This window comes from Labeo rohita, chromosome 7 (assembly GCF_022985175.1).
Source record: "Labeo rohita strain BAU-BD-2019 chromosome 7, IGBB_LRoh.1.0, whole genome shotgun sequence".
Lineage (NCBI taxonomy): Eukaryota > Metazoa > Chordata > Actinopteri > Cypriniformes > Cyprinidae > Labeo > Labeo rohita.
In genome coordinates this window covers 33,976,248-34,552,963 of record NC_066875.1, presented here as the reverse complement: position 1 = coordinate 34,552,963, position 576,716 = coordinate 33,976,248, and the positions used below count along the sequence as shown (strand labels likewise).

At 37.4% G+C, this 576,716-nt stretch overlaps 11 protein-coding genes, 1 long non-coding RNA gene and 1 other non-coding gene across 48 annotated transcripts; 10 read left to right on the top strand and 3 right to left on the bottom strand.

The window, feature by feature from the left end:
- The first annotated feature begins 11,596 nt into the window (after positions 1 to 11,596).
- On the top strand, positions 11,597 to 43,493 carry tp53i11a (tumor protein p53 inducible protein 11a). 3 transcript variants are annotated; one of them, XM_051115939.1, is made up of 8 exons: positions 11,597 to 11,694; positions 13,624 to 13,732; positions 28,034 to 28,202; positions 34,460 to 34,518; positions 34,730 to 34,778; positions 35,517 to 35,607; positions 39,320 to 39,421; positions 41,278 to 43,493. In XM_051115939.1, the coding sequence occupies exons 3-8, from the start codon at positions 28,077 to 28,079 to the stop codon at positions 41,409 to 41,411; spliced, it is 561 nt and encodes a 186-aa protein (XP_050971896.1). In that variant the 5' UTR covers positions 11,597 to 11,694; positions 13,624 to 13,732; positions 28,034 to 28,076; the 3' UTR covers positions 41,412 to 43,493. The 3 variants fall into 3 exon arrangements, with proteins under 3 accessions (XP_050971896.1, XP_050971895.1, XP_050971894.1); XM_051115938.1 differs by lacking the exon at positions 11,597 to 11,694 and adding an exon at positions 11,699 to 11,738; XM_051115937.1 differs by lacking the exon at positions 11,597 to 11,694 and adding an exon at positions 11,737 to 11,843.
- A 2,209-nt stretch (positions 43,494 to 45,702) lies between these two features.
- On the top strand, positions 45,703 to 66,538 carry cd82a (CD82 molecule a). The gene is made up of 9 exons (XM_051115401.1): positions 45,703 to 45,849; positions 52,227 to 52,298; positions 54,987 to 55,059; positions 61,173 to 61,297; positions 61,607 to 61,681; positions 62,459 to 62,557; positions 62,920 to 63,093; positions 63,645 to 63,728; positions 65,310 to 66,538. The coding sequence occupies exons 2-9, from the start codon at positions 52,236 to 52,238 to the stop codon at positions 65,385 to 65,387; spliced, it is 771 nt and encodes a 256-aa protein (XP_050971358.1). The 5' UTR covers positions 45,703 to 45,849; positions 52,227 to 52,235; the 3' UTR covers positions 65,388 to 66,538.
- Positions 66,539 to 84,814: 18,276 nt separating this feature from the next.
- Positions 84,815 to 119,521, top strand: tspan18a (tetraspanin 18a). Of its 3 annotated transcripts, none has more exons than XM_051115156.1 (9): positions 84,815 to 85,191; positions 99,693 to 99,778; positions 114,563 to 114,658; positions 116,706 to 116,900; positions 117,259 to 117,333; positions 117,419 to 117,517; positions 117,595 to 117,756; positions 118,543 to 118,626; positions 118,841 to 119,518. In XM_051115156.1, the coding sequence occupies exons 2-9, from the start codon at positions 99,776 to 99,778 to the stop codon at positions 118,886 to 118,888; spliced, it is 762 nt and encodes a 253-aa protein (XP_050971113.1). In that variant the 5' UTR covers positions 84,815 to 85,191; positions 99,693 to 99,775; the 3' UTR covers positions 118,889 to 119,518. The 3 variants fall into 3 exon arrangements, with proteins under 3 accessions (XP_050971113.1, XP_050971114.1, XP_050971115.1); XM_051115157.1 differs by having other exon boundaries at positions 84,822 to 85,191; positions 99,693 to 99,769; XM_051115158.1 differs by lacking the exons at positions 84,815 to 85,191; positions 99,693 to 99,778 and adding an exon at positions 114,158 to 114,368 and having other exon boundaries at positions 118,841 to 119,521.
- A 323-nt stretch (positions 119,522 to 119,844) lies between these two features.
- Positions 119,845 to 124,065, bottom strand: si:ch211-107p11.3 (GT1 domain-containing protein). 3 transcript variants are annotated; one of them, XM_051115159.1, is made up of 6 exons: positions 123,530 to 124,065; positions 123,309 to 123,379; positions 121,267 to 121,443; positions 121,125 to 121,186; positions 120,834 to 120,974; positions 119,845 to 120,050 (listed from the first exon to the last, which is right to left on the bottom strand). In XM_051115159.1, the coding sequence occupies exons 1-6, from the start codon at positions 123,688 to 123,690 to the stop codon at positions 120,024 to 120,026; spliced, it is 639 nt and encodes a 212-aa protein (XP_050971116.1). In that variant the 5' UTR covers positions 123,691 to 124,065; the 3' UTR covers positions 119,845 to 120,023. The 3 variants fall into 3 exon arrangements, with proteins under 3 accessions (XP_050971116.1, XP_050971118.1, XP_050971117.1); XM_051115161.1 differs by lacking the exon at positions 119,845 to 120,050 and adding an exon at positions 120,072 to 120,111; XM_051115160.1 differs by lacking the exon at positions 119,845 to 120,050 and having other exon boundaries at positions 120,135 to 120,974; positions 123,530 to 124,064.
- Positions 124,066 to 124,208: 143 nt separating this feature from the next.
- Positions 124,209 to 154,514, top strand: ext2 (exostosin glycosyltransferase 2). 2 transcript variants are annotated; one of them, XM_051115271.1, is made up of 15 exons: positions 124,209 to 124,411; positions 125,603 to 125,943; positions 126,031 to 126,254; positions 126,470 to 126,559; positions 129,208 to 129,324; positions 129,408 to 129,603; positions 131,005 to 131,144; positions 132,917 to 133,010; positions 138,328 to 138,459; positions 143,301 to 143,490; positions 146,904 to 147,070; positions 148,643 to 148,786; positions 148,969 to 149,097; positions 152,584 to 152,666; positions 153,316 to 154,512. In XM_051115271.1, the coding sequence occupies exons 2-15, from the start codon at positions 125,629 to 125,631 to the stop codon at positions 153,452 to 153,454; spliced, it is 2,160 nt and encodes a 719-aa protein (XP_050971228.1). In that variant the 5' UTR covers positions 124,209 to 124,411; positions 125,603 to 125,628; the 3' UTR covers positions 153,455 to 154,512. The 2 variants fall into 2 exon arrangements, with proteins under 2 accessions (XP_050971228.1, XP_050971229.1); XM_051115272.1 differs by lacking the exon at positions 124,209 to 124,411 and having other exon boundaries at positions 125,606 to 125,943; positions 153,316 to 154,514.
- Positions 154,515 to 155,197: 683 nt separating this feature from the next.
- Positions 155,198 to 182,951, bottom strand: alx4a (ALX homeobox 4a). Its single transcript, XM_051115273.1, has 4 exons — positions 182,325 to 182,951; positions 167,672 to 167,982; positions 163,568 to 163,696; positions 155,198 to 160,565 (listed from the first exon to the last, which is right to left on the bottom strand). Exons 1-4 carry the CDS (start codon positions 182,668 to 182,670, stop codon positions 160,248 to 160,250), a joined length of 1,104 nt encoding a protein of 367 aa, XP_050971230.1. The 5' UTR covers positions 182,671 to 182,951; the 3' UTR covers positions 155,198 to 160,247.
- Positions 182,952 to 234,659: 51,708 nt separating this feature from the next.
- On the top strand, positions 234,660 to 247,220 carry caprin1a (cell cycle associated protein 1a). 2 transcript variants are annotated; one of them, XM_051116103.1, is made up of 19 exons: positions 234,660 to 234,804; positions 235,474 to 235,605; positions 236,401 to 236,463; positions 236,575 to 236,661; positions 236,887 to 237,125; positions 237,215 to 237,297; positions 238,617 to 238,763; positions 238,851 to 238,900; positions 239,658 to 239,741; positions 239,830 to 240,009; positions 240,088 to 240,178; positions 241,773 to 241,825; positions 241,909 to 242,019; positions 242,106 to 242,234; positions 243,863 to 244,016; positions 244,127 to 244,327; positions 245,118 to 245,224; positions 245,322 to 245,382; positions 247,087 to 247,220. In XM_051116103.1, exons 2-19 carry the CDS (start codon positions 235,474 to 235,476, stop codon positions 247,149 to 247,151), a joined length of 2,037 nt encoding a protein of 678 aa, XP_050972060.1. In that variant the 5' UTR covers positions 234,660 to 234,804; the 3' UTR covers positions 247,152 to 247,220. The 2 variants fall into 2 exon arrangements, with proteins under 2 accessions (XP_050972060.1, XP_050972061.1); XM_051116104.1 differs by lacking the exon at positions 242,106 to 242,234.
- A 3,450-nt stretch (positions 247,221 to 250,670) lies between these two features.
- Positions 250,671 to 258,201, bottom strand: nucb2a (nucleobindin 2a). 2 transcript variants are annotated; one of them, XM_051116105.1, is made up of 13 exons: positions 258,031 to 258,201; positions 257,377 to 257,517; positions 257,081 to 257,188; positions 256,862 to 256,994; positions 255,843 to 255,946; positions 254,030 to 254,215; positions 253,855 to 253,945; positions 253,714 to 253,772; positions 253,523 to 253,615; positions 253,334 to 253,423; positions 253,006 to 253,176; positions 252,834 to 252,894; positions 250,671 to 251,264 (listed from the first exon to the last, which is right to left on the bottom strand). In XM_051116105.1, the coding sequence occupies exons 2-13, from the start codon at positions 257,515 to 257,517 to the stop codon at positions 251,014 to 251,016; spliced, it is 1,488 nt and encodes a 495-aa protein (XP_050972062.1). In that variant the 5' UTR covers positions 258,031 to 258,201; the 3' UTR covers positions 250,671 to 251,013. The 2 variants fall into 2 exon arrangements, with proteins under 2 accessions (XP_050972062.1, XP_050972063.1); XM_051116106.1 differs by lacking the exon at positions 258,031 to 258,201 and adding an exon at positions 257,612 to 257,745.
- A 1,113-nt stretch (positions 258,202 to 259,314) lies between these two features.
- Positions 259,315 to 261,279, top strand: rps13 (ribosomal protein S13). Its single transcript, XM_051116107.1, has 6 exons — positions 259,315 to 259,409; positions 259,996 to 260,044; positions 260,134 to 260,212; positions 260,574 to 260,743; positions 260,869 to 260,969; positions 261,208 to 261,279. The coding sequence occupies exons 1-6, from the start codon at positions 259,387 to 259,389 to the stop codon at positions 261,239 to 261,241; spliced, it is 456 nt and encodes a 151-aa protein (XP_050972064.1). The 5' UTR covers positions 259,315 to 259,386; the 3' UTR covers positions 261,242 to 261,279.
- LOC127169055 (small nucleolar RNA SNORA19) lies at positions 261,012 to 261,140 on the top strand. Its single transcript, XR_007828195.1, has one exon. It is a non-coding gene; the product is annotated as a small nucleolar RNA SNORA19 (small nucleolar RNA).
- Positions 261,280 to 266,643: 5,364 nt separating the features above from the next.
- On the top strand, positions 266,644 to 383,985 carry plekha7b (pleckstrin homology domain containing, family A member 7b). 13 transcript variants are annotated; one of them, XM_051116093.1, is made up of 30 exons: positions 266,644 to 266,911; positions 267,019 to 267,095; positions 267,272 to 267,329; positions 322,454 to 322,537; positions 334,140 to 334,251; positions 336,740 to 336,844; positions 337,196 to 337,268; positions 337,613 to 337,713; positions 346,956 to 347,071; positions 352,406 to 352,846; positions 354,256 to 354,790; positions 357,214 to 357,297; positions 357,555 to 357,680; positions 360,114 to 360,230; positions 361,980 to 362,048; positions 362,892 to 362,972; positions 363,955 to 364,104; positions 364,234 to 364,335; positions 366,760 to 366,925; positions 367,044 to 367,207; positions 367,292 to 367,483; positions 367,583 to 367,685; positions 369,138 to 369,229; positions 371,273 to 371,491; positions 373,493 to 373,675; positions 375,469 to 375,602; positions 376,249 to 376,391; positions 379,701 to 379,858; positions 382,749 to 382,792; positions 383,104 to 383,985. In XM_051116093.1, exons 1-28 carry the CDS (start codon positions 266,829 to 266,831, stop codon positions 379,841 to 379,843), a joined length of 4,053 nt encoding a protein of 1,350 aa, XP_050972050.1. In that variant the 5' UTR covers positions 266,644 to 266,828; the 3' UTR covers positions 379,844 to 379,858; positions 382,749 to 382,792; positions 383,104 to 383,985. The 13 variants fall into 13 exon arrangements, with proteins under 13 accessions (XP_050972050.1, XP_050972049.1, XP_050972053.1 ...); XM_051116092.1 differs by having other exon boundaries at positions 346,896 to 347,071; positions 366,760 to 366,871; XM_051116096.1 differs by having other exon boundaries at positions 266,645 to 266,911; positions 346,896 to 347,071; positions 360,114 to 360,167; positions 366,760 to 366,871.
- Positions 383,986 to 391,481: 7,496 nt separating this feature from the next.
- On the top strand, positions 391,482 to 392,039 carry LOC127167879 (uncharacterized). Its single transcript, XR_007828041.1, has 3 exons — positions 391,482 to 391,512; positions 391,582 to 391,686; positions 391,801 to 392,039. It is a non-coding gene; the product is annotated as an uncharacterized LOC127167879 (long non-coding RNA).
- Positions 392,040 to 393,942: 1,903 nt separating this feature from the next.
- sox6 (SRY-box transcription factor 6) lies at positions 393,943 to 557,769 on the top strand. Of its 15 annotated transcripts, none has more exons than XM_051115000.1 (18): positions 393,943 to 394,003; positions 398,726 to 398,842; positions 416,962 to 417,032; positions 429,319 to 429,369; positions 450,223 to 450,469; positions 454,371 to 454,581; positions 474,920 to 475,009; positions 486,710 to 486,882; positions 488,958 to 489,026; positions 509,680 to 509,803; positions 515,926 to 516,005; positions 526,378 to 526,527; positions 529,307 to 529,484; positions 530,092 to 530,279; positions 543,160 to 543,265; positions 549,492 to 549,725; positions 551,476 to 551,692; positions 552,651 to 557,769. In XM_051115000.1, exons 4-18 carry the CDS (start codon positions 429,326 to 429,328, stop codon positions 552,958 to 552,960), a joined length of 2,421 nt encoding a protein of 806 aa, XP_050970957.1. In that variant the 5' UTR covers positions 393,943 to 394,003; positions 398,726 to 398,842; positions 416,962 to 417,032; positions 429,319 to 429,325; the 3' UTR covers positions 552,961 to 557,769. The 15 variants fall into 15 exon arrangements, with proteins under 15 accessions (XP_050970957.1, XP_050970956.1, XP_050970961.1 ...); XM_051114999.1 differs by lacking the exon at positions 393,943 to 394,003 and adding an exon at positions 395,853 to 396,072; XM_051115004.1 differs by lacking the exon at positions 393,943 to 394,003 and adding an exon at positions 395,853 to 396,217 and having other exon boundaries at positions 450,226 to 450,469.
- The last annotated feature ends 18,947 nt before the right edge of the window (positions 557,770 to 576,716 follow it).

Genomic DNA, 576,716 nt, shown 5'->3' with positions numbered 1-576,716 from the left:
CCGCATATCGGGTGTCTTCTCTGCAATTTTCACAGCCACCTGATTAACAAAACAACGATTTAACAATTATCACGTGCACAGAGATCATTTCAGTCATGAATAATGAACATGTATGGAAATTGTGTATATGTAAGGGTAAGCAAAAAATTAAAACCTTAAGGCCATCCTCGCAGCGAGTCCCTGCATGCACATAGCCATAGCCGCCTTCACCCAGCTTTTGGCCAAATTCATAGCGCCAGAAAATGTGGCCTGTTGAAACATAAACAAATGTAGTTAGCATGAAATACATTTTTATGCATTTGATAATTTATAATTACAATATTTTCTAATTCTCATATATTTATTATTCTTACTGTTGTCCTGCTCCTCCTCTTCATCATCATCGGTGGAATTAACTAGACTGTGGACGTCCTGCTCCAGCTGTTCCTCAGAAGCAGGGAGGACTTCAAAGCTTGGAGCTTCTTCAAGATCATGAATCTCTACACTTTGCTGTAGAGAAGAAGTCCGATCTAAAGATGGGAATAGCAATAATATGAATCAAATCAGACAAATAATATGAATGAAACATTGCATACTCAAATTAAAGTGATACTTTTGAAATGTGATAATGTGAGAACTCTGTGTGTATTATATTTTGGATTATGGCAGTAAACTTACCCTTGTCCAGCTCTTCTGCTTTCTCATCTTCAGAGGAACTAACTGGACTGCTAAGTAGGACGTCCTGAAGTTGGAAGACGTCCTGCTCCAGCTGTTCCTCAGCAGCGGGGAGGACTTCAAAGCTTAGAGATTCTCCAAGATCATGAATCTCTACACTTTGTTGTGGAGAAGTATGATCTACAGAAGGGAATACCAATAATATGAATCAAATCAGACAAATAATATGAATGAAATATTGCATACCCTAATGAGAGTGGTACTTTTGAAAAACTGGGATTGTGTATTGTTTTGGATTGTGGCAGTAAATTTACCCTTGTCCAGCTCTTCCGCTTTGTCATCTTCAAGGGAACTAACTAAAGTGCTAAGCGGGATGTCCTGAAATTGGAGGACGTCCTGCTGCAGCTGCTCCTCAGCAGTGATGAGGACTTCAGAGACTGGAGCTTCTTGATCTTCATGGATCTCTACAATGTTCTGTGAAGATGTTTGATCTAAAGAGGCGAATACCAGTAATATGAATAGAATATATTGCATACTTAAGTTTTTAATTTAATGGCACTTTTAAAAAACATCTCCAGACAATCTGTCAATTTGTTTCTGAATTTAAAATTTGTACTGACAGGTTTGGTAATGACACCTAATAAATCTGTCCACTGAGAAAGTGAGAATTGGATTATGTCAGTAAATTTACCCTTGTCCAGCTCTTCCACATTGTCCTCTTCCACGGAACTAACTGAAGTGCTGACGTCCTGAAGTTGGACGACGTCCTGCTCCAGCTGTTCCTCAGCAACAATGAGGACCTCAGAGACTGGAGCTTCTTGATCTTCATGGATCTCTACAATGTGCTGTAGAGATGTCTGATCTAAAGAGGGGAAAACCAATAATTTGAATAAAACATTGCATACTCAAACTACAAGTTTTTCATTTTAGGGCACTTTTAAACAACATCTCCAGACAATCTAAGTCAATTTGTTTCTGTATTTAAAATCTGTGTACTTTGTCATGACACCTAATAAATCCGTTCACTGGGAAAATGAGAATTAGATTATGTCAGTAAATTTACCTTTGTCCAGCTCTTGCACTTTGTCCTCTTCAGTCAAACTAACTGGAGTGCTGACATCCTGTGGTTGGGAGATGTCCTGCTCCAGCAGTTCCTCTACAGCAGGGAGGACTTCAGAGACTGGAGGTTCTTGATGATTATGGATCTCTACAATAGGGACGTGTTGTAGAGACGTCTGACCTACGGAGGGCATATTAATAACATAAGTTTAAAAAAAATGATGAGTAAAATGGTTGGAAAATTATTTTTTTAGACAATGTAAAGCTACCTTATAAATAAGCGTTTTCAATGATCACTGAGATACTATTACACTTTATAATACATGTTATATTAATATAGTTCTGTGTCATTACACATTAATATTTAATATTTATATAGTTTTGTTTTTGTATTCATTTTTTATTTTAGTTTTATATTTTAGTTTACATTTAATTAAATATCAGTTGGCGTTTATTTAATATAAAATAACTTTTTATGGTTTTAGATAACTGTAGTATAAGCTAAAATCATGATATTGATCTCATTTGTGATCTTTAAACTGTCACTCTGACTTGTTTGTTTGACTGTTTGATGTGATAATGACAGCAGTATCTGGGCCTGTGATTGTTTACAAGATAAGTTGTAAGTACACAAGAACAACAAAAGTTTCCCTAATTAAAGAATCTCCCTTTTTATCAAAACTTCTATTATCGTGTATGCTTTTTACCATCATTAAGTCTCTGATACGATTCCGCCGCATTCTGGTACACTTTCTCAGCCTTAGCCAGGTTGTATTTTCCAGCTTTTCGGCGAAAAAAGTCAAGAAGGCGACATATCCCTGCCTCCTTTTTCTCATCAGCACCACCAGGCGTTTCATCCGGAGGACGAGGGTGGTTATTTGCCGTGATGGGCGTGTATTTGAGCAGCACACAGGGTTGGTGTTCGTGTGCATGCTCCACTTTCAACTCTTTCTTTCTTGAAAACAGTCCCATTGCAACAGTTTTTTTCACTCTGGAAACAGTATTTCACTCTGAAAACAGACTACTCCGAAAACTTCAACCAACAAAATGAGCTACTGATTTCCAAGCCTTAGCACAGACGAAACGTTCTAAATGTTCTGTGATGTCAAGAGGGCCTACACAGATGGAATGTTAGGAATGCACGTGACCTGTTCTTTTTGAATAATAACATTCAGGCACGTGCACAGGTAGAACCCGAGTTGTGCTTGAGCATCTGCCCTTTTTGGCCTCTGACTAGGCAAGTGCCTTTTTTTGCAAGTATATATAAGCATATTTCTTTTTAAATATAACCCGTGGCATACATTCTCAATTAACCATGTACAACTAAATTTAAGTTATATTGTGTGCATGAGCCACTGCCATTCCTCCTCTTGGACATTAGCACACGCAAATCTAATTTCTTACGTACCTGATTCAGTGATGACAGCAAGGTAACCATCGTGTTTTCTCTAAAATTCAGCACAGTCACTGTCACTGCTGTGAAATTAAACCACAACATCTCAATGCAGCCACCTGGCCTAGCTTATACAATGTAGCTCTCTATGTTAGTCTGGCCTTAGCGTAAAACAACATTGTGCAAGGTCACTGCCACCAAAATTATTAAAAATAATTCTTTTTTTTTTTTTTTGGTGTTTATAACATAATATATTTTAAGTTTTTGCTCTGTTTTGCCAAAATAGTTCAAAACAAAGCAGAACAGTTGTGTTACGCAGCAACAGTGTTTCCTTCTTGAAGGATTCAGCATTTTTGAAGGAATCCAGTAATTTAATGATTTAATAACCCATTCATAAAGGCGCTGACTTGCTTCATTCATGAATGAATCGGCCAGTTTGAACGAATCGGTTGAATGAATCATTTTATGATTCACTTGTGAAGACTTGGCGTCACCTACTGGTGGTTTCAGTTTAGTATGATTTATTTTCCCCCAGCATTTCTATATGTAAAATGTTATATTTAGAATTAAAAGATAGTAATTACAATATTTTCAACAGTATATAACTGTTGCCATATTATAAGTTCAAATCTGTGTAGCATATTTATCACATTTCTTCATTTCTCCATAATGACAGGTGCTGATGTAAAAAGTCACAACACATCCCTCCTGGTAAAATACCTCTTGAACATGTAGAATTAATGCAGTTATACCAGATGACTTGTGAGTATAAAGTGGCTGGGAGAATCCAAAAAAAAAAAATAGTAATAAATAGCAGGTGTCATGGAAACAGATTCATTGATATATATATTTAATATATATGTCACACCTGAGAAGCAAGTGATCACTTTAAGTTCAGATGTAATGCAGCCTAATTTAAGTTCTGTCATTTTATCAGACCCATTGAGACTTGTTTTGCTGACTTTTTGCATGTAGTTATTCAGATCATAGTTGATGCTCACATAGGATTTAATGGATTTTAATGGGCTACATTCCTTCTTCAGGAAAGGTTTTTTCCTGAAAGGTAATTTTTTTTTTTTTTTAATTATTTTCATATATACTTCTCTTGGTATTTAATTGGCCTGTGGCATTCGCTTATGTAAAATCTAATCACTTAAGTACAATAAACAATCTTGCCCCTCTTCTCTGAAATATAATTAGGTTTTGGCGATTTAAAGGATGGCAAGAAGAACTGAAAGATGTGATAGAATGTTTTTAGAAACACAATCATTTAGAAAAGGCTTATAAAGCCTTGGCCTTTGGTGACTGGCCAGGCATAAAACAAAAAGCTAAGAGAAGCTTTTGAAAAAGCACATTTGCAATTAATTTGAGAGTGTTCGGTATTTAAAATCTAAATGTAATATCTGCATAGTGTACTCAAGGCAGCATTTAATGAAGGTTTTTATGGTCAGCTGGTATTTGTTTATCTACGTATGTTCTCTTCTGAAAGTGGGTTTGAGGCATTTCCATGTACCCACTACTCATCAAAGCAAAACGGAGCAAAAATTGTTACTTCAGAAGAATTTTATGTGAATCTTTTTGGATAAGTGGTAATGGTATTTCTGATATATTTGAAAATCGTGTTACATTTTTCATAGTTTTTTTCAGGCATTGTAAAATCACGTAAAACTAGGAATTGACCATCATATGCAGTCTCCAGCAAATAATAACATTGTACCAACGAGACTTCAAACTAAAATCCTCAATAACTTTGTTCCATAATATAAGGTTACGAATTCAAAGCTGAGGGTCAGAAGTCAGAGCCTCTACGGGTCCTAAGAATGCATTGTGTGGACTTTTCACTGCTAATAAAAGCATTTCCGTTGTTGGGTTATAGAGTACCCTGCAAAGGAGAGCAATCACCTAGAATGTTTATCAACATTTGATGCTAATAAAAATCTAATGTTCCTGAAATTCTGTTCTGTGTTTTCAGTTTGTGTGTGTGTGTGGTTCTTGGCCAGTATTCAGTGGAAAAAAATAACATCATATAACTGCACTGGCCTGTTATTATAAACCAAGATCAGTTTTAATGAAATCAGAATATTACAAAAACATAGCATAAATTATGTGATTAAAGGCTTGAGAGAGAAGATGAGTGTCATCCAGAGTCAAAATCAATGGAATGCTTCATATGTTCTTTTGAGTATTTTAACAAATCATCATAAATGTGTTATTTGCGTTTTTATATATTCTCAAATTTACACCAAGTCATGACATGGCTTAGATAAATGACACGAAAACAATATTAACAGTTTTAATAATAACATTATTCTTAATTTAATCAGCATATGGTGCTTAACATGTAAGGTTTGAATTATGCGTAAAAACAGCATTATTTAACTAGTCTGTTTAGTGGTGAAGAAATTTTTGCAATTAGTCAAACAAAAAAATTGAGAGCTTTAGGTTTGGGGTACCACAGAAATTCTACATCTTACATAGAAACTGCAATTGTTCATTATCTTACATAGAAACTGCAATTGTTCAAGTTCTCAAGTTTTGAGAACTTGAAATGAACCAAACATCTTTTCTGAGAATGATTTATGTTTGTAGCTTGTAAATTTAGTACTACAGTAAATAAATGATTTCATATAGGTTATAACGTTCATTATCTAGAAGCCGTTTACATACAGTACTGTGCAAAAGTTTTAGGCCACTAATATTTTCACCAGCTAAAAAATGGTTTAAAGTAAGTTATTTCTATCTTTTGCTGTAGTGTGTCAGTAAAAAATATCGGTTTACATTTCCAAACATTCTGTTTGCCATTAATTGTAATAATCTAGTGAGATTTTTGTTTGAACAAGGAATCTGACAACAGCCAGTGCTCCACACAGAGATCTGATCTCATCATCATCATCCAGTCTTCCTGGAATGACATGAAGACACAGAACAAACTGAAACAGAGTAAATCCAGAAGAACTGTGGCAACGTCTCCAAGATGCTTCAAGAGACTTACCTGCAAAGCTACCTGAAAAATTTTGTGCAAGTGCACCTAGGGCAAAAGTTGCAAATGTTGATTTCATTTAGTTGATAGAAGGTAATTGATAAAGAAAATATATTTATGACAGCATCCTCATTTTACAGCATTTTTACACAAGTGCCTACAACTTTTAACAGTGCTGCAGCTTTGCAGGTAGGTTTCTTGAAGCATCCTGGAGACTGTGTCACAGTTCTTCTGGATTTAGTCTGTCTGAGTTTTTTCTGTTTTTTCATGTCATTCCAGACAGACTGGATGATGATGAGATCAGATCAATGTGCAGAGCACTCGCTGTTGTCAGACTCCTTGTGCAAACATCTCACTGTGCCATTACGATTAATGGCAAAATGAATGTTTGGAAATGTAATCTGATATTTCCCACTGACACACTACAGCAAAAGACCGATTTTAACTGACTTTAAACCATTTTTTAGCTGATGAAAATACTAGTGGCCTAAGACTTTTGCACAGTACTGTATGTCCATTTGTTTTATGACTTAATTGGAGATTTCATTGTAAATCTCTTTGTCTATTTTATCATATTTATTGCTATACTGTCAAGTCAATATAAGTCAACAGTTATGGCTAACATAAGATGAAAAATTCACACCCAGGGCAGTTCTTGTCTTCATAAATAAAAAATATCAATGCTGTCCACTTGGTGGAGCTATTTTGCTAGTGAACATTTAGATCAGGGGTTTTCAAACCTGTCCTGGAGGTACCCCTGCCCTGCACATTTTGTAGGTCTCCCTTATCAGACACGTCAAATTCAGGTCTTGCAGTCTCTATCAATTAGCTAAAGAGCTGAATCAGATGAGGGAAACATACAAAATGCACATGGCAGTGGGCCCTTTAGGACAGGTTTGAATCATAAACAGGTTTGATTTAGATTACAATCATATTATATATACATCACTCATTTTGCTTTGAAATCATGTTCAAGATGTATATTCTCAGTGTCATTATTGTTAAGACCGACCAGGCAGAATTTTTTTTTCTCACAGAATTTTTTTCAGAAAGAAAATGAGTGAGATAAATCTATGTTATGTCTTGTGTCTTGCTGATAATGACACTTGAGACAAAAGATACTCATTGTCAAGGTGTTAACATGTTTATATGCATCTTTGTGATGGTATGTTTGCGTTTGTGCAACAACAGAGCTAACATCTGTTTTTTCAAGAGTTGGAAATTAGATTCCCTTCTTTGTGTCTAAGCTCAAAGTCTCAACACACTGGAAAGAGGTAATTTTATATCTCAGCAGGGGGTAGACTTCCCTCTGGACTGTAACATGAAGTGGACCATTTTCTCTCACTCTCTGAGCAAGATTTTGCCCTTCCTTGTGTTGATCACAGCAAGCCTTCAGACTAAACCTCATAAGGCTTTCACAGTTTTTACAGGTTTTTTCTTTATATATCATATACACTTCCCTCAGATTTGAGGCACATCTCTTACATTTGTCATGTAATGTCTGTCTGCATGAGCGTTGCTGTGATGGTTTAAAATGTTGCTATGGAAAAAAAGAGAGCACCATGCATTAGTGGAACAGACTGGGTTAAATAAGTCTTATTTATTCAAATACCTGGAAGAGGACATTGATAATGGCTTTTGTGAGGTACATTAGCTACAATGAGCAAAGCTAAGAGACGACTGGTTTGATCATGTGTTTAATATGTGTTTGCCATTATAAAAATACCATTATTTTGATGCCAAAATCAACAGAGCAAAATGAGGTGGTGATCTATTTATGGGCTGTTCTGAGAACTTCATTAGAGAGACGGACAATACGACTAGCAGGAAATGTAGTGTTTTGATGAGGTTTATAATGACAGCAAATGAAAAAATCACATTAAATTCTGCATTTATGGGTTTGTCGTCATTAAGTTGCGGCTTCAGATGATGGTAGCTCCAGATTCTCTGCCATCCCATCTCCTCACAACTGCACAGCAAGAGTTTCTGTTGCCATAGTGATGCCTTTGGTTTCTTATGACCACTGCACTTAAATACATTAAACTGAACCCTTTAAACTGTACACAAGTACAGGAAAGTTACATAAGCAGAGCCAATAAATATGCACCTTTGATCAATACTTTCAATGCTGCTTGATCTATAAATTCTAAAAATTTGAAAATGTTAGTGAAACAAGGTAATACTGTAGCTCTTATGAAACGAGTGGATTTAAACTCTCTGTTTTGCTTGGGTTGCAATAACTCTGATTCACAGTGTCATGTTGCAGTTATAGTTTTTCACAGATGTTTCCCTTAAGAGCAGCAAGAGAGTTTTCAAATGCTGTAAAAATAAATTTTAACTCAATATTGTTTTTTTTCTCTTCAGATAAGGGCTTATATTAAAGATCAATTTAATATAAGGTAAATATTTTTCATCTAAGAGAATTCTTATCATATTGTAGGTTTTATCTAGATATTCCAGCACTGAAAATCTAAAAACAAATACATCAACCAAATACTGTCTTAATTAATATTACTTTTTTAAAGAAAATACCGTTGATAGAAAAAATGATACAAAATGATTAAGTGTCATTATGTACATTTGTATGAGTCATGACTCCTTTTAAAAAGTATTTGTTCATTGTTCCTTCCGGCCATTTCTTCTTTGCTCTCTTTACATCTTATCTATTAATGCTTTGCACTTTAACTAACTGCTAACAAACTGTGGTTTTCTTTCCTCTTCTGTGGCAGGATGTTTCTTTTCTTCTGTTCTTAGGTCATCATCACGATCCATTAGAAGTGTCATGGGAAGCATAGAATAACAGGGGAGTGGCTGAGTATTTTCTTCTTTGGGATTGCATGGTTAGAACTGAACTGAGGTCATATGCCATGCAAACAGTCGTTTTATTTTTCGTAGTATTTTATGTTTTCTATAACAGATTAATCATCAACCACTTCAGGCGTATCATATCACTCATGAGCTGTCATTAAAAAAAATCCTATTTCCTGAGTGCATGTTGGCCAGGCACATTCTAATGCACAGAGACTGATTGCATAGTAGTTACACACTGCATTTGATTGGGGTCAGAGGTAATCAGGAGCGTGTCCAAAGCATTTTTGTTTGAGTTCATGTGAAGAGCCTTTCAGAGCTCCTTCAGAGGTGCATTATTGCAGAAGATGTTATCCAAGCTGTGGACTGCGTGACAAAACATTCTTACCAATATTAAAAAGCTGTTGTGGTCTTGTGTACAAGAACTGTTTTACTGTGGAGAGCAGATAAGATTTCAACACAGTTTGAGGAACAGATGAAGGGATTCTGCAATATTATAAGGAAGCTGCTGGATATAAAAATATATTACATGCATGACAGGAATTGACTGAGGATGCAAGTAATCCATATATGAGAATATGATCATCTCTAGTTTAGCACCATGGGAGAGGTTTTCTGGCATGTCTTAATATTGACCATTCCATAAAATCAAAGCCAGTTTTTCAGTGTTTTTCGTATATGCGTACAAAATTAATGAATATATAAATGAGTTTAAAAGACTCTAAGTCTCAGCTTTGTCCTGTTTTTCGCTTGTAATGTAACCAATATACCCTGTAATCAGCTATATCAGGTCATCCAGCCTGTCTGAGTGTACACATTTTTCCATTCTTTTTTTCTCATTTGTGGAATGAGAGCTTTTTGGAATTAAAGAAATAGTTCATCCAGAAATGAATATATTTACCCTTAGGCAAGGCAAGATGTAGAAGAGTTGTTCACTGGAACAGAGTTAGAGAAATCTAGCATTGCCTCACTCACTCATCAGTGGATCCTCTGCAGTGTGCCGTCAGAATGACAAAGAGTAGATAAAAACATCACAAGCATCACACGACTCCAGTCCATCAATTAACATTTTGCGAAAAGCTGTGTGTTTGTAAGAAACAAATCTATCATTAAGATGTTTTTAACTTCAGATGAGTCCTCTATCCATAATATTGCTTTCTCCAGTAAGTCATGTCATCTGAATCAGGAGAGAAATATGCACAGGTCAAGCACTGTTTAGTCAAAATAGACTAAAACAGTTCTAAACAAGTATGTCGGTCTGATGTGAGAGGACAACAGAGGTGTCCTCTGTTACTAATTACTGTGATGTTTTTATCAGCTGTTTGGACTTTCATTCTGACGGCACCCATTCTTTGCAGAGGATCCGTTGGTGAGCACGTGATGCAGTTTCTCCTGATCTGTTTCTGATGAGGGATTAAACTGAGGGTGAGTAAATTTTCAGCAAACCTTTATTTGTGGGTGAACTGTTCCTTTAAATTGTGCCTTCTATATGTTCCAGACCTGCAGTAAGCTACATCTTCACTCAAAAACAATTTTTAAATTGCACTATATACAAAAAGTGCAAGCACAAACAACCAAACTATTTGAAGCATGCCCAACCTAGTTTGCATCTATGCCTGTGGTGAAAATGAAAATGTCTTTAACCTAAGGGGTTGCTTTTCTTTTCATTCCTTAATAAACGCATTTATAAATATAAATAAATGTCTGTCTTGAGGTAGAATGCTTTACAGGATTCGGCAATGAGAACATTTCAAGTGCTGATCAATCTACAGATTCATTTAGCTCACAACAGTCTGCATTGATAAATGGCTTCTGCTGAGGCGCTCAGGCAAAAATCTTAGATTTGTTTTCGTGAGAGAGATTAAAGCACCTTTGCTGTATTACATGAATTGATTGAGTGATTCAGGCAATAAAATAAATGTTTACAATAAATTACAGATACCCAACAGCTGCTTCTGATTTATGCTGAACACAGCATGTCCACTAGTTCACACTAAATTGGCTGCCTTATAGTCCTCATTTCTTGTCTTTAATAATGAAGAACATTCTGTCAGGTCAGATGGGCTATATCTCATTAACTCAGACGTTTTGAGTCCAGTGTCCAATTACACAAGTTGAAATTCCAATATCATCATATTTTTGTAATGGCTCTTGGGTAAAACAGAGAACATGAGCTAACATGAATCATGGACACTGGCAGGCCACAATGTACCAGAAACTCTTGTTTTAAAAACTAGCAGGGATAGTTTACACAAAATTGAAATTATGTAATTGTTTACTCACCCTAATAACATTCTCTGTGTTCTGTTTGGAATATGATGATAAAAGTTAAATTTTTGGATAAACTATCCTAAGCTATGAAAAATGTTATGATTTTTTATTTATTTTTCTTACCCAACAAGGACATACTATACAGCATTTTAACATTTGTTATTTTTAATAGAATAAATATTGCTCTAAATGCTGTGTGTTTTCTGAATTTAAACTACAGCAAATATACCTGCTATAAGTTGTAATATCTCTGCCCTACTTTTAGCTAATGATCTGTCTTACTTTCCTTGAAAAGTGTGCGATGCAGTGCATAAACGTCTCTGTCTATGAATATCCAACAGAAACAACATTAATTTTTGTTACATTCATATGTATGAAGATGGTGTCATCAGTCTCAGAGGCATAGTCTGACTGCTTCATTGGCAAAAGCAGTCAATTTGGCACCTTCGACATGCATGCTGTCTGAGACACAGGGCTTTAATTTTACAACGAAGACAACGGGAATGTTTAGTCAGCTACATTTCTTACGGTAGGTTCCCTCCGCAGCCCGCGAATTCTCTTCTGTTCCTTACGGTAAGTGCGTGTGGCTTGTGTTTGGTTTGTGCGATTGACACAACTGTAGCATGCGAGCGGCGCACTACATCAAGGTAGCAAACAACAGCTTGTCTGCGAGAAAAGGTAAAAATTGCTAACGAATTATATTTCTTATGAAATGCTAGCTGCAGTTGTAATTATTCTACATTTAAAGTCAAGCAGTATCGCTGCTGGTTTTGTTCAAAGGAAGAAAAAGTGTTTACTAGGACAATTTTCTTTTTGAAGGCAGGGAGTGTACACAGTCACGTTTGGTCCGATTAAAAAACCTGGAATGAACTTCTGCGGTAATAAAATACTTTTAAACCGTTTTTCTGCCTTAGCTTTACACTAAAGTGGTTGGCATTAAGAAAAGTTAGCGAATAAATCAACTGTCTTCCAGACTCGATGTGTCATCTGTCCTAATGCTGTACATGTATACTGGCTTTGCACAGTTTGTCGGTCTCTGGACGAGCATTTTACAGTTTTAATAAAATAAATAGAGACTACATGAGTAAGTAAAAGCAACGGGAATGGTTTGAGACTATTTTGCAAGACAAGCTTAAAGTATACATAAACAAATGTCTGTTGAGGGCAATTTGTAACGTTTTAAGTATGTCTACCTGAATTTTATGTGATTTGAAGTGATTTTAAAATGTTCTGTTAACTATATTATGGCATTTTTGGTGTCTTTTTATTGCAGTATTTATACAATTCTAGCCAGTCAAAACTTCATAGTGCAGTGCTTTGCATTTTTCTGTTTGGGTATTTTAATATGAAGTGTTTTAAGATATTCTCCACTTCATTATGGACGTAATTAGTTCATGATTTGTATTATTGACATGCTATTGTCTTTTTTTTTTCCTTTTATCACTGTCAAAAGCCAAATCGATGTAGTTTTTTTTATTATTAAGTGGATGTAAATTGAAATTCAGTCTGTTACACTTTCTTATATGGCATTTATACCGTTTTATCAGGTTTTTTTTTGTATCTAAAGCACTCAGAGCATCAGTTAGGGAAAGTGTTTCAGAGGGTAAGCATAACAAATAGCCACAAGATTTCATTTTGCTTGCTTTGGAAATGGTTTGAAATAATGTGTAGTTATGTTTAATTGGACTTCATTTGATAAAAATTCCATCTATGCTGCGCAAATACAATTTAACCTAATGATACTCTCATCTAGACTTGTCTTGGTTTATAACTAAGTTTGTTAGTGACCCAAGTCACTTTTCATTAAAAAATGTTTAAAACATCCACATTGCATGTTTTTAAGTGATACCTATAATGACACATTTAATCAAGATTTACTCAGAGGCCAATGGGCCAGCCACAAGCCGAGCAAATAACAACGTGTTTAATTAGTAGTTGTTTAACTAACAGAACTGTAAATAGGATTTTGAATTTAAAATCGAAAACACTGCTGTTCTAATTTGCAAAGGTTATTTTTTAAAAAAAAATGAATTAATTAATGTATAATGCATTTTGATGAATGTATAATACATTTCTGATGGTTTTCAGCACACAGGGTAGATACAATAAACAAAAAACAATTTTTACTATATATATATATATATATATATAGAGAGAGAGAGAGAGAGAGAGAGAGAGAGATGACATAAAGCATTGATTGGTAAAGCCCTACCCAAGAACCTGAAGGCTTTCAGTGTTGCACTAACGACTTAAACGGACAAAGCAGAAATAGCTATTTTCTTTTCAATACCTTTAACAGATTTACAGTGGCTTCTAAATGAAATGGGCGCCTAATGTGATGTTTCTTACCATATAGAAGTACATTACAGGAAACACTCCTAATTGGGTCAGTCCCCTGTGCACTGTCTGACTTCTTTAACCTGCTTCACATTAATTAATCATTTTCTCTGTTCCTCAGATCTCTGTAGATGCATGGTGGAATGTGTGTCTGAGATTTTACCAGACGACGCTGGACCATATGTTCAGAGAGGGGGATTTTGAATTGTGTCCATCTCATTTGACTAGAAGTAAGTAGTTTACATCTGGGGTTGTTTTATGTTTTGGTATAATACTTATAAAACAACAGCATGTTTATAAGCAGTAATATTATTATTATTTTACTTTTACCATTAATATTTTTCTAAAGAAGATCTAAAGTCTAAGATGCAACACATGCCAGATTTGAAGGTGGTACTTCAAGCTTGAATTGTTCTGATGGAAAATATATTTTTTATGGAATGACCATACAGGTCAGGGGCCGGATTAACTGCCCTAACTGTTTTATTGCATTAATTTCATTATAATTAATTGCAATTCATTAACGCGTTAAATTGCCTGCAGCCATGATTTTTCATGGTCACAGGAGTCAATACAATCAGGACACTTAATAGGGTTGAATGAAATTCTTCCTAAAGCCTCTTTAGACATTGTGCCCTTTTGCTGTAGAAAAGCATTTATGTGAGGCCTTGGACTGAATCACTGAGGAAGATGCATGCTGTGCTTCATGAAGTGAAACATTAACAGCTCTGATTGAGGTAATGGCTCTGTGCTTAGTCAAATGACCGGATCATCAGTAACCCAAGGCCAGAAGGAAACTTGGTTCACATTCAATGGTAAATTTGTAGGTATAAGGTTAAGAGTGTGAGAGCTGTGGATTGATGTTGCAATAGATTGGGCGTATTTTCGGTTTCACCTGTAGTACTTCATGTTGAGCCTGGTGGTGGTAAAGGAAATGCTGGTTTTCTGGGCTATTAAACATCCAAAGTTGCAAATAGCAAGTGTTTTTTTTGTCTTCCTGTTTCTGCTAGAATCAGATTGAAGTTTAAAGCCAACGATTTTAGTCTTATTATCTTTACCACAAAACACCCCACCCATCCCAGCCATGGCATTTAGCTGCATCTGGCAGACTGACACTCCTATCTTTCCACATAAAAGCCCTCATCTGTCTAAATCTATAAATGTGCCTCACAGTTAAGTTCAATCCTTGCATTGACATTGTCATCATCATGTGACACTACATGACCTTTCTTATAAGAACATTCGGCAAGAAAATAAGTATAAACAAAAAGGAAAAAGCATCCAAACTTGTCAAGATTATAAACATCTTGTGTACTGAATGAGGTTTAAACATATGCATTACGTCATCTGTTTAAATTTAGTTTGTTATGGCCAATATTGTAAAGTAATAGAGGTACAGATGGCGGGTTGATTGAGGTTAATTATAAATGATGGTTTTATGCGATGCTTAGTTTCTAATGTTTCCATTTATGTAGCCAATGTTTACTCTGCTTTTTGAAGGATTTTCACAGAAGAATTTTGGAGGTTTTTAGTTAACTTCCTGTTTTGCAAATCAGTTTGACTTTGATGTGGCAGATGCCGTGTTTTCATTCAGAGAGCACAGTGAAGAACTTCTCACAATATCAGCCGATCGCCTGCCACATATTAGGCGATTATTTGATTTACTAAATTTCCCTTTGGATCAATAAAGTATTTATCTTTCTATAAATAGCCAATTGACCCTCCACACATATTATCCCGTGTCTAAGATATGATGATTCCTATGGCATGGGAGGCTCCATTCCACTTAACCATGTGAAATGACTTGCAAAGGGTCTATTGTAAAGCAAAGTGCATAGTGGTTGTTGCCTTTAAATATAAGCCAAATTGATTTTTCCTCACACATGGCCATGGAAAGAACATCCTCATCCCTTTAACTGTCTGGCACAGATGACTGCACAAAGCCAAAAAGGTTTTTCATCCTCCAGCCTAATTAGCTTTGGGGGTCTTTGTCAGGAACCTCTTTGTCAATAGCCGTACTAATTTCTTTTAATAACCATAGACTGTCTAAATGTTGCAGAGTTGACTAAATGCTCACCATTCTTATAGTGCACTGAAATGTCAGTCAGTTAGGAATGACTGCAGATGATGTTCTGTATTTTACTGAACTTCATAACAATAAACACATTTGTCGGGAGTCAGGCTGAACACTTTACCCAGAATCAATTTAAGATTATAAATGCATTATGATTATTTGCTCGTTGGCTGTGTGCAAAATCTTGGATATTTAGATATGGGCATTTACCACCTTTTGGCACTGAAGATTTTAGCCCAGACGTGTTGAATGCAGCAAGTTGATTTTCTTTCAAGTCACCACTGAATAATTGTTAAACAGGCTATAATTTGATACTGATTTGATGCCGTCAAAGTTTGATCGAGAGGCAGGCTTGTGATTTACTGGTTGAATAGTTTCTTTTGTTAGCTTGGTGTTCATGTTCATAGATGGCATATTACAGCTAAAGTTATCCAGCTAGCGTAAGCAAACAGCTTGGTTTATTATTGCTCTGAGCCATCGGGGAGGAAGAGTGTGGGAGACAAATTTTCTGTGAGCGAGTCAAATTATTGCTGTGATAACTGAAAATTCTGGTTTGCTCAGTTCAGCGTTTTTACAAATATCATGAGATGTTATTCAGTGTTATTAGATTTTAGTGGGCCATTAATCCCATATCATAGCTATTGTGTTGTTTTATGAATGTTTTTAGCTTGCCCTATAATAATATTAACTGCTTTCTTGACTTGTAGGAAACTTTGTTGATTTTAATGGAGAAGATATATTTTGGTCATGCTACTTTGTGCTGCTCGCTTAGGGTGTAGATACATTCAGATTATACTGAATGTATCTGAGTGCATTTGAAGTTTGCTCAAATCGGTATAAATATTACATTACAACTTTAGGATGTTATTTTAGTGTCTTTGATATGCTGTTTTTGGTAATATTTTGTGTTGATGTGTTATATCATTTTAAATGTGAAGTTTTAGTAATTCTGCACTCTAAAAAATGCTGGGTTAAAAACAACCATTTCTGGGTTATTTGGCAACCCAGCACTGGGTAAATATTGGACAGAACACATGCTGGGATCTGTATTATATATATATATATATATACAATATAGTTTATTCAATGTCAAGTCAGTCTTTTGCAATCATAAATCTTCAAAAACATTCAGTAAAGGTTTTAGGATGTGACAAGAGCAGCAAGAGCAGCCAATGGGAATCTGTGGGAAGAAAACTGCTATCAGTAGGCTGTTCCAGCTCATTAAATGACTTATATTCATGTTTGAAAAAGTAACATCAAAACAGTTTTACCTCGTGCCATCTTGTCTGTCAGATATTTAAGTTTCAAGCCGTTGAACACGTAGCGCAACCACAGCTGCAACATATGACAGCACAATCGCGTAATGTTTCAGGTAAAACTTCATGGTGGCACCAGCACATTGTTTGCTTTAATTGTAGATCCTTTTTAAACCAAAATTTAAACCAAAAAAAAAGGAAAGGAAAAAGGTGAGACTACAGATGTTTCATTCAGGAAATTTCTGCTTAGTCATTTTTTCCTCTTAGGACGGAACACAAAATGACCACTGACAAAGGTATCTAGTTTTAACCGGTTTGGCACAGACTACCCAACATTGCACTGACCTAGCGCTGGGTTAATGTGAGAGGGGGTTCATTATTTGTATTGACAGTGGAAAATGGCCCAGCAGCTAAGTTACAGAAAAACTACCCAGCACTTGGGTAAAAATATTAAAAATAACCCAATAAAATGACCCAACAGATTAAACCCAGCATTTGGGTTAAAAAAAAAGAAAAAAAAAAAAAGCGTTTTTTAGAGTGCAGGAAAAGCTACCCAACATCTGGGTAAAAATGTTAAAAATAACTCATTAAAATAACCCAACAGGTTAAACACAGCATTTGGATTAAAAAACTCAACACATGGGTAAAAATATTAAAAATAACCAAATAAAATTATCCCACAGGTTGAACCCAGCATTTGTGTTAAAATAATAACCCAGCATTTTTCAGAGTGCAGGAAAAACGACCCAACACCTGGGTACAAATATTAAAAAATAATCCAATAAAATGGCCCAACAGGCTGAACCCAGCATTTGGGTAAAAAAAAAAAAAATAACCCAGCATTTTTTAGGGTGCAGGAAAAACTACCCAACACCTGGGTAAAAATATTAATAAAAAAGAACCCATCATTTTTTAGAGTGTATTGTGTTTTTATGTCTATATAGTTTTTAGTTAATTTAGTGGATTATTTTAGATTTTTTGTTTTAGTTTTATAATTTTTAGTTTTTAATTTTATTTAATGTTTATTATATTTCAGTTAATGAAAAACATTTTTATGGTTTTAGTTTTAGTTAATAATAATAGCCTTGATCAATACTTAACTCACTGTAAAATGTAGCGAGCAATTCTGTTACAGAAATACTTGTGTATTTGTTAGAGCTTTCTACATAAAAAAATATTAAACTGCATGAAAATATTAAATTCTGCATTTGTACTTGTTAGAACTAACCTTTAAAGTAGAACCTTTACTACATTATGTTTCCAGTGTAGTAGTATGAAATATAACCTTATGAATTTTGTACAACAGCATGTCTTCCTGTCGTCCTTTTATTTGTATGGTGGAAAAATGAAAGTGTTTATTGTTTAGAGGCTGTCTGTTCCTGCTGATGAATCACCTCTTAGGTTGGAATATGAACATTATTCCAGCTCTGTTTTTCTTCACTGTGACTGTACTGCTTGTTCACATTATTTCCACTGAGGTGACTGAGAGCAGCTCCTGGACTTACGCACAGCAGGCACAGCTTTTCTTCACATGCCAGCTGCCAGAAAGCACAATTCACAGAAATTACGATGTGATCTGAAATTACAGAAAGGTAGCACTAGATGTTTTGATACAAATTAGGTGATAAATAAAAACAGTAGTGCCAGCTCAATTTTGGGCAGTGATTGTGGGAACTGTTTGTGCTCCAAAAATACAGAACAGTGAAAAAGCCATCAGCTCAAAACAGCTCATTTCAGTGTCTGCTAATTTACTGAGTTTAAACTTTATTCTGGAGGTGTTTCTTGTAGACATCATGCAGCTTTCAGTGGCAGTTCTGAAGATCCAGCGGAAAGCGTCATGCGGAGCTCTTCAAATCAATATGACAGGCCTGACAGCTTAAAGCATCAGACTTAGAAAGACCCACAGATTCTTTCAAAAGGTGTTGGTTCTGCTTGCAGCTAATGACTCTTAGCTGAAGGCACGCCATTATAATAATGGGGAAAAACCCCCTTCCCTGACAACTGAAATGGAACCTACATAATATAACACAGTGAACACATAGTTTAGATATTCAACACATCGTCACCTCCATCTCATTGCTTTCTGTGAGCATTAGATGCCTTGTTTTAAAGAACCTTTGCACTCCAAATTTGAGCTTGGGGTGAAATGTTTAATCTGTCAGATCCCAATTCATGTAATATGCATGACTGCAAATCCCACCCAGATCTGCACTGACCTTTCTTATCTGCTGAGTATGAGAGTGTGTTGTCATGGCGAAAGCTTGTGACTGATGTGTAGACGTGAGATCAGGATGTTCATCTCTGCTGAAATGTCTGTGTTGTGAAGGGTTCTCCACATTCAAACCCTGCTATTTTTGCAAACCTCTTCTACCTCGCATTGATGCAATGTTTTCTTAAGCAGCAGGAAGCAGTTAATGACTAGATTACTGCCAAACTGTTTGTTTAGGGTCAAGAGGGTTCTGTCACAAGAAGGTTACCGAGCAACAGGCCAAAATGCTACATGTTTTGTCATCGCTGGGTGCGTGCATGTAAAATCTATTTGAATTAATTGAGTTATTGAGAAATGATTTATTGTAGACGGGTTGAGGTTAATTATAGCCATATCTACAGTGTAAATACACCAGTGAAATGCTTCTGGTGCCTTACTTCATATGTATAATGTTAAAGGGATAGTTCACCCAAAATGAAAATAAGAGTTTCCAAAAATATCTAGTAATTAATTAGTAAAGTAAGTAAAGTAATTAATGACAGAAATTTCATTTTTTGGATGAAATGTTCCTTTAAATAATGTAGAGCTGCAATGATTCCTCAATTCTATTCGAGTATTCGATTAAAAAAAAAAATCCTCGATTACATTTTGCCCGTGTCCAGTAATCGGCAAAATACCGGAAGTGGTGCATTCCACATGCTAAACGCTACAATTCAACTAAATAAATATATGCGATGCAGGTTTAATATATGCGCTTTAATTATTTACATGCATATAGGTCATGTGCACACATCTTGGAGCAGCTCTGTTCACAGTAAATGCTGCTACACAAATTGTTATCATTTACATGTGTGGAGCGTCTCAAAATCCATCTCTGCATATTGTTGTGAGCTTTTATTATAATGTCTGGGAATGCAACATGCCCTATTTCATCAGATTTGTAAGGTAAATAATTTATAAACCAAATACAGGAGAATACATAATGCAATTTCAAAATAAAAGTTAAACCCTCACTCGTTTTGATGTCCACATATTCAAGAAATTACAGTGGCTGTAGCTTTTCTATCATAAAGAAATGGCCAAATAGTGAAGATTAAGTGGACATTTGAATTAAATGTTGTTGAGTCAATATTAAACAAGGATTAGATAGCCCAGTAATGTGTAAAAACAATCGTCAGGCTGTCGGCGCCCTCTGCAGGCATTAGATATACTGCGTAATGTACATTTGTTCTATTGTTTATACTAGGGTCTTAATGAAGACCCTAGACCCTTCTTTAGGGTCTTAATGAAAAGTCTATAATATACTTTGGTTAAAAATTCTCAATGGTACTGTAAAACAACACCCTTTTTACCTTGCCAAAATCAGCTCTGCAAAAATCATCCCATTCTGGTCGGGGCTGCTTTAAATGCAATTGAGCTCTGCTCGCCCCGCCCCTCTCTACTCTCTGTGGAGTGACGAGGCTGTTTACTTTAGCCGCATTCAGCCACGTTTAGCCGTTGAACTTACTAACTAGCACATTATTAGGAAAAGTGATCGCAAAGATTCATAAAAAAACCCCTTATACTCACTTCTGCTGTAAGTGAAGCTGGATCACGAATGATTTGCGCGAACATAGACACATTTATGTAGATCGGGAGATGCATTCCCTTCACAAACAAACGTAATTCACTGCATCATTAGCAGCTCAGATGTCGGGAGTAAATGATGACCACTACTTTCATTATTACATCCAGCAACACAACACCTTAATCGCTCAATTCTTGTCTAACTTACATCCCTGCTCCGGCATCAAAACAATGGAGAATCAGTTGGACTGTTAAAACTGATCTAAGGTAAGATGCTCATGTCAATCAACTATTGTGGGAGTGGCATCTGTGGGTGTGACGCCACAACGACAGGCATCTGAGAATGGTTCGATTTGAAAAAGGGAATATTATTGTTACAGATCAATTAAAAACCACTGCATGGATTTTTATCATTATAGGGTAGATTTGTACTTACACTGCCAGCACACATTACATGTTCAAACAACATGTAAAAGTGAACTTAGCATCCGATGACCCTTTTAACAGTTTTGTTCAATAAAACCAAATTATTATTTGCTTTTGACACTTTATTTGAACTAATTATTATTGCTATTTATGTATAAGGCTATTTTAAAGGCTATTGTTTCCTTGGGTCTATTTTTTTACTTAAAAAAAAAGTGTATTATAATTATCCCAGTACTCGATTAATCGTTAGAATAATCAACAGATTACTCAATTACCAAAATTATCATCAGTTACAGTCCTAAAATTATGTAATCTTTCTGAGTTTTAGTACTTTATATAATAATGTACTTATGTCTAAAAGTCACATTTGTTTACTCTTGCTTTACGTTTAAATCTCATGAGAGCCCTGTCCCAAAAATTCACCTTTTTTGTGTCATTCAGAAGAAAGTAAAGGATGGAATACGCTACATGATTTTGCTCAGATTTGTCCCCTGATTTGCAGTCTGTCGAAGTCTGGAGAGTGAGTCTGCAGGATTTGGGCAGGTGAAGATGACAGATTTCACAGAAAATTGTGTAGTGCATGATGGGTCCAGATTTTTTCAGACGAATCTGTCCAGACAGACAAATATATTTGATATTTTGAGCTGCAAAACAAATTGCATGTTTCTTTGTAAGTTTGTGTATTTGGAACATCCTAAAAGTCTGATTCTCAGTCATTTAGTATATGATGTAGTTTTCTATGTGACCATTTACAAAGTTGACTGTGTATAAGGCGTATTGTTTTAAAATCTGTTCAGATTTTTAAAAATGTAGACAAAACTGTTGACACAATTAGATTTTTTCTAGAAGTGTCTTTTAACAGAGGTTTTGATTTATGTGAATTTTATGTTATTTATTTTATATTTACTCTTAAAGGAGCAGTAGACTGAACCCTTTTCTGACTTCATCTCTGTGATAATCCTAGAAAGTGAAGCGTAATTTAATAAATAAAAAAAAGAATGAACATAAATTTATATTTGGCCAGACTATGCAGAGTGAAGTGTTGGTGTGCTGATGTGTGTGTGTGTGTGTGTTGGCAGGTTATAGTGCAGATGGGATCTCAAGTATTCCGGAGAGTCTAGTAATGGGAGCAGGAAAAGCCTTCTTGATAATGGTAGTAAGTTAAGATGCTGCGGATTGTATTGGTCATGGGGGGAAGTGTAGGATAAGGGCTGAGATGGAGAGTTATTCAGTGATGCCCTGCAGCGTAATGTCTGGTAAATTTACTACAGTAGATTTACTTGCAAAGGCCAGTTCACACGGTCTCAAAAAACTTCCAGCAGGTATTGTTGGATCAGTATACGGGTTGCCATTTTTTGGTGTTTTGCACAGAATGTTCTATCGGTGGTTTTCGGGTCATGGAATGTTTGAACAGTCTGGTGTGATTTTCCATCAAACCCTGATATAATCAGACTTAATCATGAACCGTTGCCATGACAATGGGGTAAACGCCTCTGCCAACTCTTTAGAAACGAACATTTGTGGATGTAACTGCCTTTGTGAAACTATACAAATGTGTGTATATGTAGTATGTACTGTATATTTAATATGTAATTGACTGTTTTCATTTTGTAGCATCATCTTCAGCATCAAAATGCAAGAAATGCTAACACTGAATTCAGTGTACATCAGTAATCATTTAATAACTTTCACATCCACTTTATGGACTTCTCTTACGTAAGTTACTACATTTTTATGAGTGGGATGGTTAAGAGCTTAAAATTCTTTATTTAACTTTTTTATACAGACCACTGTTATAAAATGTGTGACTGACAAGATTTTTAAAATGTCTTTTGTGTCTGGAAGCCTGTGTCCGCCACTGCATAAAAAATTAATGCAGTTGCGACTTATTTCACAGTTCTGATTTTTCTTTTCAGAATTGCGTGATACAAACTCACAATTCGGACTTTTTTCCTCATATTGCTCATGTTCTGAGAAATGAAGTCAGAATTGCATGATATAAACTCGTAATTCTGAGAAATAAAGTCACAATTCTGAGAAATAAAGTCAGACTTTATAACATGCAATTGCGAGTTATTAAGTCAGAATTTTGAAATATAAATTTGCAATTCTGAGAACTTATTTTTTCTTTTTTTCCTTTAAAATTGAACTTTATAACTTATTGCAATTGCAAGTTTATGTCTTACAATTCTGAGAAAAAAGTCAGAATTGTGAGATACAAACTTGCATTGTTGAGAAAAGAAGAATGGTAAGATAAAAACTTGAAATACTGTCTTTTTTCTCACAATTCTGGGTTTATTATTTTATAAACTGTGAACAAATTTAGAATTGTGACTTTATGTTTCACAATTTTGACTTTATAACTTGCAACTGCAAGTTTATATCTTGCAGTTCTGACTTTAGAACTCACAATTGCGAGTTTATCACAATTCGGAGAAAAAAGTCAGAATTGTGAGATAAAAAGTCGCAATAACATTTTAACATTTTTAATGCAGTGGTGGAAATGGGCTTCCATACTTATGCTCAACAAAACTGCATTTATTTATTAAAAATACAGTAAAAAATCATATTATTAAAATAACTTTTTTATTTTAGTATACTTAAAATTTGGTGCTCAAGAAATGTCCTATTATTTGTCATTATACTTTTTCTAATATTAACAATATTGAAAAGCTGTGCATTTTTTTTTTTGGTCAACAGCATATATATAGCATATAGCAACAGCATATGTGACCCTGGACCACAAAACCAGTCTTAAGTCGCTGGGGTGTATTTGTAGCAATAGTCAAAAATACATTGTATAGGTCAAAATTATTGATTTTTCTTTTATGGCAAAAATCATTAGGAAATTAAGTAAAGATCATTTTCCATGAAGATATTTTGTGAAATTCCTACTGTAAATATATAAAAACTTTATTTCTGATTAGTAATATACATTGTTAAGAACTCTATGTGGACAACTTTAAAGGCAATTTTCTCAATATTTTGATTTTTTTGCACCCTCAGATTCCAGGTTTTCAATGAAACCATACATCATACATATATATATATATATATATATATATATATATATAGTGTGTGTTTTTATGCAAAGAGCGTAAAAAAGAAAATGGATGGGAAATATACTTCTGAATAAACAAGTTGTGCTTGCTGTGGTTTTGCTCTGATACCTTTGTTCACAATTAAAGAAGCTCAAAGGTGCTCGCCTTCCTCTTTAGGGAGAGGTTGTTATTCCTGCACCAAATTACCAGGTCAGCCAGCTTCATCCTCCAGGCTGATTCATCATCATTTCTGTTATTCTGGTGCTGTCAGCAAAACAGATAATTAAATAGTTTGTTGTGGGTACATTTTAGTGTTTGTTGCTCCCTCGTTCAGATCTCTTGTAAGCTATTATCTTACAAATCTAACTCTTTTCCCAAATGATTTGTGCAAGCAAACAAATCAAAATACCTGTCATCTTTAAAAATAAATTGAAGAATTGGCGACCTGATGTAAAATAATTTTTCCAATCGTCAGTTTAAATGTGTTGGCAAACACTGGCACGATTAAGCAACACATCGTAAGCACACGGCTAATCTAGAATTAAGATGTTTGGCCTCTGTGTGCTTTATAAAACCGTCTTTGAACGTAAATACAATGACATAGAGGAGATGCTCAACATTTGAATAGAGGGGACATCATTAATAACAGCCAACCTCAAATAGCTGATTAATGATTAGAGAGGCATGATCCCTGAATATATTTATGATCATATGAAAGGCACAAAGTTCATACCATTTGTGTTACTAGGCAACTGAAGCAACTTAATGTTTACTGTGAAGATAATGATATGAGATTGAAGAACAATTGGATGAGCTGTCATGGATGGCAGACTGTGAATAAAAGGGATGGAGCAGACAGTTTATGTTTTGCATTTATAATAGTGTTGTAGTGTATAGCCTGAACGTTTTTTAAATTTCTCATCTTAGGGTTCTCCGGCTAAAGGGTCCAAATGGCAAAATAATGGCTGTGAAATTAACAGGTGGTGTAATTTCCAGTTTTCATGAATCTGGGACTGTGACATACACTTATTCACAGTAGGATACTAATAAAAAGGATGAATGTGTCAAAATAACTGATCAGTGTAATTTCATTTTTTATGTAATAAGATGCATTGTGACAGTTAGAGCAATGCATGTGAATCTGCATAGTGAAAATATTTGTGATTTGTGAAAATATTTGGTGGATTTGATTTGATTTAAAATGGCAAATATTTAGTTGATTATTGTAGTTTTTTGGAGGTTAACTTTTAATATTACTGTTATTGCATCAACACAGCTTTGCTATTATGGTATAGGGCTACACTGAAAAAGTACTTGTATGATTTAGTCACCTTTTCAGTCTTCCCAGCATGCACAGATTTAAGTGTATCTCACTGAATTGGTATTTTTATGCGAGTTGTTTGACTTTTTGCCACTTTGTTTTATCATTTTGTATTAGCATACTGTCCTGGAACATTACGGAGTTGTGATTTTGTGAAAGACCATAACAGACTTTCTTTTACTAGAGCCATTAAAGTGAAAGTATGAATCCCATAGGGTTAAAGTCAAAAGCCTATTTAACATTCATAATGTCAGTAGGATTATATCTCTTTAGAGACCATGTTAATAGCATTTAGAAATGCATTAATAGTCTATTTAGATTTCAACATTTTGCAGCTTTATTGTTTTTAAAAAAAGCTATTTAGTGCTGGCAGCTGTTGGTTAAATGCCTCAGTAAAGGAAATTTGTGCTCCATTTGGCAAGTGGCTGCAGTTTTTCTCTCTCCCTTTTTTTTTTATTAGCTGCCTTGCTCAGTTGTCTAATGTGAATGAGTTGAGTAATGGGATAGAACAAGAGTTTTAACCCTGGAGTTCTCTTTCGGCAACATCAGTTAATCTTTTAGCAGTAAGCAGTGTCTAGTGTCTCACAATAAGTTGAGCAGCATCAATCTGTGCTTTCTGTCCTCATTAGATTGAGAAGTGAAGAGCTGAGATCAACATGGGGCAGCTGCTGTCATGAATCAAGCTCTATTCATTAACACCAAACCTAATCAATTAGATTAGACAGGCTTTGGGTTGTTCAATAAGCAGTCTGCACAAGATATCAGAGAAACATGCCCTCTTCCCCGCTGTGCTGCAGAAATCTGCAGTCTTTGAACCTTTTTAAAAGTGTATTCCGTATATATACAGGATAACATTTCCTATTACTGATGAGACATTATGTTATTCCCACCTAAAAATGAAATTCTTTTCACACTGTTCAAAGCTTATTGACAGTAAAGATTCATGCATCACAGAGTTATCGCTGCCTACATTTTTTTCTGAAAATAACCCAATATTTATGGCATTTTTTTATATTATTTTTTTTATTTGTTTGGTTATATCATATCTGTCATTTAATTGATGCCTACTTTAAAACAACGTAGAAATGTAAAGTAATAAAGTAATTTGTGTTTTCTATGCTGATCTTGGAGCAAATTCTTTGGAGTTTGTTTAAACATGCTGTTTTTGAACTTTTTATTTGTCAAATAATCCTAAATAATGTGTCAAGGTTTCCACAAAAATATGATTTTTTTGTATATTGTTTTTAACATTGATAATATATATATATATATATATATATATATATGAAATTTTGACTGAAATTTTCACTGAATTTTTTTTTTAAAAAAGGTAATTTTTAAAATTTTTATGAATTTACATCTCTGTTAACAATTCTGAATTTTTTCCCTCAGAATTGCATGATACAAACTTGCAATTACGTTTTTTTTCTCAGAATTGTGCGACAAAGTCTTGCAGTTACAAGTTATAAAGTCAGAATTGTGTGAAATTATGTCAGAATTACTTACTTTTACAGAATTACTTTTTTTTTTTCTCAGAATTACAATTTATAATTGTGAGTTATAAATTTGAAATTGATAGAACTTATCAGTCTTGTTTCCCCCTCACAATTCTGAGAAAGAAAATCATAATTGCAAGTTTATATCATGCTATTCTGACTTTAAAACTTGTAATTGCAAGTTAATGTCTCACAATTTGAGAAAAAAAATCATAATTCCAAGTTTGTATCATGGAATTCTGATTTTAGAACTCGTAATTGCAAGTTTATGTCTCACAATCCTGGGAAAAAAAACATAATTGCAAGTTTGTATCACACAGTTCTGAGAAAAAAAGAATTGCAAGATGTAAACTCGCAACTGCGAAAGAAAAATTGTGTCAGAATTGTGAGATAAACGACCTTTTAACCTTTTTTATTTTTTATTCAGGGGTGGAAATGGGCTTCCATAGTTTTAATATATTTGTAATGTTATTTATTCCTGTGATGGCAGAATTGAATTTTCAGCAGTTTATATCTCACAATTCTAAAAAAAAATTCTGAATTGCGAGATACAAACTCGAATTTGCAAGGAAAAATGTCAGAATTGCAAGTTTGTATCACACTATTCTGAGAAAAAAATTAATTTTGAGATAAAAAGTTGCAATAACCTTTTTTTTAGTTTTTTATTCAGTGGTGGAAATGTGGTGAATATAACAAAATGCAAGAGACAGATATTATGTAAAATTTTATGAATGAAGGGCATCATAAGAAAAATCTGTGAAGTTTTACACATGCACTCATTTCCTGTGTCTGGTTATAACCTTGGTTTTTTGCAATCTTTAAAAAATGTTTTTAGTATATCCCAAAACAGCTAACACAGTTTCCTCTGAATCTTTGTGCGTGCGGCTGTGTGGAAGGATGTGAACTTGTTTCAATAGGTCACGATGCAATGTTTATATATATTTCAACTGCTGTATCTTCTGTTTAGCCTGTAAAAAAGCCTTACTGATAGCTATGATTATTCTCAGTCAAAATGACATGCTGTTGTTATATTTCACAAACCCTGCAATACTGGTTGTGATTCTTTGTTTCTCCATAACTGGAATACTAGGAACAAGCAATTCTGAGAAAGTGCTCCTGCTGATGTATTATTGTTTCCCCAGTCTCTTTGACAGCTCGTTGAAGTGCCTGCTTTCCTCCGCTGCCATGGCTTCCACACCTCCACCTCTCATGAAGAAGCACAGTCAGACTGATCTTGTGAGTCGTCTCAAATCCCGCAAGGTCCTGGGTGTCGGCGGGGAGGATGATGACGGAGAGGTGCACAGGTCCAAGGTAACATCCCACCTGCCTGCATCAGTCTTCATATTTGACCTCAGTCGTGAAAGTAAACGTTTTTTTATTGATATTTTTCTTATATCATATTTTGAGATCCCTGTGCAGTGTTTCTCAGACTGACATTTTCTTGTATAAAATATATCAAATATTATTTTCTGAGCATCTCATTTAGAAGCTGTTGTTTATCACTCATATATTTCTGATAAAAGCAATACGATGGAACACATTGAATACGGAGCTATTTTCCTTCATGTGAGGTGGGGATACATCACATAAACCACACATTTATTGTGCATTAGGAACACACCTGCTATGGGAGAGGTGGCTGACTAGATGAGTTGTGGCACAGTGTGGCACGCAGCTCAGCTCTAGGACACTAATTGGCCCCTCACACTCATCCTGAAGCCAGCGTGCAGTCACGTTACACCACCACGAATAACCCGCAATGAGAGCTTATTGGCACGACTACCCGCTTCACGCTCAGTGTGCTATTAAAACTCATGGGGCTTTGAGGTAGTCCACATGAAACATGGGCGGCACTCAGACATGGTCACCCTCTCTGCCCCGCACTGTACATCAAACTCTGGGTAGGGTCACAGAAAAAGATCAAAGACAACATCCATTAAGGGCAGTCGCCCATCATCCTCTGTTTCAACAGAGATGGATCAGCCAGCACCATAATGGCTGGAGATATATGCATGAATCCAGCTCCACGTGGGCTTTTAAAGGAATAATTCACCCTGACATGTAAAATGTAGATGAGTTTGTTTCTTCATCAGAACTGATTTGGAGAAAATTAACATTAAATCACTTGCTCACTAGTGGATCCTCTGCAGCGAATGGGTGCTGTCAGAAAGAAAGTTCAAACAACTGATGAAAACATCACAAAAATCAACAAGTAATCCAATTATTGTCTTGTGACTTGAAAAGCTGTGTGTTTATAAGAATCTCTGCAGTAGTAATGCACCTGTATGCATGTTTCATACTGATTACATAATCTGAGAATAATTGGTTGAACTGGTTCATTTAAAAGTAGACAGTTCACTCTCTGTAGATATATTTTTGTCTGTATGTCTGTAAGGCAAGTGTACACAGAGTTTTGGAGTTTTGCGCTCAAGTTTTACAGAGACCGAGACAGCAGAAAGCGCATCCTGTTTGCTTTAAATGTTTTACAAAAGCGCAACGATTTGTTGTTATTAATCTTTACAGATTTGAAAGATGTATTACTCTTATCTTTATGACCAAAATGACAGTATTTTAAGGGTAAGTGACCGCACTGGTGCCTCAATCGATCATGCAGTAAACGTGCTACTGTTCAGCTTCCACACTCTGCACAGACACTTCAAATACGCAGATTTTTCTAGGTTAACATTGGATTGAGTGGCCATGTAAAGTTGCTGCTACATACATCTTTAAAAAGCCATATTTGAGGTTGATGAATGATAGGCAAGCGTTTATACGTCCTGTCCGATGTATTACCACATAAACCAGCCATTAATGAGCTGTCCGTTGCGGACTGCGTGACTTAGGCACTTCCTGTGGATTTTTACTCTTTTTTTTTCTGCGACTAAATGACTAATAAAAGTTTGGTCGACCAAGCCTCTTCTTGTTGACTAACAGTTAGCGGACTATTAGGGGGCAGCCCTAGTGCTTAGCTAACGTTTTAACCTCATTTGTGTGTACATTATTGAAGTTTTTTTAATTGATCAGCGCCACACTGGTGAGATTAGTTTGCACCACGCTGTTAGTTCGGTGGCATTAGCAAACACGTCCCCCCTGCGTGGTCTGTGACACTGCACTGTTTTGTCTCACTTTTGGTGTGTTTGGCTTCCCATATGTACGGCTGAACACTGGTTCTGTCACTTTCAGTCGTGCTGCTTCTAAAGAATGTTATTACTGTAGGTATGCTATGCCAAGATGTATACACCACACCCTCTTCTGAAGACGGGGCGGGAATATGCAGCTCATTTGCATTTAAAGTGATACACACCAAAACAGCTCCTTTTGGACACACCCCCGAATTTTAATTTTCCAGGTGTTATCATAAATTATATGTGGGGTGTTTTGAGCTGAAACTTCACAGACACATTCTGGGGACACCAAAGACCATCTTGTAAAATAAGGCGTATTAGGTGCCTGTTAAACCGTTACTTCTGGCCAAAATACCACTGCATAATCCACAATAATGCTTCCTCCAGTGAAAAATGATTGTCTTCTCACAACAAAATCCACCAACATATTTATTTACAACTGTTTTGGACTGTTTTAACTTCTAAATGGCACATGATCTGTGCATATTTCTCTCCTGACTTTGACAAAATGAAAAATGAAAACAATATTATGGATAGAGGACTCATTTAAAATTAAACCCTGAATGATGAATTTGTTTATTACAAACACACAGCTTTTCACTTCATAAGGTGTTAATTGATTGGCTGGAGCCGTGAGGATTACTTGTGGATTATTATGAAGTTTTTATCAGCTGTTTGGACTCATTGTGAAGGCACAGCAGAGAATCCATTGGTGACCAAGTAATGCAGTGCTATAATGATGCAATGATTTCTCCAAATCTGTACTGATAAAGAAAAAAACTCTCTACATCTTGAATGGCCTGAGGCCAAACACATTTTCAGCAAATTTTAAATTTGTGGGTGAACTACTCCTTTAATTAATTGTCTTTTGGGTGCAAAATTTTTCTGTGCAAAAATTCATATGTGGTAGAAAACGATGTTTGCTGTTTCATTACTTTTTGAACACATACTTTTACAAATTGATTTTTCTATACACCACTTAGCTTGATAATGTGGGGCATGATGTATTTGAAGTGCTCTGCTTAATTTCCCCATTAGCTTGTCACTAAAACAAGCCATCAGCCCAGTTGCTGCGATACTGTGGTCAGGCGAACATACTGTGTAGCTTCTGCCATTACAGGTCTTATGAGAAAACGGAGTACTCCCTGTTCCCAGCAGTTGTCGAGATGTGTTAACCCCCCCCAGAAACAAGCAGAGCGAGGTGTCGATTGAGTGATGGTCTCCATAGCACATGACATGCTCTTGTTTCTCAGTGCGACATGCTTTCTGAACACTTTATCTCTACCATCACTTTTCTCCTGAGAATAATCAATGGCCCACCGTTTTAGCTACTGCTGTTTACTGGGTAAATACAGCAGCATTTGTTCATCAGGTCTCAACAGATTGCTTTGGCAATATCAGTTGAATGAATGTTCAAAGTCTTGATAATAAGCTAATCCTGTAGAATGAAATATTTGCAAAACAGAAAAGGCTGATGTCAGCTTGTCTATGACATCAGCTTTACTGTAAGCCATTACTATTTATGTGCTCCTGAGAGGCTAAAACAGTCGCTGTGTCACACGCCCCCATACGAACACACTCTGTGTACTAGGGCACACAGAAACACTACTTTTTTATTCTTAAAGGGGCCTACCACAACAAGGAAAGTGCATTAGGATTAAGAAAGTGTAACAATTACATGAAGTCTGCATGCTAGCACAGATCACGACTGTGTTCTGCAGGCCAGCAATCACATTATCTTCCGCTCACCTTCCATCACTTTCTTGCTTCCCCTTTTAAGTGACCTTTAGCCAGGATTTCAGCGCCACAGCTTCCCATCAGAAACGGATCGGGTTTTCATCAACACTAAATTACCCATGCTGTGGAGGCTTTTAGTGAAGCATGGTGGAGTAGGGAGATGGATAGAGCCCTCTCTTTTAGGGTGGGAGAAGAAAGAAAAAGCCTGCATGTTTAATGGCCATTAGGGCGTGTTGATTTTTTTTTTTTTTTTTTTTTAAAGCCCTGGAAGCCAGAGCTTTTTTTATTAGATGGAAATGGAAAAGAGCTAGGTAACATAATTGTGATAAATTTCTTATAGAGCACATCATAGTAAAGATGATGCCTATTTCAAAAGTAGGTAAATGTGCATTGCTACTGTATAGTGTTCTACTGATTTCCTGCTGCACATTTGTTCGTTCTTTAAGCCTGCAACCGATGGTTACTAGTGGTAGATCTGACAAGCTTTCTTGTTAGTGTTTTTATGCAGAGAAAGAAAAGAATGCGTTGAGTGAATTATCTGTGGGATTATTTAAGAACATCCAGAACAACTATGAATTAATATCTAAAATTATAATTACCAAGAAGGTGTCATTTTCAGTAAGCTTTTAGGTTTTGTTATTTAATGAGCTAATATTAGACAAGAGCAAGTTTGTGGCAGATGGCTATAGTTGACAGGGTAGGATTGGTCAGTTTTTTTTCAGGATTGGTCAGTTTGTAAGGCCAGGCTTAGCGAAAGGTTCGTTGACCTTTTTATCTTAACCACCTGTTTATGTTTGCACACAAAAATGTACACTACCATTCAAAAGTTGGGGTCAGTAATTTTTTTTAAAGAAAGGATGCAAGTAATTGATTGAAAGTTAATATAATAAAAAGTTAAAATACTAAAGCCATTTATAATGTTAAAGTAGATTTCTATTTCAAATAAATGTTTTTCTTTTAAACATTAAGCTCTTTAAACTTTAAACATTTAAGCAGCAAAACTGTTTTCAAAATTGATAATAACAGTTTCTTGAGCACTAAATCAGACAATTTCAGCTGTCATCAAAGAAATAAATTGCATTTTAAAATATAATAAAATAGGAAACATTTATTTGAAATTATATTTTAAAATATTACTGATTTTGCTGTATTTTTGATCAAATAAAAGCAGCCTTGGTGAACATAACAGACCTACCCATTTTGAAACATAGTCTAGATAAAAAAAAAAAAAAAAGTTAAACATTTTGTAGTATTTATAATGTTTTCATAATTATGTTGCACATTGGTTACTCATATGTTTGTTTAAAGAGAACATTCTCTTGCAATATTACGTCACTTATGTAGGGCCCTATGAAAAGGGTTTAATTTTTTTCAGTTTAAATTTTCAGGATTCTGTTTTTTTTTTTTTTTTGTACGTTTTAATTTTTCTAAACTTAGTTTTATTGGTTAAAGTAAATTTTATTAATCAAAAAGCATGTCTAATTAACTGAAATCATGAAACTTACATAATGTTACAGCAATTTATTAGAGGTTTAACTAAAATTACATTTTTGAGGCCTAATGAAGTGTTTTTCCAAATTTATTTATATTTTTATCAAATTTTTCATTTTCATTTTAATTCATTTTTGATTTCAATTTATTTGAATATTTTTTTTAATAAATAAAAGCATCTCTAAATAATTGATATTCCTAAATATTCCTTAAAACTAATGTTTTAATAATAATTTTATTAGTAGTAGTAGTAATAGTGCTATCATTACATCAAGTAATATTTTTCTTTCACAGTTTCTTCAAGTTAAATCAAACTTTTAGTTTGATGGGTTGTTGTAAAGACATTTTAAGTTCTTCTGTTTATATGATATGACAATATTTTTTCTCAAAAGAAATTGTAAAATTCTCATGAAGTAACTCTCAGAGCAGTTCTAGAGATAATGTTCATACGTTCATGTACTCATATATTGAGGCGGCAGAGGCTGAAAACACCCTGAGCGCCACCACGCTTCAGTATGTGTGTAGTAAATGAAACCGCGCATATGCACTATTCATTCACACAAAGACACACAGAATATGCAGGATTCATATTTAAATAGTATTTTGTGGCTTAATATTGACAGACACTAGTCCATATTACATTTTGATTTAAGTGTATTGACCTACTTTGATTTATTTATCCAAAAGTGGGCAAATTCCGTGACGTTCCGCATTATACAGAATGATTCCGTCCACGTTTTCAGCATCACGGAAATCATAGGGCCCGACCTATGGAGTCACCAGAGAAAGAAAGCATATTGTACCACATTCCACATCCTTATCTGTCTCTCTCTGATTCTGTCTGTGGGAGCTCTGCTCCACTGTGGCCCACAGCGTGAATTACGAACACAAAGCCGTCGTTTTGAAACCATCCAGCCTGCTGTCAAAATAGACCTATTAAATCAAAACAAAACTCAAATTTTCCTATCCATTCCTTCAGATGCTACACCAAAGTTTCCAAATTCACAAAATAAAACTGTGTCCCTCTGCATGCTCCATTCAGTCTTGGCAGGCTTGGGCTATCAACAAATCTGATAATCCCACTTTTGTGAGTCAGTCCTGTTTTCCTAAATTTGACATTTTCCTACCATGGGCCTGTGTTTTTTTGTGCCATTAATGTGTCTCATGTGTCGTATAGTGTTACATGCTAATATAGAGAATTCTCTCATTTTGCAGATCAGTCAGATGTTGGGTAATGAGATGAAGTTTGCTGTACGTGAGCCCATTGGTCTCCGGTAAGACTTCAGAAGTGATCATTCTCTTCTCATCAGACTACTGACTTGGCTTGTCTCTGTCTTTGCATGTGACATCAGACACCCTACTAATTTAATTGCTCTAATGTTCTGTGCAGTTTTGTTTTTTTGCCAGTCTGATTGTGGCTCATTTGTGTCTTATCAGAGGCCAGTTGGTTTGATGTGTAGTGTCTTTCACTCTCTCTCATTGCAGGCTTTGGCTCCTCATCTCTGCAGTGCTGTTCACATCCACTTCCTTGATGGTGAGCAATTTAAAATGTTAAACACTTCATGCTCCAAAATAAAATAATGCTCTTTGTGTTTTGTGCATTTACACTACAGTTTAAAAGGTCATTTTTTTTAAAGAAATTAATACTTATATTCAACAAGGATGCATTGAATTGATAAGAAGAGACCGTAAAACCAATTGTGATGTTACAATAAATAAATAAATGCTGTTCTTTTTAACTGTATATTCATCAAAGAATCCTAAAAAAATCAGTGGTTTCCACAAAAATATGAAGCAGCTCTGTTTTCAACACTGATAATAATAGGACATTTTACTTGAGCACCAAATCAGCATATTAAAATAATTTCTGAAGGATTATGTTATTAGATTAGGTTATATGATTGTGTTACACTGAAGACCAGAGTAATGATACTGAAAATTCAGCTTTGCTATCACAAGTAATAAATTACAGTTTATTTAATTTATCCAGTTTATACATTTAAAATGCGATGTAAAATAAAAAACATTTATTTTTACATTTTAATAATTTTTCACATTATTACAGATTTTGTATTTTTGATCAAATAAATGCAGCCTTTTTTAAAAAAACACTGGGTGGATTTTTATCATGGCTGGATGTGTACACACACTACCAACACACATTTATGTTAAAACAACATGTTAAAACAACATGACCCCTTAGATTTAATGCCTCTCCCTTGAGTTCCTGTAACATTACATTCATTATGTGTCCACCTTCTCTGTGTTGTAGGCCCTGGCTTTTCCCAGCCAGCTCTATGAGATAATATTTGAGATCACCACCTCCAGGATCTCCATCAGACTCTACGGAGGAGCCCTTCTATGTATGTTCTGCTTTAAGGGATAAGGTTTGGCAGAAGAAAGTTCTGTAAGAAATGACAATGACAACAAAGTGGCCTGTTTTGACATACACATTCACTACGTTGCCACAAATATGAGGGAACCCTTTACATATGGTGAATTTGACTATTTCACTCATGTAAATAGCCGACAAGTTTATAATGTATGGAAGCCGGTTTCCACCACTGAATAAAAAATAAAAAGTTATTGCGACTTTTTATCTCACAATTTACTTTTTTTTTTTTTTTTTAGAATTGTGAGATCTAAACTCACAATTGCAAATTATAAAGTGAGAATTGTGAGATATAACTCAAAATTCTGACTTCTTTTCTCAGAATTGCGTGATATAAACTCACAATTGCAAAACATAAAGTCGGAATTGCAAGATAGAGAAACTTGCAGTTCTGACTTTTTTTCTCTGAATTGTGAGATATAAATTCACAATTGGAAGATATAAACTCGCAATTCTGACTTTTTTCTTGGGACTGTAAGATATAAACTTGAAATTGCAAGTTATAAAGTCCAGTTTTGAAGGGGGGACTGATATGTTCTCAGAATTGCGAGTTTTTTTTCTTGCAATTTTTCTTGCAAAATCTTGGAATTCAAACTTTTTTTTTCTCAGAATTGCGTGATACAAAATCGCAATTCTGTCTTTTTTTTCCTCTGAATTGTGAGATAAAAACTTGCAATTCTGAGAAATTACTTCAGAGTTGTGAGATATAATCTCACAATTCTGACTTTTTTTCCATAATTGTAAGATGTAAACTTGAAATTGTGAGTTATAAAGTCCTGTTTTGAGGGGGAAAAAAGACTGATATGTTCTCAGAATTCCTAGTTTTTTTTTTCTCGCAATTGCGAATTTATGTCTCGGAATTCTGACTTTTTTTCCCTCAGAATTGCGTGATACAAAATTGCAATTCTGTCTTTTTTTTTTTCCTCTGAATTTTGAGATAACTTGCAATTCTGAGAAATTATGTCACAGTTTTGAGATATAAACTCCCAATTCTGACTTTTTTTGGAATTGTAAGATATAAATTCACAATTGCAAATTATAAAGAAAAAAAGACTGATATGTTTTCAGAATTGTGAGTTTATTATTTAGAATTCTGGGGAAAAAAGTCAGATTTGCACGTTTGTCACAATTGTGACTATAACTCACAATTGTGGCAATTCTGAGAAAAAAGTCTGAATTGTGAGTTTGTCATGCAATTTTAAGAAAACAAGTCATGTTTCATAAACAGGGCTTGGACTAAGCCAGGATTAGGCCATTGTACAATTAGGACATTTAAGTAACTTTTATATACATGCCTTAGAAACAAACATTACTGGTGTGTATCTCGAGACAAAACAAAGGCACTGACATGATTTAAGATCAGTCAGTGCAAGTTTCTTTCGGTTGAAACAGCTTAGACTTACATTTTAGTCTGGGACTAGGCTTAAAGGAGAAGTCCACTTCCAGAACAACAATTCACAAATACTTTACTCACCCCCTTGTCATCTAAGATGTTCATGTCTTTCTGTCTTCAGTTGTGAAGAAATCATGTGTTTTAAAGAAAGCATTTCCGTTTTTTTCTCCATATAATGGACTTCATTGGTCCCCTGATTTTAAACCAAATTCCAGCTGTAGTTTAAATGCAGAATCAAAGGGCTCTAAACGATCCCAGCCGAGGAAGAAGGGTCTTATCTAGCAAAAGATCAGTCATTTTTTGGGGGGGGAAATAAAAATTTGTATTTTTTTTAAGCACAAAAACTTGTGTAGCACAGGCTCTGGGATGTGCGTTCACGTACTATTGAATCACGTCGGAAGGTCACGTGGACGTAGGTGGAACTACAAACTTAGGTGGAACTTACAAAGCGAACGCGCAAAGACTAAGAAAGTGCAAGTAAGTCAAACGCTGTTTACAAACATAAAGGTACAACGATGTCGGATGATTCTGAAGTTGTAGGAGAAAATAACATGGAGTTTTTCAACATACTCTACCTTTTTGATTCGGAATACACAGACGATGAACTTGTGGTGATTCAAAGACGTGATTCGTAGTAGTGATGGGAAGTTCGGATTACAAAAACAATGGCCGATCGTTTCGCTAGATAAGACCCTTCTTCCTCGGCTGGGATCATTTAGAGCCCTTTGAAGCTGCAAATAAACGGCATTTTGGAAGTTCAAAATCGGGACACCAATGAAGTCCATTATATGCAGAAAAATCCTGAAATGCTTTCCTCAAAAACCATAATTTCTTCACGACTGAAGACAGAAAGACATGAACATCTTGGATGACAAGGGGGTGAGTAAATTATTTGTAAATTGTTGTTCTGGAAGTGGACTTCTCCTTTAAGCCTTGTCTGTGAAACCAGGGGAAAAAGTATTATTAAGAAAAAGAGATATCATTCAAATAAAATGCACGTGTATGTATTTTACCAATTGGGACACTTTAAAATGTAAAATGGGCCACTGTCATTTTATCACTTCTCATTTTGGAAAGGAATGTTTAAATGCGCATTTCTCCACATACCGTTGCCATGTAGCAGATACGTTCACATCTATACGCTTTCGCTTTTTCCACTCCATCTCAATTTATGCATAGCAAATGCATAATGTAAACACATTTGTGCAAGTCTGCCTCCCACTCACAGGAAATATTCATGACTAGATGAGCTTTTCACTACCAGATTAGTGTATGATTTCAAGTGGTATGAATATTTTACGCCTCGGTTTTAAAAATGGATGAGTCCGTACAATTCCATTTAGCCACATATAGGGCAGGGCTTTCAGAGTGCTGGGCAGTGCTATTGTACTGGGACTAGTAATGACCCCCTGCTGCTCCCAGGACGCTTCACTATAACAGCACATGCCAGGCTCACCCCGTGCTTGAGCTTACAGTCAGCCGTAGGAGGTCTTGTGTTATAAAAGATTGCAGGGGTGGCTTATGGGTGTGTGGAAATAAAATCCCTTCCCTCCCCATGCCCTTATTTCATTATAAACAGCAGCCTATTTGTCTTTTCTCCATAATAGCGTAACGCAGCCTCTAATTCAGCATAAAGAAGTTTTCCCTCCCCAATTTGTCTAGATTCCAGCCTTAACCAGTGGGGGATATAGAATATTATGCTAATGTGATTACATACATCATCTGTCCGAGTACTCATGAGTGTGATACTGCAGCGGAGCCCTGGAAGCTTTGCTGTAGCTACACATGATATCGGTATGCAAATTTCAGAAGGGCTGTATTTTGCAGTCTAGACCCCTCGCTGAGCTCCAGTGGTCTTTATACAGTATGACACCTGCTTTAGCTCACAAACAGTTCATATCCCTGTGGCGATGCAAGGTGTGAGTGTTCTTCTGTCAGATCAATGGCCAGTTCGATGGTGGGAATTACTCAAGCAAGGCTGGAAAAATAGTGCTGGCAGATGGCACTTGGCAGGGTTGAAGAAACAGCTACTCTCCGTGTTATCCGTATCCGCAGTGTGGGAGGAGATCAGAAGGACTCTCTGCCATTTTCCCAATCAAAATCAGAACCCACGGCAGCATCGGCCCTCTGATCTTGGGCCAGATTTTAAGCCTTTTAATTCAGAGCCTAAGTGCTTGGGTGTTTTGAGGAGATTCTGCATTATCTTTAATAAATAGGCCTCTTTTAATGTCTCTAAATGACTTAGGATGATCTCAGAATTGACTCTTGAGTGGTTTGCTCTTCCCAACAGGTATCTCATTAATTCTGTGGAATGGCTTGTACACAGCGGAAAAGGTCATCATTCAATGGACGCTACTTACGGAAGCGTGTTACTTCGGGGTACAGTTTCTAGGTGAGAGAGGATTTTTTTTTTTCCTGAGAAAAGTGAGCAGACACTGCTGAGGGATGTGAGAATGGAAACTGACATTCAATCTTTATTCTACCCGTAATTAAGGGACATTTAAACTTGAGGAAAATTTATTAAAGCCACTTTAGAATATTAGGAGTAGTAAGGGTTTTTTAAATATTTTTTTTTATTTTAAACCTATTTAGTTTTTTATATTTTTTTATATTTGTCAGTTTTTTCCCTTATTTTTCAATGTGTTTTTTATGTTATTGTTTTACAATGCAGAGCATTAGAATTGTAACCTATTCTTTAGATTCTTCCAAGAATATGACTAAAACTTTAAGAAATCTGTCCGGAAACTCTCTTGCACTGACCCTGGATCATTGGGTCATCCTTATTGTTGAGTCCTGGTTAGCAGAGAATGCCTGGAGTACTCATTGTTCTTGAGGATGTACTGCCCTCTTATGGCAACAAGCTCTCTGTAAAATTTAATCCAAGCACAAGCAAATAATTGAATATAAAATAAACCCAGTAAAACCCTAAAATAAATGTTGAGGAAGGTGATTACACTTACTTTATTTAGGACTGTCGCATAATAAAAGCCTAGTTCTAAAGTTTCTGAAATATATGGTACATGAATCTACTGGTGATTTATACTTAGATTCATGTTTATTTATATTTTATTTTTTATTACTTATTTACTAGTTCTTTTTTATTTTACTATATTTTTTTACACACACACACACACACACACACATATATATATATGTATATATATATATATATATATATATAGTACACTACCATTCAAAAGTTTTTGAGATTTTTAATATTTGTTTAAAAGAATTTTCTACTGCTCACCAAGCCGGCATTTATTTGATCCAAAATACAGCAAACGCATTCTATTTTTACTATTTAAAATAACTGCTTTCTATTTGCTAAATTTTCAGCACCATGCTGATTTGCTGTTCAAGAAACATTTTATTATTATTATTATTATTATTATCAATATTTAAAACAGTTGAGTACATTTTTTCAGGATTCTTTGATGAATAAAAAAGATCAGCATTTATCTGAAATAAAAAGCTTTTGTACACTATACACTATACCATTCAAAAGCACACACACACACACACATATATATGATTGATCAAAAGTGATGATAAAGACATTTATAATGTTAAAAGATTTCTATTTCAGAAAATATTTTCAGAAATATTTCTTCTGAATTTTCTATTCATCAAATAAACCTGCAAAAAATTATACTGTTTATGTATTATGCTGTTTTCAACAACAACAACAACAACAATAATAATAATAATAAATGTTTTTTTTAACAGAAAATCTGAATTTTATAATAATTTCTGAAGTATAATGTGACTGGGCTAATGATGCTAAAAAATTAGATTTGAAATCACAGGAATAAATTACATTTTAAAATATTCAAATAGAAAACAGTTATTTTAAATATTAAAAATATTTCTAAATTTTCCGTTTTTGCTGTACTTTGAATCAAATAAATGCAGGCTTGGTGAGAAGAGACTTTTTAAAAAAACATTAAAACGTTACTGTTCAAAAACTTTTGACTGGTATTGAGTATATGTATTTATGTATGTATTTATTTATTTATTTCTGTATTTAATTAAAAAAAAAATCCAATCTGGCCTGTCCCTTATGGCATTGTTTGTTGCTACGGCAGCATGTTGTTGTCACTCATTGTACATATTTGCGAGATAAATAAGTTTGTGAATTGAGTGTTTAAACTATGCCTTATGGTAAATGTCTGTATGTACTAAAAAATACTAGCTGGACTTTACAAATTATCTCTAATCTCTATACTCTATTTTTTTTTTTTTTCCTAGTGACATCCATCACCCTTTTGGAGATGGGCACGTTGTCCAACAGTGCGATCATTCTTCTTCTTAGTGAAACTTTCTTCCTCTTCGTCACCTTGAGTTACTATCATCACCTCGGCCGGCGCTCCAAAAAGATCTGAGAGAGGCCAGCTATTTGTTAATTGGGTAGATTGGCACCACAGAGTACTCTGAATACAGTAGCACCACTGCCTGGGCCAAATGAATTTACACTTGACTGAAAATCAACCTCTGTTTGTGGGTAATTTGTATTTTATGTAAGTACAATATCTGGGCATTTACTCTCATTAGATACAGAGGGCCACAGATCATGACTATTGTTTATGTTACATTAAGTTCACAAGAGTGGGTGTAATTATCTAAAAGCTCACTTTTTATGTAAAAGCTTTTCCTGAGAATTTATTGTATGGAGGGTAGATTTATGGCACATATGTCAGAGAATTCCAAATGTGTCAAATTATTTTGGGAAGATGCCCACAATTCAGGTCATATTAAGTAAAAGTTTAGTGAACTTCCTGTATGTGTTGTGATATTCTACGGTAAGAGTGTCATTTTTTTAACGGTACTGGTTTAATTTGTCAGGCACAATAGACCTAGCATACAACAAATAATGCAAGACAAAAGGTAAAAGAATGAATTGCTTACATTCCAATTTAACAAATACAAATTTGAGTCTAATATAGCAGAAATAGAGTTGTTATGTTTATTTATAGTTAGTAACATTTCTAGTAGATTTATTTAATTCACTTTATTACCTCTGTAATTCAGGTAAATTGCAAGTTAAAATTCCAAAGTGATAAACATTGCAAAGTGAAGACTTTAGAAATACATTCGTTTTGAATTCAGCTTCCCTGTAGTACATTTTGTGATATGGTAGGAATAATGGATGTAGTATTAAATGGTATTTAAAGTGTGCATTTCAGAAAGTACCTTATTAACTTTGTAGTTGTAAATGTAGTATTGTCAGACCGTCGAATTGCTTCAAACAAAGAAATTCTATCCCTACGAATTCAGATGCAACAGGGTTTTTTTAAACTGCTTTACATACCTAATGGACATTTACACAACAGTTACTAAAGTAAATAGTGTAATTATGAACTCCCCATTATGACAGATTAAAAGAACAATTCAGCTGAAAAATCTTTTAAGGGTTCAGGTGATTTTTCCATGTTCTGATCTCCATGTCTTTATGGCATTCAAGACGCATGTTAATAATGCTTTTACTCTTACAAATTTATCTATTCTTTTAACAACTACCATTATGCACAAAAATCATAAATTTTAGAACTGTATGTAGTAAGATATAATTTATGCCTTTAGTGATCATTGCATGAAGTCAACAATGCAGATCGACAGTAGCGCTAAAATGTAGCACTTTTATAAATATAAAATGTCAGATTATATCAGTAAAAGATATAGTCAGTGAATAGTACTTCACGAAGTGTTTATTAAAAAATTGTTAGCATGTTGAACTTTTATTAACCTCTTATTGTCACTATGATGTAGCCGTGATTGAGAATGTTGCGTTTCTTTGATCATATTCCCAACATCTAGGCCAACATCAGTGATTATTTTATAATTAGAACTAGCGGGTGTTATTCCAAATAGTGTATGCTTCCATCACTGAACTGTCATTTGAGGTGTGGACAGTAACACAGCCCTTCCATAGATCTCAGATACTGCTTCCAGTGAAACCTAAATGGCTTTATTCCAAAGGGAAATCAGAATATGTGCTTTGGAAACCACAAGTGAGATGGTATTTCAGACAGAGGAGGTGTGATTAACCCAGTTCATTATTAACTATATTAACTGCAGTACTTCAGAACACAAATGCTGTTTGTTTATTTATACTGTGCATCTCTCTTGAGCTGTCTAGTAATGGTTGACTAGCAAAACAATAGACTATGATTTAATTGTGAAGTCAAAGCACAGTTTAGGGTTATGTACACTAGACTCGATATATTTTAGGTCACTTTTTGCTTTGTAAATGTTTGAATGATTCTTAAACATTGTACTTTTGCAACGTTTTTTGAATTTGTTTTTGCTTTTGAGAAAAATGACTGCAATGTCAGTTTTTAGAATGTTAAAATTTTTGGTTCTTTTATGTGTTTTGAACAAAAAAACACTTATGTATGACAGGTATGTATCTACTTTTTGTAGAGAAACAGTGAATGTGCTTAATAAAACTATAAAGTTTTTTTGAATGGAAAATTATTCTTGAATCATAGTCTGATTTCTACCCACAGGAGCACCGATTCTGATCTGTACCTAAATGTGTTGAGATGGTGAGATCTAATATGCATTATTACAAACATACTCCTAAAGTATATAGGCCTCTATATATATTTGCAAACACTGAACTTTTACGGAAAGAGTGATATTATATATAACTCTATAGAAAAAAAATCATTTGACTCTCAAAGTAAATGGTGCATTCTCTTTCAATATTAAGTGTTATGATGACTTGAAGTGAGGAGCGGGTTTGTTAGGTAAGTACTGATACAACTGTCCTGAATGTGCTGCTTGTTTGGTTTAAACTGTGGACTTCCCCTTTTAGGGACTTGCAGTTTTGTTTTAAGCATGTTGTTACAGCTACATGCAACAAATTTGTACCGACATCATTTCAGCAGATTACATTTCTCAGAGTGAATCGTGCTTTTACTTTCTTACTGACAAAAAAAGGTTTGTTCATTGGGCAGGTGCAGCCCATACAGAATTGTAATTGCAGTATGTCATATTGCCATATGAGCATATTGCCAAAATTATATATTAGCCAATATATAACTTTCTCATACCTGTATGTGCATCCTCAGGGTAGATGAAAATGTTTAAGATATTTATAACATGTATCCACCTTTTTCTTGCCATATGCGTCCAGCTTTTTTTTTGCTGTACAAAACAGTTGATGTGTCTTACCATATTATTTTAAATGTATTATCTTAATTATGAGCACACTGGTTTGTAGTGCAATCAGTTTTACCTTTTACTACAAGTTGTTATTTTTCTCATTATTTCCCTGTAGCGGCTAATGAACCGGAAGTCTCACCCATAGGCTTACTTCCACATTAAAGAAAAACATGGATAATATCCCCATAATAAAATATATATATGTGACCCTGGACCATAAATCCAGTCATAAGTAGCATGGGAATATTTGTAGCAATACCCAAAAATACACTGTATGGTTCAAAATGATCAATTTTTCTTTTATGCCAAAAATCATTGGGATATTAGAGATCATGTTCCATTAAGATTTTTATCCGACAATACATTAAAACTTAATTTTTGATTCGTAATATGCATTGCTAAGAACTTCATTTAGACAAATTTAAAGGTGATTTTCTCCTCAGATTCCAGATTTTTAAATAGTTGTATCTTGGCCAAATATTGGATAAATCTCAGTTTTGTAAAATTTACCCTTATGACTGGTTTTGTGGTCCAGGGTCACATATGTATATGTTAATAATATGTAGCCTATATTAAGATTTTATGTTGCAGTATGTCAACAATATATGTTTTCTATATGCAACTATATTAAAACAACATGTATACAAAAATGTGTATGTTTATATATGTTTTTGTAATAATTTTAAAATGTGCCTTTTATTGAGTGGTTTCAGAATGGATGTACATGTGCATGGCATGTCTAAAAATGTATTACACATATGTAAACACATATTTGTATTTTATGTTAGTATTTGAATATTTGCCAGAATTTCTAAAAGGTTTCATAAATGTTTTACTTAATGTGACGATATTTTTCATATATGGAAATTGAATAGCCTAAACATATATTTGCATACCGAAGTTCAACTGTCCCGAATGAGCTGCTTGTTTCTGACAAGTAGCTACTTGTGGTTTTAGGGGATTTCAGTTTTCTTCCACCTACGTGCTATCTTGAATGCATCTTGTACTTTCAGTTTTGGTCTTTGATGACAGCTGCGAGTGATGAGCAGATTTGTAATGTAGATATTAATGGTCCAGCTCAACTGTTTTTAAAGTGCATGCTACTAGCTCAGGTAACAGGGTTTACCCTCTGTTGAAGCTTTCACTTTTATTTTCCTCCCACATGCTGTAAGTTATGCTTTTACATGCAACACGTTTGTATTCACATTTCAGCACATGGAACTCTTTAAATGAATGCTTAGCTTTCTCATAGACGACTTCGAGTGTAAAGCCTGTTAGATAGTGTCGTGGAAATATTCTTGATTGAAACTGAAAGAAAGGTATTGAGTCGTCTTGTCATTGTATGATTTATTCTTTGCAAAGAGTCAGCAAACATGCACATACAATCTGCAGTTGCTACTAAAAAGGGGAACTACCTATGCTAAGAAGATGTCTGACGTGTGAGATTAAAGTGTCAACAATAACTAGAAAAAAACCAGATGCTGAGGATGTAATATCAACAACAGCCACTTGGTGGAGATTATAAGAAGAGCAGCCTTTATCTTACAACTCCGGAGTCCAGGCTGCTCACTCGCGCTACACTCATTAACGCTGGACGAGACGCGCAGCTGACATCTATTGTACTTTTCTCATTTTCCCATCCCGACACTAAACGTGAGTATTTTTTGAAAACACAACCTTTTATGTAACGAATGTTGTATGTCTCATTTTGAATATTTCCTTTGGCTATACCTACAAAACAGCAGACGACGCGAAACTGAATGAAATGAAAAGTTTAAATAGAAAGATAGTCATGAGTTGGTCAGTTAGATCGTGTCTCTGCATTTCTTCGCAAATGTTTTATATCACAGGCAGTTTTATTCTTTTGGTGTGTCATGTGTAACAGATTTACAGTCAGTATAGTTTGGGTATTACTGCAGTAATTATGAACAGAGTTTACAATTGTCGCTTGTGCAACTGTCCTATAACTTTATTTCAGTTTTGTAGTTTGGACAATTTCCTGTTCATAATTTACTTCTATAAAACATTATCAAAACGTGTCAAGAGTTGTTTATTCTCCCACTCACTGTCATGATTTTGCTTTCAGTTTATGAAAATTTGACCCTTGAGCTGTTTTTATCAGGATAAGGAGAGTTTACAATATTTCTCATAGTCCTCAAAATAATTTACTTGTTAGTTTTGTTTAGTGTTATAAAAAAGCCTGTTTTCCACGCCTTCACAAAGTCTGTGTTTTTCCACTTTTAAAGTTTTTTTAGGGAGCTCTCTTTGTGAGGATGGTTTAATTCTTTACTGGTTATGAACTGTAATATGAGCTCTGTTGAATGTAGGTCAGGTCGGTTTACAACTGTAAGTGATTTGGCAAGTGAATTGAAATAGACCTTTTCTGTTTGGAGTCAAAAAGGAATTTAATTGGCACTAAAACTGTGTAGTTTGAGTCTGTCTTTGCCAAATCAGACTGTATGATTATGACCCCCAAATTTCGAATTGTGTCATCATTTACTCACCCTTAAGTGATTTCAAACCTGTATGAGATTCTTATGTTGACAATTAAAAAAAAAAGAGAGATTTTGAAGAATGTGGGTAACCAAACCATTGTTGATCTCCACTGACATCCCAGTGGATGTCTGTGGTGACCACAGACTTTTTGGTTTACCAGTATTCTTTCAAATATCCTCTTTTGTGTACCAGAAAGATGTTCATACAGGTTTGAAACAACTCGACACATTTACTTATGATGACAGAATTTAGATTTTGGGTAAACTATCCCTTTACATTGGATCAGTCAGTAACCTAAGTCACAAATAATAATGCATCAATAATGCATTAACAGCCTTCTAACAGTAATATGTTATACTGATTCATTTATGATTTCATTTACAGTCAAATGTATGTGCACAAGCAAAGTGCATGAATTCATTACATTTTAAAATACCTTTACAATTTTAACCATTTTATTGTATTAGCAGAGGCAAACTCTATCTGTATCTCCTAAACAGCACTAAGAATAAATTAAGACGAATAGAAACCAGATATTAAGTCAGTTTTTTTAAGTCATTTAACCAAATGGTCTGGTTTATGCTGTCTACATTATTTTTATAGCTCCATACACTTACTGTATGTCAACAATTATCTCTTCTGAGTTTGATTTATTTCACCGTTAGTATTAGGATATGCATCTGAGATAAAGTTGACAAGATGAAACATAACAAATCTGAGTATCGCTAGAGCAACTTCTAAACAATAACACTTTCTTTTTACTTTACAGTTCCAGTTTGCCTGCATTCCATTGATAGGTGGATGATTATTGTCTTTATAAACCATAGTCATCATTCAACCGTAGTCATCCTTCATTGTACAACTAGTCAACTTTAGTAACCTCTCCGTGCCATTTTAGTAGCTACTTGCGCAGCCCACTTTAACACGACTGGTGGCATCAAGCTGGTCTTTGTGTTCAGGTGGAGAGATTAACCGTCCTAATGAATGTACGCCTTGTTTCTGCCTGAAGTAACTGTGGATAGACAAGGCCATTGGCCCCAGTGGGCTTCCCCTTATTGGGGGTTTCACTTTTCTTTTTTCCACATGCTGTGAGGAGTGTGAGACTGTTTAGTCTCTCAAGAGGGGACACTCTGCACCCCTTCATGCCAGCCCGCTTGATGGTTGCCGTAGCAACCTGTTTGGCATGCACAAGTTCAAATGAAGTTGTCTTGGAAGTGACAAAGGCCTTGAATCATCAGCTTTAGGCTTTATTTTATAGCTTAACCAAATGCAATGAAGCTTAGTCACATTATACAAAGCATCCTTTTTTAATTGGCAAAGATGTTTGTGCTTTTAGTAATAGATTGCATAACACTCATGCACTTGTATGTTTACTTTGGACGTTAAACTTGCCGCCCCTCTAGGGATGTCATTGGTTTGGTGGTAACTTTAAGGCTACAGTGGGCTCCTGAGTGTGTGGAGTTTCTGCTTTTGTTCGATTTGAAAAGCGTGGCTGAAAGCTGCCATTGTGGTGGTGGGAAATCAAAGCTGGTTCTATCTCTGTGAGGCTTGGGGGAGGGTGGTTGGAGAGTGGGGTGTGAACTAGAGCCCCAGTGTACACTGGGTAGATGAGCTGAATGCTGATGAACTTCAGAATGAGGGCTGAGCCTACCTCTCCTCAAAGGATAATTGTAATTGCTTTAAGATACTCTCAAAGTGGCCGTACTCATTTCGCAAGCTTTGCTTAGATTTTCAGGTGATTTAAGGTTATTTTGCTGCTAAAGCAATTTCAGCAAAGAAAGAGATAAGATAAACTTCTACTGATAAGCAGGTCCTGTTAATATACATTGCCATGTCTCTCCCTGTGGTGGTGTGCTGGCCTGATTCAAATTTTAGTGCATTGTGACACACTTTTTATCTGAGGTTGGATAAGTTACATGCGTGTAGACATAATAGCTGTGACCTTCATATGTGGTACATCAGCTCAATGCTGACCCTGATCGGAAGCACAACAGTACTTTTATCAAGGTTGAATTTGTTTACAACCGCTTTCTGTTTATGTCTCACGTAGGACGTGGTACAGACATTAGGAAATTCACTCAAGGTAAAAATAAGGCCTTGTTTCACTCTACAGAATGAGGAAGTGCAGGTAATTTGATTCCACAGACTTCTGTTGCACGGGACATATCAGCGTCTGAAAAAAACATAATCTCTCCCATGGTAGAAAAATATGAGAGATTTTTAATTGAGCTGGTTGTACTGCTCAGCAGTACTGTGCTTCTCTCTCTAAAACTAAATTGAAAAAAGCTAGTTAAAAATGTTTTAAATTGTATTCCTTTCTCATGAGAATAGTTCTTCATGAACTGATTAAAAACTAGAAGTTCATGTAAGTTTCCTTGTGAAATTTGAATAAAATGCTTTTCTTTCTGTTACGTAACTTCAAAAAGACCAGAAAAGAAACTCTGTGGACAGACATTGGCTTATGGGATATTTTGGCTTTTTTTATCCACTTTTATCCCTCTATTTCTGTAGACTTACTTTGGGGCTAATCTTTTACAAGTGTTAGGCATGTTATTTTAAAAAAAAGTAATTAGTTATAGTTACTAGTTACTTCTCACGAATACTAACTGAGTTAGCAACCGAGTTACATCATCGTAAAAGTAACTTATTACCAGGGAAAGTGACTATTGTGCTCTTTTTTTAAAAAAATGTTCAAATATGTCAAATAACTTGAATGCCCCCAATATTATGTATGTTAAGTGAATAAAACATTAATCTAATCTACACTATTTTAATGTTGCTGTGGGAAAATGCGAGAGACACCTTCCAAGGGCTAAATATCACGTTATTGGGGTTGCTTCATGAAAAACATCCTGCGTACATCCCGCGTATTTTGATTGTACAGATAAGAGTAAGGTATCGTTTAAAACTGCGAAGGGTCTATAATATTGTATAATAACAACAAAAAATGTACTTTTGTACAATAAAGCAAAAACAGGGTGCGGTCTCTGCTGCAAACTACCTGAATCTCAGCGAATACCCACCTTACAGACATGAGATATATGCATAGAAAGCTTGAAATGTCTAATTTTAAATAAAGTAAGTCACGCTGAAAACAAATATTCTCTGATAAATTAATTTGTATGACGCCAATGCGAACTCCAGTTTTCCTGTCTAAACTCATTATCTCTAATGTAATCATGCTCATGAGCCGCTCCACTTTTCAGATGTTAAACATCCACGTGAGACGCGTGGACATGTAGGCAAACGCCCACATCACCTCCGTAAACAAACGTGAACATTCATCAAGTTCAGTTCGGGTACATTTCGCTTCTGGAAGATGACGCACTGAGAGGAATAAGCCAGAATTTAACTCAGAAGAAGAATGCAATGCGATGTGCAGATTTGCAGGTCCTATAGTCCTATGTTTGATTAATTGTTACTGACAAAAGTAATGCCATTAGTAATGCCATTTATTTATAACGCCGTTATTCCCATCACTGGTCTCTCATGTTCACTAAGGTTGCATTTCTTTGTTCAAAAATACAGTAAAATCCAAAAGATCCAAACAAACATGCTACATGTAGAATGAGCAGTTTTTATTTTTTTTTAAGATTTATTTTTGGCCTTTATTACGATAAGACAGATCATAGCTGAGAGAAGCGAAGTGGGAGAGAGAGAAGGGCGCAGGATTGGGAAAGGTCCTCGAACTGGGATTTGAACTCGGGATGCCCGTAGCGCGGTGGCGCTGTATGTCAGCGCGCTGTCAGCAAGGCTATCAGCGCCGATGCACAAGCAGATTTTGATGTGAATTAATTGTATAATTTAAAAATCTAAAGAAAAAACAGAATGGTCTGACCTTGGCTTTGTGATATTATGCTACAGAAAACATATCTGAACAAAACAAAAACAGCGGACAGGCTAAATGAGGATGCAAATTCATTCAATGACAGCAGGTGGCGCTTATGAAACAGCAGTGATACAGTTTTTCTTTGGTTCCTTTGTAAACAAAGAAGCTCTTCATTTCTAAATACTACATTAATATGCATTATATAGAGGCAAGATGAAAAGAAAATACCATCTAAACATATAAACCCTTCAACCTCAGTTCAGTTTTCTTCCTATATTTCAAGCATCATGAACAGCGAGTTTTGCTCTGCCTGCTACAGTATTTTCTCTTCTTTGCATTCATCTTTAGTGTCTCTGGCTTCTGTTAACGTTTTGTTAACAGTTAGTTTATTTGCCCAGTTAAATAATTAGTTGTGTGTTAATAATAGATCTAAAGGTTTTCCAACCATTAGTCAGAAGTGTATGCATTTAACAGTAATCTCCAGTAACCTTTTGTTTTTTTTAAAAAATCATACCGTTTGCATAATTTAAACCGGTTTACCATTCAAACCAGCACTGGTTTATAGATACTGAAATGTAATTTATTCCTGTGATGTTAGCAGCCATTACTAATAGAATAATCAATCTAATAGAAAACGTGTTATTATTATCAATGTTGATACAGTTGTGCTGCTTTTTAGGATTCTTTGATGAATAGAAAGTTTGAAGAACAGCATTTACTTAAAATAGAAGTCTTTTGTAATATTATAAAAGTCTTTACTCTTTCCTTTTTTAACAGTTTAATGCATCCTTGCTGAATAAAAGTATTAGTTCCTTCCAGAGTTTTTGGATATCAACAACAAAAAATGTGCATCATAAAGATACAGTTTATGTATCTTTGAACAGTATATGTACCCATAAAATGCAGTGCTGCTCTTCCGGTTATATAATGATACCCTCCAGTCAAATGTGATGTTCAGTAATTAAATTTTGCTGTAAAACAATTAGCAAGGGTTGAAGAGGCTCTTTAAATGTAGTATCTCTTGTATAGTATCTCTGAGTGGGATGAAAGTCCATCCATTCATCTCCACTGTAAGAAAGCTTTGAATGACCTCTTGTGTTTGTCTATAAATGGCTCCAGCAATAGTGTTTTCTCTATCTGTAGCCTGATCTGTTTTGTGGTGTTGCTCTATATCTGCTTATCATCATTCACAATTCTTTCGCCCTCTCTGAGGTCATTGGTGTGCCGAAGTGTGCCATGCAGCACACCAACAGGCCCACAAATAGCATGAGAAGCCTGTATAATACTAACCTATTAATGATGTGGGAATGTGGGTCATCGTCAAAAAACTGTGGCAACAGCCATCACGCAGTCCAGAGGAGAATATTGACCTATTCTGTGGAATTTAGATCTGTGTACTCCATAGATTTATCTGACGAGGACGGCATGCTCTGTCTGAAAGCGAGGCGGTATTGAATATTTAAACTGTAGCGAACAGATATATTAATATGTGTGCATGATGAAAATGGCACACCTTTGTTTACAAATTCAGTTTTTTTTTTTCTATTTAGCTCCCATCACTAATCCTACAAAAAAAGTTACTGTAATCCTTACAGCGTCTGTTCATTTCACAGAATCAAACATTTGCAATTTCTCTTAATCTGTGTCATGTATCATATAAACTGATCCTTAATTATTTCTGTTTCGCTGTTTTGGGTTTGTGCAGGTCAACAAAATGGGGAAAGGGTGCATCGCTGCGACCAAGTACTTCCTGTTTCTCTTCAACTTAATCTTCTTTGTAAGTTTCACTTTTTTAATGCAAGTTCAGTTATTTGAATCATTTGAGCTAGTACACAAACAGAATGTAAGCATTAAGTGTAACACTTTATACTACGGTTCAATTTGTTAACATTATTTCATGCATTAATAATCACGACCTAACAAATAACTACTGTTTTACAGCATGTAGTAATTTATGTTAATGTTAATTTTTAAATACACTGTTGTTCATTTATGTTAGTTTTGAACACATTAAGGTTAATGTTGTAATGTTGTAATGATATACCTGCATTTGAACTTTATAATGTTACTGCAGTTGGTATGAGCAAACTGTTTTTGGCAGGTTTTCTCATGAACCTTTTTCCAAGCCTGTTTCTTTTTATAAATTATGCTTTTTAGCTCACTCATGTCCTACTTTTCTTTTACACTGATATTTACCGAACCAGGGCTCACATTCGTATAAATAAGTCAATACTGTTTAAGGTCTTCCAGTTGATGAAAAACAACACGTGTTTATTAGTTGTAGGTGCGTTATAGCGGTCTTGCATCTCTCAGTCACAAGAATGCACGCTAGTTATCTTCCAGATGAAGTGTTTGCCATTTGTTACCCAGACAGTTTACTCTTCTCCATCTCAGAGAGAAACAGCCTGCTCTCCCTTGTCATCCTTGGGTTTGTTCCATGTAGGAAAAAACATAAAATCTCTGATCCAAGTTTATTCTCTGCAGGCCTGGGTGCTTAGGCTCAAAGAGCGCAGGAAGAGCCCAAAGATTAATTTCAACCATTTGTAACCCGACCTTGTACACTTAAATACATGTTTAAATGAGCCCAGGAAAATGTTTAGGCAAGTCAAATATATGACAACAACATTATGAGAGGAAGGTCTTATATTGGTGAAATTGGTGTGTTCAGTTAAATTATTAGAATAGCGTTTTTTTTATTATTTAGAAGAATTTAGAAATAAGGAATGACACAAACACATTATTATAATAGCCCACAATATTTGCAGTACACAAAGTTTACATTAGACTGTTACACAGAACTGAAACACATTAGAGAAAGAGAGAGTAGCAAGTAACAAAGAGCTGTGTGCTGAAATACATTGGTTTGATTTAAATAAAAGAATCCATCAAGAAGTGTTGCTGGGTTTGCCTTCAACACTGTTTTTTCCACATTATTTCTAAAGTTGCATTTTGACAAATTAACGCCCCAGTATACTTAAAGGAGACCTATTATGCTCCTTTTTACAATATGTAATATAAGTCTCAGGTTTCCCCAGCTCAAAATACGCCACAGATCATTTATTATCTAATTTTGAAAATACCTATTTTGAGTGGAAGCAGAAACACGCTGTTTTCGTGCATGTCTCTTTAAATGCAAATTAGCTGCTGCTCCACGCCCCCTTTTTCAGAATAGAGCTGTGCGTTTACAGCTCATACCTCAGATACTCTGCCAAAAAACGTCTGTTTTGTTTTGATTATCACATCTATCGCACTGAAATCATGCGCTTTAAAGCAATATTAGTTTAAACTTCTAATGCGTTTTTTCTAAACGCACGCACACAGAAAGCAGCTGTCGCACGGCATGTGAGTACTAAACTAAGTTCTCTTTCAGTTTTGTATTGCGCTTAAACTGTCAAGTTTGGTAAAAACAAGTTACAAAAACAGTCGGTTATGTCTGTGACGGTAAACAGCTGGGAAAGAAATCGCATGTTTATATTAGATCTGTGTGGAAGCAGTAATATTTAGTAAATAAATAAATACTTTCTTGCCTGCTCTGAGGCAGTGACTCTAAATCATTTCCTGTGCTCATCTGTGCAGCCAGCGAAAGAACAGTTAGCATGCTTTCCTCAAACTTTCGCCATGGCGTTAAAACTGGTACACCATTGTAGATTGCGAAAACACAGTTTAAAGAATTCCTCTGTGTTTGGAAACGTGCAGATTAAGGGGCGGTAATATTATAATAATATCCCCTTTCTACGTCACGGGAGGAGCAAAATCTTAGCGGCTTGTTTTCCAAAGGCTTACCAAAACAAAGTTGCTAAATTGTCCTTTTTCACATTTTTTTAAGTTGGTAGATGCACTGGAGACCTAATTAAAGCACTTAAACACTGAAAAAGTCTGATTTTCATTGTATGTCCCCTTTAAAGTGAAATCGAGGAGCAAACTTCACTGTGATCATATCAGAGCCTCCAGCATGCACCCCTAAATCATGCACCCCAGCACGTGCCCTGGTGTTAGACATAAGCAGTGGTAACGGAACGCTTGTCCGAGTGGGATAAGGCTGTGGTGTTCTTGAACTCATTGAACATCCGCTGCGCTCCCCCTCCCCTCCTGCCACTGCCACGCAGAAGCACGGCTCAATCAGTCCCAGATGTGAGCTGAGAGCAAAGCAGAACGAGTCTGGAACCCCACAGTTAGAGATCAGGGAACAGTTCATAGCTTCCTACGGGCCAGGATTAGTGTGTTTGTTGCATGCTCGCACACACAAGCACACAACCTTCCTGTCTTTCAGGGAACACATTAATACTAGAGTTTCCATCTTTAGCTCTGTCCAAGAGATTTGGAGTGAACAAGTTGCAGCTTGTAAACTGAAATGTGGGGCCCCTCGTTCCCCTCCTGTCCTGCAGCACATGATTGATTCTCTCCTTCTTTTTTCTTTCCTCTCTCTTCCTCTGCCCCCTGTCTATTCCTTTTTGTCTCTCTACAGATCTTCGGAGCTACAATTATGGGATTTGGACTGTGGATCCTCCTAGACAATCAGAGCCTCATTGCGGTGTTGCGTAAGTGTCTGCATAAAATGTGTGCAACCGTGAAACATCACGCAGGCGAACAAGCAGGAAAATTATGTTCCTAATAACCTAAATATACTTTCCTGGCCATTTTCTCTGAGATGGTTTGAAATGCGTTCACATGAATCTAAAAGGCTATGTAATGCCCCATGGGAGAGTTCCTTTGCTGTTAGTTGGTTGTAGTAAAATCCAGAGGAAGTGATGAGAAGTGCTGGTCGTCGGTCTTGTCTTTTTATGTTCTCATTAGTGAAGTTTTATCCCGTTCTACCTTTGAATAAAACCTCCTGGGCTTATGCGCCAGTGACTCAGACCCACTTTTACAGGGGCCATCTGTCTCTCGTTTTATTTTGTTTGACGATCACTGTTAGTCTTGTCTTAAAGTGCATGATTCAGGCTTTTTGGACAGATTGTCCATGATGGGCTCTGTCTTTTTCATCACCCCTCCCCCCTACACACGTCTGATCTGTTTTCCATCCCAGAGGCCATTGCCAAGCAGGCCGGAGCTACATGTTCACAGCTGGCTCCGGATCAGCTATTGAGTCCACGGCTCTGTGCGCGAGCCAGGCAGGGCCTGTGTGTGACATAGCACGTCTGAGGCAGTCTGCAGGTGCTCCCTCGCTGCCACACAGGGCTCTTTTAGCGACTGTCTCATTAGCATGCATCACGTCAATGCTCAGATCAAGCCTCTCGTTGCATTAGTCATTGGAAAGAACAAATTAACACTAGTGAGCAAGTATATACAAGGAGGGAAAAGAATGACTCTCTGTCTGCCTCTGTCACTTAATTCCATGTGGTCTTAATCTATACTACAGTTCGAAAGTTTGGAAACGGGAAGATTTTTTAGAGTTGCAAAACGATTAGTCGCGATTAATCGATTCAATATAAAAGTTTATGTTTACATACTATATGTGTGTGTTTACTGTGTATGTTTATTATGTATATATAAATACACTCACATACATGTATATAATAAGGAAAAATGTTAGATTTATAAGAAAAATATTTATATTTATATATAATATATATTATATCCAAGTGTGTACATACAAATACATACAAATATATATTTTTAAATATATACATATATGTGTGTGTATTTATATACACTATGGCTGTCAGTCGATTAAAACTTTTAATCTAAATAATTACATAATATGTCGAGTGCAAAATAAATTTGACTGTGAAAATACCCACAGAAGATTATTTAAAGCTATTTTTAGCTTGTTAAATGAGAAAGTATCAAGTACACATTACAAATTGTAGCTTTAGAAAGAAATATTTTGATTCAACATTACATTTATTACATTCAGGCCTATGGCACATAAAAGAAGGTAATATGAGAAACATCTCAGTATTTTTTGTTCATATTATGAAAGTCATGGTAACCAAAACAGCTTTGTTGCCAACAGTCTTCAAAATACTTTCACGTTCTACAAAAGAAAGGTTTGATACGACATTCACTCATTTGATTTGATTCATTCAAACAGCTGATTCATTCATGCACAAAGTAAATGGCTCTCTTTATGAATGGGCCTTGGAATCATTGATTCACACGATTCATTCAAAACACGGAATCATTCAGAAACTAAACACCGCTGTGTTGCTCGGACACGTGCAACAATTCTGTTATGGCTTCAAAGGTAATATGTTCTCTGCAAAATTGATTAAAAACACATAATATTGTGTTTAAAATATAAAACAATATAAACTTCTTATTTACTGAACTGTTGTATAAAATCACATTTAAGTTTGGGACAAAATCAGCACTAGTGTCATATTGCTTTTGCTGCCCGTGTGATATTGTGTGATATGTGATATATATAAATATGAGACAAAACACATACAGGGGCATTTTTTTTCACCAATATCTTGAATTTTAGGACATTACTTCATTTATGGAGTTGTTGCCCTGCATTGTATTTGTCAAAAGAGAAATCATTCATCAGAAATCATTCTAATATGCTGATTTGCTGCTCAAGAAACATTTCTTATTATTATCAGCATTGAAAACAGTTGTGCTGCATTATATTTTTGTAGAAAATGTAATACATTTTATTTCTCAGAATTACTTGAATCTGTTTTTTAAAGGGCTAGTTCACCCAAAATGAAAATTCTGTCATTAATTACTCACTCTTATGTCATTCCAGACCCACCAGACTTCATCTTCACAAATTAGGATATTTTTGATGAAATCCGAGAACTTTCTGACCCTGCATAGACCGCAACACAACTAACACATTCAAGGCTCAGAAAGGTAGTAAGACATCATTAAAAAAGTCCATGTGACATCAGTGCTACAACCGTAATTTTATGAAGCTACGGGAATACTTTCTGTGTGCAAAGAAAGCAAAAATGAAAGCAAAAATAACAACTTTGTGGTACTCTCCTGAATGTGTAGCGAAGACTGACACAGAAGATAAGAAATTGTTGAATAAAGTCAGTATTGTACTTTTTTTGCACACAAAAAGTATTCTCATAGCTTCATAATATTACGTTGAACCACTGGTGTCACATGGACTATTTTATCAATGTCCTTACTATTAATTATTAATTATTAATTAATGACAGAATTTTCATTTTTTCAGGTGAACTATTCCTTTAATGCATCTTTTCTGAATAAAAGTAATTATTTCTTTAAAAAGCTAAAATCAGTAAATATGACATGGCTGAATTGATTTTAGTCTGTAACATAAGGTTGTGTGAACATGAACACTGCTCAAAGCGCACTGACAGTTCTCAGATTTACGGAAACATTACAGTAGTTGACTTGGAAAGGGTCAGAGCATTTTAAAGGTTGTCTTGCAAAATGTAGTGTGCCTGACCCAAGACTTGAACCCAGTCTGAGTGGCTACGCTGTAAAAAAAGTTTTCGGTTTGATTGATTGTTCAGAGCAGAAAACTGATTTTAAAAAGTGCAGGCTCACACCATAGCACGATACCCACAGCAGTGAATCTGTCAACCTCTCGTATTCCTCCTTTGCACGTCATAATTCATCTGACAGACACATTCCTGCAGTCCACAGCAGCTACTCGCTGTTTGTTGGAACTCCCAGCCATGCATGCAAACAGTGAGCCCATCGTAAAAAAAAAAAAAAAAAAAAAAAAAAAAAAAAGTTTTCTGAACATCATTGTTTTCCTAATCCAAATGCCAGTGGCCTTCACTGGCTCAACTGATCCCTAGAGGATTTTCCTGTTTCCGTTAGACACCATTAGGCACTTCAACAGCATGGGGTGGTTTGAGATTTACAGTACTGAAGCTACAAAAGGCCCACACATCCAAATCTGAAACGCAGACACATGTTTTATGCTTTTATTTGCAGTGTCACTGCCCATTCTTGGGGTTTGTGCACTGGATGGAATAATTGAAAATGAATCGTTGCGTTCATTGCAACTGGTTTCCTCAGCCAAATGCTTTGAACTTGGTTTCTGCTGAAAATAGTGGTTGAACTTAAAAGGGCATTTGCTTTGTTAAGGAAAAAGTCTTGCCCTTCATTCTGCTATTGTTTGTGGGATTGTTATGGTGACAGAGAATTTTGATAATATTTACCACATGGCATTATGAGCCTCATGTCAGTATTTCCAATTTAAAACTCTGATTTTATTTTTTTAATTGCATTAACAGCTGTTTACCAAGTGTTAAGTTAAACATTTCGGAACAACCAACCGCTGTGCTTCTTGTGAGAATTTCTTCGCGATGAACAGAATGGCCCGAAATGATTCCAAACAAGATAACTCACTCCATATTGTTCCCTAGGATGCTGGATTTGTTTGCTTACCAAACGCAATCCACTGGTTCTCAGTTTCCAGCTTCTGGGTTTCCCAGTATCCAGTTCTCTCTTAATCATTAATTACTAAATAGCCTGAATTATGTAAGATGTAGACAGTGCCTTCTCAAGCATGTGAAAGGATTAACTCATTCTGTTATTTGTGCTTTGACGCATGCTGTAATCATCAGGGTTGAGATGGTCATCTCATCTGAGTGCTTGGTTTCGTAATGATGATTACATCGGGTCACATGATGGGCCATTGTATCCTCTGCAACCACAGTCACACAGACGCTGGTATTGTTTGCAAGGCTGTCTGTGGTAATGTTGTTTTTGCTGGGGAGCCATTGAGGTATTTTGAGGTAGGGTGAAATGACAGAGGCTTTTCAGTCAATACGCATGAAAGCCTGACTGAAGCAGGACCAGGACACAGTTGGAGAATGTGCTGCTGCTTTGAGGTGAAGCCACAGAATGTCTGACCCAACTGTTCAACGGTGTACAGTGAGCATCGCCTGGTACTATAGGCCGTCATGTCTCAGTCAGGATTGCAAGGGAGTCCTGCCAACCCCATCTCAACATTACACAATTGATATTCATGAGGACAACCCGAGACTGTATTTACTGGCTTGGAGTATTTGAGACCAAAATTAGTGTTTGGCATGCAAATTGTGCAGTAGTGCATTTTATTTGGTAGAGTTGAAGCTAAATTGTGCTAGATTGTGCTAAATGTAAATCTCAAAATACAAAAGGTATTGGTAACACTTTAAAATAAGGTTACATGATTTATTAATCTAGGTTAATATTAATTTATAAATATGTTATTGTTTCTTGTAAACATATGTTAATTTAACTTGAAAGATTATAAATATACTCTACTGTTTAAAGGTATTATTTACAAGTCTCTTATGGTCACCAAAACTGCGTTCGTTTAAAGAAATATAGAACAAAAAGTAGTATTTTGAAAGAATTTTACAATTTAATATAATTGTTTTTTTATTTTAATGTTTTAAAATGTCATTTATTCCTATGATGGCAAAGCTGAATTTTCAGCAATCAGTCCTTCATTCTTCAGTGTCACATGATCTTTTAGAAATCATTAAAATATGCTGATTTATGCTTCAGTAACATTTCCTGTTATTGATGTTGAAAATGTTTTTTTGCTTAGTGTTTTTGTGGAACCATGATATTTTTTTTTTTAGGATTTTTAGATGAATTGGAAGTTCTAAAGAACAGCATTTTTTCAGATAGATTGTTATAAAACAATGTGAAAACCTTTGCTGTCACTTTTGATGGTTTTACTTCTGTAAAAAAGATAAAAATATTAATTTCTTGAAGAAAAAAGTCATTCTGACCACAGCAATTTATGGAAGCCAGTTTCCACCACCGAATAAAAAATAAAAAAGGTTATTATGAAACTGTATCTTACAATTCTGACTTTTTTTCTCAGAATTACACTGCCCTCCAAAAGTTTAGAAACGCCCTAGAAAAGTGGGGTTTTGGACAATACTGGCATGAATCCTTTTAAATTTGTGATAATTTTGCACTGATAAGGGACAACACAAAGTACGAAAACATATTTTATTACATAAACAGTTTATACATAGAAAAAACTTACATTTTCAGTTCATCAAAATATCCACCATTAGCAGCTATGACAGCTCTGCATAATCTGGGCCTAAATTCATTGTATTCTAAACTTCATTGGCAATCAATTGTTGAAGCTATTAAGGTGTGCTGACCCATAAATCTTTTAAAAACCTGGGCCAAGTTTAAACCAGTAATCAGGCATCACAGCTGGCAAAGGGGCATGTCTGACTTTGACATGTATATATTGCCATTAGTATGTAATCAAAATGAAAATTATTATTGCTGGTCTTCAATGATAATGTCAAGTTACTTTAATGTATTTGCACCAAAAAAGATAAGGATTTATGCTGATATCGTCCAAAACCACAGTTTGCCAGGGGTGTTTCCAAACTTTTGGAGGGCAGTGTACATGATACAATTCTATATATCTATTATATCTCGCAATTCTGACTTTTTTTTTAGAATTGCAGTTGCCCGAAAAAAAGCAAAAGAGTTGTGAGATAAAAACTTGCAATTACCTTTTTTATTATTATTTTTATTTAGTGGCAGAAATGGGCTTCCAGAAATTAGCATTGACCAATATTAATGAATAATGCCGAAGTATTTTCATTGCTTTTTCATGTTAACTATTGAACTGACCAATTTTAATGTACAGAAAGTGCCACCAAAGTGTGGAAAATAACTGAATCACTGCTCATTAACACAGTTACGATTATTTTGTAATCAAGATTGTGTTTGTATTTCTCACTAACAGAGGAGTCATCCATGGTCCTGAAGGTGGTCTCTTATATTCTGATTGGTGTGGGCTCATTCTCCATGCTTCTGGGATTTTTGGGCTGTCTGGGGGCCATCTATGAGATCCGCTGTTTGCTTGGATTGGTAAGACACAAAAATGTATCAGTGTACTATTTTTAACATCTTTCCTAATTAAATTTGTTTTTGTAAATCACATGTCATTTTGTCTCGTGCAAACTCAAAGTACAAAAGGAACTTCTGCTCTCATGTGTAAATTTGCTGTGCTGAGCGGTTTCGTTTCACATAACCTGGGTAGACTGGACTGAACCAGCTGTTACGTTTCTGTTGCACATATGTGCAGACTGTGCAGCACATATGTGAGACTGACATATGTGGTGGGCGTCCACATGAGTCTGTGATATCTGAAGCCACTGTCTTTTTCTCTCTCTACAGTACTTCGCCTGTCTATTGCTCATCCTCCTTGCTCAAGTGGCTGCTGCTATTCTCATCTATTTCCAGCGGGATGTGGTGAGTGGCTGCCGTAAAGGGATAGTTCACAGAAGATATAAAGTCCTACAGGTTTTGAACAAAATGAGGGTGATTAAATAATCACAGAATGTTTATTTATGGGTCAACCATCTCTTAAAGCCTGGCATCAGAACATTTCTGAGGGCAAGACACTGGCATGCATGTTAAAATGCTTTGGAAAAGTTGAGGTCAGATCTCCATGTGTTCCATTTGCCAGCTAGATTTCATCGTGAAGGTTTTGTTTAGATTTCTGGAACAGCTTGAAAAGAGGTCAAGAGAATCAGTGGTTGAAAATGAAAATGCACTGCCCCCTATCGCATATACCAAAAAGTACACACATTTGAGGCTGCTGTTGTTTAACAAACCTTCACCGTGGTGACCTATGAGAAAAATAATCACATGATAGTTAGACAGAATGAGGATGAATGGGCACAAACACTTCTGCACGCTTGTCTCAGTGGACGCTATAGGAAGCATCTGAGCAGGATATACAGTACAGTAAATCACAGAGTATTTAGAGCAGGGAGATGATAGATGCTGTCATCTCGGACATAAATGCGAACCGGTTTGGAGACAAGATGAGCATACAGTTGAAGATTTGCTTCCAAAACAAATGCTTCTCTCATGGGAAAAGATTTGTGTGAGACAAGTGTGTTTGAACTCTGTTCCATTTTAGCAGCTTAGTAACAACTGTTTCCTCACTCAGCAAAGTGAATCTCAGGTCAAATACCTGGGGCTAGAAAAGTAAACCACTGACGCGCTTAACTCTCATTGCAGTTGAGGAAGGAGGCGAGCGAAATTGTGTCCCAAGTTGTGGTGAACTACCCTGGACAGAACAAAACCGCAGAGCAGGCCTGGGACTACCTCCAGAGAACAGTGAGTTGAGAATGGGCATAACTCACACATTGTCTTTAATTCAGGCTAGAGACGTGTATTCTATGTACTGTATGTATTTGAATGTATTGGCATGAAAACCACAAGGTTTCTGTGGGAGGTACAAGCTCTGGAATGTAGAAATGCTTGTTGGGTTGATAGTTTAGCTTTTTAGACGTTGAGACTGTTGACTGTTCATTTGCTTACATTTAAAACATGCCATTGACATCTCAAATTACATAAATCAATTTTTTGCACTGGAAAAGTGTATTAGCAAGAATACTTCACACATTTTAATGAGGAATTAGTGGGTTGGTGTGATTATAAATGATTAAGATGTGGGTTGAATATATTCTCTGTCTCAGATGCAGTGTTGTGGCTGGAATGGACATGAGGACTGGGTTGCCAACCATTTCATAAAGAATAATTCGCTGGGATTGTACCCATGCTCCTGCCACAATGCCTCCCTCCCACCAGATAATGTGGCTGATAGTGGCTTCTGTCAGGCCGCATCTAATGATTGGCCCATCTATGAGACGGTATGGGTTATATTGGTTATGTTAAACATTTTAATGTGTTAAATAAGTCTCAATTTCACCCTAGTTCTTTGTGTAATTCTTAAAGTGTTATTAAAGCGATATGAAAATGTGGTTCCAAACTTGTATGACTTTCCTCCTTCTGTGGAAGTTATGATTTTCAAGAAGAATGTTAGTAAACAAGCAGTTTTGATTGCTGTTGACTTCCAGTGTATTGCCAAAAAATATATGCAAATCAGTGAGAATCGAAATGGTTTACTGGAATTCTTCAAAATATCTTCTCTTTTGTTCCACTGAAGTCATACAGGTTTAGAATTACATGATGGTGAGTAAACACATGAATTTAAAAGATGAATTTTTATTTTTGGGTGGACTATCCTTTGACATGATAGATAAATACATCATTTTACCAAACACCGTGGGCAAATTTATTACACCTGCCTGAGAAAGATGATGGCTGAAAAATTACATTTCATCATTTTTCTGAATTTTGAGTTGCATAAATCTACACAATGTTGCGATGTTATGACACAGTATTTTTCTGTCTTTATCAGGGCTGCCTGGAGAATGTGGGGAGCTGGCTCTTCACAAATTACGGAATTATTTTGGGAATCTGCCTTGGTGTGGCTGTCATTGAGGTATGTTGTATCTCCTCCGCCCAGCATAAACAATACACCTCTTCATTACTAAGAAATGTTGGGATGTTTATTATTAATCAAGTTGTGCTGTGGACTCTAAGAAAGAAAACAAACAAAACAAATCTGTCACTGAGTCGGAACCTTTTTAATACTAATATATGGGCCACACTACAGAATTGATACAGAAACTGCTAGGACTGCTGTCCCACAACCAAAAAAACATATTTAAAAAGCATTTAAGTATTCAAATCTTAGTTGTTTACTAAGATCATTTTATTATCTATTTAAACCCACAATAATATTTCAAATACCAGTAAGCTTAATATATATAAAATCATCATTTAATGGGTACTTGCAATTGGGAGGTGGCTGTCCCAAACCCTAACCTCTAAATTACAACTTATGAAAATGATACTGAAATAATTTTTGCATTTATTCCATTGTTGTTTTTAAAAATATCTTTTTTATATATTCTTTGTAAATTCTGAAACTTTATGTAAAAAAATGTGTCCCACATTTTCATGTCACTACCAAAACAGTCTCTGTTTTAGTCCATTGGCTGAGACCCTACATTTATGATCAGGAAATATTTATGTGTCGTTCTCTCTCATAGCTACTTGCTGAGTAGATAGGCCCCATCATTTTGAGGTAAATGTGAACAAAAGTATGAAAAATCTGTGTGTAACTTAAAAGAGTGTCATTTTTCTATAATTAAACATTTTTGGGAGTTATTTAATTAACATTGATTACAGCTGTTCAGAACTGTACTAGCTAAATTTTGAGCTAGGCTCAAAAGTATCTAAAATAGCCACAACCAAAACATTTGGTGGTGTTTCAGTGACATCTTTGTTTTTTTTTTTTTTTTGGGTGTTATCTTATAAAATTGTCACTGTTAAAATTCTGTAATGTGATGTGGTTGCTACCAAAACATTACTGTCACTACCAAAATATGCTGTCACGACCAAAACATGGGTTTTGTCAGAAATAAAGTATACTAAATTATCAACTAAAATGTTATGATAGTGTTTGATTCAATCTTTATTTAAACTAATGAATCAAACTTTTTGCCTTTTACATAGAAACACTGAATACAACAAATCTCATAAATCACACTTGAAGTATTGTAAAAATTGTAATTGTTATTGATTTACCTCTGAAACTATAAAATAGAAAAAAAATATATTTACAAGGAAGATGTAAGCAAAATCTTAATAGGTCAATATAACCCTTCTTCTTAAATTATACATTAGTGTGTTTCAGTAGTGACACATTTGGGGAAAGGACAAATATTCCAAAACTCTCTGAAAATACAAAATCAGAATTAACTGCACAATTACTAGAAATGTGTACACTGGATATTACACAATTTGCATACATACAAAATTTGTGGAAAAATACGTTTTTGAACCAATTCTCTAGAATGGCCTATATACACTTTAGGTACTCACGTGTACCATTTAGGGGTACATAAGAAACAAATATGTACCTTTTAGCTTTTGTGTCTTAGGGTGCCGACCAAATGACAACACTGTACCTTTTAAAAAAACAGTTTTCTGAAGAACCATTGTTTGTTTCCCACAGCTCCTTGGCATGATACTTTCTATGGGCCTTTGCAAGAGTGTACACCAAGAGGACTACACCAAAGTGCCAAAGTACTGAGGAGGAAACATGGACACTTGCACACAAATGTATTCAGTCCTTCCTTATTTACTTGGAACAACAGATCTCCCTTTTTTTCTACAGTATATACAAAAGATAAACTTTAGGGTTATCCTTAGTCATGAGATTTCACTCTATGTCCATAACACTATCCCCTGTGATATTTAATCAGATCTTTTTTTAGTCCAGTTTGAATAGCCCATTGTATGACAGTCTGAAGTGTAGAACATGAAAGCTGCCCACATAAATTAATGAAAAGCGTATGACGAGACCTGGAGCCCATGAATAGTCTATTTATATAACAACACTCTTTAACACCCAGCCTGGTCTGTTTGCTTTGATATTTCTTCATTGTAGCAGCCCAAACTATGAGTTAACAGCCTATTAAACTTCGGTTTATGCTTTATAGACAACAGAAAACCACAAAGGCCTGCTTTTGGTAAAACAAGGGACTTTTCTTTAGATATTTAGCGTGTGTTTATTTTGTGGTATACGTAGAGGCAGTTCCCACTCTGCCCTAGTGGCACGTCCTGAATAAGAAAATTGTCTGTGTTATAGTCCATCATTCGTGTTTGTACATCAGTGTTGTTTCAGGTTGCTTTTGTTTATTTTTATTAGTGTGTATATATTTTAGATTTCATTTGCATGTTGGTTTGTTGTTTGACAAGTCTAGGGAGTCCAACGTTTTCTTTTTTTGTACAGATGATAAATTGTGTCTTTTCTACATGCTCAACTTGAGTATATTTGTAAGGAAGTACAATATAAAGCTATTCCTTGATGATGTGAACCAAAATGATGATTACCCCCCCCCAAAGTTGACTGCAGACTTGATTTTTTTTTTGATTGCATTGATCCTAATTTAACTGATTTTCTCTTGCACCACTATGACTTTAATTGTATACTTGCTATGACAAGTATAAATGGGAAAAATCTAACAGTGTTTTCTGTCATCTGTAATAGTTCTTTTGCATATGTACAACTTTGAGTTCTTAATAAAAGGTACACTTATTTTAATGTTGCAAAAAAATCCTATTTTTTTTAATACAGGGAATACAGTCCTCTACCAAGTAATTATGAAACGATAGAAGTATTGTAACTACATGTACCTTTCTGAAGCTGAATGTGTTATAATAAATAACTCAACAAACCTATTTGCTCTCAGTGTTTTTATCCATCATGTACTTCTGCCAGATCCTCACTAGGTGGCAGTAGCACATCTGTTCTAGTTAATGTGAACTTGAAAGTGGTGGTCAACACTTAAGCTTTAATTCAGAATGATTTGCATTGTAGGTAATTAGTAAATTATTAAAAACAAAAATATGTCTTAACATATATCTTCTGCTTCTGCAAATCTGTTTCTGGTCTTCCTCAAGGGGTCATCATGGTGGTCTGTTTCTCTTCTGTGTTTCTATGAGGTGTTAAATGACACGGCCCACCCTTGGTTCTCCCTCAACAATAGAGGGTTCATTGCCACCTGCTTGCCCCTTTCACATCCGGCCTGCCCGCCGAGCTCCATCCTGTTTTCAGAAGTCCATGACTTTCCAGATTCTTGCCCAGCTGCCACACACATGGATACTCATGGTCAGCTTGTCTTTTTTAGATGCATTAATCCACTATGAATGCAGTATATTATGAATTTTCCCACTGAAAGTCTTCAGTACAGTGTGTATTTTTTTTCTTTTTAGACCTGAGCATTTATATCTCCATTAATCTATGGTAATTCAACTCATAAAGGACGTCAGTTTCCTTTCCCATCCTTCCGGTAATGCTCTGCTCCAGGTCTCCAGAGCTACACTTGTAATTATAATGTTGACGGGCTGACATTGGAGCTGAGCTGTCTTTTGTCAGAAGGCAGTCTGGAATATCGCTCTGATCATATACTGCCAGCCTGCCAAACAACAACAGCTGCTGCTGCTCTTTGCTGTAAAAGCTTTCATAGACAGCAGAATTATTTAATCGTGCGACTTTATACAGTTGTTGAATGCTGACTTTTCATGAAGTGGTTTTGAAACTGCATTTTATAAGCAATATTTACAAGTCTCACATTCTTCATATGAGATCAGTTTTGCAATGTTTTCTAATGTTTATAAACGCATAAAGAGAAAAATACTGTATTATACACTGATGGTCACTGTGAGAAAGAACAGCTGACAGGAAGCCACGGAGACGTGTATGACTGCACGAGACAGAGTTGTCATTCACACACACACACACACACACACACACACACACACACACTTGTGACCGAGTCATACTCCGCTCACCCTCATTGAATTTAATCTAATTTCACTTCACATAGATGGCTAATGAAGGGGAGGAGGAAGTCCACTAATAATATGAGAGGCAAGGGAAGTTCAAAAAGTCAAATCAGCTCTGAATTTACCGAAACACTGTACTTCATTTTTAAAAATTGTATTCTGACACATATTAGGATTTGCATATCAGTATTTACATGAATAGGAAATCATGTCCAGTGCCCCCTTAAAAAAAACAGTCCTATCCACCTTATTTGTCCCATAAGAGTAGGCCATTTGTACAATTTATGGGTCTGGCTTCCAGTATCATCTGCTTCCAGCTGTTTTTAGCTGTACAAAACGTCTCGTTTTGCTGTTTGATATTGCAAACTGGTGTGTTCAATAGTATTTTAATGTATTATCTTAATTGTGAACACACTGGTTTGTTGTGCAAACAGTTTTACTGTTTACTGCACTTTGATTTTCTTCTAGTAATTTCCTTCCGGATAATGAACCGGAAGTCTCGTACATTTATTTTGGCTTACTTCCGCGTTTAAAAATAAGGTGGATATTTATTTAAAGGGGTCATCGGATGCCCATTTTCCACAAGTTGATATGATTCTTTAAGGTCTTAATGAAAAGTCTCTATTATGCTTTGATTAAAAATTCTCAATGGTTTTGTAAAACAACACCCTTTTTACCTTGTCAAAATGAGCTCTACAAAAATCATCTTATTCTAAGGGGTTGTTCCTTTAAATGCAAATGAGCTCTGCTCACCCAGCCTCTCTCTTCTCTCTGTGGAATGACGAGCTTGTTTACTTTAGCCGCATTTAGCCGCTAAACTTCCAAACGTAATTTCCAAGTAATTTAAATTGTCTGAAATGCATAATTAGTATATACGTTATTCATGCTATTAGTGTAAAATTATTAACATAAGATTATAATGACTTAATATAACATAGTGCTTCAGAAGCTCGGATCACAGAGAACGATATTGCCATCATTATCAATATCTTTCAATACTGTTCAACACTGCATATCACAGTGCTACATTTTATTGGTGCCATAACTTTTGAAAACATGTCCCAAGACCTTGCACTTTTTCCCACATTTTTTAAAGCTTTTAGAATGTTGCTTTTTTTTTTTCCGTGAACAGATCTTGTTTTAAAGTGATATTTTAAAGTATTAGAACACTGACTTGTATTTCTCCTTCACTCTGAATTTTTTGTCATTTGTGTCATTTTTTATTTAATTTCAGAGTGTGATAACAATGGGATAACAATAGGTTTTAGCTGGTGTTGTGACAGTAGTAGTTACTATGGTGATTTTTTTTTGGTAAAGCCATTTCATAGTGACTCATCCTGTACATCTGCACTTGGGCAGTGGACCGTTACAGAGTTGTCAAGTCTGGTCATTATAAACGACTTTAGGCTTGTTTTTTCTAGAAGTTGCACATAGTTTTGAACAGCATTTATTTGGGGTCGCAATTTTTTTTTAGAGGGGGGTTTATATTTAGAATACAGTTGATTATTTGGGCTTGTTAGTGGTTGGCACCCACAGGACAAAATGTATGACTGCTTTATGATGTTTCTTTCTCTGTCAATGCCATAGCAATGTTCTGTTTGTAGAGAGGCAAGTAAGCACTTTCCCCTTTTACACCAAAATGGTGCTGTTATTTGTGCAGACTACGTTGCTGAACAAACAAACAAACTTTCTTTTTACCGGTCTGTTTTGATATCTTAAGTAATTTGATCCAGCATCTTTATGAATCAAGCTGCTTTTGAAGGAACAGTAAGAAGTGTCTTATATAATAAAATTCATAGCCACTGATGCACACATATACATAATTTATAAATATATTATTTTGATAGCCTGTGACAATAATTGAGTCTTAAGAGTTTATGTCTTATGAGTTTTGAGGACAGTAAAATCACCATTGTAATACCGTTCTGAGATGGCCTTTTGGTTCTTAAAGGAGAAGTTCATTTCCAGAATGACAATTTCCTGATAAATTACTCACCCCCATGTAATCCAAGATGTTCATGTCTTTGTTTCTTTAGTTGAAAAGAAATTAGGGTTTTTGAGGAAAACATTACAGGATTTTTCTCCAAATAGTGGACTTTAATAGGAACCACCAGGTTTAAGGCCCAAATTGCAGCTTCAGTACAGCTTCAAAGGGCTCTACATGATCCCAGGCAAAGAATAAGGGTCTAATCTAGCGAAATGATCAGGCATTTTCTAAGAAAAATGCATATTTATATACTTTTAAACCACAAATGCTTGTCTTAGGTTTATTGTAAGAAAATTAACAATCGTTTCGCTAGATAAGATGCCTTTTCCTCGGCTGGGTTAATGTAACGTCCCTTTGAAGCTGCATTGAAACTACAGTTTGGCCCTTCAACCTGTTGGTCACCACTGAATCCATTATATGGAGAAAAATCCTGAAATGTTTTCCTCAAGTGACTTAAGAAAGAAATCCATGAACATCTTGGATGACATGGGGCAAAATGGAGTAAATTTATCATGAAATTTTCATTCTGGAAGTGAACAAATCCTTTAAATAATGTGTCTGGGTAATAGGAGGACTTTTGGAATGGGACTAGAAATGGTTTAAGGAATAAACACGATAAATGTTTTTGGCAGAGCATAATAGAAAACTGGAACAAAATCCATTTTAAAGCGATACCCTATGCAGACTGCATGATGTGCTTGTTCTGCACCATCCAAAAACAAGAGGCGCTTATTATGGGCTTGCTTTTACTGACTGGATTGCTTATTTTGGACATGTCTTTTATTTTTCAGACGGGTTGCTTATTTCTCTTAAAAAATGTGAGATGTGAGGGTGAAGAACGAGTGAAAAGGTCTGACCTGTGAACAGTGATGTTAAAGGTCTGACTGGAGAAGATCTGAAGGGCTGTTCATGGTGGCTCTAGATGGACATGTAATAAAGCTGAGCTGGCCCATGGCCAGTGTATGGTTCCCCTCCTCCAGGCCAGATGGACCCTTTTCTCCTGTTAACCTCTTCAGGACTCTCGCCTTTAGCCGGTCCTGTCACACAAGAGCAAAGAAACACTGCTGAGGCATCTAGACAAAGGCAATCTTTGTATACTGTAGTAAGTGTAGAGGGGGCTAAGCAGACTACTGTATATCAGTTTTTTTGTTAATCCAAAATATTCAAATACATAAGGATTACACTTCATATGAAATACAGTATCTTATGGTATTGTGAAAGGTGTTGTGAAGTGTCTGAAGGTAAAAAATCTGATAAAGCTGATTAATAGAACAGTATACTACACCACTGAAGTGTAGTAAATATGCAACACATGTGCTTGTTCTTTTGTTTATGTACTTAATAAACACCAGTCATCTTGCACATGACCCCCTCTGTCTGGGTTATGCTGCATAATGCTGTTCCCATGGTATGTTTTTACTAACAGACACCACAGAGAAAATGTGTGGAGGTTTGAGGAAACTAAATGGTCTGTGGAGAGGGAACGTTATGTGCCATGGGTTCAAGCTGCTTTTTCCCCCTCATCAGAACACAGCGAATCTTCATACTTGTTTTTCATACTCTTCCAAATGTGTTTGGACATTTTTGAGAATTTTGCATTTACCCACCAGCTACTTTAATAGTCCAGCTTCCTTCAAAGAATATACTGAAGTACCTATGAAACAGGTCCAACCATTTTCAACCGCTACCTTTCATATATGAAAAAAACACAACGTCCTGTCTGGAATTGATTTTGTTCTAGTAAAACAGCAGAATATATTTGCCCGGCAATGAGATCAGCACTAGCCACTCCTTTGCACTCAGGATGAGGTCACCTATAGGTCGTGACCCTTTTCCCGCTCTTGGCAGCAGCTGGAGACTTACAGACTATGGACTGCTGGCTTGTGCATATTACTGGGGTCACTCTGTGTGAGCACAACAACTTCTGTACACCTCTGTGGGTTTTTCTTACCAGCTTTCAGAAGACACTGAGAACTAAATACTTTCGGAAGACTATAAGTATGCTGTCATTTTATTTTTAGCTATTAATATAACCAGAACATGATGTGACAATGAAAAAGCCATTTTTATGCACCCACACTAATCATAATACTGACAGGGCGGTACATCATTATTTGATTATGTTTGTTTTTCAGTTAACTTTTGCTGTGATATCTCTCCAGTTTGGCATGTACTTGTGATTTATTTAGACCTTTCAAGATGATTGCCGAATTATTCATGATTATCACTGTCAGTAAGCTGTTTCACCTGAACTGTTTTTTATATAATGGTGTGTTTTCTTTTTTTCAAATATGACAACTTTTATGACAAGCTCAAAGACATACCAGGATTTATTAAGAAGATTCCAGGGAATTCTGTTTCCTAGTTAAGAGCCAGATGTTTGGATTTCTGATCTCTTAGAGGAATTTCCTGGATCTTAACAAGCTGAAGTCTTCCAGGAACCATCAGTTTGAACATTTATGGAACACACTAATTTAGAGATAAATTTATTAGGCTACATAGTTTACATATTCAAAGATCTGAACAAATTTGTATCTGTATAAAACAGTTTAATATTTATAGGAATCAAATATAGTTCAACATTCTAAGCGCTGTATACATTTTTTTAAATGAATTGTAAAAAGCCTAATGATTCTAAGAAATATCACAACAATCTCAGTGACTAATCCCAATATGCTTAATGTATGATAGACTGCACTTATATTTTTTCTTTTTAAAACTTTTTATTACCAAGACATAAGCTATTCAGCTTTTTCCTGAATAAGCGCCTCCATAATGGATTCTAACTTCTGTTTGTGCTCTTTATATCCCAGTCTCCTTAGAAATCCTTAGAAGTCTCCATAAATGTTAAAACAAAAAAAAAAAAAAAACCCTGAATTAATTAAACTGAAACTTTTTCAGTATAACTAAATATAAATGTGCATAGGGTTAAAATGTGCTGTTGTTCTTCTTGCTGTAGTAACATTAACGTTAGTTGTTTTGCATACCAACAAATCTGTCTGTGTCTGGTGCTGTATGCTTTGCATAAATGATAATAAAAGAAAACGAGCATGGCTTGCAGGCTTAAGTTAAAATACTGTATGTGAAATAATAAAAAAACGTGTGCTCTTATTATTTTGTGGGCAAAATCCCGATATTATTGGCTCGGAATATGCGTTAAATTGACTAAAAACAGAGACCGGTCGTCGGACGAGACTTCCACGTTCAGGAAAACGGTGGATATCAAAAGCAAATAGTAAATTAATTATATTAAATTTACAGGTTAATCATATATAGCAAGTAATTTAGAGTGTTAAGGATTCCTCTTTCTGGATGTAAATGCATTTTTCTAATAATTATTGAATGCCTTAAAACACCAAAAAAATTGATGAAGTCTTTGGACGTCATCATCTGTCATCAACTTCCTAAAAGCAGTAGGAAGACAGAGACCAAAAAGCCTTGGGACCAAAAAAGTAGATGAAAGTGAACATCGGCAAAGCAAGAGCTAAAAGCTTCAAAAACCAGAAGCCGAGCTTGCTTTGCTTGACAGGTAAAATACCATGCTTACACCAAAGCAGCGGGATTGTAAAGCGAGGGGGGGCGTGTCTTGGCTAAATTTGGTCAAAGTTTTAGATTGACATCGCTTACAGCACTTCAGTTTTGTTTGATGCGATGATAACAGGCTATTACTGTAGCACAAATTCATCTTGTGATAGAGATGTTTTAAAATAAATCCATGTCTGCTGGCTGTTGCACGCCTTCACACTGCAATAGTGAATCTATGTTGACCTGTGGATGGATTTTGCTCTGGTGTGCTGTATCTGGCCAGAGAGGGCATGAAGTGCATTAGGCTTGAGAGACAGGAAGGAAAGTGTAGGGAAGACTGAACCAAAGCTGTTTAAACAGCTGTACTGAATCAGCAAGTCCAACACCATAGCCCGCACACCTAGCTGGGATATGCAGTTTAAAAGAACCTTCGGCCCTCTATCTGAACTTGTGTTTTTGTTCAGACTGTACACATTAAATTAAAATACTAAAGCCAAATTTAGCATTAATAAAGTGTCTTTCAAATATTTTCTAATGTCTTTTGTCCAAGTATATACTCTTCCTCTTTATAGCTTATTTTGCAGTCTAAATGAATAGACTGTATTATCTACATCATTTACACAGTCTTTTTTTATTAACAAAGTCATTCATTACAGCGCAGCTATAACTGTTCCTGTGATAATCCGAACTGGGTGGCAGCTGCACAGTGCCGCTCAATTAGTTCAGGCAAAAGATTGCACACCCGGTAAATAATATCCCGAACACTTGTGCACTGAGGTGCAGGAGTGGGAGGTTTATTGCCCTGTGGAGGAGAGTTACTTTGGGGATGCAGAATATATTCTTATAGGAAATACTGAATAAATTGAGGTGTTGGTTTAGTGTTAAAGCAAACCCTTACACAAAGAAAATATATATCTTCCAATATTGGGAATCAATATATTAAATGTATTAATGTATTTTGAAAATATACAGAATAAAATATTGTATATAATATAATATATTGTATAGAATAAGACATAAGAAATTGATGCTTTCATATATTAAAAAAGTCCAGTTGTCGAAAAATGATCATATTTGTTTTCAGAAGACACTTTTTAAAGGAAAAGTCCACTTCCAGAACAAAGATTTACAGATAATGTACTCACCCCCTTGTCATCCAAGATGTTCATGTCTTTCTTTCTTCAGTCATAAAGAAATTGTTTTTTTCAAACATTTCAGCATTTTTCTCCATATAATGGACTGATATGGTGCCCCGAGTTTGAACTTCCAAAATGCAGTTTAAATGCAGCTTCAAAAGATCCCGAATGCAGTTGTAAATGATCCCAGCCAAGAAAGAAGGGTCTTATCTAGCAAAGCAATCAGTTATTTTCATAAAAATAATACAATTTATATGCTTTTTAATGTCAAATGCTCATCTTGTCTTACTCTGCCTGAACTCTGTTTTTTTCTGGTTCGTGACAGTTAGGGTATGTCGAAAAACTCCCATCTCATGTTCTCCCTCAATTTCAAAATCATCCTTGATTTTTCCTTGGCTGGGATCATTTACAACCGCATTTAGGATCGTTTGAAGCCGCATTTAAACTGCATTTTGGAAGTTCAAACTTGGGGGACCATATCAGTCCATTATATGAAGAAAAATCCTGAAATGTTTTCCTCAAATTTCTTTATGACTGAAGAAAGAAAGACATGAACATCTTGGATGACAAGGGGGTGAGTACATTATCTATAAACTTTTGTTCTGGAAATGGACTTCTCCTTTAAGTTTATATATATTTTTTTCATTTTTAGTAGACACATCACACATATTTTCATATATGGAACGAGTAATGCAAACAATAAAATTAAAAGTTTATCAATATTTCTTCAGCTTTATATAAACCCATGCATAAACTTTTTTATTTGTATTAATATATACAGCCATACTTGGTCCATGCATATATTGCAGGAAATTGAAAAATATAAGCTAGTTTCCCATACATGGGGAATGTATTATTTAATATTGCATTATATTTATTCCCAAATGAAATGATATTTTATGGGCTCAGGCAGAGGATGTTATTGTATTATATGGAATTTTTATGAGATGTGTAGAGCTATGAATATCCCCATGACAGCTGTCTTTTTCTATGTATTTTGATCAAATCAATAGCGACACATATGCAACACTGTATGACTGCTGTTTGTTGATTTAAATGGACTGCTTCCAAATGACTCACATTTTATCACTAAAGATTTAAAGGCTATTACTACAACCCATCTGGCATGACATCACTCCAAATCACTCCTCAAAAATGCATGAAAGGCGACTCCGTGTTGGCCTTTCTCTCATCTACTCTCTGTCAAGAATCTGATGTTCAGCTTGATGGGGCTGAAACTCCTATGACAGTTGGGAGAAAAACACAGTCCCAGTAGACTCCAGCTGTCACTCTATCTTTATGTAAAGTGGAGATGAGTGTGTCAAGACAAGTCTTCACCTAAAATTTACTTGGACAGTGGCAGGCAGGCTCTGCACTGAAAGAAAAACACACACGTCAGCTGAGGTAGTTTTGCTTTAAACATTTTCTTCCAGATTTTGGGCACTTTTATGTTCTAGGAATTTAAATTAGATTTCAACATAGTTGTTATATGAAGGGAACATTAAAATTAGATTTATTTTTGCTACTTTTTATAAAATTACTTTTATGTATACATTTTTAATTTTTTTACCCATTCTACACTCTACATTCTACAGAACTACAAATCTCAGCCAATGGACTACAACTTACAATCTTTCAGTACACTCTAAAAAAAAGCTGTGTTCGTTTTCACTCAAATGCTGTGTTCATATTGTCAGGTCAATTTATTGGGTTATTTTTAAATATTTTTTACCCAGGTGCTGGGTAGTTTTTCTGTAACTAAGTTGCTGGGTCATTTTTTGTAATGCTGGGTTGAGCCTGTCTCTGACGGAACAGCCCAGCTGCTGAGATACAGTCAGAACATGGGCTTTTTAAGGCCTCATTGCAATACTTCAGCAAAATAAAGGTTTGTATACATTTTATTTAATTTATAAAGTCTTTACTATGCAGTAAATTGTATTATTTTATGCAATGCAACATAAGGACGAAATGTCAGTCAGCTGCGTCAGCAGCGGTTGTTTCGCAGGATGGAAACGCCTTTTGCCTTGCATAAAATAAATGGATTTTATTTGTTATTTTTAAATATGTTCTCTAATGTTAGTACTGTTTGTTTATGGGCAGTTTTTGGAGTCACTCATGGCATCTTTCAGCTATGAGTGAAACGTAAGGCTGCGGTCTGAAGTTCCCAGTTAACCTGGAGAACAGCAGCCCTTCACCAGCTCAGAATTCGATGACACACCGGCATGAGAATTAGCACTATTTCTGTAAAAAGTGGTTGAATACACTAAAATTAAAATTCTACTTTTAAATGTTACATTTTTTATGTCTAAAATGCTTGTTAAATGAGTTTAAATGTATGTAATATTGTAAAATATGCTGTATTCACCCAAATACATTCAATTTGTCTTGTATTTTGTCCATGTTTTCTTGCTTAATAATAAATGTTCATCTTTTGATTATTGCTGTTGCCTCTAGTAATTCTGTGTGTGTTTTTATAAGTTCCAGTCCATTTTAAACCAGCAATATAATAATTTAATAATAATTAATTTAATAATAATTAACAATAGTTGACTTAAATAAAATAACCCAGCATGTTTGGTAAAAACATTTAACCCAAACAGCTGGGTCAAAATAACCCAACATGTGTTCTGTCCATTATTTACCCAGCGCTGGGTTGCCAAATAATCCAATTGGGGTTGTTTTTAACCCAGCATTTTTTAGAGTGTAGTGACATGAAAAATGCAGGACACATTTGAACAGCAGGATCTTCTATATATGTGTGTGTTTTAGTAATTTTGTTGTTTTAATAAACCATAACAAGACAAAGTAGTAGGCCATTTTATTCCAAATATACTCAAAATGTCATTTGTTTATAATTCAAAGATGTGCAGAGCATAGGCAACAAGAACTGTCCTTTCCATATTTATCTTGACAGATGATAGCTGACCATCCTTCCCTCAGAACGCATTTGGACATCACACATGGGAATTTAGGGATGTGTTTTCCGCTGGGCCACGTAACACTGCTTTTACCTCCCTATTTCATCTGGCTTACATAACTGAATGTCAGAGCCCACATCTCAAGAGTTGGCTCAATCCTTGCGGTCGGACAGAGGGAGAGAAAAAAGAAAAAGAGGAAGAAATCTTAAAAAAACAAAAACGAGGCAAGGTTAAAGTTTACAATGAGGAGTGTAGCTTGCCAGAACCTAATGGCTTGATATATGCCCTGCAGCGCACTGACGCCAGGCGGTACCTGTCTCCTCCAAACACGGCACATGCTGTGTCTTTATAAATAGTGAAAACAGACTACCTCGACACATGATGATGAATTCATTGCTTGAAACTAAACTACTGTATCTGTATCAGCTTCAACATACCAACACACATCACCTGTCTCCCCCTCAAGGGGAAGAAGGGAGCTCTGTACCTGGTTGTATCCACTGCATGTGGATGTCAATTAATAATGTCAGTTAACATTTCCATTCCCGCTCCCCACCCTCAGAGCTTGACCTTTCCTGAAGCCCTTTACTTTGCTGGCTTTTTAATAGCTCCTGCCAGGAATGATATCAGAGCTGGAGGGTTAGAGCCGCAACTGCAATACAAAGGAGTAACAAAAGACAGGAAGACGAGAGGAGCTGATAACCGGCTCTGCAAAGAGGTAAATGTGACGATACACACGCCCACACACACACTGCTCTGTCTTTTGATGGAAATATTCTGAAACATTTAGAATCCTTTTGCAATTCTAACCAGCAAACATGTTTCCTATAAACCTCAAGCAATTGTTTCATGAACTTTCCAGATTTTATATTTGACATTATTGCTCTTCGTAGAGAAAAGCAGCTTAAATTTAGATGTTGCTCATCTGTATTAAGGTCTATCAGGGATTACTTCAACTGTGAAAGATAATTTCTGACTCACTGAACCTGATGAATCAGACATACCTCATTTTCACAAAATGCTTTCAACTTTTGCACTGAATAAAAATGACTTTTTAAACTAAAAACACCAGAAGAATTATGATGAGGTGTTGCATATAAAAACATGGCAGAATTTATCATTTATCATTAACTATTTGGATATTAATTTTAGGTAATGTATTCTGACTACTTTTAGATTACTTTAAACATGTTTAAAAAATAAATAAAAAATTATTTATTTAAAAGTTTACTTTTTTCAAGTAAATTTTATTTATAAAAAATATTTATCAAATGTTCCATTGATATAAAAGCGAAAAGAGCGGAAAAAAAAAAATTAATATCAACATCATGAAAGGCATTAAACATTACATTAGTGAGTTGACAGAGAGTGAATAGTGAATAGTGAGTTGATAAAAACCTAGTAATTAAATCATTCATAAAAAATGTAAAATAAACGCTATTTAAACACTTGAACGCTAAAAATATAAACATTTTACCTGCATGTCAGAGAAACCATTAACCAACATTAGAGATCAGCAATCCTCTGCAATATTTCAAACAAATATTATATTTTAAGGGGTTTGGATGACAAAAATGTTTGGGAATCCATGCATTACATAAACACATATTAATAAACATGAAAACAATAACATTATACACCCAGGTTGGAAATATTTTGGTCCAGACTGTCAGAATCAATAAATTAAGAATAATTTACTGTCATTGCATAAATAATATTTAGTCATGTAATCCATAAAAAAGTAACTGTAATCTAATTACAAGCATTTTAAAATGTAATATACTCTAATTACAAGTACTTCATTTTTGGAATCTGATTACGTAATCCAGATTACATGTAATTGTTACTACTCAGTATTTGTGGTGGAACAAACAATATTTAATATGAGATTGAAACAAATTAGAATTTTATTGAAGACAAATATATAAAACAATTTACCAAAATCTTACCTGTTTCTTTTATGACTGACAAATGTGCATCACATTAAATGTATTAGTTTGGTTATATTAAAACGGTGTAATACAAATGAATGAACCTAAATGTTGTTTTGAGTGTGTAGTGTACATATACTGTAATTATTTTCATATTTTACAAAAGAAAAAAACTAAAAGCTGCAGTCCCTAACTTTTGGCACTCTGGCGTTTCCTCTGTTTATGTCTATGATAAATCATGCAAGTACTGGGCTACTCTGCAGCGGTTCCTACCAGAACCAGTCTGAAAGCCAAAAACATGGTTTGAAAAATGATTTCATGATGTACTCACTTATTATATAAATTTCGAACACATAAAAAGTTACAGACTTTTAAGTATAAAAGTGATAATGTAAAAGCCTAAAGCACTAAAGTTCTTAATATATCTTTATTTTAATTATTTCAAATCAGGATTTGCAATTACATATTCACAGGGTGGACACCACAAAGACACAATAAACATAAATTGCATTAGCTAAATTATCTTGTTGATATGTGTTTGCAGAAGCATCACCATGCCTTGTCTTGATGACATCAGGAGCTGTAAATAACTTGACTTCTCTCACTGCGATCTGTCATTCTCCCTACAGGTGACAAGGAGAATTGTACATTATTTAATAGTGACCTCTGGCTGTAGTCACAGCAGCTCTGGAATTCATGTTTTTTTTTTCCACTGAGTAAATAGTTTAAAATCAAGCTTTTGACAGCGTGCAGATGAGGTTCTCCCCACGTATGCATTGTGTGATGGATTTATTAGTCATCGCTTTTAGAAATAATGAGCTATTGTATGATAAAATACAAGTTTTATTTCGTCATACCACTTTATTGTTGTTTAGAAATGCCAAGATTTAGTCATCTGCAGACCTATAGGGAGATCCAAGAGACTGAAGCTACACTGAAAACTAAAGAAGCGTTATTATGTAAAATAAATATTTAGGATCCTGCATTATTTGAAGGTCAATAATCAGATTAGGAAATTCGTGACACTGATCATGTGAACTCCTCAGGTCAGATGTTTTTGTGATGCTGTTGGATAATTCTCAAATCATGCTGGGGAACATAAACATGGTCTTTCCTGTCAAGGAGCTCAGCGCATAGCACTATTAACACCAAGGTCATGGGTTTAATTCCCAGGGAAATCAAGAACTGGTAAAATGTTAATGTGTACGTTGAATGCAATGTTTGTGTCTGCCAAAAGCATAAATGTAAATGAGCATCATGTTCTGAACAAACTTGTAGAGGTCATGCCAGTTTGAGAGCCAAAAACATCAACTTTTCATTAGCGTCTTTAGACTTTTTGAACCCTGCTGTATGTGTTTTGCAGCTGAAATTTTGTTGACTGGTCTGATCTTTGGCCCACCTGTGGTGAGGACGTCCTGTATCACAACAAGCGAAGAGCTGACCTCTAGCTGAGATTTAACCAGACTCCCTGCAGTTTATTGTGCCTGACCGAATGACAGCCGGATCTTACAGACTCCTCCACAATCTAGGTGGTTACCATTCAAGGAGAATGCTCTAGTATTGTTGAAACAAATAATTCTTATTCTCTTAACAACTAGCAACAGACGAGTCACTGCATGGAAGCAGACCACACGTTCATTTTCACCCAGCAACGGAAGCATAAGTCATGGTTTGTCAAGTGACTCACTGGTGCCCTGAAGGGACAGAACACTCACACAAGTCCACAATTGCTGACATATATTGTGTTTAATTTCTGAATGGTGTTTGTTTAGAAAAACTGAATGGTGAGTTGTTATCATGAGATGTGGGCAGGCCATCTTGGCCTTGGTAGATTGAATCTTATTATGTTGGCGTACCAGTCAATCCATTCTATATGAACATAATGATCAAAGATGGGTCACATCACTGGGATCTTCCTGTTATGAATGACCTCCTCCTTCCTTTCGTGCGACTGTCGCAACAGGACGTGAGCGGTCATTGACAGAATAGGAGGAAACGCAGAATGAGTGCATTTGAGAGTGTGGGAGAATCGAAGGAAGACATTTGGAAAACTCTTTAAATGCTTCTTTTGGGATTTAGGGATTTGAGAGGCACTATTTGACCCATATTTCCCGTACTATCATTTTAGGCCAAATTCCCATAACCTGAAAACTACAGATAGGAGACTGATAAAACCGCAGTCATACAATATTTAGGCACTATGATGCGTATTATAAATGTCAGAATATAACATCAGTTGGTTTCCTATTGCACATTATTATTTATGCAACCACCAAAGTCAGGATGCTTTTATTTTTTAAATTTACATATAGCTTACATTCAGATGTTTATGATTTATTTTTACAGAATTTGCTTTTATAATGAACAGCATGATGCTTTTTCGATTGTCTGCAGAGGTCATTGGAGACAACGGGCCTCCTGGAAATAATGAAACTGCAAATTGGCATGCAGAACATACAGCAAGTTGGACTTCAAAAAGCTAGCTGTCTGCTAACAGAGCTATGGCTTATTAGACAACATTACTCATTAAAAATCATTCCCAGTTTCCGGGAAAATCAGAAACTGAGTCACCTTTAGATCATAATGCAGCTCAAAATGCAATTTTCATACTAAACGGTTATACTCTACCATACAAGCAAGAAATCTCCATGTTATAGTGATTAATAATAGAAAAAATAAAATTATTATTTTTTAAAATTATTATTATGGTATCACCACTGCAATCACATTCATTTAGAGAACATTTAGAGTAATACCTCATGCAATGCTGTAGTGAACAGTTTTGGTATTTTTAAGCTTCCAGTCTTTAAAGGGAGTAAGATGTAAGTAAGCTTTCACTTTTGCTTATCTTCACACGAGAAGGAAGTAAATGAGAAGATAGCTTACAGACTTACTAGTTCCATTAATGTTTCTCAGCTTTCCTATAAGCTAAAACAGGTTTGATTCCCAGGGAATGCAACTGATAAACTATAGCTTGAATACTAAAGTCTTCTAAAAATATAAATGTGACCCTGGACCACAAAACCAGTCATAAAGGTAATTTTTTTTTTTTTAATTGAGATGTATACATCATCCGAAAGCTGAATAAATAAGGCTTCCACTAATGTATGGTTAAGACAATATTTGGCCAAGATACAACAATTTGAAAATCTGGAATCTGAGGGTGCACAAAAAATCTAAATATTGAGAAAATTGCCTTTAAAGTTGTCCAAATGAAGTTCTTAGCAATGCATATTACTAATCAAAAATTACGTTTTTATATATTTACAGTAGGAAATTTACAAAATATCTTCACGGAACATGATCTTTACTTAATATCCTAAATAGTTTTGACATTAAAGAAAAGTCAATAATTTTGACCCATACAATGTTTTTTTTGGCTATTGCTACAAATACACCTGTGCTACTTAAGCCTGGTTTTGTGGTCCAGGGTCACAAATGTAAAGACATGGCCAGACTTCTGACACAATTAAATGAAACCTTGAATTACAGGCCCTAGATTGCATAATAGACTACAAGATAGTCCTTGGTTTATCTGTTAGTAGAGATTTCTACCAACTAAAAATATGAAAACAGTTGGTGCCAGTCACTTTTTAGATGTATTTTTACTAAATGAATATAAAAATGTTACTATGAAGAATATCCGAATGTGACCTTTTGACTATAATTTTAGGAATCATCAAATCTTCAACATCCCCCCTAAAAATGTTTGCACTCATGCCCTTGAGCTTGTTACTGAGCATACAATCCTTCTAAAAATGTGCCTACCGTCACTGACTGAATGTAAGGCTGAAATTGTCTGTGACAGGAAAGAATAAAGTGAAGAGTGCAACAGAGCAATGTACCTGTAGTCTTTGTCTATAAATATAAGCCTCAGGGCTCAAGCGGAGCGTGTAATGATCTAGGTTGGGTCACCTTGCCTTGAAGCATTATTTATGCAGTTCTCTCAGGACCTCACAGAGCCCAGATCAGTCAGTTACAGTTCCTACAGGCAGCACTGAGCGCACACTTGAATGTCACAGTCAATACAGAGTGTGACTGGTCAAGAGTGATGCCACAGACTCACGTTCATGATAATTTTCAGAAGAACACATATTTATCTCTACAGCTCAGAGCTAAAAAAAATTAGAAGGTTGCTGGTTCAAGTTCAGAAAGGTGAGAGCCATGAACCATCATTACGTTAACCGCTGATTTCTCCATCTTTGTAAGCGTCTTTGTCTTTTCTAGTTCTAATAGCTCTAGGGGTGTAATTTTTGACTGAATTACAACTTGATTTGACAGGATTGATATTTTTACTATAGAGGGTTTTCATGCATCATCAGTCAGCCATATTGGTGGCACAGAACGTAAACAATGCCCCTGAACCGAATGGAACTCACAAATTTAGCTGATTATTGCTGCTGAAAATGCTCTATAATTGTCATGTTTTGGGTTGTACTAATTGGTCAGACCAGGAAAAAACATTTGGAGTACTATAGATTATAAAAGTTATAACAAATCAAGGAGAAGAGTGCAAAAGAATGTCTGAGGAAAGAAGGCGTTTGTGGTTGGCCAAACTGAACCAGGATTTCCAGGCCAAGAATCTTGACAACATTCGTGTTTGTTCCTATCATTTCCTGTCAGGTAGATGAAATATTAGGCTAATATCTTAATTAATACTGCTCGTACGTATCTTTACCACCTATTAACTCAAAATATTGTACCCTTTCCTGCTTACTAAGTCCTTATCTATATGATTTAGCAGCTTCCACACGCTTTTTCCATGGTTTACACAGCATAAATTAGCAGAACAACATATTCAGTGGTACATTAAACATACAATCCATGCTGTTGGTTACATCTGAGTATCTCAAGTGGCGGTACATCCGGGTAACTGACCAAACCGTGATGTAAGTGCAAACCCACTATACGGTGCAGTGCATCATAGCAACACCAAGGCCAAGGGTTCAGTTTCCAAAGAATGTGTAAAATCATAAAGCATATTTTGAAAGCAATGCAAACTGGTTTGGATAAAAATGCATGAATGAAAATAGTTAAAACATAGTAGTTTAAATTATAAATGAATGAATTATATGTTTATAATTAATAAGCAATTCAATTCTGTAATTACAATGCATTGATGCATATTTTAGGATGTAAAACGTGACTTGCTGGCTGCGAGAATGTTCCAAAATTATTTTCAAAAACTTAGTTAATGAACTGATGCTGAAGAAATAGAATGTGTGCTGTCTTCTGTTTTATATTTGGGCTCTACATGAGGAGCTGAGAAACTAGTAATGGAAAGAAAAGTACAATTACACAGGCTGATATAGCAGCCTTTATTAAGGAGAGACAATTTGGTCTCTCATCTTTTGTGGACTTTTATTATTTGCTGTACCGAATCTCGCTTCTCTATTTGATGCTCATGTAATATGTGACTCATATGTCTACCTGTGTAGTTAATAAAAAACAAATCAGTGGCTCAGTGAATCTTTCATCTGAGAAAAAGACTATACCCATATACTGAGTTTTTCCATAAAGCGTATATAAATAAGCCTTGGACAAAGCCTCCAAGACACCTGCTGGTCAGAGGGGTTTCGGTCTTACTGGAAACTGAATGACTTGATTTAGGTTTCAGATAAACTATAGCTGCTGCTGCAGCACGGATTAAATCACTGTCAGGGATTTTCAGCTGTGTCCGGTTATATAAAACATGATATATAAAAGGATGTGGCGGGTATATATGTATACCAGCCGTGTGATTTAGTCTGATTTACAGGACAATTCGTCACCATTATGTGGAATATGAAGAATTAATGACAGGAGGCGTGAAGATCTAGTAGCCGCCCCTGGCCAATGTGTGGCTGAGCAGAATCACACAGCGAGCAGCACAGCGAAGTGTTGAGTGGAGTCAGTGCCGCTGAATGATTCATTGCTGTCGAAAGGAATGAATAAACGGGGCGAAAGATTCACACAACAGTTGAAATCCTAAGGACGTTTTCATCTTCTTGGATAGCGGAGTTTTCGTTAAGTTCGCCTCTACTTAAACGTGAGGATAGCACAAAACACGGTAGGTGTTTAAACCACCACCAACATCACTGTAAGCTGAAAGCAGCTGATAACTGTGGAGACGCGTGTGTATTTCTGAGGATCTGAAAGTTTCTTTGCAGTGATGACATATCTCAGGATACATTTTATAAACAACAGGTTTTATAATTTTTAAGTTGTGTCTTTACCTTGCGGGGAGATTTGCAAAAAACTGACTGCTATAAAAGAAAAAACTGCTTGAAGAATCCAATTACTGACTTTTGTTTAAGTACAAATTGATGACAATAATATAATTATATGAGCATTTCACATTGCCTTGTGTGTATGGACGACCATATCTTGGAGATGAATTACAGTAGGATTGTTTGCAGGTTTGATCATCAGGTAAACATTACTGCTATCCGTTTGCATAGAACAAGGTGGGAGATGCCACGTGATATTTGGGTGTAACCTAAGTCATTTGCAATGTGTTTTGAAGATGGAAGACTATTTTGTTTGCTGGAAGGAAGTCTATGTTTGTGGCTGAAATGACAAGCAATCATAGCAGGAGCCAAGGGTTTTTACTTATGCTTTGGTTAACTTGTGTAATCTCATTTGGCAGCTGCCAAACCTCACACATGCTCCTTGGGATTATGCTGTGTGTTTGAATTCAAGCCAGCCATATTTCTCATTTTTCCCTTCGTCATACTATTCCCACTGCCAGCTGTACTGTTTTCAGGTAAATTGATCATAAGCAAAATCATCAGCAGGGAATTTTAAGTTTACAGCATGTTTGTTTGCTGTAACTTTAGAGCAACAAAAGCGTTTGCGCTTACGTCACGGTTTGGTCAGTTACCCCGATGCACGGCCATATTGGAGATACTCGGATGTAAACAACAGCATGGATTGCATGGTTAATGTACTACTGAATACGTTGTTCTTGTAATTTATGCTGCGCTAAATGCGCTGAATCAGATAGAAAAGGACTTAGTAAGCAGGAAAGGGTGCAATGTTTTAACAAACTAAAGCTAATAGGTGGTAAAAATACAAGCAAGCAGTATTAATTAAGGTATTAACCTAAAATTTTACCTACCTGACCGGAATTATAAGAACAAACATGAATGTTGCCCTGGAAATCCTGGTTCAGTTCGGCCAGCCACAAACGCTGTTTGTTCCTCAGTTTTTTGCACTCTTCTCTTTGATTTGTCATAACTTTTGGCAGTCTATAGTACTTTAAATGTTTTTTTTCCGGTCCGACCGATTAGTACAAAACATGACAATAATTCACCATTTTCAGCAGCAATAAGCAGCAAAATATGCGAGTTTAGTTCAGTTTAGTTGAATTCTTTATGTCCAGTGCTGCCAATATGGCCGATTGATGATGCGTTGTGAAAACAATGCGTTGTGTTTTAATCTGTGCAGCACAGCTAGAGTTAGACTATTATGAAATATTCCAACCCGTTCTCATAGGAAAACATCGATATTTCATGAAGTGACAATTTCGTATAAATATTTGTTTGATTTTTAGGAAAAAAGGAAGCATGAAGGCCAACCCCCTCAGCCCACCCCTAAACATAACGGTCACTGGGGCATAAACAGATCATACAATAATGTATGAATAAGACTGTACGAATTCAGATGAATTAGCAACCAATTAGCCAAAACGTAAAATAGCTACGAATTGCCATGGGATTGTGTTGAATATTCAGGTTTTAACTGTTGTAATGATCATATTCCATCAGGACAGTTTTAAATAGCATTTAGACTGAAAGCTACTATATCCCCTGTTCTCTGAGCTAAAGTAGTAGGCCTTTTTTAATGCATCATCCAATCATCATTAAAAAAAATTATTTGCATGTTAAATATTGATCACACCCATTATGAAAAATAATATATTTCTCAGAATTCTATTTAAATGATAATCAATCATCCGTGCATTACCTGATGTCCCACTTTTGCTCAACTCACCCTACACAATTTCAGACGCATGTTCTTCAGTACTCCTAATACCCCTGCAATGTGTTGTCAGTCACGACACTTCTGTCACAAAATCCCTGCTTCCAGAAATCGACTAGCCATTTAAACTTAAGATAGATGTCAGGAAAAATCCCTTTTAAATCAGCCAGAGCCGTCATCCTCTGATATGTATTGCTATTCATCCTCTGGCTTTAGTTAAGACAGGCAAAGCCACTTAAAAGAAGCAGTCGCGCTGGGGAGGAGCTGATTGGCAGGTGAGGGGCTGATTTGGAGGCAGCGGGATTAGAGAAGTGTCTGAAAGAGAGCAGGAGAGAAGCTCGGTCAGGACCTGATTCCCCTTCAGCGATTAAACCGATTAAATGCATTTACTGGGTGGAGAAAAACAGTGGTGTGAAAGGGCTGACGTGCCAACACAAAGCCTTTTCTCACTGTGTATTTGCTGTTTACAGCATAAAACCGATTTCACGTATCTCCATCAGAAACAATGGCTCTTTAAAACGGGCTCAGACAGTTTAAGTCAATTATACAACCTGTCAGTTTCGAAAGCTGTTGGATCTAGTCGGGCTTTGTGGCTGGCAGGGGAGCGAGGAAGAGCAGAACAGCTCCACAGGTGTAGCACATGAATGACTTGAGCATATCACTACACCTGTGGTGCCAGTTACTGTACAGAATTTAATGCCTACTGTCTACTTTATGTTCATTTATGTTCTGTTTATGCTAGTTTTCACTGACATTGTAAAATTATGGCTAAATGTCTGATGAAAAACATAGCTTTATTGAACTATACTCATAGGGTTTGTTAGTTTTAATATATGATGATAAATTAAATATTGGGTAATTTAACTGAAAAATGAAGTCTGCAAAATTGTATGTCGTTTTAATGTCCTAAATGAAGAATTGAACTTTCCCACATTGTTTCCACATGGTCTATCTCTCTCTCAACAACTCATTGAGTCCTTTTATGTGTTGGATTATGCATTATGCTTTTTTCTTTTTTTCTTTTCTATTTTTTTGCTTACGCCACTTAATGGGACAATCTGTCATTTATTTAGTCTCATGTTGTTTTAAACCTGAGTGACTTGAAAGAAGGGTGACTGAGAGCCTCAATCACCATTCATTTTCTTTGTATCTGCATCATTTCATTGCATTATTCATTAGTATGAAAGTTACGTTATTGTATTTCACAAAGGAAGGTTTTTCAAGTCATGCAGATCTGGAACAAAACAAGGGTGAATAAATGACAGTTTTATTTAAATGACAATTTTAATTTTGGAGGGAATAGTTCACAAGCACCATGTTAGGTTTGGACAAAATTCAGAATTTAAGAGTTGGCTTCTTTTTATTTCAGTTGAATTGACCACACAATTGGAATTAAAGGAAGTGGAATTTAATTAATTACAATTCTGAAATTCAGCAGGTGATGCTTTTCTGCAAATGAATTTTTCTTTCACCCTGGTCCATAATTGTATTACATATAAATAAGTATATATGTAAATTAAAGGATTAGTTCACTCCAGAATTAACATTTACTCATAATGTCATCCAAGATGTTCATGTCTTTCTTTCCTAAGTTGAAAAGAAATTGAGGTTTTTGAGGAAAACATTCCAAGATTTTTCTCCATATAGTGGACTTCAATGGGAATCAGCGGGTTGAAGGTCCAAACTGCAGTTTCAATACAGCTTCTAAAGGGCTCTACATGATCCCAGCTAAAGATTAAGGATCTCATCTACTGAAACGATCCATCATTTTCTAAAATAAAAAAAATAAAAATGTATATACTTTTTATAAATGCTCATCTTGCACAAGCCTTGCACCCATGACTTCATGCATTACGTAATGGTGGTGTAGTGATATGCTCAAGTCATTCATGTGCTACACCTTTGGAGCTGTTCTGCTCTTCTTCGCTCTCCTGCCAGCCACAAAGCCCGACTAATGCAATTCGGACCTTCATCCCGGTAATTCCCTTTGAAGTCCAATATATAAAGAAAAATCTTAATTTCTGTTCAACTGAAGAAAAAAAGACATGACAATTTTGGATGACATGGGGATAAGTAAATGATCAGTAAATTTTATTTCAGGAGTGAACTAATCCTTTAAGAACAAATTTCTGTAGCAAATTTCTGATGACCATTTAAGCAAATTTATCTGTCTCTCTGTTTTAAACTTTCAAACACAACTTGGTCAAGCCATCATTGAAAGTTTGTCTTGACAAAACCTAATTTTTTAGTTTAAACCTGTACTTATGGTAGTACAGGTTCATTGCACCGCTCCTTAGATTCAGATTCAAATAGGAATTCTTCATTGTGTTTGCTACTTCAATTCAAATTCGGGAATTTAATTGGAATTTTAGAAAGTATTCTCAATTGCACAACTCCGCACCATGCAACATGTCAGAGCATGTGCGCTACCCACCAGACCACGTCTCCAACAATAAAGAGTTTCTTTGTCCAGGACTCCACCTGTGAGCATTTGTGATGTTTCTTCCCCTGCCATGATCAATGGCGACCCAGGAGATCCCAGATTTCAGCTTGTAAAAGCTGGGGCCGTGCATTGAGGCCTCGCCTGGGCCCATCTGAAAAGCTTTTGAAGCGTCTGTATGTGGTTGAGAATGTGGCTAAAGCTCACAGGTGTCTGTGTTCGTTTCTACTTTCTGATGCGAGTCAGGGCTATGCACCATGCAGCACGTTGGCTAATTAGGAAGGAAAAGAGAGAAGACAAATTTTCATTTCACAATGAGGCAGTTCTGTCATTCCACGCCGCATATATGTGTAGATCGGTGTCTTTGTGGGGAGTCACGGTGAAATGTCCAGGGACACGCAGAAGTCCCATCTGTTCCTGTTTTTCAGCTGCAGTCAAAGCCTTGCTGCTTTCTCTAAAGGCTTAGCTGGGGGAAACTGATCAGGGGAGTGTTTGACTGCATTCAGGTGTTACTTTGGTTCCAGTGTGTTTTGTATACATTAAACATTTATGTTATTACAGAAATTATAGAATAGAAAACAGCATATATAATCTATCTATCTTTCTATCTAAACCGTATGTATCTATATGTATTATACTTAAATTTGCCAGAATGAATGTAGCTAGGCTAAAATTCTTGTTTTATTAAAAGAAAAAAGGAGCATTTACTCCACATTCTGAAGTCACTGTTATGGTGACGTCTGCAGCATATTGAACAATGGCCAGGTGGTGCCAGAAAGCCTTCTGTCAAAACTGCTTTGATACAGCAGGATATTTAGTGTGTACTATCAGTAAGCTATGAATAATATCCCTCCCTAATTGTTTTCTCTGACAGATCTTTTTCAGTATGCACAAAATTAATTTCCAAGTGAAATGAGTTCTGTACATCAATGAAAATCTCCCGAAGTTTACATGTAATTAACTTGGAATCACCATAGACCTAACACTTGCGAGCCTACAAGTAAGCAAACTAAAGATGAAAAGATTGTCATTTTTTTTTTTTTTTTTTTTGGATGCTAGTCGATATCATGGGATGCAGGTGTTTCAGACTGGATGTGTGTGGAAATTTATACTGGTATATGTAAGATGAACAGGAGGGTGTACTGTTGTGCTAATAGCTATGAATGTTGCTCTTTCTTGCATTCAGTCACAGCAGAACCGGATGGAGTTTAATAAATGGACATCTTTAGTATTCCTGCCAGTGCTTAGACTGGGCCGTATCTGGTGTCTCTGGTTACCTTGACAACTATAATAGAGACTTGTGTTTGCTTTCAGATTATTTGGTTGTATAAATGTTTAGACTGGTGTTTACATTGTATTGAAAGACAAGTTAACTTTTAAACCCCTAGGGACACTAAGACCAGACTTTTTCCATTAACATGAAGGTTAATGCACTGGGAAGAAAGTTGGAAATTACACTACAAATTTGAATTCATTTTGGTATCACAAGAATCATCAAAACAGAAATCCATTTTATGAGTCGTGACTCGCAGTGTTTTTTGGCAGAAATCACTGTTATCAAAAATGATGTTAGAGTACCAATATGTAAAATCTCTTCAGCTTAAGTATTAGGAGGCAGCTTGTTGGCAAAGAACTTTACTACTTCTACTTTTCCTATAGCAGCCAACATATTCTCACTCCCAACTCGTCACATATTGATGCCTTGGTGCACAGCGTACCCCTTTAGTATCACTTTTCGATGTGCAGTACTATATTGCTTTCAGTTGTTTGCCTTTTTAATGGTTTGCATGCATTTGTAAAAATAGAAATCATTTCATAAAAATCTATAGATATTTTGGAGCACCTAACTCCATCCCTACCCTAAACCTACCCACTTCTAAACAATAATAAATACATAACAGGCAAATAAAAGTACAGTCACAGATATGTATTGCAAAAATGGCCATTAAAAAGCAGTATAAAAGTATTACAAGTTGTGTTGCATTCCAAGTCTTCTAAAGACATATGTTATCTTTATGTGAAGAACAGAGTAAATCATAAGGTTTTAATGACTGAAAATGATTCCTTAAAGCGCTCATTCAAAAAGATACTCCCGAACATTAGCATGACACAGTCAGTCACAAGACACACAAGAGCCAACGACATTTCACAACCAAAGCTGGCGTAATGCTGCTTCTGTCAGTTTTTTGAATAAACTATAACTGTAGTTGTATCTGCCTGTTATATCCTGTGTTTTCATATTAACAGATGGTTAGGTTAGGGGTAGAAGTTGGGTTATGTGCTCATACATGTGTAAATAGTGTAATGTAAATAAAATTGTTGTGACTGTTGACATAACTTAATCATGACGATAAAAGAGATTTCTTATTTAAAGCAATGGAGTACTCTGCAAGTCAAAAAGTGATCCTAAAGGGTCCTGACCAAGCATCAATATGTGTTGAGACAACACACTCCCTAACAGCAAACAAGAGTCAAAACTTTATTTTGGCTTCACAATTTGGTTAAAAAAAAGACCTTTTTGGTGCATACATTTGGCTTCATCAGTTGGTTTCACAAACTGACATCATCAGTCTCTCTACAAACCTCTGCACTAGCTTGGTAATTTACCCAGCCTCCATAATTGTCCATTTTTATGTAACATGGAAATTTGAAAAATGGCAGACTCACATTATCTCAAAAGAACATTTCATCTGCACAATTTCTTTTTTGCTCTCTGTCTGCACTTTTTATTTTTACAGCATTGTTCTCAATATACATAGCTGTCTTGATTAGCTCTCCAATGAAACAAAATCATCTTTATCATCATTCTAATCTGGCACCCCTTGTGGACCAAATTGATGTTATAATTAAGAAATAGCAGGTCCAAACTCCATATGCTTGAAATAAAAGCAGAAAGAAGAGGATTATTGGTGAGAAACTGCTCTCCACAATTTAGACATGCTGCTTTACTGCTGTTCACCATGTCCTACTGTGCTGCAATAGAAACTGAGCTTCGTGTTGGCAAAGAGAAACTCTTTGTAATGATCATTAGGCCCAGATGGCTTGATTGTTTTGAGGGATGTATTCACCTTAGAAATTCAACTTGGCCCGAACACACACTATGCAGACCAAACTTAGACATGAAATAGTGGAGGTGCAATTTCAGTCATAGTTGTACATTGTGATGATGACTATTGATTTTTATGGTGCTGCGGCCTTCAATTACGCACCTAATCTGATGTTTTGAATTTGCATTCATGAAGTGGCATGAACTCGCTCCCAGAGACTATTTATTGGATAGATGCTGTTTGCTGTGAGGCTGTGCGAACTGAAGTCAGAGTTGCTGACTTTGACCACCACAGTAATAAATCACACTGACTCCCTCAGGAAGTTTGAACATCTCAGACAATGAAACATCGGGAAGAAATCTGGCCATGCAGTAAATAAGTCGAGAATCTGTGCCTACAGTTTTTCCCTTTAGGTATTGCCTCTTTGTCTTTCCAGGTGTCTCATGGTTGCTGGTTCAGTCTTTCATACTAGAATCACTCGAGCTGTAAGTAGAAAATGAAAAGTCTCTGAATGACAAGATTTTTATTCTTTTTCTCCTTCAGTGCCGTTCTGCAACCTCTGACCATTTATGTTATCCTCTCGTGATATACAGTTGAGGTCAAAAGTTTACATCCACTTTCAGAATCATTAAAAATGTAACTTATTTTACCACAATAAGAGGGAACATACAAAATGCATGTTATTGTTTATTTAGTACTGAACTGAATAAGATCACATTTTTACATATAGTCCACAAGAGAAAATAATTGTTGAATTTATAAAAATGGCCCCGTTCAAATGTTTACGTACCCTGGATTCTTAACAGTGAGCTCTTAACTGAATGATCCACAGCTGTGTTTGTTTGTTAAGTGATAGTTGTTCATGAGTCCCTTGTTTGTCTTGAACAGTTAAACTGCCTGCTGTTTTTCAGAAAAATTCTTCAATTTCAACAAATTCTTTGGTTTATCTGCATTTTTGTGTATTTAAACCCCTTTCCAGCAATGACTGTATGATTTTGAGATCCATCTTTTCACATTGAGGACAACTGAGGGATTCATATGCAATTATTACAGAAGGCTCTCTGATGCTCCAGAAGAAAACACGATGCATTAAGAGCCAGGGGATGAAAACTTTTTGAATTTGAAGATCAGGCTAAATGTAACTTATTTTGTCTTCTGGGAAATGTGTAACTATTTGTGTAGCCTCTGAAGGGCAGTGCTAAATGAAAAAATATTATATATAGGCAAAATAAGACAAATGTACACACCTCCATTCTGTTCAAAAGTTTTCACCCCCTGGCTCTTAATGCAGGGTTTTTCCTTCTGGAGCATCAGTGAGTGTTTGAACCTTCTGTAATAATTGCATATAAGTCCCTCAGTTGTCCTCAGTGTGAAAAGATGGATCTTAAAATTACACAGTCATTGTTGGAAAGGGTTCAAATACACAAAAATGCTGGAAAACCAAGGAATTTGTGGAACCTGAAGGACTTTTCTGAAGAACAGCAGGTAGTTGAACTGTTCAGGACAAACAAGGAACTCATGAACAACTATCACTAAACAAAACAAACACAGCAATCAGGTGATTATAGATCTTTCTATAGGTGCTGTATATATACAGCATATACACATTTTTTTGATTCATTCGATTGTTATTCGAGTTGATTCATTGTTCATTTGATAATCTGAATGAGGATATTCAACAAGTATTATGTTCTTACTGTCTATTTTACACATTTTACAATGTTTAGATCCATTCTGCTGAATGATTTTCTTCTGAAGTCAGAATGCAGAAAATGTGAAAAATGTCAGGGCCAAGGAGGTCTATAATACCTGGACATTATCGATTGATATTTTAATAGAACAGTAACTGTAATGGGATTATAACTAGAAATGGGATATTAATGTAGGAAGTCTCTTATACAACAAAGAAATGTTATTCAGAGAAATGAATGTGTGAGTTTTATTCTTGTCAGTTAAAGGGATAGTTCACCCAAAAATGAAAATTACCCCATGATTTACTCATCCTCAAGCCATCCTAGGTGTATATGACTTTGTTCTTTTAGACGAATACAATCGGAGTAAAAATGTCCTGGGCTTTCCAAACTTTATAATGGCAGTGAATGGGTGTTGAAATTTTGATCCATAATAAAAAGTACTCCACGCGGCTCAGGGGGGTTAAGAGAGGCCTTCTAAGGCGAATGGATGTTTTATAAACTTTATAAACCGAAATCTCTAACTTCCGCTAACGGCCATACGCATGTTCGCTAGAAAGTGTCATTCCAGCAGAAGACGTAAGATGTAGGCGTAGCATAAACTCCGGTGAGAATATGCTAGTATAATCTGCGTTTTTCTGTAACTCTGATTGTATTCGTCTTAAAGAAGAAAGTCATATACACCTAGAAAGAGTTTGTACTTTTGTTTTTCTTTGTCATCCTTATTATAATTTAGTGACATAAGCTGCCAGGTGTGATTTAATTTATAATGCAACATTTATATTGTAAAACTTTATTTATTTATTTAATTATTTTCACATAATACATAGTAGGCCTATAGCCTGCATTTAAACATTTGTGTTGTGTTGTATAGCCTTCAGTTTGCACTTTGTTTGCAGCATAACAACAGGCAGTATGTGCATTTTATTAAATTACAGAATGAATTTTGCCTTTTTATCAGGTTAATTAAAGGAACAATTTACAAAGCACTGCTAATTAAAGCAAACTAAATCACAGCCTTTTGCTTTTACTGGCCATATTGTGACTCCGATTTAATGAATAATTAGATTAAGTTTAGATTAATTTGATTAAATGTGCAGCTCTAGTTGGTATATTTCAATGAGGAAGTGTAACTGCACTGTGAATGGGCCAGCCAGAAGATGTTGGGGCTTTTTCTCCCTTGAAATCTTTGTATATTTACATAAATTGATTTCAACAGCTGGCTCACAAGTCGACCGCCCCATAAGGGAAAAATCATGGTGCTTTGTGTGTCTAGTCCATCCCTGGATGTTTCTAAATGTCTTTTATGCTAGCGCACCACCCACACTGAACCACTGCATTACCCAGTGACTTCATGCTGAAGGAATCGTTGAGCAAGCCATTTGTTTTGAAACGTCCAAGAGACTGATAAACTTAATCGTCATGCTAGCTTCATGTGTGTTATTTGATCAAACATACTGTTGAGTGGATAGTGGAGATCAGTGGATCATTGATTGTAAATGTGCTACATTTATTGAATGCAAAAAGCATTGTAGGGGATGAAGAGAAGAATTGTGAGTCCTTAAATATACCAGAAGATATAAAAGTGTATCAGCCATGCACTCTGGGTTTGTTTTGAAGAAGAACATCAAAAGGTATGCCTACACCAAAAATGATAACGTGGAAAGAGAGAACTAGTGCTTTCAAACAGCAAAGCTGGACAAATGTTCCGTGGCCTGATTCTGTGTCCTGCCAGGAATGTTTCTAAAAGAGTGAGCTTCAGTTGTGTATGGGACCCCAGGTACTGTAGAGTAGCCCAATAGCTTTGTGCTCAGTAAGTGGATGGATATGGGTCATGATTGATTCCCTTTGCCCCTGCCGTATTGGAACGGACCCCAGAGACTGTGAGAGAAGCCAGGCTGCTCAGTGTTTTTGCCATGTACTTTGAAGGTGTACTGCACATAATTGTGTCCTTAGGGTATAGAGTTTGGCCTTCAGTGCTCCCCTTTCATGCCCAAGGTTTTCTCTGATACCTGTCATCTTAAACAGCAGGAATGGAGCTTTTTTAAAGCCTGATCTGCATTTTACCATGTATTGCTTAGAGGGACTTGTACGGGAAGGGAATCCTTACAAATAGTATGGCACGATTGTGGTATTCAACTTTTTTTTTTCTTTTTGACCTGACTGAGGGGGACAGCTTGTTCCCAGAAAAACCTTTGGGAAGCCTTACTAAAATGTTGGATATTCAGGCTTGCTTTAAAGTGCAGTCTTGCAGAAAAGTGTTCAGATGGCAGAATGTCTTGTTAGATGGATTCATCAAATGACATTGAAAGGCATGGAAGTTGAGTGCAAAGCACATGATTTAATTTCCAGTGCACATAGTATCAGTCTTCTGATGGGTAGGATGCTATAAACTACTTAAATCATTTTCAGTAAATTTAATAAAATTTAAATACAAATATTAGATGAAAAACTAAATAAAGCTGTAGAGATATATATATATATAAAAAAAATGACAAGAGCACATAAAATGAATAAAACTTAAACTAAAATTAAAAATAAAACTGAATATCTAAAAAAAAATAATAATAATACCAAATATTATAAAAGTATATAAATAGTATTAAAATAATGCTGGTCCTGAGGGAATTAGTAAATTATGGGTTGCTTTCCTTCTGTCCAGTTCGTTTTTACTTTCTAGAAGTTTGATGCAACCCATTAACAGTTGGCTCTATTTGTCACATTGTTCTAGGCCATAGCCTGAATCTGTCATATGGTGTGACAGGTCATATATTCCATAAGCAATATAAAAAGCACCTATTTTTAAAAGGAATATCACACACAATATCATATTAGTACTCATACAGTGGAAAATGTATTTGCTGTTTTCTGGCTTATAACATGACAAAATACATCAACAGAATTCTCATCTCTTTTACATAAGTTATTTATTTTTTTCTCCAAACAAACTATAAGGCATTCATTTCATAAATCTTAATAATTTAACTTAATAATTTGTATTTAATCATTTATAAGTGATATATAATTGTTTATGAAGGCTGGAAGTGAAAAACTCCTTATATTCAGGTGTGCATAAATATTAAGCAGGTTTTCTTTTACAGATAAAATGAGCCAAAAAAGAGATTTAACTCAGACTGAAAAGTCAAAAAATATTAAATGCCCATGAGAAATGTTCAAAACTAACGCAGTTCAAAAATTGCAAAGTTAAGGCATGACCACTGGACAACAAAATGCCCATTGGGTCAGCACAGTGAGAACAAAACAGGTTGAGAAGAAAAGACACATGTCAACTGCAAAAGAATTAAGAATTAAAGGGGTCATCGGATGCCCATTTTCCTCAAGTTTAGGATCTTAAAGGAGAAGTTCACTTCCAGAGCAAAAATGTACAGATAATTTACTCACTCCCTTGTCATCCAAGATGTTCATATCTTTCTTTCTTCAGTCGTAAAGAAATTATGTTTTTTAAGGAAAACATTTCAGGATTTCTCTCCATATAGTGGACTTCTATGGTGCCCCCGAGTTTGAACTTCCAAAATGCAGTTTAAATGCAGCTTCAAAGGGCTCTAAATGATCCCAGCTGAGGAAGAAGCGTCTTATCTAGTGAAACGATTGGTTATTTTCTAAAAAAAAAAAAAAAAATACAATTTATATACAATTTATATTTATATATTGTAACCTCAAATGCCCGTCTTGTCTAGCTCTGCATGAACTTTGTGTATTCCGGTTGATGACAGTTAGGGTAGGTCGAAAAAGTTTTTAATTTTAACCATTTCACCCAAAAACAGCTCTGTTCAGAGCAAACCGTTTCGGTGCCCCTTTAAATGCTAATGAGCTCTGCTCACCCCGCCCCTCTCTTTCGTGTGGTGACCAGCCGTGCTCTGAGAGACTGTAAACTTTAGCCGCATTTTGCAGAACTCCCAAACCTTTTCACTTCTAGCCTTTATGGACAATTATATATCAGTAAATTATTAAATACAAAATTAATAGTAGATTGATGTGGATTGAAATTGGCAAATTGTGCTTGGAAAAAAATATGATCAGAATTTCAACCTGCATAATAATTATGCACGCACTGTATATATGTATAATGTATAGTATATTATATAAGGTAGTTGAATATCTGCTCAAATTTGACCTATAACAGAAAAGCAAACGTTCTTCAGCTGGGCTTTTCTGCCTAATTGAACTGAATCAAAACTGTCAGATTCACTTTTATTATATTATACTTGGAATTACCATTTTAGCCCTTATGACAGCTGGAAACAAGTCTTGGTAATGAGTGCTGGTTTGTTTATCACAACTGTGATGAGTTAGTCATCACACTGTGTTCCAGCCATGGTAAAGTTAATGCACCTCTCTGTCTCAATCATCATTTCTCACAGTTTGTGAAGCATGGCAGGCTGTGGAGCCTGCAGAATTGAATGGCTCCTGAAGGATGAAACTCTGCTGCGCAACAGCTGGGAAGTTACTACAGGCAAAGATCAATATGGCTGGGGAGCAAAATTAATGTTTAGGAAAATGCGTGGTTTGAAATGTTGTTTTAAATATCAAACCTCCTTTTTTTTTTTTACACAATATATGTCTGGTTCGGACTATTTTAGAAACATTTTTTTTGTGGAATTTGTTTTTAATTTTTATATTTATTATTTTACTTTTTTTTTTTCCAAAGCAGGAACTTAAATCTGACAGTCTGATCAACTTTGCCTTTGCCTCCCCATTCTGATTCTCCTGAGCGTTTCATTGTAACGCACTTTGATGTGATCTGGTTGGCTCTATGCACCTCAGACAGTTTCCTGCGACATTTTATTGGTACTCCATTTTCCTCTCTGTTTGTTTCCATGGAAACAGATGAACGTTTCAGTCCCTTAGCGGCGTGCCCTATACGAACTCCCCACCATGGCTAATCTGCTCTTGATGCTCTGCGCTCAGAGGGTACAGGTTGACAAAGAGTTTTCTACACAGTGCATTAAGTACTTGGGACACAATATTGTTTCATTTGTGTGGCCTCCTAGTTGATAATCAGTGCCTTAATGATATTCTGTTTCTCTGAAGAATTGTGCATGTGAAGCATCCTTGAGCTTGAAGGTTAAACCGAATAAACTGCTTGTGAGGGCCTTTGGAGAAATTCTTTTTGTGAGTGGAGTCATTGTTCATACTGGTCTCAAGGTCACTGGTCAAATTCTAAGCATTAGGCCTTTGTCTTAGTTGGATGCTCTTGTTGTTGCAGAAGGGACTCAAGCAGACATCTAGCTGTTCCCACTTGGAGCACTCAAAGCATGCATGAATACTAATTGCGAGATGTTTGCAAGCTTTAAAGAGAGCTGAGAGTATGAGGTCTCATTTATAAGTAACATTTGAACGAGTGTGCCATATGAAATAATGACTTCATTTTATGCACATCTATCCACAGTCTCAGAGAAGAAGTGTGAAGCAGATTTCTGAAAAGCATCACGCTTGCCATCAACTGGAAGGGAGAGACATTTACAGGTACATATGGTATGGTGATTTTTGATCATTTTTAATCATGCCATCAAAATCTGATGCCTCACTAAGGTCAGCATGCAAATTAACATTCACTTCTTAATTTTAACCTCACATTTAAACCTGGGAATGCAGCCTGTTTGTGTATCTCAACCACTAATGCTACACCCATCCATCTATGGAATCATGTTTTCATAAAACCCTCAATCTCCATTGGTTGTTATTTTCATCTTGGTTTCACAATGTTCCCTGATATAATTTAGTACACTTTTCTTCTCCTTTAACAATTTCTTGGAAGAATCAATAGTTTGTCTCTGATGCTTGTCAAGACATATTGACAGTATAATGGTAAATGCTCTTCCTAATCATTTAAGGTTGGCATGAAAGAGAAAATTGTGATCATCTTTTCTTCCCTATTGTGAATATATCTAAGTGAAACGGCTTTTTGAATAAGAAAAAAATGTAGGGCGGGACCTAATGTTGTCTATTGGGAATTGATTCGATCGTTGTTGTTTTCTAAGTGCTGTCATTTTATGTGAGTTACAGGTTGCTGGAGGAAAAGGGTTAAATTATGACATTTTAAAGGAAACCTATTATGCCTCTTTTTACAATATGTAATATAAGTCTCAGGTGTCCCCAGAATGTGTCTGTGAAGTTTCAGCTACCCCACAGATCATTTACTATATCATTTTGAAAATGTCTATTTTGAGTGGAAGAAGAAACGCGCTGTTTTCATGCATGTCCCTTTAAATGCAAATGAGCTGCTACTCCCCACCCCCTTTTCCAGAACAGGGCTGCCTTTACAGCTCATGCCTCAGATTCTCTCAAAAAACATCTGTTTGGTTTTGATTATCACCTGAAATAATAAGTTTTAAAGCCATATCAGCGCAAACATTCAAAACACGCACACAGAAGCGCTCTCTTTCACTCTTTCATGTCTTATTGCGCTTAAACTGCCAAATACACACAAGTTTATGTTAAAAACACAGGAGTTACAAAAACAGTCGGTTATGTCTGTGAAGGTAAACAGCTGGGAAAGAAATTGTATGTTTATATTAGATCTGTGTGACAGCAGCGTAATATACAGTAAATAAATAAATTTACTGCTCTACTGTTTCCTCTGAGGCTGGGACTCTAAATAGTGTTCTGTGATCGTCTGTACAGCCAACGACAGAACAGTTAGCATGCTTTGCTCAAATTTTGTTAAAACTGGTACACTGTTGTCGCCCGCGAAAAAAAAAGTGGCGACACCATGGACGGAAACATGCAGATTAAGAGGCGGTAATATTATAATAAGATCGCCTTTCTGCGTCTCAGGGGGAGCGAAATCTGAGCGCCCGTTTTTTTTTCATGAGCTTGCAAGAAAAGGCTTAACAAAACAAAGTTACTGGGTTGTCCTTTTCAACATTTTCTGAGTTGGTAGATGTGCTGGGGACCCGATTATTGCACTTAAATATGTAAAAATGTCAGATTTTCATGATATGTCACCTTTAAAAATAAGAATTGTATATTTCGATTTCATGGTGACTTTAACCCTAAAAAGCCTACACTCTAAAAAAAAAACGCTGGATTAAAACAACCCAATTTGAGTTACTTTGGTAAATCCAATGCTGGGTCAAATATGGACAAACCCAGCGCTGGGTTATTTTAAACCAGCCAGTTGGGTTAAATATTTGACCCAACATGCTGGGTTGTTTTAATTAACTCAAATATTGATTGAAAATTACTATTGCTGGCTTACAATGAACCGTAAATAGGTTGGAAATTAAAAAGCACATTATAGAGGCAACAGTAATAATCAAAACATGAACATTTATTAATAAGTGAAAACACCCAACATGGGCAAAAATATAAGACAAATTGAATAATGCAGCATAGTTTTCAACATTGCATACATTTAAAATTGTTTAACAAACATTTTAGAAATGAAAATACAACATTTAAAAATAATATTTTAATTCAAGTGTATTAAACGGTTCTCTGTTATCCCTTTTACCTGAAATAGTGCCGATTATCGCGCCGGTGTGTCGCTGAAATCTGAGCCACGATGGGCTGCTCTTCCCCGTGGAATCTGCGAACTTCAGACCGCCACCGCCTCGCGTTTCACTCGCGTAGCTAAAAGGTGCCGTGACTGACTAACCTGTCCATAAACAAACAGTTCAGATTTTTGAGAACAAATTTTAGCATCCGAATTAATTAGAATCAGTATTACAATGAATAAAATCAGTTAGACAAGGCATTTCTGTCATGCTGACGCATTTAGCTGACTGACATGACATCTCATCCCTGTATGTCTCATTGCACAAAATAAAATAATTTACAGCACAGTAAAGACTTTATAGACTAATAAAACGTATACAGTATAACGTATATGTTATAAATTAAACCTCAATTTCACTGTCCACCGAATCGGCGGCGCTGAGGGCTCGCTCTCTCCTGAAGAGAATGAAAAGCCAGGGCCTGGGTTGTTTTGTCAGAGGGAGGGGAGGGATGTATAGTTTCAGTGGTCAGTGGGATTGACCCAGCCACTAAGCCAACAGCTGGGTTACATGAAAACTACCCAACTCTGGAAAAATAACCCAACAGGCAAAATCCAGCAGTTGGGTTAAAAAAAACACAACCCAGTGTTTTTTGAGTGTACAGTATTATGTGCAATAAGCAAATTTCTAAGGCCTAATAATCAAAACATTGCTGTTGCACAATGTTCCATATGCATTTTACTTGATAGTTCATACTTTTTTAGTATGTAAAAAGCCATTTTATGTAAGTAGTCTGCTGTAGTGTTGTAAAATCTCCTTGATTTACATTAAGCAATCAGAACTTCATCTTGATGTTTGGCAAAGCACGACATCTGCACCAAATTGTGTTTTTTGTATTTATTTAATGAGCTATAAAAGCCTGGTTAAACTGTTAAACTCTTCCATTAATTTTTTTTCTTCTGACCATTTTGTCATGTTTCGGGTTTTACAGGGTTAAGATGTTTTAGGAACATAATATTTTACATGGAAATTTTCCTTGTTATATTCATTATTTGCAACGAAGTGGCTGTTGCCTTCAGCTTCCAATCTTGAAAAGAAAATTACAGCTAAGAGAGAACAGACTCTAGACTTTCCATTTGAAAGTGTTGTAAGTGTCTAGTTCTGAGCAATCTGAAAAGACATTTTCAATGGAGACTGCCATGGTTTCCACTATCAGACATTCCCACACTGAACAAATGTCCTGCTCTTATGCCGAGTACATTGTGGCTTTTTACTAAATTCAGCTGCTCTGAGAATGTACAAGAAGAACAAGGGTAAATTCAATCTCTGGATCTGTACGCCATAAAAATGGGCTTTTTCCATTGTTAACACTTGTTTTGTCTAGTGCTTTCCTCTTCCTTCCTTTGGAAGTGCAAAAATGTGAAGGAGCCTGAACACCAGTATACTAAACTTTCTCAAAAAAAAGGCTCAGTCTGAAGTGTTTTAACACTGTTCTGCATTGCTTCATTCATGTTATTGTTAGTATTTAGAGCAGATGGTGCAAGAGTAAAGTATTTGTGCGAGAAGGTTTCCTGCTGGCTGTTTTTTTTTGTTGTTGTTGTTGTTTTATCAATACTTCTCCCTCCAGCTTTGCTCTTTTTTTTCCTTCTGACTCCCTGAGTCTGTCAAACCTTATCTCAACAGGGTGTTAACAGACATTCAATATAGCTAATGGTAAAGTTTTTCCCACATATTCATAGTTTTCATTGTTGAAAGCATGTATTTTTGAGGTTACATGTCCAAAAGGGTGTCTGGAAATCATTTGCAAATATAGCATTTGCAAATATAAACCTGAAATTCCCTTGTTTTTAAGGGGAACCAGACACCCACCCTATCTCTATGTTTGTGTCATTCTCAGCATGTCGCAGAAGGTACTAGATGTCTTTTGGCAGATATCTTACTCTCAGATTGTGACTCGTATCCTCTGGAGACATAGAAGAACAGCACAGTTCAGTGTCTATCAGTGAGCAGATAGCACTCAGTTGCCCTCCAACACTAACAGCCTCCTTTCCTTTTAGAATAATTAGAGCTGGGAACATTATGGTAACACCCAGAGGATGTTAATGTTCCTGTACTGTCCTTTTTTGTGTGGTTTTCAAACATGCTTTTCTCTCTGTTGTCATAGTGAGGATTTTTGGACAAACTAGAAAGATTGAGAGAGAACACACCATCTTGTTTATAATGCACTTCAATGTAAAAAGAAATATTACTTGTTTTTGGGAAATATAATTATCTTATTTTTGTACTTATGTCTACTATTGAAAATTTCGCTCTTTTCCGAAATTAATTTTTATTACTTTATTGGCAGTTTTTTTGGGCACTAAACTACTTTAGTCAGTGGATTTTAATTTCAGTGGGTAATCACCATTAAGAAATGTGAATATCTGTTTGTGTACTAATATTTGTTTATTATTATTTATTAATTCACTGATATTAACTTCTCTAATGTAAGCAAGTGTGTTTTATAATATTGTTACATTTCGTAATTCTAACATGTTTTATAAGTACTATTAATTGGGTGATTCTCTGGCATTTATTGATTCTCTCCAGATGAAATAATTGTTGTTTAGGTGTTAGATGTGATATGCTTTGTCCTGAAATGTCCGCTATATGTTTGTCCCTCACAGCAAAGGACATTCCAACACACAGATCTCTTATGTATTTTAGGGTCAGCGTTTTCACTTTCCTAAAAAAAATCATTTTTGTCTGTCTGACCTTACATCTGAGTCAAAACACATCATTTGAAGGTCATAGCATTTTGTGAGGATCAGAGTAACAGCTCCTGAATACCAATGGGAACATGGTGGATGAAATGTCTCACATGAAACTGTGAAGGATTAGTCAGTAAATCAAGGGCTTTCCGAAGTTTTAGTTTTATTCATTTTTTTAAAGTTTCATAGTTCAAGTCGGGATTAAGTGAATATTCACTTAATCTGTTTTCTTAATGCATTATATTGCAAAAGATTAATTAAACTCAATAATATCAACTCAATATGTTTTTCTTATGATAATTTTCAGACAATGTTATAACTAGATCTAGGGGCCGGTTGCACCAGCTGGACATAGGCTACATCCGATTGTAAGACTAGGCTGGATGCTTTAAGGTCGTGCATACAATTTATACCCATTGTGCCATCTCGGCGTCTTACGCCTAGTCAAAGGTAGGTGTAAAGTGAAAAGTCATGATTTGCTCGGACATGATTAGTTTTTAATTAATTATTGCAGATGCCAACTGTAATGTTTATGGTCTTTTTGAGCAGGATAATGTGGCCTATAAACAAGTGATATTATGGGGGAGGGGTCAAGCAACACATGCAAGCAAAGCGCAAACTTTGCCCAAGAGTTATTAAAGTGAAAGTAAAAAAAAAAAATTGATGGCTAACACTGCATTAACGGCCCAGATTCTCTCAGAGACAACAAGAGACGAATCTACTTTACCATGGTGATAACGGGATATAATTGTCTTAAATTGTTCCCTTAATATTTCCATTCAACATCTTGCTTGGACAGTATAAATGCTTGGAAATACTTAGAGGGATCATTGGATGCCCATTTTCTCCACTAGTTGATATGATTCTTCAGGGTTTTAATGAAAAGTTTATAATTTACTTTGGTTAAAAATTCTCAATGGTTGTGTAAAGAACACCCATTTTCCTTGCCAAAATCAGCTCTGAAAAATCATCTCATTCTGGTGAAAAGTTTTAAATGCAAAAAATGAGTTCTGTAAAGCAACACCCTTTTTACTCTGTGGAGAAATCAGCTCTGTTTAAATTAGCTGTGTTTAGCCACTAAACTTGCTAACTAGCACATTATTAGGAAAGGCGATCGCAAAGATTCATTAAAAAAAAAACCTTTATACTTACTTCTGCTGTAAGTGAAGCTGGATCATGAATGATTTGCGCAAACATAGACGGATATATGTAGATCGGGAGGTGCATTCCCTTCACAAACAAGCATAATCTACTGCATCTTCAGTGGCTCAGATGTCAGGAGTAAATGACGACCACTACGTTCATTATTACATCCAGCAACACAACACCTCAATCGCTCAATCCGAGATATTCTTGTCTAACTTACATCCCTGCTCTGGCATCGAAACAAAGAGGGCGGACTGTTACAGCTGATCTGAGGTAAAACGCTCATGTCAATCAACTATCGTGGGAGCGGCCTCTGTGGGTGTGACACCACAACAACAGGCATCTGAGAATGGCTCGATTTGAAAAAGGGAATATTATTTTTACAGATTAATTAAAAACCACTGCATGGATTTTTATCATTATAGGGTAGATTTATACATACACTGCCAACACACATTGATGTTCAAACAACATGTAAAAGTGAACTTAGCATCCGATGACCCCTTTAAGGTCTTTAATTCCACTCATCATTTGTAGCGTGCCTGCCATCCAATAATCGCAGTAAGTTTTGCGCTTGCTTTTAATCAGAAATAAAATATCAGCTTTCAAATTCTGTCAATTCTGTCACAAAATACAATTTATAAATGTGTTTTTTTCAGCCACAGAAAGACGTCAGTAGACTAAAATGCACAATTGTCACATAAAGTCACATTTACCTCAGGAAAGACATTCATTGTACATGAACTCCATAGTCAGCTAGAAAAAAAACTCTAGAAAGAAGCATTGTATTACATTCATTATATTTTACTTAACTTGTCGCCTTTATTTTCAGTGTTAGTCTGAAGAAATATCTCATCATGGAAATGTGCAGGAAGACCTCAATTACAAAAACACAGACTTGTTAGGAAATATTTAGTTAATGAAATTATTTCGTGGTGGTTTCACTTGTTCTGATGTTCTGAGCAATTCAGTTTTTATATTAGTAGTTGTAGCCATTGCAGCGTTAGGTGTCATCTCAGCTATCACTGCTGGAGAATGTGTTGGCGTGGACGCTCATCTTAGCGTAGTTGAGCCTGATCGTAGTTTTAGCTGGTGCAACAGTTGTAAATATTTATCGTAAAGTTGGACTTTGCAAAGCCCAGTGCAGGGCTTACACCCAGCTTTTTTCACGTCTAGCTGGTGCAACCACCCCCTGGTGAAATTCAGTCTGCTTAAATCATACTTTTTTTTTTTTTTTTGGACAACTGACTTACATTCAGAGCTGCCTCCATCCAGTCACCGACCGATGGGGAGAACCAAGTTTCTATTCTATATCTTTTTCGTTTTCCAATAATCCCTTTCACTCAAATGTATGTCACAATATGGAAGAAACAGCTGTCATTACTTCTGTTACATTGCAACTTCAAAGTACCATAACAGATGATTAACAGTCCAAATACTGGTGATTAATAGTAAAGAATCACTGTTTCTACTTAGAATGAACCTTGAGAAGTGACAAGCTTTATCTTCAAAGAAAAGGTGTTGAGAATATTGGTGTAGCAACTAATCAACAGATCAATCCTAGCCTAAATGCATTGATTGCCTCTAGCACATGGCGTACGCTTCTCTCTAGGGTAGATTGAGGTGCTGACATAATTAGATACACAGGCATCTCTCTTCAGAAACATCATCCTCAGATACAGCATGCTTTAGAATGCAGAGACCGTGGATGATTGAAAGCTTCGGACTGCAGAGGAAAGCCATAAATAATAGCAGTGTTTACTGGTGCATGCTCTGAAAATAACTATGTTACAGTAATGCATTAGCGTGTTTTTATGTTGTAGAATTCAATAAATGCTATCACATAAAAAGTAAACCCTCTTTTTTCCCCCAAATTATTTCCTTTAAGTGATGCCCTTTAGCTTAATATACTCTGTAATGAAACAGAGTAGCATTCATTGACTGACTGGTTGTGCACCAGAGCACGGTTCATTAATACAGAGGTTATGATGTATGTGCTGATGGCACATGAGATGGTAACTCAGACACAGTTGTTTCCCAAGGGCTTCAGTAACTGTCTAAAGAGAAGAGGCAAGTCCTATAAATTCGCTTTATGTGTCTGCTTAGCATTCAGCTCACCTCGCACAGCAACCATTGACTCCTGCTCTTTAATATGGATCGTTCCTCCACCCTCCTCCATAGCGATTTTTTTCTCTTTCCTATCAATTGAGACCCATACGACGGAAATAATATATTTTTGTATGTATTTAATATCATGCTGTGACATTCATTTGAAGCTTTTTAGTGCAGTGACTTATCATCAAAGGTAAAAGCAATAGCCGTTTGACCTCAGTTTAGGGACTGAGAATAGAGGGAAGAAAAAAGAAAAAGCTCCCCAGGGGTAAAATACAATCTTTCCTAGGTCAGTCTCAGTTCAGGAATGTATGCCAAAAATATCAACTTGGTTTCGTCAGAAGGACTAGATACAGAGAGGTCTGTACAACTACAACCATAGATCCAATGTATTACAAAGAGTGTGATTTTTAATGTGGCTTTTTAATGGTCATTATGTAGCAAAGTGTTCACAATTGTGTTCTTTCAGTTTGTCATTTCCACCTCGTTTTCATTATTATGAACAAAGGAAACAGTGTTAAAGGGAATTGTCTAAAGAAGTTTGGAACCTTTGAAATCAGCCTTTAACTTTGACTCATCTCGCTCTTTGTATTATTATGTGCAAAATAGAGACTTTTCAGTGCTAAAGTGATTTAAGTTGAATACATTCCACTGAAATCAGCTCCATGCTGGCACAGTTATGAGAAAAGTTAAAAGCATGCTGTCTGGTTTGTCACTTAGGAGAATGCAAATCAGTAAAGTGATTGTCTTTTACAATGCAGTATAGACGGCTTATTTTTCACTTGGTTTATGTCATAGAAAACGTTAAAGGGATAGTTCACCCCAAAAATGAAAGTTTTGCCATTTATTACTCACTCTCATGTCATTCCAAACCTGTAAGACCTTTGTTTGTCTTCGGAACACAAATTAAGATATTTTTGATGAAATCCAAGAGCTTTCTGACTCTGCATAGACAGCAACGCAACTGATACATTCAAGGCCTAGAAAAGTAGTAAGGACATTGTATATGTCCATATGACATTAGTGGTTCATAAGGTTTAATTTTTTCACAATTTTTAATCGTTCGAATAACGTCCTAGATGGTTTGGCTGATTTTCACCAAAACTGGCTCAGCATCATCTTCAGAGCATGCTGGCAAAAAGTTATGGAATTCGAATTTGATTAGTCAAATAATTTTAAAATAACGTGCAAACGAATTGTACAAAAAGCATGCAAAAATGGATGTGAGGCTATATCTCCGCAACAGTTTGGCGTATTGAGACCAAACTTGCATTGTGTTATAACAAGCATGACCTGAGTGTGCAGTGTTTCGGCACAGTGCCACCTACTGGTCAGGAGTTATGAAAAATGACTATTTTTGCTTAAAACTTCTCAATGGTGACCAAAAAACACAAAACTGGTCTCTTTAGATTCTGTGGACCATGCCGAGTCGAACCATACCGATTCGAACCATACCCAATTTTCCATGTCAGCCATGTTGAATTTTGACATAAAATGTTATGTTTTACGAACGTATTGGCGTATTGTTACGGAACTCTGTATGTGTCTTTGACACAATGCCCTGACAGCACTCAAAAAGTTTAGGGGCAGCGCCACTTTTTGGCCAAAAGTAATAAAGAAATTTCAAAAAATGCTAATAACATTTGATTAAATTGGCCTATTAAAATGACAGTGATCTCAATATATTCCTTGGGTCAACTTCCTGTCCGCCATTTTGATTAATACTTTTTCGAACCTATTGGTCAGAAGTAATACACTATATATATTTCCTATACATTAATAATGAAATTTCAAAAAATGCTAATAACTTTTGTTTGCACTAGCCTGTTGTAATGAAACTCAAAATAGAGTTTCATGGTCTCAAAATTTTCCTTGGGTCATGCCGACAACATAGATACCAATTATGCCATAGTTGGCCAAACTTCCTGTCCGTCATTTTGATTTATGTTGAAAAACATACTTTGTACTCCTCCACAACTGTTTATCTGATTTTCACCAACATCGACCCAGATCATCTTCAGACTGTGCTGACACAAAGTGTCGATAGACAAAACAGTTTTTGTATAGCAATGCAACAAATTTAAACCATAATTCAAACTTGTGTGTGTCATTCTCATCTCTCACTAAACACACCACATCGATTTAATAACAGCACCACCAAGATAACCCATTAAATCCCATTACTAGTGGTAGTTTTTATATATATATTTTTTTACCCGTTTTGACTAAAATTGTCTTAAAATGGCTTCAATCACTCATTGCTTCAGTTGCTATGATGCTTGCTTGCCTAGTGCTTGGCCTCGTAATTGCTGCTTGGGCCTTGAACATGTCAGTTGCATTGCTGTCTATGCAGGTATTGACAAAAAACATTGAGACACTTTTCAAAATATCTTCTTGTTTATTCTTGCTGAAGCTGCCAGTAAACATACTTTACCATTGCATCTTAATTCAGGCAACAGTTTGTTTGTATGGTGTTCCTGTTTTTATTTCACTGGGCTTCAGATTGATTTGCTGCCAAACTGGGCGTTGCAGTTTGTGACAGGGAATCGGAGAGAAATGTCAGAGGCAGTCCTTTAGTCTGACACCCCTCTTCCATTTTTAATAGGTAAATGTGACAGACAACTAACAAAAGACAGCAAGACTTCAGCAAAGGCAGTTGTTAGGTGTGACTTCTTTACAAAAATAGAGTTAAGTGCAGTTTTAACTTAACTGCAGTTTTTCCAGTTAGAAAACACTGTAATCGTTCAATCAGAAACATGTTGCCCAATGTTATCATTTGTTAAGCAATTTGTACTTCACAACCAGAAGAAACCGACCAGATGGAAAGATCTTACACCAATGCTGGATCTCATGGGTCAGCTGAGACAAACATGCACAGATGGTTTGAAGAGCAATGTCCTCACGTCGTACTCAAATAGCTTATAACAAGTGTTTACACGTGATGTGAGGAGTGGATGAAGAAGATCCTCCATACTGTCTCTCTCTGAGCTGTACCACCCAGTTGGAGGCTGTCTCGTGATGGATGAGAGCGTCGTGAATTCAGTGCTTTGCCAGAGCTGTGTGAAAACACTTCATGTGTATGCTACGATTCCTCCAGGCTGCTGTGACAGGTTGATTTATTCTGTAAGAGGCAGAGTCACTGTGTGATTGGTTGTGTTCTCTAGCTGGATGCAGAAATCATAGCTCAATCCTGCACGCTATCTCCTCGGTCATTGACTCTCATCTAGTGCTCTAACAGTGCAGTGGTTTTTCCCTCTACAGTTCAAGAGGTCCCTTCTGCATTAAAAACACAGATTTTTGTGTGCTTTTTGAGTTCAGTGAGCAAACAACCCAAGACTATGATGTCTGATTTGTAGATATTTGAGTTTTAACTGAACAGAAGCCTTGTTGATCGTGGTTCCAACATGTCACCTATCTTCTGGTTTTATTCCCAAAGATTCTTGTGTAATTTTTTAAAGAAAACCACTTACTACAACAACATTTGGCTGTGATTATGTATTTTTAATTACTAATAACATATCCAAATTCATTTTAAAACAGATTTAACCAGAAAATTACATTCAATTTCATTTATGTTATATGTTTTGAAAGCTGTGCAAACATGGCTGTGTATGGAAGCCCGTTTCCGCCACTGAATAAAAAATTTAAAAAAAGGTTATTGTGACATTTATCTCACAATTCAGAATTTTTTTCTCGGAATTGAGATATAAACATGCAATTGCTAGTTATAAAGTAAGAATTGTGAGACATAAACTCACAATTCTGCCTTTTTTCTCATAATTGCGTGATATAAACTCACAATTTGAGTTGTGGTATTTTTCTCCTGACTTTTTTCCCAGAATTGAGATATATACATGCAATTTGTGAGTTATAAAGTCAGAATTGCAAGATCTAAACTCACAGTTCTGACTTTTTTTCTTAGAACTGTGTGATATAAATGCGCAATTTGTAAGTCATAAAGTCAGAATTGTGAGATATAAACTCACAATTCTGATTTTTTTTCTCAAAATTGTGATAAAAACTCACAATTTTCGAGTTATAGTCAGAATTACGATATAAACTCAGAATTTGTGAGTTGTGACTTTTTAACCTTTATTTTTTTCTCACAATTGAGATATAAACATGAAATTGCGATTTGTAAAGTCAGAATTGTGAGTTTATGTCTTATAAAGTCAGAATTGTGAGATATAAACCCACAATTTGTGAGTTGTGAGTTTTCAACCCTTTTTTTCATAATTTGCAATTGCAAATTATAAGGTCAGAATTGCAAGACATAAACTCACAATTTGCGAGTTATAAAGTCAGAATTGTGAGATCTAAACTTGGAATCCGGACTTTTTCTCGCAATTGTGAGTTTATATCTCACAATTCAGACTTTTTCTCGCAGTTGTGAGTTTATATTTTGCAACTGTGACTTCTTTCTCGTAATTCTCAGAACTGTGAGATATAAACTCACAATTGTGAGTTATAAAGTCCAGTTTTGAGGGGGAAAAAGACTGATATATTCTCAGAATTGCGAAAACTTGCATTTGTGTGTTATAAAGTATGAGAAAAGTCAGAGTTTTTATCTCAGAATTGCCAGTTTATGTCTCGCAGTTCTGATTTTATAACTCGCAAATGTGCGTTGATATCATGCAATTCTGTGAAAAAAAAGACAGAATTAAAAGTTGGTATCATAATTCTGAGAAAAAAAGTCAGAATTGCGAGATGTGAACTCGCAGTTGGGAGAAAAAAGTCAGAACTGTGAGATAAAAAGTCACAATGACATTTTTTTATTCAGTGGCATAAATGGGCTTCCATAGCTGTGCTCAAAAAGTAAAATACCTGGGCTTTTTCATGAATCTTTATATATATATATATATATATCTGTATAAACACTTGATAAAAATCATTGGTTTCCAAATCAGACACAGTGGTTTGTGCGGTGTTCATTGTAGTGTGCTGCACTGGTGTGCAAAGATGTGTTTAAATAGCATAATCCCACAGAATGTTACTGAAAGAACTTGTGCCAATGGTGACCAGATTACTGTTGCAAATTAGTGTTGTCCAGAATTTTACATGCAGCCTGGAGCCCTTCAGACAATGTTTAAGCAAAGCAGCACTGTTGACAAAAGTAAATTAATTAAATACAAAGATACAGACCAAAATTCTACATGGTCCATTAATTTATGCAACGCAGCTTCTTTTGTCCATTATTGGAGTGTCTGGATTGTTGTGATGAGGTTTAAAGGCCTCAATAAAAAAGGCAGCTGTGGCTCTGTGATAATGGCCTTGAGACTTGTGGGCTGAGCCTTCAAACCTTCTGAGGCTGGTGGTCTTAATCTAAGAAGACTGATATGGCCAACCCCCCACCTTTCCACACACATACAAATAAAATTGCTCACCCACCTGCAAGCTAACCGAGTTTAGCAGGGCTCCTGAGGTCCCTTCCATTCCGCCACTTATAACACCTGACTGACTCACAGTGTTGCACAGGAAATTACTTTGGAAAAACCAGGCTGGGGGGATTATTGAATTATGCCAGAACCGTTCCATGAGAAGAGAGGTGGAATTATTTGCTGCCACGGCATCTACCGTCAGCTCCCGTGAAATCGCCCAGCTGTTCAAAGCTATTTTTACAAGGACCACAGCTGCAGAAGGCTAGCCAAGACACTGGCTGGTCATAGCAGACCAGAAAATATGAAAGTCCGTCTGCTATTATACGCACTAGTGCTTCACCTGATCCCAAGGGTCGGCTTTTGAGGCAGTAGCAAAGTCAAAGCTACCTGTGGGAGGTGAGCTCAGGACCCAATGCACTAATGAAGAACTGTACCATCATTAACCTAAATTCCCCTAATGGCCTGTAATTATATAGAGTGCATCGTCAGCGAGGGACACTTTAGTTTTTCACTGAGGGGAGCACTTACCATCAACCTTATTACTCTAAAAAGACATGCAGGAAAAAGCTTCACACAAATATTCTTTATCATCACAAAGCCGAAAAGCGGGATTCTGAGTATAAATGCGGGGCGGGCTAAAAATGATCATTAATTTCAGGCAACCAGAATCAAATTCGACCACTCATTATGTTGTATTAGCACCCTGCAATAGTGTTTTTGTACACAGCGCACCCTGTATTGTCTTGTAGCAGAGCAAAGGGAAATTTGCATCATTAAAAAAGCACAGGTGATGGAACATTTGAAAACACCTGGAGCATATAAGCAGAAAAGAGCTAGAGTGCTTAGATGAATTTCAGAGAAAGACTGGGGCACACAGCTTGCGGTCTGGAGTGCTGAAAGGACATGTTTATTTAGCCGGCTGAGTATCGCTCCTGGTGTGAAGATGAGCAAATGTGCTCCAGCCGTCCTGATGGTGTTTTTTAGCCAAGCTGCCCGTTTTCAGTACTCCTCCTCCCTATTTCCTTTCGCAAACAACTCATCGTGTACGTCGAGTCAGCACGTAACATGCATGAGCAGTCGGTGTGAAATGTTTTATAGAGAAAACGCTGTGAATTTTGTTTTATGTCCATCTTTGTGTTACATTTCCAGGCATATGATTACAGGAGCCGCCAGTCATTCTTTGAACTACATAATGCGGCATTATTCATCTGGAGCGCCTGAACACAATATGTCTGTCAATGTGTGTTTTGTCAATGCCAGTGTATTATTTAAGTGACAAATTCACAGAATGATCTCACTGAATGAGCTTAAAAACACAAAAGCCCACCAGTCACTGGCAACGCTGACTCACGGACTTATCTTTAAACGGAGCATGTGACTTTCCCTTCTCCTGCGCAGTAACGGCTCTCTTTGTTTTTTACCATGCTTCCTCAGGGGCAAGGAGAAGCTTCAGCAAGAGGCACAAGCATGGAGGGGGACTGTCTAAGTTGCATCAAGTACCTCATGTTCATCTTCAACTTCTTCATTTTTGTGAGTGCTCTCTTTCTCATACTTTTTCTTAAATGGCAGGAGAGAATTATACACTTTTAAAAAGAAAGCTTCCTAAAGGGGGTTTTGCAGTGATGCCTATGGGGAACCGTTTTGGGCTTTCCAGAGAAGCTTTCATTCAACAGTTCCTCAAAAAACCGTTTTTTTTTCTTAAAGAGCAGGTTATATGGCATTTTTAAAGTGTTCTAATATTGTTTTGGAGTCCCCTACAACAGGTTTAAATGCATCTAAGGTCAGAAAACACTGTAATTTTCTCAATTTAATATTCACAATGATTGCAAAACGGTTCGTTCAAAGCATTCTGTCTGTAAAACAGTTGGTCAGTTGGCCAAATTTGTTGTGATTGGTCTTTCCGTATACAATGCAAGCGAACCGTGCATGTGCACATGCGCTGGCATGCAAGTACAAAAACTAAGTATACTTTGGACTATTCTGATGATGAAATTCGCGTCATGTGCACTGTATGCTGACCCAAAGTATACTTTGGGCTTTAGTTTGAAGGACATTTTAATCATTTAAAGGATTAGTTCACCCAAAAATGAAAATTACCCCATTTTTTACTTACCCTCCAGGCATCCTATGACTCCGTTCTTTCAGACAAATGCAATCAATTAAAATAAAAATAATCCTGGCACATCCAAGCTCTATTATGGCAATAGGTGGGTGTTTCTCTTCATCAGTCCAAAACCAGTCCAATAAAGTGCCTTCATCCATAAAAAAAAGTGCCTCACATGGCTCCTGGGGGTGAATAAAGGCCTCCTGCTTAAATATCCATACCTAAAACGTAACAATCACTTTAATCTAGCTTGCGCTCACTGTTGTACACAGAAGCCTCTCCGGGTGGTCAGCACTGCGTATTCGGCTCTCAGACGTAATGAACGTGAATGCGCCGTGGAGAAACCAAAGCAAAAATATGGTCACGAATTAGAAGTACAAACCAAGGATTTAAAAAAAAAAATGTTGGATGATTTTGATATAAACCAAGAGGAGACTGGTTTTCCGTTGCTAAAATCAGGAAACGTTGCTTCTGTAAACAAACGTTGGTTTGCAAGAGACTCAACGGCGCTTGCGCAACGCCAACATCCTACGTCATCTGCCTGGAGCTGCTTCTGTGTACGACTGTTAGCGCAAGCTTGATTAAAGTGATTATTACAAATAAATCATGGATATTTTTCTTTTAAAAATGCATCGATTCACTACAGGAGGCTTTTATTCTCCCCTGAAGCTGTGTAAGGCACTTTTTATTATGGATGGATGCACTTTATTGGACTTGTTTGGACTGATGATAGAGCTTGGAAATGCCAGGATAATTTTTGATATAACTCCGATTGCATTTGTCTGAAGGAAGTAAGTCTTATACACCTAGAAAGCCTGGAGAGTGAGTAAAAAATGGGCTAATTTTCATTTTTGGGTGAACTATCCCTTTAAAGAATGTCTTCAACTATAAAGAATGAGAAGGTTCCATGAATACTACAGTTTCTTTATGGAACAAAATAGATGCAGATAAAGAACGTTTATTTTTTTTTAGAGTCTAAGCCATTGTTTTACATACCGTAGGCTGATAAGATCTAGACTGTGACATCATGTTAGCTGTGTTTGTTTCCGACTGACTAGGAGTGATGACTTGCTTTGGTTGAAATTCGTTTTTCTTTATTATATTGAAAACCTGATGATATGCAGGTGCAGACTCTTGCTTTCCTAACAAAATGAGTAGTTCAAAAGATTCTGAATGATCCAAGTCGCCACTTTGAACAAACATTAACGATATGGTATGAAAAAAACGCACTGATCTTGCACCAACGTGCCTTCGTTTTTGCTTATGAACCAGTCTGCACTTCCTATTGTTCCTCAAAGATGTTTTTAGCAGCCTTGTGAAGTTCCCTCTACCACATAGTGCTGTGAGTAAATGTGCTATTCCACTGAAAAACTGAGCATCAGTCACTGTTTGATAAGCTCAGTATCATAAAATCATTTTTTGTGTGTTTATATTGTGCTGGGATCTATACTAAGCCATTTTCTTCTCCTTTAGCTTGGAGGTGCATTCCTTCTAGGGGTGGGAATATGGGTGCTGGTGGATCCTACAGGTTTCCGGGAGATTGTGGCAGCCAACCCTCTGCTGTTTACCGGAGTCTATGCAATTTTGATCATGGGCGGGATGCTGTTCCTACTGGGATTTCTGGGTTGCTGCGGAGCCATACGAGAAAATAAATGTCTTCTGCTGTTTGTACGGGATTTTCTTTCTTACTAGATATATAAATTATTGATATCAGTCTGTACTGGACATATACTGTTAATGCTAATGTTCCCCATTTGTACATTTTAGATTACCTTTGCTATCATCTAATCTTTCAGCAAATATCAAAATAAATCTCTATTTTTTATACTGTACATTATAATGTTGTAATGCCCATTTTTTTTTTTTTTTTTATTTAGACAAAATAATATACATTTTAATATCAGCCATAACATTAAAATAACAATTGACTTCTCAATATCGGCCATAAGAATTCCTATTCCTATTTGGACATCTAAACATACTTCACATCTGATTTAGATGCAAATGTCCTGTTTTTCTTCCGCAGTTCTTTATGCTCATACTCATCATATTCCTGGCAGAGCTGGCGGTGGCCATTCTGGCATTCGTTTTCCGTGAGCATGTGAGTGTTATTATAGCTGGGTATCATCAAGCCACCTGTAATATACCTCTGTTCTCACTACTACTGTCTATCTGTGGATCAACAGCTCACCAGAGATTACTTTACCAAGGAGCTGAAAACACATTACCAAGGAACCAATAGCACTGATGTCTTCACCTCCACATGGAATGCCATTATGACCACAGTACGATAACATCATGTACAAAATCTAGCATAATAATGGCATTAAAGACATTTAACTGGGTATTGATGTCTTCATAGTTCGACTGCTGTGGGGTGAACAGTGCTGAAGACTTCGATGATCAGAGCCTCTACAGACAGCTGAACCCCAGCAGACTAGTACCAGAGGTCTGTTGCCAGAGGAACGATCTGATGATGAACAAGGAGGAGTGTCTCAAGGCAATGATGCCAATCCGTAACAAGGTCAGCAATGAGTTTAGTACAAATTAGTAAATGAGTGGAAACAAATATGGGATAGTTAAAGGGACAGTTCACCCAAAAATGAAATTCTGTCATTAATTACTCCCCTTCATGATGTTCCAAACCTGTTAGACCTTTGTTCATCTTCAGAACACAAATTAAAATATTTTTGATGAAATCCAAGAAATCCGAGAGCTTTCTTTGTACGTTGTAGTACTCTCATGAACACGTGTCGAAGACTGACACAAAAGACAAGAAACTGTTGAATAAAGTTGTTATTTTTGTTTTCTTTTTGCACAAAAAGTTTCTTGTAGCTTCATAAAATTCAGGGTGAACCACTGCAGGGTGCACTATTTTAACAATGTTCTTACCACATTTCCTGGCCTTGAATGTGTCAGTTATGTTGCTGTCTATGCAAAAATCCAAAATATCTTAATGTGTGTTACGAAGATGAATGAAGGTCTTACATGTTTGGAACGACATGATGGTGAGTAATTAATGACAGAATTTTCATTTTTGGGTGAACTATCCCTTAAATGCAACATGAAATTGAGCAAGAAAAAGGATGAAAACCAAAATAAAAGGAAGTAAAAAGTTTTTTGGAAGAAGGACACTGACTACATAACAGCTCTCAAAATAAATTACTTGAGTTTCTGAGTCATATAAACTCTTCTACCAAATAAATACATTGATTTTAACCAATTTAGAATGACATTGCTATGAGTAGCTTGTAATAAATGAGAAATTCAATATCCATTGAAACAACATTTTGTTCTCATATTAAAACAGGGCTGCTATTCAGCAGTGGTGGACTATTTTGAGACGTACATCTATATGGCAGGAGCCCTTGCTATTGTGGTGCTGACTATTGAAGTAAGGCTATAATTTTTCTTTTTAATAAGAAAGTATGATGATTTTTATACTTGAAATGATGAGAAATTGTTTTTCAAGAAGTATGGTTTGTGATCGCCATCTAGTGGAGAGAGTAAAAATATCCCGTAGAATGGGCTTCTAAGAATTCTTTTTAAATGAGCACAGAATAAAACTCTTTGCTAATCTCTATTTGTTTTTCTTTCTCTCCCATCAGCTTTTTGCCATGGTGTTTGCTATGTGTTTGTTTAGGGGGATCCAGTAATCATTAACATGCTATACATTAAGGACATTTTGAGGAGGAAGAACTTGTCATGGCATGTAAGAAATTTTTAAATAAGAAAAGAAGAAAACACTTATATATTTGCCATCTCTATGTTGTTATGTTGGAATATCTGAGAATTGCCAAAAATGTATAGTACCTCACAGCTGGGACTCTGAGGTACTTGTGAAAAACAAAAGTAAAAGTCATTCGTAAATTAAGGGTGGCATCTATTGCAGTCCTTTAAGGATAATGGAGGACACCTTGCACTGATATTTGGTTGAATATTTATAAATGACAAAAATACTGATTTGTACTAAGATGTTTTACCTCTTATCTACAGTCGATTGTTCACCACTGCTCCAGAGCCATGCTTAAAAAACTACACTGTGTGAATGGGAGTGTGTGTGTCTGTGAAACAGAGAAGATCGGTTTGAGTGTGTGCTTGTATTTCTGTATAAAATCCGAGGGGCCAGCAGCTTCTATAAAGTAATGTTTTGTGAGTTGCATTCGTGAATATTTTATGTGATTTTAGCAAAAGTGTGCTGTATTCGTGTTGTATCTATTGTACACATGACATTGAATGATATTAAAAAAGGAAAAAAAGAACATCTGCAGTGCTTATTATCATAGTGCTTCCATCACGGGTTGAATCTGGCTATTTCAATAATGAATTTAAGCATCCTAGATAAAAGGTTCAAAAGCATTACTTTGTAGCACACGCTAAATACTACATAAACCAGTTACAAGCCTCATGGGACTTTAAGAGACACACACACACAAGCAGGTAAGAAGCCTAAAATGCCCAGTTGTTTTTTTAAAATTATGCACTCTGCACTCAAGTTTAACAGTCATGTTTTAGCTTGTTGGACAAGCTTGTCATTACGTTTGCTATTTTTCAAGTGCTAATCATCCATTAACCACTTGTCAGGAACATCATGTTTACTGATTCTCATTTCCTTGACTACCTGTAATTATTTTCTGAGTGCTAACTGCCTGTTTCATTTTGTTTGTTTGCTTTGCAAGCATTGCTTGCACTGTTGTAAAATGTTTAAATTGTACATAATATATATTTGGTTATGGACTATGTTAACCTACTTGTTAGTTGCTTTTAATGGTAGATTGAAGGTGGACTTTATCACTCACACTGGACATTTAAAGGATACTGAAAAAAACACAGTATGTTTATATTAAAAAAAGATTTATTTTCAACATGAAGGATCAGCCTGTAGTAAGAAGAAAACACAGACACAAATTAACCTAATAACCCTAGTAAAAAAAAAAAAAAAGATTTGAACTATACATAGTAATTTATATATATATATATATATATATATATATTATACTATGTATAATTCAAATCTATTTCCATATTTACTGATATATCGCTTGAGACATCCTGATATAAAAATTATAATTCAACTTTATTTGGAGTACTACCTACTTGTGCACAATGCATATTTCTTAATATTAACCCTGTTTTAATGTCACTATTGATGAGTATTGTATGATCTTTGAATAATATTGGACTTTAAAAGCAAAATATTTAAAGTGTACTTAATGTATACTTGCAATAGTTAGACTTTAGCACAAGCAAATGAAGAGTTCAGATGCAAAATCAGCTAAAACCCATCTCGGTCAAAAATGAGATAATGATACTGAGTGAATGCTCTCGACACATATTATACGTCCATCAAATATCTATCTATCTATCTATCATCACTTAAGTGTCAAACAGTTGTATTTTTGACTATTCATTTTAATATTTTAGAAATTGACAGAGAAAACTAATATATCTCTTTTATTGTATCAAAGTTTCCTCAACTAAACTACAGAATTATAAATTAAAATGTCTGGAAACAGATTTAAATGGATCTAAAATGTACACTTTTGTACACTACCATTATTCATTCATTACGACAATTCATTACCAAAATATCACACTTACACCCAGTTTCCTGTCCAGTAACTCAATTTCCTTCTCCACTTTGCGCATTTTTAATGCTCTGTATGCCATTTCTTGCTTTCTGTTAGAGATCTCTATTTGGAGATACTTCTTGTATAGTGTCTTTACATCTTCCACAGGTTCCTTCAAAAAGAAAGCATTAAAGTCTACTACTAATAATTTGTACATATTATTTATAAACATTTACTGTGTATTAAATATTATGTTGTTTATTTAACATTACGATCATTGATATCCCAGTAAAAATGAGAATAAACATAAACGTAAACTTACAGAGTCCAGCTCTTCGTCTGATAATACAGGTGGTTGAAGTAGGGCCAATCCATGTTTAGTCACTGAAATGGTGTGATATGAATTATATATATTTACTGTAGTATCGATTTATTGAGACAAATCAAGAATGTGGTGCACATACCTCTGACATAACTGCTGCAGCCAGCTGTATCTCCTGGATCAGAGGAGCAACCACCAACTATGCTTGCTATGATAGGACCCTCCACATTGTCCTCAGGGGGCAGCTCCTCTTCATCTATGTGCTCCTCTTTTGTTGGGATTAGTCCCATCTTCTTCAGCGTAGCCCTTCTCTTGTTAGCTAAATAATATTAAACCTTTAATTTATTAAATTCAAGTCACTTAAAAACAAATTTTGAGTTTTTAATATAGACCAGGGGTTTTCAGACTGAGCCCGGGGGGCCACAAGGGGGTGCTAAGGGTCTAAGAATGCTAAAATGTCACAGAAAAAAAAACGTGAACCATACAAGAAAAAGGATTACACTTTGATTCTGCTTTATAATGACACCAATAGCCTAATAGTTTGTATTTTAGATGTATCATAATTACTGTAAATAAAATAAAAGCCTCCTATCTCAACTTGCAAACCATTTGGGCTTTTAAAGTCTTTACTGGCTCTAAAGCTTTGTGAGACAAATATTTATTGTGAAAAGCGCTATATATACACTACCAGTCAGAAGATTTTAACAGTAAGCTTTTATATATATATATATATATATATATATATTTTAGAGAATTCTTTTCTGCTCACCAAAAATGAATTTGATTAAAAATATAGCAAAAGCAGTAATATTGTAAAACATTTTTACTATTTAAAATAACAGTTTCTATTTGAATATAATTTAAAATTTAATTTATTCCTGTGATTTCAAAGCTGAATTTATAGCATCATTACTCCAGTCACATGATCCTTCAGTAATCATTCTAAAATTCTGATTTGCTGCTCAAAAAACATTTATTATTATTATTGTTGTTGTTGTTTAAAACAGCTTAAGTAGATTTTTTTCAGGTTTCTTTGATGCATAAAAAGTTCAGAAGTATAGTATTTATCTCAAATAGAAATCTTTTGGAACATTACAAATGTCTTTATCATCACTTTTGATCAATTTAAAGCATCCTTGCTTAAAGTACTCATTTCTACAATTTCTTTCCCCCCAAAATAATTTATAAATAAAAATAAAAATAAAAAATACTGATTCCCAGCTTTTGAATGGTATGGTGTATAATGTTACAAAAGCTTTTTATTTCAGAAAAATGTTTATCTTTGGATCTTTCTATTCATCAAAAAATCCAGAAAAAATGTACTCAACTGTTTTAAATATTACAATTAATAATAATAATAATAAATATTTCTTGAACAGCAAATCAGCATTTTAGAATGATTTCTGAAGGATCATGTAACACTGAAGACTGGAGAAATGATGTTGAATTTTTTTTTTTATTTAATCAGAGAAATAAATTACATTTTAAAATATATTCAAATAGAAAGCAGTTATTTTAAATAGTAAAAAAAAAAAATCACAATATTACTGGGGTTTTGTGATATTTTGGATCAAATAAATGCAGGTTTTGTGAGCAGAAGAGACTTTGAAAAAACATTTTGTTTATAGTTCTACATTTGTGACCCTGGATCACAAAACCAGTCGTAAGGGTCATTTTTTCAAAACTGAGTTTTATACATCATATGAAATCTAAATATATAAGCTTTTCATTGATGTATAGTTTGTTAGGATAGGACCATATTTGGCCGAGATACAACTATTTAAAAACCAGGTATCTGACGGTGCAAAAAATTCAAAATATTGAGAAAATCACCTTTAAATTTCTTCAAATAATGTTCTTAACAATGCACATTACTAATCAAAAATTAGGTTTTCATGCATTTACAGTAGGAATTTTACAAAATATCTTAATGGAACATGATCTTTACTTAATTTCCTAATGATTTTTGCCATAAAAGAAAAATCAATAATTTTGACCCACACAATGTATTTTTGGCTATTGCTACAAGTAAACCCCAGCGACTTAAGACTGGTTTTGTGGTCCGGGGTCACATTTATACCTCTGGATTATACAGCTGGCATTACTCTACAAATGATTAAAAAAAGAAATAATGTCCTTATATTGAGAAGTCCCTAACAAAGAGAAATTAAACCCATGACCTACCACTTTGAACGATGTTCTTGTATTTCGTCTTCACTTGTTGCCACGTTCTTCTAGGTCCCATAGGGTTGGATCTGTAATTGTAAGCGTACCAAAACCAGAATTAAGAAGGTAGCCTAAACATAATACACAAACACTAGGTGGTCAGCACAGGTGTAATATATACTACATAAAACTGCTTAATTAGTGCTCTCCCAGACTAATTAAATGTAAAGTATACTTACGCATTTAATTTGGCGGTTATTTTTCGCCACGCATCCTGACGGACTTTTGCAGCAGCTATAGTATTACCTTTGGTTTTTATTAAATGTTTAACTTCCTCATATCCTTCCATAATAAGCTGCAATTCAGCAGCGCTGAAATATGCAGCACGCTGTTTAGCCATGATGTAAAGTTAACGTAGTTAGGTTAGAAGTTAGGCTTGTCAAACTTTTCAATCCTTACGTGAATGCTCAGCTGTGTTTATTAGAAAGATACGTGTATCCGAGATATGTATTTGAAGAGCCGAACTCCATTTTAGGTCGAGCTAGGTCAATCCGGGATATGTGAACTAATCCGGGCTTTGTTAAACCACGGTCGAAGAACAGGACCCAGAAGACTGTTTCCTCCCTAAAAACACCATGCATAAAGAAAAGATTACTCTAATATTCAAAACTAATGCATAATAATAACGTTTAAAGTTATTTACGCCATAAGAAAAAATGGTGGCTGAATCGGTGAACTGATAGTTGTTGTTTATGGCTGTGTCCAACATAACTAGTGAGCTAGCTAGCTAGACACATACGGAAGGTGGTATTAACACCCAAAAATGCCGTCTAGGTAGGCGGCTTACTAGGTTTCGAGACGCAGCCTGTGCCTCCTATTCATTCTCCCTCTACAGCAGATGGCGCTACGAGACCCGGATTAAAAGAAAAACGTATGGAATTGCGCATGAAGGAGATGAATTTCTTTTCAGCTGTCCCTTTAGCATAAGGAATGTGTTGTGGCATAATAACAAAAGTCAATCAGAATATTTCACTGTCAGGCTTTGCGACATACTGGACCAACAAATGAGATTATGGTTGAGGCGTGTTGAGATTTGAGGGAGTAAACTGGACACCGTAAAGGTTAGTTCATGATTTTGTAGTTGCTAGCATACCTGCTATCGTTAGCGAGTGTGTTTTGGATTTATTTACAACTCAAGACAGCATATATTTTGAGTAAAATGCTTAAATATGGCACTTTTATTAATAAATATCAGTCGTAAAGAAATGAGAGGGATTGGTTTTATTAAGGTAACTGGAGTTTGAGTGATTTGTCATGTGATTAGATGTATCAGTCGTGTAGTAAATAATTGGAATTACATAAATCAATCATATAGTAAATTATTTGTAATTAAATGGACAGATAATGTAATTAATTACTACTGAATCAGTCATATAGTTGTTAGAATTAGAACAGTCAATCATATAGTAAATAAAGTTTGATGACACAATCATATCCCATTCCAGTGAACTTATTATATGATTGATTAAATGCCAGATAAATATCGTATTATATAGCAAGTTAATTGGAATTAATTAATACATTGGAATGAGATATTTTAATCATATCCAAAATAAAGTGAAAAATCATAATAAATTAAATGGCATTATACGAATCAATTATATAATAAATTAGAATTAGAACAATCAGTCATATAATAAGTTAAGTATGGATCTATGTATAAATTAATTCGAATTAGATAAATCAAATATTTAAAAAATTAGAACAGTCAGTCATATAATAAATTAATTGTAATTTAATGAATCAAAAATATAGTAAATAAATTGGAAATGGTAATATGTGAACCTGGACGACAAAACCAGTCATATGGGTCAATATTTTTAAAATTAAAAAAGCTGAATAAATACGCTTTCCATTGATGTATGGTTTTTTAGGATAGGACAATATTTGGCCGAGATATAACTATTTGAAAATCTGGAATATGAGGGTGCAAATGAAGTTCTTAGCCATGCATATTACTAAGCAAAAATTAGGCTTTGATATATTTATGGTAAACAATGTACAAAATATCTTCTTGGAACATGATCTTTAGTTAATATCCTAATGATTTTTGGCGTAAAATAAACGTTGATAATTCTGACCCATACAGTGTATTTTTGGCTATTGCTACAAATATACCTGTACTAAATATGACTGGTTTTGTAGTCCAGGGATATTAAATATTTTTTTATTAATAAATGTCCATCAGAAACATTTGATAATATTCTCTTACATGTGTATATGTTTATCATTGTTGTTTGTGTCTTCTGCAGTGGTTTTGGCTCTGAAAAGCCTCATCATGTGTGCATCAGTGAAGTATGGTTCCCGGGGTCCTGCACTCATACCCCGTATGAAGACTAAACACCGGATATACTACATCACCCTCTTTTCTGTAGTCTTACTGGGGTTGATCGCAACAGGGATGTTCCAGTTCTGGCCTCACTCCATTGAATCCTCTGCAGAGTGGAGTCTGGACCGTCGTAGTGTGCATGATGCTCCTTTGGTCAGGATACCTGTAAGCAGCCCTATTCCTGAGAGGGGTGACCTGAGCTGTCGAATGCACACTTGCTTTGATGTGTATCGCTGTGGATATAATCCCAAGAATAAAATCAAGGTGATGCAAAGATAGAATTGTTTTATTGGTTTGGATGTCATGACATGGCTATTTTGATCTATAAATGGGGTGTCTATTTGTACACAGGTGTACATCTATCCTCTTCAGCGATTTGTGGACGAGGTCGGGGTGCCCATCAGCAGCACTGGTCTGTCTCGAGAGTACAATGACCTTCTGAGCGCCATCTCGGACAGTGATTTTTACACTGATGATGTAACCAGAGCGTGTCTGTTCTTACCCTCCATTGATGTGTTGAATCAGAACTCTCTGCGGATTCGTGAAACCGCTCAAGCACTAGCGATGCTGCCTAGGTAGATATATATCTTTCAGGATTTGCTAATTACCTTTGCCTGCTTTGGCTTTACTGGGTTCTCAATGTTTGTTTTTTATTATAGTGGCAGCTCTCTGCTTCTTATTTTATCTCTTTCATTTTGTCTCTCATTTTAGCTTTAGAAACATATGCACTTTATTTCTGAAGTCATAATGGTCTGTTTAAAGTGTTCTATGTTTATTGATATGATTTTAGGTGGGACAAAGGAATGAACCACCTGCTGTTCAATATGCTTCCTGGGGGACCCCCTGATTACAATACAGCTCTGGATGTGCCGAGGGACAGGTGAGAGTTAGTAGAAATTAACAGGCAAACAAAATTGCTAAACATGTCAGGAAATCTGAATATTCAGATCATATTAAAATTATGGATTAGTTCTAAAGGATTAGTTCACTCCCAGAATAAAAATTTCCTTATAATTGACTCACCCCATGTCATGCAAGATGTTTATGTCTTTCTTTCTTCAGTCAAAAAGAAATTAAATTTTTGTAAGGAGAACATTCCAGGATTTTTCTCCATATAGTGGACTTCAGTGGTGCCCAACGAGTTGAAGGTCCAAATTGCACTTTTAATGCGGCTTCAAAGGCCTCTACATGAAGCCAAGCTGAGGAATAAGGGTCTTATCTAGCAAAACTATCATTTTCTAGGTCATTTTCTGAAAAAAGAAAAAAAAATTACGTTTTAACCACAGATGTCTGTCAGTAGCTTGACCTTGCGCATTACGTAATCATGCATGTCTGACATAGGCGGAAGTACCAACCCAGTGTTTACAAAGCGAACGTGCAAAGAAAGTCGAACGCCCTTTACAAAACAAGGTAAAACAACGATGTCGGATGATTTTGAAGTTTTTTTCCCTACCCTGCATATTTTACCTGAAGTACACAGACTAAGAACTTATCGCCCATGACTTTTCCAACATGATTACCCAATGTACGAAGACACGCATGTGCATCGTAGAGCCAGAGCAATATGAGCATTTGTGGTTAAAAAGCATATAAATTTAATTTATTTAATTATTTAGAAAATGTCAGATCGTTTTACTAGATAAGACCCTTATTCCTCGGCTGAAGAGCCCTTTTAAAGCTGCAGTGAAATGAAACTGGAATTTGGACCATCAACCCATTAAGCATCATTAAAGTCCACTCTATGGAGAAAAGTCCTGGAATGTGTTCTTCAAAAACCTTAATTTCTTTTCAGCTGAAGAATAAAGAGACATGAACATCTTGGTTGACATCTTGGAAATTTTTATTCTTAAAGTAAACTAATCCTTTAAACAAATCAAACATGACACTAAAGACCTATACATGTTTTTTTTTCCTATTTAAAATAAATACTGTTCTTTCGAATTTGATATTCATGAAATAATAATAAAAAAATCATGGTTTCCACAAAATTTTAACTAGCGCAAGTGTTTTTAACATTGATAATAGCAAGAAATGTTTCTTGAACACCAATTCAGCATATCAGAATGATTTCTTAATGTGATCATGCGACACTGACTGAAGTGATGGATCCTGAAAATTCAGCTTTGCTGTCACATGAATAAATTACATTTTAAAATAATAGTTTAGTATGTAAATAATATTTCACAATAGGACAGGTTTACTATGTTATAAAAGAACCTTCTTTTAAAAACATTAAGAAAATCTTACTAATCTCTGAATTTTTTAATGGTAATGTTGATTTTGTCAGAATCTCTGTCCCCTTTATACTTCACCCTTTATTTGCATATTGTAAAGACAGTATTCACATCCTCAAATTTTGGATAATTGATTGTCATGCTGGTATGGTGTAACCTAGAAAAGATTTGTTCTTTCACATTTTATGTATTTCAGTATTCATTATTGAGTATTCATAATTTTGTCCTTGAATAAGGCAAAAATTGTCACTGCATAGTGCATACAATTGTTAGTTTCTAAGAGAGGTTGGATGTAATGTTCGCCAGTTGAGGGCAGTGTGTCTCTGTGTTTGACCTTTTGTAGCAGCGACATCACCTGAGAAACAATAAATGTTCTCCTATCCTTTCTTATATTTTTTGGTCTCAGGATAGTTGTATTTACATACGTTTGCCACATGGCACTATTTTACCTCAGTAGGTTAGTGTGGTTGAACTGACACTTCATGGTTGTCCACAATGACATTAAACCACACCGACGACAGACTGATGCCAGACTCTTGAAGAAATCCATGCTGGATGTAAGGATATTTTTGGCGTTTCAACACTCTTGTATTGAGATGAACTGGAATGCTTGCAATATATAGTTAAACTAGACATCCATCCCAACAACTTATACAAATGTACAAGTGTCATAGAACTGTCCCAATTACATTTGTATCTATATATAGGCATCGTCATCCTGGTGTGTTCCTTAAATGCAGAGATCAAAGATGCAGTGAGAGCGATCATGAAAGAGAATAGCACATTACCGCCTAGAGCAGGCAGACAAACATAATCTCTTGGTATTTACTGCAACATGGGCCATGTTTCTCAGCCTATTACTTGGCTGATCTTTTGCTTTGGGTGGAAAAGGTGAGTTTTATGTACTAGAAAGCCCTGAAATGATGAACACTTATCTAGAGCTGTAGGGAATTTCCTGGGCTCATCCAGCTGTGCTCCATTTGGCGTACAGCCTCATCAGAACCAGCTGCCCATATGTGCATATGTGTGGGGTGAGATAAAAAGACAGTGTATGCTCGTGGCCATATTTGCAACTCTCCCTATACTCACTCCATTCCCTCAAACCAAGCACCGTTTGAAGTTTTATTGACTCGTTGTAGAACGAGGACGCGAAGGCAACTCTGTTAAATGCTTCGGAGTGGCATGTTCGCACATTTGTCATGTAAAACCAGATTAAGGACGTGTTTTATCTTCAGCGCCTTTTGCAGACGTTCGCGGCGACAGAGTTGTCATCTTTATTGCGTTTGTTTCACAGAGCCCTGCTGGCTGGTGGAGGCTTCTCCACTTGGACATACAGGCAGGGTTATGATGTCAGCATCCCCGTGTATAGCCCTTTATCTGCTGAAGTGGACCTTCCTGAGAGGCAGCCAGGGTGAGATCATGCTCATCAACGTCGATTACCTGGTTTTTATTCAATGACGGAAAATGGCATCACATGATATGTGTTTATTTCAGGCCCCGACGCTACTTCATTCTGTCATCTCAGACGGCCATCCATCGGGAATACCGTGTGGAACTGGAGAGGCTGAAGGAGGAGAATGGGGAGGCCCTGCTCCTCCTAGATAAATGCAGTAATCTCTCACAGGGCTTGGCTTCGGTCAGAAAACGCTGCTATAAAGGACAGGTCTACGACTACCCACAAATCTTACAGGTTGGTTTCTCTGCACGTCCGTCCGTTTATATTAAACAACACTGAATTCACATGGAATTTCACATAGTAAACATACTAGAACATATATGCTTTTAAATCTCACCGATGTTAGAATCACTTAGCTCCTAAATTTATAAAAAAAAATGTATAACATATTTTAAATCTCATCAATATTAGAATCACTTAGCATTTAATTTATGTAAAAAAGAAATTAGAATGTATTTTAAATGTCGCCAATATTAGAATCACTTAGCTCCTAAATTTATATATGTGTATATATAAACATTTTACATATTTTAAACCTTGCCAATATTACAATCTCTTAGATCCTAAAATGCTGAAAAATATTTATACAAATACATATTTTAAATCTCGCAAATATTAGAATCACTTCTCTCGCCATTATTAGTCACTTAGTTCCTAAATTTATATATAGAAAAATTTTAGAACATATTTTAAATGTTGCCAATATTATAATCACTTAGCTCCTAAATGTATAAAAACAGTATTTTTAGAACATATTTTAAATTTCACCAATGTTAGAATCGCTTGGCTCCTAAATTTATAAAAAAAAATGTATGCAATATATATACAATAATTTTAAATATCTAATATATATATATATATATATATATATATATTTTTTTTTTTTTTTTTTTTATGTATATTTTTAGGGCTTTTTTATGTATGTTTTTAAATTAATTACATGATATGTAATTATATAATATATTCATATGTCATTATGAATATTAATATAAATACAAAATTATATTCATAATTATTTTTCTAGGCTGCATCATACAGTCAATACCCTGCATCATGTTTGCCACCAAGCAGCTGCATGTGATGTAAAATAACGCACAGATTTTTTCTATAGACAAAACATTATTTAAATTTCTTCATCCTGCAGTCTATACAAATTAGTTTTTTCATAAATGATAAATCCTTATCATGTAAATAAAGCTAATACTGTTGCAAGCTTAGCTCAAATATTCCTAGAAACTGTAAATGTTCAACCCATCCAGAAGCGTTCTTTACCAGCGCGACACATTTCTCCATCGTGTAAGCGAAAGAAACAAATACTGTTCCTGTCCACCACGCTCATCTCCCGTCCAGCCCTGTCTAGACAGGAAGTATGCTTATCATCTGGGCTGGGTGCTGCAGCACATCTGGGAGACGTTCCACAGCGAGAAGGAGCGGAGGCCAAATCCCTGTGAGAGCCATCACCCACTTTTCAACACAAAGCCCCTCTAGACTCTGATCCTAGCACCTTTCACTGCAACCCCTTCATTTACACCGCACACCTAGATCACACTGCTGTCTATGTTACAGCATAACTGAAGAGCTCTGGGAGCGTATCGTTATTACAGATGACAAATGTGTCCCGTGTGTGTTCTGCAGGAGTCATCATTCTGTGTGGTTCTGCGAGGGGCCCGCCTCGGCCAAGCCACGCTTAGTGACGTGCTGCAGGCTGGATGTGTCCCTGTCATCATGGCTGATTCTTACATTCTGCCTTTTTCTGAAGTGCTGGACTGGAAAAGGTACATGTCAAGAATCTGTTGTCGTTATTAATCCTGTTTATGAATAACATTAATATGGTACCTGACCTACTGATCTCTTTATGAATGGCTAATTAAAAAACAAATCTTATTGAACACTTTATTATAACTTCTGAAAGTCATGAGCTAACACTCAATAATAAGCAAATCAGTAGTTCATGAGCATTTAGATATAAAAATTCCTTCATTGATCAAAATTTTATATATACACACTACCAGTCAAAAGTCTTTGAACAGTAAGCAGTGTTTAGGCAGTGTTTGAATTTTTAATATTTTATTTAAAACAACTGCTTTCTATTTGAATATATTTAAAAATGTAATCATGAGCATCATTACGCCAGTTTCCAGTGTTACATGATCCTTCAGAAATCATTCTAATATGCTGATTTGCTGTTCAAGAAACATTTTTTATTATTATAATTATCAATATTTAAAACAGCTGAGTATTTTTTTTTCAGGATTCTTTGATGAATAGAAAGATCCAAAGTATAGGATTTATGTGAATAAAAAGTTTTTGTAACACACTATTCATTACATACACGCATCATTCAAAAGCTTGGAGTCAGTATGCATTTTGTTTTTTATTTTTGGAAAAGAAATGCTATGAATTATTACATTAATACATGCTGAACATTAATATTTAGCAAGTGTGCTTTAAATTGATCAAAAGTGAGATATAGACATTTATAATGTTACAAAAGATTTCTATTTCAGGTAAATGCTGTTCTTCTAAACTTTCTATTTATCAAAGAAACCTGAAATTCATACTCTGCTGTTTTCAACATAATAATAATAATAATAATAATAATAATAATAATAATAATAATAAATGTTTTTTGAGCAGCAAATCAGCATATTAGAATAATTTCTGAAGGGTCATGTGACTGGAGTCATGATGCGAAAAATTAAGCTTTGAAATCGCAGGAATAAATTACATTTTAAAATATATTCAAATAGAAAGCAGTTCTTTTAGATAGTAAAAATATTTCAATTTTTTACGTTTTTTGCTGTACTTTGGATCAAAAAAATTCCTGCTTGGTGAGCCGAAGAGACTTCCTTTTTAAAAAAAAAAAAAAAAAAAAAAAAAACATTAAAAATCTTACTGGTCAAAACTTCTGTCTGGTAGTGTATGTTTAGCGCTTTTCACAATAAACACTTGTCCCACAAAGCTTTAGAGCCAATAAGACCTTAAAAGCCCGAATGGGTTGCAAGCTGTAGGTTGAGACAGGAGGCTTTTATTTTATTTACAGTAATTATGATGCATCTAAAATACAAACTATTAGGCTATTGCTGTTGTTATTAAAGTGCATATTGCAAGTTAAAGTTTTTTCCAAATAAATATATACCCTTGTATGAAAAAAACATATGATATATGTATGTATGTATAAAAATTATAAAATATAATATAATTTAATTTCAAAGTATAATTTCACATATTTGAAAGAAGTTTCTTATGCTCACCAAAGCTGCCAATTTATTTAAAATATACGGTAAAGACAGTAATGTTGTGAAATGTTACACTTTATGAACACTTTTTCACTTATGAAATTAACTTTCTTCTGTTTTAAAATATAAAATAGAAGCTAGAGCTGTTACTCCATTCTTCAGTTACACATAATCCTTCAGAAATCATTCTAATATGCCGATTTGGTGCTCTAGAAACATTTCTTACTGTTATCAGTGTTGCAGTATTAACTTTGTCACTTTGAAATCAAGTACATGAAATAGTCATTTGTGTGTTTTTGTATTTCCAGGGCGTCTGTTGTCATTCCAGAAGAGAAGTTGCCAGAGATGTACACTATTTTGAAGAGCATCCCTCACAGACAGGTGGAAGAGATGCAGAGACAGGTAAGAATGTGATTACACTTGGTGGTTGATAGGTCATTTTCAGTTCTTGGGTCAGTCCAAAAACCAAAAACAGAATTACAAATACACTTAGAGCAGTCTGACAACCCTGAGCCCTTTGTGACTGTTAGAAAATGGTACTAAATGTTGCCAAAACTGATGCAAACTGAATCCAGTTGCAACCGAGTCACGTTCAGATTAAATGCGAGCAATCCTCTCAGGTTTAATATAGGGTGAAGGCGAGGTTAAAGAAGTCACAACCTCTCTTCTTCTCCACTAACATTCTTTCTTCCCTTCAATGGAGTGCTAGCTCCGCTATGAAAATAACCGTTAGACAGGTGGGTTAAAGCCAAAAACAATATTCCTGCAAGTGTGTACTTTTGATTTTCTAAAGATGAAATTTCTGCCGCCATAGTAAATCATGATGAAAGCTAATTTTAAGTATTAGTGATGTATCTTTATCCAAACAAATTGTTAACCGCACACTTTCACTTAAATTTTTTTTCCCTTCAGCTTTTTCAGCTGTACACTTATGTTAAAGCTGCTTAACCACATGGAATGCGTGTAAAGAGATCTTTTGGTTTCACTCTGTAATAATTATGGTCAATATATTGCCATGTAGAAAACTATACGTTAGCCATAATTAATAATAATTGCATTCTGCTTCCATTGCCATTGGCTTCTTGAACAGTCTCAAGTTCTTTAGCTCAATGTTGAATATTTTGTGTGAGGAGAATGTTGTAGTTTAGTTCCACAGGTTTCTGGGTGGCGTTAAGACTTAGTGTGCAGAAACACATCTTGCCCTGGAATTATGACATGGCATGAAGCCAGTGAGATATCAGCCCACACTCGAACACATCTTGATTCACTCCTTTCTTACTAGCCTATACCACCTCCAGACAGCAGAGCGATTGTATGGCTGCCATTGTACAAAAGAACTGGTTCTTGATGTATACCTTACTTGGATTTAAGTAAAAAAAAAAAAAAATCCTAATACTTTGTTCTTGAACTTGCCAGAAGACAATCCTCTTGAACTTTCAGCGTAGGGCTGCATAAAATGCAGATGCCGCAAATAATATGAGACAGAAGTATTACAGACATTTGTGAGGAATAGGTGTAGTGGTTTCTGTCTGCATTTTGACCAATAGAGGGAGCAGCCAACTACTGTACTTCATGGTGTGTTCGCCAAGTCTGTCAGCCTAAGACTGTTTCTGACATTTCAACAAATTGTCTCATGTCCTTTTGCTGAATATAATGGGTTGTGCCCTCTGCACGGATGGAAGAGTGCTAGCAATGCACGGATCAACCGCATGGATGGCGCTGATGAGTTTGCGTGCATGATTTGCTCATGACAGTACTTTTGCCTAGTGGTAATTTAGTATTGTCAGCACATAGATTGATGTTTTTTGTTATATTGGCAGGGCAAATATACTGAAAAAATGTATGGCAGGAGAAGTATAGTCAAATTGCTGTATCAAATGACTCTTATGAGCCGGTTCTTTTTAGTGAACAAAACCATGCACGGCAACCAGTGTAGCTCAACTTATTTTTCATAACAACTCTTATGAATCTGTTATTTTTGTGAGTCATAACAATGATGCACAAGCTGTGTTGTCCAACTAGTTTCCAGAACGAATCAATTTTGTGAGCTCGCTCTTTTTGGTGTATGTCAACCATGCAGTTCAATCAGTTCCAAGTCCAACCTATTCCTAAACGAATGACTCAAATGAGGTGATTTTATTATTAAAAATATATTATTGAAGTTATCGTTGTCTTGCAATGAATAAATACAGGTCAAACATTTACATACACCTCAACTAAAATGTTAATTATTTTACCAAAATAAGAGGGATCATACTAAATGCATGTTATTTTTATTTAGTACTCACCTGAATAAGATATTTCACATAAGACGTTCATAGTCCACAAGAGAAAATAATAGTTGAATTTATAAAAAATGACCCAAAATTTACAAAAATTTATATACACTTGATTCTTAATACTGTGTTGTTAACTGAATGAGGTACATACACAGCTATGTTTTTTGTTTAGTGATAGTTGTTCATGATTCCTTTGTATGTCCTGAACAGTTAAACTGCCTGCTGTTCCTCAGAAAAATCATTCAGGTCCCACAAATTCTATGGTTTTCCAGCATTTTTGTGTATTTGAAGCCTTTCCAACAATAATTGTATGATTTTGAGATCCATCTTTTCACACTGAGGACAATTGAGGGACTCTAACACAACTATTTAAAAAAAGGTTCAAACATTCACTGATGCTCTAGAAGGAAACACAATGCATTAAGAGGCAGGGGGTGAAAACTTTTTGAATTTGCAGATCAGGGTAAATTCAGCTTATTTTTTTATCTTCTGGGAAACATGTAAGTATCTTCTGTCGCTTCTGAAGGGCAGTACTAAAAGAAAAAAGACATGATTTTTAGGCAAAATAAGAAAAATGTTCACCTCATCATTCTGTTTAAAAGTTTAAACACCTAGCTCTTAATACATCGTTTTGAAAAACCAAAGAATTTGTGGGGCCTGAAGGATTTTTCTGAAGAAATGTCTTATTCAGGTCAGTAACTTGCATTTTGTATGATCCCTCTTATTTTGGTAAAATAATTAACATTTTGCACATCCTGCTAGGTGTGTGTAAACTTTTGATCTCAACTGTATTTTTTCCTCAGAAGTACTAAAGGAGTCATTTGTGGAACTAGAATCATTTTGGAACCATAATCATTAAATTCTTTATGATTCCCATTTGTAGTTATTATAACAACAGTTATGTGTTATATAGAACAGTTTCTTATAAGATAAAGGAATGGTTCTTGTATGTTCAAGAGTGTAGCATAAGAACAACCATAAATGCGTCAGAAGAGCAGCCAGCGTCCTCCGTCTCTTGCCTCCTAATAAAAATTCTTGCAAGCGTTCAAACGGGGCGGGTTCAGTGCTTGGTGGGTGCGGTTTTCTCTCTGCGTTCTCCTGGTCGGAAAGGAAACTTTCATCACGAGCTGATTTATGGCCGGCTGCGCTCCCCTTGGGATCAGAAAGTCTTTTTGAATCCTCTTCCCCTCTCCATAAAAAGAAAAGCTGTTTTTGTGTAGTTGTATTTCTTTAAGGTTTAAGGGCCAGGCCCTTGGGGGCTGGTGGAAGGGGGGCCTCTGCGCTCTTCTAATGTGCTGAACTGAGTTCTGGGTTGGGTATATGACAACAAACACAGCAGCCAATGAAAAGATGTGCAGCGAAAGACCCTCACAAGCAAAAAAAAATAAAAAAATACCTTGCTGCGCTGTTCATTTCACTTGAGATTAACTGGAATGGTCAGAGGATTCCCTGATTTTAAATATGTTGCACAAACCTCTATTTCAACAAATGACATAATAAATCAATATTTAATTGTTGTTTTTAAAAGAGAGGCCATTAGCGCTCTCTGATGTTGTTCAATAATTGCCCCAGGAAAAAGTAGGAACGCCATTATTCTTGTTTTTTATATTCACCCTGGTCTCATTTGACTCTTTGTAGTTGGACCTAATCTGACACTGTTTGCGGTCAGGCCAGGTAATGAGGCTGCCTCTAGCATGCACTTGGTCGACCCTGTTAAAGAGAGCAGGGTCAAACAGGACCAGGAAGGGTGGAGCTGGGTCACTGCGGCATGGCGCCTCCTAGCAGGAGATAGCACTGTTTTATGGGTAATTAACTCTTATGTGCTTCTCGCCCCTCACTGCTGGAGCTTTGGGTTTGTTAATGGATCGACAGTGGAGGGAAAAGAGTGTGTGTTCTTGTATTGACAGATTATGTGATTATGAGAGTTAACTTCTTATTTGATAATGAAACTTTTTTTTTTTTTTTTTTTTTTTTTTTTTTTTTTTTTTAAACCTTCATGGTTTAATTGTTAAACTTTAAAGTCAAGTTGAATTTAGATAGGGCCCAATGATTTCTTCAATGCGGAAAACGCAGATGGAATCATGGAATCCAGTCATAAAAATTGAATTTACTGTTTAACGTGGAATGTCATGGAATTAGCGGAATTTCTGGATGAATAAATCGAAAGTAGCTCAGTACTCTTAAATCAAACTGCGATATGGGCTAGTGTCTGTGAATATTATGCCGCAAAAATGCTATTTAATTAATCCTGCATGTTCGTTTAGTACGCACGTACTGATGCTGGCAGTGTTTTCCACCTCAATATGTGGGTACATGAACATAATCTGTAGAATGGCTCTGAGAGTTACTTCATGAGCTTTTTACCGTTTCTTTTTAAAAAAAAAAAAACTATTGTCATCTAAAAAAGAAACAGAACCGTAAAGTTCTTTACAGCAGCCCGTCAAAATAAAAGAATAAAATTGCTGAATTGTGTAAGTTTTTTGGTTAATATTTTTTTATTTAACCATTAAAACAGAAAATAAAAAAAATAAAACGAAAGAAAAAAATGAAATCTTGAAAAATTACAGCTGAAAAAGCAGAATTTGGGGGGAAAATTTTTTTTTTTTAAGCATTTTGAAAAAAATAAAGGGCCCTATTTAGGTCAGCTATAAAAATTTGGTAGTAACTAGAAAGGTATAGGCTATTTTTTTTTCTCTAATGGTATTATGGATTTATTTTTCTAATTTTAGTTCATATATGCTGTCCAGTTCTAAAGTTTGGGGTCCAAACCAAGGCTGCATGTATTTGATTAAAATACTGTAAAAGCATTACTAAATAATTATTGTTTATTCTGTGATGGCAAAGCTGAATTTTCAGCCATTACTCCAGTCTTCAGTGTCACATGACCCTTCAGAATTCATTTTAACATGTTGATTTGGTGCCCAAGAAACATGTCATATTATCATATTATCAATGTTGAAAACTGGATTTTTAAAAAAAAATAGAACGTTTAAAAGAACAACATTTCTTTTGTATTCTATATTAATCAGCATTATAAAAGCATTCAAGAAACATGGCAAAAGTATAAATACATTACAGTCCCTGTGCTAGTGCGAAGTAAAATGACCTGACCTCTGCCCTTAAACTTTAGCTGCAGTCTCAGTGCCACTTGAGTGGAAAAGTTAAAAGACTGATAGTCTAAAGGGCTCATAACCGTCTGGAATGGTCCCTGCAGTCATGTCACCAGTCTTTAATGGGCTGTTTTGCCTTTGAAAGTGTGTCGGGGTCATAAAGGCACGAGCAGGATGGTGGGAGTTAAGGGATGTGAGAGGCCTTATCTTATGCCTTTGGTTTGTATCTTTCACATGGGTTTTGTGTGCTTATATATTTCTGTTTATCAGTATGTGCTTTGCTGCTGTTTTCACAAATATTTGAAAGTCATGCCATTTATTGTTCCCTAGGCCCGCTGGTTCTGGGAAGCCTACTTCAGCTCCATGAAGGCTATTGGCTTGACCACTCTCCAGATCATTAACGATCGCATCTACCCCTATGCAGCTCGTACCTACGAAGAGTGGAACAATCCTTTTGTAGTTGTAAGTATCATTTTTGGACCTTTTTTTATACATGAACACAATGAATTTCACCATTTAAATTTAGTTCTCCTCACATATTACTTATGACTGTTTCTTAGAGAAGCTAAATTTTCTCAAATTGACTATAGGTGTCTGTTCACACCAAGTCGACTACAACTAATTCACAAGGGTTATTTATTTTTAGCACTTCAAAATAATTAATACTATGTCTAATGCTGATTTTTAATCTTTCATTGGTGACTTTTTTGGAATACAGTGTATGGACATCTGAAAAGGGCGTTAAAACATTAAGTAGTGGGCTTGTACTTTTCAACTCCATGTTATTTTACATGGTGTCACTCATCAGTGACCGCAGACAGCTTTGTAAAGACATTGCACTTATGAGCTTCAGAATACTCCAGCATCACATGAAGGACACTTTTGAGCACAGCCCCCAGCTCGTGCTTTGCAGCATCCCAAAGAATGACTAATCCAACATTGTTTTTCCTTCACCTCATCTCTCTTTTTGTACACAGTCAAAGCTTGCTCCAGAAGTTCATGAGAGGTTTTGTTCCTTCTTTTTGTTGTTGTTCTTCTTTATCTTCACCAGTTCTCAGCATCACGCTACCATTCAGATCAAATGAAGGAATCCAGACTCTCAAGAGGCTAATAGTCCTGTCTCAGTTTGACTGCTAACATTACGGGAAATATTAAATACTTTCTGAATGTTCAGTAAAAACATGCTGAGCAGAATCGGAGCAGTACATAAATCGAGTGCATTTCTTGTTCTGCTTCCCTACATCCACCGGGACATAATTGAAAGCACATTTCCCCAGCTCTGCCTTAGGAGACGTCGTCAGGACAGGCAGCTTTTTGTGCTTGACTTCTGAGGGAACTCGCATTCATCCTCTGCTTACCAAACGCATGCTTTATGTTCCATCATACATTTATTATCTGTGAAGAATTCTTAACATCACTCGTTTTTGGGATGCCAGATCAGGTTTTTAAATGCCGAAATAACTGGAAAGGTTAATAGAGTTAAAGAAAATAAGCTACTGCTTGTAAACATGTATGCGCTTTATGTGTCCCGGTGATGAATACATTTCTCATCGTATTTCTCTCTGGCGTTGGAAGGAAGGCAGGCACTGTTCATTTGTTTGAAGGATGAAACTAAAGCAACGTGACCAGTGTCTGTTCCCGACAGTTCGAATCTGCAGGAAGCCGCTGCCACTTAGAATGCAGCTCTTATTTTAAGCCCGGTCTCTGTGATGTTAGCAATCGCTGCCCATCAGCTTCAATAAGAATCTGGAGGTAAATGTTCTGCGCACTGAGCCTTTGCAATTGAACAGGCGTCCATGCTTTCATCTGGGTTCCATTTTCGACTAATCCCAAAGCTGTACTAGTATGATCCCAGCTGCAAGACTCGCCAAGCCCCCTCGGCCCACATGAAACGGCCTGCAATCCCTCACCATCACTCGAGCCGCCTGTAACCTCTTCTTTTCACGTGTGACAAAAGAACTCTGGTGCCCAATAACAAGCTCCTCTTGAGTAATTGTACCTAACCCGCACACTTTCGTATTGGAGATCATAATAACGGCCTTGTCTTTAGGTGGTGAAATTTGTCCGTATGATGCATTTGAAAGTATAGATGAAGAGATTTAAATGGGACTTCTTGGCACCGCATTTCAGAGCTCGGAGAGTCTGGCTGGCTTTGGTTTGAGCAAATGTGCATTCACAGAAACAAGCCAAAAGTTGAGAACCCGGTCATTTACGGCTTGTTCCAAATAGCAGGTGAACACTCACTAACCGCAGGCAAATATTCTGGCGTTGACTGTCGGAATAAAAAATTAGTCTTGTTTTCCTGCTTATTTACTTTAACAAATCACAAAGGCTCAACATGCACCGAACCGCACTGGAGCCTGCCCAATTAGATCAGAGCATTCAGACCGCGCTTATACGCACCACACCCCAGTGTTCTTCTTTATTCATCTTACCACTTATATGTCACAGTGGTACTTTAATTATTTCCCCCTTTGCTTTTGGTGTCCGTGTCAGGCACCTCAAAGAAATTTCCATTGGCATATAAAGTTTGTTTTTTATTAGCAGGATGGTTGACTGATGTTGTACGAAGGACGGCTGTGTCCATGGTGACAGACCGTGGCGGACGCTGCGAGGGAGCTGGTTAACCACGGCTCTCTATTTGCGGGCACCTTCAGCAGCTGCTGGATAGGAGGGTGTAACGGGCCCTTGCTGTAGGCTATCAGCACCGTAGAATCTCTGCTTGCGGGTCTTATTTTGTGAGGCCTTTTTAGTTTTTTTAATCAGACACACGCCTTGATTAAAGGAAGTGTTATTAGTACTGTTATGAGGAAAATTTAAATGGAGGCCTCACACCAAAAGTGAGAATTTTACATAGACGAAGTGAAAGATTTGGTCTTTTTTTTTCTTTATAGGAATAAAAATGTAATTGGTTTCAGCTACAGTGTTTAGGATCTGTACACCAGATGCAAATAATGTTTCAGACTATATCTCTTCAAACCAGGTCTTCAAATTTATCCTTATGCATTGTTGAGGTTTTTTGGTGAGGGAAAAAGCTGTCTTCAAATTTAAACGGATAGTTCGCCCAAAAATGAAAATTCTGTCATTAGTTGCCCACCCATATGTCGTTCCAAACTCGTAGGACCTGTTCATCCTCAAAACATGAATTAAGTTATTTTTGATGAAATCCAAGAGCTTTCTGACCCTGCGTAGACCAAAAGTGAGAATTTTACATAGACAAAGTGAAAGATTTGGTCTTTTTTTTTTCTTTATAGGAATAAAAATGTCATTAGTTTCAACTACAGAGTTTAGGATCTGTACACCAGATGCAAATAATGCAAATAACTAAATCTCTTCAAACCAGGTCAAAATTTGTCCTTATGCATTGTTGAGGTTTTTTGGTGAGGGAAAAAGCTGTCTTCAAATTTAAACGGATAGTTCATCCAAAAATGAAAATTCTGTCATTAGTTGCCCACCCATATGTCGTTCCAAACCCGTAGGACCTGTTCATCCTCAAAACATGAATTAAGATATTTTTGATGAAATCCAAGAGCTTTCTGACCCTGCATAGACAGCAACGCAAGGCAAAGGCAGTTAAGGACATTGTTAAAATAGTCCATGTGGCATCTGTGATTCAACCGTATTGTTAGGAAGCTACAAGAATACTTTTTGCGTGCAAAAAGAACAAACATTTTCTTGACAGACAGAATTTTAATTTTTGGGTGAACTATCCCTTTAAAGTGAAGCATTCGTTTTTTATTTTTTTTACGTTTGAGTTGCACAAAGCTGTTTGTTATTTGTCGCTTTGCTTTGTGTCTCTTCTCTACTGACAAAGTAGAAGAGACCATGAACACTAAAGAAAGTCTGTGTACTCAGTCTGCGTTCAGTCCTTATCCTTCAGGCCAATAAACAGCAGTGTTCATGACCGCATCAGAGGCCCTTTAAGCACTCGCAGTATTTACTTTACAGCGTCACTTGATCTGGGCTCCAGTCCGTGCATCTTTGGGAGTTTACAGGCTGTTTTAAAGCGGGCCAGGAAGATGAGCCAAGCCCCACACTGGCAGGAGACAGCCACTGACGCCGATAGCGTCCCAGCACCCCTGCTTCACCCCGGTCCTGCCAGGACTCATCTGCACCCCTGCTGTACCAGAGTTCAAATTTTATAAAATGCAACTAAGGGATCCAAATAGAATCGTTATATACCCAAAAACTGAAAGAGTTTAGATCCAGTTTTATATATTTAACTATTTTTTATAAAATGCTCAACCCAAATAAGTATTTCCAGAAATAATTCAGTTTTATGAAGTGAGGAAAGGAGGGGTACAGAAGACTAATGTTGATGGTCTCTTGATGAGATTAAACATAGTAAGTTGATGTTGACTAGACTTGATGGTCATGACAATTGCTTGACAGTGGAATTAAGTTCTCAGTTTCTATACTTATTTTGTAGGAAGGGAAATATTAAAAGCTGTTGATGTTTTGACCAAGCTTCAGTGGATACCATATGTTTGCGTTTTGTTTTAAGAAGAACACCAGGAAGTTTAACGTTCTAATCAACATCAGATACATAACAGTTAACAGGAAAAGAATGGACGGATGCCATGGAATGACAAAGAGCCTGAAGCAAGGAAGTATTTCATTTAGCTCTTAATATCTGACCACAGTGTATTGGATCTTCACGTTGTCGTCTTCTGCTCTCTGCCAGATTTCACTTAGGTCAGTTAAGGAAAACATTCTGTCATAATCCATCCATTTTTTGAAATTTAGACTACCGCAAGGAATGTAGCACCTATGCACACAAAGCATTCAGCGGATTAAACTGCGATAGAAGTTTTGCAGCACCGTCACGATAGAAATGCTTTATTGGGTAGCTTCAAGTCTAGCTGTTGGTAGTTCTCTTGGTTATTGAAATAGAGATCCTGGCTTTTTTTTTTTTATTTATTTTTTTTCTTCTTCGTCTGAAGGGAAATGTTTAGGTGAATGTTTGGCGCAATGAAAGGTCATGGCATGCTGCTCCAGCTGTTTGTTAACTCAGCTCTAAACTTTGTTGGTTGTGCGCTCGACATTCCATGCCACTTTTAATCACCTACCCACCACTGCTGGTTATTAGCGTTCTCAGTAATCTTTAAATTTTATAGTCCATGCGTGTTTCCAAATAAAGCCATGTTTTGGCTAAGGCTGCTGGTTATCTTACTGCACTTCAAGTCATTAAATAACTCATGGAAAGTGCTTGGATTTGTTATAAAGATAAGAAAACAGATACACTGAATTGAGTTTCCCACTGATTTATTTAAATTGATTTTTTTTTTTTTTTATCTCAACAGAAATGGTCAAGTGTGAACAGTCCACTTTTCCTTCCTCTCATACCCCCACGTTCACCTGGGTTCACGGCTGTGGTGTTGACCTACGATCGAATCGAAAGTCTCTTTAGGGTCATCACTGAGATCTCCAAGGTGCCCAGCTTGGCCAAACTACTGGTGGTGTGGAATAACCAGAACAAGAGCCCCCCTGAAGGTTAGTGTCACATTGTTGTAGGAATGCATTATAGGGATGTAATGTTTCGGCCACTGGTTATATTTTGGCTATATTGGATATATTTTGTATATTTTTTATATATAATATATTTATATATTTAATTGTGCACGCTCATCTCCTCTATTTTTACTTTTAGATGACCTTTACTATTATGTTATACTGTTATACTATTTCCGCGATGTGGAAAACACGGACAGATTGTGGAATCCAGTCATATAAATTTAATTTACTGTATAACGTGGCATGTCAAGGAATCTTCCAAATTTTGGACGAATAAATCAAAAGTAGGTCAGTACACTTAAATCCACACGCAATATGGACTAGTGTCTGTAAATATTAAGCCATAAAATACTGTGTGGTATAATAATTTCTAGAACTGCTATGAGAATCACTTTTTTTACTGTTTCAAAAACTTCACAGCCATCAAAATAAAAGAAACTGTAACTGAGAAGTATATTACTTAATCTAATGACAGTACCAAAGGATATTGCTAAATATTTAAAGGAATATTTAGCAGAATTTATTTACCAGAAAAATATAAATGCACAACACAAGATTTCTGGAAAAAAGAAGTAAATAAAATAATATTAAAAATTTTTTTTTTTATTAGAGATGCTTTTAATTATTAAATTGAATAAAGCCATTACAGTTGAAAAAAATTAATCTAAAACACTGAATGTGGTAAAAAACAAAACTGAATTTGAAAAAAAAAAAAATAAAACAGAATAAAACAGAAAAAAAAAACATGAAATCCAGAGAAATTAAAATGGAAAATATATATATATATATATATATATATATATATGGAGAAAGAAATGGAATTTGGGAGAAAATAAAACTGACTTCATAGGACATTATGTAATACATATAAAGCTAATCTTTAAAACACCAACTTGAAAGTGAAAGTGACAACGTACTGTCAACTATGGTGACCCATAGTCGAAATTGGTCCTCTGCATTTAACCCATCACGAGTGCACACACACAGCAGTGAGAAGTGAACACACACGCACACTGTGAGAAGCCATTGCTCCAGCGCCCGGGGAGCAAGTGGGGTTCAGTGCCTTGCTCAAGGGCACTTCAGTCATGGTATTGAAGGCGAAAGAGTGCTGTTTATTCACAATCCCCAACTTCAATTCCTGCTGGTGCGGGAATCGAACCAGCGACCTTCGGGTTACAAGCCCGCCTCTCTAACCATTAGGCCATGACTGCCCTCAAAACTGCCCTCATAACTGCTCTCATAACTCAATAACTTGTTAAGTGTAAACCTTTGATGCTATTCACTTTTAACATTTACAATGATTGATTTTTAGTTTGGCACGGCATGAAGATAATTAATGACATTATGACAAATATTATTGATATCTGGCAAAACTTCAATATAATTTTGTACTCTGTCAGAATAATAAACTTATTTAGTTTGACTAAATGTGTTTTTTGACTATCAAATTGTTGAATTTGAAGAGAGAGTGTGACTAAATCTACACTGTTGTTCTGACAGCTCCAGTTATTAAAAAAAAAAAAAAAAAAAAAAAAAAAGAGAATGTGATGCTTGTATGAAATGCAGTTGTGCGGCTTTTACAAAAGACATGAAACTCCTGATATGGAACAGATGAATAAGCCAGTGAGTAGCCAAATCATGTTCCTCTTGAGGTTCGAGAATTGAAAGCATGATGTGCCTTGGTCTGTAGCCAAACCTCTCTGGTTTATCTTCAGATATGGAGTAAGAACCCAAGTGTTTGGTGCTGCCCCTGGCATGTAGATGCACGTGAGGAGGAATAGCAAAAATTTGGCTTTTCTCATTGACTGTCTGTGAGCTGTTAATATCTATGGATCCTATTACTTCTGACTAAACAAATTAAGTGTATTTTAATTCATCGTGATATATGGCCTGTTTTCACCAGACGTCCACCCTTAAACTTTATTGTCAAACCAAAAGGATCGCTTTCCATAGCGGTCTCCCTTTTCCTACAGCTGTGGTCAAATTTATGGTGCATTAGACATGTCCAAATAAGCTGATATTAGTAGTTATTTATTGTAGCTCTGCCTTTAATGATACTGCTTAACAAGGCGATTAGGTATGCATCTGTTTATGGAAAAAAGCGGAATGGGAAATTAAATATATCCTCTCCATAGATTTGAGTAATGCCATTATTAAGGGAAATACTTTGAGGTAGACTAATGATTCGCTGTTGCCTTTGATTAGAGGCGTCAGTGAAGCCAGGCTCAAGCTTTTGTGACCTATTAGAATTAATAAGGTCTGTTCACGGGTCAACCTGGGGCTCAGGCTCTGATGAGGATGGATTTCCTCCACACCCTTGTCCATTGCTGATTATGTTTGTTTATTTCGAACAGCCTTAGCTGCCTAAGTCCGGACTGTCATTTTAATGAGGTGCTGGCCATTTCTGACAATAGGACTGCGTTTGGGGAGTTTCTCAATTGGCTTAATACTTGGACGGGAGGAGAGCTTTTATATGGTGGTGTCACAGGGGATATAATTTGCTAAAGCTCTTTTAAAATGTTCGTACATAAAGTACAGCCCAAGTGAAATTTCAGTACAGGGCAAGGAAGTGATTACAGGCCATTAAAAAGCATTCACACAAGTTGACTCAGTCGAGGTTCCTGCTTATTCTTATGCTGCAGATTTATGATGTGTTAACGTCTAAGTTTGTGCATTGTGCCGCTCTGGATTACGCCGGTTAGTTTTAGTTGTTAAAATGTTACTTGTCTTTGTGGTCCATCTTGTCGGTGTTTGTTTCTGTCTTTGTTGAATCTTCTCTGCCAGGCTTGGATGTGGTGACAATATCAGCTTACTTGCATGTGAAGATCTGGCTCTTCTTTCAGCCTTTGTCTGAGGCCAGAGAGGTTTTCCGGCAGTTAGGAAATAGTTTTTCTTTTCTTTTTTTTTTCCCCCCTTCATAGTTTGTTGTGTGATCTTGTGAAAGTACACTGTAGGCTGAATTGCGTCGACCTAACGGAGATGAGCTCATACCAGATCTCCTGAGATTTCCAGGGTCTGTACCCCTGCTTTGGGGTAGCGGGATAATTGCAGACTCCCTCAGTCTTAGGGTCTCTGTGTTTGAGTTCCAATAGACTTTCTCTCATCAGTTTTATTAGGTGACACTGTGTGTGCCATCTGTCTTCTGCGTGCTCTGAACTCCTCCCAAGCTCTTACACAACTGAAAATAAAGAGCGTTGTCTCTTCTGCCTTGAGAAGAATGTAAGTGTGGTCAGATTCATATGTGCTTTTACTCAGTGATGTGTTTAGACTTATCCACCCACGCTCTCTTTTCCACAGTTGCTGCCATCTCTCATAGTTTTTCATCTTCTCTGAAACTGACAGTGTATTATTATTAGCTCACTGTTTTCTTTCTCTCCTTCTTTCTGTAACAGAGTCACTCTGGCCCAAAGTCGCAGTACCTCTTAAAGTGGTTCGCACCAAAGAAAATAAGCTCAGCAATCGCTTCTTCCCGTTTGATGAGATCGAAACAGAAGCTGTCCTGGCCATTGATGATGACATCATCATGCTGACCTCAGATGAGCTGCAGTTTGGATACGAGGTAATAAAAGCACTGAATCCTGATTTGCGTACTAATACTTACTACAAAAAATATGTACTACAGTGAAGGTTTAGTATAAACGGGTAGCTTGAAGCAAGTCAAGCTGCATGAAGTCGCAAACCAGTCCTCTTTCATAGCACATATGCTGTTCAAAAGTTTGGGGTCAAGAATTTGAAAGAATTTTTTTTTTTTTTTTTTGTTAATTTATTGTTTTCCACTAGGGAAGCATTAAATTGAAAAGTGACAGTAAAGACATTTTTAATGTTGCAAAAGATTTCCACTTCAAATAAATACTGTTCTTCTGAACTGTTCTTTTGGAAAAACAATTGTCAGTTTCCACAAAATATTAAGCAACTGTTTTCATCATTGATTATAAATATTTCTTGAGCTTCAAATGAGAAATACTAGAATGGTTTCTGAAGGATCAAGTGACACTGAAGACTGGAGTTACGAAAATGTGAAATTTTTATGAGAAAAGTATTTTAAATTGTAATATTAATTTGAAATACTACTGTTTTTACTGTGTTTTTTGTTGATTTTGCCTAAATATCAAATTTCATTTAGTACTGCCCCTCAGAAGCTACAAAAGATACTTACATTAAATGCAAAAAGTTTTCACCCCCCAGCTCTTGATGCATTGTTTTTCCTTCTGAAGCATCAGTGAGTATTTGAACCTTCTGTAATAATTGCTGAGTTTTTTTTTTTTTTTTTGGCATCTGGTGCCTTTTCTCCCTTAGTTTGGTTTGTGTAGGAACAAAACAGACAAACTACAGGTTTGAAAATGCCTTGAAATCATTCAGACTGAAAGAAATGTTAATATTCTTAGTCTGCGTATGACTTACAGATTATCGCACTGGATGACCACCATTTTTCTTGACAGTTAAGTGGATTCGATTGAAGTAGTTGCCTAAATTGACAGTATTTCCAGAGGTTGTATCTGGGGCAACTAGGGATTAATCATCTTCCCCACATGCACAACAATGATAGAGCAGAACTGTGATCCCAGTACCTCTTAGGGTCACTTCTACTTAAAGTTGAGCCTATATGCAGTGCAGGATTTGTGATCCATCCTCTATTGCCTGAATCTGTGCTCGGCATCTCAAAGCATTCCCTTATGGTTGAAGGCTCTATTTTTATAATTTAGCTTTTTTTTTTATAAATATGAAGGATGACAGGTCAAGCAATGCTGTCCATGGCTACAGGCTTGCCTTCAACTCACCTGCAGGCATTTATACACTATTGAGAGAATGAAGTGTAATTTATGGATAATTGTATGAAATGGAAGACAGCTTTAGACATGGCTGCCTGGCTAAAACACTAGCTGCTTTTGCTACTCTGAAATGACATTCAAGAATTTCTACATCATATCCTGTAGGCCTGCCTGTCATTTTTGGGATTAACAAACCGTTAGACCTAAACTTCATTGGTTTAACCTTTGATATTCAAGGTTTACTGTTCTTTGAAGTCAGGATTATCTAAAACAACTCTAATTGTTGAATAGTTGACTGATCCTTTATGGTCTTAGATTTTGTGATGGGTTTATCTTATGCCTCAGATGTGTTCTGTGTGCAGGTATGGCGTGAGTTTCCAGATAGACTTGTTGGATATCCCGGACGGCTCCACTTATGGGACCACGAAATGGGCAAGTGGAAATATGAATCTGAGTGGACCAATGAAGTGTCAATGGTGTTGACTGGAGCTGCGTTCTATCATAAGGTAAAGCACAAATCCATCATAGACCTGCTACTTTCCAGGGTTGTCCTCAGCCAAAATCTTGTTAATGTCCCTGTCCTCCCTTTATGGTGTCTCTTAGAGATCAAGAGAGGTTATTGTCATTTGTAATTCAAAATTATTTGTTTCTCGTGTTGTTTTGACATCAGTTTATTTTTCCTTTCCAGTACTTCAACTATCTCTACACATACAAAATGCCCGGGGACATTAAGAACTGGGTGGATGCTCATATGAACTGTGAGGATATTGCCATGAATTTCCTTGTGGCCAACATCACTGGCAAAGCCCCAATAAAGGTAACATAACCGCAGAGTATGATATGGTCCATTGTGTTCTGATAGTCTCTGATTGTTCTGGTTCTGCAACTACTTTGGAGGGAATCAAATGGGCCATATTATGGAAAACCAGATTTTTCTTGCTTTTTTGAAAAAAGAATACACAACGCTCAAAGCTCCTTCTTTTGTCCACCCAAATCACTAGTGGAAACTAATGTCAAAAGTCAAAATCTTCACAGTATTGATATTTCCTACATATACTACCATTCAAATGGTTGGGGTCAGTAAGATCCTTCAGAAATCATTCTAATATGTGACTCTAGACCACAAACCAGTCATAAGGGTCAGTTTCTTGAAAGTGAGATTTATACAGCATCTGAAAGATTTCCATTGATGTATGGTTTGTTAGGATACAACTATTTGAAAATCCCGAATCTGAGGGTGCAAAAAAATCTAAATATTGAGAAAATCGCCTTTAAAGTTGTCTAAATGAAGTTCTTTGGAAAACATATTACTAACCAAAAATTAAGTTTTTATATATTTACGGTAGGAAATTGACAAAATATCTTCATGGAACATGATCTTTACTTAATATCCTAAAGATTTTTTGCATAAAAGAAAAACCTATCATTTTAACCTATACAATGTATTTTTGGCTATTGCTACAAATATTCCCATGCTACTTAAGACTGGTTTTGTGCTCCAGGGTTACATATGCTAATTTGGTGTTTAAGAAACATTTCTTCTTCTTATTATTATTATTAATGTTGAAAACGGTTGTGCTGCTTAATATTTTTGTGCAAACTGTGATCACTTTTTCCAGGATTGATAAATAGCAAGTTCAGCAGCATGTATTTGAAATATAACCGTTTTGTTGTAACATTACAAATGACTTTATTTTCATTTTTATCAATTTAATGTGTCCTAGCTGAATAAAAGTATTAATTTCTTTCAAAAACAAATATTACTGACCCCAAAACTTTTGAACTGTAGTGTAATTCTGTTTGTACAGTGAGGAAACCAAATCCCATCATATTTATTTAAGACTGCAAGCTCATAACTCTTGTGAAATGTATTACTTGTCTCGTAGCACTTGGGATTCAACAGTAGTCTTGTGTTGTCATAAAATAAATAAATAAATAAATAATATTGCAGATTATTAGGGCTTTTATTTAAGTCAGACAGGTTGACAAATAGATCATGATTAACTGCTTTTGTTAAAAAAAAAAAAAAAAACACATACATTAAGAAAAAATACATTATCCCTTAAAAATCTATGTGGGCGTTTCCTAAAAGAATGTGGGCATTCTGACAGTGTTCCCTGGAGCTCTGTCTCTGATCAGCTTTCGCCTTTTTCCTCCAGCCTCTGCAGACTGTAGTCTACAGTGACTCTGTCCAGGTGCTGTTCGGCCTGTAAAGTCCTGGCCTTAACCTCTGTTATCTGGATGTCACTGTCTGCCTCTCTCCTGCACGCTCTGTTTTTCTAAGCTCACTGGGGCACATTCATTCTGCAGGCAGTTACGCTGTGAACCTTCTCCCCTCTCTCCTCCACATCCTCACATCACCCACACCTCCCAGTGCCCCAACCCCGCGCTCCCACTGTGGAGAGTGTCAGTCAAGTGTGCGTGTGTGTTGTTGAAGGAGGGATGGTGCAGAGGGGTCGTACATCATTCGTCTAATGAGTGTGGCAGATACGCTAGTTTAGCTAGGCCACGGGCACGGACGGCTCTCTCATTACATCTGACTTATATGACCTGTCATCAAGTCATCTCCTCCCACTCAGCTCCCAAACACACACACACGCACTTCACAGAGGCCCATCATTGCAGGCCCAGCTCATTATTAAACAACCTTATCAATGCTGTGTCAGATTTTGTTGTTTTTTAATATGAGGAGTGTGTCATGATTTTTCAGCCTTAAATTGGGAGCTACAGACACATGTAGGTCAGGCAGTTATTTTTTGTTGGCGACCGCTTTGAGCTAAGAACAGATAAAATGCTTGTAGAGTTTTACACTGAATAAAAATGGAAGGTCTCTGCTTTCTAATTATCTCTCTAATGATATACACTGCCGCCCAAAAGTTTGGGATCAGTAAGATTTGTAATGTATTTTTTTAAGAATTCTCGCTCATCAAGACTGCATTTACTTGATCAGAAATGCATTAAAAAACAGTAGTATTGTAAAATATTATTACAGTTTTAAATAATGGTTTTCTATTTTAATCTTCAAGTCAATCTTCAGAAATCATTCTAATATGCTGATTTACTACTTTTATTATTAAAGTTGGAAACAGTTGTGCTGCTTAATATTTTTTGGAACTTGTGATTCTTTTTTTCTTTGAATAAAAAGTTAAAAAGAACAACATTTATTCAAAATATAAACCTTTCGAACAATATAAGTCTTTGTGTTTATATTTTTTTTATTTTGTCAATTTAACACATCCTTAGTGAATTAAAAGTATTAAAAAAAAAAAGAATAAAAACTTTCAAATTGTAGTTTATATTGTTACAAAAGATTATTTTAAATAAATGCTGTTCTTTTATGCCTTTTTTATTTATTAAAGAATCCTGAAAAAGTATCACAGGTTCCAACTAAATATTAAGCAACACAACTGTTTTCAACATTGATAATAATGATTTCTAATGGATCATGTTACACTGAAGACTGGAGTAATGATGCTGAAAATTCATCTTAGCAACACAGGAATATGTTACATTTTAAAATATATTCACATAGAAAATGGTTATTTTATATAATAAAATAATATTTCACAGTATAACAGTTTTTATTCTGTATTTTTGATTAAATAAATGCAGCCTTGATGAACATAAGAAACCTTTAAAAAAAACATTAAAAGTCTTGCTGATCCCAAACATTTGAACAGTTAAACTCGTAACAATTTGCTTCTGTGAATATTTCAAACAATTTTCAGGCATTTTTGACAGATTTATATATATAAAAAAGACATGAATAAAAATAAATAAACAAATACGTTTGTTACGGAGTCTTTGTATTTAACAATATATTTACAATCTAGCTGTATACTTTTCAACGTTTTTTTTATTAAATATAAAATTGCCAAAAAAAAACAAAACAAAAACAAATGTATACAAGGTATCTTACGGAACAGTGTATCTCAACTCCAGTCCTACTTGGGACCCAATTCCCAGAATGTTTAGAAGTCAAAAGTCTGAGTTGAATCTGATGTGAGACATCTAAAACCATCTGGTTGGTGGGTCACCAGGACTGTAGATAATGAGAAACATTGTTGTAGGGCATACCAGACTGACTCGTGGGTATTTATGGAAAGGTGAAAAAACACCAAAATGTCAAAATTGTAAATCTGCTATGACTAAAAAATTGGTCAGACCAAAAATGTTTTTTTTATTTTAGGATTTACTTTGTAAGATGGACTCAAATAACTACAACAGAACACAACTTCACAATAAAACTGACTTGGTTAAAACAAATCAAATACATAACATTTGTGTTTCTCTCGTTCTCTAGGTTACTCCTCGGAAGAAATTCAAATGCCCGGAGTGCACAGCCATTGACGGGTTGTCCTTAGACCAGACACACATGGTGGAGAGGTACAGTATAAACAGGGATTCCCTATTGTTGGGTAGAGGGGGCTCTGGCAGCATCCTTGGCATCTGAAACACATTGTGGGTTTAACCAACAATTGGCTCATTGTAGCACAGCACAGGAGATACTTTCCTGTGCTCTCAGATCAAAACATTCAGATTCACTGGACCTTACAATAAAATGTTCCTTCTCAAAGAACTGTGACTTTCCTCTCTGTCAGAGGTTCACCACAAATCATTGATTCATTCTGTGTTTCAATTCAAGTATGGACCAGCCGAAGCATGCATTAGAAAGCCTTGAAATGATTTTCCTTGAAAATCACAACCGTTTCCTCATCCGCTGAAGCATAATCAGTCTTGATGATTGGTTTCATACATCCAAGCTTTGTTTGAGGAATTAAAGCAGCCGAAGCTGTCTGCGAGAGAGTGTTTGACCTTGAAGTGAATGTGGAGTGGTAGCAGCCAATCAGGGACTCCGTTGACTGCTGAACCCTTCCAGGGGTCACACTTGTTTAGATTGATGAAGGGGTTCCTGCCTCTGGTTATGCTTCTCTCTCGATACGTTTCCTGTCATAAGTGCAGGGTCCTGGGAATGCCAGGCATTTTGTTTCACTTTGTCCTCCACTCTTTCAGCCTCTTTCTTTTTCCTTTCCAGGTCTGAGTGCATAAACAAGTTCGCCACCGTGTTTGGCACCATGCCTCTGAAGGTTGTCGAGCACCGTGCCGATCCTGTACTCTATAAAGACGACTTCCCAGAGAAACTCAAAAGTTTCCCCAACATTGGTAGTCTGTGACACTACCACAACTTTCTTTCACCACTTTTATCTCTCAAACAGGCTATGGGAACTCCAGGATTTCTCTCTCCCGTTCTGTATCTGACCTATTGACTTTCGAGGAGTGCCGTTCCATTAGTGGTGTAATGGGAAATTATGCACTGTATAACTTATTATCATGTTTTCACTCTTGAGGATGGTTGCTGAAGCAGGACGGTACATCGAGTCGGATGATAATTTCTGTGAGGACATGTCAGAGCTTGGCTCGGTCTTAAATCTTCCTTGTGGTTGACACTATATCTGTTTGATGAAAGTGAACGCATAGAGATGAATCACAGCCCACTTGTTAATAGTGGAGGATATATATATATTAATGTAATTTTACATTTATAGTTTAACTCATTATTATTTTTTTTTTAAAGATATGCATTACGCTGAACAAATTGTAGCATAACTTGAACTGAATATCTCAGATGTTGGGTTGGGGCCATTAGTTTGTACGTGAGATATTGTTTTGCACAGTCACTGTTAGTGATTTTAATTCTACGGTTTGAGTTATATCAGTTTGACATTTCATTTTATATTCGGTTGCTGACTTTTTGAATGTTGCTGGAGTAAAAAAAGTATTTTATATAAATGTTCCCTATTTAGTTCAACTCTTGTCTGCCTAATTAAAGCATATTTTGGGTATTACTAGATATTAAAAGACAATATTTGCAGAGTTATATACTGTACAGCTGATAACAATATGGTTAGATGCCATGAAGTTGCAAAGAACTCATTCTCAATGTATTCTAGTCACATTTCTTTTTGATATCTTCATTTGTTTGAACCGTTTTGTTTGTTTTTTACGTTAAGATGTATTATATGTAATAAACAGAGTGTGGAAAAAAGAAATACTTAATTTAGAGATGTGCATTTTGACTATGAAAGTACTTTTTTTTCTATATACATGCATTTTTGACCATTGCATTGCATCTTGGTGTTTTTATAGCATCTCGCAATGTGAGTGTGGCATTTTTAAAATGGTTTGTTTAACAAAATTAAACAAAAAATGTTATACAAGAACATTAATTTGGTTTCAACAAGTTGCATTTAATAAGGCCCCATTTCTGCACATTTTTGTGTATTCGCTGCTGGAGTTTGGTGCGAAATGTTCTGAGGTTTTCATGTTCATTATTGTTTTCATTCCTGTCACTTCCGAGTATTCAGATTCTCATGCTCACCCCTAATTTGATGGTATGTTGACTTAGTGTGGATTTTGGATGAATTGTCGTCTTTTTTTCCAGCTGCCTCTGTTGTCTGGGCCCAGAAGCAGATGTCTGAGCGCTTTGAGTGATTTAGGTTCAGAAGCCTGCACGTCTGAGATAAATTCATTTCATCTCCATGGGGAGTGAACTTGTGAAGAGAAATCTATTCCTGTTCTGACTCTTCCTGCATGAAGAAAGTGAAAATCTGGTAAGGAAATTTCAGCAACATGTTAAGTATTGGAAATGTCATTGTATGACCAGTTACACACAGAGAGCCAGATTGTCTGCAGCTTGGGAAGTGTTTTATGCAAAATTTGTCCACTTTGAAAAATGTGTATGAGAGGGAGCATTTATCTCTGAGGTAATCATCAAAGTCAAGCATTTGGGCCTGCCTGAGCTATCCTTTTGTGCATTATGAAAGCATTTGTCTCGTATTATTAACATGCATTTCATAATCCACTCTTTAGAGTATCAGCAGTTTTTTGTCCACTTTGTTGATTTATAAATCAAAAGCTGCATTCATTACTAATATATTGCACAGGGATATTTAGTTTTAGTTCTTTTTTAAAAGTTTTTATTCATCTGGATTTAGAGAAACAAACAAAAATGAGCACACAGAAAATGTCAAATGAAATGAAACATCCGTAGTAGAATACCCAGCACCTGTAATGGTTCAGTTTTTAAATGTAGGCTTTTTAACCAATTAAGGGAAAGCCTAGTTAAAAGCACAGTCTCTAGCCAATAGGTACTTCATGTCTTCAGTATGTCTTTAATGTAAGATGGCTGTTATGAACAGTATGTCAAATGTCCCAAAACAGAGTGTCTTGCTAAAAAACGTTTTTTAAGAAGTTTTGTTCCAAGTTTAAACAAAATGTTGTTTTAGCTTGTTGACAAGCACACTGACAATACCAGTCATGTTCTCAAAGTACTTAATAGTTGATTGAGTACACATATTTTATAGTGATATTCCACTCGAATCAGATGTTCTCAAAGCAATTCAAACAATAATAAAAAAAAAATTGTAAGTGCAATAACTTACGGTTGTACATCACACAATATATATAGAACATAAAACAAGCCTGAAAGTAAATAATTATTAAAAATGATCCAAAAGCCATACATTTAGCTTTAAGCCATCACAACTATTTTAAGTTCATTTACATACCAAAAACCCAAATGTTTGCATTTTATCCCCTAACCCACAATACAACAAAAGCAAGAACCCTCAGTCACACATAAAATAATATATTTCTAATAAGGAGTTTTTTACAAAAGAAAGGCTCCAAGGGTAATTTATGCAAGGAAGGAATCCAAAGAAAACCGTACATGCGACCACACACAAAACAAAGCATTATATTATTCTAGTACTTGGATATGCCTACTTCAGTAGTATAAGTTTCGGGAGATGGGACAGAGACTTAAGAATCTCTGTAACTCATAGGCATCTGCAAGGTACTGTCTGACAATTATCATCTCCTTTGGGTACTGTACAATCTGTTCTCTACAGAACCGTATCGATGACCGTTTTCTGTGTTTAGTTATGATGATTTACCTTTCAATGAAATAGAAGAGTATCAGAAGCAAATGTGACGAGTTGTTTTCTGTGCAGATTAGCTCATTTATTGGTACGCAAGTGTATATGTGACCCTGGACCACAAAAACAGTCTTAAGTAGCACAGGTATATTTGTAGCAGTAGCCAAAAATACATTGTATAGGTCAAATTTATCGATTTTTCTTTAAGTAAAGATCATGTTCCATGAAGATATTTTGTAACTTTCCTACCTTAAATATATCAAAACGTAATTTTTGATTAGTAATATGCATTGCTAAGAACTTCATTGGACAACTTTAAAGGCGATTTTTTTTCTTAGTATTGATTTTTTTGCATCCTCAGATTCCAGATTATCAAATAGTTGTATCTTGGCCAAATATTGTCATATCCTACCAAACCATACATGAATGGTAATCGACCCTTATGACTGTGGTCCTGGGTCACATGTGTGTCGATACTACACAAACTAATGATAGCGTTGATCTGAGCTTCATCAACGCCCCTCCCGGTTCCACAACAGTTAAAGATAGGCTAACACGGAGCCCATGTTGCTCTGTTCTGTCACAGAATCCCTCTCCGCAGATGTCTCGGTGTTAATTAAAAAGACTGCCTGAGAGCACGGGTGTGCATTGACTCTGAGTCGCTGAGGGCTGATGCTTTGGCTGGGGTAGCAGGCCGGGCCCTATTCAGCATGGGGCTTTGAAAGAAGAGCCATGACAGCTGAAGGGGAAGCATGTGCGAGGCATGTTTGTTTTGCATTTACCCCGCACACAGCTGTGTGGATTGTCCTTTCCCAGAACACCGGAACACTATAGTCACTTCACCCGCTCAGCAACCTCTTAAAGGCCAAAGTGAGAGTGTCAGGATTCACAATTCTGCACTAGCAGAACTCCTCATGGCTCTCAGTGAGGATTGGTGGTTGGATTTGATGTAGGATGGATGTACTTGCTGGTTTTAGTTGTAATGAAAAGCACATTAACATTATCACTGACTTTTTCAGCAGGTCCCGACTCCCTAGATAGGTTAAGTGGTGAGATGCTCAGTCATGAGATGCAATGCCAAAAAATTAATGAAGCATGGTTCAAACTTCAGGAAGCCCCTACACTTTTCATATCATATATCCAGGCCATGGGGCACGAGACTGAGCAGCAGTAAGCAGGTGATCTCTAATTAACTTTTGGCAATGAGGTTGTTTTACAAGGTGAATTTAACATGATATTGCACCCAATGAGTTTTTGTTTAAGTAACGGAAGCTTAGTTTTCTGTCAATCTGAAACTTGATACAGAACTCGATTCCATGTTGTTACCCTCACGCCGAACCAGGTAAGTCACTGCTTTGGTATTATAATAAAAAAGTTGTGTGAGTATATGTAAGTATCTCCAGGGCTCTAGATAAGCTGTGCAGCAGAATGAAGAAAAAAGAAATGTGGTTCTCATTTACAAATTAGAAATGGCTTCTCCAAAGGGCAGAACGTATCATATTCGTCTCCAGATTTCAAACAGCTTTGTTTTACCTGATCTAAATCTGACTTGTAGTACCTTGCAAAAGTTCTTGCTTTATATTTCTGTCACCCCTGTGCATGGCAATATCAGTGATCAGTGATTACATGCCAAAGCCCAGTATTGCTTCCACCCAATCAAAGCCGTGGTGGATGATAGTTTAATCTGAGATATTGCAATGAGAACGTCTGCCAAAATATTAATGAAGCATGGCTCAAATTTCAGAGAGCCCCAGCACTGTACATATCATATAGTCAAGACTTAGCTAAGGCGGCAACATTTGCTGAAAAAAATGCGTTTCGTGATATCCAAAATACAAAGAAAGAAATCTTTCTCAACCTATTTTGCATCCTTCATTCTCTGTAGATTGTAGTTCTTAGTTATGTTTGACATTCAAACTTGACAGCTTGTATGATGGATCCAAGAGTTGTATCTTGGAATATGCTGCTGTCAAATCTTGCCAAACAGCTTTAGAACAACTTTTTCTTGCAGAAAAAATTAAATGTGGTTGCAAAGAAGAAAAAGATAGACTGCAGTGTGAATAGACCACCACCTGTAATTTGATGCTGATTAACTGTTACTTTAGGTTTGCACTAGCAGATTGCACTTGTCTTTTTTCCAGAGACTACTGGTACTGGGAGCACACAATTCATCAAGGAAAGTGGAAACCTCCTTAGAGTGCCTAGTTACCTGCAAGAGAGCTATGCCTTTCTTTTCTGGCTGATGTCTGGCACCTCCAGGCCCTCTTAAGTCTATCATGCCTGATGCGCAATTCCCAACAGACTTCTGCTAAAGTGTTTGACCCCTTTTTAAAGTAGTGGCGAATGTAGTACTTCTCTCAAATTGTCAATAGAGTGTTGGCATCGATGGCCTCGTGGGGAGCGTGCCGACATGTAGCGCTGTTGCGCTTCGGGCGTCTCGAGTTCGAGTCCCAGCTCACGGACCTTTCCCCATCCCGTCCCCCTTTCACTGTCTCCCACTTTGCTTCCTGTCTAGCTACTGTCCTATCAAAATAAGGGCAATTAAAAAAAGTAATAATCCAACACAGTCTCAAAAATATGTACCTCTGGGTACTTTTCTGCAGCACCATTTTTGTGCACCTTGCTGCACGTTTCGCGGCAGTTTCAAAGAGAAATGTCCACTGAGTCGCGCTAAAACTCAGGTTCAATACGTGAACCCTGGCACGTTTTTATTACGTTGATATAGGTATGTGTTGCTGTGTTTTTAAGTTGCTTCAGGTACGTGTTGCGGCTGTTCAGAATTTAAATATCCGGGACTGTCGCTAAAAGTTAATGCTCTATCCTGTTGGAAATATAACCTACACCAAACCCAATCCTAAACCTACCTGATAGTGTTGACAAATGCAAAACTAATATAAAAACACATTATTTGATGCAAGCATGCCATTTGAATCTAACGTGTGTGCAGATTTGAACTGTTTTGTCGAAGCGTTGTTTCACGGGATTCGTACTGGGTGAGCTACCGAACCAACCTACCAGCTATGAAAACCCATAGATATGAAGCAGGATATGTGATGCTAACATTCAAGTCAGTCAATATCAGTTTTTAACTCTCCCAGCATATTAAAATTTTGACATCATAACATAATATTCTTCAAGTAATTGTGCGGAAATTACGCTTTATTAAACTCTGTAAATCATATTTTGTGTGAAAAGGAATAAAAGGTGTCTGAGTTTTACTGCCTGTAGTGTTCATTTCTTTTGGAAACTGCAGTGATATGTACTTATTGGTACGTATTTCAGGTCTCGTGAAAAAGTGCCCCTGGTACATTTTTGCTATGAGACCAGGTAGCACTAATCAATGTAGGAGTGATCAATGTGGGTTTTAGTCAAGTTTTATATGGAGAGTTAGTATAAAAAGCAAGTCTATTTTACCTTGATGCATATGCTGCATATGTTTGGATTGAGGCTGCAATGGAAAAGTTTTTACTGTGAGAAACTCTATTGCAAGTCTTTTTGAACTGTCTATGCAAAGATGGCATAATTGGAAAAGGAGTCTGTGACAGAACAAGTATTTAACAAGGATTTGATTATGCTGAGATGAAAACGAAGGAGTCTGTGACAGAACAAGAATTTAACAGATTTTGATTATGCTGAGATGAAAATGAAGCCAGATGCGTTTAGATAAATTTATGTGTGTTTACAAATGGGACACTAGTGGCAGATAAGTGCATGTTTTTTTTTTTTGTTTTTTTTTTCTATTCATTTTTTTCTTTTTCATTATGCATTCAGATGTCAAGTTTCTGTCTTCTTTCTTGTATTTCTTTCTTGTTTTAAAGCCAGAACATACTCAGTTTTATGATCTCTGATTTTCTCTTGTCTCTCTAGACTTCAAATGGAAATAAATCTCCTGGTATCTCTATTACTTTTTCTTTTCTTTGTCAATCCACGCACTCCTTGATCCCAGGTCAGGCTAACTGATGTTCACATTTGCTCCTTCTTCTCTTATTTGTTGAGGGACTTCAGAGATAGTGTCCTAATCACTGGGGAGTCATGTAGCCCAAGAGATGGCTGCGCTGTGTTCTTTAGCTTTCATTCGCAGCGTCGCGATGCTGGAGGATTTCCGGTCGGGGTCCATGTTTAGATCGTACCCATTAATGCCAGTGCTCATGCCTGGACTTCCAAACAAGCTGCCCATGTGTGTCTGTCCCATGTGACCTCCAGGACTGGGCACGCCTAAGAAGTCAGACACTCCGCTAGCAGCATGTGGATGAGGTGGCATGCAGGAAGTGACCGAGTCGCAGGGTACAACGCAGCCGGGCACCGGGGATGCCGCGCTGCTGCTGCCTATCCAAGAAGGGTTCTGTATCTGCAACAAAGACGAACGTAGGTTAAGTTACAGTACGTTACATTCTGCAATCTCAGCATTAATAACATTAACGTAACTTATAGTCATGAAAGCATTTATCAAGTCCGACGACTCTATTTTTGAAATATAGGTGCAGAATCCTCAGTGGTTCTCCACGTGGAGATTTATCAAGAGCTGTGAGGCATTCATCTGGCCCCGTACTGAGTGGGAGCTGCTTGCCTAGTGTGGAGGAGGAATGCCTGTCTCTAGACGTTCCTTCAACACCCAGAGTAACCTCCTCTGCTGAGCAGAGGGAGCACAGAGTGAATTGATAGGGCTGTATTCTGCTCTGGGCCTGGGGAGGTGGGGGTCTGAGGGAGGGCTGTGGAGGGAGATGAAAGCCCTCTCAGGGAGATGCCCCAGATGTGAGCAAAGCTGCATTCCACAGCTGCAGGCGCGCTCCCCAAAGAGCCACCCCTGCCCTCCGACCTGGCCGCTTATTCATAATAAATCCATGAGATTCTTCGACTATCCTGTGCAGGCGTGTCGTCCTCTGCCACAGCCCTGGTGTGACCTGACCTCGACATTGTGCTTCCTCAGGTCTCGCAATTGTCAGTGGTGCAGATTATTTTTCATTTGATATTCCCAAATGTTTGTCACGAATATTCAGTACTTGGGTTTTAAAAAGTTAACTTACTGTTCATGTAGGATATATTTGGCTATGACAGTTGGTTTCAATATCAGTTCTCGCCAGTGTTAATTTGGCAGTAAATTTTAATTTAGTCTTAGTCATAGTCTTTTGACTAAAATGCCATTTAGTTCAGACATATTTTAGTCATCTGAATTGTTTTTAGTTTTAGTCAACTAAATATCATAAGATTTTAGTCAACTAAATCTACAGTAGATTTAGTCAGCTGAAATCTAATGGGTTTAGTTACAGTGTAATTCATTCAAGCATTTGTCTAAAATTACCAATCTCTTTGTGTAGGTTTGATATTAAGGTTTTCATGATAGACAGATTTAACAGCTGTGACATGCAACATGACTAACTACTTCTCATAAAGAAACAAGAACATGGTCTTCTTTTCAGTAAAATACCGATGGTTATATAGGCTAATTATGGCTACTAAAGTGATTCAGTTAAGACCAGTGAGTGATTTTCTGTCTTTCTTTTGTTGCTTGATTAACATCAATGCCACAGACAATAGTTAACTAAATTAGGCTGCTGTCCCTTTAAAACCAAATTAACGGATGCAATATACTGATACACGTCCGATATTCTCTCTACTGTTTACGTCCATCTAAGTTGTAACCAAGTGTGTTTGACTGAATACTCGTCAAAACTGACAATTCAACATCTTTTTTGTGTATTTCTCTGTTTTTGCGATGCGAAAGAGTACTTGTGTGCCGTGTGAGAGGCGTTGCTTCGGTGTCTGCGCTCAGAAAACCGCACCGAATTGAGTTTTCTTTTGCGTCGTCAAATTTATCCATATATCTGCTTTTCTCTTACTCCCAGATTTTGACATTTTGAACATTTTATGAGACATGCAGTAAATGTATGCTAGCTTTTGTCCCGCTGAAAAGATCAATAGGCTATTATGATACAGTTCATATGTATGCATCTAACCTCCAAACCACGCAGCAGATTCATTCTGAATGAATCTGATCCCAAACTGTCCCTCCCTAACATTCTTGTCTCGTTTTTATTCGTTGACAACAGATCAACAGATCTTAGTCATAGTTTTTGTCATTCAAAACGAGTTCTTGTTTCGTTATCATCTCGTTTTCGTCAGTGAAAAAAGTGACACTGTTTCTCGCACATGCATTCTTACTTATTCAATGGGGCTGCAACATCGGTAGTGAATCTACATTGTAAAACAAAGTGCGACCAGTGTAGTCCGATTCCTGAAATAAATTGATTATAAAGCAAAAGTGTAGTGTGATTCTTGAACAAATTACTGTCAATTCTTGTTAGTCAGTCAAACAATGCAAGCATTAAAACACTGGAGCTACCGGTTGTTCGTATGATAGTGTGTAGAGTTTTGCCACCTCTAAGACTGTAAAGGTCTGAAATTCTTGTATGCGTTTTTTTGTATTCTTAAAAAATTGCCAAAACACCTCTCAAAATGTTCGCTATGGATGTGAAAAATGCAGAAAATTGAACTCCATCCGAATCTTTTTATGCAGGACATTAACTGTTTAAGATTTTTTTTTTTTTTTTAGATTTAAATTATTTGGCAGTTAAATTGAATTTTTTTTTCCAGAAGTGTTTATTTCTTAAGGGCCAGTTTTACTAAATAGGGCAAATTCCAAAACAGCGCCAACAGGAGGCGAAATTTCTGTGGGTGATTTACTAACAATGTGCAAATTAAAGAACACAGGTGCAACATCTCATTCACATATTGACCAATGCAATACACCAAGCGCATGTTTAAGACATGTTTTTTTTGGGGTGTTAAGTAATGGTGCAAATGCCAGTAATTTGACAAGCACAAACGTTAATAAATTGTGTTGCGTGATTCATTTTAATATTCTCCTCTCATAAATTTTGCGTCTTAAAGGGAAGCTCTTACAAATGCATATTCAATAAGGTCAGGCGCAAAAATAACTCCTTTTAAGCACTAATTCTTCACTGTGTGTCTTTAGTAAAAGCTGACAGTACAATTTTAACACCAAAAGGTGGTTTGTACTGGCACAAGCTGATAGTAAAGCTTGGCCCAAAAGTACTAAAAGAACCATGAGAAAAGGCTAAAGATTTCCCAAATGACGTACTATATACTACGCATACTTTTTGTTTTTGTAATTTCAGTGAACGCACTAATGACACTATTTATACTAAAAAACGGCACAGAATAGTGCGCAAGTACACAACCACACCTCAAAAGAACAGTTAATGGAACTTAGAATATATATATATATTTTTTTACATTTTAAATTTCCATCCTTAATGAGCATGAATAATAATTAATATTCATTTCTGATATTTCCTTAACTTTTAGCTACTACTAAAGACAGAAGTATACCTGAGCGTAGTTCTCAGGCCGAGTGAGAAGGGGCAGTTCATAGGCCGTGGAAAAATGTGTCCGGACCTGCTGCATTTGTCCGAAGCGCTCTCTCTTCCGCCACTTGGCTCTGCGGTTTTGGAACCACACCTGCAAGAAAGACATCAAATCTTAATCTTGAGGATATCGCATTAGTAAGTGATTAAATGACCTCATGTGATACTGGCCTCTTGTGGTGTTACATCATAGACAGGAAATGTTGTCTTAGTGGAGATTTATTAACAGAGGAATATATATCCATCACCAAACATCCCAATATTAGACTGTTTGTGTACTGATCACATTTGGTATCAAATGTCTAGTTGCATTTTGGTGCCTAGAGAGTCTGTCACTTGAGTTGTAAGTCTAGAACTCATGTAGGAAGCCCCTCGGCTGTATTATTTTTCAGCATCTTTTCCTGGAAACAGTTCGGTGAGACCTGGCCGTTGTTTGATGTTGTGGGAGCTGACAGACTGTGATGGCCTCCTCTGAGTTTCTTTTCTATCAGAGCCATCAGCAGCAGCAGGGGGCAGGGAGGAGAAGGCAGGAACCCACCGGGGCCAGAGGCCTCAGAGAGCATTGTCACTCCCCCTGTTCCTCCACCACCGTATGCTAGCTTTGATGGATTAGGACAGTGCCGCTCAGCTTTTAGAAAGGAAAAGGTGAATCGAAAATGAAACTTCTATCCTTTATTCACCCTCATATCATTCTGGACCTGCACTTCATTCAAAATATCTTTTTTGTCTTCCATAGAGAAATGAAAGTCACACAGGTTTGTGTGCAAATAATGTCATAAAGTAATTATCATTTTTGAGTGAACTATTCCTTTAACAAATAGTCAGTGCTGGATTTTATCTGGCATCGTGCATGCTTGCTTTCTTTTTCCTCTTTGCTTTTCTATAGAAATATGCATTGTTTCCCTGAATAGATGGTTGTTATTTGGAGACCTGGGAATTAGAGAACAAATTACACATAAAGTGATTTCTCATGGGTCGCAGTGTGAAGAGCTGCCAAAATTCCATTCTTTTAATCCCGGTTCTTCTCTGTTTAGAACTATCTGTTTATTGATTTGTGTAGTGGAAAGTTTTTTCTTTTATTTTTTCAAACAGACTTTCTTTTGTCTTGCAATCTCAATTCGTCACGGAGCTTGAACTTGGATCTGGGTATGGCTCTTTGGTCAATCAGTTTGTGGTTTTTGCATCTATTGCCAGTGAGATGTCAGCCTATCTCTCAGCGTAACCCGATAGCACCTCAGCTCTGCTTGCACTTAATGCGGTGGTGGACATCAACGTCCCTTGGCTCCACATCATATGTTTGTAGAGCTTAACTGCCTTGAGAAAAATGAACATTTGTTTTTCTGAATCGCAGATTTTTTTTTATTCAGCAGGCATCATCACTCTCTGTTTGCATCCTTGTGTCTTCGTTTGCATGTTTTAGAATTATGCTGACATGCTAAAATGTCTGTTTACTATGCATTGTGTGCAGCAGCGTTTTTATTTGTTTTTATATTTATCAGTTTCTCAGACTGTCTTCCCCTTCACAAATCTAAGCATGGAAGTCGGGAGATTGAAAAGAAAGATGGAAGAAAGTTCAAAATGGAGTTTGTTTTCATTCTATGTTTAATTTCCTGACTCTTAAGCTCCTGGCTTTCCATATCTGACTCTCCAACCCGGTAGAGGCACGTAGGCGAGTGGTGGAAAGATTCCCTTAATCCTTTCATACTGATGAGCCTGTTCTGAGGTGTGCAGTATGTGCTTACAACAAAAGCTCAACTTTAAACCAGATTGACAAGGAGAGAGAGAGAAATCATATATTAGGAGTTATTTCGGTCTTTAGTTCAGTCACAACCTTGGTTCTTTTTTTTTCTGTCATTTAGTGGTTGCTGCTGAGTAAGTTCAAGGCTGCCCAATATTAACAAGTCACTAATTTTGACCAGCACCTGTTTGAAACGTAGAAAAAGTTTCTTTTGTGTGTTGTCCATGAGGTTATTAACACAGTAATTGGTGAAGACGTTGACAGCTAAAGCAGCTTAGAAGCCTATTATGGAGCTTTATTTATGTTCCAGCACCAGGGGAGAGAGAACAGAAACACTGAACTAAACCCAGGAGAAAAGTGGAAAGAGCAGCTTTGAAGTCCAGAGTAGCTTTGAGGATTGATGGTCTGCCTCTGCTGTCACTCAAGCTCACCTCTTCTACTTAAAAATTTTTAGGTTTTTTTTAATCTTCAGAACTGTATGGAAAAACACAATTTTTGGTATTTTATTTATTTAGTATTTTTAAATAAGCACCATTTTTAATCTTTTCGTCATGTAAAATTACATTTTTAGGTGAAAATGTCGACTATTTAACCTTAACCTTTGATTAAATGTATCTAGATATATTATTATTATTATTAAGTATATTAATATTATTAAATCTCCTAGGAAGGCAAAAAACAAACCAATTATTTTCAGGCAATATGTGTAGACATTTGTAATGTACATCAGTACCTAAGTACTGCTTTTTATTATTATTATTATTATTATTATTATTATTATTATTATTTGGGATTTTTTGACTTCAGTAATACACTGTAAAAAACAATAAACACAATTTGTTGAGTCAGCTAAAAAGAATTTGTTACCCTGCTGCCGTAAAATGTTAAGTTCAGTCAACTCAAATAAGTTTAGTCAACTTGAAATTTTAAGTTGTACTAAGTAACAACATAGATATTTGTGTTTGCTAAACTTAACAGATGGGTAAGTAACCCAGCTGTCTTAAAGGTTTAAGTTGATTCAACTCAAATATCCAAGTTGTCACTTAGTATAATTTGACATTTCAAGTTGAATAAACTTTTTTTTGAGTTGACTGAACTTAAAATGTTAAGGCAGCCAGGTAACAAATTATTTTAAGTTGACTAAGCAAATTGTTTTTTACAGTGTACAGGAGAATAAAGAAGCATCAGGAAATGATGAGAGAAGAGAGAAGAAGGGGGGTGGGTTCAGCAAATGACTCAAATCAGACTGTTAACTAAGTTAAGGAATAATTTTTTCTTTTTTTCATGCTTATTTCATGTTGCTGTAAAAAAAAAATAAAACTGTGGCTAACATTAGGGTTACACTCTTAAAAATAAAGGTTTTTGCAGTGATGCCATAGAAGAACCATTTTGGTTCCCCAAAGAACCTTTCAGTGAACAGTTCTTAAAAGAATCATTTTGAAGAACATTTTAAAAATCTAAAGAACCTTTTCTGCATTTAAAAGGTTCCATGGATGTTCAAGGTTCTTCATAGAACCACTGATGCCAAATAATAACCTTTATTTTTAAGAATGTATATGAAGTAAAAATTTTGCTCTTTCTGTCCAGTCCCAAAGTAGATGAGGAAAGGCTGCACTTATAAGTTCCGAAAAGATTTTACAATCGAGTTGTTCATTGTCTCTGGAACTGAGCCATCGTGGTTCTTTGGATGTTTCCCATCCTTCTTTAGTTATAGTCTTATGCGTGTATGTAGGTCATAAGCAACCCTCACCACATGAAGGAGCTTCAGGCCAGGTTCTCTCACCTACCCTTGAGAGCAGGGAGGGACACATTCTTTCCTGAGTGGGACATTAATGAAAGAAAAACAGTGTAAATCCAGGGCTTCTAAGTAAAGCGCACATTTGGGGTCGGGTAAAGGGATCTCCCGGTCTGTCTGTCGGTGCAGGAATGCAGCAGTAGTGTTGGAGGGATTATATGCAAATGTAGGGGTAGGGGTGGGGGTTGGGATGGGTCACATAAAGGTTCTGGTTTTCCAGACCTATAGGCTGAGTTTAATACAGCTGGGCTCAGGTTCAGGTAGAGGCTTGAGATAAAAGCAGACTCTGGAAATGTCTAAACTTAAGCTGCTTTTGCTCCGTATTCCGTATTTACGTTTAATAGTCATCACTTCTGTTTTTTACCGACTTTGAAAAGCGATTGTTGATCTTACCATGAATCCCATCCTTCGTTTTGGACTACAAAAAGCTCAAATGGACTAAAATGATTAGAGAAAGACTGGTGTTGATCTAGCCTCAAGGTTAAAGGTTATTTAAAACACAGGATTGGATTTGGTAATGGATATGTGGTTCACACCTGTACTCGGGCTTCTGTCAGGTCAGTCCTCAGTGCGAGTTGTTCCCGTGCGTAGACGTCGGGATAGTGTGTTTTCTGAAAGACTTTCTCCAGCTCCTCTAGCTGATAGCTTGTGAAGGTGGTACGGTTGCGTCTTTTCTTGCCCTTGTTGCTCTCTCCCTCGGCCTTGTCCAACGGAGAAGCCAACTCTGAGTTTGGCTGTTGAGGGCTTTTCACTCCTGACTCCTTTACGCTGAGGTAGCTGCCATCCATCCCTGCTGGATCACTGTTTTGGGGCAACTCAGAATCTGTCAGCCCTGTGGTGTCTTTACCTGTAGACGGAAAAAGAGAAGGGTTAGTAATTATGAAAGTGGTGTGAGGAAAGCAATTCTACAGAACTTGCCATTAGATCACTGAAACATTTTATTTTATTTACATTTTATTTATTGTGGGTACTTGGTGACTCCAGCAAAATGTAGAATGGCTCAATACTCTCTTGATATGTAATAAAATGTAATGAAATTATTAGCATCTCTTCTTCCATATTCATTGTGTTCTGCAGCATAATCTCTCCAGGGGGCTGTTACATTAGATAAACACTTTGAAAACAAACACTTTACAATAACTTAAGTTAGTACCATTGACAACATTTTTGTCCAAATTACTTATTGTAATATTACATTGATATTGCAAGGGTTATTTCCTCTGGAGCAGTTTGAGATTAAGGGTGCAATGGTGATATTTCATGTTAATTAAGCCAAAAAGTGTTTTTGAGAATTATATTATATTATATTATATTATATTATACACACAAATTTATATGTATATACGTTAGATCAAGTTTTGTCAAGATGTTATGTTATTTTACATTATGTTATGTTATGTTATTACACACATTTATACGTATATATTAGATCAATTTTAGTCATAAGTTATATTAACTTATTTATATTTTAAAATCAAATAATTAAACTCTAATTAAATTAAAACTAATAATTTAAAATTTGGTGTGATTCCAGTTTATCTAATTTCACAGTGAGATCTAGGAATAAAAAATATATAGGTTATACTTTACAATAAAGTGTGGTTGTCATGAACCAAAAATGTACAATTGCATGTTAAATAAGACAAAAATGTAATATAATATAATGTAATATAATGTTATATATATATATATATATATATATATGTGTGTGTGTGTGTGTATGTATGTGTGTGTGTGTGTGTGTGTGTGTGTGTGTATATATATATATATATATATATATATATATATGTATATATATATATATATATATATAAAATAAATATACACATGTATGTTAGATCAAGTTTGGCAAGTTGTAATGCCAAATTCTATTAACTTATATCTACAGAATAATTACATTCTAATTAAAATAATTACAATTTGGTGTGATTCCAGTTTTAAATCTATTTTCACAAAGACATTTAGGAATAAAATTATGTAGGATATACTTATCAAATGTGGGTGTCATGAACTAACAATGTACAATTTTTACAGCATTTTTTTAATCTAGGTTAATGTATACTGTTGTTGTTCATAAATTCATGTTTGTTCATAGTACTTTAATTTTAATAATAGTAAATTTATTATCAAGTAATGTAGATAGTAACCTACATTAATCTTGTCCATTATGGCTCCAATGCATCAACTTATGTTAGCAAATTATACAGCTCTATTGTATTTTATCTAAGCATTACCTATGTCATATTGGGCAAGGCAATGTAGTGTTTTCCTTCATAGTTCTTCAGTCACAGAATTATAATTATTCCATAATTGGCCCTGTAGTGAGTGTGTGAGAGAGTCTGTAAGACCCATGGCTTGATGTCAGACTCGCAGCAGTAATGGCTGCCAGTCTCAGCTCATAAATCAGCTGCTCATGTGAAACAGACACCGTGGCTGTAATTGCAGACTGATAGAAAATTACAGGTTTCCCACCCGGGCACAATTCGAAGACTGCAGCCCTGTTTGATGAGTGCAGCCTCAAAAGTACTCACGGTCTGTGGCAAGGGTGCAAAATGGAGCTTGGCTCGTAATGAGGCCGCTCTAGCCCAGCGACAAGACTCTAGAGTGGTAATTTTCTGCGTAAAGCCACTGGAAACACACAGCAGCTCAGCTGTGAAACCCCAGTCAGCGTGCCGGTCATAAATTCAGTCAGATCAATGAATGTGAGGATTCCAGTAAATTAGGTCATTTCTCCAGCTCTCTCCCAGTGCTCATTACCTGTCTGTAGTCAGTGGAAGAGCTGTGCTACAAAGAACGGCATGCTCACACAAATCATAACGCTCACAAAATTGATGGCGGTATTGGCAGACTTTCGTCTCTCTCACCCTGTTTCACTCACTTGGCTGCAAGGAGGAATAGGGTGTAAAGCTGGATTAGAGCTCCTTTGGGAACATTCCCACTGATGTGATCCAGTGGCGACCCTGAGCTTTATGTCTTACTTTAGCTCAGCACTCAGTGACGGCAAGTTATTTTAGGTGATGCAGTGTTGAGATGTGTTCATTTTCTAATGTGAGACTTGATTAAAACCTTCTCAGGTTTTAACTGAGAGGCGGATGGGTAAATGCTACTGGCACACATGGTGTTCTCAGCACCGCAGGCCTCCTCACAGAACCATGTTGGGTAATGTACAGGGCTGGATTAAGGTATCGCGGTGCCCCTGGATACACTTCTGCCCACACTGTGAGAAAAATGGTCAACAGCTTATCAGCCCTACAAGTACTCTTTTGCACTTCATCTTCCCTAATAGGCTGCCTGTTATTAACCTAATGGAATGGTTCACCCAAAAATTAAAATTCTATCATAATTACTCACCCTCATGTCCAAACCTGTATTTTCGGAACACAAATTAAGACATTTTTGACGAAATCTGAGAGCTTTCTGACCCTGCATAGACACGTTCAAGGCCCAGAAAGGTAGTAAGGACATAGTTAAAATAGTCCATGTGACATCAGTGAAGACTCACACGGAAGAGAAGAAATTGTTTAATAAAGTTGTTATTTTTGTTTTCTTTGCACACAAAAAGTATTCTCGTAGCTTCAGAAAATTACAGTTGAACCGCTGATGTCACATGGACTATTTTAATGATGTCCCTACTACCTTTCTGGGCCTTAAACATGTGCAGGGTCATATTTTTATTTTTGTTTTGAAGATGAACGAAGGTCTTACAGGTTTGAAATGGCATGAGGGTGAGTAATTAATGACAGAATTTTCATTTTATGGAGAACTCGTTAAGGTACTATTATGACCATTAGGTAAATAGATCACCCAAACATAACATAAAAATTGTCATCATCCACGTCGTTGCAAACCTGAATGGCTTTCTTTCTACTGTGGAACACAAAAGATATTTTGAAGTTAAAAAAGTCAACAATTTCTAAAGTTGTTTTGGACCCCACTGACTTCCACTGTATGGGCTTAAACATTCTTCAAAATATCTTCTTTTGTGCTTCTCAAAAGAAAGTAGATCATAAGGTTGTCATTGACAGTAAATGATGGCAGAATTTGATTTTTGGGTGAACTAATATTTAGGGGTAGATAAGCCACAAGGATGGACTGTAGACTTTGAGGTCTTTTTTTGAAGACTTTGAGGACCACAAGGACTTTAAAGGTACTGCCAATCTAAAAAAGTATAATTTTTGAGCTTTTTTCACTCTTTCACATCTCTCACTAAATATATGTACGGCCTTGAATGGTAAACATCCTAAACATGTTGCCCTTGAGCACATGCATAAATGTCTGTGTGTTTTTTTTTTTTTTTTTTTTTTTTTTTTCTGGCCCTGGTAATATGCGCAACTAGAGCACACAACCATCCTTTCACTCCTTCATCAAGTTCTACTCTGTCAGCTTCCAATAACCATGTGAACTGTGATCAAGACAGCTAATGTTTGTGGCTTTGTGAATCTTGCGTGGTGTCAGTGATTTGAAAATTGACTCTGCCTAGGGAAAAGGCATTATTTTGATATATAACACACTCCATAAAATGGAAACAGCTTTTTTATATGATATGAACTTTTGGGTGAATCTCTCTCTCTTAAAGGGATAGTTCACCCAAACCTGAATGACTTACGTTCTTCTGGGAAATATGTTGAAGAACATTGGGAACCAAAACACTTCAGTGACTGTTGACTTCTATTGTATGGAGAAAAGAAAAACACTGAGATATTTCTCAAAATATATGTTCTTTTATGTGGACCAGAAGAAAAAGTCATACAGTTTTGGATCTTAAGGGTGAGTAAATTAATTTTCGTTTTTCTGGATAAACTATCCTGGCTTTAACTCCCGTTCCTGTTCTTGACCGCATAACAGGTTGTATATGCTTCCTTTTGGTTGTCTCTCTATTTCGCCTTCTTCAGGCACCATGGGCTCAACCATGAAAGACATGGAGCCAGGCCTGGGGGTATAATGGCTCCCACATTGCTTCTTGCCCAGGACTGACACATCTTGTTAAGCAAGTGGGAGCAGCATATTTACTCAAACATAAATATTTTCAGCTTGTCCTTTTAGATGCCTCACGCCTCTTGCCCCCACACGGAAAAGCTGACAGCCTGTTTGAAATCAGGGCCTAGCGATCAAAGGCTCTTGTTTATACCCTGTGTCACTGATAGGTTTTGGCAGACCTAGAGTATTGTGACAATCTCGTAGTCCACCAAGGGTTCAGCCCAGGCTCTCCACTGCTCAAGATGAACAGAGACTTGGCTGCCCCTGTAGCTCCACCATATGGGCGAGTAACATGACCTGCCTTCTAGGCAAGAAATCTCATGGTAAAATGTTTCTGTCAGAGCAGAAAAGTTTTGAACCGGAGCTCTGAGGGGGCCTTCGGACGAAGATTGCAACCAAAGTACATGGTCCTGCTGTTTAACCCTATTTGTGGTTACACACCAAAGTTTCATGAGATCATATATGGCTTTAGGAAAATGTCTGCCACAGGTGGCAACAGAGAAATCTCCTAAATTTTCCAGTGAATGCAAATGAGAACATTATTTTAGCAGCACTGGAGAAATAAAATGTTTTGAATATTGTCCAAACTGACTTTCTGGCACTGCCTGCAATAGCATAAATTCAGAACAAGGAATCTATTCACTGTCTTTTTTCATGTGCATAGCTTTAGGATAGGTTTTAAACTTGATGCAGTACCCATTTCTCCTTTTGCATGATCAAACTGAGTCATGGGTAGCTATTTTTGTAGATCTTTTTTTGTGTGTAGTTATATGTTTGTATATACCAGTGTATATGAATCCATTGCTACTGAGCATTCTTCTAATTATTTGTTACACATTTTAAATTTGTAGTGATGTTTTTGAACGAAGTCTCTTTTGTTTAAGAAGGTTGGCAAGAATACAGTAAAAGCAGTAATATTGTGAAATAATATTACATTTTAAAATAGATTTTTTCTATTTTAATGTACACTGACAGTCAAAAGTTTTTGAACAGTAAGTTGTTTTTTTTTTTTTTAAAGAAGTCTCTTCTGCTCACCAAGCCTTCATTTATTTGACCCAAAGTATAGCAAAAACAATAAAATTGTAAAATATTTTTACTATTTAAAATAACTGTTTAATTTATTCCTGTGATTTCAAAGCAGAATTTTTGGCATGATTACTCCAGTTACACGATCCTTCAGAAATCATTTTAATATTCTGATTTGCTGCTCAAAAAAAACTACTAATAACTATATTATTGAGTAGAATTTTCAGTTTTCTTTTAAAAATATAAAGTTCAGATGAAAAGCATTTATCTGAAATATAATTTTTTTTAACATAAATGTCTATCATCACTTTTGATCAATTTAAAGCATCCTTGCTAAATAACCTTATTAATTTCTAAAATTTCTTTCCCAAAAAAGAAAATTAATACTGACTCCAAGCTTTTGAATGATATAGTGTATAATGTTACAGAAGCTTTTATTTCACATAAATGCTGATCTTTGGATCTTTCCTTTCATCGTAGAATCCTGAAAAAATGTTCTCAACTGTTTTAAATATTGATGATAACAATAATAAAAAATGTTTCTTAAACAGCAAGTCAACATATTAGAATGATTTCTGAAGGATCATGCGAGACTGAAGAGTGTAGTAATAATGCTGAAAATTTAACTTTGATCAAAAATACATTTTAATATATATTTAAATAGAAAAGTTATTTTAAATAGTAAAAATGTTGCAAAATGTTACTGTTTTTGCTGTACTCAGGGTCAAATAAATGCAGGCTTGGTGAGCAGTAAAATATTAAAAATTTTACTGTTCAGAGACAGCTGAGTCTCTGGTGTCACATGATCCTTCAGAAATCATTCTAATATGCTGATTTGGTACTGGTGCCAAGAAGAATTTCTTATTATTATCAGTGTTAAAAACAGTTGTGCTGCTTAATATTTGTGTGAATTTTTTTGAAGTGAATGCTCATAAGAACAGAATTTAATTGAAATAGATCTTTTATAACATTATAAATGTATTTGCTGTAATTATAAATGTCTTTTAATCAGTTTGTGTCATTGCAGAATAAAAGTAGTATTAAAAAAAAAAAAAATCTTACTGACCCCAAACTTTTAAACATTACTGTAGGTTGCATTAAATATTATGTGCATTATGTATTTGTTTTTGCAAGCTTTGGCTCTCTTCAGTTTTTTATTTATAATCGCATTTTCCATATGAACATGTAATGGTTTTTGTGTGTTTTCCATTTAGTTATCTGTACGCCAGCTTTTATGACACTGGTTCCAAGACTGCACATCCGTTTCTCTGCTTCCTAAGAGACTGAGGGATGTGTGAAGTCCTTTACTTTTCCAGTGCAATGAGGTAAGACAGACACGTCATCTAATCTGATTGGATTTCTAATGTTAATACCTCACTAAAATTGCCAGTAAGTATTGTAACAGCACCAACGTGGAGGGCTTTGCCACCTCAGAAGTTTCCAGGGCAGAATGAGAAGTTCAGCTCTAGGTTAGGAGACGGTGAGGTTCAGGAAAAAGACTAATTGGCTTTTTAACCTGAGTAGATTCACACCTGTATGCGTAGCAAGAATGGGGCTTGTAAACCTATTTTACAGCATCTACTTTTACCTCCGACTCCAGAGTAAAATATCTTCAAATGGGTCGCCATTTGATACATCCTATAAATCAGGAGAAAAGGGCACCATATATATTTTCATAAAATATGCATGAATGGCTCACACACTGGTTCCAGACCCACTCACACTTAAAAGGTGTCTTGCCTTCGATGGGAGACGCCAGTGGCTCCTGGCTTTGTAGGATGTCGGTGCTCGACCTCGTGAGTTAGCAAGGGTCAGATCTTTACAAGGGGCAGTCATTTAGTACCAGCTGAAAACGGGGGAACACATCAAAGTGTAATTTAACTAGCTGTAAAGCGGCAGGGCATCCTCTATGCTTTTTTACAGAATCTGATTGTTAGGGTCAGCAGCAGGCAAATAAAAGAAACACTATAAATTAGGCTACCTGGGGTCTCTGTGAAGGGTTAATGGTGAAATATGCCAAAGCCCCCGATAAGGTTTTAAAAAATTAAAACGCATAAATAAGACGTAGTTGGCCCGGGCTTCATCTTTATTATGACTGAAAGCAAATGGTAAAGGAAATTGGGGAAGACTGTTTGCTCATCTAAGCTTTTATTTCTATCTGTAATTAGGTTTGTTTTCGGTGCTTAAAATATGGATTGAATTGTAATAGGCAGCTTTGTGCTCTGAAGCCAGGCCAACAGCCTGAACTTCCCTTCCGCTATCTAATTATTTCAGGCTCTTACAGACGGACACGGCAAGGAGAGATTGATAGGTTGTGATATGAAGAGTGGCTCCGGCTGGTGGCATATGGAACCGGTGAACGATTTTTTTTTTTTTTATTGGTGATTGTGAGCGTGACACCACAAGATATTAGTAGAGATGGAGCCTCATTAGTAAACGTCTGCACACGCAACCATTTGCAAAACCAGAGCAAATCACATAGTCAAAGGCAGATGTGACAACAGCAGTTCAATTCTAAACAACCCACAGGGACGGTCCCCTCCTTCGACTTGCTTTAGGCTTTAGGGGTCACCTCTCGTTCTTGTGTTAGATTTGGACTGTATGACTCTATTCAAATGACGCATGATACAGCGGTTGTTTCAAAGGGAGAGTTGCATCTCAGCTGGTGCTGACTGAAAAAAAAGCCCGGTAGTGAGAATCTGATAGGTGTCCGCGGAGAAGTCCAAACACACCGCTAGTCCTAAAGGACGATTTATCCCAGCAGGCTGCAGCAAAGAGCACATGCTGGGCAAGAAAACACAGCATTTCCTTTAAGCTGCTTCTCGCGATAAATCACAGCTCGCTCGGCTCGTCCGGCTCTTTTGGAGAAAGTATTTGAACTCGAGACTGCTAAAACTTGGATGAAAGGATGAGGTTATCAAATGCAGTTTTAATCCATACGCAACGTCATAAAGAAAACACAGGGTGTCTGTGCTGGTTTCACTAACACCACTTGGTTAGATTGCTGCCTTTTTGACAATTATGATTACGGAGAGATCACATTTGGTGGTTTTCTGAAAAATACAGGGAGTTAAAGTACTCTGCGTAAGTGTAGTATTTTGGTAATTTTGACTGTGCCTTTTCTTTTGGAACGTCATTGGGCACAAATATATCAGATTTCAGTCAGCATTTCTCTGGTGCAGGGGTTACAGAACCGAATCACTTAAATGTTGCAATAGCTTGCCTTGTACTGCTCTCTGTTTTTATTTTTTATTGTGCTATTTTGTACCGTTTTGTTTGTTTAGCAGTTGACATTGCATTTCCCAAATCATCAGTAAAGTCTGGAATCTCCTGATTGGCATTAGAAACCACATTGGAGTGGGGCTGTAGTTAACAAGCACTATGGAATGCTGTAAAAAGCTAATCACTGTCGTTTAAGATAATGTCAAGAAAAAAATACAGAAAAGACCTAAAACCTAATGTAGCATAAAGACATAATACAGTTTTAGAATCTTTAGAAACATTTACATTTTTGAACATTCTGTGCTTTTCTTATCATTGCGTTATTTTAAACTTCTGTGGAAAACCAAATATTATGAAGATGTCCATACAATTAAAAGTCTACTGTGAATTGTTGCACAATGTGTATAATATGAGGGTACGTAAGTAGCAGAATTTTCATCTTTTTGGGAACTATCCCTATTTAAAAACAAAAAGAATAAAGAATGTTTGTCTACATTTCATGTTATTAATAAGTTCCAAATCAATAGTTAAAGCAACAAATTTCCAAACAAAGGTTTGCTTCAAAAAATGTGCTTTCGCTTCAAATGCTGAGCCATTCACTAGCAGTTGAGGATACATTAGAATACCATTGGGGTTTGATTATGCTGTTTAAAAAGAGGCCTTGTCTTTGAAGCATATTGCCGGCGTGCCGTGTTCAGGCAAGCAGACTGAAGCTAATGTAAACTGTAAAGCCAAATTTTGAGCTAACTGGTAAAAAGATCCCAAGTCCTTGTCATCTCTTCTTCTTCAACAGACTATCGGAATTTGCATTTTTTCCTCAGGTTGTGCAGTGTTTCTGTGACTTTAACGGACTGACGCTCCAAAACTAGACTGATAGCCTCATCTCTTATGAAATGTGAATTTTGTGCCATGACTGAGATACCTTGTAAACTTTTCAAGTTTATTGGTTTGCATGTTGATATTTTGTTCATAGTTAAGTTATCAGTAATTTTGTACTATTGGAGTATTAAAGACATTGTAAGTTATTACTGAAGTAAATGAATACAATACATAGTAATAATTCACACAATTGTTAGCAGTAATTAAATATAGCCTTTTAGCACTTCAGACGCTGTGTAAATTAAACCAGTAACTTATGTTCTTCAGAAATTTCATTACAACAAATCAAACTATTATTTATGTAGCATATGTCAAAATATACAGAAATGTTTCTTTTTGTTTTTCAGTTCATTTGTATTTCTATGATTTTCTTTTATTTGTATGGCAAAGGGGGCTAAAAAAAGTGAATGCTCAAAATAATTCTTAAAACATTTTAAACACATTTTTATCTCCGTATTTCAGTATTTAATTGTTTCACAACAGGAAGAAAAGTCTTGCTGTTTTGTGAATGCTCATTACAGAAATGCAGCTGAGCTACTTCCTTTCATATAGTTATTAAACATATCGGCCAAACGCACAGTTTGTTTTTTTTTCAATAGATTTACTGAAAGTGCTTTAAAAGGTTTATATATAAAAAAGAATACATGAAAACCATCATACACAATCTAGGAATATAATTAGTCTTATTGAAACTGAATGTAATCACTATTATTTGACATCACTATTACGTTTTCTCAAACACTGATTCAAACAAAGACTTTAAATTTTGTTTGACGTTAAGCCAGTAAATAAACTATGCGCAAGCTTGTGCCTCACTAGTTCACACAACCAGCAAAATACAAAACAATCCCGAAAAAGAAGCAAGAAAACAAACCAAACACAAGTGTTGATATTGCCTGTTGTACAAGACTGTCGATCAAACCATCATCATTTCTTAACTGATTAACTCCCAGCTTACTGTGCTGCAAATATTTTAGCTCATACTTTGTAGCTTGTTAAAACTTGTCAACAATCAGTGGCCTGAAACAGTGAATGGCTTAAATACTTTGTTCATCGTGATCTGATCTACAGCAAATACTTAATTGATTCATTTAATGTTCATTACTGTAAGTTTATGTGACTCTTCCATCAACATCTCAAGCCAATTGCAAATGCCGTATTGGTGACGCGTTACGCATTTGTCCAAGGCATTTGTTTTACAAGGTTGTATGAAGTCATCATCCTTTGACATTTCATGGACTCCCTTTGGTTTTGGGCTTAGTCTTCATTAACAGGAACCTTGTCAATGTACATCTGACTTACATTACTGATCTTTCCTGTAAGGACAAATCTAGTGTTCGTGTTAGCTAACGGTGGACAGTGCTGTGGTAAAATTGGGAAGAGGTGATGAAGGGCTCCCTTTTAAGAGTGTCGTTTTCTTTTGTTATTGGTGCTGACCACAAAGGAGGAATTAGTCAAAAGCTTGTTTTGAAAACCACAAAGTAATCATGCCCAAAGGAAATGTGATGTTGACGCAAGTGTAGTCTGTGCCTGCGACTCTTTTTAAAATCTGAAGTATTAAGTAAGCTACGCTCGATGCTGGTAAGCATCGTGGTTTAAACAGAGGCATTTATTTATTTATTCACTAACTTCTTGTCCTTCCTCTTTAGGCATCACACCTCATAAAATACACACAAAATGGCCCTTAGCAACTTTCATTTTGGCCTAACACATTTCTCTGGCAGGACATTTTGTATGTTGCACATTGTGGGATGCTGTAATGATGTCTGTTCAGAGAACAACAAATCATTAGCGTTTAACAAGCTTTTGTAAATGAAATGAAAATCTGAATATTATGATGTACTATTTGATAAACCTAATGGTTGTTCAAATTAGATCACATTTTGTAATTTCATTGTCCTATGAAAGGTAGTAATGTGTATTAGCCAGCCTCAACAGAATGGATTTTTATTCCATTATTATTATAATTATACAATCAACATTTTGTCTTTAGAGTTATGTTTGTTGCAGCATTCAGAAGTTACATATGTCTATAGCAAACATATTAATATCATGAATATAGCACAGTCATAAACTCATCTGTGTAGAAATGATCGAAATGTGTTTTCAATTCAAGTCAGTTTCTCAGTGTTCACTAACTTCTAGATCAATTGCATGATGCATTCATTATCCCTTATTTAAAAAAAAATAAACTAATCCTTTGAACTGAGATGCTGTTTTTTACAGGATGCAACCAGAGGCATGGATTCTGCAACATTTGCTGATAGTCATGAACAGAGCAGGATATTGTTAAAAATATCAGCACTTGTTGTAATTGATTTTAATAAGTATTACCTACCCTACACAGGCATCCATTTTTTTGAGCTATATTTTAAAGCCAACTCCTCAAGGTAAATCCATCTGTTTGCGACTGACGCGTTCTTCATATTACAGGCAGTAATATTATACCTTCTAAGCAGATCAGTTATTGGTTATGTGCTGGGAGATTATTTGGATCAGCTCTTCTTCCGGTCACAAAGTAACACTTTATAATAACTTTCATTTATGAACTATTATTACATAATGTATAACAAATCCTTGGTAATGTACATTAATATATTTTGAAGTGTCATAACGTTTAGGTTCATATAAGTTTATAATCTAAGTCAGCAGTTGGCATTACATCATGTTATATTTAATAATGAAATATTGAAGTTATTGTAAAGTGTTTCCATATTAAAACATGTTAACTTAAAATTAAACGAGCTAATTTTGCCATTCGCTTGTAAGGCTGTGTTAATCAACTCGCATGGTCTTTTTTTTTCTGTCAGAAAGGTTTTGATTAGTTTGGGAAATAGGACTTTTATTTGACAACATCTGCACAACAGACCATTATTAAATCTAATGTATGTCGATATCTCGTTGCGTCATCCGCTTATTATGTAGCGCGGTGCCGAGAGCTACAGCTGTAAACGAACGATGGCTTTTGTACTCTTTGGTCAGTATAAAAATGTGAATGCCATCACAATTATTAAATTAGTTTATCTGTAAAGGCGTTACTATTAATGCCGCTGTTATTGTGTTGTTGCTGCTTCTGCAGCTTTTTGATTTTTTGTTTGTTTGTTTCCTCTCACTTCGTTGTTTTCACTAACAATAATCTCGTCATGTTCTTAAAGTCTCTTTTACAATGCTCAGTTTTTCAAATCTTATTGACAACTAAGGCTAAAAGATGAACCCGTATTGCAGTTTCCACCCATATCAAGTTGCCTAGATGGAATTGTCGAATGTCTTGTGTGTGTGCGTGTTTTTTTTAGAGGACATAAGGTTCTTCGGCCTATAACAGATTGAGATATAGCTTGGTTGGCATATTCTTTTACCCTTTATTATAGCAGCCAGTGTTATGTGTTTTTCTGGTATCGTGAATTATTTAAACAAATCCAAACGACTGTAGCCCATGTCAGAAAATGCGTTTTTTCTTAGCTATTTGTGAACGGTGATATTTATTTGGAATTGTATATTGGTATGAGCCATTTTCCCAAAAAAGGTTTTTCTGCACTGAAGTTTTACGGGTTTTAAAATTTGGCAATATATTATACTTTCGAATGAGCCAAAAACAATGCAGTCTTAGAAAGGGCTTTAGTGATTATAAGCCTGTTTTTCTATTATTTTAAGCATCAGACAGCTCATACAGCTGTAATATATGGTCGCACAGCACACCTGAGGTTTTTGTTAAGTGGGTAAAATGCGTTTAATCTCAAACACATTAGAGTCAGTTTAAAATATGTGCATTGTTAAAAATGCTTTAACTAAAACAAACATTTGCAGAAGACTTTTTATGGACACATTGAAACATTTTTCCAACCTCATTATGGGCTACCGCTACGAACTCCTTGGCTTCCGTGTCCCTCCTATTTCCCTTTTATTTTAGACCATATTGTGTTTATTTATTTATTTATATAATAAGGTCATCCGCATCTTATTATTATTATTATTATTATTATTATTATTATTAAAATAACGTGAAGTAGTGATGGATGTCAAAGGACGGCAATCCCGAGAAAAGTTCTCCTGTATCTAATGGTGAACTTTAGTTTTCTAGCTTCCTTTACAAGCCCTCAGGGCCGTTTCCATCCACGAGCACTAGGCTTCATCCACAGATTGCTAGAACGTGTTTAAAGAAATAAATGTGTGGGTTTCTTTTTTTCTTTTTGTGTATGTACAATTCTAAAACATTAAATGACTCTACAGAGTGTATTAGCGAAGCTACAACCCGGTTGCACCACTTTCAATTGTTTTGATTTAGCTAGTCCAGTTTCAGTGCGAAGCCTCCTATTTTCATAGTTACATATTTAATTAATTGAAATGGCATTTACAAATATTTTATTTAATATAGCTAATTCCTTATAAAGCACGCCACTTATTTTCTTCGTGCAGGAGTACGCGCTTGCGTGTTAAAATTGTGCAAAATGTTCTCCTAGTCTTGGCTTTGTTAGCCTAGATGGGTTTTCATATTGGTATGCAGATCCGAGCCTGCAATCATGCAAGTGAGTGAAAATTTCAAAACATACTTCAAAATGTATCGTCGACAACTTGTAAGAGCGTATGAAATTAGTTGCGTTTGCCTTCCGAAATGTGTTAATTCAATTGTCTGATTCAGATCCAGTATTAAGGATTGTAATTCAGATTATCACATTAAATATAATTTAATTCGGTCTTCAAAGGTAAAATGTAATAACCGGGAAGGTTATGCCTCTTCCTAATTGTGTTACTGGGATAGCTGAGCCAGTTATATTGGTAGTAAGTTGTGAAGTCCATTGCATTTGCTTTGTAAATATTAGCCTACAGACGGACTTTGACGTGATTATCAATATGAATAACTGCCTCCCACGTAAAATAACCTGGTCTAATTGTAGCTTTTTATTGAGGGGCTTTTCAGATTATCCTGTCTTAACAGAGTCATAAAAACATTAATGTCATTGCAGTTGCTTACTAGAATCTGCTTGTGCTCTTGCTCTGCGTTTATTTGCCGTAAACACGAGAAAGTAGAAGAGTTGCTGCTCTCTGCGTACTAAGACTGTTTTACAAATGCTTCGTTTGAAAACTCACCATAACACGCGATGAGCCCTCCGTTGTGTCCGCTTTCCTGCTGGAGTTTGCTGCTGTCTGGGGGAGTTTTGCAGGAGGACCTTTGCATGAAGAGGTGGTATTTGTTAAAGGTGCCTTCCCCAGCAGTGGCATCCAATGACTGGCATTCCTGCTGGAACGGGCTCCCAGATTTTTCCCCGTACGCCTGACCTTTGTTGGTCAGGAAAGCGGGGCTGTATTTGGTGTCACTCGCCTGGAATGTCCTGAAAGGGTTCGCCTGGTGATCCCTACCTTGCGGTGCAGATGGGCTATAATATGAATCCATGGATGTCATTTCGCAGTATGAAACGCACGTCTCGGCGTTCATTCCTAAAAAAAAAGTTTCGGGAGGAAAAAGACGTCCAAGCGTTTTTTTCTCCCCTTGCTTTCTTTCCTTTTTGGAGAGCAAAGCGAACAGATACTCTCACACTCTCTCCCTCTTCCTCATACAAACGAATACACACATACACGCACACTCACACTCACGCACGCATAGACTTGTGCCGCAGCTGGCTTTGGTTATAAAATGATTCAGATGTTTTCCAGAAACGGATAGCTAACCAAAAGCTAAAAAGCCCCCTTAAGGTTAGAGGAGTAACGAAAAATGCGTCTTCTGAAGATGCAGCCCAGATCTCCTCGGTATAGACCACTACGCACGTCAAGACCTCTCCTCGGTTATTATGTAGATGAAATGAATGGGTGAGGTCAGACCTTTGCTAAGAAGAAAAAATGTTTTGTTGGAAATATGTGGGGGGACTTAACACATGACATTAATGTCATTAGGATATGAAATATATAACTCATTGAATGTGAAGGGCAACACGGAGGGAGCAATTTAATGGTTGATTCGCAATGCTTTTTAACCAAACTCAATCTTGCCAACAAGGAAAAAAGATAGCGCTCTACACGGGTTTATATGTTTGTTGTGTATTAGCCGCTAATGTGTTTTCACCGTTAGACTCTGTTTTTAATGTTGCAAATCCTTTCTCACTTCAACAGTTTTTATCTTTTTAAACAGGTTTGTGGTGATCATTTTGTTCCGATATCACGTTTGACATTTATATATTGCCATCGATTTAATGATGTAGTTTCGGTGCATTTAAATAATTGTAACGCTGGGTAAGACTATTAAACTCGAATAAAACGCACAATATCATTGCCTGCTTTGGGGCAGATTCAGGCCAGAGTAGAACTTGTCGCTCAATTGTTATTTATTGTCATGCAGTCCCTTGTTTTCTTAATGCAAACAGCATATCATGTTTCATGATGGTATCTGTCAGATCCTTTTATTTGGTGTGTAGCAATCAACATAAAGTTATGTAGTATTCAAGAAAAAATGACGAATGTTTTAGCTTTCACATTTTTCTCTTTTTATTTTATAATAACCCTTGCTGAAACAACACGTTGCCCTTTATGACGTAATACTCAGAATGTATTTGGTCTAAGTGGCTGTAAAACCTTTATGACGTTGGACCAAAGTTTGGGCAACGAAAGTTTCAGTCATGTAAAACATAATTTTTTTGTGTCATTTAATTATGCAAATTTGTTTGCCTTTTTTTTTTCTTTTTTTTTTTTTTTTTTTGATATGTCAGTCGGGGGTGCATTTAAATAAAAAAATCAGAGAATTGTTGTGATGATACTAAACTCTTGCCAGCAATCGAACATTAACAATGAGCTTTGCAGGTTCTTAATTTTAGTTTAGACGTTATTAAGACACTTTAATAACACGTTAATATGAATCCACAGTTAGAGAAGAGGGATTTCGAGGCCTATTCATGGTCAGGATCTTTTTCCTGAGTGAGATGTCTATTAATTTGTATGCAGCAACCAAAATTATTATTATTATTATTATTATTATTATTATTATTATTATTATTACACATAAGTTGTCTTCATCCAGATTTCTTTCAGCGACAATAAGCTATACTATTCACACCAGCCTTTTAAATTGGTTCGGGAACGAGTTGAGTAGCCTAAACAGCGTGACATCTAATTTATTGTAAGATTTTGCAGTTGCTTTAATGTCTGTAAGCAGCTTACGTCATCATGCATAATAACTAAATAACCCAAAAAATGGTGATGGCGTAGTCCTGTGGTAAAGCACGCCCGCATTAGTTTGGAATATGAAAAGCAGAGAGAAAGCATATAGGCAAGATAACAAACCTGTCTAAACTACACATCCTAAACATATACAGCAATGTCAGTAGTCATATACATATACTGCTAATGTCGAACTGATACAGCAAAGTGAAACAGCTGTAAGTAATTCGTTAAAAATGCGTTATATGTATTTTTTTTTTCACAGCAACCTGTGTCCAATATTATTAAAATATATGATTTCCGCCTATTTTTGTATTTCTTTTTTCCCTGTCATTCTTTCTTTAATTATTGTTATTATTAGCCTGTGTGATTGTTTGGAGAAATGGTTTATTTTTGCCGCCTTAATTTAACTTGATCTACAATAGTGTTTTGTATTCGGTGGCATTAGAAAGCGGCACTTTTTAGCTGAGCAGGTTGGTGAGGGGAAATAAAGAGCTTCATAAAACAGTGTCAGCAAAAGATGCGTTCCTTATAAAATTCAGTAGAGCATTTATTTCTAGTGCTGTATTGAAGTTCTCTCGTACACCAATCCTTCCGCTATCAGTGAAAGAACTAAAAAAAAAAAAAAAAAAAAAAAAAAAAAAGTGATCATTGTGTCCACCGCAACCAAATCCTTGACTTAATAAAGGAAACACGAGCTTAATTGGATTTCTGCAATGGGTGGGTTGCAGTTGTAACAATACTGAGATGAGTATTTCTACTGCTAATATTACCTCAGCCGTCTGCCATTGATAATAAAACACTGACGAATATATATATATATATATATATTTTTTTTTTTATTGTAGTGTTTTTGAGTTCATCGCTGATTTACATTTAAACTTTAATGGGTGAAATTATCTGTATAAACAAGAAATTACCTTTTCACTTTATTTATAGTTTGCAATTATAATCTTAATCATTGTGTTCTATTTATTTATATTTCCATGTTCTCATAGCTTGTTTTAATATATTTTCCTCTTTGCAATTACGGGATAAACCCATTCTGCGTCGTTTGAAGCACGTAATCCAGAGTCGCCTGTTTACCTATGCACTGTACAATCGAATGCTGAATTATGTACGCAAGAATTATGTATTCTCATTTTGCAATGAACAGACTCTGGGGTCAGTTCATCTGCAAATATGTGTCGTATAGGTTCACTTTCAGAGAAAAGTGCATTGATTAGATTCGTTTCAAACCCAGGGCTAAATGTAATTGAATTAGCTCAGGTTTAAAATTTTGGGTCTCGATTTTCGGACTGCCTTCGTGAATGATAAACATAGACCCGTTAGAACCAGCTCCGTTTTCATGTCGAACACTCTTGGATATTTTTTTAACATGTTTGGGCTATTATCTCTTGAGTTATTTATGGCCGTAAAATGTCTCAGCACTGAGCACGTGTCTATTATTACTTAATTAGAGCAGGCTATTTTTGGAATAGTTTGACGTATGCTTTGTTGCTGGTCTTGCATTTTATTAAAAATAATTTCATCTATTTTTTAAAAGCTTTGTTGCATTTTCATTTCCTTTTTATCCAATTTTAATTAAACGTTTTGTCAAACGTTAATATTTAAAATATTTAAATCGTTTCACTGGTTTTCACTTTTCGTTTTACAGGATTTTTTTAAAATTGAGAAATAATTTAAAAAAATGTAAAAATATGCATTTAGAATCGAAAAGGTGTATTGATTTTCTTACGACCTTTTAAATGTTTTATAGCCTGTGTGCAGTTAAAAATAGAGCGTCGCTGTAAGTTAGTCTGCATGCAGACTATTAATTTACCTACTGTAATATTTATCCATGCATCTTATAAATGTATAATTAAATGTCCTGCGTTCAAAACTATAAACCAAAATTTAACATGACTGTGCTTAAATTAAAAAGTCCCCCGCTCTTTTTGTTGTCCGCGCATCATTTACACGCTGAATAAAGCAGAACGAATTTAGCCTGCTTTATGCATTTTTATCTAGTCTCTCGTGTCCTACAGAAAAAGCCCAGCTGCTGGCACAAACAAAACTGGCATCAGTGCCTCCCAGATGGAGAATAAAACAGTCCATTGAAGTCACTGAAGCATCTCGCTGAACCTGCTTCCACAGATTGCTCTTTGGTAAGAGAAACTACAAATCGAAAGTCTAGAGGAGGGTGTGTAGGAGTAATGTTGTGTTTGCGACACATGATGCTTGCCTCTGTGGACAGGTATTACTAGTAGACATGATGTCACGTGTATTTTTTACATCAGGTTGTGTTCCAGTGACGTGACAATTTATTGCGGTAGAGATCAGCCTCTCGGCAGAGCTGCGTCTGGGATCCTGCATGTAGGGCACATGCCACAGCAGAACAAATGTGAACCAGCCACAGTCTGTTTCCAGCCCTCTCTCCGTCTGATTGGATATAAAGGGCAGTTCGTCCTCTGAAAAGGTGCCTGTAAATTTATATATCACTGTATCCATATGTCAAGGCAGATTATTCTGAGCACAATCTGCCCTCACCTTTCATAAGTCATTCCAACCGTTCGTTTATTTCAGAACGAACAAACAAGCATTTATAGACAACTGTGGCTTTCAGATGGATTTTCTTTGACAGTATAATAATGACATTAAATTTAGAATTGTGTTTTAGCAGGAGAGAAGTTTCTAAAATCAGGTTCCTTTGCTTAATTGTAATGTATTTTACATGTTTTAATCCACACCCATAGGTAACAAATTTGGCTCTTTATTTAGACAAAAATATTTAATTTAAATAAATAATATAATTTTACATACACATGTAGATATGAAGAGTTCAGATGCAAAACCAGCTAAAAGCCATCTCAGTCAAAAATGAGATAATGATACTGAGTGAATGCTCCATCAAATACTTTTACTTCAAACTTGCTTCTTTACTTCAGTACTTGCATAGAAACCTATACAAAGTAGCCAGAAAGAAATGCTAATTTAAAAGAAATAAGTCAGATGGATTTAGGGGCTTTTGCATCTCAACTCTTCATATATAGATGTATGAAGATAGGTCTTTCATGCTACACTTAAAACACAAGTATTTTTTTTTTATATTAAAAATCTCATGTCCAGCTTCATTCTCTATAACTGTTTTGTTATTTAGTATATCATCCTCTATAAATGCAAGTTATAGCCTAGAACAGAAATGTGGCAAATACAGTGAAAGATAACACTATATTTAAAAAGTGTCAACTTTCTGGAAAGCTATTGAAAGCTTAGAATAAACCACAGATCCACCTGCCTTCAGTAATTTCGCAAATTGAGCATGACATTTTACTGATACAAAATATGAATTAGAAAAGCAAAATTGTATTTGCAGCAGTTGTTCAGAGGCATTTGTATTTTACAAAAGTTTAAGGCAAAATTGTATTTGCAACAGTAATTCAGTGGGATTTGTATTATGCAGAAGTTTAAGTAATTTTTTTTTTTTTGTCCATCCACATAATTGTCATGTTTTATGTTCATTAATTTAAAACAGTAATTTTTATAGAACACATTCCTTTAACCTGGTATGGATTTACTATTCGGTTTCCATTAGTCATTTTTCTTTTTCAATTATTAGCTCTTTTTATTTGTCATCTCCTCAGTCTTTAATGAACTGCATCTGGTTTTTAAGCATCAAATTATTTGTTCAGAAACAATAGAAATTCCGTCTAACCCATGCGTAACACAAAAAGGCTGCTTGGTAGAAATGTTGTCAAATTTGCTAAGAAATTAAAACGAGAAACTTCTTTGCTTGAGCCATTTACTCACATAAGCGACGAACCATATCCCTGTGGTAACACGCAGAGCCCAAACCCTATGAAATACTTTGACAAATGGGGTAAAATATCAAAGTATGAAGAAATCTGTAACTTTTTATCAGCCTTTGCAAAGGGACTGAAACTAAAACTTTATTAGGTTCACTTAAACACAGTGAGGTCTGACAGCATTAGTTTTCTCATTGGGATACTGTTATTGACATCTTTGATTAGTTATTCTGCCAAATTATAGCATATTTTGCACCAAAATATGTGACAATGTTCTCGTTAAATTCTTTCCCTGTCCTCATTCTTTTATCTTATATAAGTCATGCACCATATAATGCTATTTTATAGTGCAATTTGTGCAACACATGCTTTAGGCCTGCACCATTACAGTTCAGTTGAATCTCAGTCAAGTTAACTGACAATGAAGTTTTAATAATAAACAACCACGAGGTGGAATAAAGTGTTTTGTTCCGCTAAAGGTGCGGTCAAGAAGTTTCTAATAAAACGTCAACCTTGTGACATAAAGATAAAGAATGGATTCAGGCCATGTTATGAATCTTGTATTTATTGACGGTGCTCTGTGGAAAACCTTACCATATGTGTACTAGAAGCTTTTAACTTGCATATAAATCATAACAGATTTGTTTCTTATTGTTTGTGGTTTACGTTGAGGTACAATAGTGTAGTATGTTGAGATGCCATGGGTTGTTATTTTATGATAAGCTCTGCTCTCAAGTAAACGTCTCATTTGCAACATTAGATTTATGGCAGATGTGCCCAAAAGCTGACAAATTTAGCTGTCCTCTAAATGTAATGCTTGTTGCACCCATTTTTATAATATTTATGCATTCGCTCTGTCGTTATCAAGTGTCTCCTCGTTCTGATATGAGAGAGGTCGCCGTGTCAGCGAGTGACCTTTGACGGCATTTTCAATGGGGCTTATTTAAGTAAATGTGGAGGTCATCTATTTTTGAATTTCTCAAAACATATTTAAAAGTTATGGTAGCAGTTTCAAGTTGGCCATTGATGAAAATACACAGTTGGTCACACGGGGCACTGGCCTGTGGCGAAGGCAGTTTATGCTTCCGTTTGAAGATGTTAATGTGGCGTGACAAGTGAGTCATAATTGATGGTTTTGTTCAGTAACAGCAGCTCACAATAACTCTCAGTGCAGATGCAGCAAAGACAGACAGCAAGAAAAACAAGCAAGGAAATCATCTTTGTCATTTTATTTGGAAGAGTCACTTCATGCTTTATTAATCCATTTGGCTAATAACATTAAAGCATTTCCTCATTTTATTTTAGTGCTTGTGAATCGATCTCAGTCTGAGTAATTTGCCCTCGGCACAGGCAAGTAAGATGCCATTGTGCTTAAACTGCCCCTATATCTCTGCTTTATTTCAACAGGCTGCACTCTTAGCACAAAGTGCATCTCCACCAGAGTCCAAACAGGCCTTCCGAGGCAATAAACAACACTAATTGGCCCTCAAACAAATTTGACGTGCATTTCAGTGTTCAGATGAAGCGCAGGCCCAACCAGAGTTCAGCTTTTCATCTGCGCCTGTGCATGCAATACGCGTCAGGCATTTAATCGGGCTCGTTACTTGTGCCCGTTCTGACAGCGTATACTGCTGTGTGCCGTTTGATTTGTAACGTTTCCTAATTTCCTAATCACAGTTAACACCAACAGTCCACACAGTAATGTGTTTGCTTGCGCACATGGATGAAAGCTGCAATGTCAATGTGTTGCGCAGCCTTCTGTGTCAAATTATAATGGATAATATCAAACAGTACAATTTAACAAAAAAAGTGTTTCACTTTTTCAAAGAGAGTGACTTTACTGTTTTCCTGTTTTGGTTTTGCTAAATGTAAAATGACATTTTAACATAGAGGTTTTATTAACTTTAACGTTAACAGAAGATTTTAAAGTAGTAAATTCAAACAAAATATGAAAATGTTTCATTCCGGTAAACCAACATGGAGAAGTTGAATCGATTATTAAAAAATGATCAGTGTGTTTTGTCTGTCATGGTGTTTTAGGCAAAATGTTTGATCTAAAGTAGTTTTGTGAAAAATATGTACATGCTAAACAGGATTTTTTTATTATCTGATGACTGACACAATTTCTTTTTTACACAGTTTACCAAAAAACAGCTCTTATAACATCATTCCAGTGGGTGACTGCCACTGAAGAACCTGAATATATATATATATATATATATATATATATATTCTTTTCATCACGGTAATATGTACTTTAAGCATATAATCTTTCGAGTGCTCAAACAATTTTCTTGCATTTCTTTGTATTATATTTTTCCAGTAACACTTTACAATAAGGTTCCTTTAGTTAATGTTAATGTATTTACTAATATGAATAAACAATACATTTATTACAGTATTTATTCATTTTTGTTAATGTTAATGAAAGTACGGTCATTTAATTCATGTTATGAATTCATGTTCATGGCATTCATGTTAATTCACAGTGCATTAACTAATGTTAACAAGCACAACTTTTGATTTTAATAATGCATTAGTAAATGTTTAAATTAACGTAATAAATGCTGTAGAGGTATTGGTTTGCATTTTATTTTAAGGTGTCCTTGTTACAATCTAATTCTACAGTTAAGTGCTGAGTAATATTAATGAACTATATGTACTTACTAGATGGTTAAGATTAGGGTTTGGCTTAGGGTTACTTGGGTGTAATTATGCATAATAATATTAATTATTATATTAGTAAGTACATGTAACAAGAAAAAATAAAGTGTTTCCAAGTATTGTTCATTCTTAGTTCATGTTAACTAAAGTAGTTAACTAGTGAACCTTATTGTAAAGTGTTCAGTAAGTGCAACTTAAAAGTCAAGAGCTGCATGGGTTAAAACCAGTATGCTGTATTTTATGTAATTTGATTAATATGCACGACCGTACACAAGTTCCATTTATTTTAATTAATCCTTTTATTCAGCAAGGATGCATTAAATGGATGAATTGATGAAATCTCAATCAATCTTCTTATAAATGTTTATCAATTGCTTTCTGTTTATTAGTACTTTTTTTTTTTTAAATCTTAGAAAAAAGTTTCCCAGTATCATTAAAAAATATTGATGCAGCACAACAGTTTTCAACACTGATAATTTCTTTCTTTTTTTTTTTTTTTTTTTTTGTCTTAAGCACCAGTTCAGTATATTAGAATGATTTCTGATAGATCATACAACATTGAAGACTGGAGTAATGACTGCTAAAATGTAATTTTTGCCCTCACAAGAATAAATTCCATTTTGAAACATGTTAAAAAAAATAAATAAATAAATTAAAAAGTAATATTTCACTTTATTACGTTTTAGTGCACTTTTTGACCTCATAAATGCAGCCTTGGTGAGCACAAGAGATTTCACAAACATTAACAAATCTTACGTCCCCAAATTCTCTTCAAGGACTTACACTGGAAAATGCTAGCTAGAGGACACAAATACATTGAATTACATTGTCTAGATGCAAAGTATGCCTGTATTTGTATTATTAAAGGGACAGATTACCATTCTGTCATCATTTAGTCACCCTGATGTCATTCCAAGCCCCTTTTTTAATTTATTTATTTTTTTCATGCACAGTAAGTCAAGGAGGTTTAGTGTTTCCTTGGTCTCCATTGTCTTCCATTGTATATATCTCCTTTTTTGCGTTCTTTTCCAAGTTATGCAGGTTTGAAATGACATGAAGGTGAGCAAACAATGACAAAATTGTCATTTGATTAAAAACTCTGTCTTTAACCTGTTTGCTTGTGATAATGTCACACTGGTAGAGCAGATGTTCAACAACGTTTAACATAGGGACTGTATCAGGAATCATTTGAAAGGCAATCTTTTTCCCATCAGAATTATTCCTATGTGTGAGGCGGAGGGGAATGCTTGGGAGAGAGCAGCGGAATCGCTGCCATCACCTCTCCATGGTAACCAGATGGTGTGCTTCCACCACAGTCATGCTGTGGTCCTGCTCGTATGCAACATGACGCACAGACTTGGCTGTAGGCTTGTTTATTCCGTTGAGTGTGTTTTGCGGCAGCGCTTGTGCACTGGGAGATGCAACCCCACCAATACTGCAACCCAGCCTGCTCAGGGCCTGGCTCTTGACCTCCACCCGGTCATGTGAGTACGGACCGTTCAGACTCACCCAGACGTGAGAACGTCTCCTGGGCGAAGATGAGCCATGTCTATTTGGAGCTCTGCTCCAGATTTTTATGTGTAGCTGAAATTGGTTTCACATGAGTTGGGGGCAGCCTGCATCAGCAGATTTTCTGATCAAATTAAACAGCGAAAGAGGGGGAGAAAAAGACAGCGGTTGTACTGATCTTTAATTGAATAAACAGGACTTGAGGACGCAAGGCGAGAGAGTCATCATACTTGTTCTCACCACTGTCCTCGTGGTCAAAGATAGTTTAACCCCCAGCGGCAGATCAGGCCTTCAACACCTCGTCCTGACCAGCTCTTCAGCCAGACGTTATATGACTTCAGCCAGTTGTGGTTAAGACAAAAAGACTGTCAGATGTGTGTGTGATAAGTATCGTCTTTCATCCATGGAGAGAAATTGGGGAATCAAATTTTTCCCTTTCACTTTTTCGACCGGCGTTGGCCGTTTGGTGCACATGCTGGAGAATATAATATCAAACCGTTGAGATTTTCTCATTCTTTATTTAAAAGCTAGGCGTTTTTTGTGACACTGCATTCGGATCTGCTAATCATATTGGAGGTCTTATGCTTGTGCCAGGGACCCCCTTAATCTATAGATGAAAGTTTATTAAGATTTATAAAAATGCTTCCCATATGTGACTCGTGCTGGAATCTGGTCTTGATCTTACAATCGCTCCTTTAGCGATATGATCGGTTGGGTGAATTATGCCACTTCATCAAATTCAGAGCACACCCGACATGAGCCGTACGGCAGTTAAAAGAGACGAAAAAAGCGCGAGAGAAAAGAAGAGCGCTGGAAAAGAGAAACAAAATGAGAGGGATTATTCTCATCATTCCAAAAAAAGGATAAGAGAAGCCCTGCAGATTCTTCTGGATTATTATTAGAAGTCATCAAAAGAATCACTTTGAGTATTCTGAAGAAATGCAGTGAGGGCGCTCAATGTTGTGAAAGAAAAAAATAGACGCATTCCAAGAATTATTTGTCATTCAAACATGTTTGGTCAAAAACAGACTGTGTTATTGTATCAGCAGTTCTCTTGCGAAATGCAGAGATGAACAGAAAGACCCCAGTTATGATCGAGAAACACCAATCATACCAAAAGTATCCAACAATTGACCACTGGTATGTAAATAACTGGTGTTTCTCATGCTTGGGCAGAATTATGAGTGCTGTGAGTGTCTTGCTTTTAATTTTTATCCCATGGCAGCCACTTCAGCATCATGGGTCCGATGAGTTTTAGCAGTCAATTCTGCCACTCTGGAAAAAAAATAAACAAATAATAATAAAAAAAAAAAATTATATTGTGCATGATACCCCAAAAGGCATTCTGGGCTTGTAGCAGGGAGAATCTCTAAACATTTCTCACAGATAATGCTGTGCAAATGGCTTGCAGACAGCAATTTTGGTAGCAATTTATTCTGAATAAATTACACAAATGTCCAGCAATTGTCTTCTTTTTTTCTCTTCCCTCATCCCGTTGGGAAAAGCCAGATGTGGGAGTGTTGGGTGCTGTGGTTGGTTCTATTATGTTTGAGCGTCTGATAATAAACCAACAGTTGTGCTTCTGTAGACATTTATTATATGTTGATTTGGTCTCTATTCCCATTGCAAAAAGATGATCTCTTGCTTTGTGACTAGCTTATGTTGTCTAGAATTACAATTCCTAATGTCTTTGAGTTATTATCTTTGAGAGATGACTGATCTGAACTAGTGTGATCTGGTATGTGTGGATTTTCTTTCTCTCTCTCTCTCTCTCTCTTTCTCTTTTTTTTTTTTTTTTTTTAAAAAAAAGTCAAGGATGCCTTTTATGACAGCAGTCAAAGGACAAGGCTTGGCAAACCTCTGCAGCACCAGGACTTTGAATTTTCTTTATAAAAGATTCAGTCTCAAGGACAGATAATTGGTGGCCAAATGCTTTCAATTTGAAAACAGAACACACAACTTTCTCAGCTCTATCTGTGCATTTAAAAAATGGTGAGAAGTGAGTATCTACTGTTGCTTCTCCTCTAATATTTTAGTCTTTCATTTTTTTTTAAATAAACACTGACTTACAGCATGTTGACAACGACACTGAAGTGAGATGTTTTGGTCTTAAAAGCTCCAAAATTGTAGAGTATTCAGAGCATGTTCTATGTACTGTAAGTATACGAAGCAAAATCTGTATGTATTTGTATGTATATATTTTGTTAAAGGAGTTTTAGCTAAAGAACTAAAGGATGAAGCACTGGAAATTTTTAGAAAGTGTTTTTTTTATTGAGCAATATCTTGAGCAATATGGTTGTCATTCTGCTCATATGAGGCTGTTACTTTCTGAAGTTTATTATTGTTCTGCAGCATTTTGCAAATTACCTTCTGTTTAAGAAAGGAAAACAAGCCCATAATGTTCAAATGAGCCTAAATTTGGTTCAAATTGTGTGGAATCAGGTGAATAAATGGGAAACACTATTAAGACACTGACTGTTCTAGTCTGAAAAGATGGAATGCCAGTTTATTGGAAAATGAGTTTATTGGAATCAAGATTCTAAATGTTTAGGTAAACTTCATTAGGTCTCATGAAGTAGTTCAAATGGGTGTGTGGCCTAATGCATTCCTAGAACAGTTTAACACTGCTTCCTCCCCATGAATTAGATTTTTTCCAGGTGAAGTGAAAATTGAGATAAATGGTGGCTTGTTTGTTATTATGTGGTGTTGTTTTTTCCACTAGGCGAAAACCGAAATAAACAAGAGACAAAATATCATTAAGTGCCTTGTACTGAATAACAGGAAAATTGGTGTTAATGAGGTTGACATGTTCTTTTTTTAGGAATTGTACGCACCATATGTAAAGTGTTAAAGAATTAGTTCACTTCCAGTATAAACATTTCCTCATAATTTACTCACCCCCATGTCATCCAAGATGTTCATGCCTTTCTTTATTAAGTGGAAAAAAAAAAATTAAGGTGTTTCCAACATGATTACGTAATGCGTCAAGTCGCGTAGGCGCACTGCAGAGCTAGTACAAGATGATTTGTGGTTAAAAAGTATGCAAGTTATTGTTTTATTTTTTGAGAATGACCAATTGTTTCACTAGATAAGACCCTTATTCCTCGGCTGGGATCATGTAGGGCTTTTTGAAGCTGCACTGAAACTGCAATTTGGACCTTTAACCTGCTGACTCCCATTGAAGTATATGGAGAAAAATCTTGGAATGCTTTCCTCAAAAACTTTAAAGGGGTAATCGGATGCCCATTTTCCACAAGTTGATATGATTTGTTAGGGTCTTAATGAGAGGCCTATAACATAATTGGGTCAAAATTTCTCAGTGGTAGTGTAAAAAAAAACGCTTCTTACCCTGTCAAAATCAGCCCTTTTCACAGCGAGCTGTTTTGTTGCCTTTGCCTTTAAATGCTAATGAGCTCTGCTCACCCCGCCCCTCTCTTTTGTGGGCTGATGAGCAGTACTGTTTATTTTAGCCACGAAACTTGCTAACTAGCACGTTATTACGAAAGGCTCACTCAGCTCATTTAGGGCAGGTATAAGATAAGATGGTTGTGTCAATCAACTATCGTGGGAGTGGCCTGGGTTTTTGTGATGTCACACAGACAAGATGCTGAGATTGGCTTGATTTGAAAAATTAGATATTACTTACAGAGATAAAAAAAAAAAAAAAAAAAAAAAAAAAACACTGGGTGGATTTTTGTCATTATAGGGTGCCAGCTGCCAACACACATTTATGTTTAAACAACATGTAAAAGTGTGTTTTGCATCCAAAGATCCCTTTAACTTTGTTTTGACTGAAGAAAGAAAGACATGAAAGTGAACAAATTCTTTAAGTGCTGATATAATCATGATTTAATTAGTATTCTATTGCCTTTAAAGGGGTCATATTGTGCTCTTTTACAAAGTCTTGATTTTGTTTTGGGGGTGTACTAGAACATTCTTTCATGCTTGGTGGTTCAAAAAAACACATTATTTTTTAACATAATTTACATTATTACAATACATTTCTCCCAGCCTGGCACAAAGGGCTCGATTAGTTCTAGGTTTAATGAAGGCCCGCCTTCCGAGAAACAAAATGTGTTGTGATTGGTTAGCTGTCCCAGTGCGTTGCGATTGGCGAACAGCTTAGACGGTATTTTAGTACTGCCACACCCCTTGTCAAAGAAGCAAGTTCTGTGTACAATTGTTAGCGCAAGCTAGATTAAACTGATTCTTACATTTTAAAAAATTGATATTTTTCTTACAAAACACATCGATTCGCTACACGAGGCCCTTATTAACCCCCTGGAGCTGCGTGTGGCACTTTTTATGGATGGGTGCATATTATTGGGCTTGTTTTGGACTGATGAGGAGAAACATCTGTATATACCATTCTAAAGCTTGGGAGTGCCAGAATAAATTGTAATATAACTCTGATTACATTCGTCTAAAAGAGAGAAGTCATATACACCTAGAGTGCATGGAGGGTGAGTAAATAATACATTACAGTAGTGTTGGGTCCTATCGTCAGCCTGCGAGATCGCCAATACATTATTATCAATATAATCGTGCTAATGTGTTTAATTATTTACATACTTAGTTTCATTGCCCGAAACCAGCTCCAGCATAAGACTAAAAGCAGCCTAACATTATCAAAGAACATCATCACTGATTAGCCTAGCCAATTCAAGTGCAAATTTATGCATTTTAAAAAACACTCACATTATAAGTGAAGCTATCTACTCCGCACCGCATCGCTAAAGTTAGGCTAATCCCCCACTTTGTCCCTTCACACCCCCCAACAATTCGAATTTCTGTGGGCAGGGTTTATTTTAATGGTATTCTAATGGGCCACGTTGTGACACCATTGCATGCGGAAAACAAACGTTGTAGTCCAAAGGAGCTGTTCGTTGTAGTTCTTGAAAAGGGTTTTTTTTTTTTGTTTGTTTTTGTTTTTTGTTTAGACGAAATATCTTCTTTTGGAGTGGACTTTGAGATTTGTAACTTTGTTGATCTTTTTTATGCCCAAAGAAACACACCACACACTGACTAAAGTTCAAAAAGTGAAAAAGCGTAATAGCACCCCTTTAAATGAGAAAAGCAATTCCGAATTCCCCCATAAGAAAAATGTTACTATCTGCTTGTCAAATTTGTGAATGGAGTTGTACAGTATATTGGTATACTGAACTCAGAAATGATAGATTTCCCTGGCTGCTCTGACATGTCTTCACATCTGCTTCATAAGGCAATATAAAACCTCATTGTGGAGTAGAGGAATTCTGGAACAAAATTATATTACCCTGCTATTTCCATGACCACCAGAAGGACTTTCTTTTTCACTTTGTCTCTGGGTCATGAGCGTTATTTTACAATTGCCTTTGAAAAATTCTGGTTCAATCATGAACAACTGTAGCTATGTTCAAACAGGCTCTTTTTCGCCTTAATTTTCATTTACCGCATTATAATTGCTAACGTGCCATAGAATTGCAGTAGTATCATGCAAGAACATTTGCCATTGAGCCGCCAATAATGATGGCAATGTAGAAGCATTGCGCAAGTGCTTTTATTGTGGGCCAAGGTCAGGGTCGACATAGATTTGTGACACATCCCAGAGTAGAACTGGCACTGCTTTTGATTGCACATGTTCAGGGCATTTGTGTCAAACAGGGGCTTATCCTCACACTTTCCTACATGAGTTTATAGAACTTCACGTTAAATTCTTGTTTTTTTTTGTGATCTGTTGTCTTGTACGACTCCCTTATGGATTTGACTTTGAAAGTCTAGCTGTGGAACATCCATGTGAAGCAGAGAATTATAGACTTGGCTACTCCTCAGTGTCTTTTTATTTGTATCCCAAGACTATATTACATCTGTAGCTCTCTCAGCACAGTCTTGCCCATTGAATCGTTCTAAATCCTTAAAAGAACCCTGGTCTTTTAAAAAAGTCCAACTAAATAAACATTGGCTTTGATTTTCTCTGTTTATAGTTGTGGGAGGACATGCAGTATAATATGCATTGTGATTTGTTTGAATCCTCAAGCAAACAATGTCAAGGAATGAAGGTGAATGTGATGTCCATTTCATTTTGAGTCACAATATCAATTCAAGATCATTTTCTCCTTTTAGTCTCTGAAATGGAAGTTTCATGAATTTGGCAAACGGTGAAGTAAAGTAGAGTGAAGAACAAATAATTTGTTTCTGCCAGTGTCAAACATGATTCCATTGCAAGAAAAACAGGGTAGGTCTCTCCAGGCCTGGCTGAGGCAGCATTCCCCCTCAGCGCATTTGGAAGGGATGAAAGCTCAGTGTGATCCCGAAGGTCATCTGGTGACCCCGTCTCTGTTTTCACAAGCCGAGGCCTGATCCTCAGTTCTGCTCTTGGAAGTTGGTGAGCAGATCGGCTGCTGTTGTCTTAGTGAGGTGGGCCACGCTCTCACAGTGAGGTGCCCGCTGTCATCGCTGTGACCTCTGAACTCACTGATGGCCAGACCCAGGACTCCTAAGGCTGAAGGCAGTATCAGAGATGACCAAGGACTGAAATTCATATAGGGGTCAAACATCAAAATCTGTGAGCATATTTTATTTATTTCTGTTAGGGGGTAAAAGCTATTTTTGGCTCATTCTTCTGGTAATGACCTGTGGACTTTATAGTGGGTAAAATTCTACACTACAGTTCAAATTTTCAGGGTCAGTAAAAGTGTCTTATGCTCACCAGGACTGCATTTATCTGATCAAAAATACAGTAAAATCTTGTGACATATTATTAAAATTTAAAACCTTTTTTATATATATTTTAGTGTATTTTAAGTATATTTTATTCAAGTGATGGCAGTTTTAGCATCCATTACTCCAGTCTTCAGTGTCATATGATCCTTCAGAAATCATTCTAATATGCTGATTTAGTAATCAAGAAACATTTCTTATTATCAATATTTGAAAATAGTTTTGCTGCTTAATTTTGCTTTATTTGTTCTTATCAGGATTCTTTTAATAGAAAGTTAAAACAGCAATTATTTCAAATCTTTTATAACATTATTAATGTCTGTCACCTTCCTTGTCCTTGCTGAAAAAGTAATTTCTTAAAATTGAAATTTTGAACAGAAGTGAATTTTTGCTAAGTGTACTCACATTTGTAGTATTTTAACTGTGTTTTTTTGCTAATAACATGCTAATCAAATCTGAAACCTGCAGTCTGTTTTCATAATAAACAAATTGGGTGAAGAACTTCCAAGCTTTTTCCCATTTCAAAATCTTTTTTTTTTTTTATTTCATTCACCCCTGTTGAATTTTGGTCAGTCACACAGACCTATTTGAGCAACAGGTCACCCACCTGCCCTTTGGCAGTTCGAAATAAACCAGATTACACTTTCTCTTCCTTTCCATGCCCTTCTCATGCCCTATACTGCCATCAGGGCTGCAAGTGGAAACGTTATCATTGGGGTTTGCATCTCCCCTTTGTCCTTGCCTTCCCCTCGGGCTCTTGGCCGTAATTTAATTAAACATTCGTTTAAGAGGATCATTCAGGAAGAGACCGGCTGGTCACAGACAGGTCAGGGCAAAAGAATGCAGGCAAACTGAACTGCTTCTGTGTAGAGGAATTCAGCTTATTTTTGCACAGTGTATTATTTTTTAAATACTTGTTACTTGAATGTATGCTTTTGACTGGCATGTGATGATATCTTGCATTGCAAAAAGAGAAAATTGATTATTTCCCTTTTTTTTTATCTTATTTTATTTTATTTTATTTAAATTATGTATTTGGCAGATGCACTTGCTCTGTGTCTTTTATAGTATAGTATTATTTGGGCCGTTCTACAGAATTGGCATTTGTAATCAATTAAATTTATTGAATTTATTTTTTTCCATTGTTGTTTTTAAAAGTACCTTTTGATTCTTTTAAAAAGTGAAGTTCAAAAAATATTTATTTTTCTTTGTAAATTATAAAACTTTATGTAAAAAAAAAAAAAACGTGTCCCGCATTTTTCATGTCACTACCAAAACAGTGTATGTTTTAGTCTATTGGCTGAGACTGATTTAAACTAAACCCATAAATTTATGATCAGGAAATATTTCTGTGTCCACCTCTCTTATAGCTACACGGTGTGAGTAGATGGGTCTCATAATTTTGAGCTAAATGTGTTAAAAAAAAAAAAAAAAAGATCTGCGTGTAACTTTAAGGAACGACACTACCGAACACGTTTTTTCTGTAATTAAGCACAATTTTTTGGGGGAGTTATTCCATAATGTTTAGTTATGGATAACACTGTTGAAAGTGATTTACACTTTTAATCTGTTTTAATGATTTAGCCAAGTTAATTAAAGGCTTTTTACTATACAAGTGCCTTGGAGTATTTCATCTTTTCTAATGAATCCTTAACTTTGAAATCAGTATAATCAATTTTTTGCCTTTTACAAAAAAAAAAAAAAGGATTCAAAATACAACAAATTACAGTTGAAATATTGTTAAAATTGTAATTGTTCTGAATTTACCTCTGAAATTTTTTAAATAAAAATAGCAAAGAAATATGTTTACAAGCTACATGTAAGCAAAATCTTAATGGGTCAATATAACCGTTTCTAATTAAAGTACAGTGTTTTGGTAGTGACAAATGTATTGAGAGGAAAAATATTCCAGAACTTTCTGAAAATATAATATGAGAATTAAATGCACAATTACTAGAAATTTGTACCCTGCATATTATACAATTTTCATACATACAAATTCTTTGGAAAAAGGCATTTTCTTCAAGATGTTTCCAACTCTGACTTTGGACTAATTCTGTAGAATTGTCCATCTATGAAATTAATAATGGCTCATTATTAATGTATCATTATGTAATCATTAACCCCTTTGAATCCAAATTATGTTACAGGGCAGAAAGTTATAGTGTCCAGAAAATCATAAATATGGACATAAGACTTTGTGAGTTTATTTTAAGAAAATATTATCATTGTATATTCAGCCTGTTATTAAGATATCAAGTGATAATCTAACTCAGTTTGGTAAAGTTTGGACAGAATTGTAGCTGCATTAAAAAACATTTTCAATTACAATTGTCCAAAAAGAAAGAAAAAAAAACCCTATGTAAGAAAGGTTACTCTGCAGTGTAATTCTGATGCATTAATGTCAGCTTTTACTTTAAAACATTCAAATTATTATTGATTTCAGTGCCCACTGAAATAGATAGATGCAGTGTCTGAAAGAGTTAAAGCAACAGAAAAGTCAGTAAGGTGTCATTTTATAGCTCTTTCTGGCTGTATTCTTGTGGGAGGGAGTTAAAACCGTCTATGGTTATAGAATCTGGACCAAGTGACTGTAGTCTGTCTTTAAAATCTTGTCTTTCTACACTTTAAGACTTTTCCTAAAATCTGAGTTCTTCCATGGAATTCTGGTTATGACAGTCAAGTAATTTCCAGAGTCTGATCTCAAGTAGGTTTTCCATTGACCTCATTAGTTTAGGAAAACATCAATTTTGTAACAGACCTACATTTTTTTCCTAAAATTGCCTCATCTTGATTCAGTAGTGTCCTCATTACAATAGCTTGTCTTCTCATATTGTGTTAGTATACTCACAATAATACATTGATCCTGGTAAAATTACATACTATAGTCTGAATGTGAAAAAAAAAAAAAAATTTTAATTTGTCAAATGGCTAGTTCACATAAACCAGCATTTAAGGCCAATGTTTAAATGTTTAATGCTATTTTTATTTATTCATATATATTTATATATATGAATAAATATAATAATGGATTAAGCCATTTCTTAATGAATTCAGCTCTTTCTTTGTTTTTGGTCCTGGTGAATGTTCATTCTTGTGCTCATTAAGTGTAGTGGTGAAGAGAGACGCCTGTCTGTCTTGCATCTGCAGTAACACTGAAGGCTTGTGGACTCTCTCTTTTAGTCCTGCTACAGGATAATTACCATGAGCAAAAGAACATTTATTTTAAAAGCTCTCAATGACAATCTCATTTTACATGGCTTTCCACATAAAACATTTTGAAAGTGATGCCACAGAAAAAGACTTACGGTATTTGGTGAGGAGTTGGAGATGTAGATTTGGCCAAGTGGCATCGCAGTGGGGTGTTTCAACACTGTGCTCTCACTATGTTCACCAGTTTAACAAGCGCCGGACCACATCACTCACTCTGCCGGGTTAATTTCAGTGGACCAAATGCAGAGGTATTATTGGGTCTAGACTGAGGGAAAGCCAAAAAAAAAGAAAAGAAACAGGTCTTCTCAGAGTGTGGACACAGTGAAATGTTGCTGCTCCAATTTTAGGAGCTTCTGTAGGAAGCCCAACAAGCTGCAAATTTTATGGATATCTTTGCCTGTGTTTTAATGATAGAGTGGGTGTTTCTGACATAAAACACTGCTATTAAACTCTTCATGATGGCAGAAGCTGTTGGCCTGGTTAGCTGCAGTTTTTTATTCTTACAGGCAGTTAAAGGACACTTTGCAAAGCCAACATTTTGTTGTTTGTTAGGGTTTATATACTGGCTGGAGTGAATTTAGTGTGTGACATCAAGGTTGTCTGGTGACTCAAAATCCACCACAAGCCTCTTCGGTCAGCCACTGCAAATGGTGCTGACATCATTTTGCCGTCTTGTCATCACCGATTTCTGAGACTAAGCAAAGCACTGTCTGGATACCCTTTTGGTCTGTAAATTATCATAGGTTTCTTAGCAATTTAACATTAGAATAGAACATTGAGTGAGTATACAGTACACTAAAATATTAATTATTTGAAAACATTTAATAAAAAAAGTTTGCTAGGTATGAAATAAAAGAAAAATCAAAAGTAAGATAAATCTTTTTGAAAAAAGGCTAAATTTAATGCATTTTCAAATTAATGATGGGCCATTGAATTATTATAAAATAATGCACCCCTGAGGTTATTTTTATTTTCGAAAAAAAATAAATGGACCATAGTCAATTATTTTATGTTTACCCCACCTCAAGACATCATTATAAAACAAATTGTATTTTAAGAAATTCACCAGGTTTTGTGTATAGGATTAATTTCTTACGCATCTCATCCATGGCCTTTGTTGCTAATTCCAAACCATTATTTTAGACCTAGTAACAGATAGCAGACTAATTCAGTTATTAAATAAATTATAAATTATTAGAGAGAGAGAGAGAGAGAGAGAGCGAGAGCGAGAGCAAGAGCGTATGTTTTTGTGAATTACCTGAGGCCCTGTTTACACTAGTGCGCTTGCATTTTTAAATGAAAATGATCCAAACGCATGTGACATTATTGTTTACACAGTCATCATGGATACACAGAGTGAATGTGGGCAGCCATGCCATTGTTTTCAAAAGTTTCCGTTTTGGTCCGTTTACGTTGAAACACAATCCCCGAGTTTTCAAACTAAGGCTACGTTTACACTAGTGTGTTTTTGTTTTTAAATGCATAATTTTTGCTACGGTTATGCCTGTCGTTTACACTACTCCGGCGTTTTCGACCCTTGAAAACTGAGACGTTCTAAAACGCTGTAGACCTCTTTTTAGTTTGAAAACTCCGGGGTTGCCTTTTAGTGTAAATGGACCAAAACGGAGACTTTTGAAAACGATAGCGTGGCTGCCCATATTTGCTCTGCGTATCCTTGATGACCGTGTAAAACAATAACATCATGCTCGTTATGAATGGTCATGTGACATGCGTTTTCAATTGTGAAACACTGTGAAAACACCAGTGGAGACAAGGAATGCTGTTTTAAAATGAAAATGCACTAGTGTAAACAGGGCCTCAGATGACTCTGTAAACTATAACATCATGCTCATTATCAATGGTCATGTGACGACGAAGATCGTTTCTGAAATGCAATGAAAACGCCAGTGTAGACGAGCATAGTTTTCATTTTAAAACGCCATTTAAAACTTGTGTAAACAGAGTCTGAGTCTGTGCGTCTCTCAAGTATTTGGCAGCAGTATCACTACTAATAGCGAAACTGTTCAGTTTATTTGCCTCAAAAACAGCACCACTGTTACCTCACTAGTGAGAAATATCATGTATCTTTTAAGTTGCTAAACTATATTACAGATAAAATCATCAGAAAAAGTGTGGAATGTTTTTCCATACATAATAAAATGTAATTTTGTTGCCAAAATGTCATTTTTATCCTGCTGTTTGCTAGGTCGGTGTTGTTGTGGGTTTTGGTTCTTTTGCTGTTGTAGGCTGTAAGGACCTTTAAAATAACCGAAGTGGTGAAGCAATATGGAACTGCTTTCGCCGTGCATTTTCCTAAAAATCCAACCAAAATTATCTTCTAATCCCTTCAGATCCATTTCAAACAAAGCCACTTTAATAAAATACATTATTATTATTATTATTATTATTATAAAAACTTCATCACCACATTGAATTGTTTAATTTTACTGCTTTTTAGATTTGAAATTCATAGCGAAGTTCATTAGTTTTTGGCTTGGATATAAGGCAAGAACAAAAGCATTTATAATATACAATAGATGTGGGATGGATCGAATTATTTGTGTATTTTGTTTGTGTCATAAAAATATCTTCTCCTGTTTGATTCTGTCTAACAGATGTTGCCTCTGCTGCATCTGGAATTGTATTAGAAAATACAGTCTTATAAACAATGATTCCAGGAAATTCGGTCTCTGCTCTGAATTTTCGAGAGTGTGACATGGATCACCTGCACCTGAGTCAAGTTAACCCCGAATGCTGTTGTTCGGAAGCTCTCCCGGACCACACTGTGTGGCGCAGGCAGTTATTATGGACTCAGTTGCCAAAGTTTTACCAGAGCTGTCAGGCTTGCAATAGCGCCAACTTTCATGGCAGAGGTCACTGAATGCAGGAAACAATGGGAGTCTGTCTGCCACTAACATTCCAGAATGTCCTGGAATGGACAGAAAGAAGCTCTTTCAAATAGGGTCCTAATCAGAGTCATGTTCCTTATTTAATTTAGGGGGACACTTGCATGGAAGAACTTGTCCTTTCTTCACAGCTCCATTCACAGAGGACTGTGATATTGAACACTTGGTTCTACTATGCCCATCTACCATAAAACTATATTTCTTCCAGATGGTACATATTCTACACATGCACATACATTTTTATTTTATTCATTTTAGTCATTGCTTTATTTCATTTTAATGTTTAGAGCTTAGTGTAAGAGCGCAATCTTGAGCATCTGGTGAGTGAGTGCTACTCAAAATAAAAGAATTTGTACACACATTTTCTTTTCTAAAACAGCATTTTGAATTAAAGACGCTGTTCACTCTAAAATGAAAACTCGTCATCAAACCTGTATAAATTTTCTCTCTTCCATAGAAAACACTAAAGGACAATTTTTGAAGACTCTATTGGTCACTCTTTTCCATGAAATTGCAATAAATAGAATGTGTTTGGATGGACATGAGGGTGATTAACAGAATTTTCATTTTTGTATAAAGAAAATCTGTGATTACTAAATTTGGCTTTTCACAGTGTGAACAGTTGCAGTGATTGATAATTTTTGATGGTTTATATATATATTTTTCTTTTCTATGATTTGATAAAAATAGCCTTTGGCTGGTGCATCCTGAGAAAGCTTGTGCTCAACAATGCTCTCTTCATCTTGCTTAGGTGCAAGTGATTCCAATTATAGCTGCAAGTGCTGTTTACTGGCTGAGGTCAAAGGGTCATTTGTGAGCATGTCTGATCCTCAAAGTAGCAAAAAGCACTAGGACGGGCCTCGCTTGCTGGGTAAACTTCATGTATTGAGTTCTCCTATTAAGATTAATATGACATTTTGGTGTGAGATTTCTTGACACAGGCATAAAATTGATAGGTAGACAGAAAAGAGATGATAGTTGGATAGTAAGATTATGGAAGCCCATTTCTGCCATGGAATAAAAATCTGCGAGTTTTTATGTCACAATTCTGACTTTTTTCTGACAATTCCAAGTTTAAATCTCGCATTTAAAGAATTGTGTGATACAAACTCGCAATTCTGACTTTTTTTCTCAGAATTGAAAGATAAAGTCATAAACGCGAGATATAAACTTGACATTCTGAGAAATTAAGTCATAGATATAAACTATTTTCTTCCTCAGAATTTTCTGAGGAATAAACTCTTTTTTCTCACAATTTCGAGTTATAAAGTCAGAGTTGAAAGATAGAAATTTCAGTTGTGATTGCAATTCAGATTTTTTTATTCTTGCAATCGCAAGTTTGAATCTCGCAATTCTGATTTTTTTTTTTTCACAATTCCGAGTTTGTCTCTCAATTCTGACTTTTTTTCTCAGAATTGTGAGTTATAAACTTCACAATTCTGAGGGGGAAACTGATGTTCTTAGAACTGCGAATTTGTATCTCACAATTTCAACCATATAAATTCTGACTTTTTTTTCTCAGAAATGCAAGTTTGTCACACAACTCTCCACAACTTTATATCTTGCAGTTCTGACTTTCTAACTCGCAATTGTGCATTTATATCTCATAATTCTGAGAAAAAAAAGCAGAATATCAAGTCTGTATCATGCAATCCAGAGAAAAAAAAAGAATTGTGATATGTAAACTCAAAATTGTGAGAAATAAAGTCAGAATTCTGATTTTCTGAATTAGGACTTTTTTTTTTTTCTTGCAAATGCAAGTTTATATCTCACAATTCTGAGAAAAAAAGAATTATTTAAAATTTTCTTCTCATAACTGCAAGATCTAAACTCAAAATTGTGAGACAGACAGTGGCAATTGTCACAATTCTGTATTGTTAAAGGCGGTATATAAATGAAGGTGATACCTTTTTTTATTTTTAATTTCAGTCAGCAGAAATGGGCTTCTGTAACAGATGGATGGAATGAAAAAGAGAGAGAGAAAGAAAGAAAGAGAGAAAGATGATTTCTTAAAGTATTTTTTTATAATTGATGCTCCACTGCATTCTGTAAGTCTTTTAAAAAGACATCTAGTGTATATCAGACCATATCCTTTAGTAGCCTAAAAGTAAAGCTTCTGAGAAGGAGATTCAATTGACCTTTCACCCCTGCTTCCCTTAAGAACTCCAACACCCCACTTCCTCCTTGAAGTATGCTGAAATATAACCAGCATTCCCAAACAGCTCTAGAACAATGTCAACCAATTAATCAGATTAATATGTGACCTCAGAGCACAAGAGGCAAGTAAAATCAATTTGTTTTAGCATGCAGAGAGTTCCGCCAGTGAGGCGGGAGAGGTGGGATAGCCAGAGAGAAGAGAGGAAGCCGGGGCGAGAGGGTCTGCCGTGCCTGAAGGCTACAGGCCTTCCTGTCAACAACAGAATACGACGTGGCAGTCGTGGAAGACCCTGGGCATTACAGCGGCAAAGTTTGCATAACTGCCTCGAGCTTATCCTGTCTGCCAATATAACCATTTCTGTGAAGAGCCATTGTTTGGTGATATGACACATACGTAATACTTTGATGATCTTTGAGACAGTATTAAGATGTTTTTTTTGTTTTTTTTTTACATTTAGTACTGTTCAGTTTTTTAATGCTGTGTTTTCCTGTATTTGTACTTTATTGACAGTAAATGATTTCAGGTGGACAGGTCAATTCTCAATTCAGAATTTGTGGTTACTTTTTTGGAGTCTCATTTCAGCTTGAGAGAGGGAAAATAAAAAGTTAATTGCAACTCTTAATGTGATGTCATGTCTCACGGTGTGACTTCATATTTCACAACCTGGCTATATTGACATTTTTTACTATGTCTACATTGCACAGTGTGACTTTCCATATATATCATAGGTAACACTTTAGAATAGGGAACACTTATACACTATTAACAATGACTTTTCCCTTAATAAATTCCTAATTTGCTGCTTATTAATAGTTAGTTAGGTAGTTGTTATGTTTAGGTATTGGGTAGAATTAGGGATGTAGAATAAGGTCATGTAGAATAAGACATTAATATGTGCTTAATTAGTACTAATAAATGGCTTATATTCTGGTAATATGCATGATAATAAGCATCTAGGTAAGAAACCGTAAAATAAAGTGTTACCATTATCATAACATATATGATACAATATATCTTGCACTTTTTCTTGCAATGATTCTTATAATTGCAACTTTAATATGACTATTTTTTATTTTACTCTTAATGAGACTTTATTTCTTACATTATAATTGCCTATTTTTTCATTCAGAAACAGGTTTCCATAATTTCTCTCTGTCTCAAGACAGGAAAATTAAGAAAAGCAGCATGTGGTGCCCTAGCATACCACTTTGCCCTCTTCCTTTCCTCACCAACTGTTGTAACAAGCCCCACTTCCTGCTTCGGAATCAGTGGCAGTGATTTGAAATAAAATTTTACTGCCAATCAGAAAAAGCAAGCCTTCTGCGTGTGCACTCAGACACAACAGGCTTTACTTTGCACGCTGCCTGTTACTGTAATGAGCTCTACACATCTAGAAACACATGTTTTCACTGTACAACTTTATGATTTGGTAAAACAGTGAGCAGTGGTATAGAACTTTATATTGCCATAATTATTGCTTTTTTATAATTAGGCAATTTCTGTTATTAATGGATTGGTCCACTGGAAGTGTTTAACACACAAACCCAGCTTAGTGAGACTCTAAGATCTTCTTAAGCTAGCATGTGTATTCTCTTCCAATTAAAAGCTTTTAGATTCCTTTAACGGCATAATAGAGACTCTGAAGAGTTTGCACATGAGGCAGTGTGAAATCAAAATGGCCCACGATCGTTAGCGAGATGAAAGTTTGGTCAAATGTTAATTTAATACTTTGCACGAGTTAACTGGACTTGTAAGTATGAAACCCGATTACAGAAGATCGAGAGATGCAGGCCATCTGACAACAGCAGAAATAAATGTCGGAGTCATTAGTAGACCCGTATAGAGGGTCGTCCTGGCCATGTGCCCATCAAGACTTGTGACTTGCACTCAAAGGTAACGATTGTGACTGCGAGACAAAGGCTCCACTCAGCACACTTACTTTTATTTTCTCCCTTACATCCATGCACTCTGCCCTTCAATTGCTAATTCAATAACCGCTAATCACACAATTAAAATCACATGCACCCAGCAAGTAAATAAGGCCTCTCGATGGGCCAAGAACCCGCAGACTGAAAACTATGTTGTTTTCCTCTGAAACATTCTGCCGGTGGAATGTTAAGGGAACGGCTTCAAGACACTGTGCTATCTATAGCACCAGTCAGTGCAAAAACATCCCAATCAGTGCAACTGGTAAACTTGAAGACATAGTTACAAGTTGCAATTTTTATTTTAAAAGCCCATTAAGCTACCACACCAGTGCAGGGAATCTACACTACCAGTCAAAAGTTTTTGAACAGCAAGATTTTGAATGCTTTTTTAATGAAATCTCTTCTGCATTTATGTTTTCTATTTGAATATATTTTAAAATGTAATTTATTCCTGTGATCAAAGCTACACTTTCACCATCCATACTCCAGTCTTCAGTGTCACGTGATCCTTCAGAAATCATTCTAATATGCTGATTTGCTGTTCAAGAAACATATATTATTTTTATCAATATTTAAAAAGCTGAGTACATTTTTTCAGGATTCGTTGATGAATAGAAAGATCCAAAGATCAGCATTTATCTGAAGTAAAAAGCTTTTGTAACATTATACACTATACCATTCAAAAGCTTGGAGTCAGTATAATTTTTAGGGGGGAAATTAATACTTTTATTTAGCAAGGATGCTTTAAATTAATCAAAAGTGATGATAAAGACATTTACAATGTTACAAAAGATTTCTATTTCAAATAAATGCTATTCTTCATCAAAGAAAAATTCTACTGAGCTGTTTTCAACATAATAATAATAAATGTTTTTTGAGCAGCAAATCAGAATTTTAGAATGATTTCTGAAGGATCACGTGACAGGAGCTAAACTACAATTTCAGTGTTCAAATCACCGAAATAAATTAGGTTTTAAAATATATTCAAATCGAAAACAGTTCTTTTAAGTAGTAAAAATATTTCAACATTTTACTTTTGCTGTACTTTGGATCAAATAAATGCTGGCTTGGTGAGCAATAAAATATTACTGTTCAAAAACTTTTGACTGGTAGTGTATATTCAGTTATTTATTTATTTTTTAAATTTCCTTTGTCTCTCTCAATTTGCTGTTTACATGAGTTGCTATGCTAATAGTAATGTGTATCCCCTATGAAAATTAACCATGGTTTTACTATAGTAAAAATGTAGTAACCATGTTTTTTGGCGAATTGATTGCCATATAACCACAGTTTAAACACAAATACCATGGTTAAACTATGGTTAGTGTAGCAAAACGTTATTTTTGTTGTTACCATGGTTTAACTGTAGTATCCACTGTTTTTTGGTTTTATTTGTAGTAAAACCATGCTTACTGTTTAAAAGTTTGGGGTCAGTATGTTTTTAAAAGAAGTCTCTAATGTTAACCAGGCTGCATTTATTTGATAAATCTACAAATCTACAGTAAAAAGAGTAGTAGTGTGAAATATTATTACATTTAAAATTTTCTGTTTTAGTATATTTAAAATATAATTTACAAGGTGAATTTCGGAAGCCATTACTCCAGTCTCCAGTGACACATGACCCTTCAAAAATCATTTGAATATGCTGTTTTGGTGCTCCACATGCCAATTTTGAAAACAGTTATACTGCATAATAACTTTGATAAATAGAAAGCATTATAATTTAAAATTATGTCTTTACTGGCACGCTTCATCAATGCACTGTCTTTGTCCTTGTTGAATAAAAGTATGAACTTTTCTCATACTGACAGCAATTTTTGAATGGAAGTTTATATGTGTGCAAACATAGAAATTGTAGTGGTAATTCATAAAGTTTTCAAACACTTAAGTATGACTGAGAAATGAGACCAGACTCTTTCTGAGGACATCAAGCTCACGAAAAGCTCTAAAACCGCAGCAATGCATCCCACAGTTCTAGCGAGAGGTTGCTGAGAGAAAAAGAGAGGAGGAAAAGGAAATGGAGCTTGGCATGTTGACTCAGGAGAAAATCCCCTAGGACCCCTCAATGGACAGCTATTAAAGTTTAATTGCTTGCCTGTCTTGGCTGTTTGGGAAATAATCACGTGTTCACGTGAAGTAAATAGCCTTGGCTATCCAGAGGTAGCATGCAAAAAGAGGCTGAGCGCAAGGTTAGCGACACCTGCCTGTAATGAGCATTCGGCCAAGTCCTTCACCACAACTTCAGCAATTACCAGACGAGGTCCTGATGTTTTTCAGGGAACATTGCAGATGACAACATCTCTGAGAATTTCCACAGTCAGCCCCATTTCCCATTCCCTCACAGGAAAAATAGAGAGTGTCTGAGCTTTGTAGCGTTACCATTTGCATAATTCACTTTGATGGGACGATATTAGCCCTCCATCTTTGCTCTCTTTTGTATCTGAAGATTACAAAGGGACTATTTCCAGCGCCACGCAGACTACCAGGAGGAGACTATCAAAAGAAGGGAGCAGGCTTTCAAGTTAGGACACTTCGATTGTGTTACAGATTGGTTCCAGGTGAGGCGGCTTTGGGAGGCTCAGCCAGAGGAAAATTGCCCTCCACGAAGTACCGGGTGAGAGGCAGAGGGGCTTCACGGTTGGGATGGCATTCCAGAATTCCAAAACTACTCACGTTTGGCGGGATTTGAAAGGATGAAGGCTGGGCCTCAAAAATGTTGTTGTGATGATTGCCTGCATATTAAAACCTAAGCATGCTGAGGGGACTTTTAAAAGCATGCTAAATAGCCTTTGATTGTCCCTCTGATACTTCTCAACAGATATTTTCCAGATCTGCTTCCTATTTTCATAGCATGATTTTTTTTCTCATGTGGTTCCCAATAGTGACAATTGTCATTATCGTCCTACAATCTAACGAAAAAAAAAAAAACATTTGGTTTCCAAAACATTACCAAAAACATATTTGGTTATAATGTTGTCTTTTTTATTGGTAAAACTGAAATGTACTGAATAGATTTAACTGTTACTGAGGATAAAAGAGCTTCATAACAGAAATTCCTTTGCTCTTTACTAATACGAAAAGTTTAAGTTAATGGTGCAAATTATGTGTGATACTAATCTTTCTTTTGTCGTTACTGAAATATTTATAGGTTGTCAAGGTCTGTATTTTCTCTTGACTGCAAAAGTAGACTGTCAGGAGAAAAAACACTGAAAAAATGTAAATACTTCATTATTTATCACTTTTTTTGGATACCACAAATGAATTTTAAAAGGAAACATTTTACAATAGGGTTCACTACTTTAGTTAACATAAACTAAGAATAAACAATACTTCTACAGCATTTATTAATTTTAGTTCATATTAATTTCAGCATTTACTAATGCATTATTAAAATCCAAAGTTTCGTTTGTTAACATTAGTTAATGCACTACTTGAATTAACAATGAACGATTGTATTTTCATTAACAAAGGTTAATACTGTATTAAATGTATTGTTCATTAAAGATGTTTTATCTTCAAGACAGTCAACTTTTTAGTAGGGAAAAAAGCACAAGATAGCGCAAGATGAAGTTATTTTAAAATTTTGAAAGATTGCACCTTATAGTAATTCCCCTGTAATTTGTAACATAACATTTATGCAATGTAATGTACATTTGAATTACATTACAGCTATAATGCTTGCCTGGCGGCAGCTTGTTCTTGATCATAGCTTTCAAACCCTAGTCTGGCTAGTGAAATATGATCGGCGGACATCACTTAACATTATTGCTTCTACTGTAATACACTAGCAGCGCTCATATTCTTTCAATAGACTGGTGCTGCTCTTGCCAGGTTTCCGAGCCAAATTCGCCTGTGCAGTTAAACGCATCATAAACCAATTCTCACTGCAACTCTGCGGATCTCCAACTTTTCAAGCGCTGGATGTGTAGAGATGGGCTTCTGTGGCCACCGCCGCCGCTCACCGTTCATCATGTCAGGCTGATCTAAAGCAGACCGGCGGTGGGAGACGTGTTCGAACCAGCGCTGTGCCAAATGAGTCTGCCAAGACCTTTCCCTTCATACACCTGATCTTCTAATTCACTGTGTAAAATGTACAGTATTATCAAATCAGGAGTTAATTTGTCTAAAAGTCAGGGTTTTTTTTTATAGCTTTTGTGTTAGGTTGCTTGTAGACCTAAGAACAATTTTTTTCTCCTCAACTGTCCTGAAAAATAATTATATTCATTATCAAGTTAAAGCGGGACAGCTGAGGTTAAATCAGCGCAAGCGTGCGCCAGGAAAGACCTGCTCTTTAGGGTTATTAACGTGGGAAAAAATGAAATCTTGTAATGGTTCGTTGATTCTTCACTGATTGAGTTTACACTAAGAGGAAAGATTGTTTCCACCTTCAGCGAGGGATGAGAAATAGTAAAGTGAATCCGGCAGGGCCTTAGCACAACGCTACAATCCCTCCGCCCTTTGTAGAGGCCACACAGAACAAATAAGCTGTTATTCCACTGTTGTTTGAAAGGCTTGAGGAGGGATTGGTCTTGTAATGAAAAGAAAATAGAGACGATGTTCCCATGACGGATATGATATAGCGAATGGTGCCGGGCCGCACTGCAGTGTTCAGTTCACACCTCTGATTCTAGAAGCCCCCCGACAAAACTTGTGCAAACCGCCTCTCTTTCCCTCAGCTGAAAACCTCACTGCCTGACTCACTTTCCCAACAACATGATCTGGCCCAGAGGCCCATGCCATCACTTCCTGTGCCTGATTTGTTTGGGAACTTTAATCCATGCCCCTGCCCAGCAATGCTCTGTTTGTCTTGCAGAACAACCAGCAAGCATGAGCTGTAAACTCAGGGGCCTCCAAAACTCTTGAGCATGTTGTAGCCAGAGATCGAAGATTTATCCTCAAAGGATATTTTTTTCAGAGGACCTCTTTTAGAGTTTTTTATGTGTAGAAAATCATTTCTGCTCTCATCTTTAAAGGCCATTTTCGTAAAACATTTCATTTCTTCTTTGGACGGTTTTAAATTCAAAGTGTCAGTTTTTATTAAGGCAATTTTAAGGCAATGCTCCTGTCAATTTTGATAGTTTGGGGTTTTTGGGGTTTTTTCAAGTTAGCTGAAAAGAAAACATCCAAAATACACTGTGTTTCTTTTAAGTGTTTAAATGTGTGTTTTAAAGCACTTTATCTATTTGCATCTGTAGATTTCATACTGATTTGATACAACATTTTAGTCTTTTAAAAAAATGTCAAAAATTATTATTTTTCGGCTGTTGTCAGTAAAAAAAAAAAAGTGATATCCAAAATCCCCTCTGTTAAAACATTTGAGTCTAGTATGGCAACAAAATGAAACAAGAATTTTAAACCTGGCTTTATCCAGTGTTGAGATTTTTTTTTCTAGAAATGTATGCAAATTAGTGCGTTTTTAATTGGATAACACTTCCTTTGCATATTTAAATATAACATTTCAGAAAGCATGTTTGTAATTCTATGTAAGTATGGTGATATCTATTAGTTACATTTTTACCCTATTCACTTGGGGTGTCTCACCTCAAAACAAAAGATTTCAACCTTAAACCTGTCTGAGAAACTTTTTACAACACAATACTTTTACAATTTAAATGTATATAAATATAAATATTTTTCTCGCCTGGTAATTGCTGAATAATAATAAAACACCCTTTGTGTTATGTTTAATCAGAATAATTTAAACAAATTGTTAAATAAATCAAATTGTTTTCATACTTGTTGTATGAAAAAAAAAAAACAGTTTCTAAAAAGATAGAACTGTCTTGTCATTTCCATGAAATCAAGCCCTAGCAAAGCAAAGAGTTTGGTCATTTAAATAAGCAGAAACGTGTGGAAAAATGTTGAAAGGATATTCCACCCCCAAAAATAACACTTTGTCATCATTTACTCATCCTCATGTTGTTCCAAATCAGTATGACTTTCTTTGTATAGAAAAGTTTTTGTTTCCATTGATTTCCACTGTATTTTTCCCATAAAATAGACGTCAGTGGGAGCTGAAACTGTTGGTTATCGCCGTTCTTCAAAATGTCTTCTCTTGTCTTCCAAAATCATACAGGTTTGGCACAACATGAGCGTAAGTAAACGATGACAAAGTTTTCAGTCGGGTGCTTTCACACTAGCACATTTGGTGCGTTCCCGGGTTCGTTTGGATGTGAACGCTATTTTCGAGTGCACATCCCCAAACCGTACCCGAATCCGCCTAAAAAGGGTGATTTGGTGGACAGTTCGCATCTGATGTAAACGCAGTCGTACTAAACCACGGAAGTGAACCGCTATCAATGACGTATGAATTGGTCAAACTGTGTATTTATGCGTTTACTCACTCGCTTTCCTGAAAAGCTTGACTGACAGGCTGCAGCTGAGAGAATACGTCATGTCTGAACCAGGATTTCCAGGGCAAGAATCTTGACAACATTCATGTTTTTTCTTATTTCCCATCAGGTAGGTGAAATATTAGGCTAATATCTTAATCGATACCGCTCCTACATATCTTTACCACCTATTAACTTTAGTTTGTCAAAATATTGCACCCTTCCCTATTTGATTTAGCAACTTCCACACATTTTTTCCGTGGTTTAGACAGAATTAATTAGCAGAACAATGCATTCAGTAGTACATTAATCATGCAATCAATGCTGTCGTTTACATCCGAGTATCGCCAATATGGCCGTGCATCCGGGTAACTGACCAAACGGTGATGTAAGTGCAAACCCTCTGTTCGTCAACTGCCACTCTGATGACGCAAAGGTACTGTGGTTCGGAAAAAAAAAACACAGAATGAACACAAACCAGCAAGGGCAGTGGAGGGCCAAGTGTAAAGCATTTTTCTCAGAAGTACACAGGTTGAAAGTGCTCAAAGTTGAAGAACCACCCAACAATTAACACACTACTGTGGGCATATGAGACTGTGTGGACACTCAAAAACCATTTTTAAGCCCTTGTCTAGAGACACTTGTCCACCTCCTCTATCATGTTCACAACAGGCCCATCATAAGGTTCCGCAAGGGTGCGTATTTGTGTATTTATGTGTCAGAGGTCACTTAACTTCAGTATGCCCTTAAGCTGATCCACATGTCAGGGGACTAGCTGCACTGAGAATCAAAACCAGAGTATGAGAGGAAGTTCTCTGTTTATGCTTTTCATAGACCTTCTTTTCACTTTCAAAGGAAAAAACCTCTGCTGGCAAGCGGGTCAGCCTGTGGATTCTCTATGCTGCACAGATTGCCGCTGGCCTGGCTGAGCAGTACCATATTTAAAATCACAAGTTTAACTCTCTTACACTCCTCTGGGGTCTCAATTCTGGGGCCCTTAAAGATTTATCTTGGTGTCTGGAGAAATCTTGAAACTGTAGTGATTAGACCATGCAGATCATCCTTGATCCTCGTCGGCCATCAGTATGTTGTAATTGGATTTAGTTCTCATTTGTGTACACTGATGATTATGTAAATGAAATCCATACGCATATAACCAATATTTTCAGAACAATTAGATATAGTATATGCCTCGCACAACCTCCAGCATAGCTGAGACAAAACAAAGAAGGCATGCTGCCATTATGTACATATGGTGAGGATGTTTTGAATTTTGATTAACATAAGGAGACTGTGTGAGAGTATGTAATTGTTCCTAGCCTTTTTTTTCCTTCTCAGACATGATGCATTATCTTCTTTTATTTACTTCTTTTTTTATCTTCTTTTATCAGCGTGATCTGGGAGACTGCACTTATGTTTATTTGCTATTTGTTAGTTTTGTGTTGTCATGACAACAGCATGACACATCCTTTGTCTTTCTTTTAGTTCTTTTAGAATACTCATAACATCAATGATTTATATAGTCGTACTTTGAATTTTTTATAATGTACAGCCGTAGAAGATCAAAACAATGAGATTAAGCCAACATACGCATTTAAATGTCACTAAATTAACGTAATCCAGCTGGCCAGGGTTATTTTTGTCAACTAAAACCATTAAAAAATGTTAATTGAAATGATCAGTGTTAACTGAAATGCAATGTAGCATAAAAAAAGGTTATATTAAGTAAATATAAGGCAATATTTCTCATTTTCTTTTAGTTTAACTTGATACATTAAAATAACTAACACTAAAATAATTTAAAATAATTAATTTAAAATAACTTTAAATAATTGATAATAGTTTACTTTTTTTACTTTTGTAAAGAATAATAAGCATAAGAAGATAGAATAGATAAAACTTATTGCAGCTAGTTGCAAAGGCAATATCTCTTTTTTTCTATTAGTTTAACTTGATGCATTAAAATAACTAACACTATAATAAAAATTGATAATAACAGTGAAAATAAAAACAAAAATGTTGAGAATTACCTAAGTTGTGAAAAAAATTGCAGCTATTTAACTTAATTTTCTTATTTTTATTTTACTTTAAATAATTAATAATAGTTTACTTATTTTTACTTTTGTAAAGAATAATAAGCATTAGAAGCATAAGAAGCATAAGATAGATAGATAGATAGATCTCTCAATTTGTTGAGTCAACATAAAATAATTTGTTACCTGGCTGCCTGAAAATTTTAAGTTCAGTCACCTCAAAAAAAAAGTTTATTCAACTTGAAATGTTAAGTTATACTAAGTGACAACTTAGATATTTGAGTTGATTCAACTTAAAATTTTAAGGCAGCTGGATTGCTTACCCATCTATTAAGTTTAACAAACACAAATATTTTAAGGCAGCAGGGTAACAAATTATTTTAAGGTGACTCAACAAATTGTGTTTTTTGTTTTTTATAGTGTAGGTAGATAAAATTAATTTATAGTTAAACTGCTGCAAATTTCATTGAAATGCACATTAAAATATATTTTCACTTTATTATTTAGATATTTTCTGGAGCTTACTGGCAGAAAAAAAGAGGAAACTACATAAATAGATAAATGTTAATACAATAGAAAAGTCTGCACTGAATGTAGAAAAGAAGAAACAAACTCAGGAAAACTAAGCTGTGGATTTTCGCTGTGAACCGGTCTGAGGTTTTTTGAATTACTCAGAAAATAGCTTGTTTATTTCCTTTACCTGTTGGAAACAGGCCACAATGAATGCACAGTCACAAACACAGAATAGTAACAAGGCTCTAACCAAAGCCATAACGACATAATAGTGGAGTAGACCTCTGATGTTAAGCTGTACGGTTTTCAAGCATGTGTACAAACATGATCTCACAGTACATGTTTTCAACAGTCCTTACGTGACATCCACGTACAATGCTTTCTCTGAAGATTAATGAGACCTTCTATATATATATAGCATTGTTCTTGCTCTGAAGTAAACCTTGAAGCCTGTGTGGTGTCATGTTCATTTCAACAATATCAATCTGAAGTATTCTTGACAAGGCGTCTCCCAAGATCACCCATGTCGTGTCGTACTCAGTGACCCCTGTGGCCTGTGGGGGTGTTCTGCACGTCTGGATCGCTCGTCTCTCTTACCGTGCTGTAACGCAGAGCTCTGTTTGAATCATCACACTCAATCGGCCAGTTGACCTTAGATTGTCTACAGAGCCCTGGCATGTCAAGCCACATCCCCATTAGTAAGCCACAGTCTGCTACCCTGCCTCGCCTGGGCTAGGCGGAGAAGGAGATGGGGTTCTTTTCGTCATTTCAACCTTAAACCTGCTGGGAGGATGAAGGGTTTATGTTTTGCCAGGAGTTCAGCTACAGGCCTGGTTGATTGAATTAAACTTGCCTCATTACTGAACTTTCTCTGCAAATAGAGTGACAGACTCCAGAGGCTCTTTAGTGACAGATACCACTGTGGCCTGTGGGTATGACTTTTGCTGAAGTTTGACATACACGTGGGCCACTATACGTGGACACTCTCTCGCCAAACACAAAAACCTTTGGCATCTTCATTTCCTGAACTGGATATTTTTTTCAGCGAAGGAGTTCAGATTTGTGCCTGTGGATGGTGAAAGGATTCAAGAGGAAATATAATAAATATAACTTGATCAGAAATACAGAAAAAAACTGTAATATTGTTATTGTTGAATGTTATTACAATATAAAATAGTGGTTTTTATTTTAATATACTTTTAATATACTATACTTTAAATTAAATATTTATTCCTCAAAGCTGAATTTTCATCAGCTATCACTCTAGTCTTAAATGTCAAATGATCATTCAGAAATTATTCTAATATGCTGATTTATTATTTGAATTAGAATTATTATACATTTATTATAATATAATTATTATAGAATTACAGTTTTTTTTTTGGAACCTGTGATACTTTTTTCAAGATTCTTTGATGAATAAAAAGTTTAAAAGAACAGCATTTATTTAAAATAGCAATCTTTTCTAACAATGTAAGTCTTAACTATCACTTTTTATCAAATTTACACATCCTTTCTGAATAAAAGTATTAAGGAAGACTGACCCCAAACTTTGAACAGTAGTGTATATTGTTACAAAAGATTTCTATTTTAAATCAATCCTGTTATGTTATATTAATCAAATAATCGAATCAATCTATCAAATATATAATATATATATTAGAACGATTTCTGAAGGATTATGTGACACTGAAGACTGAAGTAATGATGTTGAAAATTCTGCTTTGCATCACAGGAATACATTTTATTTTAAAGTATATTAAAATTGAAAACCACTATTTTAAATCGCAATAATATTTCACATTATTACTCTTTTTTTCTCTATTGATGAACAGAGAAGACTTCTGTAAAAAACATTAAAAATCTTACTGATCCCGAACTTTTAAACGGCAGTGTACATTAATTATGAAATATAAAGCAAACATAACACACTACACTGTAAAAAACAATTTGTTGAGTCAACTTAAAATAATTTGTAACCTGGCTGCCTTACAATTTTAAGTTCAGTCAACTCAAAAATTCAACTTAACTTAATTCAACTTAATTCAACCTGAAATGTTAAATTATACTAAGCGACAACTTCGATATTTGAGTTGAATCAACTTAACATTTTAAGGCAGCTGGATTACTTACCCATCTGTTAAGTTTAGCAAACACAAATATCTAAGTTGTTACTTAGTAGAACTTAACATTTCAAGTTGACTAAACTTATTTTAGTTGACTGAACTTAAAATTTTAAGGCAGCAGGGTAACAAATTATTTTAAGCTGACTCAACAAATTGTGCTTTTTATTTTTTACAGTGTATTTCATTTTGTCAGAATGGAAGGATGCTTTTGAATGGCCATCAATGGTGAAAGATGCGTATTGTTGCTGTAGTTACGGCATTTACCAGTAGGGGATGACTGGACCATACTAACCAGCAAAACCTTGATCCACTGTCATCGCAAAGTGGAATATTTTCTTTATGCAGTCAAAGCAATGTATTGATTCCATTCCTTCCAAGTTCGTGCACTTCCCATTTTCTCCTTGGTCCCGTTACAAAGATAGATCGGAATTTTGGCCGAATGCTCATCCTGACGTAATTGTGATTGGCTGATACCATCACATTCAGCAGGAAGGAGGAGACATCTAAACATGTTTCCAGTTTGTGTTGTTTGGATGAAATGTCCATTTCTGTTATCTCTTCATCAGTTCCTATTTTGCTTTTCCAATATGGATAGATTTCACCCTAGGTAACAGTGGGAGCTTAAAACCCTCCATAAAGCCTAAAGACAAACATGGACCTGTAGTGCAAGCGATTCTGCTCCAAGTTTGGGTTTAGATTTCCATCTAAACTGATTTTCATCTGAATTCAGAGTAAACATGGCGGACACCATCTGTTTCTCTGTAGAGTGGAAAGAGTTTGATGAAATTCTTGAATGCTTTAAAGAAGTCCTTTGTTAACAACTTTTATTTTGACTTATCCTGTCCTCTCAAGCATAGATCCTTGTGTCTGGCTTTTTATTTATTTATTTATTTTTCCCCTAAAAACTCTCTGAGCATGTGGCCCAATTACAAATGACTCCTACACTCTAGAAATTCCTATTCCTGATATTTGCACTTCTAATGTCAACATACTTTGAGGTCATTTAGATTAAAACTAAGAGATTAAACAAGAAGAAGAAGAAGAAAAAAAGTTATATCCAAAATGTATCACTAGTTAATTGCAATCTTCTCGCTATCAGTAGGAGATTCTGAGCATCATCATTTTTGAGCATCATCATTCATATAGTATATGCAAATATGTGCAATGTTTTTGTGCATTATGTAATATTCATAGCATTTTCAGCATTACCGTAGGTGCTGCTATAACAGCTATTAGTGTTGATTTATATAATTTGTTTGAGATACAACTCCAAATGAAGCTCTTAGCAATGCATTTTACTAATCAAAAATTAAGTTTTGATATATTTACAGTAGGAAATTTGCCTTCATGGAACTTGATTTTTACTTAACACCCTAATGATTTTTGGAATAAAAGAAAAATCAATACTTTTAACCCATACAATGTATTTGCTACAAATATACCCGTGCTACTTAAGACTGGTTTTGTGGTCCAGGGTCACATTTTATTTAATTAGTTTCAATTCATTTTGCAACAGCTAATTCTTTTCCCACAAAAATATCACCAAATTCCAAACTTTATTCATAGCCATTATTATGGCAAGCCCATGATACAAAGTCAAGCAGCTGATATTAGTCCTTACATAAGTAATCTAACCTTGAAGGGCATTGTGATCTTGAGTGACAGCTGACTGTGAGAACCCATCTCAAGTGATGTCACATGACTCTAGACATCTGGGAAGCTCCTCGCTCAAGAACGAGTGTCCCTGGAGTTCCCAGAATGCCCTCTGTGCTTCGCTCCATTTTAGCAGACTGACGGGTGTTCTCAAGTTCCATACTGTGAGATAAGATCAAGTTTGTGTGAATTCTGTACAGCAACAAGCGCTGTTCAGTGCACAACCCCCCAGAGTAGATGCAGTATCACCTCACGTCTGAGGGCCAAGTGCATTTTAGTCCAAACTACAGCCTGTCACGCTACACAAGAAAAGAATCCAAGGTTAAAGGTTGCACTTCCTTCGAGTTGAAATCGTTTCAATGAATCAGCCAAACAAATAAACAAATCTGTGTGAATCATTCTTTCAGAATCATTTGAACCGCAATACAATTTTAGGGAAAAACTACATGTCTAAACTGAATTATGGCTAGATGGCCAGTCTTTAAATAAGCACTGAATATGCAAAATGATATATTGTTATATGTCCATTTTGATAGGCAGCTGCCAGATGCTTGCAGTGATTAATCAAGTGCTTTTTGCTATGCTTTCTCTCACTCTCTCTAGGTCACAGGAGACGGATTCGTTGCTTCTGTAACTCCACGGCCTCACAGAACAAGAAGTCTGCTTTCTGTCAGTCTCAGTCCTGAGAGACCGCTTCAAAGGAAGACGATCAGCTGCAGCAACTGAGAGATAGATCGAGAGAGGAATGAGTGAAGGAGTGAGTGAGTGAGTGCGGGCCTCTTCAGCTCTTCCCTCAGAAGGGAGGAGGAGAAGGAGGTCACGAGTGAGGTGAGCACACACATTAGTGACTCACATCTCCAGCGTGGATCTGCTCCACAACTATTCAGTAGCTCACCAAACCAGAATTCATAATATGTGTAGCAGTAATGACAGCTGGAATCACACTGTGTCAGGCACTGAGTGATGTTTTTGTTACTCTTTTTGCTGTTTTTTATCAAATAAATAAGGTAGAATGCAAAATGTTTCAATACAAGCATTTCAGTCAACTGTAATTTATGCAATATTGCAAACATTTAACCCACAGAAAATCAACCATTCGCAACAGTTTAAAATCAGCCCAATTCCATGCAAAAAATGCGGATTTTGGCAACCCTGCATCCAACACAAACTGCAGGAATCAGATTTAACTGATAATGAGTAAGGAGAGATGACTGATAAATCATGCTGGAGGATTTGCTGCTCAGCAGATAATGTAAGATGTGCTTCCTTTTTACAGAGTGTGTGTGATTACGAAATTGAAAGTGAAAGTAAATAGCTGATCATTCAAAAGAGATTTAAATACTCTGCATACGATAGCGACTCCCTGATGCACAAAAATTATATTCAGTATTAGAATGATTGCGTGAGCAGGTGGTAATGGCACAAAATTTAGTGGGAGTGGGATCAAGAAAACAGCCCCGTGTAGGACTTACAAAAACACGCAGAATGAATGACGACTGTAGGAAGCAACAGCCGAATGCCGGACATTTTGGGCGATTTAGAAATCCTGACCGGACGCATTTGTTCAAGGAGAAGTCCACTTCCAAAACAAAGATTCACAAATAATGTACTCACTCCCTTGTTATCCAAGATGTTCATGTCTTTCTTTCTTCAGCTGTAAAGAAATTACGTTTTTTGAGGAAAAAAAATCTGCTGCATTTTTTTCCATATAATGGACTGGTATGGTGCCCCGATTTTGAACTTCCAAAAGGCAGTTTAAATGTGGCTTCAAATAATCACAAATGCAGTTGTAAAGACCCCAGCTGAGGAAGAAGGGTCTTATCTAGCAAAATGATCGGTTATTTTCATTAAAAACATACAATTTAAATACTTTTTAATCTCAAACGCTCGTGTTGCCTTTCTCTCCCTGAAATCTGTATATTCTGACTCAAGACAGTTAGGGTATGTTGAAAAACTTCAATCGTATTTTCTCCCTTAACTTCAAAAATTATTTCAAAATCATCCTACATCGCTGCAGAAGTTCTGACCCAGTCTATGCAAAGTGAACATGCAAAGAAGATCACAAACAAAAAAAGCCTTAACAAAAAAAGTAAAACTGCGATATAGGGCAATTTTGAAGTTGAGGGAGAACATGAGATGGGAGTTTTTTCGACATACGCTAACTGTCACGAACCGGAACAAAAGCAGTCCAAGCAGAGTAAGACAAGACGATCACTTGGCATTAAAAAGTATAGAAATTGTATTCTTTTTATTAAAATAACAGATCGTTACGCTAGATAAGACCCTTCTTTTTTGGCTGGGATCGTTTGAAGCTGCATTTAAACGGCATTTTGGAAGTTTAAAATCGGGGGGCACTATATCAGTCCATTATATGGAGAAAAATGCTGAAATGTTTTCCTCAAAAAACAATTTCTTTACAACTAAAGAAAGAAAGACATGAACATCTTGGATGACAAGGGGGTAAGTTAATTATTCGTAAATTGTTGTTCTAGAAGTGGACTTCTCTTTTAAGATCCAAAAAGTGGACATGTCTGGGGAAAAGAGGACGTATGGTCACCCTAGTTGAATAAAGTCATTTTTGCTTTATTTGTGCACAAAAAGTATTCTCATAGCTTCATAACATTACGGTTGAACCACTGATGTTACATGGGGTATTTTAAGCATGTCCTTACTACCTTTCTGGACCTTGAATGTGTCAGTTGCATTGCTGTCTATGCAGGGTCTCAGATTTCATCAAAAATATTTAATTTGTGTTCCAAAGATGAACGAAGGTCGTACAGGTTTGTAACGACATGAGGGTGAGTAATTAATCACAGAATTCTCATTTTTGGGTGAACTATCCTTTTAATATACAGGTGGGCCAATCTGACCCGAGTGTGAGAACAAGGCTTTCACCATGTGCTCTGCATGAAGTGTTCCTTTCTTTAATGTCAGTCACTCTACTTTTACTGCCAGTGGAAAGTATTCACTCAGGAGCCACGGATGAAGAGTGCAGGGCACATGGAGGACTATGCTTGCGAAACCACTCTCAGCCAATTCATCTGGCAAACTTTGAGTGTCCTATGAATTAAAGCACTTTTAAAGTAGTACTTTCATTTAGGTCTGGTGTCCATGCTCCACACACATCAAAAGTCCCCAACGGTGCCCCAAACATTTTCCACAGTAACAAAGAAATCTAGTCATCTTTAATAAAATAGGTGTTCCTATTCCGAGTGAAATGCCATTGATATATGTTTCATCCTCTCCCAGGCTGTTATCTCACCATGTGGGCAGTACAAGGAAATAGAGTGTCATTGAAGTTTACATGACACATGTTGTGAATCATGGCTGCAAGCCTTTCATTAAATGGTAAATGGAAAATGGCTGATTTAAATCGTGCAGTCAGCTTGCATGCAAGTCTACACTGGTGACAAACAGGGCCACCAAGGGAAGAGAGCTGACCAGACTGTTGAGGTGTTGGAAGACCCCTGAGAAGTGTTGAAGAGCGGATCTGCATTCATTGCAGCTGGCGAGCAGACGTCTAGTCAGAACTCGATCTAGCGCCTTCATTCTCCCTCCCTCTCTCTCTCGTTTGCTGTTCTGTCTCTCTTTCTGCTCCCTCCTGGGGAAAAGAATATTTCTCCCTTTGATTTCAATCTTGGCACCAAATACAGCTCTTCTCTCCCATATGGGTAAACATCCTCACACAGAAGGAGAAAGGCAGAGTAAATAAAGAACCAAAAAGTAGAAAAATTAAAAAAAGGTAGCTGACCATGAGTTTGTTTCCACCTGTGTATGGACAGATATGTATCCTGATGAATGTCCATGGTAATTATGAGCGGTCATGACCCCCACAGCTGGATGCAGTGACATCTGGGCACACAGATTCATAGACCTCTGTAGAATAATGCGCTGCCTGTGCAAAGTTTGGATTGGCTATTTGTTATGACAGTGGTTCGTAAAAAGTATGAATGAGAAATTCATACAAAATTTGCTCATCAAGTGTTCATTTATTAACAATAATATTGTTAATATAAAAATATTATAATTTAAAATAAATCATTCTAATATGCTGATTTGGGGTTCAAAAAATACATACATACATACATACAGTTTAAGTCAAAAGTTTACATAAACCTTGCAGAATCTGTAAAATGTTCATTATTTAACCAAAATAAGAGGGATCATACAAAATGCATGTTATTTTTTATTTAGTATTGACCTGAATAAGATATTTAATATAAAAGATGTTTACATATAGTCCACAAGTAAATAGTAGTTGAATTTATAAAAATGACCCCGTTCAAAAGTTTACATACGTTTGTTTCTTAAAACTGCGTTGTTACCTGAATGATCCACAGTTGTGTTTTTTTTTTTAGTGATAGTTGTTCATGAGTCTCTTGTTTGTCCTAAATAGTTAAACTGCCCAGTGTTCTTCAGAAAAAATCAGGTCCCAAAAAAACCTCGGTTTTTCGGCATTTTTGTGTATTTGAACCCTTTCCAACAATGACTGTATGATTTTGAGATGCATCTTTTCACACTGAGGACAACTGAGGGACTCACAACTATTACACCTACAACTGTTGCAGAAGGTTCAAACACTCACTGATGCTCCAGAAGGAAACACAATGCATTAAGACCCAGGGGGTGAAAACATTTTGAATTTGAAGATCAGGGTAAATTCAGCTTATTTTGTCTTCTGGGAAACATGTAAGTATCTTCTGTAGCTTCTGAAGGGCAATACTAGATGAAAAAAAATATATGATACTTAGGCAAAATAAGAAAAATGTACATATCTTTATTCTGTTCAAAAGTTTACACCCCTGGGTCTTAATGCATCGTTTTTCCTTCTGAAGCATCAGTGAGCATTTGAATAATTGCATATGAGTCTTCTGTAATAATTGCATATGAGTCTCTCAGTTGTCCTCAGTTTGAAAAGATGCATCTCAAATTTATACAGTCATGGTTGGAAAGGGTTCAAATACACAAAAACCAAAGAATTTGTGGGACCCAAAGGATTTTTCGGAAGAACAGCTGCCAGTTTAACTGTTAAGGACAAACAAGGGACTCATGAACAACTAAACAAAAAAACACAACTGTGGATCATTCAGGTAACAACGCAGTATTAAGAATCAAGCGTATGTAAACTTTTGAACGGGGTCATTTTTATAAATTCACCTACTTTCTTCTTGTGTGTACTATACGTAAATATCATTTATGTGAATTATCTTCTTTAGGTCAGTATTAAATTAAAAAAAAAAAAACATTTTGTATGATCCCTCTTATTTTGGTAATATAATTAACATTTAGCAGATTCTGCAAGGTGTATGTAGACTTTTGACTTCAGCTGTACATACAAAATTTTCAATTGTTAATAACAATTTTCAAAATGTTAATGTTTTGGGTCTAAATGCAACCTGTGTCATCCTCATTATTTACAAAAATAATCAACAAAAATATAATGTTATATATTCTTTTTTTGTTTTTGTCTTTTAGCTTTAAACTCAGTATGTTTTCATTGTAAATCTGCAAACTAGTAATGATTTATTCTTTACTACAAACTTTTTTTCCTATGAAATGCTCGCAATATTATCTTTAACCAACTAGATAGCATGATATTGTAGTCCTTGAAAGTGATATAACTAAAGACTATTGTATGTTTTTATGTTTTAAAGGACAGTGTGTCACTGAGCAATTTACAGAGCTTTTCAATAGGTAATCGAACATGTAATGAGAATTGGTGAATTATGAGGAAAGAACAAACCACACCATATTAAAGAACAGAAGCAGATAAACACAATAACAAATATAACACCCACAAGAATATAGATGTATAGTCAAAACCAGCAGAGCTACACTGCCAGTGATGCACACAGATATGGAGCTCAGATGGATGGCAGGTCAATGTGGGTGAAGTGGACAAAGAGGAAAGATGGAAAAGGAGAGTGAGACATGTCTGGACACTGAGAGAGAGAATGGATGAAGAAGAGAGTGCAGAATCGGAGGGGCATCTGGTGAATTCCAGTGCTGGTCTGCAGTACAGCGGGAGCAAGGCTTCAGCTGAAGTGTTTGTGGGGCCCCTGTGGTTTTTCAACCAATAAATCCACTGCATGTCTTTAATACGGGCAGAATGTGCAGGCAGAGGAGTGCTGAAGGATGTATGGCCATTACTCAGCGGCCCACATCTGAAGAGAAGAGCTTGGCCCGGGAGGGCGCAGTCTACTCCCTCCTCTTCCTCAGTCTGCGAGCAGACGGTCACAGCTCTGCTGAGGTGTGAAAAGGAATGGATCTCCTGAAGCTCAGGCCACTGAACTACAGCCTAAATGACAGCCAGTGTTCACAGAGTGTTTTCTGAGTGGTGCAAAGAAAAAAAAAGAGGAGGAGGAGATATCTGTACTATGAGTAGCTGAATCTTGTGAATTTGTTTATTCATTTGTTGTGCTCATTTAGTGTGATACAATAGTTTCAATCCTTGAAGTAACACACTGTCATTCTGTGTATGGACTATACATGATTGCTTCCACATTCAACCCCAATGGCTACTGCAGTTTCGAGTGGAGTGTGGTATATGGAAATAGTGAGAAAATTAAGCATAAAATTATATCTCAAGAAAGCGTCAAACAAAACAGAAATATTAATAATATCTAACTTCACTGTAAATTTAAAGTTTCTAGAACTCTACTAAGAAGTTGTGTTTTAATATAATATACAACATTTTATATTCACCAGTACAGTTAATTATAGAATATACTATATTATAATATATTATATATGACAGAAGGATTTACTTAGTTTAGTTACCACAGTTTACTATGGCAGAATACCATTCCAGAAGCTGGCTTTTTAGCAGAAATATGTAGACAGCCAACATTCATAGAATCCATTGTAGTGAGACTCCTTCTGCGTGTTATGCCACATTGTTATGCCAGAATATAGCGACAATTGATAATCTTTTTTATAAAATGAAATTTCATTCACAGTACTGAGTCTTAACGTTTGAGTCAATGAATCATTTACTCAACTGATTTGAATTCAACCAGTTCGACACCGACCCTTTGAAACAAAACGTATATTGCTTGAAAACTGCTGATCATGCTTTGACTTTGTTTGGACGTTTTAATGTCTTTAGTGGTGAAGCAAATACATAAAAGTTTGTTTTTTGTTTTTGAGCACATAAAATTACAGTTGAACCACTAATGTCACATCTACTATTTTAAGTCCTTTTTTAGGCCTTAAACGTGGTAGTTGTGTTGCTGTCTATGGAGGGTCAGAAAGCTCTCAGATTTAATCAAAAATATCTTAATTTGTTTTCTGAAGATGAACGAATGTCTTACGGGACATAAGGTGTGAGTAATCCCTGGTGAAAAAACCAGCATATGCTGGTAGGTATGTTTTGATGCTGGAATGCTGGTTATGTAGGTTTTGATGCTGGTTTAAGCTGGTCCTTTGCTGGTTTATGCTGGTCCTTTGCTGGTTTATGCTGGTCCTTTGCTGGTTCATGCTGGTCCTTGACCAGCAACATGACCAGCAAAAACCAGCAAAGGACCAGCTTAAACCAGCATCAAAACCTACCTAACCAGCATTCCAGCATCAAAACATACCTACCAGCATATGCTGGTTTTTCACCAGGGATTAATGACAGAATTTTAATTTCTGGATAAAATAAAACCTTTAATTTATTGTTTATTGTACTATTAAAGCACTACCACTGGCATAATGTACTGTTGGTCAGAAATATCAGCACGGCTGCCTTTACCTGAAGATGAATCACAGCCGTGCTGATGTCAATATATTTCATAGATATCCAGGAAGTTATTACTGTTCTCCAGGTCATGACTGACAGATTGTATTCTGTTATCTGCTTCTCATCATTACAACATTTCTGTTAGTCACTGTTAAGCAAAATCATCTTCCCTTCACCCGTTTATTTTTTTTCCTCACCTCTGCTGCTGCTTTTCTCCCTCAGGTTTGATTTCTAAGAAACGCACTGATATAATGTAGGCCTATAATGCAAAATATATTTGAGAAGCACTAATGGAATGTACACAGCCTTGACAGTTTAAGTCATACAGTGTTTTTACCTTCATTTTCTTTCAAAGATCATCGTAATTTTACCCTGCTGTTAATCAGTAAAGTTAAAGTGAAGGTGTCTTTTGAGAGATTAGCGCCATCTTCTGTTTGGGATTATATTACCATTCTCTCTGACACCTAGGTTTGCCCTATGTACATGCAGTGAACAACTGCTCACCGATGAATGGATTCTGTAATGGACTTGGTACTACAAGAAGTCTGTCTTTGATATGATTAAGGGGATACCGGGTGAATGAAGCAGGCATTGAAACCAGACGTTCTCATGCAGTTTATTAGAGGTTCCTTCACTGTTTACATTCAGGTTGCTAAGATGAAAACAGCTCTCACATGGCTGCATATTAGTTTGATGAACTCCAGTGATTATTGTATTCAGGCAATATTCAGGCAGTTGGCTTGTGCATTTGTTTTGTGTTCAGATTTGAGGCCAGTGTTTTCAAGGACACGCTGAAATACAGTATCACAGGTGGACACAATTGTTGGCCTGTTGGCAACACTGACGATCTTTGGGGCAATCAAAACAGAGAAAGGGTTTATGATTTTATGAATAAACTCAGAATTTTCGAACTCGCTACAGTGTCATTCTCTGTCTCCGTCGTCTCCCATGTGAAGCATGAAGCAAACATTTTTGGACACAGTGCTGATTGCCATCATAACTCTCTGCGTCTGGGACGTCGCTTCTGGCTCAGGTTCAGATTCAGCCTGTTTGTAGCTCCATATGTCACTACGCTGCCTGGAGATTTGTGGGCCATCATCAAGTCTTGCTCGCAAGACGCTTGCTAGGAGTGGCCTCAACGACTTTGCATTTCTCTTTGCTTTTTTCACCCCAGCTTTCACTTTACTTTTTTCGGGGCTCATCAACTGTGCAGAGAGACCAGTAATCGAGCTCTTTCATGTGGTTGGGATCCTTTCACAATCCAAACGCTTACCATTTGTTTGTGTCTTTTGCTGCCATCTCTCCCACTCCTGAGTACGACAGATTTAAATGCTCTCTGGGACCTCACACGCAAACGAAATAACATGGCGGCGACAGCAACCATGGATGCAATTATCCTCCTCTTCAGTCTTCCAGTCTGCATATCTCGCCCGTCGACTAGTATTAGTGAAAATAAGATAATGAAGAGAAAGAAGGAAGGTTATCCTTGGTTGTTTTATGTCTATGGATGACAGTGCCACTTTGTTATCACTGTGGTCCACCAATTACTGTTTGATCTCATTATTATTGAGATCTGATTAACAGCAGGGTGAAATGACATTGAAAGGTAAAAACACTGTATGACTTAAACTGTCAAGGCTGTGTACATTCCATCAGTGCTTCTCAACTATATTTTGCATTATAGGCCTACATTATATCAGTGTGTTCCTTGAAAATCAAAGCTGAGGGAAAAAGCAGCAGCAGAGGTGAGGGAAAAAATAAACGGATCAAGGGAAGATGATTTTGCCTATGTGAAGAATGCAATATTGACTTGTCTGAAATTAAGACTGAAGTTAAGAAACTAAAATTCAGCTAAATATTTGGGCTTGTGAAGCTGAATTTTTCCATTACACTGACTAGCCATTACTTCACTCTTCAGTGTCACATGATCCTTCAGAAATTATGCTAAATTGTCACTCAAGAAACATTTACACTATACCAGTCAAAAGTTTTTGAACAGTAAGATTTTCTTTTTTTTTTTAAAGAAGTCTCTTCTGCTTACCAAACCTACATTTATTTGATCCAAATTTGATTTTACTATTTAAAATAACTATTTTCTATTTGAATACATTTTAAAATGCAACTTATTCTTGTGATCAAAGCTGAATTTTCAGCATCATTAGTCCAGTCTTCAGTGTCACATGATCCTTCAGAAATCATTCTAATATGCTGATTTGCTATTCAAGAAACATTTATATTGAAATTATAGAAATAAATACTTTTATTTATCAAGGATGCTTTAAATTGATCAAAAGTGATGATAAAGACATTTATAATTTTACAAAAGATAAAGCTGTTCTTCTGAAATTCTATTCATCAAAGAAACCTGAAAAAAATCTACTCTGGCTTCTAGATGTTTTCAACATAATAATAATAAGAATAATAAATGTTTTTTGAGCAGCAAATCAGAATATTAGAATGATTTCTGATAGATCATGTGATTAGAGCTTTGATATCAGCTTTGAAATTGCAGGAATAACTTACATTTTAAAATATATTCAAAAAGAAAACAGTTATTTTAAATAGTAAAAATATATATTTTTAATTTTATTATTTTTCTGCGCTTTGGATCAAATAAATACAGGCTTGGTGAGCAGAAGAGACCTCTTTATAAAACATTAAAAATCTTTAGAAACTTTTGACTGGTAGTGTATTAGTCACATTTAATCATTTTAATGAGTCTTACTGACCCCAGCATTTTGAATGGTAGTAAATAAATAGTTAATATAATGCAGATATTTGCAATGTATGCCTCTGTATCCACCATGGTGTCCTTGGAAAAAAAAAGCTGAACACCCCTGTCTTAGAATGTTATCACCTACAAAATATTAAAATGGTGTGAAAATGTCATATAAAACAGTTTTTGGATAACATATACATTTTGGTAATATATAAGCTCTTGTTGTCTGGGCCTAGCAAATGTTAATATGTATGTAATCCCTGATAGAGACAGTTTTCTTCACCACTCACACTAACTTCTCCTAAATCACTAAAAATATATGCCTTGCTGCAATGTGCCAAAATTGCAATCGAGTTTGCATACAAATTTTATGGGCATGTTCAAAGCATAAATCATATGTTGATGTCAATAAAGACAGTAAATCCCACACACAGCTCTTCATATCTCAAGCAATCGTCTTCAGAGATGAGACCGTAAGAAATGGTGTGCCAAAACCAGACCATATTGAAGAATAACAAAAACATAAATTACTGAATCATGGAAGAGACACAGAGCTATTCAAATCCCCTGATGGGATCGTCTTTGAGCTTTGAGCTCTATAGAGAGTAATTTATCTAGCATTATAGACATTGTATTGGTAGGACAGTATAGTTCTCTCACAGTGTCAATTCGTGAGTGATATCAGTACTAGAGACCTGTCAGCTGGATGAATTTTTAATACAAGCACTCTTATGGAAAAGATGCAGCTTGGAGAGCTTTTGGAAGACATGTGGGAGACAGATAGAAGCTTACCAGCTCTTTAATAAAACATCATTAATCTTGATGCTGCCAGACCCAGATATTGGGCAAGACACAAACGCAGCCCAGCATAGCTGTGTGAATCGTAATCAGGGATTTTGACTGATAAAGCAGAGATGAGTATTCAGAGAACACAGACATCCACATAAAAGATTCATTTGAGGAGGCCATACATGCGAGACACATGCATGTGTGCAGCCTTGCGTGTTTGTGGGTGGCTACATCACTCTTGGTTGTCATTTTTCTACAGGCTCAAAAAAAAGTCCCCCTTCCCGTCAGTGCAAATAAATTCCTTATTCCTCAGACGAAAGGGTTCTTTTACCACTCCACTTTGCGGCGAGACTATAGCACACTAAATGGCGGGGCGACTTAAGCTTGTGGCCGTCAGACATACCGAATCAGGAAAGAGAGTATCTCTGCACATAAAGCAAGACATATTAGAAGATATCTAATATTTCAAACCACTGAACTATATCATCTGTGAACACTGATATCATAATAATACATGTTTTGTGTTATCCTTAGACATTAAAGTGATAATAATATATATTTAATATTAGTGTCTGTATGAAGGAAATTGCCTTGGTGGAAAGTCAGATTGTACACGGTATCACTATGACTTACACACCAAATTGGTTATTTGTCACTGAGGCTTGTAACCATCACTGAGAAAATGTTCACAGAGCTTTTGCCTGGATCACTGTACAGCTCCAGTCTATGGCTGGCCTCTAGTGGAGGAAACTTATAAAACAGGTCGTTTTTGCACCAAAGCAAAACTTTTGAAGCGATTTTTTTGGCATTTTCCAATGTAAATTATGATTGTACACACTTTAGTGGATTGTTTCCATACTTTGGGATCGTTTCCATAGTTCACAGTGAAAAAAAACAACTACTAAATATATTGTAAAAACTTTAATTTGTTGTAAAGTTGCTTTGCAACGATATGTATCGTGAAAGGCGCTATGCAAATAAATTTGAATTTTAATTTAAACAAATAATTAAAAGAAAACGCTTCCAAATTTGTTAACGAAAATCACTTATTATTTTTTTTAATTCCTTTAATTATTTTCAATTAGGCTGTAAGAACATAGCGCTGTTTGGAAACGCACCTTCAGCAAAATAATTCATGTGGTTACTAAATCTGTGTGTCTAGCGATAGTTATCTATTTAATTCTGATTGAATTCAAACTTGGTAACAATACGACAAACAGCAATTTGTATATTATTCTTTTTGCGTTATTATTCTGCAAATTAATCAATAAATATATTCGTTGGAGTGATACATATAGTTATAGATTTATAAATTTATAAAAGCACGATATATGGTTCGTCGATATATCACTATAGTGAGACAAGCTCGGCATGCAGATGGGTAGATAAATATATGTCAATATATATATACATATATATATATAATATTCTAACAAAAGAGTCAACTTATTTTTAAATCTATTTCCAAATAATACCTGTTTTTGCAGATGAGTTCAGGCACAAACACAGACACCTATAAGGGTCCTTCAGCGCTTCTGCATTGTTAAGACGAAACTCGCGGAGCTGCTGGAGTTGCCGGGGAGCGTCTGTTGTACGTACGGAAAATAACATCTAAAACACTGAAATCCAACTGCATCATACCAATATATCTTTCAAAACATTGAAAGTAAAGGTAAGACGCCACGATTATAAGAATTGTCAATGTTTTGCATCCATGAGAGCGATGACCAGCTCAGGCTAGCGGCTAACGCTCACAGTCCGCTAACTCAGAAAATCTGATACCAAACGATTAGAGTATGATTCTTTAACAGCGCCTTTGTGTTTATTTGTTTACATTTGTGTTTTATGTGATAGCTGATTGCTCAGTTTCGCTGTTATGTGTTAATACGTGCAACTAAAAGAGCTCAAGGGATGTGCTGCTGGCCAGCAGTCTGACCATCCGGCCAAGAAGAAAGATTTGAGTCTGCTAGATTTAAAAGCTTTTTAAGATTACGCCGAATTACACTGAATGTGCTGCAGAGATGTCGTTCTCTTTCTGCTGTAGTGTGGATGAGTGGCAATGAGTTCATATCAGAATTGATGGATTGGGAAAATTGAGGTCTCATCCTAGACAAGTGGGGGTTTCAGAGTCTTCATTTGGGATAACTGATAGACCTTTGTTTGCTCTCTGGACCAAAAAAAAAAAAAAAGCAGGTGTAGATTTTGGCTAGTCATCCAAGAGCTAAATCTGTTTCTGTGTCCTGTGTAGTTAGTGTATCATTAAATATGATTGTTTTGCATATGCATTATGGCAAATCTTAATTTCTTTAATAATAAATATTCGTTTTCCTTATCTTTACAGATGCCATCAGTGACCACTGGCGACAATGCTGTTCACTCCTCCAGTCCGGATTTGGCCTCTGCGCCATCAGAAGCCCTCAAGCAAGTACTTGGTGTAATTGACAAGAAGGTTCGCAACATGGAAAAGAAAAAGGTAATTCAGTGTTACCGTGAAATCAGGCTCGACTCTATTTACTCACTCAATTCACCAGTTCTGGGATTATTGTGCATGGTTTATCAGTAAATGTAATTGTAAAGAAGAGTTTTGTTTTTGTACAATTTCATCAATAACTTTACTAAAAATCTTGCCAGATCTTGATTCAGTAATGCAATGCAGATTAACATAAAAGCTATTAATAATTTGGCAATAACCACAAATAATGATTGATTTAATTGACATTCAGCATCCATTGTGTCTGTTGAAATGCCTTTATAAAAGGTTATTGTAGGTCAGTTGATCTCTGCTGTAAAAATCCCTTTGTAAAATGAAATTTTTCATGACTAAATCAGTGCATGATGGATAAGATTAAGTCCCATCTCATCCATTTTTTTTTCTCTACATTAAATATCCATTTCAGTTTTCATTTTTATTTATTTTAGTGCTTTTTAGCTTGTAGCATCATACATCCCAGTAATGCAGTTAAAATTAGAACATGAATTTTATTTATTTGTCTTGGAATTTAAGACTGTTCTTAAGCATTGGGTTTCTGTAATTTTAGTCTAGTAAAGTTTAATGAATGCTTATAAAAATACTACATAACTGGTGTGTCTTAGTTTAACATGAGGCTCAACTAATAATACAGTGCAAAAACAGACTGCTCAGTGGTATAAACGGCATAAGTTGTGCCAGTTTGACGCATAGATACTTGCACTTGATCAGTTATATGGAATTTGCATTGTAATCTGCGTTCCTCTCCTCACCGTTAATATGAGTGCACTCTCTGTTAAGAGCAAGCTGGATGATTACCAGACAAGGAAGAACAATGGAGAACGCCTCAACCAGGATCAGCTGGTATGTGCACTGTGTTCTGTTCAGTTCTTGTCTCCTGTGTTCACATATATCAGCAGCTGTTTTTTTTTTATGTGTTAAATACATATATGCTGCTTTGTTTAATGTGTGTAGGAGGCTTTATCTAAAGCTCCGGAGGTGGCTCACAACTTGGACTTTGCCCGTGAGTTGCAGAAAAACTTCCTGGCTTTAAATGTGGAGGTATGTGTGATTGTTATTGAAGTTTACCTTACATGACCCTGTTTTGTACTTGGCGCCCAGCCTCAGTTTCATCTCAGCATTTACAGTCACTGTTACTCCTACTATTTAGCCTAGAACTTGATGCAATGCAGTATTTCTGTCTTCACAAAGCATAAATGCTATGGCACAGCACCTGCTCTTAGTTTGTTTTCCATTTTTAAAAAAAAAAAAAATGTTTTTTTGTAGATCCAGAAAACCGTCAAAAAGGCGACACGAAGGGAGCAGCTGAAGAGAGAGGAGGTGGAGCGCAAGCGACTGAAGGCAGTGCTGGAGGTGCAGTACCTGTTGGAGCAGCTGGGGGAGGAAAGCGTAAGGCAGGACCTGACTCAGTCCAGTGGGGACGCCCCCGTACTCACAGAGTCGGAGCTCACGGGCCTGGACGAGTTCTACAAGCTAATTGGACCTGAGCGGGACTCTAGCGTTAGGTGAGTGCAGTTTGTTTTTGCTGTTCAGTTCATTTGTGTTAGTAGATTTAGTGTTTGAATATCTTTATCAAAATGATTTTTGATTCCAGGTTGGCTGAGCAGTTTGAGGAAGCATCCGTGCATTTGTGGGAGCTTTTGGAAGGAAGGGATAAAGCTGTGGCTGGAACCACATGTAAGTAATATTCTTCTTCTTTTTTTTTTTTTTTTTACTTTAGTCAATTTAGCCTTACAGTTGGATTTAAGCAGAATCAGCAAAACATTTATTTGGTACTGACCTGAATAAAATTTCACATAAAGATGTTAACATATAGTCCACAAGAGAAAATAATACTTGCATTTATAAAAATGACCCCATTCAAAAGTTGACACATGCTTGATTCTTAATGTGGTGTTACCTGAATGATCCACAGGGGTTTTTTTTTTTGTTTAGTGATAGTTGTTCATGAGTCTCTTGTTTGTCCTGAACAGTTAAACTGTCTGCTGTTCTTCAGAATATGCCTTCATGTCCCACAAATTTTTGGTTTTCCAGCATTTTTGTGTATTTGAACCCTTTACAACAATGATTGTATGATTTTTGAGATGCATCTTCAAGCTGAGGGTCCAGAAGGAAATACAATACGTTAAGAGCCAGGGGTGTAAACATTTGAACTGAATGAATGTTTCTTATTTTACCTAAATATCTTTTTTTTTTTTTTTTTTTTTTTTTTATTTAATACTGGCCTTCAGAAGCTACAGATGATGCATGTTTCCCAGAAGACAAAATAAGTTAAATTTACCCTGATCTTCAAATTCAAAATGTTTCCACCCACGGGCTATTAATGCATCAGATTTCCCTTTGGAGCATCAGTGAGCATTTGAACCTTTTGTAATAGTTGCATATGAGTTCCTCAGATTGTCATATGAATCGTCTGTTTTATTTCAATTATAATCCATAAGACTTTTTTGTTTGGAACTTGCACTGTTGTTCTTTTCTATGTGATTCGTTCTTTATAAATTGTGTTTGCAATTGTCAGAATGCTATCGAGCAGTGCTTACTGTATAATCAAACCAATATTTGCTCTCCAGTGAGTCTGAATACCAATGGGTCCATCCCTCGCTTGGCCTCCCTATGAATGGTGGCACTTGCCATGGCTTTTGAAAGCTGTGCTCTGTCTCGGCCCCATGAGGGTCAGCAATGCTTCGTGCTGACTTGTGACCCACGTCAGCAGCTGGGCAAGCAGCCAGTGGTCTGCACAAAGCCTCTCTGCTGGAGGTTTTAATGATGGACAGGGCTTGCCTGCGTACAGAGGGAGTGGGAATTGTAACGGTATCAAATTTTGCAAACTCAGCTTATGAGACCTTGTTTACTGATATCGTTGCAGTTTTTGTGGGCCAAATTGAAGTTACTTTCAGTAAAAGAAAAATGCTAATCATGTTGTTAACCGCTGCAAGCAGACTAACAGGGCCTGCACTTTGAGCCCTTGCATTAACCTGTTATTTTGTTTTGAACAGACAAAGCCCTTAAGGAAAGCTTGGACAAGATGCTGCTAAGTGGGTACTTTGATCGTGCTCAAACACATCAGAATGGAGTCTGTGAAGAGGAGACGGGGGCCGCAGCAGCGGAGTCTTCAGAGAGTGAGGAACGCCCCGCTGAGCCAGGTAAAAACAAACCCATCAAGTTTCAAAGCAGAGAAATGCTTCCTTGCACAGCTGATAGCTCACATCAGTGTTCTTGTCTTTTCACAGAGGGACCTGCTCAAGAATACACAGAAACTATTGAAGTTGAAGCAACAGAGGTGTGAATTGATATTACAACACTAAAGGGCTTTTCACCCTTGAAATAGATAATTTTGGGTCATTCTAAACCCCAGGTGAATGGAATCCAGGGTTATCTTGCTGCGTTGTTTCCACTACATTTATCATGGGTTTTTTTTTTTTTTTTTCTGTTTGGCTGATTTATAGAACTTTTTTGACAGTAGAGAGTAAAACATTCCAACACAAGTTTGGCAAAAGCTATGCTAGCTCATAACTAAAGAAGTAGTGCTAACCTGCTTCTAAGTTTACAGATTAAAATGTAATTTCCTGCTTCTAAACATTCCTCTACCTGGGGTTTAAAACGTGGCTTAGACTGATGATAAACCGTGGTTAAAGAAGAACTCCATTTCCAGAACAACAATTCACAAATCATTTACTCACCCCCTTGTCATCCAAGATGTTCATGTCTTTCTGTTTTCTGTCATGAAGAAATTATGGTTTTTGAGGAAAGCATTTCAGGATTTTTCTCCATATAATGGACAGGTGCCCCAATTTTGAACTTCCAAAATGTAGTTTAAATGCAGCTTCAAAGGGCTCAAAACGATCTGTCTTTTTTTTTTTTTCCGAAAAATAAACATTCGTATACTTTTTAAGCACAAAAGCTTGTGTAGCACAGGCTCTGTTTTTAATCTCAGGCCCTGTTTTATGTACATATCTTATTATGCAAAAGGCAAGAAACATTTAGCAAACTACGCAAGTCATAACTTCTTAATGACCTGCACTACTTTTTCCTATTAGTTCGTAAACAGACAGTTCATTCCAGAAACCACCTACAGCAGCAGTGACAAAGAACAAGGAGCAGAGTGGAACACAAGTTCTCAGGTAACAGACCTTGTTTGTCAAAGAAAGTACCAGAATTGTTAGCAACTTTTGGCCAAGTGGTATTTACAGTGAGATCATTGCTTTTCAGGCGGTTAGTGCCCTCCAGCAACCACAGCAGCCACCTGCAGCCATGAGCCCGGCTCTGGTCAGCTCAGAACCACACACGCTGAACGCCGTCCTCCCACCCCCTGCAGCAGATCCCGTGGTCCGAAAGCAAGCAGTCCAAGATCTCATGGCTCAAATGCAGGGTACCTTCAACTTCATGCAGGTAAACTGCAGAATTTGTCATTCATCATATTTCAAGGGTAGCAGTGGCTTTTTCTGACTTGTGTAAAATGTAATGCAGGACTCCATGTTGGAGTTTGAGGGGCCGCCTCTAGATCCCGCCATTGTATCGGCACAGCCCATGAAACCTGCTCAGATGGTCTGTCCACCAGGTTGGTATACAAATTTTAATAGTGTGCTCTAAAAGCAAAAATTTTAAATGTTTTAAACTCTTGGGATGGTTTTTTATTTATTTATTTTTTAATTCAAGTATAGCAACTTTAGATGCACTATGACACTAATTTACGTTTAATGCTGTAAAGCTGCTTTGACAATCTGTATTGTAAAAAATCCTTTATAAATAAAGGTGATTTGACATCATGTCAGGTTGGACATCAGTCACATTATCAGATTCTATCAACCCTATTTTTGGTGTAAAAGTGGGCGTGGCCATTTGTACATTTTTATGGGTCTAGCTTCCGGTCTCATCTATTTTTAGTTGCATAAAACTGCTTGTTTGGTGCTTGATATTGCAGTTTGGTGTCTTACCATATTATTTTAATGTATTATCTTAATTATGAACACTGGTTTGTAGTGGAAACAATTTAACGGTTTACGTACCAGTAGCAGCTAATGAAGCTGAAGTCTCGTCCAAAGGCTTACTTTTGTGTTGAAGAATAAGGTGGTTGGTTTTTGTTTATGATTGGATGTCGAAATCAGTCATATTTAAAGAAGTCCACCTCCACAACAAAGATTCACATATGATGTACTCACCCCCTTGTCATCCAAGATGTAAGAAATTGTTCTTTGAGGGAAACATTTCAGCATTTTTTTTATGTAATGGACTGATATGGTGCCCCGATTTTTAACTTCCAAAATGCAGTTTAAATGCGGCTTCAAACAATCCCAAATGTGTTTGTAAATGATCCCAGCTGAGGAAGATGGGTTTTATCTAGTGTAACGATCGGTTATTTTTCATAAAAATTATACAATTTATATACTCTTTAATGTCAAACGCTCGTCTTGTCTTACTCTGCCTGGACTGTTTTTTAGGTTTGTGTTTTAGGTTAGTAAAATGCTGTAATCATCAAAAATAAAGCAAAACTGGTGGCTGTTGTATTCCCAAACGCACCCTAAACTCACAGCACATGCAATGAACAAGTTCACGGCATTCATTTACTATGAGCAGAGACATTCTGAGCCACAGAAAACACATGATCATGAGCTGATAGCCTCAATGTGTGCGCTTCACTTTGAAACACAGCGAAAACAGACTTGATGTAGGGATTAAAGCCATATTGCACTTCGGTTTTAATTAGTTTGACAGATACTGTGTCAAAGCATAATGGCCCAGAACACAAGTTTAAAACCTTTTGTGGTAGAATAACAAATTTAAATATATTTTAAAAACTACACTTTTTTGCTCCGAAGACCTATCGTTTCATATCGTCATGTTTCAGTTAGTTGCAAAGGCACCATTTTTAGTTTTTAATCTATTTTTTTTTTTTTTTTTTTTTTTTTTTTTTTTTTTTTTTTTTTTTTTTTTTTTTTAAGTTTCTAAAACCATTTTTTAATAGATTTACAGAACTTTAGCCTTGCATAAAGAAAAACATTTATAACATAAGGCTAACTTAATTTTGAATAAACTGTTCTATTACTTTTTTTTTTTTTTTTTTCTGTAGATTACTTTACTTTATTTCATGTCCGTAATATCCTAAGATGTTACTCTTTCAATGCTGTTGTATTGTTTTTTTTTTTCTCACACAGAATCCCGACTCCCCCAACACAACACTCTTTCTGTGCAGCCTGAACCCACGCAAGTAAGTTCAATTAGCAGAAACATGCTTTAAGGTGGTTTCTGTCTGAAATCATGTTCCTAAAATGACTTTCTTTTACTTTTTAGGTCCCAATGGTCTCGGCTCCAAAGGAGGCCTACTCCTCCACACCACCTCTCTATCAGCCCCCTCATAACTCTGAGCCCCGACCACAGACAGACTCCATTGACCCCCTGCAGGTAACGGCGTACACCGCAGTGGTTTCGCAGATGCTGTGTGTACACAATGGCTTAGATATGTGAGTGATGTAGGATATACACCCTAGGTCTCCATGCCCCTGTCGTCTGAGCAGCCCCCCACCCCTTCCTCTCAGCCCCAGGTGTTTCAGCCTGTCTCCAAACCCCTTCACAGTGGCATCAACGTTAACGCAGCTCCATTCCAGTCCATGCAAGCGGTAGGCCTCAACCTGTCTACCCCACCCTTTCCAAATTCACTCCCTCAGAGTTTGTCTCTCCATTCTGCTTCTGTTCTGTTTTTCATGCTGTGTAAGAGGCCGTTCACAAAGAACACATTTTTGCATTACATTACACTGTTTTTCCATTGGTTTTATATGTAAACAAGCGATACACGGATACACTTGATTGTTCTGCTTATGTCTTGCATCTTTTGCACCATCTTGCACATGATGTGGTGTTCTACAAATGCAGCCTTCAAATTAAAGGGATAGTTAATTATTTACTCAACCTCATGTAATTCCAAACCCATAAGACCTTCGTTCATCTTCGGAACACAAATTAAGATATTTTTGATGCAATCCCACAGCTTTCTGACCCTCCATAGACAGCAGTGTAACTGAAAAAAGGGTATCGGTAAAATTGTAAAATCAGTGGTTCAACTGTAATTTTACGAAGCTGTGAGAATACAAAAACAATTCTTTATTCAACATTTCTTTTTCTTCCGCCGTTATTGAGCAGAGGAATGCACACGTATACGCCGTGGTACTTGAGATAATGGAGAAGAATCGTTGAAAGTTATTTTAGTTTTATTTTTCGTAGCTTTGTAAAGTTACTGTTTTACAGATGTCATTTTTTTTCAGATATTTTGCTGTCCATGGAGGGTCAGAAAGCTCTCAGATTACATCAAAAATGTCTTAATTTGTGTTCCAAAGATAAACAAAGATCTTATGGTGTGTTGACACCAAACCCAAATGTAATTATTTTTGCACGTAGATTACATACAAAGTCAACGTAAAGACAAGACTCAAAATGCGTGACAATATTCACCTCAACTGGGTTTTCTGCACAAGTTGAAAAATTTCAATTCAACCGGAAAATTCGCATGACGCATTCTCACACAAGCCAGTCAGGGGAGAGCTTATTGACATGTTCGTTTATATCAAAAAATGGAAGAGAGCATTATTGTAGCCCGAAATTTTATATAGGTATCTGAAGCAATGCACACATTCGCTTCGCGTTTGGTGTGAATACACCATTACTGGTTTTGAACGACATGAGGATGAGTAATGACGGAATTTTTATTTTTGGGTGAACTATCCTTTTGAAGTAGTTCAGCTTTTCAAAAAAAATCACAAATGATCATTTTCTCTTATTTCCACTGCCCCACTAGCGTTTTTAAATGCAAGAACACATTCTGTGTGAATGGCCTTTGACAGGCTTGTTTTGTTTAAAAGGATATTATGAACTTGAGCCTTTTGAGTTTATCATGTTTAATCATTTGTGGATGAGCTGTTTCTTGCATGACTATAATGGTCAGTGGTTTTTATTTTAAAAAAAAAAAAAAAGTTTTGTAAAGGATACGTTTAGTAATGTGTCAAGTAGTACACCAAAAAAAATTCCTTAATTCCATTAGTTTTGTCTGTGTAAATTACTTGTTCTGTTTTTCTATCCTTTATCTCCTTTTAAATGTCTAATCTTTAATTTACCTTATTTTTTAAAAGTGATTTTACCCTGTGTGTGCCATGAAAACAGCCTGACATGGCATAATGCAACCAACTAATGGTGAACTCATTACATGCCACATGATAGTTTTGGATATGCTTACATGTTTTCTTTCCTCTGTTAGGTATTCAATATGAATGCTCCAGTTCCTCCAACCAATGAGATGGACTCTCAGAAGATTTCCAATCAATATCAGAGTAGCTACGGTCAAAGCTTCAACACACAAACCACCCTTCCAGCTGAGCAGCAGGAAATGCCTCAAGAAGCCCTGCAGTCAGGTAAGAGAATTGCTGAATATTTGTGGCATTTTATAATTTTAAAAGTGTAAACTACTCTAACTAATTGTTTTTTTTTTTTTTTTTGTTGTTTTGTTTTGTTTTTTTTGTAGTTGGCCCTTTCCATTCTCAAGACCAAGGTATTCCTTCAGCAGGGGGACACCAACCTGCATCTCAGCAGCCCTCGGGGCAGGGCACAGGGTTTGGACGGCCAGGTCAGTCTTTTTACAGCAACAGAGCAATGCCACGAGCTGGACCCAGAAATCCTAGAGGGGCTTTGAACGGCTACCGTGGACCATCAAACGGTTTTAGAGGTGAGACAAGACTGCTTTAAAGGAGAAGCTCACTTCCAAAACAAAAGTTTACAGATAATTTACTCACCCCCTTGTCTTTCTTCAGTCGTAAAGAAAGTGTTTCTTGAGGAAAACATTTCTATGGTGCCGTGAGTTTGAATTTCCAAAATGCAGTTTAAGTGCAGCTTCAAAGGGCGAGGAAGAAGGGTCTTATCTAGCGAAACAATCGGATATTTTTAAAAACAAAATTACAATGTATATACTTTTTAACCTCAAATGCTCGTCTTGTCTAGCTCTGTGATGCGTATGCATACTATGTAATCCGGGTCAATACAGTTAGGCTATGTCAAAAAACTCCCATCTCATTTTTTATTCCAATTTCAAAATCATCCTACATCACTGTTTTACATGTTTTTTGCAAAGGGCATTTGACCTCCTTTGCATTTCCACTTTGTAAACACTGGGTCTGTACTTCTGCAGTGATGTAGGACAATTTTAAAAATGAGATGGGAGTTTTTCGACAGCAGTTTTCCTGCTGTTCTCCTCTTTGTATGCTCATGTCACTCCTAGCTGGCATTGTTTAGAGCCCTTTGAAACTGCATTTAAACTGCATTTTGGAAGTTCAAACTCACAGGCACCATAGAAGACCACTAAATGCAGGACATTCTTGAAACGTTTTCCTCAAGAAACATAATTTCTTCACAGCTGAAGAAAGACATGAACATCTTGGATGGCAAGGGGGTGAGTAAAAATCCAGTATAAATTCTTTAAATTTTATTATTATTATTTTTTTTCCTTTTTAAATGCATAGGTGGATACGATGGGTATCGTGCTCCATTCCCCAACACTCCTAACACCGGATACGGGCAAACTCAGTTCAGCACTCCGCGAGATTATTCCAACAACACCTACCAACGGGTAACTCCAAGATAGCAAAAACCGTGGAGATTTGAGAAGTCTCCTATGCGTTACCATAACAGAGCATGTTTTAAAACCCTGCATGTTTTCTTTCCAGGATGGATATCAGCAAAACTTCAAGCGAGGAGCTACGCAGGGACCTCGAGGTTGCTCTCGAGGTAATGCTCAAGCGATGCGATCCTAAACTTTTTGGGAAGACTTGTTTCTTTTTGGCCACTTTGAACATTCAGTTATTGAGAATGTTTTCCCCAGCTCATATTTTTACTCCTATCAGTGGTTTGGTTTTGTTTTTGTTTTGGCTTATTGATTCAAGTAAGCCCGCTTTGATAGTTTTAATATACTAATGTGTTTTACAGAGACACAATGGAGAGCTGAAACTGTCAGTGTTGTGATTTTTCAGCCAGGTCGTGTTTAAAACATAGATATTCCTGTAAACTTGAAAGATTTTCATTAATTTATTTTTTTTATAAAATAAAATGCAAAAAGATAACTGCCACTGTCGGTCCAATCCATAGGAGTGATTTTGATATTTTGTTGGCCTGTCCCCCCCTTCCCATACTTTGGTTCTTGCCTGTGTATTGGGTACTGAAGGCGTTAATTGTTTGTTTTATTGTTCACCCCATTTCATTTGAAGAGATTTTTTTTTCTGCTGTCCTGCCCTTTGTATGCTCATGTCACTCCTTGAGAGAATGTTTCAATAAAGATGTGTTGCATTACCTGCTTGTCTGCTGCTGCTTTCTTTTTGCTCTCCATGCTCGGAAATCCTCTCACCTGTCCTGTGACCCTTTTGTCTGCTAAAGTGTTGGAGGTTGACTTTTTCCCATTTAGTCTTCTTTAAAGGGAGGCAGGTGATTGGTCCGCTTATCGGTCCGTTTTTTTCTGCAGCTCTGCTGTTTGCTTTTCCGCCTCTTGCGTCATGTACTATATCCTGCTTTCCAACAAGATTAAGGGTTTCTTTTAATTAAGTGTGAAGTGTTAATGGAACAAAATGCCACTAAGATTGCCTCCATGATCTACAATGCTGTTCCAAATCAATCCATAGTCAATGCACTGCTTTTCCTGCTTCTGTCAAGTCAAAAATGTTCCAAACCTGTATTTTTTTTTTTTTTTTTCTTTTAAGTTTATTTTTTTCATGGAGGGGGGAGAAAAAAAGTACAATATTGCAACTGCTGTTTTTTTTTTTTTTTTTTTTTTTTTTTTTTTTTTTTTAAATACAATTGACGTCATTTGCGACAATTCCTTATTGGTTTTATACACTTGAGCTTCATTTGTTGTCAACAGAAAAAAAAAATATGGGTTTGGAATATATAGGTCATTAAATTATGGCAGGAAAATTATATGGCATGAAATGCATATTTATTTTGGGGTGAACTATTCTGTTAAATGGTCTTGTGTGACCTTGACATTAGCTATTTGTTGGATTATACATCATTTTAGGAAAGCTAAAACATTTTTAACAAAGAAATAAACTGAATACTGTCATGTGACTTTAAGAGAATCCTATTGAGAATAATTGTTGCTACTGACATTTTCTCTAACTGCTGCTTGAGTTCACTTAAGTTTATTAAATTTGCAGTGCTTATCTTTATAATGTCATTTCACTTGGTTTTTTTTTTTTTTTTTTCAAAGTCTAGTTAAAAACTGACAGACTGTTGTATTTGAGTGCTATGAAGCTGTTCTGATAAATATGTTGTTGTGGTTTGCGTTTAACACTTGTGGTATAATATACATAATGGGTGTTTTATGAACCGAGTCCTGTTTCAAAAGCGTGGAAAGTGCTCGTTGTAATTGGCCCGTAAAATCATTTAATGCGACTGGACTGTTTAACTCCACATTGATTTTCTGATGTATTTGGATTTCAGGACGAGGGGGATCATATCGGTCCAGCAGAGGAATGGGTCCCATGGCTGCCCAACAGACCAGCTAAACCCAGTCCTTTAGCCATTATCAGCCCAGTTCCACCCTTTTATCTCCTCCACCCGTTTGGACTCTCAAACACGAGCCGTGCCACTCCAGACCATTGTAGTTAGATGACCGCATCTTAGCAAGTAAGGACACAACAAATGGTTTTGGGAAAACACAGTATCAATGAGACTATAGCACTCCCAGCACTGTAATTGCTCAGAGCTCTCAAAGCTTTCTCTCAATCATATGCTATTGCACAGCCTTTACACATTTGAGACAGAACACGTGCCTTTGATTATGGGTGTCTGGATTTTAATCGGGCTTGGTGGAATGACGACTTAGTAGCTGGGAACAGCTGCTGGATTCTGAATGTGAAGTACACCGTATACCAAAGGCACTTAGTTTTTGGCCAAACGAACTGTTAAGTGAATGTGAAAAATTTACTTGTACGTACTGTATTGTAACGTGATTTTTCTTTCTTTTTTTTTTTGGCACAGCCAAATGGTTTACAGGAAATGCATTGTACTGTATGTGGCTGAATGACTGCTTCATTGTATTTCTTCCAATCAATGTTGATTAGAATTAATGCTAACTAATAAATGATTTTTGAAGGACAAGTAACTTCAGATGTTATTCACACACACAGAGGTTGCGCTCGACTTTAACATTGTCCATCATTTTGACGGACAGGGTTGTAAAAATTCCGCCATAATCTGTTACCCGTCATTTAAATTTTTTGTTCGCATTTTCATTTTAAATCATGAACCTACAGGACGACAGCCCAGTGTTTAAAAACAACAAGATACTCTAGGGCTGGATTTAAAAAAAAAAAAAAAAAAAAAAAAAAAAACAATTTCTAGATTTTAATAGATTTTCATTTTTATGAACCAACACCGATTCTTAAATCCTAATCGATCTGTTTTCAGCTGATGTACAGTATAGTGCACCTGCCATCCAGTAAATTGATAAATCTGATAAGTAAATAAATATGAGAATATAATTTCATTAGGAAATTCAAGCCATAAATACCATTTTGGTGCTCTTTAATGCGGTGTGATAGATCACTGTAGCAAAAGTGGGTAGGCAGCTCGCCTGTGTGTAACGCATAGCAAAAAATTCTTGACAGTTTTGTTTTTGTTCTGAATCCTGTGTTCTGCTGCCACACTGGAGCGGACGAAGGTGGGAATTACAGCTACAATTTAAAATAGATCACCTGCAGTACAATCTGGACGGCCTTCTGATTTTTCCGTCACTGATTACAAAAAAAAAAAAAAAAAAAAAAAATTCTGTCAAGAACAGAGAATCTTCTTTGAAGTCATAAACTTTGTGCATTTAATGTCTTAAACTCTTAAAGCACACTTATGCATTTTATATCTAAAAGCACAGGGGTTTTTTGTTGTTGTTTTTTTTTTTTTTTTTTTTTGACTTGATATGATCACAAATGGTTTTTGATGGGGTAAGTAATTAACACAAATTTAACAAAATTAACGTAAGCGCATTTGTAAAAATACTGGTCCCCATTCACTATAATTGTAAGTGCCTTACCGTAACCTTCATTTTTCTTTGACTGAGCTTAATTTGTACTGAACTTGCACTATTCTTTTACCTTAAAGGAGAAGTCCACTTCCAAAACAACAATTTACAAATAATTTACTCACCCACTTGTCATCCAAGATGTTCATGTTTTTTTGTCTTCAGTCGTAGAGAAATTATGGTTTTTAATCAAAGCATTTCAGTATTTTTCTCCATATAATGGACTTCAGTGGTGCCCCCCGATTTTGAACTTCCAAAATGTAGTTTAAGTGCATCTTCAAACGACTACAGAATAACGTCGAAAGGTCACGCGGAACTACAGACCCACTGTTTACAATGTGAACGTGCAAAGACTAATGAAGTGCAAGTAAGTACCAAAAGGTACAACGATGTCGGACGATTCTGAAGTTGTATGAGAAAATAAGATGGAGTTTTTCGCCATAGCCTATTTTTTTGCACTGGAGTACACAGAGATGAACTTAAGAGAAGACTGCTGCGGCGACACAAGTCTTTCAAGCCTCGGGCAGACCACGTTCAAATGAGACATGGTGGTCCACATGTGCAAAATGCCAACCATTGCCAACAGAGCAGGAATCTCAATGCTGTCAATAATGGACCACATCTATTTCACTGTCGGAAAGAATCAGCAAGTCAGGTGGTGAGTTGCGCGTGACCTTTCAACGTGATTCTGTAGTATGTAGCGTCATGGACGCACATCCCAGGGCTAGTGCTACACAAGCTTTTGTGCTTAAAAAGTATACAAATTGTAATTTTTTGAAAAAAAAAAAAAAAGACCAATCATTTCGCTAGATAAGACCCTTCTTCCTCAGACAGAAAGACATGAACATCTTGGATGACAAGGGGGTAAGTAAATTATTTGTAAATTGTTGTTCTGGAAGTGGACTTCTCCTTTAAAGTTGATAATTGGTAAATTGATAAATCATTCCTGATAATTTGCTCATCCCCATGTCATCCAAGATGTTCATGTCTGTCTTTCTTTAGCTTAAAAAAAATAAAGGTTTTTGAGAAAAAAACGTCTCAGGATTTTTCTCCATATAGTGGAATTCAATGGTGGCCAACAGGTTGAAGGTCCAAATTCCAGTTTCTGCATGATCCCATCCGAGGAATAAGGGTCTTATCTAGTGAAACGATCAGCCATTTTCTGAAAAATGTAATGTTTTATATATATATATATATATATATATATATATATATATATGTATGTGTGTGTGTGTGTGTGTGTGTTTTGTTTTTTTTTAACCACAAACGTTTGTCTTGCACTAGCTTGACTTGATGCATTGGAAAGGTCACACGTGACGTTGGCAGAAGTACCGACCCAGTGTTTACAAAGCGAACAATCAAAAAAAGTCAAAAGCCTTTGATAAAAAAAAGGTAACACAATGATGTTGGATCATTTTGAAATTGGACAAAATGAGATGGAGTTTTTCAACCTACCCTAACTTTTTTAAGCGAGGTACACAGATGAAGAACTAACCACGTGTGACTTTTCCATCTTGATTATGTGATTGCATGCATCGCAGTGCTAGTGCAAGAGGAGCATTTGTTTAATTTCACTAGATAAGGCCCTTATTTTTCAGCTGGGATCGTGTAGAGCCCTTTAAAGCTGCATTGAAACTGCAATTTGGACCTTCAACTCACTGGCCACCACTGAAGTCCGCTATATGAAGAAAAGTCCTGTAATGTTTTCCTCAAAAAACTTAATTTCTTTGCGACTGAAGAAAGAAAGACATGAACATCTTGAATGACATGGGGGTAAGTAAATTATCAGGAAATTGTCACTCTAGAAGTGAACTACTCCTTTAAGTAATTGCTTGTGATATTTGTTGTTAATAAAAGAAAACTTTTTCAAATCTTTTTTTTTTTATTGACCTTACTCTCAAAGTTCCCACTGTATGCAACAGTTAAACTCCAGAGTAGCCCTAATCAATTAAAAACTTCCAGTACAATTCAACAGTATTCTGATACCACACAACTAGGTCTTAAGTAGCTCTTTATGGCTATTTAAAAAAAAAAAAAAAAGTAAATGTGCAAAACAAAAGCGTACACACAGACATCCAATCCACTGTTTTGGAAAATAAAATATCCACAACATATGAAAAAGATATTTTCAAAAACAAAACAAAATTAAACACTTATATCAAACAGCAAAGTCTGCATTAACTGTATTATGCATAATTATGAAACCAGCCAATTCCTTAATAATTAAAACCGCAGCACACATGAACACAGGTAATCATTGACTCGTACTGGGCAGGAGGTACTGTTTGTTGAAGTCTCTGGTGCTAGGTCAGTTTTCCACACAGTCACGCAGGAAAAACCGAATGACCATTCTATGGCACGTTGTTGTGGTCAAGGGGCATCTGTGGAGAATCGTGGGGTGCGCTGTTGTGTCCTGGAGGCAGTGGCTGGTTTTCTTGGTGTATATTTTGGTGTTCCTGTCCTGGATCCTGTTGGTGTTGGGGTACATCATGTTGTTGTTGTTCTGGAGGGATGTCTTGGTGTCCTGGGGGCAGAGGCTGGTGCTCAGGGGGCACAGGATGCTGGTCATGTCCTAGTGACTCAGGGAGAGCATTTCCTTCCACTGTTAGAAGAGATTTAGATTTTGTTTTGTGTTATTGCCAAAAACAATAGGTTATACTTAAAGGGATAGTTCACCAAAAAATGAAAATTCTGTCATTAAAGGAGAAGTCCACTTCCAGAACAAAAACTGACAGAGAATGTACTCAGCCCTTGTCATCCAAGATGTTCATGTCTTTCTTTCTTCAGCCATAAAGAAATAATGTTTTTTGAGGGAAACATTTTAGCATTTTCTCCATATAATGGACTGCTATGGTGCCCTTTTAACTTCCAAAATGCAGTTTAAATGCGGCTTCAAACGATCCCAAATGCGGTTGTAAACGATCCCAGCAGAGGAAGAAGGATCTTATCTAGCGAAACAATCAGTTATTTTCATAAAATTAATACAATTTATATATTTTTTACTGTTAAACGCTCATCTTGTCTCACTCTGCCTAAACTGTTTTTTTTTTTTTTCGTGACAGTTAGGGTATGTCGAAAAACTCCCATCTCATGTTCTCCCTCAACTTCAAAATCATCATATATTGATGTTTTACCTTTTTTGTTGAGGGTGTTTAATCTTCTTTGCATGTTCACTTTGTAAAGACTGAGTTGCTACTTCTGCAGCGATGTAGGATGATTTTGAAATGATTTTTGAAGTTGAGGGAGAAAATAAGATTTTTTCGACATACCCGAACTGTCTTGAGTCAGAATACACAGAATTCAGGCAGAGCAAGACAAGATGAGCATTTGAGATTAAAAAGTATTGAAATTGTATTTTTTTTTAATGAAAATAATGGATCGTTTCGCTAGATAAAACCCTTCTTCCTCGGCTGGGATAGTTTACAACCGCATTTGGGATCGTTTGAAGCTGCATTTGAACTGCCTTTTGGAAGTTCAAAATCAGGGCACCATAGCAGTCCATTATATGAAGAAAAATGCTGAAATGTTTTATTCAAAAAAACAATTTCTTTACAGCTGAAGAAAAAAAGACACGAACATCTTGGATGACAAGTGGGTGAGTACATTATCTGTAAATTTTTGTTGTGGAAGTGGACTTCTCCTTTAATTACCCTCATGTCATTCCAAACTGTAAGACCTTCATTCATCATCAGAACACAAATTAAGATATTTTTGATGAAATCCAAGAGTTTTCTAACCCTCCATAGTCAACAATTCCTCTCCTCCAAATCACGTCCTCCGCCATTATCGAGAGGAGGAGGAGAAAAATTGTTGTATAAAGTCGTTTTGTTTTGTTTGCACACAAAAAGTATTTTCGTAGCTTTGTAAAATTACGGTTGAACTACTGATGTCACATTGACCGTTTTACTGATGTCCTTACTATGTTTCTGGGCCTGGGAACATTTTAGTTACATTGCTATCTGTGGAGGGACAACACTGGAAACCCTGTTAACCCACTGTGCATACAATAGCTGATATAAAGTTTCTTTGTCTCCACAATATTGTTAGATACAATATTATAGAACACGTTCAGTGGATTTTACTTTTAAGCCTAGTGTAAGAATAGCTAGCCAGTGTAACCTTCACATGAATCTGGTTATATATAAGATTCACAAGTGAAAGTATTACTCACAATGCATCTCAGGTGGATCCGGAACCTTCTGTGTTTTTAACCGCTCCATATGCTCCACAGCCTGATAAGGAAGATGCACAGAGGAGGGTTTTTTTCATTTACTTGTTTTAAAGGACTCTTCTTGATTTTTTTTAATTCAATGAGCAGGTATGAGACAAATCAGTTGAGTTACCTGCTGCAGTTCTATTTTCTGAGCATTGAGCTGCTCCTGCTGTCGCTCCAGGTCCTCTCTCTGCTTCTGAAGGTCAGCTGCTTTCAGATTTAAGTCTTCCTCCTGCCGGACCAACTGCTCCTCAAACTCTCTCATCTCCTCTTCAGTATATGCCTGGTTCTGTTCTAGAGTCTGGGATCGTCCAAAAGCCCAAGATACAAAAAAAAATGTTTTTCAGTTTAATTTGTTCCTTATTAATCAAAGGACTAAGTTATCAAGCAATAAGGTGAATTAGTGTGTACTAAGCAATGGTCTAAATATCTGTTACCATACTCAATACAATACTCACTTCCCAGCTGTCTGGTTCAAGAAACTCTTTTTTCTTTGTAGCAACCAGGAACTCATCTAAGGACACCAGTCTGTCTTTATTAGTGTCAACCTGTAAAGGCCAGAAGATTAAAGATTTGGAAAAAATTTGTCTGTCTTCCTCAAGTTGCCAGAGAAAGAGAATTGGTCCATTATTATAATCATCTTTTACCTCGTTCATGACGTGTTCTCTCATTCGCAGCCTCTCCTCCTCCATTTCAACCATGTCATCCTCTTCATTAGTTGGATCATAGATCTTCTCCAGCTTAATAATCATAATAGAAGCCATTTCATTGTTACTATATAGAAGTTTTATTTTTATTCTGTTGTGAAGTACTCAGTTGTTTTAATTATACAGCATACCTCTTTCGTGAACAGGGCTTCCAGCTCTTGTTCATCAAAGAAGCCATCTCCGTTTGTGTCTGCAGTACAAAATAGAAGAACAATCATCATTGTAGCATTTTCATATGCAGAATTCAGCTAAGCCATCAAAAAATATTTTACCATGCAGATTGAAGAATGTTTTGGGGTCAAAATCTTCAGGGTCAAGGCCATCAGCTTCTTCCCACACTTCTTTGAGTTGATCCTTGCTACCCTACAGACCAAAACATCCGAGAAACATGAGCATATCTTCAATAAAATCACAAATGTGAAGAGAAGTTGATACGTGCCAACTCACGGGGTGGTTGACTTTAGGGTGATCGGCATGTTTCTTCTTCATCTCCTCATAATGCTCCTCTTCTTTCCTCCTGCCCTCCTCATCAAGTGTCTTCAGGTGTTCCCTTCTCTCGTGCTCTTTCATCATCTCGTACCTTTTAAATTCTTCATGCCGTTCCTTGTCGTAGTTCTCCAGATCTTTTGTAGCCTACATTGCAAGATCATAAATATGACTGAAAAACTGTCTGGCGTGTTTTCGTCTTCAGTTATCTTGTGAATGTGAAAAGAAGGAAAATGTCAATGAGATGTGGCTAGAATGTACATGCTGACCTTGGATTTAAAACAAAGAGTATTACATGTTTTCTTAAGGGTGTATGAAAGACTCCAGAAATCCTTGAGAGAGTGTATTTGTAGAACGCAGTTCAAAAACAGTTTTAACCAGTACAGACTAATAGGCTATATTTAGGGAGTTATATCAGTCCCACTTTCATAGAAAATCTGAAATTATTTTCCAAGTCTGGAAAAGTCACTGGAATTTCTTAAGTGTATTTTTCTAAATCACTGTGAAATGATTTATTGCAGTTTGTAACGTAGCTATCCTTCATTGTAAACAGTCTGCAAAGTTGTTAATCAAAAAATGCTCTGACCTGCCCACAAACACTTCCGCTAGTTAGTGTGTTTACATCATGTCAAGTTGACACTGTGTTCTGCGCTGTGAAAGCAAGTTTATTTAGCTGTTTCATTGCTGAAAGATGATGATGTGAAGAATCAGTGGTTAAAATTAATTTATTCCACAATACCACAGCAATACAGTTCAAACCTTTTGTTTTGTATTTGTCATTTTACCAAGGACTGCTTCTCTAATCTTGGCGTGTTCAATGTGGCATTCGCTAAATGCCTGTCCATGAAAGATAAGTCTGTACGATCTTTATTTGAACCAACAAGCATCTCCAAACCACAACCTGTAAGTATGATTAATGCGTTATGTGTACATTTTCAACTGAGTGCTCAATATATCTAGTTTTTTGTGCTAATATGTGATGTATACCTAATGGAACATTAAGTTTCCAGGTAAACCACAACATTATTGTCTTTCTGAAATAGTTCTGATAATTCACTGTGAACCCACTATTTCCTAAGTAAGTGTCGATTAATGTAGACTCTTGTTGTTGTAATTACTTCGTTTAATAATAAGGAATGTAGGCATATTTTGGTTTACAAACGGAAGTGTTTCATCAGTTAGTCACTTTAGCACTCAACAAACCTATCCACTGTTATTGTTATGTGAACTGTTTACAGTTTAGCAGCTAAATTTTAGCTGTGGGCACGATCCGCTTGCATTGTATACGGAAAGACCAATCACAACAGACTTGGCCAGCTGACCAATCACAGCAGAGTAGGCTTATGGAAAGGAAGGGTTTACAGACCTTAAGCTCAGAACCACTTCAAATGAATCATTTTGAAATGATTCTAATTGTAAATGTATATGCTGAGAAAATTAGAGTGTTTTCTGACCTTAGAGGCATTTAAATCTGTTGTAGGGGACTCCATCACAATACTAGGACACTTTAAAATACCATATGCCTTTCTCTTTAAAATCTTTATGTACCAAAACATGGACATTTATTATTGTTTTTATATATTTGCCTATTTTTTATGCAATAAGAAATGTATTTTAAATACTAAATATATTTGGCAGCTTCGTTCTTGACTATAAGGTTTACAAGCACCCAAAATCAAATATCAAATAAAGGGAACATTCAAGCATTCAATGTGACAACCACAAAATCAAATGAAGTATGATGGAAGTTGGGTAACTGTAAGCAATAACATACCGATTTGATGAGTCTGTCCAGATCCTCAACCTCAAATGTGTGTGGGTTCATGTGGTTCAGATATTCAAACTGTTTGAGTAATGCCTGGTGATCTACTGCAATATCTAATAAACATGAGAGAGAACTGTGTTCAGAGAAGGTTCTAAAGACTTACGTGGTGTTTATGGTCTGTTCATTTATTAATATGTAGTTACACCTACAGTGGTGGGCAAAATGATTAGAACACTAGTATTTTCACCAGCTAAAAAATATCAGTTTACAATTCCAAACATTGATTTTCCCGTTAACTGTAGTCATCCATTGTGATTTTTGTTTGCACAAGGAATCTGACAACAGCCAGTGCTCCACACAGAGATCTGATCTTATCATCATCCAGTCTGTCTGGAATGACATGAAAAAACAAAACAAACTGAGACAGACTAAATCCAGAACTGCTTCAAGAGACCTACCCGAAAAAGAAAACCTGAAATACTATGCGCAAATGCACCTAGGGCAAAAGCTGCTTTGAACGCAAAGGATGTTGATTTAATTTTATTAACAGAAGTTAATCAGTGAAGAAAATCTATTTATGACATTATTTTTGACAGCATTATCATTTTACAGCATTTTTACACAAGTGCCTACACCTTTTAACAGTACTGTAGCTTTGCAGGTAGGTTCCTTGAAGCATCTTGGAGACGTTGCCACAGTTCTACTGGACTTAGTCTGTTTCAGATTGTGGTTTCTTCATGTCATTCCAGACAGACTGGATAATGCTGAGATCAGATCTCAGTGTGGAGTCTCTTTGTGCAAACAAAAAAATCTCACTGGATTACTAAAATGAATGGCAAAATGAATGTTTGGAAATGTAAACTGATATTTCCTACTGACACACTACAGCAAAACAGAAATAACTGACTTAAAACCATTTTTTAGCTGGTGAAAATACTAGTGTTCTAATAATTTTGGCCACCACTGCACGTAGGAGAAATGACCTCAAGCACTTATTCAACTGTAGTTATTTTTACAGCCATTCTTACCATTCCCTCCTTCAATATCTTGCTTGGCTTTTATCAGGGTTCTCAGACGGCTAACCTCTTGCCTTTTAAGTTCATCCAGTTTGGTTCTCACATGGTGGCTGACAAAGTCAAGCTCTTTAGCCAACTTCCCTTGCTGAAATCAGCAGGAATGAAAAGATTAGCTCTGTGTGACCTTTGTATTGTACAACACAACACAAATAAAGCCGTGCTGTTTCTTACCTTGATATCTTCCATGTCTGTGTTGTGAAGCTTTTCTCTAAAATGCTGATCTTTTTCAAGGAAATCGATAACTTCCCTGAGATAGCGGTCATAATGAAGTCCAGTGTCCTATAATATAAATAATATGTATGTATGTAATATAAAGTGTGCTTTTCTTTCAAAGTAAATGCTTTTAAAATTGTGAGCTTATTGCCACTCAGAAATAACCATGCGTATTTATGCATCCTCACACTTCTAAGACAGCTTATTATATCTTGTAGCCAAAGCTTATGTAATTGGCTGATCAAATATCTTACCACACTCTGGGGAGGCTCTTTGACTGTTTCCTCTGGGAGCTTCACCTTAGTTTTATCCATGCTTATTGGCACTGCCTTGGCCCAGGACATCACACTCGCCAACACAAGGCAGCTGGTGAGGAGTCCCTTTAAATAGGACATCTGGAAAAATCAGCACACATATGGATGAAATATTAGACGGAGATGACCGTTCTATCGTTTTAGATAGCGATACTGCCAGGTTGTATCGCACTACCTTTTTTGGGAATCACATGCGAGTCTGAAGATTCCAATCGAAATATTTTCGACATCGCAATTCGAATAGATCTAGGTAGGTAGCTCTATAGGGCTTGAGACACGGCCAATGATTGGCAGATCAGCTCTCCAATAAACCCGTTACTAAGGATAAACAACATTAGCAGGCAGTTAGCGGGTCACTATATTAAAGTGACACTCGAAATATACATGGTTTTGTATGGCAAGCCGTATTGCATTACAGAAATGTAGTTCGAGGGTGGGCTCGATACATAGAGGCTAATTCCATTAGCTTTATTTGACAGTGAAGTCTATGCCAGACGTTACTGCGAAACTCACTGGGCATTTTATAAGTGAAAAGTTAAAATGTTGATGGTGTTTTTGGGTTAAGGCGATTCGCAATTGAATAATGGCACTTACGGTGTCAGATCGGTTTCTATCGAGCTATCTCGGGTGTTTTCTGCTTCCTTTCATTACCGCAGGCTTCCTGACTGTCCGCTATCTTGGACTGATGGTGATGACTTACAGAGGCGGATTCAGAACCGCTAGCGAGCTAACAGAGTAGAGCAGCAGGAGGAGACAGAGAGCTCGTCCACGTAGATCAAGTACAGCGCTTGAATTACATACTAGGGTTTAGTGTTGTTGTTTCTTATGACACAGACAGAAGACTTCCTAAAGGGGGCGTTTTGGGGCTCAGAAAGCGAATCCTCCTTCAGGTCTCATGACATTTTTTAACATTTGTACACTTGAAGTACGCTAGATTAAAAATGGTTATTATAATAGTTGGTAAATTTCACACGAACAGAACATTTTCCGAGCAAATGTATTTTTAAATCCTTATTCATTCATCACAAACGCTTGTGATTGGTCCAACCTGACCAGCGCTGAAAAACGTAACGGGTAACAGGTGATCTAACGCTTTAAATGCGCGTTATCATGTGTTTGGATATTAATAACTAATGTTTGAATAGTAATTAAACCCCATATTATTACAGTAAGAAGCTTAAATAGATGACAAGCTTATTGTTGTTAAAATTATTATTTATTAGGGCAGCTAAGCTCCGCCCATAGTAGAACTCTCTTGGATGCTACCGTTTTATCCGCTTATTCCATTTCTATAGCATGATATCAGCAATAGGGCTTTTCTTATAGCGCCACCAGCCGGTGGATATGAAATGAGTGGTATATTTTTAACAAACGACAAAGCACAACACGTAAGGACGACAGTAATAAACTAAATGATGAAAAATGCAAAAAAAGGCCATTAAAAACATAAAACCATTACATCACATAATGGACAAAATTATAATAGGATTTTATGGCAAAGAACCGTTCTAGATAAAGCCCAAAATTTTTATTCGAAATTAGAGAGAGAAGAGACTTATTGTAATTTTTTTTTTATTTTTTATAAAACTTATTAAAAAAAGTTTCTGAATGTAAACATTTCCGAAATTATGTAATTTAAAATATTTTTATGCTAAATTTTATGATGGACTTTTTCCGGATTTATTGGAAGAATATGCCTTTTTCCAGTTTAGATGAGGTAAAACTAAATAATAATAATAAATAAAACAATAATATAAAAATACCATATTTAACATGCTAAACTAAAGTGTGAAAGAATCGAAAAGACAAAGAAAAGCAAAGGAAAAAGACTTAAATGTTCCTCAAACCAACAGACCGGAAGTGATATTTGACATCACTTCCGCCTCGTTACTTCACTTCCTCTCGGCCTCGGCTCGGTCTTTCTCTTTCCTCGCTCTCAAAACCGCCATCATGGGTCGTATGCACGCTCCTGGGTAAATGTTTATTTTACACTAAAAACACATTCTGTGGGTCACACTACCAATTCAAAATACTGTTAACTCTTTATAACATGGATTGAGCCTGAAATATATATTCCATCGGTGCTAGAAAAGAGTTTTTTAGAAGTACATTCAGTCCCACGTTCTCTTCCTCTGTAAAGCGCGATGGCAGCACATGTAGTATGAGGCGCTGCAGGATGGATACATAAAGGATTTTTACATACCGATTAAATTAACATTGACAGTTTGTCTGTACGGTCTGATTGTTCTGGTATAATTTCAAGTCGTTTTACATAACCTACGTTTGTGTCAGATGTGTTGGGCGGTTAATGTTCGTTAGGGCTGATCAGACCACCTCATAAACGTTTTTATGCATCCATCAGAATATTTCATAGACTAAACTTTAATTTCAAGATCAATTTGTTTTAGGATATCCTTCCTTTCACTTACTTATACTTTATACGACCTGCTGTCGGTTACCATGTTTACAGTTTAGATTACTGACGGGGAAATTGTTTCGAAGTTATTTAATGTTTAATTCTGGGACATGTATTTAACTGTTAAATGCTTTATTTTTCAGCAAGGGCTTGTCCCAGTCGGCGCTGCCCTATAGACGAAGTGTCCCCACAGTAAGTCCATTGATTCTAATTCATGTGGAACGATAATGCCTCTTTACATTGTCAAAGCTGTTAAAATAATGAATTATTTTGTATTGTAGTGGCTCAAACTGACATCTGATGATGTTAAAGAGCAAATCTTCAAACTGGCCAAGAAGGGTCTGACCCCCTCACAGATTGGTAAGTTCTCATTGATGTTAAAGGAATTTTACCTATGCAGTCAGGTCTGTCCTATAAATTTCCGAAGACTTTTATATCACATTTAATATACACAGTGGTGATGCAAAGACCAGGTTAAAATCAAATAAGAACATTAAAGGAAAGTCAAATGAAATGAATGGAGTTAGTAAAATAGTTACAGCGGAGACATATTGGAAATTTGTAAGCTGATTTCTAGCAGGAGAGAATGCTTTTATATTTTAATTGTTGTTTCTTATGCATCTTGACACTTTTACATATGTTTTGTAGATTGGATGTCTGTATTGTGTCTGTCCGCACAACTTCATTATGGAGCTAATATCGCCTGCCCGTTTCTCATTAGGTGTGATCCTGAGGGATTCCCATGGTGTTGCTCAGGTGCGTTTTGTCACTGGCAACAAGATCCTTAGGATCCTGAAGTCCAAAGGTCTGGCCCCTGACCTGCCTGAGGATCTCTACCACCTCATCAAGAAGGCTGTTGCTGTGAGGAAGCACTTGGAAAGGAACAGAAAGGTAATGAAACTATCATTCATATTAGATCATGTACTTGCATCTTTACTGTGCAGACAATCATTTTATGGAAAAGATTTATTTCCACAGTTTTTTTCCCCTCATCATTGTCACTTGTGTTCTTGCAGGACAGGGATGCTAAGTTCCGCCTGATTCTGGTTGAGAGCAGAATCCACAGGCTTGCCCGCTACTACAAGACCAAGAGAGTACTTGCCCCCAACTGGAAGTAGTAAGTGTTTAATTGTTTTATGACATCAGAAGAAAATACATGGTGCACATTTCATTGTCCCATTCTTCCTTTGTAAGAACTGAGATATTTCTAATGTGCTAGAAAAACTTTGGAGGTTAATTAGCAGTTTGGCTTTATTGTGCCAGCACTGCCAGTCCCCTTCACACAAAAACTTGCTTTGTCTTTCAAAAATGCGCTTTTCCTAAATTTATCTGATTCGTTTGTTTTTCATCCACAGCGAATCCTCCACAGCTTCTGCACTGGTGGCATAAATCTGCAGTTTTTGGACAAATAAAGACATTTGGATCAATTCAAGTGTTTGTGTTATTGTTGTCAGATTGGTTTTCTTTACTTCAGCTGGGTACAGAATTGTTTTGCAGTCCAAATGAATTATTTTTTTTGAGTAGAATACAGTGGTTACATATGCATGTATTAGTAGTCTGGTCATGCAAATGTCTCATGCTGAATTAATCAAAGCTGAATATTCACTTAGATCTAAAGTTCATTTATATTTTTGTTTAAATGATCATTATGCAAACATTAAAAGAAGCATTGTGGCCAGCATTTTGTACTGCCTCATGCGTTTGTTATTGACTGAGTAAGAACATCAATGAGTTTAAATTGCTCAAAATGAAATTGCCACAACAGCAAGAAGAAAGAAGGATGTTGATTTATTAGCCATTGTGTCAGATATGAAGTTCAATGAATGGCTAGCTTACACTCTGATGAAATAAAGCTATTTTTACTATGGACAAATCTTATCTACTAGAAAAAACAAATTTTTGCACCTGTAACTGGATTGTGAAATGCTATAAATTCTACATGGCTCTGCAAGTTAATAAAAGCTAGCTTACTCACTAGGTGTGTTTCATTAGCATATAAGGAAACGCTAATTATTCCAAGGGAATTATTCAATTGGATTAAAACTGGTAACTCTTCATACAGAGAAAGACTAGACCGGGGGTGCTCAACCCTGTTCCTGGAGAGCTACCTTTCTGCAGAGTTCAGCTCCCACCCTGATCAAATACAAGTGAACCAACTAATTAGGATCGGAATGAACACTTGATAATTACAGACAGGTGTGTTTGATCAGGGTTGGAACTAAACTGCAGGAAGGTAGATCTCCAGGAACAAGGTTGGGCACCCCTGGACTAGACAGTTCTTTGTAAGGTGTTGTGTGTTCATAGACTGCCTGAATAAGTGACAGCATTAAGGATCTTGTCCACTAGATGTCAGCAATCACTCAACATTTGAAATGTGTGCTATGGCAATACAATTCCAAAAGTGTAAAACGTCAAAAATGATATTCTCTGCATTCATCGATGGCGTAGAAAAGAGTATATTCTCTAAAAAAAAAAAAACAGTCACCTGGTGTACAGTATTTTCTTTTTACATAAAGAGCAAATGGACATTAATTAAATGTTTTAAATATGGGAAAATATTTTCTGGTTAAGGATGTTTTAGTCAGCCTTTCATAAAAGACACCTTTTATATCCTTTAAAAAATGGATTTGTATCTCTGTTCAATTAATGAAGTCTGGCTTTTATACAAAAAGCCTTTAAATCATCGCTTTAAGCAGTTTCTGAAAAGCTCCGACGGTCTATTATGAACGGCACCATAACTCGTTTTCAGTTTGATTAAAAATCATTTAGTACTGATAGAGGTCACATCACTGAGATGAGGTATTTTAAATTAGAAAATTAAATAACATACACTTTCCACAAACTAGCTCCTGCCGTGCTTTCACCGTAGATGCGCAGTACAAAATGTTATATGATGTACTTGACACTGTTTAGCACGCACTTGCAACTCTAATTAAAGAAAGTAAGACGTCTTGAGAATTGTCCACTGCAGATCACTTTATTCTGCATGCAGCAATTGAACTGCAGTTGCCTCTGTATGAACCTCTCCTATGAGAGAAAAGTAACACTGAGTCACCTTGCAGCATTGTGAGCTGCTGGCAGTGGTGAGGAAACCATCAGCAGTACAACACCGCAGAGCTGCGCAGGACTGCACCCCGTTACTGAAGGTGTGTATGACTGGCGAGGGATAGACAGGGTGGACAGAGGAAGACCTTTTAAGTGGTATTACAGAAAGCCCCTAATTCAAACAAGCTTATTAGCCGAACATGTGCCGTGCTCTGTTGGAAGCATATGGCGTTTTATTCAGGCGGACAAGGGGTACAACATGGAAAGCGGTCAGGTCCCAGGATGCTGGTGTGTCTCTGTAGGGTTAAAGTTCTGTCAGTCACAGCAACTCCCAAATCAACTCGACCGCCGGTAAGAAGTGTCAGTCAAAGCCAAGGGACTCGGCTGTGTGAAACTGCTGACACACTATCAAAGTGCCCTCTGCAGATGTCATTTTTTGTTTCATTTTTGCATGAACAAGAGATCAAGGGGTGTTAGAATCTGAATGCCAATGTGTTCTTTCGAAATAATCTATTATTTATGCAGGCCTATTACAATGCTGGGAGAAATGCTGGTAGCTGAATGCTTTATTATTAGGATCAGTAAAAAAAAAAAATTAAATGATTTGTCAGAATATAAACAGTAATAAACCCACAGCAGCTGGCTTTGTAGCAAATACTATATTACTGCAGCCACAAACATCTTTTTCCATTGTGTTTCATCAATGTCTCTTCTGATGGAGTTTAAGTCATCCTTGGGGGGAAATGTTGCATCAAACCAACAAAAGGCTTGCCGACAAAGTTCCCCCAACTCCAAAGGGATTCTGTGCTAAAATATTTATACAGCTTTCAAGTGTTTGATGTAGATACACAACTGGAGTCAAATGGCTGTTCTTGGCGAGAACAGAGCATAAAAACAGTGTAAATCAGGGATACAAAGGAAAATTCCTGTTTTGTTTAAGAGAAATGGTTCACAAAATTCCCATTAATCCATGTGTTTATCCCAGTCAGTTCATATGATATGGTAACCATGATTTTACCAAGTAGGATATGTTGCTCTATAAACATTCTTACAACTACATTCCTTTTGGAGATTATAATATTGTTGAGATTTTATTTTTTATTTTGTAATGTTTTTTAAAATAAATTTCTATTATGGCTGCATTTATTTGATTAAATATAACATAGTGATATATTATTACATTAACTATTTTCTGAATGTATTTTAAAAAGTAATTTATTCCTGTGATAGCATCATTACTCCAAGTTTTAGTCTCCCATGATGTTTCAGAAATCATTCTAATACTGATTTGGTGCTCAGGAAATATTTATAATCATCATCATTGAAAACATTTGTGCTGCTTTATATATTTTGTGAATATAAAATTACAACTCATTTTTATATAAATGCTCCAGGACCAGGAAAATATGTCTTTTCATGACAAAATAATGTTTATGCATATGATATTTCTATAAGACGTTAAAACCACACCTTTGAACATAAAGTAAGGTTTATTGTATTTTAAAATGCAACATATGACTCTACCAGGATGATGTTGATTATTTTAAAAATAGGGAATACACTATTAAATTATTTTATTGTCGCCTCTTTGCCACTAATACAGTCCTTGTCTTGTGGTACACTGATGTATGTAGTGTGACTTTGAGCAGTGCCTCTTACACCAGGATGAAATTTATGGATGGCATGAAGAGACAGGGCAAGTCTGGTTTGGCGCAGTGCAAGCATTATTGTAATGTCATGGTTGAGATGGCTCATTCTCAGTGCAGCCAAAGGCGGTCATAAGTGATGGAGCTGATAGATTGAAACTCTCAGCGGTGTCATTTTTATTCACCCTGGTACCCACACAAACAAGAACAAACATCATGACCTTCCATATGAACTGCTGCCTGCATTGAATGACCTTTAGAGTTGCACTTTTTCTACGCTGTACATATAAATGCAAGAGCACTTTTTTAAAAATGTTTACAGTTATGTACACCCACATAAGTGATTCAATGTCTTATCAGTAGCATATAAAAAGTATTACATATAATTGTATTACACTGAACCCCTTTGCCTGTTAACCATATTACACTTGCCATTTTTCTCTGTAAACCTCTATTTTCGGACACGTTTGCAAAGGGTATGATGCATAGAGTAATAATGGCTTACTAAGAATAGTGCATTTCTACAATGGCATTAGTAATAAAACACATTTACTTTAGCATGGCTTCTTGGGCTTATTTCCAGAATACAGTCATACATTTAAGCTTGCTATTCCCATAGCACAATAACCACTAATAGCAGTTGTGAAATATCCCCACCTGCTGTTTGAACTGAACTTTACATAATGTCAGTATTAATCACTTTAGTTTGTTTCACATTCCCCTCATCCCCAAAAATATTTTTTTCCTATTTATATATATTATATAAATAAAATCTAAATAAAACTTTAAATAATTGAATATCGAGAAAAAAGATCCAATTTACCTTTACATACACACACAGACGTATATTTAACATAAATAGAAAAGGACACATTTTAGAGTATAACGTGACCCATCAACTGTCAGCTAGACTACAGACTGTAGGTGGCTATAAATAGCATGGCCTAGTGGAAGGATAATCAGCTGTTGTTGCAGTTGGATTGTTTCTTTTGTTGTGACTCTGCCCTGCCTTAGTGAGAAGTTGGAGTGGGTGTGTTCCAGCAGTTAACATGAAGAATGTATGGGAGAGTCTTTAGGTATTTTAGGTAGGAGTTTTGTGTCAGAGATTTGTCACACAGTACTATGAGACGTAATGTCACGATTGCTTTCATGAGGAAGTGCATTCTTGTCCAAATATTAGCTCAAGCTCATGTGTCCATTTAGCAGCAAACCTTTTGGATAGGTAGTTAATATTAAGTCAGATGACCAGTTATGTTAAGGCCTTCAGCTGTCTATGCAGTAAGTATTATTTATTTAATAAACCGATTTGTCATTAAGTATATTAAAGTATAAAAACGTGTGCCTAGTGACTAAGATCGTTTTGAATCATTATATAAATATAAAGTATATTTATGAGTGCTTTGAAATGTAACAGACAGTCAGTGTAGACACTTTTTTTAAGTGGCTCTTGCATTTGACCAACTACCAGTGAACATCAGTGAACTAACATACCTGGGTAATCATAAAGTAATACAAATTACTCATAATTTTCTTATTAGACCTGCCCGTGCGTACACAGGTCACGAAAAGTGGCGCGAAGAGCGTGACGCGAAAGTGTAAACAAAGCAACTTTACGTTGTTTTTGTCAGCAAGGAGCCAACATGATTTTCTCAGCATGTCTAGGACTGAAGAAAAAAAATGATTAATCCGCAAGTTATGTTTTCTCACTGTGATATTTTTGGCTGGTTCACGTAGGAGAAACATTCGTTTATAGACAGGTTTAACCTGACTAAAATAAGCACTCACAACGTACTATTGTCATTTAAATCATTGACTACTGTTCGCCTACTCGTAACCTGCCAGAAATCTCAAATCTGTGAAGACTGTTGTCATGACCGCAACACAACAACAAATGTTCAATGCAGACTGGCTTTAATACAAATCTTGCAAGGTAAACAAGTATCCAACTGTTTCAGAATGCGCGTGTGACTTGCGGGAATGTTAATCTGTCTAAGTTTCAAAGTGTAACTCGATCTGTGTGAATACACGCATGAAGTTACACTTACAGAAGTGGCTTTGCTTTAATAAAAAGGTCGAATTTCGTCGGCGACATCTGTGCACTCCCAGCATCAACATCCCGCCTGATTAATGATACCCTCTTTCTTTTCTGTCGGCTTATAACTGGGACAAAGACTTTCTCCAAGTTTGGCCTGCCCCTTTAACAGCAGTGCAGCCCTAGTGGTGATTATCGGACTGTCCGATTCCTTGGAAACTCTGCGGCGCAGCTCTCACTTTAAACCGGGATCATGGCGGCTCCGCTCGGGCGGGACACACTACCTGAGCACTGGTCCTACGGAGTGTGTAGGGATGGCAGGGTATTTTTCATCAAGTAAGCAGCCTATGAAGGGTTTAATCACAGTCATTGCATTTTACTGTGCTTCTGGTGAATCCGCACCTTTTCCGATGGGTCTCGTAACAGGTGTTTCTGTTTTCCAGCGACAAAACTCGCGGCACTACTTGGCTCCATCCCCGCACGGGTGAACCTGTCAACTCAGGACACATGATTCGATCAGGTACGGTAATAAACTACGCTTGCTAGTCTAAACTTTAAATGCTTTAGTCGGATACTGCGGTAAGTGTGGTTAAAGTGACCGGTGGAAACACGTCCTCTGCATAATTGATGGTGGGCTACTTTCTGTTTCATTAAAAACTTAATGGAGTTTCTGTACAAATATTTCTCTCCCCTTAGATTTACCGCGGGGATGGGAAGAGGGCTTCACCGAGGAAGGCGCCAGCTACTTTATAAAGTAAGCGATAGTAAATTTCTGTTTGTGTCCTTGTGAGACCGTGAGGATGCGAGTGCAACTGCAAAGCCCTCCCCAACGAGCGCTCACTCACTCCCGCCTCTTGCAGTGATAGTGTCCGCCGTCTGCTCCTACCTCCTCGAGTCAAGAAAAGATATATAACTGAATCCACTCAGAGGTTTAATTTAATGTTTAGTGCCGATTTGCTGAGGCAATGACATCAGACAACTGATTTCCAGCTACCAGTCTGTTTGTCCATTGGTTTGTCCAGTTAGTTGCCTGGTAGTATATCCAGTGATACATCTGATTGTCATTGTTTATTCATCTGTGTGGCCATCATTTTATATAAATATATTCATATCCGTCTCTATATCTGTATATCTATCAATCCATTCATCCATCCAGATCTTTTCACATTTGTGACCCTGGATCACAAAACCAGTCATAAGGGTAAATTTTTCAAAATTGAGATTTATACACCGTCTGAAAGCTGAATAAATAAGCTTTCCATTTATGTATGGTTTGTTAGGACAATATTTGGTCGAGATACAACTATTTGAAAACCTAGAATCTGAGGGTACAAAAAAATCTAAATATTGAGAAAATTGCCTTAAAAGTTGTCCATATAAAGTTCTTAACAATGTATATTACTAACCAAAAATTAAGTTTTGCTATATTTACAGTAAGAATTTTACAAAATATCTTTACTTAATTTCCTAATGATTTTGGCCATAAAAGAAAAATCTATAATTTTGATCCATACGATGTATTTTTGGCTATTTCTACAAATATACCCCAGCGACTTAAGACTGGTTTTGTGGTCCAGGGACACATTTCTGGATGTCTCAGATGTGGAAGCTGTCATTGATTGGTAAATTTCTGTAACAAATAAGATTTTTGCATTCTGATTTGCTCCACGAAAAATAAATAAATAAAACAAATGATAAAATAAATCATTTCTGCAACTTTCCAAATGAGGAAAAAACTATAGAACAATTGATTGTGGCAGTCAAAAGAGACAAAGATGTCAAATTTATTGTCACTCCCTCAGACATTGTATTAGAAGCATTCTCACAGCAGTTAACTATTTTCTTTTTTGTAATTTAATGCCAAGGTAATATAACAGGTAATATAACACAAAGCATATTTATAAATGTACATTGTTCTTTTCTTTTTTTCTTTTTTTTTTAAATGCTATGTCTATCTATATGTCTGTCTCTTTGTTTAAACATCCAGTAACCAGTGAATCCATTTATTCGTCAACATCCATCTCCACCATGTTCAGCAGGTGAGGAGACTCATGGGCAGATAGTGAGCAGCAGAAACGAGATGAAGTGGTCTGTGGCAGGGAGAAAAGTACTGCTTAGGGAGCTGCCTGGATAAAAAATTAGCTGCTAGGACACTAATCATTTTCAATGACAGTGGCAGGCTTAGACAGGATGCAATCCTATAAAATTGGTGCGAATAAGCGTGAGAGTATTGGAATGCTGTGGGGGCTGTGGTTGCCTATATCACCTGAATATGACAGAATGTGTGGCTTGGCACAATCTGTCAATGACAGAGGTTTTTTTTTTTTTTTTTACTTAGGTTTTGAAATATTCTTTCTTTCAGGCGTGATCAGTTTTTAAACAGTAATTCTAGATGCTTTTGTGAATCAGTAGCATGAGTAGTACAGAAATAAAGGCTAATATGCAATATCCTCCCTGCAATTAGATGTCATAAATGTTGAAGTTTTAATGTTTCCCAAGATAATTCTGCGCAATTGTAATAAATACTTTTCTATTAATGAACCAGCTCATGCTCTCAAAGATGATTTCCCTTGGAACCATTAGATTCTATTTTCAGTCTTTCCTCTAAAATGGAGTGTATTGAAGTTGGAATATGAGATATTTCAGTATTACATTATTTAAACATTTCATTAATTTAAAGGAGAAGACCACTACCAAAACAAAGATTCACATATAATGTAATGTTTAAATACTTTTTATTCTCAAACGCTCGTCTTGCCTTGCTCTCGTTGAACTCTGTGTATTCTGGCTCAATTCAAGACAGTTAGAGTATGTCGAAAAACTCCAATCGTATTTTCACCCTCAACTTCAAAAATCATTTCAAAGTCATCCTACATCACTGCAGAAGTACCGACACAGTCTTTGCAAAGTAAACATGCAAAGAAGATCAAACACCCTTAACCAAAAAGGTAAAAAAATTATAGGAAGATTATAGGAAGATTTTGGAGTTGAGGGAGAACATGAGATGGGAGTTTTTCGACATAGCCTAACTGTCATGAACCGGAACAAAAACGGTCCAGCCAGATTAAGACAAGATGAGCGTTTGACATTAAAAAGTATATAAATTGTATTATTTTAATGAAAATAACCAATCGTTACGCTAGATAAGAGCCTTCTTTCTCGGCTGGGATCGTTTAAAGCCGCATTTAAACTGCATTTTGGAAGTTTAAAATGGGAGCACCATATCAGTCCATTATATGGAGAAAAATGCTGAAATGTTTTCCTCAAAAAATATTAATAATTTCTTTACGACTGAAAAAAGAAAGACATGAACATCTTGGATGACAAGGAGGTGAGTATATTATATGTGAATCTTTGTTTTGGAAGTGGACTTCTTCTTCAACATGATTTTTTAACATTAATATAGTTTGGTAGAATTTCAGAATGACACAATACCACAAGTGCTTATTGCTTGTATCTGCACTGCATTTGTATTATAGCTTTACCTGGCTAGGATGACATTAGATTACACTTGATAATGGCAAGGAGATCTCAGATCTATATGATGACAGAGTGCTTAACTGTGACAGTGGCAGAATCTTTCACCATTGTCTTTGCAGCAATGCTAGTTAATTATAGAGCCCTCACTGCTGTTTACCATCACCCGTGCAGCCCATTACCTCTCTCTGTGCCCACTTAATGAAGGAAATAAAGGGCATTGCCTAGCAATACTGGGTGGATTTCCCATTAAAATTCTTTTCATGTACGGCTATGTGCTGGACCTTAACCTTCCCCGTTTAGCGGATGTTGTACCCTGTCTGTACGTGTGTACGTGCGTGTGCCCATATGCCCGTGCGATGACAGAGATGTATGGTGCGATCACACAGCCAATTCATGGTGGCTTTGCTCTCCAAAGTCACTTTACCCATTCGGCTCCACTAATGTGGAAACCCACAAACAGGCCGCCATCATCATAGCCAACATATCTAGTCGTTGACCGTCCTTGATTGTATGACCCGTTCCATCTGAGATATACTGTAAGAATGACAGATTATTAGTTTGTTTACAGTGCTGCAGTAAATCATTTGCATGCTCTGGCTTGTTTAATTAAATTGAGAAATCAGTGCGACACCTGCCAGTAAACAACCGATGGGATTGCACTTTATGCCGCACAGTGCGATATTAACAATCTAATTGGGGCAGCAGGAGCAAATGAGAGGCAATGTGAAGCTACTAGATAAGATTTTCCCCTTATGGATTTGTGTCTGAATTGTGAAGAGCCTGTATTTGCGTCTGCACAATTGCAATGGCTTTCTGCAGGATTGCAGTGAAAGAATGTTTACTTGTGGCTTATTTGCAGTATTAGCTTTGGAGAGCCCTTGAATTCATTCACCAGAGTAAATATAAAGTGCACAGTCCTACAGTGACAGAACAGGGCTGTTGAGGATTGTCCTGTTGAATGGACCCAGTTTTATTAGTAAAATTGCTTTGTGATTGTTCCTCTGTATTACTCATCCAACATAAGTCTCACTGCACACAGACGGCAAAATATTAGGCAGTCACTGCATTTGACAGATCTACCTATCACAGCAATCACCCTGTTATCACAAAGCGCCACCGACGTAGCCCATGCAATCCAGAATGCATTAGTGTCTTGCTCTCTGCTTTGCATCTAAATAGCACCACTTTCCCATAAAAGCTGTTTATTTGTTAGCTGAATGCTCCACTGGTGTCTGACCAGAAAACTGCATCTCGTCAAAGCTGCTATAGTGAGAGGGGGTGTTTTCAAAGGTCAAAGAAAATGATTTTAGAAATGTGTTATTGCTGACAGTTTTATTGTGGGCCATGTGAAGGGACTCATTGTGCTGCGTCTGGGCACTGTCAAATACTGAACAGTGCAGCTCAGAGGCCTTAAAGAGCTGAAATGTCAAGACTGTAAAGTAATGCACTTATTTGTGGGCTAAATGACATTACGGTTCCTGTTTTGATCCTGCTAGACATTGTCTTTGTGTCATTTTGTGTTAACGGGGTTGGAAAGGGAGCTGATTGTTATTTTAGTTGAAGAATGCTAGAATAGAAACTGATGCATAGTTTCCTATTTCTGCCTTTTTAGGTATGGTGAGTGCCTTCCAGCCCTTTAATCGGTCCATTCTGTGGTTTAAATTGCATTGCTTACTGTCTGTGGTTATTTGACTCACTTATGCCAAAGAATTTAGCATGCATCATTTGTGTCAAGACCGGCAGCCCTAAGTGGCTGTGTCTGCTTTCCCTCACTTCAAACTGTATCAGAAAAAAATATTTTTTACTTTTATCCTCTTGTAATTTTATAAATCAACATTAATGGATATAGACTGCAAATAGAGTGCTAAATGTTGTTAAATGTGGAGAAGTAGGGAATAGGGAGAGAGTGATGCTTAGACTGTCCTTGAGACACAGCACGCTTTGGTTACATTAGGCACTCTCAGAGACCATCATTTCCGCTGATGTGATTATTATTTTTGTAGTTCACGAGGGACTGCTCTGTATCCGGCATACTGGATTATTATCTAAATTATATTTGATATACTGCAGGCTTGAATTATGCCAAACATTTAATAAGTCCCATAAAATGTATAGCTAATGGATTTACTCTGTGTCTGTACCCATCCAGCATTCGTCTAATTAAGTGATATGAATGGAGGGAAAGCATCTCAGATGTTCCCACTCATTTTGAGACATTGCTGCCAATACAGAGGCAGATGTTCTCCATCACTGTATGCAGGAGACTGAAGATGGATCCTGAGTTGACCTTTAAAGGAGATCATTATATAAAACATGTGCCCTTTCCAGTCTGATAAGGTGTTTTCAAGTACATTTTAGGCAGATTTTAACATTCTGTTAGTGTTAATATTGTGCAATCTCATATTAATAGATTTTAAGATCTGTTGGAATACACACACACACACACTGTGTGGTATGTAATAGGGCTGGGTTTTGACACGTCTCATGATTTGATTAAATTCTGATTCACGAGCTTGTGATTCTGTTTGATTTCCGATTTGACTTGATTCCATATCAATTATTTTGGATATGTCAGGTACAGTACATGCCAAATTTTCTCAAGGACAAAAAGTTCTCTCAGCTTATGCTGTAAAATAGCAAAATACTCCTCTCTAGAGATTTCTCTAGCTGACTGATGAGTTTAAGATCACCAAATATGTTTTTTCTGAGATAAACGTGACATTGTTTACAAACTTATTGACGTCTTTGGGCGGTTGAAACCCAGACTGAGGGATTATATGAGATAGGATACAGATTGCAGTAAGTTGTACTCTTTTTTAACTTACCTTTGGATGTTTATTAATGTTTATCTCATGCTGAAACTGGTTAAAGTGGAGAAGATGATTGGTTCATATGTGCTTCGTGCTGCCGCTTTGAACTGAGGCGCTATAGCGATCTGCTGCTTCACATTGAACAGTGCCAAAACAGCATTTATCATTTGAATACTGTAATAAAATGAAAAGAATTTTAAATCTGAGACTTTGTTTCATATCAAAAGTAACCAAGCTTATTGTGATTTATTGGATAGGAGGTGTGCTACAATGCTCCGTTTATGTACTGAAAACAGGCTAGACTAATCGATTCTTGATATTTAAGAATCAAAATTGTTTCATAAAAATGATAGTCGATTAAAATCAAGATTTTTTTTTTTTTAACCCAGCCCTAACGTGTAATATAATTGTATTGCTGTATAATATTGTTTGACTGTAATTTTTTTTTCAAAAACATTGCATTATTTTCATATTTTTCATTGCAATGTGCGTATAGTTTTAACATGTACATATATGAGGAACCCATACACCTGTTTTTGTAGAATGACCTATATGACTGTATTAGAAGGTTGTGACTCAGGACAAATGATCTTTGAAAGGTCCTCAAAAGGTCAGCTGAGAGTGAGGGATGCTTTATTGAACTCAGTGCACATCAGAAGGCTGAGTCATAAAGAGTCAAGGTGATTCATCTCTGTAGCCTGCATTGGTGCATCAGATAGTGAATGGCAGGAGGTCTCAGCAGGCCTCTGCTCCAGCCTGGACGATCAGACGTGTGAGGAATGGTGCATGTGCAGAGATGTCCTTTCCACTCTACATCTGTCTCGCTTCAGCAGCTTTTCAGAAGGGTTCGAGGGTCAGTGTTGTTTATCAGAGTGACTGTCTGTCCTTCATCTTACCAAGGACTCGTATTGGCAGGTTCACACCTAGGAGAGTCTTTACTGGGACAGTCAGGGATACATGTCACCACAACTGTAGCGCATACTGTGATATCTTAGAGTTAAAGTGTTGTGTGAATGAATGAAAATTGGCAGTATTACAGTATTCTCTTGATTGCGTCAGTTGTAACTATGGTGATGGGCTTTTGAAGGCTAGAGGAATGTCCTCATGGTTTTCACCTCCTGAATTGTTGTTGAAATTGTGTTAGCAGTTTGGTTGACCTATAAATTGAAATTCTGACTTCAGAACTTCATCATTGCAAAATAAAGGAAATGTTTTGAAGAATGTTTACACTGCTCTTTGATGATTTATATAGTCAAGCATCATAAAGGAGCAGACAACAAATTAAGATATTTTTGATGAAATCCGCTTTTGTTCTGAAGCAAATTGATGCCTTTTTTAAAAAAAGAAAAATATCCATATTTAAAACTTTATAAACTGTAATCTCTAGTTTCCGCTAACTGTCGTACACGTGTTTACGAGAGAGTGGAGTTCCAGGGGATGCAAATTTGTGTGTCCAATATATCCACGTGATATATTTAAGCAAAATGTGCTCTGTCTGTTTGACGTGCATTTTGGCACTTGTTTAGTGAAATCTGTGAAGTTTAGGCTATGTCTACATTAATCCGGATACATATGAAAACGGAGTTTTCGTTTTAAAACGCTCTCTGTCCACATTAGCGTTTCAAGCATTTTCCAAAGTTTCTCATCCACATGTCGGAAAACGTTAAATTTGCCTTACTGCGCATGTGTAAAGCCTCATAAAAGTTTACTGAGATGATACAGACAGAACAGACATGATAGTTTTCAGGACCAGTTTATTTACTGAAATATCTCATTATTCAGTGACGCATCCATGTCACGGTCACTCATCTTTGAAAGCAGTTGACCTCATGTTTTGCCGCAGGATAGGAATTGTGAGTAAATTTTCTGTCATCTTTTTAGGACTATAATATGAAGAGTGTAAGTAAATATCATTAGCAACAGTGTGAAGTGAATAGCGCACAATTACCGGTATAAACATAGTTGTCTATTGGTACAATATGTGTTATGTGACTAAACATGCGTCATCATTTTTAAAAGCCTCCATTTTCACAGTCCACACCACAACGTGAAAACTGCGTTTTCAAATGTATCCACTTTGGAGAGTGTTTTCAAAAAGCTCCATTTTCCTTGACAAAAACGGAGATAAAAATATGCTTTTTCAAACAAAACCGTATTAGTGTGGACATGGCCTTAACGGAGAGACTCTTGCTGCAAGGACGGTCTTTTATACAAAATACTTGCGTGACTTCATAACACTTTAAAGTGAGTGCTAAGGAGGACCTGAGTAAATTTAAGTTGTCAGGTTGAGAGAATAAGTAATAAAAAGCTGATGATATAAAGTGATTATTAAGTAGTGCTGAGTTGCTTACTTAGACTTGTAATTGTGAGGTGGCTGGATTTTCTGGGTCGGCAGTGGTCTAGGAGAACTCTGGCAGAGCCATGAGAAACTGTGTTTACTGTAGCAGAAGCAAAATAGAATTTTAATATTGAGTTTGCTCTGGGTCTTGTGCCAGTTTTTTCATTGGTTATTTTAATATTTTCTCACACAACAAGTTCCTCAGGTTATTTGGAGTAGAATTTGTATTAGCTGGAGTTGTTTGGTTTTCATATCTATGTTTGTTTGTCCACTGAAATGTTTTTGGGAGGGTGTATTTTTGATGCTTCGAAACATTACTAACTATTGAACAAACTGGTTAATTCACATTAAATTAAATATGGTGTTGGTAAAGTCCATGTTGACTCTTTTGAGAAGTCCTCACCACTTCAGACCCCCTTCTTTCACTTCACTGCTCATCCAACAGCCTGAGCTCAGGCCAAGTCTGCATGTCGCTGCCGTGACAACAGCCGCTGCTTGTGCAGCAGGTTTTTGGAAATAAGAGGAGGCAAAACAATGGCGGGACTGTTGAGTGTGAGCGGCCGTAGTAAAATTGAACTCATTTACATGAGCCCTGTTGCAGGAAGAATATAGCCTCCTCCTGAAAATATACACTACCATTCAGAAGTTTGGGGTCAGTAGTTTTTTTTTTTTTTAAATATTTGTTTAAAGGCACATTACAGAAAATAGAAAACAGTTTTGGTGAGTTGTTAAAAAACATTTAAAAACATTTAAAAAGTCTTGTAGAACCCAAACATTTGAATATGGTAGTATATTCGTTCACACTTAAGTGAATGACTGCTGATATGAGCTTCTGACTCTTTAAGATTTTTATTTCATTTACTTTGGAAACATGTAAACATGCATTAGCAGGTGTGAAGCGCACCAGTGGATTGGAAAACTGTGTTTTCCTTGTGCAATGTGGATTTCCCAGTTTTTCCACCCCAGAAAGCCAATGGATACTCAGAAAATTCGTTCTGTACTGAATTTGTGCAATTCTATATCTCCCCAAAGGCACTTCGACACAATGGTGTCCTATTGGGACAATATCCTTTTTGTCATTTGGGTTTACATCCCACTGGAGCTGCAGTGGAAGTGTTGTATTTCCATGAGACTGTAGCCCTAAATTGACCGCCTACAGAGAATCAGATTCCCAAACACCAGCTCTCCGACACTCCCACAGTCGGAACTCTTGGGAAAAAATGTAGAATTTCACTTTTTGGTATTTTTACCTCAATCGCCCTTTCTTTTCAGATCCACTCACGGTGGGTTGATCCCCCCCCCCCACACACTATTGGTTCAGTCTCCTGCAGTTCTTAGGATGCCGTCAGTTAATTAACCATGATGTGTTTCAGTAGAGTGGAGGCAAAACACTTTAACTGTTGATTAAAGAGGATGGATTTCCCTATAGGCACCATCTCCCAGCAATGTCAGTGGAGCAGCATTTGTGCCAAACCAGCAGTCCCCCTCCACGCGTCACTGTTCCTGTGCAGATGTGTTTTTAAGGAGTCCCATACCTTTATTTCAGAGGCAAAGCTCACTCATCCTGCAAATGACCTTTTGACTTTTTATTTTCTGATGGTGTAGAGTCATGCTACATTACCTGCTGTCACATCGCTTTGAAATATAGTGGAGATACACTCACTCCCAGAACAGGCTACACCTAAGTGTTTTTGAGGTGAACTGTCATGTTTTAGATATTAATTTCATGCATTACTCTAGATATTGTGTTCATTTCAACGTAGAGAGCTATTAGGAAGGTCCAGAACATCCTGAGTTTCTTCACAGTTCAGAGTTAATAAATTATGCTTGAGACTTAATGCTATTGAGAATTGATAGTATGGGGTGTATTTAGGGGAGAATTCAGTATTAGTATTATTACTATTCTGCCTTAATGATTCCCTGTATAATTAGGCTGTTTTCAGTTTTACCTGACCCCAATGTAATCTTTTTGTTTCAGTTCAGATAAGGTGCATTCTTGAATCAACATTGCTGAAATCCAGATACTACCCAACTTCACCAACTGCCAAGTTGACTAGTAGGGCCCTATGATTTCTGTGATGCTGAACACGCAGACGGAATTGCGGAATCAAGTCATAAAAATGGAATTTACTTTTATAATACAGAATGTCAGGAAATTTTCCAAATTTGGAATGAATAAATCAAAAGTAGGTCAGTACACCTAAATCAAAATGTGAAATGGACTAGTGTCTGTGAATATTAAGCATATTTAAATATGTATCCTTCTGTATCCTATGACGTGCAGATTAGTTTACTACACACATACTAAAGAGCGCGGGGTGCTGGCGGTGTTTCCATCTCTAGATCTGCTCTGATAGTTTCTTCATGAGCATTTTATCATTTAATTTGAGAAAAATTATTGTCATAAATGTCTTTGCAGCAACCTGTCAAAAGTATGGTTTAACTTGAAGAAATTGTGACAGAAATATATTACTTAATGTAATGACTTAATGTAATGATAGTACTGCTATCAAAACATTATTTTTTAGGAATGTTTACCAGAATTGATTGATCATAAACATGAAAATACACACACACACAAAAAAAAGAATAAAATCAATTAAATAGAGATGCTATTGGTTATTAAAATGTAATGAAACCATTCAAATGGAATCCAGAAAATGAATGGAAAACACAGAATTTGATGTATTCCATAGGGCCTTAAAAATGTCATATTTGTTAAACTTTAAAAAAAATTTGAATGATTTCAAAATTAAATGGAATTGAACAGAGTTTGGAAAAAAATTAGAACAGATTTTATAGGGCCCTTTACTAGTGGAACATCCATTGCCAAGTGTTGTTTATGAGTAAATGTGGGCAGTTATTTGTTAATGTTATGAATTTCTGACGTCAGTTGTTTTTTAACCTCTGATCTGATAGAACAGTATCTGTGGAAACTGTGTCTGTCTTCTCTATTGTGATGTTTTTCAAGTGAAACAGCTTCTTGAACGAGAACAAAAATACGGTGGACTTGATATTGTCAATGAGGAATTGATTTGATTTTGGAATTCATTGGATTATTGTCATTTGCTAATTACTGTGATCTCATGTGAGTGACAGGTTGCTGGAGGGGAGGGATTGTTGTCCTGTTCTTGTGCCCGTCTGCATGTAATTAGAGAAGACATGTTGCTGCAAGGGCCAGTGGAAGTTAATGTTTTTGATTAAAGATTACAAAGGCACATAAAACAAAAATAATGAAGCGCACAGATGAATTATTTATAATAAACGCTGTAACATTTCACAAAAAAGATTGTTAATTTTGATTCCATTGTGACTTTTTAAAATAAATTCTGAGTTCTGAAATGTGTGAAAAGTTCATAATACTCTAAAAACACACTGTGCTGATAGTACTATACAGGGAAAATTATTTTTTATTATCTGCATTAATTGCTTCAGGCAAACTATTTGTGCAAGCCTTTAGTCTTTAAAAATACATTTCTAATCTCCTTTTACTAAACTTGATGATGTTGCCTCCAAAACAAAAATGCCCTCCCGAGTGTTTAAAGAAAGCAGATAAAGAATTGAAATTACAGCATCTTAGTCATTAGTTTAATCATCATCTGTACATTGTTAGACTGTTTTAGGCCGTGTCAGGAACACTATGAATGTGTGTGACCTTTACTTGACCTCCGCTCCACTGAACTGTGTTTGTTTCCTTTGTGTAAGCCCTACATGTGATTGACTCACTTTTGCAGTCAGCCTCAGTGCTGAGCAGCTTTGTCACAGTACGTCAGACAAAATATTGCACCGAAAGCAAAGTATTGCAAATATTATAGGCGCAGTGGCTTATCTCAGTCAGCTGTTTCGTTCCATAATGTTTACACAGGATGGATGCTTACTGGGTGGCAGATGTTCACTTGAGTTAGATTGATTTGAAATCCGAGGTGCCTTGACTTGTTCACTAGTTCTGTTTGATCCCTCAGATGTTTCTCAGCATACGCATGAGGTATTATGAGACAGCATGTTTGTGCCAGTATTACCTCTCTCTCTCTTTCTCTCTCCCCCTTACCCTCTTTCTCTGAAGAGAATAGGGGATAAAGTGATTATGCTGCATTTTTCAGCAAGGCAGGAGCCTTTCGCTGTGACGGGACTGCTTAATGTTTTCCTGTTGCGGTGGGGGCTGTGCGCAGTGGAGCCGCAGTGGACCGAACTGCTCAGGAGAAAAAAAGAGAAATGCTCCTTTTGAGCTACCTGCAGCATAAATCATTTATCTTGTGGAAATAGTGTTATTTGTATCTCACCAGCAACAGCAGGGGGGTCTGCTTATGAATCCAGGCATGACTGATTGTCTTGAGCGGTCCATGGTTGGACCAGATGTAAGAATTGGCTTCCTTTCCATTCATGAGCAGGAATTACAATTGAATTGGCCATGTTTAACAGGATGCTGAATTGGAATTTGAATCAGAATGACAGGAAGATAAATGTATTAAATTGGACTCTCACAAATGGAGGAATTTCAGTAGTTTAACAAATCCAGTGGTAATTACGGTTTTGAGAATAGATCTGACCAGGTTGTATATACAGGATGTCAAATTAGACATTCAAGACTCGCTCATTCCTATTTATTGAAAGGGGAGGAGACACCAGTTTGTGATTTATGGAAGAATTTTTTGAGTGTAAAACACATTTTAATGAAATTAACAGAATTTTAAGTGATGTTAGAAAACATTTTTACTCAGAAAATATAAGACATTTTTAAAAAGGTCTCCTGGAAGAATTTTAGAATTTTTACCTTTGATTAAATTGAAAGGTTCTATATGATTTTTATCAGTACTGTTGTTGTTTTTACTGTAAGTTTTTTTGTATAGTGATTCCTTCTTAAGAAAATGTTACATTATTGTAAATTAAGTAAATGATTGTTGTTGATATGGCGTTAAAACTTAAATAAATAAGAAGTTTAATGCAAGTCTTGCAACATAAAGTATATAAGTTTTGTTATTTATTTAAATGTATATCTTATTATTTTTGTCTAACTATGGCTATTAATTACATGCAAAATACTTTTACACAATGTAGCGCCACAGTATGTTCTCATAATTTTCAGATAACTATGTATGCAGAAACCTATGTATCTCAGTATTTTCAGATAAACAAAACAAATCTAAAAAATACAAGACAACTTCATTGCATTCAGCAGTTATATGATCAAAAATACAGTAAAAAATACGGTATGATTAATGTTGAAAACAGTTGTGCTGCTTAATATTTCTTGTAAAAACCATGATATATTTTTCTGGATTTTTTGATGAACAGACTATATTATATTATACTATATCAAAAGGACTATATTTATGTCTGTTTTAGGGTCAGAAATGTATTTTTCCATGAAGGGGCAATATTTAACCCCTGAAATTGATTTCCAGGGGAATTTTTATTTATTTTTTTTTACATTTGTGAGGGCAATTTTTATAATCCCCGTACTATATTGCCTTTAATGTCAAATACTTAAATATACTAAATATTTAAATTTTAATTACTTTAATCAATATTTTAAACTTGTCAGTAACAGTAGATCTAAATTATATGTAAAAAAACAGAAACTCACAGGGCTGCAATATTCTGACAAAAATCCTTATTGTAGATTATTGCTTTTTATATTCTAATAATGATTATTATTATCGATATAGAAAACTGTATAAAAACACTTGTTTTGTGTCTGCGTTTTGGGCACGTCACTTTCTATAAAGCTCAACACTGCACAAAACAGCACATAAAAGTAATCTGATGCTATATGAGTGAATCCGAATGTAATTCCACGAATTGACACTTTTCATTCATTTTCACATTTTATTTTTATCGCGACAGATGTAATACATTGTTTAATTATGCAGGGGAATTTTTTCCTGTTTGTCTTGAATTTATGGGCCATTTTTGTACATTTTGGTGGCATTCTTGCCATAAGCCCTCATTAATTTTTGACCCTAGTATGTATATATTTATGTGTATTTAGACTCCCTCTATTTTCCGTTAGTTGGACAATCTCTGATGCTTTGGGATGACAAACAAAATGAATGTTTTGATGATGCCACACTGTTAACACATTTTTCATCATCCTATTATACCTAAATTCAGTTCATATTCTGAAATCAAAATGAATAACAATCTTGGAGTACCCGAGCACTGAGTCCAGTTTAAATAACTTGCCAGAGGCCAGCTCTCAGCCACATTCTGATCTAATCTGGAGCGTAGGAGACCAGCCATGCTGATTTGCTGCTTACAGCTGTTGTATTGTAGCCTCAAGCAATCCATATTGTCCAGACACCGTATGTTACTTCCTTTGAGAAACAACAAGGCACCAGATACAAAGTGCCACGGTACCATCACATCTTCCATGACAAATGAAAGCCATGACAGGCCAAAAACACATTGTTTGTGTTAGTTGAAACAAATGGGACTGGGTGTAATAACAGAGCATTGACGAGGGGAAAGGACAGAGGAAAGACAATGAAGGGATTGAAAGAGGGGACAGTGGCTGCCTATGTTTTGCAGTATGTCACCGGGACCATTCAGTCAGATGCAGTTTGACTTGTCGTATTTAACCCCCCAGCCCGCGCTGAATTCATAAGTGTCTTTGAGACGTAGCCATGCGAGTCGCACTACATGAGAAAGTTTGTAGACCGGCGAAACAGCAGACGTAGGGGCCGTAGAGATGCTAGAGCCAAAGACAACATGGGTACCTCTTGCAGCTGCCTGCCGTTGGGCCGTGTAAATAAGCAAGATGCTGGTCGTGAGGAGACAGAGATTGAATTGGAGACTATCAGAGAGGAAGAGGATGAAACTACATCAGCGGAAGAAAGGTAATGAGTATATTACAGTAGGTTAGTAGGGTAGTTTTAATACTCAAAGGCAATGTAAACAGCTGTGCACTGTAAAAAATGACGTGAATTTAACAGTAAAAGACTGTAAAAATGCTACAGTAAAGTCCTGTTAAATGGTTAACGGTAATTTCCCTGTTTTGTGAATAACCATAAATTGACATTCCCAGAATTCCCTGCATTACATTTCAAATTTGATGGGGTTTTTTTTTTTGTTGAAATAACTGTTTATTATTAGTTCTTTCTTATCAGTTTTGTACATTAGGGTTGTGTGATACATCTAATGGCAAACTATCTATGAATGATTATTTCTCAGTTTGCCTGATGTGTTATTTATTTACTGTTATAGTATTTATTTTATATTTTCCTTTTAATTTTTAATTTTTATCTTTTATTTTTAGCTTTTAATTTTTTATTTTGAATTTCATTTTAGTTCATGTTTTAGTAATTTCGTTGTGCTTTGTATTAGTTTTATTTAATTTTTGTTTCTTTTTTTAAATTTAATTTTAATTTAAGTTTTTTATATTTCTGTTTTATTTCAACTTTATTTTAATTAACAAAAATATTTTTAATAGTTTTAGTATTAGTTAACAATAAAAAAAAAACACTGATGTTGACCCAGAAAGCCTAGTGCTGGAAAGTTCTGATATATTTTCCTCTAACTGAACACAGATGCCAGGCCTCCTGCAGCATTTTGTCAGGAGAGATCCAAAAAACGGACACGACTGCAGAACTGCACTTTTCTCTCGCCTTCGCTTTACACATAAAAGGAGTTGCTGAGATGACTTGAGCTTGAAAACAATGTCTTTTCCCCTCTGCTCCAGTCGTTTCAGTCTGCGGGGTTTAGAATGAGGAATTATGTTATTCAGACCATGAAGCTGGCCTCCTTTTTTTAAGGGAAAAGGAAATTCCACTGGCTAATACTTGGGATTTTGCTATCGAACTATGATCTTCACAGTCTTACGGGTGCGTGTTTGAAGAAAAGCCTGAAATGTTTTGTTTAATCTGAATGGCTGGGTTGTACGTGGTGTTTTTATAACAAAAGGTGCAGATGATGTTTTTATATTAAATATTTTTCTCTTCAAGCGTGAACAGTGTTTCCAAATTAGGTTTGATACCATAAATAGTCCGGGCCGTATTTTATGTAGAGGTAGGAGCACTCTGATGAATAAAAAAATCAATATGCCCTCTCTGAAATGGTGTGGAGGACCATTTGTCTTTTTTAAAGCTATTGATGACTACTGCTTTGACTCCTCAAAGAAAACATTACATTGGACCATATGTGTAATTAGTCTAAATCATAGACACTCTCAGGAGGATGTATTGTCAAAGGAGGCAGGTGTATGCGGTATTGCTTTCTTAGGAAGGTCATCTATCCAGAAAAACATTCATTTCCTTTTGCAGGAAGTCAAGCTACCTGGGATTTATCCAAGTAACTTTGAGACAGCAGTCTTCCTGCAAGTGAGTTGTTGTCGGGGCAGGACTTTACTGTTTTGTAGTGCTGTGTCCTGGAGTGATTTAAAGACATGATTTAGAGAGTTCTTGCTGGCAGTGTGTTGTAGGAACAACAACCTTTTCCTCAAAGCATCTGATAATTGATTCTAGGAAGCTGAGAGGACAAACATGAGCCAATCAGTATTAGCAGTACAGTTATGCTGAGTCAACAATACTTCTTCACTAAACGAGAACGCACACCTCAGAAGGCTGAGGAAGGTTGCAATGTTTTCTCAAGTCAGTGAGTTAAAGCAGTCTTACCCAGTTTTGTATAGAGTTTCTGTCCTTGACCACAAGGCTCCACAGTGAGCAGTGAAGTTGTCCAAATGTTCAAAAACAGACAACCGCACTAAGACTGCATTTTGTGTTAGATCAGCCTGCTGTAAAAGTGCATACTATGCTATTCATTAAAACACCAGTCATGGTTTTTTTTTCACATTATAATGGGCAGAGCTAGAATTGTAACTTTTTTGAATAAAATCTGAGTGGTAATTGCTTGTGCAAAACCACAGGGCACTAGAGTAGGATGTTGTGAATACTAGTCAGGGTGGTGCTGTGAAACACTGTTGTAGTTCAAATCCGTGACTCATGTCTCCTTTTTTTGCCTATTTTATTGTCCACCAGGTGACAATGTTAAAGGAGAAGTCCACTTCCAGAACAGCAATTTACAAATAATTTACTCACCACCTTGATGATCACCACCAAGATGTTCATGTCTTTCTGTCTTCAGTCCTAAAGAAATTATGGTTTTTGAGGAAAACATTTCAGGACCTTTCGACATGATTCAATAGTGTCGTGAACGCACATCCCAGAACTAATGCTACATGAGCTTTTGTGCTTAAAAAATATACAAATTTTTATTTTCTGAAAAAATGACCAATTGTTTTGCTAGATAAGACCCTTCTGTCTTGGCTGGGATCATTTAGAGCCCTTCGTAGCTGCATTTAAACTACATTTTGGAAGTTCAAAATCGGGGCACCAATGAATTCCATTATATGGAGAAAAATCCTGAAATGCTTTCCTCAAAAACCACAATTTCTTCACAACTGAAGACAGAAAGACATGAACATCTTGGATGAAAAGGGGGTGAGGAAATTATCTGTAAATTGTTGTTCTGGAAGTGGACTTCCTTTAAGTATGATTGCTTGAAGTAATGGCATGCCTCATCAAGCTACATTATTGGGCCTATTATTCATGTCTGTATCACAAATTTTGTAAAAGTAGTAATGATGACTAAGCAAATACATTTTGTCAGATTGCTCAACTCAAAATTTGGGGTTGCCTAAAAAACATTTATTATCAGTGTTGAAATGTTGCTGCTTAATATTTGTGTGAAAACCGTTAAAATATACACTGCTGTTCAAAAGTTTGGGATCAGTAAGATTTTTAATATATATATTTTTTTTATAGAAGTTTCTTGCTGATCAAGGCTGTGTTTATTTGGAAAAAAAATATACAGAAAGAAAACAGTAAAACTGCAAAATGTTATTACAATATAATGTAATGGTTTCTATTTTAATATAATTTAAAATATAATTTATTCCTGTGATGCAAAGGTGAATTTTCATCAGCCATTACTCCAGTCTTAAGTGTCACATGATCCTTCAGAAATCATTCTAATATGCTGGTTTATTATTAGAATTATCTATGTTGGCAACAGTTGTTCTGCCAAATAGTTTTTTGGAGCCTGTGATTCTTTTTTTTGATGGTGAATTTTTGATGAATAAAAAATAAAAAAAAACAGCATTTATTCAAGATATAAAACTTTTTTTAACAATATAAGTATTTTTTTAAGCACTTGTTATCAATATAACAAGTCCTTGCTGAACAAAATTATACATTTTTCAAAAAAAAAAAAAAGAATTAAAATGTACTGACCCCAGACTTTTGAACAATAGTGTATACTGTTAGAAAAGAGTTATATTTTAAATAAATTCTGTTTTTTTTTTTTTATTTGTCAAAGAATCCTAAAAAAGAATCACAGGTTCTAAAAAAAATTGCCAGCACAACTGTTGCCATCATAGATAGTTCTAATAATGGAGTAATGGCTGATGAGCATAATAAACTACAAATTAACAAATTACATATTAATGTATATTCACAAAGAGGGACTAAAGTCAATATTCTGTTGTACTGGTACTTATTTTGTGTATGCGCTTTTATGAGCTTATTGTGAAGCACATTTAACACTAATATGTTGTCTTGACTTTGCATACTAATTCTATCCATACATTATCAAGTCTGACTGCTTTTCATACTAGAACGAGCTGTAATTGTGACATCGATTATGGCAGTTTATATGCCTAATTATAGCCATGCAGTGTATGGCAGTAGCTCCCTCAGGTCTATCAGCTTTAACACACACATACATTCTTAATTCACTCTGCCAGGACTGATCACAGGACAAATAGCCCCGAGCACTTGTTACGGCAGTTTCCCACCTTGCCCACATTAAAGCCTGGATGAAATATCTACGGTGAGAGAATGAATTTATTTCTGTCAGAGTCAATGATCCTCTGCTGGGTCTGAGCAGCGTGAGAGCTGCGGTGTGGAATGTAGTAACATTCTGCTGTGCTCAAGACAACCACCAGGGAATGCTGTTGAATCTTTGACTTTCATAGGTCACACGTGGACAGCCCCATAGAGGGGGGGGTTAGTTTCCTTTCAATGGACCGACTCTTATTCAGGATTTAAATGGACAGCTTGTGGAGGCTTTTCCCATTTGCTCATTTATAATTTATATCCAATTTATTGAATTCAACATAGAGTTAGCCTGTGGTTCCCCAATACCCTAAAAAACTAATCTTGGATAATCTTGGATTATTCTCTTATGCTATATTTCTGCCAATCCTTTTAATGTTTACATGACGGATAGTAGACCATCAAGGCTCCTGTTACCATGCCTGTCCTGGCTTTAACCTGATGCAGTGATGTGTTTTAACAAATCCATCTGATTTCTATAATTGATCTGAGTTCCTTCTTACCATTTTTTGTTTTGTTTTTGATTAATTTCCATTTTGATAATATATAAAGGCATCAAGGCTTAATGGGTTAGTATGACCCCTGCAGGTAAGTGTTTGGAACTACACCATTTGGAACCGACTGCATGTTTCGCATTTGACAGCAATTCAACATTATTTAGGTTTACTTTTTTTTTTCCTTAATAAGAACGGAATACTCTTTCCAGCAATGGTGCATTAAATGGATCAAATCTCTAAGTAAAGACATTTATAATGTAGTGGAAATGATTATTTCAAGTAAATGCTGTTGAAAATATTAAGCAGCACTGCTTTTTAGCTGTGACGATAATGCATTTCCTTAATAATGCACCAAATCAGCATATTAAAATGATTCCTGAAGGATCATGTGACAATGAAGTCTGGAGTAATGAGTAAAAAAATTCAGCTTTGCATCATAGGAATTCCTTTTTAAAATACCTGATAGTCAAAAATAGTTGTTTTAAATTGTAAAAATTATTTCACAATATTACTTTATTATGTTTCTGACCAAATAAATGCAACCTTGGTGAGCATATAACTCGCTTTCAAAAACATTAAAGAATCTTAGTGACCCCACACTGTCAAATTATATTATACTATATTATATTATATTGCACTTGAGGTCAAAAGTTTACATACACCTTGCAGAATCTGCAAAATGTTAATTATTTTACCAAAAGAAAAGGGGTTATCCAAAATGCATGTTATTTTTTGTTTAGTACTGACCTGAATAAGATATTTCACATTAAAGATGTTTACATATAGTCCACAAGAGAAAATAATAGTTAAATGACCCTATTCAAAAGTTTACATACACTTGATTTTTAATACTGTGTTGTTACCTGAATGATCCACAGCTGTGTTTTTTTGTTTAGTGATAGTTGTTCATGAGTTGCTTGTTTGTCCTGAACTGCCTGCTGTTCTTTAGAAAAATCCATCAGGTCAAACAAATTCTTTGGTTTTTCAGCATTTTTGTGTATTTAAACCCTTTCTAACAATGACTGTATGATTTTGAGATCCATCTTTTCACACTGAGGACAACTGAGGGACTCATGCAACTATTACAGAAGGTTCAAACACTCACTGATGCTCCCGAAGTAAAAACGCTTCGTTAAGAGCCAGGGGGTGAAAACTTTTTGAATTTGAATATCAGAGTAAATTTAACTTATTTTGCCTTCTTAGAAACATGTTAATATCTTCTGTAGCTTCTGAAGGGCAGTATTAAATAAAAATATAGGCGAAATAAGAAAAATGTACGCATCTTCATTCTGTTCAAAAGTTTACACCCCTGCCTTAATGCATTGTTTTTCCTTCTGAAGCATCAGTGGGTGTTTAAATCTTCTGTAATAGCTGCATATGAGTCCCTCAGTTGTTCTCAGTGTGAAAAGATGGATCTCAAAATCATACAGTCATTGTTGGAAAGGGTTCAAATACACAAAAATGCTAAAAAAACAGAATTTGTTGGATCTGAAGGACAGCGGACAGTTTAACTGTTCAGGACAAACAAGGGACTCATGAACTAAACAAAAAAACAAACAAAAATAAAAATTTTGTGGATCATTCAGGTAACAACACAGTATTAAGAATATGTAAACTTTTGAACGGGGTCATTTTTATAAATGCAACTATTATTTTCTCTTGTGGACTATATGTAAACATCTTTTATGAGAAATATCTTATTCAGGTCAGTACTAAATAACACACATTTTGTGTGATCCTTCTTATTTTGGTAAAATAATTAACATTGTGCAGATTCTGCAAGGTGTATGCAAACTTTTGACCTCAACTGTATATTATATTGTGTATTTTTTTTTTTATTAGTCACATGGCTTTTATAGCTCAGGTTGTGCGTACAGATGAACAAAGATAGAAGGTTTTAATTTGTGTACATCCAGGAGATTTTCGTTGACATAAATAGGATTGCTAGATAGCTCTCTTCACATTATATAGAATTTAGTGGTTTCTATGTTACGATTTCTTTAGGGGTCGCACATACTTTTCAATTCAGAATTTGCATTTCTCTATTCTGCATCAGTTGATCAGCTCTGTGGCAGATAAACTTGAAGGCAGATACAGAAGTGGGTTCTGGTTGCATCCGGACAGCAAGCTCATCAGTTACTGCTGATTCGAAGCGGCACACTATGGATAATCCGGCAGCAGGTGTAACCTGAGACCACTGAGGATGGGGTCCTATGATCAGACCCTTCATTCTCTGCTCAATTTAGGGACGAGACCTCTTTTCTGTTTCTCTCATCCTGTGGAGGCTCACAAGGGAGACTGAGAAGGTGCTGACGGGCGGACTCTGGGTGACTGGGGGCGGCTCAGTTCAGGCTGATCCAGCACTAATTTCACCCATCCAACTCCGCACTCCACACCCTCTAACAGACAGGCTGGGGGGGTTGTGAGAAGAGAAAGCAAACAGAGGTCATATGAGCAATTAGCACCGGGATATTTTTGGCATATGAGACACTCTGGCATTTACCTTCAGTAACATTTCAGTGAGTTTAGATAGCCGTGAGCCTCAGAACTATTAGTCTTGTTGGATGTTGAGAGCGTGTGCCAGAAGATACATAAAGGAGGAGATATTAACGATTTGTGGATAAAATCCATCTTCAGATATCCTTCTTGAGGCACAAACATAAGAAAAACTGAAGATACCACTTGTCCATAGTAGTCTTTTGTGGAGTGTCCTTAGGTTTTCAAGGCCAAATAAGTGGTGAGTACCATACAACTGTATGAATCTTTCTGTAATTCCTTTAAACAGATTTATCGACAAGAATATGTTGACTCAGCAGATTACATTTAACAAATAATTAATTACTGTACTGTATTCTAAAGATGATCTAAAGCAGTCATAATAAAAGTCATATATTATTATTATTGCTCAATATTGCCACAGCTTAACTGGATAGCCAATAAACTTGTGTTCATATTATGGCTATGAATATAATTTCAAAAGGATGCTGTAAAATCCATTAAGGCTATGGCAATGGTTAATATATCATATACTTTATAAATGGAGCCATCATCTATTTATTTCACACTTAATGTGGATTGCATGAGTGTAAAATGCTCATTTGAAAAAGAATGATGTACTATTGGCAAACAAAGTGTTATTAGGTTGTTGTTGTTTTTTTAAATGGTGGACTTATTTTGCCACCATTAAAGTTTTTCTTTTAACATGAGGTTGATGGACACTCTGTAATATCTTTAATTATACAAATGTTCCAGCTATATATATTTCTGCTAAAGTAAAATGAGATGGTGCACATGTACAATGTGAAGAAACTAAATTCAAAACAATTCCGACCCCAAGGTTGTGGGACTTGATATAAAATTTAACGTCATAAGGATTATATTATGGCACTGTTGGATGCGAGGATGATTCAGTAATAATTGTGATTAACTCATCTCCTTGGAACAACTGTATGACAGTAGAGGCTAAGTCAAGGGCTTTGAGCGGAATATTGTCGGATGATTCATTTTCTCCTGCTGTAAGACAACTACCCTTGTGTACTAACATTTTCTGGCACTGACAGATTTTTTTATTTGTCAAACAAACAAACAAAACTGATATGCTGGTCATTTTTGTAACAGCTGTATCCTGTCTGATGCATCACATAGGTAAAAGGTCTCATTTGTAAATGAGACAAAACTGTATTATGTGTTTATTAGATTTGCTGGCAATTTGTAACCACCCTGTATCCCAGTGTTTTGTTTGAATGGTTAGGTGTTTGCATTCAGATGATGAAGATGGGAAGAGCAGGCAACCTCTGTTGCATTATTAAGTAAGCTTATCAATGAAGCATTCTGGGATTTCATCATGGCATTCAAGAGTATAGATCTGCAACTGTCTTGCTTTGCCAGACATCAGATGTCAGTGCAGGGCAACTCAAGGTTGATTTAATGATAAGCATGAAAAATACAGTGGGGTCCAAAAGTCTGAGATCATATAGAACAAATTTAATTTAACCCTGGAAACCCGGATGGTTTTAGTATTTAGAAAAATGTGGAAAATTAAATTAGAAATGTTACAAACACGTTCTAGGTAACTAATCATTGAAGTAAATATGTAAATATGTGACAGTGACCATGTGAATGCTTCCTTTGATGTCAGATGCAGGGATGTGATTTTTCCGGGACCTGAAAATCCTCATGCAGATCTGTTAAAAAAAAAAAAAAAAAAAAAAAAAAAAAAAAAAGGGGGGGATCGTCACCATGGTAACCCGGGACGGAACCACAATCGCCGTCCCCGAGCAATAGGGCCACACCGGGCGACACGTCAGATGGCAAAGAGATGCATTTTTCCTTCCTTTCCAAGTATCAACAAGGACGTATTTGCGACCGTTCGCAAATGGCGGATGGCGAAGTATGATTGGTCAGATCACCTGTCAATCAAGCTCCCTGCTGCGCAGTGTAAGTTACCTCAGTCGCTCATTTCGGTTAATTTTCCCAGCCGACAACCGCAAATCATTGTCCGATTATTAACCGTTAACTGATAAGATGGTAAGTTAACACTTTTCAATAAGGTTCATTCAGCGCTGCCGCTCCCACCACGCGCATCACGCACTGTGCGTAGGGTACCGAGTGCTGAGGGGGCACCAAAAAATAGTCTAATGAAAAATCAATAATTATATTTTAATTATTATATTAAATATATAGCTCACTGAATCTGATGGCCGCAAATAGTTTCTCCCGGAATCTAGAGCGAGGGAGTGAGTGCGCCCGCGAGACAGAGACTGTGCTCCAAACCGCGTAGCGCGTGCATGACGAGAGAGAGCAAGAGACCGCGCGTGTGTGCCTCATGAAGCACATGTAAGACAAACTCTACATTATCCCGCTTATTACATGGCTACCTACAAAATAAATCAATAATTTGACACAAAATATTGATTTTAAAAGGAGTTTATTGATTTAAAAACAATTTATATTGCTTCCGCTAAAGAAAATAGTCCGTCTCACTTCTCGTACTCAAGTAGAAGTACAGATACTTGTGTTAAAAAATACTCTGGTAAAAGTAGAAGTACTGATTTAACTTCTTTACTCAAGTAAAAGTAGCCATGCGAATGATAACCATTTTTTTTTATGCAAAGCTAACCTTACCTGGACCACATAAATGCTAGAGTGCAAGCTGAGAAACCTAAGTGGATATGGAAAAAAGTTTCTTTATAAGCCATTGCCTACATTTTAAATGGATGTCTGCAAAATAGGCCTAAAACATCACATAGCCTATATGATTATTGTGACAGAGACTGGGACTCCAGGTTAATGAGATTCTGACTGAGTAGCAAGATATGAATTCAATTGTGTATTCAACTGTGATTCTGTGAGAATTGAATTCACAGACCCAGTTTCTCTTTTTTAATCTTCCCTTAACATTTAAAGGAATCTACATGTAGACTATGTAGGCCTAATGATTTTTCCGCGAATGAATGCTGCCGAATCTGTCGAGTCGTCTTGTAGTGATAGGTCAAGTGCAACGTATATTCCCATTCAACATTTTATTATATTATGCGTCGCTTGTCGGACATAGCAACAGTAACTAAAGGGAACGGAAGGGAATGGTTTTCTATAGCCGCTAAAGAAAATACTGTTGTACCAGTACTGTAGTTACTACCCACAGAGTGTACAAAAATAAGTTAAAATATGTGTACAAAAATAAGTTAAAATTTATTTGTTGTTATAGAGAGAGGTGGTGATGGAGCAGTGGACAAGACACTTGCTTTTGATTCCCACTGTTACACATCCACCAAATAAGTTGTTATGTGTCATACTGTACAAAAAAAAAGTTGCATGTTAAATAAATTACAATGTATTTTTTTTGTTCAAATAAGTTGTTATGGGTCCTTCTTTACTGGGGTTGTCTTAGTATGTTTTCCTGCTTTTTTGTCCTTAGCCAATCACATGCCTGCAGATGTTTTTACTTTCAAAAAACGTGAAAAAAAAAGTAAATTTTCTCCATTGGCCATGTGAAGTTTTTGAACAGTAAGGTTATAATGTTTTTTTAAAGAATTCTCCTGCTTACGAAACCTGCATTTATTTTATCCAAAATACAGAAAAACAGTAAATATTTTTACTATTTAAAATAACTGCTTTCTGTTTGAATATATTTTAAAATGTTATTTATTCCTGTGATCAAAGGAAAATTTTCAGCATCATTACTCCAGTCTTCAGTGTCACCTGATCCTTCAGAAATCATTCTAATATGCTGATTTGCTGTTCAAGAAACATTTATTATTATTATTATTATTATTATTATTATTATTAGCATTTAAAACAGTAAAGTTTCAGAATTCTTTAATGAATAGAAAGATCCAAAGATCAGCATACATTATACATTATACACTATACATTTACTATACCATTTTTTGGGAAAGAAATTATAGAAATTATTTAGCAAGGATGCTTTAAATTGATCAAAAGTGATGATAAAGACATTTATAATGTTACTAAGCATTTCTATTTCAGATAAATGCTGTTCTTTTGAACTTTCTATTCATCAAAGAAACTTGAAAAAAAATGTACTTGGCTGTTTTCAACATCATAATAATAATAATAATGTTTTTCATCAGCCAATTTAGAATATTAGAATGATTTCTGAAGGATCATATGACTGGAGTAATGATATTAAAAATTTAGCTTTGAAATCACAGGAATAAATTACATTTAAAAATATATTTTAAAATGTTACTGTTTTTGCTGTACTTAGGATCAAATAAATCCAGGCTTGGTGAGCAGAAGAGACTTAAAACCTTACTAAAAAGTAAGACCTTACAGTTCAAAAACTTTTGACTGGTAGTGCAATTTGTAGTCAGACACACACACACACACACACACACACACACAATACATTAGAAAAAAAAAGAAAAACAAGCATTTATACTTTATACTCTTTACTTTCTAGACTTTTAGACCCCATAGAATTTCCACAGTTTCCATTCTTAATTTTATTTTACAAAATTGGGATGGAGAAAATGATCCCTTTTCATTTCAGAAAAGTTTAAAACATTTTTTAAGTAAGTAGTAATTACAAGCAACTGTATGTAATTTGAAGAATGTGTTTTTATGTCACCTATATGTGGGCTTAATAACCTCTCATTTGCTGTTTAATTACCTATAAATTAGTAGCTTATGCAGCACGGAAATGGAGGAGGCTGCCACCTTGCTAATGGCTGAAGGTCCCCTTGGGCTGTGGGACAGTAATGGGCTTAGTGAGCTGCATATGTGATGTTTGATTTTAATTACTCACTCAGGTGAGTGCCAAATGCATGTGCATGATTGAGCATCCTTCATAATTCAACCAGATGAGATCCACCTCTCATCTTTTCCCTTTCCTGCCCTTTCCCAGTCTTAGTGCAATTTGCCTCGCATTCACAATGACATACTGCGGGGTCCAAAAGACTAAGACCTCTAGTAAAAATGCTTGTTTTTGTAATTTAATCATTTTTAAAAAATATTTATGATTATCAGAAAAAAAAACATAAAAATAAAAATGTTCCACTGAAAAATAAAATTCTCATTTACTCACCCTCATGCCCTCAACAGTTTCTTCAGCTGAAAACAAACATTTTTATAAAAATAATACATACATAATACAGTCCATATAATAATGTAAGTGCATAGGTTTTTTTTTTTTGGAGTATCCAGTTTAATTTGTTATTAATAATACAATGAAAAACCATATTATGGTTTATTACAATATATTAAACACAGCTAAAAATAGAACAATAATTGCAAAAAATAAAATGGCCATAATTTTGGTTACTGAAGATATACACTCCAAAAAAGTTATGGTCTTGAAAAACAATTATTGTTTGATCTGTGATCTCTTTTTGGTTAAGTGAGCTTGACTTAGTGCAAAATCATACATTACTTAGTCATTTGACATAATAATATTGCACTGTTTTATTTGTTTCACAATCCTAAAACTTTATTTCCAGGTTAAATTATAGTATTGAATCTCAGATTTTCAGTGTTGTTTTTCAGACACTTTGACCCCACTGTAATTGAGAGCCAGACCCCGTACTTGTGGATGCTCACTGAATCTCATTTTACATCCGGGCTGTGGGAACAGAACAGGAGCTGGGGTTGAAGAGGGTTTCTTCATTGGGGGATTGTGACGAGCACGGTTACCCCTCTGGATTACCTCAAGGCTCGAGACTCATCCTTCACCTGCAGCCGCTCTTTCATTAGCTGATAGCGCCCATTTGCACAGCCTATAATCAGTCTCGCCAGTTGGAGCCGTGCCAGTTCCCTTCCTCTGCGGCTTTAAAACGTGTCTTTTATTCTTTTAAAAGGGCTTTTTTTCTTATTCTCTCCTTCTGTCTATTTTAATCAGTTCTTTTCTCTCTTTGTCTCAACCTTTCTGTTCCCTGCCTACTTCAATCTCGGGTCTCATCCCTTTTATCACTGTCTCATTTAATTTCTTCCCCTTCCCGCCTCCCACCTCTCTGTCCTTTTCCCCTTCTCTTTTTCCTCATTTTGCATCTCTGTCATTCCAATCTCTGCTGATGTTGCCGCCGTCTCGTGTTCCGCGATATATAGAGACCCTCTCGTTATTTAACGGTGACAAACGTGAAGGGGTACGAGGTGCAGCAGAGGTGAAACGCTCTTGCGTTTGTATATTTTGATGTGCATGCTAGCTGCTTGCGCTCCATCCCCATCCCCCCCGTGTCTCTCGTTGAGTGGGAGATCCCGGGAGCGGGAAGGCCGTTTAAATGAAACTCGTGAGCTGGGCAGTGCTTGTCTGCAGCAGTAACAGCAGCTGCGCTCCACTCAGAGGAGTGTTTATCGTAAGCTAGCAAACCTGCGGCAAGCATGTGGAACCGGGCGAGTTATTCTGAGCACATCCCTCAATCCGAGCAGCCCTCCTGCAATGTGTCGCACAGGTGTGTATCTGCTCTGTTTCTCCGGCTTCAGAAACACAGATCTGCAGATCTAGCCCTGCATCAGCTATACTGACTTATGTGTGTGGATTTATACGTGAAAGTTGCCGACTGTCCCGACATGATGGAGGATATTAGGATGCATCTCTTGTTTAATACTGTTAAACTGTTAATTCACTGCTGATGTTGACTCAAGGGTTTCCTTTAGGAATACAGCCTGTGGTTATTCATGCTCGCTGTAGCTGTGTGCTCTCTGCTTGTATCCGCTTTGATCGTTTGAATTATGCAAGTGCAATATTCAAGGGTCATTTGCAGAACGATCTGTGTGGGATCTGTTCAGGCTACTGGTTTATTGATACAGTCATGAGATACTCTTGGGATATGCAGACAGATCTAGTAAGATTCAAGCTGAGATTATGTTTCTTGTTTGGGAGCTACTTACACACATTTCTCATTTAATCTCTCTCGCACACATTTGCGTAGGATAGAAACAGTTTCCTGAATTCTCATCTTTGTGTATCATAGGCCTGTTATTTAGTTTTGCGAACAGCTCTTACCTGCAGTTTTTTAGTTATTAAGGTAGCTTTGTCAGCTTTATTATTATTATTATTATTATTGGTCTGCCAATCTAATAACTCCGCTCCCAAATTCACAGCATTGGCTAAACTCAAAGAAGCATAATTTATTGATCTCTTCATAGTCACATGTTTCAATTATTGATTTATCTTTATATTTCAGTATTATATTAGTGTTTTTTTTTTTTTTTTTTTTTTTTTTTTTTAGGTGGTTTATTTTTTTTTAATAATTAATTAAAGGTGACATCATGAAAACCTGACTTTTTCATTGTTTAAGTGCTGTAATCGAGTCCCTGGTGCATCTACCAAACCAGAAAATGTGAAAAAGAACAACCCAGTAAATTTGTTTTGGTAAGCCTTTCTCTGCAAAAAAACGTGATGTAGAAAGGGGATCTTATTATAATATTATACTGTCAGAAAAAAAGGTACAGTTCTGTCACTGGGGTGGCACTCTAAGGTACAAAAGTGAAAAGGTACAAATATGTACTAATATGTACCTTTTAAGGTACTAATATGTACTGTTTAGGTGTAGGTAAGGGACAAAGATGTACCTTTTCACTTTTGTACCTTAGGATACCGCCTCAGCGATAGAACTACACCTTTATATAGTATACGGCTCCTTAATCTGCATGTTTTCATCCGTTCGAATGTTTTCGAAAGCGACAATGGTGTACCAGTTGTAACACCAAGGCAAAAGTTCGAGCAAAGCATGCTAACTGTTCTGTCTTTGGCTCCACAGATGAGCACAGAACACTATTTAGAGTCCCAGGCTTAGAGGAGAAAAGAGAGCAGTGGATTTTTCAATTTATTTATTGTATATTAAGCTGCTGCCACACGGATCTAATATAAACATGCAATTTCTTTCCCTGTTGTTTACCTTCACAAACACAACAGACTGTTTTTGTAACTCCTGTTTGTTTTTAACATAAACCTGTGTGTATTTGACAGTTTAAGCGCAATAAGATGTGAAAGACAGCTTAGTTTAGTACTCACATGGCGTGTGACAGCCACTTTCTGTGCACATGCTTCAGATTTAAATGATATAGTTTAAATCATATAGCTTTAAAAAGTATTATCTTAGTGGGATAGACATGATAATGAAAACCAAACAAATGTTTTATGGCAGAGTATCTGAGGAACGAGCTGTAAAGGCACAGCCCTATTCTGAAAAGGGGGCGGGGAGCTGCAGCTCATTTGCATTTAAAGAGACATGCACAAAAACAGTGTGTTTCTGCTTCCACTCAAAATAGGCATTTAAAAAAATAATATAATGGTCTGCGGGGTACTTCACAGACACATTCTGGGGACACCTAAGACTTATATTACATTTTGTAAAAAGGGGTCTCCTTTAAAAAAGCTGTTTGGCAACATTTGCTACGAAGCTTGTATTTATAATGTATTATAATGCATTAATAGTTTTTTTAATAAAAACTAATCCTGTAATATGTTGTATAATCTAATGTTTAATCATAATGACGTTTTAAGATCTTAAAGTAACCTATTTGTTATATCTTTTAAAAGTATGATGATTTGTAACACACAATGAACATATTAAATCCACTTAAATTACAATGGATTATAGATCCCATTGTTATAATCTCTTACATGTCTTATATCTCCACAATATCTTACTAGATTTTTTTTTTTACCTTTTATTTTTATACCTTTACAGTTTTAACCTGTCTACTCTGTCATTATACTGTTTGACCTGCTCATTATTATGATTCTGAAAGGGTCTTGGTGTCACAGAGCAGATTATGAAAAAATAGACCCCATCTATTTGTCATTCCCCCCTCTGGCTGCCCTTCCTGTTACCTCCACTGTGAAACCCCAATGACAGCTCTGGCCTAGACTTCATGTCATCTTCCAGCCGTCATCTGTGGTACGTCCTCTGGGTCTTAATGTGGACCCTGGAAGGAGCTGCAGAGACTGTTTTTATTGGGGGAAGTTCAGTCAATCAGTCATGGGTACTTTGGTTCGAGACAGAAAAACACCTTTTCTAGTGGAGAGGCCTGGATCTGATATTCTTAGAATAGATTCATGAAACCTGTTTGTTTCAAGTGATTTAACAATGGAATCTGGGATTCCAGGAAATTGTCCAAAATCACAGAATGTCTTTGCTGAGGTCCTGGGAGAGATTTCTTTGGTGAACAAAGAGCCTGAATAGTATAAAGCTGGAGGTGACATGCCATTCTACTTTGATATGGTTTTAGTCTGCTTTCCTGACTACACATGCATCAGTTGTTTTGGCTTTATGCAGTGCCATGTAGTAATTTACTTTACTTCGAAGTGCATTACTCACAGTAAACGACTTGAAAATTATGTGATTAAGTGTTATTATCTTTGTTAGACTTCATGTGCTTTGGGCTTCAGCATAAGAGCCAACCACTATGCACTAAAATAGTGCACATCACATAAAACAACATTTCTGCTGCCTGTAGCACTGGTTTTTATGTAACTGGCAAAAAAGGCCTAGGGTCACTAATAACTCAAGCTATATGGTTAAAACTTACATTTAGATTTGGATTTAAGATTTAGATATAGAATTATATTAAGTATTAAGAGTATTATTTAACCTTTACTTTTAGGTTCAACATTTAAATATGGAATAATCAATGTAACAGTACTTTTTTGGAGATATTTTTTTTCAAAAAAAATTCTTTCTGCACTCTATATTGTGTGTCATTTACTAATTATCTCATTCGTGTCTGTTCATCAGATTGGCCACTTACATTTACAGCTTCACTTGTTAAAGTAATAATTTTTTTATGTCACGCTGGCTTACCTCTGTAGTTATTATCTTCTTCACCAGCATTTCAGTCGTGACTTTTATTTGCTCTCTTAACTAATGAAGCACAGGTTGAGTTATTGGTGCGTGTAAGAAAGGGTTCTTCTGGGAAGAAGATCATGTCTTTCCTGCAGTCTAAGCTGAGAATAGGGAGAGACTTAAGGAGGTGTCAATGATCTGTGTGGATGCTTTCCTTTTATTAACTGATCACAACTCATCCTGGAGATTTACCTCAGAGAGACAGAGTAGAGTAGAAAAAAAACTGGACATACAGTTAGAATCAAGCAGGAAAAAATGCTTTGCTTTTTATATGCTTGACATTTTTTTAAAAATACCACTAAATATTTGTGAGATCCTGCCATTAGGGACTGTTATGTACTTTTCACTTCTTGTTCTAAACTATTACGTTGTAGCCATCAGACCTCGTTCAGCCCAAACATTCCACTTACTGACCTTTCTGCAGTGTCCCTGTCCTTATCTGATCGGTGCTGTTTTTAGTCAGAGCTGATTGTGCGTACTGATAAAGTGTTCACAAGGCTAATACATATCTATATACTTTAAAACCAGACTAGCAGTTTTATAACTGGATTGGTGTGTACGGCTCTCAGTGTGTTGTGTCTGTGTGACAGTATTGACTTGGAGGTGACAGAAGGACGAAGGCCAACAGCTGAAACTAAAAAGGATTGGGAATGTTTTGTTCACCAGTTTTATGTCCGTCTAAATCTGTAACTTTCTTTTCTACACTCGTAATGGAAAAAATAACTGATTATTCATGATAACATTGCATAAATCTTTACGGAAAACACCAGAAATACCACAATACCTATTATGGTATCAACCCATGTCTTGGCTGTGGGTCGCATGGTCATTGTTTTTTAGTAATCTTGCATGACTGTTTCATAGGTACATTGGCTACGCATCATATACTAGGTGAAGTTTAGTGTGAAGTGAAACAAATCGTGTTACCGGAATTGCCAGTTCATGTCTGAAGGGAAAACACAGTTTTATACACATTGGAAATACGTCTGCACTGGGAAAAAATAAATATTGGCTAATAAAAATGGTGGTTGTGAGATAAAAGGTAATTTTATTTCTTATGAGTAGTGGATGATGTGTTTTCTTGGGCCTATGGCTGTGTATTGTCAAGAATCTGGCGATATGATACGTATCACGATACAGGGGTTGCAGTATGATATGTTGTGATACATTGCGATAATGTAAGCAAGGCAATATTTCTTATGTTAAGAATAGGATATAATTTTGGAAAAAAAAAAAAGACAGTGGGATCTGTATTTGCATTAATCAGTCCCTGTAACATTCAATGTTATTGAACCACTTTTTGTGCAGTATGAGGTGGAAAATAAAGATTCTTTAGTTATTAAATGTATAAAATGTAAGCTTTTATAAACAGAGCCTATATTTTTAGACCCTGCTTTAAAGGTTCACAGTTAAAGTTTACAGTTGTAACATACAGGTCTGGTTTCACAGGGCTTAGACTAAACCAGGATGTGCCTAAGAAAAAAACGTTACTGGTATGCATCTTGAGACAAAACAAAGGCACTGGCATGTTTTAAGATCAATCAGTGCAAGTTTCTTTCAGATGAAACAGCTCAGACTTACATTTTAGTCTGGGACTAAGCTTTAAGCCTTGTCTGTGAAACCTGGGGACAATGTCATAACATTTTGATCTAAGCTTAAAAATGACATCTGCTTAATATCAATAAAATACTAGTAAAAAAAAGGGCTTGCAAGATTCCTAAAGAAAACAAAATAATCGTAAAACAATACAATAAATACAGATATTGAATATTCTCAGAACCTTTTTGTTCTTAGAATTTTACCAGTTTTGGATTCCACGAGTTCTTCCGTTTGTATTTATGTTCCATGTAGAATCACCAAGACCGCGACGCTTGCACCTCCCCAAATGCACAAAACGCCCCAACCTCGAGAGAAAGCGGCAGCCGCACGGCAACCCCACAGCACCCGGCGCAAAGTCCCTTTCACATGGGCTGTGGCACGGCTGCCACCCCTACACACCGCAGAAGCACCCCGTGCAGCCAAGGCAACGCGGGTGCGGTCCCAGGGCGGAAGTTACATTACCACAAAAGCCGAAATGACGCCACACTTAAGCTTTGTACACCAAGGCAGGAGCATGAATTCTTCTTTCATTCTTCATTACTGACAAATAACTATATTAACGCTAACATTAGTGCTGTGCCTTTATGCTAGTATTTCCTGTCACTGTTTAAGTTCAGAGATAAGAGAAGACTGCACTCTAGCGGTTGGGATATAAACTCAAAATGAAGCAACTGCCATGAATCTTGTATGAATTTTTTTCTTAAATATCGATATTGCGTTTTTGAGAATCAATATAGTATCGCCAAACAAAATATTGCGATACTCACGTGTATCGATATTTTCTTATATCCCTACTTGGGCTGATGCTGATACTGATTATTACAGATCAAGTAGACTGATAACTGATATTTTGTACCAATATATGTGACCCTGGACCACAAAACCAATTTTAAGTAGTGCAAGTATATTTGTAGCGATAGCCAAAAATACATTGCATGGCTCAAAATTATCAATTTTCCTTTATTACGCCAAAAATCATTAGGATATTAAGTAAAGATCATGTTCCATGAAGACATTTTGTAGGTTTCCTATAGTAAAAATATTAGAACTTGATATGCATTGCTAAGAACTTCATTTGGACAACTTTAAAAGTTTTTACATTTTCTCAGTATTGAGATTTTTTTTTTGCACCCTTAGATTCCAGATTTTCAAATAGTTGTATCTTGGCCAAATATTGTCCTATCCCAACAAACCATACTCCATTGGAAAGCTTCTTTATTCCACTTTCACTTTTATCAGATTTGTAAAAAATTGACTCTTATGACTGGTGCATAAATGGTGCATAAAATGCATAATATGACTGGTGCATAAATGGTGCATAAAATGCATAATATCTGTAATAATATTTTACTAAAATGTCAATTTCTTCAGGCCAATAATCGGCCGAAAATCAACCAGGCCAATAATCGGTCGACCCCTACTGATAAGTACAAATGATAAATTGCAGTAATAATATTTCACTAATATATGTCTTAATTTCTTCAGTTTGAAAGTTTACAACCATTGTTTGATAATCACACTAAGACACATCACAATTTTGATTATTTCAATGAATTGTTCAGCTAATTGGTATTTGTAAGAAATGCAACACGTATTTGTAGTATTTTATATCAGTATTACACTGTAAAAAAAGTTGATTCAACTTAAAATAATTTGTTACCTGAATGCCTTAACATTTCAAGTTGACTAAACTTGTGAGTTGACTAAACTTAAAATGTTAAGTTGTACTAAGTGACAACTTGGATATTTGTGTTGACTAAACTTTAAATTTTAAGGCAGCCAGGTAACCAATTATTTGAAGTTGAAGAAACTTTTTTTTTTTTTTTTTTACAGTGTATATGTTTTCCTAACTTTTAAATACTGTGATTGTGCTATCAGTGTTTTTCTCTTTGTTTAGGCATTCTGTAATGTTGGCTGAACCAATGGCTTGAGTTTGGGGCAGGGTTATTTGTTTAAGGGACCAATGGCAGACAGTATTTTAAGGATACCATTTGAAAGCAGTTATTTTTAATAAAGGATTCATCTCCATGTGTGGGCTCTTTCTCCTTTTCTGTATTTATTTGAGGAATTATAGGGAACACAGAGAAACCTCTGGCAGACTGACTGAAATAAATACTGTGTCTGACATCAGACAGCTTTCTTTCTGTGTCTCTGTCCTTAAGGGCCCGTTAAATAGAGTCTGCATCTGTTCTACAGCTCACCTCTGGCCCTACACAGCAGGAGATGCCAGACTGCAGCTCTTCAGTTCATGTAGATGCAGTGAATACAGGTGAATGCAGGTGAAAATCCAAAATCTTTAACTAGAAAGCAGACTATTTCGAAAGTTTTAGTGACTCTTAACATTAGACTGTAATACCATGATACGCATGTGGCTTCTGTGACTTTAGTGTGAGCTGGCAATGTATTGATTTTTTTAATTGACTTGTTAGTGCCAGTTCCATTTAAGCTCAGTGAATATTTATCATCCAGTGCAGAGAGCATGTAGTCAGGGGCTTTAGAGTAAGCTGCATCTCCTTATACATAATGGATTGTGTTGGCCTTTATGTGTAGTGGATATTGCTGAAGGAACATTTTTAGCATCAACAATATAACACAAATTTTTCAAGACGTAGTTAAGATTCTGAAAGTTGGAATGACTTATGATTTCTGTAGGGATTATGTTTATTCCACCCCCACCTCCAGCTTTAGATTTAGACCAGAGATGAAACAGATAATCCAGATGTGAACATATGTGGGTTGGGTTTGTGTACATGTGTGTGGATCAGAATGGACCCACCAACTGAGAGAAAAGCAAGGTTATAAACATACTAAAATTTGTCTAAATGTCAGCGCCAATAGCCTTGTGGTTAGTGCACCAACATATAGCACAACTGTGCTTGCAGTGACCCGAGTTCGAATCCCGCCTCGAGGTCCTTTGCTGATCCCACTCCCCTCTCTCTCCACCCAGTACTTTCCTGTCATCTCTCTACTGTCCTGTCCCACAAAAAAAGCCCAAAAAGATAACTTTAAAAAAATGGTCTAAATGAAAATGCAGAAGGGTTTGTTTGAGTAAGGTTTATGAATAGGGAATATAAAATATAACTAGATATAAAAACATTGGAGATCAATTGAAAGTCCTTACAATGATAGAAAATGTGATTATAAATAATTTAAAGCATACTTTCTATTACTTTGGCCGGTCATTATTACACCTGAAAGCTCTTTTTTCTCATTAAAAACAAAAACCTAGAAGAAAACACTTTGTGTTTTGCAATAAAACAGCTGCTCAGGTATAGCCAGTATGACATCCTGTAAATAGAACACTGTGAACCACTGCTTGTTCTTTGAGGCTGGAATATTTGCATTTAAAAACACTCTTCTGTTTAATTTAATAGCATCAGTGTCTCATGGATTGCGATGTGTAATGGTACAAACTCAAAGTCCTGTTTTGTTACATGCAGCTTATTTAAAGGAGTAGTTCACTTCCAGAACAAAAATGTGCAGATAATGTGCAGATAATGCACCCCCATGTCATCCAATATGTTCATATCTTTCTTTCTTCAGTCATAAAGAAATATTTTTAAGAGTGTACATTGCTGTAGAAGTACTGACTCAGTGTTTACAATGTGAACATGCAAACATCAAATGCCCTTTGCAAAAAATAGCAATGTAGATGGGAGTTTTTCGACCTACCCTAACTGTCATAAACAGGAACACACACAGTTCATGCAGAGCTAGACCAAGACAAGCATTTGCAGTTAAAAAGTATATAAATTGTACATTTTGTTAGAAAATAACTGATGATTTTGCTAGATATGACCCTTCTTCCTCAGCTGGGATCGTTTAGAGCCCTTTAAAACTACATTTAAACTGCATTTTGGAAGTTCAAACTCAGGGGAACCATAGATATCCGTTATATAGAGAGAAATCCAGGTTTTTACCATTTCTCCCTCTCCTTCCACATGGTAATTGGTTGTTTAAGGCATCGTTGCTACTACTAGAGAATCTAATGGCCCGTTGACTTAGCTAATAGGAAGTAATAACTTGTTTTAACAGCCACACATAGGAGGTCACTGTCTAAATGGTCATTTTTTTGGCTGATCTGAATTAAAGCCTTTTAACAAAAGCACCCCATCACCAGTGTTACCATAGTTACTGTTTTTTGGCAAGTAGCATGGTTGAACACTGGCTCTGATGCCAATGCTGTATTCGGCCTGCTGTAAATCTGTTTTATTGCAACGTGAAGCCTAACGTTGTGACAAGTCTGCTTACATTTGGAAGAGAATCCTCAGTGATAAATGCAGTTAAGTGTTTGGTTGAACTGAAGCCATCGCCTGTCAAAAGCTCAACTGCAGAGCGTCCCGAAAATAGCACAGGACCGAACATTTCTAATCTAAAGAGATGAGCTGAAAACTGCACAGAGGAGTTGTCAGAAGCAAAGCGCATGAGATTACAAGATGTCTGAAGTTAGAGAAACACATAATTTAGTGCCTTCATCTGACCTAAGGAATGACAAAGAGAATATATTCTTCCTGTGCTGCTCTTTGATTTTGCCCTTGGGGTACTTTTCTTTGGCTTCAAATTTTCCCTAGAGTTTGACTCATTGAAATATTTGAAAATCCGTGAAATTTCCCTTGTTTTTTAATATCACTGTCGCCTGCAAAGTTGTTTTATAAATGTTTTTGAAAAAAATATCTTATGCTCAACAAGTTTGATCGGAATTGCAGTAAAAACACTAATAGTGAGATAATATAATTTAATATTTATTTTTATATTCATTTTAACTATTTAATATACAGACTTTTTCTGATTTAATATTTTTTAAAATGTAATTTATTCCTGTGGTGCCTGAATTAAACTTTCAGCAGCTATTACTCAGAAATTCTATAATCATTTTAATATGCTGATTTGGATTTTGCTCAAGATACATGATACCATGAAAATTTTTTAGTTTCTGGATTTTATAAAGAATAAAAAGTTCAAAAGATGGCATTTATTTTAAATGTAAAAATTTTGTAACATTACAAATGTGTTTTTTGTCACTTCTGATTAATTTAATGCTTTCTTCCTGAATAAAAAAATACATTTCTTTCTTACTGACCCCAGTCTTTTGAACAGTGGATATTTATGTTTATGACCTACAAAATGTTCTAAAAAGACATCTCTGAGTTTTCAGTTGGAGGGTGAGTTTAAGGTAAACCATTAGCATTCTCTGTATGCTGTCTGGATAGGCAGTTGACAGCTCTTATTAGTAAGTAGAGTGTGGCCTGAGAGGAATGTGTATTTCCTGTATGACTATGCGTTCCTGCAGAGGTTGAGACTGTGTCCTTGCTGCAGATATTCTCAGGGCCAATCTGATGTTGACTGTGTGGAGGCCACAGGAGCATGTTTATGCCCAAAGAACAACTATCACAGCAATATTTTCTTCTCTTGCACCCTGCTGATGATGTGTTGTCTCATTTTCACTCCAACGGTCAGAAAGAAGGTATTGTATCTCAGGTTTAATCTTGGGTTAAAATGTTCTCAGGGTCACCGGCAGGTCACTCCCGATATCACTGATCCCATGAATATAGAGGCAGTCACAATGTGTTTAACATATCTGTTTCACAACACGAAACCCACATATGACAACTATCATTATGGAAAAGATGAGAATAGACGTTCTTGGTTAATGCATATTGTTCTAGGTTAATGCATTTTGTTCTAGGTTTATTACTTTTTCATCAGAGTCAGTTTAGTCCAATTAAAACAGGAGGTAGTGTAATGCAGTGTGTATAATTTGGCTGCTTATGATGAGTTCATCCATTATGGTTTTTCTGGATATTTTGTCCCAAACTGATAGATCAGGATTTCCAGATGTTTTAAATGGGATAGTTCACCAAAACTGAAAATTCTGTCATTGCTCACCCTTATGTTGTTCCAAACTCGTAAAACCTATGTTCATCTTCAGAACACAAATTATATTATTTTTAATGAAATCCGAGAGCTTTCTGACCCTGCATCAACGCAACTAACACGTTCAAGGCCCAGAAAGGTAGTAAGGGTGTTGATAAAATAGTCTATGTGACATCAGTGGTTCAACCGTAATGTTATGAAGCTACAAGAATGACACTGAAGAGACGAATTGTTGATTAAGGCATTTTTTTTTTTTTGTGCACAAAAAGTATTCTTGCAGTTTCATAAAATTACAGTTGAACCACTGATGTCACATGGACTATTTTAATGATGTCCTTGTTACCTTTCTGGGCCTTGAACATGTCAGTTGTGTTGCTGTCTGTGCAGGGTCAGAAAGCTCTCAGGGTTTCATCAAAATATCTTAATTTGTGTTCTGAAGATGAAGGGAAGTTTTACAGGTTTGGAAAGACATGTAATGACAGGCATTTTCATTTTTGGGTGAACTATCCCTTTAAGTGCTTCCTTTTAATTTTTGTTTGTGCCTTATCGCATTCTTGCATGTATTCCTGATGCTGTGGCATTAAATTAATCTTACTGCTGTTGATTACCTGGCTTTCGGAGGAAAAAGGAATTACAGTTTGTGCTCTCAGGCTAGTACAAAACACACAGGGGGCTTAAATTCCTAAGTAGGAACAGTCCTATTTACAAAGAAAAATGAGCCAGAGTGTTTGTGCCTTAATAGAATCTGATATTTTTTCTTATTTATTTTTTTCAAAGCTCCTGAATTTAATCTGCAGCATTATAATCAGTGTCAGCGTTTCTAATTTCGCTCTATGACAGCCTCATTTGGATGGCAGTGATGATGTGGTGCCTGGGGCTGTCAAAGACTACAGACCGCATGCTTCCTTATTACTGCGACAAATGTGCAGCCCAATCACTCTATCATTACTAGTTAGCTGCGTCAGATCACTGAATGCCAAAATCTGTCATTTCCAAACCTACAAACAGCACGCAATCATGATTGAGAGCCTTATTTTAGCCCAGAAAATGTAATTGTGAAGATTGTCCTTGTGCTACGTCCTTTATGAGATATGTATGTAAAAAAATAATAATTTTATTTACCAAGGAATGAATGGAAAGTGACCATAAAACATTTGTGACCCTGGATCACAAAATTTAAGTCTTAATTAGCACGGGTATATTTGTAGCAGTATCCAAAAGTACATTGTATGGGTCAAAATGATTGATTTTTCTTTTATGCCAAAAATCATTAGGATATTAAGTAAAGATCATGTTCCATGAAGATATTTTTGTAAATTTCCTACCGTAAATATATCAGAACTTTATTTTTGATTAATAATATGCATTGCTAAGAAATTCATTTGGACAACTTTAAAGGTGATTTTCTCAATATTTTGAGAAATATATTCTCAATATATATATTTTTTTTTTGGCACCCTCAGATTCCAGATTATCAAATAGTTGTATCTCGGCCAAATATTGTCCTATCCTAACAAACCATACATCAATGGAAAGCTTATTTATTCAGCTGTATAAATTTCAAAATTGACCCTTGTGGTCCAGTGTCACTGTATAATGTTACAAAGATTTCTATTTAAAACAAATTCTATTCATCAAATTCTGAAAAAAAAAAATTAAATACTGTATCACAGCTTCCACATAAAACATTAAGCAGCACAACTGTTTTTAACACTGATAATGATAAGAAATGTCCACAGTAATAGTTAAAGTGTTAGTTCACCCAAAAATGAAAATGAGCCCATTATTTACCCTCAGTGCATCCTAGGTGTATATGACTTCCTCCTTTCAGATGAATGAATATTAAAAATTGTTCTGGCTCCTTCAGGCTTTATAATCCAATGGATGGGTGTTCTGAGCACTCTTCATCAGTCCAAAACAAGTCCAATAAAGTGCATCCATCCATAATAAAAAGTGTCTCGCATGGCTCTGGGGGCTGAGTAAAGGCGATGTGTTTTTGTAAGTCAAATATCCATATCCACGTAATAATCACTTTAATCTAGCTTGCGTTAACTGTTGTACATGGAAGCAGCTCTGGGTGGATGACGTAGGACCTCGGCATTGAGCATGCGCCTGTGAGTCTCGTGAAAACCAACATTTGTTTACAGAAGCAAAGGAAGCAAAGTTTCCTTACTTTAGCAAAGGAAAAACAGTCTCTTTTCTTAATGGAAAGGTCCTTGAGTCGGGATTCGAACACGGGACGCCTGGAGCTCAACAGCGTTATATGCCGTCACCCAGCCCACTAGGCTATTGGCGCCGACGATTATTACATTTTAAATATGGATTTTTTTTCGTAGAAAAATGCATAGATTCGCTAAAGGAGATTTTTATTCACCCCCCCTGAGCCATGTGAGGTAATTTTTATTGTGGATGGATGCGCTTTATTGGACTTGTTTTGGACTGATGAAGAGAAACACCTGCCCATTGCATTATAAAGCTTGAAGGAGCCAGAACATTTTTTAATATAACTCCGATTTGCATTCGTCTGAAAGGAGGAAGTCATATACACCTTGGATGAATTGAGGGTGAGTAATTAACGTGCTAATTTTCATTTTTGAGTGAACTGACCCTTTAAGTATGCAGATCATGGAGTAGGTAACAAGCTATAGAAAGGGAAAGATGCCAAAAATAATTGTCCATTGTCATCAACGTGATTAATTGCGGTCCCAAAGGAAGGAACATAAACACAGTATAACAAGCATATGCATCTTGTGTTCTGTCCTGATTCCAAAAACAAATTTGTTACTGCAGTGCTTGGAATAGCTAATGATTTTGAATAGTCACCTCTATAATGATATTTCCGTGATCTGTATGCTGTTATTTGATTATTGTAAGATGTTTTTCTCTATTTAGAATGTAAATGTTGACTTAAATAAGATAAAGATATTGATATGTGCTGCTGCTCTGCTGCAGTCTCAGGGCACGTCACTCCTATCCTGCAGCTATTACTGCAGATGCTGAGATACTAAACTTAGACGTGGCATCTGTCGGTTGGTTGATGTGAAAACTTTATGGTTTGTGACTTTGTTTTTTCCCCCCTGTATGACATTTGTTTAACGCAGAATTACTTATCAAAGCCAGTCATGCCCATCTCATTCCGTCTCTCCTGTCATTAGGTCCATCTCGCCATATGTGTTGGCAAAGCCATAAAAGCTACATGACGTTTTTGTTAATGTTATGCCTCTGCTGTGAGACGTGAACTGTTAGCTGATGTGAATCAATGTTTCAGAAGTGGAGCTAAAATTTCCTGGCAGTTTGAGAGGCTGTGCCAAGCTGAGGAGGCGTGTCGTTGGGACGCCGCAGTTTCTTAATGAACCCGGCACAGGTCACTTTGGCGTGTTTCACTAATCGTTTCCCCTGATTTTGCAGAGCTCACTATCGATCCCCATTCTTTTTCGTTCCGGGTAACTTCAACTTCTTTTTCCGCACCGAACACAAATTGCTGTCACTATTGATCTTTTTAGTGCCTTTAAAATTCATTTCATTGTGACTGTCTGGGTGGCCATAAAATAGCTATTTCTGTGATAAATTGCTGTGAAATAGTTCTTTATAAATATTTATCAGCAGGCTAATTTTGTGCCAGTGAAGTGATGGAAGTGCTGATGCTGCTGTATTCCTACGGGCGCATCTTTTCCCTCAGGCCATCGTGAAGATCTCGCTATATGGACAAAGGGGGTGCGCATAGGGCTTTGTTGATCAGTAGTTATTTAACTAAGACTTTTTTGCCGACTAATGACAAGGTGTTTGATGGGCTTGTTAATATTAGGCTGTTAAAAGACCCACCAGAAGTGCTGACCATAGGAAGCTCTGTCTCATAAATGAGGATGTAGACTGTTTCAAGGCCAAGGGTTCAACTTTTTCAACTTTTGTTTTGTTAGCTATTTGAAGACTTTTCCATAGTTTCCCCTCCAGGCGTTCTGGAACGAGCTTTTCCGGGGACTTTGAAATCCGAAAGAGTTCATCTGAGCAAATGTTGTCATGGTAATGCTCTGTTCGAGAGCAAAACGCCAGATCGGATTTTAATGTTTCGTCTGAAATTTAAATAAGTTGCATTAAAAACATATGGGGTTATTTTCTGTGTGATATTTCTTGAGTTACCATACGGGAGTTGTACTCACTTTTACTGTTTGTTTGCGGAGCAAATTGGCCTAATCATTTGAGTAATTATGTTTTAGCATTTGTTCCCTTTTAAGTGTCTCTTTACACTCACTGCTTGTCAATTAGTACATTATCTTCAGTCGGTCATGCTGCACGGTGGACTGGGTACTGCAGCTGAGCCTGTGAGCAACCAGGCGGGGCGAACAACAGTATTTGTGTTTGTGGACGACTAAATCTCTCATTCGTTGTTCCGGGACTCTTGTCCTTTCACTCCGCTCTAATTAGCTTTCTGCCGGGGTGCTCTTCAGTGTTGGGGGCTATCCTTTGAAATGTGCTGTGTAATGAACAGGGTGGGCTCTGTCAGTGTTGTTTAAAGTCTGAATCCCTTGTACCAAGACTTGTTTGGGCCTGTGAGTTCTTTTATATGCCAAGAGTCCTTATATTGGAAAACTGTCCTTTGTATCATGGAAGCTTAAGGTAGCCAGAATGGAAGGATTGTTTTCTTTTGCTTCACAGTAACGGCACCCTGAAGCAACCTTTTTTTTTTATTTTAATAATAGGGATGCTTTACTGGGGCTGGGTTCATGATGTCACTCAGCAGCAGATTAGAGGCCGTTAGTGAAGTGATGGTCAGTGTGTTTAGAGGGAGGTGTTTGATGCCACCAACAGGAAAAGAACAGTCATTGTTGCTGGTTAGATTCAAAATATGCTCAAGAGTAGAGATTGTGTAGGAGAATGATCTGTTTTATATATTCTGCCTGTTTTAAAGGGCACCTATTATGCAGAATTCACTTTGGCAGTGTGTGTACACAACCACCCTATAATGATAAAAATCAACCTGCTCCTTTTTTAAAATCTCTATATATCATAAACGGTGCCTCAGAGCGAGCCGTTTGCAGAATCCATAAAATGTGATGTCACATTTTACAGGCCCCGCCTACGACTGTAGTAGCGGAGACTCCGCCCTGAGTGAGCCGCGCACAATCCACCATGTTTATCTTCACACTAGAGCATTTAAAAGCCATAAACATTATTCAGTCCAGAGCGGTGAGTGATTTTCTGTTTTTATGTTATTGTTTGAGTCTGATTAACAGCATAAACAGCAGTAGGTGCCACTTAAGTGCCACTTAATACACAGATATAATATAAACATGCAGCTGTTTACCTTCACAGACATAAGAGACTGTGTTTTTGTAGCTTATGTGTTTTCAACAAACTTATGTGTATTTGTCAGTTTACGCGTAATAAGGCACGAAAGAGAACTTAGTTTAGTACTCACGTGCCGTGTGACAGATGCTTTCTGTGCTCATGCTTTGGATGTGTGCACTCAGAAAAGTGTATATCAGAAGTAGGGCTGCAACAATTCCTCGATTCTGTTTGAGTATTCAATTTTTTAAAAATTCTTGATTGCATTTTGCCCATGTCGAGTAATTGTCAAAATACCGGAAGTGGCGCATTCTACATATTAAACCCATTTAAAATCATCATAAAGCATAATGCTATTCAGAATTCACATGCACTACAGTTTAATTAAATAAATATATGCGATGCAGGTTTAATATATGCGCTTTAATTATTTACATGCGTGTAGGTTACGTACATGCATCTCAAAGCAGCTCTGTTCACAGTAAATGCTGCTCCACAAACTGTTATCATTTACATGTGTGCAGCATCTCAAATTCCATCTCTGCATGCTGAGTTTGGATTCATTATAACATTCATCTGGGAACGCAACGTGCTTCATCAGATCAGTAAATCATTTATAAACCTATGCAAACATAGGAGAATACATCATTATCTTTCCCAATATGCTAACTGTTCATCGGGATTTCAAAATAAAAGTGTAAACCCTCACTCTGAGTTTACACGTTTTGATGTCCACATATGAATTTTAACTCATTTTAAAGACTATTGTTTACTTTAAAAAATTATAATCATCCGATTACTCAATCGCCAAAATAATCGACAGACAAAATAATCATTAGTTACAGCCCTAATCCGAAGTTTAAAGTGATATGACTTTAAAATGCATGATTTCAGCACGCCATCATGATAAAACATGAGGTACGAGCTGTAATGCTTAAAAACAGCCTGTTTCTGCTTCCAGTCAAAATAGGCATTTTCAAAATGATATGATATAATGGTCTGTGGGGTGTTTTGAGCTGAAAATTCACAGACACATTCTGGGGACACCTGAGACTAATATTACCAATACTATTTCTAGTATTACTAATATTACTGTTAATATCTTGTAAAAAGCAATATAATAGTTGCCTTTCAATATTTTGACATTTAATTAATTGTAATAGTTTCTTAATATTTTTTTGTAAGTATCTTATTAATACTATTGTTAATATTATTATAACAAAATATATATTTTATACAGTGTGTGTGTGTGTGTGTGTTTCTATACATATATATATATATATATATACACACACACACACACACACACAGTTTTAATAACATGTAAATATTGTGTTTATTTAAATATTATTAACTTGATAAAATAATCTGCATATAATGTCATTTTATTACATTTATTTTATTAAAATGTGTAATTATATATATATTACATATTTACATTTAATTGACAGTCCTTTTATATATCTGTCACTCCTCCATAGCCCTTATATGACAGGAAAAAAAAGTACTTCTGAGTAATAGTTCCTATTAAGAACTCTGTAAAATGGCTTTTTGAATACGTTATATAAAACCTTTAAAATCATCCAGTGAAACCAGCTTGGAAAAATGAATTACAATTGGACAATTTCTCTTCTGAAAAATGGCACAGTTAAAGTAATTCACTGCAAGGCTGAGTAACCAAATCCCACAGTGCTTCCCTCTTACAATTGATCTTTTCTTCCTCAGTCTGTCCTCTTGACTAAGATATATAATGTTCATAAAGCTATAGATTATTATAGTGTAGAGTGTATTTCTTAGTGAAATTCATGCCTAATGTGATGCGTTTTCTACAAAGTTGCGTAAATGTTTTTGCTGCTGACTTGGGCTTTTATTCAAAGCTTTTGTTGCACTATTTATTTTAATCAAATCCTAGTACGGTGCAAAAATCTACATATTTATCAAAACAAACTCATTATAGTTTCACATCCAAATGCATTTTCAGTCTATTTTAAATGAGCAATAGTAATTGAAATAAGGCTGTAAAGGCCATTGTTCCACTAAGCTGAATGTTTTTTTTTTTGGGTGTCTGATTCAATATTTGCTTTCGAGCTGTGCAAATAACACCTGCCTTCCTGGTCTGCATACCTCGTGTTTTATCTCTTGTGAGCTAACCTACTAGTATTTACAGCCCGCAGTCTGGCCAGTAGGATGAAATGTGGCAAAAATGCTGTTGGAGAGACTCTGACGCAGGTGCAGTGGTGTGTGCCTTGACTCAAAACAAGGTTTTGGTTAACAGGGGTGAAACACATTCCTCTGTATCGAATATGGTGGAATATACAGTAAAATTACATTTTTGCAGTGATGTTGTCAAATCATCAGGGTTTTCCCTCCAATTGTCAGTCATTTTTGCACAGGAAACTCTCAAAGCAATAAAACAGTCAGCTCTGTACTTTTGCCAAGGAAAATTTGCCAGTATAATAGAAATAAGAGATGCTTTCTGGGAGAGCAACAGGCTAGTGCGATAGAACCAGGTTGGTCCTGGGTTATGAAGCTTAGGGAAATATTTATTTTGGGACAGTAACACCTCCTCCCAATTTAGTTTTCTGCCCACTGACGTCCTCATTAATGGGCTGTAGTTTGGCAAGAGACAGAGAGGGTGGGAGTTAGAGAGAGAGAGGGAGGGAAAGTTGGAGAGGCGAGGGGTAGATCTGATAAGCTGTGTAGCAGAGCTCGGTTCTGGTCATGAAAGAGTTTGATCTCTGAACGGCCGTCAAGTACTTCACGGTGAGTGACACTCCTGGCAGGCTGTTCTCAGGAGAACTCGTGGAGATTGGAGAGTTTTGGCTGCTTCACTTCAGCAGGATATCAGCTTTCCCATCAGAGCGATTCTCTCATCCTGCCATCATTTCAGAGGACAAACCCAGAATGTGCCCAGGAGGAAGTAGATAATCTACTGCACTCTTGCAGGTGAGAAATCTTTAGGGCAGAATGCTCTGCAAAAGATTGAGAACTCTAAAACTTTGTTTACATAGTATAAAAGTGACTGTACTCCGTGTTCCTATTAGTACAGCTGAAGTGATGAAGTATCTTAGATACTGAGAGGTAATACAGAATTACACCTGAGCTTGTTCGTAATGAAATTTGCTACAGCCTTCTAGCTGATCGTTGGCCTCTGAATATCTGCAGTGAAAAAATCTAAATCTTTTTAAAAAAAAATTTAATAACTGTTTAGCAGCCTTCTTAGGAAAGGAAATGTGCAGCTGAGAAATGATTAATTACAAACCCCCTTGAGTGTGCTTTGTGATAATGCTATCTTGATTTGGCATTGGAATTGTCTGTTACTTTTTATAGTGTTTTCATGTAAGAGTCTTGGCATTGAGGTGACCATTAGAAAAACAAGTCATTTAAATATACACTCTTAAAGGGGACATAGCATGAAAATCTGACTCCTTCCGTGTTCCGGGTCCCAGCTGCATCTACCAACCCAGAAAACTTGGAAAAGGTCAACCCACTAACATTATTTTGATAAGCTTTTCTGTGCAAGCGTGTGAAAAATCAAGACACTCAGATTTGCTCTCCCTGTGCAGATCTTATTAGAATATTACAGCCCCTTAATCTGCACATTTTCACCCATGGCGCCACGTTTTGTTTTAGCAAGTGACAACGGTGTACTAGTTCTAACGCCATGGCAATAGTTTGAGTAAAGCATGCTAACTGTTCTGTTATATATTACACTGCTGCCAGCCACACAGATCTAATATAAACATGATTTCTTTTCCAGCTGTTTACCTTAACAGACATAATAGACTGTTTTTGTAACTTACGTGTTTTTAAAGGGGGTCGTCGGATGCCCATTTTCCACAAGTTGATATGATTCTTTAGGATCTTAATGAAAAGTCTGTAATGTACTTTGATTAATAATTCTCAATGGTTGTGGAAAACAACACTCTTTTTAACCTTGTCAAAATCAGCTCTGCAAAAATCATCCCATTCTGAGGTATTGTTCCTTTAAATGCAAATAAGCTCTGCTCATCCCGCCTGTAGATGTGTACATACACTGCCAAAACACATTAATGTTCAAACAACATGTAAAAGTGAAGTTTGCATCTAATGACCCCTTAAACACAAACTTGTGTTTATTTGACAGTTTAAACGCTTCTAAAGGCTACTAAAGTTTAGTACTCAGTACTCTTTAGTATAATTTTGGATGTGTGCACTCAGAAAACCCTATATCAGAACTAATATGGCTTTAAAATGCATGATTTCAGCACAATAGAATTGATAATCAAAATTTTTTTTTAATCAGCGTATCTGATTTATGAACTATAAAGAAAGAGCCCTATTCTGGAAGAGGGGGCGGGGAGCAGCAGCTTATTTGCATTTAAAGAAACATGCACAAAAACAGTGTGTTTCTGCTTGCACTCAAAATAAGCATTTTCAAAATGATAAAATGAATTATCTGTGTGGTATTTCGAGCTGAAACATCACAGACACATTCTGGGGACACCTGAGACTTACATTATATCTTGTAAAAAGTGCCATAATAGGTCTTTAGAAAGTAGGGTTCCAAAAAGGGTTCTCAGTGGGAGAACATTTTAATTATTTGAAAACTTTTTTTTTTATATATACCATAAAGGAAGTTTTGTGGGGTGGAAGGATTACGTGGAGCCATATGTCAATACAAAAAGTCATTTAAATTTTTTTTTTTTTTTTTTTTTACGTGTAGATTCTAGGACCATCAAACCAGACGAACACATAAACATTTCCAACTTTTTTAGAAGACTGACAATGATTTAAAATTCTTCCTTTTGAAAGTCTTCCTTTAAAACACTTTTAAATACAGACCTTAAATATTATGAGACACTGACAGGTCCCATAAAGTTGTTGTTGATGCAGTGCAGTGGAGTTTTTTTCTGCATTATGACTTGAACTGCAGTACTAGGAGATATCTGGGTATGTTTTGTGTAGCTGTACTGTTATCAGCAGTTTTGTTAAATAATGTGTTGATTTTGCTCTATATAAACATGGCTTTTGGTTTCACAATTGCCTGTTCGGCTCTTGTGAGATGCCAAATGATATGTTCATCCCACGGGTAAGAGCTGTCATAGTACAAGGGGAGTGGAGAGGTGAGGTAATGCTTCTCTATGTGGACTTTAATCTACTGTATATCAACAGGCCAGACTGCACCACCACACAACTTCTTCCACTTGACTGTCAGGATACTTGTGGTTTCTATAATACAGGGCATAATGTCTGTTACATGTTGTCTGTCTTTCCATCATTTTTTTTTTTAAAACAATAAGTGTTTCAAAAGAAAAAACTAAACAAATTTATAGTTACGTGACACACCTTACTCTAGTTTGTTCTGTTGGTCATATGCTTTGCCATTTTCTCTAGAATCAAGACAAAGCAGCAGTCTAACAGGAACAAGTGTTAACTCATAATCATCAATCACAATGTCATATGCTGCCTGCATCATGGCTAAACAAACAGCACTACTGTTTGCCATTCTGTTTATCCTCCAATGCCTAATGCAGGGAATTCCATAGCAAGTAGTTCGGAAGTAATATGACGAGAACAAAAGAGCTAAAGAATGCAGATTACTAATTAACAATGGAAAATCGCTAAAATGTAGTTTACCAAAGAGCATGGCATGATGCTTTAGGAACAAAGCTAGGGAAAGAGGAAATGTGCTTGTGTTTTTGTAGCCCATTGCAGGAAGGTGCCCCAGTCTGTGCCTGCCAGGCTGATGACGACTGAGCGAGGTACAGTACCTTGTGTGCATCATCGTTTTTTGTACAGGTTTCACTTCTGGTTTGTTTTACTGTAGTTTATGACCTAGAAAGCTGCTTCTCAGATAATCAGCACTTATGTTTGGTTTTGTTGTGTTTGGTAGTCTAAAAATAAGATTACCACAGTAAATTGTGTCATGATGTGAAGAGTTTTTATACAGTTTTATTCTTTGGTGGAACGAAGCTTGTCACAATTCTTAGAATACTGACTTTTTGTCTTGCATTTGGATGTTCTAATTGTTAATCATCTTCTTATTCTGTGATGGAAAAAAAATGGCTTTTTCTGTTGTTATTTTTATCATACATTCTACATGATCTGTTTACAGTGATTGTTGTTTAAAGTCACTTTGTAAAATCAAATCTAGCTATTATAATCCATTAGAATGCAGCTTCTTATACCTAACTCATATTCACTCTATAGGGGCATGAAGTTTGAAAAATTCATAGAAATGGCAAATATAATTTAAAAGAGTCTGATAGCAGGTCTGCGGCTGACTCCTTTCAGATGTGGATGGCATACCTAAAAAAGAGAGGCCTGGTTGCAGTCACGCAGCTTAAGAAAGGGCTGAGAGCCCTGTAGTGATGGAGAACCTTTCAGAGAAAGGTCTTTTAATGTACATTACAATGATAGACTGACCGTGCTTACTGCAAAACCAAGGATGCAGCATTTCAGGAGCACTTCTGCTGGTTTCAGTGCTTTAGCAAACATTATTTGCTAATATTTTTTTTGGTGTGTGTTTAGTGTTTTATAGTGTTAATAAATTCCACTTCATATTTTTTCTTTGCATTAAAATTTTTATTTGGTTTGGTTGTGATGATATTGATCATTATATACATTAATTTCACAGATGAGTTAGCAAAATTGACTTCAGGATAGTGTTTATTCAGGAACTGGATCGGGCAGCAATATAAAACCGTTGTTGTAGTGAAGGCTTTGTAGTACATGCTTTCATGTCAAGTGTTCTTTCATGCAGCCACTGAAAAGCTTTTATGCAGCAGAGTTTGCTGATGCACTAAATGTTCAATTAGAGATAAAAGCTTGTTGTAGTGTTTGGAGACATATGTTTGCATTCAGCCGAACTGTCTTATGAGGACGCTTGTACCTCGGATTCCTGTGGTATGATTGCTCACTAAAGAATGAACTTGACAATATTGTGTCACTGGGGGTGTGTGATGACATGTTTCGCAGAGGCAGAAAAGTGGTTTCCACACCCTGTTAAATTTGACAGTGTACCGTGAAAGGTGCATGCCTAAGCTTTCTTGTCATGGTGAACGTGCCACCACCATGGAAAGAAGGGATGTTGAGATATATCTCTTGCGATATAGATCACTTGCTGTTAATGTCTTGTAAAGCAGTTTGAGCATTCTGAGCCATGCTGCTCATGCAGGCAGCAAAGGTTGGAGTCTAACTTATATAATTTTCTGTTGTCTTCCAATCAACTAAGTGCCAAGAGGGAAAATAAGTTCTGTTTTTTGTGTCGCTTGCTTTGTATGTGTACCCTTTAATCATCTCCAGATCAGAATGTTGAGTGCTGTTGCTACGCTGGACTGAATGTCACCTTGTACACTGACGTGACCAATCCAATATGGGACAATATGGGACCTCTATAACTAAAACAAACAAACAAACAAACAATAAATAAATTTTATATACACATACAGTGGAGATCAAAATTAGAACCAACTGCAATTTCCTGCTTGAAATTTAAAGTTATCCTGAAAGCAGTAGAAGGGCAGTTTTATTTAAGCATATTTAATAAATGAATTGCATTCTGAACCGCAGTATAAAAAACTTACAGAACATTTGCACCCAAGTTATTGGTGTTCATATGGCAATTGGTGAAGTTCCCTAATTATATGACAAACCCTATTTTACTGGCAGAATTCCTCCAGTTTTTACTGAGACTGCAAGATGGTGACTGAAACTGCCACAGGAGGTTGTCTAGATGAAGGTTGAAGGGATGACACTCAGGCATTGCAAGAGAAGTTGGTCACTCCAAATGTGTGATTTTTTTCGAATATTGCAAGTTTACAATGATACTAATTCATTCAAGTCCCCCAAAAAGACTAGTCATCCACCTAAGTCAAATGCATGAGAAGACAGGATAATGCAAAAAAAGTTGGGAATCGGTTCAACACTGCAGCTGGAATTGCTTGTTTCGGCATGTTTAAATGGATTTGTTCACCCAAAAATGAAACTGTATGTTTGTCTGCTTACCCCCAGGGCGTCCAAGATGTACGGACTTTGTTTCTTCAGTAGAACAAAAACAAAGATTTTTGACTCAAACCATTGCAGTCTGTCAGTCATATAATGACAAAACCAAATTAAACCTTGTGCCTCGTGATGATACATTGAGGTCTTAAGTCACGAAACAATCAGTCTTCACAAGAAACTGAACAGTATTCATATCATTATATATATATATTTTTTTTTAACTCTGATCCACCGCAATGTCCAGCTGTCCTGAGCATGTTCACAACAGCTGGCGCATGACATGTCAGCGTGCTCTGGCATAGTAGACGCATGTGTGGAAGCAATCATACCCACAATCTCTCTGCACTGTGTAAACCATAGATGTAAAATATGTGTAGATGCCCCATTTGACCGCTCCAAGCGTGTAGATGCATCCGCCGTCATGGAACGGTGAACTTGACATCGTTCTATAGGTTTGCAGACCAACTTCTGTGCAGGACTCTGACATTTTGAATATTCAGTGATTACTATAAAGAATAACATCAAGTTGACCAATACAATACGGCAGACAGCTTACGTATAGTGGCCCATAGAAACAGTTGCTAATGAGGCATCTATGTATATATATATATCTATGGTGTAAACAATGAGTGACGTATACACGTGACAGGTCGCGTCCATGCATGCGTCTACCATGCTAGAGCACGTAGACGCGTCACGCACCGGCTGTTGTGAACGTGCTCGGAACAGTTGGACGTTGCAGTGGATCAGAGTTAAAAAAAAATTATATAAATACTGTTCAGTTTCTTGCACAGACCGATTGTTTTGTGTCTTAAGACGTCAATGTATCATCACGAGCCGCAGGGTTTAATTTGGTTTTCCCATTGACTGCCATTAAATGACTGACAGACTGCAACGGTTTGAGTTAAAAATCTTTGTTTGTGTTCCACTGAAGAAACAAAGTCACCTACATTTTGGATGCCCTGGGGGTAAGCAGATAAACATTAAATTTTCTTTTTTGGGTGAACTATCCCTTTAAGAGAAGTTGGATTGAAAAGCGCACTCTGCAGTGACCAAGCCTTACATTTGCAGAAAGAATCAAAAGGCTAAGCTCGCCTTTGAGACTTGAAGCCCAAGTGTGTAAAGAAATCAGTGAAATGTGGACTAGGACCGTGTCATGGTTTGGGGAATGTTTTCTGCAGCAGGAGTTGGAAGTCTTGTACAGCTACATGGCAGGGTGAATGCAAATGTTGATCAGAACCTCCTTCAGCAACATGTGGTACCTACCCTGTGAGCATCTCCTAATTAGCCTGCAATTTTCATGCACGACAATGCCCCAGTCACACTGCAAAATGGGTAAAGCAGTTCCTTGAAGCTAAGAACACTGAAATAATGTAAGAATAATGAAATGGCCCAGAGTCCTAAACTAACCCGATTGAATATCTCTGGAAAGTCCTTGGTGACAAGGTTACGGCTGAGAAACCCACTCTCAGTAAACTATGGACGAGACTCCAAAATTTAAGTTGTAATCTTCTTTCTTGCTACAGTGGTTATGCTTCTCTAATTTTGATCAGTGTGTTTTCCACAAAATAAAGTTGTTGAAATAGCTTGTTTTTTTTGTCAAACATATTAGTAGAACAGTGGTATACCTACAGCTAATATTCCTTCAAAAATTTTGAGCGATGAAGATTAACAATATTTCAGAAAAGTGTTCATAGATTTTCTTCTCATTTTGATCTCCACTGTATATAAATGGCACATTTGCATGCCAGCTGGATTTTAATGGCTCAGAAATATATATTTTTTTAGTTAAACAATTAGTGTTTTTTTCTTTGCTCATTTTGTCATGACCTTTATTTTTGTGCCCATCCCTGGTCCACAGTTATAATAGCAGGAATTGGAAGTCTTTATATACTATTATAAATTTCATTAATATTTTAAAGTAGCTTCTTTTAATATTATCAGTTTTCATTTGGTTTTGCTGATTTTTGTTTATGCTTTCTGTTTAGCTTTATATTTTATTGCAGTTTTAGCCTTGGTAATTTTGATACTGGTTTAATTTAAAAAACTTTAAATTAATTTAAAAATTAAAAAATCTTGTTTCCTTTTCAAAACTTTTTTTTTTTTTTCCTTTTTAAATTTCAGCCTCGTTTTAGTTCTAACATCTGTTCTAACTCCTGTCTACCGTGAAGGACATCTCTTTCCTATGATCACTAATGGACCCGAAGCATGACTGATCTATCAGCATTGAGTCCACAGAGAGTCGCAAGGGCAATGTGATTTAATATAGTTTTTTTTTAAACATAATGGAAATGATGATAGGCAGATAAGTGACTTGAGGTGGAGCATTTTCCCCTCATATAGGACCACATATACTCACTTGGGGATCCACCTTACTCATCAAATTACCACCACTCGTTCTCTTTCATCCAAACACACAGTGTGAAGAAAGAATGAATAACTGAATCGATGACAGCAGGCGCATTATGTGTGTTATTTCACAGTCCTCTCACCCTTAGAAGCCCCCTGTCTCTGTCTTATTACACCTGATGACAGTAGGATGTTTTAATGCTCTAGTTAAAACGGTGAACGACCCTGTGTAATTGAAATCAATAAAGTTTCTGCAGTGGTTTGTGCTTAGCCCCACACTTTGTGTTAAATAATATGAGTGGGCTTGGCCAAGGCTTCAGCGTTGCCACACATTCTGCACTCCTGCGGGAAAGTCATCAGAATTCCTCAAACTTAGTGTATTCCTGTAGAATGTTGCTCTTACGGCTACAGTACCCACAGCGGGGGAGGGAAGCGCCAAATTATATATGGTTAATATCAGATCAGCTCATTTTGTTTTTCTTCTCTTGTTTTTCCCCATTTCCCTGCCTTTCTTTTCGGATGCAGCCACAACCTGAGGACAACGACATTCAGGCATCCTGTGACGGGACATATCTCCTCAGAAAACACTGACTTCATTTTACAAGACCAGTGAGTACTTCTCTTCCTTTTATTTGCACAAAATGTGCTTTACGATGCACACTTCCTGCTTTCTCTGAGGGCATGTGGTTAAGAGGTCAAGGCAGGTTATTTGTATGGCTAGCCATGCTTTTGAAGTTCTAAAGGGCCTTTGATTAAATGAATAGTTGCAAGATTTTTGAATTGTTCTTTAGCAGATGTGTGAGTAATGGAATGTATAGTAATGATTCACGAGCCACTGATAACTGAAATCTGCAAATCAGCTGGAAATGTCCAGAGATAATGGTAATGATGGCCATTACTGTTATTGCATTTTCCTGTGAAGGTGATGTAGGTATTTTCTAGCTTAGAGCTGCACTATTCCAATTGAAGATATCTGGTAATCTGTACTTTATTTTGACTGCATCTCAGCATCTCAGCAAAAGAAGTTGTTTCAGTTTTCAGATTGAATTGAATGTGATGAGGGAGAAAGATTGGGTGTTATACCAACCTGGTCTAATTGTTTAATAGTAGGTATTAGTGTGTAACGTTTACAAGCACAAAACATTTTTATACATTTTTATTGATGCTGAAACATACAGTTTGGGCATATTTCAATGTTTAAAGGCTGCTAGAAGGTGCATATTCAAAACAAACAAAAATAACAAAGGCGAATTTCGATGACGTCGCAATTGAGTGTGGAATCATGGGAGTTGTCGTCTTCATCCCCACAGCCAATGCAATCTGTCGGGACTCGGGCAGAAATCATGTTCATGGATGAGCTAATGTATTAAAGACTTATTAAGGTCACTGTAGTGTAAAGCATGGTGGGGCTAAAAGTAACAAGGATGCTAGAGTGACTGCTAATGAACAGGATTCCCATGGGTCCTTAAAATCCTTGAAAGTTTGTAAAACTAAAAAAAAAATATTTCAAGGAAAGATTTTGAAAATAAAGTCAATGCCGAAATGTTAAAGGGTTCATCGGATGCCCATATTCAATATGATATGATTGAAATGATTCTTTAGGGTCTTAATGAAAAGTCTATAATATACTTTGGTTAAAATTTCTTGGTGGTAGTGTAAAAAACACCCTTTTTACCTCAAAATCAGCTTTGCAGACATGAACCTGTTTTGTTGCATGTTACTTTAAATGCAAGTGAGCTCTGCTCACCCAGCCCCTCTCTTCTGTGGGGTGACGTTTTTCCCGGTAAATATATTTCTAAAGATGCTGTTGACATGAAATTTTCACAAGATGTCGATAACCCAAGCAATCCATACATAAAAATAAAACAAAACTAATAATTTTAGAAATTAAGTTATGTTTAATAAAATTGAATGACACTGGGAAAAAGTATTGAACTACTGAAACTGATTTAATACTTTGTACAAAAGCAAGCTTTAAGACGCCTCCTGTATGGAGAAACTAGTCGCATACATTTCTCAGGTGTGATTTTGGCCCATTCTTCCACAGAGTCTTCAAATCTTGAAGGTTCTGTGGGCCTCTTCTATGAACTCTGATGTTTAGTTCTTATTTTCTATTGAATTCAAGTCAGGTGATTGGCTGGGCCGTTCTAGCATCTTTATTTTCTTTTTCTGAAACCAACTGAGAGTTTCTATGGCTGTGTTTGGGATCATTGTCTTGCTGAAATGTCCACCCTTGTTTCATCTTCATCATTTTGGTACTGTATGTGTTGGGACTGAACCAGCTAATATTCATTTCCACTGACTTGCTTTAGAATTACTGAGCCGGTGTCTGCCTTTTTGCACCTCCCTTTCTTCATGTGTTCAATACTTTTCCCTGTGTCATTACATTTTATTACACATAACTTAACTTTCTATACTTATTTGTTTTGTTTTCTTTGTATGTATGGATTACTTGGGTTGTTACCGACATCTGGTGAAAATTTCGAATCAACAGCATCGTTAGAAATATATTTACTGAGAAAAATGGTGACGTGTTCAATACTTATTTTACCTGCTGTATTCAAAAGAAGAACCTATCCAGACAGTATGCAATTTCGAATGCAGACTTAGTTACAGGTTTAAATCAATCAGTCAATTGACTCATTCAGAGTGGTTCTTGATTTACTCACTGAACCACAGATACTTTCATGTCCAACTCATAATAAACAGAGAACCAGGGAATGTTAATGAAGTCAATAAGGAACCTGAATCGTTCAGTGGAATTGGAGACTTGCGTGAAGTGCTGTTGTGGATGTATTTGTCTTTGAGATTAGTCAATATCAACAATAAATATACAACAAATAAAAGCTGATTTACTAGAATATTAAAAATTGTTTTGTTTTTTTTTTACTATTCCATTAAAATGCGTGCCACAGCACCTGTTCCTCTCCACTTCCTCTCAATTAATTTCTGTCTTTCCATATGTCAGTAAGCTGAGCTGGGATTTCTACCTCATCAGTGGTGTGAGGGTTAAGAGAGCTCAGATTTACATGCCCCGCTGAGACAGATCTCATTCTGTTACTTGCTAACACCGGAGGAAAGAACGAGCCGAGGGTTTGCTGTTTATTTTGAGTGTTCTTCTGCCTGCCGAAACAAACCCAGGTGAAAACTATTACGAAGTTCAGCCGCCTGCCTCGATTTCCCTGTTATCACTCTATGTTCTCCATATAGAGGTGGGCTCATGGATTCAGAATGTTTTGCTCTCGTAGGAATATCGCACACGGCCATGAAGGCCATTTCTCATGCAGATGACAGGTAAGTAAATGTTGCTGCCAGGGTTGATTGATGCTTCTCATTAGGGGCACAGTGCGTGGAGGCCCCGTGCCAGGTTCAGGCTTAGATTAACCATCATCGAGAGAAGCCGGAGGCGCCACTTGAGCTTTGTGTCACAGAGGGATCTAGTTATTAGTTTACCAGCTTACAGAGCTTGTTTGAGTGCCCAAGAGATAAAGATCATGGCCAAATGTGTTAAGTGAGAGAGGAAGTTTGTCACTCGCAGCTGTGTTGATAAGACGGTGAGACTTAATGTTCTGTGGTCTCTTGCATGCCTGTGGTTTGTAGAAGAGAGAGATAGTGAAGTTACAGGACATAACTGGAATAGTTACCACTTCTGGCTGCTCATATGTGCTATTTTAAGCATGAGTCCGGCCTCATTCACTCTTCTCTCCCTATCAACCCTGCCTTTTCCTTTAGTGATCTGGCTATGGAAACTAACCTCACCCTAACAGCTGTGATCAGTGCTGATCTTTGGGAAAAGCCTCCTGAAATATGTTATGATGTCAGCAGAGACGTATCAAAATCATTCATCACAAGCAGATTGTTGCTGTAGGTTGCCATGGGTGTGTGTTAGCAAATTGTAGATTCTGAATTCTGGAGAATATGTATTCAGTGAAGTCGACTGGCACAGACACACCCTGCCTAAATATGTAGAATGCTGATATTTCCGTTGATCTGGGTGCCCTTAATACCGCTGCATACCCCCACCCTTCCTCAGTGAAGGGCTAAAATGTGTTCTGCGATCCCATTGGTGGTGATGTCAGTGGAAATGTGTGCAGTGATAGGAGTGATCCCCAGATCCCCTGGTAGTGCAGTACTATTGATCTGAATGGCTAATCTGAGCACAGTGCACATCTCAACAAACACTAGGGCATGGTGCATTGTCTAACACAAAGGCTGACTGCCTTTTTGTATAAATTATTCAGTCCTTTAATGGCCAAACTCCATAAAACACTTACTGGTGACTTTTATTAACATAATTAATGAACATTAGTGCATTATATAATGTTTAACAGATCATCAGTTAATGTACATTAAAGTTCATTTCACTTTTGAAAATGGTCGGTAAAGTAAAGAGTGCTGATAAATATTAGGAAAAAAATGTCCTAGAGACATCAGTAGTATTGGTATCAGTGATACCCACCTTCAGTCATAAAAAAGGTGAAAAAAAGAAAAAAAAAATACTGTCTTTGTTAATTCTACATTAATTTGAAGAAAAGTATATTTAAAATATTTAATGTTGGGTGTGATTAATCGCAATTAATCACAATTAATTTCAGAATAAATGTGTGATTAATTTGTTTTTTTAGGATTTTTTTAAATCCATTGACAGTACTAGTTATATATAAATATTATTAATAATGTTAGATCATTTGTGGCATTCTGCAGGCAGATATTTTTGTTTAATGGTTTATAAACTACAGTGCCTTGCAAAAGTATTCATACCCCCTCATTTTTTCACATTTTATGTTGGTGCCTTAGGTTAAACTGCTTTAAATTACTTTTTTCCAACATCATCTACACTCTATACACTTTAATGGCAAAGCAAAAACAGGTTTTTAACATCTTTGCAAAGTGAATAAAAATAAAGAGTTAAATGATTCCATTGCATGAGTATTCGTACCCTTACCTGGGTTACTTGAAATTTGACTCCGGAGCATTCGTATTGCTTGTAGATGTTCGAGTGAAGTTAACCTGTGGCAGATTCATTTGAATGGTCATGATTTGAAAAGGCAGAGATGTCTTAATAAAAGGTCTAACAGCTGAAAATGCATATTAGGGCAAAAAAAGCAACCTGTACGAGCCTGTAGAGCTCAGAAACACGATTGGATCAAGCAACACATCTGGGGAAGAGTTCAGAAAAAATTCTGCTGCCTTGAATGTTCACAGAAGCATGTAGTCTCTGTTACCCTTAATGGAAGAAGTTTGGAGCAACCAGGACTCTTCCTAGAACTGGCCTTCTAGCCAAACTGAGCAATTCATGGAGAAGGGCCTTGGTTAGAGTGGTGACCAAGAACCTGATGGTCACTCCATTTAAGCTCCATGATCATATGCAGAGATGGAAGAGAACTACAGAAGAACAAACATCACTGCAACACTCCACCGAACTGGGCTTTATGGTATTTTGGCAAAACTCAATCCTCTCCTCAGTGAAGACACATGAAAACACACTTGGAATTTGCAAAAAAGCACCTGAAGGACCCTCAGACTGTGAGAAACAATATTTTCTAGTCTGATGTACCTCAATTCCAAGCATCATGTATGGAGGAAACCAGGCCTTGCTCATCACCTTAAGAGTACCATCTCCACAGTGGTAAAAAGTGTGGTGGTAGCAGCATCATGCTGTGGGGCTGTTTTTTAACTGTAGGGACTGAGGGACTCGTCAGAGTAGAAGAAAAGCTCAGTACACCAAAATATTGAGATAGCCTTAATGAAAACCCAGTCCAGAGCATTCAGAACCTCAGACTGGGCAGAAGGTTCACCTTCCAACAGAACAATGAGCCAAAGCACACAGCAAAAATGGTTTATAGACAACTCTGTGAATGCCCTTGAGTGGCCCAACCAGAGCCTGGGGTTGAACCCAATCAAATATTTCTGGAGGAACCTGAAAATGTGTGTCTACTCCATCCAACCTGACAGAGCTTGAGAAGTGAAAAAGTGAGGAGAAGAATGGCAGATAATTGCCAGTTGCTGATGAGCAAAGCTTGTTGCATCATACCCAAAAAGACTTGAGGCTGTAAAGGTGCTTCAGCTAAGTATTAAGAGTTAAGGGACTGAATACTTTTGCAATGTATGTAATTTTTTTGTGGTGTATGGAATGTAGATTGATGTAAAAATAAGTGATTTAAAGCAGTTTAACATAACATTCGCAAGGCCCTGTATATTAATTGACCATTATCCTTTCTTTCATGCCTCTTTATCACGTTGTTCAATAATCTGACCAAATGAATAATTCATGTCCTTTGATTTATATATTTGGTAGGTAGTTGTGCAATAAGCAAGATATTGTACAGTCAGCTGGGGTTTTTGGTAGCAGTTTGAAAACTCCTGTATCATCATGTAAAGTAAGTGGAACTAATTATATACCACTGCATGCTATGTATTATGTAACTTAACCAGGTTATTGGGTCTGAGGCTCCTCCTTTTTGAAGCTCTGAGCATTTGGGAGCAGAATGGGGTCTTCATGTAAGCTTCAGCTAGGATCTTTGTCATCTTTCCAGCAAAAATTCAAGCCCTCTGTGCCTATCCATTCAAAAGACAGTGCAGGTAAATAATACAAAGCCTAGATAAAACACTAGTAAGTCCCAGGGTGCAAACATACTTCAAAACAAATGTGGATGGAAGCCAGTTTGCGCAGTGAAAAAAGAGGCTCTTCCCATGACAATGCTGCTGTAGCTTCCTGCTGTTTTGATGTTGTACATAGGCCACAAACACCTCCTGACTCTGTCACACTACAGGAACTTCTCACATTCCTCAGGAAAAAAAAGCTGTTAATGGTTTTGTTGAGGGGCTGTCTGTGTGCGCATATGTCAGTTTTTTCGGACAAGGGTTATTGTGTTTTACTGTAAGCTCCAGCGCCTATGAAAAGCGTGGAGTCAGCCTGACATGTGGCTTGGAAATCTGCTTGCTTTAGTGAGTTTTAGCAGCATAATCAATTTTTTTTTTTTTTTTTTTTTGGATTGATGACCTTGTTCAGTTGCATCATGCATTACTTCTCACTGGTTTATTTTCTATTATCAGCACTCATATTTGTAGATTTGTGTGAACAAAAACTGGCTCAGCTTCAAGTGTGATGCAATAGAAATTTTTAAAACATTATTTATGGTTTAGTTTATTATATTTTATCGTGGTATAACTGAATGTTATGTTCGTTGTTGATTATAAAAGAAAATACATAGTCGTTGGGCTTTGGGTTACACAGTCTTATGCATATAAGCAGGCTTGAATATGGTGAAAAAACCTTATACTAATATGCAATACTAATATTTTATTAAATGCAAATAAATTCAAGTGGAATAGATAATATTCTGCCAGATACAGCTCTATTATGCTATTACAGCTTTTCCCAACGCTTCTCCCCTCACATTGGGTCAATTATACCCTTATGTCCCAAGTGTGTTATTAGATATATGAAGCTGATGATTTAAGAGCAGTAGGTTTTTCACTTATCTGCTCTCTCAGCGTGTTCTAGATTCAGCCCACTCATACATCAGAGTTCACCAGATGTGTCCACACCTTCTGTGTGATTTCAGTGATGGTGTGGGTTTCAGATGGTTCTCTAAAAGAGTGTCCCTGAGAGACAGGGCTGTCAGTAAGAGAGCTTTGTGTTACTACTCTGAAGGCCTCTGAGAGACTACTGCATTTTATAGACTCAATTATATGCTCGAGTACCAGTGCTGCTGTTTTTGTTTCACTTACTGTAGGCCTAGTCTCGCATAACCAGACTTTTGACTGTCTGGTGCACTTTTGCTATTAATTCAAGCTAAGAGTCACCCGTTTACACAGGAGGAGACAGTCTGACTAGCATGTGAGATACTAAATGCTGTCTTGTTTTGTTTTTACATGCCATTTAGAAACTGTTTTAAAAATAGCAACAAATTATTTGTAGTCCATCTAGAAAGTAATAAAGAATGCTGTATTTTTACAGTAAATTCTCTTTGTATTTTATGACTCACCAAAACAGATACACCGTTCCAATTATTAATATAGCTGCAAGCAGCGTTTACCAGGGTTCAGACGCTTAAAGGCATTTAAACATATACAAAAATGACATTACATATTATTCAGCAAGCCTGTAACTTCCTAAATCAATGATTCAAAACAGCATTTCACTTTTCACAGCAAAACAGCAAATCCAGGTAATTTGCCATAGAAATATGAAGTTTTTAAGGTTTATGACTGTTAAAGCGTCAGCTTTGGTCTGTTCTCGCTAAAACTTTGCATGCTTGTTTAGAATCACCTGTTGCATGTGCTCACCAGGTTTTGTGAAGTTTAGAGTTTTTGTTTAGGCTTTATAGGGTTTTGGGTATATTTGGACAGGCCCCTTTTCTGATGTGCAAATATCCTTATAGATGTTTGTGGCACTTTGAACCAAGACCATGCATACCAATTTTTATATCAACAGGACAAACGGTCATGGTCGTTTTTATGTTTTTTTCTTCTTATAGCACTACCAAGTGGCCAAGCTCTGTGCCTGTTTTTCATGTGACCTCAGATTCAGTTCTTACGTTACATTTCTTTATTCTGTTCAAAAGTTATAGACATTTTAGTAAAGGCTTTTTTCAGCCCTGCCCCTTTAGAAAATTTTTGCTGGCCCTTTGCGATTTTTATTATTTTTTTTTTTTGTTATATTAATTATTGATATTCACTCTTGAGAGGATCTTCCTGCACTAGTTTGGTTCTGATCAGGTGAAAAACCTAGGACTAGTTTGCAAAAGTAGGTTTTTCAAAAAAAGCTAAATACCTGAAAATTTATCAGGGTGACGGGTGAATCTGAGGCATGCGTTTTGTCCGGTGTGAGCCGAAGGACTGTTAAGCAGTTGTGAGCGATTTTGTACTTTTGATTGCTGTAGTCACCTCCTTCTTGGCGATTTGGGCGAGTCTTGGTAATGTTGTAGATGGTTTTAAGTCTCTATAACTTATGGTTTGGTCTGCCCGCTCAGTTTTACATGGAGATTGCTGATCCTTGGCCACTCTAACAATTACAGTAGAGTTTCAGCGCTACTTGCTTGAACCCCTAAATATACTTGTTTTTTACTAGTGAGTGCCTTTAACTAAGCTTTTATCTTGCAGAGATTTGATGCCACCAATAGGTATTGTTCAACAACGTGGATAAGGTTTTAGTGGTGTACAAAGCTGAAATCAGAGCTGGAGCTTACAAGGTAGAATGAGGGAAGAGAAAATAGATGTGAGCAGCCTGGTACCGTGTGAACAGCTTTGTTTCCAGGTACACTGACCAAAAAAACTTGTGCACCCTTACTCCTGGAAGATGTGTTGAGCCAGCCAATCCAACTCCAGTCCGTTTTGTATGTATTATGCATCAGACAGACTATAGGCACTCTGTGGCTTTGCTGTCTGGCTCTGCCCCCAGAATTAGTTCAAAGTGTTTTGTTTTCAGAGTGCCCGTCATATAAACTATTTACCCAATAACAAATTAATTTAGCATGTTTACGGGAAAAGGCAACTGTCTGTCCGATGAATTATAACTCCCTGGGTACCAGTCCAAAATGCCTTGTCATTTCCTTGAAGGAGATTTAGAAATATGACAGATGTTTAGTTGAGCGGTGCAGCTCTCTGGTGGCGTTTGCTGTAGGTTATACCTTTCCTTGCGGTCTCTGAATCTGACACTTCTCTTTGACAGTATTTGGAAGTTTTTTATTTGTTGCCTGCAGTGGCAGCTCTGACAGTTTGTTTCACCTTTCTTCTGTCCTCTATTCCCCCTTCTCCCTCATCTCGCTGGCGTTCCACTCTTCTCTCTGCTGATTTACCCAGAATGTTACATTAGCATCACCTGAATCTCAATGCAGCTTTTTATGCAGTTCTCCTTATTAGGGAAGAAAAATGGACTCAAATACTTCCAGGAAGCAGCCTGGCATTAAGGCATTTGTATCACAGCGATCAAGGCTCTGGCATTTCACAAACGTTTGGTTTATCATTTACTATTAAACACCCATTTAACAAACAAACATTGCTTTTGATAAGAGTGTTTACACTCTCTTTACTGTAATTCCAGGGGAACTGTTAGACTCATGCAGTGTAGTGACCGTGACCTATCATGTGGCTTCTGCAAATGCCCTGCATTCTTCATCCGCAGTGCATTCCTCCACTCTCCTCATCCATAGGGTGCTCACAACCAGACAAACTAAATATGGGGTTCCTCTAGCTTCCAAATGAGGGACAGTAATACCGTTTTGACTGTGGAGTAAAGGTTAGGGTTTCAGGTGGACAGATGGATATAGGTAGGTAGTTAGCTGGATGGATAGATATGTTGGTAGGTACAGTTGAGGTTAAAAGTGTACATACACCTTGCAGAATCTGCAAAATGTTAAATTTTACCAAAATAAGAGGGATCATACAAAATGCATGTTATTTTTTATTTAGTACTGACTTGAGTAAGATATTTCACCTAAAAGATGTTTACATATAGTCCATAAGAGAAAATAATAGTTGAATTTATAAAAAAAGACCCTGTTCAAAAGTTTACATACACTTGAGTCTTTATACTGTGTTGCTAACTGAATGACCCACAGCTGTGTTTTTTGTTTAGTGGTAGTTCTTCATGAGTCCCCTGTTTGTCCAGAACAGTTGAACTGCCTGCTATTCTTCAGGTTAGCTTTTTTGTGTATTTAAACCCTTTTCAACAATGACTTTATGATTTTGAGATCCATCTTTTCACACTGAAGGCAACTGAGGGACTTGTGCAACTTTTGAACAGAATGGAGATGAGTACATTTTTCTTGTTTTGCCTAAATTCATCATATTTTTTTCATTTAGTACTGCCCTTGAGAAGCTACAGAAGGTACTTGCATGTTTCCCAGGAGACAAAATAAGTTAAATTTACCCTGATCTTCAAATTCAAAAAGCTTTCACCCCCTAGCTCTTAATGCATTGTGTTTCCTTCTGAAGCATCAGTGAGCGTTTGAACCTCCTGTAATAGTTGTATATGAGTCCCTCAGTTGTCCTCAGTGTGAAAAGATGGATCTCACAATCATACAGTCATTGTTGGAAAGAGTTCAAATACATAGAATAAATTCTGAAGAACAGCAGACAGTTCAACTGTTCAGGACAAACAGGAAACGCATGAACAACTATCACAAAACAAAAAAACACAGGATCATATTTATAAATTCAACTATTATTTTCTCTTGTGGACTATATGTAAACGTCTTTTATGTGAAATATTATTATTCAGGTCAGTACTAAATGAAAAATAGCATACATTTTGTATGATCCCTCTTATTTTGGTAAAACAAAAAACATTTTGCAGAATCTGCAAGGTGTATGTAAACTTTTGACCTCAACTGTATGTTGACAATAAAAGCAGCAGACATGCTGAATGAAAATGCAGATGCACTCTCTGACATTAAGTAGCGCTTTTGGACAAGCAGAAAATCAGCAGTTACCACTGTAAACAAAACAGTGCTGATAAACAGTATTTTATTAGGCATTATACAGAGATAACATAAAAAAAGTGAACAAAATCTCTCTTTCCCTTTCATTCATAATCTTTCCCCCTTTAAACTGGTGTCATCCAAGCGTACATTTCTGAGCAGATACTGAGTGACATGACGAAATTGTATGCATGAAAGGTCTCAGGTGAAATGAGAAGAGTTTGTTATCTGCTCCAAATATCCACTTTCCAAAATAATGTGTTATTTTCAGAAAGTAACATTAATGTTTTCAATGTCGACCGGTCGGCTATTCTAGCACACTTCGAGTTTGTAGGTACAGGTAGTTATAGGTACTGTAGGTAGGTAGGTATGTATAGGTGGATATAGCTAGGTAGGAAGATAAAGATAGGTATGTAGATGTACTGTATGTAAGGTAGATAGGTACTGTATAGATAAATTGATGGTAGATAGATAGATACTTGATTGACAGGCACTGAATCTGTCTTTAGCATATTTTTGTTAATGTGTTGTCACTGTTACCATATCTAGGTCACCTGAGAATACTCTCACTAGAGCGGTGTATGCTGAGATATTGTCTGTTGACTACTATTCCCTGTTTGCCCTCAGGGAAACTGTTTGTCAGTGTGTTACTTGAGTGGTTCTGAGTCTCTGCTTTACTTTTTGGGGTATTAAATTACAAAAATGTGTCTTGATTTCACTGTGTATTAGTAACCACACCTTATACATTTTTAGAGATCATATCTTTTTTGTTCTGACTCTTGCAGGGCAAATTTACGCATGTCCAAGCCACCACCAGAGCCGAGGCCTCCCAGCATGGTCAGCGAGTCCTCTGTTGCCATCTCCTCATCCCCTGCAGACACCACCTCAGGATCCAGGGTGAGAAGTCAAGCCTCGATCACTGCTGGTTTAATGCGGTCTGTCGTGGTGCTGATTCTCAATAAAGGCAAACATTTACGCAGAGCACTTCCGGTGCCTGAAAGTGCCAAGCTGGCTAATTATCTAGAGAGCCTCACCATTCGTAATATGTGTGTGTATCTTATATTAAATCATATTGAAAACTGATAATGTTTTTATAGGTAATAGAGGAGAGTAAATTGGCCTCATCTATTTTTGCTATATTCCTCCAATTTTGATAAATGACCCAAGAAGAAGGTATAATAGGTTACTGATTTTTTTAGCACCAGAGAAGCTGGACTTAAACTCCTGTGCGGGTCGACTGCGTTGTGCAGAGGTCATGAGGTAATATTGCATAGAACATCTGCAGGGGATTGAGAAATTTACAGAATGTCTCTCGCTACTTCCTGCTAATTAAATCTGAGCATGTGTGGCACAGTTACACTGTAGGTGCAAAAGCAGTAGAACTGTTTTACTGGTGCCCCTAATAGTCTTGGTCTGGTGCATGAATATGCACTGCCATTTATAGAGTTTTTCCAGGCTGTACAGAATGTGCGCTATACTAGAGGTCAAAGACCTGACAAGCTGGCATATTTCAGACTGGGTCTGAGTGTTTTTAATCAATTTAAAATATGTAATTAATAATAATATAATATAAATATAATTAATTATACATAATTTTAATTAAAATATATAAAAGGGTGTGTGTGTATATATGAATCTACATATGTATGTGATATATGTGCACAATTTTGTTTATATAGTTTTTAATTATATACATTTTTTAAAACATACATATATGTATTTTTAAATATTTGAATAACGTGTTGTTTACTAGGGATGTAATGATATTATCAATATCGTGATATTGTTAATGTGATATAGCAAATCTGTCTCGATGTTATCATTGTCACACAACGATATGACACGATAGGTCTTCCGGGCAAAAAGTGTTGTTTTTAAAATATATTTAAACTTCTTATTCTAACATAAGGTTTGTGTTTTGGGCCATATGACCCTTCATCAAGTCTGTTTTTCGCGGTGCATTTTAAAGCGAAGCACACGCGCTGTTGTTTTCCGTACCTCAGAACATCTCTGTTTACAGTGAATGAATGCAACAAACTTGTTTATTGCATGTAGTGTGAGTTTAGAGTGTGTTTGGGAATGCAATGGCCACCAGTTATGCTTTATTTTCTCGGCAGACGATTACAGCATTCCACTAGATTTGTAGTGAGACATGTTTTTGTAAGCCTGTTTTCACTAAAGCTGGAGTTTTCCTTCAAAATAAAAGCTCTACTGCCATTTCCGTCTAAATAAAAGCTTAAAAATGCAGTATAAATTGCTGACAGCTAGCAGTTTGAAATGTAGTCCAAATTCAAAATGTCTCTTTCAAGTGTAGAAATTAGGAAAAAAGTATTGTAATTTAGTGTAAAGCAAAAATAATACCTATTAAATATTAATTTTCATTTATTTTACTGTGCACTTGTTTTACAATATATGGTTATTACTGTCATTGTTGTTATTATTATTGTTATTCTGTTCTAATTTGTTTGGCTTGCTAAAAACACCAGTGTGAATGTAATCTAGACTGAGACAGTATATCACATATAAAAAAGAGACTTTTTTATATATAAAAAGAGACTTTTTTATATATAAAAAAAGAGACTTTTTTTCTTAGTTTTCTTAGTTAAGAACATGGATTGGAGCTCTAAATTTTGAACTCTCAAAGTGCATTAGCTAAAATTATTTAACTTTAAGTTTTAATATGTTTTCTTTTTTTTTTTAATATAGCAATAAATATTGTATTGTGAACTTCATATCGCAATATTATCATGTTGTGAGATTTTGATATTATTACATCTCTATTGTTTACTATAATTCCTTTTGCATGCATACATGTCTTAGTTTTGCTCAGATCTTCTCTGGTAGTGGAAATGCATATATTTCTTCCTTTTAGAGAGGGATTTTGATACATTGAAGTTTTAATGACCTGGCCTGACACACATTGACTGTGTCACAGTGTGGTAAAGAGTCTGATGCTGGCCTGTCAATGACAGGACTGTGTCAGCATCATATGAGCTTTCACAAACCGATCGATCAATCCCAGAGGCCCTCATCTCTGCGCGCACACACACACACACACACACACTTTACTGGTAATGAACCAGACTCCTGGTGGGCATCATTTTTTTTTTTTTATAAAAATGTCATTTTACTGTGTTACGTAAGTAACACATTTAAGAAAACTGTGTGGACCCTCTGTGCATATTTGGGTTGACAAATGATCAGTTGAGCCGAACTTCATAGGGCTATTATTGTAAGCATTTTGCAGTAAAAGTGTTTTCCTTGGACACAAATTGGCCCCAGAAAATACTTTTGGATGCCACTTCATCATATTGGTGCATGTGTATATATGCATTTTTAATCAAATGAAATAAAACAGTTTTCTTTTTTCTTTTAAATACCACAGAGTTTGAAACCCAGTGGGAAGGTGCACTGCTTTGGCAAGCGCGACCACTCCATCAAAAGGAACCCTAATGTCCCAGTGGTGGTGAGAGGATGGCTCTACAAACAGGTGCGGCCCTCAGAAATCAAACCCTTATGAGAGTGATTACAGAATCTGATTTTGATCTGAAATGAATGGTGTTCAGATGTTAGATTAGCTCTTAATTAGGCCTTTTGATGAACTAAGACCCACAGGCAATAAACTGATTAACTGAGCATGTTATACAACATAACATTAAATAAATATTCAGTCTGAACAGAGGGGACTCCAATTAAATGCTAATAATTATAATATATTTACATTGGTTGGTAATGATAGATGATGAATTGAGTGTTATTTTTATTTTAATGTTTTTGTTTTAAAAGATAACATCTGAAAATGTTTTTGTGGGCTGAAATGTTACTGTTCGTTCGCCATCAGGATAGCTCAGGCATGAGACTGTGGAAGAGGAAATGGTTTGTGCTTTCTGATTACTGCCTGTTTTACTATAAAGGTGAGTTTAATATTCAGCTTTAATTAGCTGCAATTATCTAAAACAGTCTCTAATTTTATTGCACGATAATCACTTTATTTTTATAAGTAAAACACTCCATTTCTCTAGTACTTTATTATCGGAGTACCTATAATTTACTACGTTTTATCTCTATTGCTTGCATAGATCATACTGGTTAATCATATGATATTAACACAGTCCACATTAAGTAATACTGTTTTGATCATATTTAATCTTTTTGCTGGGCAAAGTGTTTATCTGTTTGATAGTGTTGCCAACTATTGCCAAATTCTAATCTAACCATTTTCAAACATTTTCACCTAACATTTGTACTTTGCTCACAGATAGTCGAGAGGAGACAGTTCTGGGTAGCATTCCCCTGCCCAGCTATGTCATTTCCCCTGTGGAACCTGAGGACCACATCAGCCGCAAGTACGCCTTCAAGGTAAGAGCATCCTGATAATATGCACTCTAATGCTACTCTGTTCCTGTGTGTAGGCTCACCTTCACTGGCTTCATTGGCTACGCCCACAGGAAGTCTGTGTCATGTGGCATATTATCAGTGGTGTTGTGTGGGCAGCAGTCAGAAATTACTGATTAATGTTGCAGTTGTTTAGCTCCTGTCTCTGCCCTTTTCTGACCACACAGATCACTAAGTAAGCTTTGTTCGCTCAGGGTGCTCACAACCTCATAAGGGACTCAACTAAAACTCTGCTTGTTTTAACTAATTATGTTCCTCTACTCAGTTACCTAATATATTCTGTATCATTTTTCTTGTTATGAAAAAAAAAAGATTTCTGGCTCTAAAATTGGATAGAATAAGCCAGGTTCAAAATGTCTCATATTTTATATGAATACATCAGGCTGTACAAACTATTAAAATTTAGAAGCTGTAAATAGTATAGTTAGTGAACTTTAAGGAAGGAATTGTTTTTAAAAATAATTTATATTTTTAAGTACTCTATTATGTACTATATTTAACCCTTGTGCGTCAATAAGAAAAAGTTACATATAGTGGCCAAAAATGTCTGTGTCAGAAAATTGTCATAACAATTTGAAGTTTGGGAGCACAGAGTTAAGTTTGTGCTCCTCATTTTAAAAAGGACCCATGGCAGATTATTGTTGAAGTAGAAAATTTAAAAAGTGAAACCAAACAAAAGTTATAGAGGTTTAAGTTTATGAAAATGCTTTATTAACTATATTTTATATGAAATATATATTTTATGAAACATGTTGAACTCTAAACTTGCTAGAAAATCAAAGTCATAAATCTAAACAAGTTGTGTTTCAAATTTGAGGTTGATATCTCAAAAAATGAGCTTTCAGTAAGACTTTGTTTGGGTGCAGTACCATATTTTCCCCATTAGATGCCAGCAAAACTCACACAGTGACACAGTGGTTGGATTTGTGATTTGCAGTAGTTTTTTTCTCTCTTAAATATTACAAACTCACACAAAATTTTATTATGACATCCATACCAACACACCCACACAATTATAGCTGCATTATTTATCCCGTTGGCTCTATAATATACAGAAGCAGAAAACAGGAATAAAGCGAGGATTTGCTTTATTGGCCAAATCTGAAAAAATGGCACCATCTGGTAAAAAATTGTAAAAAATTTGGAATGAAAGTCTGTTAACAAAAATTGCATCATTTTGCAGTTAAATCGCACTGTGATTTAAAAATAGCAGTTTTAATGGGTTTCAATGGGGACGTTTTTGTCTTTAAGGTCCTGAGAGGAACAATTTTTTTTACCTAGTGCAAAATAGATTTATTTAAGGAAATGGGGGTGAAATAGTAAAACTCCAATAAAATACACACCTGTGCCAAAATTTATGCAGCTGGCAATAACACAGGCAAAATGATAAAAAAAAAAAAAACTGAAAAGGACAAAAACGTCCAAAAGGTTGCACAAGGGTTAATTATTTAAAACAACAATTTTAAATTATTTATTGATTTTCTTTTTTAATCATATTGCTGATACCACCAGTTTTTAAGTTTTGTAATGAGCTTTGTGTTGTCTTCCAGCATGCTTTAAATGTGGTAAAACACTGTGTCTCAGAGCTCATGACTTATCCTTTAAATTTGGAACAGCCTGTCTTTTTTTCACCAGTATTGTTCCCCTCGATGTCTGTCAGCACAGTGCTGTCATCACTGAAGCTGCTGTTTGCTCACAGGAATTCACAAATTGTTCAACAAGTTTTTCACAGTCCTGTTCTCTTTCACAGAGTAGACATGGGAACATCATTATCTAAACCCTTTTCTAAGTGAGGCCTGTTGATGGCAAGCTTCCATTGAGCCTCACAAACTCACTGTTTACTGCGGTCTGGCGGACAGTGAAATAATGTTTAAGAGCAGAATATCCCAGAAGGCTTCGAATCATTTATATTATACCTACTGCTCTGGAAAATCAAGTTTGGCTTAAACCTTTGTACCATGGAGGTGGAAAAACAGCAGTTTTTCTCTACTAACCTCTAACTTTGTAATTTGTATCAAGCTTTGCTTTTTTTTGCTAAATCTACCTCAGTCTCCTCCTGAAGCAAAGCCTCTTCTGAAGAACAATACTCCAGGAATGTTTGATTCCATCACTGCAGCTCATTCATTTCCCCCACTCAGTCATCCTTCCCTATGGGTACACGGTGCATTGTTCAAACTCCATTACCCTGCCTGTATTCCCCAGTGCTGGAATTTGTTTGACTATTGTGCCAGCAGGCAGATTAATTATACATCTACTCTATTTCTAATATCCTCTCTCTTACTTGCCCTACAGTCTGTAATGTACCAGAGCAAGGTGAGAGGCCTTGTTCTCTCATTGGCGCTATGGGTGTTAATTAGCAGGTTGTTAGTTAGGAGATCTCCATCAGTGAAACTAGCCAGCAGCTATTTGAACATCTGGCTGCTTTATTTTCATGTGAATTAGACCCCAAGGTCTGCTGTTTGTCTAATGTTTTCTACTCTAACTGTCTTCTCTTAGTCAGCAATTAATTAGTTTGCCGGCATTTTGTATATGTGTCTTGCATGTTTATTTTCTGCAATATTAAGATATCTTTAGAACTGTCTGTAGTAGGGCTGTCACAAATGCCTCAATTCAATTTGAGTATTCGTTTTTAAAAAACCCTGATTGCATTTTGCCCGTGTCGAGTAACCGGCAAAGTACCGGAAGTGGCACATTCCATGGACGAGAATCCATGAAACGCATTATAACGCGTAATGCTATTGTAAATGCTATGATTTAGTTAAATATAAACGTATGCGATGCAGGCTTAATGTATGCACTTTAATTATTGTAGCATGTGCATGTAGCGTGTAGATTACGTATGTGCATATCACGGTAAATTCTGCTCCACACAAACTGTTATCATTTACATATGTGCAGCGTATGATTACTTGCTTTTGATACTTTGTTTGAACTAATTATTATTGCTTCATTGCTATTATATATGCTGTTATATATGTTTTTAGCTTATGTCTATTTTTATTATCACAAAAAAAATTATTATAATTATTCGATTACCCAATTAATCATCAGAATAATCGCCAGATTACTCAATTACCAAAGTAATTGTTTGTGACAGCCCTAGTCTGTAGTAAGGTTAACTTTTTATTTCAATATAATCTCTTGGTCAAGGCAGCATATTTGAGTTACTAGTGAACCCTTTCTGAAATCTGCATGACCAGTGCGATCTGAATCTTGACTCTAGTGATTAGGTTCTTTTTAGTGAATCAGAAAAGTTCAATTCACGTATTAGTAATTCTTATGAGTATGAGTACTTTTTAGTGAGTCAGCTGTTTGGTTGTTGACATTGTGTAGTATTTTCTACATTTTATTGAAAGAAATGTTTTGGTTTCAACAACATTTTAACAATATTTGTTATGGCTGTTGTTTGATACATAAATAAGGCCAATTGGATTGTGAATATGTCACATATATAACGCATATATATTTGTGTTTATGTTTTTAAGTTAAGGATTAGTTCACTTCCAGATCAAAAATGTACAAATAATGTACTCACCCCCTTGTCATCCAAGATGTTCATGTCTTTCTTTCTTCAGTCATAAAGAATTTTTTTCTTTTGAGGCAAGCAGTTTAAATGCTGCTTCAAAGGGCTCAAAACGATCCCAGCCAAGAAAGAAGGCTCTTATCTAGCGAAACAATTGGTTATTTTCTAAAAAAATATATGAGAATTTATATGCTTTTTAACCTCAAATGCTCATCTTGTCTAGCTCTGCGATGCGCATCCGTACTCTGTGCAGTCCCGTTCAATACAGGGTATGTTGAAAAACTCCTATCTCATTTTCTCCTCCAACTTCAAAATCGTCCTACATCGCTGCAGAAGTACCAACCCAGTGTTTACAAAGTAAACGCACAAAGAAGGTCAAATGGACGATTTTGAAGTTGGAGGAGAAAATGAGATGTGAGTTTTTTATACCCTATCTGTCTTGGAACTGCACAGAGTACGCATGCACATCAAACAGCTTGACAAGATAAATTGTAAATGTTTGTAGAAAATAACTGATCGTTTCGCTAGATAAGACCCTTTTTCCTCGGCTGAGCCCTTGGAAGCTTCATTTAAACTACATTTTGCAAGTTCAAATTCACAGAAAACTCCTATTTTCCTCAAAAAACAATTTGTTTATGACTGAAGAAAGAAAGACATGAACATCTTGGACGACAAGGGGGTGAGTAACTCATCTATACATTTTTGTTCTGGAAGTGAACTAATCCTTTAAAGGTACTAAATGTTAACAGAACTAACAGTTAAGGAACTGGAATTGTTAAGAAAAATCAAAACTGAAATCATTAAATTCTTTATAATTCCCATCCCTAATTTGTCACCATTTGAGAATATAAAAATTACCATGGAGTCATGAAAGGTCTTATATTTCATATAGAAAATGATGTGACATATATTCGAATTCAAGTATAGACGCACTCATGATTCTTATCTTTAAGTGATTCATTTATTTAACTACAGCAGTTAAATGTTATGATGTTTATTAATCATCTTGTCCTGTTCTCTGGAGTGTTGTACTTTTGCCTTCCCAGTGGCGTGGTTCTGCTTAGCTCTGCTGCCTCTAATGTTAATTGCGTTTCCCCTCACCCTGCTTATCTGACTGATATTTCACAACCAGAGACATTTCAACACATCTTCTAGTTTTGGTTAACATTTTTCACATAGGCCGTGATCCACCTCCCTCTGTTTTTGCACAACTCACTCTTATTCTCTCATTCCTATTGGCCTATTGCTTCCTGTTGTGACCTGGTGCATTATGGGAGCTGAACCGGGTGCATCTGGTGGAAGGGCCATCTCCTGAGTCAGCCTCTTGCATGAATAGGTATTTTAATTTCCATTCATTACTATCAGAGGATCTCCACTCCATCACCATCCCGTGTATGGCATTTTCCTAGGCAGATGAAAAATGCACATAGCCGATGTGCATTGATGTGTTTCAGCATGCATGCGACTCATTCCGCTTCCTCAGGAACAGGCAATGCCAGCTCGACAATCCGGTCTTTATATTCATCTCCCTGATGTGAATATGGGATATGCTGATATGTCCTTATGAACTTGTGAATCTCATAGTAAAGATAAGGACTGTTGCAGTCTGGCATTGCCCAATTCCTTTTCTCACTTCATCACTTGCATCAATATTTCCAGTGCTGGTTATCATCCACACTTTTCTACACTCTCATATGCTATTCAGTCATTGTTCAATTCTCAGTCCTGTAACTATAATATAAAGTGTGTCTGTTGTTAAATGTTTGTAATTATATTTACATTTTTGTATATACACTACAGTTCAAAAGTTTGGGGTCGGTAAGATTTTAAAAATGTTTTTATTTAATGTTGTTGCATTAAAAAAACAGTAATATTGTGAAATATTACAATGTTAAATTTTATACTTTTAAAAATATTTTAAAAGGTAATTTATTGCTGTGACAGCAATGAGTTCTCATCACCTATTGTTAATTTAGAAATTATTCTAATATGCTGATTTGCTTTTCAGAAGCAAACAGTTGTGCTGCTTAATATTTGCATTTTGATCAGTTTAATACATCCTTGTTGAATAAGAGCATTAATTCCTTTAAATAAAATGAATGACCCCAAACTTTTCATGTGTAACACATGTGAATTGTTATTCTGTACTATTATGTATGTTTAACCAATTTAAAAATTTCTCACAGATACTAAGGCCAAAGGATAGGTTTTCAAGCAGTATCTTCTTGAATGTTTAACTTAAAGAAATAGTTCAACCAAAAATGAAAATTCTGTCATTAATTACTCGCCCTCTTGTCTTTCCAAACCTGTAAGACCTTTGTTCGCCTTCGCAAAACAAATTAAGATATTTTTGATGAAATCTGAGAGCTTTCTGCACCTGCATAGACCAGGTTCAGGACCCAGAAAGGTAGTAAGGATATCGTTAAAATAGTCCATGTGAAGTCAGTGGTTCAACTTTAATTTTATGAAGCTACAAGAATATTTTTGTGCACAGAAAAAAAAAAAAAATAATAACGTGACGTACTCCACCTCCATTTTCTTTGTGTACAAAAAGTCTTCTCATAGCTTCACAAAATGAAGGTTGAGCCACTGATGTCAATGGACTATTTTAACAATGTCCTTACTACCTTTCTGTGCCTTGAATGTGTCAGTTGCATTTCTGTCTATGCAGGGTCAGAAAGCTCTTGGATTTCATCAAAATGATCTTCATTTGGGTTTGGAAGATGAACAAAAGTCTTACGTGTTTGAAACTAATGACAGAATTCTCATTTTTGGGTGAACTATCTCTTTAAGTATAATTTCTTTCTGAGGAATATTTCAGGTTATTTACAACGTCTAATCTGTGCATTTGTGGCATATTTACAAATATAACTTTGATTTGTCCCCTTAGTTTGTCCCCCGAACAAAAACATATTTTTATGTCGGACATAACTTAAATGCAAACACAGTAACACTTTTTATGGCTCTTCTTTTGCAGCCGTTGTATATTTAAATTTTTTTGCCAGCCCTGCCTCCATAACTGTTAAACTACAATTGTTTTTGGTTATTTTTTACAACCTTAGGAACATCGTTTTTATGCCACAGATGCTGTCCATAGATGCTAAGCAGTAAATAACCCAGAATATTCCTTTAACTTCTGAAGGGGTTGAGTGATCGAGCAAATTCCTCAGATTAATTACTGCATATCCCTCTTAGAGGGATAACCCTGAATGAAAGCCCACGACTACATGGGTAATCTGAGGTCATTAACTTCTTAAAGACAGGAATGTGAGAAGAATATATATCAGCAGACATGCTTTTCTTCAGTAGCTGATACTTGGAATACTGTATTATAACAGGTGCTGAAATCACTCAGGTTTTGACTCGCATTTCTCATTGTTTGTTTTTGCTTTCTGCTATTGTGAATTGATTTTGTTTATGTAGACGTGTGTGTGATTAAAAGAATTTATTACATTAAATGAAAAGCAGTTTTTTATGGAATAACACAGAAGATGTCTCCTGACGTCCTGACAGATCACTGAAACAAGTATCCTGGGATATGACACGTGTCTCTCTGACAGCCCTAGGGTGTGTAAACAGCAAAAGAATGCAGGACACTATTGTTTAGACAGTCTGTCAATCATTTTGAGTGTTTAGATTTGCTGAAATGTTTTTCAGATGACAACGCGCACGTCATATAGACTTCTCTGGTTAACACATATGTGCCATCAGGCAAAGAACTGCGACAAGTCAATGAGAAAACAGTAGGGTAATATAAAGATTTCAGGAGCAGATATAGGATATTGAAGGGGCTGTTTTAGCCATTAGTGTGTGACAGGTAGGATAATAGACTCCTGGAGAGGCTGAAGAGATGTGCCGTGAGCAGAAATGCAGCTGTCGAGTTGTGAATTAAGAGACACCTTCGATGTAGCCCAAAGGCCGCCACATTGACTTTCTACAGAATGAGTCAGTGTTACCAGATTGTAAGCTCTGTGTGTGTGTTGTTGTAGAGGTGGAAAAGGACGGTCTGCAGCCTGTCTGAATGGGTCTGGGTGTGTCTGGCAAAAGCGCTGAGCTAGACTCTGTTTGTAAGCGTTTAGATCTGTGAGCGGTGGCCGTACCCCCATCAGAGAGATTAGACCAACAGTTGCATTTTGGCAGTAGCAGATTTAGTGAACAGCAGGTGCATAGAGCTAGTTTAGCTGGGGGGCTGTTAGCTCTGGCATTAAACACAACACCAGTAAGAGAATTAACAGCTTTGACTATGTGCGTAAGTATTTGTGTGCATCTTTAACGTTGTGAATTTTAACATTTGTGTGGTGTGTTTGACGTACAAGTGAGCTAAAAAGCATTTTAACACTTGATATGTGTGCACTTGATGACCAAATGCAGAGGGGAGGGCAAGTTCAGAGACACTTGCGTGTAAACCTTCTGCTTGAGTAAATTCTGTATTTTTGAAATATGTGAATTATATAGAAAAGAATCATCTTTATCCTTTCTGCAGGAGTGGCTCACAGAGTTTATTGATTTATCATTTGTTTTATGAGTACTGAAGGCTGGAGTTCAGATCTTCAATGTTGATTTCATGACATTGATGGTTTTTATTCTATGGAAGCCTTTTTCTACCTCAGGATTAAAAGATAATTGACATTACATCCTAAAATAGTGTCAATATTACAGTTTAATTTCTTCCAATTATGAGTTTATTGCTTAGAAATGTAATTTTATACCTCACAGTTATGACACTTATTTCCCACATTTTTTAAATGAAAGAAATGAATACTTTTATTCAGCAAAGATGCATTAAATTGATCCAAATTGAGAGATGTTTGTAATGTTAAAATTGATTTCTGTTTTAAATAACTAAACCTGCTGTTGATCAAAGAATCCTGAAAGAAATACATGTATAAAAAGCTTCTCAAAAATATGTGAGCAGGAGAGTAGCACATAGACTTCTTTTAAAAGCATTAAAAATTTTATTTTGAACGGTAGCGTATATATATCTCACAAATGCGACTTTTTGTCTCTAAACATTTTCACAGTTACCAACTTTTATACTCTGAGGGATAATGGACTTCCATATTCTGAAGTGTAGTCTGACTGCGATAGATTATTTATTATTAATTAATTATTTTTCAAAGAGCGTCTCGGTCCTACTTTATATTAGGTGGCCTTAACTACTGTGTACCTACATGAAAATAGAAGTACAATGTATTGTGTTCATATTGTATTTCAAAACACTTTTGCTTTTGGGTAAGGTTAGGGACAGGTTTGGTGGTATTTGTCATTTTAAGGATGGGTTACTTAATTTAAATGTAAGTACATAGTATAAGGTCACCTAATATAAAGTGAGACCAGTTTCAAATGCTTGCACAGTACAGATCACTAGTGCAGATCATTTGACTGAAGTGCATGGTAATATTTGTAACAATGATAATGTAGTTATCATTGGTTGTTAATCCTCTTACAGGCCATTTCCTCAGCTCTGATCAACAAAATAAGCAGACCAGTTCAGCATGACTCTGAGCTTGCTACAATGATGCTGTCACAGCAAGACTGGGGCCCACTGGTCCGGTGCCTCACGTGCAACCTCTGTCCATGGTCAGAGCTGATAGTCCCCTCTCTCTTTCTGTCTCTCCCCCAGGCCTGCCACACAGGAATGCGCTCCTACATTTACAATAAGAATTCTCTGATTGGCTCGCAGGCCGAGCACTGTGGCATGAGGACCTACTTCTTCAGCGCCGACACACAAGAGGACATGAATGGCTGGATCCGGGCCATGAACCAGGCTGCGCTGATGCAGAGCCATGGCGTGAAGAGGTCAGTCACCTCCTGCTGCTGCAAATCCTTTCTCAGGGCTGAGGTCTAGAAACTAGATCAGTATCTCAGAGATTTGTGCAGTATTTCATTAAATATACCAGGAAAACCCTTATTTTATTTTATTTATTTTTTATTTTTTTGTGAAACAGTGATTTTATTTGTCAGACATCATACAAACCAGGAAAATCAGATAGCAAATGCATAAGATTTACATAAAAACAATGCAAATGCAAAATTACATAAAAACATCCGAAATGCATCAAAATACAAAAATATGATAAATACGTAATACATATCAGTTTATTAAAAAAACAACCTTTTTAAATAAATCTTCCTGGTTGTGCTGGATTCATAGAAATTGTTTTAATAAAAAGGACCTCTTGAAACAACTTATCTTTTCTGCTGACATGGCCAAGGCTGCATGGTTAGAGACAAATATTACCCAATAATATCACTGTGTAATGTTTTTCAAACCCCTCGTAGTTTAGTCAAATCTCTATGGATTTTGTTCTTACAGTTCTTTACATATGTCCTCTTTAAGACATTTTGAGAAAATGACCTAGCATAGTATTTATTCTCTCCACTGCTGTCTCCTCGTTCTTTAATTACCCCAATTACTGTCACTTAAACTTTATTTTTTATAATTCTTTGATTTTTTCTTTTTTTTTTCTTTTACCTTGTTCTTGATTTTGTTCTTTTACCTTGGCCTTTATGTAATGTGATAATATTTCCAGCTATGAGAGTTTCATGCACACAGAAGTGAAGTGGCCTTAATGGTTTCTGCACTACTGTTAAGTTATTATAATTCATATAATGTATTTGATGTAATTACAATTGATATAATTGAGGCTGAGGCCGTTCAGTGATGTCAGCCATCAATCAGGGTTAAAGGTACAGTCATTCTTGACTTTCCATTCATTTCATTCCTTGACATTCCATTCATTATTGAGCTCCATTCATTTTTTAATTCAACTCAGAAGACTAGGAACACGAGCAAAAAAACGTGCCACGTAAATATAACACCATGTCTGCATTTGTGATCGTAGAAACGAGAAACAACAAGCACTACTCTGCACTGCTCAAAACTTGCGTTTGAATAGCCAGTAGCAAATTATTTAAATCTAAAAACGTACGTACAGGCTGTGAGTCAGAAACACCAGACTGTCCTTGCAAAGTTGGAATTGCCCCACCTTTATAGTATGCTACGCTCCCAGGTTCAGGAAACAGTCCTGCATAAATTGCGTGCCACACACTTGAATATTTGTGTTGTACTGTTCTGGAACAGTGTTAAATATAACTTAACCACTGATTTCTTTTTGTGTACTCATTTGAAAGGCGAAAAAAGTACTTTCGCATTCACAACGAAACACACAGTGTCTCCACAACATGGTGGTGGATGCAACAATACTACAGCAAGAATAAAAGTTAAGCCTTTTTTTCTTTGCGTATACATTTGGGTGGTGTTATGCAAATCTTCCCACACTGTGACATAGACGTGGGGGGGCGTGTTTGAATAAGCCGTTTTAAGAAGGCGTGGCAGAGTCTTAACTTTTATAAATATCTCTTTGGGTTTGAGACTTTAATCTTTGCAATTTTACAGATCTTCTATATGCACAAACAACAACACTCCAAAGACAAAGGAAAGCAACACATTCTCACTCTCAACTCGTCGCTTTTTTTATGCTCAAGGTACCTCTATAGCATCGCTTTTGGACGTGCAGGGAATATTAATACTTTTTGAAAAAATAAGACTGTAGCTGTATCTGCCAGTTATATCTTGTGTTTTATTGACAAATGGTAGGTTTAGGGGCAGGGGTTTGGTTACGTGCTCATAAATGTTTAAATAATGAAATGTAAATAAAACTTGTGACTGTTTACATTGAAAAATCACACGCCAACATATATGCAATAATGGCAATATTATTACCCAATATATAATTTAATCATGACGATAAAATTCCCACTGCCTTTTGCGTCAGCATTATGACGCCAAGGGTCTCTTATTTAAAGCACATCAAAAAGTGACGCCAAAGGGTCCTGACCAAGCATCAATAAGTTGGGAGTGGGAATGTGTTGAAGGAAAACATGAAATCGCATCATATGACCCCTTTAAAATTTACCTGGTTTGCAGTATTTTGAGGTCTAAAGCAATTTTGAATGCTTGTTGTGATTGCAGCTTTGCTCTTTGTGCTGACTCACTTGTGTATTTTAAATTGCTGCTACTTAACTTTTTAAAAATTCATTTTGAGGATTTGTTGTATGTATATTTGAATTAAAGTCACTGGAAATGCTGATGGTATTAATAAAAAAACTGAAGCTGTATATTCTAGTATGTGTTCTAGTAATTTAAAGGAATAGTTTACTCAAAAATGAAAATTTACTTATCCTCAGGCCTATATCCAAGACGCAGATGATTTTGTTTCTTCATCAGAATGGATTTGGAGAAATTTAGCATTCCATTACTTGCTCACCAATGGATCCTCTGCAGTGAATGGGTACTGCCAGAATGAGAGTCCAAACAGCTGATAAAAACAGCTCAATAATCCTCAAGTAATCCAATGGACTCCAGACCATCAATAATGTCTTTTGAATAATCCATCTTCTGTTATCCTTTCAAATTAAAAGTCCACTGAGGTGCTGATTTTTTTTGTGTGTTGACATAAATTCAATTGAAACAGGAAGACAGGATGTTACATATCAATCAGTCCCGCCCTCTTTTTTAAATAGCCAATAGCATTTGTTTATATCACAGCTTGGGACAGAGCTGATTGAGCCTGGTAAAGCTGCATTTAACAGCGTATGACACCCACAATCTTGATATCACTATAAAATATAGCATTCTGTGCAGAATTCAAATTGGTCTGATATGTTTTGTGGTGCTGTTGTGTCTCTGGACCAGAGCTGGGGTGCATTTCCCAAAAGCATCATTAGCTAACTATGGTCAGAAGTTCCATTTAAGTTGTAATGAAGCAACTTGCAAGCATAGTTGCTTTTGGGAAATGCACCACAGGCTGTGTGTGTGCTGCGGCGGTTCATGTGACACAGATCGAAACCAGACTTCATTTAACCCAATGGAAAGCATATTTACACTGTCTGAATCGTTTCCTATCAACGGTACAATGCACTACATGCCATTTACCATACAAAAAATACTAACTCTGTGAATAAGTGACCGATTTTAGCTGCAACTTTAGTGTCTATTTATAGTGTGGGGGGTGGGGTCGGATTTAAGATAGCATTTGATTTGACAGAAAGTTAGATGAGTAGTGCAGGGTTGAAGTCATCAAAAGAGACTGTAAGATCTGAATGCTTATATCTTGTAAATGCAAATTTTGTCGTTGTTTTGGTGCGCACTTGCTTATAGATAATATTACAGCTAACATATATATATGCTGAAAGCCAAAAACAAATTTTGATTTCATGTGGACTTTAAAATCCACTGACATATTTGTTTAGAACTTTCGTAGACTGTTTTCGCTTCTAAATGGTGCTTTATTTTGTGGATGGTTGTGATGTTGTTATCAGCTGTGTTTGGGCTCTCACTCTTACGGTACCCATTCACTGCAGAGGATCCATTGGTGAGCAAGTGATGTAATGCTAAATTTCTCTAAATATTTTCTGATGAAGAAACCACTTCATCTACATTTTGCGTTAGCTCTGAGGGTGAGTACATTTTCAGCAAGTTTTCATTTTTGGGTGAACTATTCCTTTAAGCTCAAGTCTGATCCACAGATGGGGTACAGCAAAAGCAGTGTGGTGTACTCACTCATCTGCTGCTGTTGTGCTGGTGCAGAGGCACAGTGCCATAGTTGTGTACACTTTGACACTGCAGCTCTGGGGAGGAGTATCACTGCGGCACGCTGCAGCCAGCTGACTGTGGGCCACCAGCCCAGAACACAGCACTCGGACTGGGGCGTAATGTTAGTGTGCTACCCCCATGCTTTTCACTTCCAAGAGTGCAGAGAGGGTTTGTCCCTAGGGCTTTCCTTATAGCTGGGCTTTTATAGTATACGTAAAAAGGAGAGTAGGTGGTTAATAACCATGAAGGTGGTTTATAATGTCATTTATGGCTGGCAGGGCTAATGTAAGTGGCTGTATTTGTTGGATTTTGTAGGCAAATGCTTTTACACAAGCATGTTGGCAGTGTTGCAGTATGTGCCAATCTGATGCCAAACCACCTGTCTGATCATGGTGAGGGGTGAAATGTCAATGTTAGTGCTGCTGTACTGTTTTGATGTGGTGCTGTAAGGCCCTTGATTTATTTGATGGAGGTTTTGAATGTAATATATTAGTGCCATCTAGGGATAGATTCACAGTATTGCATGTGATGACTTTACCTTTATCAACTAGATTTTTAAGGTTTTTATGCATTTCAAGTTTGCTTTTGTTTTTTGTTTTTTAAATTTCATTTGTAAATCAATTTTTAATGAGTTTTTAAATAGTAACTTTTAAAATTATTTCTAAATTATTAATGCCTTTGTCAGTTATGTGTTTGGGCTGATCTAATAAAGAAAATGCGTAGCTTAAATGAACTGGTGAAATGAAATTAAATGATACATTACAGTCATGTATTAATTTATTACACTAAATGTATTAATTAATTATGCCATATCCGGCCAAATTAGACAAATTATACTAAATTATAAGGTTATGTCGCCTATCATCTGTTTAAGAAGAAAAAGTTGGTTCACAAATGTACATTTTCATCGTTTACATGTCTTTTGAAACCAAATCTGTCTTCATTTGGACACAAAAAGCCTTTGGTTTCCACACAAAAAAAAAAAAAAAAAGATGGCTAGACAGCTGGTTCAAGGTTAGTTGCCTGCACATTGAGTTGTACATTCAGTTATAATGAATGGAAAAGTCTAAATTCATTTCTGTCCTGTTTTCTTCCTAATACTGATACATCATCAGAAATAAGCTTTAAAGGGATAGTTCACCCAAAAATGAAAATTCTGTTGTTAATTACTCACCCTCATGTTGTTTCAAACTTGTAAGACCTTCGTTCATCTTTGAAACACAAAGATATTTTTGATTAAAACCCAAGAGCTTTCTGACCCTTCATAGACAGCAACGCAACTACCTTGTTCAAGGCCCAGAAAGGTAGTAAAGACATTATTAAAATAGTTCACATGACATTAGTGGTTCAGCCTTTAATTTTATGAAGCTACAAGAATAATGACTTTAATCAACAAATTCTTCTCTTCTGTGTCAGATTTTATAAAAAATATCTTTTTTTATAAAAAAAAGTGTTCTGAAAATGAAGAAAGGTCTTACGGGTCAAATGTTAACTATTTGTTTTCTGCTGATAAATAACTCGCTTTCTTTCCACAGAGAAGCTGAAAGACTCTCCAAACCTGAACAGCAAGCAGTCTCTCAGAACAACCATTTCAGCAGCGGCATCAAAAGCTCCTCCCAGGCCGAGGGCCTCCAGCAGACAGTGCATGTAGAGGTCGCAGAGCTGAGGCCGGAGCGAGATGGAGAGGAGTGCTATGTTTACAGCAAGGACATGTTGGAAGATCCTGTTAAAATCACCTCTGGAGAGATGGAATTGGAAGGGATTTCCCCATCAGGTGCCCATTCTCGCCCGCCTTCCACAGTGCCCACTCACAGGAACGGACTGCCCTCCTCGGGCGTACCTCCCGATCAGAACGGGAACGTGGTGTATAAGAGGGGTCTCGTCCCCCGTACAGACACAGAGAAAAAGGTACAAAGGAAAACTGCGCTGGCTCAGGTCGAGCACTGGGTAAAGGTGCAGAAAGGAGACCCCAAAAGGTCAGTTTTGTTTGTGTAGATACCATTATATGTGCTGTGATGAGGGGAAAAAGGTTAGGAAGTTGTACAGTGTTATGTGTAATACTTCAATTAAATGATGTAATATTTGGAATTCAAGCCTTTGCAGGATTCAGTTCACGTATAGTTTCTTATGAAGGAGCTCCCTCTAGTGGTTATGATCTGAACACACTAAATATTAAAGGGATAGTTCACCTAAAAATTAAGATTCTGGCATTAATTACTCACTCTCTTGTTGTTCTAAACCTGTAAGTCCTCTGTTCATCTTCGGAACACAAATGAAGATATTTTTGATGAAATCCAAGAGCTTTCTGACCTTGCATAGACAGCAACGGTACTACCATGTTCAAGGCCCAGAAACGTACTGTAGTAAGGACATAGTTAAAATAGTCCATGTGACATCAGTGGTTCAACCGTAGTGTTATGAAGCTACTATAATACTTTTTGTGCACAAAGAAAACAAAAATACAACTTTATTCAACAATTTCTTCTCTTCCGTGTCAGTCTTTGACGTGCATTCACAAGATGTTCATCAAAAATATTTTCATTTGTGTTAGTGAAGATGAACAAAGGCCCTACGGGTTTAGAATGACATGAGGGTGAGTATTTAATGACAGAATTTTCATTTTTGGGCAAACTATCCCTTTAAAGGCAATGTTTTCTGTTCTAGAAACAGCATTCTAGTAATTACAGATTCTATTATTTTGTTTTCTAAACAATGAGAAATCACATTTACATTATTGCATTTACAAAATATAGAATTGTTCTTATTTTCTGTTAGTTTATAATAATAATAATAATAATAATAAAATGTGCAGTTTCTCTACACTGTTTCTCAGATCAGAATAAAAGCATTTTATGGAAAAAATGAATAAATTTATGTTTTTATATAAGTATTTTATTTAAATAAATTTTAAAAACGACTTTGTATTAAACATATAAGTTTAAGATTAAGATTTAAGATTATATCTGTTGTTATCTATACTATATATTAATAATAATAATAATATATAATAAAACTATGTTCATATTATTAGTTATTTATTAATAGTAATAATAATAATAATAATTTTATTTGCAGCTCAGAGTGTTTATCAGGTCAGAATAAAAAACCCTGTGTTATATACACTACCAGTAAATAAAAATTCAGCTTTGAAATCACTGCAATAAATTACATTTTAAAATATGTTCAAATACAAAGGTTATTTTAAATAGTAAAAATGTTTACCAATTTTACTGTTTTTGCTGTACTTTGGATCAAATAAGTGCAGGCTTGGTGAGCAGAAGAGACTTATTTAAAAAACTTTAAAAATCTTATTGTTTAAACACCTTTTACTAATGCTAATTTACAGTGAGAAAAACTGTAACTTTACTTTTTTTTTAAATTACAGCCATCCCACTGCTGAGTACACCCTACCCAGACGGACACCGCCTCTGCAACCTAAATCCGTGATGTTGGAGACGTACCAGTCATTGCCAAAGACCACTCGCCATCACTCCGGAGGCAGTTCCCCACCAGTGCCCCGCAACCTGCCTAGTGACTACAAGTACGCCCATGACCGTCTTAGCCACTTTCGTATGTCTACTGATGAGCGATTGGCCACTAAAGAGGGCATGGTGTGGCAGCTGTACGAGTGGCAGCAGCGCCAACAGTTTCGCCACGGAAGCCCCACAGCGCCAGTCTACACCGGGCCTGACTACATGGACACATCTGCCTTCAGAGTCACTCTGGAAATGCCACGATCCATATCTGTGCCCCCGTCACCGTGTGACATACCCCCACCCGGCCACCCTTCCAAGTCCTTGTCCCCACGCAGGCCCCACACGCCCGCCGACAGGGTGACGGTGCGCCCGCTGGATGACTTTGCCACCGTGGACACTCCCAGCTTGGGTTCTCCCAGAGGAATATGTTCCCAGATCTCAAAGGTAGGGAACGTGGAGCAGTTCACATAATCTCACAATTTTAAATTAGTTGTGGTGAGTTCTTCTCTTTGTTCAGACCACCAAAAGCGTTAAGGGTTATGGGAAAACCGAGTTTCCCTCAAGTTTTCCTTTTTACTCAAGCTTTGATTTGGACTTTGTGACAGGATTCACACAGTCCTCTCTCAGGGCTTGACTCCCAGGTGGAGAGGGTGTGTTAAAAGAGAGTGTTTTTTGTTTATGTGTGTCACTGAAGTTGCTTTTGTGACAAATAGTAGCATCTGCCAGCTACACCCCCCGACATGAGAGCGCCGCTCCCAGCGCCACATTCACACGCGGCAGCAGTCACAGAAGCCTCTGTGCCTCTTACAAGTTAACATACTGTCACTACCATTTCTGCTCTGCATACGTCAGGACTCGTGTGAACTCACTAATTACATGCCTCCAACAGAAAGATTCACAGAAGCTGTCAAAACCAGATAGGAAGAAAAAATAGACCTTCAGTCAATGCACAGTGATACCACAAAGAATATACAGCAGAATCGAAAAATCTGAAATTCTAGTGAAAGTGCTGTAATTGTTTCGTTACATATTATATTATCAGAATACACAATTTACATTGTCCTCTCCCCAAATTTGTCACTACCGAAACACAGTAATGTATAATTTAAGAAGGGTTACAATGACATATTAAGATTTTGCTTTTATATTTTTTTCTGTTTTATTAAAATGTTTTCAGAGCTAAATCAATAACAAGTACAATTTTAACAATATTTCAAGTGTGATTTACAAGATTTGTTTTATTTAGAATCCAATTTGTCTTTGTAAAAGGCAAAAAGTTGATTTCAAACTTAAGGATTCGTTAGTTTGAATGTACGTTGAACTAAAAACTATCATAACATCTTAGCTGATAATTCAGTATACTGTATTTTTGACAAAACATCCTATGTTTTGGTCATGACAGCACATCTTCGGTAGTGACAGTAATGTTTTTGTAGTGAACTCTTTACATTACAGAGTTTTAACTTGCATACTAAAACAAAAACATACTAAAAAGTTACATAACTTCATTAAAATTTTGTTTATTTCCCTGCAAATAAAGGATTATGTTTTCTCTTTTGACTGTTTCGGTAGTGAAAATTTTAAGGGATAACACCCAAAAAGCCACTACCGAAACACCACCAAATGTTTAGGTTGTGACTATAATGTACACATATAAATATGTACACATAAAAAAACTAAATGTTATGAAATAAGTGTTTAATTATAGAACAATGGTGTTCGGTAGTGACATTCTTGTTTTTGTTTTTTTTTTTTTTCATACTTTTGAACACATTTATCTCAAAATGATGGGGCCTATCTATTCGGCATGTAGCTATGAGAGAGAGTGACACAGGAAAATTAGGGGTTAGGGTTCGGGACAGCTGGGTTTCAATAAATAATAAAAAGGATCTATATAGAAAATAGAAAAACAGAAAACATCTCAGTTTTGAATACTTAAATGATTTTTGAATGTGTGGTTTGGTTGTGGGACAGCAGTTTGCACCAATTCTGTAGAATGTCTTAAACATTTTAAAAAAATACAGATATTGGAGATGCATTTTTTCCGATTAATATAAAGTCATAAGCACAGCATATATAAAATTAGAAAAGAAATGTTGTTTTCTAAACGAAGATTTAGATAAACTATATATATCACACCGCAGGATGCGCTGTCACTGCTCAACTTGTGATATCGACTACCCAGCTGCAGATGTCTGTCTATGCATCTTAAAATCTAGAGTGTGTATTGTGGCGCTGTTGAGTTTGTGTGTTTCATAGAGTGTGTTTTTATAGCTGCTGTCGTAGAGCATATCTCTGTGAAGGATAACTAGACTGTGTTTAGCTGATAAGATTCGCCAAAGGCTAAGCAAAGCACCCAATAAACCTCCTCAGCAGTGGTCTCTTTCTTCTGATCTTGTATTTAAATAAAAAACCTATTATACAGCAAAAATGCAGTACCGTGGGATTCGCATTGGAAACAGATTCTACAGTGCTACTCTGCTTGTAGCAAACAAATGTTATTTTAAGAAAGCAGGTTGAAGATAATTTATGTGTAGTTAATTAAATCTCTTGTTGTTTGTGTCCTTTTGAGGTGCTATGATGGGCCTAGATGAAGAATTTTGTATGTTAAGCAAAACTGTCAAACCCTCAAAGCCCTGTGGCACATTTGAAATCAAGCACACAGTTTCTTGGCTAAAATAAACAGATGAATGAGTAAAACGTGCTCTGCTGAGCCCTAGTTTTGTGCTAAACTTTAAAACTGACTTTTACTTGACTTTAAAAATGCAGTATGTATTAACTACAAGAGAGAATTTGAGGATAATATGGGTAGAACTGTGCTTTTCAATGTAAACATCACCATTCTTTGAATTTTTGTGTTGTCACAGACCTCACAAATAGAGAGGAGATCCATGCCAACAATGGGGTACATCACGCACACAGTCAGTGCGCCAAGTCTGCATGGAAAAACGGTAAGACTTTCATAAAGAACACGCTGTTTCAGATGAGCTATCTAGGAAACATAGGAGATCTGCTTGGTTGATGACATTTTGGCCACGAGGAGCTTTTTGCTTTCTAGTTTTGAGACGTTGAGTTCTGTGCCGTTAAAGACTGGCAGTTACAGTTCGCCTTAGTCTACTTCTATTGGCCAAATTTCACAACATCTTGGCGCCGCCCTGGTGGTCACCTCCTGAAGTGCTTTCTCTCCCGTCTCCCCGCTGTCCTGCAGCCGGAGGAGTTGACCCTGCTGCTCATCCAGCTCAGGAGACACCGGGCCAAGATGGCCAGCGTGCGCAGCGACACATTCACACACCTGCAGAACCAGCACAACGGCCTCTTAGGCCCCAGTTTGCAGGTTAGAGGGTCATATTTCCCCCTCAACCCACCCTGAGCCCCCTTCCCATCTGAGCATATCATGCCCTTCTTTTCCTAACTCCCATACCGTGCTCATCTTACTATCGTACGCTCTTGATTCTAGTTTGATGGATTACGTTGGTTTGGTGTTAGCTCTCCGTTAGCATGGAGTCTGCAGTAGAACATGTTACAGCTTGGGCTGCGCAATGTGACGTAACAGCCTGTCGTGTGATTTTGAAGATCTTTACTTCTACGTTTTGCATTTTTTGAACTTTTTTTTTGTATTTTCTTCCTCTCTTGTATTTTGGATTGTCAGATTGCTCCTCTGTTAACAGCATGTTGCTTGTTGACTTGCCTGCATTCACATGATTGAATGGTTTCATGAATAGAAAATGTATTGAAAACATCACTGGTTTACTTGTATATGCAGTTTTGGGTATAAAAAGTTAGGAAAGTACCCAAGAATTAGTGTAAACATTTGATAGAACAGACATAAGATGTGCCCCCTTCCACTCTCAAAATCTGTCAGTTGTAGGGTTGCACATTAAAACTATTATTCTACAACATTTACAGCATTATTGTATAATACTTCTTGTTTTTCTCCAGTGAACTTTGACCCCTACCGCAGTGCATCAGTTAATGTTCAGATTAAAGTTTTGGGACATTCAATGGTCTTCTCAGTATGACAGCGTTTTAGTGGCACGTTAAAAAATCAAAAATCTAAGATTATGAGATTAAAGTCGTAATATTTAGAGAATAAAGTTGAAAATGCAAGATTAAAGTCATAATATTTTGAGAATAAAATGAAAATTACGAGAATAAAGTTGAAATATTTCGAGAATAAAGTCGAAATTGCGAGAATAAAGTCTGTTTCGAAAGTAGTGTCAAAATAAAATTCCGAGAGTTAATTTTGACTTTATTTTCAAAATTTCAGCTTTATTCTCAAAATTTCGTCTTTATCCTTGAAACTTTTCAACTTTATTCTGGAAATTTCGACTTTATTCTCAAAACTTCAACTTTATTCTCGAAATTTTGACTTTAATCTCAAAACATTTCAACTTCATTCTCAAAACATTTCGACTTTATCCCCAAAACTTTTCGACTGTATTATTGAAATTTCGACTTTATTCTCGAAACGTTTTGACTATATTCTCAAAATTTCGACTTTATCACAGAAACTTTTCGACGTTATTCTTGAAACATTTCAACTATATTCTCGTAATTTCAACTTTATTATTGTAATTTCGACTTTATTCTCAAAATTTCAACTTTATTCTCAAAATTTCGACTTTATCCTTGAAACTTTTCAACTTTATTCTCAAAATTTCGACTTTATTCTCGAAACTTTAACTTTATTCTCGAAATTTCGACTTTATTCTTGAAACTTCAACTTTATTCTCGAAATGTCGACTTCATTCTTGAAACTTCGACTTTATCCTCAAATTTTTGACTCTATTCTCTACATATCAACTTTATTCTTGAAACATTTTGACTTTTCTTGAAACATTTCGACTACATTCTCGTAATTTCAACTTTATTCTCAAAACATTTTGACATTATTCTTAAAATTACGACTTTATTCTCAAAATTTCAATGTTATTCTTGAAACATTTTGACTTTATTCTCAAAATTTCAACTTTATCTTCGAAAATTAAAAAATTAAAAAAAACAAAACAAAACAAAAACAAAAACAAAACAAAAAACTATTATGTACACCTAGTTTGGGGTCAGTAGGTTTTCTTTAAATGTGTTTGAAATGTATCTCTTATATATCTATTATTTGATCAAAATTACAGTAAAAAACAGTAATATTGTGAAATATTATTACATTTCAAAATAACTGTTTCCTATTATATTTCTGTGATGACATTTTCAGCAGCTATTATTCTAGTCTTCAGTAGGACATGATCCTTAGAGAAACCATTCTAATATGCTGATTTGTTGCTCAAGAAACATTTCTTATCATTGTCAATGTTGAAAACAGTTGCTTAATGCTTTTGTGGAAACTGTGATATATTTTCAGCATTCTGTGATGAATTGAAAGCTAAAAAAAAAAAGCAAAGAAATTTCAGACTTTTGTAATGTTATTTTGCAACATAATAAATATCTTCATTGTTACTTTGGATCATTTTAATACATCCATGCTAATTAAAAGTATTTATTTCTAAAGTAAAAAAAAGACCAAACAAAAGTACATTTTGAACAAAAGTATATTTATTTATTTATAAAAGGGATATATTTAAATAACCATGATGTTAATTATCATAACCCAGAGTAATGAATGACTTGTCAATCACTCATGATAACATGCACTTGCACAATGTGCAATAATGTACCAGCATTTGGATTTACAGTGTGCATGAAAGTCTCAGTCTTGCATGTTGTACTCTCAACCATGTGTCATGTGACCTCTTTCTTCATTTTCCATTTAAAGGCAGATGACACTTACATCCAGCTGAAGAAGGACCTGGAGTATCTAGACCTGAAGGTGGGCTCTAGTGGATCTGCCTTCACCTTCCTCCACCTCTCATCTTCTCCCTCTCTCCTCAAGGCATAAATTCTTCCTGATTTTTCCCCTCTCCTTATTCTCTATAACAGCTGCTCTGCTCTCTAACACTGAAGGATGCATAGAGAGTATTTTGAAATTGATGATTAAATAAATTTACATCAGTCAATATTCACAGAGAGCAAAGCGTGCTGTAAGCTTTTACTGCTAAACCTCAGATTTTATGCTGCAGTTTAGCAGTAAAAGTCTTTGTGGATGCATGGATCTAGTGACAAGTAATGGTTCCCAGGTCTAGATTTTGACATGTGAAGATCACATGGATGCTAGAATCTGATTCTGAGTTGTTTTTTTTATGTGCAGTGGCATCAGTGGCCTTTAGAGCTCTTTTTTAGAGTTTCTCCACTTTTGTCACAAACTTTATTATGTTCACAGACTTTTCCGATCCTGTTTGATATGGAGTGCATTACTCGTTTTAATTATTAATTCATAATTCAAATGTATACATTGCCTAAATTTACACCCACGGTTCACAAAAACCCTTTTATCTTCATTTCAAACAGATGAAAAGTATTGAACCTCTCATCTATTCGGTACACAGTGCATTCTGTCTGAATGTAAGGATGGTGTGCGTAAAAAAATGTGACCCTGGACCACAAAACCAGTCTTAAGTCGCTGGGGTTTATTTGTAGCAATAGCCAAAAATACATTGTATGGGTCAAAATTATTGAATTTATGGCAAAAATCATCAGGAAATTAAGTAAAGATAATGTTCCATGAAGATATTTTGTAAAAAATTCCTACTGTAAATGTATGAAAACTTAATTTTTGATTAGTAATATACATGGTTAAGAACATTATTTGAAGAACTTTAAAGGCAATTTTCTCAATATTTTGATTTTTTTGCACCCTCAGATTCCTGATTTTTAAATAGTTGTATCTCGGCCAAATATTTGTCCTATCCTAACAAACTATACATCAATGAAAAGCTTATTTATTCAGCTTTCATATGATGTATAAATCTCAATTTTGGAAAAATGACCCTTATGACTGATTTTGTGATCCAAGGTCACAAAGGTGACCACTTCATATTGTGATGTTATCATTGCGTGCCTTGCACATGCTCTGTAGAGTCATACCCAAGTGCATGTGCTATTTTTTTTTTTAAGGACACCCAAGGTTGTTCTTATGGTAAAATATCAATACAGCTCTGATTGAGAGATTGTTATAGTGATTGCATTGTAATTGTGAACATTATGTAAAGGCTGTGCTAATTATTTCCATGAAGACATTAAGCATCAATGAATTATCCTAGAGTCTGAGGTTTTCTGTTAATGAGTGAACGTTCACAGACAGCTGCTCTTACTTATAGAGTATCCCTTAGCTAACCCCTGTTTATCACTAAATGATAGTCTTTCAGTGGGTTGCAGCTTGTCGTAGGCTTCACTCCCACATGGTTCACGTCAAGTTCACCGCTGATGAAAAGTATTGATACCTTGCCAAATCAAGAGCAACGCTTTGGGTGGATCATTGCGGCTATCCCCAAATACCCCAGTTGCTGTTTGTACGTAAACACATCGCAGAGCTTCCAAAAAAAGTGTTGGTTTGGTTTTTTTTTTGCTGTTGTTGTTTTGTTCATCTGGAGATATTGTGATCTTGTTTGCTGAAGCACAGTTTGTTTACATGATTTCAACAACCCTTTGTGCAGTCTTGATCGATGCAACCTTACAGCTTCTTAGTCTTGATGTTGATGCTAATGTTTTTGCAAGTGTATGAGCATTTGCATTTTGTCAACAGGTAACTGGACGTGACTCGCTTAAAGATCGACCACCTCGGCCTGTTAAAATAGCTGAAAGTGACATAGATGTAAGTTGCGTTCTCTATTTATTAAAACCCACTTTCTGACCCTGGTCTCCCCTCTCGATCTCTCTGTTTGCTTTGCACAGAAAGCTGTTAGTGAAGCCTGAATTTGTGCAAGTAAACACAGGCATCGGAGTAAGGCGGCGGTGCACGCTGTGGGGAGAAGCACGCTCTCTCGGTGTCAAGAAGAAATTGAAATTATTGACGAGGGCTTTTTATATTCAATGCTCAATTTAAAGAGAAAAAAACATGCAATGGGAGTTTTATACTTTGGGCTTGTAAATTTTTCAGTTTGATTTTTGTATTCGAGTGCTCTCGCTGTTTTTTGTTTGATTGGAGGTAAATAATCTGGAAGTCCTGGCTTTTCATCATTAACATTGTTTCAGTTTAACAATTTATAAGAATTTTGTTGGTGGATTTATCTGCGTGATGAATATTTAATGTCGTTAAAACAACAATATATGGCTGTAAAATAATAACAGCTTAATAATTAATTGGAGGGAATGATAAACAGAGTGGAGAATAAACAGGCAGTGTGAAGAAGACTGTAAACAAGACACTTCTGCAGCTTCTGTCTCTCCCGCACGCGCACACGTACCCTATAACCCATTTTTTCACTGAGAAAATGCTGTTTGTTTCTTGCAAATAATGACACCAGAATTGTCTTGGGTGCATGGAGTTTATGCTAATGAATATCTTCAATAGTGGGAAATGTTGAATATGGAATAGCAGAAGAATGTATTCCGTCGGCCCTCTGTTTGATTTGTTTGTATGCTTTAATGGATTCGGTTCAGTCATGGCCTCTGTTTGGTGACCATGCTTTGTTGCTGCTTGTGATTGTCTCTCCAGGTAAAGCTTAGTAGGTTATGCGAGCAAGACAAGATCCTACAGGAGCTGGAGGCCAGGATACGCACACTCAAAGAAGATAAGGTGCTTGGTTTGTTTCCTTACCTAAATTCAGTATCCTAAATATCCTATATTGAATTGTGTATCAACTGAAAAGTTGTCTTAGTCTTCTGCAGGGCTATACAATTATGACAGAACTCACTGAACTTACTGTATACACTACCATCTAAAAACGTGGGGCCAGTGAGATTTTTATTTATTTGTTTATTTATTTAAGAAGATAATACTTTTATTTAGCAAGGATGTGTTAAATTGATCCAAAATGCAGGGTCAGAAAGCTGACCTGAAGGTCTTAGGGGACAAAATTAATGACAGAATTTTCATTTTTGGGTGAACTGTCCCTTTAAATTATTTATTAGACTCACTGTCTATCTGTGGTTATAATAGAAACATTGTGGTTTGTCATGTCAGCTGCTTGTAAATTGCACTCACAGAGTAAAAAGTGGTAATGTGCAATTTTTGGCTTGAAGATCTGTTTTTATTTATCTAACCCTTTAAAATTTACTGTTGTAACCTAATAATAAATGCATTTTTGACTTGAATCAGGGTTCCTACGGGGTCTGAAAAAGTATTGAAAAGAGAAAGCGGAGTATGGAAAAATATTTGTGTTTCCAGAATTTTATGAAAATAAAGGTTTCATGGCAGCTGTTTAGTGAATCTTTAGTAATTGTCATTTATGACTGAATGAATTCACGGTGCACGTTTTCATTATGCAAAATGCAGATTATAAGCATTTTGGGTTTTCAGATGTTTATGTGTGTCCAAGAAACCATTAAACTTATATAAGACAGTATATGGGACATATAGCATATATGACAATGCAAAAAATTCCCACGTGCATGTAGCATGTAATGTAAAAGTATGGAATTTTAAAATGGAAAATGTGTAGGAACCCTGCTGAATAATTGTGCAGCCCTAGTGTCCAACCTGATGTCTTGGTCCCTATTGCTAGTTCTTTTTTTAACATCTTTATCTGTATCCTTTTCTGTTTCTTACACAAATCTAGGACAAGCTCGAGTCAGTTCTGGATGTTTCCCATCAGCAGATGGAGCAGTACCAGGATCAGCCCGCCCATGCAGAGAAGATCGCATATCAACAGAAGCTGTTACGAGAGGACGTGGTCCACATCAGGGCGGAAATCTCACAGGTGTCCACGGTGAGGACACATACCTGTGTTCATACACTCACAGAAGACTCAAGAACATCCATACTAATGTCCCATTAGGCTGGAAATTAATATTAGTGCAATACTAATATCAGCTCATTGCACTTGTATGTTAAACAGGAGATGGAAAACGCTTGGGTAGAGTACAGCCAATTGGAGAGAGATGTGGACAGACTGCGTTCAGCCCTTCAAGATCAGATGTCCCACAGTGCTCTTTCTCTGGTCAGAATCAGAAATTAAGTCAAAAAATGAGAGCAAGCAGTTTTAACTTTTTTTTTTTTATTAATCTAAAATGAAGGACAGAAGTCTTTCTTTACTCAAGCCTAAAATTGTATTTTAGCTTTTATCTCTTTAATGCATGCTTCCAAACTAAAGTATCAATACTGCTTGAGCGGCAGAGTGTATCAGAAGATGTTAAACCGTGTCAGCCTCCTTTTCTATTCAGCATGCACCTCTCAGTCCGGTAATTGATAGAGAAAGAACAAAGTGATGAAAGAGATATGGAGCTCTCGGAGCCAGAGTGAAGATCTAATGTCAGTTTTTGATCAGCGTGATAGAGCCGTAAGAACAAGGCATAGAGTGTCTAAGATTATTGATTTCTCAAGTGTTTGTGTGAGAGCACACACAGACACAGTCAATAAATTATGGCTTGTTCTGAAAATACAAATAAGAGAAAATCCTATCCTTTCTTCAGTGCCCCTTTGAGCTCTAAATTTGCCTCTTAGAAAATCAAAGACAAGCCTTAGGGTTGTCATATTTTTTTAAGCTTGATCGTAGTGGTATGTTCTGTTCTATTCTATTCTGTTCCACTCTAATTTTTAGCTTCTAGTTTCTGTTGAAAAAAGAAATTATATTATATTTATTACACTGACCAAAATTATGAACACATCACTTTTGTTTTTGCCCCCATTTTTCCTGAGCTGAACTCAAAGATCTAAGACTTTTTCTGTGTATACAAAAGGCCTATTTCATTCAAATATTGTTTACAAATCTGTCTAAATCTGTGTTAGTGAGCACTTCTCCTTTGCCGAGATAATCCATCCACCTCACAGGTGTGGCATATTAAGATGCTGATTAGACAGCATGATTGTTGCACAGCTGTGCCTTAGGCTGGCCACCATAAAAGGCCATTCTAAAATGTGCAGTTTTACTGTTTTAGGGGGGTCAGGGGGGGTCCGAAAACCAGTCAGTATCTGGTGTGACCACCATTTGCCTCACGTAGGGCAACACATCTTCTTCGCATAGAGTTGATCAGGTTGTTGACTGTGGCCTGTGGAATGTTGGTCCACTACTCTTCAATGGCTGTGCGAAGTTGCTGGATGAATGGCACAGCAATGGGCCTCAGGATCTCGTCACGGTATCTCTGTGCATTCAAAATGCCATCAATAAAATGCACCTGTGTTCGCTGTCCATAACATATGCCTGCCCATACCATAATCTCACCGCCACCATAGGCCACTCGATCCACAACGTTGACATCAGCAAACCGCTCACCCACACGACGCCATACATGCTGTCTGCCATCTGCCCTGTACAGTGAAAACCGGGATTCAGCCGTGAAGAGAACACCTCTCCAAAGTGCCAGACGCCATTCGAATGTGAGCATTTGCCCACTCAAGTCGGTTACCACAACAAATTGCAGTCAGGTCGAGACCCCGATGAGGACGACGAGCATGCAGATGAGCTTTCCTGAGATGGTTTCTGACAGTTTGTGCAGAAATTCTTTGGTTATGCAAACCGATTGATGATCTTGGAGGTGAAGATGCTGGATGTGGAGGTCCTGGGCTGGTGTGGTTACATGTGGTCTGTGGTTGTGAGGCCGGGTGGATGTACTGCCAAATTCTCTGAAACGCCTTTGGAGACGGCTTATGGTAGAAAAATGAACATTCAGTTCATGGGCAACAGCTCTGGTGGACATTCCTGCAGTCAGCATGCCAATTGCACACTCCCTCAAAACTTGCAACATCTGTGGCATTGTGCTGTGGCACTCTAAAACCGCACATTTTAGAGTGGCCTTTTATTGTGGCCAGCCTAAGGCACACCTGTGCAGTAATCATGCTGTCTAATCAGCATCTTGATATGCCACACCTGTGATGTGGATGGATTATCTCAGCAGAGAAATGCTCACTAACACAGATTTAGACAGATTTGTGAACAATATTTGAGAAAAATAGGCCTTTTGTGTACATAGAAAAAGTCTTAGATCAGCTAGAGTTAGAGTCTTAGAGTTCAGCTCATGAAAAATGGGGGCAAAAACAAAATTTAGAATTTTGGTCAGTCTAATTTATATTATATTATTCTGAAATACTGAAGAAAAATGTATGTATTCCTAAGCATAATGCTGAATTTTGATTTTTATATATTATATATAATATAATTTGAGTTTCTATACTAAAATTAACTTAATTTAGGTGTATATTTGTGTATCTGATAATATATTGAATTTTATATAATTGCATAATTATTCCCTATTTGGCTAAATAAATTACATTTACTTTAATGCTGAAGTATGCGTGTTTGTATCCTGTTCCTTCTTGTTCCAGTTTCTTATATTTTCTTTTTTATTACGTTTTTTCTGTTTTATCTGTTTATTCCATTCTAAATTAATAAAATTAAATTCTGATTAAATTTTTTGTTACTCTGCAGCAAGAGAAATCTCAGCTGAGGAAGGAGTTGTGGCGGATCGAGGACGTGCTTGCAGGCCTGAGCTCCAGCAAAGCCAACTACAAAGTGACCATTGACTCTGTGCGGAATCCAGGTGAGAGCGGGCCCCTGCCTGCCATCACCCCCATGCATTGGAACACAGACCGAGGTACTGAGTTCAAACATCATCACACACAACTCTGCTTACTGCATACAGACGCTACTAATAATCATACATTACATTTTCTCTATACGATATCGATGGGTGGAATATTTGCCTGACCCAGAGAGGAAACTCGTGCCTTCAGCGTCATTGTCCGCAGTGCCTTCTCTGTCTGCGAGCCCATCCATGGGTGAACTGAAAGCTGCTCAACCCAGTCCACATCTCAGTCCAGTGCAGTCTACCCAGCAGCCCTTGCAGCTCTCACATACAGCACACAAGCCAAAATGGGTGAGGGAGTGAAACAAAGTAATCAAGATACTCCTTCAGTCCATTTATCTGTATTTATGGACTTTTCATGTTTGCACAATGCAGCCTGAAGAAGATGCTCCACCCAGACCCCCTCTCCCTCACCTCTACAGTCCAGACGAACACCCTCCGGCTGTGCCCCCTCTCCCCAAAGAGACCTCCGTCATCCGCCACACATCAGTCAGGGGCCTGAAACGACAGTCTGATGAGCGGAAGCGTGATCGTGAGATCGGGCAGTACACTAATGGAGATCAGAAGGTTTGTGCCACTCATTGCTAACCAAATACAGCCAGTTGTCAGCTGTGTATATAGAAAAATGTCAATGTAGCGCTGAGCTCTATGTTCCTGGGACTCTAGGTTGAGATACGAGCGTTCTTGAGCGAGCCTGAACTACTGGCAGTTGGTGGACAAATTGGGGGCTTGAGCCGTGATAGTGGTTACCAAACTCTACCAAACAGAGGTACACACAGACACATACATGGCAGCCACAGTCTCAGACTCAATTCCACACTAGTGTACAACACTTGTTTGAAAAGGTGGATGCGAGGTTTGCTTAATGGAAGCCACAGTACAGTGTTATGATGATGTGAAAACAATCTATTGATGAGTAAATTGCTTATTTTTGAATATTTACGTTGTAAATATTTGTCCTCCTAAATTCCATTACTACCAATGGGAGCGGAAATTATTTTTAAAGAAGCTAGTAATGAATTTAGCCTGAACTTTACAAAGGAACCAAAAATGTTACAAAAATAATTTTCGCTACCATCATTTTCATCACGGAATGCTGTTTAACACAATACTGTACATGATTTTAGATGGAAATGATCCTGTGATTAAAAACGTGAATGACTTTCAGAAAAAATTACAGAATTTTCCATTGGTGCACTGTCGTTCAAAATGTTGGGGTCAGTACGATTTTTTTAAGGTATTAATATTAAATTGATGAAAAGTTACAGTAAAATTAAAGTCAGTAAAAATGTAAATAGATGCTGTTCTTTTGGACTTTTTCTATTCTTCTTCTATTCTATGGTTTCCACAAAAATTTTAACAACCGTATGATGAAATATGAAACATTTCTTAAACACCAAAATGGCATATTAGAATGATTTCTGAAGAATCAAATGCCACTGAAAACTGTAGTAAAGACTGATGAAAATTCAGCTTAAAAATCTTTGAAGAAACCTTGTAGATTTTTTTTTCTGTATTTTTAAGCAAGTAAATGCAGCCTTGGTGAATATACAGTAAATATGGAAGCCAGTTTCTGCCACTGAATAAAAAATGTTAAAAAAGGTAATTGTGACTTTTTATCTCACAATTCTGACTTTTTTCTCGCAATTGCGAGTTTACATCTCACAATTCAGATGTTTTTCCCTCAGAATTGCACGGCGGAAACTCGCAATTCTGATTTTTTTTGCGTTTGAGTTGAATTTGTCTCACAATTCAGAGAAATAAAGTCACAATTCTGAGAAATAAAAAAGTATTGTGAGCTATAAAGTCACAATTCGTACTCGCAATTGTGAGTTTGCCAGGCAATTCTGAGAAAAAAGTATGAATTGCAAGAGAAAACTTTTCTCACAGTTTTGAGTGTTACTTGTAGTTCTAACTTTTTTTCTTACAATTTTGACTTTTTTCTTAGAATTGTGAGTGAAGTCCAATTTTGAGGAAAAAATGATTTTTGCTAGTTCATATCTCACAAATCTGACCAAAAGTGGCAGTACTGTGGCTGAAGAAACACCCAGTTAAGCAAGTGTACCAAGTGTGAACATGACATCAGGCTGCTCAGTGGGCATCAAAAACAGTTGACAATTAACCATGTTGTTTGAAAATTATGAACTCCCAGTTCGGAATTTTAAAAAGCATTTCGTAACAAACCTAAAAGATTTGTCTAATCCAGTTCAACTTCTGCTAGGCTTGACAGGCTCATCTTCAAGACTGAACCAGTCATCAAACATTTCATCATTTGTCACCCTCAGAAGAGGACTCACCACCACAAGCTTGAAGGTAGGAAGCCAAACAAGTCCTGAAAGTGTCTATTGAGAGGCAGGGGGGGCATAAAGGGTCCGTCATAGTTTGCTTTGGCAGAGCTGACAAGCAGCAGGTTGATTAGATGCAGCAGTAGTACAAACCGCTGAGCACATGAAATAAAAGCAGCCAGTGTGGGCTTGGGCCAGACTGTACTTTGCGAATGAATTACTGCGGTAGTGTTGCCATGCGGACTGTGAACACAGTGTGTGTCCCCCACCCTGATGGATTCATGAAGAAAATGTTAACAGAAATGAGCACAGCAGAGCTTCAAAATGAACTCCTCTATTCCTGATAATTTATGTTTTTCCCCTTATTTTCTCTCTTTCTGACTGACTGTTTTACACTTATTAATAACAACACACTTCATACAAAAAACAATTACATTAAATTAGTTATATATTACTATGAAATATGTAGTTATGTATAGTTAAAATACATAATATGATTTGATTAAATGTACACACAGTACAGCACATTTTAATGCTACACGCAAAAACTGAACATTTAGAATACAGTATGGGTATAGACTATTATTTCTATGATTCCCTATGATTTCCGTGATGTGGGAAATGCGAATGTAATCGTGGAGTCCAGTCATAAAAAATTACTTTACTGTATAACCCAGAATGTCACCGAATTTGTCAAATTCTAGATGAATAAATCAAACTTAGGTCAGTACACTTAAATCAAAACACAATATGGACGAGTATCTGTGAATATTAAGCTGCAGAATACTATTTAAATATGAATCTTGCATGTTCTTTGTGAATAAATGGTGCAGATGACCAAACTATCGTCATATAATTTACAAACAGAAACTTAAAGGTCTTCTACAGCAAACCGTCAAAATAAAAGTTCGGTTTAACTTGAAGAATCTGTCACCAAAATATATTGCTGTATTTTATATAAGTGTAATGTTAGTACCACTAATGGTAATATCTAATTATCAAAACATTATTTTAAAGGAATATTTACCAGAATTTCTGAAAACACAGTATTTCTGAATTTGTATAAATATTTTTGTGTATATATATATATATATATATATATATATATATATATATATATATATATATATATATATATATATAAACTATTTAGAAATACTTTTGATTATTAAAATTTAATAAAGTCATTAAAATGTAATTCAAAAAATGAATGGAAATCAGAGAATTTGGTAAAAATAAAACTACATTTAAGGAAAAAAATAAAACATTTCATATGGCCTTAAAAATGTATTTTTTGCTAAACTTTTAATAAATTGTTGTTAAATTTTGTAAGTGTCATGATTTCAATTAATTGGATATGATGGATACAATTTTATTTAACCATTAAAACAGAGTGTAGAAAAATTCAAACGGGGGGGAAACGAATTCCAGAAAAACGGAATTTGGAAGTAAAAAAAACAAAAAACAGAACTTGGGAAAAAATAAAACATGCTTTATAAGGCCCTACATAGATAGACATCTAGTGAATATTGATTGAGTACTTTTATGGTTAAGTCTATCGTTTTCCTCTTTTCTTTTTCCTTTTAATTATCAAAACATTAATTTAAAGGAATATTTAACAGAAATTTTTATTAACACAGGTAATTACTCTGTATTATGACATCTTAAAATAAAGTGTTACCACTTTTTTTTTTTTACCAGAATTTCTGAGAACACAGTATTTCTGAAAAAGGGAATCAAATTATAATAAATTAGTTTTTTTTTCACATAAAAATATTTGTAATATAAAAATCAATTATTCCAGAAAAACAGAATTTGTAAAAAAAGAAAAAAAAAAAAAAGGAATTTGGGAAAAAATAAAACATGTTTTATAGGGCCCTACATAGACAGACATCTAGTAAATATTGATTGTGTCCTTTATGGTTGAGTCTCTCATTTTCCCTTTTTCTTTTTCCTTCTCCTCCTCCCTTTCGCAAATTGTTCACATTTCTCTTTTTGATTCTCTCTCTTCACACTGTTCTTTGGTGCGGCTTGTTTCAGCATTATTAACACATTAACTGGTGTCTCCTAGGAGAGACCAAAGAGTGCCTTGGAGCGGCTTTACTCTGGGGAGCCCGTGCAGCAGCGCGGCCGCATGAGCGCCGAAGAGCAGCTGGAGAGGATGAAGCGTCACCAAAAGGCTCTCGTACGGGAGCGCAAAAGAACGCTCAGCCAGGGCGAGCGGCAGCCGTCCTCATCTCGTACCTCCTCCTCCTCCACATCCAGACCCGTGTCTGCAGACCTGGGATCAGTACGTTAGAGCACAATGACACATATTATCCTCCAGAGAGAACTGTTGCCCTGACATAAATGCACATTCAGCTATTTACACTGTTTTGATGGAGAACTGTAAGATTTGGTGTTAACATGATCAGCAATTTACTGAAGTAGTGTCTGCCGTAGGTAAGTGGGTATGTGGGAGGTGTTGCGGAAGGAGCTGTGAGAGATTTTATTATATGTTGCTGGGCCACATGGATTGGGCTACAGAATAAGAACAGATGGGAGTTATGCTATTTATGCCAATGAAAGACGTGGACTAATGTGTTCAGAGAAGTAGTAAGGAAAGTTGATAAGCTACTGATTCTCATTACGCTCTTAATGTAGTTTCAAAATGATTTGATGATTTGTATGAGTGTTTAATTTTAACCTTGTGACATGGATCCTTAAGGGAGCAGCTCCCTTTGTTCATCTGGGATAGTGAATCAAAGTAGAGTGCTTTTACTTGGGGGAGTCTTTGAATAGGCAAAAGCCAACACTAACATCAAAATGCTCTTTTAACCCCTATAACAATATCCTAATGCTCAGAGTTGTGTGAAATGGGGTCTGCTGTATTAGTGGGCTCATCAACTAAACTAAATTTCAACCACAAGCTCTCAAACCTTTAGCTGTTCATCACTCAACCGCAATAATTATAGCGTAACTAAAGCGTGAAACCAGACTTTGTTGTGCTTACCTCACTTATTTATTCTTTTGTTTTACACTAATTTCACCCAGTTTCACTTTTCACATCCAGCTTTCTAATATGAGTCTTACAAAACCTGCCAAATCATTTTATTTCCTGCAATTTGGGTCTGATTTGAGTGCTTAGAATAAATGACTTGATCATTTTTTTTATGTCATTCATTTAAATGTCATTTTACAAAACATGATTTTAAAACCAGGTTTAGCTTTTCTGGCTTTTTTTAAAAAATAAATATTTAAAAAAAACTTGTTTTACCAAAATGTATTGAATGTGTACACAATGACTGGCCTGGGTAATATATGAATGACTTATGTGTTTATAGTTGTACTACTTATTGAGCATGTTTTTCTTTAATCATGTTTGTTCATAATAATATAACAGCAGATTGTAGCATAATTTGGAAAAAGAAAATCAATTGCACAGCTCTGCTTTCTTTATCTTTTATGTAGATTTTTGCACATCAGAAAATAAACACTTTGCAAGTAAAAAAAGGTAAAAGAAGGCAGTTGTTTTTTTTTCTCTCTGCTGTGAATGTGAAACCACAGTTTATTTCATGACACACTGGTTTATTTTCTTTCCAGTAAGCACAATAAAGCTTGGGAATGAAGCATGTAAATGAAATCACAGATTGAGCTTTTTATTGCATCTTTCTTGGTTTGCAGGAGTGCTGTTCACTACGGTTTGAGAGCTTGAACATGAGACACTTCAAACGCAATCAGTTCAATCACTTGTACATGGTACAGAGGTGCAGGAGCGCACTGGGACAATATACCATTATGCTCAAGGTTGCAGTTTAACACAGTTTTGCGTGTTGTTTTTGTACAGGGCTGTCCTCTTTAAACTTTTTATTTTTTGTAAAAAAAAAAATTTGGTTTAATAGTGTGTGTACTACATATGTCTGTCACATCTGTCCAAGAGTAATTAGAAGTGTTACACTCTTAAAAATAAAGGTTCTTTATTAGCATTGATGGTTTCATGAAGAACCTTGAATATCGTATGCAGAAAAGGTTCTTTATAGTCAAAATAGGTTCTTTAGAATTTTAAAATATCCTTCAAAATGGTTCTTTGAAGAACTGTTCACTGAAAGGTTCTTTGGGGAACCAAAAATGATTCTTCTAAGGCATCATTGTAAAAACACTGTTTTGGAACCATTATTTTTAAGAGTGTATTATACACTTTACCTGTTCTGTAAATCAGGAGAAGAACAAGAATATTACATTTTTAATGTCCTGGATGTGTGTGAGGACTGAATCAGCCGTCTCAGGGCTCTGTGTGTTTGTGTGCCTTCAGTGGAGGAGAGAGCAGGACTTTGATTTGCAGCTTCTTGAGCGGGCCGTGCAGGGTGAAGAGAGACTGGTCGAGCACAAAGAGAGACAGCGCTCTCACTCAGACGAATGGCTCACCCTGAGCAGCACACCCCTGAGAGAACTAGATCTGGAGCCTTTGGACTACCAGCTGGATCTCAGCAAAGAGGTAACCCTACTGCTTAAATGAATAGTTCAGAAGAAGACTCTGACATCATTGCCTTGTTATGTGTAACAGAAAACCCTCGGTCGACATGGACTTTTGTTTTATGGAGAAAAGATGCAGTAAAAATTAATGTTGAGTGAGACTGTCAGTGCTTAAAACGCTGCCTAAATTCTCCTTTTCTGTTCTGTTCAGGGAGTAAATCCTGACAGAATTTTCATTTTTGAGTTCTATTCTATTGAGTTTAAAGGGCAAATATCAGTTATAAAGTACTGTTGAATGTTAAAACAGTTAAATGCTGTTACATTATTTTGCTTTTGATTGTTTCATATTCATAGAAAAAAAATATTTGGTTCACTTCCAGAATAAAAATTTCCTGATAATTTACTCAACCCCATTTCATCCAAGATGTGCTTGTCTTTCTTGCTTCAGATGACAAGAAATTAAGGTTTTTAAGGAAAACATTCCAGGATTTTTCTCCATGTAGTGGACTTCATTGATGTCCAATGGATGGAATGTCCAAATTGCAGTTTCAGTGCAACTTTAAAGGGCTCTACTGTGGAATAAGGGTCTTATCTAGCAAAACAATTGGTCATTTCTAAAAAAAAATTACAACGTGAAGAAATGAGGCAGAGATGGTACAATCCTGATCATGTTCACACAATGTACCAACCCTTTAACTGGCTGAAACAAACACTTTTACACATAACATATTTTAGGTGTTAATTAAGGTGTTAATTATAATTATGATTGAAGAAAATGACAATTATAATGTTTTTTTATTATAAAGACAAATTAAGATATAAAACAATAGTCATGTTAATATATTTTTGCTGCAATGTCTTCACGTTAAACTGAACTTTAATTTAGACGGCTTGCCGTGAATACCTTTACATTTCGGTGTGTATATGCGTAAATGTTAATCAGATCTCGTAATCAGTGGAAGATGTATAGAAATGATGATTCTGTGTAAAGAAATATCAACTAAACGTATAAAAATATCAGTATTTTTCCAAATATGTGCAGTTTTGAACTAAAAGCTCTAATGGACGCTGTTCATTGACTCTAGTGTGTAACTGCTTGCCTGAGTTTTGCCAACAACCATAGGTGTCACAAAATTTGGTGGAGGTGGCGGCCTCATAATTTTCTGTGCAGGAAAACCCTGCGTATATACCTTTTAACCGCAAACGCTCGTCTTGCACTAGCTTGACCTCGCACATTATTTAGTCATGTTGGAAAGGTCATGCATGACTTAAAGAAGGAAGTACGACCCAAAGTGAACGTGAGAAGAAAGTCAAATGCCCTTTACAAAAAAACTAAAAGAACAATGTCGGAAGTTTTACGCCCTATCCTACGTTTTTGAACCGGAGTACACAGACAAAGAACAAACCACATGTGACCTTTCCAACGTGACTATGTCATGAGTGAAGTCGTAGACGCGCATCACAGAGCTAGTGCGAGATGAGCATTTGTGGTTAAAAAGTACATTTTATTTTTTTCTAGAAAATGAAAGATCGTTTCACTAGATAAGAGCCCTATTCCTCGACTAGGATCGCGGAAAGCCCTTTGAAGCTCCAATTTGGACCTTCAACCCATTGATCCTTATTGAAGTCCGCTATATGGAGAAAAATCCTGGACTGTTTTCCTCAAATCCTTAATTTTTTTTTCAACTGAAGAAAGAAAGACATGAACATCTTGGAAGACATGGGGGTAAGTAAATTACCAGGAAATTTTTATTCTGGAAATGAACTAATCTTTTAAGTGATTGGTGTGTGTGTTTTGTTTCAATGCTTTAATAGCTGGCCAAGCCACAAAAGGTGGCCATCCCCGAGCGCTATGTGGACCTGGATCCAGAGGAGCCCCTCAGCCCTCAGGAAATGGAGGCCAGACATCGTAAAGTGGAACGAATCAAGAGCATCCTGGCTAAGTCTAGGTACTAGCAGATCAGTCTCATTTAACACAGCTGCTCTTATGGTCATCTTTATAGATGTGTCTTGCCATTATATACACTACTATTCAAATGTTTGGGGTATTTCATGCTCACCAAGGGTGCATCTGTTTGATCAAAAAACTGTAAAAATGTTAATATTGTGAAATATGATTACAATTTAAACAATTTTCTATTTAAATAGCCTTGAAGTGTAAATAATTATTGTGATGGCAAAGCAGACTTCAGTGTCAAGTCATTCTAATATGCTAAAAAACATTTGTTTGAAGTAAAAAAAAATTTAACGTATAAATATCTTTACTGTCACTTTTAATCAATTTAATGAATTCTTAATAAATTAAAAGTATTAGGTCCAGTTTCATAAATAAGGCTTAGCCTTCAATTAAAACATTTAAGTAATTTTTATAAATGTGCCTTAGAAAAAAAATTTACTGGTGTGCATCTTGAGACAAAACAAAGACACTGATATATTTTAAGGTCAGACTTACATTTTAGCCTAGGACTAGGCTTAAACCAAGTCTGTGAAACTGGGGGTTAATGTCTTTCTTTAAAAAAAAAAATATGCTGATAACATGTTTGTTACACTATATGAGAGTTTACTCTGATGTACCTGTTTTTGTGTGTATATAAGTGTCCAGAATATACCTCCTCCAGCAGCAGTAGACAAGCCGGTTCTGCCAGACGTAGACTCGGCTCTACAGGAGCAAGAGAGGATCATCACCATGTCCTATGCCTTAGCATCAGAGGCCTCGCTCAAGAGCAAACAAGTGGCAGGTAAACTAACCAGCAGCACTACTGCCAAATCTGAGCTGATTACTTCTATTACTGATTCCTAAAATTATCTTGTTAATGCACTTCATTTTCTATGGAAGCATATGTGGTGTTTTACATTAAATATTTTAAAGGGAATCAGCAGTAAATTTGTTTTTTGTAGTAAGTGACCTACTGTGAAAATCACAAATCATGTTAAATGCCAAGAGCAAGGACAGGGAGTTTAATGTGCACGGTGCATGTTAGGATAGGCTAAGGACAACGAACAAGAGTCCCATAATAACATACAATCAACAGTTCACACCTGTATGCTTGCCAGAGCTCCATTTGAATAGATTAATTTCAGATATGCTCTGCAGTACACCTTGACAAGTTCAAATACTCTGAAAAGATCAAGGTAAATGTGAAGAAAACACTTCAGAAATAGTTATTTGTAATGCAAATCTGACAGCGTCAATAAAGCTTCCTAAATCATCACACTGACAACTACGGCTTAACTGTGAACATTGGGAGAAGCGGTCCACCCTGTTTGAAAACATCGGCGTTGGAGGCGTGATGAGGAAGAAGAAAGAGCAAAGCCAAGCCTATCAACCGCAACGTTAATAACTGAACATTATTCCTTATTAGCGCAGATCTGACGAGTAAAGATGCTTGCTAATTGGGAGACATGTCGAATCTTTCAGGCTGGGAGGAATCTCTTGATGAGGCCATTTTTTTTCAGAGCCGATCAATGACCCAGTTGAATATGACTGGGGCTTGTTCACTCTGCATCCCGTGGCAGCACTTTGAACATCTTTCTGAACTGGCATAAAAGCACACCATCGTTTCATCTTTACTTCTTACAGAGGCCTCACTCACTCTGCCAGGTCTAACCTTCAGACAGGGAGCTGCGTGTCTCTCTTAGTCACACAGATTTACAGTCAATTCGACCTGACGTGATGGATCATAATGTTTGAGGCGGCGTGGCGTAGTCAACAATTATCACAGTGTTTCCACTGGAGAACATGTCAGAATACCTTATGTGAGGGATCTCATCTGTGAAGGCAGGTCAGGGTTTTGATCACCCACAGCACCATTTTGTGCATTTATTTTGAGTGCAGAATGTGTTCTTAACATACTGAATTGTGGTGCTTATTAGGACAACACACATTAGCTTGAGACATTGCCTGGATCTACTAACACTCTGTTTGTTATTGTCATGTCTGTTCAACAAATAAAAGGGGTAGAAAAGGCCAGATGTAGCTAAAACTGATACCAACTGGTCTAAACTAGTTAAGGTGGACTACCAGCTTGAGCGGCCAAGGACATCCTGGTTAAAGGCTGGTAAACCACCTTGGTTAAAGGAATATTTGCCCAAAAATTGAAAATGTATATATCGTTTCAAACTCATATGACTTCAAATGTATGCAAAAGCACCATCTAGGTGGTCCATGTGACTTGGTGTGCTATATTCCTAATCTTCTGTAGTCAAATGAAGAGCAGAAGAAAGTCATTTTTAGCAGTGAATATCCTTCAGTGAGCTGTTAGAGGGATAGTTCACCCAAAAATAGAAATTCTGTCATTAATTCTCATGTCGTTCCAAACCCATAAGACCCTAATATATTGTTGATGAAATCCGAGAGCTTTCAGATTTTGGATTTTTTTTTAGATTTTTCAGATTTTTGGAAAGCCTTTGGATTTCATCAGAAATATCTTAGTTTGTGTTCTGAAGATGAGCAAGATCTTACGGGTTTGGAATGACATGAGGGTGAGTATTTAATGATGGAATTTTCATGTTTGGGTGAACTATACCTTTAACCACTACAACTGGACCATTGAGTCAGTGAGCTGAACTTGAGAATCAGATCATTCAGATTCAGACCAGTTTTGTAAACTGGATCATCTGAATCACTGATATACCACTGTTGGAAAGATTGGGATTGGTAAGATTTATTCTTAATAAGACTGCATTTATTTGATCTAAAATACAATAAAAACAGTAATATTGTGAAATATTATTACAATTTAAAACAGCTGTTTTCTGGTTTATTATATTTTAAAATATAGTTGATTCCTGTGATGGTACTTATTAGTACCAATTACACATTTCTACATTTTCCAGTTCTTTGAATAAAATTCAGAAGAACAACATTTAATGGCAATAGATTTTTGTAGCAATGTAAAAGTATTAATTTCATTTTAAAAAAGGTGTCCAACTCAAAATATTTCTTTCTAGATTGGGTATTTCTTCATCCTGGACTCCAAGCACAGCTAGTGCTCTAGTTTTATTGTTATTATTATTTGGATGAACTATCCCTTTAAATTAGCCCATTATTTACTCACCCTCCAGGCATCCTAAGTGTATATGACTTCTTTCTTTCAGACGAATGCAATGAGAGTTATATTAAAAATTATCTTGCCACTTCCAATCTTTAGAATGGCATAGGCGGGTGTTTCTCTTTATCAGTCCAAAACAAGTCCAATAAAGTGCATCTATCCATAATAAAAAGTGTTTCACACTGTGCCGGGGGGTGAATAAAGGCCTCCTGTAATGTATTAAAACGTAAGAATCACTTTAATCTAGCTTGCGCCAACTGGTCGTACACGGAAGTCATTTTGGGTGGATGATGGATGCCAGCGTTGCGCATACACCAGTGATTCTCGCACAAACTAACATTTGTTTACAGGAGCAAAGGAGGCAAAGTTTCATTACTTTAGCAAAGGAAACCAGTCTCCTCTTGGTTTATATCGAAATCATACAACATTTTGAACTTCTGATTCGTGACTGCTGTTTTGTTTTGGTTTCTCGATGGCACATCCAAGTTCGTCACTTCTGAGTGGCGCATATGTAACACCACACAGAAAGGCTTCTGTATGCTCAGTTGGAGCAAGCTAAATTAAAGTGATTCTTACATTTTAAATTTGGATATTATGCTTACAAAAACGCATTGATTCGCTACATGAGTCTGTGTTCACCCCCCTTAGCTGTGTGAGGCACTTTTCATTATGGATGGATGCACTTTATTGGACTTGTTTTAGACTGATGAAGAGAAACACTCGCCTATTGCCATTCTAAAGCTTGGATGTGCCAAGATAATTTTTAACATAACTCCGATTGCATTCGCCTCAAAGAAGGAAGTCATATACACCTAGGCTAATTTTCATTTTTGGGTGAACTATCCCTTTAAGTTTGACTGGCTTGATGACGTCAGAGTGCTTTTGTAGCTATGTACTCACAAATAGCAGTTTGTAGTGTGTACTGTCAATTAACTGTGTCACTAGCTTTCTGTGTGTGACTACACTCCTCTGTTCCTGTTCCTGTTTCTGCTTCAGCCTCACCGCCGGTTAACAGTCCCACCTCACTCCCTCAACCTCCACCACCCCCTCCTCTTCCTCCCCCCACTCCTGTTGCCGTCTCTACGGCTCAGTCTGCTCCCCCTCCCCTGAGCAATGGATTTCACTACACCTTTGTCTAATCAGAGAAAAACAAAGTAAGAACTAACTGCTAACCGTTTAGCACGCAAATGTGCTTTTGCTAATTGTTCCCTGTGTGTTTTGGCACCTTTTCTGTCTGCATGCTGCATGATTGTGCTTCATCAGAGCCTGTGCTGTAGTATATAGTAACTTCATGAGTAGCATAGATTGGCCCCCCTCTAACAACTGCCTCCACATCTGGAGATTGAGAGGTGTGTGAATTGTGTGCAAACTGGCTTACTGTGTGCCGATAAGCCATAAATGCTGTCTTTTGTGAATTGTTTCTAATTAACAAAGACTCAGGGCATCACTAAGGCAGCACATGCTGTTGTGTTGCCAAACACAACTTGCTGTGCCATCTGTAATCTCCAAACAGCTTTGGTGTTTTGGTTTCTGTGACTCACTGAAATAAAGAACAGAATGGCAGACAGGGTTTTGTGGGAAAAAAAAGAAAAACAGCCCTTCGTCTTTGGACACTTTATATGTGTGTGCATCTTTCCAAAGCTATTTCAAAGCTATTATGCATTGTGTGTTCTGCTTCCTAGCATGCCCCAAATCAGTGACCTGCCCATTTGACATGTGCCTATTATGAGCTATTATATACAGCATATGAGGCACTGTCCACAAATGTTACACTTTTGGGTTCTGTTGAGTCTTAAAAAGCACAATTTTATTTGTTTGTCACGATGTTATATTATGAACCATTATCTAACATTTAAATAAACCCAGCATGAAAAGTGAACTAGTTAACTAACTAAATAAACTGAACTGCAGACCTCATACTGAGTGACAGTACATTATTGTTACTTTTACAAAACTAAACTATCTAGCTGCTAAATACAGTGTTATTGCTCTCAAAATTAACGTGTTTAACAGCGTTAAAAATATTTAACACTGCTTCTCTTTTTTTTAGGGACTAGTAGTAGTTCATTTTAAGCATTAATCGACTAATCGCACATTTATTAATAAACCATTTCAATCATAATAACAAGCCTTTAACTGCCTACATAGACTAATAAGCGCTCAAGTGCAGGTATAAAGCTTGCCACAGCACAACGGCAGAAGTATGATTATGTCAGGGGAAAAACAGTATGGAGGCTGCATTAACATTTTAATAATTAATTGATAAACTAGTGTTTTCTTTGTTTTGGGCTTAAGCGATGAAGTTGGCGACAAAGTCGTCATCTCCGCTGTAGTGGATGCGTCTGTATGCGTGTTTCAGTATTTGTTTTCCATTTGAATTGGTTAATTTAAAAATGTAAACATTTCGCACTCTATAGATATATTTTTCATGTCTGTAAGGCAAGTATACACTGAGTTTTGGTTAATTTTTTTTGACGTGTTTAAGGTCAGAGACCGAGATGGCAGAAAGCGTGTCCTGCTTCCTTACATTATTTTACAAAAGCGCATTGTTTTGTTGTTATTTTGTGCACACAAATAATGTAACTGCACTTGCTCTTAAAATAGCGTGCTACTATTTAGCTTCTACACTTCACACAGACACTTAAATAGCGCACATTTTTATTTAACATTAGATTAGCTTAACATTAAGCCAGGCCTCTTCTTGTTGACTAACGGTTAGTCGACTATTAGGGGGCAGCCCTAATTTTTTCTTGACAAGAAGTGCATTAATTTAGTCGCAGAACATCTTTATGATTACATGAAATGTCATATTAAATATGTCAATTTCATATTAAAGCATGAATGAATCTACGAGCATGTGCGTCAGAGCCACGTCATGTTCAGCAGCGGCAGCTGAATCAAATGATTTGCGATACGCGATCCGATTGGAGCGTATTAAAAACATGTAATGACATGACACTCCTTATCTGGTACCTGCCTAAAAAGATGAGTTTATAATGTGCGTTGTTAACAGATTACACTAACGTTAGGTTACTTACGCTATAGCGTTACTAGAGTTCGCTTAACCTCCGCCTATGGAGAGAAAAATGTTTTCAAAAGCATCCCACCTCTGCTTTTTTTCACAAATTGCAGCCTGGGTTTATGTGATGTGATGATTGTTTTATGTTCACTTATATTAGAAGTTGGTATTTTTTTTAAAAGTCTAATAAATGTTAAAATTGATGGCTCTCAATTATACTGTAATTTTGAATGGCTAAATGATTAAATATTAGGGGAAAAAAAGAACAGTTTCCTAGAGACATCAGTAATATTGGTATCAGTGATACTCATCTTCAGTCATAAAAAAATGTTTAACAGATATTAAAAATATACTGTCTTTGTTGTTTCTACATTCATTTGAAAATTGAATGTGAAATTATTGCAGTTTAAAAATATATTTAAAAACTTTTATGTTAGGTGGGATTAATTAATTTTAGAAAATAATGTGCGATAAAATTTATTGGTAGAAAGTAACAAAATCATATTCATTAGCATTAAACTATAGTAGGAAACATCTGAAGTGAATCAAAAAAATTTATGAAAGTTGTCGTAAGACAAGAACGGGTATTATTTTGGTTTTAGGACAACTTTGAAAGGTTTTGATCCACCTCAAATGTTGACTAGTATATATTCAGACATGTCCCGTATAACACAAAAAAAGTTAAATTGAATAGAAAATAAAACACCTCACCACAGCAGTATTTAGTTTGACCTACTGAGGGGGATAAAAAAAAGATGTAAAAATCTTATGCCGTATTTTGTACCGTTTGTGGACAGAGCCATGATTACATTGTGCTGTACAAAAAATACGAGTCAGTACATAACTCTACATTTTATATGTTTATTAGCCAATCCATTTAATCACTGAATGCCTGAGCTGGCCGGTTTATTCTGCTGTTTCAGCAGCATTTGTATGAAAGTGAGCTGCATGGTGCTTGTGTCATACACATGCATGTGTTGAAGTGTGTTTAACTCAGCATTTTCTCTATGTAACATGCTGCACAGAGAGAAGGAGGGTGGAGAGTGTTTACCTGTCTACTATTAGTAAGGTAATTCATGGGTTATAAAAAAATTGGCAGTTGAGTTGAAGACTACGCTGGGGAAAGAAAAAGTGGTGTAGCAACAGTTTCCTTACAGAAATTGCTAGTCAATTTCACAAAAAATTACAAAAAAGCAAAACATGAAATTGTATTTGGAAGCTTTGTTTTATTTGCAACTTTGTGTTGTTGTTGTTTTAGCACTGAAGAATGTATTACTTTAGCGCACTCTTATGTGTGGGTCTTTTTTCAGTGTATTGTGTTGTTTTGTTTTGCTCTGTTTCTTCACATTTCACATCTCTCCCTCTTTATCTCTTTTCCAGCCAAAGCTGTGTCTGGATATTGAGGTGCTGTCACATTCTGAAAACCCCACTAGTGGTGGACAAACTTAAACTCAGCTTATCGAATCACATCGCTCACATTTAGAGATGACGTTAGCGCACTTTTGGACTCACATGGGAACTCACTTCTGAAATGCATTTTTGTAGAGCTATTATTTGATATGGACTTCTTGCTGTGGAAACTGCTGTGCATATGCTGTACAAAATCTAACCATGATAACCCAGATATAGAGAGCCATTTTATATACATTACTGCACTTTTAATATGCACCGTATTGTAGAGAACATTTAAAGCTCATGTTTCACTTCTCAAGGCAAGACAGATGTTTGAAACGGTAACGTAATGGCTAAAAGTATTATACATGTGTAGCGCATTATGAACGTGAAGGGTACAAAAATGTCAAATGTCGATTGTATTTTGTCAATTCAGATGATATTCTTACACCAAATCACTTGAAATATTATTTTTATGTATCCAGCACTGCCAGTTTCCAGTTAGCTTGCCAAATGCATTTTATTTTTGTTGACAAAGTTAAGAAAAAATAACATTAATATTTTCAGACAGGATTTGTGGGGAAGGGGTTGGGGAGGGATATGCCACATACTTTTTTTAAAGAAACTGTAAATATTAAAGATATTAACAAGCCATTTGTCTTTTATTCTGCCTGTGTTCTCAAAGAATGAAAGAAGCAGAGAAAAGAATTTCTAGTTTTCCAGCTTCAGAAGAAAAATGATGTCAAATTAGCAATTTATGAAATTATTTTACATTTGCATTGCATTATAATAGGTCGTCAACTCCATTCTTACAAAGTAATTCGAAATGACACATTTTGTGAATATCTTCTGATCTCACCTTGTGTTTTATTCCCTCCATACATATTCAGTTGAAATAATACGAATAAAAGAATAAAACATAAGGACATGAAGAGAGAACTGAATTTTCGAAATTCCTTTTCCATGTGTTCTGTAACAACCTCTTATTTGTTATACAGAACAAAGGTTTATTGCCCGTAAATGTGAAATGTGCTCTCATCATTGCTTCAAGGATTTCCTTTTAGAATGTGCATTAAGTGTTTTGACCTCTTTGTTATAAAGGATTTAACGTCACACAGCTTTTTACATTTGCATACATCTGCATTTAATATATGTGTGTGCACACACAGATATATGTATAGAGATATATCTATATCTATATCTATATATATATATATATATATATATATAAATATTAAATGCTGATAGAAAAAAAAGTATATATACGTAGGGCTGGGCGATATGGCCAAAATATGATCACAATATATATATTTTTTTTTCATATCAATCGATATCAATATCAAATGTTACATTTTTATTTCTTTCAAATTTAAAGGCAGTTTTGCTACAATGTAAAAGTTGTAAAAACCAGATGGATAAATGTGGCTTTAAACTATTCTTTATAGTCAGAACATGACAAACACTTCATGTTTTTTTAAAATTCTTTACACTTTACAAAATAAATATCCTAATAGAAAAAAATAATTTCTTAGTTCTGCAGTTTTAATGAGTAATATTGTTTCAAATCAAGAAACAGGTTTGTGTTGCCTGATAATATTAATAATAAAACACAAAATAAGAAATACACATTTGATTGTAGCTTGAGTTAGGATGCATATGTAGATTTATGTTCATTATCAAAATCTGTAATATCTGTAAAAATTGTAGCAACCTAATTTTTTATAGTGAAATTTAATTATTCTGTTTAATTTTTTTTTAATTATCCATTGCTCTTCCATAGTATCATCCATGGATCATGACGATAACAGTTAAAACCACAAATATAGCACCTAAAAACCAAATACATTTCTAAATACACTATAGCTTAATCACAAAAAATACTATATTAATAATATAATAAAATTCCACACATATACCCACATTTCTGACAAAATACGACTGTGCAGTTAGTGCTACTACAGTAAATCTGGTAAATGATGGTGATTTGTAGATTAAAAAGCCCTCTGACTGTATCGTTGCACACAATGTTTTTCCTGTTTGTCAGTGCTGTTTCATCTGGCTTTAAACCGAGTCATTTGTGTTTTTCGCTAAATTCAAGCACTTCACACTAGATCACACAGCACTGTTTAGTAACCAAAACTCGTCAGAGGGTGAACGCATATAGATCTAGTCTAGTCATATGATTTCGCGCCGTGCCGCCGTTTAAACTTTGATCCGAGCGGATAAACGACTTTAAATGACTAGCTCTCTTTTGCTCCACTTTTGCCGCATAAACATTATATCGAACATTTATCGAACTCTTGTTAACGCTTATCGAGGAAATCGATCTATCGATAATTATCGTTACTGATTTATCGCTCAGCCCTAAATATAAGAATTTTTTTCAACTCCACATTTTGCTGACTGATTCAATGCCACTTTTGTTTATCTTTTGGTGAGTCAGTATGAAAACCACAGCAATTAAAAAGCATCCATTACATGATCGTGATTATCATTGTACCTGCAAAGGACATTTCCTGAGACATTCTTGATTGGACTTTTTTGAGTCGTAGTGTGAGTGGGTCTGCACGGCTGTTAGGATACTTTGTGTTGCAGCCCTCAAGTGAGATCTTTATCTGTAATTGGAGAGTAATTACAGTCTCTCCACTGCTGTATCTTGTTCTTTGAAAGCACCTGTGAGACATGCTGCTCCTCCCATAGCTCCACAGCAGGAGCTGCCACATCTCACTGCATCTGATTAGAAGAAGTGAGAGGTGGGCTATACTGTGTGTGTGTGTGTGTGTGCGCGCATTAGCGAGCCTGGTGGGCATGAGTTTGATCACATCCGCTTTTCTGCTTATTTTGCAATAAGCGGGCTGTTTTTCCTCCTCCAGCAGAAATCCACCCAAGACCATCCACAGAGAATTGTGGCATTTCCATTTATTGATGTTTGGCTGCTATTTCATATACATTTGTTATTCCGCACTCTGAATTTCAAAGAGAATAAGAAAAAACCCATTATGCAAATTCTGTCCTGTTCTGTTAAATGCACTGAATGTCTCAGGCACTAATGCTGCACAAAATATTTCACCCTCGTTCAAAGAAGTTTAAAGACACAAATGTATGTACGCCTACAACTGTATTTAGACGCTTTGTCGTCCAAGGCTTCAGCGACATTGAGTGTTTGAAAAACATTTAACCTTTGTTCAATCCAATTCATTTGAGTGTCTGCTGCATTATTCCATATCAAAGTTCTAGCGCGTCACAGGTCCTATTGTGTCCGCGATGTAATTCAATTCTTGGATGAATGCGTGGTTATTTAGCATAGAATAGAAGTTCCTTGGAAATGCAGAAGGAATGCTGTATTTAAAGTTGAATACTATAAATGTCCTTCATTTGAATGAATGAATGATAGATTGAAGAGATTGGGGCGGGAAAAAAAATTTGCTCTTTATTCACCGCCCAACCAAATGTGATAACTCTCAGGAGGATTGTGGGGATTTTCAGCAATAATGTCCATGGCAAGAGCTGTAGTCTATGCCAAGAATCATTTACAAATATGCAGTTGAGTATAGACTATTTGTCAATATTGACATGAATCTGGGTGGTGTTCTCTCCACAGGACTACTCCAAATGCTCTCTGGTGAATTGGAGGCGACTGTTTACTAAATGTCTAGAAGTGACTGAATTAATTAGCGTAAAACTGTGCGCAGCATTTCTCCATAAATTTGTCAAAACATGATGTGTTTTGGAGTGGCTCAAATGATTCCATTCTGTAAATGGCCACCTGTTTCAAAGTGAAATCGGAGCGGCCGGAGTGATTTTTTTTTTTGTTTTTCTTTTAAACTATGCTGACCTTGTCTTTGGAATGAAAGCTATGTTGACCCTGGAGTTTGACAGCTTGACAAAAAGTTCTGTTCTTTGCTTTTTTGAATCGAGCCTGACAAAACTCCAGTCGCAGAGAGAGAGAACTGCCGCTCAGCTGTGGAATAAACAGAGATAAAACAGTGCACAAAGAAAGCCAAAGAGCATTTAGCAGTGAAACACCACAGATGGCCCCTGTAAGGTCAAAGGCATAATACAATCCATGAACCTAATGTGTGGACGCAACCGTACGTCCCCTGAAAACAAAACGTTTACATGAAATTAGGCCTGGTTTTGCAGTACTCTTAACCCTTTTGGCAACATGAAAAAATGCCAAAGGTTTTATAAAGGGCTATATATTATAAACATTTATTATACATTATAAACAGATTATAATGCTGTATTACATACTCTCAAAAAATGTATTTATTTATTTATTTATTTACACACACAGCTGTTTTTTTTTTATTTTTGTTGTTTAGTGATAGTTGTTCATGAGTTCCTTGTTTGTCCTGGAGAGTTAAACTGCCTGCTGTTCTTCAAAAAAATCCTTCAGATCCCACAAATTATTTGGTTTTCTAGCATTTTTGTGGATTTGAACCTTTTTCAACAATGACTGTATGATTTTGAAATCCATCTTTTCACACTGAGGACAACTGAGGGACTCATTCGCAACTATTACAGAAGGTTCGAATGATCAGTGATGCTCCAGAAGGAAAAAACATGCATTAAGAGCAGGAGGGTGATAACTTTTTGAATTTGAAGATCAGGGTAAATTTTACTTATTTTATCTTCTGGGAAACATGTAACTATCTTCTGTGGCCTCTGAAGGGCAGTACTAAATGAAAAAAATATTATATTTAGGCAAAATATGAAAAATGTACACATCTCCATTCTGTTCAAAAGTTTTCACCCTCTTTCATCCCTCTCAATGCATAGTTTTTCCTTCTGGAGCATCAGTGTGCGTTTGAATCTTCTATAATAGTTTTAGTTCTATAATAGTGAGTCCCTCAGTTGTCCTCAGTGTGAAAAGATGGATCTCAAAATCATACAGTCATTGCTGAAAAGGGCAATTATGTGTTTGATTTTTAATTTACAACCTATTTTTGGTTAATTTTAAGATAGCCATATTGTAGTTTTTAATCAATAGTTGAGTTAAATAAAACTACCCAGAGGGTTGGGTTAAACATTTAAACCTAGTTACTAGTCTCTGGGATTGTCCATATTTCACCCAGCATTTTTAGAGTGTAGATTTAGGCGTAGGTTATTGGTTTTCCAGTAAAATCTAAAATTATTTTAAAAGATATTAATTAATAATGTCATTGTTAAAACTCTACTAACATATATACTACCACTGAAAAGTTTGGAGTCAAATATTTTAAAAATCGTCTTTTATACTCACTCAGACTACATTTATGTGATCAGTAAATACAGTAAAAACAGTAACATTGTGAACCATTATTACAAATTAAAATAACTTTTATTTTATAATGTAATCAGTTTCTGTAATGGCAAGCTGAATTTTCTCCACTTTTCAGTGTCACATGATCCTTCAGAAATCATTCTGCTATACTTATTTGTTGCTTTAAGTGACATTTATCACAGTTTTAAACAGTTGTGCTGCTTAATATTTTTAACGTCTTTTTTGTAACAATGTAAGTCTTAACTGTCACACTCGAATTTAATGCTCTTACTGAAAAAAATACTATTTTCTTCAAAAAATCTAACTTCTGAACAGTTGAATTATTTTTCTTTTGTGAAATAGTATCATAATGCATATTGTAGAGGGGTAATATTTTGAAAATAAGGACAGAACAATTGTTGCAATTATCGTTTGCCTAGTTTTTCTCTTGCACACATGGCAATGTGACGGATACATATAAAGCATTGTATTGAGGATGGACTGACATTCTAATAACTTTCTGTGCATAAAGAATCCCTTTTTGGTGCCTCCAAACTAGCTTCAGTTTCTCTCGAGTCCCTGAAGCTCCTTTAGACTGTGGAACAGGTCACACTGTAGCCAAACCTGTATGGATGCATAGAAGCATATGGAGCTGGAGAAGCCGCCACGTTGTAACATGCCACATTAGACATCTGAGGCAAGTAGCATATGCCAGTTAATGATTTCTATGCACCTGTTCTCCACTCAGTAATTTTCTTAGTGATATCCATTGTGTGCACCCAACAAATCAGCTATGAAATCACAAATTCACTCCTCTCTGGATCCAGCCACGTCTCTTCGGGCGCTAATAATTCAAAGGCACACAATTACTGTGTTTTAAGTCTTCGTGTTGTCTCGACATGGCATTCCCAACACTGCAGGGATTCTCATAACGTCTGCATCTGACTTATGCATTCACCTAAGGGAGGCTGAGATTCTAATACAAAAGGTACTTTGAATCCAAAAATGGTATCTTATGCTCTTTTATCACCATTGATTTACTATCTATATTTTCGGAGAGAGGTGCTGAATAATTGAGGAGGTCGGCTCAACATCATTCAGTGTTCTTTTATACACATTCCTGCATATCTAACAGAAGAATAGATAAAACTGGAACAGAATGTAGGCGGATAATACCTCCGAGCCCCGCCACAGCTTCAGTAGTACAGCAGAGCAAAGATTTACTCGCGATCTAAAATGTCAAGCCGTCTTTGTTTGTTCTCGACAACAATAAAGATGTTAATATTCACCGAGACTAACGTTTTGGCTTTCGGATTCAAACAAGCGAACAAGATGAGAGAGAAAACGCAACTGTTCCAGACAAACGATTACTCCTGCGTGCGTAAAAAAAGAGCTGTGCGCAACAAAGCAATGAGACGTTTTCCCTAAATGCCCGGCATTTACAATACCTACAGTGAATTGGCTTTTTGTAAACATAAATGAGGTAAATGTCCTTGGGCTTTTCAGTTGATCCAACAGTTCTTTTAACTTCAGGAAGCCTTTTTGCTGCACCTCTCACATCAAATTAAAGCAAAGCACTGTCTCAAGGCAGAAAAACACAACACTTCGGCTTGCTTTTCTTGCTGCGTTTGCGAAACCTGCCAATTAATCATTGATGAAACCATTTAATGAGGCTCACCTAAAGCTTCTAGTGTTCTGCACCGGCTCCGTACTACGCGTTTCTTAAGGGGGTTTTCAAACGGGATGGGAAGCTTGTGAGCATATTTACCCTCCATTAACAAAGTCTCTTGAAATTGTCTTCCAGGGTCAATAGTAAGAGCCTTCACTTTCAGTTGGAAAAGCACAGTTAACAATCTATAATCTAATTTGACCAGAAATGTTCTGTTATTGCACTTATCATGTAGAAACACAGGGCGAGTTGATTTGTCCCAATGTAAAACTTGGACGAAGTCTTGCACCATTGGTGTTTGATCAAAGTCGAATCAAATTCCAACGTCTCGACAGGGGATCTGGGACTTCGTCATTTAGATTTGCATTTATGTAGATTTACACTAATTGGAAAGAACATATTCATAAACCGTCCTAGAGTAAAGAAGCCGAAGCCCTCAGTCATGATGCAATTAAGAGCATGTAGCTTTCTTTCATTTAAACATTTAATCAATCAACTGTTCCTTGTTAACTTGAAAGGAAATATAAATGATAATACTAATAAAAACTTTGATGAAATCTAGAGTGACAAGTCATATTTAGGTCAGCAAATGAGAACAGAGCGTCCCACTTTGCAGATCCAAATGGGACCGGGATGATTTGCATGTATGCAAACGAGGCATGTATTAATTACATAACTTCACTGTAAAAGTGCAATGCTTCCTTGGCTGTTCTTGCTTCCTATAAGGAGCCAGTCAGAGATGATGGCGCTAACTGTATTTTGGAGTATGTGGAAGATAGAGCGTTTTGTCCTCGGACTCAAAGTGACAAAACCGTTTTATGTTTGACCTTGTGAAACATGCACGATCTACAATGACCGCTTTCACAACACTCTTCTGCCATTATTCTCTTGCTTTGTAACCTTACAGAAAGATTGTGCTTACAGAACAAAACACACAGATCGTTAGTCTTTTTTTTAAGGGCAATCAAATGTTAGAAAAATCCTGGGAATGGAACTTAACTGTTCTCACAAAACATCTTTATAGTTGAGAAGAAATTTCTGATTAAATCATTTTGAAACAATACTTTATGTTCCTTTTATGAGTGTTCATACAAGACAAATGTGTGTATGTGTGTGTGCAATAATGATAGTTACAATTTTAAAGATTTTTCCTTCCACAAACTAAAATTAAGTCACTGATGTCCAATGCTGTTTGAAACCCATTTAGTTTGGAATATCACTCTTAAAAAAAGAAAAAAAAAAAATACAGCACTGGGTTAAATGTAATTAATGTACTGTACTTGTAATTTTATGGAATTTATTTATTATTATTATTATTATTATATAAGTGTTTAACCTGTATTTTGAATTTGGCTAATTAAACTTACTGGATAATGTTCCAGTAAAGAGCTGCCAACTTTTCTGTCATTATACTAGTGAAACTGTAAAGTGCATCTTTTTTTGTTTTGCAGAAGAGAGTCATACAAGTTTCGACGACTTGAGAGTGAGTAATGATTACAGAGTTTGTATTTTGGTGTTAACTAACTATTTAAAGGTGGTCTTTGTGTTTCAGAGATGTCTACAAAGAGTTCGGAAGCTTAATATTGACGATCCTATGCACACGTCTGTTGTACAATACTTGTATATTTAATTAAAATGTTCATAAACTCTTCAAAAGGTAATAATGGATTGGGTTTTCCAACCGCTGACATTTAAAACCTCATCCTGTGTTTCCAGCCACATAATGGTTTGCAGTTTGTCATTTTCTTTTTTTTTTTTTTTTTACACACAGACCCTGAGTGATGCTGAAACCCTCTGGACTATACAAGTGTGGTTTAAAAAGATGTTTTGGGGAATCTTCATCCAGTGTTAAATCTCACGGAGCAACACAGACACGGTTCTGTAGATTTCATCTAAAAATGTATCGCTCATTAATTAAACACATCAGACGTATTTGCATGGCTCCTGCAGATATGGAAATGTCTGAAATGAGTTTTTAATAGAGGCCTCTCGTACGCACATCCTCTGTGAGGCGTTTGAATCTAGCAGACAAATATATTTGTGAAGTGTTGTTTGCTAGTTCTCAAGTAATCACAGCAAATCATATGGCAGCTTCCATATTTCCTTTGACAGAAGACTGCGGCCTAATTAAACATGCAGAACTGGAGAAGAACACATGTTAATTTAATGTAACAAAAATGTTGATTTTTATGCAGGCCTTTTTAAAATATTAATAGGCTAGGCTTGAATTTCACGATGCATCAAAGCATTTCACCATATGCTAATGTGATGAATGCTGCCTCTTTCTCTAACGAGCTGGACAGAACATTGGTCCAGACCAGACCTACAGGCTTGAACCCGCTCGCTCACACCCGCAAACTGCTTAATTACAGCCTCATAGTTCAGAAAAGACCTTGTGATTTTTAGATTTCGTCAAAGGGACCGCAGAAAAAACGACTTATACATTTGTTCGGAGCTAATTAGTTAAGACCCGAACACTTTTAGAGAGACGAAAATGAATCATGTCCTTGTTAAAACCTATAAGTATTTGAGTGACTGTTTCGCACAGTCAAGGCCAAACTACATCAGAAGCAATAACCGAGGATTAAATAAAACAAACTTACAATTTATTCATGAATAGAATTTGCTTTTAAAAGAAGTTTTATTACAGCTCTCTAATACGTTTGGTGGTCTTTTACACATTGACTCTATCAGGTTTGCAATTTGGAGAAAGTCATTAGTCAGAATTTCTCTTTTAATTAAGACTTACTGGTGTAGTAGGTCCTCTACTGAATAACCTGAGTAGCAGCCACTTGCGTTTTTCCACTTGCATTTTTATAACGCGTTAACAACAAAACTGTATGAAATAATAAATAAAATTGTTTTGTTTAATAATCCAGCTAAAGCGCAAACCGTTAACTTAAGGGTTGGTTTAAGAACACGTTCTGCTTGACAAAAACCAGAGGTGCAATTCCTCGAGTAACCAATGGGTGGCGCATCAGTCCTGTACATCGCTGAGCGGCGTCTACCTGACACTGTACCTGCCTTCTGCAGGAGTGCAACTCCCGAAATTATTCAGCGCAACTCTGTCCGTAAAAAGTAAGACGTTCCTTTCAATACGTAGTCCACCAAAATATATTTTAGAACCGAATGATTAAATAATTATTACCTGACATTAGCTACATTTCTGAGGTGGTCTCTCAAAATTGTTGGAGCGCCCTACCTACACAGTGAACACATACAACTCCTAAAAACGCTGTCTAGTCAGGCTTTAAGACACAAATGTGTTTACCTTCAGAGAAACGCTTGTCTTAAAAGCTTTCGTCTGCGTTTTTTTTTCTTTTATGAAGTGTTTTGCGCGTTGGCAGTTTGAATGCGCCTGTTTACATTTCTCAGCTTGTGTGAGAGCATCGACATTTTATGTCTCTGAAGCAGTCGGAAAATGTGTCTGCACCTTTACATGTTATTAATGTGCAATTTCGAGCTGCCAAACGAATTTAATATTAGAAAGTAGGCTAATAATTATCAGTGTTTGAAAATGGGGGCGTTTGAAGAAACTTTTGACTCAGATATTGTTTTACAGTATTTGGGAAATACTTTCGGTGTCAGCTGGAACAGGCTGTAGAAGAGAAAAGTTTCAGTGCACTGGCGTTATTGCCTTGAAGGCAATGCTTTGTTTGAATAATTAATCTTCTCTTTGGTGTATCTGGGGATGAAGATGTGACGCGTGGATAGGATTTTTCTCAGGAAAAAAGGGAATGTGAAAATGAAAGACAGACAAGAGCCAGAACAGATGTGATGAGATGTTGTGAAAGGATATCTATTCTGGCATGCCCTCTACATCCTTAATCCTCTCTCTCTCTCTCTCTCTCTCTCTCTCTCTCTCACACACTCTTCCTCCCTCCCTCTCTCTCTCCCCCTCTCCCCCTCTCTTTAGCCCTGTGTGACTCTTCAGTTAACAAACAGCATTTTCTTCTGCATCTGCCCTTATCATTGTAAGTACAACATTGTATTATGTATCTATTGTTTTCTTTCGCATTGATATTTTAAGCACAAAATTAATATGCATTTAAAATGATGCACGCAATTCTATTTTCAAAACGCGACAGTTCACACGTATTGTACATGCGATTATTTGCTTTTATAATTTTATTTTTACTGTCTGTCAGTGTGTTGAACCGGACTGTATTTATAGTTTCCGATCTCTGCATGTGTCTGTCAGTGTTGTAGTTTTTTTTAAGCCACGGTCTGTCTAACCTGCATTCCTGAAGTGCGCTGCACATTCAGATACCCAAACTCATCTGACCTGAACTGTGACAGTTTTAGGAGCGAGTAGTTTCTTCACAACTTAATAAAATGTAATTATATAGTGGATCGACTACAAAGATGTTTGGAGAGGAATGTCTCGGTAGTGAGGGAATTTTGTTCATGCACTTTATTTGTAACTTCTTAAATATTTATATGCAGTGTAAATGAAACCGTTTTACAAGTTAAAAGAAATCGAACTGTGTTGTGTTAAATATATATACTTTTTTATATAATAATTTATTAGATTTTAATAGATTTTAAAATCGTTTACCTGAATTCGAATACTATGATTCAATCCATGCTCCTCTCCGTGAAATTAATTTGTAGTGCAATTTTAAATATTGTGTAAAAATCTTTTTTTATTTTTGCATTTATGAGACACTGTAATTGTTTCCCAGTAGTTCCAGGGAGTCACAAGAGGTGAAGAGTTTAAATGCTGCTCAGGATGCCCAGTCTCTGTAATTCATCAATATATCGATCAAATAATTTGCTATAATAACTGAAACATTCTACCAAACATGGTGCTGTTTCAATAAACAGGATTCTTCTGTATTCGGTTTTGTAGAATGACCTGAGATGGCCTGTGGTTATTGACACAAGACTAACTTCAATAATCGTTTCAGGTGTAAAACGTTTTACAATCTTTTAAGACGAAGGCGCGTTGGATGAATAGACGCAAACATCATTCTTTTAGCGAAACTACACTAACATTTTTCAATTTAATAACAATATATATAAGTATGAGGGAAATATTACGATTTCATATCTGCAGTGAGGACTGGTTTATAGCTTAGGTATCTTCAAATTCCATTAAAGTGTTCGCAGGGAAATTTCTCATCAGCAGACCAAGTGAAGTTTATCTATGCATCAGTTTTTTTTTTTAAATAAATAACACTACTGAATGATTTCTAGAGACTACATTAACTACATTAAATAAAAAGAGGTTTGCCGTCGCTTAAACTTTGTTCGACGTGTTATCCACAAAAATAGATTAAAGCAATGGTGGGAAAATACATTGTCTATACATTTTCACCTTCTTATGTCCATGTTTATGTCCCACATTTATTGATAGGCTTTCTGAGCCGCTCCAGCTTATTTCAGTATGACATAATTTGCATATTATATAAAGTTCGGTTTAAACAAAAAAGGTAGCTTTTTTTAACCTGATCATCACTATGAGTGTATCAAATGCAAATATCTAAATGTTAAATTAGTTTTTATAATAACCATATTTCAAATGCATAACGCGTGAATGTTTCCACATAGTGTTTTTACGCACGGGCCTATAATAATATAAAAAAGCAATTACATTCATTTTATGCAATCACTCCCTATACTATATATAACTCAAATGTGCTCCTGATGTTTGAAATTGTATCACCTGAGCCCTGACTTTTTTCCCCTCTTACAATCTCCACTATTCTACCCCACCCCGTTAAAGACTCATTCTCTCTCTCTCTCCCTCTCGCTCTCTCTCTCTCTCTCTCTCTCATGTGTTGTCTGGGAGGGGGAGCCCTGCCTCTTTCCTCAGATCAATGCCCTGGCCACTCACTTTCTGATGTTGCACGACGGGAAATGCTTTGAATACTTGCGACATGGCCGCTTGCATTGATTGCCAAGATTGACAGCAGTAACCATCGTCTTCTGTCGCTTCTGTTTTAGAGTAGAGAGGAAAAACGCGATAAATATACTTACAACTGCTCTCAGCAGTTTTGACAGTTCAACTTCATACAGCCAAAGCGGGATTCCCTCTACGGTCAGTGGAAGCGATACACTTCAGTGTTTTTTTCCCCCTTTCTTTGCTACTACACATCAGTGTACATTATTTTAACCGGCTTCAATACCAATAACGGGATACGGCGAAGACGAGCGCTTGTTTTTGGTACTCTACTCACATCAAGGTAAACTTTTATGATTGGTAACCTGTCGTCCGTGATTTCATGTGTCTTCGTCATGTTGCGTTCATCGTCATTTTGCGTCGTAAAGCTGCAGCTGTTGTATTGATGTATTAACGGTTTTATTACAGAAGCCTTATAGGAAGTGTCCAAACTATTTAAAACGTTTGGCTCGTCCAGGATTGATGTTTTTCTTAACGGTTATTTTTCAGCGGAGAGTGACGCGTGATACTCCGTGCACCGATGTGACGAGGAGCGATTAGTAGCTTTTTTCTTCGCGAACAAACTGCAGAAATCTTGACGACTAACAGAAGAAACTTAAACAGACATTATCCAAGTGGTTCGTGTATGTTATCCCAGCAGTTACAATGTTTTGTCTGTACTTCATTGTCCGCGGTTGAACTATTGTAGTGTAGCTCACAAACGTACGCGCCGAGCGTAAACAATAATTATGCGCAGGTCTGATTACTAACAATGTCCGTATGATTATTACTCCGGATGCGGAACTGTTTAATTAGTTTTATTTCTGAGTAATAGAAAGCCCGTAGTTGTCATCCGGACGGCGGATAAGTTCCTTCCACAGGAGGTAATTTCACTTGTGTCCACAGAGCGGTACTATTCATTGACAATAACGGGAGAAGCGCTTCTATAGGTACAGTACTGGCAAGATCCCGATTCGACGTCGTTTTAACTTTCTCTCAGTTATAAAAATGGATATGCTTTGTGTGTGTAAGATCGGATACAGCATCTGTCCGTAAAGGGAAAAAAACGTTTGAAGGCAAAATTGTTCTTGTGCGAGCATGGGAATTGTTTCTCAACTTTCGCTCGAGGTCAGGCATATTGACCTTTGAAGAATGCATAAGCCATAAATTAAAATGAAGTACTCATCCAAAGCTGATCCATTTAGAGACAATAAGCAACTTGGACAAGCAGACTGCTTTTAGTCTCTCCCAGCGTGAAAAAAACGGTGCTTTGAAACACACTGCATTCAGACTAAAAGTAAGTGAACTCCGGGAATTGTTAACGTGATTATTTATTTGATCAGAATGTGTAATAGTATATTTTTGTGCGATTACGGCTTTTATTAAAAATACCTGGCTTTTGTTTACGTATTTGTCGTTTTTATTTTTAAACCAGGAAGATAGATGTAAAACACTTTAAACAACTAAATTAGACAGTTGTTGAAAATGAAACCCACAGTAAATTTCTATTCAAAATAATTGTATTATTATTATTGTTTTTCCATTATACGCGATTTATACTTTGAATTAGTGTTTGTCCTTGTTCTGCTTTGTTTTTAGTTTTGTGCTACATGATGCTTTTGAGATTTCCAGAAACAGTGCGATGAGGTATTGAGAGGACAAATGGAGCCCAATGTGTGTGAACTCAGTCTGTGGGACACAGATAGCCCATCATCTCATGGGTGTTTCCCAAAAGTAGACCCTCATAGACACAGATAAGCCCTTTTCGACTGCTGCACGAGATGCGATAATATTTTAATACGGAACATAACACAGCACGCCGACGTATGACGGAACTGAAAGGTTTTTAAAAACTCCTGAAGCACCTCACACACGCCAATCAGGGCATTTAAAATATGACAAAAATTATAGGACCAAAATTACTTATTGTTAAACACTTTTCCGGCGCTAGAAAGCCAAACACTCTCTTTTTGCTTTTTAAACGTCAGAGCAGAAACACAAAAGCTTTGTTGTTCTCGCACAGGGACGCAACCTGACACCTTAATTAAACACAGCTTAACTTTGCTAGTTTTTCTCTCCTGAAATTGTGTCCAGTCTGTAAGAATAACCGGGTGTCTAATAATACATTCTTGTCTTAAGTGAGAGGGGGCTGTTTGAAAAACAATCCCCTTGGCTTGTCCCTCTGTTGGGGTGAAGTTGAGCCCGTAATGGCATTTTGTTTTGAGCAGTTGCTGTTAGCTGTTCCCTCATAAGGTAAGATGGCACTGGAGTCCAATGGAACATTTATAATTAGACTGCCAGTTCAGCACATTGTCCTGATTGCTATACAGGGATATGCTGCACTCAATAGAGATAGACTTATTCACTGCCTTTGAGAAAGGGTGTCTGATGCCTGTCCCTTACGCTTATTTACTAATTCAAAAGTCATGCATTGAAAAGACAAACCATGATCGCCTTTATTAATAAAGCAAAATTTAAAAATCAATTAAACGTGTTGTTTGCAAGGTATGAATGTATAAAAATTCCTTCTCTTTTATTATTAACACACTTTACAAATGTACGCATCCGTGTAAATTATTGTATTTTTTTTAAACTTCACGGCTCGCTGTTTAAACTTTAAACGCTCTGTGCGTTCAACCTTATTTGTCATGCACATGTTGGTTTTCCCCGAAAGCTTTTTTTTCTGTGTACAGAAATTAAGTATGAATGAAGGTTTGTGTGCAGTTTCACAACGATATCACGGACAAACGCAGTTTCATTTTCCCTGACATTAAAGCGTTTGAGATAATGACGATCTCTGTTTTTTTTTCAGGACTTTCTGCCCGTGGATTTGGGGAGGAACTTGTGGTTTTGTGCAAGCAAAGAGCATTTCCTAACTGGATCCGGCGAGCAGATACCGACAGATCGCAGACGAACGCTTATGGTGCCAGTAAGTTCAGAGATTTGGATCGTTTTCTCTTCTGCGATGCCTCGCTTGAATTTGAATAGATGTAATGTACTGAGACTTGACAGCTGGAATATGTATTTTAACGCATGAAGTGTGTGAAGTTGGGTTGTATTTTTTGACTCGTTCTCACAGCTCATCTAAATTAATTTTAAATACAATGTTAATAGCTCTGTTTTGTTTTGTTTTTTTAATTGAATTTATCTTTAAATCTAAGTTGTTAAAACACTGTTGCAAAGAGTCAGGATGAGACTTTATGCAGTGACTGAGTGATTGTAATTTCATGCCACCAAAATGCATTTAATCTTTAAATGCATGCAAGTTTTTTGCTGAAACATTTTCACCTTACGGAATGTGTTTTGTGGGTTCTCTTATTTTTTTATGCACACCGCTTTATTTGGTACTCAGTATTTCATTTTATTATTATTATTTATTTTATTGTATTATTTTTAACAAGAGACTATCTTTTTTCTGCATGCAGTTTATTGTAAGTTCAGCTGCATGTGTGTTTCTCTGTTATGAAGGGACTCGTGATTGCTTCTTTGGAGACATTAATTGCAAACTGGCATCAGTGGAATGCATTATCAGTCCTAAAATCTGGACAGTAAATGAACTTTGAATAATTCTCTTTCATGTGCCACTGTCTGTTGTTTTCAGAGGTTGTCTGCCATATGTTTTAGCACTTGTGAAATATTGTCTCAGATTTCCCTACCAGCAATTTTGAGTTTTAATCTGTTTTCAGTGGTTTTAAACAGCTCTGGCATTTATTTAATTTTTAGTGCAACTGTTTTGTTATTTGCATTTTTGATTACCTAATTTGACTTATAATTTCTTACTTTAGTAAAGCAGTAAGTCTTTAATGTTTAAATGATGTTTAAGCGTCTTAAGCGGATGTGTATCTTAAAGATACAGTGAGAGTTGTTTTTTTTTTTTTTTTGAGCTTAAGCAGTTTATTCATGAACAATTGCGTTGTTATCAGACACCTTTTTTTCTAAACGACTTATTTATTTATAATGCTCTTGTTTTTTATTTTTGTAGTGTATTATTTGAGTGTTTAGTAGAAAGTAGCATGTCGAGGTAGTGAAGATGCTCAGGTGTAAGTCTCGTCTGACTGTGTCTTGTATTGGAGGGGTTAGAACAGTGCCAGCAGAATCCTAATGATAAACAACACTGGAGGTAAACAACAGCAGGCCTGGTAAAGGTAAGCAGCACGCCAGCCGTAGGGGAGGAATGCATGAGGAGGAAATGTGGCAGCACATGTTGTGACATCTGTCTTTATAAGTGTTAGCTAATTTGCTGTGGAATATTTCAACAATGATCAAAACCGATGGCAACATGTTTATTAGAAGGCTTTTTTTCCTTTTGTGGCAGAATCTCTCAAGTTTCTGGAATGTGTTATTGAAGCTTTGCTGCACTTTTAATTATAGTAAGTTTAAGCTACTAATTAGCGAAGTGAGGAAGACACAAAGAAGGTGGCGTTTTCACGTAGGTGATTTTCAGTAGACAAGGCATGGATTTCTTTTCTTTTTGCAAGCGACACTTTCGTAGCCGGTCGTGTTTATGCACACACGCTGACGTTCGAATGCATGCAGTACATGCAGCTTTTCTCCCTGCATTCCTACAGAATGACAGATCCATTGTCATCAATGAAGATGGCACGCTGACAGATGCTCCAGATCCCCAGGGCTTCCAGTATCTTCTATGATTTAATGATTTACATAGGCAGGAATGCTGACCCTGGACACACCGAAATCAAATCAAAGCTGTAACAATCAAATGACAGATAGTAAATAAGCAGATTTGTAGTCTTGTGAAGACCTTTAACATTAGGACTTAAGTATTTCTTTCCTCCAGCGCAAGTACAAATTATCCAACCTATACTTATCTGTGGCTTAACAACACGCCCAAATTGCAGTCTTGCGTCTGAAAAAAAGATAGTGAAGCTATAGCTCAGGAGGCCTTGTGAAATGCCAATACAGATGGCCGTGTCTTTCAGCGACAGTGCACGCTGAAAAGGCCTTTTTTTCTTATAACGCTTTATGTTTTTGCCCTTTTGCAACCTCAGGTCTAGACGTTACACTTGTGTGAGAATAAAAAATTGAAGACGTCTTTGATGGACACTCTTTCTAAATGAAGGGCATGCTTTTTGCCCACTACTGAAAACACATGTTCACCTACGGCCTGATGCTGCACAATAAAGCGGAGACACAGAAGCTTTTCACTCTGAAATATTACTAAATGCTTTCTTTTCCCCATCTTCTCACAGCATTTGCTTGATAACAGGATGTAGAGATGTTTTTGAATATGTCCCATCAATACACACCACTGCTCGAATCAAATGTCTTGAACTTGGTGCTGCACGACACTTCATGTGGCAAATATACCTTAGACAATATTAAACATTTTCCTACCGTTCTCTCTCCTATAGGTCTTTTATAAGCACACATGAATATGTAGATTTAATGCTACATAATCTACATATTCATGTGTGCTTATAAAAGACCTATAGGAGAGAGAACTGTGTGAGGTTGTTGACACTGGCTTTATTGGTGATTATGATCAGCATTATAAGGTCTAGGCTCTGGTGTAGCATATTGTTTTTTCAAAACAGAAGAAGATTTCTGCGGTGCAGAGGAAGATTCTGAGTCCATTTCCATTTCAAAGGGGTTTGCTGTGCTTGCTGGCAGTAATTAAAATGCAGTGGTTTGGAGCCCGTATACACACACGCGCTCTGGGGTGGAGGGTTTGTTGGGAGAGAGCGAGCGCGGGGAACCGTGTGCAGGCGGTTGACTCCTGCATGCGTCTCCAAATGCACTTATAATTTTGTACAAATGTTTATGCCAGTCCGTGCTCTTTTGCGGAGAGCTTGTCTCCTGGCCAAAACCATTTCAAGACAAAGTTAGTTTGCTTTTTCCTTAACCTTCTTGTTGTGGCCTCCTCTCTCTCTCTCTCGCTCGCTACAGCTGCTCTCTGACACACAGGCTTTGGCACGTGTTTAACCTTTAATTGGTGCATGAATAAATAATGAGAATAAATCTTTTGATATGGACTCCGTGTTTAGGACTAGTCCTTCTCTGTCCGAGATTGTACTTGCGTTTTCCCTTCTAGTTTAGTAGCAGATAGTGCTGAATGGAAGAGCAGGGTTTTTTTTTTTTTTTTTTTTTGAGAAGGTGTTCACTATTGCAGATGCTTAAAGATCTGTTGAAAATGCTGTACGATGTGTTTTATAGGCATCGTAAAAATAACTGGAAACTTGTATGATTTTTGCATAGCTTCTTGTTCATTTTTTATTATTAATAAGAGGAACTCTGAGGGCAGGTTATGATTTCATCATGTTTATTGGGGTTTGAATGACAAGTACTGATGAGTAAATTTAAGAAGCATTAAAGTGTTATAATTGAGAGTTAGTAATTCTCTATAGCGTTTATGACTTTTTTTATTCTAGTGTTTATCACTTTACTCTTCAGATGGCTCCACCCAAAAACAAATCTTTTTGTTCAGATCGTAAAATTCATATTGCAGCATCTTATGGTGAAAGTGTACTGTGTTAGCTACATCATTGCCAAACACAGATTAAGGCAATGGGGCCTTCTTAGGAGCTAGGTGCTTTTTAGCGCAAGATTTGTGATAATCCAGGCCTTTCGTGGTAGCGAATAATTGATCATTAACCTAAGATGCTATATTTTCCATTACAAAGGGATCTGTGTGGCCCCCAGCAGCAGACTTCGCCCATTCTGAACGCTCTGCCATTAGATCAGATGTGAGCAAGTAAGATCAAGCTGTCAAATTGCCCTCTACCACACTCTTATAGTATACAGCTGATTAAAAAGATTAAAGGTTGTGTCTGAAATTAGTTACTTTTTTTTTTAAATGAAGAATATTTTTAGTGCAAACTACTGATAACGTGTCAATAAAAAAATATGTATTTATATTCTTGAATATTATATATTCTGTCACAACATAGAGATATATTTGTTTTAAGAACTGTGTCAAAGAAATATCCACCCTGAAGTTCAGACCAGAGTTCCTTTCAAGACAAAAGGGCCTTTTCATGGACTTTTCGGTTTTGTGAAACAAAGCCTGTTGCTGTCTTCTTAAACAGCATTGTAATCACTTAGACTCTGGTTTCGCGATAATAAGAATCTTCTAGAATAAAGAAATGCTGAAGCTGGTTGCTAATTGCAGAGTCATTGTGCTAGTTGATAGGACATTTGAAAGTCTGGAAAATTTTATGGAAAAATTAGATGCCAATTCACATCACCCACAGTTTTTGTGTGCGTGTGTGTGTGCATGTATGGAAACTCAAGATGCATAAAGCCAGAAGCAAATTAAAGTGACAAAGGAGGCTGGTAAGGAGAGGAGAGGAATGCTGTGGCTGTGCGTCTGACAGTAGTTCAGCTGAAGTATTTCTGAAACCAGTCCCTTTTGTTTCCTTATTCTGCGATTATGTGCACCCGCTCGCAGTTTTAAAGGCTTTCTGCTGTCGGTGTACATGTGCGTCATGAGAAAATGGCTTCAGCAGACCAAACCGCAAGTGTTTTCTCTCTCTCTCTCACACACACATGGTCACTTATCTCCTTCTCTCTTTCCTTTCTTTCTGAAGAAGTGAAAGGCACTACTACCTGACTGTCAGTGGAATAAGATGTAGTGCAGCAGCAAACAGACAGATTGAGAGAAAGCACTTGACTACCGTTATGGATGTGTCCATGAACAGCCTTTGATGACGGGTCAAGTGGTGACAGCAGTTAATGTGATGAGAGAGTGCGTGTGTGTGTTTGTGTGTTGGTGTGATCTGCCATTCTTGCCTTCACAGTTTAGAGCGCTGCTTGTCTGAGTGGTCTCCACGTGAAGAGACGCAGCAGCTAATGATGTTATGATGTCTTAATTCAGAGATGTGTCTGTGGAGGTGGGTGTTTCTGCTCAGAACTGTAGGGAGCGAGAAGGGTGGAAGATCCTGTAGGGGTCACGGCACCACTGGCTTGGAGTCATTTCAGTAGAACTCTGTGTGGTAATTTTGTAACACAAAAAGTTCCCCACGCAGATGTCGCTCATGTTCAAATTGATCACATTAACTTGACACCTTTCAAAACTTGATTTGAAAGTGACTTTTGTGCTTCTAATTGAACTATGGTCTAATCCTGATTTAGGCTAAGCCCTGTCTGTGAAACCGGGCCTAAATCGTTTAATACGAATCCACGTGATCAGTAATTTTGTGTGACAATAGATAATGGACAATTTTAGCGTACCAAATTTTGTGTAAATGCGACCACACCTTATTGACGAAATCTTAAAGTAGTATGAGCTCAGTCCCACTAGATTTCGCACTCTATTCGGTTCCATTCATACACGTTTCATCTTCTACTTCAAGCTTAGTGGACTCTGACTTGATAATTTGTATAGAGCAAAAAAAAAGTAATTGAACTGAAGTAATTTGGTATGCCTTAACAATGTGGCTGCAGTTTAATCCTGCAGTATATTCAAAGTGAAGTCTTTTCTCTTCCGCTCTCTCTCTCTCTTTTTGGCTTTGCCAGGATATATTAACCACACCAAAGTGAAAACACCAGGCTGGAAAAAGTGAATATTTTCTTGCGGAGGAGTGGAAAACAAATTGAAATTGAATTAAAAAAAATTACCCTCTTTTTCATTAGTTTGTCATGTTAAATCTTTGGGTAGGAAGGGCTACGAACATAATTTAAGTCCTAATTTTTCTTATGAGTAGTCGCCATGTCAAAGGGCCGTGTCAGAGAGCTGTCTATAGCTAAAGCCAAGTCAAGCTGAATACGTGAACTTTAATGTCGTGATCTTTCTTTTTTTTTTTTATATACGAGATGGCAGAAATCTATTAAAATAATGGAGAAAATCTTGCGGTTTTGCCTCCCATGCATTTCCTTGGAGGCTCCTTGACATCTATCAGCATACCCACACTAGCACACACAGAATCGCTTTGAATCACTCATCGTAGGCCAGTGTTCAGGAACATACAATCTCTAGAAAAAGCTGGAATGAGAAAGATCCTGGCAGGGTTTAAAGCCCCACCACCCTTTTTCCACCGGTAGGCATGTCGTCCTGCGGCGCTCCGTCACGGGCCTGCAGCTAAAAAGAGCTCACTCATAGCACACGTTGTTTCTCTAGCAGGAAAGAAACTGAAACTATGACACAGGGCTAAACTAAACCCCCAGGGCCTGCCAGGATGCAAATAAGACATTTTCTCCACAACACTCGTCGTCCCAGAGCCAGATCCTTTTCGCCTTTTGCTACTGGAGCCGAGAACCGTTACCTTGAAAGCACTCTTCTCCTCCTGGACCTTCTTTAACGGCTTCTGCTACTATTAGAATGATATTTGAACGTTATTAAAGGATTATATCAATATTTCAGTGCGCCACACTTCGGTAATGGGAGAAAGGTGAGGCGCATGCGCGCAAAGTGGATGCAAGCTTGAGCGATGATGGCGCACAAGCGACTTGCGGTGTGGTGTCAGAGGGGAAGAATGTTTTCTGTCTCTGATTGGAGGAGGTACTTAGATGACAAGAAAGAGAAGTTGTGAGGGGGGGAGGCAGTGGTGGAAGAAAGGAGCAAAAGATGGCCCTACTCTTCTTCACTGTTGCTAAATTTATTCCATCTGCAGGGTGGAGGAGTTTGGGTCGACTCCAGACCAGAGAGAGGCTTCTAATTAAATCGTCATCATTATCAACTTGTGGTCAACGATCATCCTCGAACGCTCGCTCTTCCAAGATGAACATGGAACCAGAGAGGCTTTTCCTTCAGTCCTTGTGTTGGACGGAATTAGAAAGTGAAAAGCAGAATAGGAAAGTGCTACCAAGGGCTGTTTCTCTTTTTTTTTTTGTTGTTGTTGGCGTACGGCGAAAAAAGGCACTCAGCCATTTCCACTCAGGTTTAAACAATTACTGCACATCAGAGGGAAGTAGAGGAATCTTAGCTGAGTCTGCTAGACTCATTGCTTTCCCCTCGACTCGCTCGATTTCAGGGGAAACATGTAGCTGTAGCGTTAGCATGTTCAAACCTGTAATAATTTCAATTAGAGCCGATGGGCGTGTTTGCCATATTTGGATCAGCACTGTTTGGGAAGAGCTCCCCTTAAGGGCTGACAGCTCTTAATACGGTATTCCAAGCATAGATATGTGAGTGACACTGAAGAGTGCGCTAAAATGCTTTATCAAATCATAATTACAGCCCCAGTGATTAAAGGGGAAGTGACTCTGATTAGAAGAGTTTCTGGGGACGTGGAAACGGGATGAATATTCAAATGGGAAAGGCAAGGAGAAATATTATTTAGAGTTTTGTTTTTTCTTCCCTCTCTCTAGAGTGAGGTATGTGTCTGCCAGACTGCTGTGCAACCACAATGCTATGATATCATCTTTACCGCACAGATTTCATCTGGGCCCTTTCAGCTCTAGCTATTGGGCAGAAAATATGCATACAGATATCGGCCCATTAATGTTCAGCCTTTCTCTCTCTCTTAACCCCTTTGACGCAGTGCTATTCACTACAGTAGATATTTCAAATGTATTTTATCTAGCTGTTTTGAAGTTAAAATTTGCCGCTGTACAGCGGCTGCTGATTATGAATGGTAGAAAACAAGGGAGGGATAGACGGACTTTGACTCTTGTTTTCGTATTCTATCAGTCTGGCATGTTGGCTTAATGCAGAGGACTTTCAGAGCAAATTGGACTTGAATCTGTGAGGAATGTGAAGGGGAAAATGGCAAGGCCTTGTCTCTCTTTCTCACTCTCTTTCACTCTTTTTTGCTGTCTCTCCACTCTGTTGCGCTTGGAGAGCTCGATGAGTATCACACGTTTTTGTGAACTTCAAGGTATGCACTGTTTAAGCAAAAGAGATAAAGGAGCGTATTATTAGCGGCCGTCTTCAGCAGGCAGATTAGGATTGCTTGAGCCTTTTCTCCACCTCACCTCTGTGAGCCTCAAACACTGGCTGCCATGTGATAGCCTCTATTTTATAAATCATTTCAGCGCGCGTTCATAAAATGTAGGCTGTGAAATAGACAGCGAGAGCCTCACAATTTTACAATTTCACAACCGACTTCCCCCTTAGAATGACAGTGGCTAACCTGACTATTACCGCTTTTGATTTCAGCAGGGCATGGTTTTGCGCTCGGCGAGCTATACATAAAAAAAGCTTAGGGCCGACTCTGAATTTATGGCTAAATGCTGCTTATCTTGCAGCCTTTTCACAGACTTTAGAAAAGAGTCGTATTTTCACCTCACTTCAAAAAATTCACGCCTGTGTTGTTGTGCACTTGAGCCTCGGCTCCGTTGTGAGCCGCACAAAATAGAGGCAGTGCCGCATCGACTTTTACCACATTGCATACAGATGGGATTCTTTCAGCATGCACCCGCACATATGCCATGTAAACAGCAGTTAGGTGCAGATGTTTCAGGTGAAGGCTAATTTCTATGCTCTAATTATCTACATTTCTTTGAGCTCTTCGCCTTGTGAGCGCTAATCAAGTCGACCTCGCGCACGACTCTCGAGAAAACTGGAACAGAAGGTGCAGGAGTCAGTCGTGTGTTTAGCTTGTGTCGTGTTGTATTCACATCGCCCCCCTACGCTTAAACACCTTCCCACATGCCTCCTCAAATCCCCACATTTATTTATTTACGTTTCGACTTCCCTCTGAATTTACCCTTCGCAGCCCAGTAGGGAGGGAAAATTTACATTGCTACATAATCTAAGATACATTTGAAAATAGTGTGTGGCGAACAGTAGTCGTGGTGGAAGCCCCCTGATATTTTCATTGGAGCGTTGTCAGCTTTTCTAGAGAATAATACGAACCATGTGTCCCGCCAGCGAGAGAAAATTAGAGACCTTTCATGTGACCCACCTGTCGCGCTTTCAGCGCTGATAATGTTAACCTCATGTCGCCATCATCGGCCAACAGAGCTCGAGAGCGTGTGTGTATCAACACCAGGGGAGCTTCTCATCTCGCTAGAATCCCGGCACCTGCGTTTGACACACATTCACAGAGTTTGCAGGGGAAGACTGTTTCTCATATGGGAAACAGACCTCACAAACACACATGGTCGTAGTGGTAGTTTTTCCTTTTTATTTTCCAAATGTCTGTTGGTTTGAGCATTGGGGTTCCTCAATGTTCCTCAAGGTTCCTCGGGTTTCATGAGGTCTGTGCCATGCTGTAATAGGTTCCTTGGGCATGATTGGAATATAATAACCATTTTACAGTGTTTCTTTTACCCCCCCTACATGCTGAGAAAATGCAAAACGTGCACCAGCACCACAGGGCATATGGTTGGAACCGTGATGTCAGTTGTTATTGCTGGATACTTAGGATAGGAAAAGTTGGATTATTTTCCAAAAATCCACTGTGCAAGGAGCATTATGTCACAAAGGCGACATTGTAGCCAGTTGGGTGTGTTGCAGTGTGGGTTCGTGTATGTGCGTTTTTGTGTGCGTCCCAGCTTGCTTTCTAATTCTATACATTGTCCAACCAACTTCAAGTACACGCCTGACGTGCGTCATAGCACTCCTGTGCTAAAATCAATGGAAACTGCTCCATATATCAGCTTCATAATGGAAAAAATATGTTTAATATGCCACACATTATGGTTTTCCGTTTTTAGACCTCTGTGTGGAAATGTAGAGTGTCACTTTAAAGTAATAGGTTACCCAAAAATGAAGATTTTTTTACTCTAGTCACTCCAAACGTGCATGACTTCTGCACAGCACAACCTATTTTAAAACCAGTCAAAAGGGTCAATTTTTTTGTTAGGATCAAGATACAATTATTTGAAAATCTGAAAAAAAAAAAAAAAATCAAAATATTGAGAAAATCCCTCTAATGTTGTCCAAATGAAGTTCTTAGCAATGCATATTACTAATCAAAAATTTAATTTTTGATATATTTACCGTTGAAAATTTACAAAATATCTTCATGGAACATGAATACTTATATCCTAATGATTTTTGGCATAAAAGAAAAATCGATAATTTTGCCCCATATGATGTATTTTAGGCTATTGCTATAAATATACCCGTGCTACCTATGACTGGTTTTGTGGTCCAGGGTCACCTTTAATTATTTTTTATCCTTACAAGGAAAGTTAATGCAGTCCAAAACAACACACAGTCCTTTTTTGGGTTTCTCAGAAAGAAAAAATTCATACAGGTTTGGACACGTAATGGATGATAGAATTGTAATTTTGGCTGGACTATCCCTTTAACGCCAGTTTCAGCTCTTTTTATTTGGATCGTTGCTTTCTAATAATATTAGGCTTGGTAGATTGTAGGTATCTGGCTTGTTGCGAGAGGGCATAGAAAGAGCAGCAATAATCTCACCCTCCGACTTGCCTGCACTGGTCATGTGACCTGTAATTTAGCCAAGCCCTCCCACGTTTGCTGGGACGGAGTGGATTTCATTTAAAGCCGTCCTCCATCAGCGGTGTACTCCAGCCTGATTGCCTTGTGCAGAATGAGAGCATCATGGGAAAGGACGTGCATCTAATAGCTAACTGAAGAACCACGCATCTCTTGTTTTTCACTAATTGAATTTTGCACTAAAATATGCTGGCAGGAGCCCTTACCTTGTTTGACTTATTTATTGCCTGACTGGAGAGGTAATTTGACCTCCTCATTTCAAAGACTCTTTTTTTTTCCTGCAGAAAAAGAGTGTTAAACTCAATTACACCACCGATCAGTGACTCAAACACTACATTTGTTTTCTCCGAGGGGGGGAAGAACGGAACCGCCGAGAAGAGAGGAGCTCTCTCTTTCTCTCTCTCTCTCTCGTACAGTCTGAGAAGCTGTAGCGTTTAGGGGAGAGAGCTGAGCGACTCCCAGTCCTGTCAGCTGAGATTTGTGTCCGTCTTCTAAATCATTTTCCTCTCTGAAAAATTAAGAACGGAGAAAAATTCTGAAGCCAACATTTTTTTTAATCAATGGATTTGCATGCATATGCTGAGTGATTGTGAATTTTGAGGTGATTTTTGAAAGGTGGCTAATAGTGGTTTGTTAAGAAATAAAAGAGAAAATCATTTTCTCAGAGGTTAAGATTTACATCTATGCTGACATTCTTGCTGTAAGACTTCTTAAAAGACTTGCAGAGAAAATATACACAAAAATGAATGATTTTATCTTCGTAGGACAGATCCCCCATTGAACTGTATCAAACAGAGTCAGAGCAGGAATTTGATCATGCTCTTGAACTTTTAGATGTAAATTGAACGAAAAGAAAAGCTGATTTATTCTTTATTTTTGCTCTTACCTTTGCTCTGCCTGAGAAAAACACGGCAGAGCGCTTCTGGATTTTCATGAAGCCACCAGTTAAAACCCTAGAGCACAATGTGCTCCTCCCTGCTTGCTGGTAAAAGAATTAAAAGTGAACTTGCGCTTGAAGAATGCAAGTACCGATGAGTCGTAACCTCTTTTTTGTTATTCCATCATTCATATCGAGACCTGAAATACTTTTCAGATTTTGCATACCACAAAACCCATCCTTGGGGAACCAAGGCCTCTCCTGGCATACTTAACTAAGGTTTCTTCTATTCTTCTGACGGAGAACACTGCGCACAACTCCTTTTTCTACGTCTGTGTTCTTGACCACGTCTCTTCATTTAAATTGTCTCTGTTCATTCATAGAGAATTCGAACTGTGAAGGTTTCAATTCAATTGCAAATGTAATATTTAAAAAATGGGACTTTGCCGTACACACGCTCCTGCCTCTGAACAAGAACGACACAAATAATTTGCACATAACCGCCGGGCCTGGTTGTAACCTGATCTTTTCTGGATCGATTGATTCCATTCTGGTTTAATTCACCATATGATTGACTTTCAGCACGACTTACCGTAGGAAAAATATCCCTGTACAGACTGCGGCCTTAAATAGTGCAGTAATTTGAATACAGATGCTTGCTGCTTAGACCTTGTCACTGGAAATGACTCAGAGTCAGGAGACAATTGCAGGTTGATTATGTTGCCACTGACAGAAGTTGCAGGTTCTTTGTGCATCAGACGTATTTGCATTTAAATGCTTATTGTAGGCACCCGAAGCATATCCACTCTGATTGTCTGCACGACCTGTCTTTTTATATTTGTCTGAAAAACAAAATCAAATTGCAATAAGGCATAATCTGTATGGGAATTATTTTTTTTTCTAAAGGTAGGAAGCACATCAATCAATGTGCTAACATTTGTTGACTTGTTTTCAGGCTTTAGTTATCAGTCACATTATGTCTTTCATCTCTGAGTATAATTTGATCGGCATGATATTTTTTTTTTTTTTTTTTGATATACAATGGCTGCACAGTTATTGTCAGATGTTTTAATCTTAAATAAAATTTCAAATTTCTTTGGACGAATTGCATGTGATTTGGTTAGACATCCAAAACAAACTTGCGAACTGTGTTCCTCAGATACTCTTTTAAAAATGTTTAATCAGTAAAGCTAAATAGATAGAACTTAAAAACCCTTAAATACCACTAATACAATACAAACTGTCACTGCAAGTTTAAATTGTAGCTGTTTGGTCCTTGCAGTTCAACACAAGCTCAAATTTTGGATCTCATTAATGGTCAGTAAAGCATTTTATGATATGCAATAAATAGATTAAAAATCTTTTATTTAAACACAATTTTCAGCTGTTTATGTTGTGACTCTTTTGTGTATCATAGACAGCAATGGCTGACAAACACTGAATTGATCTATGCAGCCAAAACTGTCTTTGATACACACAAACAGCTGAAGAAAATAGAAAAAGTTTGATGAAACGCTTCAATAGATGCTTTTCACATATCAGAATCTTATTTATTTGAATAACTGTGCATCCCTACAGTAAAAACCAGTCATATTCTCTCTGAAACGCTTCATGTGAGTCGGTGAATGTTCAAACATTCAGCCATCGTTTATTGTGTTATCCCACAAACTTGACCTGTGTGTGCGTGCCTCATGCCTTTATCCGCGTATATGTTTCTCGTGTCCATTGTGTGCGTATTATACCATAAAAGTGTGTGTGCGTGCGAGGCAGGTGTGTGTGTGAGTGTGTACGTGTGCTCCTGCTGCTTCAGGCTCTGGGTTCTTTGTCCTGTAGCACTCAGCATGTCTGCCTCCTCAGGAGAGCCAGGGCTCTCTCTCGTCTGGCCACACAAAGGCACTGCCTTTCTTTGAGGTGTTAAAAACTTCCATTTATGCATTCCCTGGACAAAAAGCTCCCGGACCCATTTTCGAGGCCATTGGCAACACAGGCAGACATTGTGGCCACGCTTCTCCGGCACTCATTTCACAGATTCTAAAACCGGTATGTGGTGAACAGGATTTCAGCAGCTAAAATGCCCCGTGAGAGCATGGGCGATAAGAGAGCGAGAGAGAGAGAGAACGGCCGGCAGCCCGTAAACTAGAAGATGAGACCAGGAGAATAAACACATTACCTGGGAGAGAGAGAGAGAGAGAAAGAGAGAGAGGGAAGCAGACTTGTTTCCATAACCCAACTCAATAGTAGGGACGGATAAATAGGGAGAGAAAAAAAGTGCTTTGTGTCATGGCTAGGGAATAAACTCCATCGACTGACGCCAAATCGATGATAAAAAAGACAAGGACCTGCTCTCTCGCTTTTGCTGCAATTGCATTCTAATCATGTACTGAAGTGTGTGTAGTCTGCTTCGCAGAGAACCGGTGAGACTATATTTTACCAGCTGGGACTTGAATTCCTCTCAGGGTGGATTTGAGGCCCGTGGACGCCGGTCAACCCTTTCTTCCCCTAATACGGACTTTCGTTGTTGTTATTTCACAGCAGAGTAAATCACATGAAATGTATCTCCACTGTCGGACATGAAAGTCTGGCTTGGTCGCGGTGCTGTCTGCAAGTCCAAGGAGAGGAGATGTTTGATTTAAAAACAGCACAACCTCCCCCATCCACGATGGGAGTCGTGAAACGCGCTTTATAAACACCCTCGGCTGTGCGCTGGCCCTCTTAAGTTAAGCATGTGGACATTCAAAGAAGGAGATCAATGAAATGGGAAGTCTCTCATTTTATTCCTGTGAAAGAAAGTTGGTCTTTTTGGATCCGCTGCTCTTTATGATGTGAATCCCACTTATTGGGTCGCTGTTGCTCATCTGTGGACCTGAGACAATCCCGATCGAAGAATTGGCTCCCTTTTAGTGAGTTTGAATTTGAATTGGCCACAGGAAGTTGAATTGGGATTTGAATTGAAATCAAAAGCAATGGCAATACTAAATCCTAATTTAAAGAAATTCAACACAGCTATGGCTGGGTGATTTTTCAGATTTTATCGATTAATGCGCTGATTAAGACGCTGCAAAAGACACAAGTGCAACAGTCAAACGTGTCCATGTTTACATAGAAAAAACAATGGAAAAGCACTGTAATCGAATAAAAACACTTTCTGATATTTCATGTTTGCATCATGGTGACAGGCTGAAAGCTGCTGTTCATTGTTTATAAAGAACATTTATAGTTAATAATAGTATACTGCTGTTATACCTTTAGTCATTTTGAATTTGAATTACCTTGACTTTTTAGATGTTTTTAAAGCATTTTCCTCGTATTGGTTCTTAACATATAGTATGTATAAGACAAGTTTGTACAAGTTGTAGTTTGCAAAAATATATAACAAGTGATTTAACATTTACATCATGTTGACAACAACATGTGTGGTGCATTTGGAATAGTCTTTAACTAGAGGGTTAATAAAGAAAAAGTTACTTAGATCATGCTGTAGTTACATTTTTAAAGAGATTAGATAAAAATCGTTAAATTGGTCAAACGTTCTGAAAAAAATTGAGATTTTAATTTTTTGCTATTTCGCCCAGCCCTAAAGTCAGCATGTATTCAGCAAAGTTAATTTAATACTATTAAATTAAATATATATGTTTAAATACATAATTTAATTCTCTATTCTTCTCTCTAAAAACCTCCAAACTTTTTAAATGTTCGAAAAACTCAATGTTTAACTTTTGTCAAGTTAAAAATTACAGTTACATCAATTTCAGTTCCTTTTACTTTTACTACTTTATTTAAATTCAGAATGCAATTCTGCATCCTGTTTGCTGCCTCAGCTCAAATTTGATTCAAATTCAGAAATTGAATTGGAATTCAATGGATATTCTCAATTCACAAGCCTTACATCTGTACTTAATATGTGGTACCGTGCTTTTACACCTGCAGATCTGTCAGCTGTGTGCGTGCGCTAGTTGATTTTTGTCAGGAGGAATATTGGATCTGACAAAAACACCACTTTACCTCTTTTGCTCTTCCGCCCACCGCTGGGTGTGAGTGGCCCGTCTTTCGGCTCTGTTCTGCCTTATTTTCTCCCACCCCCACCTCTTCTCCCATCCCCTAGACCCTGTCAGTGGTCCTGCTGTTAGTACAGAGATAACCTGTCCTCCACCAGGTAAGAGACCGTCCTGCTGATGGGGGATATTGCCTCTTTTGTCCCAATAACTACTTCCCCTAAATCCCCTCTTAACATGTTCTGGACTGGGGGAAATAGGACATTTAAAGTGATTTTATTTTTTGCAGGTTGCTGGATCAGAAGAAAGCTAAGGCAAAGTTGATGCAAATGAAAATGTTCCCTCCTTAGGAGAGTGCAGCATGTCCACGCTCAGAAAGATGAAGGATTTCATCTACATTTGACCCATCTGAACCACTTTGCCTCAGAGTTCAGCCTCTTAAAGCTCTCTTATCGCTACACATTTACAGCGTATTATGTAAAGCACGCTACTGTACTTCTCCCACTTTTGCAAATGTATTTAAAACAAGCTGCCTGCGTATGCCGTGAGAGAGCGCGGTTGCTAGTCACTGATTCCCAACCCTCGTCATATGACAGTCAAAGACACAGCGCTGTTATGCGGAGGATTGATTAAATCAGCCTGAACCTACTGTAGATGAACACATGCTTGGAATTTGGGATTTCTGAAAGGACTTTTCGTTTGATTCTGAAAATGTAAAGAACCTACAAGGCAAAGGTAACATCCCCACTCTTGTTTTATTAGCTCGTGAATGATTGAGCGAAGGAGAATGGAGGGCTTTTGGAGCATCTGTTACTCTTACGTCATGTCATGCGTGTGTATCCATTGGCTCCAGCTCTTGGAGTCAGTTTGTGCTAGTGTGTTTGTTGGAGGGTCTAGCTGGAGTCACTGTCATGGTCGATGGATTGGCCTCACCAACACGAGTTTTAAGCACCCCACTTAACCTCTGCTGAAATATTCAGCACATTTGAAAATAAAATCTGTTTTCTTTTAAACAGCTCAATTTCTTATCCGACGCAGTGCGGCGCATGACCAAAGGTTGTTTCACAGGAAAACCTATCATTAATTTTTGGGTGCCCCCTAGTCTGTCCTCATGGGGTTTAATGGGCTTTAGCTTTTCTTCTAGTAGTTTGCCAAGACGCTCGGCTACTCGCACAGTTCTTCCTTTCTTCATCTCTCTTTATTTCAGCTCCCATTTGTACAACCACAGCTACTTCATCACTGCAGTCATTGTCAAGAGAGAGAAAAAACAGAGCTCAACATGTGAGAAAGCCGCAGTGGTAATTGCGGACACAATGAATCAGTAATAAAACGGTTGGGTGACTAATAAAAACAGGCTGGTGTTGATTGGAACTCTCTTTAATGAATTCATGATCACCCTTTTAGAAATGGCAGTCCTGTTTAATCCAGCTCTACTTAACACTAGAGTGGCCTGCCACAGTCTTTTATACATACATACATTTATGTAATTATATCTAATATCATTGTCATCTTATTCACACTCAGAATGTTTTTTTCATCCAAACAAACGATTAGCTTAAATAAAGCATGATTATAAAATTGCATCATTTTCTTTCATCATTTTTCTCAATTAGCATCAAATTATCAAATTTTTATTTTCTGGCCCCCTGCAATTAAAACAGCTCTGTATCTATCAAAGCACAACAGAAATTAGTCGTTGCGTGGCTTACAAAAAGAAAAGCGTTTATAGAATTACGACCGCCGTCAAGGGTTTGTGTGGCACGAAAGAGAGCTGGCACTAACTCTATGAGTGTGTGTGTGTGTGTATGTGCGGTGTGAACCGGGAGGCAGTCAGGCCTGTGGCATGGTCCTTTGAGAACGTGAAATAGACTGTCAGCTCAGAGGTGCTATTAAGATGACAACCGCTTTCCATTCACACGAGGGTCAGACCTCCTGCCTCTTTTCTCCCATTGTCACCTTCAGCCTCAAGGTTGCCACATTCAGATCCATTGGAGAGCAAAGATCTCTCAGTTTATTCTATTAACCCACCCTCCCACACAGCCATTTACGTGGTCTATGCGTTTGACTTAGATCTTCAACGCTTACGGGAGGGCAGATTTCGGTTCTGAGAGATGGCGCAAATTGCAGCCGGATCAATTAGCTGTGACCTCAAACCTCTGTGTCCTTGTTTAATTGGTGATGCTGAGGCAGGCTAATTGTATAAATCAGCTGGTAATGAGATTCCTGCTTGTTGTGAAAAACAGAATAATGTGGAGAAATGAACATCCGTGAGGTTTATGCAGGACTCTTTCTCTCTCTCTCTTTCTTCATCATCTTCCGTCGCATGCAGGGGAGGTGTAAGGCTACACATATGGTCGGATAATGGTGAAATTGGGTGTTGTCTGTGGTTTTGGTGCACCGTCTGTTTGTTTGTGTTTCCTTGGTGGTGCCGCCGTTGCTGGAGGACCTCAGAAGACCTGCTAGAACTAGCAGTGCGTGTAACTAAATAAATCATTAGTGCTCTGCAGAGAGAGGAATTAGAGAAAACAAGTGCTTTGTATGAAAGCCATTTATTAGTTGAATCAAACAGTGCAGGGACAGATTAATGAGGTATTAGAGAAGTAGACTCTAAACATTGTCTAGGATTGAGTCCCTCAGGGAGAGAGCAGAGTAACTGGAGGTTGTGCGGCTCTACGACTGTTTAACTTCATCTGCTGGGACTCTGACCGCCTGCCAGCACCCTCACTCCGCTCGTCTGATATCCTCTCTCACGATTTGCTTGTTTTTACTCTTTGAGGAAAATGAATGAACAAATGCTTTTTAATCAGCAGGGATGCATTAAATTGATCAAAAGTGACTTAAACACATTTATTTTTGTTCTGTTGTAGGTCATTTTCATGAATTCAAAATCAACTCACCAGTGATCTTTGGGAGCTGGGGATAAAGTCTTTCTGTTTATGTAAGTACAGACAATGTATTTTGCTTTATGCCTTTTGTCCAACATCACTTGTGTATCACTGCTCCATTAACAGAGTTTTTTTCCCCCATGATTGCTACCCCTTTACGTCTGTTTGCTATGATTTCCAACTCTTGAAACCATTGTACATGCTTCATCAGCACAGGAAATGGTGGCCTTAAACAAATGATTACAATGATGAGTGTGTTGTTTTGTTCTGTGTCACTTTCCTAGAACTAAAACCGCTTGAGAAACAGCTCGTAAGCACAAGTGACTGATATAAAACGCCACGTATTAATGATTTTATGTAGATCATAGTTTTTTAAAAGGCATAAGTAGTCATTCAAAAACTGATTTGCTTGTTAGCACCTACTGTAACACACACTTCCATCGGTGCGTATAGAGTGAATCTATTCTCTATGCTAATACCAAGTATGTTATTGGTACATTCAGGCTGCCAGTTGCCCTCAATAAGCGCATTCACGGCAATGAAGAAAGAGCCCCTTTTAAAGAAACACAGACAGGGTCTTAGTAAACAGTCAATATACGGCTGCAGTTTTCTGCCACAATATGTCTTAAATGGGAGTTTTCTCCTTCTAGCATAGTAATAAAGATCATATCTGGCAAAGTGTTGCTCCTGGTAATGTTGAGCAAACAAGCTTCCTGAAAGTTAAGTTCATATTAATCTTTTTTCAAATGTCACTTCGATATGAGGTGCAGGACAGAGTTATATTAGTGTGCAGAAAGCCCCACTGTTGGCCCTGCATAATTAGGCCACTGAGAATGGCATATTCCAGCTCAAAGTTCAGGGCCGCACGCTAATGCAGCAGCTTTATCCCCGTGATTTCAAGTCAAACAGCGTCTTTGGCTCAGATCAATACGCTCTATTACACCGGGCCAGGCGCTTTTTATTTTAGCTGCGGTTGTAGTGCGTGTCGCCGGCGTGTTAAGTCCGCTCTGAATGGCTGTCAGAGGAAAGAGAGGCAGATCGGCGAGGTGAGCTGAATGGAGAAATAACAAAGGGGCCGGTAGTGATTACAGCTTTTGTCTGCCCAGCTTGTAACTCTAGAGGGAAGAGCCTGAAATATTATTGGAAAATTGTGCTGAGAACAATCATGATACCACTCTCAGATCAACCCGTCATGCCTTTGTTTTTAAGCAATTGGACATCAGTGGTTTTTGTCTCACCATTTGGGGTGAGGTTACGTGATACGTGTCGTACAGCCGCCGCTACAGAACAGCTGCGGCCTGTATCATTCTAGGTCTTGTGAACACAGATATTAACGTTGATATGTCACAGGGTCAGGTCTCTATTTAGGGAATGAAACGCTGATTGTTAGGCTGAATGAAGGTGAAAGGACCACTTGAGTTAGAACAGTAAACATAAGGCCTATACGCTGGCCTCGTTCCAGCACTGAGGGTAACAGTGTAAGCCTTGTACTGTACATCAGGTTGGCGTCGTGTCAGCATTTAGACCGTGTGTATGTGGGTGGGTGAGAGTGAACGCTCACGGTGGAGCCAGCATTTTATTTTTCCGTATTGAAAACTTTATTAAGATTTTTTTTTTTTTTTTTTTTTTTTTTTGTTGTGGTAGTAATAGACATTTGAAGCATAGTCACTTTAGGTTAGTCTGGACCAAAATCTTATTTATGATAAATAAATAGTTTTAAGCAACTTAAACTATGAAAGGAATTTTTTATTTCAAAACATCTTTCAGTCATTTTAAATGCAAAATGCTTTTGCATTTAAATGCAGTTGACATGAAGGCCAAGCTTTCAGTGGGAGATACATTATTTTAAAGCTGTCAATATGTGTTAAAAATTCATATCTTTGTCTAGTGATTTTCTTTTTATTTCAGTTTTCGCACTTTTTAAATATGAGGAAGAGAAGAAATGCTTCCGTCCAGCGTTCCTTCTCTAATGCTCTGATGCTTACCAGACCTATGAGACCTAACACACCTATTAATCTAAATTCCTTTGCAACTTTAATCTGCATGTTTAATTAATCACAAAACGAGGCAGTAAGTAATTTGGGCGCACGCGTGGCTCGCGTGCGCCCGGCGTTTAATCACTCCTGCGCGAAGTCATTTGGAAACACCTGAGGAAGAGGCGACGGCATCTGTTTGAACAGGCAGAATACACTCTTTGTCAGAGTGTGCCATTCATCTAATAAAGCTGCCGGAGCCTTCCTTCATTTTGCATTTAGCGTGTCTCACTGTTGATGTCTCTGTGGGGCCGGTGTCTCCGGGAATGATTTTCTGTAAAAAAAAATTAAATAAACAGCTCTCCTGGAACCCTAATGAAAATGAATAACCTTTGGGTGGTTATTTTCCCATCTGTCTCTCCTCAGCTACGCTTCTTCACTGACCCTCTTCTTGATTGTTGTCAGAGAGGCTGTTCAATAGGGGTCGGCATTTTAATTTCATCAGCCCCATCGGGGGAAAAAAAATGATTCGTTCTCTTCTTTCCGCTCAATAGAACATAAAATTTCATCAGTGTGAATTTAGAATAAGATTTAATTGTTGGAAATTGAATTATTCTCATGAAAGAAAGTTCTAAGGTCTTCAAACATCTGCGATGGTTGAGATCCTCGCTGAAGTATTTAGGGCGCGGTTTCCATTCGTTTTCTTATTAGTTCTCATGAGGTTTCGTTCGGTGATGCGAAAGGCATCATATTTTGGCTTGCCGCTTATTTTTCTGCACGCACACAGGTCCGTTAAATACACTCTATTTATTTGTGCTACACTCAGCTGGTATAGTCTAGCAGACCGGACCGACTTCATCTGAGAACCATTGATCATCTAGAGCGTGAGATTTCAGTGGTCTTCAATCACCCCGCTGCGACCTAACATCCCAACAACACGCTGTCATGACTGGGGCAGCGGCCTCTGCCAAGGTTTATTCAATATATCGTCCTTTTGATGGCTTGATGTGCTTTATCTAATTTTCAGAAGAATTATACATAATATAAACTTGGCAGTCTTCCCTCGTCTCAAGGTAAAGACAGGAACCAAGTTACAAAAAAGCATTCTCTTATTGGCTATGTATGGCCGTAGATGTACCGAGGCACATGTCATTAATCTCCTGGCTTCCACAGCTGGGCAGAGTAATGCATAACTAAAAGTCCTGTAAAATGAATTAATGATTCCAACCATGAACTTTTCTCCCAAAATGCCATGAATCCTCTGGAGCTGATAATGTGCCCTGACCCTGGGGTGTGAAATCCTTGTTATGTTGAGAGTTGCCAGTTAATTGATTTGCAAATTATTTAAAGTTTGTGGGGCCCAAGGGAGCGCTTGGCTCTAATGATGCCCATTCCCGTGGAGTTTCCTTCTTTCTGTATTCCACTGCCTCGGCACGATTGTAATAAGCTAATACACCTTATCGAAGATTTACAGCGCATTTTCCCCAGTGGGAAAGGTGGAAACTTGGAAGCACTTAATGAGAAGGAAACTTTGACAATAATTCATCATTTAGTAGAAAAAATATATGGTTAATAATTAACCATTAACAACATTAAAAGAAGTAAATATGTACGGTTAAATGATAAAATGTATATGTGACCCTTGACCACAAAACCAGTCTTAAGTAGCATGGGTATATTTGTAACAATAGCCAAAAATACATGGTGTGGGTCAAAAATATTGATTTTTCTTTTATGGCAAAAATCATTAGCATATTAATTAAAAATCATGTTCCATGAGGATATTTTGTAAATTTCCTACCAAAAATGTACTTTATTAGTAATATGCATTGCTAAGAACTTTTTCTAAGGACAAATTTAAATGCAATTTTCTTTTTCTTTTTTTTCTGCATCCTCAGATTCCAGATTTTCAAATAGTTGTATTTTGACCAAATATGTCCTATGTTAACAAATCATACATCAACTGAAAGCTTATTTATTCAGCTTCAGGTCCAAGGTCATATACACTAAAATATGCTGGGTTGTTTTAATACAATGTTGGGTCAAACATGGACAAACCCAACTGTTGGGTTAAATTTTTCAATTGAATTTTTAACCCAACAGTTAGGTTAGTCCATATTTGACCCAACTATGTGTTAAAACAACCCAGCATTTTATATGTGTAACACATTTATAATTTTCATGTTTATAGCAATATAATATATAACTCTTGTGTACACATGCAGAAAATATGTAATAATAATAAAAAATAATAATGAAAACTTTTCATCAAAAGTTCAAAATCAACTCTAAAGAAAAACTATGCGTCATATCTGTTTTTAGCTGCATTTCAAAACTCTCCACATATTTTCTGCTAATTATATTGAATATATACAGACATAGTTGCTATTTTGTATCTGCCAGCCACCTGCATGAAGCAAATCTGAAAAGACGGCTTGTTCTGTAGTTTTGGACTCGTAGCAACTTCTCAAACTTTATTAGAGGCATTGCGCATTTCATTGATGGGTTCATCTCATTGACGTATCTTGACTTATTTTTTGTTTGTAGATCCCCAAAGCATGAATATGTCTCCCAGTAAGAATAATTTTGTAGATGGGAATAGTTAAAGAAATCTGTTTATTTTTTTCACGTAGATTGTGCAGACAGACACTGCTGAGGTCATCTGCACGCATAAAACATGCCCATGATTCTGATTACCACTTGACTCATAGGAATATAATTAGCGCTTCTGCTTCTCTGCTGCATATAATGGGATAGATTCTCCCACATGCTTTCATTCACAAATGCAAAGCCCACCCAAACGCTTAGTGAGTCAGAGAGATGAAAAAATAATTCACCTTGAATCCGTTATTTTTTGGGTTTTAATATTTCACGCATGCTGCGTCTTTACGTAATCTCACGTGGAAGGAATGAATGCCGCACTTGAAAGTAGTTTAACATTGTTACGTTTTAACTTGCTTAACTTTGTTCTGTCTCCTTAAACTAGCCCAAACGTCAAATGAGGCGTAAAGCGGTGGGGAAAAAAAATGAGGAACCGCTTCCGAGACTTAATTGATTTGTTGCGCAGATGTAAGTTAAGAGAGACCTCACCTTTCGCAGGGCTTGTAAGTTTGTAAGCACACGGTAATGTGTCCATTAGGGAGGCAGATGCTCAGCCGGTTGAGTTGTAGAGGAAAGGTGCACGGCGTCTAACCCACTAAGTGGCTGTTTCTCTTTGCTAATATAAAAGAGACCCTGAGCCCTCATTAGCAAACGCTGTCATTCAGACACAGAGTGTCGGCCTGATTTAAATAAAATGAAATGAAGATAGTTCTTTCTGGTCCCCTGGCTTCACTCATTGCCATAAACATATGCTCTGTGCCCCGCTTCTTTCCATCTTATTTATGACTTTAATTTGTTGTGTGGGCTGCGCTGGAAATCAAATTTAATACAATCCTCCCAGGGACCCTGTCATATAATAACATGGTAATTTCTGTGTATCCTTTTGAAAAATGAGGAAATTAATTCTTCCTGACATGTTCTAATTATTCCAGTGTGAACAGGCAAATCCAGTTTCTCTCCCTCTCTCTCTCTCGGATAAGTGTCAGAGGCAGGCGCGCAGCCTCGACGGGCATCTAGGTGCTAATGCTGACCAGCAGTGCGTTTAATTTGAAACATGAGCAGACACCTTTCAACACACCTTCCTAATGTTGGGTTGCTTCGCACAAATTAATTCACTACTCCTCGGGGTGGGTGAGCAAGGGGGGGGGTTGAGACTAAAGGATGGGACACTGGTGCTGTTAGCAAGAGTGTATTTAATCGGTGAGCTGTGGTGGGGGGCGGAGGAAGCCCCTCTCTGTCACGTCTTCTTTTGTGATACCGTTTGGAGGTGTGTGCACGCGTGTGACAGGAGGACACCCGTGAGACGTGTTTGGATCTGCGGACAGAGGGATTTTTTTTTTCTCCCGTTCCCAACACTGTCAAAACCTTTTCACACCTTTCGTGGCTCAGATGAGAGGAGATGAAATACTAATTTAATTAGACTGTCATCAGTCACTTCAAAATGTAGTGTTTTTGCTTTGCTATAGAATCTGTTTCAGCCTCTTTTTTTGTTGGAACTTGTTATGCTTCTTCTCTGTAGTGAATTTATGCATTTAATAGATACTTTTATACAGGTGTACGTAACTCTTTTGTGTCCCCTGGGAAATGAATGCACAATTTAGGCGTTGCTAGCACTAGACATACCAGCTGAGTTACAAAAAAAAGGCTCTGAGAAAAAAATAAATAAAAAATACAGTTTTGAAAGGAAGACATGCATTGTTGTTCCTATATGCATTATTCTTAGAATTTCACAGCATTTATATCAAAATTACATTTTATTTTAAATATAATTTTTAAAAATAAAATGCATTTATTATATTTATGTATATGTGTGTGTACAGAATACAAAATATATATAAAATTATTACTATTTCAATTATTTGTCGAAATAATAAAGTTAATAATAACATGCATTATTATTAGTGCTGGGCAACGATTAATCGCAATTAATCGCATCCAAAATAAAACATTCTGTTCATATAATTTATATGTGTGTGTACTGTGTATATTTATTATATATAAAGACACACACATACAGTATATATTTTGAAAATAGTTACATGTATGTATTTATATTCATATGTATAAATTAGTGCTGTCAAACGATTAATCGCGATTAATCGCATCCAAAGTTTTTGTTTACACAATATATATATGTGTGCTGTGTATATTTATTATGTATATATAAAACACACACATGCATGGATATATTTAGGAAAACTGTTATATTTATATATAAAATATATTTATATATAATATTAATTATACAAAAAAAAAATACATGTAAATACATGTAAATATTTTCATAATATATATTGTATGTTTGTGTTTTTATATATAAATAATAAAAATGCACAGTACACACACATATATTATATAAACAAAAACTTTTATTTTGGACGTGATTAATCGCGACTAATCATTTGACAGCACTAATATAAATATTTATATCTAAACATAAATTTTTCTTAAATATATACATGCATATGTGTATTTACATATACATAACAAATATACACAGTACATGCACTTATATTATGTACACAAAAACTTTTATTTTGGATGCAATTAGCACTAATTATTATTATTAATATATGATGTTATTAATTAATTTGTCATTAATTCATGTAATTTATTCATTTATTTTGTTTCACAAAAACAAAAATAAAAAAACGCTTACCCAAACCTCAACACCCCAGCACAGTGTGCTTTCACTTAGCACTCAGGTGCAGGCTGGTTAGCGTCGGAAGATCACATGACTCCGTGCGCCATTATTATTGCCACGTCATTTCATTTTACCGCTTTTGCCAGAGCACAGTCATGTCACTGTAGCTTTTGATTAGTGTTACTGTGTAACCAGTCCAGAAACAGTTGATTGAATGAGTAAAAACACAAAGTGTGTTTTACGTCATGTCCTGTCCTCTAATACCTGTCAGCGAGTGGCATTCTGAGGAAAAATATCCCCCTTTTCCTGACTCTAATTATGAACAGTGTTTAAGGCCTTGTGACGGGAAAAATAAACAAACAGAAATTGAGCGAACCTTTGGGTCGGGTTAAAGCCACAAAGGCCTAATTGATTTGGTGTGTGTGTTACAAAAGAAGACCTCCAAATTGTGACGTCATGTGCGCCGAAGAATAGAAGAGCTTTATAGTCTGTGGGTGTGGTCGCGTTGAGTCTGCCTCGCTCTGATTCGCCGAGGAGGGGCGTCGCCACTGCAGCGCCTCGGCGTCGCATTAACACTTCCCACGCCCTCGGGGTTTAATCAGTGCCATCTTGACATGCTAGAGGAAGTGGTGGTCATCTTCTTCATGGAATAAATGATTCGTTTTGGGTACTTCACTTTTGTAAGCTCAAGACTTTGAGCCGTTAATTTGATTTGTGGCTGTTTCTTGTGAATGAAGATGTTTTTCCTCACCTGAATGAATTTGTCTGGCTCTCAGTTCCCCTCCTGCTGTCTGGAGAACATCTATAGATCAGTTGTGTGGTAGTACGTAGGATAAATGTAGTCACGGAATCGCTGGGATCTCCATCTCCGTGCGCGAGCCCACCCACTCTCTATAGCACTACATTAATTCAGCCAGTCAATTTGACTGAAAGTTTGAAATGTGCACTGCGTTAGCGAGGGGGGCCGTACAGAAGCCGTGTTAATAGCAAGGGCTTGTTGTCCATATGGTACTGTTTTAATAGAGCACATTTGTTGCAGATGGTGGGAGACTTCGGCTCGGGCAGAAGCGGTTCTTGGCAGGTCTCGGGCTCTTCGGAGAGAAAGGCGCACGGAGCTCAACTTTTAACGCTGATGTTGATCTTCGCTGTTTTTCATTCAACAATCCGTTGCCCTTGAAACATGGTCTGTTCTAAATTTAAGCCTCGCATTACTCTGTTTATTTATTTCTTTTCGATATGCTGAGACAATGCTGTGTGGCTCAGTCACTTTTTCCTCGGCTCGGCCTGTAAACCGCAGCTAAATCCTCACATACAGGGATCCTAGTTGTCTCAATTTCTATAGTGAGTTTTTTTGTTCAGCTGCAGGAGAAGGCTGAGGTAACGCAGCAGCCAGAGTGTAAGAAAATTGAGGGGGACACAGAGAAACTAATCACTTGAATGCTACCGTCTCAGTGATAATGTTTCACACTTTATATAAGGCAGAACTCTGTATTACTGCACAGAGCGGCCTAGAAGTTGATTTTCATTAAACCTGGTGACAGCATGGGTTGTTTCGGCCCAGCAGTCAAATGTTTAACCCAACTTTCTGTGTAGTTTTACTGAACTCAACTATTGCTTAAAACGTATATTTCTTGCTTAAAATGAACCCAAAATAGGTTGGAAATGAACATTTATTAATATGTTCAGTAAATGAGTAGTTGAGTAAATAATAATTCAATAATAAATATATTTTTATAAAATATTCACCTTTTAATTATTACTGATGCCTCTAGTAATTATGTGTCTGATTTTTAATATACAACCTTAATTTTGGGTTCATTTTAAGCCAGCCATATAGTCATTTTTAAACAATAGTTAAGTTAAATAAAACTACCCAGAAGTTTGGGTTAAACATTTAACCCAGCATTTTTTGTGTGTGTGTAATTATTATCCATTACGTAAAAAATAATAATAATAATAATTGCAATAATAATTTAGCTTTTTTTTCTAATTTTCATTATAAATTTCACTTTGCTTTAAAAAGGGAAGCCTTATTTATAACCATTGTGGTATTATTTTCATGATAATTAAGCACTTTATACATACAGTAAACATAAATATAAAGCATAAAAATAATAAAAAACAGAAATAAGATTCAGCATTGATAATTACAGAGCAATCTAAAATAATAATAATAATAATAATATAGCATTTTTTCTCATTTTCATTATAGATTTCATTTTGCTTAAAAAAAAGGTGAAGCCTTATTTATAACCTTTGTGGCATTATTTTTATGATAATTAAGCACTTTATACATACAGTAAATGCATAAATACAAAATAATAATAATAATAATACTTTCTTTTTCTTTTTTTCTTTTGTTTTTGGGGTAAAATGAGACTTGGACACATTTTTATGTGATTTACCCATGAAGTGAATAAAACTGAAACTAAATAGAAAAGCCTTAATTTCCCACTTAAAGTTCCTTTGGTCTTGACTATGTTGGCAAGTTATTCTGTTATTATTGTGCCAGAGATCTTACTTGACATTTATAGTGTGTTATTTTAACTAGTCAATCTAGCTATATGTTTCATATTCCTTACACTGTTTAATTTTGCATATCTTTAAGCAGAATAAACAGACCTGACAATCAAACCACACTTAAATCTAATCTTTCTTCACTCAGAGCACAGACGCTGTCAGCATGCGTGTGTTTTTGCTGTCTCTTAGCTGCCCCCCTAACAAAAGCAAGAGTTGGAGAGAGAGAGAGTGTGAGAGGAGGGTGTGCAAGAGAGTGTGTGTTTTTTTAACACTCTCTCGGAATGGTGAGGAGACACGCTTGATTGCCTCTGTTGCGTTTTTACTGTTGTTTTCTCGCGTTGTCACTGCTGTGGCAGCACTTGGGTATTATGTGAGCACAGCGCCCATGGCCGAAAACACTCCTTTCCCATCCCCCAAACACCCCCAGACACCTGACTGTGAGAAAAGTCTCGACGGGTCTTACGGGTCCTCTGGCCCGCTAAGTGCTGGCCGGCCTGAAAGGCGCAGTGTCCTTGGGGTTCTCTGATCTCACTCTTTCCATTCTCTCAGTGGCTTTGTGTCTACCCGTCCACAGCAGCACAACTCGCCACCGAGAAAAAGTGAGAGAGAGCATGAAGGGAGGGGAAAAGCATGGGGCAAATTACACCCATGTCACTGAAAGCGAAAGCATTTAGGAGGAAGAAGACTGGATGTCTTTTGACTCTGATGTGTCTCTTATTTATGATGATGATGATGTGAGAGAGGGAGTGGGGTGTTAGAGCATGAGAGAAATCGCTAATTAGTTTCAGCACTTGATGAATTCCCGTTCTGCAGTATTGCATTTAAAAAAAAAAAAAAAAACAGCTCTGGAAATGCATCTTCTCTGGTTGTAGCTACAGAAGGGCCCAAAACTAAGAGACCTGATGCAGAATTTGGAACCACAGCCAACTATGAAGACAGGGCTTTAGAATATCTAGTCATATAATATAAAATATGGGTAACACTTCACAATAAGGTGTCATTTGTTAACATTAGTTAATGTATTAGCTAACATGAAGAAACAAATTCATTGTTCACAGTGCATTAACTAATGTTAACAAACTTGTAATTTACTAATAATGCATTAGTAAAATCTGAAATTAACATTAACTAAGATTAATAAATGCTGTAGAAGTATTGTTCATTCTGAGTTTGTTAACTAATGTAGTGAACTAATGTTAACCTGTGAACTAAATAACCTATATATATATATATATATATATTAATATGTTAATAATGTATTAAAAATAATTGTATTTATTTTTAATAATATTTGAACTTTTAGTGTTTTTATTTATTTTCTTTTTTTTTTTTTTTTTTTTTTTTTTTTTTGTATTTTTCTGTCTTTTCCGGCCATATGCAATTTTATTAATTAGAATTAATTATATCAGATCTAAATTATATATGTGACCCTGGACCACAAAACCAGTCCTAAGTAGCATGGGTATAATAGCCAAAAATACATTATATGGGTCAAAATTATCGATTTTATTTTTTATGCCATGTTCCATGAAGATATTTTGTAATTTCCTATCGTAAATATATCAAAACTTAATTTTTGATTAGTAATATGCATTGCTAAGAACTTCATTTGGACAACTTTAAACTTTTTTTTTTTTTTCTGCATCCTCAAATTTATTCAGCTTTCAGATGATGTATAAATCTCAATTTCAAAAAATGGAAAATTATGACTTGTTTTTGTGGTCCAGGGTCACATATAATAAATATCTTTAAATAAATAAAAAAAGAAATAAATATAACACCTTTTATATTTATTTAGCTTAAAATAATGAAATAACTATTTTAACTAAAGCAGTTGTTAAATAAATATGCCATATTCCTATATATGTATGTCTATATGCATGCCATTTAATTATTAAGCTTTTTACATAGATACAAATATTTTTTTTATTATTTTAGTTTTCAGTTTTTCATTGCGTTCTTTTGCATAACAATTTATTTTACTCTGCAAACAGGCACTTGATCTTTATAAGTTATATATGTATGTATGTCTTGTAAAAACCAAAACCTGAGACTAATGGAAACCCTTTGGAGACAATTTCCAAACATGTGCTCCCAAATTTGCGGCATTAGACTTTTAGAGCAGCCTCTGCACGTGGTGATATCATGACCACATCCTCCCGCCTCCCCGTGGGTGCGCGGCCCAGCATTGGCTAAAAGTTGGCCCCGTGTGGGCCCCTGTGGTCCAGCTCCTAGAAGCCACCGCGGCCCCGCCACACATGGTCCACAGCTGGACCACCGCACGCTGCTTTGGGAGGAGCAGCGCCCAGGAACCACTGTCATACGATAACATATCATCAAAAATGGGACTGGAAAACCATGTACGCTAATGACAAATGTCTGTTTCTCCGAAAAGACGGACGAAAAGCTATTAGTGGAGCTGTGGGGAGTGTTACATCTTTGTTCTTGCGTTTGGTTTGGAAGATAAAAATGTTTCAGGGACAGCCGAGGATGTGTTGGTGGTTTTGTCTGTTTTCTCCCCTCTGTTACTGTTTTAAAGTTGCCATGCTAACTTGTGCTCGCTCAGTTACAATGGCTCTCTGTGTATTTCTCCTGCTACAGAACCCAAATGCTGAACATGGAGGGCTTTCTGCGTAGCAGCTTTTTACTGAGGTTAGTTGCTTTAGTTTCTCTGTCGTTACCACAGGGGGTCCGGCGGGCTGAATTCATCTGTCCTTTCACAGCTCCGATATCACACCACCTAGCATTAGCCACAACCTGTGGGATGATGTGTTGTCTCCGTCTGTGTTTGTGTGTATGTCTGCAAGTTTTAACTCAAAGTGCAACTCCCTTTCTAAAGATAATCAGACTCAAAGCACCCCCCACCCCCTTTTTCTTCCACCCATCCCAGCCCCTGTCAGTCAGTGAGTGATAGACAGGTTTCACTCCCCATACTGCATGCACATGTCTGTCACCTTCCCCTCTGCCCCAACTCACTAATCGGTCAGGTCACAAATGGGGCGGCGCTTAATTTGTGAATCTCACCATTTCCTGTTCTGTGTGTCTGTGTTATAACTGCAGTCAAAACGAGTAAGGACGCCATTACCCTATCCCCTTCCTGTGATTCTAATTAAGAATTTGCGCTGTGTCTGTGTGTCACTGCACAGAGGAAGTAAATAACAGCGAGTGTGTTAGCCATTGGCTGTTCTCTGTGCAAAGCACCTTACCCACACTCGAATTGCTAGCAACCCTAATTAGCGATCTCTCATTAAAAACAGCAGCAGCAACATCTGCCTTTCAAAGCTGCTGTCAGCCAAACTTTGCTAAAGCTAATGAATCCCCTTTGATTTCTTTTTCAAAAGGTCATTTATTTGATTAAATTAATAACATTTTTTTATTCTCTTTCCAAGCTGCCAGAATACATAAAAAGAATGAATGCTATTTAGTAATTAATGCTATTTAATTTCCAGTTGTTAGTATGCATTTATTTTAATAGCTATTCATTTAAATTTTTGATTTTATTTATTTATTTATTTATTTTTTGGAAAATTCACATGCAGTAAAAGATTGTGAATGCCTGTTCATGTACCTTTTTTTTTTATTGTATATGCTGCACAGGCCAATATATTTTAAAAAATACATTTTACAATATTGTTTTAGTTCTGCTGCTTCAAAAACAAAATTTGTAATTATTTGTGAAATGTATTAGCAGTTTCTAAATTAAACTTGTTTGTTAAAGCTAACTGAGAAGGATTTGCACTAACTGAACTTGAACAAGCAGAATAAACTATCTCTGATCCCTTGCGTATCCACATGAAACGGCTGCAGGATTTGACCCGAGACAAAAGTTTTCCAGCGTGTTTGTGAGTGATCACATGCTCTTAGGACAGGCTGTGGTGAAAAAGCATGCATGCTTTATTGATTTACTCCAGTTAGATGATCTGTAAAGAAACTTCAAATTCTTTTATTGTAATAGTTTTCCGTTGTCATTCAGGCATTCATGCAGCTGATGAATTTGTTGGCAGACATGTGACCCACTTATATTGCCGTTGGCAGCAGGATCTGGTATAGCATGCTGGATTATTGTCAGCTCAATGCTTTTTATCTGCCTGCCTTCATCCTGTAATGTGCAGTATGGAGGATTGTGTTTGACTGTGGCCACCTGTTGCATGAGAATAACTAAATATCACAAGAGAGGACTAGAGGGGAGGGATGGGGTAGTAGGTTGGGAGAGGCCATAGACACCTTATCCACTTCCTGTAAAAGAACCTTTTACAAGGAAGTGTGGTGGAATAGTGCTCACTCCCTTTTAGTTCATCCTAAAGTTTGCTTTCAGATTAATTATTATTATTTTTTTAATGGAATAAATGCATGGTCTCAGTGCATTTCCTGTCTCATTAGAGTAGTGTGTGATGGTAGAGAGACATTTTGCAGTTAAACAGTAAAATAATAGAAGCTATTATCCCCCCAAATGATCAGAAATTAGTCACGATGTCCTGTTTGTTATAGCATGAAATCTGAGAATTGACTTTCTAGAAATGATTTGTGTACTGTACCAATAGTCAGAGTGAGACTCTCCCAAACAATCCATATTTAAATGCGTTTAATACAGTCATTTTGGAATTTCTGAATGAATTCAGTGCTGATATTTTATTATGAGGATTTAAATTTTATTTTTTCATTTGGAGATGAATTAAACTGTTAATTTTCATTGACGTGCGCTAATGCATAGTTACTTTTTTCTTTGATCACTTTAGAGAATTGATATCTGAAGTGGGTTACAAAACGAGCGAGGGAGGGAGAAACAGTGCGGAAAAGTGTAAGAGAGAGAGATGTCTCCAGCAGTTATAGGCTAATCCCACAGGAGAGGACCTCCTCCTCCATCTCTGCCATTATTTGATGTAATGAAAGGAGAAAGTGTGTAACAGCTAGATTGTTAATTAATTTACTCTAACAAGATGAAGATAAATGAAGCACACTGAAGGTTGACTAGGCAAAGGGGGCCCACTTAGCATTCCCTCTCCCCTCGGCCTCTGCTTGCGCGAACAAAGAGCCGTTCTCACACCAGTCAGCACATGAGGATTCAAATGACTAACTGCCTTCATCGCTCTCAAAAACTCATTTCATATTTTACTCAAACTTTCAGTCCCATATTGACCTAGATTTGAAAGAAAAAAAAAAACTCTTAAGTTTTTAATGTGCTGTGATTTAATCGGATTCCAGCACTTCTGGACTGTCGCTCATTTGCCATGCATGCTGATGATTAATTGATATTATTCTCTATGGTTAGTTATTTTGTTTATAGCTATCAGTCACTTCATTGACATGTTTGCGTTTGGCTTATGAGCCTTATTTTAGTGAGAGCTGAGTTGGAAAGTTTCAACCTGGGCTCGTGTGTTGCTTTAATGTAGTATAGAAAGGTATTTTTTTTATTGAAACTAAGATACACAGAGATAATTCTGAGTAAACACAGGCTTAGATCTTCATGGGTCTAGCGCACGGAGGCTACCTAAGCCTCCTGTGCCCAAAAGATGTTCTTCTGTGGCCCAGCCCCATTCACTATTTGAATAGCAGCGGTCTAATGCGGATTGGTGGTTATTTAAGCGGTGAGAGAAAGAGGCCCAGACACAAAAAAGCCAGACAGTTGTCTTCATCCAAACCTTTTTTTTTTCAGCGTTCTATCAAGGACCTTCTTTGCCAGACAATTCAGCATGGGCCCCGCATGGCAGAGCAGACCAATCACCGTGGCACCCATTCTCTGCTCCTTTATTTTTCAAGTCGCCAACAATAGCTTGTTGATTGTGTGGACAACACCATCACAATTACCTTCTCTGTTGTGGTGGCCGAGCGGCGTTTTAAAGTCCGCTCTTCCATAATAGAATCATTATTGTTATTCTTATAGCAGGGCCTCAGGAGAAGGAATAGCCGCTCGCGGTATGTCATTATTTTGCAAATGTTCGATTAGCTCATCATGAACTGTGCGGCAAGAATCACAGCTAATTAGACAGAGGGAGCGTTGCCGCTGGCCCCTCCGGCTCCTGAGTTAAAAGGTACCACTTGATGGGCCAATAATATAAAGAAAGGTGGTAAAAAGAGGGATTAGAGCTGTTGCCGTAGTAACTCCAGCTTCCATCTGCGAGACGAACAATGGACTTGTGTTCCTCCACCACCTTTGATTGAAAAATAGACGGGAAAGAGCTGGCGCTCTGAAAGGACAAGACCCTTTTTAACAACAAAGTGGAATTCTGGCCTAATAGGCTCTTTGGTAAAAGTTGTTTGGTAAGACCAGGGGAGGACAGCGGAGACGAGAGGTCGTCCCGTAATCCGAGGACGGCAAAGGACGGTGTCTCCGCGAACAATAGCAGTTTGTTTTGGGTGTCACGTTCGTTCGGCGCCGTCACGGGTGCGGAACCTGCAGATTGGCTCCTCTCGACACTTCTTCAAAGAAGATGGAAAGGGAGGAGCCGAGGGAAGCGATGCAGTTTAGCAAGCAGGAACAAAAGTGCTGCACGGCCAAAACCTACTTGTTCCTAACTGACTCTGAATAAACACTGACTAGATTTACGCCTAAAATCTGGAAGAAAATAACTTCTCCAATTAGAAGGAGCTGTCAGATGTTGTTTGGACGGCCTCCAGTCATTCCCATCGCTATTCCCAGTGCAGCGGTGTAGAGACGGAGAGAGGGAGGGAGGGCAGAGGAGAGAACAGGTTTCTGCACGGCTCTGTTTGTTCCTGGCACTTTGTTCGCCTGATAACCACGGCCTTAGCAGTTTTCCTGCCTGCGCTTAACTTTTTTTCTTCCTCTCTCTGTATTTTTAGAAAATGTCCAACATAAATAGGTGTGTATCCACACATAATATTATTCTGGCATTCCACATTTGTACTAGTTTATCAGACTTGACATCAGATTTTAAATGCTGTCGTGTCATATTATTATATATAGTATGGCTTATACTGAAACACAAGTGCATTCGTGATCTTGGATCACAAAACCAGTCATAAGTAGCATGGGTATATTTGTAGCAATAGCTAACAATACATTATCTTTTATGCCAAAATCATTAGGATCAGAGGTTGCGTTAGACTTCTACATTGTCCGTCATTTTGACCGTCAGGGTCGTAAAAATTCTGTCATAATCCATTATTACCCATCATTTAATTTTCATATTTTAATTAGAATAACACATTTAATTGCTTTTACTTTTGTTCACATTTTCGTTTTTAATCATGAACCTACAGGACGACAGCGCAGTGCTTAAAAACAACAAAATATGCTAGAACTGGGTAAAAAAAAATTCTCATTTTAATGAACCAATATCAATTCTTAAATCACAATCGATCTCTTGGTCTATGCTGTTTTTAGTTGATGAATGGGCAGTACTTAGCGCATCTTCCTTCCAATAAATAGCAATAGGCTAGGCTTTGTGTTATTTTTGATGTGAGTCTCAGATTTCAAATTCTGTAAATTTCCTTAGGAAATTCAAGCAATAAATACCATTTTGGCGCTCTTTAATGTGGCGTGATAGATCGTTGTAGCTTCTGTGAACTTGCCTGTTCATAATCAAACGCATAGGAAATCATTGGTGATAGTTTCGTTTTTGTTCTGTATCCTGTGCTCTGCTGCCACACTGGAGTGCACTCGCCACCAACTGGACAGGGGTGGGAATTACAGCTACAATTGACAATAGATCACCCTCAGTGTAATCTGTCAAAATGACACAAGGCCTTTTCCGTCACCAATAAAAAATTTAATTTTCTGTTAACGCGACCTCTGATTAGGATATTAAGTAAAGATCATGTTCCATTACGATATTATGTAAATTTCCTGCCGTAAATATATCAAAAGCTAAGAACTTCATTTGGACAACTTTAAAGGCAATTTTCTCAATATTTTTTGCACCCTCAGATTTTCAAATAGTTGTATCTCTGCCAAATATTATCCGTATGTTATCATATGTAAACTATACATCAATGGAAAGCTTATTTATTCAGCTTTCAGATTATGAGTAAATCTCAATTTTAAAAAATTGACACTTGTGACTGGTTTTGTGGTCCAGGGTCACATTAATACAATAAACACTAAATAAATATAAATAAATGACAAAAAATTATTACATTTTTTCAAACCGTTTGCCTGTCCTTCAAAAAACATTTGTCAAGCAGTTAAAGCGAACAAAGAGCCATTAGGGCTTTTTGTCAGGGACAATATGTTTATGATCTACAATCTCCGTCCCTCCGTGTCCCTCTTTCATTTTATATCCCCTATTAGCGGTGGAATATGTCCGCTCACATTAACCTAATTTATTGTCAGGGCCACTGTAACAGCAGCACAGGTTAATGAATTTGGCATTACTGAGTAACTGTTATTGAGGGCTGAGGAGGAGCCCGGCAGATGGGAGAGATTGTAAAGCTCTCTGCTTTGCATGACGACGGTTGAAAGAGGGATAGCAAAGGCAATGATGTGAGCACACGATGTAACCCTCCACCCACCTGCAGAACAATTGTGTGTGAACCTCTTGTTTTCTGCCTGGACGTTTCTGACTCATCAGATCATAATTTGCAAATCATGTAGCGAGTCTGACTCAGCTAAATTCTGAATGGAATTTTTAAATGATCGTCTGTAATTTGATAGAATCGGTTTGGCATGGAAAACAGCTCTTAGTTTAAGCCACCCTGAAATACAGATGTTGTATTCCCTTTTTTTCTTTTTCTGAGCACACACACACATCAAAATCAGCATAAATATAAAATAAGTATTGCATTAAAGCTTTTTTACTTAACCCAGTATTGTGCACTCATCTTGTAAAGTAGGCATACTTAAACATGAAGTTGCCTCAGATGTTCCGTTCACATCGATACTGTTTTTGGCTCACAATAATATGTTGTGACACGCCAAACGATTCATGATTGGCCATTACTTCGTCCAACACAATGAGTCTTAAGAAAACTGCCCTGTGATGACTCACTGGTCTTTGAGTTTGTCTTCCAGCCATTTCATTCTTCCCTCCCTCTCCCTCTCTCTGTCTTGCTTTTCCTCCATCAGCATCTTTTATTCCTCTCTTCTGCTTTCAAGGCACAAGTACTTCCGCTCTCTCTGCCTTGACACAGTTGTGCATGGCTCACCAACCCTTTCAATTTAGATTTCAATTATCATGTTAGTTTTGTGATTAGATTGTGTCCTCCAGGAATCAAACCTCGCTCTCTCTCTCTCTCTTCCCCTCTGCAATCAGATTGGATCTGATGAATTGCGGCTGTAATTACGGAAGTTATTGAATATGCAGATCGCTGATGACTAGCAGTGTATCTGTTCATAGTGCATTAACTCTAACTGTATCAAACGAGAGGCTTGTTCAAGACCCACTCAAGTAATGAGAGAGGGCCAGTGGATGCCATTAGCCAGAAATAATAGCACGCTTGAAAGGGGCGAACTCAATTAAGACCTATGCGGTCCTGTTATGGTGCCTTTGTTTTATTCCCTGCGCGTGTGTGTGTGCGCGCTGGAAGATGGAGTTTTACAGCTTGCTTTCTGGCCAGGTCAGCTGATGAAGCATTGTGACCAGCGGTTTTACTGTAAACACACAATGAGGTCTCTGCTGGGAGGTTATGAATTGCTCAGCGTGAGATATATTCCCCAGCTGGCTCTGAGCAGCCTTTTTAAAGGAACCACGATGCAAGTTCTGAGACTGATAGGTGGTAGTCGGATGGGGAAGGGTGCCACGGTTAGAGAGAGAGAGGGGGGGGAATTTGTAAAGTAAGTGCTTGAACATTGTTGAAGCTTTTGCCTGTCTCCAAACCTTGGCCTCTGGGTCCACTACATAATCACTCACACACACAAACACACCTCCTCTCACCCTGCGTATGTCAAGCTGCTCTCCCAACAGTTTAATAGCGAGGGTGCTACAGAGCGCTGTAATCTACACTTGACTCCTGAGCTCATAATGTGACATTCCACATTACACAGAGACTCACAGACAGACAGATGCTCACTAACTGGCCAAGAGATACTCAGTGTTTTAAAAGTGGAAGGCCCAGTGAAGTGGTAGCATTAAATTACCTAACCTGTCAGTCACAAACTTTTTCATTTTTTTTCCTTTTCCCCCTTAAGCCAAGAGCAGTTAGAGCTTGAACTACTAGTATGTTGAAGGGGTGGTTCATGAAATGACAGTTTAATATTTCATTCTAAACCTGTATGACTTGACTGTGATATTTTTAGTGAATAACAACTCCAAAAAAATTGGATCTTTTCCTCTACACTACAGTTCAAAAATTAGGGGTCATAAAAGTCTCTTATGCTCATCAAAGCTACATTTATTTTAACAAAAATACAGTAATAACAGTAATGGGAAATATTATTACAATTTAAAATAACTGATTTCTATTTTAATATAATTTAAAATGCAATTTATTCCTGTGATACAAAAGCTGAATTTTCAGCAGTCATTACTGCAGTCTTTAGTGTCACATGAAACTTAAAGGATTAGTCCATTTACAGATAATTTACTCAGCCCCTTGTCATCCAAGATGTTCATGTCTTTCTTTTTTCAGTCGTAAAGAAATTGTTTTTTGAGGAAAACATTTCCGGAATTTTCTCCATATAGTGGACTTCTATGGTGCCCATGAGTTTGAACTTCCAAAATGCAGTTTAAATGCAGCTTCAAAGGGCTCTAACCAGAGAAGAAGGGTTTTATCTAGCGAAACGATCTGTTATTTTCTTAAATAAATTAATATTTATAGGCTTTTTTATAACCACAAATGCTCGTCTTGTCTAGCTCTGCGATGGGTAAACACTGGGTCGGTACTTCTGCAGCAATGTAGAACAATTTTGAAGTTGGAGGAGAAAATGAGATGGGAGTTTTTCAACATAACTGTCTTGAATCGGATGCATGCGCATCACAGAGCTAGACAAGATGAGCATTTGTGGTTAAAAAGTGTAAAATATGAATTTATTTAAGAAAATAACTGGTTGTTTCGCTAGATAAGACCCTTCTTCCTTGGCTGGGATCATTTATAGCCCTTTGAAGCTGCATTTAAACTGCATTTTGGAAGTTCAAACTCACGGCCACCATAGAAGTCCACTGGAGAACATTCCTGAAACATTTTCCTCAAAAACATAATTTCTTAACGACTGAAGAACATCTTGGATGACAATGGGGTGAGTAAATTATCTATAATTTTTTGTTCTGTAAGTGGACTAATCCTTTAAGGAATCATTCTAATATTCTAATTTGGCACTCAAATTATTTTCTTTTATCATCAGTTCTAAAACATTTGTTCTGGGTAGGATTATTTTGTTACTACAAAGTTGAAATGAACAACATCTATTATTGTATGAGTAGTATGGATTACTTTTTGGCACTTTTTGCGCTTTTTGAAGCTTGATGGTCTATTTTGTCCTTTTAAGGTAAAAAGAAACACCTACGCTACATGATGGTGAGTAAATGATGACAGAATATTAATTTCAAGACTAATTGTCCCTTCAAAATCCTGGGCCACGAAAGCGCTAACATGTAGAAACACCCAAACACACAGCCACATGATGAACATCGACCCGAGGGTAGCAGTTGCATCTGAAAAGCAGTTACAGTGTTTTGAATACATTCTGCCTTAAGCACTACAACAATATAGTCAAATGAGCTAAAACAGTACACACAATCATACTAGAATGAGAATACAGTACCATGAATCTCATTTATTTATCATCTCCCCTGAAATGACTCCTGGTGGGAACGTTTTCTGTCACATACACACACAGAAGCACACATACACACGCTCTCGGCATGCTTAAATTGTATCTGGCTAAATGGCCCACTGTTAAATATTTACCCTAAAACTGTCTCCATTTGCTGTGGAGGTGACATCAGAACAAAACAGAAGGAGCATCTGCCGGCATTATGCTTTCATAACGCCGCATAAAACGTGTTGTTTGTCGCCTTTAAAATGCAGCACTTTTATGAATAATGCAGCTCTCGATTTCAAGAGGAAACACTTAGAAGTTGGATTCATAAAAAATAAATCCCCAAGTTGTTTTTTTCCCTCTGTGATCATAAGAGGAACAGTTAGAAAGTTAAGTGCCGCCACAGTAAATGAAACGAGCTCATCAAACACAATGCTAGATTGTTAGCCGCAGCGCTAAGGCGCTCACTCTGTTTCTTTGTAACTGCTGGATTATGGGGTCTATTTAGACTCTAATTAGTGTTCATTTCACGAGTTTCCAGCCTTAAATGTGTATTAATGTAATGACAGAGGACGTGTTTGTTTTTAGGCGTCTAAGTGGAGAGGCTTAATACAGGCTAGCTAAATTAGCACATCCATTCTGACAAGTACTCTAATAACCACTGCGGATTAACTTATGACCCTGTTTGGGAGCACAAAGCTCATGGCCACTGTTGCTCCGCTGGACCAAACTCGCTGTAGAGAGGCTTTAGCGCCTGAACTGCTGGCTGCTACCGCCTGCTTCCGTGTATATTATTAGGTTAATAGGATTTCACTTGTTTACACCAACTGTTAGCTTAACTGGAGGTCAAAGAGGTGGCTTAAACTTGTGTAATTGGCTTATTAAGCAGGCTCAAGTAGCATTGTAGTGAGGGGTTAAAACACACACACACACACACACGCAGACACAGACACAGCCGGGGTGCCACGCGACGTGCGTCGAGCACGGACTAGCTGCGTGCTCGCTGTTTTTCAGCTTCTGATAACGCATGGATTGCGAAAGATGACCTTTGTCGGTGGCTAGCTATTGTTTGCGGATTGGTTGCACACTCCGCAGGCTGTGAAAGACACATCTGCTGCCTCGCACGCAGAAACGGAGAGGGATAAAGGGGAGGGAAGACCTGCGCCACACGTCCCACACTGCCACAATACCTATCCGCTTATCAAATATTTGTCCGGCCTTCGCTACCTATTTACTTTCCCTCTGTTTGCTTTGCTTATTCAAGTCTCTCTGTGCCAGATACAATGTTACCAAAGACTAGATGCGACAGTCTCTTTTTTTTGTCCCGGGTTATTCACCTCCTCGCTGTCGGAGGGCACATGGACGTTTTCTTTTGTTTTATAGTTTGCTTTCAATTTTCTCCATCTCACAGCCTCTTTCTGAGCGAAAAACGGCATAGTGCGCTGCCGCGCTCTCGCTCATAAATACGTTAGCGTTCCGGGTTGCTCCGTGCTTCGATGACAAACAGAAGTGGTGTTAATTTGCTCACTGCTCACTCACTCTTCCCACAAACCCTTTGCTGAATAGCCCAGCTCAAATTGTGTATTTGTTTAATATGTTTTTGATTGATTCAGTGATGATGATCCATACAGTCAGTATTGAGAACACACACACATACAGGAGCACAAAAGGCCTCTTTGTGCTGCTGGCAGGCAGGGTTTGTGAATTTGGGGAGCAGGGTTGAGATTACTCGATTATTTCATACAGGGGCCCAGGCGAGTCACAGAGCCCGGTCCCCGCCGCACGGAGCGGGATGGCTGTGGCGACGGCGAACCACAACAGAGGCCGAGCCGAACCCAAAAGCGATGGACAGCAGCCAGAGACAGATACACACCAGCCCTGTCACACACTTGCGGTTTTTTAAAAGAAAGCAATTTAGTTAATGATTTCATTCTGAAAGCCTGTCATGATGCATGCGTCTGCCCCTGCCAGGAAAAGGAGAGCAGGGCGGAAAGAAGGAAAGAAAGAAAGAGAGACGAAGGTGTTAGTCAACATGACTACACTTAAGTTCTAAATGCTTGCGGCTGCTGTGCGGATCGTGTAACCGAATGGAGCAGACCATCGTACTGCTACTTACAACTGGCTGAGGAAGCCCATCACCGACCGGAGAGAGAGTGTTTTTTTTTTTTAAGCGAGACTCCAGTCAGATATTTTTCCAGCTTGTTGAGAACATTTTTAAGACACTACTGTGCTGTTTTATCTGAAACGGGAGCATGCGAGTTGGTCAGACACACGGTTTAATAGCAGACGGGTGAGACATTTTCTGTATCAGTCAGCGGCTAATCCAGTAATGTGCCTGCTTTCTGGCCTGGGTACAAATCTACTGCACATTTTTCTGTTCAACCATGCTTGTCAGCTCCTGGTTTTATTAGGCCGTGGTTCAGCGTGTTTCGTATTCACTTTACCGCTTTTTCCCTGTGCTGCTCCGTCTTAGCATTGCTAAAACATCAACCCTTCATGTACTCTCTGACTCAGATTTTCGTGGCAATTACACAGATCGATGGACGGACTCTCCCTCTCACCCTCTCTCATTCTCTGTCTCTCTCTCCCACTTTCTTTTTTTTTGTATCAGCTGTCAGTCATGTGGGGAACTTCTAACCACCTCCTGACAGACATGAGTGCCAGCCGTTCGTTTAGCAGGGGTTTTTATTCAGCCGCCTTCGTCCGACCTGTCACCACGGCCACACACTGTTGCCCATGCCTTCCGTTGAACAGGGGCGAATGAATTAGTTTCAGAGGTTTAAATCGGCAATCAATGTCACTTGGCCCAACATAATAAGGCTTAATCGTAGATCTTCGAGATGTGTCCTGGCTGACCCTCGCGATTCGTCAGGCATCTTTACATGGCCTCATCTGGGTGGAGCGAACGTACTGCCCCTATTTTGATTTTCCAAATGACGTGTCGCATGAATTGTGGCCTTTTTGGCATCCCCTCCCGGTACTCCCTGATCCTGTCTTCCTGTCCTCCTTTGCATGTGTAACGTCAGGGGAAAATAATACATTTCATAATTTGGTTTATAAAAAAATATGAAAATGAGGAGAGAGAACACTGTAAGGAGGACACAGAAAGCATAAGAAAAGAGTAGTTTAGGTTATGAAAATAAAATAAAATAAAATATTATTAAACAAAATAAAATAAAATAGGGCTGTCAGTTTAATGCGTTTACTTAATTAATTAATAAATAAAAAATGCGATTAAAATATTTTAGCGCAGTTAACGCACTGGCCCCGCCCCCATGACCTGTATGTCATCTTATATTTCATATAGTTGACTGTTGACAAATATGATGCTGGGCAACAACTCCACAAATGCCGTTATGTCCTAAAATTCAAGATACTGGTGCAAATGCCCCTGTATTTCTTTTGTCTCATATTTATATATCACATATCACACAATATTAGACGGGCAGCAAGAGCAATATGACACGAGTGGTGATTTTGTCCCGATCTGTCACAACAGTTTTGTAAATAAAGAAGTTGATGTTGTTAAATGTTTAAACACAATATTATGTGTTTTGCTCAGTTTTGAAGAGAACATATTAGCCTACCTTTAAAGCCATAGAAGAGTTGTTGCACGTCTCTGAGCAACACAGCGGTGTTTAGTTTCTGAATGAATCCGCATTTTGAACGAATCGTGTGAATCAATGATTCAAAAGTCCATTCATAAAGAGAGCCATTTACTACTTTCCCGAATGAATCAGCTGTTTGAATGAATCAAATGAATAAATGAATGACTCAGAGAGACATTACCGCCACCTGCTGGCAGGTTTATTTACTTTCTTACTTAAGAGTATCATAAAAAAATAAGAACATGAAAGAAGGTATTTTAAAGACTGATGATAACAAAACTGTTTTGGTTACCAATCTCAAAAATAGCTTTAAATAATCTCTTGTGGGTATTTTCACAGTCAAATTTATTTTGTGATTAAATATTTTTTTATACCCCAAAACTAAAATAAAATGAAATAAAATAAAATACGTTTTTTAGAATAAACTTTCAGAAAAATTAGGGATGGGACTTGCAAATTGTTGTCTACCCAATAAAAGCATCCTGAATAGTGTAGTGTTGAAGGTATTTCCTTGATTTTCTTCCTCCACAGAAATCCCATTTATGAGATGAGAATGAAAGGGAACAAAACAGCTTTTCTTTTCATTAGACGCTGCAAATTTTCCAATTTGGTTGACTAGCGACTGCCGCAAAAAAAAAAAGAAAAAAAAAAAAAAAGCTTCCTATTTTTGGAAAAGAAAGGAATTAGGGGGACAGTGGCTGGAGAAAGCAGGGCACTGTGCGCCGGCATTCCAGATGTCCAAACGACAGTTGTACCAGCCCAAGTTTTTCTGGGCACCGGGTGCCAATGATGACCTCATGAGCTCCAGGCTGAAGACTGTAGGCATACAGTTCTCGCTGACACAGGCTTGAATAGCCCTCAGCCTTTCATGCGTCCATTCATTCTCTCCAGTCCTCTGGCGGCAAAATTACTCCCTCATAATTAGCCATTGTCCCCGTTTTTGGCCAGTCTGAAAAAAGTTTTTTGGCTAGTCACTTTTGTGTCTCCTTCACCCCCCATTTTTAACCTTTTCCCTGTCTATATTACCCTCCATCTTGTCTAATATGTATATTGTGAAACTGAGCAACATACACCCCTCTGTCTATCTTTAGCATTCTCACTTCATTCTGTCTTCTGTCCTCGTCACAGTGGACTGTGGGAGATTTTACACTCGATTTGTTGACTCCTTTGCTATAAAGTCAGCCGCTCTGAAGAAAAGTATCTTTATAAATGACAGAGAGGACCTGTCCCTGAATGGTGCTTTGTTTACTGTTTTTCCAAAAAGGGGCCCCCACTATATTTCATCTGTCAGAGTTGCTTTTCTTTCCTCCAACAATGCTTGATTGTTTCCTCAAAAAAAAACGGGAGGGACAGAGAGAGTAAGGGAGAGAGGAAAAGAGAGAGAGAGACAGAAAGAAACAGAAAGTACAAAAAAAAAATCCAGGTTCCACAGACAGGAGAATTCTGTATTATATTTTCCTGCCAAATTCCGATCTCTGTTTTCCTTCCCCTGCGCTCACAAAGGGCTCATAACTTACTGTCAACTGTGAGGGAAACCACAAAGCTCCACTGTTGCTCAGCAAATAGGCTGTGTTGCTTGATGGCTTCACTGGCTGTAAAGTTTGCTTAACTGCAGCACTGACACCAGGCACTTTGGGAACGGTCGCCCCGTAAGGCCCCGAGCGAGGGACGGAGAGAGCCGGCGAGCTGCTTTTCTTGTGTCTCAGAATCGTCTCCGGCCGTACTGGGACTGAAAGAGACACGCGTGCGAGGGAGACGCTCGGTGTGTGTGTGAGCGGAGGAGCTTAACAGCTGCTCTGCCGGTGGCTCCGTTCATGTGTGTGAGCGTGCTTCGTTCAGCGTGGCGTCGGATGTGTTCTGACAAGACGTGCCGTGGCTGGGATCGAACGGCCTGTCTGTGCTCGAGTGTTTTTGTGTGTGTTTGTGTGTATCAGAATTTAAGGAAGTGTTATGCCATCCAGCTCTGAAGTGGTGTGTGAAGAACAGAGAAGGACAGGAGCGGCCAAACAGGCTGAGGGGGACAGTATGTGAGTGTACACACCTGATACACACTCATTCACACACATATCTCACATTCACAGTGAGGACAGTGACAGGGTGTTTGAGCTACGATTTTTTTTTTCACAGTTCTCTTAGTTTTCTTTGCATAATCCTTACCCAGGCTTTGCCTGATGTCTAGAATGCACTTTTAGAAAATACTGACCTGGTGTTCTTGTAAATTGACTGTGTGTTGTATTTAAAGTGTTGGATATGGAGCGGAGCAACAGTGGAAAGTAATGTGTGGAACGGTTGTGAGGTTAACATTTATGGACTACAATTTAAACAGTTTTGATGGCTTTTAAAAGTGAAGGTTTTTCTCAGGATGTTTAGAGGTGTCTTAGTATCACTATCTATGTGTGCCACAATCATTAAATTATATTTTATTCTCATTTATTTCTTCTACTCCTCCTTCTAAAAATATTTATTTATTTTTACTTTTTACACACATTTAGTATTTAATAGTAGTATTTAATTTTATTAATTTATTTATTTGCTTGCTTGTTTGATGGATTTTCAAAATGTATTTCTCAGACCATTAGAAGTGCCTTAGTAATACTATCTGTAAGTGTGCTATACTCCTGTTCATTATTTCTTCAATAATAATAATAATTATTATTATTGTTATTATTATTATATTTCTGTTAGTATTATTTATATTTATAATGATTTTTTATTTAATTATTTGTTAAATAAATTCTATGTTTTTTAATGAAGTAATAATTTTATTTCTTTTATTTATTTGCTTACAAATAAATGACTAACTGGCATAAAAAAGATATCAATATAGATTGTTTTCTGTTGATATTACAACTTCTAGTTCAAAGCCCTAGTTCTGAGAGACAGCGTTCTTTCCTTCTGTCTCAGGTGATTGTTCATGGATGGGTAGACTGCTCAGGTACAATGGAAGGTGATAATTTGAAGGTGCTAAACAGCTACAGCAGGGATGATAATTTTCCAGCCCAGGTTTCACAGGTGACAGAGGGTTGATTATAGGAGGTGAAGACCTTGAGAGTCTGTGCCGTCACCTGTGTGAATTGCTGTCGGAGAGACGCTCACACAAAGACACTTATGCAAACTCTTGCCACTGTATGTCTCACACTCCTGTTGTCACTCTCTGTGGGACGCCAGTCTGTGTGTGTAATTCTTGACAGAAGTCTCTACAGTCATGTTTAGTAATAACGAGTGAGAGTATTATATTCATTTTATGTTTAACAGTGCGCTGTTGTTTGAAAATAAGTAGCAGTAACTATACATTGCGTAACTGAACGCTCACCAGCAGCTGCTGTTGTTCAAAAATGCCGAGCCTAAACCATCAGTATTCAGAAATGATTTTGTCAGGGTGTATTTACCGTTTTGAATAGCGGTTTTATTTTTTTACTTGTTTTGTTAGTGTTTGTGTTGCATATGTGACCCTGGACCACAAAACCTTAAGGGTCAGTTTTGATTTTGATTTTGATTTTGATAAAAATTGAGATTTATTCATAATCTGAAAACTGAATAATTACGCTTTACATTGATGTATGGTTTGGACAATATTTGGCTGAGATACAACTATTTGAAAATCTGTTATCTGAGGGTGCAAAAAAAATACAAATCACCTTTGTAAGTTTTGATATATGTACGGTAGAAAACTTACAAAATATCTTGTCTTGGAACATGATCTTTACTTAATATCCTAATGATTTTTGGCATAAAAGAACATACATTGTATTGTTTGCTATTGCTACAAATATACCTGTGCTGCTTATGACTGATTTTGTGGTTCATGGTTACATATTTGCCACAGAAATACTACACAATACACAGTTGCTTGTTTCTTTTGTATGTTTTACAGATTTCCTTTCAGACACAAGTGCTTCCTGTTACACTTTGAATAACTGCATTGGAGTGTCCTGTTTCAGATTTATGATTAGCCCTTTAAACTGTCATTTGAAAAGTTTTTAATAGCATTGCTACAACTTTCTCCATCCTACTTTTACGTTCCTTATTAGCCTGTATTTTGAAAGTGCGTGCGTATGCTCAAGCATGTGTATGTTGATACACATGTGCGCTCGGTCGTGCGAACGTGCGTGTGTGTGTCTGTGTGTGCCGTTACCCGTGGAAACTTGAAGCCCTGTCATAAAGCAGCTTTTGCCATTTTTCTGCTCACCCATCGTTAGCCCATTGAACAATGGCCCTCTTGTTTTACCCTCTTTTATTTGATTATTTCTCTTCATATAGGTCTGGGTGGTGGTGCCGGAGCAAAAAAGCGGCCTTCTAATATTTCCTTTCAGGAGTGGCTGGTGATTTAGGGGGTCTGCGAAGGCCTGTGGTTTTGAGGGGGTGTGGGGTGACCGAGGGGAAGGGAGCAACAGTGACACCGTAGCTCAAGAGTTACTTATCGCCATTGTCTATAAAAGGGCAACAGAAAGACACGGCAGAGACAGAGGAGCGGGGGGCTTCTAACGATTGAGCGGGGCGAAAGCGGATATCCCAAGACACATGGCCCCCAGTCATGAGACCCCCTGAGGAACACCAGCGCGGGGTGTCTTCTAATGCCACTAACCAATTAAACAGAGGTCAGTGCGTGATGAAACGTTAGCAGTGGCAACAATTCATGAGTCGAAGCATTCCAGGCTACATGAGAACTCATGCCGAGAACTTAACTCCTAATCCTCATAAACGTATCGCAATATTGTCAGCTATATATGGGGCCTTTCTCTCTCCCTCGGCCTGCCAAAAGACAAGCTGTGCTGCCCTACACTTATTGATTGGTTTGGTTTGTTAGCCGTCCATTGTTATTGTGTAATCAGGCCTGAGCGGGAGAGGGCTGACAGGAATTCATATGAGGCCGCTCTGGCTTAGCTGATATATTCTCTGCTTAATATGCACAAAGGCCAACGGATCGGACTTATTTACTGGAGAAACAGATTGAATTATTAATAAGAATAAAGGGAAGCGCTGCGGTGGCTCGGCCGACTGTTCCGTGAGTGTAAAGCAGCGTTTAATTCGATGAAATACGACGGCGTCAAGGCTATTTCCCCTCCTCCGTCAAACGCCACGTACTGTAGAAGTGAAGCGGCTTTTTGTTTTATGGCTCGTAGGGAAGAATTAAACGATTTTGAAGTGTGCTTAAAGGAAAAATCCATCTCGAAATCGGGCCTTTATTCCAGCTAAACGGCAGCCACATTGTTCCATTCTCAGCCGTGGGTGCAGATTAGCCGGGTGGATGTGAGTGGGGTGCTGTTATGGTTGGGAGGGATCGGGGGCAAAACTCATGAACCAAGCACTCATGGGCTGAGCTGCCCTCCCAGCTCTCCTAATGAATTATTAACTCCAACTGACAAATACTGTTACGGGGCCCTGGCTCAGATCTGTTGCGTTTTCGAGTAAAATTGCTGTAGACACATGTTACGGGAGGATGGAGTCAGCCTCTCTCTCTCTCTTTCTCTCTCGCTATCATGCCTCAGCAGTTTGACTGATGGCTGGAGACTGGAGGGGAAGGCCTGAGAGACTGAATATTTTAGAGGTAAAATAATACCACTTGATTTACTGTGTAATACAAAAGAAGTGCTTTGTTTCGCTCGTGAAGGTGGGGGTTGTTGCGCTGGAAGCTCCGGCTCTTTGGATCCATGAATAAAAAATAGAAGCAGAATCACTCTGTCTTTCGTAAGCACTCGCCCCTTCCGCGTGCGCCACTGAACTTTGCTCTTAAATTTGATTTTCAATTAACGCTCTACAATTTGAGAGATCACTTTCTGTTTGATATAATTACAGGAAACAATTTATTGGCTGATTAAAATTGAGGCCTCGGTCTCGCTAAAGAAAATAGGGGCGCGGAGCGGTCTGGGTCTCCGGTGCCTTCCTCTGCGCTAACTAACAGACTTAGCTTGTTTGCACAGCTGCGGTATCCCGCTTGATTAACTTCCATTGACTTCCATTGTCCACTTCTGTTGGCTGCCGCAGAGCTCATCTAAGACTTTGCGGATGTGTTTGTGTTATTTCTGTAAGCATAACAAAATTCTTAATAGGAGACAATAGCAGCTCGAGTCGTTTTAGTTTTTCGAAAGCTCACTTACTGAACTGCATTAAACAATTCATATTGAAAGTGTGAGGCTTAAGTGCTCAGCCATGTGTGCAAATTGATGGCACGTCTTCAAATGAAGTAGTCATACTTTAAAGGGCCTGAGAGCAATTGGGCCTGACAGCCCGTTGCAACCCACACATCCCTCATGCGCCGAAGTGCACGGCCGCCGCACGCACGTGAACAGATTAACTCACAGTTTGGTGTTAAAATAATCTCTCCCGGTGTCAAATTTGTTTTCGTCCCACGATGAGCCACATGCTGAAAAACTTGGCAGGGCTGGGAGATGGAGTTCTGGAGGCACCTTGGGCTGCCTTCATTACCCATCCTGCCTCTCTCTCATCTCCCCTCAGTCTCAGTGGGCAGTGGAAGGACATTAGCTCACCTGCAGCCTGTGACCTAGAACGCCCATGCCCTTTGTCCAAGCTAATGTGGCTAGCGGCGGCGTTTTGGCCGTCTCTGCCGAGCCTCTCATAGATTCTGGACGTTTCAGCCTCAAAACAATGAGTCTGCAACCCTGTGGTCAGCAGACGGTCACGTATATGTCATTGTTCATGATGTTATGAGCACTGGCTGTCTAGTGTAAATTACTGTCTCAGAGCAGGCAATTTAAAGGCCGGTAGGAAAGTTGTGTCTTGGCTGATTTTCAACTCACAATATCAGTTGCTGCCTTTTGATTAAGTATTTAAAGCTTAATTCGATTAGCAAGTTAAGTTTATCCTTAGCAGTAGTTGTAGAATAATTTCATGAATTGTTATAAAATCACAAGTGAATTGTTGATTTATTTTATTTTATTATTTTATTTCATTTGGTTTATTATTTTATTTGAATTAATTTTGGTTTTATTTGGTTTATTTTATTTTATTCTATTTTAATTTTTTTTATCTTATTTTAGTTTATTTCATCCAATGTTTATTTTATCTTGGTTTTATTATTTTATTTCATATTTTATTTTATTTTGGTTTTATTTGTTTTTTTATTTTATTTAATTATTTTATTTTTATTCTATTTTATTTGGGTTGTATTTGGTTTATTTAATTTAATTATTTTATTTTATTCTATTTTTGTTTTATTTGGTTTATTTTATTTTATTATTTTATTCTATTTTTACTTTATTTTGGTTTTATTTGTTTTTTTTTATTTTATTTTGCTTTTATTTGCTTTATTTAATTTAATTTAATTTTTTATTTTATTGTATTGTATTCTCTTTTTATTTTGTTTTGTTTTTATTTGTTTTTTATTTTTATTTTATTTTATTTTATTTTGTTTTTATTTGGTTTATTATTTTATTTTATTTTATTATTTTATTTTTGGTGTTATTTGGTTTTATTTGGTTTAGTTTATTTCATTTAGTTTATTTCATTTTTTTTTCCCTAGAGAAACACTCTAGCACTAAAAATTTGAGCTTGCTGGCGCAGATAAAAGAAGCTTGGTTGAGTTTTACGATATATGACATGATGACTGTTGTTTGAAACAAATGAATTTACCAACCCTATTTTATGATTTGGAAATTCAGTATAAATCTTTGCAAAGTTACGTCCCATCTGTCACAGCAGCCTACTCGAATTAATCCTTATGTATAATTGCAAAAGCAGAAAAGCACAATCACAACCAAACTAAGGAAAATGGCACATTTATAGACTCAGTATGAATGTAATGATCAAAATCCCGTTAAGTGTCAGCGTCTCAGCGTCACCGCTCTTTTTGTGGTTGGTGGCAGGGTTAGCGCTTTAATGAGAGCGTGTTATATGGTATGGTAACCCTCTTAGCGCGGTAATCAGGCGCGGGGCGGGGGGATCGGGCCTGCCTCAGGCAGCTCTCCAGCCGTAGCTCAGCACGTCCATTTACATTAAACAAAGGATTAAGAGGGACCCCAGTGCACGCAGTTTCTCCCACACCGAGCTCAGAGCCATTGATAGGATCTCCCCAGCTCTGATACCGGTCCAATCGTGGGGTTAGATGTGGTGCGGAAGCTCAGAACTGCAGCCAAGTTCATATATATGTGATGCGAGGGCACTCATACAGAATGAAAGCCCAGCTCCAGCATTTCCTGTCTGACATATTCAAGACTGTTCATTCGGAATGAAGTTGTTCCATTGGAATGTTTTGTGACAAACGTGTTTCCTCTTCTCCTCTCTCAGCAGAATCATGTCTTCCAAGCAAGCCACCTCTCCATTCGCCTCGACCCCTGACGGAGGCGAGGATGGAGTGAATCAGGAGCGCATGTCCTGGGAGAAAGAGGAGAACACGGAGTCACTAGTTGCCCCTCAGCTGCCCCTGCACAATCTGCTCCACAACAAACCTCCCCCGGAGGAGCTCCAGCCAATCAGCAGCAGCGTGCCGCCCGAATCCGACTGGGACAGCCTGATGTCGGCCCAGCAGCGCATGGTGAGTGCTACTGCCAGCATTTCATAGCTCATTTACGTGTGCTAACACAGGCTATGGGTGTTTTTAACTTTCTAATGAGGTGTAGATGAAAGATTGCATTATTAAAGATATTTGGCAGGATTGAAAGAGTGAGAACCGTCTGGTCGAGATGATTTGTCTAGAACACTACGGATATTTTCCATTTGTGACACAATCTTACGACATTAACACAACATGGTGTAAACCTCCTGACTTATCCCACATCTATTCTCTCAAAACAAACACACACACACTCCTGCAGAGAGGAATCCTCAACCCAAGGACACAGCTAGAACAGAGCAGGCCTCTCTGGAAAACTTTTGAATGAAGACTTAAGACTTTGCGATTTGCCAAGGACTCAGCTTTGAAGTTTAAGTCCCCCACAAGTGCCTGGAGATCCCTCACACTGTAAAAGTGCAGGAGAACAACGTATTGAATTGCATTTCACGTCAGAGCGATTTTATGAATCTATAAATAAAGGGACAATGAGAAAGCGGGACTGGGAGTGGGAATTCGAGGGAGTTGAGGGAGCCGCCCCCCTCCTCCGTGGTGGTCTCTCTAGACCGTGAGGCATAGAGCCCAGACGGGAGACTGACAGCCACTTATTGTTCGATGCTTGTAAAAGGGAATTCTCCATAAACCCTCCCTCTGCTGCTGCTGCTGCTGGCCCAGAGCTAGGTGACTCCGACTAGCCCCTGAGGTCTGGACTCCCCTGGCCCGGCAGCATCCGGACGCCAAAACCCACTTTAATTAGCCTAAAAATTCTGCTGTCATAAGAGGCTTTTTGCCTTTTCTTTATCTAAATTGCAAGGAGTTTGCATTCCACTGGTGACACCATGTGACACTAAATATATGTGAGGGACAGCAGGATGCACTTTTGCACCCAAGGGACAGATGCACAAATTGGATTTCTTTAAAATCTCAAATATTTCTCCAAGACAGCAATCAGATTAAATGGAGGTCAAATGGAGAATTTTTCTCCACTACTGTAATTTAGAAGACATCTTCACAGTGTCTTTATTTGTTCTCAGATGTGCACGGATATCAAAAGTCAAAAGATTTCAGTATGAACTTTGAACATTTCTGATCAAATTCAGTCTGATTCTATGTTTTCTCAGACCAAACTATCTGATGCCTCTTCTTTGTCTGTTTTTATTCCTCTAATGGAAAGTTGTAAATGTAATCATTATTAATCTAATATAACATTATACAATAAAAGTCTTCACAAGTAAATGCAGAAGGCTTTAGCACTGCTCAGGTGGTGCTGATTTCTAAATTGGATTACAGAGAGCTTTTGTGATTGGTGTAATTAGAAAGGCGTTTCAAAGAATTGTTACCGCTCTGCTGTGGTTGGATATGCGGGAGATGATCTCTCGGTTTCCTCTTGATATAATGAGGGAAAGCATATGAAAAGTTAATTGTGCTCATTTGATGTTCAAGAGCAGCTGCTTGTGTTTGATTTGCAGTGAGCGATGCATTCGCGCACGCTTGTCTTCACAGGAGCAGGACATCCTGTTGTTGAGTGAGGGTTTTCACTTCAGTGGAGTTGTAGTTTGCTTTAACTCTCAGCTGATGAATACTTCACTTTACTTTGGATAAAATTGACTGTAAATGTAATGTGAAGTATGTGCAAACTCTTAGTGTATTGAGTCATGCATTACGATCTGGTATGTCAATATAAATGTAGAGACCATGAAATAAAATGTGTATTGAGTGTATAATAGAGTGATAATGGTCTCTGCTGTTGGTGTTCCAGGTAATCTCAGTGATGCCTGTCTAAAAGCATTATGATATTTGTGTGCCCAGCAGAAAATCTTATTGCTCAGTTATTTTTAAGATCAGGAGACTTAATGAATTTGCCAGTTATGTTTAATTTAGATATCAGTTTGTTTTAGATGTTACTATGGGGGGCAATTTCTGCCTCAGAAAAACTCTGACTTTATATCTCACAATATGACTTCAAACGTTTGGGGTTAGTAAGGTTTTTTAATGTTTTTTTCTGTGTTATTACTATGTTAATACAATTTCAACAAATAACTTTTTTCTGTTTAAAAATATTTTTTAATTAACTTTATTTCTGTCATTGCAAGCTGAATTTTAAGCAGCCGTTAATAAGTATTTAGTGTCACATGACCTTTCAGAAATAATACAGAATTTTTAAAAATAGAAATCTTTTCAAATCATCTTTCCTGTCACTTTAATCCATCCTTGCTGAAAAAAAAAAAAATCTTATAAATTCCTATAAAAAAAAGAAAAAAGTTAGGAAGAATTTGACAAATTGTGGTCATTGAAGAATTTGATTGAATTACAGCTGCAAAACGATTAGTCATGATTAATCAATTCAAAATAAAACTTTATGTTTACATATGTGTGTGTACTGTCTATATTTAAATACGCACACAGACATGTGTATATATTAAGGAAAAATGTTAGATTTTTATGTAAAATATCTATATGTAATATATATTGTATACAAGTATTTACATACAAATACATATGATACATACAAATATTTTTAAATATATAGTAGGGGTGTCAAATGATTAATCGCATACAAAATAGAAGTTTGCCTACTAAATGTGTGTGCGCTATGTGTGTATTATTATGTATATAAAAATGCACACAAGTTACTGTATATATTTCTAAGAAATATGTTATGTACAAGATATTTTTTTATTTGTATATATTATAAATTATATAAAAAATTCAAACAAATTCATATACTTGTAAATATTTCTTAAATATATACATGAATGTGTTTGTAATTATATATACATAATAATTCCACAGTAGACACACATATATTAGGCAAACTCAAACGTTTAGTTTGTATGCGATTAATCACGATTAATTATTTGACAGCCCTAATATATAGATATATGTGTGTGTTTTTTATATATATACGTAATAAATATACACAGTACACACACATATGGTATGTAAACAAACTTTTATTTTAAATCGATTAATCGCAACTAATCGTTTTGCAGCTTTAGATAGAATATGTTTGGGTGCATATTAATGTCTCTGACTTTGGCAGACTTTAAAAACTTAAGTCTTCTTTTACTTTAGTTGTACAAAACAATTGAGAGATTCAAGGATCTTGTCTGTAAATTTGACATCCTGCTTATGTTAGCAGAACCTCCAGTCTCTGCCAGCTGATTTGTGGGATCTCATTCCATGTGTGGCTGCCACATAATCACACTGCCCTAATGCCCGTCTGTGCCCTGCTCTCCAAAACATACACCTGCCAGTTTTTCCTCTCACTGATGGAGCAATCCTATGCCAAACCCTTCTCTGTCAGGACTCCCTCTCCACTCACTAATGTGCTTTTGCACTTTATTTTTACAATCACTCAGTAGTGTTGTAGAGTTACTGGGCTCTGTGTAGGATCAGACAAACAGATCGCTTCTCCCTTTCGTTCTGTTTTCCCTCTCTGTGTACTCGCTCGGGGAACACTGAACTATCAGCTGCAGACAGAAGCCCAGTTAACCACTAAACCACACACAGGTGGGACCGCAAAACAACAGCAGCTTGAGACAGGGGCCAGATTTACGATGGCCTGGAGGGTTCCGCGAAGAACAGCCACCCGCTCGAGAACCAACAAATTACACCGCGCTCGAGCTCGGCTCAAACACGCACTCGTAACCTTTGCAAAGCAATTACAGCGATGACAATTGTAAAGAGAAAAGAGTTGTTAAACACCATTTATCTGCTCTGTAATCATGTATCCTAAACTCACTTTCTCTAATACAAATGGTATGTCTTTAGCGCTTTATTTTCGATTTTTAAAACAGTTTTTAAATGTGATTAAATTGCTCATACTCTGACAGTTTAATGTCTGTTTTAACATAAAGTAAAACTCCTTTGTGTTCTCCTGCAGGAATCGGACAGCAATAAAGTATGTTCCTTATACTCCTTCCGGAATAACTCTACCTCTCCACACAAGCCAGAGGAGGGGGCCAGGGAGCGCGGCGACCTGCTGAGCAGTTCAGCCTTCGGAACGCCAGAGCGCCGCAAAGGAAGCCTGGCCGATGTGGTGGACACACTGAAACAGAAGAAACTAGAGGAGATGACAAAGACAGAGCAAGACGGTATGGAAGGTTTCAGCATGTTTGTGTGTGTCCAGATATAGGAATTTATGTGTATGTGAGCAAACGTTCTTTTCCTCTTAGCGAGAAGCGTTTGTTGGCGTGCATCGATCTCCTCAGTCGCTCTGTTTTCCTCGTTCGCCGTCTCTGCTTCTGTATAACTCTGTATTCTTTCTCATTCGCCATAATCCATCTCTTTTCTCCCGCCGTACGCACGCACACACATGCAGTCTTTTAACCTGGGAGGACTGACGTGGCTATGTTTTCCAGTTTGTTCTGAACTGAGTCCAGTGTGACAAAGAGTGGGTGGCACTACCCCTCAGCTTAAGTGTGGTCTCCGGGCGATGCCAAACCAAACTCTCAGACCATAAAACACACGCCACGACCTGACGCCAGGAACATTACCTTTTTATTCTTCAGTACAGACGACAGCATTCATGCCGCAAAATTCATCTACAGACCAACTCAAATAGCTCCAAGAAGACTTTTTTCCTCCATGTGTTTAGGGCCCAGAAGTATCCAAGGATTTGGCAATTAAATTTCAGTGATATAAAATGATATGAAATACATATGTATAGCGTTAGAATTTTGTTATATGAAGGATTTATGCTTTTGGGCACATTAAAGCTGTGCTTCTACAGCAAGCTGCTTCGTGAAAGTACTGTAAAACTCCAGTCCTGTGGCTGAAAGGAGAATGTAGTTAATTGATAAAATTTCTTATTTTGTTTTATTTATTTGTAAATAATTTTAATGAATAGTTTGACGCAGATCATGCCGCAGTGGAGCGAGTCCTCTGGGAGAACGACCGAAAAGCAAATACTGGAAAGAGTTGCTGAAACCGTTCCTCTCCTCGTAATTAGTGTAAAGCAGAAACCTATACAATCAAATATTACACACACACACACTCTCACACACACTCACACTTAGACAGTATTGCTCCTTGGGGAGATACTAGTCTCATTTAAGCATCTGGGGAGCTCTTAGCCCGAACACTTGATCAGAGGAATAAATTAGGCCATAATTCAGTTAAAAGTATTTTTCCTCACATAGTTTTTTTTTTTCCCTCTCTCTCTCTTCCGTTCTGTGAAGGTCTTCATATTAATTTAATCGTATTTGTTTATGGTCGGTTTCATTATCGCCAAGGGTTAGAGAAATATTTTGAATAAGAAAATAGGACAAATTAAATAAATCTGAGTGAGGGGCTGTCAGTCATGAATATTTTCATATTCATAATTGATATAGAAAATCATGACAGGCCATCCATTATCATAAAGGAGCTTCATTTTGTGGGGCGGTGCGATGAAATAATTTAACAGCAATCTAAATTTCTGTGAACTGATTTAAGATTTTTTTTCTCTAAAAATATTTCCACCTATAATTTGCCTGTCTGTCAATTAAGCTGCTGTATTAAACAAAATGCAGTTTTGGAAATACCACTTAAAGTGGCTTGCATTTAACTGAAAAAAATAAAATAAATCAAAAATCATCTTTTGATGGTTTTTTTTCCTCCCTCTTTTTTTCTCACCTCTCAAGTTTAATGGTAAGCAAAGATAGTGTGAAGGGCTTATGTCCTCCTAAGTTCCTCCTGTTGTTTCTAGTAGGGTGTTTTTTAAGATGTGCTCTCAGCCCTCTGTGTATTAGGGTGCTATGCTAATGAGCCCCAGCTGGTATGGCCGGTTGCTGCAGTAATTTAAATGGTCAAGTGCAGCTCGTAATCCTGAAGGCCCGTATGTTTAGTGCAGACAGGAGAGGGTGCTTCACTTCTAGTGTACAGCTGTGTTAATCTGCCCTTAATAATGGAGACAGAGCCGACCTCATGCCTCCACGCCTCACGCCACAATCTCCCCCGTTGCACAGAAATTAGTTCCTGAGCTCGAGAGAGACGAGAGGCATGCAGAGTTCAATACGTTAGCGGTAAGATGCTGGAATGGAGCGGTTCTGCGTCCTTGAGGACGTCTCAGTTTGGTACAGCTGTAAGGGGAATCTTCAAGCCCGCAGTACCTCAAATGTCAGGATTAACCCCTTGCGTGACTCCGAAAGCAATTGAGAGAGCCATGTGTTGTCTTAACGACAAAGCACGTCGTTATGTTGTGAGAAGCAAAGAATGGATGAGCTAAAAATATCGCTCTTATTAAGGGAACAACTGTAACCTTTCATAGCTTGCTCAGCTAACTGGCTTAAAGGAGAAGTTCGCTTCCAGAACGTTTGAGGTAAAAAAGTATATACATTTTTATTTTTTTTAGAAAATGACATATTGTTTCACTAGAAAAGACCCTTATTACTCGGCTGGAATCATAAACTGCATTTTGGACGTTCAAGCTTGCGGGCACCATTGAAGTCCACTACATGGAGACAATTCCTGAAATGTTTTCTTTAAAAAAACATAATTTCTTTATGACTGAAGAAAGAAAGGCATGAACATCTTGGATGGGTAAAACAGTGTCTTTTGATTTCAGTCGAGTAGCCATATATTTGGACATGCTTGAAAGGATGCATTCATATAGGAGCACACTGTATTTCATACACACACTTAATTGAATGTGCACCAGGGCCCTAAGAGTCAACCGCTCTCAAATTCAATCAGACCTATTAGAACCGTACCGCAAGTCAGTGAAACTGGACTGTCATCTCCATCTCTCCTCTCACTAACAATCCTTAAAGTGCCTTAAGTGCTTGTGACCGCTCTAATGAATGAAAATATCCTGCCTAGAGGACTGCATTAAGCTGAATAGTCACCTTCGCTGTAAAAGCGCTACACAAACCACCTCATCCACCGAGGAGGTCTTGGGATTTTTCTGTAACTGGTATTGTAAAACATTATTTATGGAGAGCTCTCCGGTGCATGCTGATAGTTTAAAATGCCTAATTATAGAGGGGGGAAAAATCTAAATAAAAAGAAAGTAAAATAAACAGGACAAGAGGAAAAATTAGTGTCCATTATAAAGATTCAAGGTGACCTTGTCTGGGATTCACAAGCAATTATGGTCCTTTTTATGAAATGTACTTAAGTAATGAACTTTGATATATGAATCCTTCACTCGGTAGGTTGTTTTCATTGTTGCAGTTATGTGGGATTCTTCCGGAGCTTTTATGAACACTCCTTTTTTAGTGGGGTGATTCGTTGACCTCTATTTGGATGAACTACACTCACCCTTATTCAACCTTGAATTGATTTGTTTGCAGTTTAGCGCTCCAATATCTGATTTGTACATTGAGCAGCATGCTTAAACAAGGCCCATTCTCTCTCACCGAGTTGCATAACGCTTTTATTTTTATGACCATTTATTTTTTAATAATAATAATTGGCCTATCTGTAGTAAACAAATTTGAATATTGGTGCATCCCAAGATTTCTTTTTGCATGCCCACATTCCCACAGCATGGGAAAGATCTAGAAAGAAGCATCCGTACCTAGTCAAGAAGGCATGCTGCCTACTGCTCTAGTTTGGGCACCAGTGAACCAATGGCTCTGCCAACTTAGTCAGCAGTCTTGTATTGGCAGGATTGGCCATGGCTGCTGGTAATAGCTTGTTAGCTGCTAATCCACGCTTAGAGCCCTGTTCATCTGAATGCCAGCATTTTGCCGGCAGTTTGGTGGCAGGGGTTCAGTTTGGTGGCTGAAAAATAGACCATCCACGCAGCATGTCACTCCTCTGTGATGCCTAGTCAGTGTGCACTGCTTCGACTAAAGAGACCACACACTAAATCAGTTTTAAATTATGTGTTTTACTTATTTATTAAAAAAAAATGCCTGTTTGCCAGGATAATTTATTATATAATGTTTCCATATTCCTCATAAAAGACAAACTCTCTCATAAAAGCATTGAAACGTGCTCTTACTGAGTTTCTCGTGTCAGCGTCCCCGCACAGTTGCTCAACCCTGAGCACCCTTGCACCTATTTTTCCATGTAAAAGTGAAAGGGCAAGGTTGTTAGACGCGTTTAGAAACATGTCAGAGCCAACAGGTGGAGAAAAGGCACTTTCTGAAAGCGAGTGAATTATGCCGGCAGGAGTGACCCGGGTGACAACAGGAACAGTTGCTAATGTGGCGTGGATGAGGGCTTTCTCTGGGGTGGTAACCCTGAGACCTCTGAGGGGGCAGAGGAGAGGCGAGGTTAGCGAATGGCTCTATACACCTGGAGCTTTGTGTATTGAGTCAGAGTTAATGAGTTTAGCAGGGGGGCAGATTCTTCATTGCCTCCATCCCACGTAAAGCCTGATCTCTAGGGCAGGGGGATATTTCCAGAGCCCCCCCGCCCTGCGGACCTTAGCCATTTCAGCAGCAGGTGAGCACCGGTGTGCATTTGAATAACAGCTGTGTGTGTGTGTGTGTGTGTGTGTGTGTTACCTTCCTGATCTGCTCTATGGGGGCTATCTGTCCTAAAAATCTCCTTTGAGGCACTCATTCCCCTGTTGAAGTATGTTTGCAAAGGCATTTGTTAGGAACCTGCCCCCCTTCCCTATATTTATACATTTCTAACTGAAATCTGTCCTTTTTTCCTCTTTTCTTCAACATCCAGCCCAATATCTCAAGGCAGCATGTGTCTTTTCCCCATCGAGATCGGGAGATTGATGGGTTTGGGCAGCGGGAGAATTGAGTGCAGAAAGCTGTTTTACCGCATGCCATTTCGGTTGCATTTTTATGACCCTCTTGAAAGGGTTCTTGTTGAAATAGCAGAGGGGCTAGCTTTGCTCTCCGGCTCTCCGGCTGTCCTGTCATCTACTTTTGATTTCTATTCCGCCTAATTAATAACCGTCTTTGTTGTAATGATACGTGGCACTGGCCCTGGACTTGGTGCATACTCAATGAGGTCGACCTTTTTAATTTTTTGGCTAGTGTTTGGACCAAACCTGAGATCTGGAAGCATGCTTCAAACGGGACGTTCCGTCGCTCTGTTATGTCAGTCCACCAGTCCCTCGGGCAGAGTATGCTGGGCCAAACATCAGTCGTTGGAAGTTTTCTCGCCTCCTGCACACTTCCGTCTACCTTCAACCGAGCCGCTTGTCTGAATGAAAGCGTATGGATTTGATTAATCCAAGTGTTCTTGTACACGTCAAAATATGTTAGTTACTCTTCAGAGTGATGTGTGGATCTCAAGAGTTGGCAGGTAAGCTCGTGTGCGGGTGAGTTGGTAGCTCAGTAAAAAGCAAGATCTGGCCCATCACTTTTGTTTGAATAGGTAATGTAAATCTGCTGGGGTTGAGCAGACATGAGCTGGAATGGCTTGTTAGGACACATGATCAAAAGCTCGTCTCCCTGCTCTCCGCTCCTTGCCAGTCAACTCTCTTGTCACCCTGCGAGGCAGACGTTAAATAGATTTTTTTTTTTTTTTTTATGTTGCGGGCATTCTGCCACTCTCTGGACTTTGACAAAAATGATAGCTCCTACTCCTCCTGTCTTTCCCCTCAGAGAGAAAGCTGTGCTACTGACAAGCCTTCAGCACCAAAAAAAAGGAAGATAGACTGATACAAACAGACTCTGGCAGCTCTGTTCAAAACCCTCCGCAGCCTGTATGCTTCATATCAAACATCCATAATACAAACACGCTTCCCAGAGGAGTGTGTGACGGGAGGGACAAATCGTTCCCCTCCTGACTGCTTAGTGCAGACCTCCAAAACTCTGTCCAGGCTCCAAATAGAGTGCTCCTCTTTCAGATGACAAAACAAGCAGCTGCTTCTGCCTCACTGTGCCATTCTCTGCGTCCATATCACCTTCCCTCTTCTCAGATTCCCATTAGTCAACAGTAGCAACTGCTGCGGAGCATTCCAGGAGCCATCTTCTCTCTCGAGCTCAGCTGTTGACTCTGTCCCTCTTGTGTGGGACCAAGCACAACGCTTCCATTGTGCCGGTCTCTGTCATTGAGCTGGGGCTCTCCTGATAGGAGGAAACGGGTGTTTCGGGGAGACAAATCGCAGCCAGGACTCCTGAACAGAGCTCCATTTGTCCCCCCTCTCACACCATAGGTACGTCTCCTCAGCCGTGAATGAGACCTTCTTACGCTGCACTTCATATACCTTTAAAGTACGGTAAACATCACATTAATATACCTTGGCACGTAAGTGTGCACATGTTTAAAAAAACTAAATACCTAAATATATTATTATAAAGACAACACACACACATATATATATATATATATATATATATATATATATATATATGAAATAAAATTAAATAAATAAATTAAAAAAAATATATATACATTTTTCCCTAATTTACAGAAGACACCTACTCAAATGTCACTCAGTGTAACAATCTTAACAGGCATATTTAAAAAAATAAAATAAGATAAATGTATGAGATTAAAAGACGAATTACTTTCACACCAAATTTAGTTGTATATATAAACATTAAAATTTTGTGAAATTCATGCATGTATGTATATATACATAGTAAATATACACAGTACACACGTATATTATGTACACAAAAACTTTTGTTTTGGATTATTATTTTATTTTATTTTGTTTTATTTTATTTTAATTAGTTTTTTTATTTTATTTTATTAGAGACAACATTCAGAATACTTATTATTTGCATTTTTTTATTTATTTTTTAATTAATATAATCCTTAAATACAATGGACTCAAAAAATATCTAGATGATATATCTAAAAGTGTCATTGCATTAGATAATACATTTACATCCAAATGGCATCTGCAAACAAATATTGTATTTATTTATTTTTTATTTGTGTTTTTTTGCAAGTATGTCTTTTTAATTAACCAGAAGGATGTAAATGTAAAGGTCTTAATTTTGAACACAATATGTGTGCTGTTTTATCATTTGAAAAGAAAGGTTTAAAAAAGGATCATAAAAACATATATAAACCTCCTGTTTTTTAATGAAGTGGCATTCATATTTTGAATTTGGATGTGGCTAAATTGTACAAAACTATTTTTGGGGCCACTGTAATAGAGTAAGATGAATGTTCTGAGTGTTGTCCTAAGTAACAGTGTTGACAAGGACAGCGTTGAGTCCTGCTCTTGTTTAACAGCGGTGTTGGAATAGTGGTATATGTGTAAAGCAGTACTGGAATGGAGTGGTTTTAATGAGCAAGCATCTTTATGTTCCCCTCTTGGTATTTGGATTAGCACAGTGAGAAAAGCAAAATGCTGATGCCTGAGAAAAGCGGACCACCCCATTAATTAGCCTTAAATCTGTCACTGCACAGCTGAACGCTGCCGGTGGAAAGCGCAGGACCCTTTATGTAGATTAAAAGCGGTCAGAACGAGATGAGCTGGACTTAACCTGTAAAGCGTGTGTGCATTTACGCTATATGAGTGTGAGATCACCACCCGCCTCGTGCTCAGTTCCCAGGCATTGACTGCACATAACTGGACAAAAGAGCTGGTGTCATCTGACTAGGATCAAAATAGTGTCAATGTAACTCACACCGTAGCCACAGACGGGCCGGTGCGCCCAGCTAATGATTTCAGGCCACATAGCAAGACTTGTTTTATAAGACCCAGCTACGTCAGCTCCATCTGGTTGCTAATACCGCCACCCTTCTTGAAATTCACAGACACAACAGCTATCACAAGCCCTCCTGTACACACACGTACCTTGTTTTTCTACTCCAACAGAAAAATAATTCTATCATTTATTCACCCTTATGTAATTCCAAACCTGTATGACTTCATTTTATCTGCACATCAGTGCGGGCCAGTGCTGTTTTGGATAGTTGTGACCCAGGACCACAAAACGGGTCCATTTTTTAAATAAATAAGCTTTCCATTGATGTATGGTTTGTTAGGATAGAACAATATTTGGCTGAGATACAACTATTTCAATATATGGAATTTGAGGGTGCAAAAAAATCAAAATATTGAGAAAATCACCTTTAAAGTTGTCCAAATGAAGTTCTTAGCAATGCATATTACTAATCAAAAATTAAGTTTTGATATATTTACAGTAGGAATTTGAACATGGAACATGATATTTACTTATAAAAGCATAAAAGAAAATTTTGGCCCATACAATGTATTTTTTGGTTATTGCTACAAATATACCCCAGCGACTTAAGACTGGTTTTGTGGTCCAGGGTCACATATTTGTCAGAGATACAACTATTTAAAACATCTGGAACCTGAGGGTGCAAAAAAAATCACCTTTAAAGTTGTCTAAAAGTACTTAGCAATGCATTTACTAATCAAAAATTTTAAAAAAAAGTTTTAATATATTTATGGTGGGAAATTTACAAAATGTCTTTACTTAATATCCTAATAATTTTGACATAAAAGAAAAATCGATAATTTTGACTCATACAATGTATTTTTGGCTATTGCTACAAATATACCTGTGCTACTTATGACTGGTTTTGTGGTCCAGGGTCACATTTGACATTCATTTTATGGACAAGAAACATTTATTATTATTATTTATTCCTTTTTTAGTTTGGATGAATTAAAAGATGAACAATACACATCCAACCGATATTTTTCTGAGTGGTAGACATTTACGACTCATCCGTCTCCTTGTGTCTTTCTCTTTCTTGCTCTCTCTTTGTTCAATAAGGTGCCATGGGATGAGATGGGATGTCAGAAAAAACAGATAGAAACATGTTTTATAGCTCGGCGAACGCTGCGGCTCGGATCATTGTAATTATTCGCTGAACGCCATCTCTCATTGGGAGTGGCCCCCATATAATTTTAAGTCTGTGTAGGTCGAGTGGTTAATACGTTTTAGGACCCTGTCATCCATTACATGTCATGAAGTTCCAATGATAGCTTAAAGTTATGAGTTTTAATTCTAATTAATGGTTTTAGCGGGGTGGGAAAAGATTTTTTTTTCCCTTCTTTTTTGTAAAATTCCATCTACTGCAATTTGCGATTTGGGTAGTGCGGCACACTTTTCCCACTCCTTTAATTTCCCAGAGTGCCCTGCCTGAGGAGGCCTTCTCCACAGTGGTCTGGGTCTGACGTTGCATGGTGTATATTTTCCTCCATATACGTGTTTTTTTGTGTCTCTCCGTCTCACACACACTTTCTTTTTTCCATTCTTGAGAGGTGATGAAGAAATGAGCTTAGCTCCATGTGAAACAGCAGCGTTTTCCGTGCTCTCACAGCGTGTTGCGGTTGATACGACCCCACGGCAGAGAGAAAAAGAAACGGGTCGATTTGAAAGAAAATACGGTGGCCATTGTTGCAGAACCATGCAGGAAACAATGGTACATTGAGCGTGTTAGCTGTAGACGGCAAGCATACTTGCAAAGAATTGAAATTCTTAACCTTTTGAAGTATTATGGTTACTGCGCCGTGTCGTCACAACCTCTCATTATGCTTGCTCGGATATCAAGAGACAAAGAAACTATTTCATCCACTTAAAAATTCGCATACTTCTCACTGTGTCCTGCTGCTGATAATGGGCAGAAGTAGATAGATTGTGTCTGTATTGTTCACTGGTACTCCACAGGCGGATTGTGTTCCTGCGTGCAGCTGTGTGGGCTGAACCCGCCAGTCACTGGTGGTCTGTGAAGTAGTGAGAGTGTGCAGTTACACGATAGCGTGTGTGCGAGAGAACGGAGGTCGGCGGCTAAAAATAGTGACCTTTTGGGCCCGTGTGCGCGAGCGCTGAACTCTGACATGCTGGTAAACAGAGTGCGCTGCACGGGACCATAAACATTTTTAATTGTTGCCTCATAAAAGCGGAGAATGTCAGTGGCAGCGGTGGAAAATATGCTTCCTTAATTAGTCAAGTGAGTTTTACAAAGAACGAAGATGCCTCCTTTTAACTTGCACTTTTTAATGCTTTCATACAGCACTGTTTATTACTGTAAAACAGTTTGCTTGTGGCTGTAAAACACGTTTTAGCACATACCTAGTTCACTAAAGATCATCAATTTTAAAGCGGTTTTAATATTTTTCTCAAACATTAAACATTAAGGCTTCAAGAAACGAAGCACTCTGTCAATTACTTTAATTCAATTTGAGCGTATAAACTGAGCCATAACGTTTTTTATGCTTGAAATGTCTTCTATTTTAATGTTACCAGCACATCATCTTTTTGAGGCCACGTTATATTGTGGGTAGAACCCCTCAAGCACGTCCAAGTTGCGCCGGCATTTAAGATGAAATAAAGTTTCGGTGACGACTCAAGACAGTTGGCTTCACAGCAAATTTTAATCTATTCATGTGGATCCTATCAGTTTCTTTTTGTCCCCAGCACCCGTTAATTTACTAAATCACTCTGAGCCGAAATGATCACAGTAAGCGACATTATTCACACGTTTTTATTAATTCAACGTAGATGAATAAAAGTGAATGTTTTGAAGCATTGATTAGCAGAAGGGTTTATATCTGACAGTTAGATTGCAGGGTAGCCAGCATAAAAATGGCTCCTCTGCAAGGTACCCGGTAATTTAATTCTTGTGTGAAATTATTATAATTTATTACAGTATGTGGGCGCTAATGATTACCGACATGAAATGGAATTTATAAATTAAGATTAAATCTGCATATCTGTTCTTATTTTGTACATGCGCTCAATCCTGTCAGCAGTGTTTCAAGATGATTTCGTAAGATGCAGCCTTTGTGTATTTGTGACCCTGGACCACCAAAACCAGTCTTAAGTAGCACGGGTGTATCCAAAAATACACTGTATATGCTAAAATGATCAACTTTTCTTTTATGCCAAAAATCATTAGGATATTAAGTAAGATCATGTTCTATTAAGATATTTTGTAAATTCCCTACCGTAAATATATCAAAACTTGATTTTTGATTAGTAATGTGCAAGAACTTAATTTGGACAACTTTAAAGGCGATTTTCTCAATATTTAGAGTTTTTTTTTTTTTTTTTTTACACCCACAGATTCCAGATTTTCAAATAGTTGTATCTCAGCCAAATATTGTCCTGTCCTAACAAACCATTAGTGGAAAGCTTAATTATTCAGCTTCAGATGATGTATAAATCTCAACTGACCCTTATGATGGTTTTGTGTTCCAGGGTCACATTTATATTTTTTGTTTATTTTTATATTAACGATAGTTTGATGCACAAAGTCCCAACACTTGATGTTACAGAACTGGATGAGGAATTTATTTTGGTTGCAGATTAGAAAACAAATACACTTATACAAATAAAATAAAAAGATCTACACAATAGACAAGGGACAAGATGGAACACAAAAAGGCTAAGTTATTAAATATGACAGTTTATTTTTCATATAAAGTGTATATATTAAATGAGAGACAGTTCTGAGAAAATGTTTCTAATTTTTCAGCCCATAAAGAAAAAGAAATATTTTTTCTTCAGTATGCTCCAACTTTATTATTATTATTATTTTTAGCAGACCCTCTCAAATGACTAAATAGAAATTTGATCTTTGTTTTGGAAGGGTTGGATTTTAAGTTCTTCGAGTTCTTTGGCTGAATGAAGTTTTTTCTGTCCATGTTTGCTGAAGATGTTTCTTGTTGCGAGTAAACCGTAATGAGCAGCAGCAGCAGGCAGGAGCGGAGCAGTCGGGGTGGGCCGCCTCTGAGGGCTCGCTCAGCCTGAGAGGAGGCTAAAGAGGACAGGGGAGAGAAAGTTCATTTTGCTATCCAAGCATTAAATGGTCCTAGTTTTCTTAAAAGTGACCTTGTGGGGAAGGCAGCGCAGCCGAGCTCCGGCGCAGCTCCTTCCAGCTGCACACATGGCATCCATCGGGGCACAATCACGCGCAGTCCCAACACCTCAGGCTCGGACATATGTTGAGTTTTATTTCATTCTTCTGACATTAATCCTATTCACCAGCTGTTCTGCCAGCTGCCACTCTCCAGCTTAAGAGGAGATTGCAGTTTTGGGGGCTCGGAGTATGGGCTTATCTTGGCTCCTGATCTCTCCACACTAAGTTCTGATTGGATTCCCCCCCCCCCCCCAACCCCATCTTGGGCCCCCCCGCCCTTTCCTCCCTCCTAATATCTCCCTCCTCTTCTCAATCTGTAGGATGCTTGAGTTGTACTTCTCTCTCTAGAAATCTCTCTTTCAACTTTGCTTTAATTTTGTCTCGTTCTCCTCCTCCTGTCAGAGAAGGGAGGCTCCAGGGGTGTGTTTTAATCGGCTGCCCAAGTCTTCAGAAGATGCTGACCCTCTGCTAGCGTCTTGCTGTCTTCACCGACATTTATTATTCAGTTTTCTTCTTGTGTTCGGTGCCCAGAATCCCTCTCCTTCTAAAGGGTGAAGGTTCCTGGCAGAGCGTCTCCCCGCGGCAAACATGCCACGAAAATAGTTTTTATCCACAGCTTTGATTGAACTTGAACTCTTTATTTCTTCTGTTTCACATATTTCAACTTTATCTCTCCCATTCACGTTACTAATCAGCATGATCTATTTCCCTGTACGTCTTTCATTGTCCGATGGAATTTCTCTTGTGTCATTAGTGCTGAAGAAGTACCCTGTCGTGGAAGGCCTGGCCAGCGTGAATTGATCATCGACGGCCGCTCACTTTAATAATTCAACCCTGATTAGTGCCGAGTCCTGCAGTAAAATGGATTGAAGGAGAGGTCATGTGCTGCCCCGCTCAAGAGGTGAAGCCTCTCGGGAGTGGTTAATTCATATGTGCTTGATAGACACGTGTCCTGTTTAGATAGGTCAGGAATCGTACGATTGCCGGGACGATGGGGTCAGCGTTGAGATTAGCACCTCGGGTCTGCCAAATAAAGAAAATGACACTACAGTCGTGCTCTATTTTTAATGCATTTTTTAATAGCACAATCAAGCCTCCCAAACTGTCAAATTTTTACTGTGAATATTTTGAAACTATTATTTAAAGCTGCAATATTTATCATTAATATTTTCATTATAATTGCTGTTGTTTTAAATATTATTATTAGTAGCAGAAGTAGTACGTAACTAATGATGCCAACAGGAAATAAAGGACTAAGGTTAGTCAGTCTATTTACGGCAGCTGTCGACAGGAGGAAATGGCAGCGCGGTGTTCGAGCAGCCTACAGGTGACTAGCAGAGATGCTCACTAAGTGGAATAATGAATAGTATTAGGTGTCAATTAAATCAAGCCTTCCCCCGAGGTGCAGGTGCTCGACAATATACTGACACATCTCAAGGAGCTGAAGCCTCTTCACCCATGCATGCCAATGGGTGCATTTGCATATTAAAGAACCGAAATTATTTAACCGAAGCAAAAAACACATGCAAAAAAGAAAAAAGGGGCTTGTGGAAATGATCGAGGTTATTAAAACTGTTGACAGGGAAAGAAGGTAATTGGCAGAAAATGAGGGAAACGCTACTGTTATACAGTGTTGTGCGCGTGTGCGTGCGTGTTTTCTCTCTGTCGTGATTTTTATGCGTGTGTGTGTGTGCGCGCATGTTTTTTTTTTTTTTTTTTCAACCCGACTCTTCTTTTTAGCTGTTAGCATTGTGCGCCGTCGCCTGGGTGTGTAACCTATTACGTTTAGATTGCTCCCTTGCAATTAGTGCCCTTTTTTGTCCTCACTTCAATAACGGCGTGATTATGGAGACTTCAGGAGCATTCGCCGCCGCCGCCCCAGCTAACAGCTGTTGTCTCTGGAACTAACGACGGGAACGACAAAACATGTTTTCTTATGCCGTTTCACTTTCCTGTCTGCCTCTTGTAATTATTATACTCTTATTTTGTGTGATGATGGAGTCTTGTTTTAGTGGCTCTGTGATTAAGACATTCAGAAGATTTTCCCTCAGTGTTCCGTGCACGCTTGCGTTGGCGTGTGCGCGTGTGTGCATAGCTTGTGACTCCAGTTTGTTTTTCTAAGGAGCTGGAGGGAAATAGGAAGAGAAAGAGTGCGTCTTTGGTTTGCTATTGACTGCAGCATCTCTATTGTATGAAACAAATCCAGTGAGAGAGAAGCCTCGAGATGCGATTTTAGAAGGGGGGACAGTGTTTTTCCAACGGGAGCCAAGGAGAATGCTTGGAATAACTTGTTTTCCCTTCTAAATTGCACAAAACTCTCAATATTCTCTTGACCTTGACTGCTTGACTACTTCCCTTCTTCGTTCAAGCCTTTTCTCTCATAACATTATTAGAAATGAGAGTGCTTAGAGGATAATTATTAACCTAACTGCGACACTTGCAGTGAGAGCGCCCTTCAACCTGGGTGGCTTCAAGTGGAACCATAATACCTCTTCCTCGCTTGGGCCTTCTTCCTCTTTCCTTCTGTCTCTCTCTCTTTCCATTCGGACTGGGAACGGTTCCTCGGCTTCATCGTTAGAGGGTGCGTTCAGAAGAAACCCTGGGAAATTTATATCGTCATTGTCAGTTGATCATTGATTTGGTAATTCCCGGTTTTTCCCTGAGGAGCGCTCATGTGCTGGACCAAAGGGGGAGGTTTGTCTCCTCCTTCCTCTGAGAGAAGATTCTGAGCACAATAGTGATGGTTTATTGAGAGGAAGAAGCGTAATGTACTGTAGCTACACTTCATTTAAAGTCAGATTAAGGTTGTAGTATTCAGTGGACAACTGACAATAGACAGCGCAGGGACAATAGGGCAGTTCACTGAGGACAGCTGTAATGATGTGTGTACTGTGAAGTGGAGTGTTTCGGGAGAGAGTCTCGCTCTCGCTCTCTCTCTCTCGTTTCTCAAGTGTAAGGATTGATTGGGGGAAGAGCAGCTTCCTGTGGTGGGGATTACAGTGGCGGTGTGAGACCTGGGGGTGCTGGCAGATGTTCTGGCTTGTCTGCCACAGGGCAGGACTCGTCGGGATGGGGGTACACCCTCTCTGCTCAGCACAACTTCATCTTTAGGGGCATGACACAGCTTCATTTCACACACACAGCCGTGGAGGTCATTAATGACAGTAACTGAAGTAGGTTTCTACATAACTACATTACATTCATTTAGCTTGAATGTTTGACGGAGTTTAGACTAGAGAAATAAATGCAGTCTTTAGGCCACTTTCTAGGGCTGTGCAATATATCAAATTATTGAAATATTGCAAACTTACAGATCACAATATACTTTTACTGTTATAGTTACAATATAGTTTTACTGCTTAATATTTACTCCTTAATATTTTTTGTGTAAACCATAATACTTAATTTTTTTAAAGGTTAATATATCGACATTTTTCTTTGTTACAACGTAAGGGTCTTTACTGACATTTTTTTTTAATCAATTTTAAAAACCGTTGCTGAATAGTAATAATTTCTTAAATTAAAAAAAAATTAAATTAAATTAAAATCTTACTGACCCCAAACTTTTTTTTTAAAGTAACATGTATTTATGTATTTGTTTATCATATTTATTATGAATGTATTTATTATATGTATTTTATTTTAATAAAAAAAAAATAGAATTTGAATAGTAAAATATTGTAAAATTAAACTTTTTAATATATATCTTTATTATTTTATATTATTGCAGGTAAGAGCCAAATTCTACCTGCGTTTTACTGTTCCACTGTTATGGTTTCTGTACGACATGCAGTTTTGGCTCTGTATTCCATCTGGTGATAAAAACTATTTACACTCAACACAATTGCTAAATCTTTGCTGAGATTTATGAGCACTGCTGCTTTTCCTTTTCATCTGTTTAAGACCATCGGCGTAATCTTGTCAGCGGATCTTTGCTGTAGGTGTCTTAATTGAGCTGCTTTGTGAAGAAGAGCAAGATATCTCTGGCAGCAAACCGAGTCGTTGAGATCAGATTGTAGATGAGTGGTTAAATACGCAGGGGCCAGGTGTAGATCAACCATTAGTATGTCAAGGAGGCACTGGAAGGTGGTTACATCACATGCCCGTTTCCTGCACTGAGATCAGTAAGTTTCTCTGACTTTACAACTATAATGGCACTTTCATAGACTGGGGGCTTTGGCTTTATCAGGCCAGAAAAAGGATTTCTGCCCGAGTGTGCTTCCTTCTAATCCTGGTGTTTTGACAGGGATGCTCTCCCGAGTGTGCGGATGGGTGACGCTAAGTCAACACCCACTCTGAGACACAAGTCTCTCTGTTTCTCTCTTCATTGTCTTCTCGTCTCTTAGAATTAGATCCCAGGAGGTTTTAGATCAGTGGGTTGTCCTCCAAGCCTTCTCCCTAGTGCCTGGGCTATGTCATATCAGTGGGACGGGCAAGGGGTCCGATGTGGCAGGGGCTAAGCCGTCTGTTGAGATGGGGGAACCTTGGGAAAATGCGAAAGGATACAGATAAGAGCTATTGTTTTCATTCCAATCTCATCTGGGCTGAATTGGTTTCCCTCGAGCCAAGCCACGCTTTATCCGAGAGGAGGAGAAGAGGGCATGAGGAGATTTTTGGGGCCCTCGTGGGATAACGACAATAAAGTCAGTGCTCGCTTTATTTATCTGCTCGTTCTAGGCCTCTGACAAGCCTTTCCAGACAAGTACAAGTCTTTTCCACACTTCCTCTTCAGTTTTCAGAGTCTATAAATGTCAGACTGTCTCTGAACTCTTTGTATTTTGAAATCCAAATGCGAATGTGGGAAGGAAATGTACCTTGTTCAATGGGCTGTGCTGCGTTACTCATTTGAAGTAGCAGCAGCGCTGAGAGATGAATGGATGTGGCTGAAGCTTTGTTTGATTTTTCAAAATGAATGGTCCACTTTTGTTTCTTTACATCGGTAATATGTTAGTATGACATTTAAGTATTATCCAGATGTTAAGCAGTGTTTCCATTGGCATTAGTGCTCTCTCCGGAGAAGATGGAATGCAACTTGGGAAATTGTGCAAAAAATATCCCCTTATTATTAATCTAAATTCCTTTCAAATGTTCTAGCTTTATAAGGGTACTTTGAAAAAACCCAGACGTCTGTCTCATTAACCGCTTGTTTGCCTAAAGTATCCATGCTTGAAAACACAGGAAGAGCCGTGGAGCCTCGAACCGTAGTGGACAGGTTGTTTTCAGTGTCCGTCATCCACAAATGCTGGACATTCTTCACCTCTCTCAGGTAAAAATGTGTGGAGGACAGCCTCACCACATTCCAGCTGTAGTGTGTGTGTGTGTATGTGTAGGAGTGAGGGAGCGGCCATTCTCAAGGGAGGCAGAGTGGAGCAGAATGGGAGCTGGCACCGCATTATCTCCAACAGTTGGCGCATTCCTTAATGATCAAGTGCTGGAGAAGCATCTGTGCACTGTTCTGTGTTGGTGTGTGTGTGTGTGTGTGTGTGTAAGACGCAGAGGAGGAATATGGGAAAAGTCTTCCCTAAAACCTTTTAACCCCCCAGGACAGATCCACCCCGGCCCTGTGCCATAAAAGGAAGTTTCTCTGTTTCCAGCTCTTTTTTCAGCCTGGAGGAAAGAATGCACTGCTATTTGTTATACATATATATGCTGGTATGTGTGTTGTGTGTATGTGGTTATTATCTGAGGGGAGGAGAGTGTTATGACAGGAAGCGCTTTTATTCAAGAGACCTCAATCACACACACATAAAACACAGGGTCGTAGCATCTCACGAGGTCAAGGAAACAAACTGTGAGCCCTGGATTGTGAAAACCAGCAAAGTAGAAATAATGTTAGAATGACCCAAACGGAGGTGTCCTGTCGTTCCATCTGAAATGGAGGAAATGGAGAATCAAAGAAAATTTGACCTCCCCTTGATGTGACCTTGCACTGTATTAAAGCAGTGGAAGAGAGATTTATTTATTTATTTTTCCTTTTTATATTATTTTTGTGTGTGTGCATTTATTTTCTCTTTGCCTATGTACATATATTTAGATCAGATCAGAAGTATTTAAGATGAGATCAGAATTTTTTTTTACATTTAAACATTATGTATGTATATTTACAGTGTTATGGATAATATGAATACTTAGGAGTTTACTAAATATTGCACTAAACAGTGGGAATATTGCACTGAGGGGTCTTTTTAATAGTTCATGGGTGAAATGGCCTGTGGGAAGAAGCTGTTGTAGATTTTTATTTGTTTTTATTATTATTTTTATTTCATGGAAGCTACAAACATTGAGGGGTTTTTATTATTATTATTATTATTATTATTATTTTTGTTATTGAATTTTTATTTTCTGTAATGGAAACCTTTTCTTCTCAGTTCAACTTTATACACTAGTGTTCAAAAGTTTGGGGTCAGTACTTTAAAAAAAAAAAAAAAAAATTATCAAGGATGCATTAAATTCATCAAAGGATGACAGTGAAGACTTTTGCATTGCTACAAAAAAGGGCTTTCATAAATATGTGACCCTGGACCACAAAACCTGTCTGAAGTATCTTGGGTATGTTTGTAGCAACAGCTAACAATACATTATATTGATCAAAATGATGCCAAAAATCATTAGGATATAAAGTACAGATCATGTTCTGTGAAGATATTTTGTAAGTTTTGTAAAAAACATACATTTTGATTAGTAATATGCATTGCTAAGAACTTCATTTGGACAACTTCAAAGGCGATTTTCTCAATATTTGGATTTTTCTGCACCCTCAGATTAGTTGTATCTCAGACAAATATTGTCCTATCCTAACAAACCATGCGTTGAAAAGCATATTTATTCAGCTTTCAGTATGTATAAATCTCATTTTCAAAAGCTTTACCTTTATGACTGGTTTTGTGGTCCAGGGTCACATATGTGAAATCTTTTTTTTTTTTTTTTTTTTTTTATATAAAAAAGGATATAGCAGTGCTCATGATAATAAAGGCATAGCTGCAACATCAGTTTTTATGGCATGTGATGAAGATCGCATCACACCACATTCATGAGTGTGATGATGTCACTCACTGGGAATGTTCAATGGCCTGGAGTACCTCAAGATACTGTATGACTACAATACACGCAGACACAAAGCACACACAACAGAATAGCCAAAGTCATTCCCATTCTCATGAATTGTGCCCTTTTGTTTGGCAAAGCGTGTTCACAAATGATCCATTGTGTTCACGAGCGGTTTAACTACAGCTTACGGTGCCGGAGGGCTGTCAGCGGCGTTCAAGAATGTCTGCTTTAGCCATGTGCCCTTTAGCCTTTCACACAGGGAGCAAACTCTACTCTTCCTGTCCATGATGTCATTGAATGGCAACATGAGACCCGCAGCCTCTCTGCTCAGAGGTCACGGCCTACAAAAAGAGCTCCTCAGCTTGAAGAAGGTAGAGGTCTGATCTTGATGTATTAATAAGCTGTGCCTTTTGAACACTTCACCCAATTCCTCTTTTTGTCTGCTGCATTTGTTCGGGTGTTTCTCTGTCCCATGTGTTTGAGCGCTGGGAACAGGCTGACCCAGGCTACGAGCTTCAAGCTCTTGCTGGTGAGCAGCGTGTTCTTTATCAACGACCTCGGGGCCGCGGCTCTGCAGATTCCAGCCATTCCTCCTCCTGATTCATTGTCTGCCAGACAAATGTTAATTGTTTTCATCATTGCCGGCTGTGCGGGGCCAGTCAAACGGGCCCATCTCACCCCGTCTACCTTCCCCTTTAATGTCTTTCTTTGTGCGGCGCCTCATTCTTATCACTCTTTCAGCCTCTCCGGTTGACCTTCGACAGACCAGGGGTCACGTCTCACATTATCCACATATTATACGTGTGTTCGTCTTTGTGTTTCTCTCTGTATGTGCGTGATTGAGAAATTAAGAAACACCATACCTGCCCTTTGAAAAAAAAAAAAAAAAAAAAAAAAAAAAAAAAAAACAATTAGTACCTTTCATAAAGACGATCCTTTCACACTCATAGGTAGAAACAGATTCACCTTGACATTTTCACTGAATGTAGTTGACCTAACTCGAAAATATTGCATTAGAGCATTTCATTCAGTTACAAACCCCACTGCGTTTATTCTTTTAGAAATTAAAACATTTTTTTATGACCTTTAGACATCACCCCTAATACTCTTAATGAACTAAGCTGACAAGATTTTCTACCGTAATGCACTCAGCTACTGATCTCTATAGAATTTCACTTTATTACCACAGTCCAGCCGTTAGAACGCACATTCGACAATTATCGTGCACTGTGGCTGTTGAAAGACAGGTGTGTAACATTCACTTTCCTGAGAAGCAGACGGAATTTATTTCTTTCAGTTTGCTCAACACACCTTTTCAATGGGAAGGTTTTCCCCTTTTTCTTTCTGTCTTTTTTCTTTGTCTTTGAGGCCTCTTTTCTCTATGAGGACAAATTGTTTTGTTGCTCAAGGTTTGTGGGTCATACTCAAAGCTATGGATTTGAGAGCTACAGAGGATTTCAATGCACGCTGTCGTATGAATGTCTCTTTGCTGCGGTCGTCTGTGTTATGAAGTGATTTCACTCAAACTGTGTTAGTGGTAATTCTCGTTTTATAGCTAATATGTATTTTTAAAATAAAGCAGTACTTTTTATTGGTATTTATATTGTGTGTCCGTAATTTGCTGTTGTTGTTTTTTCTCTTTGTACATGCATTCTGTTTCATTCTGAGATGTTGCTTTTGTTTTAGAATCCTCCTGCATGGAGAAACTCCTTTCTAAAGACTGGAAAGAGAAGATGGAGCGACTCAACACAGGCGAGCTGTTAGGAGAAATTAAAGGTAAGACGCCTGACTAGTCCCGTCATGTGATCCATGTGTCAGAATATGTCAGAAAAGTATCATTTAGCTCCTGGAAATTAAACATACGATTCTATCACACTTTCAAAGAAAAGGTGGGCTTGGTACGAACAGAGAAAAGAGGACAAGAATGCATGTGTGTTTGTATTGGAAGACAGTACGGCGCATACACTGTTTACACCCACCGAAGGTGTTCATGGGATGAGCTTTTTTTTTCTGCACGAGCAGGTCTTAGCACTGGCTGTTACAGAGACGTGTTTATGTAGCAGGAGACGGCACTGCACCGGCTCTCTGATAACGCGCTAGTTCTGCCCAGCTCCAGCCACGCACTCCTCCCTCGCTATCTCTGATTCTCCTTCTCTTCCCTTTCTCCGGCACACTGGGGTTTGTCGTCCATTCCTGCCGACACCAGCCCGCCCCGTATACTCAGAGCTTTACGTTGCCTTGATAACAGCCTTTTCAATTGGATGAGGTACAGGTGTCATAGCAGTCCGAATATGGGATGTTATAGCATCAGTATGTCAGGGCGCTTCTAATGGAGAAGACATTTAGGAGGCAGTTAATAGCGGGATTTAGATTGTGAGGGTAATAACATCGGAGAGAAGTGTTATTGTTTTTTTGTTCCCTCGCTTAATGGTTCCCTTTTCCTTCCCTGCGCTATTTAGAATTATGAATAACGTTTGTCCTTGGTTTTAATTATTGGATTAGACTTACTCTCTGCGGCGTGTGGGTGGAGGAGGGGTCGAGGTGGGGGGGGCTGGAGAACAGGGGAAAAAGAAACAGTCGTACATTCTAATAAGTGCATTCATCGGCAATAACCTTAATGAAGCCCCAAATGTAAATCACATCTCAGTAAACCAGATTCATTGTACCTGCCCCCGTTATGTGGCACCGTAGATCAAAGTGCAGCGAAGAAAATGGCGAGGAAAGATTTAGCCTTTTGAAAGGAGATCTTTTTAAATTACAGGGTATTTTTCTGTTGGATAAATGGCATTGGGTGAGGTCACGTTTAAAAGGTATAAACAGGTAGAAGGCGTTGATAATACCCCACCAGTGGCCTCCGTCGTGATTTCCAGTGAGGCTGCAGGCGACTGTAGAGAAACAGACAGAATTACTTTTCATATCATACCGGCAGCCTAAGGTTTCTAATTAGCCTGCCATTTCATATGACTGTAGACATTTCAAAGGCCTCCTTTGTGCTCCCCCTTACAAAATGTCTCTCTCTGCGTTTGAAGTCGGCCTGATGTAAATACGGGCAATTAAAAAGGAAGCTCAGGGTTGGAGACACACAAGGTCTGCTTAATTAATACACAAACAAAGGCACCAAGCTGGAAAAGAGAAAACACACACAACTTATGATTAAGATCTAAAGTGTTATGATAAATCAGAGAGCGCATTAATAGTCAGGTTAAAAAATCAATACAAAGGCCACACGTTCCTCCAGCTCGAAATTAATGGAGGAGAGCGCCGGATAAAAGATGGCACGAGGATGAAAAGGAAGCTGTTGCCTGTTTGGCCTTGCTGTTTTCGCTCTCATATTTGAACCGATGACATTGTGCATTCTACCCACAGTTCTTTGTGCCATTGTCGGCGCACTACAAAAACCTGCCTTTGATCTTTGTTCGATAAATAAATCGACTAGGAATGGCTGTAAAAAATAAAGTTTCTCGCTGCTTTTCAAATCTCCGCAACTGTTCTTTAAACCCTATACATATTTTTCACCTCGTGAACCTGTCGAGACACTACGCTGTGCTAAAAAACAAAGTTTAGGATCTGAAAAAAGTAACTGATTGCTTTAGGGGATGAAGAACAATAGTGGAGAGAAAGAGAGTGCGAGTGGAAAAAAAGCTGAAACTCACAGAACACTTAGACCTGTTTTCTAAAACGCGGCAACACGTCCGGACTTGCCCGACTCTGTTGCACAAAACAAGTAAACAAACTCATCACACCAGATCACTTTTTGGTTTTAGATCTGTTCGTGTGTGACGAGTTCAGTTAGCTCTTGTTGACGTTTCTCACGTTTTAAAGCCCTGTTTATCTAGTAAAATGAAATTGTATCATGCTATTTGCTGCACAAATTTGAGAGGCAGCTCAGAATTGTTTTAAAGTGCTCTTAAGTGTTGCAGAATCCTGCGTGTTTTCTTTAAGCCCCATGTTGACGGCGGGCCCGGCTTGAGGGGCAGCGGTAGCGGGTACAGGGCGTATAGGGGAGTCAGCTACGGATCGCTTTCCACCCGCCGCCACCGGAGCGGTGTGTTTGTTTTCATACCTGAGCTCAGCTGTCAATCAGGAGGAACGGTGAAGAGAGAGATGAGATCTGCAAAACAAAACCACAAAGCAGGAGAAGCAGGATGTCTGGAGGACGTCCAAACCACAGCAGTGCCTGCTCGATTGTCAGAGAGAGAGAGAGGGAGAGATATATGAACAAATACAGAGTAACACATCAGATATATGCCAGAGAGTGTTAATCACCAAATTTAACGCAAAGAGCAGTGCGGTGCAATTATTATTATTTTTTGTGCGTATTGATTCGACTACATTTAATTTTTCTGACAATTAAAGACATCGGCACGCCCGCACCCTTGTTTCATTCTTTGACGTACAGTATGCCGGAAACTTCCCAAAATATTTTAAATTAATATTCTGGTGGAATTTTAATTTCATTTGTGAATCAGAGGTCTGCACTTCTGCCGCCGAGACGTTTTTTTGTTTTTATCGCCTTGAACGTTTGGATGTCCCTGACTGTGTAAAAAACTGGAAATCAGACTGTACTTGCAAGATCAGAGTATCGGAAACCCAGAAAAGGACTGAAAATCTGAAATCTCAGCATTGTGCGACTGCATGAAAATGGTGACTAGAGCCTCTGCGTGGAAAAAGGGTCCCTCGCTCTTTGCCTAATCAATTTCTGACTGCCGTCCACATGGTTGTGGAGAGAACGTCCTGTGGCTGGTAGATAAGTAGAAGCTTTTTAAAAGAGCGGCAGGGCTGAGTGTGATTTCGATGTGACTCGTACCTGGCTTAGGCGCTCTTGGACAGAGAGCGGACTGTGAGGGTACAGAGCGCCGATTGTTCCAGCAGCTGGATTTACTTGAAAACATGATTATTCAATTTAACGTCAGCTTTATTCTTAATGGCTCCAATAAAGCCAGAGAACCCATGCTTGTGTAGATAGAGTATGTGATGTGACACTCAAGGATAAGCATAAACATTTTGTAAAACATCATGTAAAAAACATATAGCATTATATAAGTAGGGTAAAATAAATAATTATTTTCTAAAAAAAAAAGTTAATGTGTTTACACGTTGTTTTTATGCTGGTTACGCATTTATTCAGTTTACACTTAGTTTCAGTTCTCTGGGATTTAAAAACAAAAATCATAGATCTTCACAGAAGTGAATTCTTTTCATAATTATTATATATTTTGTGTTTTATTATTTTATAAATAAATCTTAGTAATCATATTATTTCTATATAATTGCTATAATGTAAATTTGTTCTAAATATTAATCTTTATTATTTTATATAATTAAATTATTTAATAAAATAATAATTTAAAACTATTATTGTAGATAGTATTTTATTGCACTTTGACAATTGGAAAAAAAAATGTAATTGTTAAAATTATTTTCAAACTACATTTACTTTTTTAATTTTGTGATTTAAAACAGTGACAGGAGAATAGGAGAGAGCATTGTATTTTATATATAGATATATATAAAAGATGTTAAGATGTCCACATCAAAATTTACAAAAGTGATTTTATATCCATAGAAAGCACATTAAATCTAGGTATAGTGTCTACCTTTTGGAGAATAAAATGTCAAAATTTGATTGAAATATTGTTACATTGTCATTCAGTGTAATACAATAATTATGTAAAAATTAAAAAAACATGCTTATTCTGACTTGTCCATATTAAAATAATAAATTTTAAAAAAATACTAACAAATTGGCAAAACCTAGGATAGTGGCAAATTTTAAAAATGTATAATTACAACTAATTAGTATTTGGGGTAAAAGTAATTTGTCTTGTAATATGCCTTTGTGTGTGTGTGTGTGTGTTTTTTTTTTTTTTTTTTTTTTTGTAAATATTGTTAGACTGAATGACATTTTAGTGGGTGTCTTCTGTATATTAGGGTAAAAATGTATGATATTTATTTTTTGCTTAGAAAACAAAAACAAAAATGCAATTAAATTCAACAGAAAACCTTTTTTTTTTTTTTAAACAACAATTTAAATTTTATAGTTTTTATGCTTAAAACCTTTTTCATCTTTGACCCATATATAATTTTTATACAATTTATTACACTTAATAATAATAACAATGATAATAATAATAATAATAATAATAATAAGAGAGGTTACAAAACACACACACACACAAAGCAGATTCATTGTAATTTAAACATTTTACTCAGTTTATCATCTTTGTATGAATATGTTCAAAATAATTGAGCATCTTTTTAAGTGAGGCGAAACAAAACACATTTCTGGCAGCTTTCTGATATTCGATCTCTGCCAGATTTGAAACCGTTTTCCATTACTCCTTTTAGGCATTGTTCCTGACCGAGAGAGAGGAAACCTTCTCCACCCATCACAGCGTCTGAAATATTCCTCCATCTCCCCCATCCTCCAGCAGCACGCTCTGCATTTTTCTCTCCCTAACGCCTCAATAGTCAAACTGTTTGCCCTTATGTACACAAGTGAAATATGAGCCACTGTAAATTATTATTCTTTGGGCCACATTTGCAAGATGAATGCGGGGAAAGCTGTGCTCCGTTTCTCTCCTAATGAATTGAGGAATTTAGCTTGTGGCGTTTGGCTGTAGAAAGGCACACCTTGTTTGCTGCCTCTCCTCACATGGTGTTATTGAAAGTGCTTGTGAACAGGAGCGCGTTGAGGGGAAGACAGTCATCGAAGCTGCCCGACACACACTAACACACATACACACACTGTTTAGACCTGAGGAAAGTCACTTCTCTAAACCACAGGGCATGCATTTAAGCTTTCCTGCTAGGCAAATATTTTCATTTATTAAGAAGATTCACAGTGTCCTACCCTGTTACAAGCTCCAGTCCTGGGCTACATTGGTGGTGAAACCCAATAATGCAATTATTCACAAATTAGAAACATCTTTGCGTGATGTGTGCCGCTAGCAAACACAGGTTTAATTCGGTGTACCGCAGTGTCGGGAGAGCTAATGTTTATCAGAGGGTGGGTCGCAGAGCTAATGTTCCGCTCACGGCCGTGTAATGCCGTTTAAGAGCTGGCAGGGCCATGCCCGGGCCGCTTTAGCGCGTGTCACGCTGGATTTCCGACTACAGTAGAGTCTCCGGACTCTGTCTCCTCCCAGGGTCCTAAGGGGATGTACGTTGCTGCTAACGAAATCGTTATGCGCAGGCACGCAAGCACAAGTTAGGCCTTGAATGATTGTTGAGTCCAATCAGGGTTTTTATTCTCTCTAATGATAATAATAATAAAACAGACTGAGGTCAAGGCATCTGAGTGAGTGACGAATGGCCGATTTTAAAAGTGCGTGTTCAAGGGCGGCTCCGTTCTCAGCTGTGACCTCGGTGCCGATCAACTCTGATAGGAGGAACATTGAAATGCACACCAGGAGCTCTGTCCCGCGCGTCTGTCTGCGTGTGTGTTATGTGGTCAGGTTGAGCTGTTATCTCGGTAGGACTCTTTAATGAAGAGGTTTGTGTGATGCTGAGGATGCTGGGAGAAGAGCAGGGCTCTTGCATTATCTTAATTACACTTGTGAGCATCGCTGCTGTCGTCATTAGATTATTAGTTGGCATTAAAGTGCCCCATGAACGTCAAGAACATGAAGTGTGTCTCTGTTTAAGAGCCACTCTGTTGACTTTTGGTGTCAATCAAGTGTTTTTGAGATGGGAGGGGGAAAAAAAATCCCTGTTGAGAGTGTGTAGTAAGATGTAATGGAGTGCGTTTTAATTTACTTCGCATACTTGGAGTACATTCCGTATTCCACTCTCTCTCTCTCTCTCTCTCTCTCTCTCTCTCACACACACACACACACACACACACACACAATTATATGTGTCCCTGGACCACAAAACCAGTCTTAAGTCGCAGGGGTTTATTTGTAGCAATAGCCAAAAATACATTGTATGGGTCAAAATGATTGATTTTTTTTTTTGCCAAAAATCCTTAGGAAATTAAGTAAAGATCATGTTCCATGAAGATATTTTGTAAAATTCCTACTGTAAATATATAAAAACTTCAGTTTTGATTAGTAATGTTCATTAAGAACTTCATTTGGACAACTTTTAAGGCGATTTTCTCCATATTTAGATTTTTTTGCACCCTCAGATTCCATATATTCAAATAGTTGTATCACGACCAAGTATTGGCCGATTTCCTATCCTAACAAACCATACATCAATGGAAGGCTTATCTATTCAGCTTTCAGGTGATTTATAAATCTCAATTTCGAAAAATTTACCCTTATGACTGGTTTTGTGGTCCAGGGTCACATATGTAAATGATTATGCAGAAAATATTTAAATACTGTCTTTTAAATACTGTCTTTCACACTCTTTAAAATATTTTTTAATCATTTTTCCTCTAAAATGAAATATTAAAAAAGTGTCTACACTATAAAAAATGATTTTGTAAATAAAACAAAGATTATTGGAGTATGTTGTACAAGAAAATACTGGCTTTTCACTTCAAAATTTTACTCTTTATTCAGTGTGTTACTGCACTTGCCATTTCTTTGTAATTATTTACTAGCAATTTCTGAGTGATAATTGTTTCAAAGACATTTTTTCCCACTGTATGGGACTCTGCGGGTGCAGCTTCATATGTGCTAACATGCACAGCTAATTACATTTAAAAGCTCACAGTGCTGTATCCGGTTTGGCACAAGTGAATATTGAGGACAAGACGTTCGCCCTCTTTTTATAGCCTGGACAAGAGCTGTAAATTTGCATTATGCTAAATTATAATGTGGTATTGAAAGTTTTTTTTGACTTGATGATTTGAGCTGCCATATGCTTACATGTGCAAGCAGGTCCTGGTGCATGCTAGTTAATGAAGTTTTATTGGCAGGATCAGCAGGGTTTCGATCATCGCATGGGGCAGCAGGCCAGGTAACAGCTGTTGGTCATTCCGTCTCAATTCAGGAGAAAGGGAAACTTATGTATTATTCAAAATGATGCTTTTTAATTTTTTTTTAAATTAATTATCATTTTTATATTTTAGTTTTGATTATAATTTAGAATTTAATAATTTTAATATAAAGTTTCTATATTTTTATATATAATGTTTTTTATTTATTATGAAACTTTTCTTTTATCAGGTATCAGTTGCTGTTTATTGGTTTGTGGTTTTATGCAGTTGTTGTATTTATTTGCATGTGTAGGTTCGTATAAATGTCAGCTGAGCAGAATTCTAATGATTTTGCGTGTGCCCGTGTGTGTTCTCGGTCTTTAATCTTTGATTTAGTTTGATCTTCACCCTTGGGTCTTGTCTTTAGATGCAACAAGGTTCTTAATAGTGATTTAACCGTGCTAACTTTGAGGTCACTGACAAAACACAATTCCCTTTTATTTGACATGAGCTCTCTTTTTTGGTATTGACAATAGACGTGGATTCTTCACATAAAAGAACCTTCAGAGTTCAAACGGGGACCGTAAATATTAGTCCTTGTGTATATGTGTTGCTGGGCTGAAAATCATTAGTGACCCTGTTTTTTTCCTTTTTGGTTCAGTTGAGGGAATATACCTTTTCACAGCTCCCAGCCGGCAGCCATGTCAGGCACGCCAGTTATGCGCAGCCCGCGTCCGGACTCGGCCTGGGCACAATCGCTGCTTTTAGAGCTCTCTTAATTTACTTAGGATGGGCTCGCAGCATATGGGAGCATCCACAAAAGCCAACTGATGGAGAGACAAAGAAATTCCAGTATTCGGACATTAGGGAGGGAAAAAAGTCATTCAAATTTAGTCATAATGGTTCAGCTGTCCTAAGCAAAGGAAGAGAAGAGAATAGAGAGTCTTTCCCTCTTTCGCCCCCTTTCCTCTTTCTTCCTAGTGTGTGCCTGGATCTTTTATCTCTCTTATTCACTTGGGACTCTTCAAAGTAACAAGCTGCCCTCTCTTCCCTTGGTGCTGGACTTGGAACTCAAATTAGGGACTGCTTGATTAGAGGGGAAGGGGGGGTTGGGTTGGCCTGGGGTGGCAGAATGGCTGTTGGACAGAACAAATCGCACCCCTACAAAGTGTCTTTTATCTGGTGGCCCCTCTCTTTGACAGCTCCCTCTCTCGCTCATTCATTGCAGTCGCAGTTGTTTCTCTCCGGTATTCGAGTTGGCCATTGTGGGAAATGTCATCCAATCTGGTTTGTGACAGTGAAGGGAGAGGAAGGTGAATGTTCTGTTGACGTCGTCTCTCTTGCATATTCTCCCTCATTCTTTCGGTTTCCTCCTCAGCCAAAGGTCCTGAGTGGAATCTTGTGTCCTCGTTGATGAATTAGACAAACCTAACCTGCTCTCATTATTTAGCATCTCCTGGCCAGACCGTGTCAAGTCAGAACGACAATGCAATGAGACACCTTTACAAGAGCAGCCAGACTCGCCGATGTTAAGAGCAATGCAATATGCACCACTGCTCTCTTTGTCAGCACTCTACAGACAGATACAGGCCAAGCTCCCCCCATGCTCCCCTGCCAATAAAACTTTTATCTGCTTTTAAAAGGAATCTATAATTCAACACAGGAAGAGAGGATTCTCTATACCAAAACAGGACTACCAAAATACACTAGGCTTATTTAATTCCTACAATTGAAGTACATAGATATCTGCATATATCTTTATGTATTCATTCCTTTTTATATGGATACATATTTATGAAATGTAAACTGTGCATGAAATTATTTTAAATAATATTTTTCATATTTTTATATTATATTTTATATTTAATGTGTGTTATTTATTTACATTTATCTATATATGTGACCCTGGACCATAAAACCAGTCATAAGTAGCATGGGTGTATTTACAATACTTTGTATGGGTCCAAATTATCGATTCTTCTTTTATGCTAAAAATCATTAGGATATTAAGTAAAGATCATGTTCCATGAAGATATTTTGTCAATTTATTAAAACTTAATTTTTGATTAGAATCGGCATTGCTATGAACTTCATTTGGACATCTTTAAAGGCGATTTTCTCAATATTTGTTATTTTTTTGCACCTTCAAATAGTTGTATCTCGGCCAAATGTTGTCCTATCCTAACAAACCATACATCAATGGAAAGCTTATTTATTCATCTTTTGAATGATTTTTATTTAATTTTTATTATATTTATTTGTGTATTATTTGAATATATACATATTTAAAATATGATATATATGCTTCAAAAATAAATGTAATATTTTAAACTTTAATTATATCATTAAAAATAAATGTTAGATTAGATGATAAAACTATATATATATAGTGTATAAAGCGATAAATATCTTAATTGATTTTGTTAAATTTCAGCCTGTTTATTGCCCTTGTTTGGTATTCTAGTGCACTTTTTATTTCTAAAACATTCAACTTTCTATAATTCACCGATAAGTTGCTGCTATAGTCGGAAACAATGAAATCCAGAACAGGGAGGGGAAATCTGAGGAGGGGAAAACAGGAGTGAGAGAGAAGCGGGAAGACATTTTGGTAGCGGGGTGGGGTGGTTGGGGTGAACTCTGGACAATCGAGCCGGAGACGAAACAATGGAGCCTCTGTTAGTATGCTGTTGGTGTTTGTGCAGAACAGCACTCCGCACACACAGAACCTGTGCTGGGCCCTCCGCAGTCTGCGGCCTCTCGGTAAAACTCGGCTACTGTAACACGCGTGTGTGCTCAGTTAACACTACAATAGTTCTACACCCAAAAGTGCATAAAAAATAAAAATTATGGTATATAAACTTATGGGAGTTTACCTATGAGTGTTGCACAACAGAATCAAGTACAGCGGGTCATGTGATTGAAATGTGTGATTGAGTTGGAGGGTTGTCCGGAGAGCTCCTGAGTGGGCAGAATTGAGTCCAGATGTTTGCCCCTCGGTAGGATATGAGTCCTGTCCTCCCCCAGAGGCCCCTGAGATTCTCTGTTGGGAGGAGGAGCAAGTTATGCTATTTGACATCCAACAGCCCTTCTGACTTGGTGAAGTGTCTTCTCTCCCTTCGTCCATTGAGAGATGCTCTGCCGCCCCCATCCCCTTCTGACTCTCTCTCCCTTTCTGTTTTTGAGCGTGCACGGGGGCAGATGTCAGTCCCGACAGCAGCGGCCGCTAAATACGGCCCTTCATGGCACAAGCCAAAGGTTAATAAAATCGGTAGCAAATGTATCAATTTTACAGATAAGCCATTCACAACAAGTGTAGTCGGCTGAATAAAAAGTCAATTCAGGCCCAAGGAAACCACATGCAGTTGCAGTGAATGGGCGCTTTTTAGGTGTCTTTTTTGAGAGAGAGGCTAAATGGAGAATTGCAGCCTCTCTCCTTCATCGCCGCTGCCGCCGCGCAAGCCCAGCCAGTAAATTGCTCTGAATGGGGGCTGGAGGTTGACAGGCCCTATTAAGACAAACAGCCTTCCTCATCGGAGAGATAAAATAAATCAGGTGTTTAGTCAAATTAAAATAGTTGAACTAGAGCGGGCCCCAGGGAGCCCCTTCGGAGAAACTCAAGACAGATGTGGCCAGGGGAGCACAGGAAGACACCCAGGAAAGAATTTAACACAGAGCTGGCCGCTAGCCAAGCCGATCGTACTGTTCTCACGGAGCAGCAGGTTACTGTCCGGAGGCAGGATCACTTAGCATTGATTAGCTTAAGGTACAGCGCGGCCTCATGGGAGGACGTGCAGAAGGCACGCACATTGTCTGGTGTGATTACGCCGTTTGATGCGTGCGAGAGAGATAATGAGAGGATACAGAGGTGACGGTGACCCTGTTTGCGAGAGGCACGTCGGCTCCGAGGTGTTTGCGTCTGCTCCTCCTTTAATGAGAATTGAGAGCAGTCATTACATGGCAGCGCCTCCAGTCGTGCAACTGTCGCACACGCACTTGCCCTGTATTGTCTGTCACTAATCTGCCACCTTCACTCGTCTTGTGACAGCTCCTCTTATTTAATAGGAACAATTCCATTCCTCACCATCTCTCCAAGATGCCGCGATCACCAGGAGTGGAAAGAGAGAGCGGGACTCGCGACCTTCGCACTTTTAATGAAGCCTTTCCGTTATCAGACCGAGGCTGTTTGGATGATACCATTCTCGGCTTTGAAGGAGCTAGAGTTTCCTTCCCGGACCGCCTTCTGCGGTCTTCAGGAATTCAGGACTGAGACGTAGTGTTTGGATGCTCAGCATTTGCTGGCTCTGTCCTGCCCTCTCAAGAAAAAACCTGATCCCTGGAGCTTCTCGATTGTGGGCTTTTTATATCTCTGAAGCGCAGATCAATTAACAAGGCTCTGTTTTCCTCCACTTGCTTTGTTTGCTGTTCGGTCTCTAGGAAAACTGACCTTTGCCTTCTTATAGAGACTATATTTAAGAGGTGAGGGACATCTGGCTGATGTAACGTGAGATGTAAACCTTTTCTTCTCACTGCTGGGAGAGTGTACAGGGTCATTTTCTCTTTTACTGTTTGGTTCTTTGTGTTTGACTGCATGCGTTCTGTTCCAGGTACTCCAGAAAGTCTCGCAGAGAAGGAGCGACAGCTCTCCACCATGATCACACAGCTCATCAGCCTGCGAGAGCAGCTCTTGGCCGCCCATGATGAGCAGAAGAAACTGGCCGCCTCACAGATGGAGAAACAACGTCAGCAAATGGAGCTGGCACGCCAACAGCAAGAGCAGGTGAGAATGTTCAAACCAGGGTGGAGCATCATTCAGAATTCAATTCAGAATCAAAGTCATAAATCAAAATTGAAGTCAGAGTAAGGATGTAGAATGGAATGGTAGAACTATTAGAACGGTAACTATTTTGGAAATTTCACTTATAGAAATTTGAATTTAGTTTGTATATTTCATCATAGCTACTTCACTTTTTTCCAAATTGAATGAACTTTTGTGGACGAGTGTTGAAGAATTTTATTTCCCATAATGCATATTTGAATTACGATTAAGTAAATTCCTTTTCTTGCCATTCCAATTCAACTTCCTGTGGAGTGTGGCCAATTCAGTTCAAGTGCAGATCTCTTACTGGCTTCATATTGTATATGTGACTCTGGATCACAAAACCAGATACATAGGTCAATTTTATGGAACGTATTTATACTTATTTATAGATTTATACATCATCTGAAAGTTGAATATTTTTTCCATTTCCATTGCTTTCCATTGGTGTATGGTTTGTTAGGATAGGACAATATTTGGCCGAGATACAACTATTTGAAAATCTGGAATCTAAGGGTCCAAAAAATCTAAACATTGAGAAAATCACCTTTAAAGTTGTCCAAATGAAGTTCTTAGCAATGCATATTACTAATCAAAAATTAAGTTTTGATTGTTTTTCAGTAATAAATTTACATTGGCATTGTATATTGTTGGCTATTGCTACAAATATACCAGTGTGACTTATGACTGGTTTTATGGTCCAGGGTCACATATGTCTTATAAATCCAGTTGTTTTGTTTAAAGCCAGTCTAATGAAGATATTATCAGCCATGCATGACATATTCTCATTTTACAGCCTCATTTATCAGAGGAGGCACTTAAAACAAGATTGCTCTTATTTGCTTTTAAATAGGTAATGAGTTCTTCTATTTAGCGATTTAATATTTTAATTTAGTTTATGGCTTGACGTTTCACTCTTTGATAAATCGGGCTCTGTCGTGAGGAGGGAAGCTCTGAGTTACGGTTATTGTGGATAACTGATGAAATATGGAAGCACGTAAATTGGTAGGGAAATTGATCACTATTAGATCAAACTTTGGACGAAAAGCATGTGTAGATCAAGCAAATGAGGCGTACTGAACGCATCAGCAGCTTATGAGCTCCGTTAATGTCGCACAAGATCCATCTACATCTTCACTGTTTTTATAGCGAAACCATATAATTGCTGTCAATTTATTATGCAGATGAGTAGGTGCATATTAATGTGGTCTGCATTTACCTGAAACGGATGCACGTTTTCGAATTCATCCTATTAATGTCACCCGACTCTCCGCATTAATATTCAACTTTATGAGGATTGTATATTCATTGTATGCTCAGCTGATTTTAATAAACGGTTATTTCCGGAATTTACTGTTCAAAAATACATCCCTTTCCATTAATGACAAACAAAATGGAGGGAGAGGACAGAAGAGAGAAAGCTAGAGAGAAAGAGAGCGAGGGAGGAAGGGGGGGAGCCTGAAGTTAGGATGTCATTTAGCCATCCAGACACGACACAGTAATTAACTGTTGACACTAGTGAAGAAGCCAGCACAAATTAATCCTGACACATTTGCAGACGGGTGATATCTTACAGTGAACACTTTGTAATTATATTTGAAAATGAAAATTAAATGACACTTAAACCTAGGCTGTCAGGCTAACCGAGGAGGAGGAACGGGGGAGTCTGCAGGGCTGGGAGAAATTGAGAGAGAGGGAGGACGCAACGCGCTTTAACGTCGAGAGCCCACCCTTGGGCAGACCCGACCACTCCTAGGTTGCATAAACATGCCAGTCTTTCACCCCAGCGGCGCATTGCCCCGGCCAGGCCCGGAGCTGGGTATAATACACATTAGCAGTCCTCTGATTACAGTCATTAGGGTCAATTGGTGGACGAGAGATGTTACCCACAAGCTCTGATTGCATATATTATCTGTCTGCATAAATACATGGTACAATCAATTCAGTTGCTTATCATAGACTAGGATAACGTACATCCTTTAACGTTTGCAGGTTTCTAGCGATGTTCGGCTAAATGAATCGCTTTGCTTTCGCAGATTGCCAGACAACAGCAGCAACTTCTGCAGCAACAGCACAAAATCAATCTCCTCCAGCAGCAGATCCAGGTCAGTGCTCGACTTTCACGTCTTCGTTCTGTCAAAAAACGTTATTTTGTTTTTATAACTGTCATCAATCACGTTGCAACTGTCACCAATCAGGATAATTGGCCAATGGTAATTCGGAAGGGGCTATAGATGGGTAGAATAATTATCACTCCCTAATTAATGAAGGAAGGAGGAAAAAAACAGAAATGAGAGAAAGCCTAATGACACCAAGTGGTGCCTGTTTGCATGTTTTGTGGAAAAGTGCCCTAAGGGTTTGAGACATGAAAGCCGGTGATAAATGCCTCTGAAATTACACCGTCCCAGCGCGGTGACGTGGCAGTGGCTCTGGAAAAACAGGCGCTACCGTTAGCCCCCTTTCCCATTGTTCGATATTGGAAAAATCACTTTGCGCACTCCGTTGCGGCCAACGAGCCTGTAAACATACCTTGTTGACACGTAAATTGCGCAAACCTTGCCTTTTGCAAATATTTGCTGCTTGCTGTAAGTCATTTTGAGTGATCTTTTGAAGGTCTCTCTTTATAAGTGTGCTTCAAGAATAGGATCATTGAAAGTTTGCTCTTTGCTTAAAAATAATTGAATTGGATTAGTTGCAAAGTACACACTGTGGTCACCCAAATCCGTTTTCTTGCCACAAAGTGGATTGCACTTTTTTCGCTCTCCATCAAGCAATTATGTGAAATGAAAAAATGGAAAGGAGGGAGAATAAAGAGAATGCTTACAAGAGTGCCATAAATAAATGTGACGTATATGTGAAGAAAGAGGAGGAAAAGATGCGGCATGAGAATGAGTGTTTGTGAGTCGTTGGTTTGTGTGGTATGTGGTTCTTAGTCAAGCAAGGTTAGCGGACCACCCAGTCGGAGACGTGGACGTACACAAGCTGGTCAGTGGCAGTGGTCAAGGTCTTTTACACACACCATACACACATAAAAGTCAAGGGCAACAAGAGCAGCCCGTGCCTGGAGATACTCTCTTCCATCTCACGCTTTCCTTTTTTCCCGCTTGTTTTGCACATTCGTCGGAGACAGGTACAATATTCCCGACTCTTCTTTTCTTTCCCAGATTTACACCCTTTATGTCAGCTGGTCTTCTATTTTACTTCTCATTTCATTCTGTACTTCTCAGTCCTCACGTTCACGTCTCTGCGTTTGACTTCCACTTCAAAGCCCCTGAGCTTGAGGCCCTCAGAAAAGAATCCCAGGCCGGTTTTCTTCTCAGCGCTCTACCTATCATTGTGAGGTTAACCATCAGCCTTTCTTTCTCTCTCCGCTCAGATGTGTCAGGTAAAAACAAACCACTGTCTTATTTACACAGCCCGAAGCACGACAGATTTATAGCTCGGCAGTAAAACCTCTTTCAAGTGCACTTCTCAAGAGAAAGGGCCAATCTGTTAAAGGCGCGCGTTGTTGAAGAGCCTGCAGAACTAGCCACTGTGCTACTACCACTCTTCCACGCCGTCTGTGTGAGAAGTGCCACTCTTCGCTTTCCAGCAGACAGGCCCCTACATGCTTACTGTGTGTTCAGTCGGTAGCAGTGGAGTAAGAGTTTGTGTGAATAGTTTAATTACTTTAGGAGTGGAGGCTGCTGGGTTTGGATATTCTCAACTAGCGACAGAGCTTATCCTAAACAGCTGGGCTGTGCTGTACTGTCATTCCTGCAGTTCACTGAGGAGTAGCTAATTGAAGTTGCTATGTTAACATAACTTTTTTTCAGTAGCATGAAATTGGCTAAGCTGTTGTCAAAGTGCTGAGGTGTAGCGTAATGTTAACTGTCACATTCAGGGATTGAAATTAACACCCGCCAACCCGCCAAATGCAGGTAAAAATCAGCTGTGGCGGGTAACGCTGTCAAGCGCTGTCATAATTTACAAAACTACTTTTTGTAAATTATGTTCACATTTCTTGGGCAAGTTCATTTAAGCCCAAATTTTAAATACAGCCTAATTACGCAGCATCTGCACATATCTAACTTACTTGAACATGCCCAACAAATAACAGTGTGACTGGCGCAATGGTTTCCTTTGCATTGAAGCAATAACGAAGAGTCGAAAAACAACTGAAGACTACACCGGTTTGTATTGAGCATATACTCCACCATTCAAAAAAAAAATAAAAAATGTAATGGCAAGTTCTGTCATGAAACGCAGGCTGATGGGTCGTTAATTGATACTGGTGATATTTACATCGTTAAACTACTGTACATGGTACAAGCTGGTTCATGTTGCATATGCAGCCAATGAGTTTGCATTTAAATTGCTGGTTAGCATTCACTAGAGCATTTCACAGTGAGCTTTCAGAGTTCCTTTGAAACCCTCCACCTCCCCAGCTCCACCTGTATAGTTCTGCTATGGGTTATTTATATATGCTGCTTGTGCAGCAGCAGTATGTCTTAAATACTCGTTGTCACAGTTGTCTCATCTGAACTGTAGTTTATGGAGCTCTGATCCCCCTTTTCTTGTCCAAGATTAAAACAAAAGAGACAGTCTCCATCTGTTGCAGTTAATGGCTGTTACACTGTAATCATACATAAATGTTTATACCAGAACACCAGCAAAAACAGAGACTGTAAGAAAGTCAGGCTTAAGATGTATACTATCTTATCGTGCCTTTTATCTTCTCTGACTTTGTTTCCATATATATCATTACCATTGCTTCCCTTTGCGACCCATTTAACTTCCGTCTCTAGAGGCCACAGCTTGTCGTAAAGAAGAAGAAGTTGTCGTCGGAAGACAAGAGTAGGATGCAATGGGAAGCGAGAGGAGGAGGCTTGCTAATGCAGTTCCCTGGCACTCTGTTTTCATTAGAGCTAGCTCTACAAAAATGCCCAGTGCTCTTAATATACAACAGCTTTGAGTTAATTAGTACTCCAAACAAGCTCTTCAGCCTTCATGTAGAAGACGTAAAAGTGGAGTGGTAAAACAGCATGCAAGGATTGGGTTTCCCCGCTGTTAGCGTGGAGCGTGTGCGTGGTTTAAAGAGCCAGCTTCCCCATCAAAGCACTACTGTTTTGGCTTACATGTTAAGCAGCGTTTTAGACATTTATTGATGATGTAACTGATCACATCACTGGATTCTGTAAACGGGACTGAATGGGGTCCAAATAAAACCATTGGGCCTGTAACCTAATACAGCGTTGGCTTGGAAAATCAGTTCTGGTTTTCTCCGGAGTTTGGCACTCCGCGTTGCCCAAATCAAACCGCTTTAAAATTGCCCTTCTCTCTGTTTCATCACGTTTTGTACAAAGACCTCAGCGAGATGAAGAGATTGAGTTTTTGTCTTTTCTGGAATTACAATGTCACTTGTTTTAAAGATAGCAGATGTTTAGATTATAGCGTTAGAGGCTTATCAGAACTTCAAGCTCAAGGTTTTACTTCTTATTTATTCCTTTAGCCAAAAGCCTCTTGTTGAGAAATTTCATATGGCAACTAATTCCGTCCAGGGACCGGATTACTGTTATGTGACTCAAGCACGAACTTAAAAGCGCCATCAGAGATTGAAGGAGAGGCTTAGGAACAATTAAAAACAAATGTCGAAGTAAATCTTGATCTGAAAGAGAAAATGTGTTACTTATGTAAGACAAGTAAAGCCGCACAAATAAGACCATGTAAAAGCCACCGCCTCCAACAGGAAGGCAAGCCTGTGTTGGTTGTTCTTAGAATCGGTATTAATCAAGCCAAGTGATTCGGGTTCCGCTGACCTGTTTACAAAGAGCCAGTCTCCTTGACAGTTCCACTCACTGTTTTATTCGCCCTCATGCCATTACAATCAGCTGTAATTGTGGATGGCTTCCTGTAGGAAAGGGGGGAAAAAGTGAGAGATCTTTAATATCGCAAGTCATTATCTTACACAGAAATTAGATTAAATGGAGAGCAAACAGATACTATAATTTTCTGTAGAAATGGATTTTAGCCCAAGAAATACATATATAATTGTATAAAGTAATGTATATAATGTTATATGTGTGTGTGTGTTTATTATAATAATATAATATAAATGTTATACATGTTTATTTATTTTCAACATATATTTTTTAATTTATAATGTATAATATAGACTATTATATATATATATATATATATATATATATATATTTATATATATATATACATATATACATTTTTATTTGTGGTTTTATTTAGAAAATAGTGACTGGATAATTACTATAGTAATATTAGATAATTAATTGACAATTGATAACTAATGTTAACTAATAAACCTTATTGTAAAGTGCTGCAAATATTTTAGAAAGTAATATATGTAATGTTATATGTGTGGTGCATTAAATACAGTATGTGTGCATTGAATATAATAAATATAATATAATGTAATACAATATAATATAACATAATGTAGTAATATAATATAATATAAATGTTTTACATGTATATTTTAATATTTTATTTATTTATTTATTTTTATAATATTTGAATTTCTCTTTGAGTTTCTTGGGCTAAAAACCTAAACAACACTCTTTCGAGTAGTCAAACAGTGCTGAGAATTTTATGACTAAAGTTTATGGTCAGTTTAAAGGTTAATCAGTTTCCCATTTAAATCTCCTTGTCTTTTGCTTTGCCTGAGCTCCCCATAATGACAAAATATGTCCGTGCATATGAAGTTAGAGCACAAAGGGGCTTTTTTTGTCCAAGAGGTTGTCAGGAGAGACTGTTCATTGTCCTCCGAGCTCATACATCTCTTGCACTTAATACTTATGATTACAGCTGCTGTGCTCGGTTGAGATTTCAAAGGCCTGTACATGTGTGCATGTGTATTAGGTGCTATTGTTTTTCTCTCTGGGCTGTGTTTTGCGACGGCAGCTGTAAATTCCCAGGCTGGACTCAGGGATGATCTGGGCCGGGTTGACGTGCATCTCCTGCGCAGACTTGGCTCGGTTCCAGGCATTCCTGCACGCTGGGGCTGGTACGATGTGAGCTGAGGTGACGCAGGGAGGAGAACACACAGGTGGAGGCAGGCTCATCTTATTGTATACACACACGCACAAGCATCAAGAGAAGAATGATTCCCTCAAAGGTCAGCGTGAACTTTAGATACTGAGGAGAGGAGAGGCTGCGGTGTGTTTGAGGAAAAATACCAGTTGAGATTAAACAACTCTTTCTCTGTGAGAATCCCATTATGACGCTCATATACTCTGTCTCATATCACAGCAAACAAGAGTTTATTAGCTCCCATCTCGTTCTCCCTCCTCACACGGCGCGGCTACGAGAGACAGAGAGAGATAGGCACACTGAGCTCTGTTTGTCAACGGACAGAGATGCTGTTTGTCCGCGCAGGTCCATTGTTGTGCCGACGGTCGCTTCCTGTGTTTTAAAGCAGGCCGCCGGTTCAAACACTCTGTCATTGTACAGGCCTGGTTCTACTTATCTAACCCCAGGGCTCCGCTTCCTCTTGCTACTCTACTGAGAGAAACCTCCACGTGGCTGTCTTCCGCTGTCCTCCCCCCTTTCTTCCTCCCACCCGTCCCCCCTCTCTCTCTCTCCCTCTTCTCTCTTTCTCCTGCCAGCACCGGCTGGATCACACAGATCTCTTGCTTTCCATCTCTCACCCTCTTCTGGCAAGCGCCACTTCTCATCCACTTCTCTCATTCCTAGACTGAATCTATACACCTTTTCCTGTTTTTTTATTTTTTTTCCAAGCTGATTATGGGGCAATCAGGGAAATTCAGAATGGGTTTCATTCATTTATTTGGTAGAATCTGTGATAGGTTACGTTTGTAATAGGTTAAGTAGTGTAACTATTTTAATTACTTTATTAAAGTAATGTAACCGATTACACTTGATTACTTTTCTAATTTTAAATTTCAATTTTTTTTCTACATTTTTCTAAACTGTTAATAATTTCTAAATATTTAAAGCAGGCAAGGTTAACCGTACAGTAGGACTTAACACTGATTACTGTCAGCCTTTCAAAATCCTTCATCACTTTAGCAACTTTTTTTACTTTGAGATTGTTCTGAAGTTAAATACAGATTTCATAAGAAATAGTTTAATAGCTATGATTTTTTAATCAAATCTTTTGCATAGCTATGTCAGGGAACACTGGCATCCATCAAAAATGGTTAATTTAAAAAATAAAGCATATACACAAACCCAAATAAGAAAAAAACTCCTAAACTCCTGAAACATTAGTGTTTCATAGAGCAATTAATGCAATTTTAGAAAGAAATTACTCAAATCTGCATGTGTGTGAATATATTCAGATGTACGCCCTTTGTAATCCTTAACATTTTTTTCATTAGTATCTGTAATTTAATTAGACATTTTTTCTCAGTAACTGCAACAGATTACAGTTACGTTTATTTTGTAATTAAATGACGTAATTCTGTTACATGTAACTAGTTACACCCCAATACTGATTATGTAATATATACAGTACAAATCTGTTTATATATATATATATATATATATATATATATATTATTTTTTTTTTTTTTAAATAAAATAATTATGTATGTATGTATATTAATTGTTTACTTTTACCTGGACATCATAAAATATAAAAGAGATGGAAAGTGATAGGAAAAAATGAAGAAAAAAAAAACTGGTTGGCTAAAGTTTTGCTTATACTTATTTAATTTGTAATGGCTTATTCACATAATTTTGAAAACTTTTTCAGTATGCTATTATAGTGAGGAAAAACAAATTAAATCTTCACAGGTTGAGTAGCCGTTCCTTGTCCTTTGGTATTTCAAAGCTCACAAAAAGGAATGCAACTTTTCAGTATGCAGTTATAATGAGAAAAACTAATTGAAAGGAGAGAGAGAATTTTTTGTATTCAGATATTTGTGTTTGAGTTTTTTGTTTTACGAGCACAGATTCCAAGCAGGCCTGTTTATTATCTCAATAATCACTTACTCCTACTATGTTGGGTTTTGTACATTCTCTTCAGTAATCAGCACACTGACAGATGCCGTTTGAAATAATTCTAGCTTTTTTCTGGTAATGTATTTATTTATTTTTGTGCCACAAGGTTTAAATGAAGGTAATAGATTAATTCTACATATTTCAGTTGATTTTTTTCCAGCGCTATAAGATCTGCATTCCAGCTCAGTGGCAGAGGAGTGGCACTATTACAGCTAAAGCAGAAGCTGTTGTCAACATTCACTTCAAAGCAGGAAAGGTTCCCTCACATGTGGTTTTAAATGGTGTGGGGGAGCAGCAGGGAGCCTCTAAGGGTTAACTGATAATAGCTGCATACAGCCACCAGATTAAAGATTCTTTTTAATTATACACGGCTAACCACCAGCATAGTGAAGCCAGACAGACTAAAGACGACCTGTGCAGATGATAGACACAATGTGCCAGTGTGTTTGTGTGTGTTGTGAACAGTCTGAGAGGCCGGTGGAAGAGTGGGCCTTCAGGATATTCCTTTGTTCCTGCGGACTGATAGACAAATGTCTGTGTGAGTGAGAGACTGATCTCTCTCATATGTGTGCCATTTCCTCAGGCCACTGTGAGTTTGCCCTTATAGCCGTGTGTATCAGTGGGAGAGGAGGCCAGGCTAAAGGGTTAATCAGAGCCAGGTCTCAAACACAAAACACACACGTCCGGCTCTGTTGCCCAGGACAAACTCATTTAATCGTAAATAGTCCTGGATGCTTGTGTAAAAGCATTATTTGATTAATAAACTCGATTTGCGCTCAAGAAGCTTGACAGGAGGAGCTACACGGCCGTTCTCGTCGTCTTTTGGCATTTCGAAGCTCACAAACAGGGATGGAGGAATAATAGCACTCTGTTCGGAGAAGTTGCATAATGGTGTTCAGGTCTCTCCTCTCACTATTTTGCAGAGCGGTGACAGAATTCACAGGGGAAGTTGAACAAAAAAGAAACCCTGTCTGCGCAGACAGAACAGAGGCTCCTAATTAAACACACAAGACTTTGAGGAACTCATTCGCTATGTCTTTTCAGAGAGAAGAAAATGTGAATCTCTGTTTTTTCTTTTTTTGAGGTACGTTCAGTTCTTTTTTCTTTGGTTTAGCTCCTTAACCGAGTCGCGTATTAACATGAGGGTTCCAGAATAAACAAATGCTTTGTTTTTGTAGTTATTTAAGGTCGTATATTAAAATAGACTGTGGCCTGTTAACATATTTTCTTTTTCCCTCCGGCTCGACGGAATCCGTGTTAAGAGAATTGTAATCCGGTTACTGTACGGCGGTTTCATCTCCTCTCAGTCATATTACAATCACCATTATTTAGCCACTGCGCATGAAGCTAATTACCATAGCTTTGTCTTTAGCCTAGAGCCATTTGGTTTGCCTTTTTAATTCAATGAACAACAATTAAATCCAATATTTCATTAAGCTCCCTCAAATGCACCAGGCGCCATATAATGGTGAATAATTCAGCTTGGGTTTTTTAGATAAATATAGGGGTGTCTAATTGAACAAAGATAATGCTCCTAATTTGCCTCTTGTTAGATGGTTTTGGTTGTCTCCCAGCACCCTTGTGATCTCTCATGCTAAAGTCTCATTTATGCGGAGACGGCGCTGAAAACAAGCTATGCTAAAAAAGAATGTGTTGCCAATTAGCATTGTCTGCCAGGCAAATGGATTGTAATAAGGAAGGAAATGAGCGCGGGCGTGTGTTTACATCTCTACGTCTTTCGGCGCGCTAATGCCCTTCTCTTTATGGTGTGGAGTACGCTAGCTTCTACTTCTACCAGGATAAGGGCCATAACGGTCTCATCAAATCCTCTTGGCTTGTGCCCAGTGCGGCGGAGCCTGAAACGCGCTCATCCTCCATTTAGCGGAGACTGTTAGCTGATGAAGAGCCCAACATGCGAGAGCGGAGATAAAAGAAAGCGGTGACCCGACTCATTAGCCCCCTTTGATTTAATATATTGACACTTGGATACAAATAATTCCATTTAGTGTGCTTGGTTGGAGGGGGTGCGGGGGATCAATTTAATTAGTTATGAAATGTGACTTCTTGTCACGAAGCAGGAGAAACGCTGACGTTAAATAAAGTCATGTGCGCTTCGAACAATAAAGCTTCTGTAGGCCCGTTTTAAAACTTAATGACGCATAAAAACGGGCCTAATAGTTACATCTTCACCAGCGGGCCATGATGCTTTTGATATTAAGCTAATGGATGGCCGAAGGTAGAACGCTTAACCGCAGTTCAAATAGTTTCGGGTATTAAGAATATAAACAGTGATCGCCTGGCCGATCACTGCTTTTTCTGTTAAATCAGCGTATTTACTCACACCCATGTCATCCAAGATGTCTCTTTTTTCAGTCGAAAAGAAATGAAGGTTTTTGAAGAAAACATTCCAGGATTTTTCTCTATGTAGAAGTGGACTTCAATGAGAGCCAAGCGGTTGAAGGTCCAAATTGCAGTTTCAGCGCAGCTTCAAAAGGCTCTACACGATCCCGGCTGAGGAATAAGGGTCTTATCTAGCAAAACGATTGGTCATTTTCTAAAAACATTTATATACTAACCACAAATGCTCATCTTGCACTAGCTTTACCTCATAAATTACATAGTCACGTTGGAAAGGTCACGCACCGCGTAAGCGGAAGTACTGGCACAGTGTTTACAAAGTGAACGTGCAAAGAAAGTCAGACGCCAAGGTAAAACAATGTTTTCGGATGATTTTGAAGTTGGAGGAGAAAATGAGATGGAGTTGTCTGAACCGAAATACACAGATGAAGAAATAACCATGCGTGACTGTTCCAACGCAATGCGTGAAGTCATGGACGTGCATCGCAGAGCTAGTAAAAGATGATCATTTGGTTAAAAAAAGTATATGACTGATCGTTTCACTAGATAAGACCTTTATTCCTCGGCTGGCATCGTGTAGAGCCCTTTGAAGCTGCAGTGAAAATACAGTTTGGACCTTCAACCTGTTGGTTCCCATTGAAGTCCACCTGGAATGTTTTCCTCAAAAACCTTAATTTCTTTTCAACTGAAGAAAGAAAGACATGAACAATTGGATGACATGGAGGTGAGTAAATTATCAGGATTTTTTTTTTATTTTGGAAGTGAACTGATCCTTTAACTGAGCATCATGCAAATCAGCGTCTGATTAACGATCCATGAAAGCGTTCTGTTGAGTCCAAACCCGGTGGAGGGTGGCATAAAGCGGGCGCTGTCCAGCCAGAATCGGCCCCTGAATCTCATCAGAAAGCACCTGTCACTCGCCGGAGCACCACAAGCTCTCCCAGACCATGCACGACGGACCTATACTTAGCTCTCATTGTGCTTGGTCCCTGCGAGGGGAAAAATATCAGTTGGTGGAGAACACATCCTCCAGTGTGATGTTGACTTAGTTTCCTCTCCCCTCCTGCCTGGCCCACTGTTTTCCCTGTTAATGTTGAGCAAACTGTTTTGTCTTTGCATTGGCTTTTTAACGTGGTCCTCAGCCTCCGCAGTGGGCACACACACAGGGGGAAAGAAGGCAAGGCATTAATAGCCTCTACTGTGTGCGGCCAGCCGGCAGTTTAGAAAGGGGGCCCGTGTTTTCTTAGGGCTAGGGTGGCAAAGCAAAGCATTCAGCCCTGCGCGTCGCAGCACAAAAAAAGGGCCGCTTTGTGTTTCGGATGGGGCGGAGGAGGGTCCAGGCATTCCCGACGGAATACAATGAATGGGCCGTTTTGTCTTTCGTCCGTTTTTCATGCACACTGAATTGTTGTTGTCTTTCTCTCGCTCTCCGTTTCTCCCTCTCTCTCTTTTTCATAATTATTCTTCCCCGTCACTGGGTGTGCACATGACATTTGAGCGTGTTTTAAAGTCTCAACACTCTCATGTGCCTGCAATAAAGTCCCGGCCGTAACAATGTCAGCTTTCTGCTGGACAACAGAGCGCTCTCTGTTGTTCTCTGGGCCCAGCTGCTTGAAGGGTAGAGCGAAGACAGTGGCTTAGTCTGCGCACAGATGACAGGAAGAAGGAGAAATGCTTCCCTCTCTCTCTCGCTCTCTCTCTCTATCTCTCTTCATGGACTCACTCACTGGACAATGCCATTTTTAGTTAATGGGTGGTCTAACTCTAGACTTTCAGTTCTAAACTGCTGGGTCATGACCCAAAAATGGGTCACAGGTCTGTTCAGATAGGGAAAAAACAATGAGAAATACCACTAACTATATAACACTGTAAAATAAATAACTTTAAATGGAGAACAAATCACTTTCCATTTACTTGTCAAAGCAGACAGATGCCAACATGAACAGGTAATATGCCTTTATCTTTGAAATCCATGAACTATGGAAAGTAAATACCTTTTTTTCAAAGAACATTGTTATTTTGTTAATTAATAAGAATAAGAACAGGAAATGGCATTGTTAGTAGATGCGTGTACAAATGCATCCATTCTATTTAATATAAATATATTTTAAAGATTTATTTTTAATTTTAATTTCTGTTTCATGAAAACGTTTCTTTAATTCTCCTAAAGACACAAAATATTTGCTAAATTCACTATTCACTGATATTTTTTACATTATATTCCCTTTTTTATTTCCTCTTTCTTATAAAAGTATTTTTCTTTTTAAAATGAAGTAAACTATTTCTCTTTTATATTAGGCTTTTTAATTATATCTTAAATATTTATTATTTTGGAAGGTTTGACCGAGCATAAAAATAAATATTGATCTTTAAATGCATCATGCATAATTCAAAAGTGACCAGAAAGTAAATAAAATTAAAAATTAAAATAAAAAAAAAAAGAAAAGGAAAGAAGAACAGATTGTGTGAATGAAAGCATGAAGGCATATCACATTAGGCTATTGCCTTTTTTTCCTATTTAGCTGCCCAACACCATAATGGTCCAAAAGGGTCTGGGGTTTATTGTGTATTGTGCCGGTGCCGGTTTTCATAGATGTGGGATGTATATGTGGGATAATGATGTTGGCCTCAGACTCATTTGTGGGTTTGTTTATGTCTGTCCTTTTCTCCCCTCATTACCCATGCTGTTTGAGCCAGTCCCCTCGGGTTTAGCCAGTTTACTGAAAACCTTTTTAATTTTATGACCAGATCCTGAGAGAAAAAAAATATTTTTCTTCTCCCTTTCCTTCTTTATTTCTTTCCCCCATTCTCTGTCATTGTGTAAACGTTAATTGTGTCGTCCTAGAGAAGGTAACCCTGAGTAAAGCACAAGGCGGGTAAATGAAATGAGTAGTGAGAGAGAGGTGGACGTGATATCTCTGTGCACTATGCCACAGCAGTGCTTTAGTAGACTACTAAAGCCTTAGGCTCGTCTTTGATATTTTATATGCAATACAACCCTAATTGCCTGAAATATTTACAGACTTAAATTACATTTTAGGTTCTTAGAGGCTCAACAAGAATTTGCCTTAAGAACACATTTCTGTTGAACACACACTGATCACATTTTGCTGGTGTTCTTAAGGGAATAGCCTTTTCCCCCCACATCTTTGTACTGAACTAATTTACTAATTTCAGCATCCCAGCATGAGCCTCACTTCTCCCCTTGTAATATTAAACCCGCTTATTTGATTATTCACAAATTACGATCAGCATATTGTAATGATTAAAAAAACACAGGTACGGTATTGCAGAACTGAGTTTAAAAGCGATAGTTAATTCAAAATTAAACATTTTGTCATTGTTTACTCGTCCTCATGTCATTCTAAAACAGTCTGAATAAAAAATAAGATATTTTGCAAAATGTCTCAGTACGGACCAGTGTAGTTTTGGTCTTCAAAGGTTTGAAATGACATGAGAGTGGATGAAAAAAATGACAGCATTTTATTTTCAGGTGAACTATTCCTTTAATAATATTAAGGCAAATTGAGCACGAAATTCAGGGATCGGAGCTCAGTTGTTTTTTTTGCCGTGAGCTCCAGGGTGGACTTGAAGTAAAGCTGAAGTGGAAAGCGAAGGGTGGGGGAGAAAGGGGCCGTTCTGCTTTTAACAGCCCGGGACTTAATATAGACATATTGGAATGGCTCATTTCCAAGAGGGCTTGTTTTACTGTGTAAGGAATTAGCAGAACAAGAAGTCATCTACTGGTTATTTCTCCAGACGAGCCGAGCGTGGGCCAGTGTCTGGTTTCCATGCACCTTGCCCTGTTCGGCACACACATGCTCCGAGTCCTCAGAATACATTTGTCCTCTGTCAACTCGGAGTCTTTTGTCAGCGGTGGCGTAACATACATCCAAATACACATGAACGCACTGTTTGCTAGTTGTCCTGTTCCAGTATCGGGAACGTCAATCTTTTACCTGTTTAAAAAAACAAGCACACAGAACAAAAGAGAGCATGAAAGCAAGAAAACATGGTGCTCATCGACCGAAAAGCCTTTGAGTCTGTGGGCTAGTGGATTGTCGGAGGCGGGTCGGCCCGGGTCAAAGCCACGGCCGCCGCACAAAGCCTCTTTATTCTAGGTCCTGTATCTGTGTGGCTGATGAGGGCCTTCTGCAGAACTCCTCGCTAACAGAGCAGAGAGAGGAGAACAATGCGTTTAGTCTGTGGCACCAAGGTGGAGACCTGGTCTTAATTCCGGCCTCACGCTGACAGAAAGAGCGGGGATCAAAGTCCGACTCAGCCCTATCGATCCACACGGCCCGATTGTCATCAGGGGCTGAAGCGCGGCCGAGCAGAATATCTCGCGCTTTGATAACGGCCCCGTGAGCGTGGGTTTGTGTGTGTGCGCGGGTGGGATTAGAGCTCAAAGCTGCAGCCGCCGTGTGCTGGAGGAGTGCGGTTAACTGATAAATGACCTGTGACGTGGGAGTAATGTGTACTTGGGGATCTATGGGATTGTTTAAAAAATTGACCTCTTCAGAACAGAATAATGTGCAGGCTCCCGAGTGCAGAAGTGGTTTCATTCAGCAAAGAGCTCTCTCTCTCTCTCTTTCTCTCCCGCTCTCTCTTTGCTGGTGAGTTTCCAGAAAGCGCTCGCTGAGTGTGTTCACAAAGTAGCGGGTGTGAAGTTCGCGCTGTCGGGGCTCGCCGTGCGGATTGAGCGCGGTTGCCAGGTCCTCTAGAATCACTTCGTTTTAAAATGGATCCCCTAAGGTGGTTTTCTTTCACAGTCATTTTGGCTCTGGCAGCGTCAAGCGAGGGCAAGAGCGTGTGACGTATCGGTACTTACAGTAACAGCGAAAGCTGTTTTCACTCCTGCTAAATTTAAAATACCCCCACGTTCGAGCCTTTCTTTGAGACTTTTAACGAGAAACGCTAATGTCCAAGGGAAATGGCTCCAAATTCGGACCAAAGCGCAGATGTTGTTACGGCCTCACCTTCGGCTTTTAAAACGGGGTGGCTGGTGCTTAATGCTTAACCTAGGGCTCCGGAGGCTCTCTGGCTCCTTCCAAAAATGTGAAAAGAAGAAAAGTTAGCCACCCCTCCCCATCTCCGTCTTATCTCGTCAACACTGAAAGGCATTTTGGACATGTTAAAACAACTCCCCCTCTTTTCCTTTTAAAAGGGGAAAGAATCCCAGAGTGATGCTCCTTGAAGATCAATCTCTATTTTCATGTTAAAGGGAGTTGGGGACAGGTATAAGGGGGCACGTCTCCTGAGCCCAACGGGACCCTTTAAAAGACAGCGAGGAGCATGGGTGCTGACAGGGGCCCTATTGAGCACGGTAATGACTTGTACATCTCCATTTTCCGTGCGCTTGTGTGACAGACTGGGTCGGGATATGGCAGCAAATACACATTTATAGCTACACGGGCCACTGCAGGAGGGCATAAACATATTAGTACACCTGCTGGATTAGAAGCACACAGCATCCTATTCTAACAGTAATCCACGTACAGTGCGGCTCCTTGGATAGGCTGGGCTGTCTGACCCTAGGATTAGTTGCTGCTGTAAACCATTACTGAAGCTAAGTGCTGATGTCAACATTTCCACTAACAACATTGATTAATCTATAGCTCCCTATTTACTTCAGGGGTTTCCCCCCCTCCTCCTTTTATTTCGGTCATTCAACCTACAGCGAGTGCACATTGTGTGTTTAAACAACCCGCTGCTGACAACTCTGCGTTTAGTGTTGGGAATTAGTGATCAGTAGCGTGATTGTAGCTCAGCTGTTTTTAAAACAATGAGCATTTCCAGCAATGGGCTGTTTTTTCCGTAGTGTAGGATGACAACGTTTTTATTATTATTAATTCAACATTTTTCATTTTTCATAGCATCTAGGTTCTTTTTAGTAAATTGAATTATTCAATAAATTGAGTGAATTAAAATAAACCACTTAAAACAAAATACTTAATTTCCCAAAATCAATGTTGAAGCCCTATTTTTAATGCAGATGAAAGGCAGTAAGTCTATTGTATTTTCTTTTTAGTACTGAAATATAGAAAATAATGTTTTTATTACAATAATATTATTTAAAATATATATATATATATATATAATACTTAGAAGTAATATTTGGTCAACGCCAATAGCCTTGTGGTTAGCGCGTGGACATATAGCGCCATTACGCTGCAGACGACCCAAGTTCAAATCCCAGCTCTTCACTTCCAAATAAAGGCATAAAAACGCCAAAAATAAATATTTAAAAAAAAGAAGAAGAAGTAATATTTGATCAAATGTAAATATTATTTGCAAGTAATTTTTAGTAAAATATTATATTTAGTTTTGGTTTTGTTTTTTTGTGGTTTTTTTAGCTTTTTTCTAGCTTTTTAAAAGGGTTTTTATTATGAATATCAGGTGTTTTTTGCTTTAAGGATAATTTTAAGGATAATTTTTTTTTAATAAATGAGCTCTCCATTGATGTGTGATTTGTTAGGATAGTACAGTATTTGGCTGAGATACAACTATTTGAAAATCTGGAATCTGAGGGTGCAAAAAAATTAAAATATTGAGAAAATCGCTTTCAAAGTTGTCCAAATTAAGTTCGTAGCAATGCATATTACTAATAAAAAATTAGGTTTTTGATATATTTACGGTAGGAAATTTTCAAAATATCTTAATGGAACATGATCTTTACTTAATATCCTAATCATTTTTGTCATAAAAGAAAAATTTGTCATTTTGATCCATACAATGTATTGTTGGCTATTGCTACAAATATACCTGTGCAGCTTAAGACCGGTTTTGTGGTCCAGGGTCACATATCTTAAGTATCCATTTTGTGTTATTATATTATATTATTTTAATTAGATATTATTTAAATTAAATAAATCATCTTTAGATACACTATAAAAAATTGGAAACTATAAAAAGTTGAGCATTTACAGCATTTACTAATGCAAAATCAAAATCACAAGTTTTGTTTGTTAACATTAGTTAATGCACTGTGAAGTAACTTGAACAAACAAAAAACAACTGTATTTTCATTAACTAACATTAACAAAGATTAATAAATCGTGTATACATTTATAGTTCATTGTTTGTTCATGTTATTTAATACATTAACTAATATTAACAAACGATAATGTTAACACCTTATTGTGAAGTGTCATCATGAAATTTACCAGCAGTTTGAGTTAAAATTGTTTCCAGACCAAATTGACCAAAGTAGTTTGCCGTTTTTTGATAGATGTTTGTGGAATTGTAGATTAACTGTAGTTGAATTGCTTTAAATTATGAGTAGCTTGTAGACTGACAAGCTACAGTTTCGAAGCTTGCTGACATGGCCTGTGTTCTTATCGGAGTGTAAATTAATGCCTGATCTAAGGGCAGGGGACAGTAGCGAAGACATGGCCGGGTGATGTGTGTATCTCTGACAGAGAGACAGATTGTGCTGTGTATCACCACAGACTTCATCAGCTGCGCTGAACTGATGATATATGCGAGACGTTGAAGGTGAAGAGGCCTCTCTCTCTCTGTCTGTCTCTCTCTCTGTCATTCACTTTCTCTCCGTGTGTCTCTGCACCCCCATGAACCGGTCGGCCGTGTGAAGAGAGAAAGAGGCTGCCAGCTACACAGCCTGACTGATTGCTACAGATGCTCTTCCTCAAGTACCGCGAGTTACATCCTCGCCACAGCAGGTCTTCGGGGACAAACAATAGCACCTGTTCCTCATAAGATGGGGCTCGTTCATGTATCTTTAATGAAGCTTTGGGGCAGATGGCGAGAAATGGCATTATCCCATCCTCTGGTTCTAAGGATTTGATAAGACAAAGGGCAGATAGGAGGCAGCCCTACAATGAGCTGAGTTTATGAGGTTCAGAGCTTCCAGAGGCCTAAGCTTTCCTCTTCACATCTGCTCCACTTCATTCTTTCACGCTCTTGAAGATCTGACTGGCAATACTAATGCTGGAGGCAGCCAGCCGCCTGGCACACTGACGGAGGGAGGGGCAAAATATCAGGGCACAGATACACAAATACGGGTGAGCGTGTTCATACATACCATGCGTACCGTATATATGCGACTAATACACATTTAACAATGCAGTAGATAAACATGTGAACCAAGTTTTCTCGTTTATGGTGGCAGAACAGTATCAGATCCTGGTCTTGTCTTGAAGAATTTCCTTGCTATGTGTATATTGTGAATGAGCAGGTGTGTGTATATTATCTTTTTATTGTTTTATGATCTTATTTTTTAAATTATCATGCGTTAATGATTTTATCAAGATAATATCTATGCTATGCTAAGTAATTTGAATCAATGTATTAATTAATAAATGCAATAAATAAATTAAATAATTAAATAAATTTGCTGTAATACTTTAGGAATTCTTATTTTTTGTTTTAATTAATTTTAATAAATGTTTTTATGAATTGATAAATATGAGAAATTGATTAAATAATAAATATAGAGTAATATAAATAAAATATGTTCACATTTGTAAGTAAAATAATTCAATAATATTCAATTAAAATTAGTAATAATGTCCCTAGTGAAAAATAAATATACTAAAATGTATTTGAAATACATTTATTTCATGCTAAGTATACTACAACTTCATGTACACATTTATGTACTTAATAAAAATGCCCTGCAATTGTACTTTGATTATACTAAACTGGTGTATTTAAAGTCTGCTAAATTGCACCAACTAATTAATGCACTTTAATTGTGCGGAAGTAGTGCTGAAGTCCAACTAAAGATATACTGAAGTATATTTGATTGTGCTAAAGTGGAACTAGTTACAGTTTAAATATCTTGCATTTAAAGGCCGATATTATTCAAAGATCAAACAGTCCTCAGCAATATTGACATTACAACACATTTTAGGCTTAATATTAAGACATGTGCGTTATGCACAAGCAGTAGTCCAAATAAAGTTTAATTATAATTTTTACATCAGTAAGTCTCGAGTGATCTGCCAGTAAATATGTATGTATTACTTTTTTACTAGGGCTTAAAAAGAATTAAATAATGCTTTTATTTTTATTAGTTTATCATAGTTAGAATTTTATATTTTATATACATTTTATACTAATAATAATAATAAATCTATGACTGATTTTTACTGGTAATTTGGTATATATTTTCTCATGTGTAAGCATGCATGAATGCAAGAATGTTTTGTATATAAAGACACAGAGGGACAGACACAGAGAGACGGATGGATCCAGTGAATGAGAGCGACTGACGCATATAATAAGCGAGCTTCAATGCAGAATGCAATATGCAATTTATCAAAATCCATCTGTCTAAGTGCAGGCACTTAATTCCATTCTCTGTCTATTAGCAGTCAAAGCAAATTGCCAGTGATCATCTTTAAATCTTTATCTGCATTGTCTGCTCGGCTCTACCACTGTACGTTAATTGACAGGCTTGAAAGCTAACCTTCACTATTAGTCCCCACTTTAAGGACGCTTATTTGATTTGCCACTCACAGATGTGGCGTGTGTAAATTAAACTTTAATGTAAAGGCCTCATTACTGCAAATCACGACCTCTCAAACTGAGGGCAATTTATCTGTTCGTACCTTCCCTTTTTCTTTCTCTTACTGTTTGCGCCTTTGAAACCGCATTAGTGGAGTCTGTTTGTTTGTTTCAAATTTCAGATGTCTAATTTTAGGTTGTTTTAAATCACTTGGATTTGAATTAAATAAGACATTGATGATATAGTTTAGGAACAGATGGCATAAAGCATGGCGGACCAGGTGTTTCTGCCATTATGCATGTGAGCCTCGGTGCAGGACTATGCGAAATGACATGTTAAGGAACAGTTGTGTTTTGGTTCCACTTTAAAAGCAGCTGTTCTGTGTAATACTGCGGCTTTAGACTGATTCGTTTTGCAAGGGTAATGTGAATAAGGCTAATGGCAATTATGTATGTGACTGACCTTAGCGGCCCTCCGAAGGAGAACAATTTACATGGTCAGAGCCATTTTTCTAAAGCACTTAAATGTATCTGAGGTATTACAAGACCGTAGTTGCTTACGTCACAGACGCTATCTGTCTTTTCTGTGTAATGGCCCCTCTCACTCCACTTAAATTTTGATTCACCTCACATGGAAGTAAACCGTTTTCCCGAACACATCTATGAGGTCATGTTAAAGAGCCCTCTGATCTTTCTCATTCAGCATTTTTTGTCACATCTGTAAAATACTTCATTTCAGTACAGTCTCAACTCTGTAGATGCACTTTTTAAAGTGCAAAGCTCTGTAAACAGAAAAGTGCAGGATTTATTTTTGCTTAGGAGAACTCACTTAGTCCGAATCACTGAAGTGGACCTGAACACTTGTTTAGCACCTAGGGAACAAGCCCTACTGAACTCTAACATTAGGCGCTCGAAAGGCAAAAGCGGCATTAAAGAAACGGAGATCACGCAGACCTCAGCGAGAAGTGGTTTCTCCGAGCAGGTTGATTTCATGCCCCAATGCTGCAGCGGTAATTGCGTCCAGACCGGTTTTTATTGCAGGCTGATTTTAAAGAGCGATGAATGGAGAAACATTCTATAATGTGTTTATTTTGAGGGGGGCCGACCTTTATTAACCCGTTCTCCGGTTGGGCTCCCCAGAGGTGAGGCGGCTCGCCTGCATTAACTCTGCCCTGGCCCACGGTAGCGCCGCTGCAGCCTATCACCCGCAGGCAGGAAGCGGAGAATGACAGCAAGATTGGGTCCGGCCAACACTCCACAAACATGTGTTTTCAAACTTCGACGGGAAGCCGCTCGGATCCCTAAATACACACAGACTACTCTTTTTCTTTGTCCCTAGTTCAGCGGGTCTGTTCTTACTCTTAAACAGAGCTAATGCTATCCTTATGCACGCCATTACCGTTCTCTCTATTTTGCAATAAAGCAGAAATGAAGATGAACATGGTCGAGAGCGTTTGAAAGGCACCACACGCGATGCCAGGTGTTGACGTTATACATGAAATATCAGAAACGCACGAGCTTTTGGGCTCATTCCATCTTTTTCACAGCTGAAAACAGGTGCTGTAAATTACTGGCCTCCCTTGGGCATTTATCATGTATATAAATGACCTTCCAAGAACAAGAGACAAGAGCCGTATTTCTGAGAGGATCCACATTTTCTGTCAGTCTTGTGATTAAGTTTTATTAGGAATGTCTATCTGACATTTCTGTTTCTAGCAACGCATGTAGATATTACCCAAACAACCTTAACACGATAATCGGGCGTTTATGATACAGATGAGAATAAACACTCTACTGTTTATGTGCCTCTTTGAAGCGCTAATGTGCGATTGGTGGGCATTAAGTGTAGGTATTTGGTGAGCGTGTGCGAGGCGGACTGGGGTCAGAATATGAGCGGTGCTGTCAGGCTGTGTTAGACTCCTGTGTGATCTCCTCTCTCTCTGTGTTCAGCAGGTCCAGGGTCACATGCCTCCACTCATGATCCCCATTTTTCCACACGACCAGCGCACTCTGGCAGCAGCCGCGGCAGCCCAGCAGGGCTTCCTCTTCCCCCCAGGCATGTCCTATAAGCCAGGTAAGAGAACACACTTAAGCTCTTAGAGTTTCCTCTACACATCTTTATTCCGCTTGCTCTTTGTACACTTGGGAGAAAAGGTTTGTCTGAATTTCCTGGGTTATCCTAACAATAAGATACACCATAAATATTCAAAATTTTATATATGTATAGTTAGATTTTTATTGTATTTTAAATAAGCTTCTAATGCAAGGCTGTGTTTATTTGATCAAAAATAAAGAAAAACATCTTTCTCTGATCAAAAGCTGAATTTTTTCAGCATCATTACACAGTATTCAGTGTCACATGATCCTTCAGAAATCATTCTGATATGCTGATTTATTATCAGTGCTGTAAACAGTTAATATTTTTTTGGAAACTGTGATATTTTTTTCCAGTATTCTTTGATGAATAAAAAGTTTAAAAGAACAGCATTTATTTAAAATAGAGTTTTTTTTCTAACTGTTCAAAAGTTTCAGGGCAGTACATTTTTACTCTTTCTTTTTTTGAAAGAAATTAATACTTTTATTCACCAAGGATGTGTTAAATTAATAAAAAGTGATAGCATAGATTTACATTGTTAGAAAAGATTTATGTTTTGAATACATGCTGTTCTTTTTAACTTTTAAGAATCCTGAAAAAAAGAATCACAGGTTCCAAAAAATATTTGGCAGCACAGCTGTTTCCAACATTGATAATTCAAATAATAAATCAGCATATTAGAATGATTTCTGAAGAATCATGTGACACTCAAGACTGGAGTAACAGCTGATAAAAATTCAGCTTTGCAACACAGGAATAAATTATATTTTAAAGTACATTAAAATAAAAAAAAACATTATTTTGTATTGTAAAAACATTTTGCAGTGTTATAGTTTCTTTCTGTACTTTTGATCAATTAATGCAGTCTTGATTAATTTAACATAATTACATATTAAACCAATATTAATAATTAATTAATTATATTACAAATTATATTACTGCTGTTACAAATCGCGGTTGACCCAAAAATGAAAACAATGATTTTTTTTCGATTTTTTTTTTTTTCATTTAATTTCATTTTATTTTCCATACAGTGGAAGGCAGTTATTTTGAACACCTTTTTTTTCTTTTTTCTTTTTGTATCGACAAAAATAACACACGCATTTTTTCTTCTTTTGTGTCCCTGAAAGGAAAAAAGCATACAGATATGGAACAACAATATATGATGATATTAGCTGTCAGCATTTAAAAAAAAAAGAAAATGAAAACGGATGATAAACACAATTGCCTGTATCTTTTATACAACTGTATCTTTGAGGGCGGACAATAACAAGTTCTTTCCTGGCTGTCTTTTATTCTTTTATCTGTGCTATGTTTTTTCTCCATTCTTCACTTTACCTTAGAGGAACATACGGGCCACTTAGGCTTTCTTTACCTCCTCACAACTTCAAGCACATATTTTATCATCGCTTGATTTCCCTGACCAAATCATCACATTGTTTTTAAAGAGCCCACCCCTTTGGATTCAGAGAGCAGAACATCAAGTCCTCCTTGTCAAGGCAATTAATTCTGAACACTGTGAAGTGTATCACCTCGGTGAGACAGCCTGTTTTGGCAGAGTTCAAGGCGTTTCAAGCCTTCAGAACAATGGATGGCGTGAATAAGGGCTGGAATATAAACACTGTCAGCATGAAAGGGTTTCAACTTCATGGGCCATAAATCTGCTGAGAACACATTACTAATATAATACTCTCCATGCCCCGTAAAATATGTTGTTATATACATTTATATTATATATATTATTCAAATGTAGAAGTGTCAGTTTTGTGAGCGATGTGTGATCTGTAGATACTAAGATGTGATAGGTCATACTAAATTAGCGATTTATTACTTACTCTCTCTAATTATTTCTGTTTCTTTAAAATAAATAATAAAAAAAAAACAGGAAAGTGACCCGTAGTAGTGCACATTTTTCTTTTTGGAACTGAAGGGCCTCTGGTGAAGCAGCCATCGTACTTGTCCTGGCACGCCTTTTTTCTCCTTTTGTGAAAAAGAGAATTGCTCCTCACGCAAGCACTGTAAATTCAAAAACAAATTTGTAGGAAATTGCTACAACACGCAGGCTGACTCACTGCCAGTATCCCTCACCCTCATATCCAGCCATTGTTCTGAGGTTTTGGGATGTGCCACTCTCAGTTTCTGTAATTAAACCAAGTATATTCCTGCCTCCCAAGGGATCAGTAGCATTTGGTTATATTTCCATCATTCTATCATTTTCCCCTTATTTTTCCCCTCTTTTCTTTACCACAGAGGACTGTTGAGAAAAATAAAAATGGTCATGTAATGATTTTTCAGTGTAGCTGCTGAGTTGTGTAAGTAGACCTGTAGGAAATGGAAAGGAACATAAATTAAGAAGACAAAGGGCTGAGTAAGAATTATCGAAGAGAAAAAAAAAAAGAAAAATGATCAGTGCAGATCAGTAAAAAAGCTTTCCTTTTGTCTTCAAAGTATGCCTTGAGAAAGCACGTTTGTTGTCAGCACCTCATCAAAAGGCGCACATACAAGAAAAGAGAACGAGCGCTAGACAGAGAGACTGATAAGAGGGAGGAAAGCTTCAGAAGTCAGCAGGTGAGAGTTAGATTATTACAGGGTGTGGTAGAGCAGCTAATAAATTAACTAAAAAGGTAAATGATGGAACATAAAGTCAGCTATTTTGGAACTACAAAGGCATGACAGGTTGAACAAAGAGCCTGAGGGCTTTCTTTTCCCCAGTTTGATTTTTTAATATGTTTGACATGGAAAGTGTTTTAGTACAAATAACAGCAGCTGTAATGGAATCCTTGGCGTGTGTAAAGCACTTGCATTATTCATAATTTGCGAAACAGCAGCGAGGAGAAAGTTTAGGACATATATTATTGCTGTTAGTGCGCATGACTCCACTTATTGCCACGGATAATGCGATAGGTCTCATTGCTGTTTGTACTGCCCAGCGTGGGGCGGCCCGGCCAGGCTCAGCGCAAGCGGCCCAGGCCTGATGCTGATGGCCCTAACCCTGCAGTGAAACAGTGGAGATCCCCTTTCTCACACACTGTGCTCAATGGCTTGGGCTTGGTATAAAGAGAGGACTCGGGTCATTCTTTACTCAAATAGACTTGTGGAGGATAGTGGTGATCCCCCCCGTGCAGACATGAACATGTAGGTATTGCTGATCGTGGATGTTCACGGCCCTTGGAACGCAATGAGCTCTCGAAGCCCCCGCTGGTGAGACTGCTGACAGCCAGTGATTGTACAGAAATTCGCCTGGAGGGTACATTCATGTCACTGAGAATGTGCGTCAGGCGTTTAGACATTGATACACTACATTAGCAATTGATGATCCCAGTTTTGAGCTAATATATATGACAGTTGTGCCCTTTTTTACAATTGAATTCCTGAATTTGAAGTGAAATAGAATCGAATGTAGCAAACAGCAGAATTGCAGTTCAAATTTGAATGTATAATTACAATGAATTGAAATTCAAGGAAGTGCGTATAACCAATTTTTAACAAGGAAAAAAGTTTGTCAAATAGAAGAAACATCTAAGGATTTAGCCCACCGATAGATAGATAGATAGATAGATAGATAGATAGATAGATAGATAGATAGATAGATAGATTGATTTGCATAACCTTGCTATAAACCATTGTCACTAACTGTATTTAATTTAATTTATTTATTTATTTATTTTTATTTATTGCCTTTTTATTTTCCCTTTATATTTAGCAGACAACTAGAGTGTAGAAAGGAAAGCTAGGCTACGAGAAAGAGGAACAGGATATGGCAAACAGCTCTTACATGTTCTGAGCATGTGTTCAGTCCACTGTGCCCCACCTCTGACCAAAGTATTTTTTTTCCCCTTTATAAAAAAAAGCCTTCAGTCTTGGCCTGGAGGAAGGGTCGTGTGCATGGTAGACACTGAGCCCTTTAACAAAACCATTGATTTCAAAGAGAGCCCTACTCGGCTTGAATATTCCACATGCTTGGCTCTTGGCATCAGGTGGAGTAGAAGTGAAGAGGTTGCAGAAGGAGCACTCCGCCAGCCGTTCCTTCCCACTCTCCTCCACCTTTTCATTAGCCTCGGAGCCCTCGCTTCTTATGGAGCACCGGTCCGCGTCAGCGGTAGTGGTGCCCTGTGCGAGACCCTTGGGTCCTTCCACTTAAAGAGGCCCTGTGCCAAGTTGGCAGTCCAAATTGGCCTCGATTTGCAGCATGATACCTGGCTGAAACAGAATACACTATGAAGCTCTCTAGCAATGCCTTTATGAGAGAAAGCACTTTAAGCATTATTCAGCAGCCTGCCTAGCCCTTTTTAAAGAAAAGAAGACAGTGGAGTATTGTGATCTGAGCTTAGGAGGTTTGCCCCTTCCTGCTTGGTGTCTTTGCAAAGCTTGCTTTGATAAGGTACCTCTCTAATAAAGTGATGCTATCACAGGGGAATTACATGATGAATTGGATCCTCTGGCTTTGGTTTTCTGGCCTGAAATGTGTGAGCCAACCAAGTAGTTCTTCAGCCACTGTTGGCTACTCTGGCAGACCATGCTACGTGGAAATAGTTTTGGGGCAAGTTTCAGTCATTGCTTTTGTCTTTTAATGAAAATATAATTTAAAGTTAGTCAATAATTGATCATGATTATAGCATCTAATTTGAATCAATTACACGTATGTGTATATATAGATGAGATTAACACTGCCGAGGGCGCAGTACTACCCAGCAGTCTTCTCAGAGTTCGCTGAATCAGATGAGAGGGAGCCCACTATTGGCCTCCAAGGTGGGCTGATAATAAGCTTTTGGCCCTTGGCCTTAGCAGGCTTGGAGAAACAACCCTATTGGGCAGTGGCGTCACTGGAGCCTCACTGGCATCTACTGGCTGGAGACAGGCAGATTTGCCTTTTAAACTAGATTCACTTTCACAGACTGACATAGAAAAAGCTGGCAGTCGACCCCATCTACTTGAGACACTGGCTGCCCACCCAGCCCCCCCCAAACCATTAGCCTTGGCCTAGTGTTTTCAGCTGGCACCTGACCTGCCCATGGCTCACATAACATATCACCACAAGCACAGAGCGAGAAAGAGAGAGAAAGAACCTTGGATGATAATGACCCCCTCTACGACTCTCATTGCACTATTTGAAATCAGTTCAGTTGTGTTCTTTATTCACCTCTGCCACAGGCCGGGATTGAATTTCCTGGCTGCATCACAATGTGCTGTGGTCAGTCAGATTGCAAAGTGAGTAAGGGAAGGGGGTGGGGGGATATATGTGTTTACCCCCATGCTTGTGGCTTAATAGCTCCATATGTTTGTGAGAAGAAGTGACAGGCAGAAGTGGGGGCTGAAAGAGGGCCAATTCCCTTTTCATGGGCACGCTTCAGTCAAACCTCTGCTCTGTGAGCCAGAGACAGTGTTATATACACCGACCACAGCGCAAAACACATCTCACACACTTAAACACACACTTTCAGAGGCACTCAATTATCTGTATAAGGTTTCCAGAGCTATATCTCGAGGGGGTTTTTGTTCAAACCTGTAGTTTTTCATCTGATTTCTATTGTGTTTTCTGTTTGCCCAATTGTATTGTTTGATTTAGTTGGATACGTTTCATCTCGTGATGAAAATGTCTTTCAAGCTGTATTTAGATAAGAAAATAGTCTTGTTAAAACCTGTTGAAGTTGGCGTCAGCGCCGTTTCTCTCTTTCACACACATATTTTACTGTGCCAGATCACATTGTAAAACACATAATGGCATGTAGAACAATAGTATGACTAGGCGAGCTTCTCACAGAACATGATATAAATTGTAGATATAATAATGTAAAATAGCATAACCTTGAACACAATGCACAGCCAGATCAGAAAGGACTGTGCAAGTGTGGGCAAAGATAAAAAAGGGAGAAGGAAAAAAGCCCGAATGCGAGAGAAAGAGAGACGTTCCTGTGTAAATCCCGCTCTGCTCTGGCCAGCTGACTCTTTTGTGAGTGCAGATGTTTGGGCTGAGTGCCGAGGCTGGGTGCAGGCAGGCCCACAGGAACTGTGTTGGCACTTGTCTGGCCTGCCGTTGGGCCGCTCATTGTCTCAACCTGTGCGCATTGTTCACTATCTCCCCCTCCTCCTTTCTCCGACAGGTGATAACTACCCAGTGCAGTTCATTCCATCCACAATGGCAGCTGCTGCCGCGTCAGGACTCAACCCTCTCCAGCTCCAGGTATGTACAGTCACAAAAGAATTTATGGGCAGTGGGCCAAGCCCTCAGCACCGTGTGAGCAAACCAGCTGTATGCTAAATAACAAGTTAGAGCTAAATCACTCACACACCGGTCCACCCCTACAAGCTTAACACCTTCCATCTGCAACATAGCCCGTTTTTACAGCGCAGCCCTGATGCCTATGCATGGGAACCAGTTGTTGCGTCAACGAAGGGTATTTCGGGGGCCTCTCATACCTTAATTGCTCTCTGTGTTGATGCCGTTTTGAGTAACTTTGTGGTAACGTTGCGTATCATGATGGAAGAGCTTCCAAGACCCTCCGGGCTGCCTTGGGAGCATTTCTCAGATGCTATCTCGATATAGATTCATATCTTCATTACAGTTTACCTCATCATGCTCGTCATTTTAATTGTTTCTTTTAATCCTGATTTTTGCTGCGTTTGCTTTCACAAAGAGCGTTTTGTTTTGTTTTTTCTGCTAATGCCGTTAGTCCATCCTGTTTACTTAGAGAAATGATTCGTTAAGAGCTTTGAAACTTTAAATGCACCTTTAAGTTCTTTGAGCAAAAACTGAAGGATCAAATGAACGAGAGCAGAAGGCGACAGAACTCGCAGCCACACTCGCAGCGGATTCATTTATTCGTTTTTTTTCTCGCTTTTTTATTCATAGACAGTTGTTGTTTTGTCAACAACAGTGGTAAGCGGTTGATAGCAATTAGACATTAAGCTCTCTGATAGCTGGGAATGTTACAAAACAAAGCTGAGAGCGGAGGGAGGAGGACGTGCGGGGGAGAGAGGATAGGAGAGCGTTTCGTACCTTTTCTTCTTGCTGATACATGTGCACAATTTGTCCTTCGGAGCTTATCGCTCTCAGCATTAATGAGCCTTGGCAAGTTGGAACAATGCTTGCAGCTGGAGCTGGAAAGGCCTTTGCTATAGCATGCGACTTTGTGGAGAACAATCATCTGTGTTGAAGGTGTGGAATGCATCTATTCATGTTAAAGAGCTTGTAGAATATGCATGCACTTGTAAGAACGAGCTAAACAGGGAGCGAGCTTGTGAGCAAAAACCGATTGAAAATCATTTCGATCCGTAAGTGTAAGCGTGTCTTTCCTCCTCCCTTGGGAGTAGGCTGCGGTGGCGTAACCAGGGCCCGTCCCGTCTATTAATAGCGTTCCTGATGGGTCAGCTCGAGTCTGGGATAGTCATATATCAGGAGGCACCGGGACCTCTCAGCCATTCATTGTGATAATAGATTTAACCCTGGGAATGGGCTGAGAGCAAGCCTCCGAGTCCATGACTTGGCTGACCTTTAGAAAATACAGTAAACACAAATGAGTTGCATTCCCATTAATTGAAGTTTGTCTGTCTGCCGCAGATTTAGCCGAGCGGATTGGTATTTACTCTCCGTACTCTTCAGTCTAAGAAAGCCCAGCTAGTCAAACATACCCTTTCCGCCGCAACTGAGCTCCGATCATCACGCGGAAGATGATTAAAAATGATCAGGACGGAGATAGAGGAGATGAATCTCATTCCGAGTGGGACGATAATGCCGTTAGCGCTTGCGTTTTGTCTGGCTGGCAGAGACAGAGAAGTTGCACGCAGAAGTTCACTTTGAGGACAAAAGTGCGGGCAAAACATTCAACAGACGGACACGGATGAGGTTATAATTAAGCAAGGAAGGGCGACGCGGACGGATTTGTACGGCAGTTAGCACGTGCTAGCATGCGGTTGCGCGGCTGCTTTTGTCTCTCTTCCTTTTTTGAGCAGAAATAACAAGCTTTGAATTCCTGTCTTAAATCAAAGGAAGCGGATCTTTCTAAATATGTCAGATAAATGAGGGCCAGCGCTAGGTCAGTGTTAATGAGAGGTATGTATGGATTTGTCTGCTGTGTCTGGGTGATTATCTGTAATGGCAGTATCACTGAGCTCACGCCGCTTATGCATCACTGATCCGCTCGGTGGGAGTGACCTCACCTATGAGATCCCCACTTCCTGTGCCAGTGGACCCACCCACCCCGTGCCACTGGCTGGGTGCATCTGTCTAATTAGAATATCTTCACTTGTCAGCAATTCTGGCAAGGTATCATTTTCCCTAATTTGCTCAGTTTAGACTAGGGAAATATATGAACCTTAAAAAATGCTCTGATTGGAAAGGAATTAATTCCCACAATGCTGTGCTCGGTCATGCAGGAAGAGGGACGGCCGCTCTGCCAGTCTTAATGTTGCCGATGCTACCGCTCACAATTTTACCGTGTCATAACAGTAAGTGGGCTGGCTGTGGAATGTCTCTCTCTCTTTTTCTCTTTCCCCGTCACCCCGGCCCATCCGCAGGCTAACAAAAGGCCTCAGGTCCCGGGGAGTGGAAATGAAAGCGGCCAGGCGATCTGAGAGCGTAATTTGCTTGTCAATACATTTCCCCCGACCGGCGACGTGCGCGTACACGCGCCCGCTTGTCACCGCGCGTCCCAACGCGGCGAGTAATTTCGCTCAATGCGTCCCTGACAGATTGGCCCTCGTCTGCAAGTCACCAGAGAAAAGCCGCTCAAACTATTCCCCAGACCGTGTGCCTCTCTTCATTAAGACCCTCTCAGGGTTCAGGATGAGCTGGGCACGGCCTCCAAACAATGGCTCCATCCCCCGGCGTTGCTTCCCTATTAGAAGTGACACCTCTCACCTCCAGGCGGAAATTGTGTCGGATTGTAGCCGCATGGCCAGACAGTCTAAAAGGAATTATCCTAATTCTACAAAAGAATTCGATTTTATTTTTTGTCTGCTTGAATTGGCATTTAATTTGCCAGCGTAGAAGATCACCTTACATCAATTGCTTAGAGGAAAACAATTTCCTTAAAGCCATTCTGTCCTTGATATATTGTTTTGCCACGAGTTCTATACAAATCTCAAGTCAGCTTGTGAGAGGCCTGTTTTTTATCATTGGAAGCAGTCTTTTGGGTTTAAGCAGTCCTAAAATAAAGCATCATGGGATAAAGAAGAACATCTGGGTCTTCCCTGTGGCATATAATAGAGGGAGCGAACACAAATAGGACCTGCTGGCCCCTGTCCTGCTCTTTCTTTTACTTCTCTTATTTATCTCATTTTATCTCTTTCTTTTGAACTCTGTCACGGTTTTAAGATTCATGCAAATGAATTTACTGTATAGATATATACAGTTGAGGTCAAACGTTTACATCCCCTTTTTCAGAATCTACAAAATTTTCATTTTTTTACCAAAATAAGAGGGATCATACAAAATGCACGTTATTGTTTATTTAGTACTGACCTGAATAAGGTATTTCACATAAAATATGTTTACAAATGAACCTTATGTAATAGTTACGTGTGAGTCTCTCAATTGTCCTCGGTATGAAAATATGGATCTCAAGGGACTCAAGAAAAAAAAGCAGCTGTGGATCATTCAGGTAACAACACAACAAGTATTAAGAATCAAGGGGATGTACACTTTTAAACGGGGTCATTTTTATAAATTCAACTATTATTTTCCCTTGTGGACTATATGTAAACAACTTTTATGTGACATTGTATTCAGGTCAGTACTAAATAAACAATAACATGCATTTTGTATGATCCCCTTATTTTGGTAAAAATAATTAACGTTTTGCAGATTCTGAAAAGGGGGGTGTAAACTTTTGACCTCAACTGTATAACCTAATTTAATGTATAAATGTTTAATTTATTAATTAGTTAAAAGAAGTGGGTTTAATTCACATTTTTAGTTACGTGTGTTATCAAGTTTTGGTAATATCAAGTTTTTAGTCATTTTAATTTTGACAGGAAAAGTCATAAACCTGATGCGTCACATTTAAGACTCTTCTTGAGAGTTGGGGAAACTTCTCCGAAACTTCTGCAGGGGATGAGGGAAGAGAGGAAATACTGTGTTATCTTTTGTTTGGATGCTCATGTCTCTGCATTCCGGATGTGTGGAGGGAGCAGGGCTTTCTGCCACAGCTAACAAGTGGAACACTTTTGACTATGAGCTGCAGAAATGAGAGCGAACAGCTGCTGGTGTGATTGAGGAGGAGAGGAGAGAAAGAAGGAGAGGGGAAAGGAGTGGCGCGTGCTGTGCGAGACAGACTCCGGAGAGATAGCCAGAAGACGAGAGGCGGTATGAGCACGGGGCAGAGGCTCTAATGGGAGGGATAGGTGGACATCTGGATGGATGGAATTGTAAAACAGAGAGGCGAGTAAACAGATAGCAAGAGATGCGGACCGTGCAGCTTAGAATGACCACCTGCATTGATACCAGCACAGGGTTATTAGCGTAGGCTTGTATAGCAGAAATACGCAGGACGCATCCTACCCTTCAAGGCAGTGAAGCTATGTAAGGAAAGAGAAGGAAAAAATGAGGTGGATGGGTTGAGATGGGGGAAGGGACAAATGAACGAGGGAGCAGGCTGGGCGCCAGCAGATGGGACAGATGTCTGGCCATACTGGAAAGCACTGGCGCAGCGCACTAGCGCACCCCTGCTTCCCTTTCTGACATCTGGGCCAGCCTGGGTCAGCCCGCCTGCCTTGGGCAATGAGCCTGGACAAGCCTTGTGGCAAACGGGCGCGGGCGCCCCAATGCTACTGAAATGGCAGAGTCGGCCATGCGGCAGTAACGCAGTCCTCTCCCCATGCTACCGCTCAGCTGTGCCCATACAGAGAGCCGAGGAGGACGCACAAACACATAAGCCTTAGTGTATGTAATTTAGTGTGTATAGTGTGCTTACGTTTTGACGTATGATAATGTATCAGTGGGGTTTTTTTGGCCTCATGGACACGTTTCACTGAGCTCAGACTGGGGCCTGTGCGGATAAGTTGGAGAGACAGTCATGCACCATTATAGCTAGAAGCACTAAAATTGGCTAAATCTGCCACTGTATTTCACAGCATCTGCCAGAGAGCAGTCGGCCCCTCTCTTTAAGAACAAACAAGAGACTCAAGGGTTTTTTTTTCCCTCACATGATGGCCTATTTGCCCGTCATATGTGCTCAAATCTAGTGTTTCATGAGCCATTTCAGTCTGCGGTCTCATTGCAGAGAAAAATTCTGAAAATATACACACTGTGAACCATAAAGGTGAAGCATATTACCATTAAAAAAATCATACTGTTTATTTTTAAAGAAATTGATACTTTTATGGAGCTACAGTAGTACACGTTAAACTGCTCAAAAGTGGCGGTAACTTTCTATTCAAAAGAAAGAAAAAACAAAAAAACATATCATGGTTTCTGTGAAACAGCACAACATTGATGTAAAAAAGAAGTGTTTCTTGAGCACCAGATGCACTACTGCTCTGATTATAACATCCATTTTTACAGTGTAAAACATAGTCTTTGAATGCTATTTGACTGAAAAAAAGCGTAACCTTCCTTAACCGTGCCTTTTTGGTTTATAAACAGTTTATCCTGACCGTTTACATACCTTTACACAGAGGTGGAGCACTGAATTGGCTCTCCAAGACACTTGAAAGCAAAGTATCCCTGAGTGCTGATGCGTCCAGCGGCGTGGTCTGAAAGTGTTGGGTAATCTGGATGATCTGCAAATACTGTTGTTGCAGGCAGAAACGGTGGGCCCTCTCATTTAACCTCTTCTGTCTCCAGAGGGGTTGCTTTTAATTATCAGAGGCTAACTGTTTGACCTTGGGCCGGACCCCACTCATTTGGGATCCACGGACTGTGAGATGGGCTTGGCTCGTGTGTGCGAGAGAGGGAGGCGGGAGATATTAGTCCGGCTGCGCGTGTGTGCGTGTATCGCTCGAAGTATGAGGACCGCGGGCGAGCGAATTGAAAAGCCCCATTTCCCGAGCCCCTCTCTCTCTAACTAAGCTGTATAGCAGCGAGTCATTTAATGCTCAAGTGGACAAAGGTATTACCTGAGTCACTGGGGTGGATCAGGCCTTTTCTCTGCAGGCCTTTCTGAAACCACATGCTGAGAGCAGCTCAACATCTCTGCCTCTCTTTTTCTTTAGCTTGCTTTCGGCCTCGCTCTTTCTCTCCAGCACCACTAGTGTTCTGTCCCCATCAGCTCCCATTTCCTCAGAGCCAGCAGCTTCAGTACACACTGTAATAGCTCTCCACTGTGTCAGATTGCTGCTTATACACCACTTTGTATGTCTGCTGGTGTTAGCGCACGCATGTGTGTTTTGTGTGTGTGTTGAGTTAGGCAGCAGTTGAGGCACTCATCTTTTGTTCCTCTTTTAAAGTATTAAGACCAATAACTAGTTATATTATTTTTAATGGATGTTCGGGATTTTAAGGTTTTATATAATATATGTGCCTCTAGACCACAAAACCAGCCATAAGTAGCATGGGTAAATTGTCTCTTTAAGTTTGTAGCAGTAGCCAACAAAACATTGTTTGGGTCAAATTATCGATTTTTCTTTTTTAAAGGATATTAAATAAAGATCATGTTCCATGAAGATATTTTGTAAATCTCCTACCGTAAATATATCAACACTTAATTTTTGCTTATTAATATGCATGGCTAAGAACTTCATTTGGACAACTTTAAAGGCGATTTTCTCAGTATTTAGTTTTTGCACCCTCAGATTCTAGATTTTTTAAATAGTTGTATCTCTGCCAAATATTGTATTATCCTAACAAACCATACATCAATGGAAAGCTTATTTATAAATCTTATGACTGGTTTTGTAGTCCAGGATCACATTATATTATATTATATGTGACCCCAGACCACAAAACCAGTCTTAAGTAGCATTAGTATGTTCGTAGCAATAGTCAAAAATACATTATATGGGTCAAAATTAGTTTTTTCTTTTATGCCAAAATTATTAGGATATTAAGTAAAAATCATGTTCCATGAAGATATTTTGTAAATTTCCTACTGCAAATACATCAAAACTTAGTTTTTGATTAGTAATATGCATTGCTAAGAACTTCATTTGGACAACTTTAAAGGTGATTTTCTCAATATTTAGTTTTTTTTTGCACCCTCAGATTCCAGATAAAAAATTGACCCTTATGACTGGTTTTGTGGTCCAGGGTCACATATTATATTATATTATATTGTATTATATTATATTATATTATATTTTGTATTATATATGTTTTTAAGTTGTATTATATGTTTTATTTTTTCACAATACTGTTTAAAAGTCACAAAAACATTTGTTTTAGAAAGTATCAACTTGAGATTTCCAAACATCTGCAAATATCATAATTCAGAGAGATTTTTCTATGAACAAAGACTCCTACAACAGATGGTATGACCCAAATGCATGAAATATTGATTACAGTTGAAATTCATGTATTATATGAGAAATCAGATGTGTTAAGTATTCCTAAGAAGACGATGCTCATAAAAACCCTGGTGAATTTTTTGATCTTTCACTCGTAATTTGTGAAACGGAAAGAGTAAACCTTTATTATTTAAAGCTAGATTTAAAGCATTAATAGACAGTGTTAACTCAGATTGGAGAATGATGTGATTGACCATGCTCAGCCATTTCGTTTTGTGGGGCAGGGGGCATGCAGCCAGCTTGTCCCGGCTGCCCCGTTCCCTGTTCAGCCATTGACTTTCAGCATGACCCTCATTAGCGTTGGCCCTGTCTGCTGTGGAGACCCTGCAGTATGGCTGGAGGAGAGGCAGAGGAGGCCCAATGGAGCCCTGCATTACATGCCCTTCAGACAGACTACCACATGTGTCCTCATACCACATCAGCACATCTCTCCCTCTCACTTTTTGTCTATTTTCACACCTTTCAGCATCAAAACACATGGCCTTAATACACAGAGCGCAATGTAACACATTTGCAAACATCCTCTACTTTCCTGCCCTTGACGATAAGAAGCGTGCTACGTGTCACATCTCTCTTAGTATTTATTGTTTTTCGCCTCTATGTCTTTCTACAGTAGTGGAGCACTTTACGTTTAACCCTGTGGCTTTGACCCGTTAATCAGTCCTCACAAAAGGCAGTCTGACTGGCTCTAATTTGAAGCAAAAGCCAATTACGCTCTTTTTCCGGAACAATAAAGTTCTTCCCACGCAAGGTCAGAGTCCCTCTGCCCATCCACATCAGCAGCAGTAGCGCTGTTAACAAACATCTGTCCAGCAGACTGGGCCGAGGGCTTCCTTCTCATTTAACAAGCACACAAACTCAAGTCACTCACACGTACGTTCACTTACTACCTATAGAGTTAAAAAAGAATAGCGATTGTGTTTTTTGCTTTGCAGGACAAAGGCTTTCTGTTTACCAGGCTGGCGAACTGCACTATCACTGTGTGAACCTAATCAGCCTGCCATTTCCGCCGTCCGTGTGCCGGCGCTTGCCCCAGGTCTCCCGCAGAAGAATGACCCTTTTGTGCGGCACTAATGTGCAAGCGTTTAACTTTGGTACCGGAGAGCATTTTAGTGTTTATATCTCCTGATACATGTAGACACAAAGCGCTTTGTCTGGGCTCAGGTTTTTCTATGTGAGTGGCTGAGGTGGGGCAGGCCACTAATGCTGGTGCCACTTTTTCCATTTCAGACAAATGGAGTCCTTATGTAGCCCAGTAAGGAAAGGAAATGAGAGCAGAGAGAGGGCAAACACGCTCGGGTACATACGCGTTCAAAAAAACCTCTATGCTTTTTTTGGGTTGAAAATACAACGACTGAGGCTGTAAAAACATATGAATAATAGCACTGGGCCGCTATTTTTAGGGGAGACTGAAAAAATTTGGCTTAAATGCTGGCATTGTAGTTTAGGGTTTGGCTTATGCGTGTAAAATCATAAAGTGAGGAAAATATAGTACCGCTTAGTCTGATCTTAATTTCATTCATTAAAGTGTGATATTTTATCACTGAAACTTGTAAGTTATTTTCTAAACTCTTTTGTTTAACATGGTACATTGAGACGTAGTTTTACTGACTTTTCATAGAGCATATAAACTAGAAAATATATATAGTGTATGGCTGTTACCTATAAAATCAACATCAGAATAAAAAGGGGAACTGCGTATAATGCAGTGAAATCATAACACAGCTAGAACAGTGTTATTTTAGTACTGTTTACGTAGCATTATAGTTTTTATTAATATTTTAAAAATTCAGTATTTTGTAAAAAACTTAATTTTGCACTTTTGTGTGGTTTTGTAATTTTTAGTTTTTGTTTTTAAAATCTTTAAAGTTAGTTAAAGTATTTACAGTTGGTTAATTTACTTCTTCAACTTAACCATATTTCAAGCAGTTGAGTTAAGTTTTTAGTTTCATTTGAATATTTATATTTCATTTCAGCTTTATTCGAATAACCCAAATATTTGAATATGCGATTATGCAGATCTCTGCTGTCTCTAATCACTGTCTTTATTTTCTGCACTGATTTATGATCTGGTTTTAACATTTATGTCGTTGGTCTGTTGTGATTCCTCTTTCTTAATGTGAGAGACAAAAGACAATATAAGCATTTACCTGCTCGCTAATCAATATTTGCCTGAGGGAAAGCAGACGTGCATACAGCTGTCTTCTCACTAGAGAGCTGAAAGGAAGTGTGATTGTTTTAAGCGTGCGTGAATAATACAGGGCGCTAAAACAAATGTCGATATACAATGTTGTACGATTTGACATTCTAACCCAGGATTGTGTACTTTAATTGTTTCTTTTGATCTAACACTGCTTTGTGTTTTTTGAATGGCGCCGTTATTGCTTTTTTTTCTTTCGTCTGGGTGGTGTGTGGGTGTTTGTGATCTGCTGAAATAAAAATCATTCTCAATAGGTTATGACAGACGGTCTGTCTCAGAACTGAAATCTAAACCTCTCCCATACAATTTCTCCGCTCTGTTCTGATAAGTGATTGACATGTAGCACTTCAGCATGCTGAATGCGTACCGCTGGAAGGTTTCTGATATTAGCGAGCACGTTGACCGCGAGCCAGTGAAAATAAGCAGAAGAACGTGAGTTCTTTTTGTCAGGCTTCCTGTCTTAATGAGTGTCTTTGATAGGAAACTCGACTACCTTGAGTTTGCGTAACTTTAGGGGAACGTGCGTCGCGCCATCGAAGGGGGAAGTTCAGGTGTCTGCGTAGCGACACGAAAAGGCGCCAATTAAAGTCAGAGAGGCTTACCAGAGGGAGCGAGGGGAAGGAAATCAGATCTTAGAAGCAGCTAGGCTTCAGTCTGCAAATTTTGTGTGATGAGTGGAAAGACGAGCGGCTCCAAGTCTCTTGTATGCGTGCCATTGCTGTGTGGTTTTTCGGGGCTGCTGTCTCTCCCTGGATCCAGGCTTTGATATACAGTTAGACCTTTGATGGAGCTTCTATGCCGGGATGGAAAGGGAAAAAGCAATGCAAGGGAGAGAAGAAAAGAGAGAATAAAGGCTTTGAATGGTGTCTGGCTTTGGATGTTAACGCCTTGTGGGTTGTCTCCCTCCTTACAGCAACTCTACGCCGCCCAGCTGGCCAGCATGCAGGTCTCTCCAGGAGCCAAGATGCCTCCGCTGCCCCAGCCCCCCAATTCTACTGGGCCGATCTCCCCGTCTGGCTTGAAGAATGAAAAGAGGGCCTCAACCCCCCTGGCTCAAGTCAAGGTACGATTCCGGCCCGGTCTGGAGTGCTACTTGACCTAGTCTTCCCCACTTCCTCGTTCACTAAATCAGCTGTGGTAGGTACGGCAGCGAGCGCTTGCCGTCGGTTCTCCTCTCGCTCCGAGCCCATCAATCTGGGCTGCTTTTACAAGGCACCCGCTCTCTCAAGCAGAACTCTGTGGACAGGGTTGCTATGGCTTTCCCTGCTCCTGGAGAGCAATTTTTGGAACACACGGTTTCTCATGACAGAGACTGGCCCACGTTTTCCTGCGCGTTACATTTAACTTGGACCGAGCTGAGGTTATGACATCAGAGGCACATAATCTAAATATATTGATGAGGCTACAATGATGTGATGACTGTCTTTTGTTTCTTTTATAAGATCAACACTCCAAGCATATAGCGCTTTTCCATCAGTCTTCGCTGATATACATCATCGTTTTGCTTTTTTGTGCTGCGGCTGTAACCTAAAACACTTGCACATTTGGAAAAGTTTAGTTTAATATCACAATTGAACGGGGGTAAATCATTGAGCCGAACAGTAGTGTGTGCGTAGCGCCCGTAATCCTCTTCAGTCGCTCAGCTAAGCTGCTCCTCCAGGGCTTTTGGAGCTCTGCCCTTGGAGAGAGCCGCCACATATCAACATCTCAGAGCATACGGTAAGATCATTGGCAATTACACTGAGCCACAATTCAGAGTCGGACGGGCATTTTTAAGCACTCTGCTTCACTTTATTTAGTGAAGACACGTGTTGTATGAGATACGCTATCTTAATATTGATCAAAGATGTTACGTGATTTTTGCCCCGTTAACTCCATATGTAGATACGCTGTGCTTAATTAACTAGCAATCTGTTTGTTTATCTAGTTGATGCGTAATTGAACGACAAACTGTTATTGGCAGTCAGATTTGTAAAGAGCTGGGGGCAGTCTCTGTATGTGGCCCATCTGTTTGGACAGTACAACACTGCCAGTGAAATCATTTTCTAGCCTACACAAGATGCATTAATATGATGAGATGCTGTTTTAAAGTTGTTCGGGATTGATGATGCAGTTATAATTGTAAATTAAATAAAATACAGTTATAATTGTTAGAATGGTCACGGATCAGCGATCTCCACGTAAAACTGATCGCGCAGACAAAACTGTAAGTCGACTTGAAACTTGGAGGGATGGTAGTACTCACACCGCCGACAACGTGACCCAGGCTCACCCCGATCGGCCTGACGGGAGCGCTACAGTGATCAAAAGTACAATATAAAACGCTGGATAAAACAATTGTGAGTAGCTAAATTTGTGGGTATTTCGCGTTTTACGAAAAAAAACTACTTTTGCGAACTAGTCCTAGGTTTTTCGCCTGATTGAAATCAGTGCAGAAAGATTCTCTGGAGAGTGAAATATTCGTAGTTATAAAAAAAAGTTGAACTTTCGACTCACCGTAGCAAATGGCACCAAAACGTTCGAAAGGGGAAGGGCATTTAGTAAAATGCTTATAACTCCTGAACGGAATGAGATATCTCCGCCAAACTCAGAACACTTATGTAAGAGCTCAATCTGAGGCCACAGGGAAAAAATCATTGAGCTTGACCACTTGGTGGCACTATAAGAGGAAAAAAACAGTAAAAATGGCTATAAATGTACAACAATTCGTCCAATCATGTAAATGGGTGTACACGGTCTTGGTTCCACAAGTGTCAACCAAAAACATTTGCATATCTCGAAAAACATAACCACCATTGGCCAACGAAGTTAGAGCACCTGTTAGACAAGGTTAACGGTGGTCGATCGGAACGAAACTTGGTGAGCCTGTTCAAGTCACGGCCCCAAAGGTCTGAGAGAAATTTGAAATTCAACTGGGGGGTGATATCGCATTTTTCAAAGGCGCAAACAGTTGTACATTGTGTGGTTTTTCGCACATATGCGCGATATTCGTTTCATTCGATAGAGCTCCTCATTCCGGACAACTTTGCCTCTAGAACCACCAGTGTCAATCAAATCATTTGTTAAATGTTTGAGAAATTGTAAAAAAAAATTACTTTTCCGAATTAGTCCTAGGTTTTTCACTGGACTCTCTACGCCAATAATTATCGAAAAAATGTTGACATTTACCCTTTGGGAAGCTATAATGGGGTTGTTTAGAATGAGGGCCTGTCTGAATTTACACAAAATCCTATAAAGCCTAAAGGAAAACTCAAAACTTCATGAAACCTGCTGAGCACATGCGACAGGTGATTCTGAACAAGCATGCATTTATTTGATCAAAAATACAGTAAAACAGTAATTTGGTGAAATATTATTGCAATAAAAAAAATAAATAAAATAATAAAATAAAATCTATGTTTGTCCCTACATCTAAAAATTAGAGCTGTTCTTCCTATAGGGACCACATTTGGTCACCACAAAGACGACAGAACACACACACTTAATTGTAATACGTTCAGCCACAACAGCAACAAGCTCTCTAGTCTGATTGCATTTGTTTGAAACAGGATGTATTAGCTGTTAACCGTTTCTCTCAGGCATGAGAGCAGGTGAGAAGATAAAGATGTGTGCTCAGACAGAGAGGGTTTTAATTAACCTGAACAAAGCCTAGCCCTCTCTGCACCAAGGAGCTACAGCATGGCACAGAGCCTGGCTATGAATACAGAGCCCATGTCTTGGAGGAGTCGGACTAATTAGTCTACAGTAATAGCCTCTGGTGCATTGTCTTTTATGTAAGGTGGAAAGCATCTCTCTATAGGGCGTCCCTGTTTTAACAGAAGCTTTGTGTCTTTTATGTACAGGAGGAAGGAACGCAGCCTCTCAACCTCTCTGCCCGGCCCAAGACAGCTGAGCCCGTCAAATCCCCCACATCCCCGACACAGAGCCTCTTTCCAGGCAACAAGAGCAGCCCGAACAGCCTGTCCAAAAGCGGAGGCATCCCCAGCCCCATCGGAGGAATGGGCCGTGGCTCGTCTCTGGGTAAAACTTCAGATTTAGAGTTCTGTGTAGTGAAATCTTTTATAATTATTAACATCCTCACAGCTGAGAGGCTAATTGTATATTTCTGATACTTTGTAGTGTGGAATCAGAGAGTGAACTTGACACACTCCCAACTCATAATCTCTTTTAGACCCTGCCATTTAAACACAGGATGGCGTTGCTGTATATTTGTTTTCAAAGCTTGTAGTTCATCTCTCATATTAAGAATTTTTTTTTTTTTTTTTTTTTTTTGTTGGAAGCTGCTACTAACAGTTACTAAAAACAGTCTTTCATTAAAACGACACTGTGTTGTTGAGCAGTGCTCATTTCCCTCCTCCTCTTGGAGCTGGGCTTTGAACACAGGCTTGGTGTTTGTTTTTCTACTATTTCCGAGATTTAACTGCCATCCCGCCTCACCTCACTTTGATCCACTAATTACAGAAAGGCGACACACACTGAGATTGCTCCCTTAGTTTCCTGCTCCCCCCCACACATGGAGTCGGCCACACTTACAGTGCACACATGCAGACTGTGCTCACAAGACCTCCTATATTGTGTTTCACAATACGGCCCTAAGCATATGTGTATTTGTGATTTGTTTTTGCAGACATCCTGTCCAGCCTGAACTCAACAGCACTGTTTGGAGATCAGGATGCAGTGATGAAGGCCATCCAGGAAGCGAGGAAGATGAGGGAGCAGATTCAGAGAGAGCAGCTTCAGCATCATCAGCAGGGAATGGAGGCCAAGTTGTCTGCCCTCACCAGCATGGGCCTGAACAACTGCAGGGCTGATAAGGTGAGCGTGTTTGACTCCTGTAAAAAGTGTTCGGTTACTGCAGGGAATTTGGATTATCGAATCGAGTTCGCAAATGGCAAGTGCTTAAATCAGGCGAGAACTTTTTTTATTTTATTAAAAATGATTAACATTTTATTTCATTTAATTTATTTTATTTTTATTTTAACAATAAAAAAAAATCATAAACATACCCCCCCATCAACAACACAGAGTGGATCTAGAAATAGTAAACACATCTACAGTTGCATGCAAAAGTTTGGGAACCCTTTGCAGAATCTGTGAAAATGTGAATAGCTTAAAAAATAAGAGAGATCATACAAAATGCATGTTATTTTATATTTAGTACTGTCCTGATTAAGATATTTTACATAAAGGATGTTTACATATAGTCCACAAAAAAAAAAAAAAAGCTGAAATTATTAAAATAACCCCCTTCAAAATTTTGGGAACCCTTGGTTCTTTATACTGTGTGTGGTTACCTGTTTGATCTACGACTGTTTTGTTTTGTTATGGTTGTTCTTGAGTCCCTTCTGAACAGTTAAACTGAGCACTGTTCTTCAGAAAGATTCTTTAGTTTTCCAGCATCTTTTGCATAACTGAACCCTTTCCAGCATGATTTTGAGATCCATCTTTTCACACTGAGGACAACTGAAGGATTCAGACACAACTATTAAAAAAGGTTCAAACATTCACTGATACTTCAGAAGGAAACGCAATGCATTAAGAGTCAGGGGTGAAAACTTTTGAACAGGATAAAGATGTCCAAATTTTTCTTATTTTGTTTAAATATAATTTTTTATCAATTTAGTACTGCCCTTCAGAAGCAATAGAAGATACTTGCATGTTTCCCAGAAGTACAATTTACTTTAATCTTCAAATTCAAAAAGTTTTCACCCCCTGGCTCTTAATGCATCATGTTTCCTTCTGGAAAATTTTCGGCACGAACAATTACTAATTGGATTAGTAATTTGAAAAAAATTCTATGTGGGGCGCTTTTTGATTAAGGCGTAGTTTAAGAAATATGTTGCTTTTTATTTTATTGATACCTGTGAAACGTGTCGAGTTCCTACACGGAATGCTGCAGGCTTTATGGAATCAGTTCGCAAATATCAACATTATAAAACTACTTAAATCAGGCTATAACTTTTTCTTTTATTACATTTTTTTTTTTTTACATTTTAATAAAAATATTTTATAACCTTACCCTCTATCAACAACACAGAGTCTTGCAGTTTTTTCTCAAATAACTTTTTTTAAGTTTACTTGTCAAACCATTCAGTTGAAGTCTTTTATTTATATCTATCTGCACACACACACACACACATGAAAATAAGAAAATGAAATTTAGCAACAAAAAAAAATGCACTTAATTTATACACTGACAATAAATAAATAAATGTATTTATTTAATTAATTAAGTTAGAAAATTGATCAATTAGTAATTAGATTTTCATTGCATATGGGGCCCTTTTTGTTAAAGGTGTACTTTTAAGAAAATGTGTTGCTGTCAGAATACAACAAAATCATTCTTGCATGTGAATCATCAAAGTAATGAGATTACCTCCAAACCCAGTTTTATTCATGCAATTTGTAATCAATACCGGATTCCGTAGCAGAAGTAATATGCCCAACACAACCGACTCTTGTTCCTGCCCCTCTCGCCTTAGGGCACAACAACAGCCAAAACTCAAGGACTTGAGCCCACAGTGTTTTTTCAGACATGATCTTTAAAACCAATCAAGGTCTTTGAAGCATGTCCAGAGGAGTGCCTTTGATTGACATTGGCAGGGTAGATGGTGGATGAGTGTGTGTGTGTTTGCATTTGTGAGCGAGGAGGACCATCGCGGTCCTCTGGTGCCTGGCCTGTGCGGGTTCAAACTGTGATGTCTCTGCCCAATTAAAGCATACAGGCAGCCCTCTTCAGCCCCTGGTGTGGGACAGGCCCACTTTGTACCGGGAGCAGGCATTCTCTCAGGGATTCCTTTTAAAAATATCTTCAATCAATGAGTCAATCAAGGAGTAGAAAAACAGACACCACTACCATCTGATTGATGCCATATTGCCAGTTGGCTGTGAGACGCAGGCAGGAACTGGGAGTGGAGGCTCATTAATTTTTCAGCACCTGATTACTTTCAACCAGCATCTTAAAGTAGGTCAATGTATATGTAAAAAAGTAGAGGGACTATTTTCAATCAACTTAGAAGTCAGGGCGAAAGACATGCCCCGATGTGGGTGGCATCGTAGGAAACTCCGAAACCCAAGCGCGCCCTCGATAAAGCCAGAGATCCCGTTTTTATATTATCGCTGCTTCTCACAGCAATCTACAGTACCTCTTTACTGCTCAGCGAGGCATTGTGGGGGTCATAATCCTGTTTTCTCAAACACAATGCCCAACTCTAAGCCATTATAAACGGAGATATCACCTAAGCTAGTGCATTACGCGCCATTCTTTTGAGATTTTACGCTCTTTGTTCGTGTTCTTTGGAGGTGGATGTGGTATGTGAACATGCAGCCATCACCTGTGGCTGTCTCCCTCCCTCCCTGTTTTCCCATTTTACCTTCACCAGCCTCAACTCATCCTCTCCTTCCCTCTTTACCTCCCAAAATTGCTCTGGGGTTAGCTCATGGTCAGCCAAACGCGAGAATATGCCGCTACACGACATGAATGTTGCTCCGACAATGGCTGAAAAGGCACGTTTGTCAACAGGCAGCACACACCTACTGCTGCATTGTTCTTAGCAGGCTGAGCTTAACGCTTTTTTTTCTCCTTCTCTTTTGTCTGGCTTGGGTTTTGTCTTCGCGTGAGTGTAAGGCCCTGCCTTTTCACAAGGATATTTAGGCATCTCGGCTCAGGTGAGCTTTGTGTGTTTTTCCAAGTGGGGAGGAAATCGGTTCTGTTGCTCTCCACCTTCTTCCCCCCTCCCAGAGAAAACGACATTAAGCTTGTGGCTAAATGTGTTTTCCCTAAAGGACTTTGATGTAAGGGCAAGGTAATTCTGGGCAGCCAGCGGCGCAAAGAAAGGGGCAGAGGAGAGAACGACAAATAATAATTAGGTGCTCTATCAGTGTGAAAATATGACTGGTATGTTTGGGTTATCATTGTTGCTATAGGTTACAGAGCACATCACAAAGACTCCCTCGTTTTTTGAACTATCATTGCAAAGACTTTCTCTTTCTTTATGCCTTTTTTTCTCCTTCGGACTCAGTTGCTTCCATATCTGAGTATGTAAGTTTATGACCTTAAAATACGATGGAAGAAAACGGCAGGCCTCTTTTGTACTGCAGTCTCGCTCAGAAGCTTGTCTGCATCTGATGATATCATAAAGGCAGCTTCACCTCAGTCTGTTGCTAAGCCAAACAGACGTATTGATGTCGCAAACAACCAGAGGCCAAACAGAAGCTGTATTTCCCTCGTCATATGTTCCATATGTCTCTGAAGTTCAAACGAATGAAACTGAGCAGACATTCATATGAAGAATATTCCTCGTTTTTCAGTTTTGTTAGTAGGGCTGATTTAAAATTGTATTCAAATGAATGACATGATATTCTGAATTATTTAATCAAAATAGTATTTGCTGATAAAGCAATCATTTTAAACGATCATTTTGGGTTTTATTTATTTATTTATTTTTTCTTGTTACTTACACTCTAAAAAATGCTGGGTTAAAAACAACCCAACTTGGGTTATTTGGCAACCCAGTGCTGGCTAAATATTGGACAGAGCACATGCTGGGTTATTTTGACCCAGCTGGTTGGGTTAAATGTTTTTACCAAACATGCTGGGTTATTTTATTTAAGTCAAATTTAAGTGTTTAAAAATTATTATATTGCTGGCTTAAAATAGATTGGAACTTATAAGAACACAGACAGAGGCAACAGCAATAAAGATGAACATTTATTATTAATCAAGAACACATGGACAAATTGAATTTATTTGGGTGAATAGAGCATATTTTACAATATTACATACATTTAAACTCGTTTAACAGGCATTTTAGACATAAAAATCTAACATTTAAAAGTAGCATTTTAATTTTAGTGTATTCAACTGTTCTCTGTAATCACTTTTTACTGAAATAGCATTAATTCTCGTGCTGGTGTGTCGCAGAAATCTGAGCCGGTGAAGGGCTGCAGATGCAGAACGTGGCCTCGTGTCCCACTCCTTGCTGAAAGATGACGTGACTGACTCCAAAACCTATAAACAAACAGTAGTGACATTAGAGAACATATTTTAACATAAAATTAATTTAGACTCAGTACTATAATGAATAAAGTCCATTTATTTTATGCACGGCAAAAGGCGTTTCCATCCTGTGAAACAGCCACTGCTGACACAGCCGACTGACATTCCGTCCTTATGTTGCATTGCGTAAAATAATACAATTTTCAGCACAGTTAAGACTTTATAAATGAAATAAAATGTATACAAACCTTTATTTCGCTGAAGAAAAATCGGCAGCGCTGAGAATCGCTCTTTCTCTTGTAATTCATATTTTAATTATTTTAACTCTTTATCTTTCAGTTTTTTTTATCTCACCTTTCATCAGTTTTAGTTTAGTATTTTTTAACCTTTGGAAAATATATATTTAGCACACATTCTTCTCTCAGCTCCTCGCTTATCTTGCATAGTTAACGTATAGGTTGCAGGGCATGATTAATATTTTCTATTTTTCATTATCATTATTAATCATTAATTGACAGGACTAACTGTTTCATATCATCCTGGAATAGTTCATTGATACATAAAATCCAGTTACAAAGTTAAGGCCACAGTAATGCCCTCTAGCCATATGTTTCTGAGGGGACACTTTACATGTCATGGGAAGAGCTACTACAGCCATGTACAAAACGGTAATGAACCGCCCGCTGTATATCACCCAGCGCTGCCAGCAGTCAGACAGTTGGCCCGTGCCTGCTGCTCACGCCTGACGGACGAAAAAAAGGCCTCTAAGTGTTCTAGATAAAAGCTTTCACTTTGGTCAGTTTCAGAATATTAATATTTCAGCACATCGCCTCACCTGACATAAATACTGAACGCCCTTTAATAACTGCCTTCCAGTCTGCTGTTTGGAAGTTTATCATAGTGAAAGCTTATGTGCAAGATTCTGGAAAGGTAACATAAATGGGATTAAGGAGAGGTTAAAATCATCTACTAGGGCTGTTGGTGGGGGATATTAAATATTGATTTATCCCGGTGTAACGACTGAGCTGAAGAGTGAGGCTAAGTGCTGCTTACAGATGGATCAATTCATCTTTTAATACAAAGTGTGTCTGTAGAACACAATGGAATGACCCGCATCCCTTTTTCTCTCACCGAGAGACATTTCTCTCTCTCGGAGATGGAAGAGCCGTCTCCTTTGAGTCTTCTGTCTTTTAGGTGCATGTGTAAAATATTCATGTTTTAGCATTTACTTGCTTGTTTTCTATTTGTCTTTTTTCCCCCTTTGATGTCCCGTCAGTAAAAGAAAGCTTTTATGGGACCTCCAACATTTGTTTGTTCTTTTTCAAATATTTATTAAAAGTATTATTGTCTACTGAGGACAATTATTCTGTTTTATTATTTATTATACATTTTTTCCCCCCTGGAACACACACTGCATTGTACATTTCTTGATCCGTTTTATCCACTAGTTTTAAACTACTTTGTTTGATTTTACATTTTCAAATTGAATTTCACAAGCCACCTAATGATGAGGTCCCACTCTGGAAAGAGCCCAGATTTTGATTTCAGATATTTCGCCCTTGCTAATAACCTACTTTTCGACAGATGTTGCAGTCCGACGGGGTCTGGCGAGGAGATAAAATATATTCTTGTGCTGACACTTCCCAAACTGGAATCAAAGGGTGAAAGGCCAGTGTATTAACCTATTGAGCATCCGCCGGCCTCCCTGCCCCCTCCTCTCACCTACATTATTGATGAGTGGAATATTCACTTTTCTCAAATCCCAGAGCACAGGGCCACAAACATTTAAATGGAGCTTTGCTCACTCTCCTCGAAATTCTCACCCCCTACTTTTAGACCCGAAGCCAATGTTTGCTCTCGTTCCCTCCCCGCGCGTGAGTGTTAGGGGCCTATTCACGCTTCCCTTTACAAAGACTTGGGGTATAATCTTGTCTGGTCTGCAGCCCTGGAAGCAATTTTCTACCCCTTTTTCTGCTGCTGTCTTGGAAATTGCCAGCATAGGTTATTTTTGGCCGCAAAGTAAATCCTGCCATACATGGCTTTGGCCGTCCAAAATTTGATTATATTCTGAACTCAAGCACTGCCCATAGCCGGCGAGTGCTATTGTTGAGTATTGCTTACATTAATTCTTTGTTCCATTTGTTTGGGTATATAAATAGCGCCTTTTTCTGCAATGCGTGAGGGTGGGCGAACGTCTTGGGCTAGTTCTAAAACAACGCTCTGCACTTACTCTTCCCTTAGGTAAGACATGCCTGAAGCTCAGCTGATTTTACATTGCGGTTGCGTAAAATCACACAAATGGCCAAAACAGGGCACTCATTCAAAAATGCAACGAGGCCCTATACTCCAGACCTGCGAGGCTCTGCTTACGCCAGATATCCCCCAACAAAGCCGCCGTAAAGAATAGGTTACAATGGGTCATTTATGTGCCACCATACTAGGACAGAACCCCTCCGAACAGGTGCATAAAGAACCCTCTGTCTCCCAGATCATGCGATTCAGAGTGTCCATTATTGTAAATAGATTACGTGATAAGAGCAGAGAAAGCAAGGTCCTTCTTAACAGATCCTTGAGGACCCAGTGAACAGTTCAGGGTCATTTAAAGCAGAAAACCCATAAAAAAAATCCAGATCCGATGATCTCAACACAGCAGGGTAGAAAAACAGCACTGCAGAGTTTCTTTTACAGCCGAGGGATGGACACGTATAAAATGCTTCATTTCCCCCTTGATGTCAAAAGGTCAGATGTTGTGGGTAAAATCTTAGTTTTATAAGTGAGCGAGTTGTCAGTTTAACAGTGTCAGTGTCACAGTTCTCATTTCAGTGTTTTCAGATTAATTGGCCAAAGTAAAATATATAGATGCATTTATATATATGTGTATATTAAAGATTGGATGCCCATCAGTGGAGGGGAGGTCGCAACCTCAAACGCACTCTGCCAGCAGCCGCTCTGGAAGCCTACAAGCATGGACTACTGCTCGGGTATAAAAACCGAGCGACCGCATGAAAGGAACTCTGGGCTCGGCGCACAACTGCATGTGCTTTAGACTAAACGTTTCAAAACTACCAACTACTGGAAAGCTGCACAATTATAAATAACATTGTGATTGGTTACTGCGGGAATTGAAAGCAGATGAGGGGCGAAACAGACGTGTGCTGCTGGGCCTTACTCTCAATACAGACGGCTGAAGCAACCTATACCGTGTATATACACAGTCAGAACTCATTGTAATAGGCTTTCAAAGCTTCCCTTTATTTGCTCTATCACTTGGATCTCTCAGCCAGGTGTGGAACTGACAGAACACGCTGTATTCTCAGCATTCAGAATCCAGGCAAGGACATGGAACAAACGGTTATTCACTTGACCATTGTGTTTTTTCTTTTCTTTTTTACCAGGTTATGATATTAGCCGCGTGCACCTGGGCGACAGTAAAGGCAGATTACTAAGTCGACACGCTTGCGCGGCCAAGGCCGCTCTTTGGTTGTCTGACAATTGCCGTTATCTGGCCCCGGCTGGAACAATTCAAGGCCATATGGCTGAAACCGGGCTATTTTTACCAGAGGAAAAGCGTCACTCTATGGCAGTGTGATGCGTAAGTACAGGGTAGACACCAGCACAATGCGCTCCTGCCCGAAATACACGAAATCTGCGGGCAGCGCTGCAGTCCTCAGGCACATGTTCTGCGGCCGGCCTGATTAAAGCCCTCTCCGCTGCGCTGACATGGGCTCCTCGCTCTGGCTCCCCTCCAGATGTTCAGAAGTTCCACCAGCCTTGCCATCGGCCCTTCTGTGTTATTACTTCACCATGCAACCCTCCTCCGTCGAAACAAAATGCATTCTGTAACCGAATTTGAGGATGGAGGGGAAAAAAAGGATAGTGGAGGGGAGATTATTGTGGGTGTCTTTTTCCACTTCAGCTTAGGACTGTGTGGTTATAATTTTAGATGTGGGAATGAAGGGCTGCATGCTGAACTCATTTGAGGGAAGGGCCAGCCGTGCGCCAGAGAGGTCGTGGTTAGCATGGGAGGGGCACAACGTGTACCATGACATCTTTTCTTTTTTGCATTGTTTCCGTTTTTTTCGTTTCCCTAACCGCCCTTTCTCCTTCTCTCTGTACTTGCGGAGACGCTGAGCTCTTGCCATCTCGCTGCCGTAATGCACATTATAAATATCCTTTATAGCACAATGGTCGCAGAGATCCGCGGGTGAGCGTTTGCCTGGCTGGACCGTCCTTTTTCAGGATGGTACACACCCTTTACTGCTCTTTCGTGGCAAAGTGATCAGTAAAAATTTAATGACACCATAAAATAATAAAAATGCCACTGATTTATCACAGCACTTGATGCAGACAGTAGTAAAGGCGCTGTAGACCGAATTCTTTTTCGAGTCTTCAAACAAAAAGCCTGATGTTATGCATATAAATTATTTCTCTCGATAATGCCGTGAGATAAATTACGCAAGTTACAACCAATAAGTATATAAAACATAGTATATTAAATTTTATGGAATTTCATTGTGCGATGTTTGAAGGTGTGCGCATCGGTTTTTATGTTCGTATTCACTTTCTCAATTACAGCCTCCTTAATGTGCACTGTAAACACTGTAGCTATCTCAAGTGGATATCAGCACTTCCTAGGCATGAATGAACTCTCTACCTCACTCCATTAAGTTAGACCCGATACATTGAAGTGTCTAATCTTGTTTTCACGTACAATAGCTCCCGTCTGGCTCATTCTTTAATTATTGTTCTGGAAAATGAGAGTTTAGCGCCTAAAGCGTTTTTAATGAAACTCAGTGATTGATTGCCCCTTGTTCGCCAAACTGATGTTTAATGATCATGACTTTATAAAAGGAGTTGATTGATCAGAGAGAGCCAACAGAGTGGGGAGGAGGGGACGACACAAGCGAGTCATTTATAAACCCCCTCCTCACACACACGCTCTGCAGTTGTTGGGCCCTTCCCCAGTGGACAGTCCACGGCGCATCGGCCATCGCTCGTGCGACTAATCGCACATCAGTCAATTTGTCATTGGGTGCTGCGCCTCTTTCATTAAGTGCAATAATGCGGTCTGGTGATGAATACAGCAGCGTAGGAGGCTTCACACGGAGCGTGGCACACCGAGCTAGCGCTCCAACTTATCTTTACAAAGCCGCCTGAGCCCAGCGGGAACCGCTACATATGTCATAATTAGAAAACACTTAAATAAGCAAGGCAGAGTCAAGACAGGCAGCTCTTAATGACAGGCCATAAGCAGGTAGTGGTTAATTGTACATCAGAATCACTCAGATGGCCATAAATAATGATTGTTCCATCAAGCGTGGTGGTGGGAAATTGCGGTAGTCTCTCTCTACAGCTCTTCTTTCTGTCCCTCTGATGCTTGTGTCATGTTTTTTGAGTAATAGTAATAGTTTTCAGAAGAAAAAAACTGGTAACTGATACTTTTATTTATTTTTGGGCAAGTGGCTGTTAATAAAAGGTCGTTTTTTTGCTTACAGCAATTTGTATTGTTTTAAGCACAACATTATTTGAGACCAATAAATTTGTATATTACCATTCAAAGATTTGGGGTTGGTAAGATGTTTTTAAATGTTTCTAAACTAAATCTCTTAAGGCGAGACACTGCAGGTGAATAGGGTCACTGAAGTGGAGATTTATGGCTCAGTGTAGAAGAAAAAGCTTGCTTTGGGAAAAACGGCCTATTGTAATTGAAATCTGTTGACACAAATAGATGAAGTGCTATAAAAGAAACATGTAAACAATGTCTTTAGGATGCTTTCTTTCCACTAGTCTGAAAAAACACTTTATGAAAAACTAAAAAGCACAAAATTTTGAATTTGACGGGTGCATGAAAAAACTGTGGTTTTGCCTGCAGTGTCTTCCCTTAAGCTCACTAAGGCTGCATTTATTTGGCCAAAAATACAGTAATATTGTGAAATATTTGTACAATTTAAAACCATTATTTTGTATTTTAATATATTTTAAATCGCAATTTTAATCCTGTGATGACAAAGCTGAATTTTCAGAAGTCATTACTTAAGTCTTCAGTAGCACATGACCCTTCAGAAGTCACGCTAATATTCTTCTTTGGTGCTCATAAAAACATTTCTTATAATTATCAATGTTCTATTTCATAGAGAATCATTTTTTGTGACTCTGTAAATTTACTGTCACTTTTGATCAGTTCAGTGTGCTAATGTGCTAAAAGTATTAATTTCTTTAAAAAAAAATCTTACTGGCCCCAAACTTTTAAATGCTATCATATATATCTATATTTCTTTTAATTATATATGAAAATAATTTTAAAAATCTATAATGGGCCTAACCGACATAGAAAAACTACATATTTGCACTGAAAAGAATGGCAGTTACATAATTAAATATTTACAGGGCTAGTTAAGTGTATTTAGAACCTTTTAAACTTGATTGCAGGTGGTTAGTGAATGTGACTCAGGCTTAATGCTGAAATACCACACACAAACGTGCCTGAACTGTTTAGTGAATTTGCCCCTCAGTGATAATAAAGTCTGTTTGAAGTGACAACAGCAATAAGCACAGAATCATTCCAAGTAATCCACTATTGTCATGAGCTATTGACAAGTTGAGCCAGAGTGATAATCTTTTGCCATGTGAAGCGCTTCCATGCTCCACGGGCTCCCCAGTGGCAAAAAGAACAGAAAACAAACAAACGAGCAAAACGGCCAAAGCAGCGCGGCTGAAAGATTAATGTGTACGTTGGTATCTGTGTCTGCGTCTGTGGCAGGGGAGCTGTTAGCATTGTGTTGGGAGGCCGCCCGAGTGTCTGTTCAAACCGTGTGTGATAGGCATTCTCTAAAGAAAAGACAATTCAAGCACACCTTTTGCCTGAGATTGAATGCACACCCTGGGAGAAGAACAAACGCTCTGGGGCCGACTCACCGTAACTCGCTTCGCTTTTAGCATCTTCCTGCCCGGTTCGGAAGGGGTGGGGGGGGGATTACTTGTATCATGCCGAGTCAAAGTGTCCATCTCCTCCTCGAGTCTTTAGAGAGAGCGAGACGGGCCTCCGCTAATGCCCTGCTGCACTCACGGCAGAACTAGGTCATTTAACAATGGGCCCGAGCAGCGGTCGGCCCTCTTCCTCTGCATAATACATTAAGTCTAATGTGCTGCAACCATTCAGGAGGGCCCCCCAAAAGCTGTTATTTTATTCTGTAAATGCACACGGACATGACATGTAATATTGTCGCACGGGCGAGGAATGACAGGGGTTTATTGTGCATCAAGTGCGACATGATGCCAAGTTTAATCTGAACAGAAAGCAACACGACAAAAGGGAAAACACGGCATGTTCCTCCGAGCATGAGCCTTGAATAAATGATAGACAGGGAGCTCAGGGCAGCAGAGACAGGGGCATGTACTGCAAAGATTAGAGAGCGCAAAAGAAAAAAATAAGCTGAACATTTCACTCGAGGTCCCAGGCTGCATTGTGTGCTCAGGATCTTTCAGTGTGTTGTTTCTAAATCCTTTTTAGTAGAGTGTTCCACACTCTTATCGGTACAAGTCCCTGCAGATGAAGACAGTAAGAGACTACAGCTGTGATAAAGACGACCTGACTTGGGCCCGTCAAAATGCATGCGAAGAGCATGCGTGTCCTGCAGGGTCGTGCGCCATTCAATATCGAATCCGAAGTGCCTTTTAAAATCTAATGAAATGTAAAGAAATGAATATAACTGCTAAAAATAAATAGGTATTTGCATAAAATATAATGGATCTATATTTGTGTGTCTGTGTAATATACCCATACATACACATCATTTTTTTTTTTACTTCAAATTAAAATATAATTATAATGAATGATTTAATTTTCTGGTAATTTCTGGAACACAACTTCCCAGATTGCTCTAATTTTTTCTTAAAGAAGAAGTTCACTTCCAGACCAAATATGGCCAGATAATTTACTCACCCTGTATGTCATCCAAAATGTTAATGTCTTTCTTTTTTTCAGTCATAAAGAAATTATGTGTTTTGAGGAAAGCATTTCAGAAATGTTCTCCATATAGTGGACTTCTATGGTGCCCGCGAGTTTGAACTTCCAAAATGTAGTTTAAATGCAGCCTCAAAGGGCTCTAAACGATCCGAGCCGAGGAAGAGGGGTCTTATCTAGCGAAATGATTGTTTATTTTATAAAACAAATTATAATTGATATACTTTTTAACCTCAAATGCTCGCCTTGTCTAGCTCTGCGATGTGCATGCGTAGTCTGTGTACCTCAGGTTCAATACAGTTAGTGTAGGTAGAAAAACTCCCATCTTATTTTTAAATGTATGCAAATTGTAAATAAAATAATAATAATAATAATAATGCTAGATAAGACCCTTCTTCCTCGGCTGGGATCGTTTAGAGCCCTTTGAAGCTGCATTTAAACTACATTTTGAAAGTTCAAACTCACAGGCACCATAGATGTCCACTATATATAGAACATTCCTGAAATGTTTTCCTCAAAAAACATAATTTCTTTACGACTGAAGAAAGAAAGACATGAACATCTTGGATGACAAGGGGGTAAGTGAATTATCTGTAAATTTTTGTTCCGGAATTGAACTTCTCCTTTAATCACACATTTTAATATGCAATGTCATACATAAGGACAAACGACTAAATATCCGTAGACAGGAAACTTTATCTGAACTTAATTTCTTAATTCTTTCATTTTTGCAGGAGAGGTCTCATTATGATAACCTGGGCCATCACCTGGGCAAACTAGGCGAGGATGGAAAGATTGGTCACAGAGTCATCGACCTTACCAGGCCAGAGGATTTCGAGGGTAAGTATCTATTTAAAAACGTGACACGAATTCTCTTTGTTGTGCTTTGTACCCTTGCAGAGCATTGCCATATGTCTACTGGTACTTGCTTCTTGTCTACAGTGAGGAATGAGGTCAGGTACAGTTCAGTCACATGATCAGATTGACTGGATTCCACGCTTGCTTGGCCAGTGTCAGGGAAAGTTGATGGGGGTAATGCAATGAGCACGGCTGTATTTAAAGTTTTCACAGCTAGTTCTTGATGACAAAGTGATGGGACAATGCTGGCCCTCCTCCAGGACCGGGCTCTGTTGCTACAGCTTATGTTTGATGTGCTGGGTGTGGAGGTGTAAATGCTGATAGAACTTACATGACAAGGCGTCAGCTCCTTTTGTCACCCTGTTCATAAACAGTACGCTTATATGCGTCAGTGTTTTTTCTGTATGAAATATTTGTAACAGTTCCCATGGAAATCTGCAGCCAATATATGGAGAAATAATAACATCTTTAATATGCACAGTGAACAAGCACAATAGATTATATATTTGTTTATTTAAGTTTTTTGTAAGATGATCAGCCTCGCATAACTCTGTTTGTTTATGAGCTTTCTAAAGCATAAATTATTTATTTTGGCTGGGTAGAAATCAAATCTGTAAATAGAGGTTTAGAGATGCAGTTTTTCTGGTCTGGCATGATCTGCTCTGACCAGACCAGAGCAGATTCCCGCCAAGAAGCCTGTCCCACCCCTCTCAGATCAGTGAGAAAGCTGGGTCCTCGTGTCCTCCGACACGGTGGGAACCCGTCTCCTGTGGGCTCTGGAGCGGCCAGGGGCAGGGTTGAGGGCACCCGGTCGCCCGAGTGATGCAGAGTTCCTTTAAAGTCCTAAGTGGAGGTGAAGGAACGGAGAACGTCCCGTCAGTTTACTCCCAGTATAGACAGGATTAGAAGGCCACAGAGGTTTCTCATCCCACTGGACAGGCGCCACTGTGAGTGCTCCGAGCCATCCCCATCTCTATCTTCCCGCAAACACATCGAGATGAAGGATGTGAACGGCATTTTATGATGATACGCCCCACATTAAATAGTCTCTTTTACAAGCAGAATGTGTTTACCCGTTGGGAAACATGGAGTGTTTACTTGTGTGTGTGTGTTTTTTGTGTTTAGAGGCTTTTTTGATAGACCAAGTCAAACAAATTCCATTCCTCTTCGTGAACATTTGAGGAATGTGAATGCTGTGTATGTGATAATGTACCTGTGCTTAAAAAAGGCAAGTTTACTTGCCACTAGTCTTTGTTTTATTACGCTGCTCTGTTCAGAAGCTTTGGGGCTTCGTCAGTATAAGCCAGCTTTTTATAATGCACTTTAAATGATTTATCAGCTAAGTAGGAAACTACCATTTGAGAATTAAATTTCTTGACGCTTTAACAGGGCAAACAGACTCGTACAGTAACCGCCACGGAGAGCAGAGGAAAATTACTGAGTAGGTCCGTAACGGCCGCATGCTTCCTTGTACGGAGGTCCTGCCTGCTGAAAAGACACGTTATACTGGAAAAGGCTCGGGGTGTAAAACAGCTCTCTGTCACTGCTGCAACTCGCAGAAAGCTTTAGGTTGCTTGAACTAATATTTGCGAAGCATGCAGCAACCAAATTAACAGCTGCCAAAGCTCTAACGAGAGAGAGGCCGTTGGAAAATAACGGCGGGGTATGGAAATAGATAGAATTTCCTTCATTTCGCAAAAAGCCACGAGCCACATGCATCAGCTCACCGCAAAGTCATTAGGTCTTTTTAAGCTCAGATGAAAAACATTAACTAATACCACAAAAGGCTTTAGTATGGCCCCTTTGTTCATTCACATATGGCGGCGTATGAGTTTTGTTTGCCGAACGGGTCGGGTCGTGCGTGTGTTTAAACTATCTCTGTCAGACAGGGGTCTTAGCAGAACAAAGGGTGTGTTGAAAGATTCCAGGGGCAGGAAGTCGAGGTACTATCAGAACACTTCTGAGACAATGCCGGCCAAAATGAACGTTGGCCAGGATTGATTAACTGCTTGACTTTGTAATCTCTAAGCTATGTTAATGCTGAATTATTTATGCATATGGTTAAACTGTGGCAAGGTTATCGCTGCATTATTATAGGGTAGCAATCTGAGGTTCGCTGCAGTCAAAGCAAACGAACCAAAAGCTCATTCAGACATATTTGTGTGTTAGACGATTGTTTTATAAAGGAGTATGATACACGGCACCATATTATGTCATAATAAGAACACGGAATATGCAAGAATCTACACTACTATTCAAAAATTTGAGGTTGGTAAGATTTATTTATATATTTAAAAAAAAAGAAGTCTTGTATGGCCACCAAGGCTGCATTTATTTGATAAAAAATACAAAAACACAGTAATATTCTGAAATATTATTACAATTTCAAATAACTGTTTTTTATTTTAATGTATTTTAAAATGTAATTTATTCATGTAATGGCCAAGCTGAATTTACAGCAGCCATTACTTCAGTCTTCAGTGGCACACGATCCTTCAAAAAATATTTTAGTAAGCTAATTTGCTTTTGTGGAAATCATGACACTATTTTATTTTATTTTATTTTATTTTATTTTATTTTATTTTATTTTATTTTATTTTATCAAAGAAATATTAACTGACCTCAACTTTTTGAATGGTGGTAAATATGGAAGCCCATTTCTGCCTCAGAGTAAAAAATAACAATTTTAAATAGGCAAAAAAAAGAAAAAAAAAACATGTTGTCAAATAAAAAGTCATATAGTGTAATCTAAGGTCACAACAATATAAACTAGCAATTTTCAGATATAAGCCTTAGTACACAGAAACTGTAGTGTGTTTTTGTCTGTCTGTGTTTTCCTAGCAGTCACATTTATCCAGTTGTACTGTCTCTATAGTCTGCACGTCAGCCCAGGACTCCTTTCATCGACAGTCTCTGAAATGGTGTAGTGCGAAAAGGAATTTAGCATGGCCCTCTTCAAGACCTTACAACATCCAGGGCGAGAGGCGTGAGAAACAATAGCATAAAGAAACATGCACTAACAAGTCGTGCTTTTGTCCATATATACTCTCTCACACAAACACACGGAGCAGAATTCCAAATATCCAGCTGGGTGCAACTCAACAATTGGCACGATAAAGCGGTGGGCTTAAATCACATGTAAGTTGTAATGGTTTAATTAGCGCAATATGAGTGCTGACATGAACGGGAGAGCCGAGCATTGTGTCATATCTGTCTGTGCGCGTTAGGAGAGACACCCATTGTCGGCGCTGAATACCTTTGCAGAAAGGCGTCTCTTTCTTTATTGGATCGTCCGCAGAGGGCCTGGCAGGTTTGCGTGATTGTTGCTTGTTTCTCCAAGCGGATTCTTGTGTGACAGTCTGTGTGTGCCCTCAGAACAAAAGGCTAGCTGCAGCGAGAGCCTGAGAGGCTCAGCCTTTTGGCTCCGTTCCGCGTACCGTCGAGTCTGGGCCTGCTGCAGGCAGGTGTGCCGGGCCGCGGGGCCCCTTTCGCTCGTACGCCTCCACGCGAGCGCTCTCTCTCTTTCTCTGTAATTCATACAGTCCCCCTCTGCTCTCCCTCCTGTTCACCGGGAGAGACAAATTAAATAGAGATTCTTGTATCGCTCTGTCATGTTGGGCACCGGGTCTCATAAATCACAATAAAGTCGATTAGAAGCCTCCTGCCGTCTCGCCCCCCCACCCTCATGCACCTCAGGGGGTCTCCCGTGGCATCCCGAAACATCTGCATTTATTTACACAATAACGCACCTAACTAGGTGCTTCCTAAAAGAGCCGCACGGGGGGAAAAAACGTCAATTAATGCTAATTTGTAAATGTCAGAAGCATGTAAGCTTTCTTATTAAACAACAACAAGCGAGAAGAGAAAAAAAAGCAGAGGGTTGTAAATTGCACGTTGTGGATGCGGGGTGACGTTGCACGAGCCGACCTCGCTGCCAACTCTTTGGCTGCTTTTGATTAAGGCACATCATGATTGCAATGGAGTGGGGGGAGTGGGGGGAGTGGGGGGGGGCACGGACCACCCGTGTCTGCGAGCGGGGCTCTGTGCCAGGGGCCGCCGCTCATCTCGTCCCGCGGAGCACCGGCACTCTGTAAGCCGGCTCTCATTCCTGCGGTCCGCTCAAATGACTGAGAGCGCTGAGTCTGTGTCTGCTGACGCACTACAGCAACAACAGGGCATGAGATGATTATTACAACCAACCCCGCTTGCTCTCGCCCTCTCTGCGCGAAACAGAAAAATGAATCCGATCTGCAATTTAAAAGTCCAGCTGCTGGTTTCCTGCATGTAAGCTGCTCACCTCGGCCTATATCTGCTTGCATGCCAGTATATAAATTGCTGAATCAGTGTCAGTGGTAAAGTAATGGCACGGGGCGAATCGTAAATTAGAGCCGGCCACCCCCCCCTTGAACAGACAGTGGCGGTCGTGTCTGGGCGAGGTAGCCGAGCGAGCGAGCTGGGGTTGGCAAGGTAATGAATGCCTTCATCTGGCCTCGGCAGTCAGCAGATTGCCCAGCGTTGATGGATACTGTCAGCCCTACGCCACACTACATTTCATTGCACAATAAACATGGCTGTCAAAGCCAAACAAAGTGAAATCAATTTATCCTGCACGGTGAGCGCGTGCTAAATGAAATTAATGTACTGTGCGGGGAACGTCGTCGCTGTATAATCCCGGCGGAAGAGAAGGCTGGGACGAGGCGGTTGCTTGTAGTGCATTTGGTGCTACAAAGTTGTGGAGAGGCGAGATCAGAGAGACCCTGACTGATGCACCATGACTGTGTGGAGCTGGGCAGCCAGATAAACAGCAGCCCTTTCTGGATTATTATGACTGTTAAACATGACATGTGTAAATGGATCTTTTGGGCCCTGGGCGAAGCCGTTCTGCCCAGCAGGGCCTGGAGGATAGAGCCTCCTGCTGGCTGCCTGAAACTTAGACTTTGTCTCTTTCTCTCTCAGGGCCCCAGTGTGGCACAAGTGCGCGCACGCGTGTGTGTGTGTGAACGAATAGAGTAACTCTCCAACTTTGCCTATTTTCCCGCTCCTCCTCCTCTGAGCAACACGCTGCCCTCGGAATAATCTCGGTATCCCGGTGCTTCAATAGCGGTGCGGTGCCAAGATCCATTACTTAGCTGGAGTTTTTATTTTGTTTATCAACACCAGTGATAATAGAAATCAAAAGCAGGTACCGTGTGCCAAGACTTGAAGTTTTGGGGTCCTAATGAATACACATCACATGTGGATGATGAAATATTCATGGCTGATTCCAAGCCTTCTTATCCAGTTTTTGGATCATTAAAGATGTATCGTAGCATATGGGAAGGCTTTTTTTTTGTTTGTTTTATTTTTCAAGCCTTGTTTATCAACATGTTTTTGTTTGTTGAAATATTCATACAGCTTTTATTTAATTCTTTCACATCTTACATATAAAAGGAAGCAAATGCGCATGCAAACAGAATCATTTTCACTCTGCTGTAAAGTTAAATACAGAAACTGGGGGACACACATGCTGATTGTGAATGGCCTGATTGAGGAGTTACACTCCTTCAAGGCTGCTTGCTCTGTATCGCACTCACCCCAGGCCGCATTCACTAACTCCGCATGTGAATAAGTGTGTAAGACCAGTGATTATTTAAATATAGAAAGCTAGTTTCTGTTACCATCCCATGTTTAACCACTAGGTCTGCCCTTTGTCAGACTCTGTATGTGTTAGCACGCTGAAAGCAATCACATGGAGATATATGTTTTGTCAGGCCACTGGCTCTGATCCTCTCTCCTAATTTTACCTCCCTTACACAAACACCCTTGTGCCACATTTATTTATTCAGAGTATTACCGTTATTACTCATAGCAGGAGAAACATTACGACAGCCATCCAGAAATGTATGGCTGTTCGAATGTACGAACACTGCGACCCAGACGAAATATTTAAAAGGCATTATAGTCAGGGTACTCCTCGTCTGGTTTCAGCCAGTTTTCACTCGTCGGGAGTTCCTCGACCAACAATACCGTCTTGTTCTAAACTCCAAAACATGGGCTTGTCCCATCCAGTTCTGGGATGGGCAGCCTGGAGTATAAGGTACAGCTGCAGGCCTCTCTGGATCGTCTCTGGTTCAGCTCCAGTCACTCTCATGTGCTGATGGATGCCCTGCACTACTAAGTTGATTAACGGTTTGCACCCGCTCTCTTCTTCTTGCTCTGGTGTTCCTAGGGTGTAGGGAACTGAATGGCTCTGCAGATAAACCACATCAGTATTATTGTTGGCCAACAGGAGGCGCCAGCACTACCGAGGCACGGGTCTACAGGGAACCCCGGGGAAGGAACAGCAACGAACCTCACATCAAACGGCCCATGAACGCCTTCATGGTCTGGGCCAAAGATGAGCGCCGCAAAATCCTTCAGGCCTTTCCAGACATGCACAACTCCAACATCAGCAAAATCTTGGGTAAGTCAAAGCCCCCAAATCAATCACGATCAGCAGCCATGGACGTCTGCGTTAGCCTTTCCGTTTTCATTTGGGATTACGCCATGCTCCATAAGAATAAACTGAATTGGTGTCCAGGGAACTATTGTAGAGTGCTTCAGAAACTGTTGAAAATGTCTTTGCTTGTTTTGGATCACGCTAACCCAATAGTCTTTTTTAACACAGCCGTTTAAACAGTTGTTCTACTTATTGAAATGACTTTACTTTCCTTCGAAATAACTACCCAAGGAATCATTGTCATTAGCGGTAGCTAAAAAAAAGGCGTAATACTGCAAAATCACTTGCGGAATTAGCAGCATTTCTATCCCTTGCATTTAAGAAAACAAAATCATTGCTTCCAGGAAATTGGCAAAAAATAGCAATGTGTTGAGACTCGAGGCAAAGTCACTTGAAATTTCCTGATGTGCATGCATTAAATGTGTTTTAATTCAGAATTTTGAAATGAACTGAACCTCTGTTGAGGTAAAGGGAGGGTCTGTTTTTACCAAACTGAAACAGCCCACTGTTTTGGACCAAAACCAAAACTTACAAGACTAAAATGTAGCTGAATTGGACCATTAAGAGAGGCTGAGTGTTATGTTGATTGACTAGATTTTTCAGCATGTTGTACACCGGACCTTGAATTGCAGAAAATATGCAAATAAATATCACCATGCCAGTTTCACCCTCTTAGCAATCAACAGCAGACAAGCATCTCACCGTTACAAAGCTACTAAGCAAAACATTCAGGCTATTACCACACCTGCCTAATCTTCTTTTGCGAGTAATTCAACACAATTCAATGCATCTCAAACAGACGAGCACGGTTAAACTTGATGGCTTGATGCCTGCAGGAGCAGCTCAATTAGATGGATTCAGTGGCTGTCACGTGGGCAGTGTTTGTCATGAAAAATGACAGGGCTAAATGGGTCTTGTCCCCCAGTCCAGAGAGTCAATAGATCACAGCAACTAAAAGACCCGTCAGCCAGGACGTTCTGAAGGCTGGAGATATTTACTGGCCTGTTGTTTTCACTAATGCAGAAACGGTAACAGTAATGCGGTTCCCCTCCATTCACAAAAGCAGTGCTTGACTAAGAATAATGCAGCTATATTGGTGTACACTGGGTTTTAAGCTCAAAAAATGAAATATCATTATTATTTGATTAAAATGTATTGAATTCATAAAAAATGCTTTTATAATAAAATAAAAAATGCAGTTATAATATATGTGACCCTGGACACAAAACCATGTAAGGGTCAGTTTTTTTAAATTGAGATTTATACATCATTTGAAAGAAAAATTGATAAGCTTTCCATTGATGTATGGTTAGAACAGGACAATATTTGGCCAAGATACAAGAATCTGAGGGTGCAAAAAATCTAAACGTTGAGAAAATTGCCTTTAAAGTTGTCCGAATGAAGTTCTTAGCAATGCATATTACTAATTAAAAAATAAGTTGCATTTATGGTAGGAAATTTACAAACATGATCTTTACTTAATATCCAAATGATTTTTGGCAGAAAAGAAAAATGAATCATTTTGACCCATACAATGTATTTATGGCTATTGCTACAAATATACCTGAATATTTGTGGTCCAGGGTCACATTATTTGATCAATTTTATTAAATTGTATTTTTTTTTATTTAAAAATAAAATAAAATGTAGCTATAAAATAAGTCATTCTGCAGTGATCGTTTCTCACTCCTAACTTCTCACCTGTGCTCAACAGGATCTCGCTGGAAGTCCATGACGAACCAGGAGAAACAACCGTATTACGAGGAGCAGGCACGGCTCAGCAAGATCCACCTGGAGAAGTATCCCAACTACAAGTACAAGCCCCGGCCCAAGCGCACCTGCATCATCGACGGCAAGAAGCTGCGCATAGGCGAGTACAAGCAGATGATGAGGTCGAGGAGGCAGGAGATGAGGCAGTTCTTCACTGTGGGGTAGGTGCACGTTGGAAAAAGCACCATGAACAATAGCGGGCGGCCATCCAAGATGCCCTGCCCTCTGTTAAACCCCTATACGCTGTTAATAAAGCTAGCTTAGAGCTCTCACAATAGGCAGGTAATGACTCCATAGAGTGTGCCAACTCCTGGTGTAAAGCCAGTGACCCTTTAATCAGGTTGATTGGAGTAATTCAACCACTTAGCTCATTTGTCACGTTATATGGCCCTCGCACTTAATTTTAATATACGCTTGAAAGCAAAGCGAGCGCAGCCTTTTGTTGCCTACACGCTCCCTTTGTGATTATACGCTGAGGTAAATTTATTTTTTCCTCGGCGGAGGGGGAAATGCACTATATGGCCCTGGGTTGAATCCCATTGACAAAATAGTATTTTCTTTCAGCTGCCTGAAAGTAGTGGTTTATCACATTTAGACGGTAACAGAGGGCAGCGGGACTCACGTAGCCATTATTTTAGGATATTAGAGTCGAGTATGAATGTAGAGAGGGCTGCAGGGCAGATGTTTGGAGCTCAACTCTATAATTTACTGCGTGTGGTGAGTGAAGAAAATGCCTGCTCCAGGTGTTTCCACTTCAACAGCAAGAAATACGAGCGCTGGAGTATCAATCAGCCTGTTAAAGATCAGGAGACTGTGTCTCTACCAACCAATTGGCTTTGTCACCCTGAAAGAAATGAGAGTCATTTTCACAATCGTTCCCAAATCGTTGTCGCTGATTGGGAAGCATTTTTACAGGGCTACTGGCTGGGCACGTTCCCCTTTCGGGCTTTATGCGACCGGCGTTTTGTGCGTTCTTTCCATTCTCTAATTCCCCGAGAACGTAATTGTTTTCCTCGAGAAGCGTTAAACTTGTCATCCTCCTCTTAAAAGCTCTTAAGCTTCTCTGAGCTATGCGCACTTTGTGAGTGTTAAATCTCTGTTTCTTCACCCCTGTATCAGGCAGCAGCCACAGACGCAGATCCCCATCAGCACCAGCGCAGGTGTCGTTTACCCCGGTGCCATAACCATGGCGACCACTACGCCCTCCCCTCACATGACGTCAGACTGCTCCAGCGCCTCGGCCAGCCCCGAGCCCACCATCCCCGTCATCCAGAGCACGTTCAACATGAAGATGGAACCGGGCACCATGGTGTCCAACGACCCCGTCAACGGAGAGGACGAGATGGACATGTACGAGGACTTTGAGGACGAGCCCAAATCGGACTACAGCAGTGAGAACGACACACAGGAGCCGGTCAGTGCTAACTGAGGCCAGCGAAGAATATCCTTTTATTAGAGGGAAAACTGAAGAAGAGAACAAAAAAAAAAAAGAAATCAAAAAACTCGTTTCTGATGATATACATTTCGGGAGCCAGCATGCAGATGTGGCTCCTGCAGATTTAACAGCTATTGGTCTTAAGTGTTTCTCCGAGTGTGAGACAATTTGATTGTGTTTTATTTTGGCTTTTTTTTTAATTGTTATTTTATTGAATTTTTTTTTTCTCTCGTGTTTTGATCATGGACAATTTAGGGTATTTCCTACGACATTTTTGAATAATAGGACTTGACGATTGAAACATTTCATATGAATGCATAACTCACAGTCTTACTTAAATTCATATGGTATTATTTTTTCTTTTGAAGCGTACATTACTGTTTTCGATGGGGTTCTATATCTCACTCAGGTATGCTGTACCAGCCAACAGCTTGTGAATGTTTTTAATCAGAACTATTTAAAATGAAAAAACGACACTTCATTTGACATTTCAGAAGTCCTTACATTTGCTGAACCATTGAGGGAAAGCCTAAAACTCCCCATTATTATTGTTGTTCTTGTTATTATTATTATTATTATTATTATTATTATTATTATTATTATTATTACTACTACTACTACAAGTCCAGATGTGCCAAACATATCATAAGCTTCCTGCTCTTAAATCTTAAATTTAAAAGTCTTAAGGGAGAGACTGCATGAGTCTTAGACAATCCTTGCAAACTTATCTACAAAGCCCACTGTTGTTGTTTTTTTTCCTCCTCTCCATTGACTACAACGTCCAAATGCTCAGGAACTAAAAAAAGTCATAGTTCTCCAGGAGGTTCAATGCAGTGATCGCCCCGACCACCACCGCCCTCGCCTAGTCTTACCCACTCGGTTCTTAATCACAGTGATTGTAATCAGGCCAGAATGCCAAGGGGCCAAATGGCATCCAATCTGCAGAATTGGACAGGCAGCGAAAGGCAGCTTTGGTGTATTACAATCACAAATTGCTGTTGTACAATATGTACACGCACATTCTGCTAAAGTCTTTAGCCCCGTTTTCCAGGGCAGCAAGTTTTTATTTACGCTGTTGTAATCTTAACTGACAGAGATAGTCTTAAAGCCCTTTGGGCTTCTGCAACGTATTCATCGTTAAGTCTTAAGAGAACGTCCAGGATGTTTTGGCCAGTTATGCAGATGGTTAAGGAGAAAATTAATAAATAATGGCACTTATTTTCCAAATTTGATTTGAGATAGCTTAATTGTATTTACGTTTGTTGAAACAAAATGCACAATCATTTTACTTGGATCGGATCTTTTTTTGAGCACTTGGGAGGGAAAAAAGACAATTCAAACAGGCGGTCCTGCGCTCGACTGAATTATCCGCTCGTTCCGGATCTCAGGTTGTTTTCGTGTGGAAGGACGGCCAAGAAGCAGCCAGCGGTCAGGGCCTCTTGTTTTAGGCTTTGGCCCTACCGAAGGCTCCTACGGGGTGCGAGCGCCATTCACCTCCGCTCACCTGACCTCTGCCCAGCGCACGCCCTGCCTCAAGGGGCTGCCATCTGGCTCCCGGCATCGGCCCGTGCCCAGGAGAAAGGTAGCGAACAATGGAGACGAGGCCCATGTGGTTTATTGTGCCCTCTCTCCATCAAAGCGCTCGCGAAAGGCCTCGGCCAGAAGCAGCCACGAGGTGCTAGCGAGCAGATGGAACAAGTAGATCAAGCTGTGGGGGATTATTAAAATGACTGACGAGTCGGTATCATCTGAAATACGGCATTATTAATGCATGAGTCCCGCTATTTTGCCTTTGCCCTTGAACCTGTCTGTTTCATCAGTAACCCAGAGATTAGAATAGACAGGAAATGTCACAGCGAGGCTGCTGGTCACTGCATTACCTCCAAAGGTCTAAAAGGTACCGACGGCTATTTAGCGCTTACTTCTCTCAGCAGTTGAAGCACCGCCCCCCTCTTTGAAAAAGCATTTACTTCGAAGTTTCGAGCACTTGTATTCGTACCTTTTATTTGGTTGGTTTTAAGTTTGTTGTGAGTTTTACATAAGGTACAATACTTGGCTGGGTGTTACTTGACATCCACGTTCAGTTTTTTTTTTTTTTTTTTTCTTCCCTGCTTACAAGCCAACGTTTATTGTTTAAAGCTGTTATATCTGTTTGCTGGTGGATTGGTTGATTTGTACGTGATTTGTACATATTTCCTTGACCATGCCAAGCCAGTTCTGTAGGCTGGTAGCAGACAAAAGGACTGTTGTCGGGACTGAAACTTGATTGCGCTTGTATAGATTAAAAAAAAAAACAAAAGGCAAAAAAAAAGAAAAGAAAAGACAAAAGAGACTATTTCAATCTCACACGGAGACAATGATTCAAAAGTGTTACAAGCACTGGATATAAATGGTATTTTTATCAATTCTGACTAATGTGAAGCCGTTGTGCGAGGAAAAAAAAAAAAGAAAGAAAAAACCTACATGAACAAGTCACCTGTTTGGACTCATGTGAGCACGCCTCACAGTTGCCAGATTTGAGTCATTTTTCTCTTGACATATTTTGTTTATTTATGCAAAGACACGTGATGAATGAACACTTTGTTTAAGCTCCAGTGCTGCCTAGGGGAGAAAGAGCAGTAAAACTCGACGGAGAGGCTCGCGTAGTGACTGGCCAACTGAGACACACCGGACTTCAGTAGCACATTTTAATGGTCATGTATGTTTGTGTTGTATATTGTATTTGAAGCTCTCTAGTGCATATAGACATTTTATTGTATTTATTAGCCATTATTGGCTCTAAAAGTGTCAGTAGAACAGAATTAAAGGACAATCAGAGAACAAGAATAAAAACAGTGAAATTTCAAAATGGATTGGAGCTCAAAACAAAGTTTCCTTTTTTAAATCAAACAACTTCAAAAAAAAAAAAAAAAAAAAATCTCCATCTCATTACAGATTTGTTTTTTCATTGTAAATATAACATAGGAAAAATAGAATTCTATTTTTGTTCATGGATACTTACTGAAGTATAAATTATGTATTTTACTTTGTTTTTTCTTTTTTTGTGTGTGTGTGTATATGTTTTTGGTCATTGTACTTAGAAAAAAGAACGAAATCACAAACTGACAATTCACTGTACCTCATGTAGTTGCTGAATTCACATCCCTGTTGATTGAGTAGTATTGGAGACACGGCTGAGACACCCGGGCATCTCACTTCCACGTGTTTCAGCGATGAACCTCGCACTCCATGCTGAGTTAACCAGCCATTTGCTATGTTGTCAGTGCACTCTGTAGCAAAGGACAAGTCTTGAAATCCATGTACGTCGTTTTCTTTCTCTTTTACAAATGTTGAGGTACTTGCTGAAGTTCTATAATAATTGGTTTTGTGCCAAATTTGAGTGAGAGAACATGTAATTGTGGGGCGTGTCGTACAGTACGGCTTCATCTGAAAACATATGTGAGTTTCTCGCTGAGCGTTTTAATCCATTGGGGATGTGCAAATATTTATGAGTTTGTTTTTGTTTTTTTTTTATGCTGCACAATGCAGACCCACTCTGTGCATTTGAGGTTTTCATACAGTATTTTTCTCTGTGTTGCTTCGTAGTGTTTAATAGACCATTTCCCATCTAGTCAACAGCAAGTCGAAAAGACATTTCTTTTATAATACATAACTATCACTGCCATATTAATGCAAAGTAGGTACAATAACTGAGGACAACGCTTGGGTGTTTCTACTTATTTTACTGTAATGCTTTTTGGTATGGACTTTTGTGATGTATATTGTGGGATAGACTTTGTTAATTTAATCAGCACAATTCACTGACATGCTGGACTGACATGCTAGCTGCTGTTCAGAAGAGTAAAATGTTGCTGTCAGGGACAACGTATGCTGTTGTCAATGGTACTTTGCTTTTAGATTTCTGTAGTCTCTCAAGCAACACTGTGTGTGGCTCCTCTGTCGCTAGGTACACTCTTGTTTCGAATCCCGCTAGCAGCCTGATAACACTTTTCTTTGATTTTGTCTTTTGTGTGTGTGCGTGTGTGTGTGCGTGTGTGCGTGTGTATGTAGAGACCGGTTTCTCAGCAGGTACATAGACCCATGGCAGGTATTATTTGTTTGGGCGTTAGAGATATAGAATAGTATCTGTTGCTGCTTTTGGAAAAAAAAAGTTTTAAGTCTAAAAATGTAAATAGTTTATCATAATATCTTGTACAGTCCAGTGTAAAGTTTTTAATTGAACTTAAAAAGGTTGCCATCACATTTGTGTTCACATTCTTCTTTATACAGTACAAAAGACAGCTATTTGCTAAGGATATTATTGTTTAAAAAAAAAGGAAAAAAAAAAAGAAAAAAAGGTACTAAAAATATTTTTTTGCTTGGCTTTAGTATGTAAACCAGCAAGTCATTGGTTTCCATGTGCAGTATTGACGTGAGGTAAACTAATTAATGCTACAGTTGTATGTCCAGAGACCAGTTTTCTCTGTAATGGTAGTATTATTATTATATCAAATAAAATAAACCAGATGAGTGACACATTTCGGTGTATTTAGACACCTTAGTGGATTGTACAATATCTAGGTTGTTCTCCCCACAAGCAGCATTTGGCATATTGTAATGTAACACCATTTTTACAGTATATTCTCAATTCACTGATGTACGACAGCAGATGAGGGTGTTCCTGTCTGTTTGCTTATTTACCTCAAGAGTTCCTCTTTTTCCATAAAAGATAGAGTACACACACATATGACAAAATCGTCTCACCATCACTCCATCTTTTGTACTGCTGTTGACACTTACAAATTAAAGAGACATTTTGTTTTACTTGTTGTGTGTTGTATTTATTGTATCATTTAACCATTAATTATTTGGAATTAATTTGACACCGGGAGTTTGTTGTGCTAACGTGAGTGCTAAATGAATTTACTTAATGTGCCTTAAGCATAATACGAACTGCCATAATAAATGCAATAGCTCGAGTAGAAATGCGACTTAAGAGAATTCAAACATTTACATACTTTTGTGTATCAGTAAGCAAAGAAGTAAACTTCACACATGCAAACAATTTACATATTATGTTGCAGTCTTCATAGCTGATTTTTCCTTGCACACATTCCACTGGTCCACAGGTTACTTACATGTACAGCAAAGCTAATCTTAATCATGCTTGACCTGATTAATATTATTTCATGTTAGATCCAGTAACCAGAACTATTTAATAGTACAGTAAATCATTCTGCTCTATCAACATTGCACCTCAAAGGGAAACAGTTACAGCTATGCAGTAAGTAGCTATTTTGTGAGATAAAAAGCATGGGCTAAATGGTAAATTAAAAGAAAATGTCATATCAATTCATATTTTATGTTAACAAAAAAAAAAAAAAAAACAGATGTCCTTGGACATACATGTATTTCTAACTTCCCTTCTCGCATACTTCTGAAAGGGTGAGCTCTAGGTTCAAGGGTATGAAGTGAACAGGAGTGTGTTTACATTCTTTCAAATGTAATCACACTAATCTTTGCATACACATACATGATGTTTACTGCACTCTTATGAAATTGCTGGCTAAAAAGCTTGTTTAGAATTATTATAGTTATAGTTATGTGTCAGGTAAATTTGTTTTTCTTTAGCCATGTGATCAGTTCATTGTTGCATGCTTGGGTACAACGCCAACGACGTTTTAGCACGTGGACCTGTGAACGCGGGAGAACAGCAGAGCGTCCAGGTAGGTAAGGTCAACGGTATAGCAGGACAAGCGCTGTTTTTTTAATGAGAAACTGCAGATGGATATGTTTTTGAATATGAATTGTGATGGTTGGACGTTGAATAGTAGGCTAATCGTCTCGTATTGTCCAGTTACCGATACTTTTATGTGGAAATTTGTCAAGATGAATCACGATAAATGGCGGCCTCTACAGAAGCACATATATATAACGTTGTTTGACAAACTCAGACCTTGTAGGTCTGTACTGAATGAGGCATATTTTAGAGTTTAAAATGGTCTGCTCATATGTATTTGAAAGGGAGTCGTAACGCTATATTTGTAGGCGGTATAAATGAAGTAGCTTTCTATGGTTTATATTTACGCTGGAAGGCGCCTGCATTCACTGGGTCATCCGCAAAAATAGTTTTTATATGAGTTCAGCTTAAGAGGCAATTTTTATGTAATTATCGTCATATTTTATCCCTCTTTGAAGCTATTAAAACGTAATTTTGCCATATCGTTACATAGAATTCGATCTTTCAATTAGATAGGAGGTGTATTTATAACATTAAGGGCGTTATGAATATTCCCCTGAGTGAACTGATTTGCTGTATGTGTATAGTTTGTGTATACTGATTAGTATACTATACTAACCTGGGAGGTGTTCGTTTCTGTCACATTCCATTGACTTGTAATGTCATATTTTATTTTTATATTTATTTATTTATTTAAAGGTGTTTTAAGCTGAAAGAAGTACCAGTGATTTTTAAATGCACAACCTTTTGGAAACTGAAGCATCAAAGTTGTAATGTTTAGTTGATCAAGGTCTGGCTAGGGATTATTCCCGTAAGAGCGGACGCAGCCATTTGTAAATGTTATGGGTCTGCCTTCCGGTCTCATCCGCGTCCAGCGATTTTTAGCTGTATAAAATAGCTTGTTTTGCTGCTTGATATTACAGATTGGTTGTGTTGTTATCATATTATTTTAATGTATTATCTTAATTATGAACACACTGGTTTGTAGTGCAAAAAGTGTTACTGTTATTTCCCTATAGCGGCTAATGAACCAGAAGTCTTGCCCATAGGCTTACTTCTGTGTTAAAGAATAAGGTGGATACAGCAGAGCACACTACATGAATTTAAACGATCCCGCAAAACAGTGCACCTGACCTTCTATTTCCCAAATAATTAATAAACTGGACATAACATCAGCTTTGATTTTCGACATCTCATACTTGATTCATTATTGTACTGGACCATAAAAATTTTGGAAGGTTAAAAGCATAGATGGACAGCATGCATTAAACATGCAACGCTAATTTGTATTGTTTTCCAATAAATGTAATTTGTTTTAAACAATTTTACTTGAGAAGTAAGTAGTATAATATTTTGATTTCACAGAATTTTCACCAAATTTTCTGCACTAGTTTATGCTTCAAACAAGGAAAACTATTTGCCAGTAATGTAAGAAAATGACCTTGTTCTTCTGTTGAATTAACTGGATTTTTCTTACTCTACTGGCAAGTAGTTTTTTCTTGTTTCCACTATAACAGCTCACCAATTTCAGTTTGCAAGTGAAGGACTACAGCTCCGGATAAGGGTGCAGTTCTCTAGCTTTTTTATCTAGGAATTGGAAAGAACACACACACTTTCTTCTGTGGATATTTTAATTTTAAAGCTGCAAGCACATGCTCATTTCCTTTCCTTTTGCTCTGGCATGAAATGTAAGGAATATGGCGCTGCACACAGAAAGGGAAAACAGGAAAGCAAAATTAGGCAGCCATTTTTTATTTTATTTTTTTATATATATATTTTAATAAACTTTTTTAGGATTTTCATAGGTTGTCAGCAATGATAAGAGAATAATTTTCAGCATTTGACATAAATTTAGACAGTGCATCATTATTTCTTTGAGAAATTCCATATAGGTCAGTCTTTATGTATTTGCTTTATGCTTTATATGAAATGCAGAAAAGTGTTTTTCTTTCAAAAAATAGCCACATATCTCATCATTTTCACTACAGAAATAAATGGATAACAATGGTAACTGGGATTTGTTTTCCTCCCAAGGGTCCACCATTGCTTCACAATAAGGAATAGATGTTTAGAGCTGGCTCGTAAATCTTTTAGAGTAAGTGCGAGGTTGGATGGGACCATCTATGTATACCTTGATGTGTCTTCCTAAACGCATCAAGCAAATATGTAGAGGCTATTCTTAATGTATATGTGCTCCTGCTGACTGACTGCAGCATCTGCCAGGAATAGGGTGGAAGTCCTGGTGGAAACCAAGCCCTCTAAACTGCAGGAGTTTTTTCATCTTTTGGATCCCAGCCACTGGGATCTCTCCTTTTGCTCCCAGCTAGCTTCACCTCTTTGACATAGCTCTTTGTGATGAATAATTACTGATGAATTTTAGTGTGCAATGTAATTGTTCAGTAAATAAATGTTGCTGAATACCATGTAGAAGCGGTGATATTGATTGCATTTCTGGATGTTTTGTTTAATAGTTAATGTCCCCCTGATGTGATATTTGGCATTCGAACGTAGATTATCAGTTACTATCTATTGAGTACCTGCTTTAGCGTGAAGAAATAAATAATAAAAAAAAAAATCTCAGACAGAAAGGGAAGCTTTTTATCATTTCCCTAAGTTCTGTTTGCCACGGTAGAAAAAAAGAGACGTGGATCTGGAATAGAACTTACTTCAAAACATTTTTGGAAAACCATTTATGTGTTCCTTTTGTTATCTTCATCAATCATTTTTTGTCCAATGCCAGAGTGCACAGTAAGCTCCTTCCCCCGAGAGCATGCGTAAAATAACCACATTTTAACTGTGGTGTGTATAATAGACGCCTGTGTCAGCTCTCTGCTGCTGAAGCGGCCCGCGGTAGATGGAAAATTAGACATATATTGCTGCACAATAAATCTTATTGTAATTCACGAAGCTTGCATTACAAATCTTTGGCCCCGAAGGCAGCCCTGGCATTGCGCGTTTGCCCTCGTGCTTCTCTGGGCACACGCAGATGCGGCGGCCGTTGACGTTTTAATTTGGAGTAAGACGCGACCATTGTTACTTCCACGGAACCGGTTTTTAATGCCTCTGACGCGGTGCAGTTCTCTGCACGAGCCTGTGTTAGGACGTACGGTGGGGGTGTTCGTAAGTACGGAGAATGATGTCGCAGCCTCTAAATGGCCTGTTTGGATGAACTGTCAGAGTGTTAGTACAAACATGTAGGTGTTTGGGCTGCAAATAATAATTAATACTGTATTGCTGCGCGGAGGCGACAGCCCTGTTATTTCATGGCCCTGATGACTAAACATTGGAGGGAGTCGTCTGGAACAATATTTTACTGTTCTGGAAGTGGCGGCTCCTCCTGAGCTCCACGCTATTGCCACTGAGTCCAGTGAATCAGTCAGGGAGGGCTGTTTCCCCAAGCCCAGCTGCTATTTATCTGATTTTCTCATTAGACTTGACTCATGACTTCATTGTACAGCTTTTGGCTGCAACTCGGCAGGGCTGAGGAGTTGCACTTTGGAGCTGTTTACGCGTACGTTTCGAGGAGACGTCGCAGGTAACTTTTGTCTATGTATGGCTTTTGTTTACCTCGCGGCCCAGACTGCCATTCAGCAGATGTTCGAGCCCTGAAATGCCTTCCTTTTTCGAATATTTAGAGTGGTCGGGTTTGTTTTTGACATACTTTGCGGCACGCCGGGCCTCGCGCCGTGTCGCTATTCAACTTTGGAGTGTGCTGAATTGCAGGGGGAGTAAGTCGCACAAAGAAGCCTCATATTTATGTAATATAACACAAAGTGCAGATTCTACAGATTTCAAAGAGCGTCTGAAAAGACGCGAGGAGAGAGACTCGGCTGAAATTGTCTTCAAAGTAGTTACCTTTTCAAAAGCGTCTGTCATGTAGAGGGTAAAGTGTGATTACAGCCTCAGAAGTTTGGGCTGATAGCAGACATGCATACATATGCGTACATGCGATGGCTCAGACCCAGGGCCATTTTTAATCCTTGGAGGTGAAGGACTTAAGGAATCTTGCTAATTTCACAGATGGTTTAAAATGGATTAGTGCGGAGTACCAGCATCCCGAGATGTGCGGACCCACCAGGCTTTCTGTTCCTCTGCCAAAACTCTTCTCCCATCCTCGGAAGTGCCTTCCAAAAAGTCCTGCAAGGTTAAAGTCAAACTTCGGCGTTTCCGAAGCGGCGCCTAATTTGTGATACTTCACCTCTGCCGTCAAGCCCCCCCGTGCGCGATAGCGATGATCTGCGTCTGATTGATAAGGACAGCTGTTATTCGCTTCGCTAAATACCGAGACCCGCCATTATACTCGCGATTGGTTTCTGGTCTCCCATTGGCCGCGCTTGACCAGATGTTGCACGAAGCTCGTTTCCAGTTACGCCGCGGCCCAGGAGTAATTACATCCATCCAAGTCCCAGTGGGAATCAAATGATTGTTATACCCCGGCACCTTGATATATTATTCACAGAGAGTCCCTTTGCTTTGAGAATGAGATCTTTCGTTTTCCGTCCAAACAATAACTGCGCGCACAAAGGCTTCCTCTCAGCGTGACGCCTAATGCACAAAACAGTTGGCGCAGAGGGCCATCTTTAATTGTTTAACTTCTCTCTTGCCCCATCAATCGCTCGCTTCGGCGTGCGTGGAAGCCAAGTTGCTGAGAGGGGGGAAAAAAGGGAGTGAGAATGAAAAGAACATTGAAGGAGACGGTGTGGAGTGCAGCGGAGGCCAAGCCCGCTGACAGAGCCATCGCAGACCCATGGAGTCCAGACACAACTCTGGACGAGCTCAAAGAGCTCAGCTTGGAGTTAATGTGGGAACACAATAGGCCCGGGTGAAAAACTCAACATGTTTTTGTTGAACTTGTCATTCGGCGGTGCATAGTTGTAAAGAAAGCCTAGGAACCATCTGAATGTTTTTGTGCGCTTCTAATGCACCATATTTGGGTCAGCTTTCACAAGGCTTTTGTTCCAGGCCTCCAAACAATGGCCGAGACGTTTTCCGAGTGACATACACGCTCGCCCCGTCCAAACACTCTTGGACCCGCCCCATCCGCAGAAAGTCTCCAAAAAGCTGACCTCATGGCACAACGGGACGCCATAAATCAGATCCTTTCATCAGCTATCTGAGAGGTCTTACCACTAAATGCCATCTTTAAGATGGTAGAAGTATGTGTGAAATGGCCTATCGGAATTATTCGGAGATGGCTGTTGCTTTGGGAAGGTGCCACGGGATTAGAGCTACTAGAGCTTTGTTGACATCTGAATTTAAGTTTACATTTTTCTCGGTTGGGTTAGACGGGCACCCAGCGCACTTTGTCGAGCTTGCCGATGATTGATTGACTGCACGTATGCGAGTTAGCGCTTACCATAAATGTATTTGTTATGCTTTATTTTTCTCTCTTTTTTTCCCCTTCACTCGGCTTTGAAAGCATATTTGTGTGTTCATCTGAGGATTCAGTCACATGTTTAGAATTTCTAACCGTGGTTGTTGGGCACATCCGTTTGCTAAATGAACTTTTGAAGAATCTGTATAGGGCAATATTTCACAAAATGTAATTTTACATACTGTTTCACATCATTGCATTCCCTCAGTGTATTTATCTCTGAAAGCATTTGACTGCATTTCTTTTGGGAAGAATGAATACGTAATGGAAATTTAAAAGCATCTTCACTCCCTCTGCTTTTTGAAGAATTTAGAAAAATAAAGGTTCCTATGAAGGCATGTGTTATTATCTCAAAACCATCACTCAGCTCTCTCATGCATATGTCAATTACTCAACCCCACCTTTATGAATATGTAAATCTGCTCAGAATGCCTCATTAATTAGTAATTCATGCATTTTTCACAACCCCAGTACATTTCCAATGGAGGATGATGAATTATCATTTATTACATCTAAGATATCTGTTTCTTTTAGTAAATCGCTCGTTTTGAAAATCCCGTCCTGTAGGAAGTGATCTGCTGTTATCACGACACACTGACTGGGAGCGTTCTGTTAGCGTTTCTGCAGTTGCCACTTCTGTCTGTCTTGTTCTCTGATGTGCTGTTTTGTGTTCAGGGATCATAGCACTGGCTGCAGTGTATACAACATGACACTATTGAATGCAAATAGATCCAGACTTACTGGTCATTCAAAGCTAGAAGTGGCAGGGCTCAACAGTAAGAATTTTGAAAATTGAAAGAAAAAAAAAAAGTGTATATATATATATATATGTTGTAATTCTTTACAGTCAAACTTATGGGTTTCTGTGATTTAGTGATATAGTTCTATGTTGTATTTTTAGTTTTCATTTACGCAATTGGAAATTGGAAGCACCAGATAGAATGTGTTGAAAACTACAATCAGTAATACCAAAAAATTCAGGGATCTGATAAAACTTAGGCAGAGTAAGTAGAAATCTAAATATTTTTCTTAGATATTTAGTTTTTTTTTTTACAAACATACATAATATAATTATTTTTTTTGAGTAGTTATTATACAGATATAACTTCATGACAGCTATACTATTAGGGTACAACGGGGCTAAAGGCACCTGATATTATTTTCCTCTGAGCCACTAGATGGTACAAAAACGTGGCGTAGCACTTTCTAATTCAATTAAATTCAAATTTATTTGTATAGCGCTTTTCATGATACATATCGTTGCAAAGCAACTTTACATCAAATTGACATTTTTACAATATATGTAGTAGTAATGTTTTAGTACTTTCTAAAACATTCGCTTTTCAAGATGCACATGCAAATTTTTCTGATACTTGCTGCGATTGCGGGCAGCAGCACAAAGTTGAATCTGCGCTTACTTGATCTAATATTTGATGTTTTTTAACATGTTGTAGATTTAAGTAGCAAACAAGAATCGCTAAAATGGATGCATATAATTTGAGACAAATCTTAATGATTTTCAGTTTTGTTTAAGATAATTAAAGCAACAGTTTTTAAATAACGGAAGAATATGTAAAAGTATGGTATTTGTGGTAAAAAGCACCCCTGCTGTTGGGGATAAAAGGCACAATAATTAACATAATTAACTTTTCCATTCCACATGGTTAGATTCAGATGGTAAATATCATATATTATGTTTGGTGTCCATCATAGAGATAATCATGAAACCATCATATTTTTTATCATATAATAAAACATCATTTGTTGTTACTACTGTACAGCTATATTAAATTATTATAGGATTTTCTTCAGTGCTTTCAGAATCTTTACTTTTTAAAATGATTTTGTTTCTGTATTTAAAAAAAATATTTTTTTTATATTGACACATTTTAATGACAATATATCTATTGAACAAAAAATAATTATTTTATATTTTCAAAATGGGAAGAAAATGGTACAGACTTTGCTAAAGTGAATGTTTTAAACAAGAAAAAAAAAACATTATTTTAGCTAAAGTATTTATATTATGAGGTGTGCCTTTACCCCATGCTGGTCAGCCATCTACCCCACACACAGGGTAAAAGGCTCACCAGCATGGGGTAAAGGCACACCTCATACATTTATAAGATTTTAAATCAAAATAAACAACTTGTATGATTTATTGTCACCCAAAATCTGTTGCTCCATAAATGTTCGATACAAACGCATATATTTTTTCTACAATTTTAGGTGCAGTGAACGGCACATTTTTTCTTAAGGTGTGCCTTTAGCCCTGTTGTAAAACTGAATGTAACATAGGTAAATAACTAGTAATTTCCCATTCTTCCCATCCCATTCTTGCTGACCTTTCTAAAACGTTCACAAATTGTGGTTTACAAAATTACAAATTTAAAAGATAAAACCCACGTAAGATCTATAAATATAAGTTTTGATTAGTACTGGCCCACTTGGGCAGATGAAAATGACACTTTTCCTGAAAACTGTCTCACGCTGGCCCTGGGCTGTCAGGCCATCCTTGTTTTTGAACCCTGAGCTGTCAACCTGTGTTTCTACACCAGTAAACATCTCTACAGTACTTAGCATCTGCAACACACATTATCTTGTTTCCTGTATTCCTTTTTAATCCTTCTATGCCGTAAAATATTTGTTAGACGGGCCCACTTGATCTTATTTGTCTTTGATAATCGCTCGAATTAAACAGACTGTTTGCTTTTGGGACTGTGCTACTTGCAGAAGGATAAACAAAGACATGGTTTTGTTGACCTTTGCTTACTTTAGGTGCCTCTGTGTGCTTGGGAGGAAGATGATTTGTATTTAGTTTTTTTTAAAGAGGCCTCCCCCATCCCAACTGTGAAATCATAAGGATTTTTGAGACCGTAGCACAAGGGACATCAGCCACAGAGGATTCTAGTGTGTTGGCTAAAGCACATTCCAGAACCATGAATTTAACATGAAAGTAGAAGCTAGAGAAAAGCAAGAGGGTATGGTGCATTTCTTGGGATTACGGTCTTCCTAGAAGCAGCCGCTTTGTTACCACCTCCCCGTTGGGTTAGAAATATATTTATGTAAATGCCAGAGCGGCACTCGAATGTAAACACGAGTGTGATCTGGGGGAGGGTGCCCTGGGACCCTCTGGAGCATTTAATATGAGATTACGGTGAAAAGAAACAAATACATGTGTTATGATGATCATGTCACACCATTGTACAAACAACAGATTGTTTTGTGTTTTTTTTATTTTCCTTGTTTGCCTATTCAATCGCTTGGTGGAGGGAATGCGCAAACACAAATGAATCCCTATCACAAAGCCATATGTTCTCAGCATTGCTTAAACATGAATAGTAAGTGGGTTATTTAACAATTTCATTATCCTTATTAATATTGTTGTTATTTAAAAACAGCCTTTTAAAGACAGGGACATTTTTTTGTTCTATAAGATGGCAACGGCTTCATTGGCTTCAAGGTCGACATTATGTTTTGTGCCTCTGTGAATATGGTGATCTGTTTTACACGAAGATGATGATAAGAAAAGTACTAGCTGAATTGTTTGAGGTGCAACCCACTGGACTCAGTGTATTGTTGCCAGGTGCCGAACTACTTTTCAGAGTGCACCATTGCTCCATCCTACCGTAAGTGGCGAGCCATTGAAAAGAGGGCTCTTATAAATTGACAATTTACTGTCCCTTTTTGTAACAGCACTTACAGGCTACTGGCATCTTATGCTGTTCCAGTGTCATTTTCCTTTTTCATGTCTCACCCCTCCTCCATAATCATAAATGTAAGTATGATTATAAAAACGTGAAGCCGCCAGAATTACTGTTGTTACCTCCCTAGAAATTCAGCCCGCACCCCACACGAAATTAAACCAAACATGCTTTCAGATTTCGATAATCACTATGCAGTCACACTGATGAAAGTGAATTTAAATATTTATCTACTGTTTCCCTGAGGAATAAGAGAAAGGGAGATGGATGGGGTTGTGGTGGTAAATTCCTCTTTTTTTATCCTTCTAAAATTAATATTTTTCGTTTAATTTTTTTAATGATACAAAGATGGACTTGAATTAGTCCATATTTAGGAAATGCAGCAGAATCTATAACATCCAAAAATATCTAATGTGAGCTGCAGTGTCCATTCAGTCCATCTTTTTTGTTGTTATTTTTTTTTTCTCCCGACATTCATATTTGGTTGCGGGATTGCGTTTGAAAAGATTGACACGCTAATAAACTGATTTTAATTAGACACGCTTTGAAATGCCTCATCGTGCTCCCCTCCATCTAGCCATTCTGATACTGGTGGCTTATTAAATCATTTGCCGCTCCTGGGTGATCTTCTTTTGAAACCCAGCCTGACCCTCCGGGCACAATTTATTTTATTTTAAAAATTATTTTTACCAGCAAATTTTGCATCAGTTCAAGAGAATTATAAATCATTATTACACAGGCAGACACTTCAAACATTTTGTAAAAAGCTTTCTGAGCGATGAGGCTTCAAAGGAGGATGCTCAGCCTTGTGACGGCTTTGCTGGCGTGGATCCAGTCATTAATACCCTGTATTTCGCTATGCAAATGCTGCGGACGGGCTCCTTTAAGTACACCAGGATTATTAAATACCTTTGTTTCGACCGGGAGGAGGTGCATTATCAATATCGTGTTACAGGAAATTCCAGAAGCTTTCGGTGATTAGAATCACCGCAATGACACGAGGATCTGGCATCCTCTGAATCTCATAAACATAATTCTGAAGACAGCATCACCTCCCAGCTGTAAATCACTTATGTCGTTTTCTAAGGGTGAAAACATCTCAGTCCGCAAAGACAGCTCTGTCGATAATGAACTCCTTACCTAATAGCTTGGAAAATATTTCAATCTATAAAAACACACCATAGATAACATGACCGTGAACAGGGAAAGGTCCTTTTATTACGTCTAATAATGTTCTTGCATTATTCAGTTATTCAGTAGTTTGTGGCTTTCTTGTTTTTGTTCAATTACACATGTACTTCTCTATTTAAATGGTAATGTCCTTGATTGGTTTAATCTTACATTTATCATTACATTTTAGATGTCAAACACATTGTCGCTGTCTTTTCTAGGTAAATTGGTGGAGCACTGAAGGAAAACAGGCTTGGCAGATTGAATGACTTTGTTCCTTAAGACCTCAAATTATGGGAGAACACTCAATCTGCTCAGTTACACGTTACTCAGTATTTTGTGATGTATCTCATGAATTTCATCCGTACGTTTACATGTTTACTGGTAAAAGAAATACTGTCGATTCAGGAGAAAAGATTCTGTTCTTTAATTAATAGGATTCTAATTTTCCTATTAACTATAAGTTAGGGTAGTTAACTCTACAGCCTGAATATCAATTTCAGTAATTTGTTTTCAGAGGTTAGGGATCATTAGATAAATTCATCTCAAGTTTAATTTTGCTGTAATTGCTAGATCCTCTGAAAGTAAAAAAGAAAAGGCTTTAAAAAAATCTGCAAATGAAACGTATCATAGTCAGCGCAGTGAATAATAATTTGATGTGAACTTAAAAAAAAAATAGTGATATTAAAATTATTTGCCACATTCTGAATACGATTAGACGTTCTTAAGCATAAAAGTGTGGAATACAACTCCTTATAGTACATTAGAAATAAATTTGTCACATTGACTACCCATGTATTTTGAGAAATTGCTGTCATCATTGTGGCTTTCTTGCTGAATAGTGGTCTCTGTGCAACTGCAAAATCCATTCGATGCCTCCTACAAAATCACAGCACTAAAGCTACTATATGTTTTTGTTTGCTTAAGTATTGCTAACATATTTAGTGTTTCCGATGATTTGTGGTTTTTATATATTTCCAAAAATGGAGCTTAATTTCTAAAGTGTCACAAATTTGTAAGCTTAAAACTATACCATTTTTTCTCTCTCTATTGGGACGAGCTGCTCTTCGGTCTGTTTTTTATTAAGCTTTTGGTTTTTAAAACTTTAGTAGTTTACTAAATGGCAATGTGATTTTTCCAGAGCCTCTCTCTGCAAGACTCGTTCTGGTGAAGACGTCACGAAATGCGGTCGGAGTCCTATTAGTGTTCCATCGGACCACTTATCATCACGGAGTTTATTGTGATTGGCTTTCCCACCCGTAAGTGTGCCCACTATCATGACTTACCCTTTACAGACTGCAATGTCAAACTACAGCATTATGTTTCATTCTCTTCATTTAGTCACTGATCCATATTTTTCTTATTGGGTTTTTTTAAGGTCTTTTCTGCTAGAATTTTCAGTAATGCCAGAAAAATGGCATAGAAATCAATTACACTAATCACGTTAAAAAGAATAAAGCATTCAGTGTTCTCAGTTTCTTCTCTAGAGAGCATCAAAAGAGATGAGGGTTTCAGGTTTGACCGCTAATGAGCGTTTGACATTCAGAGCACTCGTTGATTGATTATTTCTTTTTTTACAGGCTGAGTAACAATGTTCATATTATTATTATTGGTGTTGTTGTTATATTTTTATGCATACAACTGAGTTTGAACAGGAACATGTGCAGGCAAAACGCAACTTATTCCAACTGGTCTTACTGTGCTGTTGCTGTAAGGTTTGCATTTGCCTGAAAATATCCTTATGGTTTTATGATAGCTCTTTTTTTTATTGTGGCTTTAAGCTGCCTGGTCAAATAAGGAAACAATTACAAGATGTTGGCTAGGGAATTGCTTCAATTTGCCAAATAAATTTATCTTGATCTTCATAGTGGTGAAAACATTTGTGGAGCTTTGCCGATTCATTAATCAGAAACGTATGATTGCTGAAGTATTATAGGGTTTATAGTAAAGCATTACTCTCAGATTTCTACATAAGCTTTAGACAATTAAACTTGATAAAAAGTGGTTTCATTGTTATTCAGCTAAATCTGGAGTTCCTGAATCAATACGAAGTCCCAAATGTTTAAAGCATAAAAAAAACTGAATTACATTATTTAAATTACAAAAACTTATTATTAATTAGCAATTGATTTTTTTTTTCTGCCCCATGTGAATATAAAGAAAAGTTGGTCTGATGTGCATTGTAGATGCGCAAAGCAAATATATTCATCCTCTCCGATATTCTCCGCTCAGTTGTAGTTTCCACCCATACATTTGCATGCAGATGAGTAAAGAACAGTATTTCAGCCATTTGAAGTTCACCGTCACTGCTGCTGATCAGTGGAGGCTCACGTGTGTGCTGTGTCATAAAAGATAGAAGTATTAGAACTGAATGACTGGAGTCTGAGACATTTCAAAATGCACGTGTCTGTGAACCTCACCAGAAGACTTTCATTTCAAAAGACATTCATTACCATTGATGTGGCATGTTTTTGCCATGATTCCTGATTCCCTGACTCCAGGAGGCTTAAGAATTGTGTTCATCTTTTGTTTTAATAGTCAAGCAATGAAATACAATTAAAGTTATTTATTCATTTCAGAAAAAGATGGCACTTCTTCTCCCAAAAAAGTTAAAAAGCCTTTATTCGCATTATTACCATTACAACAGAAACATTAAAAATGACTGCACACTGATACATGTTGGCCTTCAGTCTTCCTCAGAGCATTATTTCTTTGTTTATTCGTTTGTTTTATGCACAATCGTCTTCAGTTTTCTCAATGTGAGTAGTGCATTGGGTTTGTATTGTTATATATAACATATATAACATATAAAACCATGTTTTTTCATTGTGCATTCCAATTAATCAAACTGCAGTTGGGTTATTCAGATTAAGTAAAAAATAACTTAAAAATACAGCTATAACTAACACAATAAAACATGCTAACATAATAAAAAACATGATTTTAGAAAATTAAAAAATATATATCTGTTATCTGTTTTTGCTAATAATCTGTTCATATATATATAGATAGATAGAAAGAAAGAAAGAAAGAAAGAAAGAAAGAAATTCTGAACTGTGGCATAATAATGCAAATCATTATTGATTGGTTTGTAGATTTTGATTTTTATTGACATATTGATGCTTCCAAGACTATGACAAGTATTTTTTGGTACTCTTTCACAATGACCCCATGCTATCAGTGTTGAGCCCTGCAAATTTCATTTACTTTTTTCTCTCTTGTTTACAGTGTATATTATATTATTTTGATATTAGTATTTTGGTTTCCAAAACAGCTAGTGTCAGAAGTCTGGAATAGTGTCCACTGTCAGGATGCACCAAATCATACTTAAAACCTTTTAGCAGGCGGATATTCTCCTGTCTTTTTCATCTCAGGAAACCAGGACAGACCGTCAGGGACATGCGTGTGCCAAGGATACCCAAGAGCTGCTTTTTCAGGGTTAGGGAGGGAGTCACGCCTTCCTAAGTGAATTTGTGTTAGAAGCTAACTGAATCTAACAACATTTTAAACTGAACAAATACAGTAACTAAGATCTTTCTCCAGCACTGGTTTCAGAAAAAGACTGTTTTTTTAAGCTGTCAAATTATCAATTTCGATTGTGTGCCCTGCATTAAAATGCAGCAAATTTAATCATATTTCAAAAATAAACCAGCATATATATTTGTACGTCTTTTTTTTTATCCAGCGCGAAACCTGATACCTAAAAGGTTTCCCCTCAGACATGTCTGGAAAGAAATGTCTCAACACAAACAAAAAAATTCAGTCCAAGTCGAGAAAGAAAAAAGGTGGAGGTTTCCTATTCTATTGTCACTTGCATTTGGCTTTCATTATGTTCCTGCCCCAGGCGCCTGCCGGCCTGTGAGGGAGCCAACAGTGATTTGGTTTATAGAGATCATATGGCAAGGAAACAGGGCTTGAAAGATGCAGCTCCAAGAACCAGATTTGATGAATTTCCTATGATTTGGCCCAGGTTTTTTTCTTTCCTGTCGTGGAACGGACACCCCATAGCACACGCGCCGGGGATGAGCAGCGGAGAGGGTCACTTTAGCGACAATGAGGGCTCTGTTTTCACACGTCTTGAATTGCATTTCCTATCAGGACAAGAGGTCCTGGTAAGTGATCCAGAATGTTGGCAGGAAACCACATAGAGTGAAGGTTGCCTTTGTCATTAACAATTGATGTGCTTGCCATCAGCTACTGGATTTGATCGTGTATTTTTATCGTGTAATTTAAAAGAAGTGAGGGTAAAGGCGTCCTAAAACCTGGTTCGTCTCAGAGAGTCCATCCCTAAACCAGGAAAAGTTCACATTTTAAGTTCTCCTTGTCCCTGTCTTGCAAAAAAGACAATCACCTCACGCCCATCTGCCTTCTGTCGGCCTTCTGCTAGAACGAATGCCAGTCTTCATCAACGCGACTGAAATGTCATCAAGTAGTTTAATGCTCCTTAATATCGCTGTATCGTTTACGTTCCCGAGCATGCTAGAAATGAGTCCCATCTGGGGATTTTTGGAAGCCCAGAGAGAGCGGAGGGTGGGGGGAATTGACAGGCTATTTAGACGTGCTACTTCACTTTGCATTAGAGTGTACAATATCAGGCACAGAGAGCCAAAGTAAGGCCAGATTTCAGGCAATGCTCATTGGGCCTGGAGCGATGGATCACTTACCTCAGGAAATCAAAGTCAACGGTAGAGGATCTGGCCTGGAGACGAGCCCAGAAGCCCCGTGAAAAAGTGTGAAACCTGTAGAAAGAAAAGAGTGACTCATTGAGAAAATCCATTACCGCTCGAGAAGCCAATAAGCATAAAAAGAGCTGTCTTGTTAAATCCAGCGGTTGATAAAGCAAGGCTTTGACTTGAAGAATTGCCTCAGGGCATGGTGATACAAGGTAGCAAGAGAGATGGTTATTGATACGGGGAGACGTTTTAGAGAGTCGCCGCTCGCTGCCTCGCAGGCCTTTGCGTCTAGCGCCAAGAGAGAAAGTCGGGGTGAGACGTCAAGCTTTCCCTGTGGCCTACTTGGAATCAAAGCATGGGATTGGCGTTTAATACGGCAAAGACGTACGCAAACAGACCGAATTGCAAGAATTATTAGTTTCCTCCCTTCAAAAGCAGAATGTACAGAAATTTGTCTGGTTTTCTAAATTGTCGTCATTAGAATGTAGGCGGTTTTATGCTGTTTTTTTTTTTTTTTTTTTTTTTTTTTTTTTTCCTGCCGCTGTCCTGCATGATTACAGGGTGTTTGGTTTGAACCCTCACTGAAACCGTTACTGTACCAATAGGACACTTAGGCTGATCTTCTGCTTCGTGTTTACAGCAATCATCCTCATTTTCCTGCTTGACTTCTTGTCCCTCTCTCACAATGTTTTGCAGTTTTACAGTAGCTCTCAATCTGGTGAGGGACATTCAACTACAGTATTTGAAGAAATGCCTTGTGTAAACCGATTTGAAGTGACGTGCTCAAGATGCTCAGATCGGCTTAATGTCGGTCTCGATTGTTGTTATTGAAGACCGCGGTGCCCTTTACTATCAAATACGTCAATTTTTGGAAAAGAGGACAGGTATTATATCCCCTCAGAGATGAGGTTCGAGGCATCATCAGGTATGAGCCACCTGTCAGATAACCTGTGACCCTTTAATCGTCTTGGCTCTCCTAAGCTGGTGGCTCCCTCAGTAGATTTGTTTTTAATGCGCTGTGATTCTGTTTTTTTTTTTTTCCTTCTTCTCAAAGCTCTTCTTTTCTCATCTCTGCCCTGCTGTGTGGTTGAAGCTCAAGTGCAGCCAAAACAAGCTTCAAATCCCCCCCATATTAGGACGAGTTCGAAAAAGACAACTTAATCATTAATCCATCCTCTTGCAACTCTTTACTATTTTTCACTTCAAAGCAACATAAAACCGAAGGAAAAGGACTGTAAAATGGTATTTCTGTAGGTTTTTACATGACATCTTTGGCAGCATGCCCTGTAGTAGATTATTTTCATGTTAATCTCCATTTAAAGACTAAGCAATGGCAGTTTGTTAGTGGTTAAATTGATAATGTGCCTGCGATCGTAACAGATACTGAAAGCAATTTCCATGCGCGTAAGGAGAATTTATTTATGTATGAAATCAAATTATTTTCCCTTCATCCCATGACTCTCTGAGGGAGTTTCTTTGTAATCGATCAAGTACTGGATTTTTAGGGCACTTAGATGGCTGTGGAAAATTCCATTGAGATGTTTAGTGAGAATCAGGGATTTGTTTGCTTTTTTTTCCTCTTTAAAATGGGGTAAAAAATAAAATGGTATATAAATTGGATTTAGACAGATGATTTAGTAAAATTAACAGGTAATAAGTCTAAATGGAAATGCAATTATTTAGTTTGGTAATACTTCAAATATGTGAAGGTTGTAGATTTCTCCATTTCTCATTACATACTGTTCATTTTATTACACATTCTTCTGGTTTTTGAGAATGTTTGACCTCATAATAAAGCTTTTCTTATACAGTCATATAGTGTCTCTTTTCCTCTCTCTAGATCTAACATAATATTTCGTTCTGATTAATATTTGACAGTGACATTTGGTTTTGGCTGCACTTTGGTCATTTTAAATTGAAACCCTCCATCATCATTTACTCATAATCTAAAGACAGCACTCGCAAACCTCTCAGACAGTTTAAGTCATTGTACATGGGGTAATAAAAGTACTTTTGGAAGAGTCCAAGATAACCAAAGTGTCCTAAGAATGAAAATTATCCCTCAAATCAAATAAAAAACTTGGCAGGTGTCATAGCCCCTCTTACAGTGTTTCCAAGTCACTTAGGTTAAAGCCCAGGGACAAGCGGATAACTTTCATCAGTGCAATGCTGAATGCAAACATTTTTATTTCTGATTTGCTAGCTGCTGGTCTTTGTTTACAGCAGAATTGCCAGCCATCATAATATGTGGCCTCTCCATTTTTTCCACGTCATACAATTTGTGTACATACTTTCATTTTTCAAGTCAGTCTGCCCTTAATTTGATATGTTATACTGAAAAGATATACAGTCCACTAAACCTTTTATTTCTCATTTCAAGGGGGTGTCACTCAAAGTACATCGGCAAGTAAAAACATTTTCTTTTAAAGGATGTTTGTTCACTTCCAGAACAAATATTTTCAGATAATGTACTCACCCCCTTGTCATCCAAGATGTTCATGTCTTTCTTTCTTCATTTGTAAAGAAATTATGTTTTTTGAGGAATACGTTTTAGGATTTCTCTCCGTGTAATGGACATCTATGGTGCCCACAAATTTGAACTTCCACAATGTAATTTAATGGCAGCTTCCAAGGGCTCTAAACGAGGAAGAAAGGTCTTATCTAGCAAAACGGTTGGTTATTTTCCAAAAAAAATTACAGTTTATATATTTTTTAACCTCAAACGCTCATCTTGTCTCTGTTTTTTTTACGGTCATGACATTTAGGGTATGTCGAAAAACTCCCATCTTATTTTTGCATGCTCGTCTTTGCATGTTCACTTTGAAAATACTAGCTCGGTACCTCTGCAGTGATGTAGGATGATTTCAAAGTTGGAGGAGAAAATGAGATGGGAATTTTTACATGTACCGCAACTGTCATGACCAAAAAAAAAAAAAAAAAAAAACAGAGTTCACACAGCGGTAGACAAGAGGAGCATTTGAGGTTAAAAAGTATCTAAATTATAATAAAAAAATATATGTAACCGATCGCTATATAAGACCCTTCTTCCTCAGCTGGGATCGTTTAGAGCCCTTTGAAGCTGCATTTAAACTGCATTTTGGAAGTTCAGA

Coding starts and splice junctions, on each gene's coding strand:
- caprin1a (XM_051116103.1), top strand. CDS start 235,474: ATGCCATCAGTGACCACTGGCGACAATGCTGTTCACTCCTCCAGTCCG. Junction 237,126..237,214: donor GAGCGGGACTCTAGCGTTAG/GTGAGTGCAGTT, acceptor TTTTGATTCCAG/GTTGGCTGAGCAGTTTGAGG. Junction 238,764..238,850: donor GGAACGCCCCGCTGAGCCAG/GTAAAAACAAAC, acceptor GTCTTTTCACAG/AGGGACCTGCTCAAGAATAC.
- nucb2a (XM_051116105.1), bottom strand. CDS start 257,517: ATGTCCTATTTAAAGGGACTCCTCACCAGCTGCCTTGTGTTGGCGAGT. Junction 256,995..257,080: donor CAGACATGGAAGATATCAAG/GTAAGAAACAGC, acceptor TGCTGATTTCAG/CAAGGGAAGTTGGCTAAAGA. Junction 253,177..253,333: donor TTGAACCAGACAGCTGGGAA/GTGAGTATTGTA, acceptor GGACGATCCCAG/ACTCTAGAACAGAACCAGGC.
- tp53i11a (XM_051115939.1), top strand. CDS start 28,077: ATGGCTTCCACACCTCCACCTCTCATGAAGAAGCACAGTCAGACTGAT. Junction 28,203..34,459: donor GAGAGGTGCACAGGTCCAAG/GTAACATCCCAC, acceptor CTCATTTTGCAG/ATCAGTCAGATGTTGGGTAA. Junction 34,779..35,516: donor TCACATCCACTTCCTTGATG/GTGAGCAATTTA, acceptor TCTGTGTTGTAG/GCCCTGGCTTTTCCCAGCCA.
- cd82a (XM_051115401.1), top strand. CDS start 52,236: ATGGGGAAAGGGTGCATCGCTGCGACCAAGTACTTCCTGTTTCTCTTC. Junction 61,298..61,606: donor TCCGCTGTTTGCTTGGATTG/GTAAGACACAAA, acceptor CTCTCTCTACAG/TACTTCGCCTGTCTATTGCT. Junction 61,682..62,458: donor TCTATTTCCAGCGGGATGTG/GTGAGTGGCTGC, acceptor CTCTCATTGCAG/TTGAGGAAGGAGGCGAGCGA.
- plekha7b (XM_051116090.1), top strand. CDS start 266,829: ATGGCGGCTCCGCTCGGGCGGGACACACTACCTGAGCACTGGTCCTAC. Junction 367,484..367,582: donor ACACTAATGGAGATCAGAAG/GTTTGTGCCACT, acceptor CTGGGACTCTAG/GTTGAGATACGAGCGTTCTT. Junction 373,676..375,468: donor AGCTGGATCTCAGCAAAGAG/GTAACCCTACTG, acceptor ATGCTTTAATAG/CTGGCCAAGCCACAAAAGGT.
- sox6 (XM_051114994.1), top strand. CDS start 443,929: ATGCCATCCAGCTCTGAAGTGGTGTGTGAAGAACAGAGAAGGACAGGA. Junction 486,883..488,957: donor CACGCCAACAGCAAGAGCAG/GTGAGAATGTTC, acceptor TTGCTTTCGCAG/ATTGCCAGACAACAGCAGCA. Junction 529,485..530,091: donor GGGCCGTGGCTCGTCTCTGG/GTAAAACTTCAG, acceptor TTGTTTTTGCAG/ACATCCTGTCCAGCCTGAAC.
- si:ch211-107p11.3 (XM_051115159.1), bottom strand. CDS start 123,690: ATGGCTAAACAGCGTGCTGCATATTTCAGCGCTGCTGAATTGCAGCTT. Junction 123,380..123,529: donor ATAACCGCCAAATTAAATGC/GTAAGTATACTT, acceptor TTACAATTACAG/ATCCAACCCTATGGGACCTA. Junction 120,975..121,124: donor CAGACGAAGAGCTGGACTCT/GTAAGTTTACGT, acceptor TTCTTTTTGAAG/GAACCTGTGGAAGATGTAAA.
- tspan18a (XM_051115158.1), top strand. CDS start 114,198: ATGAGCAGTCGGTGTGAAATGTTTTATAGAGAAAACGCTGTGAATTTT. Junction 117,757..118,542: donor TGATGCCAATCCGTAACAAG/GTCAGCAATGAG, acceptor ATATTAAAACAG/GGCTGCTATTCAGCAGTGGT. Junction 118,627..118,840: donor TTGTGGTGCTGACTATTGAA/GTAAGGCTATAA, acceptor CTCTCCCATCAG/CTTTTTGCCATGGTGTTTGC.
- alx4a (XM_051115273.1), bottom strand. CDS start 182,670: ATGAACGCCGAGACGTGCGTTTCATACTGCGAAATGACATCCATGGAT. Junction 167,983..182,324: donor AGGGCTCATCGCGTGTTATG/GTGAGTTTTCAA, acceptor TTCCGTCTACAG/GTAAAGACACCACAGGGCTG. Junction 160,566..163,567: donor GGCCTGAGAACTACGCTCAG/GTATACTTCTGT, acceptor TCTTTGTTGCAG/ATACAGAACCCTTCTTGGAT.
- ext2 (XM_051115272.1), top strand. CDS start 125,629: ATGTGTGCATCAGTGAAGTATGGTTCCCGGGGTCCTGCACTCATACCC. Junction 129,604..131,004: donor ACTACCCACAAATCTTACAG/GTTGGTTTCTCT, acceptor TGTGTTCTGCAG/GAGTCATCATTCTGTGTGGT. Junction 133,011..138,327: donor TGGAAGAGATGCAGAGACAG/GTAAGAATGTGA, acceptor ATTGTTCCCTAG/GCCCGCTGGTTCTGGGAAGC.
- rps13 (XM_051116107.1), top strand. CDS start 259,387: ATGGGTCGTATGCACGCTCCTGG. Junction 260,045..260,133: donor ATAGACGAAGTGTCCCCACA/GTAAGTCCATTG, acceptor TTTGTATTGTAG/TGGCTCAAACTGACATCTGA. Junction 260,744..260,868: donor ACTTGGAAAGGAACAGAAAG/GTAATGAAACTA, acceptor GTGTTCTTGCAG/GACAGGGATGCTAAGTTCCG.